The 569,378-nt window shown below is 47.3% G+C and overlaps 3 protein-coding genes across 8 annotated transcripts; 1 reads left to right on the top strand and 2 right to left on the bottom strand.

Annotated features, from left to right (window-relative positions):
- Positions 1-82,889: 82,889 nt before the first annotated feature.
- Positions 82,890-324,730, bottom strand: LOC144107951 (KH domain-containing RNA-binding protein qki.S-like). 6 transcript variants are annotated; one of them, XM_077641194.1, is made up of 10 exons: positions 324,170-324,423; positions 213,346-213,483; positions 124,583-124,728; positions 122,734-122,850; positions 117,770-117,916; positions 93,932-94,129; positions 91,963-92,424; positions 90,149-90,219; positions 88,556-88,629; positions 82,890-86,887 (listed from the first exon to the last, which is right to left on the bottom strand). In XM_077641194.1, the coding sequence occupies exons 1-10, from the start codon at positions 324,285-324,287 to the stop codon at positions 86,772-86,774; spliced, it is 1,587 nt and encodes a 528-aa protein (XP_077497320.1). In that variant the 5' UTR covers positions 324,288-324,423; the 3' UTR covers positions 82,890-86,771. The 6 variants fall into 6 exon arrangements, with proteins under 6 accessions (XP_077497320.1, XP_077497321.1, XP_077497322.1 ...); XM_077641195.1 differs by having other exon boundaries at positions 91,963-92,412; XM_077641196.1 differs by having other exon boundaries at positions 91,963-92,349.
- On the top strand, positions 177,804-202,212 carry LOC144106702 (leucyl-cystinyl aminopeptidase-like). Its single transcript, XM_077639543.1, has 12 exons — positions 177,804-178,023; positions 179,196-179,388; positions 179,864-180,024; positions 183,828-183,947; positions 185,896-186,179; positions 191,693-191,940; positions 192,923-193,029; positions 195,624-195,756; positions 197,266-197,409; positions 197,781-197,962; positions 200,195-200,464; positions 201,671-202,212. Exons 1-12 carry the CDS (start codon positions 177,860-177,862, stop codon positions 201,891-201,893), a joined length of 2,229 nt encoding a protein of 742 aa, XP_077495669.1. The 5' UTR covers positions 177,804-177,859; the 3' UTR covers positions 201,894-202,212.
- A 33,366-nt stretch (positions 324,731-358,096) lies between the features above and the next one.
- Positions 358,097-428,967, bottom strand: LOC144108212 (uncharacterized). The gene is made up of 5 exons (XM_077641491.1): positions 428,890-428,967; positions 365,656-365,754; positions 364,398-364,460; positions 362,237-362,293; positions 358,097-358,183 (listed from the first exon to the last, which is right to left on the bottom strand). Exons 1-5 carry the CDS (start codon positions 428,965-428,967, stop codon positions 358,097-358,099), a joined length of 384 nt encoding a protein of 127 aa, XP_077497617.1.
- Positions 428,968-569,378: the final 140,411 nt, after the last annotated feature.

Raw genomic sequence — 569,378 nt, 5'->3', positions numbered from 1 at the left:
TGAAAAGACGCGGTGTTGCCGCCGCGAAAACGGATCGAAGACACACAAAGACAGTTACGTCAGCACTACCTTACCAGGATGTATGACCCTGTCTAAAACGAAACGAGCAAGGAAAGACCTCAAGCAAATGTTTCGCTTCTCGCTGGATTTGCACTAGTTTGTTTGCTGTGAGTGAACGTACAAAAAGATGACTAAATAGGGACAGAAGGAATGCAGGAAAGGTAAAACCTGACATAATAAGTACAGCCCTCGTCTGTTGTTAATACCCCTTACTCCTCTGAAAAACATGGTGATAATGGCTACCTTAGGAGAGGCACAACAAAGACGGGACTGAAAGCAGCACGGAATAAAATCTTTTCAACGTCGACATACGCGGCACAACATAAGTTGTTTGCAGGTCTGCAGCTTCTGTTCCTGACGCACGGCCTCGAAGCCCAACAAGAAGGCACCCAGTTATCGACGCGACACACGTGCGACGTCTGAGGGCTGCATTTATATACTCTCGCCATTCTCCCGGGAGCCGACGGCCTTTGCATGGTGGCTGCTTTCCCTCCCACACCACTCTCCATTCCATTCTGTTTTCGCTGCTTCCTTAATGCATTAAAAAAAAATTTGTGAAGAAAAATTCTCAAACAAGGTAGTGTTAGCAATGTAGGTATGAGGGAACGAAATACGTGTATAGTCGCCCTATTCAGAGCGCTCGAGTGGCGCACCCGAGAGTACACTTGTGTCATTTGTGAGTCCCCTACAATTAGAAATTTTTTCTTATCGTACATACGCATTCTCATGACTACTGTTTAACTCGTGTTTTTAAAAGCTGCATCGTGCAGGCTAGGCAGTGGCAATTCTCATAAATATACAACAAAAAAGGCCGTTATTATGCTGCAGACAATTGTGTGGACGGCTAGCCAGCATTGAGCAGCATGAAAAGGCATTTTTCTTTTCTGTCAATAGTAGTGTGACTGGCAATCTCCTCTTTATAGGTCGTCCACAGCGTGGTAGGTTTTAACCGGTTGTGAAGATTGTTTTCTTTTTACGGGGTTTAACGTCCCAAAACGATTGGGGCTAAAGGGGCGCCGTAGTGGAGGGCTCCTGATAATTTCGAACGCCTATGTTCCTTTAACGTGCACTGACATCGCACAGTACTTGGGCCACTAGCATACTGCCTCCATCGGAATGCGATCGGCGCGGACGAGATCGAACCCGCGTATTTCGGGCTAGCAGCCAATCACCGCAACCACTTAGCCACTGCGGCAGCTCCAGTTGTGAAGAAGAAGATGAGAACTGCCAATCGGCATTGCCATCGCTCAGAAAGAGATACTGCTCAGCATGACCGACGACGCACTGTGTTTCAGCGCTCCTACCGTTGATCTAAGCGTCACCAAATAATCGACTGTTAGATTTGATGGAGACTTGGCTTGACATCCTCGTGCTGCTCTTGAACTCAGTAGCCGCACGCTACTGACCCCTGGTACGCCTGAAAACGCCAACCACCCGAGGACGCCGGACGGTAGAGCGTGAAGGGCAAGCTGTGAAACAATAAGGGGTTCCTTATGTGCAGAGGACTGCCCACAATATGAAAAAAAAAGTGGAGAATAGACATGGCCTGCCTTCCGTGTTTTCGGCACTACGAAAGCTTGAACAGCTCTGTGGGTGCATCGCGAGTGAAGGAACGAATAGCCGTTGCGATAAAAAAAGACTTGGCAGAAAGTTGGTGAAATGGTGCACCGGTGTGGTGTATGAGATACTATCAACCTATGGGAAGGCCCATGCGGGCGAAACGGAGCGATGCATTAATAACCGTTTGAGCTGAACACGTGCAGTCGCTAAAAGAAGTAGGATGCCTGCATCGTTTGTAACATTGTGCAGAATGTAATGTGTGTCACCGACAGGCAGACCATTTGCCACCGAAAAAATTCTTGCACTACAGGAAGTGTGAAACATGGTTTCAGGATAGAAAGATAGTGGGCAGGAGCAGAGATATTAAGACACTGGAGGTGCTGTAAGGTTTTTACGTACGACAGGAAAAGCTTGTGTAAGCGATACATCCGTGCCCCTTTCTAAGACCAAGATGGCATATTTTGAACGGCTTTGTTCATTGTGCATAGTCTTGTTTTCTGCGAATGCGCCGGTTTTCTGCTACATTTGCTAACTTCTCAGCAAATAAAGTTGAATGAAATTAGCGATTGTCCTGGGTCGTTCTTCCATTGTTTTCTGGTTTGTAGGCTCTATTTTTTCCTGTCTCAAGTAGTACCCTGATTGTATATATGAAGAATAATTCTTAAAATAGTCGTTCCTTCTCACTAAGCACTAGTCCTGCCTCTTATATTGTGCTGGCTTTCGTTTTTCTGCAAGAATCATAGCTCTATCTTGTTGGCATGACATATAAAAGAACGCACGCGCACATAACTGCCTTTCATGTTAGGGTGCTTACTGACGACAGATGGTGATCCCATGACTAAATGGCCGCTGGCTCTGGTGCGAGAACTTTGTTTCGTGCCACTTGCAGCGTCAAGGTGCTCTGTCTCCTGATACCACCCCACTGAATCAAGGCATCACCCGGTCTGTTCTCTCAGGCCCCACTTTTTTAACATTGTATTCATTTCAACTTACACCGGCCGTAATGACAATCCAGCGTACATCTCGTAAGGTCTCCGCATTTAAAAGGTCCGCAGTATAGCACGAAGCCGGGCGTAAAGAAAGTGATTATACTGAGGTGGAGTCTGTGCACAGTTTGGCATGCTCAGGGAAGGGAGGACAAAGTTTTTATTTACTTGTGTTTTTTGTTTGGTGTTGTCCTAAAAAAATGAAGGGTTAAATTTTCTTTAGTCTCTCCTTTATGATTTCGCGGCATTTTCGAATTTCCACATTCTAGCGAGTAGAATAGGTGAATTATCAGAATTATTCGCCTTAACCGAAGCCATGGCTGTCACGCAAGGAATACATCTTTGGCTGATTGACTTATGCATTGTAAACGTCGTCAATCTGCCCTCCTGCGTCACGAAAAGTTGTTAACAAGATCACCATGTGCATTCTGACGTCGCAGTTGAAGTGGACCCCCCTTCCTCCCTCTAAATACTCTTATCTCGACAGTGAGTTAAAAGCACGCTTGGTGGACTCAGATAGGCCCACAGACTGTGCAGCTGTTCCGTTTCGGAATCACTGAGATAATTTCATTCGCAATGGAGTTGACACCCTAGATTTTTCCTAATAATTACAGCTTAATGATGAAAATGGATAACGCTTAGAAAATCTTGCGGGAGATAAGCGATGTTTTTCAGAAGAAAACCGCTGTATGACGACAGTTGACTGGCGTAAATCACGCCTATACTGCTTTCCACGGTAATGCTCTGGGTAACGCTATTTAGGTAGACCAAAACCATAAAAGGACATGCCGTCATCCGGGTGAGTACTCTCTAAAATGGGACATTCTTGGTTGTGTAACTGAGGTAACCTTGACAGTGTGTTCCTTACAGTCACTTCTTTCCTGAGCAGGGTCTTAAACGACGCAATAATGCTATAAGTTCGCACTTATAAGTGAAAGAAGAAGATACCTGGAAGGTTCACAAATATATTAGGCACAATCGGGAATTTTTTTTATCTTTCAAGAGCCTAAGGAATTTGGCAGAACAGCCGCAGCTTCTACGGCACGAAATCTGCCTCTCTTTTGAGTCCATGGCTAAATCCAGAGACAGGCAAGGAGCGAAGGATTCCATAAACACATTATGAAGGTGAGGCAACCTAAGTAGCTGGTGGATTTTTCAGAAAAAAATAACAAAACTACGCTGACACTGATTTGCATAAATTATCACTAGCTTTTCAACAATACAGCTAAAGTGACCGAGTACACTGACGCTGCCCGCTCAAGGTGGTCCGACCTTTGCTGCATCGCTCCACATTTTGTGACAAACACGTGAGGTGTTTTAAGACGTGTTCGGTTCTGGTTCGTCTCACCAGCACGCCGACAATGGACGCTTTTCGTGATACGCAAACACTCTGGGGCTCTGGCACAACGCTCAAGGGAGCCTGCAGTTTAACACTTTCCATTTTGATTTTTCCCTTTTAAAAGCTTTTCTGGCGAAGGACGGGTCCTGGTCCGAGATGCAACGCCTCGCAAGCTGCCTCACGGTCGAAAGAAACCAGCCGCCTTTCAGTTTTTGCTGTGCTGTTCTCGTCGACTGTCGTAACTTGCAAAGCATTTAAGCCTCCCAAAAGCGGCTTAAAACTTCGCTGCCCGAGCCGCTGCATAACGCTGGCTCTGCCGATGAAACACAAGAGAAAGAGGAGGACAAGGGGGCGAGAAGACGAGGGTAACATGCGCAGGGTATGGAGAGAGAAAGCGATTTAAACGCCGTAACCTTCGCTCTTTGTCTTTCGTCGCTTTCGCGGAGCCTTGACGCTAAGAAAAGGAAGACATGATTTGAAAGGATAATGCAGGCGTGTTGTCTTAAGGGAGGCTCGCAGAGAATGTGGCAGATTACACCGCCTTTGTTCTCGAGGAAGATTGCGGCCATCCATCGGGTTATGCGAACGTAAGGAACGAGCCAGTTTCGTGTTTTTCAACCCTTGAGCAACGTTTCGGACCAAGGAGCATGTCACTTCTTTGATGGAATAAATTTCTATCCTGCTTAATACTTCGCGCAATGAAGAGTTACTGTAGGGAATGTTTTTGTTCCTGACATTTACTTCTATCCCTCTGGAGGAACAGCTCTACTGCTATAGTATTGTGGTAATGTCGGGTTGTAAGGGTAGTTAGCGACTACGGATTTCATGCGCAAAATACCCGCCCTATTACACTATGTGAAAAAATGTAGCAACAAGCCCCTGCATTTTAAGAGTAGAAGTCTGAGCTAGTTAGCACCTGTTTCATATAAGGAACCAGTAAAAAAAAAGACGGAAGACCGGAAAGTAGGCACAGAACACAAAGCTGGATGCAATCTCAAGTTGTCTGCCTCCTTTGCGGCCGTTCTTTGATCTTCGACTGATTCTTTCACTAATATTTGCAGATAATTTATACGTGATTGTAAAGAAATGATTAAGCTTTCCATCCAAAAGGAGCGCTTCGAGCTATAAGGGACAATTCAACGGAGGTCTTCAGATTCATGGTGACGACCTGGCATTCTTGAGGCGCTCTGCAGTCCACCCAAATGTCTATTTTCGCATTTATTAAGGCTGGACTCCATGCGGCAACGTGCACTGACACCACACAGCAGCCATGAATTTTTGCACCTCGGCTCCAACAAAATGTGGCTGCTGTGAGCGGAAATCAGGTGCTAGAGTGAAACGTTATACATTATTCTGCTGGATAAAGAAAACTCGAGCGCCCCAGCTGCAACTGCTGGAATTCCGTTGTGAAAACATAATTTATCACTGATGGATATCAGTTCGTAGAAGCCTTTTTTGTTGGAGTGCTCAGAATGAAAATGCTGTATTTAATAATAAGTTTAGCCTCCCAGTGAAAGTAAAATTGGGAAAAAACTCAAAAGATGTTCTTTGATTACATCCTAACAATTTTAATGATATAGGGTTCTTACACATTTATATATGACAACAAAGGAATATCATACTAAGAAAGCTGCCACACGAGTGAGAATACGGAGAAGTACCCAAAAAGAAGACGTGCAGTCATGTCCTCGCCGAACAATGTCAAGGTTTTCTCCAATTTCAGCACTTTCCTACGACTTGTATTTCGTCTTTTCTAGTACCGTAAAACAACAGAAAAAGCCCCAACTTCGCAACTGTGCCCAGATCTTGGGCCATTGTGTGAGCAAGCGGCTTAGTAAAAAGCCGCAGTCATGGTAATTTGCGCTGGACTAAACCGGCTTCACAAGTGTCTTGTCGCGCGGTCACGTGTTGACCAGGTACTTCGCACCGGCGTATGGACCCGCGGCCACATACAACAGCCCCAGGAGTCTGAGCCATCCAGCAACGTCATCTTATTACGTTTTGGCGCCACTTGCAGCCGCAGCCTCGCAATTGACGTAGTCATAGCACGTTGCTCATGCGAACATTCCCCTCCTGCTGAACAAAGACCGGGGCGCGCTCGATTTAAACATTGCAAATGCACTAATCACGTGACGGCGCATGCCACCTTTTGGTTATAGATCTAGCAGCTGCGCATTCCTAAAGCCCTGTGCGACGTCATAGCAAGGAAATAAATTTACCTCGGAATGAGAAAAAAAAAAGAAGTGCGGGTTTAACGAGTTGGCGTGCGAAAGCAAGTGTTCATACTTCAATTCTATCGAGCACTTAGGCTCCGCCTTAAGTGTTTGACGTGGTAGCATTGGTGGGTTAATGCCCATGTATGCAGAATTGCTGATTGTATAGATAACATTCACAGATGGTGGCGAGTATTCATACCTCTACCAGCACAGAGGCGCAGCGGTTAAGAGATGCGCCACTACATTGGCAGGTGGCTGTTTCTATCACAGCGACCCGTACGAATTGTGCCATCTATGTTGCTGTTGCCGAGCAAGCTCTCGCGACCAATCATTAATTTAATTTCCACCAGCCTCCCATTGGCTGCAGCTGGCGCGAGTCTCCTCCGAACTTACCCAAGCTTACCCGAGTTAGCTCGGGTTAGTTCGGTGCACAAGACAAGATGACAAAAGTTTTGCTCGGGGATGGTATATGTCCGTATTAATGTTTTCGCATCAAAATGTGCACCGGGCCATTTAAAATTCAGATGCCGTAACACCGTTCGTCTAAGTCGAGGCATTTGCTGGGGTCACTATGATTCGTTCTTATTGAACTTCGTCACAAAAAAAAAACTGCATGGTTTCATGTTATATAAACACGCAGGCGGCAATAATACTGTCCAAATAAACGTACAAATGGGCCCGTGGGGCAGAAAAAACGCCCATGCAAGAACTGCTCAATCAAATCGCTTGCAGCAGAGCTTTACAACCGAAGGCGGACCTAACGAAGAGTCACATAGGAGCGCGTCCTAACCACGCGTAAAGTGACATTGTAAAGTACGCGCTCGTCTCAGCCGAAACAGCACCATCTGTTTAGGAACGCCCATTTCATTAGCGCATAATCGTGGAAACGGGCGCTCTTGGCAATGAATTGTTTAGAGGAGCGCCAAGCGCTCGGTAAGCCGGCTTCCATGAATAGTGCGTTGCCGATCAGGCTGTATAAGCTGGTTAGTTATTTTCGATGTAAGAAGACGCCGAGAAATAGAGAACTTTGTTTGAATGCGGTTCGTTGTTTTTCTTCTTTTCAATGAGGAATTTTCACCTAATAAAAGTTACAACATTACAATGCTTTTTTTTAGTAGTGGATTTTGTATCGGTTGGTCGTACTAACCTGCCGGTAAAAGAAAGAGCTATTCAAGATTGTGTTAGCTTGTACAATTAGGGTGTAATTAGGGGCGACGTGCTATACATAAATCCTGCCATATAAGTTTTTTGCAATCGTTTATCGATCACTTGGTAATGATCTCCAGAAGACAATCTACCTATACCTCTTTTATTAAAGCGGCGCCTTATTAGAGAGTGTTCTTTTTCTGTTCTTGATATTAAATATTTTACGAAAATGATCGGTAAGCGGCACTGTGGAATTAGTGGAAAATGACAAGGAAGAAGCAGAGAGTGCATGTCTTGGTTCGGGGGACATCTGAAGAATGCCGCTGCGTTACTCGATCGCTCAGAACGGGCCACCAGTTCAGTCAACAACCTCGCCTCGAAAATCGCGACCTGGTCACCTTCATTTAACTGGGCTGTCTTGTTTAGTTGTTTAGGAAATGGAAACATCGTAAAAGAATGAGCGTGACCAGTTCTCCCTAGAGGAGGAACCGCAAAGCCAGACGCAATCTTGGAAGAACTCTTACAGCTCATGGTTGAGATTTGTTTCCTTGAGGGTTTGGAAGGAATTGCAGAAGCCCATTTTCAATTCTTAATGTCTTGTGTCCGTACGTAGGCTCACCTTCGATCCCATGGGCATGCCACAAAAATTAATGCGCTTGCTTTCAGTGTCGGTCATTTTAGTGGCCGTTTCTGAAATGTGAACAAGTGCTGCCCAGTAGCCACGGAAATAAGGGCACCCTAGCGACAATAAAAAACATCGCGTAAAGTGCCGTGCTATGTTGAAAAGAGCCAGTATTTATTGCGATCATTGGTCACGTTCTTAAACAATTTATCCGGGATCAAAATGGCGCTGAAAGCTACGGAAAGAACAGTCGAGGCAAGGGGATTTCACAACGACCCGTGCGCGTGACACCTTGGTAATTTTTGCAGCCGGGAATTTTTTCGCCGTCTTTTGAGTATAAAAAACGCATACTTTGCGAAAGATTTAACCCCAGCAACGCGCTTTGCTGTTGCAGATATCATCCTAAGATCTGAAAAAAGAGGTTGGACAGAAGATTTACGATGAAATCTTGGTGTTAATGTGAGGCAGGTGTCTCCTACAGCTCGACTGCTTTCATTCTGTCTGTATAGTAGATTTGAGGGAAAGAAACGCCCATATATTTTGCCCTGTCTGAGGCGGAAGTTGCAATGAGAGGTGAAATGAAGAAAGAGCAGCGGGGGCAAGTAGCATCAATGAAAGAAGTTTAGAAATTGGTGCAGCTTTTTTTTTATAAAATGAGCCACAAAATAACGGGCTTGAGAGAAAAGTGCACTTCACTGTTTTTAAAGAGCGGGAAGAGGCCAGTCCCACCAAAGAGAGTACATCGATAATGAGGGCGGCAATAAGCTAAAAGGTGATATTCGTATTGGGCGCCTGTGATTACCTGGTCAAGCGCTCCGACGTTGGACAATGTGTTGTCCAACAAACGCTATAATTAGAAGCACTACCACAACCAACAACTGAAAACTTCATGACTACACGTACTCCAACCCCATCCCCATCTCAACGTTGCCGAAGCACATATCACATAGTTCGTATAATTCAAACAAACACTGTCACTACATCGTTCCGACTATGTCTTTTCCGACTTTGTTCTGACCCCTCTTTTTCCAACTATCCTACTCTAAATGCCAATTTTCAGCACTGCTTATACTCTTGTCCTGTCGCCCTGTCTACCCACCACGCCCTCTTTTCTTAACCCCCCCCCCGCCCCCCCCCCCCCCGCCCCCTTCTTAAGTGCCTGCCCGTCGTCGGAGCAGCTGGAAGACCAGCTTGCCTTGGTCAACCAAGCGCAGGATATGATGAACGCTTTATCTGAGTTCCTTATTAAAGTGTCTCTCTCCCAATTTCTGGCCCACAAGACCAGGCAGAGCTATCAATGGCAATTAGATTTGAGGAAGTAGACGCAATTAGCGCTGAAAAAGTGTGAAGCTCCGTACTCATCGTCGTCCTATGGACAGAAGTGATAGCGTTCAGCGCATTGCACTGCCCTCGAGGGCACTGAGCTCTAAATTATTGAGATCACAAGAGCATATATAGGCCATTCTCTAGATAGCGGACTCTTCCTGCCAAGGTGTTCTTTTGGCGACGGTTCATCTGGTGCGCATGAACAAATTGTGTCTTTTAGAGAAGGCTTTACTCCCCAAAAGCTCCCCCATAAAGCTATTTTTATAAAACAAGAGCTTATCAAAAACAGGGGGAAAACCACACCCTCTCAGAGCCGCGTATTCCAAGCCCGTCCCTAAACTATGCGTCCCTATACTATACTATCTCCGCATCGGTTGAGAAAACGAAATGCACTTGAGATGTCTTCTATTGCAAAGAAAGAACAAGGAGAAACACGCACGCAGAAGAAAAGAACTGACACTGCTGCGAGGCGGGCTCGTTGCATATTTCTTTTAACCAATTTGGTGCGCAGGGCGTGGCGTGAGTTGAAAGGCTCGTCAATTCTCAGAGGAACTCTGAGAGAGTAGATGCCTGGAGTAGTTGGTTCATTTCAAGAGTAGCAAATGCCGCGCAAAAATACAAGGACTTAGAAAGACAAAAAGCACACAGATCTAACTTCCAACAAAGATTCTTTGTTGGAAGTTTGCGCAGTGTATGTTTGTCTTTCTGAGTGCTTGTCTTTTTTGCGCTACGATTTCTACCTTCGCATTTTGAGAATGCGCTCCCGCTCCGCTCATACCGACCGGCAGCGCTACGGACGTAACAAACACCTCCTCATCTCGTGCAAGGGTAAACAAAAGATAAACTGGCGCTCGAATAAAGGTGCAGGCAGAAAAGAAAACAAGTCGAGCCACCACAAGGTTACTGAAGTTTACAACAGGAGCTTGATATCTGAGTAGTGTCGCTAGCATGTCGATTCAAGAACGCTGTCTTTATAAAGCACGCATACAGAAGGTTGTTTCCAGAGCCGGTGGTCCGTCAATCAGAATATCACTCGAAACAAAGCTGCGAACAAAGCTCTGGGGGCGAGGCTCGCAGACAGGGAAGAATAAATAAGGCGCTAGCTACGCCTGGTAGCTGAGGACGTAGATTGAACGTCGGCTATAAACTTTATACTGGGCCGGCAACCGACGGCTGCCATCTTACGAGCAAACCGTCAGAATGGATGTGGATGCAGCGTATGTGGATCGCGTTGATAAAAGCAAGATTTTGTTTCATGCCAGAACACACGTCAGGACCAGAAGCGCCCAGACCGTAAACAACGTTCACAGTGGAGCCGATTCTAGCACCCCCCTCAACGCCCGCTTTTGCAGCCCGCGTTACGTGAGTTATTGGATTTCAAACTCAGCGTCCGTTTCGGTTGCCTTTGCGAGAAAGAGAGTAATATTGCATTTCTCAACAGTGGGCGGGCGTTTCTTTTCTTCGCCTCTTTGGGTGATGCATCGAGGTGACGCTAAATTCACGCGGCTGACGTCATAATGTACGCAAATAACAAACGCGTCATTTACACGGGAAAAAAAGTTCATCCTCTCACGGTTGTATGGTGGCGTATCATGATGGCAGTTGTTCTCGATATGTTGGCAGACAAACGCGCGTGCCGGGGTATTTTAAGGCACTTTGTAAGGTATTTTTTCATTGAAACGTACGCGCTACTTAGGACACGACGTAAATGTACAGAATGACGCACAGCACACGCGCAAAGGTAAAACTGTTTTATACACTTTAATGATACATTTTTGTATGCCGATTATTTCTTGTTCACAAACAATGTTATGCATGCAATTGAGAAGTTTCAGCTTCCCATTTCGTCGCCCCTCTAGAGCGATCATTTCGATCTCGCTTTCCGTGACTACATTTAATTGATCGCTCACACACGTTTCTTCACATGCTGTTGTAATATATGTTTTTCTTCGAGGCTGACGACAATACACTGTGGAGTCATAGGTTCTTTTCATTTGAAACAGGTCAGCGCTAAAAAAGAGACAAACACGGCGAGAGAACGACGACACAAGGGATGAGCGCTATCTTTCAGGGAAAGTATTTAAAGCCTTTTCACATCATATCATGCACACAGCCAGGAGCGTCAACATTTGTTCATATCAAAAAAGTTAAGATATATATCTTAACACAGCAAGCCACAAAGAGCCAGTAATCGACAGCGTGAATAACAGAAAAAAAGGAAGAAACAAACAGGACTAATAAAAATTAATCAGTTATTTTTCTTAAACGCGTCTCAAGAAATGCCCGCTCCGCAGAGAACAACGTTATTGAGGCATCGCTCACACACTGATCTCGTTTTTTGTTTATGTGGAAAGCTTCCAGCAAGACTCTGGATGTTCTGCGTGCGCTTCTGCCTAGAACCCTAGCCTCGTTAAATCGTGGCACACATTTGCACTCGCCGTGTTTGTCTTTTTTTAGCGCTGACCTGTTTCAAACGAAATGCTTAACCAACTAGCCCAGCACCAAGTTTTGCTAAATCATACGTTCTTGTAATGTAAACGACTCCTCAAAGAAATGCGAAGCAAAAAAGTTATTTAATTAACCATAGAATTTCCTTTATCGTTATCTTTGTTCTCATTAACTTTTGAGCTGGTTGCATAAACAACGGAATTCAATTTGAGTCAGCTTTCCGGCGAAAATTTTCAAAGCGAGGCCCATGTCAACTAGGCTGTACTTGGTCCACTCACTTAGCCTTATTCTTTCTGCACGGTGCATACAGAAGCTTTCTAGCTGTCGAAAAATATTAGCCACGGAAAACGGAGAGGGGGCCGCGAAGAGAAAATAGGAAAGTCTTTAATTCCGCACTCCCGCTTCTGACATTTCGAGAACGGCGCACTAGAGATAACCATGATACCGTTTCACTGCTTTCCTCAGCGCTCGTTGCTTTGGCAATCTTCACTTCTCTTCTAGAACTTCACTTCAACTCCCCTTTCTAGAAGTTATTCGTCAAATGGGAATATCTTCCTCTTTTAGAATCCTGGCTCAAACCGTTGCTGTCTATTTCATGTATATACATCTTAAAACGCCGGTAAGATCCCTTCTAGGCGCCTCGAAATGGGTAAAGAGAGGAGTGGCATGACCGGTAGGCCCCTTGCAACGTAGCGGGTTGAGCGGGTGCCTATAGCAGGTCGAGCAAGGAATGGTGTCCTTTGCCTTATTCCTTTCTCCTTTCGATGGGTTTGTGTATGCTTTATCTTTTAATTTACGTTTCTTTTAATTTCTGGATTCTTGTTTCCAAGACGCCGCGCACTGAATACAATCACCATGGTGACGCCGCATGTCACGGAGCGGGCTATATAGCAGGCGTTTAACCTAAGATGTTCTGCAGTTTTTCTGGAATATGCTTTTTTAGTTCGGAAAGTGTTTTTTTTTGTTGGCATAGCACTGTCAGGGCTGTAGCGCGTCAGTATAAAGGTATGACGTGCTGAGCAGTAGGCTGGTAACTAATATTGAGTAGTTCACTTTTCAGCCATTACTGTGAGTCTCCTTATGTATTAAAAGATTTGTAGCGCGACGTAATTAACATACAAATAGGTTTCTAGAATTTCTAAAAAGCAGCTGTCCTCGGCTCTTGTGACCCAACAAATTTTTCCTACACCAGGCCAAAATATATGATCTTTCGAAAAGCTTGTAGTCAAAGCAACCCCTGCAGTGCGCGTAACTTGTCGATATAGACAAAATTTGTTGCATCACAGCGCTGAGCCTGTCCGTGTTTTCGAAATTAAAAAAAAACTGATTAAGAAATTACTGAGAGTGGGCTACAAGCCGCAATAGAGTCGCTTTGGGACGTTAAACCTCGATAACCAAAACCAAAATCCAGCAACGTTTGTATCACACACCACACGTGGAGACCTATAGGGACAACGATTCTGCACTTGTGAAGAACCGTGTGCCAGAATTTGTTCAATACGTCAATAACCAGTGTAGTAAAGGCTCCGGCTAGGAGTTGAGGACTGTGAGCTTCAGCTAGGGCCCTCTTAGGTAAGGAGAAGAAATTTTTGACGTTTGATAATTTTTACTGATAATAATTACTGCCTTTAAACCCTCCTTGTAGCAGTGACAACTATAAACTGAAATATTTAATTCAGAAAGGATGCCATCAGGTTATGATTCCGGCTTGTGCCGTATCTAAGGAATTTTGAACAGCGAATGACGCAATAGAAATGTCAGTCGCAAAAACTTTTTCCACTCATGAGCCAAACAGAAATTATATATAAATTTTAACAGGATCCACCGCTTCGCACGTTCTCCTGTTAGTCATTTTTGTGGCAGCTAAAATAGAGACTGCACAGACAATAATGACAGCATCTGAATTGCAGCACGAGTCATCTTACTCAAATCTTTCACTTGCTAGGTCCGCTACTAAAACATACAATCACCACGATGCTTTGTAACGTGCGGTAAGATAGATGCAAAAGAATTTCAGAGCCATATAATTTCTAATTTGGTCCGGTAACCACAGTTTTTGAACAGTACTACATGAACATTATCTGGATGAAAAAAATAAAAAATAAGTGCAGGGGACTAATAAAGAAATAACTATTTTGTTTTACGGAGCTTACAAAGTGAAGGCAAGAAAAAATCATAAGTGCACGCTCAAAAATAACCCCAGATTCTAACAAGAAAAAAAACATTTAAAAAGTTTGACTGAGAAGAGCTGTCAGCGAATAGAACAGAACGAATAGAAAGACGTGCGAATAGACAGACGAATTGCCTTTGCAGACTTCCATAATAATGCCTGCGGAAAACACTTTTGTTAGGACCTCAAAAGCGACGCTCATTTTTGGCATTGGGGAAATTTTATTGCCAAGGCCCTGCCGAAGAGGCACGCAAGGCGCAGTATTTTTCTGATGAACCAATGAACAACAACATTATGGAAAAATAAAGCGTGAAAGGGGACGTCCTTTATGGTCTCAGGTTCTCTTGCTGGCTATACTTCCTCGCGCAGTTCGCTGTACTCAGTACCAGTTCGTACGGAGGCGGCCAAAAATGTCGATGATCCGAACGTGATACCAGTGTTTCATGTGCATTATTTACCAGATAACTTTGCAATACGCGGAAGGAGATGCCGCATAAAAGTTGAAAAATTTTATTCCTTTTTTATTTCCTGTTGACACGAGGCGCAACTCAGAAGAGCAGTCTCAGCTTCCGGAAAACGCATCTGAAAGTACACGTCACTTCCGGTATTTCCCTTAGTGAGGAGACTGCAGAATAAAAGCATAGGAACGTCGAATGCACTGCGAATTTCCGGTATCGACGCCTTGGCATACTTTGATATATTTGTTGTCAGCACTAATGCTTGCGCCGGAGGCGAACCGGTAACCAACTTTCGCTGAGATGTTCAAACCAAGAGTGGCTTCAGATCAAAACAACACGCTTCCGCACACCAAGGCATCGCGTCATTCAAGTATCAATTCGTAAAAAATACATTTTTTTAGGAGCTTCATGAGTGGGGAAAATGCTGTATAGCCTGGTTATTTGCGTGCCTGGTAAGTTTTTGTGGTTTTCAGTTGTAGTATTAGGTCTATCCGAACAACGACAAAGCGATATTTTTTGTATTGCATTTTCCAGTCACCTCTGAAATGAATTGGTGACTCCGATAATATTTAGGCTTCGTTATGAGAACACATCATCCCTTTTGAAACTTAGTCCTTCATAACTTCTTAGAATGTGTTGACTGGAAATGCCAGGATGAAGAAATTTCAGCACGAAACTTTTTAGATCAGATAGGTGGCCATCACTGAGGACCGCTTTGTAGTTAGCTAGCTAGTGAGACATAGAACAGTACTGCAAAGCTTGCATATCTGTTACAGCGCTGTAAACTCTACGCTTGCGAGTTCGGGGCTTCCCGTTTCCTGCGCAACCTTTCAAATTTCGTTTCACATGGTTGTACGCAAATACGAATGCGGGATTTTCAAAAAGTATTTGGCCTACTGAGCGCAATGCTTGCAAAAGCCAAGTTAATACCTGCGGATGACTTTTCTGTCTTTTTCTTTATATGACTCAGAAAATTATTTTAGTCGTATACCCGACCACTAAACCGAAGGCCGCACGTAGCTTGCCAGTCGTCCCAATTAGAGAAATGGCCACGGGCCCCGGAAATCACATTCAAGCGATCGATAAGCGGGCCAGATGCAGGTTACCAGAGTCTATGGCTAATCATACGCCGTTTTGGTCTCAATTCAGCGGCCATGACGGCCCCAAGGGCAGCAGAAGCGACGTGGATTAGGGAAATAAGGCTGTCTAACACTGCCTAAGCCAAACAAGCCACATCAAAATAACAAATCAATACTGGCGAGAACTTAATCAAAATATTTGTTCATTAAGCAGGGGAGGACACTTAAACCTGGCGTAAGCGACGAGGATGCCTCCTAACGAGACAATCCGATTAAACGCGGATTTCAGTTCAATATCGAGAAAAATTCTTTGCTTAACAGAGAAGCCAAATGAAACCAGCCGTGCATTGCCGGTGCCAGAGAAAAATTGCAATGTAGAGACATTTAAACATGGTGATTTCAACAGTACTCTTAATAGAGTGGCTCGAGAACTTAGGAGCAAGAATTTCGTCTTGTGTCCCTTACTACGAACTTTAATCGAAAATATTGTTCGCACGCTAAACCATTATATGACTGGGTTAAACTTCTCGCCCATAAAAAAGTCACACAGCGATTCTACGGGATGTAACCGCCTTGTTTAAATTGCACATCTGCCCCTCATGTTTAAAATTATTGCCCTGATTTACCTTTTGCACAAACCTGCTTTTTTAAACCAATATAAATGAAACTCTATGGAAACAATGCCTAATTTCAAGCTTTCAACCATAGATACGCTTTTCTAAACTGTATGCATGCACAAATTTGTGAGCGAAGAATGTGAAGATCGTGATCAACTCTACCACAACGAAGCGTCGCAAGCTTCGTCCGTTACAAGCACTGTGCCTCACCATGATGGGCATCATCTCAGCTGCATCTCAAGAACTTCTTAAACGACATTTATAGAATTTAAAGAAGCAAGGAATTATGTAGACAGGTTATGCCCCTTCTCACGAGGCGTTTGCGGACCATCTGCGAGAACTCTCCTTCATCGACATTAGATTCTGAACTCACTAGTCCTACAGCCTGAAAGGTTCCTGCATGCCAGTTATCATCTGCATACGCCCCATGGCATTGAGGTTGCGTCGTCGAGTCAGTTTTTAAAGCACACGTCAGAAGAAAGACACAACGTGCACCGCGAGCTGCTTTGTAGGCATCAAGTAAATATGAAGCAAGGGTACCGTCACGATGATAAGAAAATCCACCACGGAGCACCTGTCTTGCTGCACAATCGACGCAGCCTCTAACTGCTAGGCCTAGGTTCCTAGCGCCCCTTCGTCGATTAGCTTAGAGAACGCCAAATCATTTATAAACTTGACCCATATTATCAGCTAGCACACGGGCGCATTTTGCGTTTCTCCTTCATTTAAACTCGGCCGCTAAGAATTAGTGTTTGCTACACACGTGTTCGCATTGTTCAAACAGCGCCTACGAGGGGCACAAAAAGTACCAATTATTTATTTTCGAAAGTTCCTGCTACTCATAGCGCGGTGCTGAAGGAGAGAAGCGGAGTGCTTGCCCTTCGCAAACAAATGCAAACAGAAGGAAAATGGACAGGAAAACAAAGCAAATGCGCGTGCCGAGGAGCTGAGAAGCAGGGTGGAGTCTACGTAGATATTCGTCACTCCTGTTGTGTTTGCAAAGCCTTCCATGCGATCCGGCAACGCTCACCACCTACTAGCATATGCTGTTACCGCGGCCGTGCTGGCACACTATCCACTCCTCCTTCTCCTCCTCTACAGCCTTCTCTTCTAGCGCTGCACAAGAATAATAGCAGAATGCTCTATTCCGTAACTTAAACTCGCAGCGAACGGTAGCACCGCGATGGCTTTGGGGCCGTGTCGCCGTAGGAAGCACACGTCGCACCTAGACGCATGTCCGTAGCTGTACACGGTTTTTGTCGAACGTATTTTTGTTCTGGCAACACTGCGATTTAGCCCAAGGACACTTCTTGTTTGGAGAGGACGCGTTTTTCGAGCAAGCAATTACTCCCGGGGAAAAAAAAAAGAGAAGCATGTAAACTTGGCGTGTCACCTGCACCGGCACCTTATAAGCCACAGCGCGGAATGCTTTGCTTCCCGCGTGGTCTTATCAAAATCAGCTCGACGGGCATCGTCTGCACCCGCCGCGCACAGCATTTCAAACGCTGCGCCATTGTTACCGGAAACGCTTTGAGGCTAGTTTCACCATCAGTGAGCAGTGGGCACTGTGAGCAGTGGGGACGAGATCAAGTGCCAAAAACCTCTCTCGGCATAACATGCTCCCTGCCATAGCTAAGCATGCCGTCCTACCAAGCGGAGGGACAATATTTAACCTCATTTTTTTTATACGCGACGCCAATAGCGCGGATTCAGTAATGAATAAGCACCAGCTTGTGAAGACGAAAGTCCTTTCAAAGGAGCGCACTCGCTACCGTTAGTTCTCCTTTTATTCTCGGAAGAGCTACTTTAATATCGCGGTCAGAATGATACTTAAGACTTGAATAATGATGAAACTCTCTCGATGGAACCAGGCGTAGCTAGCTGGGAACTCAAGTTTCTTTTAATGTAATTCAATATTTATGCATTACTCAATCGGATCCTCTTTGATTGATAAGGCAGCGTGACAACAAACATCTCTCCACGATATCCTGTACAAATGCTTTGCCTGTGTCAATTAAAGTTCTGCTTCAAAATGACTTTCCTCTAGTCAACTTCATCAACCACAGTCATCAACCGTGAGCCAACAAAGAATACTCGATATAGATTTGAGAAAAGCTGGCGACGGTAAGACAGGGATAGCATTTAATGCCTGACAGATTCCAACCAGCAAAATGGAAACGCCAGGCAATTATTAAAAAAAAACAGGAGTTTAGAAAGTAACTGTGTCTTCACTTGAAGGCATCACCGAAGGAGCTTCCATATAACACAGAACCTAGATATTGATGAAACGAGCCCGGCTTGGAGTGTCGCGGCGCAAAGCCAGCCAAAACGCAAAGAAAAAGTAAAAAAAAAAGAAGCAATAATGATAGACCTCGGGCAGGCGCAGACGTTTCCATCGTACATACCCACACAAAGAAGGACAAAGTTTTGGAAGAGCTTGCCGGAGTGAACGAAAGAAAGTTTATGCATCTTGCAAGAGTACGTTTTGTTTTGTTCGTTGGAGAATGCCGCGTGCCGGAAACTGTTTCGAATTTCATGTGGGGTTCGGCGACAGCGCTTCAAATTATTCGGCACGGACCAATGCTCCTTTTTATTCTACGAATACGAAGAGCCACAGAACATGTTTTCATCGGTTACATAGCGCACTTTTTTTCGATCGAATCACTCGCCGGTAGCTTCCGTCGATAAAACACCATCCGTTCTTCAAACAAATATGGTCACAAGCGACCACCCCTGTCTAACGCTGATTGAATTAACCCCTTCGAACCCGATAAGGAGTGCCGCTGAATATGGCTCCGAGTCGTCGAGGCACACTTCTATCTGTGTAACGGCTGCGGAAAAGACAACGGATATAAATCAAAATCCGAAAAAAGAGAGAATGTGCGAATGAAGCTTTTAACTCACGCGCAGCTTTGGTTGGTCTCTCCGTTTTAGGTACCTCAGTGCGTGACTAAAAAAATGAACAGAATACATCGCAGATTGAGCCGATATATGCAACGTGCTGCAGAGGCCCATGACCATATTTTACTCGACAGTGTAAGCGCCCCGTTAAGAAGAAAAACCGTCGTCGGCGTTGCCGCCAGCTTTACCGAAAAATCGGGGTTGGTCGAGTAAGAGGCTGTTACAAGAGGCTCCCACAGATGGCGTCAGACACATGTGCCGGATATTTAGCGATCAGGTCAACCGCGATCAACGTGTCCGTCGTCGCCTCTCACCCTCACATAAACACGCAGCAGACGACGGCCCACGTTTCTAGACTCGTCTCCAAAGCTTTTACGCAGCCGATTCATGCCTACATCTCCTGATCCTTCGGTTCCGAGTCAGAAGCGCTACCGCCTGGCCACAGAGGCACATTCGTACGGATTCGTTAGAGCGGGTCTGTATATGTATGTGCTACAGTATCGCATTATGATTGTGACTAAGAAAGAAGGACGAAACGGTGCCTGTATCTGCGTGGGAAAGACGAACCGCTGTCGCGTCATACCCTTCATGGCGTAGTGTGTGGCCAATCCTGCGTTGTCTGTATGCGCCATGCGAAGAGAGGCCAAAACAACAACGTCTTGCGAGGACGAAACCAAAAGTATGCAAATTTTGTGACTATCAATTTGGAACGCTGTGTTCGTTTTATACCGCAAGCACTGAATCGGTACATGCGCACAGAGATGCGAGACTGCAAGGCAGTCGACTGCAGGCGTTGTAAACATTTAACTACGAACGGCGGGAGAATAACTTGCGCTACCAAAGAGCGGCGCCGCTTTTAGGAGACGCGAGCTAGCCAGAGGCGAGGACAGAATGTGCCAAACATACACCTCGGTCTTATTCGCATCGTAAAGGGCTACGTAGTATTCCAGGTTGCAGACACGAGTTTTGAAGATGAAAGATGGTGTCCAGCTGCTTTCAACACATGAACCAGGGGTTACGTAATTTTGCATCTTGTCAGTTCTGCCATTTTGTGCACTGCGTTATTTATATCTGCCCTTATCTTTCAAGCATGTTCACGAACAGGAGTACACAGAAGAAAAAGCTTGTTCGCTTCGGCACCGGTTATTCAATTCAGCCCAGTTGCTTCGCTGGCGCTTACTTCCCCATAATTCTTTAGTCTCCAAATATACTCCCAATTATATGCCACACTTCATCCTCACAATCTATGAATTTCTATCCGGGGAAATTCACTTAATTTTCAGTTCAATATGAGAGTAAAATTTTTCAGAGGGGATCCCCGTGGAGTATTGAGAAACTTAACGAACACATATTTGCTCCCTCTATTGAAATTGATGGATTTTTCAAGATGCTGCACGGGAAAGTGACAGTATTAGGAATTTTTAGGTCTGATTGAAGGATTTTTCTGTCATAACATATAACATCACCAGTCGCTTACATTTGAAAGCAGCTTTTACGATACCGTATATTCCATTACAGGATATGCAGCGAACGCTAGACGTGCTTCACACAGGCATGAAACACGTTAACTACTTGCGTGCACTGAAAATTTAAACCCTCTCGTTAAACATAATACTGACGACAAGCGCAAAAAGTGAAATTGAGCTGCTTCTGCAATGGAAATGGCATGTTGAACCAGTCGGTGGGCGGCAATTTCCTGATATAGCGCGAAGGCGACGACGGACAGAGAAAAAAAAATAACTCTAGGTGTGCGAACAGTACTGTGCTGAAACCGAGTCGATTATGAATGGTGCAGCTTTGCTACCGAGACAAATACGAATAGGGATAATGAAACGAGCAGTGCTTGAATCTAATACGAATAGAATGTTTTTTAGAACACTTGCTACATCTCTGAATATTGCAATGCAAATATTTGCTGGAAACAGTGAAGCGCTAGCGGCGGCACTGCCGTACAGAGCTTTACATCACGAAATCGTAGCTATAGCTTTCGAGTCGCACAATTAAGGCTGATATCTACAACGGGGTGCGCAAAGTAAAGGTACCTTCGGCCTAACCGGTGCCGATTTTTTTGGCCGATCATCTGTAATAAAACAAAGAGCGCATAGTATGAAAATGACTAGCATCGATAAAAATCCTTCGCCTAAAACTGGTGGGCCAGAGGACGTTGGCCTCAGCGAATATTGACTTTTCTCTTTAAGGACTTGAGGAGATTCAGACATCTTAATCCTGCCCTCGAAGTCATTATCGTACATAAAATGAGCCCATAATATTTAATGCTGTTTGAACCCTTTTAAGTGATATTAAAGCATATTCAATGCAATCTGCATAAACTGGTGAAGCTACTGCAGCAGCGCACGACAAGAAATTTTCCGTTCTTTTCTTGAGAGCTTAGTCAAGATAGAATGGAAATAAAAAATACAACATGCAGCAAATTTTCGGCCTAGGAAAGAATTCAGCTATCTATTAAATGCATTGCACGTGCAAAAAAACGCACATGGCACTTCGCTGCAAATTCTGGAGGCCGACCGCAGGAATTTCGGTAAGTTTACCCTCTGATATTTGACGAAAAATTGGAAATATTTTCACCAGCCAAGGGTGATTTCCTCTTGCGGGCCCCAGCCCGCCCTGGTCTCAGTGGTGTGTCATACTACATTCGACGATTCGCACTCTTGGAATCGTAAAGAATAATACGACTCCGACAGAAACAGCGCTGAGATGTTAAGCGTAGTGCTTTTACCTTAATGCTGGCTGAACATAAGTTGTGCAGCACGTTTTGTTACTAGTAGTAGACGCAGCACTCTTATTATTAAGAACAGAAATAATAGCCGTAATAAAAATAGTGCCAGCAGTAACAGCAGAGTGGTAATATTATTAGCAGAAGTAGCAGTAGAAGTAGCAGTAGAAACTGCAGGTTCGGAAAGATGAAAATTGCATAACGGTTGGCAAGGAACATGCATGATGGTGAGGGTGCTACTTTGCTTAGTGAGTGATCCACTCAACACTTTTCATCCTCTATGATGCCTGATCAGATGCCTGCAATAAGCTCTACTAAATATCATTTCATAGATCCGATCCTATTCGATACAACCCACGATGCAGTTGAAACAGAAAGCATCATGTGGGGTAGACGAAATCAATAATATGTTGTTACAGAATACCTAGGAATACTCTTCCATCATGCTACAATGTATTTTTTTCGCAATAAAACTCTTGCACTATACCGCACGATTTTAAAATTGGAAAAGTATTCCCCAATATCAAAACTGGACCAGTATACAATCCACATAACAAGAAGCCCATTCCCTGATATCAGTAGCATACAAAATTATGGATCACGTAATATACGCGAATCTAGTTCATTTTCTTGAATACATAACTTATTTAGAGTAACGCAGCATAAAATTGTAAATAAATTGGTTTTTGTGGAAGGGAAATGGCGCAGCAACTTTCCCACGTATATCAGCGGACACCGAGACAGCGCCGTAAGGGAAGAGATAAAGGAGGAAGTGAAAGAAGAAAGAGAGAAAGAGGTGCCTTATTGGAGGGCTCCGGAATAATTTCGACCGCCTGGGGATCTTTAACGTGCAGTGACATCGCACAGCACACGGGCGTCTTACCGTTTCATCGCCATCGAAACGGGGCCGCCGCGGCCGCGTTCGTGATCGGGAACCTCCGTAACTGTTTCTAGAGTGACACTCAGCTCATCTGCTTCACTAATAATTTACATGGCAATTTAGACTGGTTTTTTAACTGCCTGTATATTCCTCGATTTTTAAAAAGCATTTGACAAAATCAGCCGTGCATCGCTTGTTCATAAACTGAACGTTCTAAACGTAGACCCTGCCGTATCTCATTGTATCTGCGCCTTTCTTGCATCCCGTGTGCAATCCGCAACCTCTGATGACGCTCACTCGCCTTCAGTTTCAGTTGACTCCAGTGTCCCGCAAGGCTCACTGCTCGGTAATTTATTATTTCAAATTCATATTAATGACTTGCCCATTGAAGTTCCTTAGAAAATTTTTCTTCCGATGACTGCGTAGTATACAGAAAAGTAATTACCTGCTCAGATATGCCTATTCAGGCAGATTTTAATAACTATAATGAGTGGTATCTTGCATGGCACTTAGAATTAAACATTAACAAATGTTAGGCTGTGAGAATAGCCCGTACTAACTTGATGAGTACCACCTTCCTGCTTAATAGCATTCCACTAGAAAGTGTAATGTCATATCTATACCTTGGAGTTGACATTGCCTGTAATCTACCCTGGAAAACATATACTGATCGCATAACTTCTAAGGCAAGGCAAAAACTTTTATACATTCTCTGAAATTTTTCACTGACACCGTCAGCGACAAACAATGTATCCTACAAAACTTACATTCGTCCACAGCTTGAATACGCATCATCAGTTTGAGATCCCGGGCATGTCACCTTCTCGTAGGCCCTTCAAGCGATAGAGAATCGCTGAGACCGATTCATCGTAAACAACTATCAAAGGTCTGCCATTGTTACTGACATCAATGTGTTCCTAAGGTTCCGACTGTTGCCTATCCGGTGAAAAATATATCGCCTGCGTCTTTTCCATCAATATTTTAACACAAATAACACTTACGTTCACTTCGGGTCCAACAGTTAAAATACATTGCATCCCACCTTAACCCCCCCCCCCCCCCCCCCCCCAAAACTAAACATTCCACATTGCAGCCCAATTAGCTATTCATTTTCATTCCTTCCCCAGACCAGCAAAGATTGCAATAACTTACCTGCAAAACTTATGAGCATAGCTAGCGCTGATAACTTTACGTGTAAAACGGATGATCAAGGTTTTATTTCATAGGTTAATGTAACGACTCACATCTTATGTGTAATTACTGTGTTCGTTATGCGCTGTATTTTTGTATTCATATATTTCTATTTACGGTACCACGTAACGCTTCCTGGAGCATTATTTTTTTTGCGCATTATTTTTAACGTTTCACTTTCAACACCGCTTCAAACGTTTTTGTCGTTTGCGTTCTGCATTTCGTAATATTTGTTCAATTCTTTGTCTTATTTGCCTTTTTGTTTTGTATTGTTTTTCTTTCTTGTCCCCTCTATAATTTACCGTGTACCTTGAAGGTAAAATAAATGAGTAAATAGGGAGGATGAACAAACACTCTACTCTCATCCAGGAAGAACAGTCGTATAAAGTGAAGAGGAGACAGAGAAAACAAAAATAAAATTCATTGCACACTCGATATAACACAAAACCGAGGTGTGAACTACAACAGCCATGTAGATATTAGTTCAGCTTGTGCACGCTACCACTCTACTGTTGTGCGCAGTTATAGACTTTAAACTATTAGATTTTTTCTCGCCAGGTGTGAATATGTGTCATCAGTTGAACAGCGCCTGGGGAAATAAGCGGTCGACAGCTTCGGCAACCGCAGATATTGCGTACATCTGGGCAAAAAAAAAAGTAGCTTCCAGTCTGCTTTACTTAAAGATTCCCGTAAAATACAATATTTTCTACGGCGTTTCTTTATTTCAACGCAGAAAATACATTCCACTCCCGGTACCTTATTTGTCGAGATTCGTACATTACTCCTTGTAACCTGCGATCTTCCGCAAACGATAAAAAAACGAGAACGAGCGGACCGGCCGCGACTGTCTGGTGAAAGCCCGGAAAGAAATATTGAGGACTGAACTATACGTTTCCGTTCGCTCTCGTTGTCATCTCAGTTTATAGCTTGTTTTTTTTTCGCTAGTTCCGGTGCTTCCTTCTGTTTTGATAGTCCTTTCTTATTGATTCGAGCGGTACATCATGTTGATATGACAAACATAAACGTCGAAAAGGTGAGCACACATCATGAGAGAGCAAATACGATACGTTCGCAAAGGATTTGTAGGATTTCGCGTCTTCGGTCGTGAGCAAGCTGGTCTTAAAATGAAAGCAACAATTTTATAAAGCACCTAAAATGACGATTTAAACCTTCAAACTTTCTCGGATTGCAACGTCTCCATGTGCAAACATTCAGGTATCAACAAAACGTGGGCTTTTCGCAGTAGAGACGACAGGCGTGACAAACGGGTCAGAAGACAGCCTTGCAAAAAAAAAAGAAAAAAACTTGCTACATATTTTTCTTCGTATTTTTTACCACCTTTTCAAAAGCAAACAACATCCAGACTATTTCAACATGGGGAAAACTAGCTCCCTTCCCACCCTGTTCACTTATTTTTTTTTTTCACCTTTTTTCCAGCTCTTCCTGAAGGTACTTTCTCGTGAACATTCATGTGTCACTCTAGAAAGCAAGGATACGCGTATCCCACGCAAGTTCGGGGCATGGACACAAAAGTAATGCTTGGTAGCGCCTCTTCACCGGCTGCCAAAACTCGTAAAATATTTAGGACCTCAAAGCCCTTTTCTCGAGCCGGATAAGCCTAGCTGGGACGAGAAAGCATTTGCGGGAGGCTCAAAGCAAAGCCTAGGCAATATACCGACGCACGGCGCCAACATAACGAACCACTTCCAAAACTTACGAAAAGAAAAATAACTGCAATGGTTGCAAAGTCGGCACAGGTAAAAAGAAGAAAATGTAAAGACTGGAGAAACCTGGGTTTCCGTGCCTTTATTCCCTACCAGTTTATATATTTTTTCGATTTGATTTCCTGCTTAGGTAAGCTATCCTGTAGGCAGACGGCGATTGCGCAAATGCTTCTTCGCCGCTACCCCCCGCCCACCTCCCTTTTCCCTCAGAGTTGTGCGATGTGCGCGGGATTGGCACGCCTCGGTTTGCGCGCTGAAGATTGATGCCGTATATCGAATTATGACAGGGCCGGCGTGAAGAAGAAAATCCCGCGCTGGGGCTCTCGCCGGCCTCACACCTAGGGATATATACTGCTCTCCGAACGCGCGTCAGCCAGAAAATCGTGAACGTATAAAGTGCTTCTGCGCTCACTGCAGATTTTCTTATTATTGCAGCTCATGTGCAATGTGCAATGTGTTTTTATCTGCCATTCGTCCATAGCGGCGGGGAGCGGAGATTAGTTAAATGAAAGTTGGAACTCCATACCTTCCTTGCGTCTAAGGATTCACAAAGTGTCAACGTCAAGGAGCAAGCAAACAGTGGTAGAGCTATACGTTTTGATCACTGCTAGGTGCTAGAGGGAATTGCACTTAGAAAACGAAGTGTTGAAAGAGAAAAATTTTAGCGCCTCTGCCATGACCAGAATTCAGTGTGGCTTTCCTCCCTTTTATACCCAGCAGAAGGAAACTGCGTGAACTCAAATTTTATTTTGCTTGCTTACTTCAGCAGTCAGGGCGAAAAATAGATATACAAAATATCGGGTAAAGGCGGCTCTATCAAGTATCTAAGCAGGAGTAGAGACATAGGAAATCGAATTTTGGGCCGACATTTAAGCACCTTTTTTTTTCTTTCTGAGTCATCTGCCATTTTATGGCTGGTGAGCACCGCCTTTGGAATCAAGCCCCAGACTTCTGTTCTTTGTCAGCTAACAGCATTGCTGACACTCTTGGTACAAACAGATGCAAGTGGAGGAATCGAAAAATATAAAAAAATTGGCGGTGGTTAAGCTCTGGTTAAACCTGGAGTGACGCGATAGCTAAAGCTGGCCGAGTGGAGCTTGGTCAAGTGAGCAACCACGTGATCAGCCACGGTGGCGCGCCGCCGGCAGCTGCTCCGCACCACGTGATCAACCACGTGACAGCGTGGCGGCGCAGCCACTGGGTGGCAGCACAGCCACAGGGTGGCGGCGCCGCCACGCTAAAGGCTCGAAATCCTACCGTAATGTAGCTATCGTTACAAAAGAACCCGGCAAAATACAATGGCACTAAAATAGTATACACGGCTTCCTATATATTAATGTCCATATCGCACAAGGTTGTACATATAATTCTACTGCTCAGGCATGCACATCGGATGTACAAAGGAGACAAGAACACTGCCGTAAACACAGCGCGAGCGGTGACAACTACCTGTGCTCGAATTCTCGATGCTGCCACAAAAGCTTACATGCACGTGCGGTAGGCTGTGAACCGCTGAATGCTTTTTAAAGGTTGGATACATACATCGCGTCCATTCCGCCGAAGGCGAAAGTCACGGTTGAATACTTTTCAGCAATAACTATGCCAATTCGCTCTGTGTTCCTCTTTTGGCATTTGGTAGAGCTCATTCGCCTTAACATGCTCACGCCCCTCCCCTGTAGTAAATGACAACGCTAAACTAACAAGAGAGATAAGAGCTCATAACAAAACGATCCTCGCAACACCAGAAACATTATTTCGCTGTTGCCGTTGCCCTTGGCACAACGCGCTTCAACGCGTATTGTCATCGAGTGAAGATATACGCACTGTGTACTTTATAATTATTTTCAGCCTCTTCTCGAGGCACATTCTTTGTTTGGACCGAACATTCTTTAAATGATGAGTTGGCAGCACAAGACGCTTTCACGAGAGGTATTTTACTGATCACGTTGCTTTACTCCTTGTCTGTATAAATAGTGAAGTGCTGATCAATAGGTCATTCTGTGTTTATCAATAAAATAAGGAAGCTGCTTTAAAGACATCGTTAATAGCTTTAGCAGTATCGTATCTTTTTCGCTGGGAGGCACCGTTCAACTTTCGCAAGCAATAAGATGAAAACTGCCGAGAGTAACTCAATAAATCAGCGTTATATATTCTTCTTGCTCTGAAAACGGTCCCCACACATCTTATAATACGAAGTGATCAGGAAGTTTAAAGTAACTATTATTACTTAAATATGAGCAAAATGAATCCTATATCAAGATTCTAACATATTTTGCTATTACTATTCGCCTTTGATGTGTAAAGGAAGTTTCCTGTGCATTACGAGTATCGAAATACAAAGCTAATAAGCGACAGAGCCTGCACAAACATTTGTTTCGTTTTTTCGTGTCAAGTTTCGGTGACCTATAGCAGAGAATAAATAAAAAGCACTTTTCTCACTCATAACTAAGAACGAACGGTATTACTCTCGTTATAAAAGAACAAGCAGAAAATTCTTTGCCGACAGGCGTCCTGCCGGCGGACCTCTACGAGAAACAAAAGCTTTTAAGCATCATTACCTTTTTTGATGTTTTTAGGCTTTGGTCTTTTCAACACATCATGACAAAACCGAAAACGTGCAATGAAAATGAACACAGCATCTCTAACCCCGAATACTTTTGAGATTACCTCCACTTTTCACAAACATGTAAGCGGGCAAGCCCAAGTTCTTGAGGAGAAAGCACTGGTGTAGTCAGTAATGCCACCTGACACGTTGGTGTTGTTATCGCGTACAAGTTTGACAAATACGTTTTGGCTGAGGAGTTGCAATCATGCTTAACTTTCCTAATGCTTCAAAAGTTATTACATAAAAGCTTCGAAATTTCGAAATATACTGAGCACGTGCATGTTGTGCAAATTTGATTTCTCCCCACTCCTTCATGGAATAAACTTTCAAGTGCTTAAAAATCGATAGCACTGAACAAGTACAACTTTGATGACGCTATTCGTTTTAAGAAGCGAGCCCTGATAAATTCAATACTCATCTTCAACGCCGCCTTGCTTCCAAAAGGAAAGAGTCGTATGGCGACAGTGCGCATCCCCGTTCGCAGATCGATATCTCACATCTATCGGCCAAACGCAAACAGTTTAAGTGCGCTACTGCGCACGAAACGTTTTTTTACGGATTATTTCTTCTTTACATCCATCTGCATAGCACGTGACGGAGTTTGTAAGGAACCGGCTTTAAGCTGCACTAATCGATAAGGATTTCTACTTTCCTTCTCACAACTTGCCACGCACTGCTGCGTTTGAAAACGTAAGAATATTATCGAATATTCGTCACCAATACTCGCGTTGGGCAGACGTCGCTCTGAGTGCCGAAATCGATGCCTCGCATTTCAGCCGAAAAAACCTCGAGACGCGCCAGACGGCCCCTTGGGACGTACTTCGCCTATGTAAATGCGGAAAAGATTGGTGCATAAAACTGCAGTATGATAAAGGAAAGCCTCAAAGACATTCGAAGTGCACACGAGACCTCCGCTGTCTTGTGAAAGTTTGTAAATTTCCGAGTTTAACGTCCCAAAACGACACACGGGCTATGAGTAAAACCGGATTTATTTTATAATGGTTTGTTTGTGGCGCAAGTGCATCTGTGGCCAAAAAGCACCATGGAACAAGGTTTTTCTTCTACTCAAAGTCTGGTGAAAGACACATTTCCCAAGGATTACCCCCTAAATAAGCCGAGCACCAGGCAGTGGAAAGCTTGTACTCACTGTATCACCGGTGGGTACACGGCGGCACTGGGGATCGAACCCGCATCTCCCGGAGAAAAGCCGGAGTGAACGCCGTTATTTATAAAACTCTTGAATAAAAGAGATAATAAAAATCGAGCATTCGATAAAAAGAGCATTTTCTTTATGATAAAAAATTACCCAGGGAGGAGACGAATACGCCTGATACATTACAACGTCGCGCGAGGAGATCACTGAACCTTGAGAGCAACGCCGCAAAATCTCATGCTCTAAGGCAAGAGATTCTATACCGTAGTCTAATACCGGTCGCTGTTGACCTTCCCGCCGCACGTGGCGTTCCTCTTCTTCACGCGAAACGGGCTATAATCTGACCGTGCGTTGCTCAGGCCTGACCGTGGTAATGAAGTCTCCACGAGCCTCTAATGAGCAAACATAGTTTCGCTTCGGAATTTTCTTCCCACCGTAACGAACGGTGCCACCACCGTGTTTGCCTTCGCTTCGCTGTTTTTTAGCGCTTAGCAACCGACGTGTCCTCTCGGTCCCTAATTGGCGGCTGGCGATTGATATGCTGCTCCGGTCGACTTATCGATGCCCGCTTGAAGGCCGTTACGGTGGAGGCTTTGTAATTGGTTGGGTAATGATCCAATCCCCTCCCCTCGAGAGCAACTGCATTTTCCATTTCAGTGTATTACGGCTATGAGCTCCTCAAGGCATGGATTCATGCTTTTCTCTTAAGCCCACACGGCGATCTCCCTCCTGCATGTGAGGACGTGGCGTCCGACTACCGACGCGAAAATTTAATAATAATAATAATAATAATAATAATAATAATAATAATAATAATAATAATAATAATAATAATAATAATAATAATAATAATAATAATAATAATAAAAATAATAATAGTTGGTGTTGGGAAAGGAAATCGCGCAGTATCTGTCTTATATATCGACGGACACCTGAACCGCGCCGTAAGGAAGGGATAAAGGAGGGAGTGAAAGAAGAAAGGAAGAAAGAGGTGGCGTAGTGGAGGGCTCCGGAAAAATTTCGACCACCTGGGGATCTTTAACGTGCACTGACATTGCACAGCACACGGGTGCCTCTGCGTTTCGCTCGTTTGCTTATTTGCTTAAAACGCCCTAAACGACAACCTGTACTATTAGGTGCCAGGGAAAATGATAGGAACTACCATCAATTTTATAGATATCCATGCGCAGTTTTTTATTGTTTTGTAACATAAGAAGCGAATGCATTGCGTGTATGTGCCCGTGTGTCAAGTTGCTACCAGGGTCATTTTTTCGCCTTGAACAAAAGATTAGAGGTGGTTTAACTACTGCTGGACCTGGTTGTAGAGCGAATTGCTGTAGTGTATCGGTAACTAGACGCGTCTTGGCGTCTGTAATGTTGAGTGCGTTCTGCACACTGGATAGACAGCGCTCCCACACTGGCGCCCTGGTAGATGCTTGAGTGCAGCCGGCCCACGGCGAACAGCTGTATGACGCAACCATCGGCTTGTCCGACGTCATCGTCAAGAGTAACAGGTGCGGACCACGCACGGCAGCTGGTAAGACATCACAATGCGAGGGAGCACAGTTGCAGCTGGCTGAAGCTGGTGCAGGGCAGCAGCAGCTACCGTACGCCGAACGGTTGCATCGCAATTTTGATACGAAAATTGTTTTTTGAAGGAAGGAAATAGCGGAGCAACTGTCTTACATCTCAGTGGACACTTCCATCGGCCCTTGAGGGAAGGGGTATATAGTCTGGGAATGCCTACAATTGAACATGCATATGTCGGCAGTTCAAACCCCCGCCGAAAGCTAGCTTCTAATTTGACTAGCACATGCAAGCTATATGCAACGAGAGATTGCATCACACCAACCAGTACGCTGTACGACAAACGGATGCGTCGCAATTTGGGTAGTAATTTGGTCCAAAAAACTGGCGCCACATGGAGGTCGGCCGGTTTGGAGTATATAGGGATGAGTGACATGAATATGATTGTCTGAAGTAGCGGTACGCCGCTTGCTGTAGTCGACTAGTTACGAAGGCATGGGAGAGCCGCACCGCATCGCATCCTTACTTCTCGACTCCTTACCTCCGCTTACGAAAATATGACGAAGATTGCTTGGAGGTTGTACTCTTCTAAATTTTCAAGAGAGCCCTTGACCTCCCGATCTCCAATATTCCAAAGCGCGACTACTCGCGTTGGGGGTGGTGAACACCTATCGGGAACTTCGCGAGGCGCACCTCGTTAATCAATACACGCGTCTAGCCCAGACCGTGTCCGGTCGCCGCCTCTTGGACCAGCTACATATCAAACATGGCCGCCATATGACGGAACGGGATCGAGCGCCCGAACTGTGGAGACGCGCCCTCTAGGTTCGACCCTTCCGACTAAGGTGAGCAAGGAGGACCATAATGGCCGGCGCCAGGCGTGGTCGGATGCCCTCCGCCGCCACTATCACTAAAAAAAAAACACGTCGTCTACGCCGACATTGCAGGCCCCTGCCACTTCAGGGGGGAATGGTACACGGCTGCTGGCATACACGAAGGAAAATAGGTAGATGGCCTCTCGTTCAGAGTGCCCACCTCAACTCATGAGGAGGAGTTAGCGATCGCCCTTGCAGCCTCCTATCCTGACTCTAAATTCGTCCTCACAGACTCCCGCGCAGCCTGTCGTAACGAGTTCGGTTGGCTCACTGCACTTCCTCACCAAATTCTTCGCCACAGTACTCGCGACTGCGATCCAACTCATCACTCAATCATATGGGTCTCCGGCCACTAAGGCATGCCAGGTAACAAAGCCGCCCATAAGGCAACCCGCGCACTCCGGCGTTCCTTGTGTGGACCTTAACCCAGATCACAGCCCTCTTCTTTCTTTTAAAGATATTACTGAGCACTATCGTGCCGACACCAGCGCTACCCCATTCCTATGAAGGGACTGGGTAATGCTGGCGAACGAACTCTCCTTACGCTCTTTGCAAACACCTTGCTGTGCCCGGCGGTTGTCAAGCACTTTGATTCTTCATTTTACGGCGCTGCTCATTAATTGGGGAGGTGGCCGACACCTTTCACATAGTTCGGGCACAGAGTCAAAATCCTTTTCACCCCCCCCCCCCATCACCCCTTCTCTTACTCGATAGGACTGGGAGGCGGTTCTGCTCGGCTGTCGGGAACTATCGGCCAAGCAGGCCCTGGTTCGGTGGACCTGCGCAGTTGTCAGGACCGACGGGGTCGCGGAATGAGGGACTCCACCTTGTATTTTAAGGGGCGAGACCCACTACAGGCCTCTCCCTGAACACCTCTCTGTATACATAGCTAAATAAATGCTTTTCACCACCCCCACCACCGCTTGCCACTTGATGATGTCACTCCATTTTTCTTGCCATCTCTGGGACTTTCTGTACCATCGAACCAGTCCATCGCGAGCGGTTTCCTGTAGGTAGGGTAGATGAAGACGCGTCGGGGAAGTAGCCCTAGAACCGCCGTCTGCTTTTCTTGTATAGTGGATAACTATGCTTCCTCATCAAAAAAGCTACCAAAAATTGCTTATGCCTTAAAGTGACATAAGCAGCATTTTTTTTTAGCTTGCGGCGAGTGATGTCATCATAATGCATGAATTCAGGTTTCATGTTTTAAGTGAAGTCCTGTAGGAAACGAGTTGCGTACACCTCTCCGCGTAGTGATCTGAGGTAGTGTTCCAGGCCTCCGCGCACATCATATGAAGTGCACAGTGTTGACGCTGCCAGACCAGTCTTCTGCATCTATGCTGGTGTAGAGAATCGGCCGAACGTTGCGAGGCTTGGTTTTTGCTCTCGAAAACCCTGGACGTTTGCAGGACATCCTGAGCCATGGTCAGGACGTAGCGCCACGTCAGGCAACCTTTATTACTAACTGAACAAGATAACCAATTCTGGTAAAAACGTGAAACCGAGAACTTTCAACACTTCACCTAGTCAACCAATTAGCAGGCAATAGCGTTATTTTCACTGAATAAAAACCTCCACGAAATAACTAGAAAAACTGCGGTACGTTCACAGCATCTGCGTCTTGTACAGCTCAAGCTCAGTTTCCCGACGAAGCTTATTGAATCCTATAAAAATACTGACACAGAGCACAGCAAAGAATAGACTTGGACATGCATAAACTTGCGACCTTCGATGAATCTATAAATTATCAAAGAGCAGGATTTACTGCTTAGGGTGCATCAAAGAATGATGGTCCTAGGATGTCGCCTAAACCTGTGTATGCGTGTAGGGACATGGTGATAGGATAGTGTTCGCACACGCCGACGTGGCTCAGTGGCTCGAGCCAGTCCTCCGAGTCGTCGGACGGAAAACCCTGGAAGGTCGGCAGCTTCCGCCTCTGCTGCAGCACGATGGATTGCAAAGTGGTTGCAGGTTGCTTGCTAGTTCGGGATTCCGTGGTGGCCGAACATCTAGCTCCACAATATTTCTGTGTATTTAAGGTCGGTTCAAACTGCAGAAGCCCGAAATTCGGTCGCAGACTTTGGAGCCGTTGGCTACCATGAACGGTAGGCGTAATCTCAATGGTAGATGATCCACGCGGGCTTGTGTCCCGGCTTGTTGGAAGGATCCGGAGCATGAGGTGTGCTGCCCAGCACCTTTACCGGATTCCGCTTGTCAAAAAGGAAAGGCACTGCACACAACACAGTCCGCACGCCAGAGACTACACTGCGGCAGTGGGCGGTAGCACACAAACGTCTGAACAATCTCTGAAGATTTCTTTCTTTTTTCTTTGCCTCCCGGAGACGCGCGCTTGAGATAAGCGCAAAACTAAAATATGGAAGGAACAGTGTCAAAATTACAACAGCAGGCTTCGAGGACAGATACAGACGCAGCAAATGCGCTGCTGCTTCATGTCCAGTAATTAAGATATTGACGTCGTAATCACACTGTTTCCCCGCTCTGCACTTAATCATGTAGATTATTGCTGAAAAATGGAAACCTTCAGAATACCTAGGTTGATATCAGAAAAGTATTTCGAATAAAATTGGGGGCCTCCTCAACAACATTCGTAAAGAATAAAATGAGAGCATTTGGAAATTGGCCCATCGCCAAGGATTGCAAACACCTAAAACTTTGAAGCAGGCTAACTACGGAAAATAGATTAGGTGGTTAATTGGGATTAGTGGACGGATTAAGATGGAATATGGGGATTAGTGGTTGAAATAACTACGTTTGCGAAATTCTAGAAACTGATATGAACATTTCTTAGAAGTCAGCAGTTAGTTTACTGCTCAATACAAGTTCATTATCAAAGTTGTCAACAGTTCTTAGCTCAGCCGCCGTGGTGGCTGAGTGGTTATGGTGGTCGGCTGCTGGCCCTAAAGACGCGGGTTCAATTCCTGCCGCGGCGGTCGAATTTCGATGGAGGCGAAATTCTAAAGGCCCGTGTACTGTGCGATGTCAGTGCACGTTAAAGAACCCCAGGTGGTCGAAATTTCCGGAGCCCTTTACTACGGCGTCCCTCAGAGTCTGAGTCGCTTTGGGACGTTAAACCCCCATAAACCAAGTCAGTTCTTAGCTGTATTTTGAAGCGCTACACTACTGGTAGTGCAATGCTGCAGAAAGCGATCTTCTAACTCAAAAAGCCTATTCTTAAAAATTTCAGAACTTCTGAAGTGTAACACCAGGTAGACGTAGGCCCGATTTTCAAGGGCCCTGCTGGCTGCTCAGTAAATGCTGTAAACAGTAGACACTTGGTTGTGTGATTCAGATTAGTTTGCTTATGTGGTCTTTAGAGTGAGTGTTTTTAAGGGATGATGAGAAAGGACGAAATATAGCCATCCCTGGTGCTTCGTCGGCATTAGGGAAGGGGGAAAACGTTTATGCTGTTGGAGCACAAAGAGTTTGGTCGAACAGCCAAAACTCCTACGTTAACAAAACGGCAGGATTTTTGACGGGATGGCTAAATCGAAAGACGCACAAAGAGCGAAGGTTACGTGCAGAACTGCACGAACACTCCGAAAGCAAAAGATGTGGGCGCCTTTTTATAAACGAAAGGATAAAGAGAGCACATTGACAAGGATGTGCAATTTGAAGTGACAGGTGTTCTTTGATGCCCTTAAAAATAAGAAGAGGCCGAGAATACAGGCGCTACACGCAAAAAGGTGGTTCGAGTGTTTCAGCCTACGCTGCATCAGTTCGTGTTTCGTGTAAAATATGCGAGATGCTTCACAGAGAGTTGGCTCCTGAGACGCCTCGCAATCGAGCCGACGACGTACGCTTTTCCTGATAAGCAAACGCGCCGAAGCTTTCGCACATCGCTCAAGAAAACATTCGTTTAAACCCTTTATATTTCATTTAAACGGCTCCTTTGAACAACTTCGTGTCTTCGTGCGAGATGCAAGACCTCGCAAGATGTCTCACTCTCGAAGGAAGCCGGCCGGTTTTAAATCTTGCTTATGCTAGACCTTTCGCAAGCCGCAAAAAATAGGGCACTTACGCTTTCTAAATGCCGCTTAAAAATTCGCTTCCTGAGCCATGGAATAATGATCAAACATGCAACGTATCCCCCCACCCCCCCTCCCCCGAACCTTTCTCTGCCGAACGTGCACTTTAGAATACAGGATATAAAGGAAGACATGAAGATGAAGCACAAAAAGAACGTATCACGGGCGCAGAGAAAGGGGGGTTTAAACACGCAACATCCGCTGCTTTTTTTTTCTCCTTAGCCTGGCGTTTCAGAGAAAGAAAGGAATCAATGATTTGAAAGCATAAAAGAAGCGCGTTGTTTGAATTAAAACCCGCAGACAACAAGGCGCATCACAACGCCTTTGGTCCCACGAGAAGAGTGATGCCATCCATTGGTTTACTCGATTGCAAGGCACACACTTGTAAGAAAAGATTTATGGGTCAGCGTTAACTTTTCATTGCGTGTTTCAGGTTTTCCAACTCTGGGAAAATGTTGCAGCCCCAGACGCTTGCGTGAAGGAATAAATTTCCACCCTGTCGAAAGTTTCTCAACAACTTAAGGAATCTTGAGTGGATGCAGGCTGTGTTTATATATATATACTGGACAGTTTTTTTTCATCTTGCCGGTGAAACGGCGATGCATAAAAAAAAAAATGACCAGTAGAAGAATCAACCTCTATTTTTTTTTGCTTTTCGGCATTTAGAAAAGTTTTGTACAAGATTTTATGTGAATAAACGAGCTTTAATTGCCAAAGCAGGGTTCCTGACTATGAGGGACGCCGCACTGGAGGTCGTCAGATTGATGGCCACCACCTGGTGTGCTTGACGTACTGTGCACTTTCAACCCACACCTGTGTTCGCATTTCTCCCATTTACTGCGACCAGGATGGAATACCTTAAGTCGCAGCCATGTAGTGAGTGTGCTTGTGTATGCACCTGTACCCCCATTCCTCCCAATTCGCTACCAGTGACCTAGAACCATTCCTCCTTTGTAATAAAGGTTGCATTCATTCATTTTACCTCCTCCACTTTTTTCTTCTTTGTTGACCCTTCCTCCTTACTCTCGTACAAGAGATGCCTATGCCGCTAGAGCCAGGAACGGGCGCTTAAGAGCACTGCTGTAAAGCAGACGCGTAATGTGGGAAATCTTCTATAAGAGCAAGTGGCATATCCCAGCGTTAACTAAAGGAGGTTATGTTATCATGTGATTGAGTACTTTATGTAGAATCTAAATCACAAAGCTACGCTTGGTAAATGAGAGACGTTGAGGTCCAGGCCTCCGGGTCCTACCATGAGAGTAGGCGCCTTTACCCACCACACTCCCTTTAACCGCCTCCCTCGACCCACTCAGAGCGAATTGGGAAGGAAGTTAAGACCAACTCGTTTGTATCGGTGGTAAAAGAGAACCGCTCCACTCAACCTTATACCTCATTCACTGCACCACATGCCAGACCCAAGCAGCCGACCACTGCCATTGAATTAGCGCCTACCCTCAAACACCGGGGCTTAGCGCCTAAAGGCGAAACTTTTTTTAGCAACCCAACATGGTCTAAAATCGGATCGCCAGTAGACGCCAGGAAAATTGTGGAGAGCACTTAAGACAACTTGCGTGCGTTCAATGCACAAATATTGTTTTTTTATTGTTTCCTATTCATTTTTAAAATTTTTTCTGTTTGCTTCTAATGACACACCTACTTATTAGCATACAGTCGCAAGGCAACGCCTGTACTAGCTCATTGTTGTTCGCTAAGAAGAAAGGTGAGCGCAATTTTTCGCTCTAAGGGTTTCATTCTCGCCTCACAATCTGGAACCTCTGGGCTCGAATCCCAGCACCTTCGGAAGAAATGTTATACCTCCTTGATTCCACGGTGACGTCATTCGGGACTTTTGGGACCACTGCTGCTGGTCAACGCCGACGCTGAGTTTCGTTGCCGATTAGGCGGACAATGATTTTGCATTAATGATGAACTGCGGCCATGGGCACCTGCTGGGTATGAAGGCCACAACATGTGTGCCTTGTTACGCCACCTTGTGTAGACAAGGTAATGCTCACCGAAATTTCAGGCACCGCTCCATCACACAGCTTGGGAAGTGGAACCCTCAATTTATTATCTGTATATATTTACAAGAACTGTTTATGATGCGTCTGTTGTGTAAGTGATGGCAAGGGCAGCCTTTTTTTGTTGTGTAATGCAATACCGCTCCTGCTGCTGTACCCAAGCGAGGACAAGACCCAGTCAGGAGGTTTAGCACCTCCTTTTGTCTTGCCTCGTGGGCAATACCTGTATGTTGCCCAAAGGAGAAATAAAAAAAAGTCCAGTTACTACGGCAACGGCACAGCTGCTAGCCTTAGTACTCTGACTGATGGTAGCTGCGGAATGTTTTGCTTGTTTACACTGTTTTTTTTTATTCTCCTGCAGCAGCAATAAGGCTGAGGGAGACGCTAGTGTAAATCTCTACATGCATTGCACGCGTACCGGTGCGTGCTGTCTAGTTTACATGGAACCAATTGCTGCATATACTTAAGGACATGTGCACCAAGCAAAACAAGCGCGAGAATTTTCGCATGGAAAGAACAAAGAGATTGGTTATCCTGCCGTTCAAAGCATAGATGCTTGCCGCCGTTAGTCTAAGGCAAAACGGTTCGTGTGGCTTCGTTGTTGGACTCCATTCGTACCTCACCGTGGCAAGTATAATTAGTGCCACGGTAAACAATTTCACGCGCTGCAGTAATATTCAAGGCCCTTTCAGGCAGGATATAACTTCAGTCCTTGTGTTGCCCGTTTATTATCTTCTACTGCCCACCTGAATTAAATAATTTAGGGAATTCTCCTTAGCCGCGGGGAAAATTCCGATGCGCCAATACTTGAAGCTCATGTCGGATGAAAAAGTTGCCCCGAAAAGTGGACACCAGCCGTCGAGCCGTCAAGGACGACGCTGTAACGACGCGTACAGTCAAATGTGGCAGAATGCGACAGCCGCAGACTGCACAGCCACACCCGGATAGGGGCGCCCATTTCATTAGCGTCTAACTACGGCAAGGAGCGCAGTTGGGTATAAATATTTTGCAGGAGAATGAAGTGCTCATGAAGACCACTTCCATGAATGATGCTTGGCTGCTTTCGCTAGCAGATGGTTAATTGTTCTCGAAGCAAGACGAGAAGCAGTAACAGCGTACATTGATCGAATGCCGTGCAGGGTCTTATTGCCTTTGGATGGTGCTTTTCTACCTGAACTAAAGGTGGAATAATACTGTTGATGGTCAAAAGACAATTTTGTTTCGATGCAGTGTACGGCGCCGCCAAGGCACGAAGAGATATAAATAATTTCCTACGCTTATGGACACGAACTGGGAGCTGTTGGCCGGTATGAGCTTTGTTTTGTTCCCACCTCTGGATGCTAAGTGGAGCCCATATGGAAAGAAATCTGCTTACTGTCAGCTCATTCCTCGAGTGCTGGAATAATAAAGTAATAAGCCAACCTAACATCAGTGTACGAAGCCTGATGGTGCAAACATACGCAGTTTATAAGTCGGTGAACAGACAATTCTTCTAATTCATGAGCATTGCCAAATTCGACACTAGCTCTCCTCACATAACGGTTTATAGCTGAAGAGGGCATTGCTGAAAGCGACTGCTGGCATTTCCCTGGGAATTGATGTTTTGTTACACTTAGGCTCCAGTCAAAACTGCATATGTCGTCAAAACAACTAATCGTGCTCGACTTTCCGGCAAAAGTACACTTCGGGAAAGCGACTGCTGCAATTTACTGGCACTTGCCTACGAGCGAACCCCAAAGTCCTCGTCAGAAAACTGAACAGCAGATCTAGCGGGTGCCACTGGTCACATCGACATCGTATTGGCAGCCGAGTACTGTCACAGTCTCTTCTTCGTGGAAGCTTAAGGAAAAGATTGCAATGTTAATTTAGTGCAAAACCACGATTCTGATGGGTAATTCCCGAACAAGATATTGCAGTATTCGTGGATCTCTAGCGATATGTTGATGTTTGTAGGTTTGCGCGAAGTGAAATAAATAAATAAGAATAAACCAAATATATACCCACGACTGTAACTCGAACCCGCGGCGGCGCGAACATCAGCTTGGCTGGGCACTTCGCGAGAGCACTGTGCTATCGCCGCAGCTGAACACGCTTCGTGTTAAACTGCGGGACACTGTCGCGCTGTGCTTTGCGCATCGTATTCTACACCAACTAATACTACTATTAAACTAATATTCACGCTTTGAGCTATGTGGCGGTTGTTACAGAGATGTGCACTGCATGCGTTGGCGTAGACAACGCTGTGGTAGAAACACTGCACTAGAGCAATACGCGTTGGCGTTGACGACATTGCCGCAGAAACGGCGCACTGGAGCATAGGCCGCCGGCGTGCATTGGGTACATTGGCATTGATGATGGAAAAGGTGAAGACACGCATAACTGGCTCCCTGGGTCAGTGGACACCTCAATCGCGCTCTCAGGTACGTGGCGGTGGTGTCCACCTGAAAAAAACCGTGCTTTCGCACAATATTTCATGCTTAGCAATGTAAACCGCTAGCCGTTTTTTTTTCACAGCCGAATTTTTTGTTAGGTTGCAAGAAATATGAGCTACACTCCACCGTAAAAACATGCATTCTGTGTCCCTTTTCCTCTTTCAAAACTTATTCTGAACGATGCACCCTAGGAGTGAGTGAGTGAGTGAGTGAGTGAGTGAGTGAGTGAGTGAGTGAGTGAGTGAGTGAGTGAGTGAGTGAGTGAGTGAGTGAGTGAGTGAGTGAGTGAGTGAGTGAGTGAGTGAGTGAGTGAGTGAGTGAGTGAGTGAGTGAGTGAATAAGCTTTATTGCTCTAATAAAGGAATATTGCTGCTTGACCGAAGATTGCCGATGTCTTCCAGGCTGAGCGTGGTTGGCGCCTTTAGTCCAAGGCACCACTGTCCCTGGCCATCCGGCATGCGTGGCTCACTAGGTCTCTTTGGACTTTGAGCTGGCTGCTGGTTAGCCGGTCCTCCCACTGCTCCGCATTTAACTCTTTGTTACCTCGGAAAGCTACATTGTGTATGCATTCCCATGTGATATGAACCCTTGGAAAAAATAACAACGAATTTGTGTGTTTTCTGCATTGTTGGCATTTATAGAGTATTACGCAAGCTCATTTTGGCATCTTCTTGGTTTTAGGCTGATGGTTTAACCATGTGATTAGTGCTTTCGCACTAAAAAGCAATTGCAATGAATTAGCAACAATGTATCATGCTATGGTCGCCTCAATAATCAACAACGGCAACGTGTATAAGCAGCACTGAATATACGCCAATGACGTATGCGACGGACGCGCAAACAAGCATGGCATGCTTGGACAAAAACGAGACCTGTGTTCAAAAAGAAATTTTGGGCGGGAGTTAAGCATTTCAAAAGTTGACACTAAAGGAGGATGATCAAATGCATCACCTTCGCAAATAAAGGTCTGACTCTCAGCACACGCACATTAACCCAATAAACTAAACGGGCCGCAGTCGTACAGTTCTACATTTTTTCTCCTTAAGCAAAGCTGCGAGGTCAAGGTTCGCCAATGCTTTTTCAGCGCAGCGAAGTTACGATACGCTTAGCGCAAATATACGAGTAGAACGTATTTTTACCGTCTTTAACTACTGAGGTTGAAAAACTGGTAGTGCATGGTTAGCATAGCAGAGTCCCTATTAACGAGCCCGCAAGCTGTACAACGTCGCCATCACGAAGAGCTAAATAAGTTTTATTTTTTTTTGTCTTTTACAAAGCAAATAATGCGATGTGCAAGGCAGATTTTTTTATTCTTGCTTTTCCTTTAGTAAAATATGCATTCTTTGTGGTGTCGGTATTTGTGGCCACCTCGACAAGAAATTCAATTTCGGCAAGTCATACAGACATAGGCGATGCATTCGCCGAACAACCAAAGAAAATTATGCGTTTGTTTACACTATTCCTGCATTTAATTACCATTTATGTGCCACAACGGTAAAATAGCTCAAACGAAAACGTCCTGTAACCGGAAATAAACAGCAAGGTATACCGGGGTGCCAATCAAACGGACGTAAACTTCCCTCGCACGTTTGCATAAAGGCCGAGGCGCTAATGATTTTCATCTGTGTACCAATCGAACTTGCCTGCGGCGCAAGTCATCGGACTACAATGGCCCACGGGCAAGCCCTGGGAGTTCTGAAAAAGGTTGGGGCATAATTAGCATAGACATCATTATTGGCATGGAACTGAAAACTTAGCAGTGAAGCTTTTAGATTTGTTGGTGTTTAGTAGAGTCATCGTCGGCACGTCTTTTAGTATTCACCTTTATTTGTAAAGCAGCCATTCTTGTATAAAAGGCGCTTAGAAGGAGAAGCCAAATTGCAGAATATAAGAGGAGTTTTAAAAACAGATGCCGTATTCACTCGATTCTAACGTTCGCCCTTCATCCGGAAAGGTCACTTAAACATGACATGCGCTTGGAATCGAGTACGAAAACGAAACAATGCCAGCAACGCTCTATCATCATCAGCATAGCAAAATGGCGGCTTGATACTCCTTGCGCATCCATATTATCGCTATCGCCTACCGCAGCTTTGCACACTCAGAGCCCTCGCGAGCATCTGAAGTGCCCCATTAACGAGGCGCTGACTTGAACTTGAGCCAACAGTGTAACGTCGATTGCGAGGACGCGCGGAGTTTCCTACGGCGCCGGGTTAAAAAAAAAAAAAGGTCAGCTTGAGGGCGGAGGCATTTCAAGAACACACTAGCTCAGCTGGGCAGCCCGGACTTGAGCGTGCAGGCGCTGCCGGTGCTCCTGTCCAGGGCGCACAGGTGTCTTGGAGCTGTACCATGTTCCCCGATCAAGCCACCGCTGCCGGAGCTCCAGCCGAAAGATAAACGCGCTCTGACGTTAGCGGAACACAGCATGTCGGCGCGCTGCCGAGGTCTTCAGAGCACACGCTGACAAGGGTGAAGGAACGGGCTAAGAAAAACTAATTGTTTAAATTAGGATGATCTTGTGTACAGAGGCAAGTTGGCGGCCTCGCATACATATTTCTTTATCCAAGCATGAGAATGTGCTGCGCAGAACAATTGAAGTCATCGCACTTTTTTTATGACTTCGAAGAACGGGTGCACGTTACAGTCAAGGACACAACTGTGGTATACTTGTACAAATAAATGACTATAAATGATTTATATTGCATATATCATGCCTTTAGACGCTAGCGATTCTTTCCACTAAAAGACGTCAAAACAAACTGCAGTTTTATACTCCCTTAGGGTTATGTATATTTTCAATGTATGCAGTTTGACGCAAGAAAAGGTTAGTGGACCTTCGGTACTGCCAAATATAAATAATTAATGACTCTGAAAAGAAAAGATAACAAGCAGGCAAAAACATCGCAGGAGTGGAAGTACATGCGCAGCGAAGCCATCCATCCGGATAATTCCTTTCACGTGAAGGATGTTGGGGAGAGAGCGAATAATCCACACCGTTTCCTATTGCAAACCAGCAAGCCAGTCAAATGTTTTGAGAACATAAGCAAATTTATGTATGCTTTTTCAGACATCCTGCTATCAAGCGAAGATGACCGCCTTAACATAATTTCTAGGAAACGGTAGCCGCTCAGACAGCAACACAGAAGAAAAAAGAGGGCTGCTGAGCTTAGGTTTCGTGTAAAGATTATTGAAAAGCGATTCGAGAGGCTCTTCAATATTTCGAAAAGTATTTCCCAACGCAGCTCAAAAGAAAACTTGTCGCATTGCGCTGACTCCTAGCTTCCAGTGAGAACTGTTGCAAAGAATGGAGAATAACTGAATAAATAGAAGGAGATAAAGAAGAAAAGAAAGGAAGTCGGTCTCTGTCAGAAGCGCAACAAGGGCACAATGAGGTAAGGGTATTCTTTGAAGAATGGTTACAGCACAAAATTTTGTGTTTTTATTTTTTTGAGGCAGTGCGAGGCATTGCAGAAATACATTTTTATTTCTGAATCTTTTGCCTTGTTGCTAAGGGTCACCATCGATCGAATTTCTAGAGCCTTAAAGGCATGCCGCTTAGCTAAAAGCGCATGCTCTTAGTTACGACCTCTTGAGCGTCGTTTTCGAAACGGTTTTTATAACGGGCCGCTAGTATCCATAGAAATAAGCGCGCCCTAGTAGGAATTAAACAATGAGAAAATAAAAATAAAAAAAGATGTGCTTTTCATAGAAAGGAATGGCGCTCTTAGTAACCATCGTACATTTTTCTAAACAGTTTATCTACGATCGAATGCAGATTAATGCTTTGCTAAGACTGAGAAATTGCACAACGATTTATGCTCGCGCCAACTTGGCAAGGTTCCTGAGTCGAAAGTTCTATATTAGGAAAAACGCTAAGGCGCCTGTGTGCTGTGTGATGTCAGTGCACGTTAAAGATCCCCAGGTGGTCGAAATTATGCCGGAGCCCTCCACTACGGCACCTCTTCTTCCTTTCTTCTTTCACTCCCTCCTTTATTCCTTCCCTTACGGCGCGGTTCAGGTGTCCAACGATATATGAGACAGATACTGCGCCATTTCCTTTCCCCCAAAAGCAATTATTATTATTATTAATATTATTATTATTATTATTATTATTATTATTATTTGCCCTTCCGTAATCCTAGAAGACGGGGACTGAGCAAAAGTTCCCAGCAATCACACATTTTACCAATGAGATTGCCTTCATAAGCTCTACACCGAGAATCAAGATGCGAACATATGTTCCAACAGGGAAAAGGTCTCGGCTCACAATTTCGCGCGGAGAAATAAGTGCACGCGCGAAAAAATCTCTACTGTAATGTAAGGCCTGTATATTCCGGATCTCTTTTGCATTTTTCACGCTGTCAAACGCTTTGTACAGAAAACACAAAGACACTTTGCGTTCCTACGGAATGCAGTTGCAACGAAATTTTTTTTAAGTAGTCACTGACTGGCCTAAAGAGAGAGAGAAGCCTTGAAGTTACTGAGGGTACCTTTTCCACAGTGATGGGCACAAGGCAGGCATCAAAGAAAACAAGACCTCCTCACTATTCTCTATCAGAGGAGGTGACCATTCCGACAGGACACGATGTGCAAAGTGAGGGCAACAAGACCATACATGACTATCAAAGGCTTCACTGGCATTTAAAGGGAGTAAAATTTCACGACATCCTTGCTCATAGCATAAATTGAGTCAGTGGATGTTTGTGGCCAAGATAACGTTCGCGAGTAAAGGAGAATTTATTTTTCAAAAAATTAGAATTTAAAACATAGCAGAGTTTCCCGCCATTCAATTTGAAATAACGACATTAAGACCAAACAAGTCTGTGTTAGCAGTACTTGGAAATGAATGCCAGTGTAGCCTAGCATCAGATATCCACGCAGAAAAAAAAGTTTTGACTTCGTTAACACGTGCACTTGCGTCGATACCAGTATTAAAATTTCTTTGCCCACTTCTAGCGCAACTGGATACTTTCGCTAACAGGCTAATTTTCCTGAAAATATAAGCTTTAGAAGCTCTTGTTAGGAAATGTTTTTAAAGTATCCTTAAATATTTTTAAACGTAAAAAAATAAGAACTGTTCTGAGTTTTAAAACGCAGATTTCCTCTATCCTTAATTAGATCAGCGGGAAGATTTATTGGTAGAGGCTTCCTTCATTTATCAGTGGCCTTTTAATAAAATGGATGCAGGGAACACTGAAAAAAAATTATAGGGGACACTTTGGCTCTGCCTGAAGCGTATAACACGATAGCGTAATGGGTTAACTCCGATATACGCAGAAGGTCATTCGCTAATTTACATTCATAGATTCCTGGGATTCCTCTTAACTCTATGGTGACACAGGGGCAGCGGCTAAGCGATTAGCCACTGTGCCTTGTGCGACCCGGGTTGCTCTTCACAAGCGACCAGTCATTAATTTAACTGCCACCTGTAGCAATGGCCAGTTGGCTCACTATCCAGTGGTCAGGTCGTCATGTAGCCGCAAGGTCACGTTACGTAGGTAGCCCACCTGCCTCCTAGTTTGTTTTCGGGGCACCACCTGCCAGAGTCATGCTCGAGAGCAAGAATCATGCTTACAATGCCTACGCGATAACGGATACAGTGGATTTTTTGGAGAGCAGGGCACCCAGTGCTATCGTGTTAAAAAGCTTAAATTTAAGCTTATGGCATGGTATGGGTGCAAGTGTTAGCGAAGAGGGCTTCACACTGATCTAGAGCGCCCAGTTTTAAGGCTATTTATATCCTATGATCCATAAATGCCATATCACTAAGAAGGCATACTCATCAACCCAAACTGTTCTTACGGCAAAGGATCGCCTGGTAAGCTTGGACTTCAAAGGTACAGGGTTGGTCAAAAGTTCCCAGGCCACAGTCTCTGCTTTTCATCAATATATCCTGGCACTTAGAAAGCCGATAAAGCTATCGAGGTTCTCAGAGGTTAGAACGAAACTTATTCAACCCTCTACAGATATTTTGAGCTTCGTAGGTGTGTACCTGCCTGGCTATACTGCTCAAAAACTGTCCCTGTAGCCTGGGAACTCTTGACCGACCCTGTACATTTTCGAGTTCGTTTCAATCAGAGAAACTCCTGGCATAAAAAAAATTATTTCTGAAACGAGCGCTTAATAACAGCAGGTGCGGACACACCTTCGTAGAAACGCATGCGTCGCACTCGGTGTCGACTAAGACATGCTCCATGTCACATCGCCTCGTAGCCTATGTCGAGAAAGACGGGTCCTTGTGTTCTGCCATAGTAGCCAGAAATATCGAGAAGGAGCGCAAAGAAAGCGGCGGCAGGTAGGAAGTGGGCACGTCGTTGATTTCTTTTTCCTAATTTACAAAGCAGCGGATGACGTGACTTGGAAATAGTCTTCAATTTTGCGAGGCTTTGCGACAGCACGCCCGCGTTCCGTTCATAACGAACGGAGGCGCAAGCTATAAAAGTGATAGTTGTATTAGTTCGCGGTACTGCAAAACGGTACAAAGGTCGGTGGTCATGCAGAGACTACTGATATAAGAACAATTTGGTCACTATAAAACACGGCATAAATTTTTAACCTCACACTATTCGTTCCTGGCTAACATGCAGAATTGAATATTTACCAGTAAAATCTCCTCTGTTCGATAATCCGCGAATGGCATATGACAAGAATGTGTGCAAGTTCTTTTGGCATGCATGAGTTTCTTCTGACCTATATAAAACAGCCGAATAGCGCCGGTAAAACCCGTTGCATGAGTGCAACGAAGCAAAGGGCACCGGTGTCCCAATAGCCATTTCCCTTACAATGCATAAAATTTCAGTCTTGTCATGTGGCAGTGATCACAGAAGAGAACACTGACTAGTGAACTGGCATATGTTGTAGTCACCTTCCCCTGCAAAGAGCTGAATGATTCGACCAACCATGACTCGACTGCAGAGACAGCATCATGCAGTTGCACTCGGTGGTAGTCGCAAAACAATCATTGGGGCCCCCAGCCATGCGCTTCCAAACAACAGGCGATTCCAAAAAACGTGTTCCAGACTACAGAGGTTTTGACATTCTGTTTCAGAGATTTCCTGAGTGGTCACCGATTGGAGGAGGATGCGATTACTGTTCGACGCACCCATGTATTTTAATACGTCAGTCGGAACACTGTTCGTAGCCAGAGCACAAACGAATGTGTTCAGCGCGAAAGCCAGCTGGTTTCAAGGTGATACATGACAGTTCTTGACCATCAAAGTGTCACTTCTGGTTTTCAACGTGGTTAGCGATTTCCCTTTATCGTTACTTCATTTGTTGTTTCATTTCATTTTATGGTCGACGAAACCTTCAGAATCTTTCCTACCCACCCTGTTAGTGGTTGCGCTAGACTCGTTGCAACCTGGATCGCGGTCGTCGCTAGCTGGCGGTAAGACGACTGAGTAAAAAGGGGCTCTTTCGCGCTTTATCTCAACCACCCTCTCGAGCAGTTAATTCTCCCCGCAAAGAATTTCGCGCTTCCCAATGATGCTTCTTACACAATTTTTTAGACAGGCTACAGACTGTCCACAGATTTCTGTCCACAAAATCTATAGACTGTCTATAGACAAATACACGAGGACAGTCTATAGACAATACAAATGCTATGAACAGTGTGCAGACAATCTATAGATTTATGTTCATACACTTTTAGTAGACTTTTGTCTATAGGCAGTCTATATGAATGGACATAAAGAAATATTCGACAGGAACGCAATAGAGTTTATAAGAAGTCTATAGACTGTCTATAGACGATTTTTATAAGGGCCAGAGCAGCATTGTGAAGTGATGGTCACAGGACTGCAAACAGGAGACGAACAGGCGTACGTGGCACTGGGATATGCTCTTTATTAGGCTAACTTGCACCTGCAATGCACGGCACAACTTGGCGGCAAGTCAACCTACTCCCTGGAAGCGATTTAATTCGATCCATTCGGCCGCATGTAGTACCTTGCTCGCTAAATGAGCCTCCAAACCAGTTCTCCACCCTACAGACGAGTTCTATCCGACTGTGTCGGGTTCATATGAAAACGAGTAATGAAACCCGCAGCAGAGCAGCAAATGCTCTTAGACTAGTGTAGATGCAAATGAGAGTTACAGCTAGCCAAGACTGCAGATGCTTACAAATTCATGAAGGGCTGCTGTTAAGATTAGTTAGTCTATGTGCAAGCGCCGATAAACCCACACCAACTGTATGGGAACATAAGCTGAAGTGGGAACCAAGAACAGCTTACATGGTCCCTTGATTTCCTAATATTTTGACCACAACATCCTCACCCCCCCCCCCCACCCCCCTCCACTTTCCTAACGTCCCGTCCGGGTCATTTTCATACCCTCATTTTCGGCATACTTCGGTGCTGTGTACTTAATAATAATTGGTTTTTGGGGAAAGGAAATGGCGCAGTATCTGTCTCATATATCGTTGGACACCTGAACCGCACCGTAAGGGAAGGGATAAAGGAGGGAGTGACAGAAGAAAGGAAGAATAGGTACCGTAGTGGAGGGCTCCGGAATAATTTCGACCACCTGGGGATCTTTAACGTGCACTGACATCGCACAGCACACGGGCGCCTTAGCGTTTTTCCTCCATAAAGACGCAGCCGCCGCGGTCGGGTTCGAACCCGGGAACTCCGGATCAGTAGTCGAGCGCCCTAACCACTGAGCCACCGCGGCGGGGCGCTGTGTACTTGCTCAAAACCTTTTTAAAGCCACATCCTTTACCTAATTGTCTGAATGATTATTACGCTACGACTTTGATATCCTTTATTCTTCCTATATACAATGCAACATAGCGCGAGGCTGGCTTTGGTGTCATTCAGTGCACGGCCCGAACGCTGACAGATCAGCGCGCTGTTTTAAGCATCGCAGTTCAAAAAAAAAAAGGTGAAACAATTATTCCTACACTTGCGCTTACTAATAAGTCTTAGCAAAGAAACAAGGAAAGCACGCGGTCTGCATCCCGCTCGCGTTCAAAAAGAAGTAATCGTTCTTCGTTAAGCCACCTCGCGCGACGTCTCAGGCATCGGTGTTTCATATCATTGCATTCATCGGCCTTGTCGTAGGATTATATGACCCAGTGGCTGTAGTAGCCTTAAAATCCATTGCCCTTCAATGTTTTTATAAATAGCACGTCAGTAATAACATCTGCATCACGAGAATGGATTACCTCTCAAGCGCGTCAGCTGTACGACAGACGTAGTGTAGCTTAAAACATAAAAAAAGTGAACTTTTGGCAATTCACCTGGAACTTTCTGGATGGAATTTCAAATTCAGTGTTTAACTTGCGTCGTAATGTAATTCACCTTTTCTTCAGAATTCTACGAATCAAACACCTTCAACTTTACTGACCGTCGAGTCAACCAACATAGTTCTTAATCTTTGTCGAAAAGTCCTTAATCTTTACCGAAAAACCTCTACCTCAAGTACTTTCTTTCAGGGCATTTCTGGAGGCGTCATCATTGAGTTTCACGATGGATACTCGTACAGCTGACAGAGATAAACAACGGCGGCAACAAAATAGAGGTTGCACAGAATTCCTGATCGATTGCAGCTGACATAACGAAAGGTTTGGGTAGGTAAAAAAAGCTCGAGTACGCGAAAAAATGCCCAACGAGTCACGCCTTCAAGCGTTTCGGCCCGAAGGCATGACCGAAAGAGTTTACATATAGCACCGAGCTTGCGTATTGATCCAACGTCCCGGGCGTGGACCGTTGCGACGCAAGGCATGCCAGGTGTGAACAAAAAGTGAGAAAAAAAAGAGACAATAATGATAGACCTCAAATCGGTAAAGCCATTTTCTTCACACACAAGCACGCAAATGAGACCAAAATTCTGAAGGCGCTGGGCGAAGGAAACCAAGAAAAGTTTATGCTGCTTTCGGACGTATGCTTCTTTCTGTCTTTTTCAGAGTGTACCAAGTGATGCAGTCTCGGTATTAGAAAAGGAATATAGCATGGGTGTAAAAAGAATAGGGACTGTAGAAAACTTTCAGCAGGGCGTTAGTTTCTCTGAAGTATCCGTTATTAGTTATGAATATTAAGTTCAGAGACTCACCCCTTCAAAGGAGAGCATCTTCACTCGTAGACCCAGTGGCGGAAGGCTGGAATGCAACACGTCACACGTAACCTTATGTAACTTCGCAGCACGCTGTTCATCATGTCTAAACTAGGTCCCGTATATTAGAAGTCGTTCCATTGCCTGCGATACGAATAAGTTTGGTCCAAGAAACCTTTTTTCTCTCACGAATAGCTAACACCAACTTCATTATGCACAATTTAGGAGGGGGCGCCCTAATAGAAAACTGGCTAGAACGCCCTTTTTTATTTCATTTTGTTCTTCCGTCTGGCGCTTAGTAAAAGAGACGTCTTGAGACAATACGCTTACTGTAGCCACGGTGCTTCTCTTTAACACCCACTTTGCATTCCTGCCTCGCTTCAAAGATAGAGGGCAAGCCGGGAGTGGAAAGAAGTGTGCACACGGGAAGAAAAACCGCAGGCGCATCGAGACGACCCTAACACGATTTGCATAAAAAGGCCGACTTGAAATCCAAATCGTGATTGCGGACAGACACTGTATGCAAACGTATCCTGCTCCAGCGAAAAGAACAGCAGAATAGATACTTGGCACGGTGCGAGCGTTTCCGCCAGCGTGCAGTGGAATTGGGACTGTGTGCGTTTCATTACTAGCTTGGCTTATCGAAGCCCTCCTAATTTGCCTTCTAGAGTGCCCAGTTGCAAAGAAATGCTTACAAGAGCTTTGAAACGTTTTGTAGCGTGCGTTTGTAGAAGTCAACCTTTCGCAAATATATGACTTCTTGTGCTTACACCAAACCTTCCATTTATGTAGCCGAATTATTTGTGCATGCATGTGTGCTTATAACGGTTCGCACAAGCATTTTCGCAGAGCATTTTCTGGCAGCGTCTCGAACGCATATGTTAAACCTCTGCATCTTCGCGGGATGGCTTCCACTCACCGCCTGTCCACTGACCTCTACCCTCAACCCAACCTCAGTCTCTAGAAGGGCAAACCACTTAAACCCTTCTGAAGCCTCGTCCCATCAGAAGCCCACGTAAGTACCCGCTTAACGAAGAAGCGATCGCGAGATCAAATTGTCAGGCGATCATTGTACAAGTGAAATATGAAACCAATACTGCTTTAGCAGATTTCTCTCACCAGACCGTATGATATCCCGTAAATTTATTTGGCAGATCATCAGCACAAATTATTGACAATTGGTGACGCAGGGCGACAGAATTTCGAACTGCACAATCCATTTCAAGCGCCCATCCATGCCTTTGTGTAAGAGCGTCTCAATTCATATGGGATACATGACTGCTCATTTAGAACGAGGACGGATGGCACCCACATAAGCGCCATTTTTCAGGTTATAGTTAGCAACCATGGTGCCGCAGAGTAGTGGCCGCATTAAACTCGCAACCTGTCTCTCTTCGACATATATGAACCCGCCAGCAAGACCTGACACAACGCTATGCAGAGTAAACATGAACACTACTCTGAATGCCTTGAAGGTATCAATAAGTAATTCAATAAGCACTGAACGAAAATACCTAGATTTGTCTTCATAAGCCACAAATCGTTCTCAAAGCGCTACGTTTACTGTGCTGTCCGATGTCGAGTATTACGTAATCCTGCTCGAAATCAGTAGGTTCTGCATTTTATGCATTTTCTCCGTGTTATAAGTGACTTTGTCCATAATTCATTCATGATATCCCTCCGTACTTGAACTTTTTCACAACGATTTTATTTAAATACACTTTTCTCACATTGCTGATTTATGCACTGCGCTTGACACATGTGCACACTCGCCAGCTCTCTGGCGCGTCCTGAGCCACGTCCCGATGTTAGAAGCGCAGGCATAGCACTGGGCTAGAACAAAACGCAGCCGCATACCTTGTAATACTACATGTACCCATTGAAGGAGAGCATTAATTCTATAACGTTAAGCTTCTTCCGTGATGTTATATGACTAGAATCATGTTAATTGATGGGAAGAAATAGCGGCTCCCACGGTGAGCAGTATCATGCGTTTTAATACTGCTCGGCTACATCCTGTATTCGCTGACGTGCGCCCGGTCCAACCCTGTAAACAGTTCGTTCTTGCGCTGGCATATTTGTCCCCTTTTCATTACTGTCACAGTTTCCGTGTGGTTGTCGGGAGGAATTGATTTCGGAAGCAATGATTAATGGACGGCGCGGCCATTCCGGCGGCGGATAGATAGGCAAGGTGCTCCATTAGCGCCGTCTCTAGCGAGGTAGCCGCAAGAAGTTGTGCACCACAAAAAAAAAAAAGAAAGGGATGGGAAAGATGTGTATGCTGCCGAGAAAGAAATAAAACTAGGGAACGTAACGGGATGGTTCCATTCTAGGCCGAGTTAGAGAAGATGGACAGAGTCTACGGCGAACTATACTCTTCTGGAAGTAGCGGGCAGTGGCAGTGAGGCAGCTTGAATGAAGGATGACGCTGAGTAAGGGGCGATACGCATATGTACGTTCGGTCAGGAAGCGCTTCATGGGATTCGGGAGTCTTGTCAGCCCGCACTTGCTGTGGTTTCGTGCTTCGTATCGCTTGCCAGGCATGGGTGGAATTGCGGTAATGTGGATCGCGCTTACGTCTTCTCTTAACGGCCCGTTGGCGATACCGCGTAGGGAGTCGACAGGCACACGTCATCTCAATTTCGCGGAGAGGGGCATTTTTTTCCCCGTCTTCTGATACGTGCGCTCAAGGAAGCAGCAGGAAAAGGAAACTTGCACAAGCACCTCTGTTAGGAGTTTGCTAGCGTTATGAACGTGGCGGATGGTGAATTTATTGTACGGAGGGTGTGACGACGTAGATAGAACGCAATGTACGGGTATCCTTGCCTCCAACAGTCTTGGCTGAGAGCTGTCTACGCGTGGCTGAGTTCAGTTACAGTCGGTTCCATTTGCATATGCGTAAGCAATGAAATAAACACTCGGGGTTGGGAGGGTGTGGGGGGGGAGGGGTCTGTGGAGATTTTGCCTTTGCCTTGGCTGAACCCCCCCCCCCCCCCCCCCCCCCGCCTTCGATGTGTGCGCTCATATTTGCCAGTCCGTTAGATTAGGTCCGCCCATGAAAAAGGTTACTCAGCAACTACTCTTCATCTGCGCTTATCCTGTGCGAACGCTTAAGCTTATGCTTAAGCGTTCTTAAGCTTATCGCTTATGCTTCCTGTGCAGTAATACACGAGCTGCATTCGGCGCTCTCCTCGCAAATTAAGGTCCAAACTTAGCTACATAACCAAGGGGCACCCAAGTGTTTACATGGACGCGTAACAAGAAGGTCGCATCACTGCGTGAAACAGCATCTTCCTGCGTTTGATGCAGTACTTAGTAGAGGTTTTTGCAAGGATAGCGTCCAAGGTTTCAGTTTTCATGCTATTCGAAGCAGTCATCTCTTCCCAACTTTTTTCTTAGTCCTCCTGGTGGTCTTCTATGCACGCTGATTCGAAAAAATCTTTCGAATGCAGTGCGCTCAAGACGAACGCCACCTTTGCACTTAAGTACAAGAGGTAAAATAGAAGGCGGCACAAAGCCAGATTTCTTGGAGATCACGTTTTATTTTGAGTCAACTGTAGAAAAGAATGTTATGAGCATATATATTAATAGGAATAGTCACACCTTCGGATTAGAACCAAGATCTTGCATTGAAAGGTTGTCCTCTCTGCCTCCGGGTAGTTAAGAGTGCCACAGAAAACCGTTGGGGCGCGTTTCCGACCATAATTATGCGGAAACTGTAAAATATCGAAGACAACGTTTGGAAAATAGTGCTGATAATGGTCTCAGCTTTCGATGCAAACTATAACCTAGCTTTTAAACTTAGTCGCGCGCCCGCACCGAGTATATATTTAAGACTGCCATGCAAAATCAGTGGGGTGTGACAATAAACAACAAAAAACTGCGGGCATCATGAGTGTTGACTGTTATGACGCTTTTTTATGATATGCGAAGACGTTGTGTTCATAAAGCAATTCCAGTTAAAACTATGACCTTGTTCATAATGTTTGGGTATGTTGAAATTGTCATGCGAAGACATCATGGAAATGTACAGCGCAAAAAATGGCGAGGACTCAAGGAAAACTCATGGAAAACACGAGAGGCTGAAATGATATACCGTTTGGGTGGGTCCTGTGTGGACAAGCCATCTATTGCTCTTACTGGTAAGGACCTGTTATATTTGCGCCAGCATATGATTGTGTCACCTGCTCCGCATGTCTGATAATTGCCCGGTTTTTTCAGTTATATATACCGGTCCGAGGTTCGAAATAAACTGTTGCAAGTTCAGCGCTCGAGTGTTTCAGGTGTCTTCCTTGTGTCCTCGTCTTTATTTGCGCTGTATATTTCCATCATGAATCACCAACATTCCAAGACTGCTACCTTAGCGAAAGCATTGTAGATGTCCCATAACAATTGCGGTCTTCTAATATTTTACCACTGATGTTTACACCACCTCAAAAATGTAAAAACTGGGGAAGTAATATTCAATCATACCTTTTTATTGCAAAAGCAATACTGCTCGAGGTTTCCGCTCTTGGCCGTCGTCCCGGAGAATCCACCATTGACCTTTAGCGTGACCTATGTGTGACGTCATAAAAGCTGTGGAAAAGCGGGGCCCCAACTCGGCTCGTCGAAGTCGTCCCAGCGAATCCTCCACGCGCCGCTGCCGTGGGGGAGGCGCTCGCTGTATGTGACGTCATGCCAGCTGTGGAAAAGCGGCCCCCAACTAGGCTCGTCGAAGTCGTCCCAGCGATTCCTCCACGCGCCGCTGCCGTGGGGGAGGCGCTCGCTGTATGTGACGTCATGCCAGCTGTGGAAAAGCGGCCCCCCAACTCGGCTCGTCGCAGTCGTCCCAGCGAATCCTCCACGCGCCGCTGCCGCGGGGGAGGCGCTCGCTGTACGTGACGTCATGCCAGCTGTGGAAAAGCGGCCCCCCAACTCGGCTCGTCGCAGTCGTCCCAGCGAATTCTCCACGCGCCGCTGCCGTGGGGGAGGCGCTCGCTGTACGTGACGTCATGCCAGCTGTGGAAAAGCGGCCCCCCAACTCGGCTCGTCGAAGTCGTCCCAGCGAATCCTCCACGCGCCGCTGCCGTGGGGGAGGCGCTCGCTGTATGTGACGTCATGCCAGCTGTGGAAAAGCGGCCCCCCAACTCGGCTCGTCGCAGTCGTCCCAGCGAATCCTCCACGCGCCGCTGCCGCGGGGGAGGCGCTCGCTGTACGTGACGTCATGCCAGCTGTGGAAAAGCGGTCCCCCAACTCGGCTCCTCGCGTGAGGCGCTCGCTGTATGTGACGTCATGCCAGCTGTGGAAAAGCGGCCCCCCAACTCGGCTCGTCGCAGTCGTCCCAGCGAATCCTCCACGCGCCGCTGCCGCGGGGGAGGCGCTCGCTGTACGTGACGTCATGCCAGCTGTGGAAAAGCGGCCCCCCAACTCGGCTCGTCACAGTCGTCTCAGCAAATCCTCCACTCGCCACTGCCGTGGAGGAGGCGCTCGCTGTACGTGACGTCATGCCAGCTGTGGAATAGCGGCCCCCCAACTCGGCTCGTCTCAGTCGTCCCAGCGAATCCTCCACGGTTTTCCATCCATCCATTCATCCATCCTGTGGCGAAACGCACGTTTGCGCAGTAGGATCATATGGCCAATACGGGTGAAATCACTCCGGCTAGGGTAGAGTAGCTTTCACTACAAAATAACAACAGAAAAAAATTACAACATGTACTGCCGTCGTGGGAAAACTTGCGTTCTTTCGCATTCCTGCACATAAGCAGCAGGCTTAAGTGCCCTCATAACTTTTTGTTAATTCGATATTATTTCAATAACAAAAAAGACAACAGCACTGAAAGTAACTACTTAGTTGCATAAAACTAAAGAACAGAATTCAAAACTTGTCCATTATCTGCAAATCTCATTGCATGCACTACCATATAAAATTCAGGCTGCTCCGCTGTTCAGGCTAGCTTTTAGGTGTATTTTTTTTAGCCATCCACTAGCAACTCTGGCAAGTGCCACTTTGGCCTTGCTAAGATAAATATTCTGGAAAAAACTTTTCGCACCTTTTCATTTTTATGTTGACGAATGAACGTTGTGCTGCTGGCAGAACTAAAAATTGTTTTCATTTTTACTATCTATACGTATCACAGCTGCTACGCAATACGTTGCAGGGCTAATGGCAGCGCCACTGCTAAGAGGCGGTTTTCAGCCACAACGTACCACGTTCGTTCTGCTGTTCTGCAGCGCGGCTACGGTGAAGGCAGCCGCACAGGAAAGATACAGTTAGAGCGAGAACTAATTTGTCACCGACTTTCTAAACTTTTGCACAGGCGGGCATTCTCGCCTTTGGTCGAATCAGTTATCTTTTCTGCTCATTTACCCCCACCGGGGACCAACACTCCTAGCTGGTAACGGGAGCTCGACGCTTTGGCTCGCAACACTATGTTGACATAAAACATAAGGGGCGTCAATACCCAAGCACCCCCTGAAGAGGGGGTGCTTGGTTATTGGCTGTTGTGCGAGCATGGTCTGATGGACGGTATTGTAAGCTATAAGGGAGGAAATCCAGGAAAAAAGAGTGCGCCCGGTACAAGAATTACACTCGTAACTTTAATGTTCTTCATGCGCTAAGGAGATGACAGAACTTTGCCTATACCATGATTCAGCACTTCTCCAACAACCACAAACGCTGACATGCTTGTCTGGTAAGTTCGAACTTTGGAGTACAGAGACGCACATGCCACAGAGTGGTACCGTATTCTCTATATTGTGCTTTTTTGTTCCCAGTTTCGTACATCAAGATGGCCAATTCTGCATGCCACATTAATATCTGTGGTGTGTAAAGCGTCTTTCGTAAAGAAAACCCGGCGGTGGCAGTGTCTCGGTGTTAAACCTTCGAGATAATTAAAAAAATCTTGCCATACTTATAGCCTCAAGCGGGATTTGAACCTGCGGCTGCGCAAACAAATAAGCTTCGGTGGCTGCTGCTTTAGAACACTCGGCCAGCAGCGCTTTTCGAGCTGCGTGTTTTATGGTTGTTGTTATTTGCCTCACAAGATGACACATACCCACAATGGAGATTGGTCATTACCAGCCGGTGTCTGCTTGCGTTGTAAATTACATGCGGCCAGCATAGGATGACCTAAAAAAATTGACAACTCAGTTTTGGTTGCGGGTTTTCAGGGGTTCTAACAAGCTTAAAGCTAGGCAAATGAGTGAGTACAAAAAATAATGAGGGAAAAAAAATTTAGGAATTGAAAAAAGGTAGTACCCAAATACGAAAGCGTTTGGTGGTAGGCGTTTTGTTTGTAGAAAAAATTTTGAACGGAGGAGCAAACATTCCCATTAGTGTTTTACTGCCAGCCTGACGCGCTGTGTTTTTTACATTGTATTTTTCATCCCCTTGCATGCCTGTCTTTGCGCTGTGCTTTGGCGATCGTCGCCTTCGTCATTATTCATGTCCTTCCTCAGGCAGCACGAAGAAATTCGCGCGGAACGCCGGGAGCTCTGAGGGCACCTCAAAAGGGCAACAAATAACTGAAAACTTCATTCGTGCGACCGAACTTTGTTCGTGAACACAAAGCGCTCACGAAATCTAAGCCGGCATGCCAACACATTCTCTACGCACCAGTCACATTGATCGCAGGTGAATTATTCTTTTGCACCTTCTATATTGCTGCTGCCAACATTGACGTAAGTGCTGATAGCTCACTAACAATTTAGTGTTCTTGCTGTGTTCCACACAGGATGTTGATCACCTATAAAAAGCTCAACAGTGAACGGAGCAAAAAAAAATACGAAGAGCAAAACATTGGCCTGGACATCGCTTTTGCTTTTTTTGCCACCTTGCTTACATACTTCAAAAACCACCTTCACCACACCTACTCCACAGACGCATTTGCGCTATCAATTTTAAAATAATAAAGCAGTAAAACACTGCTACTTGCGCATTTCGCTGACTATAAACACCCTCACCGCAGCTGGAAAGCCGCAGTGATTTGTGGTCACGACGCAGATATTCCGCACTGGTTTTGTGAACACCACCACAACGTTATTTTGTGAAGCGTAGTTCTGGTGAACACCTCGCCGTAAACAACACAAATGACTTAGACAAGATTTATTTCAGCTTGGAGTACCAAATTCATGATCGCTTCATGAACCAAATTTACCGCTCTCGCTGCCGTTGGCACAATGTCCCTTCCACGCAGCTAATGAACAAACAAGGGGGGGGGGGGGGAGTGAAAACAGGTTAACAGGATACAACTAGATGCACGAGAGTTAAGATACTAAACAAATTTACAATGAGCGCGCCAGTTTAACCCTTCGGGATGGCCTTCCTCCGCTGCGTTCCGAGAGCTGCAATATCACATCCCGAAAGGAGTAAGCAACAAATAACGGAAGCAATAAACAGTCTGCGTGCACTGTCCGAGCATTGGAGGAATGTGCGCCGGCTGTGAGTGTGGCAGCAGCCGACAGCGATCCGGGGTTTTGTTCTTCGCACCAGAGGTTTCTTAATCCATAGATAGCATCAATCTTCAGCGCGCAAACCGAGGCCCGCCAATCCTCCGCATCGCACCACGCTGAAGTAGGAAGGAGTGGCGCTAAAGGAGATGGGCAGACTTCGTATTCCGAGCAGATAGCTTACTTGAGAAAGAGCTGAAAGCAGGGGAGAAAAATATAGCAGGAATAAATGCACGGAAGCCTGGTTTGAAGCTGTCTCCTCCCACTTCCTTTCGTTTTTTTTTATTCTGCAGCTGATTCCATTGTCTTTTTTTTCTTCATACGTTTCCAAACTAGCTAGATCTGTTTTTGGGACCATCCGTCGCCTAGAGTGTCTGGGCTGCGCTTCAGCCGTCCCACAAATGGTTTCTCGTCCTGGCTAGGCTTAAGGTTCGAGAAAACAGGCTTTGAGGGCTTAAATATTTCACGAGTTGTGGCACCTGGAAAACAAGCCGTGCCGGGAAGAGCTTTTCTGTTCCTGTCCCCAGCTCGCGTATGGTGGGCGCGTCCTTGTTTTCCACAGCAGCACATTGGGGTGTTTGCGCTGAGGTATGCTTCAAAAGGGAAGAAAAGCATAAAGTCGGTGAACGTGGTTATGAAGATGAAAATTTGTTTTTTTTTTATGCGGGTAACAACAACAACATGAAAATTTTCCCCGTGTTCCCGTGGACTTTGCTTGTCTCCTTTTCGGAAAGAGGAAAAAAATACAAAGCAAGAGAAGCGTGTTTTTCGCCCAAGGCTGTCTCGAAGCCCGTTTGTGAAGCTTGTCCTCTCTGCTGACCACAGGGCCGTCTTGTTGATACTTGAGACTCTGCACAGGGGCGTGAGAGGCGTGCTTATCCGAGAAGGTTTGATGGCTCTGATTGTCATTCTAGAAATTTTATATATTTACGGGACTTATTTTTCGACCTTTTGGTCACGGTTGCAATGGCGAAATCCTTCAAATTGGGCTCGAGCTGAACTTGTTTGCTTCTACTGGCTCTATGGGGTGAATCTTTCGGCTATGACGTTTGTTCATCCAACGAGATAAGCGACCGCAATCAATAAGGAATGAATAATCAGTAAGAAGTAGACGATGGAGATACTTAATGAAAAAGAAATTGTAAGCGGAGAGAGCGGTTCTTCTATCAATAATTTATATCCGTCAGTGTTTTTCTTGCAGTCTCACTCCTACTAACGTAGCCAGTCGCTAACTTTTCTTCGTTTTCAGCCGATCTTAGGAAGAAGGGTGTAAGGCTCAAGGGTCGACGAAGGTGGCACGAGGAATCAAATGTAGTTTCTGGTTGAAAGCTCGGGAGGTTGAAATGTTTGGCTTGGTTAAAGGGGCAAAATGTCCCAAAGTGATTCAGACAATGAGGGATGAGACGCAGTAGTGGAGGACTCCTAATAAGTTCGACTGCCTGGGGTAATTTATAGTGCACTGCCATCGCACAGCAAACGGGCCTCTAGAATTTCGCCTCCATCGAGATGCGCCCGCTTCCGGAATCAAAACCGCGTCTTTCTACTCAGCAGCCGAGTACCATAAGCAATGAGCTACCGCGGAGGCTGACATTTATGTGCTTACACAAATATTTCATTGAAAGAAGCGGGTTTGTTTTTTTTTCCTTCAATGGGTATTTGGCGCTGGCTCAAACACTGAACAAACCTTTTTCTGATGCTGACAAAAGAACGACACACTAACAGCAGGGAAGAAAAAAAACTTAACGTTCTATAACTAGTCGCAATGGTATAAACAAAGCGAGTATCATCATAATTAATCATCAACCTTACTACTGCAGCGCCGGCCAAATGCCTCCCTCATGTACTTCCGATTAGCCGATGGTCCTTTGTCCGCCAGGGGAAAAGGGTGGGAGGCGTGCAGACTTCTAAACAATTGCCTCACATTTAGATAATTGGCAGTGTTAGCGGGCAGCTTATCACAACTTCATGCACACAGCAAAGAAAACCTATGGTCTGCCTTTTCGCTCCAAGAGCCCTGACGAAAATGTTTTTAAGGACAAAATTTACTTTTATTGACGCGTGCGTATCTTTTCGCACCAAGACCAATTTCATTGCATAGGCTATGTCTCTTCTTTTCCTACGCGACTTAAGTTAGAACGGGTACGATTGGAAGCGGAGAAGTAGAGGTCCACAGGAGTGAGCGAGAAGGGGCGATGCTGCGCTGTAAGGCGAAATATTTTCTTATATTTGTTCGGCGGATGCACTTTCGAGAAAGCTGGGAGTGGGGACGGCTGCACCAGGTCGCTGGACTCACGAGGCAAAATCGTCTTTAGAAATATTCTAGAATTATCTTTGCTTTTTGCTGCGGATTCGCAAAAAAAAAAGCTCTCAGTTGTTTAAAGCGCCTTTACAAATTTCAAGAAGGAAACTTTTGTACCACAACAGAATGCTCATATTGAGGGACGGCTGCAAAAATCACGCTCGTGTGCTGGGTGACGTCAGGAAACCTTAAAAAACGCCAGTTTTTTAAAAAATATTCCTGAATCTTCAACAAGGGCTCTTCTTATACCGATGCGTCTCTTCGAAAGGCTGGGCTACTAACATTTGACCATAATCATCATATTAAAGTTGAGGTTTATTACCTTTCTTACAAATTAATATGCGAGACTAAAATGAGTGGTCGGGAGACAGCGCTATTCGTACTTTACGGCACCGACTTTCTAAGCCTCTTCGTACGCTCAATACTGAGTGGGTAGCTGATTTCTTCTCATCGAACACACTCTGCTCGACATTTTTGTATTTTTCTTTCGCGCTTTTCGGACAAGGCCTGGCAGTTACGAACTCAGAACCACTCATATACGGACGACCCCCTTGGGAGAATGGCTTGAATATGATTTTTCTTCAATGCGCGTTGATGCTTAAATGAAATAATGGGAGTCATTTTTACGCTCGAAAGTGAATTAGAGAGCCGGATTAACAGGTCTAAATCATCTTAAGCTTTTGAAGGCAAAATTTGATGAGCTCTCATCTGATTTTCTCCCGTGCACTACCTATTAGAGAAAAGTGTTACCGCCTTAGAATATTTCTGGTCCCCTTGGAATAGGTCTTACACGGGCTCTGTTCTGTTTCGGACGCCACAAAGGCTGCTTTGAACGAAGTTACCATCCTAATAAATTCATTTGCGCCGTGCCGACAATCATGTTTTTAACGTTTTTCTGGTCATTGCCTAGTTGTTGTTTTTTTGCTCACTTGTTACGCTGATTTGAAACATCGTTATCAAAATGATGTGAGCGGTATCGGCCAGAAAATCAAATGAACCGAGCGGGTGGTGGCAATGCAGAAGCATCTCGACGGCTGCTGTTGAGACAGCTCTGCGCCCCAGCGCAACCTTTCAGCGACATGCACTTCACCCATTTTCCCCCAAGCCCCTGTGGATCTAGAACCCAGCGCCACTTCGGTAACCCTTGTAACACGCTCATGCTTCAGAGACTAAACTCAAGAATGCTCCAGCTGGAAAGATCGCGCGGGATACACAACCTTTTCCTTGTGAACTGATTGCAAACATGCCAGAAAATCATATCAAGTTTGCAGCTTTAGATTGAGTAAATGGACGGCGCATAAATGCAAAATAGAAATTGAACTAGGAGGGTAGCTGTTGACGATATGAAAGACAGAGAGCGAGAGAGAAAATTAAGCTTAATGACAAGAAGGGCAAAGAGGTCGGCCGGAAAGATGGATATCTAGCCTGCTACTCTGCACTGGGGAAGGGGAAGAGGAGAATAGAGGGTCGTGATGGGCGACGAAGTGGTGACAATAAAGATGCGAATGTGCGCGCGCACATCATATGACGTCACAACTGCGAGTTGAGGCCCATGTCGCTCAATAAACGTGAAAACGCCCGCACTGACTGGACTGCTTTCCAACTCTGCGGTCAAGCGCTTAGCAGCAGGTCCTCCTAGAGTGATCGGCTGTAAGAGAAAGGCGCATGCGAGAAGCATCATTTTCATTTCATCTTTCTCCCAACTGAAAATATGTATATTAATAGAAGATAAAATATTATTATTGCTTACAGGTTGCTTGGTTTGGTGCATGTGGACTTAACGTTCCAAAACGACACAGTCGATGAGGGAAGCCATAGTGAAGCGCTCCAGAAGTTTAAACCACCCAAAAGTTCTTTGCCCCACATCTAGAGTGCTGAACGAAACTTTCTGCTCTTTTCGTGCGCAATCTTGGGTGGTGGCGTTATATGCTTGGTCACGAATGCGCTTTTGCAATTAGGACATTCGCCTTCTCCGTAATTTTCGAGCTTCTGAAGGTTAAATCGAGAAAAAAAATTGGCGAACGCCGGTAATTAAACCGTTGGGCCGGACGACTGCTCCGGACCTAGCTTCGTTACTGAACCTAATTTGGCACGGGCTTTTAAAAGAAATTACTTGGGTTGCACACAGCCTCTGTACATAGCTTTCATTAATGATGTACTGTTAATTTAGACCTCCATCAAAGAAGGACCGGACTCTCTTCAGCAGCAAGAGGTAATAGTTTCGAAACTGCTAATTTAATGAGGCAGTATGCTTTCGGAAACGAGCTCTAAGAGAAAGTTTCCAGGCAGTTTTCAAACTTTTCTGGGACGGCCGAGGAATTGGCCAGCGGAGAATTAAAATGCGGCGCAAAATATGCAAGCACAAGTCTCGCCTTCTGTACCGTGCAGAGAAAAGTGGGCCCTGAATAAGGGGAAAACGGTGAAACTGAGAGAAAGATTTAGAAGACTAGGATGTGCGCAGTGAATAAATTTTAATCTGACAGTTTTCTCCTACTTTCGCGTCGAGAGTATCAATGCGCCGTTATTTGCTTTTTCCTGGAGCTCTTTGTTGAATAAAAGGTTTCTATAAACCTCTTCTCAGAGCGGTACATATAGTTTCTACGCAACGAAGGTGTGCACCGCCATCTATCGCACTGAAAAGTCCGGATTACTCTCACTGTCGGAACTTGTGCATACGTATCCTGAAGACCACTGTGGTTCGGGAGTCAACGTATACAAAAATGAGGCCACTAGGCCAGGTACAAAATTTTTGGTTTGTGTTACGACAAATGTTTTGATAAACCATCTACTCTTCTTAGCCCTTGGTAGTTGATAACGGCGATGCAAAATGAGAAACGTCGTCACAAGACTGCTCTACAGACTCAGAAGCAGGTTGGAACTGACGGTGAATTTCGATAGCCTTGGAGCTCTTTAGCGCCATCTGATATCTCAACACAGCAACCTGCCTTTATGCACTGCGTCACTATACAAGTACAAAAAACCATTGCTTGTAAAGTAAACCCGAGGGTCACGCTAGGCTGCAGAACACGCTCCTATTGCCATGCGTTTAATAAAAAAAAATTCACAACTAGGTTAAATTTTTGTTAGCATTAAAAATTGGTTTTAATGCTCGTTCTGGCTATTGCGGTTGTCCGGCGGCAGAAGGAGTAGTTATTGCTGAGGAAGTTGGGTTACATTTTTCCCAGCCATCCCCTGAATCTCGTGACGCCAAGACGGCATAGGATTCTATGGTAACTGTTTGAGATTACATGCCGGTGTGGTCTACACTCAGTGACCTGCGCCACAAAAAGCTATCGTGAAGCACCGCAGTTCGCTCTAGAAATCGGCCGCGGATGGCAGCGTCTATATTTAACGGTTCGGTGTTTTCAAGCCTTTAAATGTTTCATTTTCAGTGAAAGCATTGTCTTTTTCATTGAAATGCGGTAATCTATTAATGCGAGTCAATTTTAATGTATCTCCACTGTTCCTTTTATACGCAGCCGTAAGGGGGACTGTCATAGCATACCGTGAGCTAAAAGTTCCAATTGCTATAAATCTACACTTGGTTGGGGATGGTTGGTGGCCGCTGTCGAGAGACTGACCCTGGGCCTGGTCCTCGGACCAGGGTGATTTAAATCTGGTATACTTCTCAGTTGGCTTTATTTACGTGTGTAAGGGGGGTGGGGGGTGGTCGCACAACTTTCATCTTCCCTTTTAGCCTGGCAGTAAAACAAAATGCTTCACATGGTAGTCGTATCCTTTCTTTTTGTTGCTGGTCAACCTGCGAACAGTTAGTGGTGCTCGAAGCCTTGCTGAAAATACCTGTAAATATAATATTATAGTATCAGGTATAGAAAATGCATCGCTCTCCTATTACTTGCCTTATGCACAGGTGGCCGCAAATACTTTAGAAACACAAAAACCATGAACAGGAGAATAGGTCCCCAGGTGGTCGAAATTATGCCGGAGCCCTCCACTACGGCACCTATTTCTCTTTATCTTTCACTCCCTCCTTCATCCCTTCCCTTACGGCGTGGTTCAGGTGTCCAACGATATATGAGACAGATACTGCGCCATTTCCTTCCCCCCCCCCCAAAAAAAAAACCAATTAATAATAATTTCGTAAGAGCATGTAATTTTAATAGGGTACAGTTATTGGGCAATACTGCTAAATACAATTTCCCGGGAGGACTCGTTTGCATGATGTCCAACGACTCGCACACAGAGAAAGAAGAGAAAATCATTTTTAAGACAGATTATTCAGTTCGACTAAATACCATGCACTCAGTTTCAATGAGCGCCGCATGCTTAATGTCGAAACATTTCGCTATTTTTTTTTTCGTTCCTAACGGAAATAAAATATTTAGATTTATTTTGATACGAAGGCTTACACTGAAGCGCGGTAGAGTGAATCGGTAGTAAGAAAAATAAAGTTCAGCAAAGTAGCTGTTTTAGGGGCATTGGCTGACTGAACTAAGAAAATACGATAAGTTAGAAACTAACGAATGAGAAGGCACACGACTAACGCGAACGCCTTCCATAGCAGCCTGAACAGAAGAAAGGCAAAGGAAATCAAATCAAACGAAGCTATAAAACGTAGTCGTTTGCACGTAAGCAAGTGAAGCAATAAATGCAGTCGTTCAAAAAAAAACAATAAAAGCATGAAAAATTAAGCAAATATACAAAAAAGCGTGGCATATGGATAAAACCGTTTCTCTAGTCTGCTGTTAGCGTTTGTTTTTATTCAATGCACGTAGGCGATAAAAACTGCCTATCGAGGGAGGCAATGTTGCTGCTCGCACATCTTTATTGCGCCATGTTTTGACCAAATTGTTTCCTAGGATTGCATGCGTGAATTCCAGCGTTGTTACTGCGCCATTACACCTGTCTCCCTTTATCTCAGTTCTCCTGTCTCCCCACATTTCCATCCCTCCTCTTCGCAACAGCCGGTAGGAAAGTGTATTTCAATAGGATGAGACCGCTGTGTCATTAAAACCTGCCTTTATATCTCTTTTTTATGTATGTGTCGCCTAAAATCTATAAATGACGACGAAAATAGACGCGTCATTTATTACAGGCGTATACAATACTATCCTATATTAGACAGTACGCAAAACTTCGCGGCGTAGAAAATTCTTGGAGCTTTTTTCCACAGCGGATACATTTTCTCGAACAACAAATAGCTTAGGAGCTTTTCTTTTATTGTACGTTTGGTCGCTTGCTTGGTTCCTTTCCGGTTCAAACGCTAAGGCTGGACGCAAGGTCGGACATCTCACCCTGAAGAGCGGAGCACCAGGCCGGGGGAAATCTTGTACCCATTAAAAACCGGTGGGCACCCGGCGGCACTGGGGATCGAACCCGGCACCTCCCGAATGCGAGGCGGATGCTCTACCACAAGGCCAGGCTTCGGTCTCACAAGGTCGGACAGCCAGAAAGCGGTGATACTCTGAATCGCTTCTGACGAATGACCTTAGTGTTTGAACGGTGATGACAGCGCTGGTTGCGCTTTGAACGCTGATGTCAACGCTGGTTACCACCTTTGCAGGCTAAGTTGTTCGAAACTGGGTTTTCCCCCGAGCGGGTGCATCGGGGTTTGCGGAGCCTCCTCCAAGCACACACCCCTGAAGAAGCCGGGCGCCTGGCCGGGGTGGCTTGTACCCATTTTTACCGGTGGGTGTCCGGCTGCGAGTTTCGAGCCAACCACCTCCCGCATTTTCTGAAGCCGAACCCCGTAAGAAGCCAATCTATAGAAGCATATACTGCAGTATTCTGCGAACAAAGCGTCCTCTTTGAACGCCGCGACATCGACAGATCAGTATCCGGCTAGACACACTGAACCCTGCTCATCCTCGGCTCCACTTAGCGGAGTGCGTCACCGGCGCTTTGAATGCGCCGACGACTCCGTGGGAACCGAGCCGGAATTGGATCGGCCTCCACGTGGAAGCCGAGGCGGCTTTTAGATCCAGGGCAATTTGGCGAAAAAGAGAAAGGTAGACAGGAGTAGACCGCAACGAGAGCTCAGAGCGAAGGCGTCCAATTTGATGCCCTACGCTGCAAACGGGTGCATGAAGCTTTGTCCTAAACAACCGCGCCCACGGTTGGTTGGCTTGGATTACGCGTCGCTTTCGTATCTTTCTGCAATGCTCTTCCCTTTATTAAATAAAGTCAGACAAGTGAAAGGGAAATTTTTAAAGTTTAAAAATTGCACACCTATCTAAAATTCTGAGGTCCCGCGCACTGAGCAGTCAAGGGAGAAACACCAGTCTGAGTCTACTGAACGACAGTAAAGTCTGCGCCTTATATATCACCTTTCGGAGCGGCGAAACCGGGCGGAATATTCGTGTTCGTACAAGATTTCTCGCAGTATGATTGTTGTATACAAGGCCTTTCCCACAAACATTAAACAGCGAATTCACGTAAGCCCCAGCACGAAAGAAAGTGGACAACAGGGACCATTTAAGACAGGTTGGCTGCTGACTACCAGCTTTTTATTTTTTCCAAAACCAGCACGATGACCAGAAGGTGCGGTCGAGCAAATTATAACGCGAAGAGCACTTTGAAAACGGTTGAAGAAGATGAGACCGCTGTTAACTAAACACAAGAAAGAAGAACATCGTTACATGTTCCAGTGCGAGCCGTATGTATCGTGGTCGATTTGTTAAGAATACATTCTAGACAGCACCCGTCCTGGTTTGTGGATGCCCTCGTATCCACGTTCTTTCGTGCTATGGTTTACGTAAACTAGCTATGCACCAACAAGCCAGACAAAAGTCCTGATCAAGCAGCTACTTCCACGGTTAACCGAGTGCCTAGTTTCTTAGCTGAACAAACACATTTGCAACTGACATTCGTGTTTTTTTTTCACAGCAAATTGACTTCAAAGAATAGCAAAAGCGTGTAAAAAAATACGTTGCCTGTAATAAAAAATAAATGTTGCTGAGCGTTTAATGATTTTAATTCACGCACTATCATCGCCTTCAGTGTGTATGTGAACATCTTTTACGCCGGAAAAAAGGGGTTCTCATATTACTTCGTTTCAGACTCCGACTTGTCCACTTCAGTTGTCAGCCAGCAGAGCGCTATTTTTACACAATAGAAAGGACGGTGTCATCTTTGCCGCATTGAGTATGCATTTGGCAGCAGACGTTTAAAAATAGTAGTGTGTGAGGCTGAATTTAACAGTTGATCATTAAATCGTTCGGTGCTCGGTCATGCCGCCATCATATAGCTCTTATCAGCAGGTGGTGAAGAGGCAGGCACAGGTTGGGGCTGTATCGTGCTCGTCGCAAAAGCCTGACAGACGGAGAGGACACCGTAGTAGCGCTAAATATTAGGGACGAAGGGAGAGAAAATCACACGAAAGCTACATACTAAAGTTTGTGCACAATATACGAAAACGCACTTGCGTTTGTGTTGAGGCGTTTGTTCTGTGTTGCCACGACATTACACGCAGTGTGTGCTGCAATAAAAATGCACAGTAGAACTACGATGTGATGCAACAATCGGTGTTGGCAGTACTGGTTGTACATTTCACCTTTACGCCGATCGCACTTTCCTATTGCATCTTTGAAATTGTTGTCTCCGCACACACTCAAATTAACACACACTCTCACGCACAAACACATCCACACACGCTCACACGCACACACACACTGACACACGCTAACACACAAAACTGCTCTTTAGACAAAAGAGAACTATAATGCTAATGCAGCAAACACAACGCAGATTCATACCCAGAAATTGTCAACAAGCACATTTTAATGCAGTAGCATAGGCTGTCGTCTCGAAAAAATTTCCATCTTTTCTGTCACAAAATTTGTTGATTGGACGACGGAGTTCATGTGACCTTGCGATGTTATCACAACCTGGCCACCATGACATGTGGTTGTGAGCTACGTTGTGAGCTACGTGCTTCGTGGCACGTGGGAATGAAATTAGTTCAAATAAATTCAATGCCGTTAACTCCTGCCCACCATGGTGCTCCATATAAGCTTTAAGCGAGCTTGGGAAGACCAACCAGGGTCTCGAAATGCAATATTTGTGTCACATTGCAAAATTAGTCCAGTTGCATCAATATGTTCATAAAAGCATGTTACAATATTTCATACATGCCTCGAAATTATTGTAGAGAACGCAGCCGATTGGCTAATGTTTGTTTAATAACAAACAAAACTTCTGTGCACAGTATGTCCTCCCAGCATTCTTTGGACGAAATGAACATACACTTAAAAGACTCAAGGCCTCCACGCAATCCGTGTTGCACCTTTTACGCCGGATATCTTTCCTTAACAAGGGTTTAGACGAAGAGGACAACAAGAAAGTAGCGCATGATATTACGCTTAGCCGAATTCTATACGCAACCCCATATCTCAAATTGAACCACACGAAAACCGAACACGTGAACGCCGTGATCCGCCTTGCGACTAAGGCAGCCATAAACTTACCTCGTAGCATTAGCACAGCCAAACTCCTTACACTATGCATGCATAACACCATTCAGGAACTAGTTGACGCGCACCTTAAGACACAGTACCTTATACTTGCTGCGAGCGCCACTGGCCGCCATGTACTCTCCGCCCTTCGAGCCGCCGCGGTGGCTGAATGGTTATGGCGCTCGTCTTCCGGTCCGAAAGACGCGGGTTCGATCCCGGCCGCAGCGCTCGAATTTCGATGGAGGAGAAATTCTAGAGGCCCGTGTACTCTGCGATGTCAGTGGACGTTAAAGAACCCCAGGTGGTCGAAATTTCCGGAGCCCTTCACTACTGCGTCTCTCCCTCGAAACGTCCATATCTACACACCTCTTGTGAAACCCTTTCCTCGAAACGTCCATCCTCAATATCATATCCCTCGCCGCGTAGCTCGCGCTAATGCCCTCCATAAGTATTACGGGCAAGCCCACGATGCCGTTTGGGTAGACGCCGCACGTACAGCGTATGAAGCGGTAGCAGTTGCCTACAATCGAACCCTACCCCACCCCCTAACTCACCGTCTTCCCCTCGGGCTCTATGCTCGTGGAGGCAGACGAGGCCGCCATCGCCCTAGCACTTGCACATTCGGACGCACAATACATCTTCAGCGACTCTAATACGGCTATTTACAACTTTGCCAGGGGCAGGATTCACACCCCTGCCTGCCAATTGAACACCCCTGCCCAAAAATTCACCGCGCTGGGTAGAGCTCCAGTGGGTGCTGTCGGTCCGTCCGTCAGTCCGTCCGTCCGTCCGTCCGTCTGTACGTCTGTACGTCCGTCGTGTCTGTCTGTCTGTCTGTCTGTCTGTCCGTCTGTCTGTCTGTCCGTCTGTCTGTCTGTCTGTCTGTCTGTCTGTCTGTCTGTCTGTCTGTCTGTCTGTCTGTCTGTCTGTCTGTCTGTCTGTCTGTCTGTCTGTCTGTCTGTCTGTCTGTCTGTCTGTCTGTCTGTCTGTCTGTCTGTCTGTCTGTCTGTCTGTCTGTCTGTCTGTCTGTCTGTCTGTCTGTCTGTCTGTCTGTCTGTCTGTCTGTCTGTCTGTCCGTCCGTCCGTCCGTCCGTCCGTCCGTCCGTCCGTCCGTCCGTCCGTCCGTCCGTCCGTCCGTCCGTCCGTCCGTCCGTCCGTCCGTCCGTCCGTCCGTCCGTCCGTCCGTCCGTCCGTCCGTCCGTCCGTCCGTCCGTCCGTCCGTCCGTCCGTCCGTCCGTCCGTCCGTCCGTCTGTCTGTCTGTCTTGGCAATTTATTTATTTCGCTAAATAGGAAGAGTTCTCCTATATTGCCATGCGCGAACTACAGTCCATGATGAAAAAAATAGCGCGAAAGGAACACGAGGGACAGAAGGGAATGCGCTAACCACAGTTTTGGAAGTTGAATACTTGAATAAACATAAACAACAACTGTTTAAAGGGGCATTCTACGCTGAGCTAAACTGAAAAGACAAATACAGTGACATAACTGTGCTAGGTATCAATTTGTGGATTTATAGCGCAGTTCCGCCTCTACCTTTGTTCGCGTCGATGTTGCACTCGAAAATACTTTTTCTGTTCACGCCATCAACTAAGAAACAAAAAAGTCCTTTTGGTCCGTGACTGTCTAGCTCGCACATGTCTATTTTCCTCACGTTACGCTGACGACAGACACACTGACTCGCAGCCACAGGGAGGAAGTGTTCCACAGCAAACCTATCTTTCAGCAAAGTTGCACACGCTAAGAGGTGGCAAAATTTAATTCGTGCAAAATATATAAACTCGGGCATATATTCTAGGTATATCGGATGAAGGTAAAACATTACTGGTACATTTGTCACCTCCACCGCGCGTTGTGACGATGCTCCACGATCGCCACTTGTGATGGTGCCGCCACACTACGTCAAGTTTTCGAACTATTTGTTGCGAACTATGTGAACTTTGTGGCTATTCAGTTAGAAGGTACCAGCCCGAGTTGTTATCGGCACCGATGGCAGAAGAACAGAACTGAGAGCTCTGCCCTGTAGCGAAACGCCTTTAAAATATTTAGAAATGTCTTTGTACCCATGAATGACAAGTCAAAGCAAGTGGTCTTTTAGAAATTAATTACAGTGCTTGTCTCTTCCAGGTATCTCGCATCATCACCATCGCTGTCTATAAAAAGTGCAAAAAACGGCACGGCTATTACGCTTATTCTCAAGAAAGCTTATGCCTTCGCTTCGGAACTTTTTCTTCCTGTGGCTACAAAAAACCCGACTAGCTCTATCACAATTATTAATTTCTTTCTGCAGCGCCGCTTCCAGAGCGCACTAACTACTGAACTACGGCTACAATAAACCCGACAACGAACACGCCGGGCCCGTAAGGTGCCTGCTTTGGACCATCCTCCATGCACCCACGATATTGTACGGACTTCAGTCATATGAACTTCCAGGTTGAGCTTCGCATAACGGCTGTCGCCACCAAAAAATGTCTCTCCTCTTCAAGATAAGACGGAAGTGTGAAATGCACCGCAGGGCATGCGTAGTGCATTTTAGGGCAGCTGCCCCACGGACAACTGCGCCGAGTAGTCACCGCAAAGAACCCACCGTTCGAGCCGCAACGGCAGAAGCACAGTACCAGGATCTCAGAGACGCTAATGGGGAAACCAATTAAAATACACAAATATCAAAGCAACTCCGCTGCAGTTATTAATTCCCGTGTATCGTAATCGTCCTGGAAGCTTTTTCATTTGGTGGTGTTATAAAACCGAATAAAGGACGGAAGGGTACAGTGGTTGTAGGTAAAGAACCCGGTGAAAGTTTTTTTCGGCGTGTCGTGTATCTATGAATTTTGTTCACTGCGCTTTTGCTTTTGATGGGAGAATATTCATAATGTTTCGCTGATATTTTCGTTGCGCAGCTAACATTATATTTTGCAACGCGTTCAATTTTCTTGTCAAAACTTCCTTTCCTGCTTTTCTGCACGCGTAAGAGATAATTACTTCTCATCACTCGTCTCCCTGTCAGTGAGAAGGCTATCCGCGTGCAGCAAGCGTAACGAGCATTTTGCTCACCAAAGGTACCCTAACGATTGTCTCTTCTCTCGATCACCCGTATATCGCGATGTTTTTGAGACAACTTCATGAAATCGGGAAACATTTTTCCCAAGTCCTTGAAGTTTTCCTTGTTGCCTCCTTGAAATTACTTGTCTTAATATTATATCCAGAACAAGCTTGGAAGACAAAATTAGGCGTAGAAAGTCTGTTCCGGGTTTCATTCAAAGACACTCAGAAATTGGTCTCTGAAGGATGCTGTTTCCGCGCTCCTCACACGATCGTTGCAATGTACTGATGAAAATAGGAAACGATAATAGAACATCGGGTGAGTTGAAGGAAGCATGTTCAAAAAAGTCACGCTACATACTACTTTCTCACTAAACAGTGTCAAGCTGACATCGAAGTCAATGAAAATGATGATGATAGGCCTTGGCCACAAAGGACACGCTTGTTGTATAGTAAATGCTCTAAATAATGGGTGGTGTGTAAACTTCAAATATATCAACTGTTGGCACTTCTTGCGAGTGAGGAATGGTTCGGAAACGTGGTTTTTTTTTTTGCACAGGGAATTGGCAGGAAAAGTACTACTTTTAAGAAAACCAAGCTGGCGTACTTTTCGGCAGATCACTATCATTAAATACGGGATAGGAGCAGAGACTTGGGACGAAGACTCCAAAGAATAATCAGAAAATCTCGCGGAAATCAATGGAAAAATTACACTTACAGTGTTGTGCATAATGAGCTGACATACTTACGGCAAAGACCCTTCAAAAGAGCGAGGCGATCGAAAACACGGAGCCTGCACAGATAGTATGGTTCGAGATTTCTGTGCTGCGTCGCTTCATATTTCATGTACGCCTAAAACACGTGAGGTTATTCTAGAAAATGTGCTCGTCTGGTACGTTCCACCAATGAGCCGACAACGAATTCTTTTCCTGATAACGCAACGCACCAATCCTTATGCTTAACGCTCAAGGGAGCGTGCATTTAAACCGTTTATCTTTTTCCCGCTATAATCTTCTTTGGCCAACTGCGTGTCCTCGCACGAGATACAATGCTTTGCAAGCTGCCTCAAGGCCAAAGAAACAGGGTGGCTTTTGCTCTTTTTTTATGCTGTATCCTTCACATGCCGCAATATATGAAGCATTTTAACCTTCAAAATGCCGATCTGCCAACCGGAATAACGATCCCCGATGGAACACAACCCTACTCCTGCAGCTCTGCCGAACATTGGCACAAAATAACAATATATAAAGGAGCACACAGGAGCGAGATAAAACGTACGACGTGTGGAGCGTAAAAAGGGTCAACGCCTTAAGCTCCGCTTCTTTTCTTCCTTCTTTTTGCAAAACATTGCAGTGCAGAAAAGGAAGCAACGATCAGAAAGGATAAAACAGACCCGTTGGCAGAAACAAAGGCTCCATACGACAGGGCAGATTACAGAGCCTTTTCTCCCGAGAGAAGATTGATGCCTTGCATCGGGTTATCCCGAGGCTAAGAACACCTCACTAAAAAAGCACTTACAAACTCTTCTGCAGTGTTACAGCTAAGCGCGCGTGTCGTAATCGTGAAAGAATAAATTTGCACCCTGTCGAAAGTTTCTCAACTCCTTAGAACAATTGTGAGTGCCGGATAACAGTTTTTTTTATCCGGGTTTCATTTTTTTCTCTGATAAAACTCCTGGGCGTAAGGACACATAAAAATATGACAATAGACACCTAGTTCTGCGTTCATTTAAAGGGTTTGGAAACTTCCACACATGGCTGTGTGGATAAATAATTTAGTTTCATGCGCTGAAGTAGTGCTCCCGAATGTGAGGGACATGGCACTGAAAGACATCGGAGTAGTGGCAGGCGTCTGGTGTTTTTTAAGTGTACTGCACTCTCATCTCAAGGTTGCTTTCTCATTCCCTGCAGCCATATTGGCCAGCATAGAGCACGAAAAATCTGTCCTGATTAAGCAGGTAACAAAACTACTTATTTCTAGCCGCATTTTCTTGTAACCGAGTCAAAAATGGCTCTAGGAATACGCTTTCGCATTAATGCGTTTTAAGAGCGAAGGAGTTTCAGTGCTGCTTTGTTTTGCCGACCGTTCCACCCCACGATCTTCTTTCAACTACTGTGGCCTCATCTTTCATAAGTGCAGCAAGCCAAGGTGCACGTAGTTCAACCGCGGAGATGTTTTGGTCAGTCGCGTGTTTTACGAATAGGAATAGTTCTCGGACGCATGCATTACGCTCCACAAAGTTTTCTCGCCTGTTATGACCTCCTACTTCGCTTGATTCCTCTTCCACAAACTTGTTCGTGCTCCATTTCTCCTCATCCTCTTACACGAAACACAACGTCCTCCTCCTTAGACGTTTCCTCGTCATCAGCTGGAGTGGGCGCACCGTTGCGTCTCACGAACCTCTTTTCGCCTTTTATAACCTGCTCCTACTCCTACGGAGCGCTGTCACTCTCTCACCATAACCTCCTCCTTTATCCCTTGTGGGGATCTAAACCCCCTTTAGCCATTTAAATTGCGCGCGCTGCCCTCCCGTCATTTATAGTGCGTGTGAATGCCGTGCATCAGCGCATGAACGAACTGTTGCTCGCGAGATGTGTCATGCGATCGCTGCGACAATAACTTACAGATGATGCTTAAGCTACTGACGCTAATAATGGGCGCTAACAGCTGCGCTGAATAAACTAGCACATACTAAGCGAATTGCGAAGCGAGACCAGGTCATATTCATTGGTGATTACAAAGAGGGTAATTTATTATAATACATGAAATTGAACGTCTCATAGCTACAGGGTGGTTATCAGACGAGGGCTCCTGATTAATTTCAAGAACTTAGAGATCTTTAATGTCTACTGACATCTCACACCACACGGACGTCTTTGCATTTTGCCAGCATCAAAATTGGGCCATGGCGGCCGCGATTACCTTCATCGAGTGCTACATTATCCGACTGAGTTGTTTGAAATTAACGCAAACGTGATGCGTTCGATATGACTGCCTCAGCTGTAGTGGCTGGAATTACCACAGGAATGAACGTCATACATGCTTCCATTACTACGTATAAGAAGATTCAGTTTAATAGCAGCACGATGAATTGATATGCTGCACAAAGTGAAAAAGTTAGACTTCCGGAGAAAGAAATTCATAATTAACGTGTCAAATTGTGTCCTTTATTACATATAATAACTGTTCATCACAATCAGCTCTGTAGTCATTGAGAAATGCGGCAAAAGCCTCGCGTAGAGCTCAAGAAAATTGCTCGTGGTCAGATTAACACGACAGCGTTGAGGTTTCTGTTTAGTAGCAACAAGGCTTAGACGATTGATCGATAAAAGCAGGTCTTCAACTTTTCGCCTAGGTTACGTGACATTGTGATATCATCAAAAATGACCCACTGCGGCAGGTGGAAGTTGAATTGATGACTGGTCACGACATGTTGCTAGGGGAGAGGAACCTAGGTCGCAGAAGCCACACTGGTGGTTATATTTTAAACAGCCACTTGCCGGGCCAGTGGCACGTCACTTAACATCTGCCCCACTGCGTCATTGCACCACTCCGCCAAGAGCGGTATGAGAACTCACCGCAATCTGTGGAATGTGAAGCAGAGAATGACAAATTCGGCATATAAGGGCTCTAGGCTAAAGAGAAAGAGTACTGCGCGGGAGGCATCTCTGATGCTGTCGCATTGTACTGCAGCGGCACCGAGCAGGCAACAGAGTGAAAAGCGACACAGTGAGCTCGCTACGCGCGAACACAAACGGCGCCGAGCAGCTGCTCTGGATCGCCTTCAACTCTGCCACGATGCTGCTACAGTACTCTTTAAGGGCAGGATAAGCGTTGTGATGAAAGAAAGAACAATGTCCGTATACGTGAAATGATACGCGAAGACGACTCTATGCTGCTTAAATGACCGATTAATGGTGTTAAAGATATCGCGTCGTACCTTTAGTGCGGCAGTTAAGTGTCCCTTAAGGCTTTTTTACGTGATGAGTGCATGCTTATCAGAACATATCAGAACCTTTATTCTGCATAAAATGTGAAGGTGAAATCATGGCATTCTTGCAAATTAAGAATGTTTTCTTTCATTGCGATACTTATCTGAGACCTTCATTTTGCCTCTTGAAGTGCCACAAAACTCGTGAAGTAACCTTATTTCAGTTTGTCTTATGTCTTGTCACCGGACGGCTTAGTAAAAAATTCATAGTAACGGACACCTGTGCTGGACTACGCTGGACCACACATGTGCGAATTTCGAGCCACCTTCAAAACACAAGAAATGTTCAATAACATTGGACGCAGCACCACATCTAAGAGAACTGACGACGCGTGCCGGGCAGATTCCTTCCCTTCATTACCTTAACGGCACAGAAGGTAGCAGTAACATATTGAGTAAAGGTAGTCGTAGCACATTTTTCTTGTTCATATTTACCTAAATTTCCTCTTGCAGCTCAAAAACGGACGAGCCCAAATTCCAAAGATAGACATGAACTCTTCAAGTGTCATACATAGAGACAATTCCTGTGGATTCATGAGGCCGTGGGCTACGTGCAAAACAAGCGTAGAATTTCCGCGTAGAAATAACAAGAAAATTGCTTATCTTGCCGTTTAGAGTATTGATGCCCAAATTTTGTTTGTCCAAGGCAGGCCGGTCCCTATGGTCACGGTGTGCTCCTCTTGTTTGCCCTTCGCCACAGCACATCTACTCGGGGTCATGTAACAAAAGCTTCCACATCGCACTAACACTCTGATCAGGTCCGTTTTCTGACTGGATCTAACTACATTCCTCCCTTCGACCGTTTGCATTCCTCTCATACCGACCACAACTAAACACTGTACTAATGAGTATTAGTGACTAGCAAGACTCCGATGCAAGAATGCATGAAGCTCATGTCACATGAAACAGTTACACCCGAGCGAAGACCAGACGTCGAGTCGTAAAAGACGACGTCGTGGCGATGCACCACTTCAAGTGCCAAACAACGCGCTCGTCTCTCAGTGTACAGTCACGAGTAGTTAGGGATTCCCATTTCATTAGCGCCTAATTGTGGCAAAAGGCGCACTTGGTAATGAATAGTTTACTGGACCAGCATCGCTTCGGGAAGGCGACTTCCATGAATGGTGCATAGCTGCTTCTGCTTTCTATTGGTTAATTATTTATAAAGTAAGGTGATGCACAGAAATATGGCGCTTTGCTCAAGTGCCGTCCGCGGTTTTTCTTCGTTTGGACGATGCCTTTCTCTCTAATCAAAGTCCGAATAACACTTTATGTATTAGTAGCGCATTTTGCTTTGTTGCTCCTTACTGCGTTGCGATGAAAAGGAAAGTGTGAAAAGAATTTCCTCAACTTATTGTCAGGCACTAGAAGCGGTTGTTTAGTGAGAGCAATGTTCGTTTGCCATATTTCAATGTTCTGGTGAGCCTATATAGCATGGCGTAGTTTCAGTTGTCGGCAGATTGCTTAGGAGTCCGAATAATAAAGTAATAAGGCTGCCTGGAATTCGAGTAAAGCGAAGAGTTTGCAGAACTGCTCAACTTTGTAGGTGGTCAACAGCCACCTCTCAGAATTCATCAGGGTTGACAAGTTCGGCAATAGGTCACGCCGCTTACCATCCTACATCTGAATGGGAGCTGCGTTGAAAAAAGTCGCGGGCACGCTCTTCATAAGGTATGCTCTGCGGCGCTTAGGCACCAGCCGTTTCAAAGATGTAAGAGCAATGTATCGTGACCTGAGTTCTGAGGTAATAGAGTTGTGTCGAACGACCGAAATAATGTATGCTTGCTTATAAGCCATTGTAAATGTCTTCCGCGGTATATTCAACAGCAAATCTAGGTGGTGGCAATGATTACTGCAATTTCGTACAAACCTCTCTATCGGGCGAGGGAGGTGCTGAAACATATCCCTGCGCAGTTGCCAACCGGTTCTGCAGCCGCTTAAACTGCGCGAGCATCGGGCGCAGGAAGCCCTTACTGGAAAGGTCTATAGGCAGGCGTTTAGTCCAGTCGTGGGCTTCAAAGCGTGCGAGGTAAGGAAAGATGCTGTACGTGATTCTTTTGCGTGGTAGCCGCCGTGGCGGCCGAGTGGTTATGGCGCTCGGCTGCTGGCCCGAAAGACGCGGGTTCGATCCCGGCCGCGGCGGTAGAATTTCGATGAAGGCGAAATTCTAGAGGCCCGTGTACTGTGCGATGTCAGTGCACGTTAAAGAACCCCAGGTGGTCGAAATTTCCAGAGCCCTTCGCTACGGAGTCCCAATTGCCTGAGTCGCATTGGGACGTTAAACCCCCCTAATCCAAACTGAACCATCTTTTACGTGGTAGCTCGCCGGCAATCGTAGTCGGAATTTCAGCTACGTCTCACTAGTGTGGCTGTGGCCTTTGTTCCTGTATATTGACGTAGGGGAAATAAAAGTCGCCCTAGCAGAGCAGTTCCGTTGCTGCCTCAAGAATCTCCGCTGTGGCCAAAATTAACTTGCAACGGTGCACGGCAGTTTGTCTTATAACCCCTAACGTAGCTTTAGGAGTTAGGGTTTACAATAATAATTTATTTCCTCTCCGCTTTCTAGGGGAAAAGCTATGTATTCTCGTGGCCTTTCTTCAATTAACGCTCTTCCTGTATCACTCAAGCACCTGTTGCCGTATCCTACGCAATTTCGACGACTTTTTGTGCCGAGCATTTTCGACGAGACCAGTATGGCTACAAAATAGAAACACTGCGCACTCGTGTAGTATTTACAGTAACAGTTCCAATAGTCGAGCGTTGAGCCACCGCGGTGGTTCTGTGGTTATGGCGCTCGGCACTTGTTCACAGACTCACCTGGCCACCACTCGGTAGGCAGATGTGCGGCCTGCCACAAAAACCACCTTCAGACAAAAACACAACAGCTAAATGCGGGAATGGCCACTATAAGTGCTAGCGCACTAAAAATAAAAAGTTCTTTGACGTTACATGGATCCAGAGCTCCGTTGTAATCTCTGTCGCGAAGCGTCCTGTGTGGCATCGAAATTCGGCAGTCTGATTGGGCCAAAACTGGATCGGACATTAGCAGTTTGTCACAGCGTCTGTGAGTAATAAAATAAGCCGAGTACAAGTTACGAACTCCGAGATGATCGTTAACTGCGATCGTGCCTGCCAAGAAAATGAGAGAAAAAGATGCAGTAATTAAATTTTATACTCAGTATAGGCGAGGACAGGCCAAAAGTTTATACCGTGTATTTCAGGGAACACTCTAAATATATTTAAAAAATACTTTTTGTGAAAAAGAAGTAAACCTCTACATAAAGAAACTGTCAGCTGTGGCGATTGTCAGTCAAAAATAAGTGCTAGTTAGCTAGCTATTTAAGTTTTTAATTAACGAGTTTAGGCGGTTATTGCCCATGACGAGTTTGTAGCCACAAAGAAGACGATGCCATACAGTTTTTTAAAATGAAGAAAAATGCATTTTTTCGAAATTCCTGCAGCGAGAGAAAATAGCGTTTTCTTTGGCACCAAACAAAGAAATTGAGCGCATGAGGAGCGCCGGAAGCATACTTCAAAGCAACATCCGCTGGTTACGTGTTTCAGTTACTGCGGCGGCCAATTTAATACATCTGTGGTATTTTCCCCGACTAGGGATGCTAGAAGCTCACCCTAGACTGCAGGCGGCGTTATCTTTTGCTTGGTTACTCGGCGAGTCATCGCCAACTACGGCCGTCGATTTTGAGAACCCCAATAGCCACTGGCCTTGCACTCTGCCTCTACAGGTGCTTCCGGGTGCAGGCATTTTTGTCTTTCTTTCGCATCACGCTTGATCAATGGAATAAAGCCGCACTTCTGGCCCAGCTTCCAGATTTTTTAGTGGCGCCGGTTTCTTGACTGCATTACGTAATTTCTATAAGGCATTCATTCCTTTTACATTGCGTGAACTTGACAGCTAAAATAAACGAATATAACTGTCGGGTAGAAAATTGTTCGCATTATAGCGTGAAGTTGCTTCCTACCAGATGCCTCAATCTTGTTGCCGCGTGCGGCAGCAGATGCATTTCGTTCCTTGTAAGAAGTGGTAGTAAAATGATTAGGAAATTTGGACGCCAGGCGTTAAGCAGCTTCGAGTCGTAGAGGATACATGAATGAACAAAATTTGCATATTTCAATATTTCAGTTGGTTGCAGCCAAGATTGAGCACTCCCACACGAAAGATATATCAATCAGGACACAATAAATATTTTTTCTTCATGTGCCCACATTGCTTTTCCTTCATTGCGATGCACCGAAGAAAGCGGTATTTCATGGGGTTCGCTGTAGATAACAAATCTATCGCAAAAATTTTTTTTCAAATCATATTCTTATATGTTACCTCAGGTCTTCGATGCTTGCTGGTTTCCTATTAATAACCTCAGTTTTAGCAAGTCTTCAGCAGTAGAAATTCAAGCGTGATAAAACGGGAGACCTGTGAGGCCAGGCTGTGGTTCTGCCGTGCCCAATTGGTTGGGCAAAAACTACTCTATGTATTACCTAGCCGATGAAGAAAAATGTTGCGGGATTCCTTAATGCCGGTACCACTGTTTTTTTTTTCTAGAAAACCAGTGGTAACTCTGAGACAGATTCAGAGACGAAGCACTTTAGAAAATAGTTGATGTACTTCTTTCCATAGCGTTTCCGTTAATGAACTAAGGACCGACAATACGGCCGTTATAAATGCAACACCAAACATTTGCTGATCATCTTACCTGGTGATTACGCTCACGTAGCCAGTGTGGTTTCTGGTCGCACCAAAACTGGGCGCTTTACAGACTGACATTCGAATCCCAGCAAAATTGCGCCTCGTCAGTCCAAAGCACTCTGTGGAGAAATTCCTGGTCTTTGTCACATTGAATCCGACACCAGTTGCAAAACTCAAGCCGTTCCTGAAAGTCATTTGGTTTAACCTCCTGGCGAAGAAAACGACATAGGGTGTGGCTGTGTCTTGAAAAGTGACAGTTAAACTGATTCGCGCTCGCTCCATATGCGCCGGCAATTTCCATGACGCTTCTTCCCGCCCAACAGAGCTGTAGACCAGGACGTGGATGTCAAAATCATCAGTAGAACAGGCTGGGCGCTTCCTTTGCTTAATATGAGCACTGATACAGTGGTCCTAAATCGATATAAATCTGGGACCAGTCGACACTCGACGACCAGCATGTTGGCAGCATACGGTGTGGATGCCAGCTGTGAACAGTACCTTTGCGCGCTCAAATAAGTGATCATGTTGTTCAGATTCACAGCAAACGTAGTACTGAAGTTGTTCGGGCGTAGTCATCCTCACAATATTCTCGCTGCGAAGTTGAAGTTTTGGCCTTTACACGGGCGAGGGGACGCTTCCGCACATTTAAGTAATGTGAGACACTGACACTGCGGTAATAATGTCACCTGCGTACCACCGAAACAAGCAGCTCAAAGGCAAACGTCCAGGCTTTTTGCCAAACTCGCGCTACAGACCACAAGAACTAAGCCTAATAGACTACCGCCACTGCCTCGCAAGGTCCGCTTGCTTCGTGGGCGAAACTTTTCTTCATCCGATCCACCTGCTAACACGCAGCGATTATCACGAACAGTAGACAAACAAAGTAAAAGAAAGAATAGTGGAGGCTGCACTATCACAGCTCTAAGAACCGGCGGCCGCGTAGTGGACGATGACAAGCCGTTTTTTAAGCATTACAGCGAAACTAAAGATAACGCCGCCCACAGTCCAAGCTGAGCGTCGAGGCACCTAAGTCGGGGAAATTATCACCGACGCTTCGAACTGCCCGGCACAGTCAATGTAGCGCATCACCAGCGGACGTCGCACTTGCGCTCGACTTCTGGCGCTCCTCATGCTCTGCGCATCGGTTTGGTGCGGGAAAAAAACAGGAGACTTTCTTTCGCTGCAGGGCATTAGAAAATCACTTCCCGTTTAACACTGAATCGGCACCATCTTCTCTGCGGCTGCAAACTTGTCATTGCCAATAACTGCAAAACTTTGTTGATTAAAAAGTTGATTTCTAAACTTTAATTGAATTGCTAGGTAATTAGCAGGCTAGTTAGCATGTTTTGCTTTCTGTAGAGGTTTTGTTTTTTTCTCGAAAAGTCTATTTTTAAGACTTTTTGAGTGTTCGAGGAAACACTCGATATATTCAGATATTCAACAGTGACGCAAAACCTAGAACCTAGAACAACATTGTGCTTGAACACCCTTGAAGTTTATGATGGCAGTCAGCGGCAGCTTTCGTTTTTTTCCGCACCCAACTCGAATTTCGAAATTGGAACGGCGAAGGAGCGCTCACGTGGAGCGTGCCCAGCAAGGAGTTTTCTTCGCGCTTTGGGCGATGATTCTTGTAAGGCAAAACAACCTGTGGGTAGCATCAGGACAAGGTGCTAATCTTCAAACAATACCTGCCACTAAGATGTCTATTATATAGAAAACATGAATTTCCATCTGGTTTCGCCTGAATGCTCGACAACACACAACAGGAGAGGCTTACCTTGAGGGTGCACGCTTTTATGACAGCGAAAAACACGCGTGTTCACTCAACTTTTTGGCGGCGACAGAAGTTTGAAACAAGGTCGTTTATTTTCAAACAAGCGAAACATGCGTCCGTGCTGACGATAAGAAAAATGCTCAAGATGTGAAATGCCCCATTTCTGGGTGCAAGAGCGTGGCGGAAAGCAACATGGGGAACGCCATTTACAAAACGATAACACAAAACCAGCTACCGTTGATCACAGCAGTGGAGGTGCGCACTACATGTAGGACTTGTGCAATACAAGGAATGCATAACATTATACACAAGGGGGACATAAATTACAGCACAAGCACATCTGCAGTACGCGTACGACACGTCTTCATGTGTTGGGCCCCGAATAACCAGCATTCTCAACCCAAGAAAAAAAAATAGCCTCACGATGCGGAGTTGGCCGCTTTCTTTCATCAGTTTGGTATGCGTCTTTCCCGCTCACACTGACAACTACAGTTATACTAATATATAAAGATAAAGATTAGGTTTGACTTTTTTCAAAAGAAGTCTGTGTTTTCCACAGAATAGCAGTTCTTGGCGCCAATTTTCGTCGCGCTTATCAGTCTGCCATGATATCGTGATATTGGCGCTGAGCAGAAGTGATGCCATTCAGAAGGTCGAAGAATCATGAGTATCTTCTGAAAATGCCTACGATTTGAAACAAGTACAACGGCCAGTAATGCCCATTAGAATGTCGCAATGAACGTGAAACGCGCCATAATTCACTTCTGCATGAAGCTACCTATAGCAGCTTCGCGGTTATTAACACGCCGTTTCTGAAAGACTTTCTAGCATTGTGTTAGCGGAAGTCGTAGCCAGGCAGCCAAACTTGAATTCGTCTGGTTTCCCACACCTTGGGACTGCACTGCCGAAGCTTCTACGCAGTCCAGGTGTAAGAGAAAGCAACAAGTCCAGGTGTAAGAAAAAGCAACACGATGCCTAAATGCCTAGCAAAAATGAACATTTTCTAATTTTCTGTTGTAATTAAACGGCATATTCTTAGCACTGAATGGTATGTGTTAGTTGACACACAGTGGATGTTAGATTCTTGGCTTTTGTTGAATTCGCAGAATATGCAGTATATATGACAAAAATAGCATGAATTTTTAAACTATGGTCATGAAATGAGCAGAAAGACTATAAATTAATGAGGATTTGTTTCTTGTCTTGAGTTTAAATGTGCAACATAGAAGATTCTATCTGCATTGCCCTTCCGGTAGCAGATTATTTTCTGCATGCACAGAGGTGCCTATCTTTATGAAAAACTCTGGAGGTGTAGCCCATGCAGGTCAGTAAGTGCTGATGGTAAATGGGTGGTGCAAGAACTGATTGTGATTTGTGTGTGATTGTGAAGGCAACAGCACCATTCCAAGAAATCGCATGTATGTACACACAAGCTTCTATATTCTGAGGCCATCATTTTGGTGATGCATTGATTTTCGTATTACGACAGGCAGCAACTTTCCTCACACAATGCTACGTTGCTACATCCATGACAGCGACAGGCCTGTCATCTACAAGTGCCACATGCAGGTCATCTCAACAGATTAAGAAAGTCAAGGTAATAAAAAGATGCACTGCACAGCTCAACTAGGCGTGGTGTTGTTTCAAGATGGAAGGAAGGGTTTGGTTACAGAATATGCAGGGATTGGTCACAAAAATTTACAAGCTACAGCTCAAGTTACAGTACAACTGCTGTCATGTATGAGAGGAAAAAGGGTTGCTTGAAACATATGAAAGGAATACGATTTTCATATAGTACCAGATACCTCACCTGCCTACAAGCACAATTTGCACACCAACTCCAATAATGATCACGCTCCACAAATTAATACTTCCTTCCCTTTGTTTACAGCTTTTACTACTGTGTTCATGCGCATTTTTTTCACCAGGTACAGTTTGGCTCTCAAGTTTAAAATGAGTGCTCCACAAAAACACTTTCAAACCACGATACTGTCAACATGGGGAGTCGGAGATATCCCATTCATTTTTTGGGCATTCATAATTGGAACAAACCTGGATTAAAGGTGTTAAGGAAAGAAAACACTTAACAAAGAAGTGCCACATTACTGCCACAAGGGCCCTAAGCAAGAGAAAACAGTTGAAAAAACGTGCATCATCCACAAATGACCCCGGCATTAAACCACGGATACACATTTGTGGGTGAGGCTATATAAATTCTCTTTTTCACTGGAACCAGCACTAAACACATCACGACAATGCATCTTGAACAGCTGACTGGCCTGACTAACGTACGTCAAAGCACAAATTCCTGCACTATTATGTCGACTATGTTAGAGAACTTTTGTTTTATTGGCAGCGCTTCCTATCTTTTCTGCGTTCCCTTTCGGAAAGCTGCATCTCATTTTTGGGTCATACATACAGCAGCCTGCTTTTATCCTGTGCCTAATGATTCAAGATTTGTATACAAAAACTTCTTGCACGAAAGCATCCACTAATGTTTTCAGCGTACCGGTTATTTTCGGCAAAAATTTTGGCAATCAAACATAATACCCATATATAGCTCACAATGCCCATAGTGTAGTGGACATAGTAAGGCTGATGATGATGGTAACGCACAGAATGAATGCAAGTAGCACAATGAAAAACATATATTGTAGACAACTATAATGCAACATAGAAGTTGACCTCTCAGAGTATGTAAAACTTGAGACTCTACCCTATTCTTTTGCTGTTTTGTTGATATTTGCTAAGTACCAATAAAAACCGAACACTTGTGATTAGGAGGCACAAACTCAATCTGAAATGGTGCTACTTAAGTAACACACAGCGAATCATAGTATATAAGTATTGGTCTTATGAAACAAAATAAAAAATGCACAGTGGGACAGACACTTAAAAACTTTAGTGTTTTCTATCCGTTTTATGACTTCGGTGATCTTGAAAAACATGAAAATATCTCAAGATCTATGCACTGGGAAAGGTCGTGCATGTCTCGTGCATCGCAGTGATGCAATTATGTCGTATTCAATAATTTATTCCTTAGATTGAGAAATTTGTTATTGCTCGAAAATTATAGCAGCATGAATAAATAGACTTTGCAGGAAGAATAAGGCAATCCTTACTTTAAAACCAATATTTGCCCAGCACATAACTAAAATAAGTCTGTACACCAAGACCAATGCAGAACATTCTGGAAAAGCACAATATGTCATTCACTTCACTCTGAAGGCTTCTAAGAAGTCAACTTTAACAGCTCTAAGTTCCTTTGCCAAAACGTCGTCTGACAGACAAAGCACCAAGTGCAGCACTGCACAGGCCACTGATGACTATGGGACTTGTTGACCTTAAGTGGACAAAGTTCGAACTGTAGAGCTCATCGTCTTCATTTCCACCACAGTAAAGTGAAAAGCAGCCTGTAAAACGTGAGACGAATGCCAAGTGGACACCACTATGGTCACTTTGAAACGAGATCAATAAAATGGTGGACTCCCAGTTCTGTCCCGTATGTATTAGCATACAGCTTCTGCCTGTTTAGGGCATGCATGCGTGAAAGTTGAACTTCCACCTGCAGTCATGACGATGCGTCATCATACGGCCTTGAAAACATTTCTCCCAGTCTTAAGCACCTGGTCAAAACTGCCTTCAGCGGATTTTCTGGCACAAAAGCTTGCCAGGGTCCTTGAGGTCTTGGATGGCACTAAGTCTTGCCTGGAAACTGGTGTTTACAAATAGATTCGCAAAAATTAGAGGAATACCCTTAGTCATATGACTCCACAGTTCACCACATTCGGTCACACATGATGGTCATTTTCAGGTGTTTTCATTTTAGATATAATAAAGAAATCATTCTTATATGTACATGAAGCTGACTTTGGCATTGGCTGGACTCCTTATTCTTGCACAGGAGCCTACAGCATGGTGACCACATCGCTACCACGGCCCCAAAAATTGCCGCCTAAAACCGTGAAGGCAGTGGACCGTAAGGACGATACAGCCTCCGTGTCATTCCCTGCGAAGCCTTCAGGCGAGTTGGGAGGTGGCAGTGGGTTCGTAGTGGAGGGTCTGCCCACTCTGTTGAAGAAAACAATGGCTTAGTCAACACACTAAAGTCAAGGCGCATGTAAAACCCTGAGACATAATCCCTGCCTTAGATTCTTAATTTTAAATGACATCCCAACGTTGTAGCGAGAAGTTTGAAAAGAGAAAAAATATCATATCATTCTTTCAAGATTTGTGCATGCACAATGTTGCTTAGTGGTGAGACATGTTTAAGTTTATAGTTTTCATTCAGCTCTAAGTGTAGCACCCATCCTGTCCTTGCCTTTCTTTGTCCTGTCATAATGCTACGTTTTCTTTGAACATAAGGTAAAAAAACAGGGAACTTGTGCACGAAAGCGGCAGCGAAGCCTTACTACGCAAATTAGTAGATCGCTTTTTAATACATTTGTACAGTTATTTGTTGCTTGCAATTCAACTGTTCTTTATATATTACTGCTCCGTGTTCTGTTCACTCCACTGACAAAATAATTGCCATGGTTGACGAAATTGGAGGAAGTACAGTGGGGCTGTGAACTGGTTAAGTAACACCAGACAACAATTAATACATATTTATCAGGTTATTAGGGTTCTGTGTCATGCCACTGATATGTAAATCTCCATGGCTTCAGTATTTCTTTTTTACTAAGCATGCATTTTCAGAGGCAATATATCTCATAAGGGGAGGGCAGCAGTTGCAATATAGGTTGGTCTTCTCATAAGGTGAGCATGGAATGAACTGCCTGCAGCAAAGAACATGAGAGTAATTGAGTTTCATATACATGATATAGACGACGCTTAATGGACAGATCTACTGAATCCTGTCGAATATATTTTGCTTGCGAGAATCAAAAGCTGCTTGCCTATATGAATGCATACCGCGATATGGAAATGAGAAACGTGACAGCGCAATGTGAAATAATTTTTTCATGCAGGAATGTGGCTCCTCTTTTGGTACATGGCTTTTGGGAACCCTGGCAGCAATGGAGGATGACTGCCCACCACCTGGGCGTTTGTAAGCGTGGCTTTGAGTGAGATGCCTCAGATTTCTGACCACTATAGTTTGGAATACTAATATAGTTTTCAAAACTATCGACTAAACAGGCCTCGTGATACCATCGATATTCGCACCTTTATTTTGCAGGTAGCAGGAAAGCCGAAGGCTGCGCTATTGTTGGCAGAGTGTCATTGCTTTCCCAAACATTTGATCAGGCGATTCAAAGAATGGTTCAATTGTGAAAGCGGCGACTAGTTTAAGAAGTGAAAAAAAAAGAAAACATATGAAGCTTCTTCTAACAAAAACAACCATCTATATTTTGCTGAATCCTCTGTAAAACTGTCCTTTAATCAGTTCAGGAGACAGGCTTGCATGGTGACAAACTTTTCAACTATTCCCCCCCCCCCCCCCCCCCCCACAAGATCCCATGCCCATTTCTCGGTTTATTTCAAGATACTTGAACAACTGTCAACATATTAGTGGTGTATTCAACCATACCGCAAGACCTGCCAGAATAAGGAAATATTTGTGCACTCGTCTCCGCCACTGTGTTTCCCTTCTGAGTGCCAAGGTTTCTTGCCACACGTTCTTTTTGCTACTGGATGTTATCTTTTCCTGTTGCGAATCCTTCAAGCGGTAGGCAGTTCCACCTCAAAACCCAACTCCCGGCATGGCAGTGCAATATATTGGCACATCTGAATATTTACCAGCGAAGTCCGTATCAGCTGCGTATCCATTGCTCGGCATATCTTCTGGACTCTGATGCGAAAAGCCTTGCTCACTGAAAAAAAAATACGAAGCAGATGAAAACTTCAGCTGAGAGGACAAAAGGCACTTTGTTGCTACCCACGCATGCCACCCGTCTAGTGGTACTGTAGTCGGATACAACTTAAACCTGCAGTGAAGCTCCACCCAGATTCAGGACCACCATACAGAATTCCCTCCACAACAAACAAGTAATTCGTGTTACAACCTTTCTTGCTACCTCAACAAGAACCCAATTGGAAGAGAAAAATTATAAGCTCCAGAGTTTTGATTTTTGGCATGCTTAATGCAGTTGAACATTATATATTTGATCTGGCTCACTGTTGTGATTGGCCAGCAAAGTAATACAGGATGCCGCAAACCATAGTGGGGTGTTACCATCTGCAGTTTTTTTAGGTTGCATCCTAAAAGCAATGGGAATATCATATGCATTCATTAAAAATTCAGGAATATTTGAGTCTATTACGTAAATCAAATAACAGTGTACTATTTGCGACTACCCAGTGAGATAGCTTCCAGTAAGCGCGATTTACCGTGGTCCACTGTGTACAATGTTTGGTATTTGAAAAGTCCACGAAGTGACTATATTTGCGCCTTTTTGCGAACTGCAAACAAAACTTAGCCAACTTTCATCTTCCTGGTGCTGATACTGATGATGTAATCGGCGTCAGGAAACCACAAGCCAACTTTTAAACGCACTTAGATGTCTATGTAGACTCCTTGTATGGACATATTACTTCTCATTACTGGTGCTGTGTCACCACGAAACAAAAAAAGTATTTAACTCTCCAAAACAGAGGAAAAGCAAGTGAGATGAACTACAAAAGTTCGAGGATTGCAGAAATCGATCCCAGTAATTACTGGCCACTGTTCCGAGCTCGTTCCACCATGTAAAATGCATTCCTGTGAGTTTTCTTGCCTTAGCTCAGATGAATACGAGCATTTCTGTGCTTTTGAAATATTGTGAGAGTGAACTCGATTCACGTCCTTCATTAATGCAGTGCGCCGAAGTATTTCACCTTTCCCGACACGACGCCTCCGCAATCGCTGCACTTAAGACGAAGAGCGACGAAATAAATTCAAAAGAAATAATTCTGCCTTTGTCCTGGCTTTCTCACAGCTGACGTACAGCCGCTTGTGCAGCCAAATTAACAGAAACCGTCACAGCTTCGAGGCCAGCAGGTGAAAGACTCACAAAGAACCAAGAGTGGGACGATAATCACCGACCACTTTTCTACCTAACTCAAAGGTACTTAAACTATCAGTAGCTTAAACGTTTCCTGGGCATGGCCTCTTGGCGTTTCTTCCAACCTCGTGCTGCCCATAAAATAACAGTGCAGAGCACTGTTGACAGAGTTATGTGTTAACTAATGGTGTTGTTCTTCCCATTCCAGAACTAATGAAATCGATATACACATCCAGTCATGCAAGTGCCGGGTAACACAGGAACATCATAAATATTTGCTCTTGCACTCTCTTTCTGCTTGCATTTCGCAGGCAGAAGAAGCAGGATATGTTATAATACTCAGACATACTCAATGGTAGTGAACGCTTGCTCATAGACGTTCCCATCGAAGTTCCCGTCAGGATACTCGTCTCCGTAGAGCTGCAAGAGGATAACAAAAAGGAAACAAGCAAGAAAGTTAATATTTGAATACAGAAAGTACGTAGTGTGCTCGTGAGCATTTGAGCTTCAAAGTTTCTATGTTGCTATACACATCAAAATGACAACTTTTTCATGGTACGCCGGAATCCAAAGACAACTAGCCTTATTCTAGGTGGAAAGGCTGAAGGCCTTCCTTTTTCAATTGGACAGTAGTGTTATTCTATCCATCCATGCATAAAAAAGTCCCAACACATGTGTCAAGAATTTCTCTACTGTTCTAGTTTGCTGACATCATGTCACAATTTTCTGCCGGCTTCTGTCATGCATTCCACGCGAAAAGAAACACTTTTGAAATGAGAAACTACCAGCGCCTGCATTAGAGCAATATGATTTCGTCTCAGTGAGGTAGGTAAATATCGTATACACTCAAGTGATAGAGAATATGCCGAGCCTTGCTTCTTTCTGGCCTTTGTATGCCATTGAATCTGGATATTTTATACCTCCGCTTACCATTATGTTCAGTGCTCCCTTGCGACAGATTCTCCCTACATCTCTTGCATTTTAGTGGATATGTCGAAGAGATATCCGCAGTTCATAAGGACGTAACGTCCACTATAGTCGACACCCTGTCCTCTCAGCAGCCAGGGGCATTATTTGCAGAAAGTGCGATCAGTACAGAACGAGGAGGACTGAAAGGTTCATATAATGACCTGTATGAGGCACTGCCAGAAAGAAACCCGCATGACCTCAGCCCTTGCCACAATTCTTTCGCAGCGAGTATAGACAGCGAAGGCAAATAATTGCTGTTCCTTTCCGTTTTTTAATTTCCCAATGGCTGCAAGTCGCATTAAGTCATCAGAGGTATATTGTTTCGAATAAGAATTTACTGGGTTAATATTAAATAAGTACATAAATTTTGCATAGAGGCGAAGTATCCAAAGTGAAACGACTGTCGCGGGGCCCGTTTCGCGTTGGACAGACAAAAAAAAAAAACACGAAAATGCTAAGTTCATAAAGAATACCTCTTCTGGTAGACTTTGGCAATTTAGTTGCTTAAAGGTTGATGACAGCTGACCACCGCGTCAATGAAGTCAACCTGCCCAAAGCTGCCACAACGTCTTTGGTAACTGTAGTGATTGACGGCTCGGCAATAATGCTTGCAATAATACTCCTATGGCTCATTTCACAGAGCGACTGGCAGCATGAACACCAAAGTAAAGAGGAACACCAGCTGAGAACATGACCTGTGGGAGGTAATAATTGTGCTGCATTGGTGTGATAACAAAGAAACCCGGGGAATCATTGTTGCTGCATGTCGGCACAGTGCTGAAACTAAACGTATTGTGGCAGCTTAGCGGGAACTGCGCTGCTGGACCGACATCGGAGATTCAATCTCTGCTTTGGCGATTTGTCTTGCTGGCCAAAGTAAAACCCGGCTGGGTACTGAAACTTTCCTTCAGGCTAAAGTAATTCAGGTTAAGAAGCCTAATCTGGAGCCCAGGCAACGCAGTCAGTCCAACTTCTATGCTCAGATTTCTACACAATGAGGTTTCTCATTTCGACGCACAAGGAGTTCGCAACGGTAAAAAAAATACTTTGAACGTTTTACAGGTATCTAATGCACGGAAATCCCCTTTGCTTCTCAGTATCAAAATCCTGCTCACTGCGAGCATTAACGGACAAAAATTCTAATTCCAAAACGTTTGTCAGCGTGAAAGGCGTCTGATTTTGTGGGTAACTCACAAATTCGTCCGCGGCACAGTCTGTGGAGATGAGTTCGACGGCGGCGCCATGCCTCAGAGCTCCTACGGCCGCCGCCCTACCCAAGGTGAGTGCCGCAGCCCGCAGCGCGCTCTTGCGCGTCAGGCGGACGGGAAGGACGCGCGAACCATGCAGCAGATAGGCGGCCTTTGCAGCAGCCGCGGACACGGCGGCCGCCGTGGTTGGGGGAGGCGCCACACCTCTGGCCAGTCCGGAAGAAACCTGGATGGGCGGCAGCTGAGACAAGGCGTCGGGGTTGCCGGCCAGCACCAGACCGGCAGGCACGCCCGGTCGCAGGGCCGGATGCGTCGGAGGCGTCGGGGGAGAAGAACGGCACGAGGAGGAGGACGCGTCCTGGTGGAGGGAGGCCTGGACGTGTCCCGTCACCAGAGGGTGCCAGGAGGAGCGCAGTTGTGCATGTTGAGCAGTAGCCTTAAAGGGACACTGAGGACGAATTGATGTCGGCTTTTATCGATAGACTATTGCGCTCTAATGACAGACGCAACTGGCCCATTGAGAATGCGGCTTTTGTAGACTAGAACACCTCAAGAAAAACATTTATAGTCATCACTGGTCATGTTCGCAGCAAACTGCGGTGGCGTGAAGACATATTTGTGCAGGGGCCCCTGAGAATAGGATACGTCCGTACAATTCAAATGGTGACTAAGGTTTCGTTCTCAGTCTTGATGTCGAGATTCTGAATCAGGTGGCTAAAACAATACTCCACTTTTAAATATATTTTTCTCGCTAAAAAATATACTTTTTGCCGCCAGTCTAACATCAGCGTAAAGAGGAAGACACATAGAATTGATATTTACGGATAACAAATTCTAGATAGAGTTCTCCTCAGTGTGCCTCTAAAAACAATGTGCCTAGATATAGCCTACGATTACTCTCTGACATATGTGGATGCAAACGTCGCATTGACAATGGTCAAGCTTGTCTCCTGCTGGCACTTCATTTCGAATAAAGGTTCTCAGCACAGCGTTGCGATTTTCACTTCCAATTCCGAAGGTAGCATAAGCAGGACTTTCGTCTGTGAGCTTGCTAAACTGTGTTGCCGCTTCAAATGCCCTCACTTGACCGAAACAAGAGCTTTCATGAGCATTTTAATTTGTGCTCAGCCTCATTAAACGACACGATAGCACATACAGAGGGCACCTGGAGTCCGCTTTAGCACAGCTAACCTTAAGAACAGACATTACAAGGAAACAAAGGCATCAAGAAAATAATTGCAAGTTTTCGCGCAACTTCCGCGAAGAAACCCTCGAGCAGTCATGTTTGCAATAACGTATGTTCTTATATTCCTGTCAGGCATAATTTGGTTTGTACTCGGTAAAATGTGCTAAGCGCAGCCTTCAAGGACGGCGTGCCGTAGCGAGCACAGTGAGGTTTTCACGTTATGTCGTCGTTGAGAAGCGGTGGTTCAGAGAGGAATTTTTTTGCCGTTGTCTTTAATCATGCCCCGTTCCCGTGGTACTGATGCGTCTTGGCCACGGAGATTTATATCTTGAAGGATGATGTGCATAAAGAATACAGCAATTTTAGGCATCCACACTTGCTGCAGAAACTGACCTTATCTTTGGCAGAAAAAAGTCATGTACTTTTCTCGTACCCTCTGACCGAGAAGAATAGCCTCTGAATATAATTCTGACAACTTACAGTGTATTCACCCTTGTTTAACCGAAGCGTGAAAAAAACCCACAAACCGAGCCCAATGTAAATGTGGTAGGGGTGACCTTTGAGCAAAAGAAAGCAAAAGGTCGGCGTTCTTTCTAACTACGGTAATCTGACAACCCCTTTAAACAAGCAAACATTCTGCTAACCCAGGCTAAGATAATAAGGGATAATAAGATAATAAGGAATAATAAGGCTAAGACAGAGAGATTTCGAATGTATGTGTACTTGTCCTCGTGTGTGCGTGCTTGTACGTTCGTGACATGGAACTCACGTTACTCCCACAGCTGCTAACGGCGACCAACTCATTGCCGCACGGAGGAGACGCTGTTCCAGGGGGCGCTGATGGCGCCAGCGACGTTTGGGGTGAGGACGACTCCAGCGATGCCGCGGTGGTCGCTCCGTTCTTGCGGTCGTTCTTGAGCAGCGCCAACTCACGAAGCTGCGTCTGCCGAATCTCGTCGTAGTAGTCCTACGTTGCAAGAGAGAACGTGTGCAAATGAGTCAAGCGCTGCAACGTTATATGCGATCGCATAGATACGCATATACGATCGAAATGAAACAACCTGTACATGCATGGAGGTGTGGGCAGAAGCACGCCACATGAATCATTTCTGAAGGTACAATCTTTGTCAAAAGTATACAGCCCAAGGGGTCCGCTTCTGAGCCATGCAGCACACCTCCTCTTGCCTACTCAGGGACTTTAATCTCAAGAAGGCGGGAGGAACTTAAGTCGTCAACCCTCCCTAGCTTAGGACTTCAAATGTGCTTGAGAGCAACGCAACACGGCTTAGAAGCAAACCCCTTGGGCTGTATATTTTTGACATAGACTGCACGTAACATCCTCAAACGCAGCCAAATCATCAATAAGTGCTCTTTATTTGCCAGCATTTAAGTCTTTGGAGGTTCACGCAATTATTAGGTCATGTTATCTGCACAACCGTGTTCCCTGATATTGCATCATAGGCTACTTTCTCTGCGATAAGAATGACGAGTGGGTCGTATTTTGCAGGAGATTCAATCTCGGGATTTCGTCAACCAGCCTTGAAAGATATTAAACGGCACACATTGCCTATAATCGGCGCGTGATGCGCGGGGTGTGCACTTCCCAGAATGTGCCACGTGCGTTCCCGTGATCCAGGCGATCAGAGAAAAATGCCCTCTAGGTGCCGTTCTAACTTCACCCTTTTCTTACCGAGAAGGCGAATAAGCCGATTGCTCTATTTCAATGCCTCTATTTCATAGAAAGAGAGGGTAGCAATCGTATGCTTGAATGAGAAGCACCCACAGGGGCTTTCATATTACTCAACGAATGCCAAAGAAGCAGCAAGCTATACTTTCTTGCTTTTTATTCTACGAGTTCCCCAATTAGGAATGAGTTCAGAAAGTGCTATGTAGACAGAACACACACTTTTGAGGCGGAATGTAGCTCATAATTCTTTTGAACACGCGGCAAACAGCCGCCTGTATAAAAACAAGCAGCGGCAAAGCAATGGCAAAGCAATAGCGTGCTATGACCAAACTAATCTGCAGCGGAAACCTATCCATATAAACAATTATGTTTCCGCTGCAGATTAGTTTGGTCATAGCACGCTATTGTTTTGCCATTGCTTTGCCGCTGCTTGTTTTTATACAGGCGGCTGTTTGCCGCGTGTTCAATGCCCCGCCGCGGTGGCTCAGTGGTTAGGGCGCTCGACTACTGATCCGGAGTTCCCGGGTTCGAACCCGACCGCGGCGGCTGCGTTTTTATGGAGGAAAAACGCTAAAGCGCCCTTGTGCTGTGCGATGTCAGTGCACGTTAAAGATCCCCAGGTGGTCGAAATTATTCCGGAGCCCTCCACTACGGAACCTCTCTCTTCCTTTCTTCTTTCACTCCCGCCTTTATCCCTTCCCTTACGGCGCGGTTCAGGTGTCCAACGATATATGAGAGAGATACTGCGCCATTTCCTTTCCCCCCAAAACCAATTATTATTATTATAAACAATTATGTACGCTAAGGTTGGCTACACAATTATGTTTCCCGGAACCATGCTCGCCATGCTTGAGGGAAAAGGAGATAAATGTTGAAAAGAGATCTTGGAAGGCAGTTAAGCAATTGAAGAGTTGACGCTGGGAGGCTGATAAAAGCCCACAAGTACACGAAGCATGCTGTGATTCTTGGTACGCGTGGCTTTTACACGATGAACACAGTTCACTGCAGTCGCACATGGTGTCTCCTTATGCAAAATTACGAGGTTTCAAAGGGCCAACGCTTATTCAGCGCAGCAATATCATAAGGATGTGAGTGGACATATGCAAGGCCAATACTTGCATTTGCTTTCATTAAGAAGCCAGGTTGAAAAACTGGTAGTGCTATTGCTAGTACAGTCCCCATGCTGGCAAAACGATCTCGATAGGCATACAAAATCGCATGAATGCATACCGCGAGTAGCTTTTTATTACTTATTTTTAATGGAAGATTAATAATTTGAAGTGCACTACAGTTGACATTACTCTTGCTTTCTGTTTAGTAAAATATGCCCTGTTTGCGCCTTCCAAATGCGTGGCCTCTTCTATATACAAGCCTAATTATGTGCGAGTCATATAGACACAAGAAGTGTGTTTGCCAAATAACTTGCAAGAACAGTGTGACGGGTTTTATCCTTCACTGTAGGTTACTACGATAGCTATGCCAAAGCGCAAATATCCTCTAGAAGAAACCACTTCCAGAGGGAGTGAAACAGTAAGAAATACCGAGGCGCCAGTGAAACGTACTTTTTAGAACATTGCTTGCTCTCTTTAGCATTAAACAAGAACAGCCATTTATTTTTTGACCCTGCCAAGTGACCGCGTCTGTCGCGCCATTGATTTTCGGAAAGTGGCCTACGCGCAGGTGCTGCACGTCTAATGCATGCTGTGTAAAACTAATATATACAACGCAATCAGTAAGCAACTCAAAATCTTTGCAGTGAGGGTACTAGACTTCTCGATGTGTGATACAATCGTTGTGCGCCTGTCTTCGCATACCTTTTCTTCTAAAGCATGTTTTGCAGCACACACACTTTTATGAAAGGGAAGCGAAGTTTTCACTTTTGTGGAAAATATTAAGCCACAGAAATACTGCAACACACACACACACACACACACACACACACACACACACACACACACACACACACACACACACACACACACACACACACACACACACACACACACACACACACACACACACACACACACACACACACACACACACACACACACACACACACACACACACACACACACACACACACACACACACACACACACACACACACACACATATATATACGTACGTACTGTACACATTACTGCAGTTGCGAGACGCGTCTGCCACCTTTTGCTCTATTCTTAAAGACGGTGAAATAGTATTCTTATGACGCTAAATGCATGCTGTCCTTGTCATACATATGTGTGTATATATATAGTTTACTTTGCTTTTTAAGCAGTCAATGACGTCATGCTCTGGCAAACTATATATATATATATATATATATATATATATATATATATATATATATATAGAGAGAGAGAGAGAGAGAGAGAGAGAGGTTTAAGAGAAGCGGGCACTTCAACAGACACATTTATTTATCAACGTTTCGACCCCGGTGCGCGGTCTTCATCAGGATTCTCTCGCTCTCTCTCTCTATATATATATGTGTGTGTGTGTGTGTGTGTGTGTGTGTGTGTGTGTGTGTGTGTGTGTGTGTGTGTGTGTGTGTGTGTGTGTGTGTGTGTGTGTGTGTGTGTGTGTGTGTGTGTGTGTGTGTGTGTGTGTGTGTGTGTGTGTGTGTGTGTGTGTGTGTGTGTGTGTGTGTGTGTGTGTGTGTGTGTGTGTGCGTGCGTGCGCGTGTGCGTGTGTGTGTGTGTGTGTGTGCGTGTGTGTGCGTGGGGGGGGGAGTGGCATTTGTTTAGCGTCATGAAAATGCTATTTGAACACCTTTAATAGAGAAAAAAGGAGGCAAAAGCGCCTCGCGACTGCCATAAAATGTGCAGTGAAAGCATTCATATTTCTAACCATATTCACCTGAAGGATGCTCGTGAGTTCATGAAAACTCTGCATTCAATCCTCTAGGAAAGCAACACGGCTCGGATCTTTGTTACATGAAGTAAACTGATACATGCTATTCCTGTCGTCATGAATGGAATCGTAGATGGCAGCCTCTACGTAATCTCTGCACATGGCACACGCTTACAGCAGGAGCTTAAAAAAAAAGGCTGCTGAGCATATTTCACCGGTTGGGATTATTCAAAAGTGAGCTGAGATCGTCTCCAATGTTACAGAAAGTATTTGCCAACATAGCGAAAAATCGGCACCTCGCAACGGTCTGACTGGAAACTTTCTCGCCAAATTCTTAGAGAAGCTTGAGCTCGTTACCAAGAAATGAAGACAACCGTGATTTAAAAGAAAGCGTAAACAAAAGAAAATGAAAACATGGAAATAGAGAAAGAAAAACAAAAGAAAAGAAGGAAGGAAAGGAAGATTCAGCTTCTAAATGAAAAAGTTAGTAAAAGTGAAACGAATCTTGGAAGAATGCTTAAAACTCTTAGTTCTCATCCTTTTCCGGAGGAAGTGAAGGGTACAGAAGAAGCGCCGTTTTGTTTCTCAATATTTCGTCCCGTTGCTAAGGCTCACGATCGATTGCATTCCGACTGCCTGGAAGGCATGTCGCCAGACTTAATGCCCGTCCTCTTAGCGTCGGCCTCTTTAGCGGCCCTTTCCGAACTGTCAACAATAAGTGCTCGCTGGTAGCTATGGCGACAAGGGCATCTTCGTGATAACAAAAACAAAATAAGAAATATCAAGCAAAGCTTCGCTTTGAAATAAAAAGGCAGGCCCCATGGTGACCGTCTCAGACGTTCCTGAACTCTTTAGCTGGAATCTAACCCGGCTGAAATTGGATCGAACACAGGTGCGAAGAACTGTCGAAACAAGGCAATGGCGCCGCGAATAGCACGCGCGCCCTCTTGGCAAGGCTGAGAAGCCGGGAATCCTGTTGTCGGATTTTGACTCTTCATTAACGTAGAAAAGAGCGACTCTGTGAGATGTTTGACCGCGGTAACGCGAGTTTTCGCCATGAACTGATTTCAGCTGATAGTCACCCCTTTAAGGTCTCCACAAAACGCGGGCACTAAAGAAATATTCATGTCAATCAGAGGGCTTTATCTTCTGCACCAGTTTTACATTTGCGCTTATTTTGAATGAAATCAAATGAATTTATTGCATTGCATTTCCTGCGTAAACTGGGACTGAAGCCTCATACAGCGTGACCAGGCTTCTGCCTCTGTACAGTTCATACAGTGTTCCTCACAAAGTCGAATATTGTGCAATTTACTAGAAAATTTCAGTTTTTCGCTCAATGTGCAGCCTACGAAAAATTTACAATACATCAGATAACAGAAATAAAGACAGTTAGCAGTGCTTACACATATGCACAGTCCGAATAGGAATTGCATGCACAGTAAAACTTCGTAAACTTTCCTGAACGCGCTCCAAATATTTAGCAAATGGAACTAAAGCAGTGGTCGATGCACATAAAACAGGGCAGTAAAAGTAGGAAACAGGATTAAATTATAATTAAAACAATCTGGAGTAGTCCACATAGCAAATGCTGTTGTAGCAACGGAAGTTTCGTACATGCTTTCGAACTTACCAGGGCTATCTGTCCATTTTTTTTCTGCACAAGACTTTTTGAGTTTGAAGACTGCTTTTTCTGGCATAGCATTCTAAGCGGTGTAGTACATCAGAATAGAGCTCAGACGTGCTAAGAAGCCGTTTACCTAATGGTGAGGTGGCGCCGCCCTGTTTAGCTGGCTGCCTATCGAGCTCCGCTTTCACCTGCCCCTGGCCTAATCCAGGGCTTCGCCCGCCCCTGGATTTCCTCTCCATCGTTTCCGGAAGGCTTCCGAAGCACGTGGATACCATCGCCATCACGGCCCGCTGCCGGGCTGGCCCTTCAAGCGCCTCCAAAAGTCTGAACCGGCGCGGCGCCTCCCTAACCCTAACGCGCCGCGCCTGCACCTCTGCAATGCAGCGTCTCACGAAGCCCCTGCAGCCCAGACCCACTGATGCCGCCACCGCGGGGCCTACTCCAACCGCCCACGCCACCGCGCAAAATCCTGTCGCAACCAACACTGTGAGTGACGCTGGGAGCTCCGGATCGACGGTCGCGGCGCAGCCGGCAGCGTTCGTCGTCGCCGCAGCGTCCACTGCTCGCCAAGTCCACTCTCTAAGAGACGTCAACACCTTTGGGCCCATAGACGCGTCGCAGCCGCCTGCGTTCGTCGACGCCGCCGGTGCCGCCGCGCCTACACCAGCCACATTACCCGCTGACACCAAGACCTGCAGCCCGGCACCAGCGTCGCAGATTGCGCCCCAGGCTGACGATTCGTCGGCAGACATGGACTTCATGGCGTCCCCGGTAGACGACACTTCATCCCCGGAAATCGGCTGGAGCACCATCGGTGCCAGCCGTAAGCCTGCTTCCGCCACCCGACCCCGCTCCGAGCTCATCACTGTTGGCATACAACTCCCTCCTGGTACCCTCAATCCCAAGCTGCCTCTCTACGACGTGCTCGCCGCAGTCACCTCCGCTGCACAACTTTCCTCCAAGACCAGTGCAGACATCACCCTTCATGCCAAGCCAGCCCAAAGCCTTGTGTTTTTAAAAACTCATTCTCCTCTCACCGCCCACCTCCTACTTTCTATCACGCACCTTCACCTTCACGGTAAGCCTGTCAGCATCAAAACTTATTCCCCCCATCCTCCCATCTCATGCCTCGGCGTCATTCATAACGCCGGTGGCCACTTCACTCCTGATGAGCTCATGCATGACCTAGAATCTTTCAAAACAGATATTCTCGCTGCTCGCATGATGGGATCCACTCAATCAGTGCTCATAACGTTCGCTGGTACCGTCATCCCCCACTTTGTATATTTCAAACGCGTTGCCTTCCGGTGCCGTCCTCATAAACCTAAGCCTCCCACCTGCACCCGTTGTCTCACTCTAGGCCACCGCGCCCACCAATGCCCCCAGCACAGCGTTCCGGCAAAGTGCCGTCGCTGTGCTGCCCCTCTACCCGCTGACCCTTCCGCTCATGTGTGTGCCCAGCCCTGGTGCGTTCATTGCCAGGTGAATAACCACCCTTCCCTCGACCCCACTTGCCCCTTCCTCCTTGCTAAACAACGCGAGTGTGCTAAAGCTGCATACCTCCGACGCCTAGCTTTGCGCCGGGCCACTCAACCCACCACCCCCTCCTCCTCCTCCTCGTCCTCCTCCTCTAATCATGAATATCCATCAGCTCCGATCACGTCACCACCAGGCTCCTTCGCCGCCATAGTTAAAGGATCCTCGGTGCCAGCGTCCCTGTCTTCCACTACACCACCCTCTCCATCCTTGACTGACGCGAGCCGCTCCTTCGACCTCCGGCTAGCAATGCTCGAACGCCAGCAGCGAGAGCAGCAGCGCATTTCCCACGATCTACAACAGCAGATACATGCATTGACTCAAACCCTCCAGACAACCACCTCCTCTCTTACCTCCCAGCTTAGCAAGCTAAATGAGCACCTTGCCACGTTCCCCACTCCCTCCTCCAGCGCCCAGGTCGCCCCTTTGGCTGACCTTGCCGAAACCACCACACAGGCACATCACACTCGCTTGGTTCAGCTGGAAACTTCGGTTCTCCAGATTCTTACCACCCTCCAAGCACAATCAAAGCAATTGGAATCTTTCACATCTATGCTCCAATCCGTCCATGAGTCACTGCCCCCGGCAAAAAAGAAGGAACGCGTACCATCGCGTTCCTCTCCACTCTCATAATGGCGTTTGGCGAGGACCTCGAAATTGTGCAGTGGAACTGCCGAAATCTTTGCCACAATAAGACCCCCCTCCACCAGTACCTACTCACCCGCCCCTCTCTGCCTCATTTTCTCCTTCTCCAGGAGACCCGGACGGCCCGCAATGTCCCAGGCTACCGCGCCTACCATGCCACTACGGCCACGCCACTTGCGTCTATTTATGTACGCAGTGACGTGCTCGTAGAGCAAATTGACATCCCCTCCACCCTCCTTAAATATTTAGTTTGTGTGGTTTATTACCACCCTTCTTCCCGCATCTCACTCGTCCTTTTGTCTTTTTACAACCCCCCTGTCACTTCCTCTTTATTCTCTGCTCTGGGCAAATTCCTTCACTCTCTTCCTTCTACCTCCCATCTCCTCTTTGGTGGTGACTTTAATGCCCCTCACACACTCTGGGGCTACCCACAAACCCTCAAACCCGGCCGCCTCCTGCATTGTCTGGCCCAGGAACGCCACCTCACCCTTCTTAATACTCCTGGCTCTCCTACTCGAGCGGGTATTGCCTCACAACGCTCCACGACACCCGACCTCACTTTCTCTCGGGGATCACTTTCCTTTTACTGGCAGGTGACAGCCGAAACTCTTCTAAGTGACCACTTTCTCATCCATATCACCACCTCTCTTTCCCACATCCCTCGCTGTCATCCGGTTATTCACACTGACTGGCATGCTTTTCGCACAAATCTCGCCTCCGACTCCTTTCAATCCTACGACGACTGGACGTCGCGCATCTCTGCAGCGCTCACGTCCAGTAGCCGTCGTGTTCGCTCTCGTTACCCAATCCAGGACCCAGATCCACACCTTATCCGTTTATGGCGTCGCCGTAAACGTCTTCAACGCTCCTTTCGCTCCCAACCACACAATGCCCAACTTTCCTCCCGGATCACTGCTCTGCGGGCTGAGATCGTCGCCCACTGCGCCTCCCTCGAGCATTCTCGTTGGAGTGCTCTTTGTGATGGCCTTGATTCTGCATTGCACTCGCGATCCGCATGGTCTCTCTTTAAATCCCTCCTTGGCAGTAAGCCTGCCCTTGCTCCCACTCTAGCTAAAGCCCTCACTCAGGGGACTCCCTCCGAAGTTTTTGATCAACTCGCCTCTCTCTACCTCCCGCCCCCTCTGGCACCCTCCTACCCGGTGTACTCAGGTGGACCTAACCCCGATCTGGACCAATGCTTCACTCTCCGGGAGCTCGAATCTGCTCTGGCTGCTAATTCTACACGCTCGGCTCCCGGTGAGGATGCCATTACATACACCACACTTCGTAACCTTCCTGACTGCGCCAAAGAATTCCTCCTTCAAACCTACAATGAGGCCTGGGAGAGCGGCTGCTTGCCGAGCTCCTGGACATCCTCCCTTATTTCTATGATTCCAAAGCCGGGCAAACCTCCCTCTCTCTCTAACCTCCGCCCAATCTCCCTGACGTCGTGCGTTGGTAAGACCCTTGAGCGAATGGCTCTGACTCGCCTCTCTGATTTCCTTGAGGCACGGGAGTTCTTCCCCCATTCTCTTATTGGCTTCCGACGCCGCGTCTGTGCACAGGACATGTTTCTGATTCTCCAGCAAACGTTCCTGTCCCCTACACCCACTCAAATTTACGCACTTGTGACTGTCGATGTGCGCAAGGCCTTTGACGGTGTTTGCCACGATCACATCCTTTCTCAACTCGCCTCTTTGGATTGTGGCTCCCGCATGTACTCCTATATCCGCTCATTCCTCTCTAAACGTGTGGCTCGCTTTCGAGTAGATACCCACTTGTCTAACCCACACCACCTCACCCGTGGCACTCCTCAAGGTGCTGTTCTCTCTCCTACCCTTTTCAATCTCGCTATGGCCCCTCTCGCCTCCCAGCTAGCTGAAATTCCCGACCTGCATCATATATTTTACGCCGATGACATCACTCTCTGGTGTTCATCTGGCTCTCCCGGTCACGTACAGGACACCCTGCAACGTGGCCTAGATCTCATCGACTCCTTTCTCACCACCGCTGGCCTCTCTCCTGCTCCTAAGAAATCCGAGCTTCTCCTTCTCAACCATTCCTCCTACCAGCGCTCACACAACCACTTCGTCTCTCTCCACCTTTCTGGCTCTCCCATTCCTGTCGTCACACAGTGCAAAGTTCTTGGCTTCCCTTTGCATGCGGCTAAGAATGTGCAAGCCCTCCACCGCGCTGTCACCACCTGCCACTCTGTAACTCACCTCCTGCGGCGCGTGGTCACTCGACGCTCAGGTCTCCACGAGGCTCACGCGTGCCGCGTTGCCCACGCGCTGGCCCTCAACAAAGTCTTGTACTTTGCACCCTACGCTTCCTTCAATGAGACTCAACTTAACGCTCTCGAGACTGCCCTTGTGGGCCTCTACAAGGCAGCTCTCAACCTCCCTATCACTACCTCTACCACTAAGCTCTTTGCCACAGGCCTCTTCCATCCTCTTCGTTCTCTTCTCAGTCTCCATCGTGACTCACAACTCGCCCGGCTTTCCCTTACCCGTCAGGGTCAGTGGTTATTGACTCAAGCGGGTATCTCGCCCATTCCAATCTCCCCGTTTACCTCTCCTATTCCCACCCCCGCTCCCAATCTTCGTATCCTTCCCCTCCCGACCAACATGTCCCCCGTCCTGCACGCCGGACGTCGTCATGCGGCCGCACAGCACCATTCCCCTCTCTTTGATACCCAGGGTGTAGCTTACACGGATGCCTCCTTCGTGGCTCCTCGAGGTTCCTGCGGCTACGCCCTGTACCATCCACACCTCCCTTCTCCTGAAACCCACACCAGCGGGCCGTATCTACACCCTCCAGACGCATTGTCCCTCGAGGTCCTCGCCATTGCGCATGCCCTCCAGTCATTTGCCCTCCTTCCCTCTCTCCAAGAGTACACAGTCTATTCAGACTCACAAGCCGCTATACACCACATACAGAAACGCACCCTGACCCCTTCTCTCCAACAGGAGGTCGAACGAGCGGTCTCCGCACTGCAGCCTTCCATCGTTTTCCTCCGCTGGGTCCCTGGGCATTCAGGGATTGACGGCAATGAGCTGGCCCATCAGCTCGCCCGCGACACACTTTTCCGGGCACCGTTGATCCCCTGGCCCAAGCCCTCGGAGGACGGTGGGAGGCTCACCCTTCGCCGCACCATAAAAGAGGTCTACCTTGAGCTCCGCCTCGACAAACGCCTTTACCCTCCTCCTCATCCATCACTCACGGTGCCGGAGTCTCGCCTTCTTCGGCACATTCAGATGAATGCAGTTATCACCCCGTCCCGCCTCTTCCACTATCGCTATCGATCGGACCCTTCCTGTCCCAACTGTCCCTGCATCTATGCGGACCTGGCCCATTGCCTCTTCTATTGCCCGGCTGCTCAGCAGTCGGGTTCCTTCCCCCCACCCTTTCTATCCATCACCACCTGGCTCGACTGGCTTGGCGCTGAAGGGGAAGAAGAACAGCGGCTTCTGGTCGCCCAGGCGGTCGACATGCTCGGCCTATAAATTATGGTCGAATAAAAGTCTTTACTACTACTACCTAATGGTGATTATTTAAATATTCCACCATAACTCTTAGGGTACTTAATTATTGAGAGGCGTGTAGCCCTTCGTAAGTAAAATCGATATCAGATTTAGCAAATAATTAATAGTTAGTTCTTTAAGTAGTACTGTTAGGCCCCTTAATTGCTGAGAGGCATATAGCCCATCGCAAGTAATACCCATGTCAGTTTCAAGAATATAATAATAATAATAACTTGTTTATTTCCATCAGTGATGGGGGAGACTGCGGATAAAAGCCGCTTGACAACAAGCGACTTGACTGAAGCCCGCAGCCTCCCTACAAAGCAGGCAGCGATAGGACAACAACAAAAAAATAAAACAAAGAACTCGCAGAAAGCACAATATTCAAAATTAATGCACGCACACTTGATAGTCACAACAGGTAAACATAACAAAAGGCAAGATAACACTTTTAGTTGTTATTGTAAGCAAGGATTGTTAATGAAATGTTGGCGTAGGGTTCGTACAGAAATCGTATGCAAATCTATACCTGATTTGTGAAATGAATTTAAAAGGGTTGGCAGTGTGTATGACACTTTTTGCCTGGAATAATTTACCCGCGCAGTGACCACTTTCCACGGTTCTGTGTAACGGGTGGTGTAGGAATGTGTGTTTTTATCGAGATCTGATAATTCATGAAAAAACTTGAGATTTTCTTTCACCTCCCGTTTGAAAGCCAGACTTAACTTATAGTTATAAAGATTAAACGCGCGTATTATGTTTGCTTTCGAAAATAGCTGTGAAGTATGGGAATGATACGGTACATTAAAAAGTGCTCGAACAATTTTTTTTTGAAGTATATGTATTCTTTCAAGATTTGTACGTGTCGTGGTACCCCATACCAATACACAATAATACAAAGAAGAAAAAAAGAGAGTATTGTAAATAAGAAGCTTTATATTGAAAGGTAATATAGCTCTGTGTCGCGCCGTCATACCAACAACACGAGATAGCTTCCCTGACACAGATTCAATGTGCGCATCCCAAAGCATATTTTGTGTGAAGATAACTCCAAGTATTTTAACACTACTATCTATTTCGATTTTTTCGTTCTCGTAAAGAAGGGTGATTAGACTGCTGTTTATTTGCTTCGATTTCGGTCTGAAAATTACGGCTTTTGTCTTTTTTGTATTAATTTGTAGACTGTTTGCTGCGGACCATTTATGAAGGGATCTTAGAGCAGAGTTGGCTTTATTCTGAAGGCTACTAGGTTCAGGTGATGAAAAAAATATACTAGCGTCATCAGCGTATAAAATGTATTTTGCATCTCTGTAGATATGAACTAAGTCATTTATATAGACTATAAAAAGGAACGGGCCAAGAATACTGCCTTGAGGAACACCTCTGTTGATTTGTTTCAAATCTGAACGGCAGTTCTCTATCGAAAACACATTGGCCCCGGTGCTATGGCTTAGACAAAATTTTGCTACTGCGACTAGTTACGTGCACTGGAGTGGTTGCTCTTCCCGCAAGCTTCTCGAAAGCTCATGTATTTTGGCGCAATGTAGCCAGAATTCATTCGGCCACAGCGCCGAGGGTAACCACATTTTCAAAATTTTATAAAGTGATACGAATATCACTTCATGTGGGCTACACGCCTCTTAATAATTAAGGTTAAGTTAATAACTTATAGTTATTAGGTTAACTAGCCTGCAATTAGCATGCATTAGCTGCACTCTGCTGCATCCCACTGCATATATTGCTATGCCCAAAAACCGCTTATTCTAACTCAAAAAGCCTATTTTTAAAAATTGCTGAAAGTCTTAGGTGATACACCCTGTATAGCAAAAACAATATAGGCCCCAATACTAACCTTTGTTGCATTTGACCGAGTAGCGGAATAATTGCTAACATTCATAAATTGGAAGTCTTTGCCAATAGAGTCTTTAAATAACTCTAATGGCGGGGCACGTAGTAAATAGTATTGCTCCTTAACAAGAAATATACTGTGACTAGCCGAGTCAATTACATTTAGGAAGTATAAAAACAGCCCTAATGTGTAATTCTTAATTTTCTATACTTTGTACGGTTTTCCGTTTTGAACAAAGCAGCACTTGTTCATTTAATTTCCGTCTTAAAATTCGAACTCAGAGTTGAATTTCCTAGTATATTTATCCAAGAACTTTGTTTACGGTTATAAATAGGCAACTAAAATATTTCGTTACAACAGGAAGTACCCATATTGGTCGATAGCGTGTTAGCACGTTTCTGTCTCCTGATTTGGATATCAGAACATGACTTGGTTAAGAAAAACACTAGTGCCGAATATTAGGTTAAAAAATGTGCTAGAAGATTTTTTAGCTCTCTATAGGACAGCATGACTCATACTCTTCTACTTCCTTCAATTGTCGGCAAACTGACAACGGTACACCTACTTGCCATATTTTTACCTGCTGAATACAGCCGAAAAGTCAAATAATCCACTCAGTGTTTTTTACGTTTTCTCTTTAGGCCTTCTTGGTGATCTGTGCGTTTTAGCAAGCTCGGGTGAACAGTTTGAAATGGACCGTATGGCTAGGATAATAAAACGTCCCAAAGTGGCTCAGGCTATGAGGGACGCCGTACTGAAGGGCTCTGAAATTTTCAACCACCTGAGGTTCATGCACAAAAATATCACGAAATTTTACCCTCCCCAGGCCAGAAGTCCAAAACGACAAGCCAAATAATGATGCGGTGGCTGACAAGTAGCATGAAAGACCGGACTTTCAAAGTCATTGCGGGCTTTTGCCCACAATGAGGGGCACAACGCTGGCATCAGTGAAGACAAAGCCTCCGCAAATGCTCAGCACGAGGGGAAGAAGGCCTTTCCAAGAAGTGAGGAAACGCGCGATGAGCCTGACAGGACCGGGCAAGACTAACAGGGCGCTTATGCGCTTTTAAGGAACTGGACAGATTAAACGCTGAAAGAGAGCGAAAAGCCGTAATCGTCGCCTTCTTAGGGACAGACCTGGTGGAAATAAGCGAATCGCACGTCTTTCGAGAGCGCCAGTGCGACTACCACCTAAATAACGCGGTCATACATCCCACTTTCCCTGGAGCGGATACTAGAGAGTTTTAGCTGTGCGTACGCAAGTGCTTGCGTATGCAAAGCGCTACGGCGCTGCGTGCGTTACGCTGTCCGCTCCGAAGTATAGTTTTAGCTGGCCGTGCCGTAGCGTCCCTCAAGCGAACGCGTAAACGGTAGTGCCATCTAGTGACAAGGCGTCAAAGCACATCAACGCTCGGTTGAAGAAAATTTCATCCGTGATTACTGATAACTAGGGTGAGCGGATCGGAAGCCTTTTTTTGTTCCTAGAAGAAACACTATGCAAACCGAAGAAAATGCAAGAAGTGACTAAAAACTAGAAAACTGCTTCGCCAGGTCTCGTTACTACGAGGAAAACACACTGCCTCCTCCATGACACAATGCATTTAGTTAGGCCTAGGAGCTTGAAAATCGCCAAATTATCTAAAAAACAGGGGCTAGCTATCGCTTATAACGCTACGTGTGGGCAAGTGTAGGCGAAATAAAAGCGAACCGCTACCATTTGAGCGAGCTATTGCGTCGGGGAATCGAGCGGCGACATGTATTTATTCCAAAGTGGGTGAGCAGGGCGCCGCCATCTTGTCAACGTTTGCGTACGCAAGCCACGCAAGCGCCGCAACGCAAAGTCCGCAGGGCTTGCGTTTGCGTTCTGCGCATGAGCACTACCGTCCCCGCAAACTCCTTGCGTACGCTAAGCCGTTGTGTACGCACAGCTAAAACTATCTACTCTTCCTCCTGAGGACTTTTTATGGTGGATGCTCTCCTGCTACGTATCAACACAAATGATGCCTGCTCGAGACAGCTTAATTTCATAGACACACCCCTTCTATGGATTAAAGTCGTAAATAAAAAGTAATTACTAAACACAGGTGCGCTGACGTGCCTGTTTAAAGAGGAAAGCGGCGCACTCTAAATGAGTGGGGGATATTGTACATGCCTAATTGGCTCGTCGCCTTCACCAAGAAAGATGTTTACCCTTGTGCTGCCCTCTCCCGGCAAAAATTGTCTCGGAGGAAACCGAATAAAAAAAAACTGATTCCTGGAACGTGGCGCCCTCGCTCTGTTGTGTTAGCAAATTTAAACGCCAGGGATTGACTCGACCTGGAGAGGTTCATCAATTCGCCGAGGCATTCTGAGAACGCGCCGCGCTCCTTTCAAAACAAACGGCAACGCATAGGAAGAGGTCGACAGTTGCGGCAGCTCGCGCAACTGGAAGACGGTATATCGACTGGCAAGCGAACACTGGTGCGGCGGGAAAAAAAGAATTTGTAGCAGAGAATTCGAGAGTGCGCATAAAAATAAAGAACGCGTATATACTACAAGTGAACTGCACATCGTGTGAGTAGGAACAGGCTTTCTGAGGAGCACGGCTATCGTTGGAGGCTCAACGTCGCCGTCAGTGAACAGCGTGCCAAGAGTGCAGACACATACACAAACATGAACGCGCGCATGCACCCACGCACAGAGAGAGAGAAATTGTTTCCAGAACCAGCTGCCCGTCTATCAGAATATCTCGCGAAACGCCGACACGAACGAAGGTCTCGAGGCGAAGTTTGTAGGCAGGAAAGAATAAGCGGGTTGATCGCAACGCTTCGAACTCAAGATGCAGATTGAAAGCCGACTATAAACCGTATACACTACACGGCATCCGACGGCAACCATGTTGTGAGAAACGACTCGAAAGCGAGCGCAATATGCGGCTGAGTCCGAAGCATGCATCGATAACGCAAGTTTTTCTTTTCGGCTCGGAACACTTGTCAGCAGCGGAAACTCCGGGACAGTGAACAGTGGTTCTACCGGTAGCTAATTCCATGTTGAATGCGGAAGTGCTTGATCCCTCGCACTCAACGGCACCGTTAGCTTTCTGCGTTACATGGGTTATTGGATTTGAAACTCGTCTCTCTTTCATAAAAAGAGTGAGATCGACGAAACTAGTGAGGCGAAATATGAGCCGGACTTCCAGAATATACGCAGGTAACGTCACCCCCCGCCCCCTCGTTCGCACAGAAAACGCAATATGTTCTTTTCAGTTTGTTCTTCTATATGGCAATCTATCCTGATATTCTCGCAACGTTCCAAGCAAGGTTCGAAGCCTTTTATTTTTGTTCGACTCTACGAGAACTTTCTTTGTCGTCCGGGTAAAGGTTTCATCACCACACTTAAAACACGCCGCCGAATACCTGTAGTGGGATCATCAAGAAATTGAGAATACCAAAAATCTACCTATATGTATACTGACCTTACTTCAGCATGCGCTGTCGTTTGAGTATTGCTAGGGACATCCTATAAACCACCTAACAGCAAATCGAGACAGCATGCCAGAGTGAAAGTGCATAGAAAAGTTGTACAGACACCGAACACGGCTAGAGGATGGTGAGGGAGTGGGGTTACAACGTAAACAACAGCCGCATTCATATTGGCGTAGCTATGTCCCTTAAAATTCCGAGACCGACGCTAATTTCGACAGCGAGTAGAAGGTGATCTTTAAAAGGAAGCTTCAAAGGTATCCCTTTGGGCGACGTAACGTTGTCACATAGCAGATGCCCTGTTGCATCTGGGTATAATTCGAATGATAATTTCAATATATTTTCTGTCTTTGAAATGCACAATAAAGTATATCTCTAGCATTAAAAGCACTGTGATTTAGCATAAGATAAAAAAAAATCATGAACAACCAGCAAACTGCTTTCTCTATTAGAATGCAAAGTAAGGATAATCAATAAAGTTCTTCATAGACGCTGGCGTTATTTGCGAAAGATTGGTGTTTTTTTCACCCCTAAATCCGAATTGCAAACACACTGTAAACTATACAGGTAAGAACATGTTTAATTTTCCTCAGCGTGCCATCAAAAAAAGGCGCTAGTAGCCTTCCTGTCTCCATAGAGTTTGGCAGTATTTAAGATAAGTCTTTGATTAAAAAAAATTCTCATACACCGAAATTAGACGACGTTCAAAGTACAAACGGTTGCAACTGAATAGAGAAGATACGTCCCTTCGCACATAGGACAAAGGGCTAGTATTGCAGGTAGCTCGACGAAACAGTAATCTTGATTGAATATAACTAGGCGAAATGTTTTTGTTCAAACATTCCAGACTATCTGCGCTTTTTTAATTTTTGTGGCACTGCCAGCAAGTTATTCCAAGCCCAGCCCGGAAAGGCACACGTGGCGTAACATAGTTCCGAAAAACCAAGCATAGCGACTTTGAGCAGAAAAACAAAAACGTACACGAAAAGAGCATTCCTTTGGAACCTCCGGACTGCATACTGGTTATTCGGCCTGGTGTAGTCTGCAGCACTTAAATCAAGTTGGTACGAAGACGGTAGGAGAACCTCAGAATTCGAACGTGATTGTAATGTTAAATGTGCAATATTCACCAGATAACTTCGCAATATCTGCAACCCGCCACGAAAAAAAACATTGAAAAGTAAGTTCCTTTCCTTTCCGGTTGATTCGAGGCACAGCTCTGAAACGCAATCTCTGCTTCCGGAAAGCGCGCACCTTCCGGAAGCAAGCATCGCTTCCGGTATTTCCGGTAGCGAAGAGAGTGCAGGATAAAGTGCTTCGCGATGCTGAACGCGCTTCGAGCACTTGGTAGCTACTCTTGACCATGCTTTAATGCTCTTGTTGGCAGCACCGCTGCTTGCACCAGATGAGAATATGGAGCCAGCATATACAAATTTAAGTAATTTACGAGTGCAGCTCCAATAAGCACACTCTCGCACATCAGGCCACAATATTACTGGAGTATCAAGTAATGAGGCTGCCACCGATATAGTCGTGGCATATTACGCCAGGCGAATCATGGTAGTGCTAAAGATGGCTTAACATGCATCCTTTCTTTCCTAGACAGTTTTTAGCTGCTTGAGCCTGTCTAGTTTTGTCAAAAACTTCATTCTCGCCTCGCCGACCTCTCAGACAAGCAACAGATTAGGTTTACAGTTGAACCGCGTTTAAAAGAAACACAATTCCTCTTGAAACTTAACGTTATTTCATTTCTCAGAACTTAGGAACAACCAATAATTGTTACACTGAATCAACTTCCACGCTTCTCCAATTTGGTTTCAGCGACATTTAGGCTATTTCCAACTGATCAGCCTCGAATAGCTTTGAATTTTACGTGACGCATGCTTTTTGCGTCTTTGCACCTGTTCCCGGCTTCAGAAAGCAACGCTGTCGACTGCGCTGGGAAAGAGGAACTAATTAGCGGCGAGAAATCTAGCATGGGAGCAGCAGAGGGCAAGTTTTCAAAACTGCTCTTGTGCCCTTGAATACGCAACATCATTCTGACATCAGTTGGCGACTTGTACAAGGCGCAACGCTCTGTACATGTCAGAAAACTCAACGACAATAACATCTCGTGTAACAGGACCGTACTTAGCGTAAAATAGACGCTTGGATGTCCTGCGAATAAGGCCCTAAACATATTTGAAGGTGGTTCTGCACTGTGTATAGTCCAGGATGATTCCTGCGCTCAAAGCTTATCAAGGGTTTGACAAGAATTCAATCATAGTACTTCTGGCGCAGTGGTGCATCGGTTAAGCAATGCGCCACCGCCCTGCCACGGCAGGTGCTGTCATCAGCAACTTCACACGACCAATAATCAATGGAAATTTGACCTGCCACAGTGAGCAGTAATATATAGCCGGCTTTTTGGCTGATTGGTTTTGGTTGTAGGGGGGTTTAACGTCCAAAAGCGACTCAGGCTATGAGAGACGCCATAGTGAAGGGCTCCGGAAATTTCGACCACCTGGGGTTCTTTTACGTGCAGAGACATCGCACAGTACACGGGCCTCTAGAATTTCGCCTCCATCGAAATTCGACCGCCGAGGCCGGGATCGAACCCGCGTCTTCCGGGTTAGCAGCCGAGCGCCGTAACCACTCAGCCACCGCGGCGGAGCTTTTTGGCTGAGTATAAGCCTTAGTGGTAGCGTACTAAAAGTATGCTCGTTTGTTGAAAGCGATAAAAAATGGGTCGAAAGTGAAGTGTGTGAAGCAGGCCGTGGCACCACACTGAAGGTGGGCGCCACCTGTTCCTTTTAACGAAAGCAGAGAGTTCTATTACCAAGCATCAAAGAGATGAAATGCGGGCTGCTTTGCATTCTAGCTTGTCAACCTACCCTTTGTAAGCGAGCGCAAAAACACGTTGCATGCTTTACCTACAGCCTATATAAATTTGAATTTATGAATCATGGAATTTTCCAAACGTCCTGCAGTTGCCCTTTAAACTATATAACTACCTTTTCAAAGACTGCTGGCATATTAAGAAGTAGCCCGTGGTTTTTTTCGTTCCCAACGCGTCTATAATGATGTTAGGGTGCCCCGACCTCGTTCTTTTTTTCCCTCTCTTACGGGCACACTGTGAGAACATTTTTGGTCCTGCCATTTCGCTTATTGAAGAAATTGTATTCACGTTGCCCATTAAAGAAAAACTAGCTGGACTTTAAATTCGATACCGTGTTTCAAGCATGCCTAATACTCGGCCGATAAGGGGCGCTGCTCTTTAGGATAAACACTGCCTTTCATTTCTGCTTCGTAGAAAATGCACGTCCCAATGATTACCATGTTCCAGTTCTAAATACAACTTTTTATGAGCATCAATCCTGCAATTCCTGCAGTTGTGAGGAATTTTCAAGGTCTCTTCATTTTGGTAATAGCAGTAATAAGGAGACTCTCCTTAACTGGTCTTAGAAGGCACCGGCTGCGGGCTGCTACCACCTCCGCCCATCCTCTTCGGCGATCGCCGCTTTTTGTAGGCAGACGTCAGATAGCCAGACAGGATCAGAAATCGCGTAAGGAAAGCATCAATTTTTCAACGCGCATGCGCTGTTGTCGAACTTCTCGGGGTCGCAGTTGATGTCTTCGTAAGCTTTTACGGTGGGAGATTGCTCGAAATGCCGTCGCACATTCTACACGTTTCCTCAAGCAGCCCGTCCGCGCTGGGAGGAGCAGAGGGTCAGATGATACAGCAAAAAAACAGGAGGAGAAGAGTTTTAATGAAACAGGAGAGGCAAAAAACAGGGTCTATGTGCCTTCTGTAGCCAGTAGTGCTACTGGGTACGAAGTACGCCGCCTTATCGGTTGAAGTTCCGCTCATATCTTACAGGTAAAAGCTCAGTCACGCTATTTAAGCGGTTGGGAGTTCGACAAGCACAGCACTTCTTGTCAAGAAGCGGCTGCAGCCTTTACAAAATTTGTCTATAGGCAGTCTATAGGCTTCTTATAGTCTCTATTGCCTTCCTATAGATATTTACTTTTGTCTGTTCATAGTCTATTGATTGTCTATAGACAAAAGTCTACTAAAATTGTATGACCATAAATCTATAGACTGTCTATAAAGTGTCTATTGGATTTGCATTGCCTATAGACGGTTCTTTAGGGTTTGTCTATAGAGAGTCTATTGTGTATAGAGAGTCTATCGACAGTCTATAGACTGCTTAAAGAAACTTTTGTAAGAGAGGAGTGATTGTGGCTTGCCGTTCAGTTCATCACACCCATCAAACTGCTCATTTATGGATATCAAACCGCAATGGAGAACCACAGTAGTGGCTTTTAGCTACTGAAATTCACGAATGGAACGATGTGTCGAGAAAGCAAACAGTGGAGGAACATCAAAGCATTCTATCATATCCAGCAAGATGCGTGTAGTCGTCCGCACATCGGCGGCAGAACCTCATACTGCGTAAGAACGAGTTGAGTCCGGCTTCGACAAGAGAAATTTGACAGAGTATATCTAAAAACTTTGGTTTTCCAGGCGTCGTCCGCCAGTCCCACGATGAATTTTCGATAGAGCTGCCTGCCAGAGAAAAAAGGAACAGTGCCTGCAGAACAGGTTGCATTCAATGCCTGATCGATTGCAACCTATATAATGGAGGACTCTCGCAATTCTTTGCAGGAAATGCACCAGCACCCAAGAAAGAAGTAACCAGCTCAGAAAACAAAGTTTGCACTCGAAGGCATGACCGAGTGAGTTTGCATATAACGCAGAGCCCGGGTATCGACTCAGCGCTCTGGGTGTGGACCGTCGCGGCGCAAAGCCCGCCAGGCGTGAAAGTGAAGTTAAAAAAAGGAAGCAGTAATGATAGACCTCCGATCAGCGCAGCCGTTTCTCTCGCACACAAGCAGGCAAGTCAGTGCAAAATTCTGAAAGCGCTTGGCTGAATAAACGATGAAAAGTTTATACTACTTCCGGGAAAATGTTGTTCGTTCTTTGCCGGAGAGCGCCACGTGCTGAGAACTTCCCATTTCCATGGGAAAAGTTGGCCACAGCTATCAGCTTCAAATATTTTGTTACTGGCGTATACCCGGCTTGAATGTACGATAACTAACGCCAAGAGAATTGATTATAGCTTTGTTCAGGGTGCACGCGCTCGAACGGATCATTCACCAGCACTTCCTTTCATTAAAGCACCATGCGCTCTTCAGAACAAAAGTGCCAACGTAAAACGATCCGTTAGGTCCCGCAGTGATTCAATAAGGCTGTGAACACAAGTATGGACATGGGATCTGATTAAAAGGCCCCACCCTGTTTTTAAACGCTTTCCTTTCAACGAAGTTTACCATCTTCGGCGTCACTCAGGGCGAAAGAGGTGCCGTCGTCTCGATAATTTTTTAATTCCGCAAGAAATTCAAAACATAGAGTTTTTTTTTAGTTTGAATGAGCTGAGAGAAGCGTTTACATCGTGCGCAGCTTTGAGCAGTCTACCCATTTTTGTTACCGCCGAATGCGCAATTTTCTTTACCACCACATGTGTAAAAAAGGAAACAAAAACATCAAAAGTGCCAAGATATAAAATATGCAAAACATGCTCACATTCAATCAGTCCGTGGACTTAAGTATCCGATAATTAAAATGTTAGAAAATCAGCATGAGACGACTAGGCGGATGCTTTGAGAATGCACAAACCCGTATACTCTCGTTAAAAGGCAATGCCGAGAAGATATCCGTCAGCTTTGCTTTCTGGTCATATCTGACGTTGGTTCGGAGTAATTAGAGGCTGCAGAAGAGTAACTTATGTAGAGAAAGTAAGACGTGACGAAAATGCTCCATATGCATGCGAATAACGTTCAAGCCGAAGTCTTCCAGTCTCATGGATAATCGATAACGATAGTTGAATAGCACCATTTGAGGCCATATCTTGTCCCATAACTGCATTAATACACCGGACACTGAAACTGGTGCAGGGAGCAAGAGAGAGAAAAAAAATACTTGATGCTGACGCAGCAGCAGGCGCCGAGGATATCCTACGCCAGGTCAGCGAAGAAAGCTGGGCAATCGGCTAATCCGAGGCAACCAGGCCCGCAACGTCGTTAGGGGAGCATAGTAAGTTTAATAGGGAAACTGAAAGCCAGCTGAGCAGAAGAAAATGTTTTTTTTTTCCAGATTTACAAAGGATTGGAGAGAATTGAGGCATGCAGGGGAGGAACCAAGGCGGTGAAGGAAAGCACGGACAAGGATGAGGAGTGTATCGGGATGAACTCGACGAGCAACACTCAGGTGAAGGCGGGTGAGAGACATGTCCGAAATTTATAGGCTAAGAATACAAAACCTAATTTGACCGAGCTGTCACTCCAACAGTTGCCTCTTGGCATCGCGTGCTCTTACATGAAAACCGAATTTCCTCATGGGGCGGTGTTCATATCGTGATAACTTCCTTCCGCAAAGGTATATGAAGGAAGCAAGGGGAGAAAAGGGGAGGGGTCGTTGTAGATGGCAGTGCACCCTTCCTGCTTGCATCACGGAGACGCACTTGCTTTTACGTGCTTAGAAGCGGGGATAAGGCGAATAGGGCTGCTCCGAGCGGCCAAATCTCATCTCTTGCATGGGCAAGCTCACTTTCCGGCAACGCCTCCGACTCAGGCAAGCTGTTAAAATGGTTCACTGAACAGATGAAAAGGAAGACACTAGGCAAGCACTCAGCCGCGCAGTTATTAACCAAGTGTACCGCTCTTTTCGCGCGTTGTGACCGTGAAAAATTGACCTACTAGCCCATTCGGTCATTTTACTAACGCTGAGCTACTCGCATGGTGACAAAAAGTAGGTCTCGAGGTTTTCTATCACTGCCTTGTGTTTTAATCAAAAGATGGGTGAAGATCAACACGCTAGAGATCCATAAAGTGGCAAGGTTTTAGCGAAGCTAAACCGAATATATGTGCGAAAACATGTGTTTAGCCTGGTTAGCTTATGGTTTTTCTGGGTCCTCGGCACGCCTTGCGACGATATTAGACTCAGGTTAAGCTCTGATCGACGTTAAGCTGATCTGATCTGTTCGCGCAGCTGATTGGCGTTGATGGTGACCACGAATTCGCAATGCACAGCGCGATAACGCGTTGCAGTTAGCACGAAGCATAATAGGCTCCGGCGATAGCATAGTGCCCTCGTGCTGTGACCAGTGAAGCTGATCTGTTCGCGCTGCAGCGGGTTCGAAACCCTGTCACGGAAATATTTATTTTATCTCTGCACGGGGCTGTTGCTATGCTCAGTTTTGCCAAGATCATCTTCAAGGTCAAGCTTCACACAAAGCTGCTGAGCCGGTTATACCTGGTGAAGTAGTGCTTTCGCATTAAAAACTAACGCAGTGCCAAGCAGCGCCCATGGTGTGAGGTCCGGGCTCTGTTTAGGCGGCATCCGGCATTGCTGAGCGCAAGGTGGCCAGCCGCAACACTCACAGGAACCAGGAAGGGCTTGAGTTGGGCTAGTGCGAACGCCATGCGACGGTAGGCTTCGGCGGGCGGCGCGAAGGCGTTGACCTCCACGTGCAGCTCCTCGTGCAGGTGCCAGTACTTGGGGTCCTTTAACTGGCGGAGATCTTCCTCCTGGAAATCAAAGCGAAAGCGGGAGACGTGTCAGGGATGCGTGCTACCTTTTAACCTCAGCAGCCGCCGAGAATGCGAGCACTGTGCCATGTTTCTGAAAATCACGACGTGAAGTCGCCAGCTCATTTGGACACCAAGGTCGCGCCGCCCAGTACATGAATTTGAAACGCATCACGTATTAAATAGGTGGAAAAGCAACCATGTAACGTAACTGATGTTAGAGCAGTTTAATAGAGTGGGATTCCACTGCAACTTCGCTACTTACCAAACGCTGCAATCATAATCATAACATATTCGCCGCTTCGAAGAAAGCCTTACTGGACGCTTAACCTTGTAAAATGCGAATTTCAGAGCCACCTGGGCTTTTTCTTGTAAAATGTCCACGTTATATAGAGGGAGTGTTTGGTAACTCTTGGTATACGTGCATTTTGCAAAGCGTTTTTGAGTGGCCAGTCGCGTAACCAGTGACTGGGTGAGAAGCGGGGTAAAGGGGAGGAGGGGAGTCTGTATGTGAAAGATGTGGGGTCAGGAACAGGAGGAACTCATCGCGTCACGAGTGTGATCACTGGATTTGGAGAAATCACTGATTGGCATTCAGACCAATAAGCTGGGCACGTTGTCATTACGTTATGCGTGGCTCGTTAACCTAATGAGCGCTGGGAAACGACGTAATTGTATCTTTCTGTGATGCGACCGATTCTTCATTCTAATCGCTTTATCGAGAAGTATGTTCAGCAACTGTTGGCGTTAATTAAAACCGCCTGATTTGTTGTCCTCAAGTGACACCGACTACTGGTACCAACCGCCTCCAATATTGCTCGGCAAGTAGGACTATACCGGCGCTTATCGGTTTTTATACACGCGTCCTGCGTTGCAATCGATCATCCATTTCAGATCACTCTGGCCACAACTACACTGTTGCAGCCGCTAACACTTGTTAATTGGTACTTCACAATCGCGGAAATCGCTCATACAAATCCTGCCGACTTGTTAGGCCTACAATCCTGAATGGGGGCCGGTGTCGACTGGAATTGAAGAATTTGGCAAAAGGTCATCGCTGGCGAGTGTTCAGAGGTGAAGATATCAGACTCAGCCACTTGTTTTGCTTATTTTTAGTACGGATAAGGCAGAGAGAAGCGCAGCTATCCAGACTGTCACCTCGTCGGGAGAAGTTTTCGCTCGCCCGCCAACCTTCTGACGGCAGATCGAACGACTATTCGCCGATCGGATTCGTGGGCCTCGATGGGCTGGAAACCTCTCACGCTACGCCGATGCGCGCTTGTTGGTCGTGCTGACGTCGTCGTCCGTCTGATGTGACAGACCAGTGCATCAGCGACGGAATCGGCCGACCAATGTGCCAAAGTTCGGGTCGCGTCGGTGTCGGCGTCGCGTCTACCTAGTGTGACTGTGCCTTTACCAAGCTCGTCTGGTGATCCGTGCCCGTAGAACCCAACACCCAACTGCGCCATGTGATGCAAAGGAACAGCAGGCTCAACAGGGTGACCAGAAAAAACCGCGAAGCGGTGGCGCACCGATGACGAAGAGATAGCGGAGGCAGGCTTGTCGGCTGAGTCGAACAGACGGACTGAGAGACGCAAGCCCGGTGCTCTGTTTTCCCAGAGTGCTTTGCGCAGCCGCTTGGTGGCGCGGCAGAATTATGGAAATGGTATACTAAAGCAAGGACCGATGCCTTTTATGGTGTACAGCCCTTATGCGCTTAAATAAAGCAGTCTTGGTAACTGTTCACGTCGAATCATGGCGAGATGAACTTGCAATGCGCGCAAGAAAAGTGCAAGCAGCTAAATGTGTAAATTGTATTTTTTGCAGGTCGGTTTTCCCGCTTATTTCCATGTTTCGGTCCCGCTGTTTTTTTTTTTCTGCAGGCATGCCTTGCCATTTTTAATGCTAATATTCTATCTCACTGGCCTTGAGTCTCATGTGCCAGAACATTCCTTGTTCCGGGCAGTAAGGTTTTCATCGAAGTACACCTCTGATATACTTTTCGTCAGCTCGCTTTCTTTCCAAGCCAGTTGTCCAGAGTCAGGCGGGTCATGAAACGTGCTAAAAGGGAGCAGGCTTTGGTTGTTTCCGTTGTTTTTCCGAAAGTAAGTCGGCGGGCGGCATCAATTACTTTTTTCAGAAAACCAGGAACTTCCAGGTCACTAGCCACTTGGTTCCGTTTAGCTAGAAGAGTTTGCATTATTTTCTGAGGCAGACCATATATTTCTAGGGTCATTCGTCTAGTGTAATGATCGAGATCATTAACTTTTTGCTTGAGTTTATTAACATCCCTTTACTTGGCATTCAGCTTAATCATAAAAATAATGTTCACTGATTTCGCCTAAGTATGTTGTGACAGCCTGAACTTTTCGACTGCCCATAAATCGCTCATTCCTTATTGATCGAAGAAGTGACAAAGTGCAAGTCCACGAATAACACACACCAACGAGAGAACGACTGTGAGTTTCGAGTTGCCGGTCTGTGTTCCATTTACACTACAGGAGGAGAAGGAGCCGATAGCGGAGCGCTACCTGGACTCCGAAGCCACGGGCTGGCCTTGTAAATATTTAACTACCAACGGCGAGAGAATATATGACATTAAGACAGAGCGACATCGTTGCTGGGTAACGCAAGCTAGCCGAAGGCCGGGACAGAACGTGGCGAACATGCACCTTGGCCTCACTCTCATTGAAAATGACTGCATGCTCTCGCAGGCGACCTACATATGTCGTTGAAGTAGGCAGGAAGTGTCGTGTTGCTTTCAAATTATGCGCCGAGACGCGAACTTTCCTAAGTTATCAACTCCATCATTCCCTGAACTAAGCAGTTCATATACGCCACAGTTTCCCAACCTTTCTGACGAAAAGGAGCGCCCTGAAAAAAATGTTTACTTGCTTACGCTACCCCTTAAGTCAATTCAACCGGCAGTGTTTTCACTTGAGCTTACTTTGCCAGGAAGCTTTTGTCTCCAAAGAACTTCCCGCTCTGTAGCAACACTCTCTGCCACTTCCGGCTGAAAGTAGCTTTCGCGACGATATATCCACCGTAATAGGAGCGGTGGCGAATGATCTGTGCACTTAACGTTCCAAATCCTGCTGTCTTGAGTAGACATCAAAGCAACCCTTTGGATTTACTCTGTAGCCCAACGTGTCACCATGAGAAGCACAGAAAGTGCCGTGGTGGTGCTTTGGCCACAGAACGGCAATTTGAACTGGCGGCTGCGCATGCATTTTGGAACTCGCAAAGGGCGAAGGTTAGAACGGGTGGAGGAAGAAACACTTAAAACATGTTGAGCACTCAACTAGATGCCACAATTTTATAAAAAGAATTAGTAACATATATACGAAGTTAGAGTGTACGCGCAGCTCGAGCCCGAGTTGCGTATTAGACGAAGATCTGTCAACGTCCACATATACTGGCACAGATAGGCTCGTCACGTGAAGGTCTCCATAAATAATTTTGCTGGTGATTTTTTTTTCTTCTTTCCTTGTGTATCAGATACGTACCTTAAGATCGAGTCTCGCATTCACGGTAGTTTCGCACACAGTTGAAGCTAGTTACAACCAAGTCGAAGGGGCACTGCAATCTCTTGGTTACAGTCGCTGCTTTGTGGCAGATGTAAACACCCTTTGCGCAGCAGTCACATGAAAAGAGGCTTACGTGTTGCTATGTAGACTGAGAATAAGCTGGCTGACATTTATTATGTATCGGATGCGTGGTCACGGAACCTTTAATGCGCGCACCGAGCGCCCCCTACATGGCCAAGTACGTATAAGTACAGCAACTGAATATATATTTTCCTCGTTTAACGTGCGCCCCTTTTTTCCGTGCTCCTGTTTAGAAGACGGGCTTTATATATTGAATAGGACTCTCTAAGTTATTTGTGACATTAATCTTCTAATTCCCACTTTCAAGGTGCTGATGCCGATACGGGATCCTGTGGGGATTACTGGGAGAGTAGCCGTTTAGCTGCCTTTGATCCGCGGAACATGGGCACGCTGGCCGCAACACTTCACTGCCTGACATCTCTGTCGTCTGGTGAATGCGTACGCCTAAACCCAAAGCAAGCGAAAAGCAACACTTGAAATGCCTCTCAGACGCTACGGAGAATAGAGATTTTTTTTTTGCGCAGTATTTACTAGATACAATAGCAACGTGGTAAAACGTCGATACAGGGGAACTTTAGTTTTATCTTAGTATTTCTTTAACACTTAACCTTAATGTCCGCTGATCATAAGGCGCTAATTGCTTACGGCCCGAACGAACTTAAATTTGAGCATGTTGTCGCATTTGGATAATGTACAAAGCACCACAGATCCTAAGAGAAAGAAATGTACACAGCGAAATTAATCTAACGTGCTCGCGATCGTTCTTTATCAAAGCGGTTGTGGCGCGTCGTGGTTACAGAAAATAGCAACGATACCCTGTCGCGCAACTATTTCAAATCTTAAACTGGTAAAACGAGCAAGCACAGACTGCCCTTTTTGGCTAAGGATTATCTTTAATGAACACATCTAATCTTTCTGAACACTGCTTGCAATGACATGTTAATATTGGCTTTAGTTCTATGGTTTGTGCAAGCCTGTTGATTATGGGAGGAAAAAACAGTTCGTCACTCAGCAGCCTTTGATATTTTCCATAAGTGCCTCTACGCAACACATGTGATTAAACTATTAGCTGAGATGCCATCAAAATAAAAAAAAAATATTGATGCGCCGGGAGGCTCGGGAGTGCAGGTTAACGTTTTCACATTTTCATCCGAGATGGGAATAGATAAAACACAAACCAAATGGAAAAGAAGAAGAAACGACACCTACCTTAGCTTTGTCTCTCATGGAACCCCTGCCGAGGATGGCCATCTTGGTCTGTGTTTCCTCCTGAAGTCGCTTGAGTGAATTTCCTTTGGGTCCGAGCAACTTGCCCACGAAATTGAACTGGGTGCGCGAACGCGCAAAGAAATACACGGATAGTGAGGAAAAAGTTGAGCCCAGATTGCCGCTTAACCCCAGCATATTAAAGCGCAGCATTGGTGGTTTAAACGCTTAGACGGCGCTTCTCAGGTGGCAACAATTCGAAAAGAAAAATGAGGACATGCCGATTTTCTGCTCTATGTATTCATTTTTCACGTATTTCAGAGCTTCGTAGTGCTGGAATCCTGGCTATGAATTATATCTCATTTGCTTACTCTTTGTGGGCCTTGGCTGGCTCGCACATTCCAGTGCACATTAATTACGTAGTTTCTTACACTGATGTTTTTTTTTTCTGCACATGTGTAACTCTTCCATAAAATGATGCCGAATCAACACGGTGCAGTTCTGGGCTTGTTGGTTCGACATATTAAAGGGTTAAAAGAACGGCGACAGGAACAGGGCATGGGAAGAGAAGTGGATAGGACGAGCGGTAATTAGCAGCTGGGGTTTATTGGGAAAAAACGTGGTCCGGCAGAAGTGTGTATCTGCGCAAACTGTATCAGAAAAGAGTAAGGTAAACGTCCGTGGCAGAATTTTCCTATGAACTTACACTTTGCTTTGCTGTGATAAGGTTTGCGCAGGCGCACACTTTTGTTGGACCACGTCCTTTCCAGTTAAATGCGGTAGCTTGTTACCTCTCGTCCTGTCCACTTCTCTTCCCACATCCTGTTCCTGTCACGGTTGTTCTTCTGACCCTTTAACGAAGCTGGAATTATGGTGCTGTATGCGGCACGACAATTAAATAAATAACACCCACATTTCTTGCGTCTGCTAAATTTGATGTCGTCGTGATTGTAATAATAAGCGCACGTAAGTAGAGATGTGAAAATGATCGTAGCTTATAGTCACTTTATGCGTTTAAAACATATCAAAGTTAATTTATTTCTTGCCTAGCTTTTGAGGTTTCGGCTAAGTATAGAGAAGTAATGCATCACTATCTGAAAAATGGTGGCAGTCCTCCCGGGTATAAATTCGTTCATCTAAAGTAAGGCTTTGTACTGTGGGGACGCCTCGTAATACTACTAGTTTAATACCGACCTAGCATTTTCGTACCTTATCGACCGACCAACATGAAACAAAATCGGATGTACAGTTTTGAAATAGTGTAGCACGGCGTGAATGAATTTAGCGGCGGCACCTGTGCACAAGCTTAAGTGGGCGCCGTGCACGGATAGCGCAGAAAACAGTAGTGTACGCTAGGTTATAGTCCAAACGAATGGGAATTCGACGTACACTGCAGGGCCGCCACACGTATTTAAGCCGTAATGATACACTGACAGTGAGATATGCTAGAACAGGTGAGCCATTATTTTTACTCGGTGGATTTTTTACGCCTTTCCTAAGGGCTAAGTTGCATCATATTCGGGGCCTATCGCGTAACAGGACTCGCCGTAATTAAGAAAGAGTGGTACTATCTTCTGTAAATATATATTAGGTAGCACAAGCTTTTACTTGGAGCATCTAATTATATTTTACCCTAATTTTGCGATGTGTAACGAAAACAAGCTTATAAAGCTAGCACTGCATAACTAAATCTCGGTTAAGAGAATTAGATCTCGGTTAAAGATAATTAGATCTCGGTTAAAGATAATTAGATCTCGGTTAAAGATAATTTCTGAAAGCTGTAGTGTGCACATCATCCTCATCTCTTGATGCTTCCAGGATGAAAACACTGCTTATCCGAATCGTGACTCACGTTCGGGTGGTCCTTGACAGGCACCTGCACGCGGACCTGGAGCCGGACAGAGCGCCCCTTGTGGATGTCCATGAGCGGTCCCGGAGGAATCCAGGCGTGGGAAGAACGGGCGCTGCTCCCATTTTGTCCGTGGACACGCTGGATCTCTGCAGCAGGAAAGAGAGGAGATAGAAATGCCGTTAAGTTTTGAATTTCCACACAGTCAGCTGGACAGGAAGCTAGATGGATCATAAATTGAGCATGGATAATCATAACATGGCCAGAAGATGGACACAAGGCAGCCGAGCAATCGACTCGCTGGCAAGATGGACAAGAAAGGCAGTGCGTTTCCTTGTTACACGTGCGTAGTTGCTATAGTTGTGTAAAACAAAGAGTAAGTTAGTGTTGTATAAAATTTAAGAAACGTTAAAAAAGCATTACGCGTTTCATCATTTGTTCCTCCTGGCAATATAAGCGACAGTCAGCTGTGTATACGAAGAAGAAATCCAAATTTAATTGCAGAAATACGCGTAAAACGTATCACGGGGAAACGGCATATACCGGCTGTCGCTCAGGCACTTAGTCTCAGGAGTCTGCGTTAAAGAAATGCAAATAGCCTTGATTTCTGTTGCCTCGATTAAGCACCACTAGTTTACATTCTCATTATGCTTGTACTTTCAAGAACATCCCATAAATCCGACAATCAGTTTTTTTTCCATCTTGGAACCACCAAGAGCTGAGAATATTGTGCAGACGAGTATATTCTGATACTTTCCTAAAAAAATAAGGTCTACGTTCTACGCAAGCCCTCAACTTGAGCAGCACCAATGAAATGAGTAAAAATACCCCAAGCAGCACAGGCAATTGGCCCAATATTGGAGATGAATGGCTTCAATTTGGTACTTTGTAGGGCCGGCCTTTGCCAATAGATTTCCAATATTGGGCCCTTTAGCTGTGCTGCTGGGGACACAGCCTGTTCAACTAGCCCCCAATATGAGCATCAGTCGGGCCACTGAAGCCTTCCATCGTCCCTCACTAATACCATTCTAAAGTGCTTGCTTAGGCTCCGAACGCAAGTTCCCGCACTCTCAAGAGCCTCTTTCGAGTCCGTTCTTTTACTTCAAGAAGCACAATTAATGCGGGGACGGAAAGGGGTGCGTCATGTGAGGCTTGGGAAACAGAAAAAACAAACACTCAGATTGAAGCCCAGGGGCCCGAACTTAAGACTCTATAATTGCTTTGATGTGCTTAACAAGATCTTCCAGGCACGTGCGGACAAGCAGAGGTGGAGGTGTCAGTTAGTGCGCACCCGACACTGGATCTCAAACGGGGGGCGCTTAGGCTTCAGCGCGCTATGCAGAGCTTTTGCTCTTTTAGGTGGCGGCTACACTGACCAGATATAACCAGCATTTGATGGAAGTATACCACTGGTACAATCCCTGGATCAGTCGCGCATTTTTTACCACTCATATCCCTTGCTTACTTTATTTACTGTACGAGCCGTATATATGGCAGGCTTTCCGGAATAAGCTGCGTCACTACAGTGCGTCGTATCCGAAAACTAACCTGTTCACGAAAAACGAATTCATCACTTTCTTGCTAGGACAAACAAGTTTCATTCTCCTGTTTGTCAGAAATTATCTAATATTTTCCAATTTACCAAGAACAAGCAATTCAACTGCTTCTCGCCTATAAAGAAAATTTCGAACGCGACTTTGGCGCTTTCACACTGAAAAGACTCTGAAATCTATACCTTCCAATTATTTTATTATTCTTTAATCTTACAATACCTGCAGCGCCACTAGAGCATCATAGGGGGGGGGGGGGCACAACTTTCAAGACGAAATTAGTTCATGTGCCACATACCAGTGCTTCTACCTTGCCCACTTGGAATAGGAGTTTTTGAAAGCCTATTCTATGCCCAAGTGCGGGTATGTTTATGTTTGTCTGGTAGCACAGGACTGATTTAATGCTGAGGAGATAGAATTTAAGAATCCGAACCACTGTCGTGAAGACCAAAGATTCAAGATTATGACCTGAAGATCAAAAAGGACGCCGGAATTACTACTGGAAAAGAGAACGCGGTGCAGCACAGCCTCGAGGCTAACACGCAGAAACAAAAGTGCGCGTTCAGTGAATGAAGCTTCTCTGTAAATACAATGTGATAATTTAGATACAAGCCAACTCTGGTCAGTCCTGAGCATCCCTTTAATGGGCCATTAATGGCCATGAAGACCTACTGGTTCCGAGAGTAGGTCCGTTAGCGGGAACGGAGGTTTGTGGGCCGCTGTTAGGAGAAGTCGAGTGTTGGGATGAAGATATGCTCGCCCCCTACAGTCAGCTTTGTTAATACGTTTTTTTTGGTCTTTACAAATATTTCAATAAATGATGTGCTCTTGCTCCAGCCTAGGTTTTACATATTGACGCCAGCGCTCGGGAAGACGAACGCGCTGATCAAGAAGAGAACGAAGTGTTGAGGAAGCGCTCTCGTCCAGAGCTACGCCGCTACTGACTCTCGGTCGCTTAACGTCGTTGCTTGCATCGGTGTGGACCCCGGTGTCTGCAAGTTCATCAAAGTGCGCCAGCACAGGGGGTGACTGCAGGCGGCGTTGAAGCTCTTGAAACGCCATCTGCTGTGGTGGTTCCCACCTGAACGGCCCGTGCGCCTTTGTCAGATCAGTAAGGGGTGAGGCAATGTTAGAGAAATTCTCCACGAAGCGGCGGTAATACGCGCGTAGTCCGAGGAATCTACGAACTTCCTTCTGATCACGCGACGGTGGAGAATTGGCAATGGCGGATGTTTTCTCGGGATCTGGAAGGACTCCTTCGTAGTTCACGACATGGCCTAAAATGCCGCTACGCATTATACGTAAGCAACTCAGCGCAGATTTACTTGTTTTACTTTCCGCAGGAGGAGTGATTTCGGCCCTGGCTTCCTTTCTCTTTGTGTGCAAGCAGGAACTCCAATTATGTGCGGTATCGACACGGGCGTTCTAATACCTCTTTAACTTGAACGGCCTACTTTTATAGTACGTTTTCCTGCTTCCCAGCCTCTCTTCACAAGAAAGATAGCTTCTGACAATAGGTCCTCTGTCGTCACGATGTTTATCTTGAACACCCTATTTGTATTCCAGCTTCCTTTCAAATATAAAGGGCACGTTATAAGAGAGGGAAAAGTTAGCACACGGGAAGAAGCAACTTCGGCAGCTCTCGAAGCGACCCTAACTCTATTTGCATAAGAAATCTCAGTCGAACTTCCAATCGGGATTACGTACTGACACTGTATGCAAACGTATCCCGTTCCCGCGGAAAAGAAAGCAGGATACAGATCAGATACGAGAGGATAGTTTGCATCGACGTACAATAGGATAGGTCCTGCACACGATTCATAATTACTCTTGCTTATCGAATGTCTCGTAATTTGCATTAAATAGCGTACACTAATAAGAAACAAAGACCAGAGCTTTACAGCGTTTCGCACTGTGCGTTTCTAGGAGTCGTGTCAACGGGGCCGTGAACTTTTTGGGCAGTATTTGATTTCGTGTAGTTCCATCAAACCTTCCCCTTATGTAGGCGAACCATTCATGCATAGTTATAGACTGTTCTCGCTGTTTTGTTTCACTGCTTTGCGTGCACATTATACACAAGCAGCGCTTAAGTGAAAGAGGGTAATGTGGAAAACATATCCAAATATAAGGAAGTGTGAAGACTCACTAGAAAAGCAAATAGTGCTATTGCTGAACTTTTTTTTTCTGAAGTTTGGCGCATCATTACACAACATGGGGCAAATCTCGTGAATTTACAGACGGTGAATCACCGCTACTCGCTGGGGAGCAGCGGAAGTGGCAGATAAAATCCTGAATTCATGACGGGAGCATTTTGCGCTCTTGAGGAGTGGCAGCCGTAGCTGTTGCGATAAAGGCGCCGGAGCCGACGTGGCATGTCAGTCCAGTTATGATGCTGCGCGTGTGCCTGAGACAAAAACCGCAAACATGCGGCGGGTCGAACGTAGGGAGAATGCTTTTGAGACGCTAACCGCAAACGTGCTGAACGCGAAGTGGATGCGCATGTCCATGACAATGCATTTCTCCGACCTTAAAGCGCGCGTTGTAATTCTGGAAAAAAACAAAAGAGAATCGTCACCAACTCATTCCCGGCAGCAACATTAACAGAAGATGCGAAAGCACGACTGGGCAAGCTAGAACTGGTCATCGGTATGATCACGGGCGTAATCCCTATGAACTTTCTTTGAACAATTATTTCCTTTATGTTTTGATACCTTACATACCCACAACGGCACTGAGTAATGCAGTGACATGTCTCTTATAAGTACGAAAATTGAGCGTGCAGAATTACGAGATCAAACTAAATTGAAAATGTGAGCAATGTAAAACGTTATACAGTATTAACAGATACAGGTTCTGACGGAATGCCCCCCCCCCCCCCCCTCTTCCCCAGAAAAAAAATAACAGAGATAAAGAGGCAAAAACACCAACAATAGACAAGTTAATTTAGTGATCTTTTAGGTTCTTTTTGCCATTTTCTGTGTAATTACTGGTAGCTTGGTACATAAGCTCAGCTTGAAATACTCAGTGTGCATTGACTAGCGCACACTGTTAAGAAACACGGAATAGAGCTTTACAGCCTTTAATAATAATAATAATTGGTTTTTTGGGGAAAGGAAATGGCGCAGTATCTGTCTCATATATCGTTGGACACCAGAACCGCGCCGTAAGGGAAAGGATAAAGGAGGGAGTGAAAGAAAGGAAGAAGAAGTGCCGTAGTGGAGGGCTTCGGAATAATTTCGACCACCCGGGGATCTTTAACGTGCGCTGACATCGCACAGCACACGGACGCCTTAGCGTTTTTCCTCCATAAAAACGCAGCCGCCGCGGTCGGGTTCGAACCCGGGAACTCCGGATCAGTAGTCGAGCGCCCTAGCCACTGGGCCACCGCGGCGGGGCTTACAGCGTTTCGCACTGTGCGTTTTCAGGAGTCGTGTCAACGGGGCCGTTAACTTCTTCGGCAGTAACGAAATAAAGTGAAACTGAAACTTCCACTCACTTCCTTAGCAAGACATAAGTAAGCAAGGCGTAAGCAAGGCCGCGACGCATTATGCGTAAGCTACTCAGCGCAGATTTACTTGTTTTATTTTCCGCGGGAGGTGTAATTTCGGCCAAAAACCTAGGCCGAAAACGAAAACGGCGCTATGGAAAGTAAATATGCACTGTATCAAGACTGCATTCAAGGCGCAACGAAGGAACTCAATCCTAACTAAATTACGGAAACAAACCCTCACGTAACACGGCAGAAATCATTCTAAACAAGGCCATTGGCAGCACACTCCTTTGTCAAGCATTATCCAATTCAATTTTTTTTTTCAAAGAAGTCTGTATTTTATGCTTTTACGCCGTCTCATGAGGGGCCTTACCGACAATATATTCAAGACGCCCCACGTGACTTGATCTCTCGCTTCCGCCGTGGTGGCTCAGTGGCTTCAGCATTCGGCTACTGACGCCAAAGGTCATGGATTGGAGCCCGTCCACGGCAGCAGAATTTCGATGGAGGTGATATTCAAAAAAGGTCCGCCTGGTGTGCGATGTCACCGCGCATTGATAAAACCCAGGTGGCTAAGTAAGCCAAACGTACGCGGTGGCGTAAATTTGAAGCCGGTACTTTAGCCATTCCAGAGCCCCTCAGTAATGCGTAGTGCGAGAGAAAAAGTTGCAATATTGAAAATAAACAAACCAAGAAAGGAAAACTGACAGAAAAATAAACGCAAACAAGGCACAAACAAGCCAAGCACCTCCCGAATACGAGGAAGATGTGCTAACCGCTTAGGGAATAGACCACGATTTCGATGTCGCGTTACAACACATCCACTCTGTCTTGTAGCTCGTCGCGATGGCAAGCCAACTAATGCGGGTACTTCTTGTTAAAAGCTCCTAAAAGCCAAAACGCGAACAATAAAAACGTTTGCAAACCGAAAGTTCAGTTGTGATTGATGTGCCTGAACGTCCACTGGTAGTAGAGCACTCGTCAACAAGATGCAGTCAAGCAAAAGTAATCTCTAGGCTAGCGGAGACACCTCCGCTTCAATTGGAATGATCGCCTGTAATTTTTGTACTTCTTATCGCTAGCCGGAGATGGCTGGAAATGAGGTACCGTGGATTGCGTTCACTTCGTCTCTAAACGGCATGTTGGTGATACCGGCCAGGGAGTCGACTAGCTGACGTCATCTCAACTTCGCGGAGACATACATTTTCCTATTCCCTTTTCCGAGGCGCGCGCGCTAAACATCGCAGGAGGCTGAGGCTACTTGCACAAGCACCTCGGTTAGGAGGATGGCAGGGTTATGGACGTGACGGATGGCCCAGCTATTTCGAGGAGCGTGGGCGGACGAAGATAGGGGTATAATGTTGCGGATATTCGCGGCTTACACGGACTTTGCGGTGAGGTGGCGCCGTTGAAATGATCAGTTAGAATCGATTCCCTATTCCGCAATCATAAGCAGTGAAAAAAATATTGGCGAGCGGAGGAGCAGTCTATATTCTGACTTTGCCGTTTGCGCCCATTCCTGGACGTCTATACCGTTCATACCTTAACGTAGTACCGCGTTTTTTCTGATACTTTGGTGGTCAATCGCGGCCAAAGCGAGCACGCTGTAAACAAGCAGGTTCTTGTGTTTGTTGTTGATGCTGTTGCTCTAGGAATCTGTTTAACCGACGCATGCCCACGGCAGACGACTGGCCAAAATACAGGTCCCATAAGAACTAATTTGTTTCCAACTTTATTCTCTTTCGCGCAGGCGTGCTTCAGGTAGCTGCCGTTATTACCGGTTATTTTTCCAGGAAATTTTTGCCCGCCAACCGCAAACCCTGCTAGCCGCGGCTGCAGCTGGACGGTTTCGCTCACAAAGCTCTTCCGACTGCAAACTTTATAGGTATCATTTATCTACTTCGGACGGGGTGGGTACGCTTGTGTGGGTTGAGGTTAATGAGCGGGACTGAAGACGCTAACGATGAACATGAAGCAAAAAAAAAATTAATGTGCATTAGCTCAGCTATTCCAGGATATAAAAAGCGAGAGATGGTCGGCGTTCACTGTGTTCATTGGCGTTGGCGTTGACAATGTTCTAGACGACGATGACATTCAGGAAAGGAAGGGCGCATAACTGGCCCCTTGATATGTGGATGGCTCATTCATGCTTTGATACAAGTGGCGGTGGTGAGAGATGTGGCCTGAATGCATTAGCGCCGACAGCGTTGTGGCTGACATGCGGCACTGCAGCAATAGCTAGGCGGCAGCGTTCATTTGGTGATCAATCTCTCGCGATCAACCATTAACTGCATGCCACCTCCCAGGGTGGCAGGGAAGGCGCGCTGCCTATCCAGAGTGCGGAACGCAATCAAAGCAGGCTTTTGCAGTTGGACACCAACGCCACGTAGATGAAAGCGAGAGTGAGGTCTGCACAGACCCACAGAGCCGGTTGTGCGCCTTTCTTTTTGTGAAAATGAACGGCTTTTACAAAGTTGTCAACACCAATGAACTCTATGAGTGCCATCGGCTCACTTGTTTTGTTTGTTTTTTGAGGAAAGGAAATGGCACAGTAACCGTCTGACATATCTTTGTGTACACCCAAACCGCGCCGTAAAGGAAGGAATAAAGAAGGGAGGGAAAGAAGAAAGAGAAAACTGAAAGTTGGATTTTCGAGGAAAGAAGCGGCGCTGTGCAGAACACCTGCGGCGGAACACCTGTGGCTCGGTGCTACTAGTGGCGCATGCGCAGTAGTGACTAGGGAGCGAGAGAGAGAAATATCCGCGGCGAGGCGCGCGTTGTGACGTCATGTGCCTCCTCGGAGCACCGCCACGGCGATATCGCAAGTTCGCGGCCAAAAAGAAGCGTGCCAGGTGAGAGAATTTTAGTCATAACTTTCATGTTCCGCGTCCACAAGCAGAGCCACGCTTATGGCACGACTGAACACTGTTCACAAGCAGCGTTGAGATTTTGTGCATACAGATGGATGCTTCTCAGCTGCGGCCGTAATCGCTGCAACATGCTCGTCTACTGCGTAGTTGTATGCATCGGTATGTCTACTCCTAAGCGCTAGAATTAGATCCCCGACCAGCCTCATTACACAACTCATTAGGCAGCAAAGCGTATATAAGCCGCTGAAGAGCGCTGTTCTGAAACCCGTCTTTTCTATGTTGTTATTCTGGTCCGCCGCCATTGGCTGCTACTATGAGTGACGTCAGTTCTGATAGCTCACAAACGATTTCCGTGCCCGGTTCTTTTCTACAGGAGGCACAGAACAGGCGTACATTGCACAAATGTGAACAGGGAGGAAAAAGTAACAATCACTAATATGAGCCTGATTTGAGCTGTCGGTGTCGGAATAAGAAAAGAAGCAGTATGACAATGCTGTTCACCCATTTTGCTCAAGTGGACACTCCCCCCCAAATATAGAGTCTGAATTCTGGTCATTACCGACATGCTCAGCATTTATAGTCTGAACACAACCGCAATGAAGCTTTATTAAATGTAGTTCTTCCTAGAAAGTTGCAGTGAACATGACAAATGGCTCCAACCACTTTAGCTTGCTGCCCCTGAAGTAAAAAATTTCATGATGGCTGGATGCAAGCAGAGATTAGCGTTCTCACTGGCATTCCTAAAAATTCAGATCCCTGGCGACACAAGAACAAACACGAGCTGATAGCAGCTCTCCACGAATCAGAGTTGAGGTAATGAAAAAATTTGCAGTAAGCGAGGCAGTTAAATCCTTCTCGATTGACAGGCTTTCCTGTGTTCGGGGAGGCCCGCAATCGCATCCCCAGTGTAAAAAAGAACCGAATAACGGAAGCGCGAATGCAGTTCGGATTTACTCGTAGAGCATCAGAGAAACTGGTGCAAGCACTCGGTCGAGGACCGGTCGAGAGCACTCCGGGATTTTTTCTCCACACCAGCCACTTCATAATCCGATAGATGGCATAAATCTTCAGCGCTTAAAACCGAGGTGTGCCAATCCGGCGCACTTCGCACCGTTGTGAGGGAGTAGAAAGTTTGGTCGAATGGAAGGGGGAGGAGGGGCGCAGAAGCAGTTGTGTTGTGCAGTCCTCTTATCCTTGGTGGATAGCGTACTACAGAGTCCGAAGCTTGAGAAAAAAAAACGGGAATAAACGCACGGAAGCCGGGCTTAAAGCAGTCTTTTCTCCCTTTACTTCGTTTGGGACGAGTTTGCAACCTTTTCCGTTGTGTTATTTTTTCTTGTACATTTTGAAAAAGGTGCGTTGTGTATGTTTCGCTTTGCCAGTGCCGATAAAGGTTTTACGTAGCGGCTAGGCTTATCAAGATAAGAAAAAAATTGGCTTTGAGGTCTTAAATATTTTACGAATTGTGGCACCTGGAAAACAGGCGCCGCCGAGCAGAGTTTTTTTTTTTTTCGTTCGTGCTCCCGCTAGCGTACGGTGAGCGGATCCTTGCTTCCTGCAGGAAGGCATCTCGGTGTTTGCGTGAAAGCGCTCTTGAAACCGAGAGACAGAGAACAGAGAAGAAAATAAGTGAACTTTGAAACGAAGAAGCAAGCTTTGCCATTGCCACTGTGGGAACATTGGACTTTTTTTTTGTGTTTCGGGGAGACGAAGGGAAAGAAACTAAGAAGTAAATGAAAGATCGTGTATTCCGCACAAGGCTGCCTTAAAGTCCGTTTTTCAAGCCTGTCCTGTGAATCGCACTTGTACGAGCTTAGCACATTTGTCTTCTCTGAATCCGTGTGCTGACCTTTTCAGCGCTGATGCATGTCATTTCAACACGATGCACTACTTGGGTGAGTAAGAAACGAGTAAGGAAACACGAGAGAGTATAGGAACTAGATACACAAACTAAAACCGAAGGCGTAAACAAAGAGACAAATAACGAACGAAGTGAAACTCACAGTTTCAGTCGCCGGTATTTATTCCTGAGGTTTAACTCATACCGCGGCCGTCTGATTTGTTTTCTTCATGTCTAGAAGCTGACAGGAACGAAGCAGTAATGTACGAATGTCGATAATTAAGGCAAGCAGAGGTTAGTGTTCTTACCGTTTTTAAAAAAACAAACCCAGTGAAGGTTCAAGTTTTTTAGGCAAAGCTTTCAGTGAAACAAAGTGTTCTCTTTTGATTCTGCTTGACGGGTACGTAATTTGGCTGTGGCCGACGTTGTGGACTGCGTCATCCCTACGCTGATGAATAGACGACACACAATAGTACCGGGTAACAAAATTTCTGGGGATGCTTAAGTCGCTGTATGAGTGTGATACGGGAGTTCGGCTATGCGCTCGAGATGGTGACATAAAGCTCCTTAACAACCGCACTTAATGAATGTTCTGCAGCTATTTTTCATCTGTCATTCCTGCCGTTTCTTTAAAACTGTGCAAACTGTTCATGTAAACCGAATATACTTTCACCTTAATAAATGCCATATTAAAAGAAAGTTACTCACTGGCCCAGCGCTAGCGCGCCCGTATCATGACCCAAGGAGCACAGGTTCGAGTTCCAGCTAGTCCATTTCGATTTCAGCGCGATTACTTTTCTTTCTTCGGATGAGATAATGGTGGCGGGATAACGTCACGACCTTGTAAGTCATTGAAGAGCTGTGTAGTGCCGTGATCACTATTGGACTGTGCGACAGTTGTGGGGTGTTGGAATTACCCGCGGGAAGTCATGTGATTATGACATCACAGCCCTATCGTCAAATGTGAATTCAGCGGTACAACCAAATTTTTTTCTCGGAAAGGACCTCTAACGCGATCGCGTTAAAAATCTACACGTCATATGGCTCGTCACAAAGGTATAGGCAAGGCATACATCCTCTCAAAAGTCAATTAGTACACAGTTAAAGCAGCTTTGGAGTTCACAGCTCGCTTATCGCTGTTTCGTGTACACAGCCAAAACATCCTGCGGTGTGCTTCCTTCGCCGCATGTAGTCGCGCCTAAAAATCTAATTAAAAACATAATTACCTTTATAAATCTCAAGAGGTCAATGCGACTGACGCGGAGCTAAATGCGTTAGTAGGTGGGCGCAAATTTCGAGAGCGCACTGACCTGTGGCGCTTTCTTTGCTCAGCATAGAGTTTCATACTATTAACTAGAGGGAAAGCTGCGGCACTGTACCTGTACCTCCATTGGCGCGCAAAGCCTCATGGGGCGATGAGCTACTTGGCGCAGGACAGTAGGTTTTTTTTCAGGAACACAGAGTGGCTTTAGAGAGATGTCCCATTCTGTATCCACGGCGCGCTCCGCGCGCAGACGACTTAGGAATAAAAGTAGTGCGCAAAAGCCATAGTAGCGAGAACGCAACAGCACACGACGCCAATAAAAGGTTTTTGTTTTCTGAAATGCTGTAGAAAAACCTTTTAAAATGTTGAAGGGACAACATTTTTTTCAAAAACATATTTCTTTTAAAAGTTCGCCTGTTAAGCACGAAATATTGGCTTTTGTAGTCTGCAATGCTTGGCCAATAGGAGAGCAAGCCATCGCTGATTTTGGGCAAACATTGCCTTTAGGTGCTTTTCTGCTCGTTTGTTGCAATTTGTAGACAAGATATTGAACGTTAGGACATTCTTGATTATCGAACAACGTTTGTTTTTTTCATTATTTTTTGGCCAAAAGTTGTAGTTCTGCAGTCGGCAGCTCTCCGCCCAATGATGCTTAGTGCGCCCATTGTGGTACAGATGGTCTCGAGGAAGCTCCGTGCAAACTCCCATAGGTGGGGCGCCAGCTTTCCCTCTAGTTAATAGTAAGAAACTCTATGTTGCTGACTGACGCAAAGTAGCGCGTGCGTCTTAGTGGTTAGTGGCACCTTCACTGCGTTGCTGCGAAAACTAGTGCCACAGTGAGAGGGGCTGACAGATTTACCACGCGGGGAGAAAGGCAGCATGGTATTTTTTTACAAATTCATTGAAACCCTTGGGGATATCCTCCAGTTTGTACAAATGAGATGTTCAGGTTTATGAAGCATTTTCAAGTGTCATCAAGCGCATTCTTCAAACTGTCCACACGTTAATAATTGATAATTGGTTTTTTGGTGAAAGGAAAGGGCGCAGTATCTGTCTCATATATCGTTGGACACCTGAACCGCGCCGTAAGGGAAGGGATAAAGGAGGGAGTGAAAGAAGAAAGAAATAGGTACCGTAGTGGAGGGCTCCGGGATAATTTCGACCACCTGGGGATCTTTAACGTGCACTGACATCGCACAGCACACGGGGGCCTTCCACACGTTCGAATCTGCTTCGCACGCCCAGGCACCCGCGTGCTTTTGAGTCTGTAAAACCGGTCACGCGTTAGAACCAGGGCTGGCACGTGCAAGTGAGCGCGTGCTCTTGCGTTTATGCTGTATCGCACACGGATGAAAGTTGATGAAAAATGGCGTCAGAAATGCGTTGGCGCGGGCCAGAGCATCGCGCCGTGCAGAGACTTTGCTGGTTAGTTTTTGGCTTATATGGTTTAACGTCCCAAAGCGACCGAGGCTATGAGAGACGCCGTAGTGAAGGGCTCCGGGAACATCATTCACCAGGGGTTCTTCAACGTGCACTGACATCGCACAGTACACGAGCCTCTAGGACTTCGCCTCCATCGAAATTCGACTGCCACGGCCGGGATTGAACCCGCGTCTTAATCGAGAGCATCGTTCTTTTTTCGACCCACCGTACATTTGTGGCTCGGAGATCACAACTTTATGCAGAATGAAGAGTAGAATGCTCCACGTCGGCTACATCGGCGCCACTTCTGCAATGCGACAGATCTGCTATAAAGCAGTCGGCAGCTCTACCACAGCTTCTGCGGCTGCTGCTGCGCAAGCGCGATTGACGCCACGTCATGGCGCCATTTCAGTGTTAATTTCAGGAGTTTCCCTTCCTTAGCGACCGAATTCCCCAACAAACGGCCTTGAGCCTCCTTTCATTCATTCATTCATTCATTTTAAGGGGGCGCTCCAAGGCGTTTGACGGCGCTGTCTTGCGAATGCACGCCTCACTAGATAACGACGAATGAAGCGAGAGGGTTGCGCCACCGGCAATTTTCAAGGGATGGTCACGTGATTGCGGTCACATTCCGGCCGCTAGTACAGTCGCGAGTAAAAAAGATTAGCACAATGACGTCACCGCAGCGGCAAAAATCGTATTACGCTTTACGAACCCGCTTGGCGCTTTTTTAATCGGCGTATTCGGAACCGAAGCGCCGAGCGTTGCTATCAGCCGCTCCAGTGGCACGTCACTAGTGCTAATATTTTTTACTCGCGACTGTACTAAAAAAAAAAAAACTGCAGCAGGCTTGCATATATAGGACTTAACCCACTACGCTATCGCGTTAAAGCCTTAAGGCGGGGTTTAATTTCTTTTCCCCTCAATTTTTATTTGTGCAGAACTCCGTATTTCTGAAACTTTCTCTCAGCCATTCCTCGATTAACCGACCAATGAACAAACTGAAATTTGTCTGACTGCTTTTGAATTTCGTGTTCCTCCTTGTAATTCTATGGTTAAGGTGGCCCATTTATTTTGTAGTTTTTTTTTTCTGCGAGTGCTCCTGTCTTCTAATTATCTTACCTGCATGTTTGTGGAGATAGATGGCGTTTGGTGCCTTGAAGTGTTTGCTTCTCTCAACAATCACGCGCTTTTATCCTTGGGAACCTAATAGAATCGAACCTGGATATATCAAACTCGAAAAAGTCCGCGCAATAGTTCTCTGTATTCATAACCCGACATATAAAAATGGCTATATACACCTTGTCTGCATCTCAAAAGTAAGAATACATTGCACTAGGGACGCGCTTTTTGCAGCGAAGCGCACCACTCGATAATGACTGCTAGGCCTTACCTGCTTCTAATCGAAGCTGCCGCGGACGGTGCTTTTGAACTAGCCTCCTCTTATTATAAGATATTTAATCTTGTTACCAGAACACTATATATAGCATGATCGCTCATTAAAATTAAGGTAGTGCTGCTTCAGCAACGCTTTTAGCAGCGAAGCGAGCTTAGAACGCGAGGCAAGGGCTATGCTTTACTTCACCGCACGGCGTCACCGCATGGCAGCAATGTGGAGTGGAAAATGAGCATAATTGGCCGAGGTCACCTTCAAGAACACCCCACGTTCCCCTCATCACGTGGTCTAACGAGGCTAGCGCTGTCAGCTGGCGCCCAATGCCGGTGCACGCGACATATCTCCCAGGGCGAAACGAGGTCGAAAAAACCGTCACGAGAAGTGCCCCTTGCATGGAAGCGGCGCTCCGTTCGATATATCGAATGACCGGCAATACTGGAGTTCGATATACTGCGTAACATACTAATACTTCTACACAGAATTTTCAGATGTATAACCAATGTGTTACGTCTAGCCAATAATTCCAAATATCCAGGTGCGTTTTATCCGGATTACATTGTATTACTACTGCTACCTCTGCTAAAACTAATACTATCAGTACCAATAAAATTTTATGGGCTGTCCCTTAGTGTTACTACTTACGACAATGAAATCGCGTTGCATCGGGTTTAACCAACCTCCTTTAAGTGAAAGGCAATTCCTCGAATTTACAGCCCTCTCTTTACCTTAATCGAGGCATCAAGAATTTTTTTTGGAGTGATCCTTTTCGATTTACCGAAAAGTGTGCCGTAAGGCAAAATGAGAAAAGGGGAAGAGAATCTAGGAAAATATTTACAGGATTGAAGATCAGTCTTGCTCAAATAGTCGCAAGGGTTGCAAATGTAATGATTGTCCAAGGTCCACGTTTTAATAAGGGAGTAATTACTCACTGGCATCCACCTAAGCGCATCCCTACGGCTACAGAAGTAGTCTAAAAAGCTTCCGCAGAAACTTCGTAGTTAAATAAGAATTCGTCCTGAATCGTCCGGATTGTTTTCGACCGCGAAGATTCTGAGAAAGCTGTATAGCTTTACTTTGTAGCCGTATGGCTGCGTTTGGGTGGATGCCAATAAGCAATTGTTTTCTGATTACAAATCAGCTCCTCCTTGAGGGATTCCCCTAAACACATGAACAGGGTTCACTTTAGCGCGATTTGCGGAAATTCCCTGGGTGCACTTTAGTCCGCTTAGGTGCAGTAATGCGAAAGCATTTCTCTTGTTGGTCTTGACATGTCTGGAAGCAGAGACAGGAACTCTTCAGGAGGAAATGAAGCCAATGGAGGTAATAGAATTTAATTGATTAATTACCGATTCGGTAGTCAGATAATTAATAAAATCGAATAAATTACTGTTCAATGCGTTAAATAATTCACTAAGAAAATTAATAATTATTGCACTCGAATTAATAATTACTAATTTAAATAACTGATTTGGCCACTTAACTGAGTGGAAATTTATATATTAGGTATTCATAAATGAGGTATTTGACCAATTCATCAATTCCAATATCTGGCCGATTAATTTGTGAATGAACTTTACTATTTCAACTGATTAATTACTTAGTACAAATGTCTAATTACCCAATTGAATTAATAAATCCGGTGATTTATTTATCAAATAATGCTCAGAACATAATTATTTATTCAGCCATTCTATTACCTACCCTTATAGTGGATTAATGACAGTTCGTGCGGACAAGCTATGATGACACACACTGCCGTCAGGCCCTGTTAAAGCCACTCATGACACAACGTATGCTTTCGAATTAAAACAATATGACAACGTCCAGGAGTTTTTCGAACGCACCGTGCGCTCAACGCGCCGCTGAATTCATCTTTGAAAAAAAAACATATTCTTTATGTTTTATTCCTACACTTTCACAATCGGTCTCTCGAGGCAATAATGTGTAGTTACTAATTTAGCACTGCTTAAGTGCACGCGGCCCCGTTAGTGGAATGCGTTGAAGATGCTTCAAACTGGAGTGAGAGCTTTTGAGGAGGGCATGAAAGAAACTGTACTCATTATTCTGGGCGACAGCAGCACTGGGGCCGCATTAGCAGATCCCAGTCTTCTTTAGTCTTTGAAGACAAAAGTTCATAAGCTTTCAAGCCACTGTGATCCCACCATTTATTTTAGGGATGTTATATCTGCGCATATTTTTGGACTGCTTATTAATATGCAGTCATACGGCCCGTTTTTCTTTTGCGGACAATCCATTAAAAACAGAAGCAGGGGCTACTTATAGAAACATTACCCTCCTTTAAAATGTGAGGCGCTGTTCTGATAATCCCGTTTTTTGAAAGCTTTGTACGATGCTCACTTTATGATGTCTTTTTTGGGCCTTTGTTACCCTGAGTTTATGCAATGTAATAAGAATTAAAGTGTGCTCTGTATACAACAATCAGTAAAGAAGGAAAGAAGAAAGTAAAAGAGAAAAGAAGGAAAAGAGAGAAAGAAAGAAAGAAAGAAGGAAGGAAGGAAGGAAACAAATAAAGAGAGAAAGAAAGGAAGGAAGGAAGAAAGAAGGGAAGGAAAAAGAAAGGACGAAAGCAACAAAGAAAGAGGGAAAGAGAAATAAAGAAGGAAATAAAGGAAGAAAGAAAGAAAGAAGAAAAGAAAGGAAGAAAGAAAGAAAGAAACAAAGAGAAAAGGAAAGAAGGTGTGAGCTGTGCGGCCACACTTCGCAGGCCCTACTAACCGGAATAGCGAAGAAATCTTTGTGACCGGGGACGACTGTGTAGACTTTGTGATAATCACTACAGTATTCATATGTGCTTATCTACACCTTTGCACAACTACAGCTGTCGAGCCGAGTACAGTGAGAAATTCCTTATGGCCACTCACACTAAAAAGCAGGTTTCGGATGATTCAAAGACCACGCCTTACGCGAATCACCTACAGCACTGTGCTGCTGTAGAATTAAGATGTACTATTACTATAAGATAATCTCTAGAGGAGACATTTTTGATGTCTTAATGTCTAGTCACGTACTACAGCAAGAGAATTCTGGAAGTTTAGTCGACGACGCAGAAGTTTTTGATCGTTACCGGTTTCTTAAAGCGTTTGTGCAAGATCGTCAAACCAAAAATAAATTATTTATCACTAGTTCACTTCACCATTCCGAGAAATCAAAGCGTTTAGGTAGTACCAGCCCTTCATAATTTATCCGCTGTTCGTAAGAAAAACTTGCCGAACAACAGCTTTCTGTTGGGGCTCTGTTGCAGCGAACTCCATGGATGTGGTAATGCGTGCTGCATAGCGACTGAAAGAGCTTTCTGTCTTTTACACTATAGATTAGAATAAATATTCTGCTCATGAAAATACGCGGCTTATTAAAAAGGTCGCCGCCACCTCCGCGGTGAATTTTTTTTCCATCTTCAAAACCTGTGTCGTGTCTGCTCTGAGAGGAAGGTATACGCTACGAATTCTTTCACATTGGCTGCATAATCCATTCGTATCCACGGCTTTTGGCATTCGCCATTTCTGTAGGCAATGGTCCCTCCGTTCAATTCAGGAAGAAGGTATTATTGCAAGAAGGCTTTGACGCGGAACCCGCACAATGGTGCGCTATACGCAACAACCTTACCGTATGCAGCATGAATGAATTCATAACCGCCGCCACTGTACTTCCTCACCAGAGACCGGATGATTGAGACGTTCTCAGAGCAGGCTCTCGCCTTTCCGGCGCCCCATTCAATACCTTGACGCCTTCCGCGGTCTTGAAATTAGATATGACAGGGCTGACGCGGAAGCTCATTTTCCTTCACGCGACAGAATAGAGCCTGACATGCGGTCGCGTTCTAACTGACTTATACGAAAAGCCCCGCTGTGACCTCACAAAAAAAAATCTTACAAATGGAGCGATGAAGGCGAAGCGAGGGTGAGGCAAGAGCTCTCGTGGTCTAATAAATACGTAAGTGGACTTTCTTTTATTTTTGTTAAGGCACATTTTTGCTTTTCTTCAGAGAAAGTCTGACGCTACCGAAGCGACAATGCCGTGCGCAGAAGTCGCTTAGACAGAATTTCATTACGACCAGAACTGAGAGTTCCTTGTTTGCTCTATTTTATTTCGCAACAACTTCGAGCGTCTCCTTACCCGGAAGCATTAGTGGAAGTGAGGCACACATTCATGGACGCGCGCTTGGTAACGAGGATATATTTTTGGTAGTGGATCTTTTGAATTTGAATTGAACATTTATTTATTCCACACAAAAAGTGAAAAGGGAGGGTGGACAAAAAGCTGTTTTAACGCAGCTTGACAGCGCTCCATTCCCCAAAGGCAAAGGCAACAGTAACAGCTTGCATATATCCCGTTACAAGATTAGAGAAAAAAAGAATAAATACTGCATCCAAGACTACAGGTTTCAAAGCCTAGAAGTTTACAAAGGCACCAGGCAAAGGACAATCATTTTTTTTTTCATTTTTTTACAGGAAAAAAAAAGAAATATAAAAAATGAAAGATTCGGACAAATATACATGGAAGAGAGACATACATACTCAACGCATCTGTCCAATGCGAAAACACTAATAATTTCAATGAAATGAAAACTGATCATTTCTCTTGACGTCACAAATGTTCACTATGACATGATAATATCAGTGAAATGCGGTTGTTTTTAAGCCTTTCCACATCCACGCCTTCCGAGTGGAAGCTTCTAGCGAGCAGTTCCGGCCTTATTACAAAACTCTCGAAGTCTCTTTGGCGCTGTTTGACAATGGGCTTCGAATACACTCGCCATTCAGTTGGCCGCTACACACATCAAATAAGATGGCGTAGAAGGCTTGAAGTTAACACGGACACCCACTCAACGCCTCCGGCAAGAAGAAGCGAAGGCGTTGTAGTATTAGTGCTATGGAAGGGCCCGTGATGGACTCTTCCTGCACAAAGTTGGGTGTTCGTAGGGCCTGATTTTTAATTGTGTGCCGTGCGAACACCACAGTTCATACCTTCGTTGCAGATATACTATTAGGTGTCGAAGGAATATTACTAAGAAATCTATCGAGGCAGGTCAAGTCAGGCTTATTACTGCATAGAATACATCGTACTTTCGAAAAAAAAAAACAGACGGCTGAAAAATGCGACAAAGAAATTTCTCGTCCTGAAGTTACGACAAATTTTTCGGTGGTATTTCGAAGTTCTCTGCGGTCGCGACAAAACTGACTCTGTCGCTACGACAGAAGACTACACACTAACACAGAAAATGCTGCAGCAGCTACAATTTCTGTTGTCCGGTCCCTATATTCTACAGGAAATTTTTTTGTGTTTTTCCATAGCAGTGTCAGTTTACAGCGTTGACGAGAAGGGAGTAAAACCCGCGTTGATATACTGCGTCAAACAAGCCGTCACACTTCAGGGAAGGAACCCTCCCTACCATTTAGACTGCAAGCTGAAGACCCATGCTATATACAGCGCAGCGGGAACTTCAAGCATCACAAGACGAGCTTGGTTCCTCTCATTCTTTGGTAGAACCGCGGTGAGTTACTATCCAGGAGGAGTTGACAAGGCATCGCTTGAAGAAACCAAGAAGGAAAAGATGACGGCAAAAGTGTACAGGCCGTGAGCTAAAAAGAAAATAGTCCTCTGGGCTACCTTTTTCTTACCTGACTCAGTAGCATGTGTTTCTTGCATTCTTCTAGTATAGAGAAAAGATATCATTTACAATATCATTAGCCACACATTTCCCTATTTTTAGCTGGTGGCCCATATGAGTACCCTTCATTTTACAACAACAGCACCAGCAGCAGAAACTACAACCTTTTGGATCAGCACCAAACCCTGGCCAATCCCCCACCGTGGGTATGTGCCATCATCTTTTAGGCAACAACAGCTACAACCTCGACACTAGATCGGAAAACTGGGCGAGTTTGTATGGGTTTATGCTTAATCAGCGCACAAAACAGGACAAAAGAAAGACGGGACATGGCACGAGCGCCACGCAGTGCGCCGTGTCTTGTCACCCTTTTGTCCTCTTCTCTGCGCTGCCTAAGCATAAACGATTAATTGGTTTTCTTATTAAAAAAGGGACTTTATTTCCCCACTGGTATCATGCTAAAGCAGCGACAACGCAGAAAGTTGGCCGCTGAAAACCGCTTTAATTTAGAATTTAAAGGTCTCAGCCTCGTCGCCAGCGATGGACACGGGTTTCTGTTACCTTATTAAGCAGATGAAATATAAGAGGTGTGTCTCCCGATGACAACCAAGGTTGCCATCGGGTGGGAGGCGCTTTCTTAAGACGCTGCCGAACGCTTCGAGAAGTCTCCCGAATGATGGTTTACACCCTGCTTCACAATACGGGAAACTTAATGATTGCAGTATCGTCTCTCCTCGCTGGTGGCGCTTCACCCATGAATCATTGCATAGCGCCGGGCACGACTTTGTTGGCTCTACCGAAGGCACCGAGATTGCATGCTTAGTTACCGTTTTAATGCGAAAGCATTATATGGCCCATTAGCACAAAAGCTGGCGTCCGCCGTCCATGACACGAAGTCCGGAGGGTGTCAGAACGCCTGTGTACGTACGATGTGCCAAAACATATAAGCGAACATGTATAGTCATGACTGATGAAATGCAGCCTACTATGACCCATGAGTTTTATGGTTTATGTGGTTTTAACGCCCCAAAGCGAATCAGGCTATGAGAGACGCTCATGAGTTTTAGTCAAAGTCACGACTCAAGACTCGTAGTCATTCGTGACATATCTTGACTCCGCACTTTACAAGTAACGTAAGGTAAGGTGTACAGAGTTTGTGCAAAATATGCGTCAACTTAAGTCGCAGTCACAATCATGATCATAACCATTCTGCAACGTAGCGCGAGTGAGCACTTTACTTCTGCAACGTAGAATGACTGAGAAATTCACCAGTAAGGCAATGTTAGGTGCATAGAGTTTGTACAAAGTACGCGCCGCCGTAGTCGTGACCCATAACTCAGCCCTTCTGTAACGCGGAATGAATACCAACGTAGCACGTTACAAGTAACGTAACGTAAGGTGTATAGAGTTTGTACAAAGTATGCATAGTCTTGACTCGAGTCACAGTCATGACTCAGGACTGATAGTCATTCTGTAACAAAGCATGACTCCGCACCCTAATGATATTGCATTATTATATGTAAGCAGCTTTAAGTGTCTATGTGTCTATACCACATTTTTATTAACTATCAGAAAAAGGGCGGTAGCAGTTCTACGAAAGGCGGACATATGGAGCGTGTCCTGAAAGTGACGGCGTGAAAGAGGCAGAAATTTTTTTTTTACAAACCTGAGTATCTCTCCTCTGGGTTTCATAGAACATTTTTAATTTACACAACAAGCGTATAATTTTTTATGTACATACCGGTGCAAAAGAAAGCGGCCAGTGTTGCAGCCTACTATCTCGACGGAGAAACGATTACGGCACTGACCCAGCGCAGACTTTCGGCTTTCCTAGTTGGGTCACCGCCGAGTGAGATCAGTGAGCCAAATGCGCCATATGTTCTGCGCACACAAACCACTGGGCCGGGAGGTTTGCTTCATTAGGGCTTAATTGCGAGAGCAGGCACTGAACGCTCCCATTAACCATCGAAACACCACTCGTAGCGGCGCTCGCGTCGACGGCTTCTCGTAATAATGTTCCGGTCATCGCAAAGCGGTTTTTGTGAAGAAACAGTGCAGCATCACCGAAGCAAGAGGAGGTCTCAGCCAATCAGAGGTCACAGTCAAAACAGCAATGACACTTATGTATGGTTTATATTTCACAGAGATAAAAAATGGGCAATGGAGTGTTGCAAAACCAATAGCACCAGTTGATAAGCAGTAGCGCTTTGTATAAACGGTCGCTCCCCGGCAGGATAACACCGGGTCATTTTTCTTTATGCCGCATAGTTATTTTAGCGCCACAGAGATTATACTACTTGCTTAGAGTACACTGACTTTCGTTGCGTATAATGCATTTTATGTAGGTATTCCACACCTCCATTCCTTGACTGCAGTTTAAAAGAACGAAAAAAAAAAACCAACACAATGTGAACTGGGAGCAGTTTTCCTGCTAAGTACTTAACCTGAATTTCTCGCTTTTGTCTGTAAACAGTCCGTGAATATCGCCACGCTTACGCTAAAACTTCTGTTCTTCGGCGCATGATCCGCTTTCTGGAACGAGTTTTACCAGCAATGGATAATTTTTGTGGCGAGACCAAAGATCCTACGAATGTTCCTTGACATTCCCAAGCAGTATTCCTTCCTTTAGCCGAGCCTGAGCGCTGGCTCAGCGGTCATGAGACTCGACTGCTCACCTGAAAGACGCGGGCTCGATGCCGGCCGTGGCGGTAGCATTTCGATGGGCGCGAAATGCCAGAGGCCCGCATACTTTGCGCTGCCCGTGCACGTTAAACAACTTCTCGTGGTAGAAATTATCCGGAGCCCCTCACTACGGCGTCCCTCATAGTCCGAATCGCTCTGGGACATTAAACCTCATAAAAACAACACCAATGCTTTATGAGCTGCCTTCACACTGCTAAAATCAAACTTTTGTTAAAGTACTGCTTCGCACTCAGCAGCTTCTGTAGACAGAAACTTCGCAGGGATGCAATCTTTCTTTCCTTTTTTACCAGCTCTTATCTGTCCCGGGATAATGCTTCAGTACATGTCGTTTTTCTAAACTATGTTGACAGGCACTGTACCGGCACTATCATCACCAACAGTGTTGCGCCACCTCGGCTCGTGACATGCGCTCGCGCTGGCTACGTGGGGCCACGTGCGGAGTGAAATAAAACCGTTGATTCTTAGTTCCCGGCCTGTCCGCTTCGTCCGCGTGGCGCTCCGTTAATTTGTAGGGGACTAAGTCTATGTTCCTCTACAATTTGGTGAACCCGGACGTGATGGGCGTGGATAACGTCGCCATGGTTGCGGCGCCGAGGCCCCCGTTCGGGACCCGGCTCATACACCGGCTGCGGAGGACATCGCCAGCGTCCACGTTCAGCTGCCGTCGATTTGGCCTCAGAATTCTGCCGTATGGTTCGCGCAAGTGGAGGCTGTGTTCGATCTTCGGCGCGTCACTGCACAACACGTGAAGTATCTCCACGTCGTGTCGACTCTCTCCCCCGAGGTAATGGACGAGTTTCACGACGTTTTGAAGACGCCCGACCCTTCCTCCTCATATGACCACTTCAAGGCTACGGTCCTGGCCTGCAAGACAATCTCGGAGCACAGCCGCCTGCAGAAGTTGCTCAGCACTGATGACATTGGCGACCGTCGACGATCTTAGCTCCCCCATCGCATGCGACAACTGCTCGACGACCGCCCACAGGATGTCAAACGCCCGCTACTCCGTGAGCTGTTCGTCAGAGCCTGCCTCAGGACCTCGTGGTGGTCCTGGCTGGAGAGGGTGATGTTAGCTTGGAAAAGCTCGCGGAGTTGGCTGACCGTGCTTCGGACTACTCTGGTCTGCGTTCTGTGGCTGCAATTCCTTCCGCCGCGTCGTCCACTCTCGTTGACCGGCAGTCAAGCCTCGAGGCTAAAATCGATAACCTCACGAGCACCGTTGCCGCACTGCGAGCGTCGATTCCTCGTCGCTACCAGCGTTCCTCTCACCAACGGTTACGCCATCGTTGCAGTTCCAGTCATCGATCGAGCCCTGCCCGTGACGAGTTCTGCTGGTACCACCACAAGTTCGGCGCCGCTGCCCGACAGTGCCGGCAGGCTTGCCTATTGTCGGGAAACGGGCCGGCGAGTCACTGATGGCGGCCGGTGACTCTGACTCTACATCCAGCCGCCTACCACACGTCACCGACAGGATCTCGGGGTGCCGCTTCCTTGTGGACGCCGGTGCACAGGTTAGCGTCGTGCCTGCCTCCCGCCTCAATCGGCAACGCGCTGAGCAAGGAGCGCCTTTGCAGGTGGTCAACACCTCCCAGATCGCTAGCTACGGACAGCGCTCAGTCACCCTCGATTTGGGCATACGCCGCACATACCGATGGATTTCTATTATCGCGGACGTGCGGTTTGCCATCCTCGGAGCGGACTTTCTTGCCACTTTTGGCCTGGCTGTCAACCTTCAATCTTGTCGACTGGTGGACCACACGACTCACTTGTCTGTGAACGGCATCCTCGCCCCTGGTGGCCACCTCCATCCTCCAAGCCATTCCGCAGCTGCCGTCGTCCGGCTTTGCTGCGGTTCTGGCCGATTTTTGTGCCATAACGCAGCCCAGAACCTTGTGTTTCCCGTCTGTCACACCGTCACCAAACCCATAGTCGCTGCGGGCCCACTAGTGTTTGCAAGGCTCGCGCCATCTACGACTTTTCTCGTCCCAAGTCGTTTCGCAAGCTTCGCGAGTTCCTCGGCCTCCTGAACTACCGCCGACGCTCCTTGCTCGGCATTGCCGGCATTACCCTGCCCCTCGCCGATCTATTAAAGTCACCGCATGGTTCTCACACTCCTCTCGAATGGACGTTAGCTGCCGAAACCGCATTACAAGCCGCCAAGGACACCCTTGCCGACGCTACTCTGCTCGTGCACCCGCTGGCCGACGCCCCGTTGCGTCTCATCACTGACGCGTCTGGTGCAGCTGTAGGCACCTTCCTGCAACACATTCAGGACGACTGATGGTGCCCGTTTGGTTTGTTCTCCCAGAAGCTGAAACTCGCTGAAACGCGCTACAGTACTTTCGGCCGTGAGTTGCTAGCTGTCTATCTCGCCATCCGACACTTCCGTCACATCTTGGAAGTAGACATTTTTTGTGTGCTCACGGACCACAAACCCTCAACTTTTGCTTTTGGTGTGAATCAAAGCTCATACACTGCACTAGAGATACTACACCTGAGTTTTATTTCTGAATTTACGGTGGACATAAGACACATCCAAGGACCCGTGAACAATGCCGCCGTTATGCTCTCCCGTGTCGCTGCTCTTGAATCAGGCGCGCTTGACTTCGCAGCGCTGTCTGCCACACAGGCGCTAAACAGTGAGCTTCAAGCCCTCTAGGTGATTCCTGGCTCTCTGGCCTTGTCGCGAATGCCCCTGCCGTTCTGCTCGGACATTATCGTTGCGACGTTTCCAGTAATTCTCTACGGCCTTTTGTACCCACCGCGTTCCGCCGCCAAGTCTTCGAACAACTGCACAACGCAAGCCATACCGGTATTCGTGCTACGCAGCGGCTCGTAACGACTAGGTTCGTCTGGCCAAATGTCAACCGGGATGTGCGTCGCTGGGCTCGTGAGTGCTTGCAATGTCAGAGTGTGAAACAATCCGCCACACGCGGTCGCCTCACCACTCTTTCCGGCCCCCGACTGTCGTTTCGACCATGTAGACGTCGACATTGTTGGCTCTCTTCCTCCATCACGAGGTGTCCAATACATACTTACGTGTGTTGACCGCTACACATGGTGGCCCGAAGCTTTTCCGCAGCCCGATATCACAAAGTCTACAGTGGCGTCCACTTTTGTCAGTGGATGGATTTCCCGTTTCGGCTGCCCCACTGTAGTGACGACGGATCGTGGCCGCCAGTTTGAGTGCGCCTTGTTTCGTGCCCTGACATCTCTGCTGGGCTTGCGCCATGTTCACACCACTGCGCACCATCCCTCCGCGAATGGCATGCCTCAGCGCTTGCACCGACCGCTGAAGGCTGCCCTTGTTGCACGTGAAGCGCGCACCTCTTGGCCCGATTCTCTTCCTTTGGTGCTCCTCGGCCTTCGATCAGCCTTTAAAGAAGATCTGCGGTGCACGGCGGCCGAAATGGTCTACGGGACTGCCGTCCGTTTGTCAGGCGAGTTTTTCGTTTCGGCCCGCAACGAGGACATCTCGCTACCTGCCTACGTTGAACAACTACGCCTGCTGTTCAGGCGCCTGCAACCCGTCCCCACACGTCCATCGACTGACCAAGTCTTCGTGAGCAAAGACCTCGCAACGTCCACCCATATCTTTGTGCGTCGAGACGTCATCAAGCCTTCGCTCACCCCTCCCTGCGATGGCCCTTGTCCCGTCCTGCAGCGGGGTGAGAACACTCTGAAGCTTTCCGTCGATGGACGAGATGAAATCATTGCCATCGACCGCGTGAAACCCGCCTACATTGCGCACGTTTCTCTTTCAACCCACCACCAAGAAATCACAAACCCCACTTCTTCCACTGGCTCGATACGTGCCGTCAGCAGGCATGTCTCATGGGTGCTGCGCAGTTGACTGCCATTCTCCTTCCTCTCCACGGGGGGGGGGGGGGGGGGGGGGTGCTTTAGCGGAACTATCATCATCAGCAGTGCTACGCCGCCTCGGCTCGTGACATGCGCTCGCGCTGGCTACGTGGGGCCACGTGCGGAGTAGAATGAAATAGTTGATTCCTGGTTCCTGGCCTGATACTGTTAGCTTCGTGCGCGACCATCACGTCCGGGTTCACCAAGCTGTAGAGGATTTAAGTCTCTGTCCCTCTACAGCCACCAACCTTATGGACATTGCAGAGCATGATGACGACCTGTGTACATATTTACAGTATGAACGCTTAAAAGCTGCAGCAGTAGGAATTTTAAGATGAAGGATGGTCTTGGCCCCTTTAAACACCGACTGTCCCTCCCCCGTCAGTTGGTGACATCCATCGGCAGCGTCCAAGTGCCGTGACGTCATCGCCTTCTTATTACCACCGATTTCTTTAATTCGCTACTCGATCGCAGGTGTTACTGCTTACAATAAGCAGGAGAAAAGCGGCACCCCCTGTTCTCTGTAACAGCTAAGCAGGTAAGAAATTTCCCTCTGGGCATAGTTTATCGACATGCAGGAAAAACTAAGGATTATGATTTTCTTCAAGTGAAACATGTCGCAATAAAGTATGTTGGTAATTCCACCATGGACACTCATTTTGCCGGCACAAGAGCTTCAATTGCAGCCTTCAGATGGGCAGTGGCCCTCGACGCACTCAGAGTGTCCCAACAAGCTGCAGGTTTCGACTAGTCAGTAATATACGGTCTATCCGAAAAGGATGATACTGGTAAATGCCGTCCTTTGAGTTACTGAAATTGAGCAGCTTTCTAAATAGAATTCATACATTAACTCTGCAAGAGGCCACTATGTATCTTCTTTTTTTTGTCCTAGAGTGCACACATGGTATAATATACCATAGCTGGTATGATATACCATACCATGATATACCATACCGTAATATACCTATGGTATAATATACCATAGCGCTCTAAGTTTGCCGTTGGAGGCTCCGCAGGCAACCTGGATCATCCAGCGAGCTCTCCAAGGGTAGAGAAAAAAGGTAACCTGGCTCTAGCACTGCAACGCAGTAGTTTTTAGAAGTTTATTAAGTTTAATTTAAGTTTATGGCGTTAATACGCGTGTTTAGAGAATAAACCGGGGGTGAAAAATGATACACAAAAAATAAGCATCGGAAAAAGCACCCCATATTAAACGTATGACCGTAAGTTCCTTCACGCTTGCAAAAAATGAAAAAAAAAGCGATGATCTCGCCTGAGAAGCATGATAATTAGGCTTATAGAAAAACTGCTTCGAAAGAACGTGTATCTTATCGCCATACGTACGCTCGCTTAAGCGTGAACATTTGAGATTACACTCATTGGATACTGCAGAAATTGCTGCTCTTATGGAGAGGTTCCCTGAAGCAAAAACAGCCTAAAGACTTCCTTCCTTAAAGAATAGCCACATTTGGTCTGCAATAACACAGCTCCTATATACTAGAGAAGTTCGATGCCTCCTATATTATGGAGGATAGAAAACTGGACCGCACAGTGCGACAAAATGCGATGAAACAAATAAAAAGGAAAGGAAAACGCTGGCAAGGCTGTCCTCTGGTACTTCCTAATGTCTGCAACCATAAGAAGTTGTGCTCAACTGGGGGGACTTCAAAATTAGGCGCAAGCATTGCTACAATACATTTAGTTCGTTATCCGGTGTCCGACACGATGGAAATGCAAGGTACGGTCTTCGTCACACGCACACGCACACGCACGCACGCACACACACACACACACACACACACACACACACACACACACACACACACACACACACACACACACACACACACACACACACACACACACACACACACACACACACACACACACACACACACACACACACACACACGCACGCACGCACGCACGCGCGCGCGCACGCACGCACACACACACACACACACACACACACACACACACACACACACACACACACACACACACACACACACACACACACACACACACACACACACACACACACACACACACACACCTAGACAAGCCTAAAATACACGACAAGCGCACCCGTAGGCCCATTATCGCTCCAGATTGGCCGAAAGGAAATCTGGCGCGCATATGTCACTTTTTTCCCTTAATGTCATGAATTTTTTACACCAGACCATGCACAATTTAATGTACTGAAACGGCTTTTTATACACGGACCGAAGCGCAATTCCGAACAGTATCTTCACGATGTACAGGTGTACATCGTAAGCTTTCCACACAAAAGTAGAGAAGCTGCAGCACGTGAACCTTTTAATTTGATTTTAAAAATGCAGCGCATGGCGATAATAGAAAATTACTCCAATACCAAGCAAATCAAAGATGTGCACTCAAGGTTTCTGCAAATTATGCGTACATACTCGAGGCCTGGGAGTCTATGCTCGGTCACGGATCTGCCGTTGTGATGATAGGGCATTCGCTTTCTACATAATTTGCGCTCTCCTGAAAAGTTCAAACAGAGGAAAGATTGCCGAACGCCAGTAATTAAAGTTTAGGCCCCGCAATCTCACAGCACACGTTCTTCACTCGATCTAATTTGGCGCAGGCCTTTAAAGAAAAACTACGGCGCGGCACGCAGCCTTTATATGCCTGGAGTTCATTAAGGATGGTTTGTTAATTGGGATCTCCATCTAAGAAGCTCCACTCTCGCTCCAGCAGCAAGAGGTAATAGTTTCGGATCTCGTAATTTAATGAGGCAGCAGGCTTTGAAAGCGTGCACTCAGCGAAAGTTTCCAGGCCGCTTTTAAATTTTTCAGCTATGAATGAGGCACCAGCCCCAATAGTATTAGAATGCGCTGAAACGTACGCAAACGTACGCCTCGACTTCAATTTTGTGCAGAGACAAGCGGGCTCGTAATAACACGAAAAGGAGGGTCCCGAAAAGAAATGATCGGGGCACCTCAGTCTGCGAAGCGAAAGTCTTTTTCATTTCACATTTTTCTGCTCTATAGGATAGAGAGATCTGACCCGCCAGGATTGGGTGTTGCTTAAGAACATCGAGTGTTTCGACCGAAATCACACAATGTAATTGTGCAACGTAGTTATGTACAGACGTACGTGTGACTCCGTGAGAATTCCAGATTAGTGTCACTGTTGGAACTAGTGCAAGCTGTCCAGATAGAGCACCATGACGGGCCTCAACCCAGAAGGGTGCATAGGGCACCAGCAACAAAATAAATAGTATAATAAACATTCGGATAAATAAACTTCTCTACTTAGCCCTTTGCAGTTAACACGAACAAAACCCAAATGAAAATTACGTCATAAAGCTGCACTGCGCTCTCTGAAACGAGATTGCAATAGACAGAGCAGTTTGATAGCCCCAAAGCTCTTTAGCGAGAGCAATGATCTCTAAATACACTGATGTTTCTTGATGTGGTTCTGTTCTGTGTATATACTTACCTCCGTGGGAACGTTTGAAACCTGGAGGCTCGCTCTAAGCGGCAATACAGCGCTGTGACCCACCGGTTATGCCATCGGCAACGCCGACGCTGACGACGCCGACGACGGCGAACGACGGCGAACGACTACGACGCGGAAAGCCACGGACGGGAGCATAACAGCTATCGCTGTAAAATAAGAATGCTCTCCATACATTCGGAAGAGCAAAAAGACATCGTCTCTCCAAGCCGAGAGGACAACGCTCCAGTAATAGGCTACTAGTTGGGCTGCTGCTATTTGCGTGTACGTAAATCTTTTTGTCCAGCAACATGTCGCTGCCTTACTGGCAGGTCGCGCTCCCTCAGTGCATGACAAATTAGCATTGCCCACAGTGGATGCCGGCCTTACTGCCTTCGAATGAAAGTCAGAACCAATGTATGTTACTCGCGGACACGCCACATAGTACCTACAACTAGGAACAAATTATTTAATGAAGCGAAAGCCTCACTTAAAACAAGGTCCTTTGTTTAAAGGCCTGCACGAAGGAGGAGGACGAGCTTTTCACGATAGCAAACACGTGAATAGAAAAAAATTCAAGACTGCCGACGAGTGATCTGCGGATACATTGGTTGTTATAGTGAAATCTTACATTATATGAAAAAAATACGTTCATAAACGGTTTCCTGCACAAAAATGCTTTTGTCCAGAATTGCTGGTATGCATTGCTGCCCCGTCAGCCCTAACCACCTCTCAGCACTCCTGAAATTCCTTGTCTTTCCCTGATTTGGAATAGTCGGAGCGAAAATTATTCCTAGTGGATGAGCTCTTACTGTGATTACTGCCTTTATTTGCCTCTTTTTGTTTCGGTCAGCTGCCTAAAAGCGCGTAAAGCAGAAAATAATAGGTTCACCATTTCAACCACCGAGCTCTCCGTACCAACCTATCTAGGAGAAAAAAAATTGCTGATGGCCTAGCTCTGTTAGGCCAGGATATACGTAGCGAAAGTGCGGCGACTTCTACATCGGAAGAGGCATTCACTAGATGCGCCTTTATTCATGCGTGAAAGTTGAGCCGTCGTGGGGGACTGGTAGCGTCTCCTCCTCACACGCCAAAGGCCCTGGTTCGATTCCGAGCCTCGGCACAGGTTTCTTTTTTTTTTTTAATCAGCGAATGTGCGGATGGTTTTATTGGCTCCTATTGATGCCGCGACCAAATACGTTGATTTGCGGTTAAGCGCAGGCTCTGTTAAGGCGCGTTTATACTCCGACGTAACACGCGCGTGCGCGCACTGCACGACCCCCTGTACTCCAAGTGCGCTTGGTAGCCTACGCGTTCGGCTGCTTCGACGCACTCTGACCGCACTGGCGGAGACTTGGAGCACGTCACTATTTCGCGCCGAGTGCGCCAGCCGCCGCCGGTTCGGCTCCGCGGCGAGGCGCGCGTTGTGACGTCATGTGGCTCCTCGGAGCACCGCCACGGTGAAATCGAAAGTTCGCGGCCAGTAAAATTTTCGCTTCAACATTGTAGAACTTCTGGGTACAAAAAATCTTTCGCTGTGTCTAGTCCCGCACAAGCACCCTCTGCGACAACAGACCGTTTTTGTCTGTCTGATTTAGGCACATTTATGTTCCGGTTCAGTTGTCTCTGGCCTAGCTCCTCACAACTGTAATCTACAGAGCTACTGCCGGGGTCAACGAGCAACGCGGCCTCCGTTTCAATGCGCTGACATCGACAGAACAGCCCCTCTCAAGATACATCAAACCCCGCTCGGCCTCAGCTCCACTGAGCCGAGTTCGTCGCCCTTATTCCAGCTCGTTGAATGCGCCGACAACGACCCAAAGGGAAGCGACTTTAAACTTGTATCATTTACTGGACACAAATCTTACCGCTTCATAAACAAAAGAACTCTCAGTATACGTACAGGGTCGGTCAAATGTTCCTAGGCCACAGGGCCTGCCTTAAACCATTATAATCGGGTCTTTAACACAGTTTTCAATCTAAGAAGGTTGTTAAAGGCGATAATGGTGCTTCTCCTACCCTATGCAGATGTATTCAGCTTCGAGGGTGATGTAAATGACCAGGCACATAGCTGGAAAGCAGAACCTGTGGCCTGGAAACTTTTGACCAGCCCTGTACAACTGCTTACAGTTGTGAAAGCGAGAGTAATGAGCGGAAGGAGATGGCGCCGCTGTTGTCGTATTATTAGGCACGTCTGTCCTCCGACCCTCTCCACGTGTATGATTGGCTGCCTCACCACGTCCTCTCCACTTGAGTCCCTTTGCCGATACTGATTGCCTACTGTGCTGCTCTATACTCTGCCTCCACTATAGTCTAAAACATTGTCCCAAGGCCTGTACCCAACATTGCCGGAGAGATCTTCCGAAGATTGGAGTATTAATAGTAACCCATTGATATGTAGCTCTTCCAAGTGGCCCGCGGCCTAGAAGAATCAGACAGGCACAGAAAATTTTAATTGTAGAAAAAGATTAGCACAAGCATCCAGGGTGTCCAGTGTCGAGTAAAAAAATTATAAAAAAATTGGCAGTGGCTTATCTCGGCTATGCCAGGATATACGTAGCGAAAGCTATGGCATAGCTTGGTCAGCCTTGGTTAATCTTGATTGCGAATTGCAAATTCAGTTTAGTTTGGTTGTCTGACTAGTTGTTGTCACGTGGTTCGTCACGCGGTTTGTCACGTGGTGCGGTGCGACCACGGTGGGAATGCAAGCACAGTGGGAATGCGAGCACGGCGAAACTGCGAGTTCGTGGCCAATGTAGCTTCCGCTACAAAAATTACAGACGTTATCATAATCATCATCAGCGCAACTATACGACAAAGGCATTAACCATTTACCTCTGAATAGCCGTGCTCTTGACACACTGTTCATTAACCATTTTCAAAGAGCCCGTTCATGAAACGTATTTGATGTTCCTTTTAAAGCCCGCAGGATGCACCTCGTTTACTTCCTTAGGCTGTAGCGAGTGCCGTCAGCATAACACGTGAAGCAACGATCACACATATACGGCAACTGTAGTGAATTTATTCAACGTGACTTATGTGAATAATTTTAGCATATTTACATCCATGTCACTTTTCTAGAAATTTCTAGTTATGTTGATTTGTTATGTTACGTTGTGGTTTTTTCTCGCAATTATTACTTTATATAGAGTTTTGACTGCGGGCTCACGTCCTCCGGCCTGAGCCTATGTGGGTGGTACGGTGGGCAAAATATTCATCTTCTGGCAATAATGTGGAGGAGGTGCGATTCAATGGTGCCTTTGCTCTGTCCCTCCAGTTGTAGCCACTGCGGTGGTTCAGTGGTTATGGCGGTCGTCTACTGAGCCTGAGTACCCGGGTTCGAACTCGACCGTGGCGGCGGCGTTTCGATGGCGGCGAAACCCAAAAGGCGCCCGTGTGCTGTGCAATGTCAGTGCACATTGAAGATCCCCAGTTGTGAAATTTATTCCGGAGCCCTCCACTACGGCACGCCTTTCTCTCTTGCTCCGCTCGCTTACACAGTGTATGCACGTTGGGATGTCCACTTAGTTGTGAGGCAATTAGTGTGCCATTTGCTTTCCTGAAGAACCAATTTTCCAATTTTTTGCATATATGGCAACTGACCCTTTACATTATTTCGTCACACTCTTCAAGTGGAGATTAAGTGTCCTTTCTAATTATATTCTCTACGCATTTATACTGCTGGTTTCGCATTAACTAGACACCAGGGTGTTAATAACAATGCCATAACCTCTTCACACCAATTCTCTTAGACTAGTTTACTTGCGTGAGTACTTAACTAAAGAACTTTGCGCACATTGTCCTCCTAGATAAAACATTATATGATGGGTAGCGTTTTTTAAAGCTGTTGAGCTCTATTCAAAATTTTAATGCATTTCTTAGGCAATCAATGTCACGGCATGAACTCTTTCACAGCCAGATTACTGTCATGCTTCATCGACTGCAGGACATACTATTTTTGAAGACATGTTCTTTTCCATATCTTCCTTGCGAGGAAACTAAGATTTCAGTTGCTGAAATCAAGTGTGCTTCTTAACAGGAAAAGAAAATTACATAAACAACCACCACCGATCACGGCGCATGGACGCGGCGGAAATAACGCCAAATTCACGTTACACCACACTCTACACAGAGGCTAAGAACTACAGCGTCTCGAGATGTGCGGGAAAAACTAATGCTGAGAGGGCGAGATTTACGCAACACGTGTCCATTGCTTTTTCTATTTTTGCTTCCGTTTATTTCTACCCCATCATTAGTCATTTTCATTTCTTACCTGGACGCGAATGTGATGACGTCTACGCTGCTGGTAGTCGAATGGACCGTGTTCTTTCATCTCCATTCTCCTATAGCAATGAAGTACTAACTACTACGATTAGTACTACTGCTGAGATAAATAACCTGATCGATCCGGTAATCGGCGTCGCTCTATTTCGTAATATGGCTCATGATGGGGCAGCCGTACTTCTCTGCACAGTATGCCGAAACGCAGAAGAAAACGTCGCTTACACTGAGAAAGAAGGCCACCAAGTTACGTGAGCTACCGGGCCACTGCGGTAGAAACGATCCGGGAGTTAACAAAAACAAAACAAAAAGAAAACGTGGACCTGCTTTCAAACTTCAACAGTAACTTCGTCGTACCTTTCTCGTGCCTTCTATAGGGACTTGATATTTGCAAGTCTATCCCTAATCACGTGTAATGCTTAACGATGTCCACGTGCAGCCGTGACAATACAAGTTGCTGATCACCAGTGCTAGGCTGAGCATCAAATAATGAACGAATGAATTGATTGTTTGACATCTAAATATGCTGCTTGTGAATCAATTCTCACACGAGGATGTCAGACTACTACAGTTGATGAGGCCGGCTATGTTTTCTTATGACACCCAGTGTAGAAATGCCACGTCTTAATGGTCGCTCTCATCCATCTTATGGGCTGACGTAAGTGTCCCGTGGTATTTTTCCTTTCACCGGATTCAATCTAAAGATGCTGGCGTGATGTGCTTAAATAGTCTGCTCCCATATTTTAGTGCTCTACCTGTCCTCAAATGCCTAGAAAATGCTTCGGTAACACGACCTGCGCGTGCACTTGCGTTGCTCAGACGTGGACATACTCTTGCACGCGTGCCCTAGAGCAATTGGAACAGTGTTACTTACACTTATGAGCTCGTACGTGCTACGTTTAACCACAGCGAAAACTTATCGAACGCAATATAAGAGAAAAAAATTAATTTCATTTTCATTATTGAACCAGCCTAAAAATAAATATAACTTATTCGGAGTGTACGAACTAGGCAGTGCTCTACTAGTTATCAAGCAGCAAATTTATTGATAAATAAGTTAAGATTTGTTTTCCGAAACTTATATTCCATAAAGTCCTTACAGCGGGTGTACCTTCGACTCTTGGTCTTTACCGTTTTAAGTACGCCCACAATTAGGTTCAAGTGGGAAGACTTTGCGCAGCTTATCTTCCTACATGACCTCCGGTTCAATAATCAACGAAGGAATAAGTTTGGGTGTGTCGGTGCACCGTCACACAGAAAGCATAGTGCGGTAACTACTGAGGACAAGGCGAGGACAGGAATGTATGTCATTAAAAACCCCGCAAAGGACGACAATCCGATTGGACGGCGGCGACTGCCAACAGAACCCCACATTTAGAACACAACCTATGTTGCAGTCGTTAAGCCATTCGTTTTAATTCATATCTTCGACAGAATGTAAGCTGAGCCCCTTAAACATAAATGCGCACAAAGCAGCAAAAAAGTCCGCGTCTCTCAATGCCAGAAAACGAGCAAAAAGAGCACTCACAAAGAGCACATATAGTCTCAGACGCCATTTTTGTTTCTCTATACTCAAAAGCACGAGACTGATCTTAAAACTACGTCTCTAGTATATATGACTGGTGAGTGCGCAACTTCTTGCTCTGCCTGACTCGCAGTCCATTTTTATTCCGCCTTTCCGCTCCAGCCAAATCGATTCCGATGTGAAACGCGTGCATATCGGTAACAGGCGATGCACAAAGAAAGAAAAATCGATTACCATCCGTATGCTCCTATTACAGTAACAAAGCAGTTGTTCTCGTCTTTACCGCAAGAGAAATGCTATAGCCTGGAGGCGCGATCTTATGTCAAATTTCAGTTTAGCGAACTAGGCTTGTTTCCAAGCGCGTTCTAAACGTGATCTATCCTTAAACTTCAGACTTACTGGGTCATGTGAAACAAGAGAAAGCACGCAGTTGAGTATACCGTCCGTGGCTTAGCAGCGAAGAGAAGACAGCCTGTAACGTTGAATTGCCAGAAGGATCATGATTTTCGCCAGGGGAATGGGTTTTAACCTGTTCCTTTGTGACAGGCAATCTCGGGGAAACGAGGCTGCCTTGAAAAAATCGATACGGTGCTTGCCTGGAGAGGGTGCGGCTAATTTCGTGCACTGCAGGACATACGGCAGCAAAATCAGAGGCAGGAAAGAAGGATGCTGAAAGCATTTGCAAGATTTTGAGATGGCTCCTGGGATGTATAAAGCAGCTTGTAAGATGAGAGTAAGCAAGTTTTCAAGTTGAAGTCGCGAGAATTAAACCAGTAATATGTTGAGCGACAATAGAAGAATAGCGGGCATCATTCGACGTACCAGACGGTGCCGACGCGATCATGTATTGATGTAGGTGAGAGCTATACTATACCCCTTCAACGATGGCCAGTGGAAATCTTATCCAGGTGTTTCCGAGTGTGGAAGCCCCAGTAAACGTTCCCTGCGCGGTGCTCACGTGATCAAGCAGGAGGGCGTGGCTCATGCAGGCTTTGGAGCGAGTGTTTTTTATGGCGGGGTTGGGATGTAAAACGGCACGCTTAGTACCACCACAATTGTTACTTCTAGACGGATGAGGTCGATAAGTTTAAAGATATTTCTTTCAATCCGTCCCTTGTCTTCAGCTTGCCCAAATCAAAGAGACCAATACGTTCCGACACTTTATGTACATGATCGGTTACAGGGGACATTGGTTTATTTTCTAGTATTGAGGAGTTGCATTTAATCTTTTCCTGTTATGTGGAATCTTCAAACTAAAGGTAAAAAAAAATCATTTTTTGTTTAAGAGCCAAAAATTCCTATACATTTTCCTTCATGTTGGCGGTTTTCAGTCCGCTATTCGTTTTGTTCTCTAATGAGTCCGATATTGAAGAATTAATTTATATTCTTAGTGGGCGTAAGCCTCTTATTAGCAATTGATCGCTTCGCTTCTGTGAAGTGCTCCAGAGCATCTGTTATTTTATGTTCGTTTTGTTTATTATATGCAGAAAAAGGCGACACCGAAGTCTGCTTCACTTCGCGCACGCCATGCGACGCGAAAACCTGCGAGGACATGCACACAGACAATTTTAATTTTCACATCGGAAGGAGAATGCGTACAGTTAACCGAAAGAAGATACGCAAAGAGAAGAATACGCGACTTAATAATTAGGTTTTAAAGGGCCAACTTTTTACAGTGGCTGTCGATACGCCGTTAACAGTAGGCAGGTACCGTACTTGAAACGCCTGTCTCATAGTAAATACTTCTGCTGCACGCTTTTAGAGTCACAGCGCCACAGACCAAGCGAAGCCAGATTAGAGCGCAAGAGAGAAGAATGGCACAGCAAGACATCAACTGATTGGACGGTAGCTGTCTCCGATTCCTTGAGGAATCGTTCAGGAAAGAAATCGTATAAATAAAAGAAAGCAACTGATGTGTCTAACACATTCTCACTGCTTGAGGCTATTTGTTTGCTTACCACCGGAAGCTACGAAAACGAATGCCAGACATGCAATCTCTGTTCCGTTCGAGATTTCACAGGTGCACAGTCTGCATGCAAAAGAACATAGAGAAGTGCCTTGTTGGCTGTTTGCTTTCTCTCTTCAATTAAGCCTAATGTCTCTGTTAATACCACTTTTAAGAGGCATTCTTTATAAAAGATCGTGCCTTATTTTACATTTTCTCTAGGACACGCATTCGTAGCTCTCAGAAAACGTGCGCTATGCATTCAGGAATCAACTTATGATTATCAGTTTAGGTTGACGCATAAAGTTCTTGGCTGCTTGTGCTTTTCGTTCATTGGGAAATATATCCATAATATGTTTGTTCGTCGCACTTAAAATACACAGTCGTGCGAGAGGAGCTACACTCATTTAGCGAATGGTGTTTCATCTTGCGATGTCTTCTCTTCCACTGCGCCCTTTGTGTCCTTTAGAGATTGATTAATTTATTGCTATTTTGTTGATGTTTAAATAGTTTCTTGACCAAATTAAGTATGAAGCTGGGGGTTGGAGACCCTATTTACGAATTCCATTGTTCGAAGCTGCAAAAACGACCCTTTTTACTAGCCGCAAAAACGTCATCATCATTAGCAGCAGCAGCAGTCTGAACACACTACAGCTGGGCAAAGGCCTCTCCCATGTCTCTCTAATTAACCCTGTCCTTTGGCAGCTGCGCCCACCCTATTCCTGCGAATTTCTTAATCTCATCTGCCCACCTAAACTTCCGCAATCCCCTGCTACGCTTGCCTTCTCTTGGAATTCATTCCATTGCCCTTAGGGACCAACGGTAATCTTGCCTTCGCATTACATGCCCTGCTGAACCTCCTTTTTTCCTCTTGATTTCTGCTAGGGTGTCATTAACACGCGTTTGTTCCTTCACCCACTCTGCACGCTTACAGTCTCCTGACGTTACACCTGTCATTTTTCTTTCAATAGCGCGCTGCGTTGGCCTTAATTTAAGCTCAACCCTTTTTGTTGGCCTCCAAATTTCTGCCCAGTAGGTCAGTACCGGTTATATACAGCTATTGTGAACTTTTCTCTTGAGGGATATTGGTAAACTGGCATTCATAATCTGAGAGAACCTGCCCCCCCCCCCCTCCCATACGCGCTCTACTCTATTCTTATTCTTCTAGTTATTTCCCTCTAATGATCTAGGTCAGCGGCTACTACCTGCCCTAAGCAGACGAATTACTTGGCCACTTCCAGCAGCTCGCTTCCACCCCCTCATCGACACCACCGCGGCTGCTGCCAAACCTTACGCATCGTCACCGTGTCGAAATATCTGCCGGCCAGTCGGTACCCTGGCCGATTCGTCACCCCCAAAGTTTTTAACGAACGACCATGCTTCGGTGGTAGCTGGCACTTAGCCCCCTCACCTAACCAATTTCAGTCAAATTACGGCTGTTAACACGGTGCTTCTGTACCCACTGCATGGCATGGCTTTGCCGCCGCCCGCTGTTACGCAGTGACAGACATCACATGGCATGCTCCTTGTCTTAAGCGTTTCCTCCCGTGCCTGTTTATAGAAGCTCCTCAATAAACAGCCGTTAATGCTTTCACAATCAGCGAGCGCGAGCGCGTCGTTCTTTCTTGCCGTGCTACTTGCCAGCATCTGAAGAACATCTCAGCGACCATTCTCAAGACAACTACGATTTCAAGACGTGGATACTATCAAAAGTAAAGGAAAGGATGCGGGCCAGTTTTGGCGGCATAGTTGCGTCTTCCCCTTGTGTTAGACGCAGTGGAGGTTCCGGGTGCCATCGCCATGTGCAAGGGGTCACAATAATACTTGGGTATCATCTGATTCTGGTGCTTTCTCGGTGCCAGCGGCGCTGATAATGCGCCAAGTCGTCCCACTGACGTCCTTCAAGAAATGCGTGAGAAAATGAAGACTCAAGAGCAATGCCTTGGCAGGCCTGCAGAAGTGCAGTCCATGAGCTCTCTTGAACAGCACCAGGACTCACGACTCTTTTTTTTTTTGCACATTTCTATATCAGTTGCGTGTTTAACATAGATGTCAAATAGCGGTGTGTAGCCGTCTCACAACCACATGTCATTTAAACTAAAGCGGCGCCGGATTTGAACAACGTTTTATTCTAGGGAGGTAAAAACGTGTCCTAAACGTAGGTCACTCAGATAACAAGCTTCAACGTGCGACTGATTCCGCATTTGACACCCATTCTGGCTGTGACTTAATTATTCGCCTCTCAGCCCCAATCTCCTTCTCACATGTGTTCGAGTATTTGATCCCGAAATGTTTCTGAGCAATTTCTCGAAATGTCTCCACGATCATTTTATTTCTTTTCACTGCAGCCCAACACCGTGTTAAAATTTCGTTCGAATGTACAAACACTGCAAAGCTTCCCTATTACTCGCGCTAATTCATCTGATCAGAATTGTTTATTGAACACAGAAGACACGAAAAGTTCATGATTTTCTGAAGAACACAATGGTATGCACGAGGCGCCGAATTCATACACATGCTTCGACTCGAACTGCTACTCCAAGTCACCCTCGAGAGAAGTTTTGAGTTCGCAAAACTAGCCTCTAATCCAATTGCTTGTAGATTGAAGAAAAAAAACTGGACAATTTCCTAGAGAATCTCAAAGTAGCCCCGACGCTACCTTGAGGGCTTTTCGATGGCCAATTTGCATGCAAATAAGGCGGACGTCGTATCCTTTGCTCGCTGTGTCAACTTTGTTCTACCCTCAAACAAAGCCTTTCACAAAAGTGCATACATTGCGAATGCCGGAAAACATGCTCCCCGGCGTCGACTAAGTGAAGGCCTTAATCCGTTATAACCGGAATTTCAGGCTCGCTATTGTCTTACGAGAACGACCGTGGCTGACCATAGCACTATTCTTAAGCAGCGTGGTCGCATTTAAAGTCGACACTGGAAGCCTGAGGAACGTATCACACATCTTAGTGTGGGCCGAGTTCGGCGGCTCTCGTTTAACCAGTGTAGTGGCTTCCACAGGTAGTGGCGCACTTTTCTCTCTCTCTCTCTGCGTGCGTGCGTGCGTGTGTGTGTGTGTGTGTGTGTGTGTGTGCGTGCGTGCGTGCGTGCGTGCGTGCGTGCGTGCGTGCGTGTGTGTGTGTGTGTGTGTGTGTGTGTGTGTGCGTGCGTGCGTGCGTGCGTGCGTGCGTGCGTGCGTGCGTGTGTGTGTGTGTGTGTGTGTGTGTGTGTGTGTGTGTGTGTGTGTGTGTGTGTGTGTGTGTGTGTGTGTGTGTGTGTGTGTGTGTGTGTGTGTGTGTGTGTGTGTGTGTGTGTGTGTGTGTGTGTGTGTGTGTGTGTGTGTGTGTGTGTGTGTGTGTGTGTGTGTGTGTGTGTGTGTGTAGCAGCGACTCGGTGTAGCAGAGGTAGCACGTAGACTCCATGGTTCCACTTAGGGGATGCTCGCAGTCAGCGGAAAGACATATAGGTTTTCAAATGCGTTTAAAATTTTGGCTCCAAGCTTGCGTTTCGAATAAAAGCCGGAAGCGCCATTTGCTTTTGGAGAGTCCAATGCGTTATTTCTGGTGCCTGCGTTGCAATTCGCTGCGCACTACCTCGCGCACAAGTCTTTATCGAGGATATAATGTTCAAAGAACTTTCCTGGCAGCCTCTACATGTGGGATCTAGAGAAGGGAGTCAAGTCTTTCTTTTATATGTGCGCGTCGTAGAGCCCCATGCTCTCGATTGCATCATCATTGCCTTTACCGTGTAATATTGCCTAATAACTGTGCGCTTGTGAAATTTCTTGCATTTGCGAAAGAGGAGAGACATCTTTAGGAACAATAAATCTAAAGAAAGAGACAGCCGTCCTGATGCAATGAACATTGCTTAGTGATGAAATGTGGCGCTGGGCTGCCTTCGTGTATTAAAAAAAAGCCTGAAACAAAAAAGGATATTTATTTCGGCCCCAGGTCTTACGCGAAAGCAGCGTTAGGTGAAGCGCTTAAACGAAGAATGTCGTGAGGCAACATGGCTGTTAGAGAACCGTCAGTGACTAGTTAAAGCAAGTAAAATAAAACGACCAGATATAACCAACAAGAGCATCCTTGCGAAAAAAAATCTACGCGAAATAAAATCAAACGATGCTATAAAGTTTACTCCATAAGTACGTAAGAAATAAAACCTCAGTGTAATCATGCGGAAAAAAGCTCTAAATTTACACCAAGATACCAGGAAGAGATACCAGTACTAAAACCCTTTCTTTATTTTCATAGGCTTTTTATTTAGCACATATCATGAGCGATTATATGTAACTTTTGGGCCATGCTAACGTTGCCGGTCTCAACTTTATTGCGCTCGTTCTGACCGTAATGTTTCTCAGGACTCCGCATGTCAAGCCCGTTGTCCCCACTTCCCCGCCAGCCCTTACCACCTTTCAGTTTCCCTGTCTGTCCAACTTCTCTTTCGCGCTTATGGAATAGCCGCAGTGAAAACTTTTTACCACTGGATGAGCCCCTCCTGCCATTACTGCCTCTAAGCTTTTCGTTAGTGAAGTGTCGCCTAAAATCTTGAAAACGGGACAGAAACGAGATCCGACGTTTCCTCCAACCAGCAAACCACGTGATCTTATCTCAGAAACAGACTGCGAAACATTCTGGCGGAAAAAAATCTTTCTCTGCACCTTGTCCGAGCAACAACATCCTTCAGGACAACAAAGGGTTCCAGCCATTCTCTTTAAAACGTTTTATTTGGAGGTTCAGGTGTCTCCAGCTTAGCCCCGTATGACTCCAATCTATGAAGTTATACAGCCGGGTTCAGAGAATAACGCGGCCGCCCTTTTCAACGCGTGGACATGGACAGAACAGTCCCTCGCAAGACACACAGAGCCCTGCTCGTCCTCGACTCCACTGAGCGGAGTACATCGCCCTTATTCCGGCTCATTGAATGCGGCGACAACGACCCCGCGGGAATCGAGCCGGAATTGGATCGGCCTCTGCGCGGAAGCTGCGGCGGCTTTTAGATCCAGGGCAGTGCGGGGGAATAAAGAGAGAGAGAGAGAGAGCGGAGTAGACCGACAAACGAGAGCTCAGAACGGAGGCGTCCAATTTGAAGCTCTACGCTGACAACGGGTGCACAGAGCATCGCCCCAAAACCACCGCGCGCACGGTTCGCTTGGCCCTCGCGCCGCGTACTCTTAGACAAGCGAAATTTTAAATGCGCGTATTTTTTAAACGCCGAAAACACACTCACAACCTTCGCTCGCTCTTGAATAGGGTTCAGTTCTGAGGGCTTGCCCACTCAGCATTTCGGCTTCAGTTGAATGGCGTCCCGAGCGCTATTTATGGAAAATGAAAGCTCAGTCGTGATCGTATCCCAGTCATACTGCACAGCGCTTATCTTTGCCTTTCCTCTGTCGTCCCCCAAGACCAATTAATATTATTAATTTCTAGCCAAAAAGAAATGTATAAGTGGTCCAAGTGATCATCGGCCTGAGAGGAGCAGACACTGATTATTTTAAATGTAGTGTAATGGATGAACGAAATGCACACGGGTGTTCAAGGTGGCCTAGAGGCAAGTATGAAGAATCACTGTCGCTATCATCTGACATAATTTGCGCAAAATTGTACTGGCGCAAAAAGATGGAGACAAACACACACAAGACAGGACGCGTGCTTTTGCATAAGTTATTGTCAGGCTATACAAACAACCAGCTGAAACGAAAATCTCGCTCATTACTACCATTATCAGCGTAATTGTATGTGCGACAAGTCTTAATTTTCCTCCAATTAACCGTGTTCATCTAACCCTATTTTTAAGTTTTTTCGATCAATCCCCCTCTCAAACGCAATCAATTTATGCTGATCTCAAGACCCGCAGGACCACATTTCATTCACTCTCTGAGCCTGTCACGAGCGGTATCAGTGTAATGCATGAAGAGGTATTCAGAACTTACGCCAAATCTTTTAAATTTATAGAACATGGGGTTGCGAATACTTCTGAGATTTTTTTTTATAAAAGTGCCTTTAATCTCGCATTATATAATTAGTACTCAAAATTACGCTGCGTGCAATGGTGGGGCTGAAATATTTTCTCCCCGAATATTGTTTTCCATATACATTTCACTCGGCCACTGCGCACGTACCGCCATCAACACGCTTAACATGAACGCTTGATAGCGCGTCCTGCTCTAATATAACAGCCCTTAAGAGCTGGGAGTTGAATCCGAGACCATGCTGCACGGTGTATTTGTGGCAGCTGGAACAACGTCGTGCCCTGCTTCCACCCTTGTATTGTCTCACACCAAGCGGCAGGAGTCTAGCTGCGGTAATCTCAGTGGAAGGAAGACACGCACTCGTGCGTTCGTGTTGAGCGTGCTGACGGCTGTACTTGATCCGACGTGCGCCTGAGACCGATGCTCATGTCAAAACATTTCGGCCTCTAGCAGTATTCGGCACAAAGTACAATGAAAAGGCGCGTTTTCTTATGACCCTTCAGTTGCGACTTAATGTAGTTGTAAGGTGAACTTATAAAAAACAGAGCGAAAGTATCAATACAGTGCTGTTTTCCTTATAAGTGTTTGTGTGTTCAACCAGTTTCAATGCGTGCTTCAAATTTATAATTTAATAGAAACTTTTCGTCTCGGATTTGAATATGGCATATCCTAACAATTGCTCTTTCCACTGACTCCATTGCACTCTCTCTCTCTCACTGTTAAGACGCCCTCAAATGTGCGATAAATGTGCACGCACACTTGGCTACCTGAGAAGGAATCTGAAATCTGCATCCCCTAACATAAAACAACTCGCGTATGAAACATTTGTGCGGCCAAAATTAGAGTATGCATCATCCATCTGGCACCCATGGCAATCGTATCTCACCATCGAATTGGAATCAATTCAAAATCGTGCAGCTCGGTTCATCACTTCATGTTACTCAAGAGAAGCCAGTGTCACCGCCCTCAAGCAGTCCCTCCGTCTCTCAACACTGAAATCACGCCGCGTCGTTTCCCGCCTATGCTTACTTCATACATTTTATCATAACACAAGATCACGGCACGCTCTATTAACCGCCCCACTACGAACGTCCTCCCGGCTTAGTCACGGTAACCCGATAGCACGCATCAGTGGCCACACGTCAGCTTACAACAACTCATTTTTCCCCAACGCAATAGCACTATGGAATTCACTGCCTAACGACATCGCTGCATGCACTGATCACAAAACATTCCGCGAGAAAATAAAAATTCACCTCACATAAATCTTGATCACTTCTGCGCTCTTTTGTAGCGGGTATTGCTTGACATATCTTTGTTAAATGATGTATCACTTGCTAGAAAACCCTGATATGACTACAACCCCTTTTATGTTTGTTCTTTTTATTGTTATGCATGTTCCCATCATCGCCGTTGGAAACCAATATGCCCCCCCCCCCCCTTATGTAATGCCTTCGGGCCTTTAAGGGATCAATAAATGAAATGAAATGAAATGAAATGAAATAAATAAGGCTTCCAAATAGTGTGTGCATTCTCTGATCACTGCATTTCGACAGGTGTCCTCCAGAAACCCAAAATCATGGCGAAGCAAATGCAATGCTTCTTTTTAAGCTTCATAGCTTTCCTTTGTGACCGTGTCGCTGCACTTTAATCTATGCCAATGAGTAATTGCTTCATGATTACAAGTTTACTGCACCTTGTGGGATTCTTTTAAAACACGTAGTATTTACAACCTCCCTGCTTCGAGCTGTTGATGAATTCTGCCTCGCGTTGCCATCAGCTTGCCCTCTTCGTTATCTCAGTTGGTACTGCGACTGTCCCAGGGTGAGGCGGTGGTATTGGAACAGGGTTAATTTGTCTTGAACTGCGAAGCTTCTACGAAAGCTGTGCAGATTGCCTTCGTAGCCATATAGTTCCGCTTAGATGGAAGCTAATGATAATTGCTCTAATAATAAAAGGGGTCTCGCTAAAGATAAAAAAACAGTTGGAAGCAGCACTAATCTCACGACTCTTCGCACCAGAAATTCACGAAAAGAGACTCTGAAAAAGAGCGCATGCAATCAAAGCCACACTCTTTTTTTTTGGCCACCTCAGGCTATGCCCTCCTCGCAAACGCCTTTCGCGTCAGGGGTCTGTCGTTTGGTGTAAACTGCAAGTCACCATATCCAAACACCTCAGCCTTCCATACAAACGGTTACACCTCTGTATCGCCACACCGCAGCGAATATTATCCAATATGTGATAGCACTTGGCCTTGCACCTGGTCATAGCACCTGGCCCAGGGTCCCAAATTCCACCTCTGCCCAATGGGAGGCCTTGCTGTCCAGCCCTGATCCAACAACCAGCTCCAGCTGGTGAACCGAGAGCTAAAGCCGGAGGAGCCGTGGACTGAGGGCCCCTCTGATCGAGAAAAAGAAGACGGGCAACTAGAAAGAGGCTGTCTGCGTGGTCTTCGAAAATATTCAAGTTTATTATCTCTCTTTCTTTCTCTGCGCTCAGAGGTAAAAAATAAATGCTCTCGAAGCCACGCTTGTATTCAACGACTGTATACCTCAGAACGCTTTACGGGGACTTCATCGCGGGGTTTATTGATCCCGTCGTTTCGCTCTGGAGAGATGAAAGCTGTTGTGAAATGCCCGCATATCGGTAGCACAAGATGAACAGAGCAAGAAAAACCTAGTAGCCCCCCCCCTCCCCCCCCCCCCCCCCCACCCGCACGCTGCTCTTGCACAAACGAGCCAGCGCTTCTTTTCTGCTTGAAAGAGCTTGAGCGCCTGCGATCGTTAGAGCAGCACAAAAGCCATCGCCAGGAGTCCCACTGTCTCCCCGAAAAGATGCGGAACACCGATTTATTCCGCATGTAGGATTTTGGGCAACCGCAATGGGGCAAGCTTCCAGCGCGTCCGCTACCAGGCCGCCATTAAACTTCAGCTCGATGCTCAAGCAGCTACACTAAGTCACTGAGCTACACTGAGTAGAGCGCGCAGGGCTTAGATGAACAGCAAGAGTGTTCCTGCATTTTTCTTGAAGAAAGGGTTGTATTTGCTTCTTCCTTACAGGCAATCTTTGGAAAATGAGCCTTCCTTGGCGAAATCAGTAGGGTGGTGCCTGTGGAGTGTCTCGCTTTCTTACGTCCAGGGGTGGAGAAATGGCGGCAGGAAGCCTCCTCCACATCTTGCAGCTCAGTATAAGGACGTCGCCCGAGGCAAATCAAGCTGTTTGAAAGAGGAGACTAACCAAGCACGCAAATAGGAATGAGGAGAAGCTATAGGCAGTAATGTCTGGCAAAGATAAAAGTCTAGCGGGCTTTCTCCGAGATACTCGCCACCATCGTTGTTTTCTGAGAGAAAATTATCTGGATCACAGCTGGTCAATGAAACGTTTATTTCAATATTACGCTGTAGTGAGCGAATTGGTTTTCGATCATGATATTGTTCCAACGAGATGAAGACAAGCGCAAGTGTAGTGTTTCTGTCGCTTGCCGTCTAATCCAAGCCTTTGACGGATATGACGTTTTTGGGAACGTTCCCTACTTTAGTCATGTGACCTGCAAGAATTAAGGCAATCAAGGCCTGCATGGCTCAGGCAGACCTTGGCGGGAGCACTCTTTTCGTGCTTGTGGCTGTGGATGTAAAGGTCTGCTTCACCTCATCAGCTTGTCCCGAGCAGATGAGGTCGACAAGTTTTAGGATTTGTATTCAAGACTGTGTGCCTTATGTTATGCGTGTACAACTTCAGCGAAGAATTGTGTGTTGGCGACATTTTTCTTTGCCCTCTCTGTCTTAAATCTCAACGAAATAAAATGTCCTGCTACGAGGAAGAGACCTAAAATTCCAGCAGTAGCCGTCGCTTAGGCGACTGCTCGTACCCTACAGGTTTTGTTCTTTGACTAGCTCGTCATTACAACAATTACCTGTTATTCTGAGTGTGTGCGCCTATTGTTACCAATTTAGTACATCTTACTATATATGATTAAGCCTACCGCTTCAGGTTCCTGTTATTGTACTTCTGACATTACAGTGCTGCGATGGATCGCATACACAAACAGCGATAAGAAAAATCGCCTGACTAGACACATAACGCTAGGAAGAACGTCAACCAAGAACACAGCAGTAGATTTCAGAAACATTGTCGCGTAGTTTGGCTTTCGGCCGATGGCTGGAGGTCACAGATATGTGAAGCTGAAAGTATAACCCACCTGCTCTCATATGTGATAGCAGTAGTAGAAAACATTTATTCCAAAAAGGTAGGATACAGAGGCGAAAATACAGATTTTGGGTGAAGTTCTTATTTCAGGACCCCAATGTCCACCGCAGTTGCTCTTGCTTGGGATACCTGGCAAGTCTTCCGCCCCGCACTCCCTCTAGGAAGATGTCTGTTTTCTGCAGCTAAACGCGGAGGGGTTCGTGCTCGATCGGAACAAATGGAAGCACGACAAGGCGCGTCTAAGCAGATGCTACTTATTGTAATTGAAAATGATACACATAGGAATAGTACACAAAACATCAAAGAGGTATTCCTCAGAAGTATAAGGTTATTGCGTAAGGAGTGCTTTCCACTATCCGGCTGGGACAAAGGCGTGACTTCGGCGGCATCTGCGGCATCTGCTCAAACATTGTCACGCGCCGAGAATGGTTGTCGGGTCATCCCGTACGTGGTGTATTCTTGGGGCAAAGCCATTATCGCACATCTGCCGAGAGAGTCAGCGACAGGGTGGGTTAGTAGCGCCCACTTCGCTGACCGGAACCAGAAGCCTGGCGGCAGGTTCGAATAAATGGCAGCGGAAAGTAAACGAAGACATCGAAGAAACACACAGACGAGGACGATGCTCGACGAGGACGATGCATCGTCCTCGTCTGTGTGTTTCTTCGATGTCTTCGTTTACTTTCCGCTGCCATTTATTCGATCATGCACCAACTAGCTCAACAATCCACCTTATTAGCCTTAATCTGGCGGCAGGGCGTGATAGACCTCCATGCGCCTGCCGCGAAAGGCGACTTTAGCGTGAAGCCTCAACCCCTCGCGACGCAAGCCGGAACCAGAAGAGACTTTCACCGACTCTGCGGAATTACACGTAGCCTTCTGGGTGTCACTCTTGTCGCTGCCACCCGTCCTCCTATAGAAGAGCTAATTATCTCCCTCGCCCAGCTGGCGTTGTACCGACAAGCGATAATTTAGGGGGCGAAAGGTTTTCCTTGTTTTCCGCAACGTCCACAAGAGTTACCAGTATTTTCTTGCTTCATCACCGCATAAATAGATAACCTGGGAACACTTCTGGCTTTAGCTATTTTCTCGCGCAGATGAAATGTGTGTCAATTGCAGGGGAGATGAGCAACTTTGACAGCTTGCGTTGCCCTTTCGAAGAGTTTCTTGTTCGCAAAACATAGTGTCAGAAAAATTGAGAGGCGTGAAGTTAGGTACTTGGCAACTTTGTCGATGAAGTATTCGCCGAAAGAAGAGCAGTGAGCTGCAACCAAAACTCCGCCGCCCGTTATACAGGCCATCACTAATCCGCTGCTAAATACACGTGAGGTAAACAGGAGAAGCCTACATCTTGCAATTGGCTTAACTCGGCTGATGATGCTAATGAAATACGTGGTTCTATCTGGATCTTTTCTCTCATTCTTACTGGAGTGACAAAAGCACCGTCGCCAATATATTGAACATTTCACCGAAGATGTTCTGCAGTTTTTAAAAATAGGCGTTTACAGTTAGAAGAGCGTATTTGTTTTCGACAGATCTTAGTCAGCAGTGCAGAGCGTCAGAATACATTTCTGACGTGAAAACTAGTAGGCTGATTAAGATTAAGTAATATTGAATAGTAAACCTTTTAACTATTACTAGATTCTTCTTTATTAAGAGGCGTGTAGACCACCGTATGTAATTCCCATGTCATTTTTGGAATGCTAAAACACAGTTACCCTGGGTGCTGTAGCCCAACACATTTTGGCAACTTGATGCATGTCCACTGGAAGGGTCGCTTTGCTTGCTAGCTTCTCGAAAGCCAACGTATTTTGGCGCGATATAGGCAAAAATCGCAGCGCCACAGCGCTGAGGGTAAGTGCGTTTTTGAATATCTAAAAACTAATATAGGTATTACTTACCATAGACGACGGCTCTCAATAAATAAAGAGCCTAAGTGTAATAGTCAAAACGTTAACAATTCAACGTTACTTAACCCGCCGGCTGTTAGCTCTTCTTAGCTGTACTCTGATGCGCTACACCGCCGGCAGTGCGATGCCGAGAAAAGAGTTCTCTAGCTCAGGAAGCCTATGGTTAAGAATTGCAGAATATCTGAGCTGAAACTCCCTGGATAAATGGACATAAATAAATGGACATTGCCGCGAACATAAGCGTTTATTAATAGTACCCTTATTATCACTTAAAACCTAAATGAGAGCCGGTTTGACAACTTATTGGATTTCTTCTATCGGCTATTCATGTGCATCATCCTGGAGCTTGTTGTTGTTGTTAGCCTATCAAAAGATGGCACATACCCACACTGGGGGATCGGCCAAGAATCGGGTGGCTATTCAACTGAACTCAGTTAACAAAAAGGAAAAGCACTTGGGAGCATAACACCGGTGAATTTTTCGTCATGAACAGAAAAGGAGTGAGTGTTTTGATTTTAAAATTTGAAGAATTATGAATACCTTGTCGACTTCGTCTTCCAATATTGTTGGACGATGCAATGCCGGAGCGCTTTGCGAGTGTGTGTGTCTGAGTGTAAAACCATCCATGGTAAAACAGTGTAAAACATTCACTGAGCGTAATAAATCGATGTTGGATGAACCCTTACTATAGCAGCCCATAGGCTTTTGCTACCTCCCTTGCCCGGTTCACCAGCCAAAGTCAGTCTTCCAGGTGTGAGCTGGACAGCACCGCCCTCTTGTCCTCAGTTGGTGGCTCATTGATTCTCCAATATGCTGAATGTGCTCACAAACCCGTACCATGCGGTATAACTTAGCCACTTGCCCCAAAAGGCGCAATACGGATCATACAATTATGAGAAACATACAGCTGAATTTGATTTTGTTGATATATGCATTCGCCCTCACTACTTGTGTCTCGCGGTTTGAGAAGAGGGACAGAAGAAGAAGTGAGTTTTGGCCTGGAGACGCGACCACACGTTCGCACTTCCTATTGTAAGTGTTATTTTGAGCCAGTCTTAGTGAAAGGACATTCCACTGTGCCGTATCCTCCATTACTAGATTTCGTAACCACGTTTTGTCCATCCTCATAACGCGCGATGATCTGAGGTACGGCTCTGTGTCGCCACAGCTAAGCACATAGCTATTGTCTGCGTAGAAAAATGAGGATCTTAATCACGAACGTATATCTGCATTGTGCGCTGAATATAAACTACGTTCACTCGTCGTTTGCTTAATAAGCGCATTGAAACATGCATCCCTCGTACTCAGCTGTCTGCGATCGAAGCTGCCCTTGCCGTACAACTGCTCTAGTTGTCAGATGAGCCTGTCGCTGGTTCAGGAATTACTTTGTGCACGTCTGTTCTTTAGCTAACAAACAGCTCATCGTTTTACATAACCAGAAGACATTTCGAATCCTATCATATAGGCAATGCGATAAGAACAGCGCTTAATTTCAAAATGAAGCCGACCTGAGTTGTACCCGGCTTCTGAGACACAGGTGCTCCTATCCAGCTCTGCGATACTTGGAAATACGCCGTCTGATTTCCATTCCATGCCTGTGACCCTGCGGTGCTGTCAGGTGAGTGTGTGCATTGCCTTTTTTTACGGTATAGCTGAAGAGAATTCTTTTAGAAAGCATTTCGTTGAAAGCATTATTTTGTTTGAGTGATACAGCAACTCTCACTTAAAGCAAACCGAACCACACTTTGGTTTCTTCGCCACATTGGTGCGCTGCAATAAATTACTCATATTTTGAGCACCGCCAATGAGGGCCTCGTCCGAGTTTTCTTTTCTATATCAACCCATTGTTAACCCGAATTCAAAATAGCCTTGAGGAGCTACAAGTTTCATTTTGTGTTTAGCGTATTATGGCGATAGTTGGTGCCAAGCGAATAAAACCAAATTAGTCTTACTAGTACTAACCACTTTTGCAACCAAGCCATTGTGCTGTATTATTTCAACCAGGTATTACCACCCCTAACGGCAAAAAATGTTTTCCTTGTTAAGGAGTAAAATTATTTTCTGCTCCCTGTTTGGTTTTTTCAACCACCAGTAAGTGCAATGCTCGTTTCGCCATCTTCAGCATTCCACGTACCCGAAAAAGAGTTCTCAAAATCACACCGGAGGCAGGGCTTTCACCGTTCTCAGTAGCTGAGTATGAGGCTGTGGTTTGATTTTTGTCTTTGTCAATGGTTAACCAAGCGCGCGCAAAAAAAGGCCCGTCTGTCCTACGAGGTGGCTTCTCCTTCGCCTTCTCAAAAATACACTACTGTACCCGGCAGCATTGAAACATTCTGGCCCTTCCTTTATCGGCAGCTTCCCGCACTGTAGAGTGGCGTCTTCGGACACCTGTCACATGGTGTGGGCTTAACACTCTATTGCGGCTATTCCCCCATCCCCAACCCAACTCGGGAGGACTGGGAGGAGATCCTGCTTGGCTGCCATGACTTACAGGCTGAACAAGCCTTAGTCGGGCGTGCCCGGGCGACGACCACCGCCACTGGGGTCTCAAACTAAGAACCTCCACCTAGCGCTTGTAAAGACTGGTTCCTTACGGGCTGATCCAAGCATACCTCCTGTCCCTTGTAGGCGCGGGCAGGCACACTTTATTTTTAATTCTGTTTATAGTCCCACAGTAATTGTTGTCCCTTGTATAGCCAAATAAATGTTTTCACCACCACCACCGCCATAGGTGTGTGGATGGATGCAGCCTCAACGCGTTGTTATTACAGTACACGGCAGTTTTCTGTTCTCAGAACGCACGGCCCTCAAACACCGTCTTTCAGGCGGCGGCAGGGAGATTGCACCCACCGCACTTGGAAATATGACTGAGGGATTCCGTGACAGTGAATCAGCCTTCGCAGTGGTGTGAATATTTATTTTGCGGGCATCAATGTAGAAACCTGGTCCCTAACACTTTTTCCTCGATGAAGACACGTCAGCTTTCATAATGACGTTGTACCGTAACGTACCGTTAAGTCACGTGAAGCAAACAGTCGGACACCCATGAACCGATATATAGCCGGCTCAGGTGGAGCTTTCTAGACCGAAGTGCCGTCGCGTGAAGCAGCATAGAGGAATTTCTGCTCATCTTCGCAATGACATGACACTGAAAATACCCTGTGCTTCCAGCAAAATTGCACTCCTATATCCCCTACATAAATGACTCTGGAGAGAGTATTCATATTTGTGTTGATATTTATCTGAATGACTCCTCGGCGGATATTGAAAACAAATATTTTACCTAACAACTTCTGGATGTTTTATCCGCACTTCAAGAACAATCTGTTATTTAGTACTCATTTTTCCTTGATATGAAATAGTGGCGTTAAGTAAAAGCAGCTATGACGCATGTTTAAGGACCAGCCGCATTGGGTGAGCGGTTAAGGCGCTCAGCTATTGAGCTGGAGTTCTCGGGTGCGACCCCGGCCGTGGCGTCTGCGTTTCGATGGAGGCGAAACGAAAAGGCGTCTGTGCGCTGTTAAAGATCACCAGGTAGACAAAATTATTCCGCAGCCCTCCACTACAGCATCGTTTTCTTCCGTTCTTCTTTCACTCCCTCCTTTATCTCTTTTCTTACGGGGTGGTTCAGGTGTCCACCGAGAAATGAGACAGATACTGCGCCATTTCCCTTCCTAAAGATCCAGTTCAATCTTTTTTTTTCGTGTTTAAGGAACGCAAACGCCGTTTTTGCGTCCCAAGAACATCGCTCGCTATTTCGTGCCTAAGCTTGTATATCCTGCTTTCGTGATACTGTACGCACCATTCAGGTACTTCTGGCATGGAGCAGCAAGTTGGCAATGGCCGTTCAGTATCTGAAATAGTATTGTTTCCGGACGCGATGAGCAGTCCCGTTTTGGATGCAGGAACTCAGCTCCCATCGGCTTTCACTACTGGTCCTCAGCGGACAAAAGGACCGAAGGCGATGTATAGGATCAAGATCAAAGTGCAGAGGCACCCACTCAACACACGCGTCACCACAGTCCTGCTCGGAGTCACCGCCTTGTTCACTATCGTCATCGTGGGCTTCAAGTTGTACCGCATCGCGTTCCCGCACGGAGACTTCAGGGAGGATGAGCTGTCCGGATGGTGAGGAAAGTTAGTGATGCTAAAAGCTGTAACCAGGAAATCTGGTGTCACATAATTCCGATTTACGCTTGTCTCGCCAACTCTACAAGAGGTGAGTGTCTTATATTTTCAGTTTGCAACAGGTAACGCCACATATGCCTTTTGTAGAATCGTCTATGTTCGCGCTATTGTTCTGTGTGAATAACATCAAAACTTAAAAACGAACGGCAAACAACCACAGGTGCTGTTTAATCATGTAACCTGCCTGTATAGGTAACCTTGAACCCCCAGTAAGTTACCAACGGAATCGTGATTACCAATTTTTACCGGCTGCTCAGTTAATAATAATAATAATTGGTTTTTGGGGAAAGGAAATGGCGCAGTATCTGTCTCATATATCGTTGGACACCTGAACCGCGCCGTAAGGGAAGGGATAAAGGAGGGAGTGAAAGAAGGAAGGAAGAAATAGGCGCCATAGTGGAGGGCTCCGGAATAATTTTGACCACCTGGGGATCTTTAACATGCACTGACATCGCACAGCAGGCGGGCGCCTTAGCGTTTTTCCTCCATAAAAACGCAGCCGCCGCGGTCGGGTTCGAATCCGGGAACTCCGGCTCAGTAGTCGAGCGCCCTAACCACTGAGCCACCGCGGCGGGTCCGCTCAGTTACAGTTATCATTTTTGGGGCATCTAGTCATGAAGTCGTATGTGACAGAAAGCTCATTCATAAATATCCAAATTGCCCAGGTTTTTAGGATTTTTCAGGAATCCTAACAACCCATTCCCCGAATCTATAATTGTACTTTAATTTTTTTTTCGGGTGGACACCACCGCCAAGTACCTCAAAGCACAAATGAGGTGTCCACTGACCAAAGGAGTCAGTTATGCGTCTTTCCTTTCCTCAAAATCAATTGAGTCAACCTCCCGCTGGCTTCGTTGGTTTTTGCAGCCTGTCTCACACGCTGACGTTCTCTCTTTAGTTGTTGGCGGTGTTGGCGTTCTTCCTCGCTTTCACTCGGTCGGGCTTCGCAAAGACGGGCACCATTGAAACCCGAAGTATCCGGCTACAGATGCATTCGCATTAAAATTTTTCGTTCTTGGCAGTCAATCTCCAGTGCTTAACAGGTACCGTAAACCATACGTGCACTTAGATAGCTTTGTTAACACTACAACCGCCCATTTGATCAAGCGCAGGTTTGAACCTGATGCCTTCATTCCTGACAAGCTCCCGCACGATCTCGAGCCAGACATGTACATCCTCTCGATCAACGCCACCAACGTGTTCTTCAGTGGAAATATCACCATCAACCTTATCTGCCGCAAGAACACCAGCTATCTTCTGCTGCACGCCGCCCCGAGCCTGACGATCATGTCCATCGACGTAAAGGTACCGCCTCTGACTGTCTCCCGATTTCATTAAATATAAAGAGCAGATAAAGAAACGAAAATTTGATCGTTGCTTTCAGTCACAAGCTTTCAGTCTGTACAAACTTCATTTTTATGCGTGTACAGTGTGAAGTCTCAGTACAAAAGCCCTCCATATGAACTTGGAGGCCGAAAATCCATTTCGCACGTAGATCTTGTCTGCTGCTGGATTATCCGCCACAATTAGTGCCGTTCTCTTTTTGTTATGACCACGTGTACACAATTCTAAGAAAGATAAACGTGGTACTCGGCAATGAAAAATCACACGGGTAGATGATACGAAGTTTGCGGGCGCATTGTCGTCGCAGCTGCCCGAGTGAGGGTTATCTGGTCGTAGCGGAAGAGACTTTTGTCCTGCTGTAGTGGATTTAGTTAGGATGATGACGTGTCCGTAGCCACTGCGTGAAGCTTACCTAAACGCTATGAATGCTGTGCAGGACCTCACGGGCGAGAACTTCACGGTGAAAGTGTTCGAGCGGCTGCGGCACAAAGACATGCTTATCATAAAGACTACAGGACGGGAATTCATCCCACCTCGAATGTACAAGTTAGCGATATCTTTCAAGGGAGTGACGCATCCATTTCCACAGCACACAAGGTACGTACGCATCTGAGGGCTGTCGGAGCCTACGCGCGTAATTCGTTTGTTTGACTAGCCTGTACACGAACCCTCGCGAAAAGGAAATAGTTGGCTTATGCTTTATTGTGGTTTAACGTCCCAAAGCGACTCAGGCTATGACAGACGCCGTAAGGAAAGCATACATTGCTGATAATGGCGCGGTGTGATGGCAATGAGGTGAAGGTGCATCTCGCCTTAGGCTGCCCCAATATGCGAACGTCTCGTACCACAGTACACGGTTGTTTATTGGCTAAGTCACGGGACCGTGCAGTAGTAACATGCAGGCATAGGGTACCAGCAGTGACATCACACTGAGAACAATTGCGAGGCGCAACTAAGTCGGAGAATGTAAGTTCTGATTGGTGCCTTTAGCTGGGTATTGTATTTTAAAGGAGGGACACTCAGGAGATGTACAAGTTAACCTGTAATGGTAAGTTATTGCGTTATAAATAGAAAAGCGGCTACTTCTGCTAAAAAGACGGTTTTGTAAGCTAGAGAACAGCAGAAACGCATCTGTGGTTTTCGCAAGGCAGCTGCGATGATCCCGCGACAGTTTTTTGCCGGAAGATATCTGAGACAAGGATGCAATGCCATTCGTTTTCGAATGGCGATCACGCAGAGATTTCCTTGTTGATTTAATGAATGTGAATCAAGTCGCGGGAGAGGATAACAAAAGTTCAAAATTTCTACGTCATTTTTCTCTACATGAACCGCGTATATTCTGCGGAATAAGGCTCAGCATATTCACAACAATTAGGAGGACATATTATGGGAAGAATAAAAATTTTTAGGTTTTCTAAGTTCCCCGTTAAACCCAACATTCCGACAAAGTTCTTTATAATGTCTGTTTGTTGAAAACGTCAGATAAATGTGAGGAACTTCCAGGGTGTCACCAGCAATTATCGCATTATAATGAAAATGTAAAAAATAGGGACTATATGAAGAATATTAATATTAAAGCCTGAATAATTTGAACAATTCCCGATTAGAAATGCGACAGCGTTAATACTCCCGTTCTACAGATAAACTGGCGTTATCGGTGTCATTAACGCAGTGGGAAAACAAGCAGATGGCCGGCGCGCTACACATAGGTGGTGTGAATTTGTGACATCAACACAACCTGCCTACCGAACTCATAGCAAACTGCCCATCGTGGCAGGTGGCAGTTAAATTAATCATTCCCGAGAGGTTGATCGGGAAGAGCAACGTTGGTCTCACAAACCCTACAGTTGGCTGTGTTGGAAGCAGCCACCTGCCGGAGCAGCGGGGCATCGCTTAGCCGCTGCACCATTTCACCAGGACTGGTATGAGGTCTCACAATGATCTGTGATTGCAAATTACAGAATAAAGAATTCCGCATATATCGGCACTAGCCCATTAAAGCGATCGCGTCATGCCCATAAGGCTGAGCTTAGGTGTCCCCTACAGTGTTTTCTCTCAACTTAGTATACAAACGCGGCATTCTTCATTTCAGTTTCGCCACGATATTCCAGAGAATCTGCTTTTATTGTTTGATAGAGTAACATTACGCTATACCTGGAGCCTAGTTGCAGATACTTGAATAAAATGTAGCGCAGTTGCAGATGCCTTTAAGGTTGCAGATACGCCACTATTCCGACAGGTAGCTGTTTGAAATACAGCCACTTTTCCAGACTAGTGGCGCATCGCTTAACCGCTACACCCCTGCACCAGCAGCGGTATGAACACTCTCGACTATATTTGAGTGCAAAGTAAAGAATGACCAATTCCGCATGTATGGGCAAGTAGGCAGAGCCTAGACTACCAAGGAGCGTACTTGCGAGGGAGGGGTCTCTTTTGCTATCTCACTGTACACTTAAGGGTACGTTAAGCGTTATGTGATGATAAAAGAAAGAATAGCAACTATGTCTTTGAAGTGATCCGAAAAGATGAGGCCTGACCGTTGCAAGGACCCAATAACGCTATGGCGACGTACCCCTAAGGCGGAATTTAAGTGTCCCGTCAAATTTTTATGAATTTCTCAGTGCGACAATACTAAGCCGAAACAGGCAGCCGCATACGTTAAATCAATGCACTAAAACATCAAAAGCTCGATCACATAAAAAAACAGCTGTATCACCCCAGAATTGTTACGCTGTTTTTTCATGTCAGCGTTACGTTTTCAAACAGTTTATCATTTAACAGTCATCGTGCCTCTCTGCGAGCTGCCATCTCGACTTTCCTTTGATATTCTTGTGAAAATGTTTTCAGCAATGTTAGCTTCAACAATCTTAGTTTTCTTAGCATAAATTCAATCATAATTCTAAACTCTGTTCGGGTGATACGCTGACAGTACTGTGTTAAAGAAGACTACTCATGAAAACGGCTTGAATTGCAACTACGACCAAAATACTGCACTGTTAAGCATGACTACAGTCTCCTGATTTTCTGACACGAATATTTTTCTACAAAACAACCTCCGTACCAATGTTGCCAAATTTATTCTCCTCCACTCAAACAGGCGATTGCTCTAACGTTTGCAACAAGTTTTGCTTCACCTTATATTATTTGTCCCATCCCTTACGGCGCGGTTCACGTGTCCAACGATATATGAGACAGATACTGCGCCATTTCCTTTCCCCAAAAACCAATTATTATTATTATTATTATTATTATTATTATTATATTATTTGTGTTGACACAAACTCTACAGCACGGTGGTCAGTACCACCGCTAAATGGCGACACACGATTCCTATTGCATGCATTATACAGCTCAAGTGCGTTGTGATAATGAGGCGCAAGCACAGCAACACGTTATTATATAAACGATTTATGTGAAATTGACACAACACAGCCTTCCCCATAAAGTTGGACACATTGCCGGAGGAAACTGGAAAACCCATTGTACGCCCGCCGAAACTGCGATTGAGCACCTTCGACGTTACAATTTGTTAATCAACCACAGCGCAATCGTGAACCTTTGGCACGCACTGAATAAAAATAAAAACATTTACTCGTACTAGCCGGCTAACGACTCACCACGGCTGACTTATCATTTGTGGCTTTTGTACGCAAACATTCTCCTGTTTCAAAACTGAACGTTATTTAGCAAAAAAAAAAAAACCGCGCAAACGTTTTTGCATGCTAGGTGCCATCTACTCAGCTGTTAGGATTATCATGTATAGTACAGTACAGCTTTAAAAAAGCAGCAGTTAAGATTGAGCCATGGTCTGCGGTGTCCAGTATTACTCCGCCGGCCAATAACAACAGTAAACAAAATCAGCTCTTTCAATGTTTGACTGCGTGAAACATGCATTTTTTTTCTTATGGTTGGCTTCTTCCTTAGGTAACAAGAAAGGTTATAACTACGGACTACTTTCTTCTCGTGGAGAAATTCTCTGCAGCGGTCTTGAATGTGGGCAGAGCTTCAATGCATAGTGAAGTTGTATCCGACTATAGTTTGTCTAATTACGTCGGCATCTGCTCATACGACGTTCTTCCGTTGAAATCGCTATATGAAGGCTTAGTTGGAACCACACAAGTGGGAATTTATTGCTGGCCCGGTTTCAACAACTGCAGTAACTCGACTGTAATATATGAAATCCTGACTGTTCGTGCAGCTTTGTCGCACCCTAAGTTTACGTCTCTTCCTTGAAATATTACACGGTGAGTAAAGTTTAATTCAATTGAATAAATTAAGAGCGTTCCCACCTTTACTTCCAATGATTAACTCGATTACACAGCGAATCATTAAAAAACCAACCAACATATAGGCCAGTAGCGGTTAAGCAGCCTGTTTCCTGTACACGACCCTCTATGCAGCGGCCTGGTGTACGTGAAGCACCCGGGCGGCTACGAGAGCATCATGTTCCTGAACGAAGCCCGAGCTTCGCGCCGGGTGTTCCCCTCATTCAACCGGCACAGCTTCCGGGCCGGGTTCAAGTGGGTGCAAGAAGTGTGGATCACTTTTGTAAACGGTTCTTTAAAATTAACCACCAGCATGGTCACTGCATGGTTGGCTACAACCAGTACTGAAGTGGTCATTGAGGGCTTCCGATTTAATTACGTACGCCATTTTTGAAAGCATGTTGCAACATGGCATGAGAAATAATTTCCTAAATCTAATGAAAACGTCATGTTAAATTACAAGTTAGGCTCTTTTCTTGAGAGCTTAGATGCATATTTGGAAAAAATAGATAACCACGCTAATTAAATGACTGCTTACTGAAGCGTAAATATGATATCATACACAGATTATCCAGTCCTACAAGAACATTGCTGTTTATGTTCACAAAACTTTTGCCACTCAAACGCGCAGCGTGACGGCCCGGTAAACGAGAGGTGCACAACAGCAAACTGGCCGGTGTCTGTGTGTTACGTCCGCGATTTCCATCTGCCAATAAATGTGAATTCATAGCGCCAGTACTAACTAGCAAATTTAAATGCTGGAAAGAGATACTGATTCTTGCTGCGGTACAATTACAATGGCACTGCGCTTATTTAATGTGAACTTTTTATGAGCTAGATGTGGTAAAAAAATGAAATAGAAGTATCCCCGTTTTGACAAGCAAACTGCAGTGATGATGACAGTTCTCGGCGTGGATCCCAAAGAGCAGGCTAACCTGCTAATAATTCTGTGGTGCTAATCAGACAGTCTCTTTCGGATTGATGTCACGAGTTAGATTTGAGTGGCGGCATATTTTGAAATCAAATTTCCCCAGCAATAAATACACCATGGGCTTCCGAACAAATCTCGACGTAGCCAAGAACCGCCATAATGCCGATTTTTTGATAAAACAAGAACTTGGTGGAGCTCTGCACAGTGTGCCTTTAGAAGTAATCGGTCTGGTCAAGTCTGTAATGATTCAAATATATATACATGCTTGCTAAGTATTCATTGATTAGTTGTTAGAATCATTGCCTACGGGCCGTGGCCACAACGATGCCAGACGAATTGCTTACTGTGCAGTCATTTTAAGCCTGACCTTTCCCATATTTACTTTGGCTATCACACACCTTGCTAATTTCAAGTCAATAGTCCAGAGTTAACAGGCTTTTTAGTGCGAAAGAATTACTTCATAAGCCAAGCTAAAAACCCGTGGTATATGTTAAACCTCATCTTCGAACTTGATCTTGAATGCAGTTGCCTTTGTGTTGATGCTGGCTCAAGTGCTTTCACACGTTCTATTCGGCTTAACTACGTTAAAACTCTACCATTTTAATTGCCCTGCAGGCTCTGCGTGAATTGTTATGTGCTACGTCGCTGACGGGACCGCAACATTCCAACACTGGACCAGATGCATCTGGATATTTTGATTTGTGAGCAGGTTAACATGAGCAATTTCTGTCACAAGATACTGTGAAAACCACGTGCGTTATAGCTGAGAATGTACAGCCAGTAAACGCTTGAGCTGGAGTGCGTGACGGCCGCTTTTTCCGTTCCCTTGCTCCTGCCGGTTATGACGGAGCAAACTTGCCAAAATATAAAATCTAAGCACAGGCTCACTACGCTTATGCTTAGTATTGAGATTTTCGCAAGTTTTATTCATCCTAAAGGGCAGGAGCGCAGAAAATGCGGCCGTCACGCAAGTCGGCTGAAGTTTTGGCCGGCTGTACAACCTTTGTCGAAAGTAAAACGCCCAAGGGGTTTATGTCTTCGGGATGCTCTGTGGGTCGCTACACATCGGAAGTGTTCCCAACCTTTGGAGGCGAGAGGAACACTCGCCTTCATCCTGCCACGGAAGAGCCTCACAGAACGGCATAGAATGAAACCGCTTGAGCTCTATACTTTCGCAAAGCCTGTTCCTCGTACACGTGTTGCTGCAAAAGTGAAGTCCCGATTTATATACGGAAACCATTCCCCAGTTGTGACTCTGCAAAAAACTCGCAGACTGGATGGCATAGTGCGGCGTGGCCTGGTGCTCTGCAGCAGCCAGCGACCCATCGAAGACATGGACGACGAGCTGGTCGAGAACAACGGTGGGCCCGGAGACGTGTTCCGCGTGCGCTTCTCCACTATTGTCGCAATCACGAGCGACCGGCTTAGCTGGTTTCAGACCAACCTGCTGAGCAGCGAGCCGGGCTCCAGATTGGTGATGTGGAACACCAAGGAGCGCCTCAAGCTCATGGACAGACCGCACAAAGTCTTCAAGGCCGCCCTGGATGCGCTTAACAGTAAGCACTTTTCGGCCGCTATGCGATGTAGTCGAGAAACGCCGCGGATGTGCTTGCCGATGTAGAACAAAGAAAGAGAGAGACAGGAAGGAAGGAAGAGAAGAAAGACAGGGATGTTGACCAGAAGGGTGTTCCTGTTGACTGCTCTTCCCCGGAGGAAAGGAAAGAGTATTTTTGTTAAAAAACAGGTTCTTTCTCTCGTCTCCTCAACTTCACTTCTCCTGACGAAGATGGAGCAATGAAAACTTGCATATTACAGAACACGTCCCTCCGGGGTCTTCGTTGAGAGTTTCTCGTCGATGCTTTATCTCTCCCGGTGTTGTACTTAAGGGTCAGAGGTCCCGGGTAGCTGCAGTTCTCCGTTTCCTTCCGAGGTCTTTTTTTTCTGCAAGGCAGGCAACGGGCTCCTGCCAGTTCGTACGTGGAATATAACGGCGGTTACGCAGGACTTGTTTTTTTGTTTTTTTTCCCCAACCGGACACAGCCTTTTCGAGGACGGCGGCAGGAGATCTGGCGCCCTCTTCGAAGCGATGCGCTTTGCTGTAACCGCGGCGTTTCTTTTCTGCTTCACACCTGTCTCTCCGGCGCCAGCCTGCCGTCTCCCTCGCTAGTCTGCACAGTTGCCTTGCAAAAATTTTTTTAGATATTCCATAGAATGTCTGTAGAGTTTTGTCTATAAAGTTTGAATTTTCTGTAGACAAATCTTGTAGACTAGTCTTTTGACAATACAAATCCTATAGACAGTCGTGCCTCCATGTGGCTGTGTGGTTATGGCGCTCGGATGCTGACCGAAGGACGCGTGTTCGATCCAGGCCGCGGGTGTCGAATTTCGATGCAGGCGAAATTCTAGAGGCCCGTGTACTGTGTGATACTAGTGCACGTTAAAGAACCCCAGGTGGTCGAAATTTAGGAAACCCCTGCCTACAGAGTCCCTCATAGCCTGAGTCACTTTCAGACGTTAAACGTCCACAACCCTCAAACTCTATATCCAGTCTAAAAACCAATCTATAGATTTATGACCATGCTGTGTTAGTAGACTTATGCTTATAGCCAGTTTATATACTATGCATAGCCAAAATTGAATATCAATAGGAGGGCAATATAGTCTCGAATAATGTATAAAAAGCTTCTTGAATATTTTCCTAAAAGGTTCGGTGGACGAAGGGTTTACGACCGCTTATGCCGCTCGCACACGCACATTCAAAAACACACACTCGGTGCTGTTTTCTTCCGCACTCTGCAGCTATTCAACCGCACACATGACAGGATTCAAAAGGAAAAATAGGGACATACGGAAAAGTTGTGCGAGCTGCAAAGGTACGTTGGAGAGAAGAGAACAATTGGAAGATAACAATGGCTGAGTATGTGAGGAAAATGTGCTATTTACGATGACCCACGTCCTGCTAGTCAAAATTGCGTAAACTGGTGGGCGACAACCTGCCTTGGAGAGCGCAGATCTAGCTTTATGGCATATCTCGTGCGCGACGTCACGTCCTAGCAGAAGCCAGAGAACGGGACGAAGATGCCGTGGCCGAAGGTTACCACTCTCCACTTGAAAGAAACTATACTGAGGTGGAAGGAAGTGTGGGAGGAAACAAGTGGTTTCTGTTGAGTGCAAGGATCATAGCGCCGGTCAAGGGAAGGAAACTTCCGTATACGTATAGCACTATTCACAGCAGCGTATACCACTGGAACGTCTTATCGTTGTCACGGCAACGATGTCCAGCAGAAAAAATAAACAAACATCTGCGAGCAGAATTCGAACCGCACCCAGCGATAGCACAGCAGCTTCGGTGCCAGGTGCTTACAACAATTCTGACACCGCCGCAGACTGTGCCGCTGCGTACATGTCCAGTATTCATTCCTTATTTATCAGGTCTCCGTCAGTCAGCAGTTTCTCTGAAGTAGCTGAAATCTAAACTGCCTGTAGTTTCCGGCTGCTTGAGCCTGTCATATAAAATATATCAGTCTTGGAAGCCGGGCAGTGCATAAGAGACACAAAAGTGAACAGGTCACACTGTCCCAAACTTTGTTCTAAATTATTCAGAATGACGGAAAAAAATGAATGAGCGTCTCGTTCAGTATTTCGGGTGCTCTGCTGTTTAACCAAAGGTCGTGGGTGAAATCCATGCCGCGAAGGACGCTTTCTAATAGAGGAAAACGCAAAAGGCTTCCATTTGCAGTGCGATTTCAGTCCCCCTTAAAGCTCTCCAGGTGGTCTAAGTTATTTCGGAGCCTTCCACTATGCAGTCATTCACAATCTTTCTGTCGCCTTGGAGTAATATACACCGGTTAAAAAATATCGCATCATAAAATGGTTTCTCACAAGTAATTTTGTAGAAGTATTCAGTTAAAGTTCAGACACACATAAGAATGGGGGTGCTAATTAAATTCACATATTTTAGAATTTTCAGTGAATTTCTGTGTGCCACCAAGTGTGATAGCTTTGCTGGAACTAATGAAATAACCACTGCGGTTTAAAGGCAGCTGCGCACCAGGTTTCTAAAGCGTCGTCTTCTGTCTGTGGAGCGTGGTCCTCAAGAAACGAGTCGAGAACCAAACTTGCCAAGAAATTAAGTCGTTATGTTCGTAGCAGGTGCACAGCGATCATTTTAAAATTGTCTTAAAGGGGCAGTGTACCAACTTTTGACGTCTGAATTGTTTTTGTGCCAGTCGAAAGCTGGATGCGCATATAAATGCATACCCGTCTTCGGAGCAGAGAAACAGCAGAAAACTTCGAAACCGATTTTTTTCTACATCCGAAGGTAGACGCCACTTGCAAACCTTGACATTGAGTACACAAAATACAGCTCGTACAGTGAATCACTGAAATTCTATGAACACAATGCATGCCCCGTCGCACAATAGGGTGCAATGGCAAAGGAGCGTTACATATAAACGATCTGCATAGGCTTCATTAAAAGTACAGTTGAGAACGCTAACGTGGTTGTAAAAATGCTGTCATAAAATAATATTACTGATGTTAATATCACAGATGCTAGCAACACCTCTTGCCGGCAACAATAGTGCCGATGGCAGTGCCCCTGCAATAATAGCGGCCACGTAGTTTGCGTGATTTCGTTTTTGAAAATGTTTTAAAATAGAACCAAGAAGGGTAAAGAATAAAAGACACTGTAATATATTGTAAGACCGAAAAGTACGCGGCCTTATGTTTCTGTCAACAAAACTAACTGAATGTATGACGTTGGGGCATAGTGATAAAATACTGTATATTCACTCTAGGTGTCTGCCATATTAGCCGCAGTGATAAAACTGAGCGTGGCGCTATTTTTAAAATTAAAAAAACGATTTGTAAACAATTGGCTCGAATTCGAGGACTTGTGCGCAGCGTGAAATCTCAATAGAATTTAGACCAACTACAAGACCCTTTCATGGGCACATTAAAATTCAGGGTTTACGTGGGTATGGCGGAAAAAAAGACTTGCAACACATGTGTGCCCTCAACATGAATAAGCCTTGAAATCAATAGTTGGACGAAAACTCGTCTGGTCGGGTTGAATCATAAAACGTGACATTGAAGACGCCGACCACAACAAAGGAAAGAACACACATCTTTTCTTTGTTGTGGTCGGTGTCTTCAATGTCACATTTTATGAATAGGCCTTCAGTTACCCCTCACACTGAAAGTACAGACTCGAAATGCGGACACCAACAAGAAAAGAAGCCCATCACCCAAGGAACAGCGCGATCAATTCCCACTTGTCGTGCATCACGTCTCTGCAATCAACGTCCCAACAAATACATCGTGCGTTTACCTCCGTCTCGATACCCCGACTTACTGCATTCACGTCGAGAAACTAATTTTAGTCAAAACGTTACACGTGAGACTGCCCTCATTAAACATGAACCAGTACGCTTCGCTAACCTGAGAGTTTCTAGGAAATAGAACTTTTTAACGGCGTTTGCTAAGTACTGTTGCGATTTCAATGATGATACGGGCGTTACCACCGCGGCGGCTGCGTTTTTATGGAGGAAAAACGCTAAGGCGCCCGTGTGCTGTGCGATGTCAGTGCACGTTAAAGATACCCAGGTGGTCGAAATTATTCCGGAGCCCTGCACTACGGCACCTCTGCCTCTTTTATCCCTTGTCTTACGGCGCGGTTCAGGTGTACAACGATATATGAGGCAGATACTGTGCCATTTCCTTTCCCCAAATTCCTATTATTAATATTATTATTATTATTATTATTATTATTATTATTATTATTATTATTATTATTATTATTATTATTATTATTATTATTATTATTATTATTATTATTATTATCATTATTATTATTATTATACGGGTGTTAGCTGGCGCATTGGAAACGCTGGAATCCCTTAGTGCTCATCCTGGGCATTCAGTGATTCAAAGGGAAACACGACCGGCTCACCACCCAAAGATGCAGTGGTACGAGTCATGGCTTGAATGTTTTTCTTTTTAGAGCAATTCCTTTTTTTCTTCAGAGGCAATACGTAATTGTTGTGGAATGACGTCATGACGCTGTAGACCAATGAGTAATTTTGCAGTGACATGCTCACTGTTGTTCTGTGTGATTGTTGTATGGTTTTTAATTACCCGCTCGAGGTCATGCAGTTTTGAAGTGACGAACACCTCGACCAATCCCGACTTTCTCGACAAGCCAACTCCAATAACTACGACGGTTTCTCCGCTGACTGAGACCCCTAACGCTGTCGCTTTAAAATATATACATCACTGAATAAACTGTTGCTGGACGCAATAAAGACTAGGTCTAAAGGTGTAAGGAACTGGAAAATATATACACGCTGACACATTCGCACATCTCGCCTAACCATTTTGTACACTCGAGCACCGCACACACACTGCGTCCCACTCGTTCTTCTGGTGTACATTCGTTGTCCTGCTTCTCTATCAGCGCCGTGGACAGCCATGCATTTAAAAACACTGAAAACACAGATACACACGCATTTAACAGGCCTGATTTCAAAGTAATGCCGAAGGTTCCAGGGCCTACTCGTCGGCCGTCCTTACAAGCAGGACACTCGGTTTTCGGGACCGAACGAGCAGGACGTCTTAAAAACACCCTCCCGAATTTACACGAAGGAGCACCTGCAGCTCTGATCTTTAACGCGGGGGTATACCCTAACCGAAGCAAGCATACAGACTCGGAAGGGGCGCTCGCTAATAAGGAATAACACACAGGGAAACAAACATCTAAATGATAAGGGCGCCTGCTTACAAGTCTGACGGACGTTTGATTGCGAGAGCGTTCTTTGTATTATACAGTGGAACCTCGTTATAACGAAACGATTTATAATGAAATAATGAATATAACGAAAGAATAATAATTCCCCTTGGAAGCTCTGCCAGTACGGGCTGTAAACATGCTACGGCTATAACGAAGTAATCGCCGGGCTCCTTCAACTTTGTTATAACGAGGTTGAACTGCATAGCCGCGACTACACCTAAACGTGGAGGAAACAGAGAATACACGGCAGCGACGTTTTTACTTTTCCTTTTCTGCCAGGTACGTACACGTACCTAACAATCCCGAGCCGAATTCACGTGGTGCACCTGCCGGGATTCAACCGGACAATGGTGTGCTGGGGCATCATCTACTCCTCGCTCTTCGAGGCGGACATCGGCGCCCAGCCAAGCCATTGGATCAAAATCTGGGAACTGCGCTTCCAGATGATAATCAGCACCATCATCGCAACCTTCACCTTCGGCCACACCGTGACACCACGATGGGCGAACGACGATTGGTTCTTTTACGTACGCATGTCAGGGATCATAGGAACGGGGCTCAAAGCAAAGTTGGTCATTAGCACATGATCTTGTCTCTTTTCGTTTGTTTGGAGGGATAGTTGTACAGAGTAACCACCGAAATGGGGTTTGCTGTAATGTGTTGCCCAACTGTTCCCGACCCAGCAAGATAGGACGTTCTGGAGGTAGTCTTCAGCATAGAGATGAGGTCCAGACGGCCCTCATGCACGTAACTAGTACACTGGAGCTCACAAAAAAATGGCAGTGGCTTAGCTCAGCTAGGCCATGATATGCGTAGCAAGAGATACGTACGCATGCTTAGGCATTCGAGCTTCATTCTTGCGCTGACGGACCTCTTCACGCCAAGCGATGATTTCAGGGTCGTCCTAAGCAGCTTCTCCTTGCCGACAAAGATGTCGCGCGCAGTACACGCGCTCACCTTCAGCTTCTTCACTCATGGAGCACCTCACTAACAATGCGCATACCCTCAGGGCTTTTATACATCAAACTACATAGCCAGGCGCAACTGCAACACTGGCGGAACGGTGGAGCTCGTTGCCATGGTAAAGGCGCATGCGCAGTTGCGGCTCCGGCTGACCACGCGAAACGCGGCTCTGACTAGCGTAGTGTAGCTCTCGCTACAAAATGATTGTTCGGACGATAGGGGTGCAATACTGCTATCAGTGCCAAACACTTGCTTCAGGGAAGATCAAGAAGTCTAGGGATCAGTAAGTGTGTGGGCGAAAGGAGGGTGGAGAGGTGTATAAATCTAATCGAGCCTGCAGTAGAGAGCAGCAGTGGTTGCGCAGAAGACTCCGGATACGTTACCGAGTTTTACGAGATTCAAGCACCTGACGACTTGGAAAGCCGAATAATTCCGCGATCAAATGTAAATAAGGGCGACCAGTCACATCTGCTGCTGAAATTAGAAACGCACCTTGGCGAAGCTAATGATCTTCGCAACCGACTGAGACGATTCATTCTTTTGCAGGGTCTGTCGGCTGCAATAGCGTACGACTCCATGGAAGGTATAAGATCGTTCCGCCATAACAAGCCGTGGCTGGTCAGCTACCGCCATCTGGCCTTCAAGTTCGAAGAGTGAGTGGAAAAAAAGCACAACAGCCCTCACACTTTTGGCACTGCGCATTCGGCGGATAAGTGGCGACGATAGCCTGCCGCACCCTTCCCAATTTACTCTACCTTTTCCGTTGCCCAACTGCACAGCAGGGCTGGATAATGCTCATCCTCGGCATAACTACATCACCAGCGAAAAGTCTCGCGTGAAGGTTTTTTAGCGCGTATACGGGGGTAGTGAAGACCGCGGCGTCGCACTGTTCAAAAATCTGGAATTTGGAGTGTTTAACCATGGCTGTCTAGCTGTCCACAAGACACCACGCAAAACATATTGACGAGACATGCGCACATTTTGAGTTGAACATGTTCGTAATTCTTCCCGAGCCCACTTCCTTCATCAGAGAGGTTTAAGTTTTGGGGGGTATACATTTTGAATAAGCGCGCCTGTGTCTGAGACTCTGCCATGCATGCAAAAAGCTGCCTCGAGGAAATCTTCCAGTACGAACGCCTCTGCCATAGCGCAGAGGCAGAAAGGAGGCTGCGCCCACAACAGTCAGGTTCAAAGCGTGTTTTTCACGATGATTGAAGGCGCTTCGGGACCGGAAATGGCCTGTGCACAAATTTATTTGATGCACTGCTTTCAAGTTCTCTTAAGCACGCTGCTCATGTCTGCAACGCACGAATAAAGTATCACTAGAATCTGAAATTTCCTGCGTGCAAAAATTTCAGCTTGAAGGCGGAAGTGGGTGGAGGAAGGTGAGCAGTTAGACTTCCTAACAGCCCGTCTAACGATTTTTTTTTCGTCAACGTTACAATATTGTCAAGAACGGACATCTGCAGCAGCGATGGCTTAGCGGTCTGAGCATCTGCCTCCCATGCCGGAGGTGTGGGGTTCAGTCGCCAGTGCCGCCGGGTACCAACAAATGATAGAACGGGTATAAGCTTTCCCCTGGTCGGGTGCTTGGCTTATTTAGAGTGAAATGCTTAGGAAATGGGTATTTTACCCCACCCTTTTGTAGAAGAAAAATACCTTGTGACATGGCGCTCTTTGGCCACAGATACCCTTGCGTGATAAAAAATCCATCGTCATCATCATCATCATCAAGAACGGACATCTGGCTCAGTCTGTTTTGAAGACGGTGGTCTTGATTCATGAGTATAATTACTACTCCACCAAACACGCATCGGGTATACAAGAACATGGGAGAAAAGCGCTGAATTACAGGTAGACACTGATGCAAAAAAATCTACAGAAACCAGAGACACATTTAGAAAAGCAACGCTCATGAGTAGGCACAAGCTTTGACTAAAAATTCAGAACTGCTTGCGACCGGTCTTGTGGGAACGGCAGTGTCGAAGTACGGCGCGTCTTGGAATTGCAGGAATCCTGACGAAAACGGAGAAGACAGTTGGCCACATGTGTTTGATCGTTTTTGTGTGTCTCCGTATACTACGTCCATGTTCGTACCAAGCAGCGCCGCAACTAATTCATTTCTGAAAATGTGCTTCGGTTCAGCAACGAAGGACGAGACAGAAAAATACGCAGTACAGTGTGCCCTTTGCTGCGGACTTCTCTGTATTGTACTGTCATGCCAAAGCAACCATCTGGAATCGATCACTAACACGTCTAGAACACCATTCTTTGAGTAATTGAACACGGCAAAGGAGAGCTGTAAGTTGGTGTATGTGTATTTCGTTATAACCTATGCCATGCTCTGTCTTTTACACTGCAGTAACTAATTTTGCACTGCTATTCCCACCCACTAGGAGACTATTCCCTCAGATTCGGCGTTCATTTATCGGTGCGCCTCCATACGATCGCAGATGACATTAGACAGACCGTAACCCCTGCCTCGACTGTGCAATTAGATGTCATTGTGTTCGGCTAATAGCACACCGCGCGATTTTTTTTTCCTTTCGATATACTTCACATGAATGTGAAATTAAGTACTTCGTGAAAATGGTCGTCTTCTCTTAGTATTTTGCTGGGGTTATTAGTTGAGAAAAAAATGCAGATTGCGAATGTAGATATTTTACTTCTGAGCAGCCTCCCACACACACAGGTTGACCGATTCGTTAGCTACGCAGGAAAGAAATGCTAGGGAATGTCTCCTACTCGGTGGACATCTAAGCCGCGCCGTGAGAGAAGGGATAAAGGAAGTGAAAGGGAGACTGAACAAATATGTGCCGCTACGAACCCCGCTTATTCTACGGTATGCGCGGGTAAGTGTATATATATCCCATTTCTTCTCGGAACCATCGTGTCACAACTCGCCCAAACGGGATGCTTAGTTCGAACCAATACGGTAACATGCATGAATCACACTAGCTAAAATTCCCAAAGATTCTGTCGTCATTGCGCCTGAGACAAGAGAATAACGGTTACAATAATGTTGCAATAAGCAACTTTGTGTTCAGGTACCTTGCTTGGAAAGGTCTGCATCAACTACTTCAGAGGTGGAGCGCATGCACACAAAAAAAGACGCGGGCCAGTTTTTACGTACACCACAAATGTTGTCATCATCGCTTATCGCTTGACGATAGAGGTTACTAAATGTTAAGCATGATAACGTCAGTACCCACTTCGCCAGTGTAATTCGCAACGCGTCCACCCGCAGTGCCATGAACAGGATCACGCCAGACACGTTCGACTTCGTCGGATCAAAGAATCGCACCATGCTTTCCAAGGCTTTCCTCCTTTTCCTGCTTTACAAGGACTGCTTTCTGGGGACGGAAGACTTTCGTGGGCAGGTAAAAACAACCGATAAAGATACGAAGCAGAGAACACATGCATTCGCTGGCTCAAAGGACTCGAGTAGTGTAGCGGCATTATGCATGAATAATCCACGGGTCGCCAACGAGTCCTTCATACCCTGTCCCGGCCGTCACTCTTTGGAGAATAAGAACCGTTCAGTCTTCGGCCTTACATCTCGTTTTTTTTTTAGTTAGACTCTGGAAAGTATTGCTCTTTGTTTTCGCTATGGCCGCGCTGCTTGCGAACACCCGAGCGCTACGCCTAAAATAGCCCTTGGACTCCGCCAGCTGCGAAATTTCCTATCACGGTCGTGTTGTATAATGCGGTCCGTAACTCGCAAGTCAGACTGGCCCGTAACTCGCAGGTCAGCACATGCGGCCAGTATATAAGAGGAAGAAAAGGCGCACAGAACATAAATATTGCCTGTCCAACTCCTTTTGTCTCTGCAAATTGTTTCATCTTTTCGGTAATGGCTGTAGTTTGATTACGAGTTTCGTAACGTGCAGTTCTAAATAACTCTGCCCCCTGCCCCTGCAAGGAGAAAACGCTTGGCGAACAGTTGCCACCGTCTAAATCGGCAGTGCACACTCGGCTGAACTGTGTACTTATTGTAAGAACTGCGCTGCATTTCCGGGCTCATGTTCATATGCTGCGTCGGGACTGGACTGGACGGGACTGGCGCAGAGAGTTAACTGATATCGCAGGATAAGGGCGCTGCATGACGCATCCAATTACAGAGATGGATATTTATGGGAGTCCCTAGGATGCAAACGGCGCCGCCATTGGTCCCGGCGCATAAGGAACTAGAAACACTCAAGAGTAAGTGTCAGGTGGCAGTTAAGTCAACGCATAAAAATGAAAGGAAGAAAGTGACAGCATGTGACGCGTTTTATTTGCTCTAAAGGCGGGTCTTGGCCTCGCGTGGGGCTGACTTTGGCGTGGCCGAAGAAAGAGAGGAAAAAGAACGGCTTCGGCCCGGCTTGGCTTGCGTAGACCAGCCCAATGACGCAACCGTTAAAAAGATTTCTCTAGACAATCTTTATATTGTCCATAGAAGTCGGTAGACTTTGTACAGGCAAATCCTATAGGCAGTCTAAGGATTTATGGCTGCACATTTAGCAGACGTTTGCCTATCGCAAGTCTGTAGAGACTATAGAATAGGCAAACGGAGATATCCACAGGAAGGCAATAAAGTATGTGAGAAGTCTATAGAAAGGCTGTAGACCGTTTTATTAAGCAAACACTTGTTCCTGTGTCTTTTTTTTTTCCTTCAGGGCAGCGATTTACGTAATCACCGAGTTTTTTTCACTGACTAGTTGTCTAAAGGGAGAGTTCTCGCTAACGCCATGCAATGAGAGCGACGCAGTTTCCTCCGGACATAGCTACACCAGTGTTAAAAAAACATTCTGTGCACCTTGTCGCGGCTTCCTTCATGATGCCGCCGTTCGTTGTGAAACCTAGCGGGCAGTGGCTCGGCCATCGCAGCACTCCTGTTTGCTGCGCAGGTGGAGAAATTCATCGCAAAGTACAAGTTCATGACGACCAATTCGGACAGCGCCGTGGACATCCTCACTAGTGAGTCCACGTACCAGAAGAAATACTTCGACAGCTGGGCAAACAATCGTGGTCAGCCCGTGGTCATCGCCGAGGTGAGCCGAAATTAACCTGAGAAAATATTCCCAAATTTTTTTTTATTCCTCCATAGCTGCAGTTCTTCCAAACCGCACCTTTGTAATATCGGGCAGTTCAAACTCAATTTGTGGAGCTGCCGTGACATCTACGAGGCGTGCACAGTACCCAATTCTTTCAACGTTCATACTATAGTCTCGTCGATACAAAGTCTCTTAACTCGAACCGCCAGTTGATTCGAAAATTGACGCCCTTTTCCTGTCAGAGTAACGTGTGTTATTGCGAGCCTAATAAGTTTGCCTTAACGAGACCTTCGCTGAATAACAACTTTTCTTTGCCCTTCAATTCTGAAATATTCGTAATCAACATTATGCGCTTCCGCAATCCGCAGCTGGTGAGGGGCGAGTTGAACAAGGACATCGTGACGCTGCGGCAGGCACACTTCATCACCAAGTCCGCGGTGATCAACACCACTTGGGTGATCCCGGTTCAGCCGCAATGGATATTCATGAACGGCACCCGGAAGGCTCAGGAACGCCAGCTGCTCATCGGCAAGCTCAACGCTGAGAAGAGGTACCTGCACGATCACGCGTTGTGCCGCCATTCTTTCTAGTCCTATAGCGTGCCCACGTGGCTACAGAGAGAAAACTCGCGTTTCTGCACAAAAAAAAATAAATAAAAGCCGCCTTCATTTCATTTGTGGGTTCTAGAGACTAGTAACCGAAATTCTTCTGCAATCACAAACGGCGCTTCGTTTTACAAAAGCTTAAAGCACTTGCCGATCTCAGCTGGGTGGTACGCGTTAACAGAATAAAGCCTGAAAGGTGAGAAAACGATTTTCATGAGATGCTGAATGCAAATAGCGTGGGGACTGGCTTTTGTACTTATTTGCACTCAAACTCGTGGAAATTTTGTGCATGCGCAAGCACCGCCAATATATTAGGGAGCACGATTTGGCGACTAAAATCCTGTCGCGCCTTGCCCCGCAGGACCTATAGGAGGTGCGTAATTTACGTTCTCAGTGACGATCGATTATGCATGAAATCGTTTAGATGTGCTGATGTTTTTGGGAGGAAAATATGCACTTACTGCCGAAAAAAAAATCCATTTAGACAACTTTCTGCCACTCGATTGAAACTCATGGCGTCAAGAAGAAAAAAAAAGACATTGTGATCACCTCTAGGAAGTGAAAGGTGGCGTCCCAGCGGCACGGCTGACTAAAGGAATGTGACTTAGGGTAGACAGCTGGGCTAGTTGGTTTGCATTACTATGGAACATGGTACCAGCGCAAGAAACAAGGACGAAGGGAGAAGAAAGCGTTCGTGTTGTCTTTCTTCTCCCTTCGTCCCTGTTTCTTGCGCTGGTACCATGTTACATGGTGGCTAAAAGAGCCGGTAGCGAGAACAGAGGTTTTCTAACGTTTTTTTTTTCTGCTTCATAAAACCTCCGTTCTTAGTGAAACTGGTGCCTGGGTCGTAAGAACGCGGTAATTTACCGGTACAGGCCACATTCAGTTTTCACTCATCCTTCAATATGTTTTGCTCAACTAACTCACTCATTCACCCTGATGTCCAAATACTTTACGTAGGCACAAACAATCCCACTGTCTGATTTTGCAAACCCCTGTAGAACTGGATGCGCATGAAATACGACCGTGCGAATGACGTTCGTAACGCGCTGCCCCAGCCGAAGCAACAGGTTTTTTACCGCGATGTTAAGTGCACCACTTTTTCCACTGTACTTTCACGGCTCCATGATTTTGCTGCCCGCGCTTCGAGGCGCTTTGTTTAGACGTTAATATGGGCGTGAAATAGAAGCAATCGCGCGGAAAAACGAGTGTCATTGACTACCAAGATGCCCACGTTGGAGAATATGACACAACGCTAATGGCACAGGACATATATTAGTGTGGGCAGAGAAAAAGAAAAAAAATAATATTGCCCGGGCCGCACCGCTAATGGCACGCAGAAAGAATCACAGACAGGCACTGATTCTTCCGTGTGGTGAGTCTTTTTCGGGCTCTCTGATTCTCGAATATGAACTTCCGCCAATTACGTCAGTTCGTTCTACTGTTAATTTTTTATTTTATTCTCTTCACACTAAACGATATACACGCACAGTCACACTGAGCGAATCGCAATGCGAAATTTTGAGTCCGTAGGAGGCAAAACGCTAAAGGCGCCCGTGTTCTGTGCGATGTCAGCGCACGTTAAAGATCCCCATGTGGTTGAAATTATTCCGGACCCTCCACTACGGCACCTCTTTCTTCCTTTCTTCTTTCAGTCCCTCCTTTATCCCTTCCCTTACGGCGCGGTTCAGGTGTCCAACGATATACGAGACAGATACTGCGCCATTTCCTTTGCCACAAAAAACAATTATAAACAGTTATATAAAATTGTCCTATTTGGTATAGTACATTTTTCATTTCTCTTTTCCTATTATTTATAGCATCGATTTTCGATCGCTACCAGTTATCGCCAGTTAAAGCCAACAAATACGTAGAGAATGCGTCAGAAGAAAGGAATTCATAATTTAATAAAATCTTCCACTCCCTTCCTACTGGACAGCGAGATAGTAAGGAACAGGGCAAGGAGATACTACATGTTTGAAGCGTTTAGCGCATTATAGAAAATTGGACTGCGCAGAGCAATATTGGGGATTGTGGGCCTGAACGTACCTAAACAACATGGACTATAAGGGACGCCGTAGTGGAGGGCTCCAGATTAATATCGCATAGCACAGGGCCGTACTTCCATATCGCCTCGATGGAAATGCTTAACTTCCCTGTTTCCCCTTTTTCTTCAGAATCGGACCGCTGGAGGCGGCGGGATTGTTGCTGTTCCCCGACATGGCGTCTCCCGTGAGAACCCTGTACAACGCGCAGCTGTGGAGCCGGCTTTTCGCGCTACTGGACAGCCCCCTCTTCGAGAGTGTGCCCACGATTAACCGGGCGTCCATCCAGCAGGACCTGGGTGCCTTCCTGCGCAATGAAGACGTGGGCCTCACGCTGTACATCGCCGGCATACGGTACATGTGGCGGGAGACGAGCCGCGCTGTCTGGAGGGCGTTCGCCAAGTAAGGAATAACACCGCCTTCATCGTTTAGTGCAACGCGGCGTCACCCTAACTAATGTTCTTGTGAATAAATCGTGAACAAACGTTCGTTCAATCAATGCAGATACTGAATATTTCATCTATGCGTCTGCCTTTAATCATTCACATGCTGGCGCACAGTATACAGAAGAAAATAACGACTATCCTCCCAGCTACGTTCAGAAGTTGATCATCATCATCATCATCATCATCAGCCTGACTACAATCACTGCAGGGCAAAGGCCTCTCCCATGTTTCTCCAATTAACTCTCTCCTTTACCAGTCAAGCACACCTTACATGCGTGAAAACTTCTTAATCTCATCCACCCACCAAACTTTCTGCCGCCCCCTGCTGCGCTTGCCTTCTCTTGCAATCCACTCCCTTACCCTTAAGGACATGTGGCTATCTTGTCTTCACATTACATGCCCTGCCCAAGCCCATTTTTTCCTCTTGATTTCGACTAGGATGTCATTAAGCCGCGTTTGTTCCCTCACCCACTCTGCCCGCTTCCGGTCTGTTATCGTTACACCTATAATATTTCTTTCCATGGCTCGCTGCGTTGTCCTTAGCTTAAGCTGAACCCTTTTCGTCAGCCCCCCTCCCCCTCCATTTCTGCCTAGTAGGTAAGTGCCAGTAAGATACAGCTGTTGTACACTTTTCTCTTGAGGGATATTGCTAAACTGCCACTCATAATCTGAGAGAACCTGTCATATGTGCTCCACCTTATTCTTATCCTTCCAGTTATTTCCCTCTCATGATCCAGATCAGCTCTCGCTACCTGCCCTAAGTACACGTATTCCTTTACCACTTCCAGCACCTCGCTGCCAATAGTGAACTGCTGTTCCAACTGGCCGGCTAATTTAGAAAAAGCATAGACGCTTGCGTAGTCGGACGCCACAGCGTGGAAAGGAAGAACGACGGTGCAGTTTCTTGCCAGTGTAGAAGCTTTGACAAGTTGGCATCCGGTCATTCTTAAAATAGCTCCTGTGTACGTCTGTTCCTGTGTCTTCCTTGCCTTCGCTCTTTTGAGAATCAGTAGGTTCTAGACTTACAGGGAATAAAAGCAGCCCCTATGCATCTCACAGTATCACACCAATGCAGCGTGAAATTATGACCTTTTTATGCGACTGCAAAAACGCCCCAGGAAATAGTGGCATCCACCATTGTGCTTGTGCGACGACAACGCAGGGAGTACCGAGAGATCCACAAGATGGCCGCCAAGCTCCAACTGGCGCAGCTGGACATGCTGGTCTACAACATCACTTCCTGGCACCAACCGCTCAACGACTCGGACATCATGTTCGAACACCGGACGCAACCTTTCGTTCATGAGGTGCAGTGCCTAGCCGCGGGAATCAAGAATTGCCCGGAAAACGACAACGAGTTGGACGAGTGGGACTTCGTCGTTTGAGTACACGGGGCGCGGAAGACCGAAGTGCCGACAACGCTTAGAAGCGAGGCGCTGTTTTTTTGTGTCTATTCTGATATTATTGTCGACCTAAATGGTGATTTCATTTCGTATTTTGGAATCGCTTTGCTGTAGATTTTCGCTAATGGTGAAGATGCATCGAAGCGAACCAGTCGCTCGCGATAAAAAACGACTTCTAGTATATGCAGTATCGCTGTTGCTGATAAATACATAAGCTCTTGGGTGATTACTCTTTTTAGTCGTGAAAACTACGGATGGAGAGCGCTTCTTGACATAATGCATCCATATTACCCCCATTCGGCCGTTTGTGTATTAACATGCAAGAATGATATCTTGTACCGCACATGTGCACGTGTGTTAAGAAATTTTAATAAAGACTGATATTTCTTTATGCAGCACCAACGTAGTATAGGTGCTTCTAACGAACATGGCTCTGCACGACTTAAATCTGGTCGGTTTCATATGTGTTGCCTCGCACGAATGCCTAGATGCGACGCTGTGTCAGTCCTCTCCTGCGAGCATAACAACGCCGCAGACATCAATTCACAGAACACCGTGAAAGATAAGCAAAAAAAAGGATACTTCCCGGCATTATTTTGTCAAGGACCTCGCCGTTTTGTTATCTGCTCAATGCTCAGCCTTATTTTGTGACAGAAACCTGGCCTCAGAGCAGACCCGATGCCAAGGGCCAATAAGTGCTTCGGTTGCCGTGCACTCTTTTTCCGCGATAAAAAGATTTTCTGTGGCCACAATGAAAGACAATGACATCAGTACGGCTGGAAATGCAACAGGAAGTTATGTCACTGTCAAAAGAATGTTGGTCCTTCTGAGAGCTCCTGGGTTATTAATAATAATGAAAAACCCTTTTTTCCTTCCCCTGCTCTCATTTAGTAAAAGGGGAGGAGAAAACCAGCCGTCTTAGTGCCATCCTTCTGGGTGAAAGAAAATAGCGATCATCTCCTATACCCTCATGCAACGCCAACAGCTGACCTAGACCTGTACCTATACCAACATATAATTCAGTAAAACATCACATTAAATCCTGCACCTTTTCTCAGCGATGCAAAGAATATATGAAAGGAAATGTGCGAAAGAAAAAGGCGAAGCAATTATTCACATCGTGCCCAAGGATGGTCAATAAATTGAAGGAAGCAAATACTCCGCGGTTATAATGGCGCCGTTTTAACACCATGGCCGGTTCTTTTAAAATTAGCAGTACTGTTGTGACAACCCACTTCTCTGCACGGTGAAGTTACAGTCCCAAACACTTTACCTCCACGGAGAGAACAGCGTCCGGCGGAGGGACTGCTGCCCCCAAAGACACGCGCTCAATGTCTAAGTAGTTGCGGTATGCGAGACAGATTCTCAACCGTTTTCTTGCACTCGCAGTGGTCGCACGGTGTACAATAGGCCTCTTCAAGTACATAATCAGTAGTTTACTCCTACCCTGCACGTATTACATTGCTAGATATGATGCGCCAAAAAAATTACAGATGCTATAACGAATGCGCAACGCGCAGCAAGCAACCGTCGGTCGCTACTATGGCGCACTTTCCCCCAGGTAGGGCGGGCCGTCGCTGTTGCGATCAGGTGACAGCACGGAGATTAATTATTTATACTGAGAAGACCTGTTATTCGTCCCGGCCACCGGCTACGTTTCCTGGAAGCGGCAGACAGCGGTCGATAGGGACGTCACGGGACGGTGCGAGTAACAGGACTGTCGCCGTCACCGGGACCGCTGAACGGGCGTCCGAGCGCCATGAGAGGCCTGTCAGGAAGCTTACGCTCGATAGCGGCTTCTCAGCTCGCTCCTTAGCAACGACGCATCGCAGTGGCATGCGAAATCAGGTTTCATTGGAGTGTCCCAGTGTTGGTGCATGAGGTTTGGAAATATGAGATCATAGCGTTTTCATGTTTCATGTAAACATGATAACACCACGGCTGCTCGTGGTGTTGTATTTGCTTCTTTGCCTTTTCCCCCTTGTTCTATTTTTCCTGTTTTAAATTTCTTCGAACTTTCCTACGTTCAGCAGAGGGCCGACTATTTCTTTAGGAAATCAGGCATCGCACTCTAGAGACACTACTACTACCTCCTGCTTAAAAAATACATTGCCCTATTAATCTACCATTGATGAAGTTTAGAAATAAAAAAAATTTCCTATGCTCTTTGGTTTCGGTGACCGTCGGCTTCCGTCTCTCTCTCTCTCTCTCTCTCTCTCACACACACACACACACACACACACACACACACACACACACACACACACACACACACACACACACACACACACACACACATATATATATATATATATATATATATATATATATATATATATATATATATATAATATTAGCAGACCCTTTACGCTGCCCTACTCCTCACCCAAACTCCTACCCCACTCCAACGAAGCACACACTCCCAGTCTCACGGGTGTTATGATTACAATGATATTTCTCGGCAGCATCAACTCCTTACCCGCCATGTTCCTGTAGTGGCGCAGAACCTCCTGCATCGCCTTCTCACTAATCAGCAAGTGGACTGTGATGTTTTTATGCACTACGTAAGTCGAAACCAGTCCTGTATTTGCTTGGCACGGTGGCTCACTTTCTTTGGCCTTCGGATACTGATCTCAAGGCTGCGAGTTCGATCCCGGTCACGACGGCCGTATTTCGACAGGGGCGAAATACAAAAGCGTTCGTGTTGACTGCGACGTCAGTGCAGGTTAATGAGTCCCGGATGGTCTAAATTCATCCGGATCTCTTCACTACGGCGTCCCTCATAATCTGAATCGCTTCCGGACGTAAAACACACATCACATTCCACAATGATGTCCTGCCCTGAATTCTAGTGTTGGCTCGAGCATCCTCACTAACGACTCTTCCTCGAGTTGGTTTAATATCTTCACTTGTCGTGCACGACGCATGCCGTCTGCTCTTCTATTTTAAATTAGTACCCACTGTTAAGGACATAACGTTGGCACACGACAGCCAATGGCAACTTGCAAACAACGAAACTACTTCCAAGCTTACCTGCAACGAAAAGTTGCCTATTACGAATAAAGATAACACTGCAGGATGCAAATTTTGACTGCGGCAGTCTGGCTCCTAATGAACAAGCATGTGCGGGTGGAAAAAATCGTTATTACCAACGCTCTAACACTCCAACCTCACGCGCTGTGGCGCGTTGCGCGGCTTGGCCTTCAGTAGGGATTTGGGGAAGAAGGAGCACGTTAGGCAAACGCGAGGGAAAGCCGAAAGAAATGGTCCACTGCCCGAGTGCAACATTACCTTGGCTAGTTCGCGCTTTAAGTTCATCCCGTGAGACTAGGCAGCTTTTGGAAGCAAACCTGCTGAACCGATATGGCGAGGGGTGAAATATTAGTGCGTAGTCAGGGCTAACTTTCGTACAGGCGGCTTAAACAAATTGCACGTTTACATTTATAGCGGGTAATAAGTGAAGGTGCCTTATCGTGTGTCAGCAGAATTGTTAGAAGCGACGCCATCTAGCTCATCCAGCGTTATCAACCCAGCTTCGCGCAACACAAACTCGTTCCTGTTAAGCCAGATATGTGAAGCTCAAGAAATTCTTGTAGCCCACTTTGCTAATTCTGCGCAAATGCAAGGCTTCGGAAGTGAAGGTGCGTACTAATCTTGTTAAAAAATTTGTGGAGAAAACGGAATAAAGGACATTCTTAGCTATTCTCAGCGTGGCAACAATGACAATTGCCCGCACGGGGAACGAAGGGCCTTTTCCCAACACCACGCAAGGCTCGGGAGGCGTAAAACCAATTTAAAACAGGGCTATACCAATTTAAAACAGGGCTATACCACGGACATAACGGGCCCGTCGAGAAGGTTATAAACCCTTGACTGGTGGCGCCAAACTAGACGCGACACGTACACTTGCAGGTTTCGACATACTGGTACTGCTTTCAACATGTTCATTTTTTCTCGCCCCGAAATATAATCCATCACCTCTAAGCTTCTTTATCGACTTAGGAGCTTGAAGCCGCGTTGCGAAATTTGTGGACTGGAACCCTTTAAAGCAGCTGTGGAAACACCTTCGTGCAAGGTCACCGGCGAGAGATGCATGAGGGAGAAAAAAGCATACGTCGGTATAAACCAAATTTTGCATAGCGGTTCACACGGAAATCGGCTATTAAATATAAAGAACGCTGAGAAATGTGCATAGTGGTCATGGCTGAGGTCGTAGACGTGCTGAATTTCGTGTGGAGCACGCACACACACAGACGCATGTCTGACGTAGTGACAAATGCTGCGATCGTAATGCACTGAGTCACATGTGTGCTATGGACCATAAATTACCCCACCGAGAGTGATGGTGGCATGGTGCCGGTGCGGTTAAAGCGCTCGATTATTCCTCGTCGCAGTCAAGTAGAGAAGCACCGCCTCGGAGTGTTGGGCGAAAATCCTATTACCAGCCGATGCGTTCTGTCGAGCTTGCAGCACATACTTTTCGCTTGAATTCGATAGTACATTTTTTGGAATATTCCTCTACGAGGGTCTTCCCACCATCTTTGAGCCGATAAATATGTACCAGAGTGAGCGAAACAAGGTTCACTGCTGCGAAAATACTGCGCCGCGCGTTCCTGCCCTCAAACCCCTGCGCCACGCTGCTGACATTGGGTCACGAATGCCAAGTGAATTTGTCCACAGTAAATGTCAGCGGGAAAAAAAGTATTGGGATTTGCGGCGAAGAAAGCTGGGAATTAACGTAAAGGGGTTAGTTTAGGAATCAAGCTTCAAAAGCCTAAGCGCTAGGGAGATGTGCAATTTAAAGAAGGTTGAATGAAAATTGCACTTCCGATCCCTGTAAGAAGAAATGGGGAGGGGCTAATCAGCACTTTTACGATTCGCAAGCGCTGACTTTCGACGAAGACACCATCGTAGCCTGGGGAGATCAATTAGCGTTTGAAATATTTGAGATAATTCGAAGGGCGTCTGAAACGGTCTAAACACAAGACTTTAAAGGCGTATACGTACAATAGTGAACACATAAGCTGGTTATTTCACTACATAAAAGTTGGATCCAAAATCAGGTGATGCCGTACGAACGTTGCGTGGTAGCTGCTCTGCAGGTCAGGACACGCTATTTATAACGTGCGAGTGTGAAGCGGGAAAAGTATGGGAGAGTTTCTCCTTATGGCATACGCTACGGCGACAACGCAATCTGCATCGTAGAAAGTCCCCAAGGCGGTGCATACACCACTGATGCGAGTTTCTTTATCCCCATGTCAGCAGTAGACCTTTCATTGAACCCTGTACATGAACCTGTTCCTCGCTTGTGTTTAGTTAGTATTCCAAGTTGGGACAGCATCTTAAATGTACACATCGCGAGCACGACAGAAGATGAACAAACTACCGCACGCCATCAGCGCTGACTAGCCACATTATGAAACAGGAGCGCGGTTCACAACCCCAAGGTGAGTTAAATGGCGATATTATGCCAGAAGAAGCATTTCATATTCCAAAATTAAAGTACTGGTGAATTAGTCAGCCATCCTTCTCACTGCAGAGAGAATAGTTTTCATATTTTAGTCAGCCTCTTTTTAGTCTACCCGAAGACCGAGCTTGTGTGAAGCTTAAACTTGAAGGCAACTTTGGCAAAACCTAGTATAGGAACACCCCTTGCAGAAATAAAATAAATATTTCCGTGACAGGGTTACGAATCCATGGCGGCGCAAACAGATGAGCTTCTCTGGCCACTGCACGAGGACACTATGCTATCGCTGCGTTTTTTTTTCAGCATGGTATATATTACACGCGTTTATAAGCAGGAAAGAGGTATGCACATTATTTACAAAGTAATCAGCCAGTAGCCGAGTAAATTAAATGGATACTTAACGCCGCTCAACTAAAACATACGTCTTAACATAACTAAAACGGTGGCAAGGAAAGACATTAATAACGGGAACCAGCCCGGTTGATAGTCACTGACAACAAAAGTGTCTTTCAGCTGGCGCAGCATCTGGCCGAAATGTATGCGGGAGGAGACGACCGGCTCAGCATTCCGGTCCAACATGCGCGTTTTCCACAGGCTGTGCAGTCCCTACCAGTTTTTTTTATGGCACTTGGGTGTGCGCAGTAATCGGTTTTCTTGGTTTTTTTATGCATTTCTTCTCAAGAAACATTCGGCTATGAGTCGGCACTTGCAGTATATGCTCTCTTCTCTGTTCTTCGTTTTCTTCACGGTATTACGATGAGTATTTTAGGTATTAGTACTTTTCTAGGTTTGGGGGTTCAAAAGTCGCAGTGTCGACCCCCATTTATAACTTTCACATTCCAGATGATACTTGTTCCCTAGATTCCTCTCACAATGCATGTACAATTTCGCCGCGACAACAATTACTGAAAAACTTCTGCGCGACGCTAAAGAGGCGCTGACTCAGAGGGAACAGTGATCGCCCTGCGATGAATAGTGCTCGCCAGCGCGATGTACACAGATGACAATGTGGCGTTTTCATTTACATCGGCGCAAAAAGACAGCGTGATAGAAGAGCGCCAGAAAGCAGCTTAACGACGGGATCCCGAATTATCCGAACGACCCTTCCCTCCCCCCCCCCAAAAAAAAAAAAAATCAGAGAAAGTTTCCAAGCTGCAAGCGCAGTATCTTTTCTTTCAGTTTTAGCCTGTTTTTTGTTTGCCATAGGTAAAATCCCATTATTCTTGCTTGTTGCCCTCATAATGCTGCTAATCGTCTGGTAACCTTCTTCGCGTTGCTGATGGGAACAGCACATTATGTTGAAGGGAGTAATTTATGATTGCGAGGGAGCGTCATTAACTCGCAATCAAGGGCGTTGGAACGGCCGCGGTTGCAAATTACGTTGTCCCTTTTCTGAACTACCTAATTTCTTCAGCTATAGAGTTCCCGAAAGCTTTTTATATGCCCTTTGTGTCACCTCGCTGCTGCGTGCATTACGCTGCTGCAGGTACCAGCGTAAGAGCGGAGAGATAGCAATGCAATGGGGACATGGAAGGATGTGCAAACATCACAAATGCAGCATTCGTTGTCACCCCGACAAGGTCGAAGCGCATTGTGCAGTAACATTGTAGGTTTGGGCGCATGAATGCGTTATGGGGCGCATAACATGATGACACCGCCTCGAGGCTCTTACGGCGTATACGCCAGGAGAAAGCATTTGGTTTCGAACGTTGTTAATTAAGGCTGCGGAGCCGAAGTGCCTCAGGAATTAATACTTAAAAAGTGGCTGTTTTAGTTAGAAGGACGTTTCCCTTTGTGTGGTATTGTGACCGCCGGAGGAAATATGAAAACAGGCAAGGCAATTGTTGGCAGGCAGGCTCGTCTGCTGCGACATAATTTGCTAAACTCTAACCAAACCCAGCCCAATGTAAATGATTTGATCTTAAGTATAAAACAGCCGCAACTGTGCGCCCCTTCGCCATTAGTGCTTTCCAGCTCGGCGTCAGTATTTGAAATATCTGTTTCTTAATTCACCAAAGTCGCATTCTCATCGCGCTCATGCGCGAAATCCTGGCCTCGATACGCGCCGAACAAACTCTCGGGAAGAGGCACGCACTCCGCCACACCTGCAAGATGACGTCACTTGGTAGCGAGCATGTCACGTGCTCTCTTCGCACTCGCAGTTTCCCGCTGGGCGTTGAGCAAATGAGAAGGGCGCGCGACCAGTGAGCTGCCAAGTGATGTGGAATCGGGGTGTGGCTGTGCAAGCTCCTCGGCCCCGTGGCATTGGTTAGGCGTGCATGAAGAGTCAGGATTCTTGTAAGTGCGGCGTCGATGACAACGGCATTTTCAAAATTCCGAAAAGTAATGCGCCTATTACTGACCGTGAAACAAAATGTGTAATTGAAATTTTGCGCTTTACTATTCTAGTGAAATGCTGACTGCTCGATTTTAATCAACCAGTTCACCAGTACTGTAAGGCATGTTGCTGGGCAAGTTGGTAAAGCATCTTTGAAACTAGCAAAGAATCCACCTTGGCGCAAGTAAAACCACACACACAAAGGAAAGACAAGGAGACAACGGACAGGCGCCTGTCCGTTGTCTCCTTGTCTTTCCTTTGTGTGTGTGGTTTTACTTGCACCAAGGTGGATTCTTTCCAAGTTTCAAAGACAGTTCACCAGTAATATGCCTTAACAGCTATTTGAAACACCTCCACCACTCAAATATTCTATTTCTAAATTATATTCAGTCTTCGCTAGAACGTGCGTTCATGCATGTGTGCATGCGTGCGTGAGTGCGTGCGTGCGTGCGTGTCAGTTTATGTATGCCTGCCATCCCTCCCACACAACTAGAGAGACGCGCGTCGCAGCCACCAGCGGCGAAATAAGCCCAGCGCAACCACACAAAAAACAAACCAAGCAGAATTCGTCGGTGGCAACGACTCCACCGAAAGACAGGCAGTTGTTGTCTACCCTTTTTGTTTATTATATTTACAGCTATGCCCTGTCAACAAGGCCAGAGATTCGGGCAGCTTCATTGTTTACACTAGATTGCTCAGCTACAAAAGCTGTCACTCAGTGTCTTATGTGTTCGCCTTTGCCGTTTTTTGGGGGCAGTTCACTTGTACTGTCGTTGTTTCAGCACAGTCCGACAACTACCGGAAGAGAAGACACTTACTGTCTCGAAGACAAAATCCTTCCCAGGACGGGTCATTTAGCACAAAGAAGGTGAGACAGGGATGCATGTATGTGTCCCACCTTGCAACAACAAGATCTCGAATTTGACAGCGGTTGATTCTTTTTCCGGGCAAATCTTTTCTCTGTGAGCCTTGCGGTAGACCTGCTTTTACCAGGGCCAGCGAAACGCTAAGGTTCTAAGCCCTTAATAAGGAATTACACAGAGTGGATACCGGGAACAAAGAAGCAAACAAAACAAGTATAAATGAGTCAAGAAAAGACTTATCGAAGTATCCAAACCCGTGGGAGGAAAGCGGCTAGGAAGGAGAAAAACAGCGGGAAAATGAATATCGAAACGCGGTGTGTCGGAAACGGTAGCTTCCTGAGAATAATTAAGGAGCAATCAACTGGAAGCCAGGTGGTGCCGTGTGGTCGTTGTTAACTTCGGCTAATTAAAGAATTATTAACCCGAAAGCTGCCTTACTGGAAAACAACAAGCCGCTTGAGCAGTGTAAGGAATTCGGGAGCCGTAAGTGGAAAATAATTTTCCCGGCGTGCACATAATTACGGATTATTCCGTTAAGTGATCATGCGATTTTTCCGGTACACGGAAACACTCAACCATTCATTCTCCTGAGAATACCCGATCCAGTCGAGGGGCTAATTTTTTTCCCTCTTTCTCATACTCGTGTATTACCTCATTTATAATCATTTAGCACTGATGAATTATCGTTCAATAATTCTGTAGCCTTTTCTTTACTGTACTGTACGCCGTTTGGTGGCTTGTTTTCAAGTGCTCCTAATTTCGGTACTCTGGTGTTACCTATTTACTTTCTTCTATTAGCGCGAAAATCGTGTTTCATACTCCTGAGGAGTTACATAAATAAGCAAACCCGCTGTGCATCGAGCAGTACCGCTCCCCCTGGAGTTTACCTCACTGTACTCTGCCTTGAGAAATCAATGCACTGAGGTCGGTTGCGTCAACAGCCGTACAAAAAGATAAAAAGGAATAGGAGCAAAGATGAGTTCGGTAAACACTAGAAAAGGAAAAATGACGAGATGGCGCGGAGGTCCGGCCACCTGGGAACGAAAAGCAGGCGGCGCATGCCGACTGGATTACTCGCGCACAGGGTGCAGCGTGTAATCGAATCGAGTGCAGCCCCGCCGGGGACCGGAACCGAGAGTGGTGCCTTCTTCGAGCGCGGGAGCGAACAAGTGCAACCCTTCGCACTCTGCTCGTTCGTTCGTTTCCTCTTCCTTCTTCGCAGGAAAGAGGAGCAAGCACTCACCGGCATGCATTCAGTCGACAGAGATGTCTGGCAACAAGATAGGGGAGACGAGTAGGCCGAAGGATTGAGCCCGCTTCGGAGTGCGCCATCAAAGTAGTTTCTCTTTCCTGCCTCGCCAACGAACCGCCAGGGTTAATGTATGGGTGCTTCTATACGTTTCTGGGAGTATATTTAGTGCAGGTACAAATTCGACAACCGGAGCAGCTTTCTCTGATACCGACCTGATCGTTTACCTCAATTTTCCTGAATCCTAAGCAGGCCACTAGGTCAAGAACACGAATCACCATCAGTAGCACCAGCAACAGCCCAGCTACGTCATCTTCATCAGCCCAAAAAGTTCTTTGTTCTACTCTGCCAAGACCCGCCGCGGTGGCTCAGTGGTTAAGGCGCTCGTCTATTGAGCTTGAGTACCCGGATTCGAATCCCACCGAGAGAAATACATAAATAAATAAATAAATAAATAAAAATTCTATTTTCGACCAGTGGATTGCAACATTTTGTTAGTTGAGCGAAGAATTTGGCGGCGAAAAGGACGAGGACAAAAGGGTAACGCACATACAAGCGCCAACTTACACCCGATTCTTGGCCACCCGATTCTTGGCCGATCCCCCAGTGTGGGTATGTGCCATCTTTTGATAGGCTAACAACAACAACAACAACTTACAAGTTTATTGCATGGCTGTCAAACGGCTGTATACATACGCGGGACAGCATTTCCCACGATAAAAATTTTACTAAGAACATAGAGCACGTGGACGCTCGGTACGATACGCAAGTCATGACAGTCAGGACGTGCTTTGTGAACTGTGGGGGACGATGCCCAACACTGGGGTTTCTAATGCAGTTGCTGCTTTACAGAAAATATTTCCTCCTACATGAAGTGACACAGGCGGGCAGAGAGTGGAACTTCAGCCCATGTGCTAGTGCCGTTAATTTATTACGGTACAATAAAGCCAAAAAGCAACTGCGGTGAAATTAAGCGCACTACCTCGTATTTTCCTCTACACAGGCCTTCTTCATCGCAGTTAGTTTGCACACATAAGCATCTTTGAGACGTTGAAACATCGCTTCTGGATACCGAGCTTCTAAGTCCCAACCGTCTCTCAACCACGCGCCTCAGCTCTCACGCGTCTGAGGAAGGTGCTACTGCAACACATAAAAGAAACATTGCAAACACATCCTGCCACTATACGCCGCCCTGAGTTCCCACTCATTGAAACGGTAGACAAAAACAAGCCTCTTAGTACCGAGCATTGTAGACTGACGGCGCCAAAGCTCACCGCTGATAATGAATTCAAAACCATCCCTGCGCACAGTCGTATGTACAGGTCGACAGAGGACGTACTGACTCCCGCTTATAGGCAGGTCATAAGCGACTGTACTCGGCCTGGTAAAGCGCGGAAGAGAAGTTGTGTTATACTTTGTGGCCTTAACTTTGTTGCGTGTGCGCCGAATCTAGCCTGAGCCAAATGACCCAAAAAAGGAGCATTCTGGACATCCCCATAACGGCTTGCATGTCTTACTGCTTAGGTCTTTCTGTGGCCCCAGTGTTTCCACACAGCTGAACTCCGGTGTTTTTTGTTGTGACCTACTGAGACATAGGCGCCGACTGTCTTGATTCCGAGGGCCTTTGCCTGACGAAGATGCCGTTGTAATACTTGCTGCAAAAAAAAAAACACGTCGCTGTAATTTAGTTGCATGGCCCGAGGAGAGCCCATCACATCCATGCGGAAGGCGTGTCTCCGAAAGCAATTTCGAAAATGGCGATTAAAACAATGGCACACGAGCGCCGCTTCCAAAACGACGACGACAAGACACTCTCAGATAGTTCCGGAAAAGCTATTACATAAGTTCCTGCAACCTGCCGTGCTTGGATGGAACCGCTCGCCAGACGTCCGTGTCATAGCGGTGTACGCGGGCCGAGAAACATGTGCACGAACTGCACAGCGACGACGCTTGCTCTTGTATGCGCAAGGGGTAGTCCAGCCGGTGCTGCCTCTCAGACGGGCACTTGGGCCGGTATGGGTAAACAGTAGGGCGAGAGCAGGCGACGGAAGAAAGGGCAAGGATGAAGACGTCTGCAAATTGCCGTGACTCCGCTCCGAAAAAGGAAAGCCAGAACGGGGCAAGTGCAGCAAACAGCGACAGAGAACAGACGAGCCAGAGACGGAGCGCAGAATACACATACGCGCTTGCTAGCGGCGTTATACATCCGCTTCTCTCAAGTGGCGTGCTGCAGGCTGACAAGGACAAAGCAAACAGACGCGTGGCCACCTCCAGCGCGCCATGAATCTGGTTCGCGGGCGAAAAGACCTGCACTGCAGTAGCCGTCGTACAGTTGCAGTCTACAGACTGTCCTGGCTTCCGTCAAATCGGGCGGATGTCACGGTTTATTCAAATAAAAACTAGTATCACTACGCTGCCAACTGCTCGTTGCAATCAGCTCGCCAACACGTCGGGAGTGATTTGTAGACGCATTTGAAGTGCATAAATGTCCAATGGTGGTGCAAGTTTATAGAAACGCAGTAATGTTTATACTTTAGTTTTGCAGGGCACTCATAACAGCTCCTGTCATCGTGTTGAACTTATGCTGTTAATGTCCGGAGCCTCCGTAATATCCTGCACTTATCTGAAAACATCAGTCGCAACATACTGACCCGACGGCTGAGGCTGACAAAACATTACTGCGCATAAGCGTAGGGGATTAAAGCATGTTAGCTGGTGTGCCGCCGGCCTTAGAGACATTTGGCGATCCCGGCCCATTCGACGGCCTTGGACTGAATTTCGGGGTCATCGGTGGACCTTAGCTTATCCCATGCTTCTTTGGAGGGATCAGGCAAGAGTTCTGAGGGAGACTTACGGGCTTGGCACGCCAAGATCATATGGTCGAAGTTGTCACCACAAAAAGGGCGAGATTGATATCCTTATCTATGAATTTAGATATGTAGTTTGGGTTGGGGAGGGCCCCCGTCTGTAGTTGTCTCCTGATCACCTGTCGTTGTCTGGTCAGTGTATTATGGGGTGGTGGGAGTGTTGTTCTTAATACTTTCTAATGTGCTGAGAGTTCCTGGTATGATATGAGTGGCTCACCGAAAGGTTCCGGTTCCTTACTCTGTGCAACCGCACGGCCGGATAATTCTTGAGCGTGTTGGTGGACAGTCTCATTTCCCGGATTCGGAGAAGCATGCATTCGACTATTGTTCGCGACTGCCCAGCTGGGCGTGGCTGGCGTTTGAATTTCCAACGCTTTTGCTCTGCCAACCACCTCTTCCAGAGATAGCCGCGAGTTTACATGAAATCTCTACCAGCGTAAAATCTATCGCATTCGTATACCGCAAATCAATGCGGTTGTTTTTCTGCCGCATGCCAGCAAAATTCATATTCACTTTTGTTTTGACGGAGTTGCGTCTCTCGTGGCGTGAAAGGCACGTTTACAACTATTTTTCGCGTCTATTTTGTGCGGTTTTACCACGCGTACACTTGCTATTTTGAGCACTGCATTATTAGCATAAAAAGCTGCATTATCATTGATGTCAACCATTCATGAAATGCCCAAGCACTTCGTTGTGTGCGAACGGTCGCCACTTCTACGGTGCCATGCTTTCACCTGCGCAGTTGAAATTCACCGAACTTCTTTACACACCAGTAAACTGCTGAAGCAAAAATTGTGACACGGAGCGAAAAAAAATATTCTGCGAAGTGGACAGCAAAACACCTTGAAAAATATAGAAAGCAAGGCGCCCAAATGGTACACAGTACCCTTTCAAAGTTGTGCAGCGAAGACTTTGTCCACGACTGGCGCCAATACCATTTTTCGCGGTAGTCACATGGTTGTCACTGGAGAGGCACTCTATTTGTGCTCAGGTATCAGGTAAGAAAAAAACTAAAACGTGATCCCGGAGCTTTAAAATACAGGTTGTTTCAGTGAAGGTGAGCCAGAAATTTTGAACATAACCTTGTTTTGAGGTTCAAAAATGCTGCCTGCACATTGGAATATCTGTGTATGTTAGAAAACATGTGGATCATGGTGTTTAGTAAGCTTGCTAACCAATTTCTAATAGGTGACTTTCAACTGCTGCATTTAAAGGTCCGTTTGAAATCACCGTTGCTAGTAAACGCTTAAGAATTTCGAAAACGTGATTAACCTCTGTTGTGTCAGTCAGCGATTTTTTTTTTACATTTCTGGCTGCATATGAAAATAACGTGGCTCTGGTGAGCGCATGGCGACGCCCACCAGTGAACACCACATCGCATGGCGTGCAAACCTCGTGATGTTTTTTTTTACACGCTCGCGCTGCGGTGCTCACCGTCGGCATAGAAGGACATTTGTACCATGATCACGTGACACGTGCGCAACGAAGTAGCCTATGGAGGCTGTATGCCAGCCAGTACCATTTGAGCCAAAAATATCAACAGCACCGCGGCAAATAAAAGAGCGCCCACCATTAGTATGTTGAGGTTATAATATACATGATGCACTGAATTTTGGAGTCAAATCTGATCAATGAATAAGCGATAAAAAAGTACAAGAAAGTAAAAGTAAGTTACCTAAAGTAAGGACATTGAACTCCCGCTCGTAACGAGAATGAGGCAGGATATATGCGCATGCAATGTACACCACAAACGCAAAACAGCCGTTGCTCGAGAAGAAACGCCTGGATTCAAAGCAGTTCTTTTTTCGGTACTTATTCGGTTTCACTGATGCAGACGGCAATTTTTGTCTGTCGGCGATCTCGATAGGCTTTGAAAGGCTCAGTGTAAACTACGATTCCTTCATTCCTCTAGTGCTTAGGCATTGAGAACCTTTTTACCTTCCCCCACAGTCAGATTCGGCGCTTAGAACTGAATTGTACTGGCTATTATCACGCTCCCGCTCGGTGCCAAAGTCCGCACTTACCTAAGGAATAAGTGTTCCTTCATGAAGCAGAGCTGAATGCAGCACGCCACCGCCAGCCAAAACAGAAAAAAAGAAATATGTAGACGCTTGCTCGCAGGAGAACTCACCTGTAATAAACACAAAGCAAAAATTAGTTTGCCAGCTTAAAACGCTACGTTTGTTGTAAACTTTAAGGGGAGGCTCTAGACCAGTTAAAGTAGACGTGCAACGGTAAGGTATCACGTTCTAACTACAAACACGTTTTTCTCACCGAAAAACGAAGCTTTTAAGAAACAGAAAATGACAAAAACATTGAGTACAGCTTCTGTCATCCCTTACGAGTATAATTATATGCAGAAAGAATCGAAGAATCGAATTTCACTAAATACAAAAATTTGAAGTTTTCCCTCGGTTTTTTTCTTAAGCAGCATCACGTAATTTTTCTTGACGCGCACTAAGAAATGGACTGACAAAACATGAAGAGCTGGGCTGTGCCCATCCGCATTTTTTTTGTCACAGATTTCAAGTCTTGGTACGCTCCAAGAAGAATAAGAACGGGAAGCCGACCACCCGAATATAGTATGATTCACGTCTGCTAACGAATATATTATAAGCATCAAGAAGAGAAAAAGCTAGAATATCTGCAAAAAAAGAAAGTAGCAGCAGCACATATGATATGAAGCTGTCACCATTCCGCTCGTGAAACTTAATTTGAGTAGATATACAGGGAATCCCTGAAGCGAAGCAAAATTTTATTACCAATATATTTTCTGACACAATTTTCTCCCTAAAGACGAATAGCTGTGACACTTTCGAAGCGTTGACGCACTAGAAAAAGAGCGCATTTCTTTCCGTCATGATATTTAAAGGTTCCCTTCGTTTTTATTTACTGACTGAAAAAGTTTAAATTTGCTCAAAAGGATGAAGGTTCCCGGAGGCGGGTAGTGGGACGCTATATTTCGGGCTCCAGCAGCCTGAGTTGCCTGGCTATCTCTACTAATCAGCTGTAGCAACTACTTTCTTAGAATGATGTTGCGAGCTCGACAGGAAGCTGGCAGCGATCCGTACCGTTACAAGGTCGACCTTTGCCCGCATCGGCGTCTTCTTTAGTTCATCGCATTTTCTTGTAACTAATACCGGAGTGCACTGCCCAAAAACCAATTTTATTGCCACTAGTCCGATATTTAAGAAGCTGACATAACTGCTGCGCTCTGTTGTCTTTGTTTTCACCAAAGGGTTTCAAACTTTCCATGTGGCTTTTTGAATATGCACGCATGGCTAAAAACCTTCAGGCCGCATTGCTTATGAGCCTTGTTGTGGAACACTTACAATAATATGCACTCATGGCTAAAAACCTTCAGGCCGCATTGCTTATGAGCCTTGTTGTAGAACACTTACAATAATATGCACTCATGGCTAAAAACCTTCAGGCCGCATTGCTTATGAGCCTTGTTGTAGAACACTTATTTCGGCGTTGAAGACGTAAACACCTGTAAATCTAGATGAAGCCTCGTGTTCGCCTTTAAAGTCCTTTGGTCTTGATAGGTGATGTAATAAAGGGCTGCGTTATACAGCTCAAAAGAAAACCGAGTGGCCTGAAGGCAATTTGGTGAGCCAGTGCATGCGGATGTTTTTGCCCCTATAGTTGCAGTCCTTTAAAGAAACCTTCCACCAAATATATATTGCAGCTTTTTGAAATACATGAACAGCTTCAAACTTGCACGCAAGAGGGAGATAGAGAAAAGAAGTCTTTGATACGAACGACTTGTCAGTTCGCAGGTTAATGGAGGCCAAGAGCGCTAAACGACTGCTTCTTAAATGTGCGGCTGACTCGCAAGCGCATCGTAGCAGCGATCCCACAACACTTGAGACAAGCGTACAGGCGGAGTGCAGGCGCAGGGCAATGCAGAACGCTAAATAAAGAGTCATGTTGACAGCGCGGCCCGAAACACACAAGGACGAGAAACACAGAACAAGGACAGGCGCCCGCTACCAACTAACTTGATTGGAGCGTCCCTGTCTGTCAATGTATCTCGTCCTTGTGGGTTTCACGCCGCGAAGACAAAATGAACGTCCACGAATGAGCACGAAGGAGACCTTTGACGCAGAATTTTAAATAAATGTGCAACCATGATATATAGATAATATATATATATATATATATATATATATATATATATATATATATATATATATATATATATATATATATATATATATATATATATATATATATATATATATAGTAAAGACATTTGACAAATTACACGAAAAAGTAAGTAGGGGTACATGTTTTATAAAAAAATATAGATTTGCACCAACCGTGGCCATTTTTAATGTAAGCATAGATTTAAAGTGCGCTCTTAGGTGCACTCCACTGCAGGAGAAATTCTGAGACATACAAGTATTGGGCAACGCTTGTACATACCTCTCAGAAGAATAACATTGTTAAAAAGAACTTCGAAATGGCGTTGATTCACAGCCACGGAGGCATGTTTCATTTTACCGAAATATTTAGTACCTCAGTAAAATAGCCATGCAGTTTCTTTTATTCATCTGAAACAGCTAAGAATGATAATTTTAAGCGTTACAACGACATGTACGAAACAAAACAAGCGTTCTGTGCAGAAGCTGTTGCACGTTTAAGCAATATACAAGCAATCTTGCGACGATCGCCACGGCGCGTATTATCTGGCGATTTCTATATGTAGATGTACGAAAGAGCCCTGATCCAAGTACTTGTAACGTCTAGTCGCAAAGTCCAGTAACTTGGCCTCTTTACTCACATAAGTAAAATAAACTCCACTTAATTGTTCCTAGTAAACTCATTTGCATTTAATTATCCCTGTATTTGATGTCTTCGTTCGATCGGGGCACACTCATTATATTCTCACTTCGGCCAGGGCATCATTCGTGGAGAAACGGCAGACCGCCCGCGCCTGAAAGAGCTCTCGGAGCTGTCACCGCGACAGGAAGTATCGATGAATTTCATCACTCCGTATTTTCTATACTCTTGGCAATACCTGATAAAAAAACAAACCTTTACCCGACTATCAGACAAAGGAGCCGCCTTTTATATATATTCATACGCTGTGTGCGTCTGCTAGCGTGCATGCCTGTGCACTTGCTGGCGCATGAGGTGCAATTTTCGGAGAAGTTATTCACATATTCTGATGACGGAGCCACGCCAGCTTTACGCACCATGTCACACGCGATGCGTAGGTGGCAGTGTACTCCGTACAAAGCAAAATCGAGTGCTAAAGGTAAGCGCGCAGGAATATGAATCGGAGGAAATAAATGCTTACTTATGTTTTCAGCATTGCAACATTTTCATATTACCACGCGCAGAGCAAAAAAAAAGGGGGGGGGGGGGGCGGCAGTGCTCATACGGAGCAGGACACTCTTTTCATTCACGCCAACCATCGCTCAATATGCCCAACGCTCATGACAGAAGCGATATTAATATGCTAATCTCACCGCATCGCGCTGCTCACAAGCCACTCACCCAATATTTAAGCAGTCAGCACTGCCGAGCGAAGGTATGCATCACGTGGAGTGAAACCCGGCAGCACGGTTATAAAAGGAACAGTAAGGCTAGAAAAGCTACATTTATTTATTCGTTCATTCAGATTGGTTGATACTTTTTGTACAAGTTCTCCTTGCCTGTGTGCGTAGCTGTCCTGATGAATTAAGTAGGGCACATTTACAAGTTGACACTTCAAATAGGCGGTGAGAAATGCCATCCTGAAAGGTGTCGATTAACGTCGCTCATTGCTGTCCGATTCGCGGCGACTTCTCCCTTTTCCTCGATCATAATGCCGACACCAAAACACGCATGACAGAAGCGATATTCATGTGTTCATCTAATCGCATGGCGCCTCTCACAATCCACTCACCGAATATTTTAACAGTCAAGAGTGTTTAGTAACAGCATTCATCATATGGATTGAGAAACCGGGGCAGCATTGTTATAGAAAAATTGGTTGTGCTTAGAGAGAACAACATTTGATTATTCTTTTATTAAAATTTATTGAGTCTGGTGTGGCGACAGCGGAGTGATCTTGCCTGGCTTGTCAAGCACCACCTAGCACGACCAGACATGCTCACACACGAATCGATATTGATTAGTCGCGATGTTTCACATCTCGTCGTTTTAATTTGGCGCGCGCCTCTAGTTTGTGGAGTGGCGACCAGGCCTCCGAAGGTGCCACAGAGCCTGCTAAAGTTATCGCCGGAACTATAGCGCAGCTGCACGTGTTGCCAGAACCGCAGCACCTGCTCATGCTTTACGGTGCACATCAACTTGGATATTGGAGATAACCCTCTTCACATCAGCCTTAGGTTATCTCATAAAAAAATAAGGACCTCCCCCCCCCTCCCCCCCCCCCCCCCGCAAACACACCTTTCGCGCTCGGTAACTAGAAGGACGCAACAGATGTTGAGCTAACGGAGCTCGTATCGTCCAAGTATATCGAACAAGGCTTTTTTTTTTAGTCATTGGTGCGAGAATGCTGTGCCGTTTCCAAATGCCGAAGCCTAAAAAGTGGAGCGATTCTGTTTGAAAGATTCGGGTACCGAGACTTCACAGTCATTTCCTGTTCCCGTCATGAGCTGTACACCATGATTTCTGCTCAGCATTAACATGTCTAGTAGACTGCGTAAAAGTTCCAGTACATGAACGAAGAGGAGTGCATTCTACAAGAAACCTTAATACGTTCTTCCTTAAGTCCTTGGTGAATGGAGCAAAGCTGCCGCTCCCTTCATTTCAGTTTCCAATGCCTCATGACGAATAATTTAATCAGCAGCCTCTGAGTTAAGTTCGGGCAGTGGGTGGGGGATAGATTAAGACATTTTGTTAATATTTATCCTGAGTACCTGAAAGCAGTTGAGGAGACTCAATGTGTGACAATGCTTGTTGGATTATTTATTATGTGTGGTGGTACCGAGACTAGAAAACCTCATATCAAAGCAGTGTACCAATCGAAGCCTCTCCTCTGTACCTCATTGATCGGAGATGTTTTACCTCCGCGCAGATATGTTGAGCTCCGAAGCAAACAAACAATCGCAGCTACAAAACGTCGAATCGCGGCGCCGGCGTTAGCCCCCTACTGCCGCCGCGACCAGCCCGGCTGAGCCTCAGAGACCATACTTCACCAATCCTTCTCACAACGAACGCACACTGTTCCTAGACGACATTAGCGCTGTTAAATCTCGTCAGGAGTGCCAAACGCGTTGTCGTGTTCCATTCCTGGGCGTTGTTCCGTCAGTGCGGCATCAGCCATAGGGCGCGTTTAGGGGGTGAGCATCATGGGCGTGTCAGTGCCACGACCAGCGTAATGTCACCACACACGGCTTACGTAAATGAGAGCAGCGGCCAATGGCAGATGTCTCGCTGACACCTAAATAAAATTAAACTTTCATAATTATTCCCCTGAGCGTGTTGGTTAGTTGAACCCTTTGTCAGAGCTGCGTGAAAGGCGTAGGATGGAGGAGAGTTCCCTCTTCTTACCTTTGTCTTTCACTCGACGGAAATTATAGCTGGATGGGATGGTTAAAAAGCAGTCTTGGCGAAGAGAGACTGTACTCCTCAATTAACGTAAGCCTACCATGCTTATCACCAGAGAGTTTCCTCTCGTTAGCGGTATAGTTATCTTAAAACAGTTCGATGTCGATGTTTTGCTTTCTTTCTTTCCTTCCTGCCTGCTTCTCGGCAACATACCGTGAGAATATCCTCTCGTACAACCTTCACATTACAGGCGCATACACCACTGTCCTCTAGTGCGGCACTTCACGGCGCTGCATATTGATAAATTCTACGAAAAACACAGTGTTTGTCTGCTAATATTCAGTACTGATTGCTATGAGGCGGTTGTATTCTAATGTTCGCGAACATTTGCCCTTAGTACATAAATTCAACGTTGAATGTGGGAACTTTAGCGTTGAGTTCTGCGTCTACTTTATGTTTAGATGAAATTGTCAAAAATTTTGCAAGTCATTTGTTGCGATCCTAACCTTGTTCTCCCAACGATAACTGTTATTTCGATTGTATATCTAAAGTTCTTGTTACTGCAGCATTATATAACATGTATTTCATTCATATCATCATGTGAAATCACCGCTATAGTTTCTTGCGCGCATTAAAAGGGATAGAGCGGAACGCTGATATTCTGTGTTTATTTTTTCTTTTGCAGTCTTGAAGATAGGACATTCCATGCCATTTCCAGCGCTCGAAATTGAATTTCAACGGACGCAGCTGCCGCATTCTGACGTTATTGCTCGTATAATATTGAGCGTCTTCTTTCTTTCTTTTTCCGTTGCATTTTTTTACTTTCTATTAGCGTTGATATGATTATTACACCGAGACAATGCGACTCCGTGTCGCAGAAACGGCCTCGGTACACGAGGAAAAAAAGCCTGGGGATGCAGCAAGAAAACCGAAACGCTTTTTTGCTTGTTGCAACAGAACACTTTAGCTTCACAAGTCTTTCGTTTCAGAGCGGTCGTGCAAAAAAACAAGATAGAGAATAAGCTGAAACGTTCGTACAAATAAAACATAAACGTAGAACCACCTTGCTGGGCATTCTAAATTTGTGTTTATAATGTTCATTTGTGCAGAGGAGCGCTATATAAGAAACTAAAGTTCTCCAAGGACGTGCACGAGCGAAATAATGACAGAAGAATGGGAGAGCTGTAAGAGAACGAAGAGCAGGCTTGGCACGAGTGGCGAACGATAGAAAGGCAAGAACGAAGGAGCGAAGAAAGAAAAGACAGGAAGAAAGAGATATAGACGTTGGCACACACTAAGCTCCGCAAAAGGAGACAGGCATGGGGAACAATCCTCGAACAACTTCCCCCGGGGTCTTCCGCCCGTAAAGATGCCACCCGGTAATTGCACGACGCCGAGGGAGGCACAACGACAAAACAAGCGCCGCTTCGGGGCGATAAATATGCACGGGAGACGTCGTCCTTTCCGCCGGCTCCAGGTATAAGACAGGGGAATCAGCAGAAGGATTGCAAAGAGACAACACAAACCGTACGACATAAGTATTCACGCACCGGTGAGGCCATTCTTCATGGCGCGATGCGGAAGATAAAGCTCGAGACAAAGGAACGGCAAGGAGACGACAGATACCCCTAGAGCACTTTAGTGCCTCTAATAAGCTTTTGTTGTTTTTCTTTCCGTGCATTCGTTGTGCCAGATACGACTGGATGCGAATCCCTGCATATCCGAATTCTTCTTGGAGCACGCTCACAATCTTGATAAGACCTTCGATTCGGAAAGCATCATGTTCATCATTCGCAACGCTTTTGCAGCAGTTTAAAGTCCATAAATTCCTCCGCCAGTTGTTATCGAAGCTATGGACTATCTGATGCCAATGTGTTACAATCCAAACAGTGTGCTTGGAACAGTCCTGCGCTTAAGGTACCACTAATTCTCTTAGCAGCAGCTTTACGACGGAGAAAGAACTCCTCTGGGACCGGAGATCGTTTTTTGGGGTTAGTGTATAACATAAAGTGAAATTTTTCACATTTCAAACGTTCACAACGAGGCACATTATGACACCCCACGCGCCTTTGCAGATGCAAGTGCGTTGGCTGTTACGTCAGTATTAGACTCTCGACTCATGCCCCGACTTGAACCTAAACAATGGTTCGTAGTGTGCAAATAGTTGAAAATAATAGTACATAATACAGAAAAGTCCGCCACAATATTTACGAAAATGTTGATATCTTTTTAAAGGACGACTATTTACTGTCTTTTAACGAGTGGTCTTTCACGATTGCTGCAGTCATCTCACCGCAGTGGAAATGCACAGCCACTCAGCTAGTCACTTCCTGTACAGCGAGAGCGATGGTAAAATGTATTTGATAAAAGAGCGTCCCCCGCTTGAAGAGTGCATTATTGGTATTAGTGTACATTATGGCTCAATCAGTGCAGTACTACTGGCCTCAAAGGCTAGCAGAGACGCTTGGAATTAAATTTGGCACAGTGCAGCCAGCTAGCTAAAGGAAAATGATAAGGTCAGGTCTAAGGAACTCAAAGAGAGCAACGTAGATAAGGGAACAAATTCCAGTTAATTACTACACGCTTAAATCGGGAAAATGGAGATAAAGGCGGACGTCCTCATGCGAGAAACAGATAAGCCATGGTCGGTTAGGGTATATCGGTGTTGTTTCCCAAAAGAAGGAAACACAGCCGAATACCACACACTATACGGTGGGAATATGAGATTACATGACACTTGCACTGATAAGTCGGCTGCAAATAGCGCAGGATATGACTGATTGAAGATTAATTTGAGAAGAGTTTCTCCTGCAGTGGTCTTGGACAGTGCTGACCGTCACGACCATGATCATGATTCGCTCAATGTGGAGGACCCCACCACTGCTGCAAAGAAGACATAGCTACCTTACAAAAATTTTCTTAAAGAGTCTATAGAGTATCCACAGACTTTTTCTTGTACAAATAAATTCTACAGACATTCTATAGATTTATGTGCCATGCACTTTTTGTGTACTTTCGTCTATAGAAAATCTATGGATTATGAACAGGCAAAGGGAAATAGGAGCGCAGCGGATTGTATAGCAAGTCTATAGACAGCCTATAGACCATTTTTTGGTGACGATGATTATGATGACCTGAAGCATAAGGGTACATGCCCACGGCAGGGGATTGACCACCATTTTTATAAGGGTTGTAGCAGTAAAGACTTCGTCCCTCTTCTCTTTGACAATAATTTCCGTAAGCAAGGCCCCTAGAATGGCCTCGTATTCGACACATTGCATGAAGCGTCCTTCTCCGTACCGCATAGATACCTGTATCACTAAACGCCGCATGCCACAGTCAGGAATGTTCCCGCCCCCTTCTGGCTGAAAACGACATACTCTCGTCTGCAGCACCGTAATGGTGACCTAGTATGGTGTGAGTATCCGCCTCGCATGCGGTAGGTGGGAGGTTCTATCCCCAGTGTCGCCGGGTACCCATCGGTGATGCAATGGTTACAATTCGTCTGCTCTCCTGGTGTTCAGGTTATATGAAATGAGATGCACGGGAAACGGGCCTGAGACCCCACCTCGTGCAAAAAAATATACGTTGTGCTGTGGCGTTCTTCGACCAAACTGCACTTGTGCTATCCTTATTCATCTACATCACCATCACTCTCGTCTGCTGAAAACAAGATAGTTGTTGGCGCTGGTGGTTAAAAACTTTTATTTTCAGAAAGAACGTGAAAGGGGGACCGGTACCCCTCACTGCCTTTACTGTCAGACTCCTGTAGGTTTTTCTATCCTTCGGGCCCGTGCAAACAGCCGTGGAGCTGGACAGAGCAGCTTCTCATAAGGAGGAGCGCGGTAGAGTGTCGGTGTTTGCCATAGAATGCTTGCCTGAAACTTCTTAGTTTTGTTTTAGCTCTCTCTCACTTTCATGGAGCAAAAGCTTGATCGGAGCAAAAGGCCAGCGGTGACCGTCCGGCGTTATCCACAAAAATGATAATTGGCTGGCGCGCATTGACATCTCCAGAGCGCAGGAATTCAATTGACTCGAGGGACATGAGGTTACCAGGGAGGAGAATGCCCATTGGCCGGAGAGAATTAAGTCAGCAGCATGGCAGTGGCGTCACCTGTCTCAGTTTGCCTGTGTGAAGCCTCCACTTTTCAACCGTGGCAAGTGGCGTACGGGAAAAGCAACCTGGGTCTTCACAAGCCCGCATCAGTCAGTTCCGCCGGCAAAGGCATCAACAGCTTCGATTGCTATCGAATTGACAACGCATAATAAAATTAGGCGTGCGTGTGTTTTTTGTCCCCTCAGATTTTTATTCCCTCGTTTTAACGACCTTCTACACCATGTACGCACCTTTTTGCGCAATAAATCTCCGTGGCGGCTTTTTGTTACCACATTTCCTGTCCAGTTGTTGTGTGGTGGGCTCGTTTAGAGCAAATAGAGATAACGCCCCGACTGCATTTCAAAGGCCCCTGCGACACAGCACTTGCACAGAAGGAGGTCCCCTTGTATTTTTATCAGCCTCACCCTACATTCTGTTTGCGCCTCAAAGTTCCCTTTATTAGAAACCTGTCGTCATGAACAAAACTCTACAACCGCACATGTAACCAATTTCACTTTTATCACAGCGCCACTATATTAAGTACAGTTCATTGTTTTGTTACTGCTGTGCCGTTCGCCAAATAGGGCGCAGAGTATTGACACACTTCACATCCAGACTCCGTTCCCCTTTGCGCGCGCTTTAGCGCAAGCGCTGAAGTGCTTTCTCCCTTCCTGCGTGCTCGACAGCGGCGACGGGCTGTTTGCGAAAGAGACCGCACACGGAGCGCTCTTGCTGCCCGTGTCGCGCGTGGCAACCTTCTGGTGCAATGTTTGCCAGCGGCAGGCCTCGGGAGAAAGAATGGGGCCTGGAAGGGGGTGGGGCGGAGGGGAAGAGTGTTGCACCTGTGCACGCAGCACTTCCAAGCTGCGCCTCCTTCTCTCCTAACCTCAAACGCCATTCACCGTTGGCGCTCCTCCGTTCCCTCGCACCCTAGCCTGAGAACTCAGTCGCGCTCGCCACCGCCATGTTCGTGCCGAAGGGATGTTTGCTTGTGTTCCGCTCTGAAGACGCCACTCGAGCGAAACCGCGAGACAAGACTAAGACGACAGTACGAATGAAAAACGAGCAGAAATGTTGAGGTATAAGACTGGGAATAAGGAACGGGAAAGAAAAAAAAGATAACACGCGAGAACATCGGTGTCGGAGGGAGCAGAGCACAGGAAGGGATCGCCAGCAAAGTTGTTCCTTCGCAAGAGGCGCAGGTGGAGAGCAAGCGTATACGTAGAAATAAGGAAAAAAGAATAAAAGCACAGCCATAGCGGGACAGCACAAGGAGAACGGAAGCAAGTTGCATCCAAGGTTAGGAAACATGTGAGAGTTTGAAACAAAAGCTTATTCAGGTAACCAAAGGACAGCTAAGTAATCAGGCTGCAGGCAGAAAAAGATATCAACGCGGGGCCTAACACGCTCCCATTTCCTACGTTTAGAGTCGGGCTAACAGCAAGCCCACGGTTCCCACGAGAAAGAGAGAAAGAGCGAGATTTAAGGCACATATAAATAGGCGGGCGAATTTTCCTGTTCCTTTCCTCGATCTTCACGTCTTTTCCAGGGCCCAAAGGCGATGTGTTCCTTTCTACTCACCATCCCGGTCACTGAAGAGTCGCTGGACGAAGTGTCCATAAATAGTTGATGCTCCATAATGCGCCGGGCAAGGGATTCTATTACGCCGCTCCGCATCAGTGCTATACAACGCTCAGAAGCGCCTTAGCGCGGAAGTAACTACGACATCCGGTAACTCTGGGCCACTGGTTGTGTAGCCTGGAGCAAAGTGCGGGCCGGTCATGCTAAAAGCAAAGGCAGGTTGAGTTGGGCCAGAAATTGCTTAATCCAGCTCCGCTGTTTCTACTTTCTGCATCCATTACTCCATAGAGCTGCGTTCGACGGTGGCAGGTACAATGCGAGCGCTGTTCCAATCGGAAGGCAGCAGCGGGGGGAATGGTAGTAAAACGTGCACTCCAGGAAACAGATCCTGTTAGGAGGCGTGGCTTCTGATGCACAAAGCATACTCGCCCACCCAGTTCACAACGCAGCGCTTACTACCAGCGTATGCGTCATTGACATCAGGCGAGTTGATTCTGATGTTACAGGGCAATGCCTTTCTTCAATGCCGTAATTGATTTCTGTTCTGATTCAGCACCGACGCAGTTACTTCTGCAAATTTCTTGCATTTGTTTTGCTGATCATGCAAAACTTACTAAGTTCACAAGGCGTTTATAAGTTCACAAGAAGTGTAAGCAGTTTAAGAGGCTTGTATATTACGAGCCTCCAGAGAGCTGAAACATTGTCACGTGCAGGAAAGTTTGCAGAGAGAGAGAACGCCTCCTTTCACCCGTTGTGTATTGCACGGCTCGCATTCATTGCCGTCTTGGATGAATCGCTGGAGGGCGGTGGCAAAAGGACGCCATCCTTAATTTCTGAGGCGCAACTTTAACGAGGAGCGGAACGCTGACCGCAGCTTATCATCACGCTACGAATGAGACCCCCTCCAGGGGAAAACACCCTAGATGAGAAAGAGGCGGGCACTAGGGAAGATCTCCTTTGTATAACTCGCCGGCGGCAGCACCAGCGCTCCTGAGAGCTCGTTAAAAATGAATTAATGCTACTTCATTGCATTCTGACGGTCTGCTTTATGCAGAGAGGGCGGAGGATGAAGAACGCTGTACCTTGTTTTGCCATCCAGGTGAGCTTAACAACAAACGGGTGATGAGGCGTAGCCCTTATGCATTATCCCGAAAAACCCAGTGCCACAGGGAGGTGGACCCTTAGGCTCTCTTAGGATGTCAGGCAGATGCGCCGGTACGCTTGCCGTGAAAAAGCTAGCAGTCATCAGATGTAATTGCCTTCAACTTAACGACAAGCAGGGACTTAAATTGTGTTCACGGCAGAGCCAAGTAAATGGTAAAGTTCGCTCTGAAATGGAAGTACTTCTGAGCTGGCCCTTTAGTGCATAAGATGACACTGTAGCCTCAATTCTCGATACCCGCGCCGAAGCACCCTGGCGGAGGATTGCATTCTCGTCTAAGCTCTACGGGTATGCTGAAAAGAGCGGGCATGTGCGAGCTTGGTAGCGGCGTCGAAGATGTCGTCTGTGTAATGTTGTTTGCTGGGATCGAATCCGGTATTTATTCCCTGCTATTTATCACCTTCATTGCGTCGTTGGCCATAGCGCTGCTGCAGTTGAAACCTCAGCAATGCGAAGGGCTTGCGGGTGGGTAGCAGACTGAATTGAATGTGGAGAAAACAGACTCACAATGCAAGCTCATATTTGAAGATCATACGCTGCAGACCTATGAGATGAGGGAAAATTGGAATGAAGTGCTATAGTTCGAAATATACCCACAATTACGTGTCTGAGTGAGACAAATGTGGGACTTTAGCATTGCGTACAAGGCCGAACGTAGTACAATATTCTGCAAGAAATTTATCTCGAGTGCCAAGCACTGCTAAACACGGGAGATGAACAAGGAATGACGCTAAAATGATTAAAAGTCGTGATTTTGTGGCACAACACTTCAACAAGCGGACACAAAAGGAGACGGGACAGGCGTTATCCGTGTTGATGTATCGTGTGTTGAGGTGGTACGCTTCAAAATCCTGTTTTTAAATCACGAGCCAACTCGGCCCCAAACAAACGCTGCTGAATGACGCTAAAATCAGAGGTCTGTAAAGGACTTGACAAGTAAAAACAGCAACAGGACACAAAATTGCAGCAAATATTACGAAAAAAAAACGCGGGTCAATAAAGTCGGGGGAAACACTGCAGTACATCTACCTTTCGCTGTGTGGGTCAGCATCAATGCGACGGTGTGGCTGCCGATGCCAGATCACGCGTGGCTTTGATAAACGCTGGAGGGATCCTGGGCGGATAAAATGAGGCGTACAGGAGAAAGCACTCACGGACCCATTGTCCGCCAAGCCGGCCGACCTTTCTGGGAGAGCTGGAACTCTACAGGGAATGGCTGGTGTGAAAGAAGGGAAGGATCAGAGCGAATATCAGTAAGCCTCTGCCCTCCAAATTCCTTTCCTGGACGCTTTCTCGTCAGCGACCTCTTTCCATACAGCCTTCTGCTTTCACTTGGCCGAATCTCACAACAACCGGTGTTATTTGTATTCCGGTGTAGCACCATCCGTTTCAGATTCTCTCCGTTTGACTGCGTCGCCTGCTATAGCCAGTGCGTCGGATTGCACGCTTGGTGCAGTAACATATGACCTACCACACTATGACTATGAATTTCATTGTCATTACTTTAATTCCACTTCTGCAGTTTGGCCAAACAGTGGAAAAGATAACGTTTTTCGCCTACACGTGGTACGCCCTATCTCTCTAAGAATTTCACTCCATAGAACCCCAGCTACACGCCAGGAAAAATGCACCCACTGAAAACTTGTGGTATCTGTGCGCACTGGGGATCGAACCCATAAACTTTCACGCACGAAGCGGATGCTCAAACCACTGAGCGACCTACTTTGCGCGTTCTAGAATCCGAAACAACTAAAGGTTACCCACAGCGTAGAAGTTTAAACATTCTTTGACGATCGGTAATAAGCAAGGTTTTAGCCCTCTTAAGAATCGCCAACGGGATGCGTTAACGGCACACTGAAGACAAATTGAAAGTGACCCATATCGGTACGTTACCATGCTTTGAAAACAAATAGGCTACGTTCAGTGCACAGCGAGTTTTTAATGGCTGGTAAATGCAAATGATATCAAATACAGGCATCGCCACCACCGGTAGTTTTCTGAAGCAGAGAGCAGCGACGTCATAACAGGCCTTAGGTTGCGGATCTGCGAGTCTAAGTTGCAGCATCATTCGCTTGCAAATGATTATCACCGAGTCCTTTCCGGTCTGACAGCCAAGAGTTTTGAATCGAGTTGTTCGGAAAAAAAGTTTCTTTTTTCTTTATGTACAATCGCCATACCGTTAAAAGCGCATTCAGCTGCCGAGTAATTATCGGCATAGCTCGAACGAGTCTTGCAATCAATTTTTCGTATGAAAAAAAACTTACATGGAGTGGACCTCGGTGTTGTTTTGACAACTTTATGCGAAAACCTATTTCAAGCGAAGTCAATCACCCAGCAGAAAAACTTCTGCCGCAGGCACATGCTTTATAACAGAAGCTTTCACTGCTATTTGAATCGCAAATGAGTACGTCTCCTTTGCAATTAGGTTTTGCTCAGTGTTTCAATGGTTTACACAATGCCCACAAAAGGGGCGCAGTCAAAATTTTAATTTTAAATGTGACGAAAAATTTTGTGCGGGAAGGTGTCTTCTTTAGTAAAACCTCTGTATATTGTAGCCATCCTTTTGGCGCATATAGCAGCATATAAATACACAGAAATTCAATGCGCAATTGCATTGTACATATCAGATGTTTCAGGGAAGCCCTAACTAATTTGTAATATTTTTCTTGCTGTAAAGAGATGATTTTTGAAGAATAATAATACCAATGTCTGTGGACGCCATATAACAGGCGAATCATGTTAAATACTAAAGGGATTAACTAAATGCTAAGAGCTAACTTTTAATTGTTGCACATTTCCGGCGTGTTCAAAATAAAAATATATATCTAACCATTAGTACTGGGCATATAAGTTTTCATAAATTCAAAACGCTAATACGCTATCTGCTGGGGCTCAACAAAATTCAGTCATTTCTCACGCAATTCACAAAACACGCTCGTGCGCTGTGCGCACATTGACGTCCATCAAATCGCTGCACTTCGGTGCGCAGCGCGACCTTTAGAATTTAAAAATTGAAAATTGGTTGTTTGGTTGTTGGGGAAAGGAAATGGCGCAGTACCTGTCTCACATATCGGCGGACACCTGAACCTCGCCGCAAGGGGAGGGATAAAGGAAGGACTGAAAGAAGAAAGGAAGAAACACGTGCCGTGGTGTAAAATAGATTTTAAATTTGCACAATGCTGGCTTCCTCCTGTACTGCCAATATCTGAAGGAATGGAGGCGAAACGCTAAAAGGGGCCCGTGTGCTGTGCGATGTCAGTGCACGTTAAAGATCCCCAGGTGGTCGAAATTATTCCGGAGCCCTCTACTACGGCAGCTATTTCTTACTTGCTTCTTTCACTCCCTGCTTCACCTCTTCCTTATGGCGCAGTTCGGGTGTCCGCCGAGATATGTGAGACAGTTACTGCGCCATTTCCTTTCCTCCACAAAAAAAAAAAAACATTTCCAAACTGTTATTACAATTCCACAAAAAGCGCGTATTTCCCTCAAAAAACTATTTTTGAAAATTAGTGGAGGGCTTGCACCCATTTCGCTCTCATATAGGCGTATTTCTGTTCACAGTTTGTTATTGCCATAACTCTCCTTTCTGAGCAACACGTAATTTCTCTATCCCCAGAGCTCCTGACCGACTCATTCCCTCATTTACGACCTCGCTCTCCTACAAGCACTCTCGGCGCCATGCACGAGTACCTCCTTCATCGCATCAACACACGAGCAATTGTTAGACTTCTACGAAGAAGCCATTGAATGTTTCCCAGGGCACCCATCTTTCGCAGCCTCGAACTTTTCCGCAGCCTCCTTCCTAAGAGCACAGTTTCTACCAGGGAGCGTTTACTCTCGAAAAAGAAAAAAAAAACCCGCAGTATGGGTGCCACACGAGGCAGCCTCGAAGACGAGACTGAAACGTCAGCCCCTGAGTTTTATAATAAAAATCTGAGGAAAGCCGTGAAGCGGCTTGCGGTGAAGCAAAGACGAAGCGACGGTTGACATTTATATAACTCCTTCAAAGCCGCCCGATCCAATGTTTGCGACCGGGATTTGCCCTTGGATGGCGCGCCTCCATCCCCTTTATGCGTGATCATTCCGCCGGGCTGTCAACCTGTCACGGCTTTCCATTCTGTCGCGACGATTTTATAGCGCAGGATGTTGAGACAGCTGAGAGGAGGAGGAGGAGGAGGAGGAGGAGGAGGAGGAGGAGGAGGAGGAGGAGGAGGAGATACTGATATAGAGAAGAGAATAAGTGTATCGCTGTCGGAGAATCCATGCTCTTGGCAGCCCCCACGCTGTTGTGAAAGCGGTTATAAGCACGTTGGACCCCCTGCGTGTTTACCTAGCGCTTGAACGACTGGCATCCGTTGCCGGCAAGCGTTATAAAACAGGCGGTGGCGAGCTTTCAGCCAATATATCTTGTTTGATCACTTTTTTTCTGCTTTGAAGCGGGGCCGATAAGAACGTTGGGAAAACATCTCGACAACTGCCGCTGCGCGCACGTATCGAGAAAAGCTCTCACCAGTCGGGAGCACGTGCGGGCCCTCTGGGGCTGTCATGGTGCCTGAAGTTTGATGCAAAGTAGACGTCGAAATAATTTATCCTTAAGCCATGGCAGAGAGTTATTATATAACCCGTTTGTCGGGAAATACTGACTCGTACGCGAATCTACAAAGCGCTGTGGGAAAAAGTTTTAATGCAAAACTGTAAAGGGAATTGTAAAGCTTAGAACTCTTGGCGATCTCCTTCATGTTTATCCATTTCGTCCCCTTCTAATTCTCTTAGTGTTTTAAGCCTTTTCCTCTTTTATTTTGTCTATTTCTTTCACTTCTTTGTTTTCGGCTTTCTTCTCTTTTGCTTTCACTTTTTGTTTCACGTAAATCTATTTCTCTGTCCACGACAGCTTCAATCACTTTTGTCTCCTTTCTTCTTCTCTGTTTCCTCCTGTTTCTTCTTAGTATTTCTCTTCTTCTATCTTCTGTTCTTCTTATACATTCCTCTCTTCTTGTTCACTGAGTATTTGGCTTAGCTCTTGGTTTGGCATGCGTTGGATTGATACCGATGCGCTTAGGCGCCAAACCAAGGCCAGGTGAGCCAAGCCTATTACAGCTATGAGACCGGTGATGTTTTAACTAAACCATTAATGCATTTTTTTTCGTCAATGATTCTTTCTCTTCTTTCCATTTCTGTGTTTCCAAAGCACCTCTCCATTAACTGCACTTTATCTTCTCTTCATGTTCCTTCTAGTCATAATCTGCTCCTTTCATTTCTCTTCGACGGCTTGGCTTCTAGATTGGCTTGCCCTGCCTTGGCGCCGATCTGCTTAGTGCCAAACCAAGCTAAGGAAGAATAAGTACATCTACAATGGGCTCCAGGTATAAGACGACTCAGGAAAGCCTCCCAAAAAGGGCTCTGCCATAAATTATATACAAAATTGGTCACTGGACCCCAAATAGGCGGTTGGTGTACTGCTTCGGTATTGTTCCTTTTACGCGTTAGCATAAGAGTCTCATGTCGCCAAACACACCGGTGGTCGTCACAAATTGGCACCTTTCCGGGTGGTACATGAGTGTACCAGCTGCCACGGAATGCCACATAAACGAGCCAGCTGCGACCTGCCACTGTTAACAGGTGGTGAAGCAGAGCGTGGAAATCCCCATCGACCCTCCTAGGGGAAAGACCAGAAGGTGGCTGCCACGCGAAGAACCTTTTCACCTGCAAAGTTTGGTAAATGGAAACGCCAGCTGCGACCTGGCATGGTTGGCAGGTAGAAAAGAGACAGAGAAAGCCCCCTCGTCATTTGCAAGAGAGAATAAAGAAGGCAATGCTGGAAGGTGACTGGCAGGAGAAGAAACTAGAGGGTGTCTGCCGTAGAAGGAGGAGGCTCTGATGAAGGCGGAGGAATGCGCTATCGGAGGCCGATTGGCTCGCTTACAACGAGGTTCTTATGGTATTGCGTTGTTACAGCTAATGGTATTTAGGCGTCCTCCAAGTTTTTATCGTCATCTATCACCCATGATCGATTCCTGAAGCACAGCCTCATTTTAAGCATCTAAGTGATCTCACTTATTTCACTTGCGCCCTCACTAAATCCCCGCATTCATAGCCGTTTTGGGCTTGTCGGCATGGCGTTTTATAGCTCTAGACAAAGCCTGGGGTTGGATTCTGGCGATAGTGGCTGCATCGAGATAATGACGAATCTAGATGAACACGGGTACTCATATTTCGGTACACCTTTTACGACTCCCAGCGGCCTAAATTAATCCGAAGCCCTCGAATACTGCGGGCCTCGTCGTCCAAGGTGCTTCTATGGTGCATAAAAATTCTTGAAGCATTGAAATTCGTTGTGAGAGCGTTCACTTCGTGCGTATACTTAGGATAGCGCAGGATCCATTACTCATGCTTCGCCTACAACGACAGCATGTTAGAGAGTAATTTCTGATCACAGTGGTCTGTTGCCATATACCGAGACGTATACGCACTCATGCTAGTCCATCGATGCATCTGCGGAAAGGATACGATCTGCCATCTTGCGTATATTCCTTGTAATCCTTTTTTCGTATATCTATTTCCTTACGGCGCGGTTCAGGTGTCCGCTGAAATCTGAGACCGATATACTGCGCCATTTCCTTCCCTAAAAACCAATTTTTCCTCTCGCGTTCTGCGTGCTCAAAATAAGTATGCGGAATCAAGAACAGAGACACTTCAATATCTACACTCCGCGTGTGAAGAAACATGGAACTTTGAAGGAAAAAGCAGTACTTCACGCCTCAGTTGCCGGAATGCTTAGTAAACACAGACTAAGGGGACGATAAATAACGCACAGCGCCGACCTAAATCTGGCAAGACATTCGGCAACGTGCCAGCAAATAGCGAAACAACCTCAAGGAAAATTTCGTCAAGAAATTTGTGAAAAGGTCACCAACTCATGCCAATCAGCGGCAGTGGGTTTGTGGGAGAGGCGTGTGGATGAGTCTGGCGCCCATAGATTCTCCCGCTGCCGCACTCCTGACAGCAGTCAACGAAGAAAGCTGGGAAAAAGAAGGTGAACGTGCCAGCGTGTGCATCAGTTTTATACTACGTCTCGACAAAGCACGGTATTTTGAAGTATAAACGAGTTAACGGCAAATGATGAGGGTTATTAAAACCTTGTCGAGTAAAATCTCACTTGCTTGCTTGTTGCGACAAAAGCGGCTATACAATGAAAGAGATGCCCAGAATGATATCACTAGTGTAGAATGAGTAGACTTGGAACCATCCCATGAGAAATACAGTAAAGACGGTAGACTTCGAACTGACAACAATTTGTTCACTTGTTTTGGTGCGAAGCAAGAGCTTAAGCCTACTTGGTGCCTTTCTGTGTAAATACACTACTCTTCTGCGCGTAGCGGAGGACTAGGCCTTTTTGCCACGTTATAAGCGTGTCCACAAGGAAGCGATGAATACTTGAAAGACGGAAATGAAGACGCGTAATTGATCGAGGAGGGACATCGGTAAGTCCAGCGGCGTGCAATAACGGCGTAATTACTCTATGGCATCCACTAAATTTACAGCCAACAGTGGCCTTCGTGTGGAGGCGCCAACACATAGGAAAAGAAAAAAAAAAGAATTATCTTGCAGAGTTTCAACACGAACGACAGGAAGGAAGGTCCTAGACTGCAAACCCCTATGCGTTCGTGACGCTACACGCAGCTCGCACGAGAACGAAATAGATTATCCGGACATCCAAGCAAAGAAGGAGCATATATCAAGTGCTCTTCCATTTCAGCCTTGGTGCCTTTTTCGGACCGACAGCCATTTTTTCACTCCAAGAAATTTAGCGTGGCACGCGAGTGAAGCTTAAATGAAAGCGTGTACGCGGTTCTGAAAACATTTTATCCTTAAAAATTGAACGAAAGCGAGCAGGCGTGACGGGGTATCTTCTTAATGTATAGAGTGAATACGGTTCGAACAAATGCGCTTGTTCCGCATCGGCTAACAGCGCTGAACAAGCGGACGGCTGTTGCCTCTTTTCAGAGCAAAATTGAGGATTGAAACGCGCAATCGCACACACGCCATGTCGGACGAGTTCCGAGTGGCGACGCTGTGCAAACGTCATTTGCACTTTGTGAGAAGTCACGTGCCCTCTGCTCAATTCTTTACTCCGTCCAGACGTCGTCCTGCAGGTTACGCTGGCTGTTTCTCAGGGGCAAAATATCGCCGTTTCCCACCATTCCGCCCACACACGAGCCCATCTTCCCTTCTACACATAGATTTTTCCTGACACGCGTGAGCGAACCGTGGGAAGCTTTTAAAACACCGGGTCGCTTCCATAAGCTGAAGCGAAGCCGGTACAAAACAGACGCTCTCGGCAATGTGTGCACGCGACGCAACGCCCGTGGCAGCTGTTTTTGCGTCGAATGCCATTATCAGGACCGTTCCTCACCACATCAGCCAGAGGTCGCTTGAGGCAGTTTTTTGTTCTTTTTTTTTACTTTCAGACACCAATCCTCGCTTTACGGCGTATGTTTCTACTCTGCGGTGGTCAGATGAAAAAAAAAAAAGTTTCCATTGTGAAAGACCTTATTCTGGCGTTGGCGTGTAAAGAGGGTTTTTTGCGCGCCGTGTAGAAAGAATTCTGAAAGCGCGCGTGCGAGGTTGTGGCGTGGCGCTGAAAGCAATGCGCGTTTACCCATCTAGGCCAGCTGGTGCAGCTGTTGTTTTCGCGCCGATTTTCGCTGCTAGAAAACGCACCGATCGATAGAGAAGTTAACAAGAAGGTTCAAAGTTTGGCATGTAGAAGGTGTTTGCGTTGTGAAACAACATTGACCGTTTCTCGGTGAGCACACAGAGGGTATACATTATACGAAGACCTTTTACGTGCCGGCTTTTTCCTGCACCGTACTCTGCAGGTGTGTTATATTCTTTCATAATAATACTAATAATTGGTTTTTCGGGAAAGGAAATGGCGCAGGAGCTGTCTCATATATCGTTGAACACCAATAATAATAATAATAATAATAATAATAATAATAATAATAATAATAATAATAATAATAATAATAATAATAATAATATAAAATAATAATTGTTTTTTGGGGGGAAGGAAATGGCGCAGTATCTGTCTCATATATCGTTGGACACCTGAACCGCGCCGTAAGTGAAGGGATAAGGGAGGAAGTGAAAGAGGAAAGGAAGAAGAAGGTGCCGTAGTGGAGGGCTCCGGAATAATTTCGACCACCTGGGGATCTTTAACGTGCACTGACATCGCACAGCACACGGGCGCCTTAGCGTTTTTCCTCCATAAAAACGCAGCCGCCGCGGTTGGGTTCGAACCCGGGAACTCCGGAGAACACCTAAACCGCGGCGTAAGGGAAGAGATAAAGGAAGGGGTGAAATAAGAAAGGAAGAGAGAGGTGCCGTAATGGAGGGCTCCGGAATAATTTCGACCACCTGGGGATCTTTAACGTGCACTGACATCGCACAGCACACGGGCGCCTTAGCGTTTTTCCTCCATAAAAACGCGGCCGCCGCGGTCGGGTTCGAGCCCGAGTTATATTCTTTCATAATATTCTTTCATAATGTTAAACCAGCACGATGAAATAGCTACCACTTTGAGGTTGCAAAGGTATCGCGCGTTCCTTTTCTACCATACCAAGCCTGTTCATCTAGCTCTCTCCAGGGTTGCGTTTCGCGTGTGGTGGAACAGTCTACTTTCCTCGCATTGCCTAAATATCCTAGTAGCAAGTTATATTCTTTTCGTTTTTATTTGAGCAAGTTTAGAATGTTCCTACCAATGTCGCGCTCACACTATTTCTCAGAGTCTGAACGCATTGAAAATAAAAGGTTGAATTAAACTGCAAGCATCAGGGCGGCAACATAAATTGCCTCGATAAAAGGAATATTGGCGTCGCATCAGCAATTCATAGAATATCAGCAATTATTCTAGCTTCCTTCTGAAGTGGGCAGATACACGACCTGAAAACAGCCATCAAACTCAACCATAAGCTAACCTTTACAGGCGCGTTGTTTTGTCAGAAGGCGCTTTGTTGGCAAATATTCCACTCAGAGAACAGTGCCGACAGCCTTGCCCTTCTGAATCTGTTGTCTGCCATCACCGCCATTTCTGAAACAAGGATATCTAGCCAGAAACAAAATCAGTCGCCAAATTTAGCCGAGAAGGCTCGCTTTTTCCAATTACTACGCCGTTCCAGCAAACACCTTCAGTTACCGAGTGGAAACGCAAACTCTTCAGCGTTTATTATAGAATTAGAACAGATGATGCTGAGTGACACTATCTCTTCTCTATTCTATGATGAGATACCAGACGGTAGCTATATGTATCGTGTAGAGAGATTGCCAATTCGAACGAAATAGTATTGAAACCGTCCTCCTGAACAAACTTTGAAACCGTGCAAAAACTGTGCCTTCCTTCATGCAAATCATATCGGTGTGAAGTTTACACGGACTGTACTTGCGAAGCACTTCAGTGTTTTGCTGTATAGTATGCTGGAAATTAACAGTAGCGCTGCCCACCACTGAGTCTTCACTAAGAGTCCTGAACATGTATCCAAGAGATTTATTTTTAAAAAAGCTCGTAGGTGTAGAGCGTTTACACAGAAAGGACATTCGGATACTGTGTATACAACGCTGGAAACATTTCTAATGATTTAAAGTTATGATATAAACGTTAAATTATTTAGGACACACTGGTAGAGCAGTGACGAGGAAGAACGTAAGAAGAATGTTTGCGACGCATCAAAAAAACCTTATTTGTTAATATCAGACATGTAAATAAGGTTGCAATGGAACGTGTAAAGTTACATCAAATGAGATAAAATTTTATAACTGCATTATAGTGCTCGCTGCGCCAGGGGTGGTTCTCTATCGAAAGCTCATAGGCGATTCGCTCTCGCAGGTCCCACCATGAAAGGTTTGTCCGTAGTTGTTTCTGCAATCGTTTGAAAACTATAATTTTTTCTAGGGGACACTTTCCATACAACTACTCAAAATGTGAAGCCGTGATGAATGCAGAATGATTATCACTGGATGTAAACGGTTCTCACATGCGGGTTCGATCCCGGCCGCGGTGGTCGAATTTTCGATGTAGGCAAAATGCTAGAGGCCCGTGTACTCTGCGATGCCAGTGCACGTCAAAGAACCTCAGGTGGTCGAAATTTCCGGAGCCCTTCATTACGGCATCCCTTCAGAGCCTCAGTCGCTTTGGGAGGTTAAACCCTCTAAACCATAAACGATTCTAACGTCGTGTGAAAGCTCACTTCCGACCCGTAAACAAGAGATGTGCGCCATTGTACGATTTAAGCTATTGCGTCACTGATACGTTTCAAAAAAGCTTGAACGCTGGTTCGTGGTACATACCTCAGTTTAGTACGCAAGCTTGCAAGAAGTGTAATCAAGACGTACGTCTTGATTGCACCCCTGCTTAAATTGTAGCAAGCTATTTTTGCCGGTAGCAGGTGCCTTCTCCTTGCGCGTTTCTCAACGAAGCTCCCTTGAGAAGCATGCCTGTTTTTAGGCTAACATCGATGCTTGCCAATACATGCATTTTCCTATGTTATTCAGGTGAACTTAGACCTGTACCGGTGAGATGGGTTCCCACTGCGATATATACAACAGCGCTATCTGTATAAGGAATGCCCACCCGTTTCATGGCGTCTGGCGTACGAGCAGATAACGGAGACGTAGAGCTGGGGTAGATTGACACTCGCATTGGTGATGTACGGGTAGAGTGACGGGAAAAAATGGCTGGATACGCGGCAGCGGACAACGGGAGATTGGACGCCAGAAGACCACGTACGGAAAAGTGTTAAATGTAACTGCATAACGCATTCCATGCATTAATAAATGTAAAGGCTTACGAAGACAATGGAAAGTGAAAAGAACTAAACGCCATCAGACGCGCGCCGAAGACAAAGTTAGCAGTGCGGGGGAAGGTGCGTCTAGAAGGGAAGTCTTAGGCCCCCCACCCCACCCTCAAGTTTTTTTTTTGACGTGCTTTTATCAGCAATATGCTTGCAGCAAAGCCAACCCGCTCAATTTCAGAAAATTATAGCGGCCTGTATTTAAAAAATCCGTTTCTTTATGTCTCATGCGACACCGAGAAGATCCACAGCTGCCTAGCAAGGCTGATGTATCAATCGGATGACGGCTTCTCCTTGACGCTACTACCCCTGCACGTGCAATACAGATTTCAGTACACCGCAGTTTGCGCAATATGATGCAGTGGAGTGCATCATTCGGCTTCAGACGAGTCAGCGCAAAAAACTATACAGCTGAGGCTAGCTGAAAGTTCTAAACCTCAGAGCGGTGCCGGGTAAGGCTGCCAGGAAGGAAGCCGTATTACAGTAATCAAGCGACGGCACCGTTCGGTCGAGTGAGCTTGTTGCTCGGTATATCGCGAAACAAAAGAGCTCTCCGGGCCATCTGTTGCTGCCGCGATTCAGCGGCATACTTTCACTTTCCCCTCCCAAAGCAGTCGCTAATGAGCATCCTGTTTCGGGGCGCCCTTATATGCGGACGCGCCGCCGAAACAATGACCGGCGTCCCTGGTGCGCTGAAGCCGCTAACGAGGCGGGGACGCATTCGCTTTCTCTTCGGCTAAGGCCGTCGATGGCTGCAGCGGAGGCATAGAGGGACACGCATATGGGGCAGAACAGGCCATCGATCTTGAGAGCAGCGAGTCCAGGCCACAACGCGGGGACCACGGTTCGCATCAAAAGTGTTCAATACCCCGGCATCCCTCAGGAACACGGGATGGGCGTTCAGCGCCGGTTCAAAGCAGATATTCTCAGAAACGTCCACTCTGATTGGCTTTCACCGTGTGCAGCGCGGGCTGAACAATTCTGTCAACGCGGCTCCGTGTACCAGTGCTTGAGCCAACGGATACGGGAATAATTGAATTGAATAAAAATTTTAGTATCATGTGAACTTACATACATCATAGCTGTATATAAGTTCTACTACCTTTGTTTTTACAAAATCGTTTTGTGATGCCACAGGCTACGGGAAGTACTGAATAAACAATGAAATCCTCGATGAGGAAGGTGGACCAAGGTACAATACTCGCAAGCATGACACGCAGAGGTGTGTTCAACAGCTTCACGGGACAACGAAACTTCCTTCGAAAAACAGCAATAAAAATTGCAGCTTGTGGCTTGCACAGTCAACTGAAGGGAGCGTTTACAGCACCATGTAGGGCCACGCGTAACACATGTCGCCTAATTCAGCTATTACTTCCGCAGAACATAGAAATAGGCGCCTGGTGTTTCTATCATTATGGTGCACGCGTAAAATGTGTGGAAGATGCTTTTTGGTGCCTCTCATCGGAGTTATCGCTAGGCCACGACGTGAACCTCTTGTAGCGCTCGTGGAGCACAGGAGTGTGTAGAGCACAGGGCCACAGCAACGCCCAAAATACCACAAGAACACCACCGCGCGTTCAAGCCATGCCTAGGTCACACACCACCTCATCTGCGTACGCTGTTAGAAACCGGATATGTCGCCAGCGGTTCTGTTGCTGTACTATATCTCAGCTATACCGGCAAGATTGCTACATCTTTCAACTGTTCAGCCTTCTGAACCGGCACTAATGTTTGGTACGTCAAACCAATGGTCCTGAGAGGTGGATCAAGCCTTTGTACGTGTGCATGATTTATGAGAGACTTTGCTAGCAGCTGAGCGGGTCCCTCAGGAGCAGCTGTGCACGTGGCAATAGGGGCACCAGTTTCGCTTTCTCAGCCTCTCGGGTAGACAGAATGCTTCAAGGAGCGAAAAGCAAGTACCGTTGCTTTCAGATCACGGAAGGCAAGATAAATATTGTCGGTGTAAAGATATTCTGATTTTCTGAATGCCATGAAGAGAAGTCTAGGCGAGGCGCGGTTGTGCAGGGAATCACTTTTGTAACGAGTAGTTTTCCAATTCATCCCTTGCCCCTCTATCATAGTGGTCGCCGTTGACGAAGTCAGGGCCGATGTGGCAGCAAGCGAAAACGTCCTTCATATCTTCTCTAATTACAAATGCAAGGCTGACCAATGCCCAAAGTATACTGTAATAAGACCTTTGAGCTTGCAATAACTACAAATTAAGTATTGTAGCGTGAGCTACACTGGCCGAGGTTGAGCAGTTTCGCGTGGCTCCTGGAGAGCCGTGCTGCGCATGCGCGATGAGCAATGACGTCACACGGCGCAAGGCTGGTGCGCCGGAGCCGCCGCCACCGCGCGAGCTTCGCCGGTCTGCGCATTCCAGAAAAGTGACGTCATAGCCGCGGCAGACGCACTGGCGCCGGCGCGTGCCCAGCTGTGCGCCACCGTTGCGCAGTAGCGAAGTTGACGCTGCGCCGGAGCCGCTTGATAGCGTCTCTCATTTTGTGCGCATGCGCAGAGGTATCAGTGGGGGTATACATATAGCGCGACGTTTGCCAGTGTGGTATAGCCATGGAGAAGGAGAGCGAAATTGCTGCTCAGCGGCAACTGATGCTCAGCGGCTCAGGGTAGCTCGCGCTACGTATATCCTAGCAAAGCCAAGCTAAGCCACTGCTAATTTTTTTAACATGCTGTAACACGACTGGTGTGAACATATGACAGAGTGCCTTCCCTATAACTTATTGATATCTTGGCTTTCCTTAGAGTTTTAGCGGTATGGGCAAAAATTGGAGAAGTTTATGACGGTATGCCATGCGTGTGAAGCTCGGCACCCTTCACCAGTGAACGTAGTTCAGATACTTGGTCTCTCCAGCAGGAATAGTAGCCCCTGAGAATGCGCCACCAACAGTGCACTGCGATCTATTCGAGCATATAAGTCATAGGTCCACCCACGAAAATATTCCACCTTTAGCTAGGCCGTGCAAGTGGTCCTAGGCATAGTGCACGTAATTTGGGGGGTAACGTGGTGGTGGTGTAACGGACGTGCCACTGTTGACAACCATCTCGCACCGCCATCACGATGACGGCCAAGGTGAAAACAAAGTGCTGTTCTGATAATGACGGCGCTGTCAATAAACGCCCCGTACACACCACATTTTTCTTTCGACAGTAGCTGTTTTAATCCCTGATATTTTATTTTCCTGATGCTTTTATGACAATGAATACTTGACATCAGCCCAAAATCTACGCTTTTTGCTTCTACCCTTACAACAATCTGAATAGACAGTAGCTGTACTATCTATAAACTGTCTATGGAATATCTAAGGTAATTATTGTAGAGGTAAGGCTGCAATTCCCACCTTATTATTGAGCAGATACCTGAGTGAAATATTTTCATTAATTCAGCACGTTGAGTTCCGATGCACGCGTTCAGTGCACTTCCGCAAGTGTCAGAGAACTACCGCACACAGCACAAAGCAGGATTAGAGAACGATCTGAGCACGACACGAAGATGACATTTTCCAAATCGAACGAATTGGGGCCTTAGGAAGCTTGAAATATAATAACATGGTGCAAATGGAACAGCCAGAATATTCCGCGAGTGCGGCCAAAAAGTGAAGAAAAATTAATAAAAGAAAAGAAATAACTCCTCCGACTATCATTACTAGCCTTCACCTCTTCAGTTTCTCTATAGGAAGGAATCAGTGAAAAAGGGGGAGCGGACAGCAGTAGTTGGCCCCTGAGTGCAACAGAAAACAAGACGCCCTTAAGATATCACAGAAATTGCTTAAAGATGGAGGGGGCAATTTTGATACAGACCGTCGTAGTTAGCATAAATAACAGAATTGGAGGAAATCAGCGGCCAAAAATAGAACGGAATTGAAACTGAAAGACGGTCCTTTGGACGCTACAGAGAGACGTGAGTGGGAAGCTTCTGAAAAAAAAAGCAAAAAAAAAACGTTAGGGTCGGTACCATATAGCAGTTACACTGGCCCAAAAGCCCGTTCTGACAGTTTCCCATCTCGCACCGCGAATCTGCCTTCTTTCCGACGCAACTCTGCCGTCTGGGCTTTCAGCTCCAGCGCCGCCGCTTGTGTAAAGATGTCCCATTATACGTGTGGGCCTCGTGAAAGACCGAAATTAAAGGGAAACGAACGAAGGCAGTGAAATATAGAGAAAGAAAAGTAGAAGACAGCGAAAAAAGAAAACTACCGGGCGTAAAGAAAAAGCAGATAGGTACGGGCAGTGTGAGGGACATGCGAGACCGCACTGCTGAGCCTCGTCGGAGAGCGTGCGAAGCACATCCGGGATCCCGGAGAAACACACGCAACGGGGGATTCCGCGCAAGGCAGCCGCGTCAGTCCGCAGACATAAATAAAGACACTCGGACGAGCACGTATATGCCGAGGCCACATTGTGTACACACACGCACAAACACATGTAGTGAAGGAGGGGGTAGGCGTGTTGGTGAGGAAGATCTAAGAGCCAGAGCCGCCGGCCTTCTCGCCTGCAGAGTCTTTCTTTCAGCTTTACTTTCCGCAATTATGATCCCGACCGCTCTCTCTCTCTCCTCCTTTCCATATAGTTACTTTCGCTTTTGCGCTGCTTTCTTCCTTCTTTGATTCTAATCTCTCTCTCTTTCCGTATTCTGTTCTTTCTTTTCACCGCTCCTCTACTGACCGCCTCTAGTCGTTCGTAACCCCGTGCACAGATGAAAGTGAGAGATAAAGAAGGCGGGAAAAACAAAGGGAGAGTGCGCGAGCAGACATCAAGCTCCGCGGGAAGCCGGTGCCGGAACGGCAATTTGCAATTCCTATGCCTTCTCTCTTGCGTTTCTGCGTCCCGCTTCTGGCCCTTCTTGCTCCCTCCCAAGATGGAGCCGCACGCTGCACGTGATTCTCAACCGAGGCGGCACAGCATAACGCACGGAGCCAGCAAACCATAAAACGAGAAACTGACCTGGTATAAGCAGCCTAGTAACAAACGCCGTTCTCTACAGTGCTCTCATTTATATGCGCGTGTTTTTCGTCGCGAAATAATGTGATACTCGAAGAAAGCGAGAATCCGCTTTTTAAGCCGGTATAGCTCATGCGATGTAGGCTTAGCTCGAGTAGTTCTTTCTTTCTTCTTTTTTTTCACAGACGCTGCGAGTAATCCCACGTAGTGCACTGAATGTGGTGCAATGGATTCATCTGGTGCCACATTGAATTTTTGGCTTTTCCTTACATCGCTGTTAACGCTGCATAGGAGAAACACGGTTTTCCCCTGTCGGTGGCTTTCGAATAGGATGAACACACCAAAGCGAAATGCGCGAATTCTTGTTTTTCTTAAAATGCCGAACGTACCACAGACTCACGTCTACACCAGTGTTACATGACTTTGACGGACGGGCACTAAAAAATATAAAAACAGAATTTTCCTGGCAACGATCCCTATTGCCTGTGTGGACGAGAATGTCTCCGCGCTAATGTTTCTAACAAATACATATATTAATGAACTGGTTTCCTGTTGAATGCGCGTTGGGTGCGTCTATGATATTCTGAAGGTGCAGTAACAAAGGACTGGAGCTCTTCCGAAAGATTTGTTCTAATTAGCTCGATAATATTAATATTGGCACCTAGGATCGAATTCAAGCCATTGCCTGTTACATGTGCTAGAAAAACTTTAATAAAAACAAGTAAATGTTTGAAATAACCGGAAAGCGGCCGGCTCACACAGCCATATTGATGCACATACTATAAGTGTTTATTATAAAGTGAGCATCCCGAAAGCGGGTTTTAAAGCACAGACTTCTTCCGCCCTTTCACAGGCAATGTCTTTCTTTATCAAGTGGTAAACGTCACTTTTTGGTAAGTCTGTACAATTGCGATGAAAACACACGTAAAAAGAGAGGGGAGGGGGACTAAATGAATAATAATAATAATAATAATTGGTTTTTGGGGAAAGGAAATGGCGCAGTATCTGTCTCATATATCGTTGGACACCTGAACCGCGCCGTAAGGGAAGGGATGAAGGAGGGAGTGAAAGAAGAAAGAGAAATAGGTGCCGTAGTGGAGGGCTCCGGCATAATTTCGACCACCTGGGGATCTTTAACGTGCACTGACATCGCACAGCACACGGGCGCCTTAGCGTTTTGCCTCCATAAAAACGCAGCCGCCGCGGTCGGGTTTTTATGGAGGCAATGCCGACCATGCTTTGGTGTGCTACATTTCGGTGAGAAATATCGCAGTGAACCAAATGCCAATGCTCTGAAAAAGAAGCGTGATTATTGTTTGCTACTGAGCGAGACCCTTGGAGCAAAATTGATCCAGCCAAATTTCTTCGCTCTTATAAGGGGCTTGATTTCAGTCGGCAGAAGGCCCTCGCCGCAAAAGAAAGGTAGGTTTAGATGGCCAGTTCATGAAAAAATGTGAAACAACTCATCGATGCAATTAATGTGTACAGCCGACATGCCATATTAATTGAGGACAATTCTTTCGTGTTTTGCTCAAGTGTATTCTCGTCTTGCTCCTATTTTTTGTGGCACTTGCGTTACCTAAAATCTGCTTCAAAGATGCACAATGGTCCTCATTCACGAAGATTCGACCACTACTCAGGAATAGCGGTTACCACTGCGGTTATGTCCGGCACAGTTACTGCAGTATTTACTTTCACGGTGCTCATATGTCACGACGGCTTCCTTAATACGTGCACACATTCGCACAAAGAGCGGTACACAGTTCATAGAGACAGACACATTGAGCTTTCTTGTAGGAGAAATACTAAAACTTTTCTACTCATTGCAAAAAGATAAACATACGTACTGCACTTAACACGCCTATACACCGCTAGCAAATGCACTCCTTCATGTCAGTTAAAATTGATAATAGGATGGGAATCGCCCCTCCCATGCGGAACGTTAGTCGACGGCCATGCAATGCTCTGAACGTCGGCCCCTAAGCGCGCCCTGATATTATGTTCCGCGCGCCAATCAACCGTGAATCCACTGGCGTGAATAACGCGTCGTTACACCGCACTTTCCATGACCTCTTCTTACGTAAGGTAGCTCGCGATACGCAATTACGGATCGTTGTCCTAGGGTGGGGTCGCAGCTAGACTCCATGCACGGAAACAACGGCAGACGCACCGCGCAGTGCTGTCCCCCCCCCCCCCCCCCACACACACACACGCACACCCCCACCTCTGCACACACGGGCTCACATCCAGTTTATAGCCGTCCGCATCAACGAGGCCGCTTGCGTTCCCCACGACACAGGAATAAGCCCCCGGCATAAGTCACCGAACGCGCCACGAAACGCCCACATAACAGAGGCAAACGGCGCCAAAAGCGGTGCCTCGGTGCGCAGACAGCCCTCCCATTATATCTTGGCGCCCGCGAAGGGTGCAGCACTGAAATGGAGGGAGTTTCGCTTCCAAGAGCTGTGGGGAGTTCACTGCTTTTGGTATACGCTGCGGGATGCCCGCTCTGTATGGCCGCATGTTCTACAGGCCATCGAGCCGACGGCGCGTGGTCTTCGCTATCCTCCAACAGTGCCCTGCTGTTGAAGCTGTCCAGCCGGTGTCTGAGAGCGAAATACACAACCCCCTCTCCCTCAGTTCACGTCAGGAGGGTTGCACGCATACATGCTCGCTCATTAATAACGATACGCAACGATGTATGATGGCTGAGTCGCAAAGATATCGTGAGGTGTCCTCCAATTTCACTGGCGCCACCTGCTGCTCGACGTGCAGTATAGTCCGTGCGCGGTTGCTCTCTACTCAAAGTAGGGGAGCAAGGGTCTGGCCCCTATCGCGGTCGTTTTAGAATAACTGGTTCGCGAAGTCACGCAAAATGCTTATGGAATGGAATAGACAAACACTGCTAACGCAGGATCCTTTGAGGCTTATCCAGCCCGCCAAAGGTGGCTCTATGGTCGTGGCGTTGCGCTGAACGTGCACAAGGCCTCGGGGTCGAATTTCGTCCGCGGGGACTGCCTTTCCACAGAGGCCAAACGCGAAACACGTCCATGTGCAGCGCGATGCCATTTAATTTTACACATTAAAGAACCTGCAAGAACGGAGTATGCTTGGCATGCCAATTTTCAGTGAAATGCGAAAGTTGGCGTCAAATGCTCTTTCACCCTTCTCATATTTTGCGATACGGCCCTGTTACATAGCCGTGAAATGTTATAGTTACCATTCGCGAAGTAACATAAATGTAGTATCATTAATAGCATAACAAAATACTTGACCACTGATAAATAAAATAACCGTGAGGTGGCGATACTAGATCCTGCCGGCTGCCGATACATAGAGAACTGCTGCGCTACTTATAGGTAATCCATTTTGTCAAGCTGCGGAAATGCTCAGAGAGAGAACATGACCCCTCTACATTTAATGCAAGCCTGTTACCACTACCAGCAACATTGAAAACGGGCATTGTCGACAGCTAATTAAGCTAGATAACCGCAGAGCGCAAGCCTCCATCTCCTGTACACCTGGTGCTTTCCCATGCCCTTCCAGTCACACCAAAATGGTATTGAGTAGCAATGCAACTTGGAGCACAAATCTGGCATTGCGTTTCGCTGGACGCGCTCAGAAGGTCCGTCCAATTAGATGCGGCAATGTTAAGCGGATTTGCCACGCTTGCAGAGAGACTCATAATATCTGCGCGTCATGCGCAAGAAAGGAAGCTTATTAAATATCCGTACAGGGCAAAGGCACTAAATAAAATTTTCTGCAGGCAGTAAGCAAGAAGACATCGGTGTTCTGTGTAATTCATCTCCGCAAAGACGACTCGCACGTACTCGCAATAACCACTTTGTGAGCGCTCGAAGAAACAAAAAAGCGCAAGAGCGGCGCTCGCCGTTCGGGCTGCTCCGCGAGAAAGGGAGAACAGAGTACAGGAGAGGTGTTTATTTCGCTTCTTTCTCTCTTCCTTTCTCTTCAGATCTTCGCTGCTTTCGACCACGGCGCGGACAGAAACCAGTTTTCGCTCGTCCAACACACGTATTACTCCCCATTTGTTTTTTGACGCCGCCGAAGCGGCCGCCATCTCCAGCACATAAGGCACGCAGCGCCGAATGCATGGCTGGGAACCACGGCGGAAGAAAAAAAATGGAAGACGCTCTGCACGTTCCCGGCGGACAGTGGGAGCTGGCCGCAAGCTTTACACTCCGCAGGAGGGCGCTTCGTGACGCTCCGCCACGAAAGAAGCGTTGGCGATCGAGACTAGAAATTCATGGTGCACGAACGAATTTCGCCCCTTCGTCGCTAATCTTTGCAACGTATGAAAAGCCGAAGACCGTTCCGCTTCGAAGGAGTATCTGCGAAATCGCGGAGACGTGACCCATCGGTACTTAAGGGCTCCCACGTGGAGGTTGGTACCCTCTGCATCGAAGGTACTACGGGAAGAGGTGTGCATCGGCAGGTGGTAGCCGAGCTAGCTCAGCACGTACTGTGGGAAAAGACCACGCAGCATCATTTTGGTGGTGAAGTCGTGCGTAAGATTCTTGGCGAGTCGTGCTTGCACTGTCGAAAGAGAAATGGAGAGAGTAACGAGAGAGAGGGAGCGGGAAAAAGGAGGCGAACAGAATTTGCTGCGAATGTGATACAGGCAGCGCGGCTGCAAACAGAAATGCGCATGGCCACGCTGTATTAACACCTCTTTCTGGGCTAGTTGGTGCATACTTGAATTATAGAAGACCTAGCGCCAAAAGCATGCAAACCACAAGGACAACCAAAATAGCGCCTGTGTCTCGTCGTCGTTCGTCCTTGTGGTTTGCATGGTTTTGGTGCTAGGTTTTCTCTAATTCAACCACGCTGTACACCTGTGCACCTTCAGCCGTATAAGGCGCCGGCAGCGGCTTTCGAGCGCTTATATTGGAGGCTGCAAATAGCTGGCTACTTTGCTCAGGTTAAGGGCAAGGCAGCGAGCTAAGGAAAGGAAAATGATAGGTGTAACGTTAAGAGACCGCAAGCATGCAATGTGGCTGAGGGAACGAACGAGGGTTAGTGACATCGCAGTCGAAATCATGAAGAATAACTGGGTTTGAACAGGGTACGTAATGCGAAGGCAAAGTAACCGACGGTTTTAAGGGTAACGGACTGGACTCCAAGAGAAGGCAAGCTTAGCAGGGAACGGCAGACTGCTAGGTAGGCGGATAAGATTAAGAAGTTTGGGGGGATACGGTGGCCGCAGCTCGCAAAGGAGAGTGTTAATTGGACAGGCATAGAATAGGCCTTTGTCCTGCAGTGGGCGTAGTCAGGCTGATGATGACGATGCAAAACCACCAACCTAATACCTCGTCGAGGTCTTTAGCTCAGACCTGTCACTCGGTAAATGTACATCGAATGTTCTATCATGAACATAATCAGCAGGATTCGGGCTGGCAGTTTAAAAATAATGCGCATTGGCTACCCTGTGAGCTTGGTGGTGTTCGCTGCAGGCACTGCAGAACACGTTACCTCTTTCTTAGCGGGTTTTCACAGAATCAGGCCGCGTTACCGCACACAAGTATTTTTTAAAGAAAAATGAGGTTTAGGGATATGATGCGAATTAACCGCCCGTGTAATTGCTCCTCAAAAGACAGGAAGCAAAACGAAAAAAGAAGAACGCGATACGCCAGAATTTCGTATCAATTTCCAGGCTGTGCGTTTAGCCCCACTAATGTACTATCAGTGAAGTGTAAGCAACTGCATGAAACTCCCAAAAAGAGACCCAAATCTTCCAAAGTGTTAGCGCATGAGTACAATACGTAATTGTCCAATGCCCTGGCTGTGCTATATACACTGATTATATCACGTCTGCCAGAGTCGAGCCCGAAGTCCATTCCCTGTAAGTCACAAACCGTCCTTTTGAGCGAGATTCACGTAGGGTTTCCACGCCAGTTTTCTGCTGATCACCGGCAGCTTAACTCCGTCACCTTTCGACAAAATCCTCTCCCATAGATCTTCAACAAACCCTGCCCAAAGCCAGCTGCAGTCACCGGATCCCCGAAAAACTTCGTAACGCCATCCCACCCACCTGGCTCTCTGCCATCCCTACCACGCTAGCGATCTGCTGGAATCCAACAGGACCGTCGGTTATCTTCCCTTCGCATCACAGCCTCCGCCCCTGGCCTGCTACTTTTTTAATTTCATCTTAGTGATAAATAAGTCGCACGTGTTCCCCGACCGACTCTGCTCTCTTTCTCTCACTAAATGTTATATATATCATTTTACTTTCGATAGCTGGCTAGGACGTTGCCAGTTTAGCTTCAACCCTTCTCTTTAGCCTCCAGGTTTCTGTGCCATGGGTGGGCACTGAGAACATACAATGGGCGTATGCTCTCTGCTAGCTGCTCATTACATTAGGGTGCCTGCCCAGTGCACTGCACTTCATTATAATTTTGCTAGATATTTCACTCTCGTTGTCAGCGTCTTCGGTCACTCCCTGCGTATTTATATGTACTGCCTTACTATTTGCAGTATCCCTGAAACTCTCCATTTCACCTTCCCAGCTCCAATTGCTACATTTCCTTCTGGAGATATGCGAAATGCGGTAAATCATGCAAGACTGCGAGAAGAAAGAAAAACACTGAATACGGAAGCATGCACCTGAAGGAACTTACAGAAATGTCTGTACAACACCTGGACTCAGCAAATGCACAACGGCTCCAGAGGCCGATTAATGGGTGACTCATGGAGGGCGTGGCGTGAGGTGGGGCACCAAGCTTGCGCACTGCATCCCTTGGACGTTGTTCTTTTGGTAAAACAAATTAGGGTTCTCGTGGTTTTCGCACCGAAAATGTCTCGGTGAAAAGGGGACCGCCAACCTCCCTTGTATCCCCAACTCAAGGAATTTCAGGTAGAACTTCGTGTGTGACTTGGTGAGATGATTTCACATGAGACACCACCATGCAAATATGGTGGGGCTGTTGAGTTCTTGTGATATATAATACGCCTCTAATGTACGAAGGAAAGGAGGCTTTGAGGGAAAGAGGCCGCGCAGACAAAAAAGACAGACCTCTTCATGACGTTCTCGGCACGCTGATTTTGGGACGTCACGGGCTCATGCGACTGCCTCGTGTCATCTGTAGCCCCATGCCAATTATCGCATCAAACATCGAGCACTTTGCCAGCGATTACAAATATACGCACTCTCGAGGAATGGAGGGGACCTTCCACAACTACGAACTAAATTAGCGGCCTCTCAACGCCCCTGCCGACACTGACTGCGAGCGGTGGGACTCCCTACGTAGACAACGTCTTCAGGGAAAAAAAAGAACTGTAACGGGATCGTCAGGAGGCGTGCACTTTGTGTTTCAACTTTAAAGGCCCGGTGTTTGTTAGCTCTACTTAGGTGCATTCAGATATGCTTAAAGTACGATCCAAGAACATGGCGCGACACTTTCAGAGCGAAAGTTCTACTTCGTGACCAAAGCTGTTTCGCCGCTGAAGCCTGACGTTTAATTGACCTTGTGAGCCTAAATAAAGTAAATATTTCAGCGACTGGATTTCGAACCCGCGGTGGCACCAACTGATCAGCTTCGCTGGACACTGTATGAGAGCACTATGCTTTCGCCGCAGTCGATTACGCCACGCGTTAAGCAGCAACACACTCTCTCGCTGTGCATTGCACATCGTCGTCTTCATCAACCTCCACTTGAGGAGCAAACAAATCAGTCAGTTTAACGTGAGTATCGTCGCCAGACGTTCCGAAGACCGAGCAAAGCATAACCATGAGCCAATGAGGCTAAACACATGCTCACACATGTGTACTCCGTTTAACTACATTAAAACCCGTCATTCTTTTTTTTTCGTTGCAAATCGAAAAGCCGCCATTTGTGTTCGGACAATCCAAGCGCATCCCCTTGAGTGTCTTTCAAAACCTTTGGGCGCCATGCCTAAAAGCCACCTGCTGCTTGATTGGCAGGATGCACCTCTGTCTGTATAACAAACCGCACCGGTTCCTTTCCACAATCTGTCGCAAGATGGGGGCCTGAAGAGGAAGCGGTGATTCAACGAGTGCGGGCCGTGTCCATTGCGAAAAGGCAAACCTGATCTCTCCTGACGCGCGTGCGTCATTTGCGTGACGCCCGCCGAAGCGCAAGCAATCGCACGCTTCAGTGAGTGGAGACGCAGGTTCTTCCGGCCGAGCACCGACAGAAATCCAACCACCGGCGCGGGACGCGACGGTTGCGTTGCGTCATCACCGGCCAAAAGGCAGCCACTCGCTTTCCACCCTTCGAGCGCCGTGTCAATCTGGCTGGAGAGCGTGGGATGCGCAAGTTCCGCTAGACGTCGACAGGGCCGGTGCTGCAACACACGGACTTGGAGCCCGGGAACCAATACCATGGGCTGTTTTCTTTGTTTTATCCTCGTGTTGCTTCTTTGTATTTTTCCTTTCTTCCTTGCTCTTTTTTTCTTTTAGTCTGCACGACTTTCTTTACCCGTATTCCTTCCGTCATCGCTTTCATTCCTCCATTTTGCTTTCATTCCTTGAAAAATGATTGCCAAATCATTTGTCGAAGTCTGGCAATCGTTTGTTTAAGCCGCCATTCAATCCCTATTCCCTTCTAGGCCCGGAGGATGCTAGTGCAGAGTGATGTCTGGGCTTTTGGTATGTTACAGCATGTCTATGCACACGGTGAAGTGAATTGGGTTGCAGTGTTCGTTACTCGCTTCTCGGTAATCAGAAAAGTAGGCTGATAGCTACGAGTAAAAACAAAAACGAAAGATATGAATATCAGTGTTATTCTTCCTAGACCTACTGGCTGGAGGCGCCAACATCCCCTCCCTCTACGCAGTGCAGAGACGAAAGTGAGGGATAGGTTCGACAAGACTTTCGCAAGCAGCTCAAGTGCTTGCATTATACTGGCGTGGTTGCGGGGCGAAAGCGCGCACCTTCCGGGCCGTCGTTGAGAAGGATGTTGTGACACAGCTTGTCGAGTTGGGAAAATGTCACCGGGATGTTTCTCCGAGCGGATGTTGCCTTTTGCATAAGGTACGCACCTCTGAACCCTTGCCGGTAGTGTCGCCACTTGATTTCTTATAGGAATACGTGTGGGCCTCAGCGATCGGCGTCACCGGAGTGGAATCATCACATTAATCGGTATCCCACGTCGAATTAAATTAATCAATTGACAAAGGTTTTTACTGATAGCCGGCCACTTATTCACGCTCTTCAAGAAACGCCAGTGTCCATCGTGGAACCCTTGAGGTTTTACTGCTGTGAAGATCAACCTGATTTTCTTTCTTCAACTTGTTAGCTCAGCTTCCGGTACTGACTCTGTCACTATAATCAAACATCCAACATCAAAATCATATTTGCTAGCGCTTATTTCCAGACAAGGAACAAAAGAACACATGCGCACACTGAGAAAGCACCGCTTCTCAGCGCGGTCCATATCGGGTGGGGGAGGGGGGATCTCGCTGGTCACTGAAAACGGTGTTCTATCAAACGATACCTTGACGACCCTGACCCTATAGCCTATTCACCTATCTTTGAGGAAACCTGCGTACTAGTCACGCTTTAAACGCAATCAAAACGAGAAATTCTTTGAAGCCTTGTGTTCAAATAAATAAGGATCAAATTGTGTCAGCACTCCATCTGTCAGACTATCTAAACAAGAGATATCCTACCTTAAGTGTGGCAGCACTGCTACGCATGTTTGATCTTCAGCAGCTTGAGGAGACTTATATTACATGTTTGTTCCAATAAACGGCAGCTAAAGACTAGCGTATGTCCTGCACGTATGTGTTATTTAGCCCCTAGGAAATATGATTTCGAATGCCTTCCAACAAGCCCAAGTTTCAGCCTTAATAATCCCATACCACTCCCAAGATTCACATGTGCAGCGCATGCCAATTTTCGTTGCTGACATTTTTTATTTGATACTGTATGACCCATCAGGGACTCTAACAGGAAGGGCTGCGAATGAGACAACCAGGTGTAGTGCACATATTGGTAAGTAAAACAACTTGAACAATAACGTATGCCAAAAATAGTTAGAGAATTCAAGTTGAGGTAGAAATAACAGGCCGCAAACATGGTGACAAGCGTACCAAAAAAATAAAATCGGCTGCAGTCAGTTCTGTAATTTCAATCTAGGCACAAACAAAACGGTAAAAAAAAAACAGGGCAGATTAGGAAAGTGTGGAAAATGAGAAAAACAACTGGGAAACAAAGAGGCGATCTATAACCAGGGCACTAAATGCATGTAATGATGAGCTGTTAGTAATATCTGTGTTTGAATTGTTCCATTCGCGTGTAGCTCGTGGAAAAAAATGAGTATTTGAATACGTCGGGACGGAATGGAAACTCGTTTAATTTGTCTGTGAGGTTATGGCGGGCCAATTAAGTCTTTGTGGTCTTTATGTATTTTATAGCGGGAACTTTTAGTTGAATCTAGAACCTAATTTATTGGTGTTTCTAGCCTAAAAACACTTTGTTTTTTGCGAAACGCTACTCCCGCACTTCCTTTCAGTATAGCTGGTCTCCAGTGTTGGCAGTTCCGTACAGTGCGCAAGATTTTAGGGTGAGTGGCACGAAGTAGACATCGCGAAGGCTCAAAGAGGTTCCAGAAATGCGCGTGATAAGAAAATGCACGGTACTAGAATGACAGTTAATGGCAAAAATTTCTTGCAGAGAGAAGAAAAGACTGAAGATAAAACACATGCACACACGAACGCTGTGTCTACATAACGAAGCGTCTTGCAGCCGCCCGGCTTGCAGTGCAGTTTCGAAGGGGACAGTGTTATATCTCGTATTTTTCAATTGAAAGATGCATTTAAAAAACAAACAAAACGGAGACTTCGATGACATGCACAATGAAAGCAGTCCAACCGAAGTTTTGACGGAAATTAAACACGCAACAACCATCACGAGCTACATATGTGCACACGTGCTCAAACTCTGTCTTTATTGCTGTTTTGTAGCGTTAGTTTCGCTGCTAAATATATTTAGGTACGTAGTAAAAACTGGTATTCATCAAAAAACTTGAATTTGGTGCTTCATTATGTTGAGTGCAGCAGATTCTACGCTAAGAGTAATGTGTTCTTCGTATGCGATCTCGCGCACAAATATAATCAGCTGCGCCTGGAACTTCAAAAGATACCGAATATTAATCCTTTTAGGCGAGAGGCTCCTTAGCACTAAGAGCGGACTACCTCCGCTTTGCGCATATATTCCGAGGATCCAACGCGCATCTGGTGCGCTTTAATCCCGGAGCGGGTCGCTGCATAGTGCAAAGCGCTTCGGAAAGTTCGCACTCCGAGACAGGCCGGAACTGCCGACTCGACTATATCTCGCTGCAAGCTTAAGTGGATTAATTCCCAACGGCAATGGCTTGGCAGGCACGAAAGCAGGAAAAACATAGTGCGGACGCTATATCCAGGGGCTTGAAGAGTACGACGGCACTTAAGAAGGGGATTAGGGATGTCGCTCTCTGAAGAAATATGCAAATTGTGAGCGCCGCAGCCAACGCGCTGTTTTACACGCGGATAAGATCTCAAGCATCTGTCAGGAGTTATTTGAAACTATTTTTTGAGTTGCGCCTTATTCAGGAAGCAAAACTTTTGGGCCTATTACTCGTAACAAGGGTGAGTCTGGGTAGCTGAGAAAGTCAGCAACAAATGTAATGGAGGTTTTGCGGTTCACTGCGGAACTCTTTTTCGCAGTGAGAATGCCGTGGAGAAAGTCGGCTTGTGTAGCACTCACACATTTCTCGTCATTTCTTTTGCAGAAATGCTGGAAGGCCACCTTCGCCAAACACCGCGTTGTAAATCCTGACCAGAAGATGTTGCGTTGGAGGTTGGACTTCGCAAACATCTCTACCGTTCTTTGCATTGCAGTTCCTGACTTTGCCTAGGAGCACACTATTAAGGAATAACTGGCGAATTATCCAGAACTTGACAAACTAGAATCCGTTCATGCATCCCAGCTACCACTTTTTCTCAGAGGATAAAGCGATAACCAGCCACGCGCAACCACGCGAAACTTTTTTTTGTTTGCTGCAGCCCTGAATTCCGTTTCACCATCGCCTTACATATTGGTTAAGCGTTTTTACGTTTCTTTGCGGCAGTACTGCAGTGCAAGCTGTGAATATCATATGCGCTGTGAACAATTTTGGCACCTATGGGGCATTGATCATTCGAAAGGGTCACTTTAACTGAATAAAAGCAGAATTGAGTAGGCTCCCGCTTCTAAGGTGGCCGGGGATTCCCTGTACCTGAATCTCACGCTGCCATTTCGCCTGGGAATAGCAAAGAGGGGGCAGGAGGCTCTTATTGCTGCACCTGAGTGAGGAGTCTTGGACATAAGAAAGAAAACACCCCGTCACTATCCTCTCTCTCAATGACGAGAAGTGCAGATACAATCACTCTCTCCCTTACCGATCCCCCGCTCAATAGGGGGGCCATAGATGTGCTTCTGCGTTCGCAAGCCCCAGAGATAGGGGCTTTGCCATTGCTTTTGTCATCAAAGTCGTAAAAATTGACATCATTACCGTTCCTTGAGGTTCTCCCTACCGCATCTTTACCGCTTGCGGCATCTTATTTCTGCTGGGCAGCCCTGCCATAACATGTAACTGTGCCTAGCCATACGAGAAGCTGTGTGTCGCTGGTTAAACTGATTACAGTACATTTCTACCTGTCGTAGGATACACAAAATCTTAAAAGCCTTTTCGTTACCGCGTAACCTGAAAACAAAACCAGTGCTCCTATTACGAAAAGGCAATTACATTTTCTCCTCAGGCTTGTAATTTCTTTTTCCCTTGGTGATAACCCCAAGTGCTTCTTGATTTCCCACCGTCCCCAATTCTGCAATCCAAAAAGAGCACAAACTCAATTCTGCTAACTCAAAAGGCGAAAAGGGCAGCGTAGTTTATTTCCGCATTTTTAAATTAACTTCCGCTTCGCCCGCAACACGCGTATAAATTATTACTGCTCTCCACTTTCTCTGTCTCTAGTGGCATTGCTTTTCTTATTTACTCCGACGTCCTAGCGCAGTAATTGCACCCCTTCTGTTTCCGACGCGGACAAAATACCCGCGGAGCTGCAGCAAGGAAGCAAAGAGCGAAAACTGAGAACAGGCAGAAAGTTCAGAAGCCAGAAAAAAAAAGACGGGCATCACTTTCGGATACACGAATGCCTCTGCACACTCCCGTGTTTTTATCCTCCTCAGGGGGATCTCTAAAAAAAAGCAGCGGAAGTTGCCCCGAGGTACGTGGAGCCGAAAAGGGGAGAAAAAGGACGAAAGGAATAAACACAGTCACGGGAAGACTAACGAGACACAAACCTCCAGCACGTACACTCAAGCACAGGGTTGCACTCGAGGAGGATACGTATATAAGAAGAAAACAAGCTATGATAAGACGTCATTCACTCTCGTTCTCTAGAGAAGCCGTGTTACAAACTGGGGGAAAAGGCTCGTGAGCAGTGCGTTGGCGTCGTACGGTGCCGCACGCGTTCTAGCCTGCAAAGAAACGCACTTAGGCGAAGGCATTTCCGTTAACGTGCACACTCGAGATCTGGCTACGTGGCATGTCCCGTGGGCGCACTCTCTCCAGCCACGGCTGGACTGCATCGCGCCCTTCTGCGGTGTTAGATGTAGATGGGAGGCGAGTGCTTCCAAGCTCTCTTTGTAGAGAGTTGGCCATCAAGACTTCCTTATACAACTACAATGAAGACTTTTCGCAGAGAGAACTTTTAGGAGTATACAGGTGCTACATTCCCAGGCAGTGCCGGAGGGGGGGGGGGGGGGGGGAGGTCGCTGAAAGTGTCACGTTAGCAGTTGGTCGTCACCCAGAACGCCATGCAGGTAAGTCCTCGAGTGGATAGTTTCGGAAATGTGCCCAGAGCAAGTGTATGATACAGGCCTAACTAGTGAATGAGAGCTTTCGGTGGTGCTGATGGTGATTGTTAAAGCCGCCTCCTGGTGCCCACCTCTTGGCCTTGAGGTCTGCGCCCCGCAGCTCCTACGAAGGCAATGAAAAGAAGAGCTTTGCCAAAAAGGCAATGCGCTTTAGGGAAGACCAACTTCTCGAGTGCATTCTGTGGAACCGATCGCCCGCGGTTCTGCGTTATTGACCCTGCCAGCTGCCTCGCAGTCAATCCCGCTCGCCGCAGACTTCGTCCGCGAAATGAGAGCACTTTCCTTGCCCTACGTATACTGGCAAACGTTTAAGTGTAGCTCCCTTGCTTTTTATTGTGTTTTGACTGTGTATATATAATCACCACGTGCATCCTACTGCAGTCTTGCGTCTCTGTTATTTGTAATTGATTCTGTTTGTTCCGTGCTGGTTGTTTGTGCCGCATTAGTTATTCTAAGATCCTAACTTCACGTGTGCAAACGTCAGTGCATCGAACTCCTTTCGATCCACACGACGCACAAGTCGACCGCCAGGAACCGGTCCAAGTCGCATACGAGCAAGTAATTGCAATGCTGAAGACATTCGTGAATACCATGCTTGTGCTGCTTTCCAGCTTGCACAGGCCAGCTGCACAGAGTGTACCGCAGATGCTCGATATGTTCAATCCAGTCCTTGCTGCTCTCCAGTAGCTGGCAAAATATGCCCCCTCCAGCCTCATCGTTTTGAGATGGTGTCGAGATGTCTTATGTTGTCATTCACATTTACAGCTGCAACGACAAGCCGCCTTTCTTCACACTGGAACTTCTGCGCCACCTGACTGCCATGTGTTAGCCTTGGAATACTTTCGATGCGTTCTACTGAGGTTGCAGCGCTCGGCAGCCCTCAAGGTTTCACCGCTACAGCTGTGGCGGCCTGTGAGATTCAGCACGTGTGTCATGGCTTGCCGTGCTTGCTATAGACCGCATTTCTCTACTTCATCTTATCCTTTTACGTTCCCCTCATCCGTCTCCCCCAGTGTACGGCGGCCAACCGGAACATTCTTCTGGTGGACCTCCCTGCTTTTCCTCTGCTACTTTTTTCTCGGTCTCTAATTTCTCAGGACTAGGACGCAGTCAAAAAGGTCAGTTTGGTGCCAGTCTACAGACCTGCGCGCTTTACTTACCTTGCTTTAAAAGACGAATAAAATGTAGCTGCGCTATATGCTTGAACGTTAAAAAGAAGCCCAGGGGCCGCAACTAATCCGGAGCCCTCCACTAGGGCACCTCTTCCTCTCTTCTACTTACACTGCCTCCTTCATTCCTTCTCTCACAAGGCAGTCCGGGTGCCCACCGAGCAACAAGACAGTTACTGCTGCCGTTTGCTTTCCACACAACCAAGTTTCATTTTTTTTTGTTGCCCAGTACCCGTAAGCCATCAATAACGTCGAGCTGAGTGAACTACAACACAGCCAGCATTTAGTAATTAACCACTATAAGAAAAGGGGAGTCGACCATAACCATACGGCTAACGAACGCTTTTCATCGTCACCATGCAGTTCACTGAAACGATCTTTCGCAAGTGCAAACAGAACTAAATTAGCGCGGTCGACCAAGCGCACGGCATTCAGCCTCGAACGTATGTGACAATCTTCGTAAAAGAGATTACTGAAGATTAGCCTTCCACGCATGTGTTTTAGTTTACTCTTCAGACCTTCTTTCAGTGCAAACAAAATTAAAAAAAAACAACAAAGGGAAACGGCGCTGCGAGGGCTAGTGGAAGACGACACACACAAAGCGAGAGTGTAGCCTCAATGGCCGAGTTGCAACGCTACAAATCCCGGCTACGCGAGGACACCCAAGGCACAAAGTTCCGGAGAAAACAAAAACCTTGCTGCGCCTTTCGTCCAAAGCAGCGTGTACCGAAAGGACCAAAAAAGCTTTCTGCCGTCTTTCCATTTATTTTTTTAAATACTAGGCTGGGGAGTACCTCTCCGCCTTTCGCCAGAATGAGAGTGAGAGACAAACAACGAAAGAGTAAAAAAGGGGAGCTGGGGATCAGGAGAGGAAATAGATGCTTTTAACGTTCTATTTGCTGTGCAGTGGAACAGGAGCTTTCCGCCCGCCTGGTCGAGTTTGTGGATTATGTTATTGCTGCTGTTGCCTACCGAGCTAGCCCAGACCCTAAACAAGGCGGCTTCCGGCCTTTTCCGTTAGTCCTAACACGGGCGCGCATTGAAGGGAACGTGGTTGTCGGAAAGAAATGAGCTCTTCAGGACCACAGTCGACCCAGCCTGCAGCAATGTGTTCGGAGAGGAACTGAAAATTTCAGGAAGCTGTGCGACAGAGGCAGCTTTTACTGTACAAACTCACTAACGCAGGGAGAAACGCAGGCAGTAACGCAGGGAAATTTTTTATTTTGCGATACTGCCATACTGCAACCAAACGCCGGCTTTCGGGATTTACTGCTGCGGTTCCTGTGCTTAAGGCATTCACTGCCTAAAACGAATGAGTAAAGAGTACCTCTTGTATAAGGCAGTGCTAAATTACTTTTCCAACATCGACGAGAAAGCTACTTATAGGAACAAGAAAAGTTCAAGAACTTTGCAGTGTAGAGTTCAAACAAATCCCCCGGTGAATTTCTTCCAGGTTTCACTTCTTAGAAACACGACACAGTTTTCTCGACTCAAGAATCAACATATCACGTCAGTGCCGTGTTGATCAGGAGCTGATCCACACAAGCCTCGATAGACGAGTTCTGGTTGAGCCAGCTGCACTCTTGCAGCCTATTAATCATAGTTGTGGCGCGCCGAGGCCATCGAGGAGAATCTATCGCTTCCAACATACAGATGCATGCGTTCCGATACCCATCGTCACGGTGGCTCAGGAGTCATCGGGTTCGGCTGGTGAACAAAAGGGCATTGGATCAAACCCAAGCGGCACTGTGCAATGTAAGCAAACATGGGGGAACTCCAGGTGGTCTCAGTTAATCCGGAGTCCTCCAATACCGCGTATCTTATTGCCGATGTAGAACTTCGGGATGTAGACCCAGCTGCCATGCCACATGCGGTCAGGGAAAAACAAAAGTAGTAAATAAATAAATCAGTCTCAATTTTCTCTCAATAGACAAAGAAACCGGACGGAAAGCTCTCGAAGCTCCACGGACGAGTATTTAATGCGACCATATTTACCGCCCCTATATACAGCAGAAGAACAAAACAGTTTATTTATTTATTTTAACTATTTATACAGCTTCCTCGAAGCTCCACGGACGAGTATTTAATGCGACCATATTTACCGCCCCTATATACAGCAGAAGAACAAAACAGTTTATTTATTTATTTTAACTATTTATACAGCTTCCTGCAGCACTAACAGGGCATTATTGCAGCGGGGACAATTGGAGGAAAATGAATATGTGACAAAAACTTAAAGCAGCTAAGCACAGTTGCTAAAATCAAGAAAGTAACAAATTACGTAACATCGATCAAGGTCTCAAATACACATATTGCTGCCGTACTGCTGCTAACATTGTATAGAAATGAAAGCGTACGCCTACTGCGTTGCACGCGGAGACAGTAGCAGCGTGCGAAGCACGCACAACACACCATTAGAGGCCTTGGTGCGCACTTTTTAAACAAAAAGCAAAGCCAAACGTTACAAGAGTTCCTGCAATATCAGAAAACATAACCCAGAGCTCTCTGTCAATCCGATATTCCTGCGACTTTTCGCACGTGCCCTCTTCTCTAATCCGGCGTCACTTTACACATATACAGGATGCCGTCAAGGGAGCACGAGGGACCGAGGCAGGAAAATAGAGAACGTCCTGGCATTCTTCTGCAAGCAGGCGAAACACACAGCCGAAAAGAGAAACGAATATTGATTCGGAAAGGACGATGCAGAGAGGGGAGGCATCTGATAAAGAAGAATGCACTGGCACGAGGGTCGCCAGGGAGGTTCGATATTGAGCAGGTGACACATCTCCCTCAGAGGATACCTCGGCTGGGCAGGCGGCCTAGATCCTGCTTTTGTGTGGTCCCAAAAGGGGACACCAGGGGCAAGGCAGGCAGGCTCCAGGGACTGCGCTGGCAGAGACAGAATTGAAGAGGGTGAACGTGGGGAAGAAGATACACTAGACGCGAGAGGGCCGGCAGATCGATCAGGACGTCCCCCTCCTTTGTGCGACCGCTCACTGAGCCCAAGGTGGTGCGGTGGAGGCACTGCTTTACTTTTTTCGGTTCCGCCCGGCACTGATTCTGTTTAGTTGAACTATGGCACTTGGGCAGTCTGGAGGAAAACACGAGGTGCTCGAGGCAGGGGTGTGTTGCAAGAATATCGAGAGGAATAGTTAAACTGCTTATGCTAGAGCGATAATTTAGAGGCACGGTGGTTACGATACGATGTATGACAAGGTGCTTCGTTGATTGATTGGAAGATTCATTAATTAATTAATTAATTCATTCATTCATTCGCGGACGGCTTAGGTCTCACTACATGGAAATGGCGCCTCTGCGGGAAGGTTTCGAACTTGGGAGAATTGCTCGACTAGCCGAACGCCATAAGCCGCGTTTACATGAATGCGATAGAAGTCGACTTCAGTACACTTTTTTGAGGGACAGAGCAGGTTTTGAGAAGGAAAGACGTGACTCGTCCTATTCTATCTTCCTCGACGTTTTCGCACTTCCACTCAAAAAGTAGACTGGAGTCGACTTCTGTCGCATTCATGTAAACGCGGCTACAAATGCTGAGCTACCACAGCAGGTTGTCAGTTCGTTGAAGCAGAACTTTCTATCGGGCTAGTTGGTACATTTCAATTGAATAGCGTGCGCTATCAGGACGAACACAGCAAAACTTGGAGAAGACGAAAGAAGCGCAACTGCACCAATTCTCTATAGCTTCGGACACGAAACGGGTCTCTGCTTGTAATTCTGTCCAAATGGCGTCGCAGGCAGTCGCTCACTGCTCTCTGCCATGCATCCCTTTCAGATACAATGGCTCAGAGGGGGCATGCTCCCTTGTCCTGACAAATGAAGTCTTTAAGAGGAAAGCTACCGAAACTATCAACAAAAGTTTTCGACCTGTCGACTTTCACCCGGCTAAACAGAAGCGTGCCGCACTGAAACTGATTGCTCGTATGAACCTAGTGTCTCGGGCGTCGGCTGTCAATGCGGCAGACACAGGATGCCTACAGATTTTCTTTACAGGAAAAACGAACGAACCAGCATGCCCCCTCCGATCAATTGTGTCTGAAAGGAATACATGGCAGAGAGCAGTGAGCGACTACCTGCGACGCCATTTGGACAGAATCACAAGCAGAGGCCGGTTTCATGTCCGAAGCTCAAGAGAGGTGGTGCAGTTGCGCTTCTTTCGTCTTCTCCACGTTTCATGTGTTCGTCCTGTTAGCGCACGCTATTCAATTTCGTTGAAACTGGTGCAAGCGTTCTTCCCACGTCGGCACCATTTTCAAGATGCGCTGCCTTCAGTGCCAGGAAGAAACCAGGGCGTTGGCGACAGCTGCCAGTTTTTGTTTTTTGTCCATTTTGTGTTCAGCTGGCCGCACGCACTCGTTCCCCGGCTTTCTGGACCCAATAGTTGAGAAGACGTGCAGAGTTGGTCTGAAGCGGCCAGGCGGCGGGAACGGCGACGCCAGCGGGAAACTCCGCATAGGCGTGTGGAGGAGGGGGAGTAAAGTACGAATGAAATGCATATATCGGAAGTGGCGGACGCGGTACATAGAGCTCATTTTGATACATGCAAGCTCGGTCCTGATTTATGCCGGGAACGGTGGGAGATTCACCACATAATGCCGCTGCTGTTGTCGCCGCTGGTTTCACGGATGAAGCATGCTGCAAAGAGAGGGTTACAGTGGAACCTGCCGTGGCTAGTGCCGCCTGATTCCAAGCAAAGATAGCGGAAATGAGACAAGAAGGAAGTAACCACGAGGTATCGTAAAACACGAAACGATTTCACGAGCTACGTAGGACGGTGATCTGGCTCTTCGTCAAATCACACTGCTCATGCGACACCACAGCTTTTCTCCGAAGGGGTAGAAAACTTTTTGGTAATTCTCCGGAAGGAGCCTTACTATTTAGTAATAGAGTTAGTAAGTTTTTCCACATATTCAATGACAAAAAAATAATCTTTCAAACTCTTTCGTCCAATGCGAAGAAATGAAGAGACTGCTGTATCTTATCCACCTTATCCCTCGAGCAACTTATGTTAGGCCATGCCTCGGTGATTAAGCTACCATAAAGCAAACGCTATCCGGAGCATAGCATTGTCATTATCTACCACGTAATCGAGAAATTTTACATATGCACGATACGGCGGTGACAATGACGGGGCTCCATATTCACTTATGTAACTTTTGCGTGACTGACCCGTAGAAGCGCAAAAAAAGTGCTGGTGTAACTGGCCACTCTTCTGATTTCTTCCGATTTTGCCAAGGTACATGCGCATGCCTCATGTGAGCAGAACACTTTTGTTGGGCATAAAAATTAGGAAAAGTTATACCTCCCTGGTAGCACCGAAACATTGCAACAGTGTCACTTTTTTTTTTTGGTTTTGACCGAATGTTACATCGATGTTTTCATTTACTTTCTTTTTAACGTTTACGTAAGGTTGCAAATGCGCGCGACAATAACATCTTGGTAACATTAATGAATAATTTAAAACATAAATGTTACATTCTCAAAACTGGTAAAGTAAACCTGCACGACCATGCAAGCTCGCCACTTGTAAAGGCGCTGAAGTTTAAGCCATGCAAAGACAAAAAATGGCGGTGAGATTTCAGCTCCACAATACAGCACAGCATGCAACCCATCAACTCCGCTAAGAACGGACGCCATGAAACGAAGATTACGATGGTTGTTTCCACTTGGCTGTTCTGATGTTTAAAAAGAAAGTTTGTTTTTCCATTTAGAAAAGCGCTTCTTTCGGCGAAGCATTCTCAGAGCTGTATCGAACCAGCGTATATCTATGGTATGCTAACTACTATGCTGGTTAACTGAGATAGACTAGTTAAATTTCAATTATAAACGTTAGTCTTCTGATTCAGGAGCTTGTGACCCACAGTATGTAACGTGCAAATTACATTTTAGATTTTCTAAAACGCAGTTACCTTCGACACTTTGTCCCAACAAGTTCTGGCTGCATCGCTCCAAAGTGCACGCACTTTATAAAAGTTCAAAGCAAAGGAACAACCCTTGCTGCACACGCGTAACTAGTCGAAATAGCCAAAATTCTTGGGCCACAGCGCCAAGGGTAACTGCGTTTTCGAAGTTCTAAACACTTATAGGGATGTTATTGATGGTGGGTTACACCTGTGTAAATTAAATATAGCATGTGTTAAAAAGCCAAGTGATCAATATTAGTTAACCAGCGTACTAGGTAGCAGGTCTTAGCTGTATTCTGATGCATTACATCGTCGACAATGCTATGCCGAAGACAGCGCTCCTCTAGCTCCAAAATATTACTTTGAAAAATTCAGAACATATTACTATGGAAAAACGTCTTTACAATAAGAACAGCTGGAAAATTTTCTGGACTTGAAAATGAATTTTTAATGTTGTTTTACAGTTATAATAAAACATTATAATAACTTCAGAAGAATGTTTAAGAGAATGTTTATTTTGAACGTTATGTATAACTTTTATGATAACACGCTTAACGCGATTTTTTGATTCGTTAACTTTATATTAACATTTAAAAGGCAGCAGTTAGAATAACGTTACCTTTTAATAAACTACCGTACCCGATACAAAATACAAGGTTATTACTTGATTTTTAACACTAATGTAACGTTAGAACGCAAGTTGCACATCTTTATTACATTATTCCCTATTCTAATGTTCTACCTGGGGCCCTTGAGATGTGCGGGAGCTGGGAGGGCGAAACCAATGGCCGGTGCGTCGACTCAACGACACCTCCCCTCCTGACATCTCGCTTCTTTTTTTTTTTTTTGGCGCGTGTCGTCGGAAGTGAGGATCCGGAAGTCATCTAGAGCGACGGAAGTAGACAGCCCTCGAGCGCGTGTCTCCCGAGAACTCTTGTAGTTTTACTCCTGCGTACGTCCGCGTGCGAGCGATTTAATTAAGGGGAGGGCCCTAATTGCGGCGCTGCTCCGAACGCGCTTGTACCAACTGCCAGTGCCTCTCATCCACCGCTATGATGACGACCACTGCAGCGGCGCGGTTTAGTGTTAACACGTCAACATCACCACCAGAGACGACGCATATGGCCGGGCGTGTGGTTTGCAGCAGTGGAAATGGGTTACGCACACGAGTTAGAAACGTCGTGTCGTTTAAATAGTTAGCGACCTTTCCACCAGAGCAGCAGTCATTAAATGTGTTGCTGTCGGGTAGTTTTTGCCGCTCCTAAATAACACAGGCTGAATGGGCAAATGCTTTATAGAGATATAAACAACCTTGACGGCGCTACCACCCTTTAAGGCTATAAGCCGATGGATAAGCACGAGCTAAGATGAACGAAGTCAAGTGCCTAAGGTGCCATGTGTGCTAATGTCGGTTACTGGGTGTGCGGATATTTTGCCAAGTGCACCTGAGTGTTGGAACAAAGTAACTGAAAATATATTTGGGTTAGAAACCCGGTGTCGTTAAAATAGTTAGTAGTCTTTCCACCGGGGGCCAGTCATATTAAGCCCAGCAGACACGTCGCAGGTATAATGACACATAGTGTTGACAGTTCGCAGTTCACACTGTAATACTTAAAGACATGTGCTAAAAATTTAGCGCTTTAATCAAATCTGCAATGCCAGGCATCAACTGCACCACCCACATCGACCACGAGAACTGGTTCAAAAACGAAAGAGCCGCTTAATCTAATGGTCGTAAATTGAAGAATACAATATTTAGCGTACCTGAAGATTTCTCACTTCGAACTGTAAGTTTCCGGAAATAACCTGTCACTTGTTAGAGGACTCAATCTTTGTTCTTATCTTTGAGATAAAAAAGAATGCATATCAGCCTGCATATCAGGCTTTCGGAAGAGGTTAAAGAAATATCTTATCAATCAGTCTGAAATTGCCGGTGATCACACTCTCCAGGTACAGCGACTGGTGTAAATTATTCCCTGTCAAAATTTTGTACGAACATTCGCAGTTCAATCGTAAAACTTGATGCTGTGTCCTATCTTATGCCATCGTCATCGTCTAGCATCAACTCAACTCTATTAACCGAAGCACGGTTTAGATGGGATGTCACTGACGGAGAGATTCTGTTTGACGAACCCGATTTCCTTCTTTTCAGCGCCGAACGCGGAGAAAGAAACCCTGTACCTAATACTGACCATACATTCAGAGAGCTGACAACTTGTCATCTGCTTTCGCGAAATCAGTGGTGTTAAAGTAATTCTTGCCGCTTTGGAATTGTCATCCGTATCGAAACAAACTTCAAACGAAACTTGACCTTTACTCGAAAAAAAGGTGCGAAGCGATGAATATTGAATTAAAAAAGCGCGTAATTTTTTTTTTCAGCAGTGCCAATAGCCATGATGAAGACAAAAAGGGACAAACATGGCTCTGTGAGTGTCGCATTGTTTATGCGTCCATATCAATTTCGCTTTTTGAAAAAAGCATGAACAGCCAACTACTCCGCACCTCTACCCTTGAAAGCTTCTTGCTGGCGTCGGAAATGTCCTTTCATACCAGTTGTGCTAATGAAAACGGGACAATTTTTAAACATAAAATAGCTGTCTTATCAGCAAACACAGTCCAAAACGCATTTTTCACCAGACTAATAAAACCCAAGTTTACAAGAAGGTTAGGCCGCGAGAAAAAAAAAACAGACACTTCATTTGGTTAAACGCAAAGAAAGTGCACAGGTGTGGGGAAAATACTTCGTAGCTGAGCTTGGGAGCCATCTCAATTCATCAGCGATGACTCTATGTAAGAGATTTACTGAAAGGAATCACAGACAGGTAGAAAAACTCGAAGGAAACGCGTGCTGCCACTCTTACTAACGCTGATGGCACAGTCATGATCAACAGAAAACGCGCGAACACATTTAAAAAAGCATTTCATCTTTTTTTTTTACTGACTAATCTTAAGTGCCCTGTTTTACCTTACCAGTTCTTATAAAATTGGAGTAGACACTTAAGCTCGCCTTAAGGGCATGACGAGATAGCCTAGTGCGTTAATTCTCAACTATGCCGAAGGTCATTCTATACTTTAGACTCATAGACATCTGTAAGTCCTCCTACCCCTCCTGGCGGAGTGGTGCAGCAGTTAAGCGATGCGCCACTGCCTTTCGATGGCAGGTGCTCTCAATGGTGGACCTTGCTCGGCCAAGGGCGCTCCTCCGGAGTGAGCAATCAATAACTTAACTGCCACCTGCCATGGTGGGCAGGTTGCGATGACGCTGCAAGTTCACGTGACCTAGATTTCCCACCTGCCTTATAGGTTGTTCTTTGGGGCCACTTACCGCAGCCGTGCCCATGAATTTTCGCTCGCAACACCGAAGCACTGCCAAGGCCGACACCGAATTTTCTGGTTAATGGGGCCTTTAACGCTACCGTATTAATACAGCCCCGCAAGCCACAACAGTCAGTAATGATGGAATTTTGTAGATAATTCATAGAGGAAGAAATTCGCTAGTCACCAACGTAGATGATATCAGTTCAAGAATTACGAAAAACAGTAAACAAAATCTTTTCCACTATTATTAGGTCATCATTTTCACAGCCTCTCTCCGAAGAAATCATACCAGATGGCTTTAAAGTGAGAAGGGCCGACAAAGCAGGTACCACATATTCACTTCATAATGATCGCCACATTTAATTAATCATGTGCTCTGCAAACTAATGGCACAAAAGATTTATTCCTAGATTATGCTATTCTCGGACTCCTATTCATAACTTCGTCCATCCCTCACAGAAGGATTTCTCCTGAGAAACTGAGCTAGGCGTTCTCTTCTGGTCGTTTGCACCAACATCGACATTAATCTACGAGTAGATGCATTTCCTTACGCGTCGCCATGGCATTGGACGCCCCCCCTCAAGGTACCTCCCCTCTTCTTTCTAAAACTTTCCCTGTTTAACCTATACTCAAATATCCTCGCATGAAGTGATCAATTCCTCAGGCATCGCTCTCAGTCAGTATTAATTATTAACCAGTTCTCTAACCCGCTCGCAGCCGCCTCAAGCATCCCAACGTGTGCGTTCTCGGTCCTTCATTATTCCTCAGTTGTGTTAACGACTTACCGTAGTGTGCACTGCCACATTAGTTTGTTCGCTATTGATTGCGTTATATACCATTGCGTTATATACCATTCAGTGACTAACCGCTCTTATCAAGAAACCATACAGGATGATTTAACCAACTGCAAAACTGGCGCTCGCATTGGCTGACAGCACTCATCGTTAACAAATGTAAGTGCAAATCAGTTCTCCGCCGCGTAACGATTTTGTTTAAACAACTGCAAGTTTCATATCTCGGCCAGTCACAGAAATGGCTTGGTGTTACCATTTGTCGTTATTTATCCTGGCGTTTGCATGTGATTAATGTAACATCATCAAGTAATAAAACAATAAGCTCCTTAAAACATCACCTGCAGAACACCCCAAACACGTCCGAGTACAGGCTCACATTTCACTCATCTGGACTGAACTGGGGCAATCATCGGCGACCTGCAACCCTCATCAAGCATAGTCATCATATGACCTGGAAGCTTTGCGTAACAGAGACAAGAGATTCATTCATCCCTCATACTCATTTGTCATAAGCATATCCACTCTAGAATTGAAATCAGGTTTCTATAGCTTTTCTTCTCATTGCGACATTGTCAGCCTTGTTCTTGTTTCACGAGTTATTTTAATCGCCGCCGAGACAAGGAGCGCATATCCGAAAACTGCCTGCACGCGCACCAATCATGGCATTGGTAACGCACTTAAAGCGTCACGTTAACGCAACCTGCTACCGTTTTTAACGAATTAATTTTTTTAGAGCAACAACTGACTGGAACGGCTTTCCCCACCACATCGCTGCCATATACTTCCCGTAGAATTACACAAATGCTGCAACATCTTCTTGCAGCTTGGTAACCGTTATGTAACACCCCAAAGAGGGTTTTCAAGGAAAATGTTTGTTTCTTTCTTGATGAGGTTTAACATGCCTAAGCGACTCCGGCTCTGATAGACACCGTAGTGGAGGGCTCCAGAAAATTTCGACCACCCGAGTTTCTTTAATGTGCACTGATATCGCATAATACATGGACCCCTAGAATTTCGCCTCGGTCGAAATTCGACCACCGCGGCCGGGATCGAATCCGCGTCTTTCAGGGTCAGCACCCGAGCACCATAACCACTGTGGTACCGAGGTGACTCTCTTCAAGGAAATTAATCTGAAATAAATTAAAGGAAGGTATTTCTGCGGCATTTCCAGAATAATGATCGACAAGCCTCCCTTCCCTCTCTCGGTCTGAAAAGTGGCCACCAAACGCAACGTTTGTTCTTAATCCACGTCAAATCTCTTCGTGGGCGTAAACAAATGCTTAATGATTTCACTGTCTACCCCGTGTGCTTCGCGTTATTTACGTGTTTCCATCTTGATTGTTCCGCGTAAGCTCCAGTGGTTAGCTTCTCGTAAGGTTGAACGTTCTTAGCCGGGGGGGGGGGGGGGGGGGAATGCTAGCAAGCGTAGTACCGTCCCCACTGTTACGTCTAATCCCATTCAAAGGTCACTTAGAGTGTGGTCGCTAAATACCGGTTCGGTACTTCTCAGGTGGAAAAACAAATCTCAGCCTCACACTTTCGTCTACGGCGAACTAACAATGACCGGTGTTCAGCTTGCTATTTCGCTCCCCATATATGCTCGAGACTTGCTTCATGCCCCGACTTCAAGAATACATGGCAGCGTTAATGTTGATATCCTGTCTGTCCCTTGCACATGCCACGCCCTTGGGCCGTGAAGTAACACGCACGCCCTCCCGAAGCTGCAAACGTGAAAGGAAGGTTAGGGATTTGAGGAACGCTGAGGCACAATCGCGGTTGAAGGAAAGCAACAACGTGAAGCCTACGCGCTCCGCTGTTGCATTTTCTTTCGATCGCGCTTTTACCAGGGCGGTAAAGAAAAAAAAGCCGTTTGAGTCGTCCTAGAATGCATCATGGACGACTACAGCGCCTTTTTGCTACCACCGAAGTAAAACCGTGATAAAAAGAAATGCGAGCAGCGGAGCGCCTAGGCACCGCTCTGTTCGCGTTTCTTTCCATTGCCGCTGTGCATAATATCCGATACGGCGGCATCTATACTGGCCGTCACGTTGGATATCAGTTTACCCTGAGAGCCAAAGCCTTGCAGTGCGCTCGCTATTATAAAGTATTCTGTATCACACTGAATTATGGCAAGCTGTGGTTGCTACAACTTGGCCATGCTACAACACATTCAAAACGCATCTTCACAAAAAAAAAAAATAAGCAATGACCAAAAATTCGGTTTTTCGAAAGTGAAAGAACCAGCTGGCATGATTGGTTTTCTATGTTGTTATGACTTGCCTTTGGAAATAAGAGAAAATTAAACCGGAAAAATGCGTTATCAACCAAGGTGGTCCTTGAAACAATGAAAAAAATAGGGATTTTTTTCATCCCAGTTACCTTTGCGGCGCCATTACAGGGCAGCGCTTGGGTTCAGCGCTTTCTTTTTCTTCAAACCGCACCCCCTAGATCGATTCCACGTGCACTAAAAAGCACATAGAAAGCAAAAGTTTTAACATCTCGCCACGTAACTACCGCGCATAAGCATCAGTATTGGTTTCTTCTCGGGGTTGGGTTAGAGTTAGTGGAGGAGTCACCGGAGGAGCGTCAGCTCTTGCGCTTGGCTTGCGTTTGCTCTATTGTCTTGCGTTAGTCTTTTTGGTTCGCTTTTCCGAAACATAAACCGAAGCTCCTTTAAAAAGGACTACCAAACGGCGCACTGTAATGTCAGCGGTAACTGAAAGTTGTCAACGCCCAAGGATGGTAAGCACATCTTATATCGCGGACGTCATAATGGTCGTGCATCCGAGCAACTCCGACTAAGCTGCTAACACGTTTGCGCACAGCGCCGGTTTGGTCCACAATATACACCACTAGGTGGACGCCATGAATGCTCATTTGAGGTCATCTGGTGCTTTTGCCTTAGCAGTACATGGCATCGGCCCAATATTGGAAGTATATTAGCAAATCGTGGTCCTTTAAAGTGCCAGCATTTGCCAACACGTTTCCAATACTAGACCAATGCTCTGTGCTGCTTAGGTGCTAGCAAGTAGAGCCGATTACAAGGCAGGTGTAGTAGAGGCCATGCTCCCAAAGAGGCAGCCAACAAAGGGTGCACTGAAAAGACCATCAAGTGAGCCGCCGTGGAGGCTCAGTGGTTATGGTGTTCGGCTGCTGACCCGTAAGGCACAGGTTTGATCCCTGCAGAGGTAGTTGCTTTTCGAGGGAGGCGAAATGTTAGAGGTTCGTGCACTGTGCGATGTGAGTGCACGTTAAAGGACCCCAGGTGGTCTAAATTTCTACAGCCCTTCAATAAGGCGTCCCGGATAGGCTCAGTCGGTTTTGGAACGTCAAACCCTACAAACCTAACTAAACCGTGAAGTGCCACAGCCCTGCTGCCTTGTAGAGAACTAAAGTGGTGCTCAGCGTTCAGTGTCCTTTAGTCAATATTATTTTTTGGACTAGTTGGTCATTTTGTGAAACCAATTTATCGGAACTGTTTCGTTCTTTTGGACCCCGTTCTTTTCCACCACCCCTAAAGCATATCTGCAGGTCAAGGTATTCTTTGTATTTTAATTTTGCGAACTGTACATTTCTTGTGCGAAATTTTCACCTCCCTCCTGACATTTCTATAGCTTCACCGAAAATATTCACACCTAAAACATGTGCGTATAGCGAAAAAAAAAATCTAGGCATGCCACGCTCTTAGCATATTTGCAGAAATGCAATCAACCTTGAGCCAACCTCCTGCCAGTTTTTGTTAACTCTGTAGGCTTTTCACAAGCTTCAGCAAAGAAATAAATTGTTAAAAAAATTCCTGACATGCAACACCAAAAATTTCGGGAAAGTGATAAAATTGTCACTAATATGCCAGAACATTTCATTAAATTTATCAATAAATAAAAAGGTTTTGCTGCAAACCGTCTCTCACATTAATAGGCACATTAAACAATGATAATGATTCTCCACAAAATTACTCATAGTGTAGGGTTCAGGAAGTCAGGATGGGAACATTTCATTAAATTTATCAATAAATAAAAAGGTTTTGCTGCAAACCGTCTCTCACATTAATAGGCACATTAAACAATGATAATGATTCTCCACAAAATTACTCATAGTGTAGGGTTCAGGAAGTCAGGATGGGATTTTGTCTTATAGCACATTTTTGTGCAAACTGTGCATTCTGCCGGATTTCTTCGCAGTTAACTAAAGAGCAAAGGTTTTCCTTATTTTTACCCTTAGAGCTCCTTTACCGATCGCAAGCAAATTCTTTGTCTAAACAGTAGTTTCGGTTCTTTAAATTGTAGATAGAGGATAGAGAGAAAAAGAATGCTTGCTTTCAAAAGAAAGTATTTCTTTTATTCAGAACGCTTCTACTAAGACACAGAAAATTGGGTATAAAATCTGAATCGGTAACATGACAGGAAAAATTTCTGCCATAAAGAAATGCCAATTTTCTTCCTGAACCCAACAGAGGGCACCGGTATTCCTTTAAAAACCGCCATGCAAAAACTGAACTAAATTTTTCTATTCGTGTAATGTTCGGCGAAAGGGAATAAAACGTGGATAACGCGGAGGGGGTTGGGGTCTGGGGTGAGGGGGTGGGGGGGAGGACTGAAAAAGCTAAGTTGGAATCCGAATACAAAGCACGCATTCATTGCCCACCGCTCAAAGCTATGCTTTGCGTGCGTTCCACGAGTTGGGCTTTCGGGGTCGTCTCCGTTTGATCATGAAGCGACTAAGCGAAATCATACTCTTGCCTTTCCTTCGTGCGCGAAACTCCTAAAGGCACGACATTCCGAGACCCGGCATAGCTGTAGCGTTTTGCTGTACACCGAGCCGCGCCTAGTTTCTTCGTAGCCATGGAAAAGCAAATGTTACGCGCACCGGCTTTCGCGATCATATGCCGAGCCCCGAAAGCCAACCCTGATACAAAAAATACCACACACAAAAGAAAACTAAAGCAGCACATACACCCATCAACCAAACATAAGCACGTATACATACACATCCGTTTATGCGAGAGAGCATACATGCACATACATACATACACATGTCTGAGCGGGGTAGGCGCGGAAGTATGCATGAATACGTACGCCTAGAGACGGAGCCACAAGCGCTCGGAGGCCAAGGAGAAATACACCTGAAGACAAAGGTACTGCGGCAGTACTTGGAGCTTTGGAATGTCCTGTCTGGGCTGCCGGCTCTTCCTCTCGCTACAGGGACGAAGGCGCACCGAACTGAGTTAACGAACGCAAGAAACTCCATCGTCTCGAGGTCGCCTTCGGCTTCAGCGCAAGGAATAGTCCGTGTGCTGCAAGCGCTTATTCGAAATAGCGGAGGTTCAAACATTGCGAACATTACACCACTCTCGATTCGAGCTCTAGGAAATTTTTCTACTTCTCTGCGATATGATATGCACGGAGTACATTTTGTAAAACCTATTTCTGGTCACCAAAAGACAGAATTGAAAAAAAAAAGTTCGCAATAAGCGGATACACGATAGAAAAGCGAGACTATTAAAAAATGAGCCATTCTTTCCCCGTACAAAAATGTATGCTTTGAAGCTTCTCACATGCATTCGCCTCGAGCGAGTTAAAAGGAGCGGTTAAAGTTGTTGAAGGCAGATGGCCCAAGCCATTGTTACCTCTACCGATTCTGAAAGTTTTTTACCGCGATTACGAGCTGCTGCTGAGAGAAGTTTGTAGTTTGACAGCAGCCGTTCATGGCTTATATTCGGGTGTGTTGGTGTCAAGTAATAGATAGAGACGTGGCAGGAACCATTTTCCAGTAATAAAAGACAACGCACAGTGCAACTTTGCGGCACTTTACGCGAAACAATTCCCCTAGCCTTGCACAAATAGAAGCAAAAGATAAAACTAAACAACGTAGAGATGAAGAAAACCTGACGAAAGAAACACACACCGATAAGGGTAGGTCAAACTGAACTTGAAAAGATAAGGTCAGGGTAAAGAGGGCCTCATTATGACAAACAGATGAAGAAAGTCCGCAGTCACTGAAAGCAGGAAAATCATAAGCGAATTGTGGTTTGTTACATTTGTTGTGCTGATAAGTGCGAAATTAGTAGTGTATTAATTTTGTTCTTGAAAGAAACTCGAAGAGAAAATGCAAGTAAAAAACAATCACAAGTCACCAGTGGGACCTGAATCCCCTACCTAGAGTTAGAAACGACTGATTTGCAGGAAATTATAGTTTCACGGGAACACGCGCTGTCTGCTACGCAGTAAACACGTGTGTAGCCTAACGTGACTCTGTACTGGTGTGGTTATTTTTCATCACAAAGCTTGGTTACCTATAGGTGGCTCTAGCGCATGTAAGTGAACCTTGCCCGTGCACCCCCTCGGTTTCCTCAGGGTGGAATAAACAACGCGAACGCTCCAAAAATACTTGACCGCAATCGTTGCTAGGGGGTCATCGCAGGAAGAGAGAAAAAGGGTTAGACTGGCGCAGGACGAAAGACAAACGTACGGGTAGCGGCTCAAGCAAACGTTCACACACCACACACTATCGGGAACGGCCCCAGCATGAAAAAAAGAATATACAGAGCAACCGAGGGTTAAAAGTCAGTGCGAGAAGGCTTAGTGTAGGCACACGTGCGTGAAGATCAAACGCGCCGCAATTTCACAGTCGCCCGCGCGGGACCGAAAACGTACGAGAATGAAGTCCCAGCGGCTGCTTTGCTTTGTTCGTCAATATTAGCTTCCACCGGAATCTCCAGGATCTTTCGTTCCGACAACGGTCTCCAAACTACACTCTGTATACTCCCTTCTGGGGGTCATTCATACAAAGACAACCTCTTCCCACTCGTCATTTATCCTTGCCCCTAAGGAACACCTCCCCCTCTCTCTCTCTCTCTTCTGAGCGCCACAACGAGCTTGTATGCGAACGAATTTATAATGAAGTAAATAACAAGCTACACTTGGTAAAGCGAGTTCTAAGGGAGTGGATGTCTTGCACACACCGGGAAGGCTTCAAGGAAGTTATTCACTGCCATCTTCGTATAGGGTGCCCATATCTTACACAAATACGTCATACCGACAACACAAGACAAGACACTAAGTCAACATTGCGGAGACGAGCTAACATGCAAATCGTGTTTTCTTTCCGCGCAGGGAACTGGAAGCATCGAGGAAAAACATTTTGCTTTGTTTTACATTGAACACATAGCATTCCATCCAACAATGCTCATAGGTGAAGGCGCACTTGTTGACTTTTGACGTGTTTTTTATGTTTTAAAAGGGAGCAGTTGTTTTAAGCAAACTGTAAATTTGATAAAATATAGCGAATTAATTTATACAAGCTGACTTTTTAACCCCACTTCAACCTCTTTCTCATCCTTACTCGTCCATACTTGATTTGTCCGGGGCCTCGAGATTTTTGCCCAGCCAAGGGTTGAACGCTGAGGTTACCCGAGCTTCTCTGCAGCTTGCACTATTCGTCATTTCTAAAATATTTGTCTCTTGTAATCACTAGGTATTACGAAAAAGCTTTTATGCCCCTTCACACTACCGTTGTTTTACACTTTATTTATAAAATTCTGCACAAAAGAATTCTTCTTTAACTTTAGCACGGCGCATGATAGCCTTAGATGCTTATGTGCCACTAAACCCAACACAACAGAACGATGAAATCTGCAGACCACATTTCTGGACGCAATAATATTCAAGAAATGTGAGGTAAAAAAAAAACAGCAAATATTACCTCCTTATATTGTTTATTTTTTTTCGAGAACGCAAATAAATATGTCCGCTAACGTTCGCAAAACCGGAACACAAAGGAGCGCGACGCCTGCGTGGTGCATGGCAGCTGTCGCCATCGAAGAGCAATCAACGCCGCATTTAATTAGCGCTGAAGCGTCGAGAAATGCGAATCACTCGCCCAGTGCGTGTAATAGCCGGGATAGATCAATGGGGAAATCGACAGCCCTTAATTTGAAAGGCGCGAATCTCGAGCGCAATCACACGCAACTGTGATGTGTGCGGGCCAACTTCGCCCCTCCTAATGCAATCTGGGCGTGGAGGGTCCCTTGCCGCGTGGCCTTTGCAACAAGGAAGCAAAAGGCTCGTTTGTTTTCTGAAGTCGTGGATGGCGGCGTCCGAAGTCAATTAGTGTAACTTAAAGCGCCAACGTGTATTCTATAGCAGTAAGGTGCAGGAACTACCAGGACTGCTTTTTGCTCTCATTAATATTCTTTAATTACTGTGCGGCTATTGCAAGCTCCGCCATTAGAAAAAAAATTGGACGAGACAGTTAAGCTCCGCTTTAAGATTGTGATGTTATAGTGCAATTTCTTAATTCCCATATACGCAGAAGGTAATTCCGTACATTCATAGATCCCGGGTAGTCCTCATAATCCTCCCGAAGCAGTGGCGCAGCGTTTAAGCGATGCGCCACTGCCCTGCGATGGCAGGTGCTCCCGCCACTGGGCCTTGTACGACCCGGGTTGCTCTTCCCTAGCGCTAAATAACCTGACTGCCCCTGTCACGGTGAGCAGTTTGCTCACTATCCGGTGGGCAGGTTGTGACGACGCCGCAAGGTCATGTGATCTAGGGGATACACGTGGTTCCCAGTTTGTTCTCTGGGGACCACCTGCCAGTGTCGTGCTCGTGATTTTTCGCTTACAACGCCGACAATGCCGACACCGGATTTTCTGGTGGGTGAACGGGGCCTTTAAAGGTATTGCATTAAATGTGTCCGCAGTTCGTCGCCCTGCACTATCCATCACCATACACTATCCTTCTGGCACCGGCAGATAGAAAGAACCTGCCGTCACTAGCTGCCATGGTTGGCACATGCCAAAGTGGACAGAGCGAAGTCCCGTCTCTCTTTGTAGCGAGGAGCCGAAAGGCGGCTGCCGCATCCCCAGAGGGTGGCTACCGCGGAAGGTGGAGTTCCAACGTGCCAGTACCAATCAGCTTCCGCTGCTTAATGGGCTAAGCCGGCAACCTTAGGTCTTCAAGCAAGGAGAAGACCTAATGCTTACGCACTCTCATCTCATAATGATAATTAAGCTTCCCGTAATTTCTCTTTACGGGGCCTGGACATTAGGCAATGTGGCGACCGCTAATTAGAGAGGAAGAAGTGAAAGTAATGAAGAAAGTGGACGTCAGCAAATTAGCGCCCGTGTAAATAAGAGCAAGCTGTAACTTAGAAGAGGCTACTAGGGGCATTCGGCTGCAGAGAGCAGAAGAAATAACTGGGAACAAATTACGCGGTTTACCAGCGCGCAGTGGCTAGGGCGCGAACGATGGCAGTAATTACAGAGTATGATATGTAGAACTTACATGTCCCTAATATCCTCGCGTTCCGTCTATTTCATTCGTCGTTCCTGTCGTCTCGGTTTTTCCGAGGCTCGCAAGACCCAACCAGACACACAAAAAAAAATCCAAGTGAGACTTACCTCTTCAGAGCAAGCCCAACTGAGCATCTATTTTTTTTTCAGGCGCCTCATTAAGAGGCATCTAACCACAAGTAACAAGGCACGAGAAGTCGGTTTTCAAAAACAAGCACGAAAGAACGACGAAGCGAGATGAGCGCTATAATTGGTGTTTAAGGCGGCATCTCGGATAACCACATTATTGTGTTTTTTTTTCACTCAAGTTACCGACGGCCAGAGCTCTATTTCTTCGTTTTCCATCATAACTGACGAAACATTCTCGAACTCTCTCTGCAGTCTCAAGGGGAAGCAAACGGTGCAATTTTTAGTTGCAGCCTTTCTTTTGTGTGTGCATGTGTATGTGCGTTTCTTGCTTTTCAAGAAATTAAAGGCACCTGGATCAGTGGTTTACTTTAAATAAGTTGCCTCCACAACAGCTTCAATCTGTAGCAGGGGTAAGAAATCAGGGTCTCTGCCGGGAAGAAATCAGTGAAAGCTAACAGTTGTGTCAAGAGGAAAAGTTTTTTCTATTTTTCATTTGTTTTTGGTCTCTGTTAGACGCCGAGAGAAGAGGTAAGGCCTCCCACAAGAGCCGTTTCCAATAATCTTCATGACCTAAAGAAAAAGGAAACAAATGTGACAGGCGCAGCCGATGGAACTTTTCGCACAAAAAGCGAATCCGAGCCAACGGAGTTTTCTCTGCGCAGAGCACAACACCAAAAATCGACAGGAAAAAATGCTCACCGAGAGCACTTAATTTAATTTCACCCTCAGCGCAAGGGTAACAAACATGAACTGATGCAGCCAAATATCCCAACAGCTTCCAAGGAACTTTAGTCATCTATTTTCTGCTGCGTCGGTGAAGAAGAAATCGATCTCCGAAATGCTCCGAAATAACACACTGCTGACTTAGTACTACTACACAAAAATTTCATGTAATATGCGGTAAAAATACCTCCAGAGGAAGCAGGCACGTTGGCAGGATACTTTTCTAGGGAGGAACCCAAGTGGGTGCTGAGCGATGCAAGCTAGATAATTGAGAATTAGTGCAAAGGTGGAGGGAAAGGGTGAACCGAGGGCCCCTCTTAGATACATTCCTGGCAGGAAGAGCTGTTTCAGGAATGTAACGTAGATATAACTCATGTTAAGCCCTCGTTCAGGATTTCGCAGGCAGCTATAAAGTATAATCAAGAGATACTTTGTTGAGGCTGGCAAGAGAGCTGTGCTTGCAATGCACTCTCTATTTCTCGCCGCGTTTCTAATACCTCCAAACAAAACCGCAGAAGACGTGCGTCTGATAACGTTACAGAATTACAAATGTGGGGAAACGACACAGGCAGAAGGAAAGAGTGTCTTGTAGTTCATGTTGACACGGTACGATCTTGTATTTCATTGTAGCCGCTCAGCGACTATGGCAAACGAATTTTGGGGTGGTGGTGGTCATAAATTTTATTTTAAAGATGAATAAACAAGGTCCTCAAGAGTTGGTTCTCAACTGTCTACGAGTCCACGAGCCTGAGCTTCACGAAGAGCTCGGTCCACTAGCCAGTTTTGGGCAGTTGGTTGAGCAACGTGCAGAGGGTCCTGCTATTAAAAGTGCATTTGAAACATTATATGTAAGCGCAAGAAGTCGGTTCCTTGCGTGTATTTTTGATGGAACAATTTTTGTGACGGTGAAAGCCCAATGTAGGTACAAGCGACCCATTTAAAGCTCGCATTATAAGCGTTCCTGATTTCTGTCACTGTTTCAAATTTCAGTCCTCTAATATTAATCCGCTGCTAGTTTTAAAGATCACAAATATATCCGACTTTCTAACAACTCAAACGACGGGATGCAGCGCCACTGCTGCACAGTCTCAGTAATTGCATCGTCGCCTGCCAGAATCTAGTGACGCCACTTGAACTGTGGCTGTGTTGACAGCAAAAAGCATTCGAAGCTTTCATATGCGATTGACATGTTTTTTTTTGCATTCGACACTAATAAGAAGGCTCCAAATCAAGAGCTGATGTCCGGCAATCCGAATTGACCTCACATTAGAATAATAGAGTGGAGCTTGGGCTAAATTGCCCAAGCACTGTGGTCCGACCCGAGTGACCCAGTGTCGCTATAGTGGTGTTTCAATCGGCTCTGGGATCGTGCATATTGCACTTGGCACCAGTGACCCAGGAGTCTGTCGTCTCAATAAACTCCGTGTGGGCTTCAGCTCTTGCCTTGACAAAGCAGCCATCGTACTTGCATCCCGGCTCCACCAGGGCCTATAAACACGTTTGTGTACGCGCGTCACCTGGCTCAGTAAACGCAGTAAGCGTGTGTAGCACCTCCATTTTCTCAACAAGCTGCAGAGTGAGAAGACCGGCCCAGCGGGAACACATGCAAAGGACGCGGCAGAGATCACAGTCAGACATTGTAGCCCGCTCGGAAGCACATTTGAAGATAGGAATGGACAAAACACTGGACTCCGGTCAAGAGATGTTTTGTTATTATTTTGTTCTTTGGTTGCGTCATTGCCTACACAGTAGAGGGAACACATTTAACATCATCCAGAGAAATGGGTTCCCACGCACCTACTAACCGTTCATGCGTGCTGTAAGCAGAATGAAGCGTATTTGTCAAAGAATGGTACTTTGTGAAAGCGAGCTGTCTGGTATGGTGGCTAGTATTTAGAAGCCCAAGGTAAAGCAGTCACAGTTTACATAAACATGTGTTTTTTACCTGTTGTTCGTCTTCACAGATCTAGTACACTTTTGAACCCATGCTCATAAGGCACCCTGTGCAATATAAGTAAATAGGTTGCTACCAGAAGGCCCTTGACACAAAGGTGTTGTTCGTCACACAATTAAGCTGCTCCTGGGTTACAAAAGTGCAAATTCGGCACATGACCTAGCGTGTATCTGTCGAATGCACTGACCAGATGAATTGGCATACTAATAGAGAAAGTGATCTGTTCATGCTTTTTATGGTGTTGTAGTTTTTATGGTGTTGTAGTGATGCTATACGGACGTCGTGGTGTCTGCACCAAGGCTATGACAGTGCTTCGAAGTGCGCGCTCCATATTTGCAACATGAAAAAGGAGGTTGCGCTTAGGAGGATCCGGGTCGGGGTTGCCCTCACACCAGCCGTAACTCGGAAGTGGCCTCAGTACCGAGATTTGTTTCTCGGCCAGAGTGTCCGATATGTAAACAAGAAGGTAATGAAGCCGACATACATCACTTACTGTGGGACTGCCCAGCTGTCAAGCCTACAAGGATCCGGCCCCTGATGGTAGCAGGTCTTTCAACAAGCAACCCTGCTTCATACATTGCCTGGACGCAGGGACCGCACCATCGTTCTCTACTGGACGTCATCAGATCAGCTAACCTTTTGCATTAATTTAATCTCTACTGCATCATTCATCACACCTTTACCAATCATTGATGCCCTGGGGCAATAAATTTCGCTTAAAAAAACACTATTCGTCCAGCCAACCGGTCGGCCGTAAGAGTTTGAGTCACAGAATCTTATAGTGATAGGTTACTGCCATGGCACTGTGCCTCAGCGCCGTTCGGTTCATTACGCGTCGTCGTATGCGCAGGGTGTCGGAGCCGCCATCGACCGCTGTAGCGACCATGATTTGCAAGCTGGCAGCACGGTCTTTTCAAGACGAAGAGTAACGAAAAAGAAAGCTCGGGACCTCGTCGGAGTGTCCTGATATGAAAGTGTCACACGACTTTACTACACTTTTCACCAACCGCACGAGTTCATCGGGTCCTAGCTGCACTTTAAGTGCCAGTGAATGGCTCAATCTTTCAAGAGTTCATCCTCCAGGCCACGTGGATCTCTTCAATATAGGGCGTCAAGCAATGCCTGTAGCACGGGCCAAATGAACTAGTAAAGCAGTGACACCGGGCAACAAGATACCTCATGAACCCTGCGGCCTGAAGCCTTCGTTTCCTTGCTAGAATAAAATGCACAACAACAGGCGCTTTGCGCACCATAAAACACAAATTCTCTGAATACGCAATAGATATTTCATTTCCCCAAACCTCAACGAAGGCCTCCACAGAAGGAAGCGGGTGTAACTCGTCGTGATACATCAAGCCTACAGGCTGTTACTGCCCAGCAAAGGCTATTGAGGAAGAGTGATAGGGAGAAAAAGAAAACTAAGACTACGTATAGAAAGTCGCCGGCTGGATCGCGTTGCTGGGATAACCAAGCACAGAGCGAGGCAAACACGCTGCCTTAACCCCCCATAGCATGGCCTGCCGGAAGGCGTATATAGATATCCCCGGTTTCTATTTTTTCCCATTTTCTTTCTACCAAGTCCTTTTTGCTTCCTTCCGCAGTGAGCGTGTTTTCTAGGGGGCGCCTGGCCACCACCGGCCTCCTCTTTACGTGTTTCCTGCTGCTTCCGATTTCCAGGTCGGTTTCGGGTCGACCCATGGTCGCCTCCTTCGCTGAGATGTTTTTGCCGGCCGGTGCACTCAGGTCGCCCTACATATTTCATCGCTCTAACCTCCTCCTTTTATCCGGATGCAGCTGCTTCTTTACATTTTATATGAGATGACCTGCACCTGGTTTGGACGCGACGAGCTGGTTTCATTGTTGCATCTTTGATTTATTCGTTCAGACCATCGTTATTTACTTTGATTCTCCACATACTGTCCCCTTTTATTACCCAAACCACAGAGTTTCATACAGACGCGAAGCTTCCCGTCTTGTGGTCTTGTCCCCTCCAACTTTTTCTGAGGAAGTAGCCGTATAATTATTGGTGCAATGCAAGTAGCTTGTCTCGGGGTTCTTTTCAGTGGACTTTCCAGTGACGGCACACGACCTTCACAGGACGTACAAAGCTAACGGAAACATGAGCAGCAAGCTCTGTAGGAGTCGAAGAAGAGGCTTTGCTTTGCTTTATGGGGATTTAGCGTCCCAAAGCGACTCAGGCTATGAGGGACGCCGTAGAGAAGGGCTCCGGAAATTTCGACCACCTGAGATTCTTTAACGTGCACTGACATCGCACAGCACACGGGCCTCAAGAAATTTGCCTCCATCGAAATTTGATTGCCGCAGCCGGAATCGAGCCCGCGTCTTTCGGGTCAGCAGCCGAGCGCCATAACCGCTGAGCCACCGCGGCGGCTCAAGAGGAGGAAATAAGTTCTCAATATGTTTAGCAGTTCACAGTGGTTTCCGGGCGTTTATTCGAAGCTACCATTACAAGTTCATGGAGTCTGGCTACGACAGCGAAACCTAAATTTATTTGCACCCAAGATCCATTAATTTGAGATTTGATGGTGTGCTGAATAAACTGTGCGTTAAAAACTGTGCGGTATATGCCCATTTCGCTCTGCCTACAAAGCCAGCGATGAAATTCACTTTTTTGGTAGTATTGCGTTCCACAAACTTTTTGCAGTGTGTGAACCTAATATGCACTGTGTAGTTTACACCGTAACGCGCGTTGTCCGTTTTCGTTTTCTTCCCACTCGTCACCCTTTACTGCCTAGTGTCGCGAATTAACGGCATACCGTTTGCATACCGTGCATACTCTGCTACATCCACCTCGGATGCTAAACTCAACGTGAACATGCTGTCAGAAGCAAACATTTTCCGGTCAAATGCTTAGCGTCATTGTGAGCAAAGCTATCCAATACAGAAGTGGACACAGATGGGAGACTTCCAGCAAGCGTCCAGCAGTTCAGAGCCTCTGATTTCCTGACAAATTTTGCGAATTACTTGGACGATATTAGTTGGACAAAAAATTGCGTGCTGTGGCTGGCCCTTGGCGTTGATTCGAGGCCTTCGACCTGGTTTTCGACATCGCTTGGACTAGCTGTACAATATTCCTCGAATGCTACTTGTTGTTAGCTAACTGGCAACGTACCGATTTAGTACTAAAGTTTTAGCAGCAGTAACAAAATCTTGATATCAGCTTTGACGGTTTATGGTCTATGGGGGTTTAACGTCCCAAACCGACTCAGGCTTGAGAGACGCTGATATCAGTTTTGAGTGTCAGCGCATCACCTGGAGGGATGCGGATGTAATAAATTTTTTACTTGATAACTTCAAAATTCATAAATTAAAGAGTGAAGTCCGGTTATTTTTCTTTCCGTACTCACGGCGCCAAACTAGACATAAGTCTACTAAACGTTTCAGTTCGGGTGACTGTAACAAAAAACTCATTTTCGGCGCGTGTCACCTAAATTCTTCTCAGCACGGAATTGGTCGGATTCGATAAACACATAAAGTGTCGCAGCACAGCTGGAAGACACCGTTTTTGTTTATTGTTTCTGAAAAGCTTATCTTAGGCCCAAAAACTGAGGCTTCAAGATGAAACTATTAAACACAAGAACTCATAATGCGGCGTCTGCTGGCCCCATATTTTTTTCGGGGGCGGGGACAAGCGTTAACTCGTACGTTTTTTTGCCAGGAATCCTGAGTAAGCATACATGAACGTTGTACACATTGCAGTGAATGAAAATCAAACTTTTTATGAACATGTTCCTCCAATTCTGAACGACCATAAAGCGCGAGCTATATGTTCACGCGCACTTGTTGTCGGGCTTAAATCTGTCAGAAGAAAGAAGTTAGACCAGAGCAGATGTATCAATGCATGTGCAGTGTTCATTTTATACTGCATTTTGATGTAGAAGCAACAGGAGCGCGGACGACTACGGATGAGGGTGAACAGAAGAAACAACTAGATGAGTGCAAATTTCTCACCTAGTCTTAACAGGTTGTTTTTTTCCTAACGACGGCAGCCTGTGCCGAAGTTTTCACAACAACATCAGTGTCAACACCCGTGTGGAGATGTCTGCCGACGTTATTTTCGCGTCACGTTCCTTGCAGTTCTTCATAAATTAGTGTTACTACACAGGCACTCGCCGCTTCGCCTGCTTCAAAATAATTTCGTTTTCCAACTTCTTAACGAGTACAAGGAAACTGTTGGTCGTTTTTTGCCGCCCGCACCATGGTTTCAGGCGAACTCCTCCCAAACCCTCACGCTCCCTCTTTCTCCTACAGCAAAGCTTTCTCGACGCCATATTCTTAGAGCCCTTCGTAAAGAGCAGCTTAAGAAAACACTCTCGCGGGGGGGCAATGCAAACACGTGCTGGCGCGCGCATTGAGTATGCACGGCCAGTCCTGGTACAAAGAGCGCTAGGTTGAGAGAACGCCTGCTCTTTCCAAGCCGCTGCGTTCGTAATTGGTCCGGCGCCAGGAACAAGCCCCGGGCATCGTCTTCCCAGCGCCTCTCCTTCGCCGACAGACAGCAAACTTTATTCACAAGATAAACAGGGAGCAAATTCTGGCGCGAGTACGGAAGCGAACTAGGTTTATAAAGGGGCCAAGGATCTAGCGTCACAAATGGATAAGAGAGAGGGAAGAGGAGATGTTGCATAAACATTTTGCACGTGGAGAGAGCGAAAGAGGGCCGAGTAATAAGGAAGCACCTTTTCGTAATCGCTTCATCTCTGGTTATTCGGAGGAAGTATTGAGGAGATGCGCCTTTTTCCATTAGAAAACTGATGGGCTTCCGCTGATGCAGAGATTCGAACCCAGTACCTCTGATATCAGAGGCAGGGCTCTACCAGTACGCCATCACTGCACGCAGGACCCCAAATAGAAAGGTTACTATGCTCTACACTATTTAAGCAGTGGACAGTGTCGCCCAGGTCTATCACCTCAAGCCGGATAAAGACGAACCTGGCAAGTGCTAGAAAGACCAATTTCAAGATTTAGTTAAATAATTCAACCAAGTTTCATTTTTGCAGATATCTTCTTTTGTTGTAATCTGTTGCGCAATTTCATAAGTATGTTTATTTCACGGAGACGGCAAGTTTTTTGGTTGCTTTTAAGATAAATTACAGTCTCGTCATGTCCCTGGCAGAGAGAGGTTGGTCAGAGAGTTCTTGATAATCACAAAGTGAAAGATGGAGGCGAAAACCTCAGGGTGTTTGGACAAGTCTGAGGACAAGTCCTCTTGTCGAAATCTTCGCAAGCGCCCTGAGGTTATCGCCTCCTCTGTTCACTTTGCGATGAGACTCGCTATGTATGCTTGGCCTTAGCTGCCAATGTGCCATTAAACCCAACACAACACAAAAACTCGTTCATGTGTTTATTTTCCCTAATGTAACAGTTTCACTTGAGATTAGAAGCGACTCTTCTATCATTTTCCGAGTCACACCGCAGTTTATTTTCTGTAGTATGCTGAAGTGCGATAAACGAACTTACGCGTCGTGTTTGAGGCCCATTCCGGCAATAAGTTCTTCGTTTCAGCCCGCAGCTGAGCCCGTAGTTTTTTTTATGACATTACAAGAGTAGAACGAAATTAAGTCGAAAGCAAATACCTGAACGTATTTTGCTGTAATACAGTCGAGAAATAATTTCACAGGCGGCCGTGACTTTCGTGTTAGCAATTTGCCGCATGCCAGCCGAGAGCGCCCGAGAGAGAACAATAGTTAGTATAGACCGGCTTTAAGTGCGCCTAATACTTGCGATGACTGAAGCCGACGGCTCCTTTTACGTCAAAAACAACTCGAAATCGGAGAGTAGACCGCACGCGTAGTTCCTTGACTAGGCCCACAGAAACTTATCGGATAGCACTGACAATCACTGACCACTCGGCCGACCTGCACTTGAGTGCTTCGGTCATGCCACTTTCTCTTCACAGCATGCGCACCTCTGCTGCTACAGAACTTCGTTCACATCAGCACTCAGCACGGCATCGATCTGGAGACGAAAAGCAGCACTTCTCACAACTTGGCCATCGCAAGTCGGAGCGAGGTCAGCCGTCAGAAAAGTAAGGGAAAGTGTACAGCAGAGCAACACACACACACACAAGCATGCACTCACACACAAATCTGTTGCGACAAAGAGGTTTCCCTCCCGGGAGCTCAGTCAGCGCTTCGAACGACGGTGGCCTGCAGGAAATGGGCATCTGGTAATGGCGCCGGGTCACGTTACGGATTACAGACGGTAAGTCGCGCACGCCACGCGAATCGTTGCGACGCCATGTGCAGGTGTTTATTTGCGGCAAGTGTCGTGCCGCGCACCGCAGTCGGCCGCTAATTCCTGCCGCCGAATTCGCCACCGCAGAGCTTTTCGTCTCCCAAAGGCGATAAGCCAACGCTTGCGAGTGACTCGATGCAGCGAGATTGGATACTTTGCACGCTATGATTGAGCCTTATTCCTGTACGGGTGATGTTTAGCAATCTCAAGAAAAAAAAAACAATTGCATGCCCTCACCGAACAAAATTTTGTGCGTATCGGTGAAATACTCTGACCAGCTGCACTACCTAAACGCACTTGTTGGTGATAACCCTGCCTCTGTTGAAACTCTATTTCATAGCTTTCGACGTAATTAAATCCTGCAACACTAAACGTGAAGTCGTATGGAGTATTATGCATCACAACTGTTGAAGGGTACGATCTTATGGTCCGTGCCATAAGTTCTGACAACTCCATTCATAGTCATGCCCGCAAAAAAATAATTAAGCAAAAGACAATGACAGAAAATTCTGGCCTAAATTATATAGATGTGCGAAGGCAGAACTGCATGAACGATAACGACGACGAATACCGCTACAAAGCTCAAAGTAACGTTTTTAGATTAGCGTTGGCTCAAAAGCGCGATTATTAGTTTCACTGCAGTATTAGTTGATGAAGAAGACGATGTGCAATGCACAACGCGACGCGTGTTCGTCTGAGGCGATAGATTGTTTTCTTCATAGTCTCTACATGTAAGTATACATAGAGCACTGCTCCAATGTTAAAAATCCCATATTAAAAAAAAAACGGCTATAGCTTAGTGCTCTCGCCCATTGCGCCGCGGAACTGATCTGTTCACGCCGCCGCGGGTTCAACTCTCAGTGGGGGAATTTATTTGATTTCTTTTTATTTCTTTTTTGTTCACTTGGCACAAGCCCACTAAGAGTGCAAGATCTTGCTCGGGGTTTACCTATCGGAGTAGTGCTTTCACACTGTTATTTACCTGTCGGCAGCAATATTTGGCTGTCCACGGGCTTTCTTGAGAAATCAGCGGGAAGACGATTTTCTGTAATAAGTCGAACGCTTTGCATCGCGGTATATGTATCACTGCAATAAGGTGTTTGTCTGGGCTAGCGCTGCAAACACAGCGCTGTGTTTGTCTCTTTCTCAGTCCCGCCTTTCGTGCGCTGTGCCTTCATTTAGTACTATGCATCACTGTCTGCGTCACTATTGTGCAGACCGCTCGAGCGATGGCGCCCTTTGCATAAAAGTTGACACCTCATCGCAGCGTATAGATTTAAAGGCTTCATTTGCACGGAAGTAGAGCCAAATGAACCTGTTAGCGATGTGAACACAAGCAATTTGCCTGCGAGTTATGGTCTCTTTTCTAATTACACTTTCGACTGCAGGGTTGCAGACTGCTCGAGTGCTTACCCAAATTTAACAGAGACTGTACGTTCAAGTATCCGCTTCCTAATTATATAAGACCCGCCACAACCTCGCACGGGCCTCCACCCCTTAGTTCAGTGGCCGCGTTCCACTCTAGAGTTTGCACGAACAGAGACGCCGCGACCTTAACGTTTGCACTAATCTTATAAAGGCGACAGCGTTAAGGCTTCCGTTCTGAAGAAAATTCGCCTTCGTCGGTGTCGGCGTCGTGAGCGAAAAACATGTGGCTCACTTGGCACCTAGCCAACTTGACCTTGTGACGTCATTACAACTTGCCCATCGGCCTGTGCGCCAACTGCCCTCCTGGGCACGTGGCAGTTATATAATTGAACGGTCGCAAAAGTTTGCTCGAGAAGAGCAACCTGGATTTCACAGGCACCGCTGTTCGTTGTGTTTGAAAAAACCTCCTGCCGCGGCAGTGGCGAATAGCTTAACTGCTGCCTCACTGCACCAGACTGGAATGAGCACTGCCAGTGATATCCAAATGTAAACCAGAGAATGATCAATCTCACGTAGATATATGTATGTAGACAGAACTGAAGCGACAGAGATGCAGTACTCTCTCGAAGGGATCCCTAATGCTATCGCATTGTGTTCTTGCGGGTATGCTAAGCCTTACGTGGTGATGAAAGAAAGAACAGTGTCCGTGCCTGCAAGGTGGTACGCGGAGAGGATGCCAGGCCTATGAAGGGACCCATTAACGGTATCGCGTCGCACCTTTAAGGAAGAGCCCCCATACTTTTAGTCTCTTAGTTATACTGCATGTAGAAATACGTGTGTACTAACATTAAGCTTCCATGTGTCCTGACAGTACTTTTTATAATGCAAGCGATGCCAGCTTGCTCTTGAAAGTATGCTGCTAACATCAAGATGGCAGCGTAATCTTAACTGTGCAGACAACTGAAGAAGGCTGAACATTTCAGTTTTTATTAGTTGTTATCTCAGTTCACTAAACTATATTAAACGAAGACACAGCTGGAGAAAAGGAGCACACCGGTTTTTCATAAAACCTCTTTGCAATACGAATGATCTCACTCACGCCGTCACCCTAGAACTTACATACATCTTGTTTTCTTCGATGAACTCAGCCACAAAAGAGCAGTTCGTCGCAGTGGAAGTGACCAAGCGTCTTTCTCATACGATATGGAGCTTTTTTTTTTATCAACTCCTCTTTCGTTGCTTGCCTTTGCATGACCCAACTTTGTTGCCAAGTGCAAAAGCGTCAACTTGTCTCCCTTCGTTCGTGCTTTTTCTTTTTTCTTTCTGGGCGTCTGAACGCCCCGCGCAAAGCGTCTTGACCCTCAGAGGATCCGTCACCAAGAAGTAAGCAGTCACCCCTGTCATCTTCCGACCGAGCGAAGACGGCGGAGCTCTCTCTTTGGGCTAGAGATCGTCTGCACGTCGAAACTACCCCGAAATTCAGCTAGTTTCATACTAGTTTGCCTTTTGATTTTTGAAAAGAAAAGCAAAACGACAGAAGAGAGAAAAAAAGGAGACAACGAATTCAAGCCGGAAACTGCATAGAAAGAACTGGAAGGAATGGAAAGACGTATACTGAACATCATCACCAAGATACAAAAAAGGAGGAGAACGTAATGTGCCGAGAACTATTTGCTTTCTGATTTTCCATTTCTCGTTTTTTTTCTTTATCTCCTTATTCTAGACCAAAAGCAGGGTGGAGGAGGATGTTCAGAGGAAAGGCCCGTAGCGCCAAGTTTATCAAACCGGCTGGCGCCTGCCTGTATCTCTTTACCAACGGTAATTTTCTGGTCGCGCCGCGGCGGCCGCGTTCGCACAATGCGTCTGGTCCCTGCTGGATGAAATACGACCAGACACGCCGCAGAAAGAACACTTTCACGCATGAAGTGTTTCTGCTATTTTTGTGATCGCTTTCGCGTTTTGTCGTTTTTCTCACGAATCAGCTGCTATCGAGCGAACTTGTTTTTCTTTTCTTTTGGGAAGAGCGCAGAAAAGTGCAATTTTTGTTTTTATTTTACGGAAAAAACTTTCATTTACTGAAAACTGAACACAGCGTTAAGGTACCCTGCTTGGTCCATTATGTTCTTAACTGCAACCGTAGGAAGGAGAAATACAGCATAGCGTTAAGCTATCCAGCTGAGTCCATTATTTTCTTAACTGCAACCATAGGAAGGGGAAATAGTTTGTTGTATTCTATTTTTTTTTAAATATCCGGCATACCTTTCTGCTTTTTCCTTCCGTGCACAACCGCGCCAAAAACGTGGCTTGTGAGGAACCTACCGCGGAAAAAAATTAAAAAGAAATGTACCGATTCTTTACATTACGAGCAGACGTAACCAGACTCCGAGCACCGCACACTTTCTGGCGATGTGGGCAGACAACTGCCAAAATATTTTTCTATTAGTAGGACCTCTGCAATACCTAAGCAGGAGTAGTAGAAAGCCTGTCGAGCAAGCGCCGGATGCCTCTGTTACTGCCACACAACGAATTTTAACGGATTGGTAGCTTAACTAGGCAAACATTACAATTGCTTCTACAATTTACAACTTTACTCAGTTATGCTTACCATTTTTACTATTTTCAGCACTGTTTCTGCTTGGCCTTCCTTCCTCCTATCCTCGTCCCTAGCGCTCTGTTCCATGTTTGCGAGCTAAACGCGCTAACTAATCTTTAATTTTTAATTAGCTAACTTTCTCTTGATTCCACTAAAGCTTCGCTGTGTACCCCTCTGCGAAAGTTTGGCAGTCATAGGCATGCCAGCAGCGTGCACAGCGTTTAAGAACGTGTCATCTGGCATACCGCGTACTATCAGCACCAAAGAGAAGGGAACAAGGCAACTGAAAAACAGGCAGCAAAATGAGAAGACTTTTTCGGCGGAAAGCTCAATGCTAGCGCCATTTAACTTTAATTCGGAGCTACGAAGAAGTGTTAATCAAGCTCGCTGGTGTCTCCTGTCTAGCAGGTAATGTGTTTATCGCTTTCTCGGCATTTAAATTTTCTTGTTTGCATTTCTCTTGTTTCTGGGAGAACCCTAACGCATATTTACCCCTCTCTTTCACAGTTAATTTCCTGCTTCCCATGTTCCTGCTTTGAACTTTTAATTACGGATCCTCGGCAATACTCGGGAAGCTTGAGGGCGCCTTTAGCCAAAAGGGGCCTATAGTTGCGGACAACATACCGTTTTCATATTTTGGTCTTAAAGGGCTGCCAATTTCGTGCCACAGAGCGCTTATTATGCAGCGGTTATTACGCGAGCGTTAGTGAAGAACAGCAATAGTTTATTCGTGCTCCAGACGACTGCCGCCGGACAGGGGAACAAGCTTCTAAAGTTCCGCTCAAAAATGCCATGATAGTGTCGATTTTCCGCTTCGTGCACGCACAGATTTCTTGTTCTAAGAAAGCTTAGTCTGCTATTGAGGGTAAAGTTTGGTTAGGTTTAGGGTAAGGTTTCTCCCGGTTCGAAGAGCGTTTCACTGCATTATACCATACCACCATTTTACGCACTATAATCACGAACATGGGACTAGTTAGCAAGTTGTTCTTTTTTTTTCATTTTTTAAACAGCCGACGTTTTTTGAAATGCTAGGTCCTGCAAAATATGGCTTCTGAAGCACGCTATGCCCATTACGAGCGATGTTCGGTGCTCGAACGTCCTACTCTGCAGGGCTTCATTTCCGACTAAAACCGGCGGGCCTCACGTCTGCTTCAAAATACTGCTCTCTATTCGGGGTCCAAAGGACATGCATTCCCGCTTAGAGCTGCAGCAGTACAAAGCTTGCGCACCCCGCCTTTAACGTCGGTGGAGCTCCTTTTGTCATTAAGTACTAATTAGCAATGCAAACATCTTTCTCTGTTTCTTGCGGATATATGCTGAGAGCAGTTTTTATACTACTTCGCTCGTGACCTCGTCGACTCAACAGAACCGCTCGACGAAACAAATTTCTAGCTACGCCAATAGTGTAGTCACGAAACAAGAAAGAAACAAAACAATCATGACGCGTGCGATGGATTCGTATTGGGAAGACATGGCTCTACAAGTTCATTACGTTCACGTAAGGGATCTAGAGCGAAGCGCAGCAATTTAAACATACAGTTTTTCTGAACTTCCTGAAGCATTCTTTGATGTGCGGTAGCATAATATGAGCACAGCAGAACGCCATTAGTAGTTGTGTTGTGCAGCAGGTTTCGTGTGAGTCCGGAGGCTTATTCTTTCAGACGATGCCCTGAACTATGCCGCACCAAATGGAGATGCGAAATGGTGTAAGATGTGTGGAAAAAAGGCGAAATTAAACGCAAAAACCGTGCTCAAATTGACGATGGACATAGGGGGAGCGCGTACCACGGACACCAAATTAACAAAGTTGCTGACACGTGCTGGCGCCTCAAAAGGTTGTAGAGGTGTTTCATTTTCTTTTTCAAGTTCCTCACAAAATCGCTGCAAACAGCGAGTTCGTGACGATAACACTTGTGCCGTTACTTTCTGTCGCGTGTGGGACACGGAGTTCAAATTTACACTTTTTGATTTCTTTGCGTTTCAATCTGAGAGTAATGCTGTAATGTCCCGGTCACCGAGGAAAAGGAACAAAGGACTCCTAAGGTGTGCGGATTCACATCAACAGTATAGCATAACGCAGAAACATTTCAACATGAACGCTGAAACTCTTTCGGCTGCAACGAAGCTTTGCAAGCGCGAGAAAGAATGCTTCCAGTTGAAACGCTCACCGCTGCAGAAAGAAGCAAAAACATTTAACACAATGTTTTCGCTCAGGTGCACGAATAAGAGTAAGATGACAATCTGCGGTTCTATTGCGAAGATAAATTATAATGATCATGCACTAGAACCCCGTCCCTGAAAAGAATTTATAGCCGGATACCTGACTAAATTATGAAGGAGGCCAACAGCTGCACACCCGCGAAGGCTGAAGCAAATAACGAAATGGGATAAATGCGTGAACAGTAATAAATGCTCCAGAAGCAGCTTGGGCCTGTGAAAGCACGTAATCTACAGTTTAACAACTGCCGCAAGGGTTTGTTATCTGTTTGTTTAGGCTTAATGTTGCCGGCATGCGACTCTGCCACTCTGTTTTGTTTACTCAACATGCAGCTACCACGGCAATACAGGCCAAAACAGCAGGATTTGCCTTTGACTTTGATCATTTGCCTTTGACTTGGATCATTCGACATAATAAAAGGGACTGCGCGGCGGCTCTGAGCATACACAAACAGGAATTACAAACCTTGGCTGAAATCAGGGGGAGGAGCGGACATCGGAGAAGGCAAAAGCTTGAGTTATACCGCGAGCACAGACCACGAAGGGTCGCCCGAGATTGCCCAGTGTCATTTGAATGTATAATCGCGATATCCAACAGCGCCGCGCCAAGGTACTGTCCTGGGGATAATGATGTTTGATGAGGAAAGCGCTCTGGATCTCCGTTGCACATCGCACGTGCGCATCGCTAATGACTCTCGCGACGTGCTTTTTTCTTTAAATCATCAAGCCGCCTTATTAAATACTGTACCTTGTTAAACGAGGGCGAGGGGATACTTTACGTAGCAATGTCGCCAGGGGCGAACCGCCTACAAAGCTAATAAGACGAAAGCACCCAGCTTTAACTCACTCGTCAAAGGACAAAAGGTAATCGCAATAAGCCAGGTATGAACGCGGGAAGTTTTGGCGGCGAAATATTCGCACACGGGCGTGTAAACCGCTTGTCTTGCAAATCCCACCGACAGAACGCACTACACCGTGTCGAGTCAGTTAAGGTACGTATCCGGAAGCTGTGGTCAGAAGATACAGGAAAATACTAAAGACAAACGAACACCAGCAAAAAGTGGCCACCGTGCATGGGGATTACACTCTTCTTTCGGGCGTTCAGGTAGATTGTTTCATTTCATTTCTTTTTTTTTCTTCCATAAACCTTCTCCAAAGCATCAAGGCATCTTTGATGTCTGAACGGTCCGGTGATGACCCAAACTACCTTCGGCGGCGTGTAGCTGCGGTTTTTTGTTCAGGAGGCGCGGCCTGTGCATGGTGCTGGCCAGGCGAACCATTAGGCCCTCGTTTTTGTTGTCATCATCATCGTCCGCTTCGGCGCGCTCGAACGCCCGAAAGGCTAAACACAGGCCACGCCACAACGCCGCCGCTTCTTCTCTCGTGCACGCTCTATCTGCAGGTAATGGTCGTTCCCTGTCGGGCGCAAGTGCCCCGCCCACCCCGCACGCCCGTGCCACCTTCTCTCCTCGCCCAGAACAAATGAAACGGACGCCCTCCCGCGCTTTCTCCACGGCAACCCCATCTCCTCCTCCTCCTCAGCCGCCGTCCTTACAGAGCTCTCGCTTTTGCGACGACCTCTGACCCCGTTCCTTCTTCTCCTTTCCTCCATTGCAGCCCCCCTTTCCCCCACTTCTGGCTCTCATGCCTGCGTGCCCCATACCGCAGCCATCCGGCAACGTTCCGTGGCCCGGACGTCCCAGACGCGGAGGGTGGTATGGGACTCTCGCTGCAGAGGCCCGCAGGCTCGGGGTAGAATGTTGGTTGCTTAGTCAGTCAGCCGTTCGGTCGGTCAGTGCAGCGAACGTGTACCGTGATTACAGGATCGTTAGCTGCGCTCGGCATGCCTGCTGACGACGCACTAAATATCAACGTGATCCGGAAAGAGGAAAAATGAAAAAAAAAAAAACGCCGAGGAAGAACGTAGTCCTTGCCTCTGCCTCGGGTCTTAAAGTTTAAGTATGCTGGAAACTTGAACAGCAAAGCCTCAGAAGCTTACCCTGCGTGTTACGTGGCTGACTAACGAGTGGTCACGCGGCAAGCTAAAGCTGAATTGCATAAGTAAGCGACTCATTGTTCGCGCTCATCGACTGAGCTCGATGGCACATTGCGGTGTGGAATTTTATACCCAACTACAATCTCGCCTCCCCACCTCTACGCACCAGTGGCGTAGCCAGAAATTTTGTTCCGGGGGGAGGCTCATGTTGTAGCGCGGCCTCCTGATAGTGTTTGTGGAGGGATCAAACGCAACAATAATAACTGCATTGCCATTGGCATTGACAGTTCCGTTGTGTATTAGATGACGCTACGCACTGTCTATACAAGTGAAATATGTATTTTTTGATATAAAAGAATGTATTCGTATGTCTGAAAAATCGTGGAAGACATGACTACAAAACAAAACTGAGCAGGGGACAAGACACATGAGAGAAGCAAATAGGACGAGCTCGCCCTGTTTGCTTTTCTCCTGTGTCTTGTCCCGTGCTCATTTTTATGTCTTGTAATAATGTCATACCAACTATCCCCTTATGGGTGACTCGTGGCAGACATAACTGATACCAATGCTTCCATGTTTTTTTGTGTGTGTATTTAACATGTAAACAAAATATCACACGAGGTCTAGAACTATATTGGTCCGGAGCCAGCAAAACAGTGCATGACGCTGATAGGAAAGACGTAAAGGCCATGAAATTAGCAAGCAGAGGACAAATATTTTAATGAATGTTTGTCGTTCAAGAGCCTTTACATTTCTGTACATATGCAGCGGCCAGGGAAAAATCTCAATGACGCTGTCCTTCGTTCCAGTGTACTGTGCAGCAGCAGCTGCCACCGGTCATGTATTGCGAGCAATTGCACCGAAATTTTAGTCGGAACAGTGAGCCATTGAAAGGCCCTTGAAAGTTTGAGCTAGGATGGGGCCCCTTGCGTTACATGACTCCAGGTGCGTGGGCGTTGCCACAAAATGCAACCCAAGTTAGCAATGATCGCGCCAAAATATCTTTTCTAGTGTGAGAAAGACACTGTGGGTGACAAAATCGAGAATGACTTCCGGCGCCGCTGGTTGTTTTGGTCAGCGGTGCGTGACAGTTCTAAAAAATTTCGGGGTGGGGGGGAGGCTGAAGCCCCATAATCCCGCCCGCCCCCTGAATACGCCCCTGCTACGCACGGTCACTTCGGTGGCTCTCAGTCACGTGATGCTGAATTCCATGGCCAAAGCGAAGGTTGGGTTAGTTGGGTGTGTGTGTCATTTATTTCGCGTTCCGTCTCTACGCGTTGTTTACTGCCGTGTTCACTGTTCACCAACTAGTCCAACTGCATACTATTATCACGTCTACGCTAGTACGAAATTGGAACCCCTGCATACTGGTAGATTTTCGTGAACAAAGGAGAGCTTGCTTTATGTGCAGCAAGCTAACCCGACGTATTGACCAATCCAATAGCGGGGATTGTCTGTTTATGCACACTCAGCCGGGACGTCGTGGTCCAAAGACACGTCTCCAGCGATCACCATTCGAAATATTCTTCTCTTCTTCCTGAATAAGGTGCAAAACAGTCCCTCGCCGTGAGCCACCGCTGCAACAATACCATGACGATGATCGGCTGCGCTCGTCACCTTAAGCATCGAAGCATGCGGTATACTCGGCGGCCGCGCTTTCAGCCACGACGATCTCACTCCCGGCGCTCTAGTGCGGAGCGGACAGCAGTCAAGGCCTCGGCGATCACGCATTCGTGCACTCCTCTCTGCGCACTCCGCGTCTTTCTCTCGCCGCCTTCCTCTGCATTCTTACGGAATCCCCTTGGGGCAGCGCCCCCACCGCTTTTCTATTCCGCCTTTCCGTAGTCATTATTTCGCCTTCTTTATCGGCCCTCCCCCGACGCTGCCAGCTCCGTCGGCTCTTCCTTGCTTCTGCCGCTCAATCCGGTCCGCACTGTTATGCACGCACGATCACGATCCATTCGTTCCCTTCTTCTGGGTATGCACTCCACCCCCCTCCCTTCCTTCAGTCCACACTCTCTCTGCCTCGGCTTCGCCAGCACGATAGTCGAGACACCGCGGCACCAAAGGCACCCCAGGTGGAGCACGCGTGTTCGTGGTCCCTGTGTCTGGGCTTTATCTGATTAATCTGTTCGTTCTTTTTGCTGAGTTTCATGCACGAAGACGCCACGCCGATCACGGATTGCTCAGCGCATACGGTATGAGCCTGCTGAGCACGTCCGAGCTTCGCCGGGCAACGCCGAGAAGGGCTGCGTTTCGGGGTGCGGCGGAAAAGAAGGCGCGCGGGTGGGCATCGATGCATACCAATGCTACCCAGCGTAAGTTCTATGCTCGTGTCGACGCGTAACGAACACTAGTACAAGTGGCCCCTCTTTCCTCGCGTCTCTTCCCCCCCCCACCCCCCCCCCCCCAACCACTTGGGAAATGCTGCACGAACCACTGTTCTGATTGGCAGACATGGGGTTGCGTATTCCCCCCGTTGTACCTGTTGACAAGAGCTAGGAGGGGCCGTTCGTGACCGATGCCATCCTGCACACCGCGCTCTAAGAGTAGCAACCGGGTATCAGAAAAGAACACACAAAATATCACCAGCCCCTTGGGTTATCGGCGTAATGTTGCTCACGCTGTACTTACTCCGAACTCTCGCCGAGAAACACGTAGTTCCCGCAGTCGGGGCTGCATTTCCAGAGCTTACGAATTTTCATTCTCGGCGGCCTTTACCTGGCCGCCGCTCATTGCTCGCTATAGAGTAGACTTGCTCACAAAGTCACGTTCTCGAAATATGGAGGGGGGGGGCTCTGTCAAAGCCACCGAAGTCAGCATAGGGGACCTTGAGCTTTCTGCTTTGCTTTGCAACAGCAGCTATACGAAAGGCTTTCTCCCTACAAACAACGGGGAAGGCGTAATATATAGGGACAAAAAACTTTCCCTTCATGCTGCTGGCGGAATACAACGTTTACCAGCTATAGGGGAGTTTCACTAAACGTGCTCTCCCGGACGGTGCGCATGTTGCCGTGACCAGCGTGCCATGAATGGGGTCATTTCTTCATACAGAGTCGAGTAGTGCCCAGCTCGCCTTAAGTAACCCGCCCTATATCGGAAGCGATCCTGAACTTTTGTGCATGTTGCTAAGTGCGCCCACGTTCACTTTTCTTTGTGGAACCCTCTGTGCGCATGATGTGTGCAGCAGCAGAGTTCTGCACTGTAATAAACCCAGGCTGTCTAAATTTCAGTATTGCGGTTTGGCGTCCACCGTTGTGGCGCAGCCCGACTGCAAAAACGGCCGGATGCTCTGCAGGCAAGAACACGACCTGCAACTTTTCATACCTTTTGGGCGCTGTTCGCTGCTCATTCACTACACATCGAGTAGAAAGTGCGCCTGAAATATCGCCGCATTTTGCGCCGCAGGACCACAGCAAAAGCGCATATTATCAACGGCTTTGGTGGGCGAGCTGTTAAGGCTGCACAAACGTGGTACCAGCAGAAAAGCGCAGCCTCCTGAGTGCTTTAGTTGGCCGACAAAACGGCTCAGCAAATACGGTCATGCGCTCGGACGCGAACGACAGAACCAACGAGAATGTTTTGCGGGCAGCGTGCGCAGCTTCGAATACACACGACGTGGAGTATAGGTGCAACAGCGAGGAGGAGCGATTCCGCTCGATGCAGTTGCAAGGCGTCACTTACAAGTAGACGGAGATCGTACTTTAAGCCAGCTAAGCGATTAATCACTTCCAAAGAACGACCCGCCGGCCTTCGGCACCCTCACGTAAGGCTCCTGACAGGTAAGAGACAACACACACACAAGACCGGACTAGCGCCTACTCTTGAACTCGCCCGCTTTTAAAACACTTGCCAGCTTTCGTACATTTGAAGGGTTTATCTCTTTCCCCTCTCACAAAATTTCAGCAGTGCGCAAGTAGGCCTCGATATTGCTAAATTCAACACGTGGCAGTAGTCCCGTGCGTGGCACTACACGCCGCAGCCTCCCTATAAATATTCATACGGGTACATGCCTCCACGAAGTCCAACGTCCTCGCTCTTTTCAGTCTTCCGCAGGTCACAGGAGTATTCACTCAGTGGCACGTTTGTGCACGTCGGGCAGAAATAATATCGGAGGAGACGTGAAAGGCACTCTCCCTTCACAGATCACAAGGAGCAAAATGTTGCGGCGTCCGCGTACGTGACCACGAATACGACTGCAGCCGCGCCAACCGTTACCGCCCCTTGCAGATGTCATCAAATGTAACGCGTAACCCTCCAATTGGCGTAAATCACGAGCGACACGAACTTCGAGGGTGCGACAACTGTATGCTCAACTGCAGAGTCGTGTGGGCACCGGATGATAGTGATATTTGTTTGTAATTACGATAATATTAGCTGTCATATAGTTTGAGCGCTCCAGATAATGTGTTGGGGTACCGTGGAGCGATCAGTATCAGTTATTCGCTTGCTTGGTGAGGAAGCCAAACATCTGTGTACATACATGCAAGTCATTTTATACCACTTCGCGAATGTTGTTAGTACGCTGACAGTGCATGTCGAGGTGCATGCTCTATGAGAAATCTCGGAAATGGATAGAAGTTCAAATGCATGTGAGGTGGTATTTTCTGTCATTTTTTTTCCTTTCCTTGAACCGCCTCGCCAGGCATGGCTTTCATAGTGGAGTTGGTGTTTATTCCAGGTATGTTCTTTTTTGGTGAACATCGAAGTCCTGCGAACTTTTATGAGGATGATGATTATAACTTCGTTCCGCGCAAGGGCAGCATTCACTAAAGAGCGCAATGGCACATGCTACTTTGGACTACACCAGATAGGCTCAAAGATCCAATTTCAAAGCGTTTTACCACAGGTAAGCCGAGCACCATGCCAGGGGAAAGCTGGTACCCAGTGTGTCAGCGTTGGGATTCCGGCGGCACTGGGAATCAAACCCCGCACCTCCAGAATGCTCTGCGACCTCTTAAAGGAACACTGAAATCTATTCCATCTAGATATTGTTCTAAGTAAAACTTGATTCTCTTACTCTTACTGAGTGCGTCAACTTTTGTCCGGGAACAAAGGACTACTTTATAGCTGAGGAAATACAATTTAAAAATTTTCCGCCATTCGTATCAAAGTCGTCACTTTCTCACGGAGAACTGGTTGCCGTCGTTTCGATGTGTTCCGCCGTCAACCCCAACGGTTTGGTCCAAGGCCTTTTTTCCAAGCATTTCACCCCGGAAAAGCAGACCACCAGGCACGGGGAAATCTTGTGCCCATAACAAAACAGGTGGGTACCCTGCGGCACTGGGGATCGAACCCAGACCATCCAGAATACGTGGCGGATGCTCTACCATTTTCAGGTGACAGTGGATAGCCTTCGTGTTCTGTGCCCAAAACTGGGTGTCGCCGCGCGCAGTTTACTTGTAAAATCGGGCGGCGATGGCGACAACTATATTTTGTTTCTCAGTCTTTGCTATAGTTACGAAAGCTCCGCTTTTGGTTACAATGTCCTCTTTGCCGTTAGGATGCTGTAGTCTGTCGATTCAGGCCAACCTCAGCTTTTTCCTCGGAGAAACTTAAACTCCACCGCTAACAGACCAATTGGCGACGTAGTTCCGAACAGCCCTTCGAACTATAAGCGGTTTTCTAAATGGCACCGTTATTGCTACATTCAGTGTATCCGCATATTTCGGCGGTGGCGTATCAATTTCGCACAAAGTAACCAGGTAACGAGGTTTCATTCTTAGCGTTGCAGCGGTACACTTATGGTAGCCCTTAAAACTTCAAATCTGTGTAAGCTAAGCATAACCTTTGTTCTCGTCTTTCCAGACCTTTTACTCTTCAGGGCGCCATAAGGGGTGCACTATACGACTGTGATTCAACCCTGTGGTCTAGCCACTCTTGGTAAAAACGTCAGATCTTTTCAATATAAGGTACGTGCTGACAGCATTCCGAAAGTTACATAGACTACACGTTAGCACAGCAATATCTTTTTATCTACTGCGGTAATGCGCATCGATATTCTTTTCTTTCGCGGTCATGAAAAACAACAATCTACCCAAAGAAAACAAAAAACCAAAAGGATCACTGTGCTCCTGCACCAAGCGCCCCCTGGTTCGGGCCGTTTTGCCATTCGGGCGCAATTCTATCTCCGTCCGCGAGAGAAACTGATCTCCGCCTGCAGTATGTACCACTGCGACGTCCTTCCCGGAGCACTTTCGACGCAGCAAAAACAGCCGCCGGCTTCGAATGGCGTCGACTGGCGGGGGTTCGTCGTATTCGTCCAACAATGCAGCTGCCATCCACGCAATCGGGCACAGTACGCCGCACGGTAACCCGAAACGACGCGTGACACGGCACCGCAGAAGCGGCGTATTGAAACCGCGCGGAGCAGCCAGCCTCGCCCGCAGCCTCACCCGCCAGACAGTTTGCCGACTGCCGCTCATCGGATGACTGGCGGACAATGGGAGAACAACAGCGACCCGCGGGCAAGCGCGTACGTATACACACACACGGCTGCCGGGGGCTGCGTGCAGTGGCGAGATCGAACAATGAGAAGGGCCGGGGCCGCTGGGCGATGGAACAACAGGATCGCGCAAGCAGGAGTCCCTTTGTTGGCTGGTGTCCCGATTTGTGGCGGTGCGCGGGTGGCTGCATCACTGCTTCTGTGTGCCTATACCATGCCGCCACCGGCCCCGTCGAGGAACCGGAGGGGTTTGATGGCGTGCGGTCCCGAATGATCAGGAGAAATCGCCCTGTGCGGGGATGCGTACTGCGATGACGTCGGAAAGAGAAAGTTGCCGGCGCAAAAAAAAAAAAAAAGAACAGTATACCGCATGTGCGGACAGACGAAGCGCACGGATTTATAGGACAGTAATAGCAGGCAGAGGGGTTTTTTTTTCATACGATAGTGAGCGCCGACTTTCTTTATTGAAACGAAAAGGGGGGGGGGGGGGGTGCATTACGGTGGATTTGGATGAATGAATAAAGGAATGAATGAGTGCGTGCACACCTTTCTTGCCATTACTTTTTGAAAGCTCAGCGACAACATTATGAAATAGCCGAGCAATGCCAAATGACTCTGTCGTTTTACCTCAGTCACAAAGCGTCTTATGGCGCTTAGCATTTTCATCTGCCGATGTTCGTTCCTTCATCAGTGCTCCCAGCTAATCATACACGCGTTCTCTGTTATCTTTCTCCCACGTGTTCTCTGTTATCCCAGAACATCACTCACATTCTCGCGGTGTTTTTTTTTTGGAATGTCTGCCCGGACGCAAAGAACCAGCTTTCCTCCATTTTACGCTCTTTAACTGTTATCTGCCGATAACAGTTGCCAAAAGCACATTTTCAGTCTTTGTGAAAGGCCCTTTTCTTGATTAAAACAGAATAATCCTCCTCTGAACAAAGCCACGATTAAGCAGACCAAGGCCCTTAGCAAAGGTTTCTCATGCCAAGCGCTCGCTATATATAGGAAGCACGGAATCGTTTCATTCCTGTACGACGCGCAGCGGCTTGTACAGCTAACATGTGCTGTTTCTGAGCGTGAAATCCTGGCTCAGGCGGCCTCATTTCAATCAAAATGAAATGCAAAAACGCCTGGCGCTGATGTCAGCGCCCGTGGAAAATTCCCCGGTGCTTGAAATTAATCCGGAGCTTTCCGCTACGGCGTCTCTCCGCGACCATGTCTAGCTTCGGGACGTTACACGCCATATACCACACCATACCACACAATACGATCCCGTACCATACAATACATAATCGTAACATACCATACTCTACCTTACCCTACCTTACCTTACCTTACATTACTTTACCTTACCATGCCAAACGCAACATATAAAGCTGCCGTGGTGGCTTAGAGGCTATGCCATTCGGCTGGTGAGTCCAAGGAGATGGGACGGAATTCCGGTTGCTTCGGCAGTAATTTCATGGCGGCAAAATTCACAAAGCCACTAGCGCTCCGCGATGTCAGTGAACGTTAACGAACTTCAAGTAGTCAAAATTAATCCGGAGAACTTCATTACACGGTCTCATACACACTCCCTCATTCGCTTTGGGACGTCAAACGCCACACTCAACCACCACTGCGTTCCATACAATACACCACACCACACACACCACCATTTGTAAACTTCTTTTGTGGTTGCTGTTAATGCCTAACCATCATTTACGGGACTGTCATTAATACTTATTTTGGGCAGCATGAGCGCGTCGCCGAATCATTCCGGCGCAGAAAGGATTTTTACAACGTTCATTTCGGGCTCTCGATATCTTTGCGCAAGTTTCACGAGAAAAAAAAAAAAACAAGCACGCCCACATTTTGGAGGTTGGGCCACATGAAATGCGGTGACAACAATTAGTATCGCGATGACAGTAATAGAATGGGTAGCTCTCAAGGAATGATTGGGGCTAAATAAACAATCAGTGACTTCCCACTATCGCCGTCCGAGTCATAGCACATCTCTTGCGAGAATTATACAGTCTGCGTTAAGAGGCGTCTGAAGAAATTCGGCTGAACCGTTTGAGTGTAAGGTACTGTGCTTCTCAAGTAACTGGTTCTCGAAAGAATTTTACGTTCGCGTGAACGCCTTTGATATTTATTAAAGCTCTTTTCTTTCCATTTGGACAAATGCCTGCTTCTAGAGATTTTCGCTCATTATGATTTTCTACAGTCCTTTATTCTTTGCTTGTACTACAAGTAACCGATAGAATAAAAACACTGTGACGGGAATATATGCAACAGCCAGCTAGGCTTGGTAGGTAGATATCTGGCGCGCATACATTGCTATATCTAGAGCGTAGCTATGCGGCGCCAGGAGAATCCTCTACGCATAACCAAAGAGACACACAAATGCACACACCTCGTCGATCGTGCGTGAATGAGGCACGGATGGGCCCGAAAGATAAGCTGTCACGCACACGCAACAGTGCGGACTGCGCGTGCTGGCCGACACTGCAACAGGCGTCTTTCCAGAAAGGAAAAACAGAAAAGCTCGGAGAGAAAAAGACCCAATTTACAAAATCGGAGAAAGTAATGACGAAGGCACGTTTCCACACAACCTGAACCGCTGACCTGGCGTGCCAGGCTTCTATCCCTTCTTGTTAACTTTTTTTTCTTCAAAGTTGCAGAGGACAGCTAGTTTGATGAATCGCTTTGAATTACGAACAAAGCTGAATCGAAGAAGATATTCGCTGATGCCCGCAGTTCGTGAAAAAAAAATAGCTGAAGTACATGCTGTCTTATGCGGGAACGCTCGTGGGGCGAGCAGGATATAGCGTGATAGGCGCGTATACTTTCGGAAACGCTGAGAAGTTGATGACGGATGGCATATACTGTCGTCCTGCCTTGGTTTCGGACACATCTTGCAAAAATGGTCTGTAGACTCCTTATAGACTCGGTTGCTTTCCTATAGATATTTTTTTTTGTCTGTTCATAGGCTATCAGCTGTCTATAGACAAAAGTCTACCAAAGGTGTATGGCCATAAATGTATAGATTGCTTATAGGTATTGACTTTTCTGTATGGTTCGTCCACAGAGAGTGTACGGACATTATAGACAGAAGTCTATGGAGAGTCTATAGACTTTCTAAAAAAATTTTTGTAAGGGACGCTGAAGATGGTATAGAATGCCCGATTTTTTGCCCGTTCCCTGTGTATTTGCTCCAGCACTGCTTTAAAAGCGCGTACCTTTCTGAGCTCCTTGCACGCTTTATATAATTCTGGCTCTAACAGTACTCCGCTCCTCCCCATGTCTTCAGTGTTCCCGAACAAGTGCACATCGATGGAATTTGGAAGCGCATATTTTATTTCCATGCAGTCAACAATCACTCCGAAAGCATGGTTGAGCAACATGAATTTCGTTGTATTATAAGCAGTCTTCTTTCAGTCAGACCATCATTTTACCCCGTTCTCAACACCAAGCAGTAAACAAAAATAATTTTTTGTAGTTTTCTCCTTGATACGCTCTTAAAAGGAACGGCACTCCTTGCGGCTATATTCTGCCTAGTTGGCGCAAAAAAAATAAAAATAAAACAAGAGTGAAACGGCAGTTATATCGCTTGTTTTTTCTTCTTCGGAATTTGTCTGCCTGGCGCGTAAATCCAATATCCCCTCCCGGAACAAAGGTGTGCAATTATTTCTTATTTTCGTCGTCGTAGTTATCTTTTTTACTTATGGCATTGCGCCCAAGCCGCCACTTCGTTTCTCCCCAGTGAGCAGTATAACTGCGGAGAGAACGTTCGCCTCTGGGCGAACGGGATGTCATTCCAGAAAATTACGTTGTGAGGTTTGCTTTTTAACTTTGGCGCCAGTCACCCGTCCGCGAAAGATAAACCAATGCCCCCAGCGGCTAATCAGGCGCGCGAAATTGCGCCCTCCATATTACAACTCAGTGGAAGAACTTTCCGCACGGGAGCTTTGTGATAATGAGCTTCTTTTTCGTCGCATTAGCGTCACTCCACCGACTCGCAACTCACGGAACCGAGAAAGGGCATAAGCAGCCTGTTGTGAATGACGGCGACATTTCTAAAGTTTAGTCCGGATGAGTGGCTTCCTTCGAGTCATTGCTGGAGTCGGCGCTAAACCATGCCATGCGCAGTCACTTCATTTTCATCTTTTCACTGATTTCGTGCTTGTATACGCTTACCCCAGCAACTTCATCTCTAAGTGACCATTACATGCAGAAGCGGCGCTGTGTGCAATATAGCACGTTGCAGTGGAAGGCACTTAATAAGTTTAGATGACGAGGAATTTATTTAATGAACGCAAAAATGTCGATTCTTATCTTGTTTTACATTTCCCCTCCATGGAAACTCGGCCGTCGCGTTTCGTATTTGATTTGATTTAAGGAGGTTTACCATCCCAAAGCGACTCAGGCAATTAGGGACGCCGTAGTGAAGGGCTCCGGAAATTTCGACCACCTGGGGTTCGTTAACGTGCACTGACATCACATAGTACATGGGCCTCTGGAATTTCGCCTCCATCGATATTCAACCACCGCGGCCGGGATCGAGCCCGCTTCTTTCGGGTTAGGAGCTGGGTGCCATAACCACTGAGCCAACGCGGCGGCTGCGGTTGGAATTCCATCCCGGGAACTTGGTCTTTGCGATCGAACGCCTTGACAACTCACCATCACTAAAGCCATGAAATCATCGAAGCCACCGAGTCATTCCTAGCGAAAAAGGGTGAGGAACGAACTGTCGCGATCAAGCTGAACAATGCTGCCAAAAGCAGCCAAAAGAATCACATTATTCGAAAGGAACTATGCGCTTATTTTCACCAGAATGTTGCTCACCGGGCGATCTGTTCACTTTCCCGATCAGGGAGCTTCTTCAGCATGCCGCGCATTTATATACAGTTGAACCTCGTTACAGCGAAATTGAAGAGGCCTGGCGATTACTTCATTATAGCGGTAACTTCGTCATAGCGCGTGTTTATCGAGGTTCTACTTCTAAGAGGATTCGTCAATTATTTGAGATACTCATTATGTTGTTATAAACGGCTTCTTTACAACGAAGTTCGACAGTTTATATATATATATATATATATATATATATATATATATATATATATATATATATATATATATATATATATATATATATATGTGTGTGTGTGTGTGTGTGTGTGTGTGTGTGTGTGTGTGTGTGTGTGTGTGTGTGTGTGTGTGTGTGTGTGAAGGAAGCCAATAGTCACGGACACCAAGGTGCATAGGTGAATGTTTGTATTTTTAATTTGTTTTATATTTGTAGGGCCAATCAATTGTTTCTTTAATAACTTATAAAGCTGCAGAAAAAAGCAACCATGCCGCCGGTGGGATCAGAACCCACGACCTCCGAATATCGCGTCCGGTAGAGCCCACGACCTCCAAATATCGCGTCCGGTAGAGCACCGGACGCGATATTCGGAGGTCGTGGGTTCGGATTCCACCGGCGGCATGGTTGTTTTTCTGCTGCTTTATAAGTTATTGTCTTTTAAAAAAATTGATTGGCACTACAAATATAAAACAAAAATAAAAAAAAAGAAACATTCCCCTATGCACCTTGGTTTCAGTGACTGTTGCCTTCCTTCATATGTTTGTCAAACGAGCCCCTCATTTCATTTGCCTTGTCTGCTGATAGCTTAACGAGGGTCTCGGTTCTGGCAGTCTTCATGCCATACGCAGCATAAGAGGGCTCTCGCACAGTGTCCGCCCTCGTCGTTAGATGAGGTTCCGCGCCACACTTGCAGTAATACAGGACATGCTACATTCGCCGCTATGGACGAGGGTGGCGCTGGTGAACACTCTCAAGGTTCGCTTACACGCAATAAACGTAAATACCCACGAGAGCAGCAGATTGGACAGCCGTCGCCGTAGCTCTGTTGGTTGAGCACTGCACGCGATATTCGGAGGACATGGGTTCGGATCTCACCGGCGGCATGGTTGTTTTTCTGCTGCTTTGTAAGTAGTTTTCTTTAAATCAAAGATTAATCGAAGTATTATTCTCCCAGTAATCCCCACTATAAATTAAAAAAAAAACCCAATGCACCTTGGTTTCGGTGACTGCTGGCTATATATATATCCGTTTACTTGTTGTTTTGTTCATGTTTCGAACATCTGTGCCAATGCCAACTCCTTAAAAAGAGGAGGAAGCTCGCTGTAGCTTCGGTCTTGAGAAAGGACAGGCCCTGTCTGAAACGTCGACTCAAAATAAATCTCTGTCTAAATGAAGCGTCTCAAGCTTGCATATATATATATATATATATATATATATATATATATATATATATATATATATATATATATATATATATATATATATATATATATATATATATATATATATATATATATATATATATATATATATATATATATATATATATATATATATATACTCTTGCGAGGAAGGCACTATGAACCAGAAGTTCTATACTTACAAAGTAGACTCAGAGACGCTTAAAAAGCAGGGTTTACTGACATTGCGACTTCGGACAAGACTTTTTCAGAGTCTCTGTAGAAGGCTGGTCCCCACTTAAATGTCAGCAAACCTCTGTTCTGTTTTTCGCTAAGCTGCGGCGATGCCTGCAGTCTCGAACGCAGGGCTACAGTCCGAGGAAAAAAATAAGCAAAGACTCTGAGTTCCTCCTTCTCTAAACTTTGCACAGTCTGCGCACCCTGACTGCAGGCGCCGACAGCTTTTGTTTTCCGTTTGGGGCTTCTGCGGAAAAATGCACGCCACATTCGCAAAAGCAGAAAAGGCAGGGTTAATCGATCTCCGATGTCGTATAAGCAGGGACCGCTCGGTTTTCGCGCCTTCTCAAGTCAGTGCCGCGCGCGCGCGCCGGGTCTGGCACAAGGCAGCGCGGCGTCTGAAAATAGCAGCGCTGGGCGAGTTCTGGCTGTTCGAAGAAATCGGCAAGGGGGTGAAGCAAATAACAAGAACGAAGGGGGAAGGGCAGACAATTTGAATGCAGGATTAAAAGAGTAAAATAGAACCAAGAAGCGAAAATATGCGCGGAAGCCGGACGCCAGCTCGAGGAAAGGGGAAGAAAGCTGAGCTGATTATTTTCCGCGCCGATTGTGATGAGTGAGGACGCGCCGTGCACAAGAAGAAGCGAAAAGAAATCAAAACAGAGAGAGAGAGAGCGGTTCCCTCCCGGCGTTCGGCTGGACTGTTCTGTGCTGCCGTTCAGTTTTCCAGGGCCTGCCAAAAGTGCTCGAGCGAGCGCTGAAGAATACAGCAGTTTGAAATTGGCAGGGAAGCTAATTTTATGCTATGCTTTTCATGCCATCTTAAACAGGTGTATTACGTAAAAGTTTGTCATGTTAAACTCTAAAGTTTCTTACATATGGGCTCATATGAATACATGTTTCTTACATATGGGGTTATATAAACACGTGTTTCTTACTTACGGGTAAAGTTTGGTCGCGGTTAAGTTGAACTAGTTTAGCAATAACGATTAAATGAAATATATTCCGCTAGCAAGCGCTCTACTTTGGGAAAGTTTCTATGCCCTAAAGCGAAATATATTAACCTGTAAAATAGAGCACTTGGTATAGCTGACGGCGCTGTATCGTAACCATCGAATCTGCTTTAATAGCCTCCGCTTTGTCTCACCGCTTTGGCGCTCGACTCCTGACCCTGAAGACGCGGGTTCGATCCCGGCTGCGGCGGTCGCATTTCGATGGAGGCGAAATGCTAGAGGCCCGTGTTCTATGTAGTGTCAGTCTACGTTAATGAACCCCAGGCGGTCGAAATTTCTGGAGTCCTTCACCATGGCCTCCCCTGATAGCCTGAGTCGCTTTGGGACGTTAAACCCCCTAAGGCGAAGCAAATCAATCGGCTTTAATATAATTTAGAGCCACGATAGGTTATTGCAGTGCAATTTGAAAGAAAACCATGTAGTATACCAGAGCTCGATATATTTCACATTAGGTCAACTAATTTGCCGAAGTAGCAGGCAGTTGAAAAGAATAAAAATCATTCCCATGCAGTAGTGAAAAAGCACAAAATAAATCGTTTACGCAGTATTCTTCAATGCTGATTTGGGGAGATGAATTTGTGGTTGTTGGGCTACCCGTATAACATCAGTTTGTCGTTCATGCGGTAGCCAAGCGCATAACATTGAAAAAGAACCGCGTGGCTTACGCCACACCAGCGCGAACGTACGCAGCTTTTGGTGCATTTCTGAATGAGCCCACTTGAACGCCCTTCCTAGCCAAACCAGCGCCGAGAGAGCGCCAGATCATCGCTTTGTTGTTGTTTATTGTAATAACGTACCCGCTATGGTCTACCATGCTTGTCACGAATTGTCCCACGACCAATGTCGTTGATAAATCCTTCAAGATAGCACGGGAGGAGGGGGTCAAGATCGGCCCTCTGAGCGTCCGAAAGGGATACAAGACTTTCAGCTCTGCTGAGATTTTATGCGCGACAGGGTCCTTCTGGAACACCAATGTACGATGCCAAGAAGTCATGCCAGTAGGCCTGGTAACGTTTGACAAAAGCGGTGCCAAGGTCACGCGAGAAGGACTGGAAGCGATTAGAAAAAAAGTCCTGATTTCTAAAGAGATACGTAAAAAAAATGCCTGCTAATTGGTCGAAAAACCGGCGGGTACCTATTCCAAGCGTTACTCCGGCGAGAAAACCGAGCAAAGAAACATTGAGCCTGTTTTACTCATTAGAGAAAAGCAGAGGATTCTCGGTGGCAATGGGATTCCAACGCCGCCCTTCCCGCTTTTTTCGGGTGTTCTCACGCATTGTGTGAACTGTAGCCAGCTTTCCTGCCATTGTTGCAGTTGTGCGGGTCCTGTAGAAGCCGTGGCATATGGACGAAAACAGCGGCATATAGTCACCTCTTACCGGCGCTGTTGGTCTGTTGATCCTAACTGCCGTGACGAGTGGCCCACTGCACTTCAAAGTCTCTATGGTGCTGAGCAACGTAGTTTTACGCCCCAACTGGAAGCTCTTGATTTCAGTGCGTAGAAAGTGCCCTCTTGCTTTTATTGATAAAAGAAGTATGAGGCGACTTGACAGCTGTAGCACCTAACCGTTAGAAAGTAACGCACGAAGCGTTTCGTCATGTGCATCATGGTTGCTCTAATCATACGACGTGCTTCATGTAATGCCTTGGATTTACATTAGGGGATATTTATCTAGTCTACAACTGTGAGCGAAATCACCGCATATTCGTCTATGTTACCAGGACCGTACCAAATTAAGAAAGGGACAGAATGTAGTTAAGCTCCAAGAACTACCCCCCAAGTGAGGCACGGATGTCTAACACCAGTTGCTTGTTACAATCTTCTCACGAACAAAACAAGCGCTTTTCTTCCTGGTTCGAACAACGCGTCACCCAGCCACCCCTTAACGCTATGAAAATGTAAGGGATCGGGAACGCAACAAGCGTCATTTGTAAATGCCTTGGTATATGTTATGCGCTGCCTACCGCCATACCACCGAGGAATGGAAGAGGCGACATCCAGTCTCCGCGTGCAGCCCCAAGTAATAGAAAAGCGGAACTTGTGAAACAAAAAAAAACGTTACCGCAGAACACTTCGTGTCATTGCAGGACCATTTCGCCGGACATGGGTGACATAGTGGCACACCACACAACGGTCGGCAGCTGTTACGCAATAACAGCCATGGCAACGGCGTCGATACACGCCATCTCAAAAGCTCCCAGCCAGTGTGTCGTGGAAGACTGCAGTTAGAGAATAAAGAGCGACTGCGATTCAAGGTAACAGGAGGACAATCACAAACGATCACCCGAGTCGCTGCTAGGATACTATTACGCCTAACCCAGCATTAATCTTGCGGCACTAAATATGAAGTAAAAAAAGACTGGTGGCACATTCGCGATCATCGATAAAAATGAAGCGGGTATTCAGCAGCTGTTGCGAAATCTGTTTAAACTAGCCACATTGGCTCTCAAGTTTGAATAACAATCTGCTTCTTTATCTTTCACTCTGATGCAATGGCGGTCATTGTTTCCATTCAAAGCACCAAAGCGTAACACATACCAGTGCTTTCCCTCTTATGGCTGCCTTTATTCTTTACTCATTGCCGACTTTCTGATTAGTATCGATTGCCATCAAGCCAGGACAGGACAGATGGCAGACTCGTAGTGAAGCAGCCGGCGACAAATTATGGGGTCCGGTTTTCGCATGGAGCGGTTTTCTGCCTGAGGTCGCACCCTACACGAAGACTCTGAAGTGCTTGACTTTAATTACCAAGCGTCACATGTGTCACCGGCAAACTGCGATGCCCGCTCTGCTGTCTCTCTCGGCGGTCTAGTTTGGAAGCAAAGAATAAAAACGGAAGGGAAGCTAGTAACCAAAAGCTTAATAAAAGAAGTACAACAAGGTTTGAAGGATAAGAAGTTCGGCAGCCAAGATGGAAAGCAGAGAAGTACAGGCTGGCTCCAATCGATTTCTAAAAGTCAGTGATGTACAGTTGTGAGCAGTATGAGGGGAAACAAGCATTTCAGCAAAAACTGACTTTTTTGTGGTTTTTTCTCTACTAAATTTTAATATGACCCCTTGACGTTATGTGCTAATAGGAAAACCATTTAGAAAACATAAAAAAAGCTATTCACGTCGCACATAATCATTTAGTAATAAATACATGAATGCTCAATTTTTGTTCCTTATAATATTGTTACGTGCTTTGCACGCACGGGGGTTTATTCAAAGAGGGGACCGGTCGAAGCAGGATGGAAGCAGGAAGCCTAGCAGCGTCCTTCAGCTCTCTCTTTTTTTTCCTCTTTTTCCGCGGGTCAGTCCTTCATCTTCTGCTTCTTCCGTCGAGGTTCTGTGGAAGCACGTTACATTTCCCTCCTCGCAGACGATGCCCGTCGGGCGAGTTAAACAGACCGTCTGGGATGGAATCGCTTGAGGCGGGCTACATGCACCACCTGAGATTGGCGTGACCGTCGACCACAAGCAGTTAGTCGTGCTATAACGTAATTAACGTCACTTATGCACTCCAACACAACAAATGGTCCACTGTAGTGGGATAGCAGTTTCTGACACAGACTACGCTTGCGTAGAGGGGTCCACAACCACACAATGTCACCAGGAACATAAGAAACTTCTTGGTGTTGGACGTCGTAGCGGTTCTTGGAACGCTCTTGCGAAGATAAAATTCGAACGCGGGCAAGCTGGCGAGCTTCTTCAGCTCTGCAGAGTGTGGTCGCAAGAGAAGGTTCATCGTGGATGAAAAATGGTAGCATGGTGTCAAGGCCGCAGCGAGGCGAGCGAGCATAGAGCAGGTAAAAGGGGCTGTAGCCAGTTGTCTCATGTTGCGCGGTGTTGTACGCATGAGTGATGAACGGGAGTACGCCATCCCAGTCCTTATGATCTGCAGCGACGTACATGGCAAGCATGGTGGTGAGCGTACGATTAGTGCGTTCTACCACACCGTTCGTTTGGGGATGATATGGCGTGGAGTGGCGAAAACTGCAGCTGCTGAGGCGGAGAAGTTCTTCAACAACGTCCGCTGTAAATTGACGTCCACGGTCGCTAATGAGAACTGCAGGAGGGCCGTGCCGAAGAATGACGAATCGAAGTAAGAAGTTAGATACTTCAGACGCAGTAGCAACTGGTATCGCGGCTGTCTCACAATAACGGGTTAAGTGGTCTACGCACACAAGAATCCATCGATTTCCTTTAGAGGATCGTGGGAAAGGTCCAAGGAGGTCAATGCCAACTTGCTCAAACGGGGCTGTTGGAGGTGTGATTGGCCGCAATTTGCCCGGTGGACTTGAAGTCGGCAGCTTAAAGCGCTGGCATTGCACACAGCTGGCTACATAGTGCTGGATGGTTGAACGCATGTTAGGCCAGTAAAATCGTTGTTGTGTGCGGTGGAGTGTGCGTGTCACTCCCAAGTGCCCAGACGTGGCGTCGTCGTGCATCATTTCAAGAACTGTGATGCGTAGGCTTTCGGGTACGACAAGAAGCATGCGTGCTCCTCCAGGAGCGAAATTCTTCTTATAAAGCAAACCGTCGCGAATGCAAAAAGTATTCTTTACAGAATCTTGAGCGGCATCAAACAAAGAGGTTAATGTTTGGTCCTTGCGTTGCTCAGTTCGAAAAACTTGAAGATCGGGGAAGGCTTGTGAAAGTGACGACAAGTATTCATCAAAGTTGTCTGCGTCGTCCTCAGTCGTTAGAAGCGGCAAACGGGAAAGACAATCGGCATCTGAGTGTTTACGGCCGCTTTTATGCACAACAGTGAAATTAAATTCTTGTAGGCGCAAAGCCCATCGAGCAAGCCGGCCACAGGGGTCACGAAGACTCACTAACCAGCAAAGCGAGTGGTGGTCGGTCACGACGGTGAAAGCATTCCCGTACAGATAGGAGCGGAAGCGCTGTACAGCGAAAACAACGGCGAGACATTCTTGCTCAGTAACCGTGTAATTTCTTTCGCTCTTACTCAACGAACGGCTGGCATATGCTACCACGTGCTGATCGTGACCATGGCGTTGTATAAGTACAGCGCCGATACCGATACCACTTGCATCAGTGTGCACTTCAATTGGTGCAGATGGGCAGAAGTGGCGTAGGATGGGGCCCGAGGTCAAAAGAAATTTCAGATGCCGGAAAGCTGCGTCACAATCGCTGGTCCAATTGAACGGTGCATCTTTATGCAGCAAACACGTGAGTGGGTAAGCGATGTCCGCAAACCTAGCTATAAAGCGTCGAAAGTACGAGCAGAGCCCTAAAAAACTCTGCAGCTCTTTCACTGATTGAGGCACCGTAAAACTTTTGACAGCTTCAATTTTCTTTGGATCTGGTCGAACACCTTCTTTATCAACTAAATGACCAAGAACAATTGTTTCACGGTTCCCAAAATGACATTTCTTGGAATTGAGGATAAGGCCAGCTCGTTCCATGCAATCAAGCACAATATCCAGACGGCGGTTGTGCTCACTAAACGTTTTGCCAAAAATTACAACGTCGTCCAGATAACATAAACAAATTTGCCACTTGAGGCCACGCAGGATTGTATCCATGAACCGCTCGAATGTTGCAGGTGCATTACATAATCCGAAAGGCATAACGTTGAACTCGTAAAGTCCGTCTGGTGTAATGAATGCCGTTTTTTCCCTATCTGCAGCGTGCACGGGGATTTGCCAGTAGCCGGATCTCAAATCAATAGAAGAAAAGTATGAAGCGGAGTGCAGACAATCAATTGCGTCATCTATACGTGGAAGCGGGTAGACGTCCTTCTTCGTGGCCGTATTTAAGCGACGGTAGTCAACACAGAACCTCCATGTGCCATCTTTTTTCTTAACAAGGATAACTGGAGCCGCCCAAGGACTGGAGGATTCTCGAATTATGCCTCGCTTTAGCATCTCTTGAACTTGGTCATCTATTAACTTACGTTCAGTGGCTGAGACTCGATAGGGCTTCTGGCGTATAGGAGGTGCGGAGCCGGTGTTGATCGTGTGATGAATACGACTGGTAGGCGGTGGTGTTGAATCGTCTTTGGCAAAGTCGAACACGAACACGTGTTTCAGAAGGAGTTCCACTAGAGTGCGACGCTCGGTTGGGGAAAGAGCCTGATTAATCATAGCCTTAACTTGGGTCTCCATATCTCTTTTCACGTGCTGCTCACTGACAGAGTTGGTTAACGCCGCGACGAAACCTGACACACCTTCCTCGAAACGGGCGAGTTTGAGACCCCGGGGCAACACAGCTGGCTCTTCAGAGTGGTTCACTGTCCACAGCTCGGTACGGCCTCTCACCACGGGAACGACGCAACGAGGCACGACGATACTCTTCTTAGAGCAGGCGAGTGTCGTAGGCTCTACCACAGCTTCAAAAGATTCGCACTGATTGTGAATAGAGGAAACCCGCACGAATGCTGCAGAGAAAGCTGGTACAATAGTATCTTCTTCCACCGCAAATGCTCCAAAATCCGGTGTCGAGTTATCCACAAGAGCTGAAAGTAACGAAGAATTCAAAGCAACTTCTCCCGTACGACAGTCTAAAGTTGCACCACACTCTTGCAGAAAATCAATCCCAAGAATCACATCATGCGTTGACCGTGGTAGCACTGCGAATTCTGTTCTAAACGTTAGACCACCAATAACAACATCCGAAGCACACACACCAAGTGGAACCAAAGGTTCACCACCGACACCACGGAATAACGCTGCACGGTCACCACTAAACATCACTTTCCTACCTAAACGATTCTTAAACCTCAAACTCATAACGGATACGGTAGCACCAGTGTCCACAAGAGCCATTGTTTTCACACCATCAATAAACACTTCCAGTTTGTTCTTCAACATAAACACGGGCAGAGGTAGATTGGACGTCATCGACTCGCCGGCGGCCTCACCTCCATCGGCCGCGCCTCCTAGTTTCCCGGAGGCGGAGGGGATGCACGACGTCGAGGAGAAGGTGACCGCCGTTGGCGCTGAGGTGGCGGCGTCACACTGCGGTCAGATGCGGGTGATGAACTCCGCAAATTGCTCGGACGGTACGGGTCCCAAGCGGACGTTGGGGGTCTCTGCTGCGCGGTGTGCAGTTGCCCGTAAGTATTCGCCGGGGGTTGGCAGTCTTGAGAAGTTGGGAAACGACGGCGGCAATATCTAGCGATATGCCCTGCAATGCCACACCGGTAGCACAAAGGTTGAGAGCGCCAGCGACCGCCATAAGAGTCCTGGCGAACAAAGTCGCGACGTTGGCTGAAGCCAGGATCTCGCTGCTGACGAACCACGTCTTCTGGGTAGGTGGGCCTCCTTTCTGTCGGCTGGTGCCGATAACGTTGGGCAATGTTCCGATCGTCCATGGGCAAAGTGCCGTTGGGTGGAGCCCACGGAGTCGACAGGGCGGCAACATCTTCCTCCGGTGCAGAACTGTGCCGCAGATATTGTGTGTGGCAGAAGGTATCTCGGGATCTGGACCATTCCTCGCGCACAATCTCTCGAATCATATCAGCCATAGAATTTGGAGGACTGGCTTCAACACTGGCTATAGAGGTGACATTGGCCAATCTTCCGAATTTAGGGGTGATTCGACGCAGCTTAAGAGCTTCAAATGTTCTGCAATGTTCTATAACGTCAGCGGTGGTGCTCAGGCTCTCTTTGCTAATCAGGAAATTGTAAACATCTTCCGCAATTCCTTTTAGAAGGTGGCCGACTTTGTCTTCTTCAAGCATTCTGGAGTTAACTAGCTTGCATAACTTTAAGATGGCTTCGATGTATGCCGTGCAAGTTTCTCCGGGTACTTGCGCGCGGTGAAGCAATGTCTGTTCCGCACGCTTCTTCTTTGCCGATTCATCCCCAAAATTTTTCTTTATCTCGGTCGTAAAGGTAGCCCATGAACTCAGTGTATCCTCATGATTGTCGAACCAGTCAAGGGCAGTGGCGGCAAGGAAAAACACAACGTTAGCCAGTTTAGTAGCAGCGTTCCATCGATTGTATTTGCTCACCCGCTCGTAGTGTTTCAGCCACTCGTCAACGTCCTCTTCAGGTTTTCCAAAAAATGTGCGGGGCTCTCGATAATGTGGCCAGTTGTTCGCTGTGGATAGCCCGGGTTGCTCAGCATTGTCGTCTCCAGGCATGTCCGATGGCAGTGGTGGGAAGCCTGCGAGTCTACGGCTCCTTCGGTAGATGGAATGCTCCGTGGTCGATACCCGGCACCTCTCACTAACCTGTTACGTGCTTTGCACGCACGGGGGTTTATTCAAAGAGGGGACCGGTCGAAGCAGGATGGAAGCAGGAAGCCTAGCAGCGTCCTTCAGCTCTCTCTTTTTTTTCCTCTTTTTCCGCGGGTCAGTCCTTCATCTTCTGCTTTTTCCGTCGAGGTTCTGTGGAAGCACGTTACAATATTGTTCACAAATATCCAGCTGGAAAAAGGTAAAGATGAACAAAACCAAGACAAAGATCATATTCAGTCCGCAGGTTAGCTCCACGTTATTTACTGGCACAGAATTTCTTCGCTGTTTTCGTGCACTCTTTTTGTTTCGGCAGCATCATAACACTGTTGTTCTGATCTCGTTGAAATGTTGTCGCTAACGTGTGCGAGGACGAAAATAATCATGCTGATGGTGCTGTGCTTTGCCTCATCCGACAGCATAGTCGAGGCACAGCGCCAAGGACCAGGATGTCGGAAAAAAAAAAGCGCTGTGTATGCGTTTCTTCATTTCTTTCCCATGGCGCCGCTGTGTTAAGACAGTACAGTGCCGTCTTGCGCATATACTCATTCTTGTATTCCACAGTAGACAACATACCCTTTGCTCTGCATGATGTTCCAATACAATTCTGTTATCGCGAAAGCGTTATATCCAAGGAGCAATGATATAAGGCTGCGATTTAAGGAACAAAAACGCAAAATGGTGGAAAAGAACAATCAGCTCCTACACGTTAAACCTACAGCCATGGCCGCCTGGGCTTCTTTAAAGACTTTCGAGCAAAGGTAAAACACAACTCAAGGCAGAAGAAAAATAAAACAACGTTCTTGATGTTACCAACAACATTTTATGTCCCCTGGACGTTGCTGACTATAATATGATAGTGAATCCGACCGCTCGACACATGTTACTATCGAGCTTGAATTTGCCAATGGATAGTAGAAATCTTCACCCATTTTCTAAACCGAAGCAAAAAACTAGTCTTGTCACACATATACACGCGGTTGCTTAACCACAAAATAAAACAATGCTCCCATTCCGCCACCAATGCGTATTATAAAGCGTATGAGAGCGACAGTTTCGGGTGCGCCGCTCATTCTCCGCAGAAATGATGATCGCGGTCCCAGGCACCTAAACGCAACCAGCAGCAAGCGGCGCCGAGGTTGCGCTGGTCACGTTCTGTGTACGTACACGCAAAAAAGCGAAAGCTGCGACAGTATAGCGGCGGGAAGTGGCATGTCAGCTATTTCGCGGTAACCACATGACGCGATGTTCTTTGCGACGTGACTTACTGCGATGGCGACGGCCGCCTACAGCTGCCGCTTGTACTAAACCAGCACGTAGCTACCAGACATGCTGATAGAGCGGCGTGTTGCAGCGTAGCATAGATTTCCGCCGCTAACGCTCCGTCATCTCGCGGTATCAAAGGAGTGTTGCTAATATCGGCGTTTGTAACACTAAACCACATGATGATTGACAAAAATGACGATGAAAAACTCTCTTTGATAATGCGTTGAATCTCAATAGGGAACAACTCAGTGACGCTGAACTCTATTTTGTGGGGCGGAGACATGTAAGAAGTGATGGAGACGTACGTCACAACATCCTTACTTGTTGCACTATTCCTGATATGCTTTAAATGAACTGTTTTATTGCATGGCTCATAAAACCGGCTCCTCTAGCGCACACATTTGGTCAGCGCTTAATGCCACTTTTCAAAGGCGGTCTTAGTAACAATATCTGAATCAAATGCGTCGGCATTGTAGGCCTAAAAAGGACGAATATTTGTGAACTGTTTGAGCCACGAACGCTTCCAGGCGGCCCACAGAGGCAGCTTTGAAGTGGTTTTTGAAAGTTGCGAGGAAAGTCTACTCCTTGTCCTTGATGAAATCTTCATAAGCTGGCTGACGCCACGCTACGCGTAAGCCAGCGTGAATACTGACGTCAAATGGAACGTTCGCAGCAAATTAAGGAGTGTCAGATGACGAAGCAGACGTGTCTGATGTATATCTGGATTCGCCTATATCGGACTTCGACAAATCTCTGTCAGCCATATTAGCAGAGCGACTGTACGGGCCCTGAAGTAGTCCTAGTGTTTCAATCTTTGCCCAGAAATTCATGTTTGAACTAAAAGCAGTATTATCTCAGTTCTTAGCTATGTGGACGTGCAAGGGCGGACGGTTATTGCAGTCTAAATATATCTTTTTTGTTATGCAGGAGCTATGAATGAGTCACGCATGCACTGCTGTCAAAAGCTTTTGTCTAAAGAACTGAAAGCGTTGCCCAATGCATTGCCTGCTGTTTGAGAGGACATTGCAGTAGCGCTAAACACAGGGACGAAATTATAGAAGAGAACAGAAGCGCTAGATTATAGTAACTTTAGTTCATTATATTTAAGGTAATCAACAGTGGTTTTACATTGAGATTGGACCTGCCGTTATGCAAATCATGCCTCTGAAGAGAATCAGCGCCTTGAGATGTGCAAAGTTCCTTCTCCTCCTCGTCAGTCAGGTAGGTGATCTTTTTAACCATTGAAACAAGGACGGTTGCCATCTACAGTTCAGGCTGCGTCTTCTTGCTGCGACCAGAACGGCTACCCAGGAAGGCGGCGATACAGTGTTCAAGACATGGAACAGGCAAGTCGTGTGTGGGACTGAATTCCTTTGAACAATGAGTCTGCAGAGGCTGTGCACCTGGAAGAATACAACGTGAAAGCTCAACGCTGATCGAGGGAATATTGCTTGCCTTGGGCAGTGTGATGTTCCAACTGAGGGCGTTAAGAGTGATGTGTGTCTCGGGCCTAAGTGTTGCACAGAGCCTAGAGAGAAGGCAACTGGCCTTGTTTCAGCGTTTAAAAAGATCACCAACATGGCTGATGAGCAGGAGAACGGGCGTTGCACAGCTCAAGTCGCTCACTGTCTTCCGAGGCATGATTTGCATTCCGGGAGGTCTAATCTGAATGTAAAAGCCCCTGTTGATTGCCTGAAATATAATGAACTAAAGTTACCAGTCTAGCACTTGTGTTGTCTTCTTTTATCGTTTCGTCCCTCGCTTTAGCGCTATTACTCTGTCTTCTAAATCTTAAGACTAACTAGCCCAGCTTTCCGCCTTCATTGCCTGTAGCTTGCTTTCATTGCGAACACATTCTAACCCCGAGTCGGCCGCCTCCATACCGAATATGTTCTCACTATGGCGGTGATCGCACTGTCAACTCCAGACAAGCGCAAAAAATTTAGCGCTTTCCCCTGATGTAAAGACAATGGCTTCTTTCTGTGGAGGAATTGCTTAAAAATTCGGATCAGCCCTGGTCGTATAAGACCAAATACGGTTGATTCGCTATATACAGCACAAGGTGGAGTACACTAAAAAAATAGTTCAACTTGGAAATGTCGGTATTAACTTCATATCGCGTGCTGTTGCCGTCGGGATATAACATACTAAAATAACTCCAACTGGAACACTCTCAAGGCGCTTAGAGGCATGAACAAAACCCAGCAACTGGACCTGTGTACTGTTTTCGAGCTAGTGCTGCTACAGGAAATCCGTAACCAATAACTGCCGCATCAACTTGGTGATTTGCTCTGTGCTCATCAAGGAGCAATTGCAAGGCATTCGCATTGATGCGGTGCACATTAGCCATGAAAGCCTTTAGACCTACACCATGCAGAGTCAAAACGCACCCAGGTAGTACGCGAAACGGCTTGAGAACGGAGCAGCCCTGTATCAAGAGGTGTATTTTATTCTTTGCATCACTGCCGTTGTGAAGCTCAAACTAAAGTACCAAAGCCGCAAGCCTTCAAGGGCCGAGTGCGCTTACAGATGACACTACAAATGTAATGCAATACTTTCGGTACGTGAACATGAGAGGTCTTTGCCCGCGGACACTTGCACTGTATTAGCGCCAGCGCATCAGTTCTTTCGAACCACAACCGCTTTTAAGATCACCTGTCACGAAAGTGGTTTGTTTTGTAAAACGGCTGCCCACCTAGTTTATAACATTTGAGTGAATAAAACGCCTGCAGTTTATTTCGTAGGGAATGCATCCCATTTTGAGCGCTGAGTTAAATAAAGAAAGTGTATCACTGTTAACGTGCTCCGCGCAAGCGAGAGCTGCAACAGAAGTGCGGCTCGTCACATGACGGAGTGCATATGTACACGGAGTGCATATGTATTAATAAAAAAAGTAGCTGTAGCCGAAAGGTCTCCACGGTGGTCGCCTCAAGGAACAAGCACATGAAATCTCCATGCCCGATGTTCATTATTTAATTTCCTCCCAACGACATGCGATGACTACTATGCAGGCGCTGGCAAACAATTAATACATTCTTGCTCAATGTATTTCATAAGTCTTCTTTCTTTTCGTGCTGTGGACAAAATGTTTTGCTTTTCCTTCATGAGAAGACAGGATTTTTTCCTCGCGCCAAAAAAACGTCGGTAAGCTAGTTCGGTCGACGCTACGGCATCCTAAAAGAGATCGAGCATCCCTGCGCTACGGCGATGCTCAAGGAAAACAGGCCCTCAACAACATGGTCGTTGCTCAACTCCATTCCGCTCTTCGTTGTTATCCACGTGATGCCGACGTAAGGTGGAGAGACGGTGCTCACCTTGATCCACGAGACGCGCGGCGTGCCCGGAGAGCTTCTCCCGTTCGTTCATCAGCTCGGCCAGGTAAGCCCGGCTATCCACAGGCTGCGGCGGCTTGCCGAAACTTCCAGCTGCCATGACGGCGATTGCTGAACGGGGATCACAACTTCACGGTAGCAATGATCGGCGGGCAGGTGCACCGCTGCAGAGGTACGGTTGCAGCACGCACAAGACTCCCGGTACCCTTCAGCCCACCACCAACCACTCTCGGGAACCGCTAGTGTAATCCTTCCACGGAAGCCGATGAGAGGCCGTCGAAGCAACGCGCAGTGCACGGTGTGTTGTCAAATGCTCAACTCACACTCGGCCAGAAAAAGGTTCAGCGCGGCAGTTTTCTTATGCGCGCGAGATTAGATAAGATAAGAAGGGCTCGGCGTCGTCTTGTGAGGACGCCGCCGCCGCGTCCGCCGACGAACGCAACGCACCGCCGAAGTGCTTCGCAAGAGCGCCGGGTGAGGAGGCGGCAACACGCAGCAGTAGCAGACGACACTGAGCGCGGCCGAGCGCACAGGCGAAAACTCGCCAGACGATGCGCGCGAAATAATCGCGAGATGGCGCCGCGGGGCACAAAGCGATGGCAGCGCCTCTCCCAAGCTAAAGCGGCCGGTCGGAGAAGTAGGGCACAAGAGCGCGATATTCGAAACGGCCCGTAGCTGCACGTGCTACCAAAAAAGTGAGAGGATGGTCGTCCATAAGTCCAGAGAGGTTTTCGGAATTGGTAAGTCTGACATTTAGGAGTGCTCCTTGTGGGCCCTCACGGAAGTGCTCAGCATCCGCTAAGGTTCTGCAGTGGAAGACAAAGGCGACTTCATTCTAGTACATTTTCAAATGGAATAACGCGAAGCAGGAAGGAAGAGGCGTGCATAAGAAATACGCAGATTTTTTAGGTATGTTAAATGTCAGCGCCGTTCTGTTATGACGTTTTCATATTTGCACCATTACAGGAACGTACACCCTTACTTGGCGGACGTTCGTTTAGAGGGCCACCAAATTTATGGCTTCGTTTTTTGAGGATATGTCCAAAAGGTTCTGCGGGACCTACTCGTATCCAAATTCACTCAACAGAGACCCGAAAAACACAGGGATATCCTTCAAAGCTTCATAGGCGTCTCTTCTGTACATCCAAAATGGCCGTCGTCTTTATTTCTGCGCACGTGCGTTAATGTTCTTAAACTAATTAAATAATTATGTTATTAGAACGATGCAAAACCAATCTATTTTATGGAACGAAATAGCGCAACAAAAACGAAGGACCAGAAAAAGAGATACACGAACACGTGCTGACTTACAGCTGACTTTTTTAATCGGAAAACCAAATATAAATAATCTCTGATCGCTGCTTCACAGCCTCACGTCATCATCACAAACTTACTAACCTGAAAAGAAGAACAGCAAACACCAATTTTTTCTTTATCGTAAGCACCTACAGGCTCCCACTCTGTTCCTTTGGTATTTTCCTTTCTTCTTTTTAGGATAGTAAGTTTGTAATGATGACGTGAGGCTGTGACGCACGATTAGAGTTCATTTATTTGTGATTTTCCGATTAAAACAGTCAGTTGTAAGTCAGCGTGTGTTCGTTTATCTGTTTTTCTGGTCCTTAGTTTTAGTTGCGCTGTTTCGTTCCTTAAGATGCAATACCATCTCGCCTACCATGCTATGTTGCCCCAATTTGATCCATGTTTTACTTAGCCTCTCAATGTTGTGGAATATTGAGTCGATGAATTTAGAGGGTTCTAACTTGAAAAGACTTGCATTCGTTTACATCCTGGCGGCCGACAGAAATATTTGGCATACAGATAAGTGATAGGTGAAGGCAGGCAGCAGAGAAAGAAATAGGACAGAACATAATTGAGAACAATTTACATTAAATTTGCAGCAATACAACAGCAGACATGAAAATACACACATAGTTCACATCCTAGTGTGCGGCACGAAGTCCCGGCTGGCCCTTTCTTTCTATATATGTAACTACTCACACTTCATAGTTTTGTTCCTGGTCATAACAACTTAGTGAACATGATTATTTAAAACACTTCCCATTTATATGCGCGCACAAGCGACAAGAATTCAGTAACAAGGTATTGACTTTTCCCGCCAGCCAGCCAGCCAGCCAGCCAGCCAGCCAGCCAGCCAGCCAGCCAGCCAGCCTGCCTGTCTGTCCGCCTGCTTGCCAGCCTGCCTTCCTGCCTGCCTGCCGCCTGCAAGCCTGCCTCTGTCTGCCTGACTGTCTGCCTGCTTGTCTGCCTGCCTGCCTGCTTGTCTGCCTGCCTGCCTGCCTTTCATCCTGCCAGCCTGTCTGCCTGCCTGCCTGCCTGCCTGCCTGCCTGCCTGCAGAAATGCTTGCCTGCCTGCCTACCTGCCAGCCAGCCTGCCAGCCTGCCTGTCTGTCTGTCTGTCTGTCTGTCTGTCTGTCTACCTGCTCGCCTGCCAGCCAGCCAGCCTGCCAGTCTGCCTGTCTGTCCGCCTGCTTGCCAGCCTGCCTTCCTGCCTGCCTGCTGCCTGCCAGCCTGCCTGTCTGTCTGCCTGACTGTCTGCCTGCTTGTCTGCCTGCCTGACTGCACAACTGCTTGCCTGCCTGCCTGCCAGCCTGCCGGTCTGTCTGTCTGTCTGTCTGTCTACCTGCTCGCCTGCCAGCCAGCCAGCCTGCCTGCCTGCCAGCCAGCCAGCCTGCCTGCCTGCCTGCCTGCCTGCAAGCCAGCCAGCCAGCCAGCCAGCCAGCCAGCCAGCCAGCCAGCCAGCCAGCCAGCCAGCCAGCCCGCCAGCCAGCCAGCCAGTCAGCCAGCCAGCCAGCCAGCCAGCCAGCCAGCCAGCCAGCCAGCCAGCCAGCCAGCCAGCCAGCCAGCCTGCCTGCCTGCCTGCCTGCCTGTCTGTCTGCCTACCTGCATGTCTGCCTGCCTGCCTGCCCGCCTGTCTGCCTGCCTGCCTGCCTGCCTGCCAGCCTGCCTGCCAACCAGCCTGCCTGCCTGCCTGCCAACTAGCCTGCTAGCCTGCCAGCATGCCTGCACAACTGCTTGCCTGCCTGCCTGGCAGCCAGCCTGCCAGCCTGCCTGTCTGTCTGTCTGTCCGCCTGCTTGCCAGCCTGCCTTCCTGCCTGCCTGCCGCCTGCCAGCCTGCCTGTCTGTCTGCCTGCCTGCCTGCCTGCCAGCCTGCCAGCCAGCCAGCCACCTGCCTGCCAGCCTGCCTGCCGATTGCCTGTCTTTCTGTCTTCTTGCCTGCCTGCCTGTCTGCCTTTAAGCCTGCCAGTCTGTCTGCCTGCCTGCCTGCGTGCCTGCTTACCTGCCTGGCTGCCACTCAGCCTGCCAGCCTTCCTGTCTGTCTGTCTGCCTGCCTGCTCGCCTGCCCGCCTGCCAGCATGCCTGCCTGCCTGCCTGATAGCCAGCCAGCCTGCTAGTCTGCGTGTCTGTATGTCCGCCTCTCTGCCTGCCTGCCTGCCTGCCAACTAGCCTGCCAGCTTGTCTGTCTGTCTGCCTGCCTACCTGCCTGCCAACCAGTCTGCCAGCCAGCCTGTCTGTCTGCCTACCTGCCAGCCAGCCTGTCTGTCTGCCTGCCTGCCTGCCTGCCTGCCTGCCTGCCTGCCTGCCAGCCAGCCTGCATGCCAGCCTGCCTGCCTTCCAACAAGCCTGCCAGCATGCAGGTGTGTCTGCCTGCCTGCCAACTAGCCTGCCAGCCAGCCAGCCTGTCCGTCTGCCTGTCTGTCTGCCTGCCTGCCAGCCAGCCTGCATGCCAGCCTGCCTGCCTGCCTGCTTGTCAGCCTGCAAGCTTGAGTGCTTGCCTGTCAGCCTGCCTGTGCGCCTGCCTACCAGACTGCTACCTGCCCGCCTGTCTGCCTGCCTTCCTGCCAACTAGCCTGCCAGCATGCCTGCCTGCCTGCCTGCCTGCCTGCCTGCCTACCTGCCTGCCAGCCATCCATCCAGCCAGCCAGCCAGCCAGCCTGCCTGCCTGCCTGAATGCCTGCCAGCTTGCCTGTTTGTCTATCTTCCTACCTGCCTTCCTGCCAGCCAGCCTGTCTGCCTGCCTGCCTGCCTGCCTGCCCGCCTTCCTGCCAGCCTGTCTGCCTGCCTGCCTGCACGCCTGCTTGCCTGCCTGCCAGCCAGCCAGCCTGCCAGCCGGCCTGTTTGTCTGTCTGCCTGCCTGGTCGTCTGCCCGCCTGCCAGCTTGCCTGCCTGCCTACCTGCCAGCCAACCTGCCTGGAAGCCAGCCTGCCTGCCTGCCTGCCAGCCAGCCTGCCTGTATGCCTGCTTGTCTGCCTGCTTGCATACCTGCCTGCCTGACAGCCAGCCAGCCTGCCAGTCTGCCTGTCTGTCCGCCTGCTTGCCAGCCTGCCTTCCTGCCTGCCTGCCGCCTGCAAGCCTGCCTGTCTGTCTGCCTGACTGTCTGCCTGCTTGTCTGCCTGCCTGCATGCACAACTGCTTGCCTGCCTGCCTGCCAGCAGGCTGCCAGCCTGCCTGTCTGTCTTTCTGTCTGTCTACCTGCTCGCCTGCCAGCCAGCCAGCCAGCCTGCCTCCCTGCCTGAATGCCTGCCAGCTTGCCTGTTTGTCTGTCTTCCTACCTGCCTGCCTGCACGCCTGCTTGCCTGCCTGCCTGCCAGCGAGCCTGCCAGTCTGCCTGTTTTTCTGTCTGCCTGCCTGGTCGCCTGCCCGCCTGCCAGCCTGCCTGCCTGCCTACCTGCCAGCCAACCTGCCTGGAAGCCAGCCTGCCTGCCTGCCTGCCTGCCTGCCAGCCAGCCTGCCTGTATGCCTGCTTGTCTGCCTGCTTGCCTACCTGCTCGCCTGCCAGCCAGCCAGCCTGCCAGTCTGCCTGTCTGTCCGCCTGCTTGCCAGCCTGCATGCGCACCTGCTTGCCTGCCTGCCTTCCAGCAGGCTGCCAGCCTGTCTGTCTGTCTGTCTGTCTGTCTGTCTGTCTGTCTGTCTGTCTGTCTGTCTGTCTGTCTGTCTGTCTGTCTGTCTGTCTGTCTGTCTGTCTGTCTGTCTGTCTGTCTACCTGCTCGCCTGCCAGCCAGCCAGCCAGCCTGCCTGCCTGCCTGCCTGCCAGCCAGCCAGCCAGCCAGCCAGCCAGCCAGCCAGCCAGCCAGCCAGCCAGCCATCCAGCCAGCCAGTCAGTCAGCCAGCCAGCCAGCCAGCCAGCCAGCCAGCCAGCCAGCCAGCCAGCCAGCCAGCCAGCCAGCCAGCCAGCCTGCCTGCCTGCCTGCCTGCCTGCCAGCTTCCCTGTCTGTCTTCCTGCCTGCCTGCCTGCCTGCCTGGCCGCCTGTCTGCCTGCCAGCCTGCCTGCCTGCCTGTCAGCTTGCCTGTCTGTATGTCTTCCTGTCTGTCTGCCAGCCTGCCTACCAACTAGCCTGCCAGCCTGCCAGCATGCCTGCCTGCCTGCCAGCCTGCCAGCTTGCCTGCCTGCCTGCAAGCCTACCTTTGTGCCTCCCTACCAGCCTACCTGCCTGCCCACCTGTCTGCCTGCCCGTCTGCCTGCCAGCCAGCCAGCCTGCCTGCCTGCCAACTAGCCTGCCAGCCTGCCTGTATGTCTGCCTGCCTGCGAACCAGCCTGCCAGCCTGCCAGTCTGCCTGTCTGCCTGCCTGCCTGCCTGCCAACTAGCCTGCCAGCCTGCCTGTCTGCCTGCCTGCCAACCAGCCTGCCAGCCTGCCTGTCTGCCTGCTTGCCAGCCAGCCTGCATGCCAGACTGCCTGCCAGCCTGCCAGCTTGCCCCCTGTCTACCAGCCTGCTTGTGTGCCTGCCTACCAGCCTGGCTACCAGCCTGCCTGCCTGCCCACCTGCCTGCCTGCCAGCCTTCTTGCCAGTCAGCCTGCCTGCCTGCCTGTCAACTAGCCTGCCAGCCTGCCTGTCTGTGTGCCCTCCTGCCTGCCTGCCAGCTTCCCTGTCTGTCTTCCTGCCTGCCTGCCTCCTACCAGCCTGCCTGCCTGCCTGTCAGCTTGCCTCTCTGTATGTCTTCCTGTCTGTCTGCCTGCCTGCCTACCAACTAGCCTGCCAGCCTGCCAGGCTGCCTGCCTGCCTGTTTGCCTGTCTGTCTGTCTGCCTGCCTGCCTGCCAGCCAGCCAGCCAGCCAGCCTGCCTGCCTGTCTGCCTTCAAGCCTGCCAGTCTGTCTGCCTAACTGCCTGCGTGCCTGCTTACCTGCCTTGCTGCCAGTCAGCCTGCCAGCCTTCCTGTCTGTCTGTCTGCCTGCCTGCTCGCCTGCCCGTCTGCCAGCCTGCCTGCCTGTCTGCCTACCTGCCAGCCAGCCTGCCTGCAAGCCAGCCTGCAAGCAAGCCTGCCTGCCTGCCTGATTGCCCGCCAGCCAGCCTGCCTGCCTGTCTGCCTGCCTGCCTGCCTGCCTGCCTGCACAACTGCTTGCCTGCCTGCCTGGCAGCCAGCCTGCCAGCCTGCCTGTCTGTCTGTCGGTCCGCCTGCTTGCCAGCCTGCCTACCTGCCTGCCTGCCGCCTGCCAGCCTGCCTGTCTGTCTGTTTGCCTGCCTGCCTGCCTGCCTGCCTGCCTGCCTGCCAGCCAGCCAGCCAGCCTGCCTGCCAGCCTGCCTGCCGATTGCCTGTCTTTCTGTCTTCTTGCCTGCCTGCCTGTCTGTATGTCCGCCTCTCTGCCTGCCTGCCTGCCAACTAGCCTGCCAGCCTTCCTGTCTGTCTGTCTGCCTGCCTGCTCGCCTGCCCGCCTGCCAGCATGCCTGCCTGCCTGACAGCCAGCCAGCCTGCTAGTCTGCCTGTCTGTATGTCCGCCTCTCTGCCTGCCTGCCTGCCAACTAGCCTGCCAGCTTGTCTGTCTGTCTGCCTGCCTACCTGCCTGCCAACCAGTCTGCCAGCCTGCCTGTCTGTCTGCCTGCCTGCCAGCCAGCCTGTCTGTCTGCCTGCCTGCCTGCCAGCCAGCCTGCATGCCAGCCTGCCTGCCTTCCAACAAGCCTGCCAGCATGCCGGTGTGTCTGCCTGCCTGCCAACTAGCCTGCCAGCCAGCCAGCCTGTCCGTCTGCCTGTCTGTCTGCCTGCCTGCCAGCCAGCCTGCATGCCAGCCTGCCTGCCTACCTGCTTGCCAGCCAGCCTGCATGCCAGACTGCCTGCCTGCCTGCTTGCCAGCCAGCCTGCATGCCAGACTGCCTGCAGCCTGCCAGCTTACCCCCTGTCTACCAGCCTGCTTGTGTGCCTGCCTACCAGCCTGGCTACCAGCCTGCCTGCCTGCCTGCCCACCTGCCTGCCTGCCAGCCTTCTTGTCAGTCAGCCTGCCTGAATGCCTGCCTGTCAACTAGCCTGCCAGCCTGCCTGTCTGTGTGCCCTCCTGCCTGTCTGCCTGCCAGCTTCCCTGTCTGTCTTCCTGCCTGCCTGCCTCCTGCCAGCCTGCCTGCCTGCCTGTCTGCCTGTCTGTCTGCCTGCCTGCCTGCCAGCCTGCCTGCCAGCTTGCCTGTCTTTCTGTCTTCTTGCCTGCCTGCCTGTCTGCCTTTAAGCCTGCCAGTCTGTCTGCCTGCCTGCGTGCCTGCTTACCTGCCTAGCTGCCAGGCAGCCTGCCAGCCTTCCTGTCTGTCTGTCTGCCTGCCAGCCTGCCTGCCTGCCTGCCTACTTGCCAGCCAGCCTGCCTGCAAGCCAGCCTGCCTGCAAGCCAGTCTACCTGCCTATGTGCCTGCCCGCCAGCCAGCCTGCCTGTCTGCCTGCCTGCCTGCCTGCCTGCCTGCACAACTGCTTGCCTGCTTGCCTGGCAGCCAGCCTGCCAGCCTGCCTGTCTGTCTGTCTGTCCGCCTGCTTGCCAGCCTGCCTTCCTGCCTGCCTGCCTGCCGCCTGCCAGCCTGCCTGTTTGTCTGCCTGCCTGCCTTCCAGCAGGCTGCCAGCCTGCCTGTCTGTCTGTCTGTCTGCCTGTCTGTCTGTCTGTCTGTCTGTCTCTCTGTCTGTCTGTCTGTCTGTCTGTCTGTCTGTCTGTCTGTCTGTCTGTCTGTCTGCCTGCTCGCCTGCCAGCCAGCCAGCCAGCCTGCCTGCCTGCCTGCCTGCCTGCCTGCTGCCTGCCAGCCAGCCAGCCTGCCAGCCAGCCAGCCAGCCAGCCAGCCAGCCAGCCAGCCAGCCAGCCAGCCAGCCAGCCTGCCTGCCTGCCTGCCTGCCAGCTTCCCTGTCTGTCTTCCTGCCTGCCTGCCTGCTTGGCCGCCTGTCTGCCTGCCAGCCTGCCTGCCTGCCTGTCAGCTTGCCTGTCTGTATGTCTTCCTGTCTGTCTGACAGCCTGCCTACCAACTAGCCTGCCAGCATGCCTGCCTGCCTGCCAGCCTGCCAGCTTGCCTGCCTGCAAGCCTACCTTTGTGCCTCCCTACCAGCCTACCTGCCTGCCCACCTGTCTGCCTGCCCGCCTGCCTGCCAGCCAGCCAGCCTGCCTGCCTGCCAACTAGCCTGCCAGCCTGCCTGTATGTCTGCCTGCCTGCCTGCCAACTAGCCTGCCAGCCTGCCTGTCTGCCTGCCTGCCAATCAGCCTGCCAGCCTGCCAGCTTGCCCCCTGTCTACCAGACTGCTTGTGTGCCTGCCTACCAGCCTGGCTACCAGCCTGCCTGCCAGCCCACCTGCCTGCCTGCCAGCCTTCTTGCCAGCTAGCCTGCCTGCCTGCCTGTCAACTAGCCTGCCAGCCTGCCTGTCTGTGTGCCCTCCTGCCTGCCTGCCTGCCCGCTTCCCTGTCTGTCTTCCTGCCTGAATGCCTGCCTGCCTGCCTGCCTGCCTGTCTGTGTGCCCTCCTGCCTGCCTGCCTGCCTGCCGGCCAACTAGCCTGCCAGCCTGCCTGTCTGCTTGCCTGCCAACCAGGCTGCCAGCCTGCCAGCTTGCCCCTGTCTACCAGACTGCTTGTGTGCCTGCCTACCAGCCTGGCTACCAGCCTGCCTGCCGGCCCACCTGCCTGCCTGCCAGCCTTCTTGCCAGCCAGCCTGCCTGCCTGCCTGCCTGTCAACTAGCCTGCCAGCCTGCCTGTCTGTGTGCCCTCCTGCCTGCCTGCCTGCCAGCTTCCCTGTCTGTCTTCCTGCCTGCCTGCCTGCCTGCCCGCCTGCCTGCCTGCCTGCCAGCCTGCCTGCCTGCCTGTCAGCTTGCCTGTCTGTATGTCTTCCTGTCTGTCTGCCTGCCTGCCTACCAACTAGCCTGCCAGCCTGCCTGCCTGCCTGTCTGCCTGTCTGTCTGCCTGCCTGCCTGCCTGCCTGCCTGCCAGCCAGCCAGCCAGCCTGCCTGCCAGCCTGCCTGCCAGCTTGCCTGTCTTTCTGTCTTCTTGCCTGCCTGCCTGTCTGCCTTTAAGCCTACCAGTCTGTCTGCCTGCCTGCCTGCGTGCCTTGTTACCTGCCTAGCTGCCAGTCAGCCTGCCAGCCTTCCTGTCTGTCTGTCTGCCTGCCTGCTCGCCTGCCCGCCCGCCAGCCTGCCTGCCTGTCTGCCTACCTGCCAGCCAGCCTGCCTGCAAGCCAGCCTGCCTGCCTGCCCGCCAGCCAGCCTGCCTGTCTGTCTGCCTGCCTGCCTGCACAACTGTTTGCCTGCCTGCCTGCCAGCCGGCCTGCCAGCCTGCCTGTCTGTCTGTATGCCTGCTCGCCTGCCAGCCAGCCAGCCTGCCAGTCTGCCTGCCAGCCTGCCTGCCAGATTGCCTGTCTTTCTGTCTTCTTGCCTGCCTGCCTGTCTGCCTTTAAGCCTGCAAGTCTGTCTGCCTGCCTGCCTGCGTGCCTGCTTACCTGCCTGGCTGCCACTCAGCCTGCCAGCCTTCCTGTCTGTCTGTCTGCCTGCCTGCTCGCCTGCCCGCATGCCAGCATGCCTGCCTGCCTGCCTGACAGCCAGCCAGCCTGCTAGTCTACCTGTCTGTATGTCCGCCTCTCTGCCTGCCTGCCAGCCAACTAGCCTGCCAGCTTCCCTGTCTGTCTTCCTGCCTGCCTGCCTGCCTGCCCGCCTGCCTGTCTGCCAGCCTGCATGCCTGCCTGTCAGCTTGCCTGTCTGTATGTCTTCCTGTCTGTCTGCCTGCCTGCCTACCAACAAGCCTGCCAGCCTGCCTGCCTGCCTGTCTGCCTGTCTGTCTGCCTGCCTGCCTGCCTGCCTGCCAGCCAGCCAGCCAGCCAGCCAGCCAGCCCACCTGCCTGCCTGCCTGCCAGCTTGCCTGTCTTTCTGTCTTCTTGCCTGCCTGCCTGTCTGCCTTTAAGCCTGCCAGTCTGTCTGCCTGCCTGCGTGCCTGCTTACCTGCCTAGCTGCCAGTCAGCCTGCCAGCCTTCCTGTCTGTCTGTCTGCCTGCCTGCTCGCCTGCCCGCCTGCCAGCCTGCCTGCCTGTCTGCCTACCTGCCAGCCAGCCTGCCTGCAAGCCAGCCTGCCTGCCTGCCTGCTTCTCAGCCTGCAAACTTGAGTGCTTGCCTGTCAGCCTGCCTGTGCGCCTGCCTACCAGCCTGCTACCTGCCCGCCTGTCTGCCTGCCTGCCTGCCTGCCAACTAGCCTGCCAGCATGCCTGCCTGCCTGCCTGCCTGCCTGCCTGCCTGCCTGCCTGCCTACCTGCCTGCCAGCCATCCAGCCAGCCAGCCAGCCAGCCAGCCAGCCAGCCAGCCAGCCTGCCTCCCTGCCTGAATGCCTGCCAGCTTGCCTGTTTGTCTCTCTTCCTACCTGCCTGCCTGCACGCCTGCTTGCCTGCCTGCCTGCCAGCCAGCCTGCCAGCCTGCCTGTTTTTCTGTCTGCCTGCCTGGTCGCCTGCCCGCCTGCCAGCCTGCCTGCCTGCCTACCTGCCAGCCAACCTGCCTGGAAGCCAGCCCTCCTGCCTGCCTGCCTGCCTGCCAGCCAGCCTGCCTGTATGCCTGCTTGTCTGCCTGCTTGCCTACCTGCTCGCCTGCCAGCCAGCCAGCCTGCCAGTCTGCCTGTCTGTTCGCCTGCTTGCCAGCCTGCCTTCCTGCCTGCCTGCCGCCTGCCAGCCTGACTGTCTGCCTGCATGTCTGCCTGCCTGCATGCGCACCTGCTTGCCTGCCTGCCTTCCAGCAGGCTGCCAGCCTGCCTGTCTGTCTGTCTGTCTGTCTGTCTGTCTGTCTGTCTGTCTGTCTGTCTGTCTGTCTGTCTGTCTGTCTGTCTGTCTACCTGCTCGCCAGCCAGCCAGCCAGCCAGCCAGGCAGCCAGCCAGCCAGCCAGCCAGCCAGCCAGCCAGCCAGCCAGCCAGCCTGCCTGCCTGCCTGCCTGCCTGCCAGCTTCCCTGTCTATCTTCCTGCCAGCCAACCTGCCTGGAAGCCAGCCTGCCTGCCTGCCTGCCTGCCAGCCAGCCTGCCTGTATGCCTGCTTGTCTGCCTGCTTGCCTACCTGCTCGCCTGCCAGCCAGCCAGCCTGCCAGTCTGCCTGTCTGTCCGCCTGCTTGCCAGCCTGCCTTCCTGCCTGCCTGCCGCCTGCCAGCCTGTCTGCCTGCATGTCTGCCTGCCTGCATGCACACCTGCTTGCCTGCCTGCCTTCCAGCAGGCTGCCAGCCTGCCTGTCTGTCTGTCTGTCTGTCTACCTGCTCGCCTGCCAGCCAGCCAGCCTGCCTGCCTGCCTGCCTGCCTGCCCGCCAGCCAGCCAGCCAGCCAGCCAGCCAGCCAGCCAGCCAGCCAGCCAGCCAGCCAGCCAGCCAGCCAGTCAGCCAGCCAGCCAGCCAGCCAGCGAGCCAGCCAGCCAGCCAGCCTGCCTGCCTGCCTGCCTGCCTGCCTGCCAGCTTCCCTGTCTGTCTTCCTGCCTGCCTGCCTGCCTGGCCGCCTGTCTGCCTGCCAGCCTGCCTGCCTGCCTGTCAGCTTGCCTGTCTGTATGTCTTCCTGTCTGTCTGCCAGCCTGCCTACCAACTAGCCTGCCAGCCCTCCAGCATGCCTGCCTGCCTGCCAGCCTGCCAGCTTGCCTGCCTGCCTGCAAGCCTACCTTTGTGCCTCCCTACCAGCCTACCTGCCTGCCCACCTGTCTGCCTGCCCGCCTGCCTGCCAGCCAGCCAGCCTGCCTGCCTGCCAACTAGCCTGCCAGCCTGCCTGTATGTCTGCCTGTCTGCCTGCCTGCGAACCAGCCTGCCAGCCTGCCAGCCTGCCTGTCTGTCTGCCTGCCTGCCTGCCTGCCTGCCAACTAGCCTGCCAGCCTGCCTGTCTGCCTGCCTGCCAACCAGCCTGCCAGCCTGCCTGTCTGCCTGCTTGCCAGCCAGCCTGCATGCCAGACTGCCTGCCAGCCTGCCAGCTTGCCCCCTGTCTACCAGCCTGCTTGTGTGCCTGCCTACCAGCCTGGCTACCAGCCTGCCTGCCTGCCCACCTGCCTGCCTGCCAGCCTTATTGCCAGTCAGCCTGCCTGCCTGCCTGCCTGTCAACTAGCCTGCCAGCCTGCCTGTCTGTGTGCCCTCCTGCCTGCCTGCCTGCCTGCCTGCCAGCTTCCCTGTCTGTCTTCCTGCCTGCCTGCCTCCTGCCAGCCTGGCTGCCTGCCTGTCAGCTTGCCTCTCTGTATGTCTTCCTGTCTGTCTGCCTGCCTGCCTACCAACTAGCCTGCCAGCCTGCCTGAATGCCTGTCTGCCTGTCTGTCTGCCTGCCTGAATGCCAGCCAGCCAGCCAGCCTGCCTGCCTGTCTGCCTTTAAGCCTGCCAGTCTGTCTGCCTGCCTGCCTGCGTGCCTACCTGCCAGCCAGCCTGCCTGCAAGCCAGCCTGCCTGCCTGCCTGCCCGCCAGCCTGCCTGTCTGTCGGTCCGCCTGCTTGCCAGCCTGCCTTCCTGCCTGCCTGCCGCCTGCCAGCCTGCCTGTCTTTCTGCCTGCCTGCCTGCCAGCCAGCCAGCCAGCCTGCCTGCCAGCCTGCCTGCCGATTGCCTGTCTTTCTGTCTTCTTGCCTGCCTGCCTGTCTGCCTTTAAGCCTGCCAGTCTGTCTGCCTGCCTGCCTGCGTGCCTGCTTACCTGCCTGGCTGCCACTCAGCCTGCCAGCCTTCCTGTCTGTCTGTCTGCCTGCCTGCTCGCCTGCCCGCCTGCCAGCATGCCTGCCTGCCTGACAGCCAGCCAGCCTGCTAGTCTGCCTGTCTGTATGTCCGCCTCTCTGCCTGCCTGTCTGCCAACTAGCCTGCCAGCTTGTCTGTCTGTCTGCCTGCCTACCTGCCTGCCAACCAGTCTGCCAGCCTGCCTGTCTGTCTGCCTGCCTGCCAGCCAGCCTGTCTGTCTGCCTGCCTGCCTGCCTGCCTGCCAGCCAGCCTGGATGCCAGCCTGCCTGCCTTCCAACAAGCCTGCCAGCAGGCCGGTGTGTCTGCCTGCCTGCCAACTAGCCTGCCAGCCAGCAAGCCTATCCGTCTGCCTGTCTGTCTGCTGCCTGCCTGCCAGCCAGCCTGCATGCCAGCCTGCCTGCCTGCCTGTTTGTCAGCCTGCAAGCTTGAGTGCTTGCCTGTCAGCCTGCCTGTGCGCCTGCCTACCAGCCTGCTACCTTCCCGCCTGTCTGCCTGCTTGCCTGCCTGCCAACTAGCCAGCCAGCATGCCTGCCTGCCTGCCTGCCTGCCTGCCTACCTGCCTGCCAGCCATTCAGCTAGCCAGCCAGCCTGCCTGCCTGCCTGAATGCCTGCCATCTTGCCTGTTTGTCTGTTTCTTGCCTGGCAGCCAGCCTGCCAGCCTGCCTGTCTGTCTGTCTGTCCGCCTGCTTGCCAGCCTGCCTTCCTTCCTGCCTGCCTGTCGCCTGCCAGGCTGCCTGTCTGTCTGCCTGCCTGCCTTCCAGCAGGCTGCCAGCCTGCCTGTCTGTCTGTCTGTCTGTCTGTCTGTCTACCTGCTCGCCTGCCAGCCAGCCAGCCAGCCTGCCTGCCTGCCTGCCTGCCTGCCTGCTGCCTGCCTGCCTGCCTGCCTGCCTGCCTGCCAGCCAGCCAGCCAGCCAGCCAGCCAGCCAGCCAGCCAGCCAGCCAGCCAGCCAGCCAGCCAGCCAGCCAGCCAGCCAGCCTGCCTGCCTGCCTGCCTGCCTGCCTGCCAGCTTTCCTGTCTGTCTTCCTGCCTGCCTGCCTGCCTGCCTGGCCGCCTGTCTGTCTGCCAGCCTGCCTGCCTGCCTGTCAGCTTGCCTGTCTCTCTTCCTGTCTGTCTGCCAGCCTGCCTACCAACTAGCCTGCCAGCCTGCCAGCATGCCTGCCTGCCTGCCAGCCTGCCAGCTTGCCTGCCTGCCTGCAAGCCTACCTTTGTGCCTCCCTACCAGCCTACCTGCCTGCCCACCTGTCTGCCTCCCGCCTGCCTGCCAGCCAGCCAGCCTGCCTGCCTGCCAACTAGCCTGCCAGCCTGCCTGTATGTCTGCCTGTCTGCCTGCCTGCGAACCAGCCTGCCAGCCTGCCAGCCTGCCTGTCTGTCTGCCTGCCTGAATGCCAACTAGCCTGCCAGCCTGCCTGTCTGCCTGCCTGCCAACCAGCCTGCCAGCCTGCCAGCTTGCCCCCTGTCTAGCAGACTGCTTGTGTGCCTGCCTACCAGCCTGGCTACCAGCCTGCCTGCCAGCCCACCTGCCTGCCTGCCAGCCTTCTTGCCAGCCAGCCTGCCTGTCAACTAGCCTGCCAGCCTGCCTGTCTGTGTGCCCTCCTGCCTGCCTGCCTGCCCGCTTCCCTGTCTGTCTTCCTGCCTGCCTGCCTGCCTGTCAGCTTGCCTGTCTGTATGTCTTCGTTTCTGTCTGCCTGCCTGCCTACCAACTAGCCTGCCAGCCTGCCTGCCTGCCTGCCTGTCTGCCTGTCTGTCTGCCTGCCTGCCTGCCTGCCTGCCTGCCAGCCAGCCAGCCAGCCTGCCTGCCAGCCTGCCTGCCAGCTTGCCTGTCTTTCTGTCTTCTTGCCTGCCTGCCTGTCTGCCTTTAAGCCTACCAGTCTGTCTGCCTGCCTGCCTGCGTGCCTTCTTACCTGCCTAGCTGCCAGTCAGCCTTCCTGTCTGTCTGTCTGCCTGCCTGCTCGCCTGCCCGCCCGCCAGCCTGCCTGCCTGTCTGCCTACCTGCCAGCCAGCCTGCCTGCAAGCCAGCCTGCTTGCAAGCCAGCCTGCCTGCCTGCCCGCCAGCCAGCCTGCCTGTCTGTCTGCCTGCCTGCACAACTGTTTGCCTGCCTGCCTGCCAGCCGGCCTGCCAGCCTGCCTGTCTGTCTGTATGCCTGCTCGCCTGCAAGCCAGCCATCCTGCCAGTCTGCCTGACTGTCTGCCTGCTTGTCTGCCTGCCTGCACAACTGCTTGCCTGCCTGCCTGCCTGCCAGGAGGCTGCCAGCCTGCCTGTCTGTCTGTCTGTCTGTCTGTCTGTCTGTCTGTCTGTCTACCTGCCTGCCTGCCTGCCTGCCTGCCTGCTTGCCTGCTTGCCTGCCTGCCTGCCTGCCTGCCAGCCAGCCAGCCAGCCAGCCAGCCAGCCAGCCAGCCAGCCAGACAGCCTGCCTGCCTGCCAGCCTGCCTGCCAGATTGCCTGTTTTTCTGTCTTCTTGCCTGCCTGCCTGTCTGCCTTTAAGCCTGCAAGTCTGTCTGCCTGCCTGCCTGCGTGCCTGCTTACCTGCCTGGCTGCAACTCAGCCTGCCAGCCTTCCTGTCTGTCTGTCTGCCTGCCTGCTCGCCTGCCCGCATGCCAGCATGCCTGCCTGCCTGCCTGACAGCCAGCCAGCCTGCTAGTCTGCCTGTCTGTATGTCCGCCTCTCTGCCTGCCTGCCAGCCAACTAGCCTGCCAGCTTTTCTGTCTGTCTATGTGCCTACCTGCCTGCCAACCAGTCTGCCAGCCTGCCTGTCTGTCTGCCTGCCTGCCTGCCTGCCTGCCAGCCAGCCTGTCTGTCTGCCTGCCTGCCTGCCTGCCTGCCAGCCAGCCTGCATGCCAGCCTGCCTGCCTGCCAACAAGCCTGCCAGCATGCCGGTGTGTCTGCCTGCCTGCCAACTAGCCTGCCAGCCAGCCTGTCTGTCTGCCTGTCTGTCTGCCTGCCTGCCAGCCAGCCTGCATGCCAGCCTGCCTGCCTGCCTGCTTGTCAGTCTGCAAGCTTGAGTGCCTGCCTGTCAGCCTGCCTGTGCGCCTGCCTACCAGCCTGCTACCAGCCCGCCTGTCTGCCTGCCTGCCTGCCTGCCAACTAGCCTGCCAGCATGCCTGCCTGCCTGCCTGCCTGCCTACCTGCCTGCCAGCCATCCAGCCAGCCAGCCAGCCTGCCTGCCTGCCTGAATGCCTGCCAGCTTGCCTGTTTGTCTGTCTTCCAACCTGCCTTCCTGCCAGCCAGCCTGTCTGCCTGCCTGCCTGCCTGACTGCCCGCCTTCCTGCCAGCGTGTCTGCCCGCCTGCCAGCCTGCCTGCCTGTCTACCTGCCAGCCAACCTGCCTGGAAGCCAGCCTGCCTGCCTGCCTGCCTGCCAGCCAGCCTGCCTGTATGCCTGCTTGTCTGCCTGCTTGCCTACCTGCCTGCCTGACAGCCAGCCAGCCTGCCAGTCTGCCTGTCTGTCCGCCAGCTTGCCAGCCTGCCTTCCTGCCTGCCTGCCGCCTGCCAGCCTGCCTGTCTGTCTGTCTGACTGTCTGCCTGCTTGTCTGCCTGCCTGCCTGCTTGTCTGCCTGCCTGCCAGCCTTTCGGCCTGCCAGCCTGTCTGCCTGCCTGCCTGCCTGCCTGCCTGCACAACTGCTTGCCTGCCTGCCTGCCAGCCAGCCTGCCAGCCTGCCTGTCTGTCTGTCTGTCTGTCTACCAGCTCGCCTGCCAGCCTGCCAGAGTGCCTGTCTGTCCGCCTGCTTGCCAGCCTGCCTTCCTGCCTGCCTGCCGGCTGCCAGCCTGCCTGTCTGTCTGCCTGACTGTCTGCCTGCTTGTCTGCCTGCCTGCATGCACAACTGCCTGCCTGCCTGCCAGCCAGCCTGCATGCCAGCCTGCCTGCCTGCCAACAAGCCTGCCAGCATGCCGGTTTGTCTGCCCGCCTGCTAACTAGCCTGCATGCCAGCCTGCCTACCTGCCTGCTTGTCAGCCTGCAAGCTTGAGTGCCTGCCTGTCAGCCTGCCTGTACGCCTGCCTAGCAGCCTGCTACCTGCCCGCCTGTCTGCCAGCCAGCCAGCCAGCCAGCCAGCCAGCCAGCCAGCCAGCCAGCCAGCCAGCCTGCCTGCCTGCCTGCCTGCCTGCCTGCCTGCCTGCCTGCCAGCCAGCCTGCCTGTATGCCTGCTTGTCTGCCTGCTTGCCTACCTGCCTGCCTGACAGCCAGCCAGCCTGCCAGTCTGCCTGTCTGTCCGCCAGCTTGCCAGCCTGCCTTCCTGCCTGCCTGCCGCCTGCCAGCCTGCCTGTCTGTCTGTCTGACTGTCTCCCTGCTTGTCTGCCTGCCTGCCTGCTTGTCTGCCTGCCTGCCAGCCTTTCAGCCTGCCAGCCTGTCTGCCTGCCTGCCTGCCTGCCTGCCTGCACAACTGCTTGCCTGCCTGTGCGCCTGCCTACCAGCCTGCTACCTTCCCGCCTGTCTGCCTGATTGCCTGCCTGCGAACTAGCCAGCCAGCATGCCTGCCTGCCTGCCTGCCTGCCTACCTGCCTGCCAGCCATTCAGCTAGCCAGCCAGCCTGCCTGCCTGCCTGAATGCCTGCCAGCTTGCCTGTTTGTCTGTCTTCCTAACTGCCTTTCTGCCAGCCAGCCTGTCTGCCTGCCTGCCTGCCTGCCCGCCTTCCTGCCAGCCTGTCTGCCTGCCTGCCTGCACGCCTGCTTGCCTGCCTGCCAGCCAGCCAGCCTGCCAGCCTGCCTGTTTGTCTGTCTGCCTGCCTGGTCGTCTGCCCGCCTGCCTGCCTGCCTGCCTGCCTACCTGCCAGCCAACCTGCCTGGACGCCAGCCTGCCTGCCTGCCTGCCAGCAAGCCTGCCTGTATGCCTGCTTGTCTGCCTGCTTGCCTACCTGCTTGCCTGACAGCCAGCCAGGCTGCCAGCCTGCCTGTCTGTCTGCCTGACTATCTGCCTGCTTGTCTGCCTGCCTGCATGCACAACTGCTTGCCTGCCTGCCTGCCAGCAGGCTGCCAGCCTGCCTGTCTGCCTGTCTGTCTACCTGCTCGAATGCCAGCCAGCCAGCCAGCCAGCCTGCCTGCCTGCCTGCCTGCCTGCCTGCCTGCCTGCCTGCCAGCCAGCCAGCCAGCCAGCCTGCCAGCCAGCCAGCCAGCCAGCCAGCCAGCCAGCCAGCCAGCCAGCCTGCCTGCCTGCCTGCCTGCCTGCCTGGTTGCATGCACAACTGCTTGCCTGCCTGCCTGCCAGCAGGCTGCCAGCCTGCCTGTCTGCCTGTCTGTCTACCTGCTCGAATGCCAGCCAGCCAGCCAGCCTGCCTGCCTGCCTGCCTGCCTGCCTGCCAGCCAGCCAGCCAGCCAGCCAGCCAGCCAGCCAGCCAGCCAGCCAGCCAGCCAGCCAGCCAGCCAGCCAGCCTGCCTGCCTGCCTGCCTGCCTGCCAGCTTCCGTGTCTGTCTTCCTGCCTGCCTGCCTGCCCGCCTGTCTGCCTGCCTGCCAGCCTGCCTGCCTGCCTGTCAGCTTGCCTGTCTGTTTGTCTTCCTGTCTGTCTGCCTGCCTGCCTACCAACTAGCCTGCCAGCCTGCCTGCCTGCCTGCCTGCCTGTCTGCCTGTCTGCCTGTCTGCCTGCCTGCCTGCCTGCCTGCCAGCCAGCCAGCCTGCCTGCCAGCTTGCCTGTCTTTCTGTCTTCTTGCCTGCCTGCCTGTCTGCCTTTAAGCCTGCCAGTCTGTCTGCCTGCCTGCCTGCGTGCCTGCGTGCCTGCTTACCTGCCTGGCTGCCAGTCAGCCTGCCTGCCTGCCTGCTCGCCTGCCCGCCTGCCAGCCTGCCTGCCTGCCTGTCTACCTGCCTGCCAGCCATCCAGCCAGCCAGCCAGCCTGCCTGCCTGCCTGAATGCCTGCCAGCTTGCCTGTTTGTCTGTCTTCCAACCTGCCTTCCTGCCAGCCAGCCTGTCTGCCTGCCTGCCTGCCTGACTGCCCGCCTTCCTGCCAGCGTGTCTGCCCGCCTGCCAGCCTGCCTGCCTGTCTACCTGCCAGCCAACCTGCCTGGAAGCCAGCCTGCCTGCCTGCCTGCCTGCCAGCCAGCCTGCCTGTATGCCTGCTTGTCTGCCTGCTTGCCTACCTGCCTGCCTGACAGCCAGCCAGCCTGCCAGTCTGCCTGTCTGTCCGCCAGCTTGCCAGCCTGCCTTCCTGCCTGCCTGCCGCCTGCCAGCCTGCCTGTCTGTCTGTCTGACTGTCTGCCTGCTTGTCTGCCTGCCTGCCTGCTTGTCTGCCTGCCTGCCAGCCTTTCGGCCTGCCAGCCTGTCTGCCTGCCTGCCTGCCTGCCTGCCTGCACAACTGCTTGCCTGCCTGCCTGCCAGCCAGCCTGCCAGCCTGCCTGTCTGTCTGTCTGTCTGTCTACCAGCTCGCCTGCCAGCCTGCCAGAGTGCCTGTCTGTCCGCCTGCTTGCCAGCCTGCCTTCCTGCCTGCCTGCCGGCTGCCAGCCTGCCTGTCTGTCTGCCTGACTGTCTGCCTGCTTGTCTGCCTGCCTGCATGCACAACTGCCTGCCTGCCTGCCAGCCAGCCTGCATGCCAGCCTGCCTGCCTGCCAACAAGCCTGCCAGCATGCCGGTTTGTCTGCCCGCCTGCTAACTAGCCTGCATGCCAGCCTGCCTACCTGCCTGCTTGTCAGCCTGCAAGCTTGAGTGCCTGCCTGTCAGCCTGCCTGTACGCCTGCCTAGCAGCCTGCTACCTGCCCGCCTGTCTGCCAGCCAGCCAGCCAGCCAGCCAGCCAGCCAGCCAGCCAGCCAGCCAGCCAGCCAGCCTGCCTGCCTGCCTGCCTGCCTGCCTGCCTGCCTGCCTGCCAGCCAGCCTGCCTGTATGCCTGCTTGTCTGCCTGCTTGCCTACCTGCCTGCCTGACAGCCAGCCAGCCTGCCAGTCTGCCTGTCTGTCCGCCAGCTTGCCAGCCTGCCTTCCTGCCTGCCTGCCGCCTGCCAGCCTGCCTGTCTGTCTGTCTGACTGTCTCCCTGCTTGTCTGCCTGCCTGCCTGCTTGTCTGCCTGCCTGCCAGCCTTTCAGCCTGCCAGCCTGTCTGCCTGCCTGCCTGCCTGCCTGCACAACTGCTTGCCTGCCTGTGCGCCTGCCTACCAGCCTGCTACCTTCCCGCCTGTCTGCCTGATTGCCTGCCTGCGAACTAGCCAGCCAGCATGCCTGCCTGCCTGCCTGCCTGCCTACCTGCCTGCCAGCCATTCAGCTAGCCAGCCAGCCTGCCTGCCTGCCTGAATGCCTGCCAGCTTGCCTGTTTGTCTGTCTTCCTAACTGCCTTTCTGCCAGCCAGCCTGTCTGCCTGCCTGCCTGCCTGCCCGCCTTCCTGCCAGCCTGTCTGCCTGCCTGCCTGCACGCCTGCTTGCCTGCCTGCCAGCCAGCCAGCCTGCCAGCCTGCCTGTTTGTCTGTCTGCCTGCCTGGTCGTCTGCCCGCCTGCCTGCCTGCCTGCCTGCCTACCTGCCAGCCAACCTGCCTGGACGCCAGCCTGCCTGCCTGCCTGCCAGCAAGCCTGCCTGTATGCCTGCTTGTCTGCCTGCTTGCCTACCTGCTTGCCTGACAGCCAGCCAGGCTGCCAGCCTGCCTGTCTGTCTGCCTGACTATCTGCCTGCTTGTCTGCCTGCCTGCATGCACAACTGCTTGCCTGCCTGCCTGCCAGCAGGCTGCCAGCCTGCCTGTCTGCCTGTCTGTCTACCTGCTCGAATGCCAGCCAGCCAGCCAGCCAGCCTGCCTGCCTGCCTGCCTGCCTGCCTGCCTGCCTGCCTGCCAGCCAGCCAGCCAGCCAGCCTGCCAGCCAGCCAGCCAGCCAGCCAGCCAGCCAGCCAGCCAGCCAGCCTGCCTGCCTGCCTGCCTGCCTGCCTGGTTGCATGCACAACTGCTTGCCTGCCTGCCTGCCAGCAGGCTGCCAGCCTGCCTGTCTGCCTGTCTGTCTACCTGCTCGAATGCCAGCCAGCCAGCCAGCCTGCCTGCCTGCCTGCCTGCCTGCCTGCCAGCCAGCCAGCCAGCCAGCCAGCCAGCCAGCCAGCCAGCCAGCCAGCCAGCCAGCCAGCCAGCCAGCCAGCCTGCCTGCCTGCCTGCCTGCCTGCCAGCTTCCGTGTCTGTCTTCCTGCCTGCCTGCCTGCCCGCCTGTCTGCCTGCCTGCCAGCCTGCCTGCCTGCCTGTCAGCTTGCCTGTCTGTTTGTCTTCCTGTCTGTCTGCCTGCCTGCCTACCAACTAGCCTGCCAGCCTGCCTGCCTGCCTGCCTGCCTGTCTGCCTGTCTGCCTGTCTGCCTGCCTGCCTGCCTGCCTGCCAGCCAGCCAGCCTGCCTGCCAGCTTGCCTGTCTTTCTGTCTTCTTGCCTGCCTGCCTGTCTGCCTTTAAGCCTGCCAGTCTGTCTGCCTGCCTGCCTGCGTGCCTGCGTGCCTGCTTACCTGCCTGGCTGCCAGTCAGCCTGCCTGCCTGCCTGCTCGCCTGCCCGCCTGCCAGCCTGCCTGCCTGCCTGTCTACCTGCCTGCCAGCCAGCCTGCCTGCAAGCCAGCCTGCCTGCCTGCCCGCCAGCCAGCCTGCCTGTCTGCCTGCCTGCCTGCCTGACTGATAGCCAGCCAGCCTGCCTGCCTGCGTGCCGCCTGCCAGCCTGCCTGCCTGTCTGTCTGTCTACCTGCTCGCCTGTCAGCCTGCCAGCATGCCTGCATGCCTGCCTGACAGCCAGCCAGTCTGCTAGTCTGCCTGTCTGCCAACTAGCCCTCCAGCTTGTCGGTCTGTCTGCCTGCCTGCCTGCCTGCCAACCAGTCTGCCAGCCAGCCTGTCTGCCTGCCTGCCTGCCTGCCTGCCAGCCTGCCTGCCTGCCTGCCTGCCAGCCAGCCTGCATGCCAGCCTGCCTGCCTGCCAACAAGCCTGCCAGTATGCCGGTCTGTCTGCCTGCCTGCTAACTAGCCTGCCAGCCAGCCTATCTGTCTGCCTGTCTGTCTGCCTGTCTGGTTGCCGGCCAGCCGGCCTGCATGCCAGCCTGCCTGCCTGCCTGCTTGTCATCCTGCAAGCTTGAGTGCCTGCCTGCTTCCCTGTCTGTCTTCCTGCCTGCCTGCCTGCCTGCCTGCCCGCCTGTCTGCCTGCCAGCCTGCCTGCCTGCCTGTCAGCTTGCCTGTCTGTATGTCTTCCTGTCTATCTGCCTGCCTAGCAACTAGCCTGCCAGGTTGCCTGCCCGCCTGCCTGCCTGTCTGCCTGCCTGCCTGCCAGCCAGCCAGCCTGCCTGCCTGCCAGCCTGCCTGCCAGCTTGCCTGTCTTTCTGTCTTCTTGCCTGCCTGCCTGTCTGCCTTTAAGCCTGCCAGTCTGTCTGCCTGCCTGCCTGCGTGCCTGCTTACCTGCCTGGCTGCCAGTCAGCCTTCCAGACTTCCTGTCTGTCTGTCTGCCTGCCTGCTCGCCTGCCCGCCTGCCAGCCTGCCTGCCTGTCTGCCTACCTACCAGCCAGCCTGCCTGCAAGCCAGCCTGCCTGCCTGCCCGCCAGCCAGCCTGCCAGTCTGCCTGCCTGCCTGCCTGAGTGATAGCCAGCCAGCCTGCCTGCCTGCGTGCCGCCTGCCAGCCTGCCTGCCTGTCTGTCTGTCTACCTGCTCGCCTGCCAGCCTGCCAGCACGCCTGCATGCCTGCCTGACAGCCAGCCAGCCTGCTAGTCTGCCTGTCTGTCTGTCCGCCTCTCTGCCTGCCTGCCTGCCAACTAGCCTGCCAGCTTGTCTGTCTGTCTGCCTGACTACCTGCCTGTCAACCAGTCTGCCAGCCTGCCTGTCTGTCTGCCTGCCTGCCAGCCAGCCTGTCTGTCTGCCTGCCTGCCTGCCTGCCAGCCAGCCTGCATGCCAGCCTGCCTGCCTGCCAACAAGCCTGCCAGCATGCCGGTCTGTCTGCCTGCCTGCTAACTAGCCTGCCAGCCAGCCTGCCTGTCTGCCTGCCTGCCAGCCAGCCTGCATGCCAGCCTGCCAGCCTGCCTGCCTGCCGGCTTGTCAGCCTGCAAGTTTGAGTGCCTGCCTATCAGCCTGCCTGTGCTCCTGCCTACCAGCCTGCTACCTGCCCGCCTGTCTGCCTGCCTGCCTGCCAACTAGCCTGCCAACATGCCTGCCTGCCTTCCTGCCTGCCTTCCTGCCTGCCTGCCTGCCTGCCTGCCTACCTGCCTGCCTGCCAGCCATCCAGCCAGCCAGCCAGCCTGCCTGCCTGCCTGCCTGAATGCCTGCCAGCTTGCCTGTTTGTCTGCCTTCCTACCTGCCTTCCTGCCAGCCAGCCAGCCTGTCTGCCTGCCTGCCTGCCTGCCTGCCCGCCTTCCTGCCAGCCTGTCTGCCTGCCTGCTTGCACGCCTGTTTGCCTGCCTGCCTGCCAGCCAGCCTGCCAGCCTGCCTGTATGCCTGCTTGTCTGTCTGCTTGCCTACCTGCCTGCCTGACAGCCAGCCAGCCTGCCTGACAGCCAGCCAGCCTGCCAGTCTGCCTGTCTGTCCGCCTGCTTGCCAGCCTGCCTTCCTGCCTGCCTCCGCCTGCCAGCCTGCCTGTCTGTCTGCCTGACTGTCTGCCTGCTTGTCTGCCTGCCTACCTGCCTTTCAGCCTGCCAGCCTGTCTGCCTGCCTGCCTGCCTGCACAACTGCTTGCCTGCCTGCCTGCCAGCCAGCCTGCCAGCCTGCCTGTCTGTCTGTCTACCTGCTCGCCTGCCAGCCAGCCAGCCTGCCAGTCTGCCTGTCTGTCCGCCTGCTTGCCAGCCTGCCTTCCTGCCTGCCTGCCTGTGTGCCCTCCTGCCTGCCTGCCTGCCAGCTTCTCTGTCTGTCTTCCTGCCTGCCTACCTGCCTGCCCGCCTGCCTACCTGCCAGCCTGCATGCCAGCCTGCCTGCCTGCCTGCTTGTCAGCCTGCAAGCTTGAGTGGCTGCCTGTCAGCGTGCCTGTGCGCCTGCCTACCAGCCTGCTACCTGCCCGCCTGTCTGCCTGCCTGCCTGACAACTAGCCTGCCAGCATGCCTGCCTGCCTGCGTGCCTGCCCGCCTGCCTGCCTGCCTGCCTACCTGCCTGCCAGCTATCCAGCCATCCAGCCAGCCTGCCTGCCTGCCTGAATGCCTGCCAGCTTGCCTGTTTGTCTGCCTTCCTACCTGCCATCCTGCCAGCCAGCCTGTCTGCCTGCCTGCCTGCCCGCCTTCCTGCCAGCCTGTCTGCCTGCCTGCCTGCACGCCTGCTTGCCTGTGTGCCTGCCAGCCAGCCTGCCAGCCTGCCTGTTTGTCTGTCTGCCTGCCTGGTCGCCTGCCCGCCTGCCAGCCTGCCTGCCTGCCTACCTGCCAGCCAACGTGCCTGGAAGCCAGCTTGCCTGCCTGCCTGCCTGTAAGCCAGCCTGCCTGTATTCCTGCTTGTCTGTCTGCTTGCCTACCTGCCTGCCTGACAGCCAGCCAGCCTGCCAGTCTACCTGTCTGTCCGCCTGCTTGCCAGCGTGCCTTCCTGCCTGCCTGTCGCCTGCCAGCCTGCCTGTCTGTCTGCCTGACTGTCTGCCTGCCTGCCTGCCTGCCTGCCCGCCTTCCTGCCAGCCTGTCTGCCTGCCTGCCTGCACGCCTGCTTGCCTGCCTGCCTGCCAGCCAGCCTGCCAGCCTGCCTGTTTGTCTGTCTGCCTGACTGGTCGCCTGTCCGCCTGCCAGCCTGCCTGCCTGCCTACCTGCCAGCCAACCTGACTGGAAGCCAGCTTTCCTGCCTGCCTGCCTGCCTGCCTGCCTGCCAGCCAGCCTGCCTGTATGCCTGCTTGTCTGTCTGCTTGCCTACCTGCCTGCCTGACAGCCAGCCAGCCTGCCTGACAGCCAGCCAGCCTGCCAGTCTGCCTGTCTGTCCGCCTGCTTGCCAGCCTGCCTTCCTGCCTGCCTCCGCCTGCCAGCCTGCCTGTCTGTCTGCCTGACTGTCTGCCTGCTTGTCTGCCTGCCTACCTGCCTTTCAGCCTGCCAGCCTGTCTGCCTGCCTGCCTGCCTGCACAACTGCTTGCCTGCCTGCCTGCCAGCCAGCCTGCCAGCCTGCCTGTCTGTCTGCCTACCTGCTCGCCTGCCAGCCAGCCAGCCTGCCAGTCTGCCTGTCTGTCCGCCTGCTTGCCAGCCTGCCTTCCTGCCTGCCTGCCTGTGTGCCCTCCTGCCTGCCTGCCTGCCAGCTTCTCTGTCTGTCTTCCTGCCTGCCTACCTGCCTGCCCGCCTGCCTACCTGCCAGCCTGCCTGCCATCCTGCCTGCCTGCCTGTCAGCTTGCCTGTCTGTATGTCTTCCTGTCTGTCTGCCTGCTTGCCTACCAACTAGCCTGCCAGCCTGCCTGCCTGCCTGTCTGCCTGTCTGCCTGCCTGCCTGCCAGCCAGCCAGCCAGCCTGCCTGCCAGCCTGCCTGCCAGCTTGCCTGTCTTTCTGTCTTCTTGCCTGCCTGCCTGTCTGCCTTTAAGCCTGCCAGTCTGTCTGCCTGCCTGCCTGCGTGCCTGCTTACCTGCCTGGCTGCCAGTCAGCCTTCCTGTCTGTCTGCCTGCCTGCCTGCTCGCCTGCCCGCTTGCCAGCCTGCCTGCCTGTCTGCCTACCTGCCAGCCAGCCTGCCGGCAAGCCAGCCTGCCTGCCTGCCTGACTGATTGCCAGAGAGCCTGCCTGCCTGCGTACTGCCTGCCAGCCTGCCTGCCTGTCTGTCTGTCTTCCTGCTCGCCTGCCAGCCTGCCAGCATGCCTGCATACCTGCCTGCATGCCAACTAGCCTGCCAGCTTGTCTGTCTGCCTGCCTGCCTGCCTACCTGCCTGCCAACCAGTCTGCCAGCCTGTCTGTCTGTCTGCCTGCCTGCCTGCCAGCCAGCCTGTGTGTCTGTCTGCTTGCCTGCCTGCCTGCCTGCCTGCCAGCCAGCCTGCATGCCAGCCTGCGTGCCTGCCAACAAGCCTGCCAGCATGCCGGTCTGTCTTCCTGCCTGCTAACTAGCCTGCCAGCCTGCCTGTCTGTCTGCCTGTCTGTCTGCCTGCCTGCCAGCCAGCCTGCATGCCAGCCTGCCTGCCTGCCTGCTTGTCAGCCTGCAAGCTTGAGTGCCTGCCTGTCAGCCTGCCTGTGCGCCTGCCTACCAGCCTGCTACCTGCCCGCCTGTCTGCCTGCCTGCCTGCCTGCCTGACAACTAGCCTGCCAGCATGCCTGCCTGCCTACGTGCCTGCCTGCCTGCCTGCCTGCCTACCTGCCTGCCTGCCAGCTATCCAGCCATCCAGCCAGCCTGCCTGCCTGCCTGAATGCCTGCCAGCTTGCCTGTTTGTCTGCCTTCCTACCTGCCTTCCTGCCAGCCAGCCTGTCTGCCTGCCTGCCTGCCCGCCTTCCTGCCAGCCTGTCTGCCTGCCTGCCTGCACGCCTGCTTGCCTGTGTGCCTGCCAGCCAGCCTGCCAGCCTGCCTGTTTGTCTGTCTGCCTGCCTGGTCGCCTGCCCGCCTGCCAGCCTGCCTGCCTGCCTACCTGCCAGCCAACCTGCCTGGAAGCAAGCTTGCCTGCCTGCCTGCCTGCCAGCCAGCCTGCCTGTATGCCTGCTTGACTGTCTGCTTGCCTACCTGCCTGCCTGACAGCCAGCCAGCCTGCCAGTCTGCCTGTCTGTCCGCCTGCTTGCCAGCGTGCCTTCCTGCCTGCCTGCCGCCTGCCAGCCTGTCTGTCTGTCTGTCTGTCTGTCTGTCTGTATGTCTTCCTGTCTGTCTGCCTGCCTGCCTACCAACTAGCCTGCCAGCCTGCCTGCCTGCCTGTCTGCCTGTCTGCCTGCCTGTCTGCCTGCCTGCCTGCCTGCCTGCCTGCCAGCTTGCCTGTCTTTCTGTCTTCTTGCCTGCCTGCCTGTCTGCGTGCCTGCTTAGCTGCCTGGCTGCCAGTCAGCCTGCCAGCCTTCCTGTCTGTCTGTCTGTCTGCCTGCCTGCCTGCTCGCCTGCCCGCCTGCCAGCCTGCCTGCCTGTCTGCCTACCTGCCAGCCAGCCTGCCTGCAAGCCAGCCTGCCTGCCTGCCCGCCAGCCAGCCTGCCTGTCTGCCTGCCTGCCTGACTGATAGCCAGCCAGCCTGCCTGCCTGCGTGCCGCCTGCCAGCCTGCCTGCCTGTCTGTCTGTGTACCTGCTCGCCTGCCAGCCTGCCAACATGCCTGCATGCCTGCCTGACAGCGAGCCAGCCTGTTAGTCTGCCTGTCTGTCTGTCCGCCTCTCTGCCTGCCTGCTTGCCAACTAGCCTGCCAGCTTGTCTGTCTGTCTGCCTGCCTACCTGCCTGCCAACCAGTCTGCCAGCCTGCCTCTCTGTCTGCCTGCCTGCCAGCCAGCCTGTCTGTCTGCCTGCCTGCCTGCCTGCCTGCCAGCCAGCCTGCATGCCAGCCTGCCTGCCTGCCAACAAGCCTGCAAGCATGCCGGTCTGTCTACCTGCCTGCTAACTAGCCTGCCAGCCAGCCTGTCTGTCTGCCTGTCTGTCTGCCTGCCTGCCAGCCAGCCCGCATGCCAGCCTGCCTGCCTGCTTGTCAGCCTGCAAGCTTGAGTGCCTGCCGGTCAGCCTGCCTGTGCGCCTGCCTACCAGCCTGCTACCTGTCCGCCTGTCTGCCTGCCTGCCTGCCTGCCTGCCAACTAGCCTGCCAGCATGCCTGCCTGCCTGTCTGCCTTCCTGCCTGCCTGCCTGCCTGCCAGCCATCCAGCCAGCCAGCCAGCCTACCTGCTCCTGAATGCCTGCCAGCTTGCCTGTTTTTCTGCCTTCCTACCTGCCTTCCTGCCAGCCAGCCTGTCTGCCTGCCTGCCTGCCTGCCTTCCTGCCCGCCTTCCTGCCAGCCTGTCTGCCTGCCTGCCTGCACGCCTGCTTGCCTGCCTGCCTGCCAGCCAGCCTGCCAGCCTGCCTGTTTGTCTGTCTGCCTGCCTGGTCGCCTGCCCGCCTGCCAGCCTGCCTGCCTGGCTACCTGCCAGCCAACCTGCCTGGAAGGCAGCTTGCCTGCCTGCCTGCCTGCCTGTATGCCTGCTTGTCTGTCTGCTTGCCTACCTGCCTGCCTGACAGCCAGTCAGCCTGCCAGTCTGCCTGTCTGTCCGCCTGCTTGCCAGCCTGCCTTCCTGCCTGCCTGCCGCCTGCCAGCCTGCCTGTCTGTCTGCCTGACTGTCTGCCTGCTTGTCTGCCTGCCTGCCTGCTTGTCTGCCTGCCTGCCTGCCTTTCAGCCTTCCAGCCTGTCTGCCTGCCTGCCTGCCTGCACAACTGCTTGCCTGCCTGCCTGCCTGCCAGCCAGCCTGCCAGCCTGCCTGTCTGTCTGTCAAACTGCTCGCCTGTCAGCCAGCCAGCCTGCCAGTCTGCCTGTCTGTCCGCCTGCTTGCCAGCCTTCCTTCCTGCCTGCCTGCCGCCTGCCAGCCCGCCTGCCTGTCTGCTTGACTGTCTGACTGCTTGTCTGCCTGCCTGCCTGCACAACTGCTTGCCTGCCTGCCTGCCAGCAGGCTGCCAGCCTTCCTGTCTGTCTGTCTGTCTGTCTGTCTACCTGCTCGCCTGCCAGCGAGCCAGCCACCCAGCCAGCCTGCCTGCCTGCCTGCCTGCAAGCCAGCCAGCCAGCCAGCCAGCCAGCCAGCCAGCCAGCCAGCCAGCCAGCCAGCCAGCCAGCCAGCCAGCCAGCCAGCCAGCCAGCCAGCCTGCCAGCCTGCCTGTATGTCTGCCTGTCTGCCTGCCTGCGAACCAGCCTGCCAGTCTGCCAGCCTGCCTGTCTGTCTGCCTGCCTGCCTGCCTGCCTGCCAACTAGCCTGCCAGCCTGCCTGTCTGCCTGCCTGCCAACCAGCCTGCCAGCCTGCCTGTCTGCCTGCTTGCCAGCCAGCCTGCATGCCAGACTGCCTGCCAGCCTGCCAGCTTGCCCCCTGTCTACCAGCCTGCTTGTGTGCCTGCCTACCAGCCTGGCTACCAGCCTGCCTGCCTGCCCACCTGCCTGCCTGCCAGCCTTATTGCCAGTCAGCCTGCCTGCCTGCCTGCCTGTCAACTAGCCTGCCAGCCTGCCTGTCTGTGTGCCCTCCTGCCTGCCTGCCTGCCAGCTTCCCTGTCTGTCTTCCTGCCTGCCTGCCTCCTGCCAGCCTGGCTGCCTGCCTGTCAGCTTGCCTCTCTGTATGTCTTCCTGTCTGTCTGCCTGCCTGCCTACCAACTAGCCTGCCAGCCTGCCTGAATGCCTGTCTGCCTGTCTGTCTGCCTGCCTGCCTGCGTGCCTGCTTACCTGCCTAGCTGCCAGATAGCCTGCCAGCCTTCCTGTCTGTCTGTCTGCCTGCCTGCTCGCCTGCCCGCCTGCCAGCCTGCCTGCCTGTCTGCCTACCTGCCAGCCAGCCTGCCTGCAAGCCAGCCTGCCTGCCTGCAAGCCAGCCTGCCTGCCTGCCTGCCCGCCAGCCTGCCTGTCTGTCAGTCCGCCTGCTTGCCAGCCTGCCTTCCTGCCTGCCTGCCGCCTGCCAGCCTGCCTGTCTTTCTGCCTGCCTGCCTGCCAGCCAGCCAGCCAGCCTGCCTGCCAGCCTGCCTGCCGATTGCCTGTCTTTCTGTCTTCTTGCCTGCCTGCCTGTCTGCCTTTAAGCCTGCCAGTCTGTCTGCCTGCCTGCCTGCGTGCCTGCTTACCTGCCTGGCTGCCACTCAGCCTGCCAGCCTTCCTGTCTGTCTGTCTGCCTGCCTGCTCGCCTGCCCGCCTGCCAGCATGCCTGCCTGCCTGACAGCCAGCCAGCCTGCTAGTCTGCCTGTCTGTATGTCCGCCTCTCTGCCTGCCTGCCTGCCAACTAGCCTGCCAGCTTGTCTGTCTGTCTGCCTGCCTACCTGCCTGCCAACCAGTCTGCCAGCCTGCCTGTCTGTCTGCCTGCCTGCCAGCCAGCCAGCCTGTCTGTCTGCCTGCCTGCCTGCCTGCCTGCCAGCCAGCCTGGATGCCAGCCTGCCTGCCTTCCAACAAGCCTGCCAGCATGCCGGTGTGTGTGCCTGCCTGCCAACTAGCCTGCCAGCCAGCCAGCCTATCCGTCTGCCTGTCTGTCTGCTGCCTGCCTGCCAGCCAGCCTGCATGCCAGCCTGCCTGCCTGCCTGTTTGTCAGCCTGCAAGCTTGAGTGCTTGCCTGTCTGCCTGCCTGTGCGCCTGCCTACCAGCCTGCTACCTTCCCGCCTGTCTGCCTGCTTGCCTGCCTGCCAACTAGCCAGCCAGCATGCCTGCCTGCCTACCTGCCTGCCAGCCATTCAGCTAGCCAGCCAGCCTGCCTGCCTGCCTGAATGCCTGCCATCTTGCCTGTTTGTCTGTTTCTTGCCTGGCAGCCAGCCTGCCAGCCTGCCTGTCTGTCTGTCTGTCCGCCTGCTTGCCAGCCTGCCTTCCTGCCTGCCTGCCTGTCGCCTGCCAGGCTGCCTGTCTGTCTGCCTGCCTGCCTTCCAGCAGGCTGCTAGCCTGCCTGTCTGTCTGTCTGTCTGTCTGTCTGTCTGTCTGTCTGTCTGTCTGTCTGTCTGTCTGTCTGTCTGTCTGTCTGTCTGTCTGTCTGTCTGTCTGTCTGTCTGTCTGTCTGTCTACCTGCTCGCCTGCCAGCCAGCCAGCCAGCCTGCCTGCCTGCCTGCCTGCCTGCCTGCCTGCCTGCCTGCCTGCCTGCCTGCCTGCCTGCCTGCCAGCCAGCCAGCCAGCCAGCCAGCCAGCGAGCCAGCCAGCCAGCCAGCCAGCCAGCCAGCCAGCCAGCCTGCCTGCCTGCCTGCCAGCTTCCGTGTCTGTCTTCCTGCCTGCCTGCCTGCCCGCCTGTCTGCCTGCCAGCCTGCCTGCCTGCCTGTCAGCTTGCCTGTCTGTTTGTCTTCCTATCTGTCTGCCTGCCTGCCTACCAACTAGCCTGCCAGCCTGACTGCCTGCCTGCCTGCCTGTCTGCCTGTCTGCCTGTCTGCCTGCCTGCCTGCCTGTATGCCTGCTTGTCTGCCTGCTTGCCTACCTGCCTGCCTGACAGCCAGCCAGCCTGCCAGTCTGCCTGTCTGTCCGCCAGCTTGCCAGCCTGCCTTCCTGCCTGCCTGCCGCCTGCCAGCCTGCCTGTCTGTCTGTCTGACTGTCTGCCTGCTTGTCTGCCTGCCTGCCTGCCTGCCTGCTTGTCTGCCTGCCTGCCAGCCTTTCAGCCTGCCAGCCTGTCTGCCTGCCTGCCTGCCTGCCTGCACAACTGCTTGCCTGCCTGTGCGCCTGCCTACCAGCCTGCTACCTTCCCGCCTGTCTGCCTGATTGCCTGCCTGCGAACTAGCCAGCCAGCATGCCTGCCTGCCTGCCTGCCTGCCTACCTGCCTGCCAGCCATTCAGCTAGCCAGCCAGCCTGCCTGCCTGCCTGAATGCCTGCCAGCTTGCCTGTTTGTCTGTCTTCCTAACTGCCTTTCTGCCAGCCAGCCTGTCTGCCTGCCTGCCTGACTGCCCGCCTTCCTGCCAGCCTGTCTGCCTGCCTGCCTGCACGCCTGCTTGCCTGCCTGCCAGCCAGCCAGCCTGCCAGCCTGCCTGTTTGTCTGTCTGCCTGCCTGGTCGTCTGCCCGCCTGCCAGCCTGCCTGCCTGCCTACCTGCCAGCCAACCTGCCTGGAAGCCAGCCTGCCTGCCTGCCAGCAAGCCTGCCTGTATGCCTGCTTGTCTGCCTGCTTGCCTACCTGCTTGCCTGACAGCCAGCCAGGCTGCCAGTCTGCCTGTCTGTCCGCCTGCTTGCCAGCCTTCCTGCCTGCCTGCCGCCTGCCAGCCTGCCTGTCTGTCTGCCTGACTATCTGCCTGCTTGTCTGCCTGCCTGCATGCACAACTGCTTGCCTGCCTGCCTGCCAGCAGGCTGCCAGCCTGCCTGTCTGCCTGTCTGTCTACCTGCTCGAATGCCAGCCAGCCAGCCAGCCTGCCTGCCTGCCTGCCTGCCAGCCAGCCAGCCAGCCAGCCAGCCAGCCAGCCAGCCAGCCAGCCAGCCAGCCAGCCAGCCAGCCAGCCAGCCAGCCAGCCAGCCAGCCAGCCAGCCAGCCAGCCAGCCAGCCAGCCAGCCAGCCAGCCTGCCTGCCTGCCTGCCTGCCTGCCTGCCAGCTTCCGTGTCTGTCTTCCTGCCTGCCTGCCTGCCCGCCTGTCTGCCTGCCAGCCTGCCTGCCTGCCTGTCAGCTTGCCTGTCTGTTTGTCTTCCTGTCTGTCTGCCTGCCTGCCTACCAACTAGCCTGCCAGCCTGCCTGCCTGCCTGCCTGCCTGCCTGTCTGCCTGTCTGCCTGCCTGCCTGCCTGCCTGCCTGCCTGCCTGCCAGCCAGCCAGCCTGCCTGCCAGCTTGCCTGTCTTTCTGTCTTCTTGCCTGCCTGCCTGTCTGCCTTTAAGCCTGCCAGTCTGTCTGCCTGCCTGCCTGCGTGCCTGCGTGCCTGCTTACCTGCCTGGCTGCCAGTCAGCCTACCTGCCTGCCTGCTCGCCTGCCCGCCTGCCAGCCTGCCTGCCTGCCTGTCTACCTGCCTGCCAGCCAGCCTGCCTGCAAGCCAGCCTGCCTGCCTGCCCGCCAGCCAGCCTGCCTGTCTGCCTGCCTGCCTGCCTGACTGATAGCCAGCCAGCCTGCCTGCCTGCGTGCCGCCTGCCAGCCTGCCTGCCTGTCTGTCTGTCTACCTGCTCGCCTGTCAGCCTGCCAGCATGCCTGCATGCCTGCCTGACAGCCAGCCAGCCTGCTAGTCTGCCTGTCTGCCAACTAGCCTGCCAGCTTGTCGGTCTGTCTGCCTGCCTGCCTGCCTGCCAACCAGTCTGCCAGCCAGCCTGTCTGCCTGCCTGCCTGCCTGCCAGCCTGCCTGCCTGCCTGCCTGCCTGCCTGCCAGCCAGCCTGCATGCCAGCCTGCCTGCCTGCCAACAAGCCTGCCAGTATGCCGGTCTGTCTGCCTGCCTGCTAACTAGCCTGCCAGCCAGCCTATCTGTCTGCCTGTCTGTCTGCCTGTCTGATTGCCGGCCAGCCGGCCTGCATGCCAGCCTGCCTGCCTGCTTGTCATCCTGCAAGCTTGAGTGCCTGCCTGCTTCCCTGTCTGTCTTCCTGCCTGCCTGCCTGCCTGCCTGCCCGCCTGCCTGCCTGCCTGCCAGCCTGCCTGCCTGCCTGTCAGCTTGCCTGTCTGTATGTCTTCCTGTCTATCTGCCTGCCTGCCTAGCAACTAGCCTGCCAGGTTGCCTGCCCGCCTGCCTGCCTGTCTGCCTGCCTGCCTGCCAGCCAGCCAGCCTGCCTGCCTGCCAGCCTGCCTGCCAGCTTGCCTGTCTTTCTGTCTTCTTGCCTGCCTGCCTGTCTGCCTTTAAGCCTGCCAGTCTGTCTGCCTGCCTGCCTGCGTGCCTGCTTACCTGCCTGGCTGCCAGTCAGCCTGCCAGCCTTCCTGTCTGTCTGTCTGTCTGCCTGCCTGCTCGCCTGCCCGCCTGCCAGCCTGCCTGCCTGTCTGCCTACCTACCAGCCAGCCTGCCTGCAAGCAAGCCTGCCTGCCTGCCCGCCAGCCAGCCTGCCAGTCTGCCTGCCTGCCTGCCTGAGTGATAGCCACCCAGCCTGCCTGCCTGCGTGCCGCCTGCCAGCCTGCCTGCCTGTCTGTCTGTCTACCTGCTCGCCTGCCAGCCTGCCAGCATGCCTGCATGCCTGCCTGACAGCCAGCCAGCCTGCTAGTCTGCCTGTCTGTCTGTCCGCCTCTCTGCCTGCCTGCCAACTAGCCTGCCAGCTTGTCTGTCTGTCTGCCTGACTACCTGCCTGCCAACCAGTCTGCCAGCCTGCCTGTCTGTCTGCCTGCCTGCCAGCCAGCCTGTCTGTCTGCCTGCCTGCCTGCCTGCCAGCCAGCCTGCATGCCAGCCTGCCTGCCTGCCAACAAGCCTGCCAGCATGCCGGTCTGTCTGCCTGCCTGCTAACTAGCCTGCCAGCCAGCCTGCCTGTCTGCCTGCCTGCCAGCCAGCCTGCATGCCAGCCTGCCAGCCTGCCTGCCTGCCGGCTTGTCAGCCTGCAAGTTTGAGTGCCTGCCTATCAGCCTGCCTGTGCGCCTGCCTACCAGCCTGCTACCTGCCCGCCTGTCTGCATGCCTGCCTGCCAACTAGCCTGCCAACATGCCTGCCTGCCTTCCTGCCTGCCTGCCTGCCTGCCTACCTGCCTGCCTGCCAGCCATCCAGCCAGCCAGCCAGCCTGCCTGCCTGCCTGCCTGCCTGCCTGAATGCCTGCCAGCTTGCCTGTTTGTCTGCCTTCCTACCTGCCTTCCTGCCAGCCAGCCAGCCTGTCTGCCTGCCTGCCTGCCTGCCTGCCTGCCCGCCTTCCTGCCAGCCTGTCTGCCTGCCTGCTTGCACGCCTGCTTGCCTGCCTGCCTGCCAGCCAGCCTGCCAGCCTGCCTGTTTGTCTGTCTGCCTGACTGGTCGCCTGCCCGCCTGCCAGCCTGCCTGCCTGCCTACCTGCCAGCCAACCTGACTGGAAGCCAGCTTTGCTGTTTGCCTGCCTGCCTGCCAGCCAGCCTGCCTGTATGCCTGCTTGTCTGTCTGCTTGCCTACCTGCCTGCCTGACAGCCAGCCAGCCTGCCTGACAGCCAGCCAGCCTGCCAGTCTGCCTGTCTGTCCGCCTGCTTGTCTGCCTGCCTGCCTGCCTTTCAGCCTTCCAGCCTGTCTGCCTGCCTGCCTGCCTGCACAACTGCTTGCCTGCCTGCCTGCCTGCCAGCCAGCCTGCCAGCCTGCCTGTCTGTCTGTCAAACTGCTCGCCTGTCAGCCAGCCAGCCTGCCAGTCTGCCTGTCTGTCCGCCTGCTTGCCAGCCTTCCTTCCTGCCTGCCTGCCGCCTGCCAGCCCGCCTGCCTGTCTGCTTGACTGTCTGACTGCTTGTCTGCCTGCCTGCCTGCACAACTGCTTGCCTGCCTGCCTGCCAGCAGGCTGCCAGCCTTCCTGTCTGTCTGTCTGTCTGTCTGTCTACCTGCTCGCCTGCCAGCGAGCCAGCCACCCAGCCAGCCTGCCTGCCTGCCTGCCTGCAAGCCAGCCAGCCAGCCAGCCAGCCAGCCAGCCAGCCAGCCAGCCAGCCAGCCAGCCAGCCAGCCAGCCAGCCTGCCAGCCTGCCTGTATGTCTGCCTGTCTGCCTGCCTGCGAACCAGCCTGCCAGTCTGCCAGCCTGCCTGTCTGTCTGCCTGCCTGCCTGCCTGCCAACTAGCCTGCCAGCCTGCCTGTCTGCCTGCCTGCCAACCAGCCTGCCAGCCTGCCTGTCTGCCTGCTTGCCAGCCAGCCTGCATGCCAGACTGCCTGCCAGCCTGCCAGCTTGCCCCCTGTCTACCAGCCTGCTTGTGTGCCTGCCTACCAGCCTGGCTACCAGCCTGCCTGCCTGCCCACCTGCCTGCCTGCCAGCCTTATTGCCAGTCAGCCTGCCTGCCTGCCTGCCTGTCAACTAGCCTGCCAGCCTGCCTGTCTGTGTGCCCTCCTGCCTGCCTGCCTGCCAGCTTCCCTGTCTGTCTTCCTGCCTGCCTGCCTCCTGCCAGCCTGGCTGCCTGCCTGTCAGCTTGCCTCTCTGTATGTCTTCCTGTCTGTCTGCCTGCCTGCCTACCAACTAGCCTGCCAGCCTGCCTGAATGCCTGTCTGCCTGTCTGTCTGCCTGCCTGCCTGCGTGCCTGCTTACCTGCCTAGCTGCCAGATAGCCTGCCAGCCTTCCTGTCTGTCTGTCTGCCTGCCTGCTCGCCTGCCCGCCTGCCAGCCTGCCTGCCTGTCTGCCTACCTGCCAGCCAGCCTGCCTGCAAGCCAGCCTGCCTGCCTGCAAGCCAGCCTGCCTGCCTGCCTGCCCGCCAGCCTGCCTGTCTGTCAGTCCGCCTGCTTGCCAGCCTGCCTTCCTGCCTGCCTGCCGCCTGCCAGCCTGCCTGTCTTTCTGCCTGCCTGCCTGCCAGCCAGCCAGCCAGCCTGCCTGCCAGCCTGCCTGCCGATTGCCTGTCTTTCTGTCTTCTTGCCTGCCTGCCTGTCTGCCTTTAAGCCTGCCAGTCTGTCTGCCTGCCTGCCTGCGTGCCTGCTTACCTGCCTGGCTGCCACTCAGCCTGCCAGCCTTCCTGTCTGTCTGTCTGCCTGCCTGCTCGCCTGCCCGCCTGCCAGCATGCCTGCCTGCCTGACAGCCAGCCAGCCTGCTAGTCTGCCTGTCTGTATGTCCGCCTCTCTGCCTGCCTGCCTGCCAACTAGCCTGCCAGCTTGTCTGTCTGTCTGCCTGCCTACCTGCCTGCCAACCAGTCTGCCAGCCTGCCTGTCTGTCTGCCTGCCTGCCAGCCAGCCAGCCTGTCTGTCTGCCTGCCTGCCTGCCTGCCTGCCAGCCAGCCTGGATGCCAGCCTGCCTGCCTTCCAACAAGCCTGCCAGCATGCCGGTGTGTGTGCCTGCCTGCCAACTAGCCTGCCAGCCAGCCAGCCTATCCGTCTGCCTGTCTGTCTGCTGCCTGCCTGCCAGCCAGCCTGCATGCCAGCCTGCCTGCCTGCCTGTTTGTCAGCCTGCAAGCTTGAGTGCTTGCCTGTCTGCCTGCCTGTGCGCCTGCCTACCAGCCTGCTACCTTCCCGCCTGTCTGCCTGCTTGCCTGCCTGCCAACTAGCCAGCCAGCATGCCTGCCTGCCTACCTGCCTGCCAGCCATTCAGCTAGCCAGCCAGCCTGCCTGCCTGCCTGAATGCCTGCCATCTTGCCTGTTTGTCTGTTTCTTGCCTGGCAGCCAGCCTGCCAGCCTGCCTGTCTGTCTGTCTGTCTGTCCGCCTGCTTGCCAGCCTGCCTTCCTGCCTGCCTGCCTGTCGCCTGCCAGGCTGCCTGTCTGTCTGCCTGCCTGCCTTCCAGCAGGCTGCCAGCCTGCCTGTCTGTCTGTCTGTCTGTCTGTCTGTCTGTCTGTCTGTCTGTCTGTCTACCTGCTCGCCTGCCAGCCAGCCAGCCAGCCTGCCTGCCTGCCTGCCTGCTGCCTGCCTGCCTGCCTGCCTGCCTGCCTGCCTGCCTGCCTGCCTGCCTGCCTGCCAGCCAGCCAGCCAGCCAGCCAGCCAGCCAGCCAGCCAGCCAGCCAGCCAGCCAGCCAGCCAGCCAGCCAGCCAGCCTGCCTGCCTGCCTGCCAGCTTCCGTGTCTGTCTTCCTGCCTGCCTGCCTGCCCGCCTGTCTGCCTGCCAGCCTGCCTGCCTGCCTGTCAGCTTGCCTGTCTGTTTGTCTTCCTATCTGTCTGCCTGCCTGCCTACCAACTAGCCTGCCAGCCTGACTGCCTGCCTGCCTGCCTGTCTGCCTGTCTGCCTGTCTGCCTGCCTGCCTGCCTGCCTGTATGCCTGCTTGTCTGCCTGCTTGCCTACCTGCCTGCCTGACAGCCAGCCAGCCTGCCAGTCTGCCTGTCTGTCCGCCAGCTTGCCAGCCTGCCTTCCTGCCTGCCTGCCGCCTGCCAGCCTGCCTGTCTGTCTGTCTGACTGTCTGCCTGCTTGTCTGCCTGCCTGCCTGCTTGTCTGCCTGCCTGCCAGCCTTTCAGCCTGCCAGCCTGTCTGCCTGCCTGCCTGCCTGCCTGCACAACTGCTTGCCTGCCTGTGCGCCTGCCTACCAGCCTGCTACCTTCCCGCCTGTCTGCCTGATTGCCTGCCTGCGAACTAGCCAGCCAGCATGCCTGCCTGCCTGCCTGCCTGCCTACCTGCCTGCCAGCCATTCAGCTAGCCAGCCAGCCTGCCTGCCTGCCTGAATGCCTGCCAGCTTGCCTGTTTGTCTGTCTTCCTAACTGCCTTTCTGCCAGCCAGCCTGTCTGCCTGCCTGCCTGACTGCCCGCCTTCCTGCCAGCCTGTCTGCCTGCCTGCCTGCACGCCTGCTTGCCTGCCTGCCAGCCAGCCAGCCTGCCAGCCTGCCTGTTTGTCTGTCTGCCTGCCTGGTCGTCTGCCCGCCTGCCAGCCTGCCTGCCTGCCTACCTGCCAGCCAACCTGCCTGGAAGCCAGCCTGCCTGCCTGCCTGCCAGCAAGCCTGCCTGTATGCCTGCTTGTCTGCCTGCTTGCCTACCTGCTTGCCTGACAGCCAGCCAGGCTGCCAGTCTGCCTGTCTGTCCGCCTGCTTGCCAGCCTTCCTGCCTGCCTGCCGCCTGCCAGCCTGCCTGTCTGTCTGCCTGACTATCTGCCTGCTTGTCTGCCTGCCTGCATGCACAACTGCTTGCCTGCCTGCCTGCCAGCAGGCTGCCAGCCTGCCTGTCTGCCTGTCTGTCTACCTGCTCGAATGCCAGCCAGCCAGCCAGCCTGCCTGCCTGCCTGCCTGCCAGCCAGCCAGCCAGCCAGCCAGCCAGCCAGCCAGCCAGCCAGCCAGCCAGCCAGCCAGCCAGCCAGCCAGCCAGCCAGCCAGCCAGCCAGCCAGCCAGCCAGCCAGCCAGCCAGCCAGCCAGCCAGCCTGCCTGCCTGCCTGCCTGCCTGCCAGCTTCCGTGTCTGTCTTCCTGCCTGCCTGCCTGCCCGCCTGTCTGCCTGCCAGCCTGCCTGCCTGCCTGTCAGCTTGCCTGTCTGTTTGTCTTCCTGTCTGTCTGCCTGCCTGCCTACCAACTAGCCTGCCAGCCTGCCTGCCTGCCTGCCTGCCTGCCTGTCTGCCTGTCTGCCTGCCTGCCTGCCTGCCTGCCAGCCAGCCAGCCTGCCTGCCAGCTTGCCTGTCTTTCTGTCTTCTTGCCTGCCTGCCTGTCTGCCTTTAAGCCTGCCAGTCTGTCTGCCTGCCTGCCTGCGTGCCTGCGTGCCTGCTTACCTGCCTGGCTGCCAGTCAGCCTACCTGCCTGCCTGCTCGCCTGCCCGCCTGCCAGCCTGCCTGCCTGCCTGTCTACCTGCCTGCCAGCCAGCCTGCCTGCAAGCCAGCCTGCCTGCCTGCCCGCCAGCCAGCCTGCCTGTCTGCCTGCCTGCCTGCCTGACTGATAGCCAGCCAGCCTGCCTGCCTGCGTGCCGCCTGCCAGCCTGCCTGCCTGTCTGTCTGTCTACCTGCTCGCCTGTCAGCCTGCCAGCATGCCTGCATGCCTGCCTGACAGCCAGCCAGCCTGCTAGTCTGCCTGTCTGCCAACTAGCCTGCCAGCTTGTCGGTCTGTCTGCCTGCCTGCCTGCCTGCCAACCAGTCTGCCAGCCAGCCTGTCTGCCTGCCTGCCTGCCTGCCAGCCTGCCTGCCTGCCTGCCTGCCTGCCTGCCAGCCAGCCTGCATGCCAGCCTGCCTGCCTGCCAACAAGCCTGCCAGTATGCCGGTCTGTCTGCCTGCCTGCTAACTAGCCTGCCAGCCAGCCTATCTGTCTGCCTGTCTGTCTGCCTGTCTGATTGCCGGCCAGCCGGCCTGCATGCCAGCCTGCCTGCCTGCCTGCTTGTCATCCTGCAAGCTTGAGTGCCTGCCTGCTTCCCTGTCTGTCTTCCTGCCTGCCTGCCTGCCTGCCTGCCCGCCTGCCTGCCTGCCTGCCAGCCTGCCTGCCTGCCTGTCAGCTTGCCTGTCTGTATGTCTTCCTGTCTATCTGCCTGCCTGCCTAGCAACTAGCCTGCCAGGTTGCCTGCCCGCCTGCCTGCCTGTCTGCCTGCCTGCCTGCCAGCCAGCCAGCCTGCCTGCCTGCCAGCCTGCCTGCCAGCTTGCCTGTCTTTCTGTCTTCTTGCCTGCCTGCCTGTCTGCCTTTAAGCCTGCCAGTCTGTCTGCCTGCCTGCCTGCGTGCCTGCTTACCTGCCTGGCTGCCAGTCAGCCTGCCAGCCTTCCTGTCTGTCTGTCTGTCTGCCTGCCTGCTCGCCTGCCCGCCTGCCAGCCTGCCTGCCTGTCTGCCTACCTACCAGCCAGCCTGCCTGCAAGCAAGCCTGCCTGCCTGCCCGCCAGCCAGCCTGCCAGTCTGCCTGCCTGCCTGCCTGAGTGATAGCCACCCAGCCTGCCTGCCTGCGTGCCGCCTGCCAGCCTGCCTGCCTGTCTGTCTGTCTACCTGCTCGCCTGCCAGCCTGCCAGCATGCCTGCATGCCTGCCTGACAGCCAGCCAGCCTGCTAGTCTGCCTGTCTGTCTGTCCGCCTCTCTGCCTGCCTGCCAACTAGCCTGCCAGCTTGTCTGTCTGTCTGCCTGACTACCTGCCTGCCAACCAGTCTGCCAGCCTGCCTGTCTGTCTGCCTGCCTGCCAGCCAGCCTGTCTGTCTGCCTGCCTGCCTGCCTGCCAGCCAGCCTGCATGCCAGCCTGCCTGCCTGCCAACAAGCCTGCCAGCATGCCGGTCTGTCTGCCTGCCTGCTAACTAGCCTGCCAGCCAGCCTGCCTGTCTGCCTGCCTGCCAGCCAGCCTGCATGCCAGCCTGCCAGCCTGCCTGCCTGCCGGCTTGTCAGCCTGCAAGTTTGAGTGCCTGCCTATCAGCCTGCCTGTGCGCCTGCCTACCAGCCTGCTACCTGCCCGCCTGTCTGCATGCCTGCCTGCCAACTAGCCTGCCAACATGCCTGCCTGCCTTCCTGCCTGCCTGCCTGCCTGCCTACCTGCCTGCCTGCCAGCCATCCAGCCAGCCAGCCAGCCTGCCTGCCTGCCTGCCTGCCTGCCTGAATGCCTGCCAGCTTGCCTGTTTGTCTGCCTTCCTACCTGCCTTCCTGCCAGCCAGCCAGCCTGTCTGCCTGCCTGCCTGCCTGCCTGCCTGCCCGCCTTCCTGCCAGCCTGTCTGCCTGCCTGCTTGCACGCCTGCTTGCCTGCCTGCCTGCCAGCCAGCCTGCCAGCCTGCCTGTTTGTCTGTCTGCCTGACTGGTCGCCTGCCCGCCTGCCAGCCTGCCTGCCTGCCTACCTGCCAGCCAACCTGACTGGAAGCCAGCTTTGCTGTTTGCCTGCCTGCCTGCCAGCCAGCCTGCCTGTATGCCTGCTTGTCTGTCTGCTTGCCTACCTGCCTGCCTGACAGCCAGCCAGCCTGCCTGACAGCCAGCCAGCCTGCCAGTCTGCCTGTCTGTCCGCCTGCTTGCCAGCCTGCCTTCCTGCCTGCCTCCGCCTGCCAGCCTGCCTGTCTGTCTGCCTGACTGTCTGCCTGCTTGTCTGCCTGCCTACCTGCCTTTCAGCCTGCCAGCCTGTCTGCCTGCCTGCCTGCCTGCACAACTGCTTGCCTGCCTGCCTGCCAGCCAGCCTGCCAGCCTGCCTGTCTGTATGCCTACCTGCTCGCCTGCCAGCCAGCCAGCCTGCCAGTCTGCCTGTCTGTCCGCCTGCTTGCCAGCCTGCCTTCCTGCCTGCCTGCCTGTGTGCCCTCCTGCCTGCCTGCCTGCCAGCTTCTCTGTCTGTCTTCCTGCCTGCCTACCTGCCTGCCCGCCTGCCTACCTGCCAGCCTGCCTGCCATCCTGCCTGCCTGCCTGTCAGCTTGCCTGTCTGTATGTCTTCCTGTCTGTCTGCCTGCTTGCCTACCAACTAGCCTGCCAGCCTGCCTGCCTGCCTGTCTGCCTGTCTGCCTGTCTGCCTGTCTGCCAGCCTGCCTGCCAGCTTGCCTGTCTTTCTGTCTTCTTGCCTGCCTGCCTGTCTGCCTTTAAGCCTGCCAGTCTGTCTGCCTGCCTGCCTGCGTGCCAGCTTACCTGCCTGGCTGCCAGTCAGCCTTCCTGTCTGTCTGCCTGCCTGCCTGCTCGCCTGCCCGCCTGCCAGCCTGCCTGTCTGCCTACCTGCCAGCCAGCCTGCCGGCAAGCCAGCCTGCCTGCCTACCTGACTGATTGCCAGAGAGCCTGCCTGCCTGCGTACTGCCTGCCAGCCTGCCTGCCTGTCTGTCTGTCTACCTGCTCGCCTGCCAGCCTGCCAGCATGCCTGCATACCTGCCTGCATGCCAACTAGCCTGCCAGCTTGTCTGTCTGCCTGCCTGCCTGCCTACCTGCCTGCCAACCAGTCTGCCAGCCTGCCTGTCTGTCTGCCTGCCTGCCTGCCAGCCAGCCTGTCTGTCTGTCTGCTTGCCTGCCTGCCTGCCAGCCTGCCAGCCAGCCTGCATGCCAGCCTGCGTGCCTGCCAACAAGCCTGCCAGCATGCCGGTCTGTCTGCCTGCCTGCTAACTAGCCTGCCAGCCTGCCTGTCTGTCTGCCTGTCTGTCTGCCTGCCTGCCTGCCAGCCAGCCTGCATGCCAGCCTGCCTGCCTGCCTGCTTGTCAGCCTGCAAGCTTGAGTGCCTGCCGGTCAGCCTGCCTGTGCGCCTGCCTACCAGCCTGCTACCTGCCCGCCTGTCTGCCTGCCTGCCTGCCTGCCAACTAGCCTGCCAGCATGCCTGCCTGCCTGCCTGTCTGCCTTCCTGCCTTCCTGCCTGCCTGCCTGCCTGCCAGCCATCCAGCCAGCCAGCCAGCCTACCTGCCTGCCTGAATGCCTGCCAGCTTGCCTGTTTTTCTGCCTTCCTACCTGCCTTCCTGCCAGCCAGCCTGTCTGCCTGCCTGCCTGCCTGCCTGCCTTCCTGCCCGCCTTCCTGCCAGCCTGTCTGCCTGCCTGCCTGCACGCCTGCTTGCCTGCCTGCCTGCCAGCCAGCCTGCCAGCCTGCCTGTTTGTCTGTCTGCCTGCCTGGTCGCCTGCCCGCCTGCCAGCCTGCCTGCCTGGCTACCTGCCAGCCAACCTGCCTGGAAGGCAGCTTGCCTGCCTGCCTGCCTGCCTGTATGCCTGCTTGTCTGTCTGCTTGCCTACCTGCCTGCCTGACAGCCAGTCAGCCTGCCAGTCTGCCTGTCTGTCCGCCTGCTTGCCAGCCTGCCTTCCTGCCTGCCTGCCGCCTGCCAGCCTGCCTGTCTGTCTGCCTGACTGTCTGCCTGCTTGTCTGCCTGCCTGCCTGCTTGTCTGCCTGCCTGCCTGCCTTTCAGCCTTCCAGCCTGTCTGCCTGCCTGCCTGCCTGCACAACTGCTTGCCTGCCTGCCTGCCTGCCAGCCAGCCTGCCAGCCTGCCTGTCTGTCTGTCAAACTGCTCGCCTGTCAGCCAGCCAGCCTGCCAGTCTGCCTGTCTGTCCGCCTGCTTGCCAGCCTTCCTTCCTGCCTGCCTGCCGCCTGCCAGCCCGCCTGCCTGTCTGCTTGACTGTCTGACTGCTTGTCTGCCTGCCTGCCTGCACAACTGCTTGCCTGCCTGCCTGCCAGCAGGCTGCCAGCCTCCCTGTCTGTCTGTCTGTCTGTCTGTCTGTCTGTCTGTCTGTCTGTCTGTCTGTCTGTCTGTCTGTCTGTCTGTCTGTCTGTCTGTCTGTCTGTCTGTCTGTCTGTCTGTCTGTCTGTCTGTCTGTCTGTCTGTCTGTCTGTCTACCTGCTCGCCTGCCAGCGAGCCAGCCAGCCAGCCAGCCTGCCTGCCTGCCTGCCTGCCTGCAAGCCAGCCAGCCAGCCAGCCAGCCAGCCAGCCAGCCAGCCAGCCAGCCAGCCAGCCTGCCTGCCTGCCTGCCTGCCTGCCTGCTTTCCTGCCTGCCTGCCTGCCAGCCAGCCAGCCAGCCAGCCAGCCAGCCAGCCAGCCAGCCAGCCAGCCAGCCAGCCTGCCTGCCTGCCTGCCTGCCAGCCTGCCAGCCAGCCAGCCAGCCAGCCAGCCAGCCAGCCAGCCAGCCAGCCAGCCAGCCAGCCAGCCAGCCAGCCAGCCAGCCGGCCAGCCAGCCAGCCAGCCAGCCAGCCGGCCAGCCGGCCAGCCAGCCAGCCAGCCAGCCAGCCAGCCAGCCAGCCAGCCAGCCAGCCAGCCAGCCAGCCAGCCAGCCAGCCAGCCAGCCAGCCAGCCTGCCAGCCAGCCAGCCAGCCAGCCAGCCAGCCAGCCAGCCAGCCAGCCAGCCAGCCAGCCTGTCTGCCGGCTTGTCTGCCTGCTTGTCTGCCTGCTTGTCTGCCTGCTTGTCTGCCAGCCTGCTTGCCTTCCTGCCTGCCGCCTGCCAGCCTGCCAGTCTGCCTGTCTGTCTGTACGCCTACCTGCCAGCCTGCCTGCCTGCCGCCTGCCAGCCTGCCTGTCTGTTTGCCTGCCGGTCTGCCTGCTTGCCGGCCTGCCTGCCTGACAGCCAGCCAGCCTGCCAGTCTGCCTGTCAGTCTGTCCACCTGCCTGCCTACCTACCTGCCAGCCTGCCTGTCTGTCGGCGTGCCTGCCTGCCTGCACGCCTGCCTGCCTTCCTGCCTGCACGCCTGCCTGCCTACCTGTCTCTGTCTGTCTCTCTGTCTGCCTTACTTCCTCTCTGTCTCGCTATGAGACGTTATTCCCTGACTCAGTCATGCATGATGGCATTAGCGCGAAGGCTGAAGACGACAGGAAAATATACGACACAACTGCAGGGCACTCGTCGTGTTGCACTTCTTCCTAGTGTTCTCCAAATTGAATGCAACCATCTTGTTTCCAGTTCGAATTCCAGCTAGCTTTCCACTTAGTTTTTTTAATCAATCGCATCATATAATAGACTATTCAACATATCTATCGGGCAATCAGCGAAACAACCAAGCAATTAAACAAACAATTGTTCATATGGGGATATCAATAGAAATAATGTCACATTCTACCCACAGGGACTCTTCGGCAGTGAGGTTTGCAATGCTTATGGTAAGAAGCACGGTCTGTTAATGAAAAACAATACCATCTCCACACAGCGTTGTACGCGCGCCTATTGGCGGCAGGGAAACAGCCGTTCGTGTACGGGTGAGCGTGACGCACGCCGTCACACCTGCTAAGGTAATGGCAGGGTGCAGTTTCTTTGTTACCCACGAGTGGGTGTCTGAGGCAAGCGCTGCCAAGGCTTCGCTGAAACAGCGGCTAGCGATCGATACAAAGACGTCACGGTGGTCGAAAAAGAATAGAATGGCCCGTGGAGGGCTTAGTCTTCGGCAAGGCGCGTATGTGCCGCTTGCGAGAACGGCGACGGCAGAGCGGTTCTGAAAAATTAATCTTAGCCGTCACTTGTAGGTTCGGAATACAAAACCTGTAATAACTGCTGGCGATGTAACAGTTTTGCTTATTGTAGGCACAATACATCTGTGCATTTTTTCAATTGCCCTTTAAAGTGCACAGTTTCTTGTTTAGTCATGTACACTGTAAAGCTGGGGATGCGCTTCAGAAGTTTTTATTTTGCTATTGGTTAATAAAAGCTGATGATAAAGGCGGGATAAGTAATTTTTTTCGCTAAGGAGAGGAGCGTATATATCAAAGAAAGCAAGTGGCTGTGTTAGCCAGACTTCAGTAGGCTTGTCAATTAAAGAAATGATCTTCGGTGCGAGCACTCATGCTTCCAGGAGGGGATTTTTGCCGATGACAGGTGCAGCGTTTTGACATTGCGTTTGCGCGCTTGCATGTGGCTCGAGTATAAAAATCACGGGCTTTTTTCCAGCAAACGCAGTTGAAAGTTGAGCGCAGTGTGTCTCCTCTCGTCTTCGGTGTATCGCCTCAAGTAGCGCTGTTGTTAAACAACCATCAGGAGCGAATGGTTTGAAAGCTAAAGTGAAAGACGTTATACCGGTCTTAAGAAAGTTTGCGGTGCTTTAACTTCTTGAACAGCGCTGGGAAAGGTACTGCGTATCATACTGGTTACACTAGAACTTCAGGCTTTAAATTTTTGCACATTTTGTGCGGACCAAAGAGCATTAAATCAATTAGTCGAACTTGCAAGCTGTGCCTTCTTGCCTATTCACAGACTTGGTTGCAGAACCTGAACAAAGAATTTCAACATACCAAATAATTCTGGGAAAAATTATTCTCGGGCGAAAAACAGTTTATGAATGCAATTTTTTCATATAAATAAAAATTTAAGTACAACAATGAATATATTCGCAGAGCACCCGACGGCAGTCTTGTATTTTTTTCTATTAACGTTTTTGCTACCATCAAAACCATTCTCCACTAGTTTTGGGTAGCAGTCTTAATCTCTCGATGCCACCAATGAAAACACGTGAAAAAAGGATTTTGTAACAGATCAAAACATAACAGCTTCTTGCAAATTTTCAATAATCAAAAATTTTTTTCTGAGAGAGGTGGACATATGAGGGACACAGAATAAGACACAGTTACCCCCAAGCTCTTATGCAAAGTGATGCTCTCGATAAGAACATAGTGTATGTAGCTCCACACTGGCCCAGCCCGGAACTTAATTCCTGAAGGGACCCTGAGGTCAATTTGAAGTAGGCCTGTGTCGATGGAATACCAGCTTGTAAAAAAATACCGCTCTTACCTAACGAAGGCTGTAGAAAGATGGACAAAACATACAAGTAAAATACAGGTACCTCCGCCACTGGCAAATCCCAGAAGCTCCATCGCTATGACCGAATACACATCGAAAACGACAAATCTCTGAGGGTGAAAAATGCTCATGAAGGTTACTCTTCTGAATTGAGTTGTTTTTTAAAATGTTAGTGCATTTTTATCATCGAAAAAAGATGGTAAAATTTTAGACAACCGATATGTTGAAAGCGAAAAAAATATCTTACATATGCCGGCAGCACACATGACCTGTTCCGTTTCTCTATGTTTTTGTGCTATGCGTTTATGTGGTTATGCGGGTTATACCACCTATGCGTTTCCGTGTTGATTAGTTATTGACGTGACTCAAATTACAAGTGCGTAGCAGCACAGGAAATCCAAGTTCCCTTCTAAGTGCTCCTCGGATAAAGTTCTTGCTCGGCACACACCTACAATGCTTTATTTGTGCATTTGACCGCAGTTTACGATAGAGCCGTGCTACTTCGCGCCTCCATGTACTGTACAGCCAAGCTATTGTACGGGAGCCTATTGTGTCGTCGAATCTCCTTGCGTTCGACATGAAGTTAACGCAGTAAAAGCCACAAATAATTGGAGGGGACACTTCAGCTCCACCTGAAGGGTATTACGCGATAGCGCTGTGGGTTAAATCCCAAATATGCGGAAGGTCATTCTATACTTTACATTCATAGATGTCCCGGAGTCTTGAACCTCCACCCCCACCCCCTTGGCGCCGTGGTGCAGTGGTTAAGTGATGCGCAACTGCCTTGTGCGGCCAAGGTTGCTGATCCCTAGCGACAAATCGTTAATTTAACTGCCATATGTCACAGTGCAGAGTTTTATAACTATCCGGTGGACCTTCCTGCTAGGTTGCTCTCTGGGGACCACCTGCTAGAGCCATGCCCGTGATTTTTCGCTCACAACGCCGACCGACAACCCCGGCGAGAGATTTTGCAGAGAACGGTGCCCTTAAGGCTATCTCGTTAAAATGGAGCCTGCTTTAAAGTGAAAGGTCGGACAATGTGACGTGGTAGGTTGTCATAACAGCCGTGTCGAGTCAGAGCAGAGCCGTTGCATTGTCAGTGGGGTGGTGTATCATCGAGCGCGGCCAGATGAGCAGCGGAGGACCACATGATTAAATTCTATTCAGCTGAATAGCCTAGCGACTTATCGGCTAGGTTCCTTTGCTATGATAACATTTCTCACAATGAGCGCTTTTATATAAATCGGCATGAAAAATACCCCTCTACGTAGACCCCGGGGTCCCCAGTGAGGAGCGCAGGTACGAAGTTTAATACATTTCTAAGGAAAATTGGTAAGCAGACTGCGTCATCAGCGAAATCAGGTGTTCTTATAAGCTCAATTTGTGTCCAGGCGCTAAATGCGTGCGATGACTTGATATCACTGCGGCTTAATGAGAAAGCACCTCTTACCAGTAAGGGATAGCTGCTGCCAGGTTGTGTGCTGCTTTCGAGCACTGGGAAGTAGCGCTTCGAAGGCAGGGGAAAACACCTAAGGCCAATTATTGTTGCGGTGCGGGCCTCCACGCTAGCAAACACGCTGCTTGGCGTGCTCGCTTCGCGGACGCTGGAATGCATAACCAGTGCTACGAGGACTATTATGTTGAGAATTCAGAAATGTTTGTAGGCCGCAGTCTCTAGTCTTCAGTCGTGTGCGGCTCTAGTCTTCGGTCTTGACAATGGCTTGGTGATAGCAGCTGCCGCACCAGTGGCTTCGCTTGCTGTCCGCACTTCCCACTCCTCGGCAGTCGGATATTCTAGGCATCCAGCTAGTCCAACCACTTCGTCCTAAAGAAAATTCACGCTTACGGGGCTGAGGTCGATGAAGGTTTTCGCGAGAACTTCGTTGTTTGAATCGGGAACGGATTCCGCAGCAATGCCAGTGCAAACGAAGCGAGAGCGGATAAAAAATTACTGCAGCGACTGGGTGGCGGTAGCTTTCATTTGGGATAGACGGCACCAAAATTCCAGCAATCACAGAGTCCGTATTTGCCCATTTGTTTGAAAATTACGTCACCAGACAGTCCCCAGTTTGAATCAGAGGTGTGGGGAAAAAAGTGTATGGGCGATAAATTGGATTGATGCAGACGATATGATATAGCATTCTTTTTCACTCGCCAATTTGCTCTAGTTCTGGTTGTATTCCAAGTTCGGCTACGCAACTACGCAAAATCTGTCACACTGCTAGATTCCCGGCGAGTCCTCATACATTATACCTCTACCAGCGCAGTGGCGAAGCGGTTAAGCGATGCGGTACTGCTCTGGCAGGCGACTGTTTCAAGAACAGCCACCGGTGGGCTTGGAGAACAAGGCGAAATAATGAAACTCCTGGAAATCCTGGATCTACTCTCCGTCTACATCTGAAAGCGCCATAATTTGGTCCTATACGCTCCTCCCTTCCAATGATTGTCCATAATCTTTCCAACAACTTGCCGTTACTGCAACCGCAGCTGCAGCCTGTGCAAGCAGCTGAGCGTCTGAGTTGACTACGTAGTATGGAATGGTTTGGTTTTATAGGGCTGAACGTCCCAAAGCGGCTCAGAACCGCAGCGGTGGCCAAGTGGTTGAGCATCTGCCTCGCATGCAGGAGGTGCGGGGTTCCATCCTCAGTGCCGCCGGGTACCCACCGGTGGTACAATGGGTACAAGCTTTCCCCTGCCTGGTGCTCGGCTTCTTTCGGGTGATATGCTTGGGAAATGGGTCTTTGACCGCACCTTGAGAAATGAAAAATACCTTGTGCCATGGCGTTCTTTGGGCGTAGATGCGCTTGCACCATAAAAATCTATCATCATCATCATCATCAAAACGGCTCAGGCTATGAGGGACGCCGCAGTGAAGGGCTCTGGATAACTTCGGCTACCCGGTGCTCTTTAACGTGCACTGACATCGCACCGTTTTCGGGCCTCTAGCATTTCGCCGCCATGCAAATGCGACTGCCGCGGCCCTGATCCAACTCTCGCCTTTCGGTACAGCAGCCGAGCATCCTAGCCACTGTGCCACAGCTGCGGGCTTAGTTAAAAAACATTGGTGCACTACAGACTAATGTTCATGAACGACGGTATGCTTGAAGGATTTCTAAGTAAACGATTATACGTAGCATGGAGGGTCTGTTGCGCATGCGTATTTGCTATGCAGCGGTCCGTGTCGCATCATCGCCCACAAGAATGACGGAAAGTTAAGGAAAACATTTTTGCAGCCCTGTCAGTGAAAACGAAGCGCGCAAGTAAAGACCAAAATTTAAACAGAGTGCTCAATTCTGGCGTCTTCTCCTTGGGCTCTGTATCAAAGCCTTACAAAAATACTATGAACTCTTGCCATTTATTCCAAGTATTTGTTCCACCGAGAAATATTGGCCGCGGAGTTATGAGAATATTTCTGCGAAACATCGTTCCCACAGCGCTCGATTGCGAACAACGCCAAGGTCTTACTTCGGCAGTGTTTTCACTTTCGATACAATATGGAGACAGCGGGCCCAGTAATACGTGCGATACGCGCTGGTGATTGATGCGCGAATGCTGCGAAGAGATTTTGCTCGAAAATCCGTCGCTCTTTCCTCGAGGGCCTTTTAGTGGTGCGTGGAAAGAGGTGGCGTGTATAGAATTAAAGTGTCATCTGAAGCCATGGACGTGCTAAAGTGGAGGCACCCCAAGAATTGATGAGCTGATGACAGAAATAGATATGTGCAGATTGCTTCCCTCAAAACGATACTTTTCTTCAAGAGTATGGCTGTCCATACAGCTGCGTCAATTACCCGATTTCCCAAATGCCCACGACTGATACATTTCATGCTACCCTTTTTTTTTTACTGATATAACATTTCCCAGTAGTGGTAGCAGTAGATGCAATGCTGCGCAGCCTGTTGATTACTGTTGCGTTAGTGGGAACGCAAGCGGCAGTTTTTGCCGATATTGATTGTTTTGGTAAGAATTTGGTTAACTATAGAGGAAGGGACACTTCTCCAGTAAGAAGAGAAGACGTGCTAATAACTGTGCGCCATTAAATATCAGTATTACATTACCTGATGTATGAGGTGCCATACTCTACAGGGCGCATTTATTTGAAGATGAGTTATAGAAAAAAATGTCAGACTTTTTTCCTGACCAGGCTCACACAGCTCGTGTCTATTTGACAGAAACATCTGAAAAACAATGAGATAATAAAATCGTCTTTGCAATTAAAATCATAGGTGTTTTTAACTGAGCCGAAGCGCAGCGTTTTGAGTGGCGCCTCAGAAAACTGAACATTACTGAATTCATCCTACAAATCATTCCACTGCGTTCTTGGTTCGCGATCTCTGACAGCACTCTTGGAGTGCACGCATGTATGGGTGCACGCTTTTGAACAAATGGCCACTGTGCGCGCTTTCTATGTGGGCGTGGACTGCAGTACTGTAAACGAGCACTTCGAGTTTCCCCCCCTATGGTGGCAGAAGAAATGACACAACATCATACAAACGGCTGTAGAGTCTGGTGGTGTGGAGTGCACCAGTACCTCCTATTTTTCGTCCTTGAGTTTCTCGCACTGATTTTGGGAGTTCATTAACCGAGACTTTGTACTTAAAGAGCGCTTTGCAACTAGATTGCGCGCGTAGAATATCATTCCTCAAACAACACATCCCGATGCAGAGAAAGTCGGGAGGTTAAGAGTAGCGTCCTCAATCTATCCCGACGCAAACTGGGCATCTTCAAAGAACGCTCATCTCGCTAATAACCAGAGATGTATACGGCTCAAAGAAGGTCACTGCAGGAGGAGTTCGTGTCAGATAGAATGCAGGCTCGTTACAGGTTATATATTTCATTTAACTCGCGCAAATCACTGATCACGTTCAACTTCGCTAGACACTTCGTTTAGGACCACGTTTCGGCGTTCAAATCCTTCCGTGGCGTTGCGTAACGTAACTAGAAATTTTTGCTTCCTTGATGCGCAGGGGCAAAAGTATTGCTTGCGTATGTACCAAACATTCATTACTCCTCGCTGAAGCAGTGGTAGTGTGCGTGTCCCACGAAGAAATGATAAATTTTCTGTGTTTGTGTGCGTGTTTTAAGAAGGAGTGCTTTGTAGGATTTTATTATCGGCAGTATGACACACTGCACTTGTATTGCACGCACCATGGGAAGCTTATGCGAAGCTTCGAATCCCATTCAAGTTCGTTTAAATAAACTCGACCATCTGAGAAAATATCGCTCGCCTAAGCACATTTCAAATATCATTGTGCATGAGCTGGTGGTTGTTTCTATTGCGCATCATCCCGAGAGCGCGTTTTCTTTCAATTCTAATGCCCTAATTGAATTTACTATTAAAAATTATGCGAATAAAATGGTGGTGCAATTCTCGAAAATCCAATCATTCCGTTACGGCAGGTCGCTTGTTGTTAGACATTGCTTTATTCTAGCCTTCTGGTTGTTTTTTGAATTTGATTTTAGCTGTTAGTTTAATACGTGTAAGGGAATATGTGCAGCTTGTAACTCAATTATAAATCAGACTGATTTAAAATATTTAGATTGCGTTTGTGTTCTCGCGGTACACTCATTGTAAAAGCTGCCGGGCTTGGTGTGTGTTGCAAACGGTAGACATGCGTGGTAGAGCTAAAAGACTGCACTGAACGTAGTACTGGCTTTCGACGCACTGCGTGTGCCTGCAAGAGGGGTTACGAGAAATGAAAAAAAAGAAAATATTACCCTGAAATTCCGTTCAACTTTTCCCCCTATTTCGCAACACACGCAACTCTTACTCAGAAATTTCATTCCATTTAACCAAAATTTTGAAGTGCAATGCATTTTAAAAGTGTGAGCCTATAGTTTACATGTGTTGTTGGTAAAGCACATTGCCGCATTTTATGCAACTCAAGGGATAAAGAGACCGCTTTGAACCATAGAAGTTTTGTCGCTTTGTTGTATATTTTGCTTGCAGAAATTGACTTTCAGACTTCATGCCGCGTGCAGAAGTTCTATCATTTCCTTGTTTCAAGAATGACAAGACCAGCCAAAGATGATAAACGCTTAATGAGCAGTTAGATAGGTTAAAAAGAAACAACGCACAACGATGTTTGAAACCAGCGATGAATCCCCTTATGCATGATTCTCCAGTCCAAGGCATTCGATGTTATTCTGGAGTCCCGCCTCTATTCGAAGTCTATAACTCCCAATGGGCAAGTTCTGGGCGCTGAATCACACAATAACATGCCATACCATACCATACCATACCATACCATACCGTACCATACCGTACCATACCGTACCATACCATACCAGACTAGACCAGGCCAGACCAGACCAGACCAGACAAGACCATACCATACCATACTATACCACATTATTCACAAACTGACAAGAACTATCTGTTTATGAAAAACAGACTAAGCAAACTTCCTCTACTATGTATACCGCAATATAACATACCTTCTCTCCTTCTTTTATGTTGTCACTCGAAACCATTTCGAAAAAAAAGTCGTTAAACCTTGGAGTCAATTGTTAAGTAAGCGCGTTTACCATTATCATTGTAGAAACTGCAGGGACAAAGGCTCTCAGCCCCTTTTTTTTGCCACCCACAGGGTGTCCCAGTTATAGATAACACAATATAAGAAAAAGATGGAGGTTTTTAGACGAGTGAAACCAACTCAGTGCTGTGGCGAGGCGCGTCACCTAGCCAGCAGTACTTTTCGCTCTCAGAAGTTAGGTAATTATTCAAAACTAAGTAGCTAACATTTCAAATATGGGCTTTGAGAAACAAAAGTGCGGTTCAAAAGTTGTACATCACCTTGAACAACAGCCAGCTGAAATGTTGGCAATGAACGCTTTATATGGTTTTTTTTACCTAAAAGCGCGCGAAATTCCAAATCTACTATGTCATAAAGGTGCAACGTGCTTGAGTGACCTAACTCGTGTAGTCAGAGAAGAAATAAATGTTCCCCCGAACGCTGTCCCCGGCAGGGCTTTACGCTGATTGTGGACGCGAGAAATGAAATAAACAGATTTTTAAATCTGACGTGACGTTTGGGGCATTTATGTACAGTGCTCTGATGTGGCAGATTTGAAATTCTTCGCGGTCATTTTTCGGGCCCATTACAAAGAGTAACTAAAGGGCACATTATCGCACAGTTTTAATCCGGCTGTTCTTTCCAAAACTATGTATCGACACTTCTTTCCCGAAGATGATATTTAAAAAGATAATAAGTCTGCAGTAATTAAACAACATGGCAGAATGGCTCTTAACAACATGGCTCTTAAGAACACTCAGTAAATTTTAATTTTCGAAGGCAATCTATGTTATCAAAAATCTGAATTACATCGAGTAGGACGCCTACTATACAGAGCGTTTCACCTAAGAATTTACACAATTAAAAAAAAACATGCTTTTTGAGTTAAAATAGCGCTTGCTTCGGCATAACTTTGTCGGCAGTATAGTACATCAGACTACTGCTCCGACGTGCTAACTAGCAGGCTTGTTAGCTAATTTTGAATGGCTATCTTTTGAACTATTACTATTAGGCTCTTTAATTACTGACAGCAAGAAGTGCACAGAAACGGCCACAATACTGTGCTGTGTGGGCGCCATCGCCTGCGCCTCCACCAAGGCCACTTCTGGAGAGCACTTAGATGGTCTTAGAGGTGTGGCGCTCTAGTGTTTCCATTTTAGCGGATATACCAACTGCACCTACGAAAGACCGAGTGCACCGTGGACCCAGTGGTGCACCCTCCTCTATACCATCACGTTCGCCTTGTGCTGGTCAGCGTCAGCCAAAGAACCTAGTAGCAGACGACTATTTCCAAACAATGGTTAAATAATGGTTTGTGGCCTGCTCCTGACTTTTGCCGGAGTATATAAGTCGGTTCACGTGCGAGGCAGGTATGCTGATATTAACCTCGCTTGAACCTGTGCTTGTTACGATTAAGCAGCGGCAAAATGCCACGACACAACTCGAGGTTGCACCGCCAGTGCAGCTCTCTGCATTCCTTTTCATCTTCATTTTTTCCTTATCTATACCTCTTCTTGTCTTCACCAGTCTGCAATAGCAGGCCAGAGATTTTCTTCGCCCAGCGACTCCACCCTACCGCGCTTTAAAGATGCCTCTCTCTATCACCGTTTGCAACTAAGTACGCGGGATGTCTGATTACTAACTGCCTTTGCATCAAGACTAGCTACTTAATTTGCCATAAGGTTGTTCAGCTCCGCTGCCGCTATCTCGCGTTTTGATCGGTTTCTTTCCATGGCATTTCCGCGGTCGTGTCTTCAGCAGCATTGTTCAACATCTCCCGGGGCGCGCCTTTCAAACTGTTCACACATTTTTCTTGCAGAGTCATCGAATGCCTAGTAATTCTTCTTGCCCCTGGGGGGCTACATAAAACTCCTTTGTCTCTCTGCACGATTCGTCGCTGCATGTAAGGCGTGATTAATCCGCAATCGCAGGCATCGCACAAAGCTTAGAAGGAGAAGAAGGCTCCGTCCACTGTTTCTTTTCCCGACCGGGCATTCTTTATAGCCAGAGCTACAGAAGCGCCAGGCTTTGTTCCTCATACTGACACCCTTTCAAACCTGCCTTAAAATTCCGACCATCCATTTATCTTGCTTTCGTCACATAAACAAAACGACGATCAGAAAGCACCCACACCACAACTGCTTACACCATCCGATGGTTACACAGCGGCCTCAGCAAGATGTGGTAACCTAGAAGAAGAGGTCAGTTCTGGTAGTACAACGCAAGTTCCTAAAACAATGTTCAATGCTTTCGTACCAAGCAGAGGTGGGGGCAGTGGTTTCGGGGAGACCAAATCGTAGGCGATCATATGATCATTTCTTGCACAGAGCCCGTGTCACGCGTTGCATGTTAAACTTTGTAGTCATGGGATGGAGGTCGCGGATGCAAGACGCAATACCACCTCAACAGCTTTCAGGCCTGCGCCCATAATTTTGACGTAATACCCGAAAGCTTGCACTTTCAAAAGTCTCAGCGTCAGTGACATGAATTTAGCCTCTGCCGCACTCTCTTTCATGCTCCCGGCGCTGGAGTGGCGTGGTCGCGTTTATCGCTCCCTGTTGTTGTTTTGCAGCAATTTTGATTCCATGCGGGATGTAGAGTCGATACTAAAATGCCAAATAAATGTTGAGTGCCGGGGTGCACCGGCAACAAACACACGGAGAAGAGGATAGAAATGTCTTCTTAGAGAAGAACACACGTTCAAGAAGCGGAAGGAAGGAAGGACTTCGTGCCCAATTTCTACGCTAAGGTAAGGATTTTTGATTGTATTGTTCTGTGCTCCTATATTTGCTTGTACTTGCTGAACACTTTTTTTGTTATACTTTGGAAGCCCAGATAGACTTGCTGTGCCGACACTGACTGCAAACACACTTATACTAAGAGGAGAACTTTGGGTTATTTTTATAAGTGGCTTTTCATACGTTTACGAAACGTTTATGCATTTCTACAGGTTTGCGCGGATCGGTTCAATGCTTCATGCATCGAGAGGACGACATGGTACACGGATCCAAGGTCAGAAAATGTTTTTATAGTCGGATTGCAGTTGCGCGGTAGCGCCAAGGATCTGTGCCTGCAGTATTTCCCGGCTGTCCGTGTTATTTAACGTGCGCTGACTTTGTACAGATGCCCCGCCGCGGTGGCTCAGTGGTTAGGGTGCTCGACTACTGATCCGGAGTTCCCGGGTTCGAACCCGACGGCGGCGGCTGCGTTTTTATGGAGGAAAAACACTAAGGCGCCCGTGTGCTGTGCGATGTCAGTGCACGTTAAAGATCCCCAGGTGGTCGAAATTATTCCCGAGCCCTCCACTACGGCACCTATTCTTCCTTTCTTTCACTCCCTCCTTTATCCCTTCCCTTACGGCGCGGTTCAGGTGTCCAAAGATATATGAGACAGATACTGCGCCATTTCCTTTCCCCAAAAACCAATTATTATTATTATTATTATTATTATTTGTACAGACCTCCGGAACCTTTTGCGTCTCATTGCCATTGAAAAGCTGCCACCGCGGTCTGCATATGACTGCGTGTCTTCATGCTTTGTATCCGAACGTCTCACCTACAGAGCCAACGTGGGGCCTAAGTGAAGAAGGCGCGCACATTTTCCTACGTGATAGTCGAACAATGCGCTGGAGGAACCAGCGTGCGTGTCGGTTCTCCGGAGCTGTCCTCCGTCGCCTTATGCGTAGGACCCGCTCCACCTTACTAAAAAGCGAAGGGTTCATTACGTTCAACCTATATAAGACCGCCCTATGGAAGTGCCTTGCACGACTGCCTTCACTGAACGCAAGGAAATATGCTTCCCAAACTAGATAATTTCTCCCAAGACTGCCCCGAAAGAACTCTAATCCTTTTCACTAATGTGAAATGCTGCTGGCCTTCTTGCCCCTCCAGGCATAAATTTGGCAAGCTATTAGAGCGCGAATAAAACAGCAAGTGCACAGACAATATTTTTGAGAATAAAAAAGGAAGGCCTGGTTTTCGGGAAGAAAACGTGGACTATTTTGATCATATGGTTTAAATTTGCAGTAGGTAATGAACGGGACGCGTCCAATAAGCCTATTATTTTCCGAGAAGACAGGAAACGTGCCATGTATTGTCTTCATTGACTATCTCCCACACTGCAGTGTAGATGCGCTGAAGAAACAGCAGCTACATGCTACATGCGTAGCTCGCGAGCTCGATGGCAGCGCAATCTGTTGATGGGGACAGGCAGGGACATTATTCATGTACGAGTTGCTCAGTCGTTACACTACTGTTCACGCATTTTTTCTTTTCCGTGGAGTTTGAATTTTTGTTGAAGAATCAGCGTGCCCCTACTTGCTTCGGGTACGCGAGTGTCATTTTTCGGTAATGACGTTGTCAGACACGAGCACACCGTCCAGTGTGACAGCGACCGTAACGGTGATACCGAGACAGAAAATTGTTGTATACATTCTGGTAACGGCGGTGCTCATGTACGGGCCGCCCCTTCCATCTTGAGTGTCAGCAATTCGAAAAAAAAAGAGAAATCTGTGGAGAAAAAGTGCGCTTAAAGTACGTGTAATTGCCTTGCATGACACGCTACCAGATGACTTCCGTGGACTGCTGCTGTCAAAATTGTCACTTTCAAGCATGTACCGCTGGACAGCTGTGTGCAATTTAAAGCAGAATTCAGACGCCTGCACTCAGAATGGATGGGAACGGTCGCCACACCTACAGGACGGCTCAGAAAAGCACCACATCAGAACGTGCACTTGTATATTTGGAATTTGTGGCGTGCGGTGTCCCTGGACGTTGTTGTTAAAATAATTCCGGTAACAGCTGTTTCCATTGCTACAGATTGAATCCAACATCAGTTCATTTATTTACGAGGGGGTTAGGAGACGGTCCTAAGTAGCGGCGACAATGATAGCAATGAAGAGCCTTAAAGGCATCTGCAACAAGGCTCTAGGCATAGCGTATGACGACTCTATGAATCAAAAGCAGTTTCTCCTGAATAATATGCGGACGCTGAACTGAATAATGCCGCGTTTCTATTCAAACTGGGGAAGAAAAACCGCAGGGGAGACTTAAGCTCAGCTTCAAGAGTATTACGCGATCGCTTTAATGGGCTAATGCCCTTTATTCTCCGTTATGCCTGTTATCGCTTTAATGCCGTGGAATTCGTTATTCTCTACAATCATAGATCGTCGGGAGGCCGCATGTTTCAAACACAGCCATATTTGGGGCTTGTGAGGCCAAGGTTGCTCCATAAGAGCCACCACGAAAGGCGAATGATTAGTTTAAAAGCCGTCTGCCACAGTGGTCAGTTTGCTCACAATCCGTTGGGCAGATTGTGATGATGTCATGCGTTCACGTGACTTAGGTGGCCCAATTAGCTTGCATCTGGGGAAAGTTTAGCGAAATTGTGATCTCCATTCCCTCTCTCCGCTTTCTATCTTTCCCTCCGTTCTCCTTCCCACGTGCAGGGTAACATACTGCGCATCGCCTAGCTAACCTCCCTGCCTTCCCGTTCATTTCTCTCTCTTTTTTTAGTGCGAAAGGACTACTTAACGCGGTCCCAACCAACAATCTTGTGTGAAGCCTCTGAGTAACTCCAGTAATCTCGCGTTAGTTCGCAGGAGTGTCGAATAAGCTGCCGCCAATGGGAGGGAGCTCAGGTAAGTTCCGAGGAGCGACGCGCCAGCTGTAGCCAATGGAGGGTGGCCTTGGCCAAACCTAGCATTACAACAGACCATGCCAAAATAAAATGAATATTGCCGCGACTTGGTTTCGCACCCGCGGCGGCGCCAACAGATCAGCTTCGCTGGCCACTGCACGAAGGCACTATGCTGTCACCGCTGCCGACCTCTCCTGGAGGTAAACCGTAACCAACTGCGGCGCTGTGCATTGCGCGTCGTCTGCTTACTCGACTTCATTCTGTGACGCTAACATATCCAATGAGGTTAACCTCGCTCAGAGCTTATCCTGCGTCTAATATCGTCGCCATACGTGCCGACGACCCAGCAAAGCAAAACCAAGAGCCGACCAGGCTAAACGTATGCTTTCGCACGTCGACTCGCTTTAGCTACGTTAAAACCCGGTCAATTTGTCACTTACGCCACCGCACCTTTCACGCTATCACTCTAAAAAGTGATGCCTTAGCTGAGTGGATACGGTATTAGTGCGAAGCAGAAGCAGTAATCCTGTCACTCTTGTCTGTCCGCAGCTGTTCTAACGCGAGTGCTCCGACGTTGTTGTTAGCCTATCAATAGATGGCACATGCCCACACTGCGGGATCGGCCAAGAATCGGGTGGCTAGTCACCTGTAGTCAGGTAATGAAAGTGAAAAGCATGCGGGAAAGCAACACCGGAGGATTATTCCTCATGAACAGAAAAGGGATGAAAGTTTTGATTTCAAAATTAGTAGTGGTAATAATAATATTAATAATAATAATAATAATAATAATAATAATAATAATAATAATAATAATAATAATAATAATAATAATAATAATAATAATAATAATAATAATAATAATAATAATAATAATAATAATAATAATAATAAAGAGAGGGATTGAAACAGAATTATTAAGTCAAAAAGTAATAATTGATAGGAAAGAAAATTTTGTAACAATTAGCATGGCAGTCGGTGAGATTCTAGCAGGAAATTTAGAACAGCGGCGCTCCGTCCTGCGGCACTTCCCGCTCTTCGTCGTCTTCAACGGGGCACTAATCAGGTGGTTCTAATCCGAGAAAAACCGTCCTTTTGCGTTTCTGTACCTGTCCTAGCGCGAGGGCTCCATACCGCGGCACTGCCTGCTCACAGTCGTCTTCTACGTAGCAGAAACCCATGCTTTCGCACTGATTCGAATGCTGCAAACATCCTCTGTATTTTTTTTTCATGTTGGGGTAGACACAGGCCCTGCTCTTTCTTCCCGACGACGATCCTGCCAATATTCCGCTAGTTACGTTAGAAATTGCTTGTTTTCTCTTTTTATTTCTGTCACGGCCGTCAAAGAACTCTCAAATTGGCACTACTATTTCTTGAGTCCTATTTTAGTGGAAGCATTCATGTGCAGTGATTCCCAATATTTTTATTTTTAGGTAACCTTTGACGGTAGTCTTAGAATCTTCTTGCAAAGGTTCATGCCGCGCAGCAGATGGTGTGGTTCTACTCACGCCAGTCACCTTCCTTGTCGTTCGCGGCGCTGCCAGAGGGAGACATCTGGCTCGTGAAAATCACAAATTAATTCCTGTATTACTCCAGACGACCCTGAGCGCTCAGCGTGATTGCGATACTTGAATTTAGGAGGCCACCGTCCAGTGTTCCTAAGACGTATACTCATCACAGAGCGTCGACGTAGAATCCTCTTCACGTGTATTACGGAGTGCACTTTTGTTGTAGTAGACCAAACTACTCAGCCCTTTTGTGTACGTATGTGGCTTTGTTCCGCAAACTATAATTTAGCAGTTCAGTTGCAACGAAGACAAGACGAAATTGTTAAATGCAGCATCTATAGCATCATTAAAGTGACTCATTACTTTAAGGCACAAAGTAAAAGGGGATGCGGGCTACGACAACCTCACGCGCAAGCCCAGACAACACTTTTCAATTCCGGGATGAGTGGTTTGATGAGGGGAAGAGGATTTTCTATCAGACTCCTCTGTTTTAAAATCTCTTTATCCGGGTTTACAAGGAAAGGTGAAGAGTTAACTCAACCCGCTGCTGTTTTCGATGGCTGTGCACACAAAAAGAATGAAATTAGAAGCCCTGGTGCGCTCATAGGGGCCTCCAAATTATTATAGACGTTTGTTCCCATAAGAGCGCGCCATCGGAACTTTTCAAGTCGTATTTATTTCGTACGAGTTTAGAGGAGCGCATACCTTTCGCTCATCGGGCGGAACACTAATGCGAACGTGTTTACATTACACTTCTAATGTCGCGCTTATCTCGCCCCATATTCGAAGCTGTACCCCAACGTGGAAAAGAAAACGACAGTAGCTGTCTCATATATCGTTGGACACCTGAACCGCGCCATAACGGAATGAATAAAAGAGGGAAAGAAAGGAAGAGAGAGGTGTCATAGTGGAGGGCTCCGGAATAATTTCGACCACCTGGGGATCTTCAACGTGCACTGCCATCGCACAGCACACGGGAGCCTTAGCGTTTTGCCTCGATAAAAACGCAGCCGCCGCGATTGGGTTCGAACCCAGCAACTCCGGATCAGTAGCCGAGCGCCCTAAACACTGAGCCACCGCGGCGGTTTGATTCTGGCGGAAAAATTTTACTTTTTCCGCCTGATTCTGGCGGAAAAAGTAGAATTATCACGCCAATAGACCATACAGCATAAAAAGGTGAACATTCTCAAAAACTTCACAGAGCGGAGCGAAACACACAAAGGATGATGTATATGAGCGACAGCTAGGGACGGTAAATTATCGCCTGTCTTTTCGTGCCTCCCGTACTTCTCTGTTTCGCAACGCGCAGTCAACATGCACGATCGCGAACTGTTCTGAACGAGACTTTGCATCTAGCGTTTTGTCGGATGTCTTTATAATGCCTGGCATTGCCAGCGCCTTGAATCTGTCGAACCACATACAGATTACGGCCCACCGTTATCTTTAATGCAGTTATATAACCACTCTCGTTGTGAGCCATTTGCCGTTACATATGCAGAAACGATTTCTGCATATGTAACGACAAATGGCTCACAACGAGCGTGATTATATGACGAAACGCGTTCTGAATATGTAGCGCACTGTAGGAATAAGTCGGTAGACTAACATGTGCACTGGAGTCACAAAATGTGCGCTTTATTTGCGGTGAATTGCAACGCCATCTTGCGAGCGTGAGCAGGTTGACCTCACAGCAAACACGACTCCACCGCAGCTGGCACAGAGAATGCCGTTCTTTTTTGCACACCCAGAGTAGAAATATCAAAAGGGCATATTTTAGAGCTGTGCACTTTTTACTGACTTGCAACTCGTTATATGCAGCTACGAATACGGTCCTCATAGTAATGAAAATAATGTTGCTCATCACTTAACTTATCACTTTGTTCATCATCAAAAATCACATTGCTTCACATATTATTCACAAGCGAGTGTGGTTACGTGCCATTTGGCTATCGCTATTGTTTCTTTGCAACGAACTAAGGAGAAATGTGCGACATATTGGAGCCCGTGTCTTCTATCCTTGACATGTTTTTGGAGGTCGTCCCATTCCCCGATATTCAACAAGTGGAAATGGAAGCGCTGTCAAGAGGAGGAAATCTAGCGTTGTTCCCGGAACCATTCTGATCATAGCAGAGCCTGAGAGCACTTGATAAAGGTCGAATGAATAAAGTCGGGAATAACGGAGCGGGTTTAAGTGCGGTTCGCTTCAGTAACTCTTCAACAAGCACGCATCGCACGGAAACTGGCCTCATCGGGAAGCTCGTGCTATGTCGATGCCGCGGGACCTGCGTAATGGGAATGATATTCAGTGAGTCAGGAACATTCAGCTTGCGCAAGAGTGTCTACGCCAGGGTGAGCGTGCTTGTGCAGTGTTACACTGGTTGCTCACTTCACCGTAATGCATTAGACGATCCGCAGTCAAATCGAGCGTGGTCGAGCATTGCATGTCGACGATGAGAGGAAGTGCCGTGAGCGGGCTGGAGGCAAATTGAGTGCGGAGTTGTAATCATCTTCGGAAGTGAAACCTGATCTCTTTTTCCTCCTCGGCGGTTTTGAAACGACTTCAAAGGACAGTGATACGGAACGCGACATTTGGAGCGATCATGTAGATGTGTTTGAGATGGGCGTTGCTGCTTGCCGTACCAGTTTTAACGAGTGGAAGCTCAGTGTCATTGAGAGATGTTTTATTTCTTTTGTTTATTTGGTATCGCTTGTTATCTTTGTCTCGACGATTTAGTTGGCTGGTAAGAGAGCACTCGTTGAGGGATGCCCATCTTGACCTCAGAGAAAAGTGGAATCTCTTTTCAGAGCTGCGATTGTCCTACATTTTTGGGAACATTGTGGTACTAGCATGCATGTCCTTACCTTACGCCCTTGCTCCTCAGCCCTCCCCTCTTACCCATTTACATTCACTGTTAACTTTGTTACAATGTATGTTCACCATTCTGGGAAACCTTCACGTTAACCCCTCTCACTTCTTTTTTTCGCTCTATTCTGGCTAAGAAAAACCGAAAACGTTCCATGTTCATGGTGTGTTTTAAATTAAGTTAAAGTCATCAAGAAATAACTTTTCGTACAAAAATATGCAATAATATCAGGCTAGGGACCAATAACACCTTCGTATAGTTTTGTAATTGTGGGTTAGTTAGTGCAGCCTCATAAAGTGCAGGAAAGCGTGAGGAGAGTAAAAGTGTGATCACAGCCGTCAGTATATGCATAACGGTTAGTGGCCCATAGAAGCATACGCGCTGCCTCCAGGCGAGTGGATATAGAAAAAATTGAGACGCTCAGCCAAAAACGGATATTAAAACGCTCCTGGTGTTTTCGTTCTTCATCCTGGGTGATAAGACTGCGATGTGCGACTTGCATACTCGCCTCATTATTTTTTCATGCGTACACATACATACTCCAAAGTCGTTCAATTTTGCCGCCGGCAAGTTTAACCAGTGGCATCTATAAAGGAAATAGCTCTTCCCTGTTAGCAATGCAGACAATTCGCACATTTTTTAAACCTAGGGCTCACATTTCACGCCCGGCAAACCACAGCAGTTTTTTATGAGCTCTCAAAGGTTACGGGTACGCTTACCATTGCCGAAGTAGCCTAATGCATGCCCTTGCCTCTACTCTTTGTTGCCCTGTTAACACAGATTTTCCGCACAGTGAGGAACCTGAAAGCTGTTAGCGGCGGCGAGATACCCAGTGAAGAGGTTTCCTCTAAACCACAGAACTTGGGTACTCATCAATAAAAATTAGGACATGCAGTAAGGCGAAATGTAACCAGTGCTCCTTCAAGTAACCGAGCGAATTCCTACAGGAGAAAAATATAAATGGGATGGAAAAGTTTGAGTTGGAGCGATAAGTTGAGGAAATTTTACAGAAAATGCTGAATAGCTGCCAGCGAAAAACTCGATTTATACTTGATCTACGGGTGCGACCTTTGTCTTGCAGTAGACGTGGTTAGCCGGGTGATGATGAGGATGAGTGAGACCAGGCACATGACCGGCCCATTTTCTTCTCCACGCGCACGGTTCACTAGTACTGAAACCATTCAGGCATACTTACTCGCCTAGTAAATCATGCCGATGCATGTAGATTACGTTCCCTTAGCTTCATACAGAAAGACAGTGTCATTAGTGGCTTTCTTTTAATCAGTGCTAGTCCCGACCGCACGACAACGAAGCGCAGCTTGACATTGTAGGGACTGCACTATTAGGTTAAATGGAGCTATTCCTAGTTGACTATTCAGTAACCCGTGAGCAGTGTCATGCAACTATAGCATGTAGCTTTAATGAAGAAATCAACGTGTGCAGAAAAGCTCAGAAGATGATAGTTTCCAGGACATCGTGTGCAATTCCGAGAGTTGCAAACTGTTCAGGAGCAAATTCAATGAAGTTTCACTGCCGATATTACACGGTAAGAATGTGTCAGGATGAGATATTCCAGGATCTCTTCGAGGGGTGCCGTCCCTGTACGCATATCGGCCCGCAATGCCACCTGGACAGGGAGACCACGGAGGCATCCATCAATGTGGAAACGTGGCGCCGGCCCTGACAGTGCGGCAGGTACAGATTCGTCAGAATCCACATTTTCGGCCTAACAATTGTCAAGGCCAATACGACGCCTCATGTTCGCGGAATTCCTTCGCTTGTTGAAGTGCTCGTAAAAATTTCAAAAAGTCGGTGGCGCCACTTTTAAGTCTAGGTAATATTAAAGATCTGTACGCCTCACATATCGCGTCGGAGTCTGAATGTCGTAGCGCAGATCCAGTCAAGTTATATCGAGAGAGAGAGAGAGGAGTGTTTTGGCACAAGCGATGGACGTAACGCGCTTCCTTGTTCCTGCACTGGCATTTGGAAGACTGCGGTGAAGCGGGAGAGGTGGTGTGACCAGCGTATACAGTAGCGATCTAGCCAATAATTAGAGTGCACTTTGGTTTCAACGTCATCGCGACGGCAAGCTTTTAAACGCAGATAAAACTAACATGCGAGTGTAGTGATGCTAGAGTATATTGCATGCAGCATTGAAGAGCGGTGTTACGAAGACGGAGTGGTGACGTCATGGCTTATGGGCGTTTAACATCCTAGAGTGGCTCAGGCTATGAGAGACGCCGTAGTGAAGGGCTCCGGAAATTTGGTCCACCTGGGGCTATTTAACGTGCACTGACATCGCATATTACACGGGCCTCTAGAATTTCGCCTCCATCGAAATTCGACCGCTGCGGCCGGGATCGAACCCGCGTCTTTTGGGCCAGCAGCCGAGCGCCATAACCACTCAGCCACCGCAGCGGCCCCGGAGTGGTGACGTCACAACATGGACATAACGAAGGGCTTGAGGCAATGGCGGGTGCAGCTTTCATTTGGTTTAGTGATGTATGTGGCATAACGTGAGCAATAGGAATTTTTTTAACAGGTTTAAAGGCCACACAGGACCGCCGGCTGTCATCCAACCAATCACGAAAGTATGTTCTGCGTTCGCTGTAACTGATCGAGGCATTAAAGGTGCAAATTAACACAATTCACTGCTCATGATCACCGATAGCAGTTACGTAAGGCTACAAGGAGATAATTAAAAATTGCAGTTAAATAAACATGGCGAATTTATAGATAACACCTTTCAGTGTGACGGACCGCTTGAAGAAAAATAAAGAAGACTGCCGGAGGGGCGCTCTGGACCGCAGTTGTGATTTTTTATGCATGGAATTAATTGAACTATTTCATTTTTGGCCTCCACTGTCCAGACTATTTTTGTCCGATCTCTCCTCTCCACTAATATTTCTCCGTGCTTCCGCAGACGTGCGCCTGGCAAACGTGGATCTATTTCTGCTCTGCACCTGTGCTATCCTGTGCACGGATGCACCAATGCACCAGAGCGGACGTCACACGACATGAAATCAGACAACTTCCATTATAATCTAACGCGGTCATCGCTAAGAAGAGTTACCGACGCAGAAAAACGAGGTTCGTTTCAAAAAGCAATGTCAAACCAACGAACTCAACTTGAGATTGAAATGCTAAGACAGCTCCAATGTTGCGTTGGCAACGGGGCAGCGTCCATGTATTCGCAGGCCCAGGTGACAACCTTAGGTCCCTACCGGAACTCCGTGAAAAGAGGAGCAAAACCAAACTACCTACTGAAGACTAGAGCACGCTACATAACTTCACGCAGTAGGGTAGTCCGTCCAAAGTCCAGAATAATTTTTGACCTTCTTCACTTGCCGCATGTGACGAATGACAAGGCCAACTTGACGATGTTCATGTTCAAGAAAACACAGCTATGTCTTAGAGCATTCACCATCATGGATAGTCGATGTATGTAAGCGCCCCGCCTTCCTCAGGGAGATGAAAAAAAAAGCTTTATCTTCTAATAACCCAGCGCTTGATTTGGCGCCGAGCAGACAGTTCGTAAGAAAGCCGTCTGTCGAGGCGGGAAACGATGGGCGCATTTCTAGCTCGAAACGCTCCCCTTGTCAGCAACAATGGGGATTCGGCGCTTCTTTATCTGCGGGCAATAACAGAGCACAATGGCGAAAAACCCGCCGAGGCCATGGCATTTCTCGCGAGTGAAACCAAAGAGAAAGAAGAGAGCACGAAACCCAGTCTGTATCAAATGAACCTCGCGTGTTCCATTCTGCTCACCCCTCTGTTTTCTCGTTCCTTCTTGCCCATAAAGAGAAGAAAGTGAACGAGGAACTCGCTTGATACGTTGTGAGAAAGCATCCCTGACGAAGTAAAGTCTTGTGGGTGTTTGGAGGGTTCGCTTTTTGGTGACAGTGTTTTGAGCCGACGTGGTAAGTTCCAGTGTGTTTCTCCACTGTACCATCACAGCTCCTCAGTTCAAGGTTCTGTTGGAGTTTATCTTTGATTGTTACTTTGCCTGGCGTCTTCCAACACACGGATGCAAACCAGAAGTTATTAAATAAACAGACGAAAGCTTCAGGAAGAGTTCGCGAAACAGAAATCATTTCTGTTTATCCCGGCGTATTGGGATAAACTTTTAAGCTTGCATTATTATGGTTTTTTATTGCTTCAGTGTTAATGCGAATTTCTTGATAAACATCTACAGATACAAGCTCTTAGATTCACGAAAGCATTTGCTCTTGTTTATAGTCTATGTAATTTGTAGTTTTTTTTATTTAAAGGGGCCTTGTCACTTCTACGACACATTCTGGCTTTTTGCTTTTTTCAGTTCGAGCGCCCTAGGCGCTATATATTCGAAAAAACACGACGGACATAGGGCTTCGTAAACCGCCTAACACTGACAGCTACTGCCATGTGGAATGAACAGCTAAATTTCATAAGTTTACAATTTAATACTCATCATCTCTGAACGCTTGTCACACAATTGAGTCGACACTGGACCACCGGCCCCTCCGGGACGAGTAGGCTTAGTGAATCCGCAGGATTAGTGCGTGTGCAATAGACACTTGCGGAGAGCGAATTCACTACTACTAGCGAATGCAAATGGCTATCGAGTTCAGTTTCGGCAGCAGTGTTGTGAAATTCACAATTCCATACGTCACAAGACGCAGGTACGATCAGCTAGATAAGTGCCAGCTAAGCTGAAAAGCAACTGGCTGCTTTCGTCGGCGTCGCTTGTTGAAAACAAATTTGGCCATTTCATTTAATGGAGACAATCGCCAAGGCCAAACAAACTTTTGGAGAAGGCGATTTAAAATCACTTATTTGCCACACTGAAGAAAGGAGATACCGTTAGATGCGCTATCCTAGGCGGCGCCAAAAACTCTGCTATCAAGCATCTTCCAGTCAGGCGAGTGCACCATCGGTGATAGCATCAGCGGTACTACGTGAAGGGTTATGGTACTGTGCAAACAAGTATAGCTACAACTAGTGTGAAAAAGTATAGAATATTTCAGATAAAGAGAACATCGCTTAGGTTTTATGTCATGCAAGCGAGCAATATAGTATAGCTGTTCTTATAGATATATGTATACAAACGCAGCGTTGGGCACAGTCGTCGTAATCGGATCAATCCTGGAGGAATTTAGTGCTCACAAAGTAGATGCTAAATAGTGTACTATTGCCTCGATGAACTCATTCAGCAAATACGCAGCCGAAAAAAGTGAGCAGCGGACCGCCTCGGAAGCCAAACGGAAACATTAGCCGAATGAAAGACGGTTGAAATTACGAGACTCGTTAAATGAAACGACTCAGTATAATTCTTACGTCAGAGATCAAAGGTTGCAAGAGCAGCAGGTTGTTTCGAAAAGAAAGGAAGAAAAATAATTTTAAAGATATCTAACACACCCAATGAATTGAAATTTCGATGAATGCCAAAGCAGCAATTCTTGTTCGAAGATTGGCTGTCACGACCCTTTTAAATCACCCTTTACCCGATGCCTCGTCTGGGTCCTCCGAGGAACTATGAATGAATGAATGAATGAATGAATGAATGAATGAATGAATGAATGAATGAATGAATGATCAATCATTGCTCTTTATATTTTTATTCACTCTTGCATGGTGCTGAAACCTTTCGCCGTCCAACCCTGTGTTGTGCACTTTGCATTGACCTTTACACATATATTTGTGGCTTTTCGTTTGTTGCGCCTCAACTCTCATGATGTTGAAAATAAACTGATTGAGTGATTGATTGCTTGACTGACTGACTGACTGACTGACTGACTGACTGACTGACTGACTGACTGACTGACTGACTGACTGACTGACTGACTGACTGACTGACTGACTGATTGACTGACTGACTGACTGACTGACTGACTGACTGACTGACTGACTGAATGAATGAATGAATGAATGAATTATTGATTGATTAATATATTGATTGATGCAAACAATATCGCTATATCGATATTGGATACCATATCGGTATAGGCATTGACGTCGTATACGTCGCTGTGTTAACAGCGTGGCTTTTTTCAAACTATCTCTTTCCCTGCTCAGCAAATTTGAATCAAAACAAAACGTTTAATTTTTTTGCAATTTCGGGGAAACTTTAGGCTCTGTATAATTTTTTCATTCCTGTTTTTTCTTTTTGTTTCTCTGACTCCTTTTGAGCGCCGCTTTTTGCACAGCGAGGTTCGTATATCAAGGGCCGGTCAGACTCAAACCTTACATCTCTTCTACTGGTGTGTGCTCATATTCTTTTATTTTTTTCGGTTTTCCTTCTTTTCCATTTATTTTGTTTCGTTCTTTCGACACACGATCGCTTTCCAGAAAATAAAGTCCACCTTCACACCTGGTGGCGGTCAGATGACATGCGAGCTAGAAGCCTGCAGTTGATCTATGCTTTGAGCAACAATATACTATCGCACATAAGTAAAACGTTTGGCACATAATCTACCAGGCGTTCAGTTCTAGTTGTGAAAATGAGGGCGCAAATGGCAGTTCAGGCAAGGATTTATATTTTAAAGGGCCTGAGGAAGCAATGTGCCAGCCAGCGGTGATGACGCGTTTTGTTAATTTAACAAAAAATATCCTAAGTGTCGCGTATGAGATAGCAGTATTTTTAAATAATAAGCGAATTAAAAAACTTGGTCGCTAACTTTGAAACAAATTTCGCGTATTAGGCACTCGTTTTTGAGAAATTATGTAATAATCTTCACAAGTTACTTCCACGACTAAAATACTGCGTAATTAGAACGATTGCGTGATGCCCCCTTTCATATACTTTTGGGAAAGACCGGGACCACATGCTTCCAATACATCAAACCAATAGGTAGGTTCTGAATAAGCATTATCATCGCTAGACGAAAAGAGAATAAACAAGGATGAAAGAATAAACTCACGATCACCCAACTGTTATTTATCGTGCTGCTCTCGTGACATTACAAAAAAGTAAATACAACATTGCCGTTGTTTACATCACTTGAGTAAGCTCCATGCACAAACGTGTCACAAGAAGCACGGAATGCGATAATGCGCCAATTTCGGAGTGTCTTGTGTTTCTACATTCCAGCTTGCCAGGTGACGAAGCCCGCGAATCAGCATTCTGCTTCCTTTCTTTTCTTTTTTTCCTTCTCGTCACATAGAGAAGCTGCTCTCCTGACGCACTTTGATGTTTCTCCGCGAACGTGCGCGGAAATGTTTGCTCTATAGTCGCGCTGGCTCCGCATCTTGGTGCTACTCTATTGCATTGTGCCCCTCGGAATGCTCTGTTTCCACCGTGACGTGGGTACGAGCGTCCCAATACTCTCAAGAGCAGCTTGTTTAGCGCCGAGTATTGGGGCCTTATTTGGTTAGCTGGCTACTACAAGAGATTGAGATGCAGATGAGAGGGTGTGGCGACGTCACCGCATACTGATCAGAGGTTTAGCGAGCGCACCACATTCTACACTTACATTTTGCCCTAAATTTGAAACGCAAAATCGCGAGGATCGACAGTGCTCAATCAATGAACACCTCGGTGTCTCACAACAGGATTCAAGGTTCAGTACTTTGTGTCACACATTAGTAACAGTACTGCGACTGCAGGAGCGGAGAGCCAAGAATATTGCTACACCTTTTGTTGTATAAGCAATGCAGTACACTAAATTCCGGGTGCAGTGCTTGGGATCATATAATATCAACAATACAGCGACGGCAGGGACATAGAGGTCAGAGCTTTGCTGCTTCTTTTCTTTTATAAGCAATGCAACGCACCAACGGCAAAATTAACAGCCATTTCCTTGCTTGCTGAATAAACTGCAGGCTCTGTAGAAGGCATGAGCTTATTTTCAACAATCATTAGTGAGACACTTGATGTTTCAAGAACATGTACTAATGAATGGCAGACATCTTTCATAGGAACAATTTGGAAAGCGTGAAATCTGAGTTCTGATTGAGCAGCCTTATAAAAAAAAAAAACTGAAGATATTGCAATTTCGTTAAAGATGAACCTCCATCTTTAAGATACTGATCGCAATGCGCAATGATACACTGTGACGTTCTTAGTTTATAATGAAGTTCAGTTGCTCTTCTGAGCCAAGTCGTAGCAACAAAGGACGACTTATAAAACGAGAATGATCCTTCAAACAGGGCTAGTTGGCCATACGTTTTTTTACCTCCAGTAGTGCCCTAACCTGGTTGAAAGAGATATACAGAAAAAAACGCCATTGAAGTCATGAACTAAATTAGCCGAACGTTATAAGGACATTAACTTCTCGAAGCAAAAACTATGTGGTGACCTAGGAGAAGCGAAGAATGTGTGTTATGTGAGGGGTTATTTAGTGGATTCGTGCTAGAAGTCAATATTTTACATTACCTCAACCCAGACAAACTCATTTATTGACTCGTGCCAGGCAACATGAAGCTTATTTGAAAAATTACAGCGCGGATAAACGGGAACTTCAAGGGTAGAAAACGCAAGACAAGCGCTGTACCCTTGAAGTCCCCGTTTTCCGCGCTGTAATTTTTCATATATGTATCACCAACTCGCCCGCTTTGCTATCGTATTGAACATGAAGCTTTCCACGTAAACCTCCCGACGGTTTACCTTTTGGTGCTTCAGCTGAAAGGCTTAAAGCTGTCGATATTTGACGTTCATTAAAATAGAGCGGTGTAGGAAATTATAGACCATGAACTTGGAAACACGGGCTGGTTGCCCGATCCTCACTATTTCTACGTAGTACGTATTCGTAGACCTGCGCAGTTTCTAGCCATTGGTTCGCGAAACCTCTCACATGTTGTTTAGGTTCACTATTGTCACTGAACTCAACAGGGAAGACATTTGAGTCGTTAAAATTTATTCGCTTAAACTGTTCCATAAACAACAGAGTTACTTGAATGGATTCAAGAGCCCGCTGGTCTACAATCGTTTTGCGTTGTGTCAGAGAATTGAATCGCCGCGACAATGGCTTTGAATTCAAGGAGGCCACTCTTAAAGCACCGATTCCGCTGCCTCAAATAAACAAAGCTGCTTACGAATATAATTGGTTTTTGGGGAAAAGAATTGGCGCAGTATCTGTCTAATATATCATTGGAGACCTCAACTACGTCGTAAGAGAAGGGATAAAGGAGGGAGTGAAAGAAGAAAGGAAGAAAGATGTGCCGTAGTGGAGGGCTCCGGAATAGTTTCGATCACATAAGGATCTTTAGCGTGCACTGACATCGCACAGCACACGGGCGCCTTAGCGTTTTGCCTCCATAAAAGCGCAGCCGCCGCGGCTGGGTTCAAACCCGGGAACTCCGGACTAGTAGCCGAGCGCCCTGTCCACTGAGCCACCGCGGCGGGTTGCTTACGAATGCTGATTAGGTAAACATCTCACTGGGTTGGGGTGTGGATGTATTGAAGTTATCCTCATGACTAATTTACCGAAAGTTTTTTTCAACAGTTCTTCGCTGACATCTTCCGAAACACCTTTCATACCGCTAAGACCTGCAGAGTTTGGATATTGCTCCAACAGAGTCGGGAGTGGGTCGCAACTCTGAGATGCTGCGCTGGTTTTAATATGGTTATTCTCAGCGCGGAGCCGATATTGTGAGTGGATGCGAAGCCGGCATATGGATCCATGATCACGAAACGAGGTCTGTATCATATGTTCGGCCCTCCAAGAAAACACCCTGTCGGTGAAGGTAAAGTTGAAATGGAACAAAAACACAACTGTGTCCCGAGCTGCAACCACATCATTGTCGCAAAACGCTGTGCTAAAAAAAGAAACGCAACATGGCTCTCCTAAGGTGCAGGCTACCCCTGTCCCAACGAGAAAAGTAGCACGCTTGGCATTCCGGACTGCATTGAACGAACAGCGTACTCGTAAACTTATTTCGTATTCTGCGCACCTCGCAAACTTGGTTTCGCTAACGTGTCAGCGGCAACACAGTCTCACCCATCCCTATGGCCGCAACAAATTACGACTGGGCCGCAGTCCACGAACGTGGTCATCCTTACGGACGATGTGTTCGCTACGTGCGTAGAGCAGCTTACAAGCGACCGACGTCAACGTTTACACAGTTCCCTGCAGCGTCCCCTGTCCTTATGACATGAAAAGGGTGCGCCACCTTTTCTACATGGAGGTATGTTTTCATCAGCGTTCAGAAAAACACCCAGATTCCTGCTTGTTCGTATGGAACCGCTGGGGGCGTGTAGTATGGCAAGATCTCTGAACAGTTTTCAAACACAACGTGCACAAGTATCTTAACAATCCGCACCAATAGCACTGCTCCATTCAGCCATTCAGTGAGTCCTTGGGTGGGGACAGGGAGTCCCGACAACCACCTTCAGCTGCAATGCACGTAACTTCGCTAGCAGGGTAACAAAGGAAGTCCGCTGATGGAATGTGACTTCGTTTAGACTCGGTGCTGTTCGGGCGTCCGTCACGACGCGATAATATCGTTACGGGACGGATTCGGCACCTTCCAAAAGACGATATTAACTGCGCACATAGAAATATTGCGCCTCGCGCAGGTAGCTTGGCAATGCAGTGAGTCCTATATAGCTTTTGTTAGTCGTGCGTCCTGGACCCCGGTAATGGCCTTTTCGGATTCCCGTGCTGCCGATTGGAGCTTGGTCCGGTGAGGGAAGTTTGATAGGAATTCTCCGCGTACGCGCAGACTGCTTTCTCGCTCCCCAGCGGGAACTGACTGGCCTATGGAAGCTACGCAGCTGCGGAGTAGTATTAAGCGGTATGAAGGGAGAGGAAAAAAAACATTTTAAAGCGGTTCTCCAAAGAACTGTATCCGCCTGGCACGCTTAACGGCCCCCGGGGCGCATTGGATGGGTAATTGAATTCCGAACACCCGGAAGAGTATTGCTATCCGTAGCCTCTGCGAAATACTAGACCGTCCTTTACTTTAGGGCTGCTCGAAGGATCGCTGCATTTAAAAAGGTTCGGAATCCTATTTCGAAGTTTGTAAGATATATTGTCCAAATATTGGGTTGCGACAGGTGCCCTGTCAAGCAACTTTTTAATGTGTTCTCATATTTTGCAGTAAACGAAGGCGAACTGATTTATAGTGCACATACTTTGCGTAGTTCACTTTGCCGACTAATGGTGCTATCTATATAGAAAGCACTTCGTGCTCCAAAATTTTGAGTACATGTACTACTTCGGCCAAACTTTCTAGGTCGTTATTGTTGTGGGTTGAGGCTCCTGAGTGACTGGAATCGCTATGTGTGTCATCGGAAGTACGAGACAGTGGTCTATGTTCTCTTACTTTTTCAGCAGGTGGCACATGACTGAAGGCATTCAAAATACGCCTTAGGAAAAATGAATACGTCTGCCATTTTTGGCAAGAATTTGTTTTATGTTTAACATATTTTGTATGCATGTATGACAGAATATAGCAGAAGTAAATATGACCGAAGCAAGAAATCAAAAGGCTTCATAAAGTAAAGAAAATATGATCAGCAAAGAAGTGTTTGTGAAGCTCGGCTTGGAGTTTTGCAGCCTAACCTTAGCAGCTCTTCCTTACCGATGCACATGCGCATGCACATGCAGATGATGCAGATGTACATGATTGCCAGTTACCAGTCACTAACTAGCAATCATATGCACGTGCATCAGCGACCAGTGGCTGCCAGTCTCGGGAGGAGGATCGCACTTTCTTTTTTTCAAGCGATGTTTATTGCCTCAAGGCACATACATAACGGACCAAAAGTACAGGTATGAAGTGAGGAGCTACGTGCCCACCGTTGCTGTGTGATACAGTGCAGTCACGTGGCAACTGTTTTGGTGAATTTAACCTTCAATGCAGGGAGGCGCGTCCTTGACAGACGTAAGTAGTAAGAGCTCTTAAAACAGGGACACTACAGTACACAAGCGCTTGTGTTCTGTCGTGGCACTGTTTCTTTTTGCGCTATAGAACCCCTTCTTTGTTACATTAACAGAGTTATACTTCACGTGATCGTTTTGCGGAAATGATTTTGTTGCACTTATTATGCCAGAACCTGTCCACATGGTCCAGCAGCAACAAGGCTCTGTCAATGAGGCGCTTAAATTCGCTAACTAGTGCTTTAGACGTTTACGACAAACTTGGTCTGCCTCAAGGGTTATGAAGCGTGGCGCTTTGTACACATCAATTTTGCGCCCGTTAATAAAATTTTGATCTGAGCGCTACTCTTTTGGCGATAAATTAACAGTTTATTACTATACCCAGAAACACATCACATACAGAGACACGAGTATTAGAGTCCCGTCTCAAGTCGATTTTAGTTTAATAAAGAATAGCACCTGTAGAAAGGGCAATAGCTTTCTCATTAACCGAACTTAAAGATTTCGAAAACCTAACCTATCGCCATAACTAATTTCCGTTCTTCGAAGCACTTGACTTCTATTCCGTTTGTTTGAATCTGCCAACGGTCCCCACTATAATACTTGGATTCTCTCTCCACTTTTAAGGCAAAAAGAAAAGATGCCTAAAAAAGCTAAAACACGTTAAAATCTAGGGGACCACAATATCATTCCCACAGCCATTACAACTTCTGCATTGCCGCAACAAGAGAGCCGGGAACTGCGGAATCACCAGACTGACGCAACGGGCGGGCCACTTGTCGGCGACGGAAGTATAATATAGAGGGTGTCTCAGCTGGAACGGGAAAAGATGTAAAAAAAACAAATAAAATCTCCTTTAGATCGAAATGAGCTAATTGTTGTTTTGAATTATTCAAACCAGGTAATATTACCGGCTAATGTTATTTTCGTTCTCCCTACTTTAATAACTAGTCAGCATTAATTATTAATCAGTTTAAATATGGCTAAAAGCGGAAAGCTGTGAAGTGAGAAAGTGTCGAGTGCATAAAAATGATCCTACCCGGGTGGTTTCGACGAGGCAGCCTTAGCAAAATCGCTTTCATTGGGCAGAATTGAATGCCCTCGAAGTTTAAAATCTACCACATACCAAAATACGTACCAAAATACGATGCTGTGCCTTCTTCATCCGCTAGATTAACTATGGCAGGCATTCCAGCGCATGCATATCAAATGCCGTGTGATGTCGACGCAGATGGAATTGCGTGTCCGTTCTCTATGCCTGAGTTGCTGGCTGCAATAGATGATGCGAAACGGAAAACAGCGCCCGGCCCGGACAATATTCAGTACGAGGTGTACAAGAACCGGAGTTGCGCTTCACTCCCTCAACTACTTGACACCATAAACAAAGTATGATTGGATGGCGCAGTGCCCGAGAGCTGGAAATCCGCTGTCGTGATTCTTATCCCGAAACCAGGAAAGCCTCCGACGGACCTTGTCAACTTGTGAACAATCTATTTAACTCCTACGCTGTGCAAGCTGGCGGAGAAAATGCTAGCCACACGATTGTCATGGTGGATAGAGCAGCACGGTTTTTATCACTCAGCACAAATCGGCTTTTGTCCATATATTGGTGCATAGGACGGGTTGGCTGTCTTAGCATCTGCAGTTTTGTCATCTACACGCAGCCGCAATGAGCGTACTGTTTTAGCAATGGACGTTGAAAAGGCATATGACAAAATCAGTCATGCAGCCATTCTGAACTCCATTGACATGCTTCATCTCGCTCTGAGAGTGCGTAGTTTTGTCCAAGCATTTTTGGAAGGCACGAAATTTGCAATACGCCTCAGCGGCGAAGCGGTCGGATCATTTGTTCCTCTCTGCGGCGCGCACCAGAGATCAGTGTTGTCGCCGACGTTAGTTAATGTTGCTTTCATCCCGCTGGCTTGGCGCTTACATGACATCCGTGACAAAATTTCTTCAGTACGTTGGCGACATCACGGTGTGGAGTACTCACCAAGATCTCCGTACTCAGGAGGCTGCCCTTCAATCTGCCTTCGATGTTACCTGTAATTACGCATCATCCATCGGACTTCAGCTATTCGTGCATAAAACAACATACACGTCAGTCGCCAACCGCTGGGGACGCCGTAAACTCGCTGCAAGTCCAATCCGTCTTTGTCTATCAGGCACTACAGGAAAGTCCGAGTGTAAAAATCCTTGGCTTAATAATTCACCAATCAGGATCAGCGACTGCATGGCTTTCTCAGGCAAAAATACAAGCTATTCAGACTTCGCATGTGATTAGAAGAATTTCTCCTAAAACTGGGGGCGCAGGCTCGTTCGTTCACGGCAATTGGTGAGGGCAGTTCTGCAGCCACGTATTGTTTATCAAGCCCAGTTTCAACATCTTACAAGAGCACAATGGGATCGCCTTGAAGCCGTGAACCGAGAGGTAATAAGGACCATTACGTGCCTTCCACGCATCATACCGGTCAGGGCTTCACAAGAGAATGCGCAGCTCAATACCATTGATGAGCTGGTGCAGGAGCGCCATGAAGCGTGCAGCCTTAAGGCCAGTCTATCGCACTTCATGCATGCACTGAGGACTTATGCAACGTCACACTCCATTCTTAAGCCGCAAACGCCAGTTCTTCCCCTATGGAAGTTTGTACAGCTCAGCGACAACAAGCTAACAGATAATCGCCGGCCAACATCTGCTCATTCGGCATCGTTGCTTCGCCAGAAGTTGGAGGAACAAGATGCTTGCCTGTCTGAAGGACAGAGGAGGTTGCACTTAGGAGGATCAGGGTCGGGGTTGCCCTCACACCAGCCATCACTCGGAAGTGGCCTCAGTACCGAGAATTGTTTCCTCGGCCTGGGTGTCCGATATGTAAACACGAGGACATTGAGGCCGACATTCATCACTTACTGTGGGACTGCCCAGCTCTCAAGCCTACAAGGATCCGGCACCTGATGGTAGCAGGTCTTTCACCAAGCAACCCTGCTTCATATATTGCCTGGACGCAGGGACCATACCATCGTTCTATACTGAACTTCTTCATATCAGCTAACCTTTTTCCATTAATTTAATCTCTACTACATCATTCATAACACCTTCACCCCTCATTGATGCCCTGGGGCAATCAATTTCGCTTAAAAAAATCTACCACATCACAGCGTGCTCAGTACTTGCGAATGTGCCACAGTTAGAACGCCCTCATTAGAAAACAACTCAACACTAAGGGCATTGACAATAAGTTTTTACCATATCATCCGCGTTTCGATAAAGCGCTGCCAACTTTGCGCCTTCTGTACTGTCCAGGGGCTGTACTCTATAAGCTGTCCTTTTACACTGCTTGTTTCGCGCCCATTTGGTTTTCCGTCACTGGTCACTCAGGTATACCCGTGGCTTTCAAGCGTCTGCGGGAAGGAACACAGACATTGGCTGGTTGGAGTCTGGTACTCAGAATTTGCTGCATATTACAGCCAATGGCAGTCAGCTGCTGAGGCTCTTGCCGCCAACCACCCAATGGCTGGTCGCTTCCAACAGACGAATGAAAGCCGTGGGTGTATCCGGGTGACCAATGAAAGAGAACCAAATGGGTGCGAAATGGGCCAACGAAAATGGACAGCTTATAGAATACGGCCCCAGGGCACAGGTATGGCCAGCGATTACAGCGTTGTCATCAGTGATTTGGCAAAGTGCTGCCCCTCAGCAGCGCGTCAGCAGCCGCTGGCGTACATCTCGCAACCACGAAATGTGATGCCTGATTGTGGGAAGCAAAGAAAGCGAGAAGCTGCCAGCGCTTTACTGAATCGTAGATCGGAGCTCTGTAGTCGCGGTGCGTTCGAACACTCTCTCCAGAGGCACTTTTTAAAAATTTCGTGGGCTTTCAATTCTCCCGTTAAAAAGGATTGGCCTACCTCGTCGGAAGGTCCTAGGCTAGTACAAATAACGATGCTGCAATCGATTCCGTGCCATTTTAAAATTTCCCACCCTTCACCATTCGCAGAACTGACGACACCCCCCGAATTTGCTCCACGTTATTGGCTGAAGCTTAGGGGGTGGTTTCGGTTCAGCAAATACAGAGGTGCGGGAATTTCAATAAGGACATTGATTTGGAAAATAATCGCAATATTATATACAGAGCCAGGCTGGCTCGGATGTATGTCATGGCGCTCCATAGTGTCCCGAATCCCATACGAGCTTTTATTGCAATTTTAAGAAGGTAACGAATTAACGCCGATGAATTTCAGAGTAAGCAGAACGAAAAAATACTGGCCGGTGCTTTCATTACTCTTCAGAACATTCGCTTGCTTTTTTAAATTTAAATGTAGGATCTTTGATTTTTAACCATGATTTATTTTAGCTCAGACAACTATAATCCCAAGCATTGAAGATTATGCTCCGTACGAACGAAGCCACATAACGAACCTTCAATGCATGCACACGCCTCTGTGAATTCGTCTCCTTCTTCCTTGGGAGGTACCAGATGCAGCTGAGAAAACAGTGCACGCTTTAAGCGAGGCAGATTGACAGCAGCGAACTTAGCGGGAAACTGCCCCCCTAATGGCTGTCGTCGCTAAACTGCCTCGCTAAATTTGCTCCACGCTGAGCGAGTTTAGTGCCTGACGCCTGTCCTAGGAAACGCTTGTCAGCGTAGGCTTCATTTTAACAGCAGTCTACATTTTCCCATTTTACGAGTCCTGCAACCTAGACTAGGATGATGGAACGTCTCCGTGTGTCAGCGTGCCGGAGTGTATGTATGTGTTTGTGTGTCGCACGGAAAAGTGCTAAGAGAAACGAAAGTCGGAAAAAAGGAAGAGATATATTTCAATGCCTCTAAACGTGTGCCTGTAATAAATAGGCGTCGCAACACTAAGCCGCACCGGGCAGCTGCAAGGGGCGTTGTGGTTAAATATAACTCATAAAGTACACGAAACTCGGTATGGGAGTCCAAAATATTTCTGCTTTGATCAGGATTTACAGCCGCCTTTATGAGCGGTTTCTCAACGCCTAACTGCTCGCCGAGTTCTTTCTGGCGTGAACTGCCGGAAGCAAAGAAAAAGGTTCGTAGTTTCTCGGATAATTGCTGAAGCCGTAGCTTAAGGCGCTGAATCTTCTCTTCTACATTTAGAGCAACATCTTTTACACTTCTAGCTGTTTAAGGTATTTCGAGGTAAAAGACGGGTTTCGTTGTAGACATCGGCGTAAAAGCGCTAACCGAAAACTCCGGCTCTCACCTGCTGTGCAGCCTAATAATTTTATCGGTCGGCGTGAGGCATCAAGGGCGAATGAACCTCAATGTAGCAGAAGCGCACCTGCGTTTGACGTTGGCGCAGTGCAGTTGTTGTTGAAGCGCCTCTTTTCCATCACGAGTAGAGGAAAAAGTCCAAGTGATGCAAAGCATCATCATCATCATCATCATCATCAGCCTTACTACACCCACTGCAGGGCAAAGGCCTCTCCCATGTCTCTCCAATTAACCCTATCCTTTGCCAGCTGCATCCACCCTTTGCCTGCAAGCTTCTTAATCTCATCCGCCCACCTAACCTTCAGCCGCCCCCTGCTACGCTTACTTTCTCTTGGAATCCACTCCATTACCCTTAAGGACCAGCGGTTATCTTGCCTTCGCATTACATGCCCTGCCCAAGCCCATTTCTTTCTCTTGATTTCGACTACGATGTCATTAACCCGTGCTTGTTCCCTCACCCACTCTGCCCATTTCCGGTATCTTAACGTTATACCTATCATTTTTCTTTCCATGGCTCGCTGCGTTGTCCTTAACTTAAGCTGAGCTCTTTTCGTTAGCCTCCACGTTTCTGCCCCGTAGGTGAGTACCGGTAAGATTAAGCTGTTGTACACTTTCCTCTTGAGGGAAATTGGTAAACTGCCACTCATAATCAGCGAGAATTTGCCATATGCGCTTCACCCCATTCTTATCCTTCTAGTTATCTCCCTCTCATGATCCGGATCTGCTGTCACTACCTGCCCTAAGTAGACGTATTCCGTCACAACTTCTAGGCTCTCGCTGCCAATTTTGAACTGTTGTTCCCTTGCTAGGCTGTTGAACATTACCTTGGTTTTCTGCATGTTAATTTTTAGACCCATCGATCTGCTCTGCCTGTCTAACTCATTGATCATGATTTGCAGTTCACCTCCTGAGTGACTCAGCAAGGCAATGTCATCAGCAAACCGCAGATTATTTAGGCATTCTTCATTTATTCTTATTTCCAACTGTTCACAATTCAGGCCTCGAAATACCTCCTGCAAACATGCGGTGAACAGCATTGGCGAGATCGTGTCTCCTTGCCTGACGCCCTTCCTTATTGGAATTTTATTGCTGACTTTATGGACGACTATAGTAGCTGTGCAGCTGCTATATATATCTTCCAGTATTTTGACATAAGGCTCTTCTACCCCCTGATTACGCAATGCCTGTATGACGGCTTAGGTTTCCACTGAGTCGAATGCTTTCTCGTAATCAATGAAAGCTGTATATAGAGGTTGGTTATATTCTGCGCATTTCTCTATCACCTGATTGATAGTGTGAATATGATCTATTGTGGAATATCCTTTACGAAAGCCTACCTGATCATTTGGTTGATTAAAGTCTAACGTTGCCCTGACTCTATTAGCGATTACCTTAGTAAATACTTTGTAGGCAACGGATAGTAAGCTGATCGGCCTGCAATTTTTCAAGTCCTTGGCGTCTCCCTTCTTATGAATTAAGATAATATTTGCATTCTTCCAAGCTTCTGGTACAGTCGAGGTCATAAGGCATTGCGTATAGAGGGTGGCTAGTTTATCTAGCACGATGTCCCCTCCATCCTTCAACAGATCTGCAACAGATCTTGCAAAGCAGCATACCAGCCGTTAAATGAGCATCCCCATTATGTGCGGGAGGAGCGGGTTCCAAAATCCGGTGCTTTGAAGGTAAACCACGCTTTTATAACCGTTGAATCCGTGCCCTGGCATGTCTGCTCTGATAATCTGGAGTGACATGCTTGAGAAATGAGTCATGGACCCCCCCCCCCCCCCCCATCCTACAACCCGCTTCAAACAGACGAAACATAATAGACATCCTCTTCAGCAAACATCACAGACAGACCAGCAGCACTGGTGGCATTGAAAGAAAATCATCCTCTGAATATTGTCACCTGGTGTCACAAGGCATCAGAGGGTGTTGCTGATAAGGGTGGCAGTGTGGGCTCCTCGGTATTATAGTAGCTACTTGTGGCGCAGAGGTCAAACGCGAAGAACAAAAACACAAACGGATAAGGCAGACTGCGAGAGGATTTATTTTCTGAAATAGCACTGACCACCTTAAAACAAATGGAACACTAAGGGCATGAGAGGAGAAGGAAAAATACAAAAACACATCAATGGCGCCCGGGCACATGAGACGTATAATCACCTGACAAACAAAGAAAGGTAGGATATTTTTATGGCAAGAAGGTAGGCAGGCGGCTGGCACAGTTTTTCTTCTCGGTGGCAATTTGTGCGTCTTCCATGATTTTACGGGTTTGCTGATCTTCGTTCCTACTAACCCTCGAGCATTCAGAAAAAACCGGTTGCAGCCAGACTTCTTGCAGTGCATAGCCAAATTATCTCGAACCATTTGCCAATTACCTCCAACCATTTTCACGAAGCCTGTCGTTTAGAAACCGGCCCTATTTACCTGCATATCGTATTCCACAAGAAATAGCGATGCTCTTCGCGACTACCTTTGTGCATTTCACAGAATTAGTTTCGTCGTTGTTGGTAAATTGCCGCAGTTGGTCAGAGATCAGCATGTACTGATGACGAGAAGTTATACGTAAGTTTGAATCCCGCTTGAGTCGGCTGTGTTTTGATGGAGGCAAAATGCCAGTGCACCGGACTTCACACGTTGTACGAGGTACTGACAGTACACAAAGCGATGCAAATTAATCCAGAGCTTTCCTGGGCGCCATCATCTTTGTTCTTTCTTTCACTCCGTTCATCTGTTTCCTCCTGGCAGAGTACAGTTCTGATCACTCTTGGTAGCGATCACTATACGATACCGAAGGCCGGGGTGCCAACAGAAGAAAAAAAAAAGAAACCTCAACACGCGGATCTAACATATCTCGCTCTCAACCTCTGGTACTTAGCCCATAATCTAGCAGAGCTGCTAGGACAGAAGTGTTTTTTTTTTCTTTCCGAAATACGTCTTGAAACGCCTGCTCTGGTGCGTTAAAAACATTTGTACTGCTTAAACTTCCTTTCTCTAGTGTCCTGTAGTATACCGCTACCTATGTTTAAAGCTATTCGTGAACGCGGTTAAAAAGGCGAATCAGCAGAATTCGCTCAATTTCTTCCATCTTACGTGAGAGCAAACGAAAATATATAATTTCAGAGTCATTACAATTTCAAATACGACCAAGGAAAAACGGCGCGAAAAATGACATTTTTGGCAATGTGGACAAGCCGAGCATTGTGCGGGAGTTAGTGATAATTTATACTAAACCAATAAAATAGACGAACTAGATAAATAACCCAAGGCCAGTGCTTGCAAAGACGGAGAAACATCGAAAGCTGCGTGAGCTAGTGAACGCTGAAACTTGGAAAACAGCACCCATCTTTTCCATTTTATCTACCCAGGAGCATTTCGCACTGTTTTCCAAATATAAAGTGAAAGCATGTTTTGGAATTTGGAGGAGGCATGCCAAATTCCGAAATATTGTCTTTCGGTTGCGTGCGGCCGAGTTCAGACGCCGTACAGGCACTTGTCAGAACTGCGCTGGTTTGAACAAGGATTGACGTCTTATCACAGCCTCGCTAGGGAAGGGAAATTTATTTATACAGGCTAGGTAAACAGGGCGATGCGACTTGACAAAAGTGTACTTAAAGCCTGATGCTGCTGACACTGCTTGAGGAAGCAAACATCGACGGAGTACAGCACTGTGCTTCTCGGATGCTGACCGTGTTCTGCTATCACGATGGAAAGAATAACAGGCCCAAGATAATATGTCAGTATTCTTGCACTCAAGGAACCTTGTCTAATTTTGTTAGACGTATGCCATACCACTCGCTAAGCAGAAGAGAAATGAAAACAAGCACCCGGAACGCGAACAAAAGTAACGAGCAAAGGAGAACATCGGAACATAACCGGCCTCCCTCCCCCGAGGCGTTATCACAGCACAAAATTTCCTATTTTTGTTTTTTGTTTGCATTAACGCTCACATCTCGTATGCAGTTGTGCAGACCGAGAAAACGTTCTTCAATCGCAGTTCTTACTTCATTTTGTCTTTGATGTTTTGCATCAACCGTAACTGGCTATTCTGCACAGGAGCGCTCAGGTTAGCTAGAGTGGCGGGTGATTAAGTGATTCAGTGGATAGAGTCACTATGAGAACGAAAACCATTCCATCTAGGCCATCTCACCAACTGTACTCCACGCCTTCCAGGATCCGGCAAGGGCTCGGCGAGTAAGCCGGCTTGTTATGCACTGAATTAAATTTTTATTTGCCTAGGTTTAAATTACCTAAGAAGACTGCTTATGAGAAGTGTAGAGGGTATTTTCATTCAATATTTTTATCTAAAGTATATCATTCTCAATCCTGTACTGATACCGAGATATAGATAAAACTTCCTCTGTATATGTGTAACCATTTTAAAAGCGATCTTTTCTGGAATTTTTTTAGATAGTATCCAAACAGCGATAGCACCACTTCAGTGGAGACGAAATGCAGACGCGCGTGTGCGATGATATTTGAGTAGGCCGAACACCAGGGGGTTGAAATAACCGAGGAGCCTTTCACTACTACCTCTTTCAGGAACCGCACATAATTGAACATAATGGTCAAACGTTTAGGGGAATCCTCCAAGGTGGAGTAAATTTCTAATAAGGGAGTAATTACTTTTTGGCATCCACCCACGCTCAGCCGCTTTCCTTTGCTCTCTTATTATAATCGCTTGTTACAGTTCAACATATTGTACAAGAGTAAAGAAGAAGAAGAAAACCACTTGCCGCCGGTGGGATAATCGGCGCATTATCAGCACCTCATATATTCTTGGAACGGGCAAGTTTGTCGATCTCGGCAGCTTGAAGTGTCTCTGACGTGGTTGCGGTGCCGTAACCCCCCTCTAAATTTCTGTTTACACAGGTCGTGTTTGGCACTCTCTCCCCTTTGTGAATTTTGCCGTGAGCCCAAATCTATTGAACATTTTTTTCTCTATTGTCGCCGATACACCTCTTTGAGAAGAAGGTTGCTGGAGGAGCCCTTGCGGCCCTTGGCCTTAGTTCAAGCAGCCCGCTCTTGCTATCATTTGGTACCACCACATTTGGGTTCAGCCACAGATCTGTTTGTACCGCGGTTCGAAATTTCCTGCTAGAATCTCACCGACTGCAATGCTAAGGGTTACAAAATTTTCTTTCCTCTCATTTAATACATTTTGACTTAATAATTCGGTTCCTATTCCTCTCTTTATTATTATTATTTTCATTATTATTATTACTAATTTTGAAATCAAAACTTTCATCCCTTTCCTCTTCATGAGGAATAATCCTTCGGTTTTGCTTTCCCGCGTGCTTTTCATTTTAACTACCTGAGTACAGGTGAATAGCCACCCGATTCTTGGCCCATCCCCCAGGTGGGTACGTGCCATCTTTAGAGAGGCTAACAACTAAACAACAACCCACGCCTTCCAAGGTACACGTATGGTGCTCTATCAGCCCAGCTACGGGGGCGGCTCTCCAATCTACTTTTACGTGATATTTACGCTACGAGTAGCTTGACCTCGAGTGTGTTTGCCAGCGCCAGCCTAGTCCATAACAACGGACGTATTGCATCCAATATATTACTATGAATACCATATGGGATGCGACCAATCGGTGAGAGGAGCCTAAACTGTGTCAGAACCTTTTTTGGTGCTTGTGGCACCAAGGCAAGTAGGTTCAACAGTAGGTTGGCTACTGAATAGCTAGACGAGGGCCTCCTTTGGCCTCCTTTTGGCAGTCTTGATGCCACAAGTTGCGTAAGAGGGTTCTTGCACAGATTATGCACTCATCGCTTGGTCAAGTTCCGCCTGGCCCTCCCGGCAATATAAGACGTACTGCGTCCGTTTTTGTGGACGAGCGGGGTGATGGTGAACACTCTCATGTTAAGGTTACACGCAAAATAAATACACCTTAAAGTTGAATAAGTATAGAACCAATTATCTCTCAGCCGTTGAATATATTTTTTAAATTTTTCATTATTCAATACCTCAAATTAAAAAAAAATACAATATGCCTTCTTTGGCGTCAGTGACTGTTGGCTTCTTTCACATTGTCATGACGAGCACTCATTTTCCTTACTTGTCTGCTCAGTCATGTATTAGATCCACCTAGCATATTTTGCAGCCTGTTCTTATAAGCCACAGTTCTTGAGAAAATGAAAGTGATAAAGTTAATATTACCGTGTATTCCGTTTGGGTTAATCCACGGTTAAAAAAACCCAGCAGGTTGCTTAAATTCTCCACAAAGTGAAATTACCTGCTTCATTATAACCTTCCAGTGCTAAGCACGTGTAGGTCACGCTTAAACACGACGCGTAGTTTTCCTACCCCCCCCCCCCCCTTTCCTCCCCAGCTCAAAAGGCTATTCTTCATCTGAGCTAATCTGCTTGGAGTAACACAAGCAGACGAAGTCGGTGCTTTTGCGCAGCTTACTGCTGGAGCAGCAGAGAGCTTAGTGTGAGCATTAGTGGCGTTGATCTATGGATTAGGAAATGCGAACATCCCACTGCGGCCGCGAGCAGCGCACAGGATTCCTGCAACGTTTATGAGCCACTGCATGGTTACCGCGCCTAATGAGAGTTCGCGGATTACGAGACGAGGATTTCAAGTAACGCTTGAAGCCCCGACGACGACGATATTCCGGCGTGGGATGTTTGGCCTCGCTCCAAGCCACTTCGTTCGAAAAATGACGTAATCACGCGCCGAGCAACAGCGATGAAAGAGGCACGACAACCAACTTGTAAGTAGGGACCGGGGGTTCCAGCTTTACGAGACAGCGCAGACACTGCTGTTTTGCCTTTAATCTCTCTTGAACAGACAGCCCCATCACGTAGCATGTAGACAACACTCGCTGGTGCCTTTCACGAGATCTTCCTTTTACCATTTAACACCGATCCGGGCTCTAATATAGTACCAACTTCCATGCTTCCTATATTTTTCGCAACAGACCAAATCTTCAAGTTATAAACAAATTGATTTTCTGTTTCTGATTCAGTGAACATAGCCATCGGAGGACGCTGAGCAGTCTTGTATGCGGCATATCTATGCTGCGACTCTCTGCCTAAAATCAAACTCATTGCGCTGATCAAGCTATTCAGGAAGGCAATTTCGGAAACGAGTACACCGAAGCCCAGGTGTCACATTAAAAGAAAAAAGTTCAGGACTTCTTCATTATCGTCATAAGCCTGACAAAGACCACTGTTGAATAGATAAAAGCCTCTCTCGTATCTTCCCAATTAACATAGCCTTGAAGGGTACTACTGATCGCGCAGAGATTGGCCATCTGTCTCGCATGCTGGAGGACCATGGTTCGAATCCCGGTGTCGCGCAGTGCTCTACCAAATTTAAAGCAAAAAAAGAAGAAATGCACGTGTCAGTGCAGTTGCATATGCAGGTATCATGTGCGTCTTGATCTCGGTAACCAGAGCCGACAACGCACTCTCTCAAAACAACCGGATTTTGTCACCCTGGCGTAGTACTCTGCCGCAAACTGCTATATTAATGCACAAATTAAATTCAGTCTTAGCGCTCTTGAAATGACTGCAACAATGGACACATAAGAAAATACCTTTACAGTGACAGAAAATATGAGAAGGATTCATTGCCGGCTCTAAAGCTTTGGTATGAAATTACCTGCTCACATATACTCTTCAATCTTTGCATTCTCATTATGTACGAAACAAGCGCTTTTACCTTCGAATAAGCGAACTATTGCCGAGCTTTGTAAACGCCGAATCAACTGATAACGAGGCATAGTGCGGAGAGCAGAAAACGGTTGGCCCGTTAGGATTTCAGTAACACAAGTAACCAACAGGAGAGATGGCCCTGTGAAGCTAAGAAACTATAGGCGGGACAAGGCCTCATCTTCAGTGATTTTATTGATTGGTTACAACAGGCATTCGTAGTCTCGAAGATATTCGTTAACAAAGTGGCTGCCTTTTTGCGGCCATGCAAAATCTTGTGTGCGTGTGCATGTGTGTTTGTGTGTTTGTGTGTGTGTGTGTTTGTGTGCGTGTGCGTGGATGTGCGTGTGTGCGTGCATGTGTGCGTGTGCGTGCATGTGCGTGTGGATGCGTGCGCGCGTGTGCGTTTGCGTGTGTGTGCGTGTGTGTGTGTGTGTGTGTGCGTGTGTGTGTGTGCGTGTGAGCCAGTAATCAAGTAGACTGAGAGTGGCATTTCTCCTCACCGCTTTATGGTGCCATGTGTGTCGCAGACTGCATTTGTTTCTGAAAAGTAAAATGAACAGTTTATTGCAACAAATCTTATTGAACTGCTGTGCTGCTAGGATAATAGGGTGCACTGCACAATAGTCAGTGTATTAGGGCATTATGAACGACGTTTCAAGAACGTAGCGCGCCGCAGCACTCAGCCTTTCTTCCCGCGTATACCAGTTGCTGCAGCATGCTCTACAGCGTCTATGTGGGGCTGTTTCCGGAACAGTTATCGAGCAAAGCTGCAGTGTTTATTCATGCCAATTATTCGAAAACTTTACTAATGGTTCGAAAGAAGCTCGAATAGATTCGAATAAATTCGAATATCCCCATTTCATTCGTTCAATGAATCCAAAAGGAGAATATTTGATATCATATTTCAAGTTTTGGTATAACTGAAAACTAAAAACTAAGAAACTAAAAAAAAGAACTGAAAAACGTTCCATCTAGAAGAATAAATTTTCTCCGAAGGTAGTAGAAGGGACCAAATAATGGCCAGTAAAGGTTTTAGCGTCTTCGTCTCGCTCAGTCTCTGCCACCAATGTTCTGAAAGTGCCGTTTTGGAGCGCACGCCTTTTAAGCAATGTTTGAATTTTTTTTCGCTGCGAAATCTCAAGTGAGCAAAAAGTTGCTTTCACTGAGTCAATAAAGAAAAAAATTGCACAGAGATACTGAGAGTTGAGTGAGGCTTAACAAAATTTTATTCCTCGTTTGACGTGGTACCACACTTGCGATCCGGTGAAGTCGCAAAACCGCCAGTTTCCACGTGTTGTGCCCCCCCCCCCCCCGTTCTTAGGAAGCTGCAGCGTTTTTTGCAAAGCTATAAGGCCCATCCCTTTAAGTTGAGAGACTTGTGTATAAAAATTTTTATTTTAAAGAATGGTGGTTTTGCTTTGATGGCCATCCTTGCTTGTACATAAGATTGCCGACCATTCTGGCGCATGCGACACAATTTGCGATAAAGACACCGGAACTTTTGTTTTCGAAAGTGGTACTGGCCTGTTTGCCGACACATTTGTCGCTTAGTGTTTTTGAAAGCTTGCTTCTTAAGTTTTCCTCGATAGTTAGGATGACAACGTTTGTAAAAAGCTTCTTAAAAACCGCATTAAAGGCGTTAATGAAACAAAGTTTAAACGCCGTTCGTGTCCTGCCTCACGACTGTTCGAGCCTAAAGCGGTGGAAAACAGAACTTAGCTGAACGTTATCTCATAGGAAACACCAATGCAAGGCCTTTCTTTGGGAGTGCAAAAGAAGCAAGTTCATCCCGGAAAGGAAATAAAGCACAAATATTTTTACAGCTAGTGTTACCGGCTCAGCGCATGAATCAGGCAAAGCTGTTGTAACTTTGGTTTTCCCATATGTTCCCTTGCATTCTGCCGGGACACTCCTCTGAGAATGAGAATGAGAATGCGACGATAGCGAATTCCTGGGTGGTTCGCGCGGCAGGCTCAATTTGTTTGCCCATTCCTCCTCTTTCGCCACAACCTCCCAAACCAGAAGTCCACCCGTCACCCTCCACCCTCTATATTTGTTCCGCATCTCGAATTTACCCACTCTGTCCTCTTGTTTAAATATCAAGAGGAGATATTTCTTCCTGCCTTCTGCCCACCGTGACCAGCACTTGCCTCGGTTGAACTGATAGTTGGAATAAAGTAGATAAACTAGTTCACTTCGTGATTAATGTGTTAGAGCTAAAGCTGCTGATACCACGGTAAAATGCTGGGAGGTATAGGTAAAGCAGAACTACAAGCACAGCAGCTATTGCTGTAAGAAAATAACGTCCAGTTGGCAAATGTAAAAAAGTAACTCTGACGCCTGACTTTGTGCAGTTGTGATCAGAAGAACGTCTGCAATTATTTTTACTTTAAAGCGGCATACGGAGAAAACTCGACCCACATGGGACGCTTTTGTCTGCCTTATGCTCAAAACGCACACAGTAAACATCAGAGCAACTGTTTTCGTATTAAACATGGCTGCAGCTAAGAAGCACGAAACGAAACGCCCTCATGGCCAACATTACTTTGCCGGCAGCAGTGGAAGGCGGGAGCTCTCATATAGGACATACTACGACACTGGCTGTGATGTTGTTGAACGTGGCCTCATACAACTACCGGCGAGCAAGCACACAGGAAAGATTGTGGCGCTAGGATTGTTTAGTTGTAGGACTTTGTTCTGAACGTAAGAGCCAGTATGTTGTTAAATAATGGCTTGAATAAAAATTGCACCACGGCGCCTGGCCTTTTTTGCAGCCCTCCAGCTCAGATGGTGGGCTTCCATCGGAGAAAAGGGCATTGGGGAGTCTCTTAAATTTTTCCCAGCAGGCGTGGCAGGCAAGCCTGTATCGATCGGTCAGCGTCGTTACAGCCAAATAGCGTCATCGCCTGGACGGCGTCCACTGTTCAGCGCGAATAATTAATCGCCGCTTTGTCTCCCGGGCAGGTGCGATGGCGTGGACGACTTCTGCCCAGACGGCTCTGGAGTACGTGCGTCCACCATAGTGGCACGCCGGTGCAGCAACACGCTACTGCATCGCTGTTGTAACGAGGATCGGTAAAGAGATCGCTTCTCGTTCATTTTAGTGGAGCGCGCCCTCAAGGGCCAGATATGAATTAATTGACGCCGCACCGTTATATAGAGGATATGTGAGAAACGATCTCCCCGAGCACTCGGACATACACTATACAGCAAAGTAAGCGAGGTCTCTCAGGAAGGGCACATTGACTAGACATATTGCATGCAAACTGCCCGTGTACTGTTATATAGCGGATCCTATGTTCTCCTATATGATCCCTAGTTTATTTTCCTATGCCTAGTGGATGATTTTACAGTACAGAGAGGAGGGCTTCCAGTGAGCGATCGTATGCCATCAATCCCAGTAATGCTTGCGTGTTAGGTAAATGAAGGCGGATCATATTCAGAGGGCAGAGCTCTAAACATTTAGCGAGGTCCACTGAAGGCCCACTGGAAGAGAGAGTCTGCTGGAAACTAGCAGCTTAAAACCCGATGCCAAATCAATCTGCCGCTATTGTACCACTTGCCCTCATCCTGGTAGACACCCTTCGTGTCCCTAATATACAGGTATTCCAGCTTACCTTAGCCAAAGATTAAAAACATACCGAGGCAAGATAGGCGCCGGCAACTTCAACCATGCTGTTGTTGACTGCATGTAGTTACTCGGGGTATTTTTGCACTTTTATAACTTGAATAATTGAAAAAAAGAAAAAAACTAAATTTTTAGCTATTTAATTTGCATGCCAGGAAATGTCTGGAGCAAAATTGCAGATGTGGCAGAAAACGTGTGATACATAATTCATTTTTATATAGTGCGTGCTATAAATGAGCTTTTTTCCTGCTCTGAAGAAGGCGCGCGAAATATGAAAAAAAAAAGATACCACGTCACAATACGCTCGCTCGCTCCGTGAGCAGCGCTCTGAAAAATGCAATTGGTGAACATAGCTGCGTTTGAGTGCACCGCGACTGTGATTGGACGATAATAACGAAGCGGGCGCTGGCGGCAAAATTGAAAGAACACCTGTGAGCTGGTCGCGTTCAGTGTGCCAATCTGCAGGCGCGCTGGTTCGCAGGCCGAAGAACTAAGCTGCGTTGTTATTCACTGGACATAGTTTTGCGTCTGGCGCCCCCTTCCAAATCTGTGCTTTGATTCTGAAAGTAGCGGTTTTTCTCCGGTCCATGAGACAAATTAAACGCCGCACTGACGGCTAGAAAATGTTGCTTTGTTTTGGCCTGCGTATAGACGCTGCAAACTGGCGCGCCATCTGGGAACAGTTGTTGCTTTCAATTTTGCCGCCCGCGCTCATTTCATTGCTTTCATTCGATCTCATTCGCGGCGCACTGAAACGCGGCTGCGTTCAGGGGTTCCGCGTTTAAGAGCGCTGCTGTCGCGGCGCGCAAGTGCATGATCACGTAGATTTTTCAGATTTCACGAACATTTTTTTTTTCAGCGCGGAAAACAATATCTATAGCACGAATCAAGACAAGTATTGCGCTTGAGTTTTTTTCCGGCACGCTCACAAATTTGGAACTATAATATTCGTCGGAAACGCAATAGCAAAAAGTTACCTTTAAAATTGAGTCGTTCATTCAGCTGAGCAAAACACAAAATAGTTCGATTGCCTACATGCAGTGCTCAACCACATGGCTGAAGCTGATTCCATATATTTTGAATCTGTGTATTTTTAATGTTTGGCTAAAGTTAGTTGGAGACACGATTAAAAAAAGCGGTGCGCCGACTACGCGTCAGACTAAAAACCTAATGTTGGCATTATTATGATGCAGCTTGGAGCTCATTTTAAAATCTGCATATTAGGCAATAGGGTAGGAGCAAGTAAGCAAAACTTTTTTTTTAGATTTGGCTCAAGCGTTTGGGAATCGATCTCCAGTGCCGCCGGTGAGACTGGTGAGACAAGCAATGAGACAAGTATTGCCCAATCCTGGTGCTGGGCTTATGGGGGGTGAAATTCTTGGAAAATAGGCCTTTAACCTTTTATCGCTTACATTTAGTAAACGATAAATACCTTTTGCCGTGGCACTCTTTGATCAAGGCTACCCTTGCGCCATAAAAATAAATCGCATTAGGCCTAAGCCCATTTCATGACGTCATAAAAAGGGTTTAGAAAGAGCAAATGCTGTTTTGTTTTTCCAGCATTTTCAAGGAAGACCGCAAAGAGAAAGCTTGGAAGCACAAGAACTACACTCGCCAAAGAAAAAATATTTAACACATGACGTTTCGAGACGCGTACGGGTCCCTTGTTCACAATGAGGATGGGCAGAATGGGCCACTACTTATAAGCGGACTTGACTGCACAGTGAGTGGGCGTAGATATCGGGGAGATTCCCTCTCGTCCTGTTGAAAGCAATCTTGGTCGTCTGTATTTTGAAGAGAAAGCTTATGCGGTGCTTCTCTTTGCAGTGTTGTTGAACTACGAACCGAGCTTTCAAAGAACAAAGTTCGCACGCATACTCACCGCGCTAAATTTAGCGGCCGCTGGTCGCTTCGACCGGCTTCACAGTAAGAAACAAAAAAATAAAAGAAGTCTGCCTTAATTCAGCGCTTTCATTTCTTGGTTTGTTTTGCCTTTGTGATGACCGAATAAAATATTCCCCGCAATTGCCTTTCGCTGACCTGCCATTCACTTATTAGAGACAGCGACGCGGCGTGCGCTTCACAAGCTGGGGACGAAGGTGATATGACGCATTGTATTGCCAATGTTGACAGCGGCGTCGGCCTCTCATTTTCACACGACTGGTGAGCACGCTTTTTCAGTTCCAAATGTGGCCGACGGCGGTAGAATGTGGTAGCGAAAAAGCGCAGTCATGTGTTTATTTTTCTTTCCGATTTTGAGGGCTCTCCTTAAATGGCTGAAAAATTACCCCAAGCAGCACAGCTAATTCGCCCAACATTAGAAAAATATGATTTCTCACTGGCCCTTTGTAGGTCCAGTATTTGCCAATATGCCTCCAATATTGGGCCGATTACCTGTGCTGCTAGAGAGGGGGCCACTTGGGACTTTGTGCGGGCTTTGAATGCGAAAGAATTTATATTTTTTATCATTTTAAATATATTTTTTCATTCTTTTGCAAAGACGCGTCCATACTGATATGCATACAGTCATAAAGCAACGCATGCATATAATATGTTTACCTTTGCTCGTCAAGAAGCAACGTGGATTTCTTTTTTCAGCTGCTTTTTCAAGGAATTAAAAAAATCGTTTTGTGTCCTATGGGTTGGTTTATTTGACCGCACCTTTAGAATCAGTTTTATTTCTAGCATTGTGTTTCGTTGCCGATAAGCCAGTGAATGCTTTCGCGTCAAAGAATTCGACCATGCAGAAGGTAAGTTGCTAAAAATGACTGCATTGACTGTTTCTGTACTCCCTCTTAAACTTAACGATTTGCGCTTCGGCTTAACATGGAATATACAATTTATTTGTAGTTAATCTGAGTTGGCTAACTCAATTAATGGGCAAAAGTTACGGTAGGAACTTAAGGTGCTTACGAGCTTCGAATTCGAAAGCATCCATTGCCCTACAATTGTGATCCCTGCTTTGCTCATGTGAAGATGCGGTGCTGAACCGTTCGTACTGCCGCGATAGAAAGAATTGCGAACAACGCGGCGCCTACGCCCTCCGCTGTTGAATTTTTTTTTCCGTCAAGCTTACACTTGGCTTCCAACACAAATGCTCTATAGAGACACCCAATATGACACAATAATGTACCACTCTAGCATCTTTTTGTTACCACCTGTGTACAAGCGCATAGAAGATAAATTTCAACTGCAAATCGCGTGGGTGCCGCGCTGTTCGCATTTATTTTTATCGCACCTCTATGTATGCAGAATGCGCCTCTTAAAGTTTACACGGACCTGGCTTTTTGCCAGTTTGCCAAGGACAGTTTGCCATCTACCGGCTCGAACAACATACAAAGAAAGCTGCATCATAGTCCCGGAATACCGGAAATTTGGAAACCCATCTAAATCCTTGTGATCTCTGATGACATGATCACAGTATCACCCATTCACTGCGTCACAAAGCCTGTATGAAGCAAGCTGACCTGAACAGCATTAACATTGACGAGATCATCAACAATGTTCTACTGCCCTGTCGTATGATCCCGGGCAGGTAGTTGATTGCTCAGTTACATGCCGACAGCTGAGAATGGCATGATTCTTTGTTGTCTGGCATCAGCGGCATGGTCGTTGTCTACGTGACACTAGGCCACATTGATTTATCAATATGCTCTGGCGTAACGCTTGACGTCAGTGAAACGTGCAACGCTGATAGGTCTGCATGCAGATATGTCACGCATGATATTACAGTACACCACCACGACGACGCACTACAGTGATTGTTCCGACCAATGGGAGGTCGCGAGGGACCGTATAGTTGTGTTACGCGCACTCGACGAAGAAGAGAACTAACCGTAAAGAATAAACAACATTATATTCACCACTGTAATTAGCAGTCTCTGAACCTCGCGTTACTCTATGGTAACCATTCGGTGTTTTTGTCCGTTGCGAAGAGCTATGAAGGGTTGTTAACAGCGACGTCTTTCGTAGCAGTGAATTTCTGCAATGATTTTACTATGGGGTTACGAGCAATGATGTTCTTCAAAAGCAAAGTCGACGGTTAATTCCTCTTCAGCGATTCACGGACGTACACGGATGCATTAATGACTCAAAAATAACGACTTACTGCATGGTTTTCTTTCCCTTGTTTTCTTAGTCCTTTTGCACTGGAAGCCTGTCGTGTGTGCAACGTTTGTCGGCTGCTAACAGCCGCCTTGAACGAAAAGCCCCCTAGCGGTGCTTCGCTGAATAAAGTGAGTTGCTTACTTTTTCAGCTGAAAAGATAGACTGCCTTGCTGGGCTTCGGCGGTAGAGAGCAGCGACGTGTTTTGGAGTTCGTAATATCGAAGTTGTAGGTTTCGGTAATTCAAGCGCAAAAAACGAATCTGCATTTCACCGCAATCACTTGGCGCGGAATATCGAGTGCCGTTATGCCACTGTGGTGCTGCGCGAGTTTACGGCTTATGTATTTAGCTGCTTAATTGTGGGGGGCCTCAAGATTATGACAGAACACCATAAACTTAAGAGAGGCGGTTATGCTGTCCTTCTCAATACAGCGCATATGGACGCTGATTAGGAAGATAATAGCTTCCAGGCTGTAAACCGCCTGGAAATATGCTGTCCAATTTGCAATATGGTTTGCTAAATTATTTGCGTCTGTGTTTTTAAGCAATAGCTTTTGAAGCTCAAAAGTTCCTGAATGCGTCGTCGTTCAAAAAATTCAGTAATTGGAAGTGGAGTTAAGTTAAAAGACCGGAGCATGCTTACTGGATGCACGGAACTGACGTCAGCAGACTAGAGAGAGTTACCTTTGGCGGATGGGAGGCGACGTCACTTAATGTGTAGACATCAACAGCTGCTAATGATGTCGCATTGCAACATAAAATGGAATTAGGTGTCGCTGTGAGTTTTTTATGGGCTCTCTGATGTTCGATCTGTAGAGCCATCACTTGGTGTCTCTGACGACGGCGCTACTGATGACTCCGCATCTCTATCCGATCCCTCATGTATCAGCATAAAAGTTTCGCGTAGCAGTGTCCACATTGCACAGCGCTTCAAGACGGCATATTGCATCACCTTTCCTGCCGACAGACTTGCTGTGTCTACTACTGCAGCGGGTGGAAAGTTGCGTTAGAGATTTTCCTCGGCGATTTGCGTTTCGCGAACCGTGCGCCCAAACACATTGGGTCCCCTGCAGTCGATTGCCGTCCGTCGCTATGTCGTGAGTCTATAATGTGCTATGGGTTCGCATGGTTAGGCAACTCTTGAGCATCAAATATCCTCGAAAGTAGGGTATTGGACGGCGGCTATCGTATCACAGGTGGCAGAGCACAGTGCACGCGACATGCGGAGGTCGTGCGTTTGGATGCTACTTGACGGATTACGCAAGTGTATCGTGAAAGGGGCTTCTTGCTTTGTTTAGTGCTCAATAATTGATGCCGCCGAAATTGGTACGCACTGTTATGGCTGTTTTCGAGCAGATCAATATTTATTTTTTACATGACATGACTTTGCAAGTTGTGCTAAAACGAGAAAAAAACAAATAATGTTTTGGAGTAAGTTTAGGGAAGGCACTAATTTTTTCGGGCATTAGAGCAGTTTGCACTGCATCTAAAGGTATTGTAATTAAGGCCGAAAAGGCAGAAAAGTACTAACTGTGAACTTAGCAGACGGCAAAAGAAACCTGGGAACTTCTTTTATTCTATTCTTTATTTTTCTTTTCTGATTACTGATCGTTTGCGTTCAACTGACGCAAGCTGCATGATCTGGCGAGGAGACTAGTTACCCACCGCTCAGTAGGGCTTCGTTCGTCACACCGCGGACTCCTCCCGGTACGGTGTCATCAAACACGACAGCAAGACACACAGCTGCTCTCAGAGGGGCGTCAATAACGACGCTTATAGTGTGGGGCGAAGCAATAAACAGCAAAAGTTTGTTGCAGCAAAGTGCGCTCCTTGAACCCCCCTAGACAATCTTCTGCGCACCATCATCATCATCATGACGGTACTACCGGCAGCGCTTCAATTGATCGAGAGCAGTTGCTTTGCACGAGCCTTCTTTTGATAAACTCTCCGGTCCTCCATCTAATCTTCCTCGCCATCTTCTCGCTCAGAAGGGGGGCGCTACTGTCGCACATCGTGCATGAAGTGAATTATCTACGAGTTTGTTGTTGATTTGGGCTCAACAAAACGCTCTTCTAGAGCAGACGTATTGAGCGGGAGCTAATAGGACTTCAGCTTTTTTAAAGTGACTTTGAGAACAATTATGTCTGGTTATTGTTCTGAGTAAAAGCTCATTCTATGCCTCGTTCTGGCTATGCTGACATTTGTCTGCCGGAAAGAACACATAACAGTACGTCTTGATGGGCTAGTTGGTGTAACATTGTGTAACAAAAGTAAAAAGACCGCTAATTTTTACACAAACCACAAACAAAGACCAGACCGGACGGGCGCTGCTTTTGGACAAAGAAGAGAACTTTGTTCTCATGCTTTAAGGCCTTTAAAAACAGCGCTCGTCCTGTCTGCTCTTTCTGTGTGGTTTGTGTAAAACTTAACGCTCTTTTTACTTTAGAAAGAACGGATACTTTTGGCAAGCAATTTAGGTTCGAATATATTCGCGGCCATCAATTAGAACTCATAACGTCTTTACCGAAAATGGTGGGTTGCCACCGCCCAAAAGTGAAGGGTGGTCTAGCGTAACCGCGCAGGTTCACGCCCAAAAAAAAAAAATATTGTCGACGCATGCACTTCAATTCTTAAATCGGGCGGGAATGGCGACAGCTGTATTTGATTCCTTGGTCTTTTCTACCTTATAAACAACGCAGCATTTTCGGTGCGAGTGGTCTCTTTGTGATCAGAACGCGGTGTGCTATCGATACAGACCAACTTCAATTTGTCATCAGTGTTCTTCTAAGCATCGCAACGCAACGCAATAAGCGCTGCGGTATCAGTGAAACCTGCAACGGACAGCTCGGTGGATGTCCCGGTGGTTGTGGCGCCCTCTCACAGAACGTTTTGTGTGCGCGCCTGGCATTGATTCACGATTGGGGGGGAAAGGCAACCCACAAAACCCAAGAATAGCTCATGAGCTCGGCTCAGGGGCTGGGATCAATTGTGCAGATCTATTACGCGGGCCGTAACCACAACGCGGCGGCATGTTGGGTATTCACATGGATAGCGCATTGTACAGTGTGAGTAAGCGAGCGAAGCGAGCTGCTCGAATTTCCTGGATATGCCGTCTTTAATCCGCGATTCACTCCGCTAATATTTTGCGTTTTCTTTAACGTCAACGTGCAGGTTACACTAGGCTTGCCTGAAGTCCGGTACTCTTAGCATGAGCGAGTGTATCTCGAGAAGATTGTTTGGATCTGGCGCTGCAGGCCAGCTAGTTTTGACAGCATTCGAGGAAAACTCAAACGCTGGAGTTCGTCCTCGAGGTGCAAGGCCCTTTGTGGCACTAACCGTCATCATCGGTACGCTACGTTCGACAAAGGAGTAAGCGGGCTCACAAGCACAAGCGCAGGCTGTGAATAGCTTCCTTCTATCGTAATAGCTGCATGAGGGACTATTTCTCGGTTAAAGCGTTCTCGTGTCAGTGCTGCTATATGTTGCATCGAAACCGTCCCACCCGCCGCCCGTACAGAACCTTACTTGTTGCGCATGTCCTCTATGTCTTAGGCGCACCAAGTCAAGTTTCCCGCAGGACACTTTCTCCTCTGCACGGAATTGCCTGTGTGAAATTGAGCATAAAGGGAAAAGAAAATCTTGAGGAATTTTAAGAAGCTGGTTGAAAACGAGGAAAATCGGTATGGTTAAAGGTATTTTCGGCTCAAGGTGACTGTCATGGCGAACTCAAGGCGCAAACAAGGCTGCATACGCAGAAAAAAAAAGGGGGAAGAACATAGCAGTAGAACCCAATGTGAAGAGGTCGCCTTTGAGGCTTTTGACTCTTTCTTTCACTGCTAGTGCGCAGCCTTTTCCAGCGCTCTAGTGCACTCAGAGCGGGGTACCAGGTCACCGGTTATGACATATATAGTGTGCCAGATCACCGCTCAGGACATGCATATGATATGTGCTGGTATTCTCCTCTTAGTACAGTGATATTCGCAAGGAGAAGGCGTCGAGACACGGTGATGCGGTCGTTTTCTTTAAAGGTTCTATCGAATGTGTTCTCTGACATGACATTCTTGACTTTGAAAGTCTCTGCATGAAATTATCTTTTTAGGGTCATTTTTTATCGTTTCAAATGCTCCAGGCCACTGAACCCTGTGCCTACATACCTAAAGAATGTACCAAGATGTCCCACTTTCAAAACAAAAACATTTTAAAGATGATTTTGATCTGCTAGTTGAGATTCAACACCATTTCCAGGGTTGCAGTAAATCTATCAGCAACGCGGACATTGTTGACACCATGCTCACGCATGCTCTTGTTCAAGTCATCAGCGAACGTGGGTGCTCGTGTGCAAGGCTCATGGTATTCTGTATTGAAACTAGATTTCATAAACTGTGGCTCTTGTCTGCGCAATCCATCAGTAAAAAAACCCTTTCGGATCATCATCTGATAAGTGGTTCATTATCACTCAGCAATAATACATCGAATCCAAAAGTGACTCACTCACGTTTTATTGAAGATTATTCTAGAGCCGCTAATGCATGTTTTGGATTATAAGGCAACTCCGTTAACTGATTTAGATGAGTCATGATGTCTGAGCTGTGGGCATGGTTCATTAAGATGTGTTGATACCGCTGGGTTCCTTCGTGTCAAATGAGCACAAAGACATCCATAAACACAAGCCTTGGATGACGCAGTGGAAGCGAGCCTTGGAGTCAAAAATAAAGCGACTAAAAATATAATCGCCAGGCAAGCTTTAACGGAACGCTAAAAACAAACTTCAGTGCATGGTCATTGATTCAGAAGGATACTAGATTGACATGATATTTCCGAGTTTTTTGAAAAATTAACACATTAAATTTTAGAATTTCCAAAGTGGTAGTAAGAAGCGTTTTAAGAAAATAGCAGTTGATGGAAACATCTTTTTTGGTTCAGAAGATATTGCACTAAAATTTCGTGCATATTTTCACAGCACAGACTGAAAAACAATTTTTGGAGGTGAGCGAAACGCAGCAAATTTTCCAGGGACAGTAGCTAACTTTATTAGCAACAGTTTAGTTTTCTTTGTCTTTAGAATTGAAGATTAAAGCATCTCCTGGTCCTAATAATTTGCCGAATGTCTTTCCTCATCGCTATTCTGAGATGCTCTTTTCAAAATCTCTAATGTTCTCAAAAATTCTATGCGGTTGGAAGACCACTCGAGTGGTCCCCACCTTTAAGAAAGACGGCGGCTCACTACTCCAAAACTACCGTCCTATATCTTACTCTTCTGCTAGCTGTAATCTGTTAGTACATATCGTTCCAAAACATTTGAATAAATTACCTCAACAATGCTTTCGAATAAGTAATTTTCAGCACGGTTATAAGTGAGGGTATTGAACAATGATATAATTGGTTACAATATTGTATAGGTTTTCGAACGTTTAGATAAAAATGCTCAATTTGACGTAGTATTTACAATTTTCAGGAAAGAATTCGATGATGTCCAGCAGAACTTCTTCAAAATCTCAAAAAGCAATAATATTTCTAGTATTTTAAGTTTATTTAATGCCTATAATCACACCACCAGCGTGCGGTTGGATTCAGTTCATTCAGGTGCACGAATTGTCTTCTAATCACCTCTGATGTGCCCCAAGGAACTTTCTGGGGTTTTACTTTTCTTGTTGTACGTAAATTATTTAGTTACCGTGGTAATTCATGTGACACAATTAAGATTATTTGCCATCCATTGCGCGTTATTCTCACACATTACGCGTGCAAGTCATGAAAATGAACTGGACACAAGTATAGAAAGTGTGCTGCATTTGTGCACTGAGTTTTCTATGCTTGTTAACACGCACAAAATTAAGTTTTTCCTTCAGACAACACACAAAAAGAATACATGAAAGAAAGCGTACTAAAATGAACAATCACCACTAAAACAGGTTAATAGCTGCAAGTATCAACGCGCAACAATCACTAACAATCTGTCCTGAAATTTTATATAGGCTGCACAGATTCGTCCGCCTTCCGCAAGTTCTTTTCTGAAACGTCAGTTTAGACTTAAGAAATTTCTCTCACACTTCAAACTTCTCACATGTAACACATATACCATACCGATGCTTGAATATATATTTTAGGAGAGATACCTTCACGAAACAATGCATTAACAAAGATGAAAAAATAGAAATAGAGGCTGTTAGTTTCATTTCTTCAAAATTCATGTCCAGCATTCTCAGACGAAAAAATCTGAAAAGTGGAAAATTGTATGGCACTGCTATGGAAATATTGAAAGTAATTAATGGTACAATATTATCATATGTCTCAAAATGTTTCTTTTAAATTGTTTACAGCGGTCGCATCACATAGCTAAAACTGCGAAAGAAGACCACTGGTGAAACCATTTGAGATAACAAAGATACAAATAGAAAAAAAAATACAAGGCTGCCATCGGGTGATCTGCGGCTATTTTGATCGTTATAGTGAAATCTTGCATTATACTAAAAAAATTGCGTTCATAAGCGGTTTTTCGCTCAAAAATGCTTTCGTCCATAATTGCTTGGTATGACTATATTCTCCTACATAGCTTATGACGACTAATAATAATGAATTCCTTAAAGCACGATTAAAGAAATACCGCTTCAATTGCTCTTAGTCACTGCTTAATCAAAATTTATCAACAGGCCCCTCTGTATACAGAGCCCCTCTCCACCGACACCGCTGTCACAATAATTCCACCGAAATTTTCACTCTCAATAATAAACGCCGCATTTCGTGAGGATTGACTGCTATAAATTTTCATTTGTTTTTCAGGCACTATTTTTGTTTGGAGCCACCCGTACACATTTGTCACTGCTTCAGAAGCACTGATTCTTTTTCTCTCATATGCCCTCTCTTAATATATCGCATTCTTGCTATTCTACATTTGCTGAAATGCGCCTTTCCTGTTTGGATCCACTTAGTTCTGCATACGTAATAAATATATTTATTTTTAAATAAAAACTCTTTCGACATGTTTAGTTTTCAGTGCAAGTAATTGAAGGCCTTTAAGGTATTGTTTTAAAGGGTTCCAGTTCAGCATTAATGCTTCAACCAATCAACCAAAGAAACGCTTTTGAAAATACAAAAGTGAAATGAACAAAGCAAGAGCGTTATAAGCACAGGTAGTGTCAGCAAGAGGTGGATACACTGCTTATAAGTGCACTGGCTGCCTAATTCTCTTCTGTTGAAGCCCACACCCTCTCTATGTTTAGCGAACCTAACGTTATGTTTCGCACCGTACGAACAACTGAAGAACAACTTAGAAACAAAAAAAAAACTCTTAGACGAACCATGGTTGATCGTTGAAATCGAGGTCGACACAATAAAGTTCGTCATATGCGGGCTGATACACTTAGGTTTCTTATATCCGGGATAACAGACGAAAGTTCGTCATACCCGAGGTTAACACACGAAAGGCAGTTATATTGGAGGGGGCATACTAACAACTGATGCTTGGGCGACTTGGTATGCTGTTGCAAAAACAAACAGCGCAACTTCTGACAGAGACGAAAGGAAAAACAGCACCTGTCCTTGTGTGTCTTTCCTTTCATCCCTGTCTAAAGTCGTGCGGTTCCTTTTTGAAATGGGAGGCAAAGGTTGTTTAAATGCGAGGTAGTACATTAACTTCTTTCCTAGCCTTTAATTGGGTACTGACAGACGACAGTCACTATTGCCGCTTACAGAGACCCTTTGACTGCTAACTCCTCAATAAGAGAGTTTTTTTTTTGTGCTCGAAATCAGGCCGAAGAAACGCCTGCGGTGCATGGGGGGACAGAAAGAAAAAAAAAACACGATGAGCGCCTAACAGAGGCACGTTCAAGCAAAAAGCAGCCACCGTAGCCTCGAGGGGAACTCGAATGCCCATATTGGACTCCTTTGTGTACCTGTCGAGCACGCTCACACAAAAGCTGGCGCGTTTGTTGCCACTCCTCTGTCGGCCCACCAGTTCGTACCGTTGCAGGTTGAAACTTTGCTGAGCCTCACAAACTTTTTCTTCGATATTTTTTGGTTGTTTCGTTTTACAACTTTCATTCCTCCGCTAGTGGAAATGATGGCCGTCGATGGCCTCACTTGGAGAAACAAAAAAAAAAAAAACGTTCCTACCCCACCTTTCTCAAGGAGATATTTTTCTTGTGTATTCCCCACCGTACTTTTGCAAGACGTGAAAAGAAGCCTCGCTCTCGCGGATCTCGAAATTTTACTTACATTGCACAAACCATTGTGCGGCGACGAATGACAATGACAGTGGCGGAAAAAGACAGTGCTGCGAACAATATTAAAGAAAGTGCCTTGTTCATGTTGTAGACGAAATCTAGCCTGGGGCCTGGAGTGCAGTCTTTCTGTCTGAAATGCTTGCCGAACATCCGAGCGGTCGCAGTCAAGCTTAATCTTGTCACATATGTTTGGTGCTGCGAAAAAATCACATTAAATAACTTTGATGTAGGCTGTTGCTGTATTTATTACTCTGCTGGCCGTAGCTTGTGCAAAAGGACATCGCAGGAAAGCGCGGCTCATGTATTTCAATCTCGGCACAGGAATATCACAGGAGCACTACCTATGTTGGTGCAGCTGGTGTTTACAGATCTGAGAGATAGAGGCTGCGCCATTTAGACGACCACGTGACAAACACGACTCACGCAACAGTCTCGTACTTCCTTTCTTGTGACCGCCATAACAGCGCACCCTGACTCGCTCAGGTTTGAGAGTGCTCAAATTTCAGTAGCTGTGTGACGCTACAGCTAGCTCACAGAGTAAACGGCCTTTAATAAAAGAGAACTAATAACTTCTATGCAGAACATTAAGTCAAGCTGGAATATGATTCTATTGGAACTGGATGCCATACTTGGCTCTTCTCCGCGAGATAAATCGCGACGAAAGCGATTTTGTCTTTCGCAATCGTTCACAATTGCGTCACTCAGAGGAAGCTGAGAAACAGAAAGCTGTGGCCCTTTAAACCGACCTACGGACGGAAAAGATGACTATGTCGTATTTAGCGCACGGTCCTCAAAAACATGAAAACGTCAACTAAACCTGTTTTGCGAGATTTGAAATTGCACCCTTTCTAAGGCATCCGCTCCCCGTATCCCGTCGACCTGTTATCTCAAGCACAGAGACATTACATTCCGGGAATTTTTCAGCGATAGGCATTACTGGTGAGGAAACCCAACCGACGCATATGCGCTCATGTAACTACATCAAGTACTTTTAAAAGACTGAAACATGAAGAGGAAATAGTAAGAAACTGTCTATGAGAAAAGCAAAAGCTTCCTAATCGTCTCACTATCGGTGGGCCCAAACTACCAACCCTGACCGAAGCTAAAGAATGGCGAAAAAGGTGTCATAGTGGAGGGCTTCGGTATGGTTTGTACCCCTCTGGGCTGCTTGTGCACTGACGTCATGTAGCCGCATGGGCTTTATTGTCATTTCGTCTGCGTCGAAGCACAGCCGGCGAGAAGCAGATTAAATCCCGCCTCTTCATGGTAAGCCACGGAACACTGTACAAGAGGCTCCTTTCGCGGTAGGGAGTTCGGACTGAGCGCGTATGCTGCTGACGCGAAACCGACCGCGAAGAATTGCACACTGGAGAAATTGGTGTTTGGAAAGCACAGTTGTGATGTAGATTATGTGTGTTGTGCGGTAGTAAATTTCCAGTAGCGCCGAGAATGTATTCTGACGCTGTGACTGTGCCTAGTCTGCGAGCAGCCGAGCTTGCAGCAGATCTTGCACTGCCTCGGTTGTCGCCGCTTTTCTTTTGCATTATGCGGAATAAAACTGAGAATTGGTTGGTTGTAATTACAACGACGTAGATGGTGTTTCCACTTAAAAAATATATGGCCACGAAAACTAATTTTAATTCTAACAACACGGTCCAGTCTTTTCTGAACATGCATTAAGAAGATGATTGAAACGGAAGTGAGCTTCATGTTCCGGAACACTAATATCAAAACAGAGCACATGAGCGGTGGTGAAACTGCTTTACGGCGTGCTCTATTAGTGGAAGCGCATGCAGGCGAGCAACGCGAGTTCCGGCGTACCGTCCTTGCTGTTGTGATGGTCGCCTTACCGTTGGAACTGGTGCTGTGGGGCTGCGGGCTGCTTCCATCAATGTTCATAACGGCGCTTTAATGCTTCGTGCAGTGATTTATAGCTAGCGCGCCTTGATTATGATGTTAAAGATTAACTGTGGGACGAAGCGCGAGGCCCGGCAGGCACGCGAGCAAGCACTTTGAAGTGGTCGCATACGTGACGAAGGAGAAAACGCCGGCCTTCAAAGACCAGCTCCTTCAACACAGTGCGTGCCAATGATAAATCCCTGAATGAATAATTTAAAGCGCGCCTAAGGCAATAGAAGAAGCGCGGCTTTGTTCCTGCCGGCGATAAGGCCAACATCAAAACTGCAGAGAAGGCTTGCCGAAATACTCGTTTCTCGCCGTGTGATTCCGCTGCCAGAGGACGATGGGAAGCAACTTGTGCGGTGCTCGAGCGCTCCCATTTTGCTGTTGATGCACCTGTACAGTAGCTTTTTACATGTTGTGCTTCAGTGTTTCTTAACACTGTTAAATAAAACTGACGAAAACGCCGGCTGGGCATCGCTCATTTATATATCAGACATGTCGATTACAGCCGCGAAATGAATATTCTGTAAATATAGCGGCTGTATATCAAGGACGCAACAAGTAGACCGATGAACGCAGTTGATATCCCTTGTCAGAGTGAGCTGCTCTGTATGGACACAGACACAAGTGCTTCGAAGGATTCATCACGCGATCATAATCTTAAATGGGGCAGGAATAATTCCCACTGAGCCCTGACCCTGCGGAGTGACAGAAGGACTGCATTGACCCACCAGCGCCATAGTATCAGAGCATCTGCGCAATCTGGTCGCTCATGCAGTGGACATTTACGAGAACGGATCTTGCGGTCTCGGTACCCATAGATCCGTAACCTTATCTACTCCGTTGGTGTAACAACAACCTCGAGAAGCTGCTCTTACTCTTCGCATTATGACTCAGACATTACCGAGAACCCACAGATAGAAAAGAATTTCTGAACGAGAACACTACTTGCGGAAAATAATTGTAGATGAATGGTAAAAATATCTACACTGGTGGTGAATACAGCGTTGAAATACCTTCCTAACGCGGCAAATATTTTGGGGAATAAAACTTTTCAGTGGGTTGTGCATCACTGTGGCCTTTTTTGTGCGTCTCTGGGCACTAGTGTTCTTTGTGCTACATTATTCTAGAAAGAAAGGCGCATATCATAGTGTGAGTTCGCTTCTGCCTTTTTGGAAGTAGATGGGATTGATGGGCAATAAACTGCCAGGTATGTAACTCTATCATGAGTGTAATAAAAGTATGGATTACTGCCGTACCGCACCACATCCAGGGGCATTCAATGCTCCGACTGTCGGAGTCATCCAGGAGGCACTGAATCTTCAATTCTGGCAACGAGCCGGAGGACAATAGGCTTTTGCGCTATTGAAACATACTATGGTAAGTTAAGCCGAAGAAGAATTTTTTCAGCAAAATTTGTTCTCAGTGTTTCGCAGGTCACACATGTCAGCCGAGGTATTGTGAATTTGTGGAAACTGAATAAAATTAGGCATTTGAAGACATTTTTAGAAATTCAGTGAGGAGCAAACGAAACCTCTTAACGTGCGCATATCAGGCGACCAGGCGGGCAAAATGCGAGAAGTTAACTATCGCCGACTCTTTTGTCAATATTATAAACACAATCCTAGTGACAGAAGTTAGCCTGTGTGTTTATATTAGTAGTATTGCGGATGTCTGATTTAGTTGGTTGGTCATGTTGAAGACCAGCCCACCGAAAAGCACGAGTAAACGAGACAAAAAGACAGAAGATGCCGACTAAGAACAAAATATTTAAAAATAGTGCAGAGAAAAGAATAATGACATTAATATTGCAATGACAGATATTACACGAAGTACCGAGAAACTTAGCCAGATTTTACCCTGCGACATTCATGCTCTTCGTGCGAGCCTTACAGTGTAATCTCCCTCAACTTTTTTCATGCTCTCTAGAAAGCCTTGTACCAGCACTCCCGGCGTGTAAATTTTTTTCTCTGTTAATTTCTCTAAACGCAAGTCGCATAAAGCGAAGAAAGTAAAGCTTTCACAAACTCCAAACTCAAAAACTGCACAGACGGCATAGCACTGTTTCATGCCCAACCCCCCTCCTGCAGCCAGACACGGTCGTTACGGAAAGGGGCTGCGCGGAGTCGCGCCGAGATGGTCTTCTAAGGAGAAAAGACTCCAGGGCAGCACTAGCAGAAAATGATCCAAGGCCCAGTGAAACCCACAACGGATTTTTATATCCTGCAGCCGCCAATCTGGACGGGTTATTTCGCAAACAAGAAAAGAGAATGTTTTTTTATAGTGTTTAGCTCTCTCGCTTGAAATGAGATGGTCCTGGGCAGTCATGCGTTTCTGTGCTTGTTTTCTTTGTGTATGCGAACTTAGTTACTTTTTCGCGCGAGAAAGAAGAAAAGCTTGGGGCGATTCTTTCTCACAAGATGATCACTCTTGCCTGGGCTTCTGAACATTGGCCTGCGGTTTAGACGCTCGACTGGAATGACCGCGCATTCCGACTGCGGCTTTCGAATGGAGCTCGTTGTCTGCCGCCATCGAAACTTACGTCTCGCAGAGAGGAAGTCTATCAATCTAGCCAAATTTGAGTCATGATGCGCACAATACAGATTGTGCAAGGGACACTGTCTTTACGCTCTCTTTGGTGGTTTTACGGGGAATAAGAAAAAGAGCATGAACCCGCGTACCAATCAAAGAACGCAGAGTATGGGTTGAAATAGCTGAAATAAAATTCAGACGATTGCCTGTGATATGAAACACCTATGCTCTCCGCTTGCTTCAGGCTGCTGCAGATAACGTCCTGTACTGGAGGTTGACAGAGAGCTGGGCCATTTCTCTTAACAATGGGCTCCGCATGGAGAAAACCCACTTTTGTGCATGAGTCGAGTTGTTTCGTGTATGGTGCCAAATAACTGGCTGCCATCATCGTCCAACCACCACATTCCGCTATGAGGCTGAAATGTTTGCCGCTGCAGCTGTTAGATGTAGTAACATGCTACTAGCAAGATTGCGTTCTATGTACAGCCAAATGGGGCTACTAATACGTATGCGTTTTCTGCATGGCGCATGGTGAGCAATATTTGCGTGGCACGTGAAACTGAGTTGACGTATTAGACGAGTGCAAAAGTCGGCTTGTGCAGTATACCTGGTTTGCACTAGATTTTAAAGCGAAAGCTTCACTTGCCGCAAACTTGCTATTTCGCCGCGGCGGTGCTTCGAGGAAGCATATGACGTCACAATGCGCGCCTCGCCGCAGATATTTCTCTCTCTCTCTCACTCCTTAGCCACTATTGCGCATGCGATACTAGTATCGCCGAGCCACAGGTGTTCCGCCGCTGCGCAGCGCCGCGCCTTTCCAACTTTCAATCTTCAGTTTTTTTTTCTTCTTTCCCTTCCTCCTTTATCCCTTCCTTAATGGCGCGGTCGGGTGTCCACCGTGATATGTGAGACGGCTATTGTGCCATTTTCTTTCCTCAAAAACCAAACAAAACAAGTGAGCCGATGGCGTTTATAGAGTTGATTGCCGTTGACAGCTTTGCAAAGGCCGTTTATTTTTACGAAAAGAAAGGCGCACAACCGGCTTCGTGGGTCAGTGCAGACATCAACTTCGTTTTCATGTACGTGGTGTTGGTGTCCAACTGCAAAAGCTTGCTTTGATTGCGTTGCGCACACGGGATAGGCAGCGTGGCCTCCCTGCGACTCTGGGAGGTGGCATGCAGTTAATGGTTGATCGCGAGAGATTGATCACCAAATGAACGCTGCTGCCTAGTTATTACTGCAGTGCCGCATGTCAGCCACAACGCTGTCAGCGCTAATGCATTCAGGCCACATATCTCTCTCACCCCCACCACATGTATCAAAGCACGAATGAGGCGCCCACACATCCAGGGAGCCAGTTATGCGCCCTTCCTTTGCTCAAAGCCATCGCCGTCTAGAACATTGTTAACGGCAACGCCAATGAACACAGTGAACGCCGACATCTTTCGCTTTGTATATCCTGGATTTGCTGAGCTAATCCAGATAAATTTTTCAATTTGCACCTCGCAGACACAACAAAGAGTGTGCATGAAGTTCGGTTATGCGATAAACAAGTCAGTCTGTAGCGCCACTACACGTGCACGGTTTTGGAAAACAAAGAAGATGTGAGCGCTTTCAAGCAGAATTCCCAAGGCTGCCTCGCAGAGCTGACGCATCCCTCAGCTCTTGGCCGCTTTCTTGACCAGGCATCATTGGGTTCCTTCAAGAAATGTGGACAACTCTGCACAAGTCAGTGTGTGTGTAATGCCTCCACTTTGAGGCGGCGGCCCCGGAAATCTCTCCTCAGCAGCCCCCTCCGGTCATCTCTATAAATGCAGCTCCTGCCTAGGAGCGCACCTCCATGCTTCAGAACTCCTGCCTCCACCCATCACCCGCCATTGTTAAAAAAAAAATTCCTGCGAAGCAGCGGAACGAAAAAGTGGCACGTAATTCAGAATCAAAGCCACAATCAGAATGCGATCACTGTAAGAGCGGAATGCAAAACCATACCTTCAGACGCAGATTTTTTGCGCATCACATCCTACGATGACCTGCGCGTTTTTTCTTGCCCTTTGTCACTTGGTGTATTTTTGCGGCTCTTCCGTCTCCTTCTGCGTGTACATCTGTCGTCTCGAGATAGGGTACCTTGGGGTACCATGCTGTGTCTGAACCACAATTACCACAGATAAAGGGCAGGGCCACTGATGCCTAAACTGAGCTTTTTCAAGGCAGGGTGAATCTAGGAACGCGGAAAATATAGGACGAAATGATAGAGGTAAAATATAAACGAATACCGCAGTGCACATTCTACCAACATAGATAAATGTTCCAGGGAAAAAACGGAAATTAATTTTGTTTGGCCTCAAAACAGCAGAAAGTAGGACAGCACATCCAGCCGGAGAACACAACACGTCTGTTGCTTTCCGCCTTTGGATAAGAATAATGAGACCAATTTAAATGTCTAACGACTGATGCAGCAGCGTGTTTGATGCTACCCAAGTAGACGAGGTCACTGCTTTGTCACGTAAAGCGCTAAACGGTTTTTCTAGAAATTTTCACCGCCTTGCGTGGCATGTATTGCTCTAATATTTTGTAAAGGCGATCACGAACGCCCGATCTAGCCAGAGGGTTTGTTTGTTTGAAAAGTCCAAACCTGGTCATCTCAGCAGAGGCGTGCGCTAATTATATTACAGAAGGGACGACACGAGACGACAAGCGCAAACTTTCAGCAAAAGTTAATTTTAACGAGTGCCTGTTTTTATAAGCTACTTGTCTAGGCACAAGTTAAGAAGGCAATGATCAAGTTGAAAAAAAAACAAGAACACGGAAGCAAAAAAAAAAACCGCTTAGAGCTTTATATTTAGCGCACCCGTATGCCAATATGTACAATCAACTAGCCTCGTTTTAAAGCTTTGCAAACCTGGTCAGGAGGCCCTTAAAAGAGGTCAGTCTTTTTGGTGCCTTTAATATCTGCACAAGCAACACTGAAAGAAGCGATCCAAGTCGAGAATAACTCAGTCCTCTCAACATAAAAGCCAAAGTGAGCTAACCATCCTAAGTTCTCTGCAATTCTCCCCTGTCCTTCACGTGTACCGGATTCATTGTCGAACCTGCGTATCTTGGCCTCTTCCTCCGTTTGTATGGGGCTAAACGTGTCTCAATAGATTTGCGCGCTTGTGTGTGGGTGTAAACTTTAGCGTCTTTTACGACTTCACGCACAGAGTATCACATGAGACTATAAACGACATCCTAAGAGTCTTCAGGCCGTTAACCCCTAGCGTGAGGAAGTCCCATCTTAAGCACACAGTGGCAACGTTGTCACGTCAATTGAACGGACGAAGAACGTGATGCAGGAAGCGTACGCAGTCACGCCAAACGAACCTTTTCAATTGTTCACATTATGTCCGCCACCTTTTTTATGCCAGTTTTTGACCTCGGAGGCTGAAACAGGAATTCCTGGCTACTGACTTTATTTCCATCATCTAGACCTCGAAGTTGTTTTCTTTATGGTCATTTTGGCCACCGAATTACAGCAATATAAATTCACATCTTCGCTAGATCAGACGTCGTCAAATATCGCAGTCAAAGAACTGGAGGAATATTATCCAGACCAGTCTTTTTCTATTGATGATTAACGTAAGAATTATTCCTGTTCCTGTCCTGTTGAACTTTTGTTATGCAACGCCAACTTCAGATTCTTGGCAATATCAGATGAGTGGACGAGGTTTTATTTGGCGAAGTGGCATATAATAATGCTGAAATAATTTCCAGCATTGGTGTCGCCTTTTATCATCACTGAATAGGTAGGTTACTGCAACTTGCTTCGTTTACATTTGATCTCTCTTCTCATTTTTTTTTTTGGTTGCGTGCACGTCTCGAGCTGCACAGAAGCCCACTTTTCGTCCTTCTGGTTGGATCAGCACAGGCAATAATATCAGCGTTGCGTGGCTTGACTATTTGTGAAGATTAGATGAACAACAACAATGATATAAGAAATAAATATTTTTACTTTTCCGGATTCCATAGATAGTAGATTGTTTTTACTTGTCGCGATTGCTATGTAAGATCCGACTAAGAGGGATACAGGATTGGGTTGTTTTTTAATACTAACACTGGAATACCGCGCTTCACGTTACATACTGAAAAAAGCCGTAGTTTCTACGTACCGTAAATGTTCAGCGCTCAGTTCGCGCAGTTAATCTCGAGGTATGAAACGAAGAATGGAGGGCCCATTTTATTTGGGGCATTATCACTAGATTAAACACACAAGCGCTTTTCTGCGCAGTCCATTGTCTTCACTGCTGTTTAGCCAACCAGTAAATACCTGCAAATTTAGGATGCATAAAATTTAAGAACTTATAAACACTGCGGCGTGCTGAAATTGAATGCCTTCCTTTTGGCAAGTCAACCGTTAAAATTTCTGCCATGCAGCCTGGCACAGCTAACAGTTTCATTGGCATCTTCACACCTGAGTATGCGCACCGTCCATTTTTGCGACCGTGAATTTACGATGAGGCCTATCTCCGCTCATTATATGTGCAGATTAAATATCTGATGGAGCGGCTGCGATGCGACAGTGAGAAAAGCTGCCCTCTGTTGTGCGGCTACGGTAAGTGTAAAGCACGGGCTGGGAGTAAGCAACAACGTCGAGGATGAGGCAAGCGTACTACTCTGAAATCACCTTCCAAGAAGACTGCTTTCTTTACCGCGAGCGCCAGCCTGCACGAACTGTTCACTACAATGCAGCGTCTGTGAAGACTTGAAAAACAATGAGTATTGCTTTCTGCCCCGGGAGCAGTGCCGCAGATGTTAGGCGTGTGTCGGTGGCTCAAGCTACAACCACTGCTGTATGCAAGCACGTAATCACACAGGAAACCAGGCAGGGCTCGCGCCCGGGTATCGATCGCGTGGTGCACTTCGCGTCTCTCGCTGCTCACTGCTTCACTAATTTTGTGCAATGGGGCGGATGATGAGATCGTCAGACGGAGATAAAAGAATTTCTAAACTTTTCTATCTTCTTCTTGGCAAAAAAACCAACAGCGATAGTCGAGTGCCACCGACAATCATTAACTTTAGCCATATCTCTAAGACGTCCACATCGAGCCAGGGACCAAAAAGAACACATTATCTAATCGTTCACTCTTCGGTACAAGCTTCGACATGTGGCTCAGACGCTCATGAGTGGCGTTAAGGTAGCAAGGCAGCGCGATGCTAGAGTATGACATATGGGGCTCATTACCTTTATGAACGTTCGCAGTACTGCTAGCTGACGAAAGAAATCTCTTTGCATGTTAAAACTCGTATATTTTTAAAAGATGTCTGAAATTTTTTTATTATTATTGAAACACATCGTTCACTACGCAATACCACTGTTTAAGACACGTAATCGAAAAGCAGATTTGCGGAAAGGTTTCGTAGGGCAGGAACATTAAAGAGGAAGCTATATTTAGGACTCACTCTGCCAATCATGCCTGTTGAAAAAAAACCATACAGGGAGCGAAGGCCCTCAGTAATACCATTCAGCGCCGAGCGCGAGTTCAGTACATTTTATTTTCGGTAATGAGGCAGCACCCAATACAGTCATTTGCTGAAGCTGGATAACTGTATTTGTCTTGCGTGACAGTGCATGTACTAGCGCGTACAATAATGCCAAAAGCATTCGCTGCTGCCGAGCAGGCCGGAAAGCGACGTCCAATAACATATTACGGAGCACCTAGCTCTTGAAGATTTAGAACATAGTTCACCGTGCCATCTATAGCACCCGACAGTTCGTTTTCTGCACTTAAATATGCGTTGGCCCAAAATGGATTGAATTACTGTTTCTTGTGCAACTATGGGATGTGCAATTTTCATTTTTAATTGGCTCCGGCGGTGAGTGCGTTACCAACGCATGAGAAGGCAATTGTTCATGGTTAATGACTTGCGCTTGTCTGCGACAGAATGCAAATGAAATGCGCAACAACTACGCAACTAATGGGAAACCATAAAAAAAAAACTGAAAGTGAGCCAACCTCCTTCGCTATCTATGGCGGTGACAGTTTCATGTCAGAGCACCACTGGCGACAATGAAAAATAGGCGCGCTATGTGTGCACTTCCGATTCCACGGTGTTTCTATGATAGCACTCTGTCGATCTTCGGACTGCTGATTTGAATTTGCAGCCTTTTTACTTCATCTTATGCCTTCTTCACATTGATAAAAGCAATATAGAGCCGATTTTTGAGTTCATTGACATCGATCATTATATGGAACAGAGTTTATAGTAGTACCGGCTGATGTGGTTACATTGTCGCGATGGACCCTAGCAGAATGAATGATTTGCAGAGTGCCACGTGCCACACAATCCTGATCAACCAAATACATAAAGGTGCACTAAAGAGGAATCTGAATTCGTATTTTTACCGCGGAAACTCTATCTGCACGTTCCGGGCATACTTAGAAACTTCGAATTGTTTTCCTGTGCGGCCGAGTGCCCTAATTAGATCGGATTAAACAGCCCGGCACTCGCCTTACTTTTTTTGAACTCAACGCGGGAGGTAGGAGTCAACCAACGCGTCAGCCAGTCCCATGACGGCTTGCCGCTCTGCCATTGGCGGAGTGATACGAAAATCAAAGAGTCCACGTGCATATTTATTTTCGTGAGCCTGATTTGCGGTTTGCGGCTATATTGTCTGTGACTGAGACTGTTTATTGACAGAAAGCTAAAAAACAAAATAACAGCGAAAGCGAAGCCGCCACAGGACTTCCCGAAAGGCACTCCATGCGCTGGTTGACTTCGCCTACCTACCGCGTTGAGTTAAAAAAAAAAAGGCGGTGGCCTGGGCGTTTAATGCGATTTAATTAGGGCAATCGGCCGCACACAAAAATAATTAGAAGTTTATAAGAATGCGCGGAGATAGAGTTCCTGCGGTAAAATGACGAGTTCAGATTGCTCTCTAGTGCACCTTTAATTAGGCGTGCTTATGCACTTATCCCTAATTTTTAAAAATATTATTCTTTTTGACTGTTTGCTTATATCCACACAATTCATAGCGATCCGCCACGAAACGAAATATAGAAAAGAAATGCAAGTCAAACAAGAGGCTCTTCTCAAGCACTAATTTATCGAAGGTTAGTTGGTGCAAAGGTCTAAATTGCGGCATGAAGGCCATTTCAGTTGCTCGCAAAATTTGTTTTGTAATCACCTTTCTCGGCTATCTAAATGTACGCGGCGCTTAATCTAGTGTCAAGGGCAATTCTCTCATTTCCAGTTTGTAAATTGAAACTTTGTAAATTGGTAGTAAATTGATAGTAATTTGACAGTTTTTTTAGCGGCACACATAGCCTGGAAATGCCTCTGCTCGCCGTTTCTGGGTCTTCCCCTAGGCGAACATAAGCGTTGTAGGTGATCATCGGCAATCCGCTCCGCTTGAAAAAACGAATATCGTAGGGTATTGATTTTTGGTATTTTATTGAGTGAAAGTAATCGCCAGTGCAAACGCAAAGATTTTGAGTGCTCGAGGTCGAGCGCAGCATGACGAAGAAATAAGGCAACTAGACCACCATCCCACATTCCTACTGATGATATCCTGAGATGAAAAACTGACTGTCGCAAACTTCGTTGAAAGTTTTCAATGGTGAAGAAGTGTACCTGACAATGAAAGGTGGTGGTCTTAATATACAAGACATCATCTCATTTTTTATGTTGTAGATGAGTCTAAAAAGTTCTCTACTCTTAGTCTGTGCAAATAGTTCCTAACTAATTGAAATAACTTTCCAAGGATAACCTCGCTTTCGTAGTATGACCTAGTTCTGAAAGCAATTGTGTGCTTCAAACTGGACAGAGTTTCTTTTAAACGAATATTTCTACACAAGATTCGCTTCAATGTTTCAATGAGACTCAACAAATCTGGACAAAGTATCTTTGAGCGAGAAATCGTTTATATAGTGTAAGATTTCACTTTAACTATCAATATATCCGCAAACCACCGAACGGCACTCTGGAAGTTTTGTTTTCTATGAACATTTTTGATATCGCAAAAGCGTTTCCCTCTGGTTTTCTTTCGACGTCTTAACTGTTCAACGCAATCAATGAAAACACCTTAAAAAAATATTTTGCAACATATGAATAGAATGGACAATTACCTTCAATATTCTCATGGCAGTGTCTTACAATTTTTTCAGTTTTTGAATTTTTTCTCCTAGAATGTCGGACATGATATGTTGAAAAGCACTCTTTATTTAGAAACTTCATTTAACTTTCGGGAACATGTCCACATGATTTAAAATTCACGAATAACGTCCATTACAAGATGTTTAACTGCACTGCAGCGAACTGCAGTTGGCAAGTTATAAAACTTACAATCGCGGGCACTTCAAGAGACTCCTGCCACGTGCGACAGCCGTGTTCTAATTAAATGGAGCGGTCCGTAGCTTGCTGGATAAGGGGCGTTTTCATTACAGAAGAGTGGATGAAAGTCTGCCTAAAGACGTGCAGACAAGCATTAAAAAGAAGAGTATGGAAGACAGAAAACCCTAGTACACGATGGAGAAGATAGCTTCAGCAGAATACATTGTAATCCGTTAAAACCCAGCTTCATAGCATCTTAGAAACCAGGCCCTTTAGAATACTTCTGTACTCTGTGAGAGCGGATTTTTATCCAGTAATACGCACAAGGACAACATTTCCCCTTTTCTCGTGTTCATTATTCGTCTTCTGTTTACTAGTCTTCTACCTGTCTTCCGTATTTCTCTTTTACTCTCTCGCAGGAAAACATTGCTAAAGTTAACGGAGTGGCAAGAATGAAAGCTGCGGCGCACTGAGTCACGACTGGGTACGACAGAGCGGAAATGAGACGCAGAGAAGCCTGGCGAAAACTGAATGCCAATAATAGCAGCGAAACGAAGTGGACCTCCTTTATTAACCTCGGAGGATCCGTATTGGATAGAAGGAAACAGAGGAAACTGCGGCGCTAGATTACCTTCATTCTTTCCCCTCGTTCGCCATCCCTGGCGTTTCTTTCTGGTTGCTAGCAGCCTGCTGATTTTAACACATTCTTAATTAGTTCGTCTGACTGTCACATTAGACGAGACAAAAAGAAGTCCGTGATATTTAAGCTGCCTTGCCATGTCTATTAGCATTATTACGGGGAATTGCTCCTTCCTATTCGCCAAACTTGGCAATGGGCGCATTGCATGTATTAAGAAATCTTGTTATTTTCTTAGGCACTGTTATCCTGAACCTCATTTAAAAGCGTTTTTTGGAGTTTCGGATTCTCGTTGCCAGCTGGTCTCAAAACATGTGCCGAATCAGTTTGTGGAAGGAACGCCATGTTCGAATCAGTCATTGCTGTTGAATATAACGTGGGCCTCAAGTAAATTGTTGTGTTGTCTCACAAAATTTTCCCAACTGTTTAACCTGTCACAAGTTTCGTACTGCAATGCGGAAGGCAAATCGGCATATCTACATAGTGTACAAGCTCCACTCATCAGTATGTCCGTTAATGAGCCATTTAAGTAAGTAACTATCCATAGTGCTATATTTTTCGCTAGCAATATACTTTTTAGAACGGACAGGTTTGAGTAAAAATGCTGCAGAAGCAGCTTGACAAGTCCTGAAGCTCGCTTATTGGCAGCAACGGCTTTAACGAAATTTGATTCAAATGTCATGGCAGCTTTTTCTGCTCCTATGTTTCTTCCATATACTTAATATACCATGGGTTTTATCAAACACTGACATTTCCTACCCAGCCGACATGTTCGGTTTCTTCCTTGGGAATTCAAAAAGTCTGGATTGGAGAAAAAATTTAGCCGGTAAAGCTAATACTGAAGAGCAAAGATTGAGTGGCTCCAGGCTCCGTCGACGATCCGGGCAGGGCCAGGGGGCAGCTAGGCCGTATGCTTCCCTTCTACGCCTGCATCAGCCCAGAAGCGAAGACATAGAGAGATTTTTATTCGGAAGTACGTAGGTATTTCATTTCATTGAGCAAGGGAGGGGCAGGTGCAGCAGGGTGGTGGGGGGGGGGGGGCTTTCAACTCCACTTGAGTACCTGTCTGTATCCATCAGATGCTGCGTTCATCTGGCAAAGATATCCCGCTTGACCACGAAGCCCTCCGCTTACTGTACGGCTTCCCGTTTGCTATTGCCTACGCTTCTCCTCAAACCCATGAGCACCCCGCAGCTTATCAGCTGCTGACTCCGGCTGCTCTGGCAGCCCCACGTCTGTGATGGTAAAGTAGCCAAAGGAGCCTTGGGCGCGTGTGGTGCGCTCGAACTGGTCACGTGATCTTGCTGTAATATCATTTCTAGCACCGCCGCTCATCAGGGCAACTAAATATTAACAGGTTGAACACGCATGGTCTCCGCAAAGCCCCTCGATGTTGAGCTGCCTATAAAATCTTTTCACTGTAAAGAGCAGGATCGAAAGCATCTACAGTTTCTGGCATCGCTAAAGAGTATCGCATTAAGATGAGCATTGCTAACCAGAAACCAGGAGGAACATTATTATGTGTTGTAGAACTGCAATATGTTTCTTTTCTTTTGCGCTCAGAAAGGGTTTGAGCCTTCTTTTTCTTTTAAATTGGCTCTCTCTAGGTATATTACATTAAATTAAAAAATACAAAACTCCACAGTTATTTCCTTTTAATTGCGTTAATTTACTATTCAGTGATTGCCTTATTTCCTGTTCCTTCATCGCTCCTATAACAGGAGCAACAGGACGGAAAGCAGGATGGTGAGAAAAGATATGATGCATTCCTTCGTGCGGAAACATAACAAAAACCAAACAATTACTACAACTAATTATGCCCACATGGTTCACAAAGACCTTTTGTAAAAATTGGCTCAGAAATTAATTGACCAGAACCTACAATATAGATATCACTACGCGCATTTAAAATTTCTTTTATTCTTGACGTACACATCAAGCGATTCCCAGTGCTTTCTCAGCCACTTCACTTACATTTACGATTAATGCTTACAAACTGTACAATGCTTCATCACTGCACCATCCAATTACAGTGGCCCGGACTGCTCTTCCCGCGTTCGCTCTTTTTCAGCAACTCCATCAGCCATAGTTTACTGTTCGGAAGCATTCCGACAACAGAGACTGAAACGCCTTCTGTATGCGTGAGGCACAACTGGCATGCCTCGGTGGCTCAACCTAGGTAGAGCAATGATAAAGCGTGCGCATTGCTGGAGATGAATTGGTGACGTCACCTCCTTAGTGTAAACTACTTGACCTCACAGTAAGCTCAGCGTTCTGCTGCTGGATCAGCGAATTCCCCCAGCTGTTTTCTTCTGTGCATTCATAATTATCAGTAATAAAAATATACACTTTAATAGGACATTTTAGTCCCTTCCAATTCGTGACCGCTGCGGTGGCCTAATGGTTTGAGCAACCTCCTCACACACTGGAGGTGCGAAGTTCGTTTTTCAGTGCCACCGGATGCCCACCAGTAATAAAACCGGTACAATATTACCCCTGGCCTGTACTCGGCTCTCTGGCCCGAAATTCTTGGGAGACAAGTCTTTTACCGCACCTTTTGTAGTGAAAAAGTTCTCGTACCATGGCGCTGTTTGGCCAATGCTGCCTTTGCACCATGAAAAGTTAGCATCTAATCGGCGGCTTCTAATTTTTATTTCTACCTATGGATGCTACCTTCATTGGGACGAATATGACAACAAAAACCCCTTTACTCAAGACATCGGCGTCTTCTGCTGGGCGATTACATCTCCTAATTCTGAGGGAGCTCATTTTTGCATGAGCAGACTATTCCGAAGCGATGGTTGTTGGATGCCGTTTAGTTATCGCTAATATTTCTTAGCGCCTTCGGAGGGCCACCAGCCCAAGGTTTGGAAGTCTATGTGTTTGATTTTTGATGTGTATTTGGTGGCCATCTCATACTCCAGTGTTCGACAGTCGGAAATGGAAATGGTGCAAAGAGGAGGAGAGATAACACTGCTCCCTCAAATGTTCCTGGTATCAAGGATCCTGAGTACTTGAACAACAACGAACGAATGAAGTAAGAGAGAAGGAACTAGTTGCAACACGATTCCCTTCAATAACTCTTCGGCAAGCACGCGTGCTACAAGCACTCGCATCATCAGGAAACTCGCATTCTCGGGTGCCGCAGGGTGCGTAATGGCAACTAGATAGAACCAGTCAGGCGCAATCAGCCCGTGCTCTGGCGTGCACACTCCTGCCACGCTTCCCTAGCTTGTATTTTGGTGTAACTCATCCGGCGCTCGGCACTCCAAATCGAGCGATCTCCAGCATTTCCTCTCGATGCTGAGAGGGTACGGTGCCCGGCGCTGGCTGCCTGTCTAGCCATAGAAATGCAAATCGAGTGCGGGCAGTAATCTTCCGGGGAAGTGAAACCTGATCTCTTTTTCATCCCCGGTAGTTTCGCAGCGACATCAAAGAACTGTGATTCGGAATTTGCAGTCCGGAGCGAGCATGTAGATGAGGTTGGGGTGGGTGTTGCTGCTTTCTTTGCCGCTTTCAACGATTTAAAACTCTTTGTCGACGTTGAGAGCGCATTCGTTTATTTGGTATCGCTTGCTTCCTTTTTTCCGTCGTGACGATTTCGTTCGCAGGTAAGAGAGTACTAATTTATCAGACCGGCTTCGTCACTCTACAGGAAACGGAAATCACCTTTCAAAGCTATTAGCGCGCTACGTTTTGGACAGTTTGTGACATTGGAGCAAGAATATCGTTGCCTAATTGCCTTGCTCGTCAGCCTATCTCTCCTCTCTTCAACCTCTCAATCCACTCATCCCTTTCCCCCAGTGCGAGTAGCTAACCAAAGCAACCTTCAGGTTAACCTCCCTACCCTCTCTCTTCCCCCCTCTCTCCTTAATATAAAAATGTTAATAGTTCTGCCTACTCGTGTTGGTGGAGGGCAAATTACGCCAATCAGAAAACTCATTCTTTATAATGAAAGATTCGATACTAATAAGCTAGGAACCCACAAGAATAAAAAAGATTGGCTGTGGTTTAGTTCTGGTTAAAGCTGGAGGGACGCGATAACTACAGCTGGCCGAGTGGAACTTGCTCAGTTGAATTGCAAAGTCAGTCTTTCGCCGCTCCCTTTCGTCTGGGCGTTCCTCCTTCATCTTTGTCCCACTTGACACGGCGCATGCGCACAGCTGTGGCCGCTCAATTTCGCCGGCGCACCATTGGTCACGTGACCAACCACATGCCGAACCACGTGATCAGCCATGGCGCCGCACCGCCGGCAGCTGCTCCGCACCACGTGACAGCGTGGCAGCGCCCCCACTGCCACAGCGCCGCCACGCTGAAGGCTCGAAATGATACCGTAACATAGCTATTGCTACATTACCTTCGTAAGGTATTATCTTGTGTTAGTGCTGCATCGCAAACTGCACGAAAGCCTGAATTTCTTCTGTGCGATGTATTTAAGACAACTGTGCTGTACAATCGTACCGGTTATTTTCCTCACTTACCCCGAATGGTTACATTCTTCGTAAAGGGTATGGTACCTATGGCGATCATAAATGGACGAGCCCTTCCCTATAAAATATAGAGAATTGTCGCTCCCTGTTCAAGCTAGGAATAGCCTTTTAGGACGGGTAATTAAGACACTGCATTTCTTCTACAGCTCACAAAACTTAAGGATACGCTTCGCGCTGCTGTAGAAATACACTGTCTTGTCACTAGTCTTTCTTGCCTTCAGCCGCCATTGTGGCTCATTTGTTATGTTTATCGGCTGCTCACCTGATAGACTCGGGTTCGATCCCGGCTGCGGCGGTCGCATTTCGACGGAAGCGAAATACTAGAGGCCCATGTACTGTGCGATGTCTGTGGAGGTTAAAGAGCCCCAGGTGGCCAAAATTGTCCGGAGCCCTCCACTACCGCGTCCCTGATAGCTTGAGTCGCTTTCGGGCGTTCACCCAAGAAAACCAAAACCAAATCTTTGTGGCCCGCTTTCCATCTTCTGCCAGCACAGTGAGGTGCCTGACACGCTTGTGGCGAAGTTGAGGAATTGAATGTAGTGGGCTCTACTGATTGACACAACTAAACTAAGAAGTCAAAATTTGGATACCTAGGCGGGCAAGTCGTCAAACATCGGTCTCTTGAAGTAAGGAACTGAATTGCAAGAAGAAAGGAAATGAAGCAGATGGCGGCAGAGAGTAAAGCACATAATTGTAGCGATGGGATCGCTGGAAGCGTGCGCTGCAAGAGTTGATTGAGGGTCATTTGAAGAGCTATATGTCTAACAGGGGACGAAGGTAGTGATAATGATAAGTGAGACCACGGAGGCGAATGCCCCATTTTCGTGCCCATAAGCACAGGACTGTTATGCTCTGTCACTAATTGGAAATGCGTATTAGTCTGGGCAGCCTGGCGATCAGTGCAAGCAGCAAGTCTCACTTTAATTCAATTGAGGTAGTGCCATCGTCTTATGAGCACTTGTCCCGACAAAGTTCGAACTGGTAGGAAGCAGCAACGTGGCTTTGTAGAGCCTGAACCATGCGGTTGACAGAACTTTTCCCTCTTTGGCCATCGTGTGCTCGGCATACGCCACTATAAAATGACTGCATGGATATTAAATCAATAAGTAAACGAATTAGGAGCTACGGAGCTGACATGACGGAAGTTCCTTGGATATCCCTCATAATTCCCAGGGCTTTAAGATGTGCAGCAGACAATTTACAGAGGTCTCCATGCTAATTTTACACGCAAGAAGTGTTTCAGGGTGATATGTTCCAGGATTTGTAAGCACAGTATCATGAAAACGGGTTTCTAGGAGTGGCCTACGAGGGTGGTTTCTGCAATGTGGTTTACGCGGCGCTGCCAAAGGGTGGCAGCGCCGCCACCCAATGGCTGCGCCGCCACGCTGTCACGTGGTTGGTCACGTGGTGCGGAGCAACTGTCGGCGCCGTAGCTGATCACGTGGTTCGTCACATGGTTGGTCGTGTAACCAAGTTCTACTCGGCCAGTTGTAGCTAACGCGTCACTCCAGGTTTAACCAAAGCTAAACCACCGCCAATTTTTTTCTTTCCAGAAGTCGATGTGATCCACCCACACTTTTGGCGTCCATGGTGACACGTAATCCCAGAAGCCATTTGTCGCAATTTTTCACTTAATTGACTCTGATCAATTAACTAATTACCACACATCACCTCGTGGTTTCCTCTGTGAGATTTTTATTTTTGATGCTCTATCAAATGCAACTATTATTTTTCTTATAGCTCAATTTGGTCACAGGTTATCATGATAACTAGCTCATGGTGACATGAAACCGCAAACATAGCCATACAATGCTTACGCATTAATAAAATCTTGTTATTGTCTAATTAAAATACATGTATATAGTGCCTCTCTCCCCCTGTCCTTACTGCTTGTCCCCTTAACTCTTTCATTTAATTTTTCCGGCATGTCTCCTATCCCCTTATTTCCGCTGCCCCAGCTCAGGTGCTTCTCGTAGCGATGGCAGACGACTGGGCTAGCAAAATATTTTCCTCCCATTTTACTATTACTTTAAAAAAACCACTACTACTACTACTACTACTACTACTACTACTACTACTACTACTACTACTACTACTACTACTACTAATACCACTACTACGACTACTACTACTATGAAATCTCGCGTCTAGTAGTGTTTTTGCATTGTTTCCTTTGGATGCTCCATTCAGCGCTGGCTGCCCTCGCGCGTACAAAGTTTTGTTTTCCTTGGATGTACAGTGCGTCCGTGCATGCAGTATCTCACTGTACCCTTGCTACGCTGCCGCCGCTTGAAACCGGATTACTCGAAAGATGAAATTTCCTGCTTACCGCTTGCCGCATAATGTACCTTCTGTGACCTTTCTGTGAGCAGTGCTTTACTTTTCGGGTGTGAATCTTAGTCGCCTCTAGAATATTGACGCCTTCGTTAGCAGTATTGTAAGTCTAGTCGCAAGTGTCGCTGTGCCAGAGGGCCTACTTCAAAGAAGTATAGAAACGAGTTGCATATCTTACAAAATATCTTATGCATATCTTACAAATTTACTTGACAGTAAAAAAGCCGCCGCCAGTGTGTTTTGTTCGAATCAAAGCTGCTGTGTTTACCTGCTAAGCTCTGAGAGTGCCGTGAGCGGTCAGTTTGGCCCCCCTGGACGTTTGCGCCCAATGGCGACTTGAGGGTGACTTGGCTGCGGGTGTTCGGACCGGAACGCGCTATATACTTTCACTTCCTGCGTGCGAAGTGCAACTGTAGCAGCAACAGAGGAAGTTCAAGGAGAGAACTTAATAGGGAGCGTTTCAGGAAGTTTTTCGAGTAGTAGTATATTTTCGACTCAGCTTATTATCTCAGGTGATGAAGCGTGCAAATCATGCTCTGTGTTAAGTAGAAGAAAAACCGCTTCGCTAGATTCACTAGTAAAAACAAACCGTGCCAAAAAAAAACTGTTCAGCTGTTTTATTACTGTTGTGGGTTTTAATCCATCTTGAAATAAAGGGCTTTGAGGAAAAGCGTAGTTAACAGCATCAGACTCTTAGCCACAAAAGCATCCCCTTTGTCATGGTGCCATATTTAACATTTTGATTATAATCGCATGTACCTGGATTCCAGAAGACATGCATTAATGTTTGCAGCTGATTTTTAAGATTTCCTTCTGAAATGAATGACTGCCCCCTTCATCGTCTACAGGTTCCACTCCACTGCCACGTCTCTTGAGGGGCATAGAAATGCGAAAAAGAAAAATAAACATTTCATATTCCTGGATATATAAGGATTAGAATGCAAACTTCGAGTAATACTGATATGCCTAATAATGATCCCAATTCATAGATTTAGCTCACATTGCGCCGCAAATATTTTCATTAGACAGAGAGCAAACTGCACTGGTTTTTCCTTGAGCGAGTAGAATTTATGTTGCGCCCTCACGTTTGTTTCCAGACCTCGGTTGATGCGAATGCTCCTGCGGCTGCCAACACTTGGAGGACAAATGCAAAAACGCCTGTGCACGCATTGCGTGAAAAGTTTTGTGCAAGTTAAAGCACGCGAGCACACATCACTCCCAAACCGACCAATCCGGTCTTTCCCTGACTCCACTCACTCGGTTGCACTAGAATGTTACCCGTATGCATTTTAATTCTCGCACATCCACTTCACCTGTTGTCCTGTCTCTCCTGTCCGCTCTCTCTTGTCCATCCTTCAGTCCGTCCGCACTAGAGCGCCTTTGCAAAATCCAATCTATTAGTGCACTGCTCCTGTGCTGTGCACCCGTGACCAGCACCCCGCGTGCCGGTGCACCTCTGCAGCTGCCCAGACGCTGAGCATTCTGAAAGGAGTGAATGGCCCCTAATCAGCTGCCGCTGTATTTCATGGACTTCTGTCACATCCCACGCTCCCCAAGCAAGTCGAAGCTTGTGTGGTTAACAGAGCAATGCCCACGTATTCACAAGCGCAGATGATTGCCTCTAGAAATACATGCACTTCTATCGGAGCAGCGTTAAAAAACGTCGAACAGAAAGTACACAACATACAAAGGAATACCATAGTTAGTTGCGGTAAAGTGTTGTCTGGTACGGTGGGATTAATGTGCCAAGTTTTCGCATGTGCCTTGTCACGCACGGCCATGCCAACTTCACTATTTCAGTGTCCAAGCAGACATATATATATTCAAGCAAACTATGCATTCGGCATCACGAATCTCCAATGTATGTTAGCGCCGCGTTTTCGTCAAGGAAATACAAATATTCCTTTTCAATTAGCCCAGCGTTAGATACCTCACCACGCCGACAACATCGGAGAAACCTCTCTCTCGAGACGGGAATGATGGAGGCGTTTCTAGGTCGGAACACGGGGTATGTCTACGACAATGGGGATTCGGCACTTTTTTATCAGCGCGCTGTAACAACGCACAATGACGGAAAACCCGGTAAAGCCGAGGCCTTTTATAGGAGTGAACCAAGCGTAAATAGCACACAAAGCCCACGCTCTATCAGATGAACTTCGTGTGTTTCTTTGTACTCACCCATCTCTCTTCGCTCTCCTTCTTACGGAAAAGGAAAAGCGAAGGGTGAATTAGCTTCGTAGATTGTGAGAAAATAGCCCGGGATGAGCTCGGCGTTTTGCGGTGCCCTATTTCGCGGCAATATTTTAAGAGAACGTAGTATTTTTCTATGTGCTACCTCAGTGTAGCGTTAAACTTCCTTGAAAGAGTACAAGTCTCTGTAGATAATTTTTGTTTAGTTGATGGTTTGCAACCAGGCTTGCAATGCATGGATGCTAAGGAAAAGAGATAAATTTACCTGAGGAAATCTGCAGAAAAGTACGCGACACGAAAATAATTTTACTTGCCGTGTTTAACCGCTCGTCGTTATTCCATGAACTTTTCTCCACTCATGTTATTTGCTTTTTTTCTTGCTGCAGTGGAACTGCGAATTCCTTCAAAAACACCGGAGTTTCGAGATTAACCTCAGTTCTTTCACAGTTTTGTGTCGACGCATTTTCGTTCCATTTTATGTTTCACTGGCTCCCATTTATATTTCTATTAGCCCTCTAGTAGGCTACGAAAAAGTAAATAGTCTTTCGCTACATTAATATTTTTCCTGAATTTTTCATGTGAGACATTTCACATTCGCACTTTATGTTTTGCACATTGCGACGACTTTGGTGTCTGTGCAAAATTTCGTATATTAAACTACAGCCCTCACACTCCCGGATTGCATTGATGTCGTTTTCGTGGCTGAGCTAGCTGTGTGGGAATCGGCACACAATTTTATGCAAATATAATACGTTATAATATGATATTGCATGGAAAGTTCAAGACCAGTGGACAGTTTTGTCTAGATGCCTTTCTTTCTAAATTCTCTGGCTCGTTGCCTCTGAAGTTTTATCGTTTTTTCTCACAATCAGCGAGGCACCGCTCCCTCTTCGTGACGGCGATGGAAGTGGAGGACATCAGGCCTCCTCTGGAAGGCGGTGAATCGGCGGCAGCCACCCAGAGGAAGCGCTTCTACCAAACGAGAAAGGCAAGCAGCCAGACCACTGTGCTGCACTCAGCCACAAGCGAAGACTCCTCGGTGGACGAAGGGTTCATCCCAGTGATGAGCAAGAAAGCCAAGAGAAGACTTCGTAAGAGTGAGGACTCGTCCACATCAAGTACATCTACCGTCATCATGACGCGTGGTGCACCGGCGCATACAGTCCTCTATGCGCCTAAAACGCCCACCGACAACCTCAACCTGCTGAACAGACAAGCTACGTCGGTGTTCCTCGAGGCTCGCGTCCCGGGGTTGATCAAGGACGTCAGGATCAACAGCTGAAGGAACCTCCTTGCCATCGATGTAACGGAGCGGAGCGCCTTGGAAAGTCAAGCCACCATCAAGAAGATCGGAAACACCCCCGTACGCTTTCTTGTTCTTGAAAACAATGGCACAACCGCTGGCGTTATTTACGACATCGAAGCGAACATCTCTGACTCCCACCTGCCGATACTCATTAAGCCAGCGGTTAACAGCATCGAAATAACCAAGGTTCAGCGTCTCAGAAAGTCAAGGTGCGTCAAGCTCACTTTTATGGGCGATTGTATTCCATCGCACATGAAGGTTGGCCGCTATCGACATGCAGTTCGCCCATTCGTCCCGAAGCCGCTTCAGTGTCGGAAGTGCATGAAAATAGGGCATGTAAGCGGTGTTTGTAATAACACCATAGCGTGCCCGCGCTGCTCCGAACCACATAGCGGTGACAGTTGCCGCGCTACTGTATTGAAGTGCGCCAACTGCCGTGGCCCTCATGACGCTTCTTCGAAAGTCTGTCCCCGCCTGAAGAAAGAACGGGCGGTATTGAGGCAAATGGTGCAGTTACGGTGCGTCGGCGTCGCTCTCGTCGTCGACAATCTGCTAGACAAAAGGCTGACAGCGGCAGGGAAGCCCGCATCGCTCCTGATACTTGTCCTCCCCCTTCATCGAGTATGTAAGCCCGGTGACCGGTGAAGCCGGAACGAGAGCTTCAGAGGTGACATGTCCACCATTGCCGAAGCCACAGTCGACCTTTGTGTCTGAGCAGGCACCACGCCCCCACTGTCCCACGCCTACAGCTGAGCGAGCCCAAGGCAGAGATCCAGCCCTAGGTGAGGAAGTGCAGGTGTTCGCCATCTTGAGGTCTCTTACGAACACCATGCGTGTGATGCTGTCTAGCTTTCACTCGCCAGCAGCACGGAATGCATTGCAGGTACTGGACGCGCTAAATCCAGTCCTTTCAGCCTTCCAGTAGATGACACAATGGCTCTCCCAGCGTTACCATTTGAAAGCCAAGTCAGAGAAGCATCCGTTTTTCAGTGTTATGCCCGTGGACTCAATTCTCGCATTTCGGACATTCGCGAATAAGTCTATAATCACAGATTTTCGATCCTTGTGATTTGTGAGCGCAGTTTACGAAATCTCATCCGAATTTCTGGCTATGAAGCGTTTGCATCCTCCAGGCAGAGGGGAAATAAGAAGGTCATCCTCTACATTAGAAGGGAGCTTACTTATGTGCACCATACTGTTGCCCCTCACAACCATAACCAGTTCGTCTGTATAACGGCGAAAAGGTAAACCCTGACATTTACACTTGTGGGCACGTACTTATCTCCAACAAAAAGGCTTGATGCCGACAGACTGAGGGACTTGTTGGCTGTAACACCTGAGCCTTGGATCGTCACTGGTGATTTTAATGCGCATCACGCCATGTGGGGAGGCATCCGGATGAACTCGAAGGCAAGCAGTCTTGCCTGCCTCGCCTCTGACCACGACCTACAATGCCTTAACGACGGTTCTCCAACATACATGCGCGGGCTGTGTTACAGCAGTCATCTGGACTTGAATTTTGTGTCTCGGTGCCTTGCGAGATGCGTACGGTGGTTTGCCGACGTATAAACGCATGATAGCGACCACATCTCCACATATATTATAGTTTCTGGTCTCGCTGAATGCAGATCGGCCAAGCGTTTGCAACGAACAGACTGGTCTATGTTTAAAACCTTGATAGAAGAAGCCTGCAGAGACGACATTACAACATGCGTTGAAGAGCGCATCAAGGAGGCTATGAAACACGCGAGATGCTTCTTCATTCCAATGCCAAAGTCCGCAGACTTCGCTGTGGGGCTGCAGCCCCTCCGATCACTTCGACGAAGAGCAGAGAGAAGATATAGGCGCACAGAGTCGCTGCACGACTTAAGGGGTGCAAGGCGCGCACAGAAGAAAATCCTGCGCAGAATTCATATCTAGCAGGCGGACCATTGGAAAGCATTCTGTGAATCACTGGATTCTCGAAAGCCTCTCTCACGCATCTGGAGGTGCTGCGTGGTTTTCGAACATCTCCTCAGCAGCTCCAACTTTTCAAGACTCTCGCACTTCACCAAGGACGTAGCGAAGTGGAGATTGCTGAAGATTTTTGCGCAAGAATAGTAGGTCCCAAGAACCAATCCATAACTCCGAATCGCTGCGAAGTGCCTAGATCTAGGGATTCGCGAATGGACCTTCTTTTCTTCATGGAAGAACTAGACACCGCCATGGCCGGTTGCAGACGGTCTTCATCGCCGGGGCCCGATTGAAAAGCATACGCTTTATTTGAAGACCTTGGTCAGGAGTCTCGACGTGGTCTTTTAGACCATTTAAACTCATCATTGTGGGCGGGTGCAGTTCCGGACGCATGGAAATCAAGTTGTCCGGTTCCAGTCTTTAAACCTAGAAAAGCGCCGCTTGACCTAGCATCGTACCGCCCAATTGCATTGGCTAGTTGCGTGGGCAAACTCATGGAAAGGATGGTACTTATGCGAATTTAGTGGTATCAGGAACGCTATCAAATATACCCAGATGTAATGTGCGGGTTTCGGCGGGGACGTTCGTCTATTGATAGCGTGACTGACCTGGCGCCATTAGTTAAACATCAGAAGCATCTGAAGCGCTTGACCGCGGCCTTGTTTCTGGATGTTAAAGGGGCCTATGATACCGTCACTCATCAAGCTATTTTGGACTCTCTGGAAGTTGCAGAACTTGGTGGTCGCATGTTCTGCTGGATACGCAGTTATCTATCCAACCGATCACTATTTATGCAGACTGAGGACGGACCAACATCTTAACATTACACTTCCCGTGGGGTCACACAGGGTGGAGTACTCAGCCCAACGCTTTTCAGTTTTGCGCTTGTGGCCTTGTCGATGTGCTACCACAGTCGACGAGAGTCTCAGTCTATGCAGACGATGTTTGTATCTGGGCATAAGGAGTTACACGACCACAAGTTCGAGCAAGTCAAAAGGCGACAAGCATTCTTGCGGTCTAGCTCCGCCTGCAAGGACTGGAGATTTTTACTGATAAATTTTCTGCTGGTGCCTTTACACGCAAGAACATGTCCCATTGCCCCGTACGCATAAATGGGTCAACGATACCCTACGAAACAAGCCATCGCTTCCTTGGAGTAATCATCGATCGTAATCTAACATAGATCCCATGTCTCGCAGATGAGAAAGCGACTGACGTCAATCGTTCACGTTCTCTCCTTTCTTGGAGGGAAGTCGTGGGGAGCATCAGTGCAGTCGATGCTCCAGCTGTACACCGCATTATTTATGGGATTCCTTCGGTACAGTATCCGTGTACTAGGAAACTTTAGCAAATCAAACATACGGTGTCTGCAGAGTGCTCAAGCTCAAGCTCTGCGGGCGTGCCTTGGACTGCCAAAATGCGCGTCCACAGTCGCAACAGTACTCATCGCTCAGGAGAATCCGGTGACGGCCTATTTCACAATCGAAGCCTTGAGAGCGCATATTCGTCACCTCTCTCGGATTCCCGCACACCATCTTGCCAGCCTTCCTGCTAACCGGCCGAGTACATCGTTTGCGAAATATATTGATGCCCATCGCGACTTCCTAACAACGCAATTTACACCAGCCTCTAGACCGACTTCTCCATTATGGAGTCTGCGCCAACCTCGCGTGCTTCTGTCCATACCGGGCATCAAAAAGAAGCCTGATTTATCGACTACAGCACTAAAACAGACCACTCTAGAATATTTGCATGAAAAACACGGACACCGACTGCACGTATACACCGATGGCTTTGCGACCCCTTCCAGTTGCTCGGGCTCCGTAGTGATTCTCGTAAGGACCATAGTTAAGAAAGTGAAAACATCACATCGGACTTCATCGACTGGTGGATAACTTACTGCTATTCGTGTCGCCATTGAGCATATCAGTGAAGAAACACCCCAGGTCTTTTTTTCACTGATTCAAAGGCAGGCCTCCAAGCGTTACAGTCTGCTCTTCGTTATGGGTTCCATGAACAACTTGTCTTGGAAATCCGAGAGCTCCACCACACAGACATCAACAAAGGGCACGATATTGTTTAACAATGGCTGCCAGGACACAGCGGCATCGCAGGCAACCACCGCGCGGACGAGGCCGCGCGAACAGCTGGCCATGAGGGCGATTGTGTGTCCATCCCCATCTCGAGAGTTGACGCAGCCGGCAGGCTTAGACCACTGTCAAGGGACATCACGCTTGCCGCGTGGAATTCAGGCCAATTCTCGCATTCGCGTTTAAAAACCTTTGACCCAGATTTAAAGTGAAGCCTCCGCTTTCATTCGGCCTACCACGACGTGAAGGAACTTTATTGTGTCGTCTGTGGCTTGGTGTGGCTTTCACCAAGCACTACTCCTTCTTAATAGGTATGGCTGACAGCCCTGCATGTGCCATCTGCGGGTGTGATGAGACTACAGTCCAGAATGTTTGTGAATGCCCTTCCTAGAGCGCAGAAAGACAGTCTCTCTGCCGTGCACTGGAGCATCTAGACCTGCGCCCACTTGCAGAAACGGATTTTCGGCCACTGGCCCAGTCGTCGTCGGCGCGCTGAAGACCTGCAAGGCGCTGCTCCGCTTTTTGAGGACTTCTGGCCGGCACGATAGGTTAATTGTGACTTTACTGAACACTGTGACTTCGCATAGTGTCTTTACTTTCCTGCAATTGTATTTTCTCCTTGATCTTTTTCTCCCCTCACCTCTTTCCCCCCATGCAGGGTAGCAAACCGGCTATTCGCCTGGTTAACTTCCCTGCCTTTCCTCCTCCTCTTCGTTCTCCTCCTCCTCCTCCTCCTCCTCCTCCTCCTCCTCCTCCTCCTCCTCCTCCTCCTCCTCCTCCTCCTCTGGCTGATTTAATGAAAGTACAGCTACAAATGTATCCTGCTTAGTATTAGTCCAGTACCACTACCAGTAACATTTTCCAATTTCGGGCATACATATGCACGTGCCTGAAGCTTGCTTTAGGCAGGCGGCCCAGCTGCCCTCCGGATTATGGGCGACCTGCCGGGTGTACAAACCTGTCAGGCCCTCGCATGGGTGAAAGCCTGAGTGTAGGCGTTCAAAGTAAATGTTTTCAGGGTAAAGGCGTTTAAGGTAAAGACATTGTGATAAAGACCTTTAGGGTGCAGGCCTTCGTAGTAAATGTCTTCCGGGTAAAGACCTTTAGGTAGAAGGCCGCTAGAACAAGTGCTTTGCTGGTAAGGTCCTTTAGTTCAAATTACTCTACCACATAAAGAGCGTTTGTGTCTGCCCTAACTAGTGCTACTGCACAATATTCTGCGCTTACCCATGCTACACTATCTGCCAATTTTTGCATGCTTACTTCCTTAGTGCGATGTTTCTGTCCCCGTAGTTTTTTTCGTCCTTATTTTGTAAAGAGACTGGCTCCTGAGCGCATATAAGCCAAACGTAGGTAGAACCTGTTGATTTCACTTTTCATTTCTAAAGGCAAAAGCCAGCCGATACAATAACATGATTTGAGGCAAGCACAAAATTTTCATTTGATAAGCGGTTAGTTGGGGAGTTTGAACCTAAAATAAATACCGATTTTCATTTAGCAAGCAAAAACGCATACTTACTGACCGTCGAGGTACGCAATGCATCTAGTCGTAAACCATTTAACAGAGATGTTCCTCTTCTTGGTGCATGAGAAGAAAGCTGCCGCAAGTCGAGAAATTACTTAGCAGCTCACGTCCGAGGTTCATAAAAAAGCTGTACTGAGAGAAACTAAAAACCTCGGATTTGGAAAGAAGTGCTGTTTGACCGTTTTCAAGCAAACTGAGCTTATAGGAGCGTCAGCCCTGGGTCAGAAAAATCTGACGCTTCGGCTTGTCTAACTCTGCAGACCCAAACTTTGGGTCTTGGTAGTTCATAGATTCGAAAGTGTTACCTATTTTTTAGCACTGCGCACTGTCACGCGTAGCCGAGTTAGTTTTCTTCGGAGAACTCAAGCGCTGCCACACCATCGTTCACTTTAACGAGCGTAGTGCTACAACATCGAATTTCTTGACGGAAGTAAACAATGTCGTTTAAGAAGCATTCATTGAAGGTCTGTATCGCTGGCCATGGGAACATATTGAGTTGGGCTTGATTACTAGTTACCCGATTGTATCAAGAGTTTTTTTTTAATGTCGCGCTATTCTAAAAGACATTTCGTACCTTTGAGTGCCATAAAGTTCGGATTATTTTACAAAGGAGACAGGAGGGGTCTGGAACTAAGATACTGCGTCAGATATCATTCGGTGATTCTCAGTCACCGGGTCGCCGGCATCATTAGCAGAGGCGAAGCCCAGAAACACCTTTATGATAACGAAACAAGATTTGTATCATAAGTTCGCTCCTTCGCTGAACACACCTAACGATGTTTTGTGCGGAACCACAATTACACCCTGTGGTACAACGTACAGCTAAACCGCAGCGTAGCTTTACTGAGTCATGTGGGCTCCATCTCCTGGTAGATTCCTGGTACTCCAGACGGCGTTCAACGAACATCGTACTCACAAATTTGTTCCGTGTTCAGCGAGCCTAGCAAACTTCGTTTCGCTAACCTCTCAGCAGCCGCTTATTAGTACCCATTCGTCTGCCCATAAGATATTGCGTGTGGGTCGGAGTCCAAGAAGACGGTCATCCACGTGGAGGAAGTGCCCGCGGTGTGCATAAAGCAACGTACAAGTGATCGACGTATTTGTTTCACTGCTTCTGTGCATCGTCACATGTCTTGATTGCCTAAAAAGGGGCGCCACCTTTTCTATGAACAAGTGTGTCTTCGCCAGTGACCATACAAACATATGTCACTTCTACTTTGAGTATATAACAGTAATGGACGTGTCGTGTGCGAGGAAAGCTGAATCGTTTTCAAAGATAACGTTCAGAGTGATCTTAACCGACGTCGGCATTATCCGGCATGACATATTTAGTGCGTCGTTGCTAGGAGTTGTAGAGTCCGAACATTTAGCTTCAACTGCAGTGCACGCAATTTCGCCAGCACGGTAACAAAGGAAGCCCGGCTTTTCAAGATAATTTCGTTTCAACTCGGTGTTCTTCGCAAGTTCGTCACGATGTGGAAATAGCGTTACAGGGCCGAGACAGAACTTGCCAGAACACTACACTAATGTCGCCCCCAGAATAGTGTCGCGAACGTACCGTACAGATGCACTGAGAGCTGTACCTTTAGTGAGCCGAGCGCGTGGAACTCGGGTAATGGCCTTTTCGGATTGCCGCCCGGCCGACTGGAGCTTGGCCCCGCGAGGGAAGTTTGATGGGAATTCTCCGTCAACGCGCGAGGATTCCTCTCCCGTCTGTCGGGATAAACTCCTGCCGGCGGGAACTGACTGCCTTACGGAGATGGGACGCAGCGGCGGAGATGTATGAAGCGATATGAAAAAAGTGAGAGGAGACCTTTTATAGCGCTTCCACGCAGGAATGTGTCTCCTGGAGCGCCTAACAGCCGCCGGTACGCATTTAGCTGGGTAATTGAATTCCGAATACCCGGAAAAATGCTGTCGTTCCAAGGCTGCGCGAAATATGAGATCGCTGTGTACAGCAGCGCAGCTTCCATGGGCGCTATACTAAAATGGTTCCTAGTTCTATTCCGAAGTTCGCAGTATTTATTGCCGAAAGTATGGATGTCGAGATGTGAAGAGTATTTTTTCAAACTGAGCGATATTTACCAAGACGAAAACTAAGAAAAACGCAAAAGATTGTTATCCGCATAAAACAGAGCGTTATTCATGCTTTTATACAATACGCCTTTAATGATAGTTAGAAAAAGTCTGCGTCATCACGTAATAAAATGAATCCCAATTAATTAGACATTATTAGATTGTAAACTTGGGATGCGACTCTCTCGAAGCGAAACTCAGCTTTTGACTCAGTTTTGTTCAGTAAACTTTCTTCTACCGTGATTTCCAGCTCTGTTTATTAAAATAACGCTTCAAATGATTATGCTGTGAATGACGCAGAAAAACAAATAAAACTTTAATTCTGTGTAATCAGAGGGCACTGCTGAGCTTCAACAAAAGCCAGTAAATGTGAACAGCGGGTTTTTGTCGCAAACATTGACGCGAGAATCTTCTTTTTTAGCGTTCAGATTTTGGCAGCCGTAAAGTAAACAAGATAGAATGTATGCGATCCCGAAGAGCATTCTAAATTAATAAGTGGCAATGACGTGGTAGGCGCGCACAGGACGCAAAACGATAGAACAACTGCTACTATAGAGGTTTCGTTTGTGCCTCTGCTGTTTAGCTTGTAATAATGAATTCAGAAATACAGCGCCCACTAGCCTAACCAAACAATTAATTGTTCAGTGTAGCAGGGATACCAGACGATTATTCCATTGCTATTGTCGTCTCTTCTTGGTTCAGATCCTCTGTCGATCTCATCATGCACTTCGCAGTTATTTAGAAAGCATTGCTTGGGAAAGGTTACATGAAACCGTGCTCGAAACAGTGTGACGTATGAGGCTAAAGTTAAAATGAAGCTCTGACGAGTGGATTTCGCTGATTTTAACGTGATACCGTTAACCTGTCCACTCATGACAGACAGTCCATATTAATTGTATTCTTGCAATCCTTGACGTATCATCGTCTTGACCATAGAAGTTTATATATGTAAGGTTATAGGTTCCACATCGAAAGTGCAATTTAGAAATGAACCCTAGTGACGCTCACTGGCTTCAAATACATCATATGTAACTTGCGGCCGCAATGGTAGCAGTTCCTCGAACGGATTGGTTATTCTAGCGCTTCGCAAAATAACAAGCATTCAACAAGCATCAATGAAATATATTACACCTCAAGATTACAACTTTATATCAGCCGCTACACACACAACGTGCCCAATACATCTACGAAAATTTGCATCTACAACTCACAAGTCGTGTTTGGGGTTCCTGACAATTAAGGTGTAAAGCGGTTAGTGTTCTTTAAGTGCGGGAGGTGCCTAACAAATTTGCTAGAGGCACTGGCACACAACATGAACTGTTTTAATGTGTTCACAAACACATCCTTGATTTTGGAATCTCCAAGCTGAAGTGGTCCTGGGCAAGCTTATAACACTTGTGGTCTTCCAGTGTCGTGATATCACATTCACCGTCTTCAATGCATATGTATGTACGGGAATAACCAACCCAAAGAGCTCTGAGTTAATCTCTAGAGGTGGCGACCTGTATTAAATTAGCGCGTCAATCAGTATGCTTTTCAATGCCTCTGAAGGGAATTATCACAATTCTCATATACCGTCAAGAACTGGAAAGGTCTTTCATACAGAGAGTACACCATTCAGACTACCCTCAGTGTCTGCTTGTGTGAGTGAGAATTGTAAATTGTGACACTATCCAAAAGAGACAAATGGTGTTTATTCACGAAGCCTGTTTTTCTTAAGAGGATTTCTCCCGCGGTGCCATTTTCAAAGAGCGCACAGAGCGAAGCCACGTCCATCACTACGTAAAACTAACGTGGCGCACCTACCTCGTTACCTTAACTGTCCCTCCAGGTTGCTGTGCTCGCCGCTACTGGCTAGTTCAGCCCACGTATATGCCACACAAGAAAGAAAGCGACACGTGGCACGTGCGCCACGGAGTGACGTGTAGTGTTGGCGTCACTTTTGGTCGCAGCGCTGCAGTCCAACTTTGGCTGAAAACGGGAGCTTTTCTAAAAGACTTGAGGAGGCGAAAATTTGTTGTGCTATGTCGCCAAGGCTATTCATGTTCCGGAAATTGTAAAATTGTTTTCTGACTATTAATAACTACCATCAGCAACTTTTTATTGTAACCAGGTGCCTAAAGATAATAGTGAAAAAGCCCACTAATATAATTATTCATCCAGCTTACTGTGTATTTCGTCATCGTGGCGGTCTAACAGAATATACAATAAAAGGGCTCGCCCCAATTTTCGCTCTTTCGGAACTTGCTAGATACCAAGATTAAACTGCTGTCTGATGTCCGACACTAGTATTACAACACGTACAGCAAAAGCCATGTCGACACATATAATGGCTGTGCAAAAAAATGGTCTTCAACCCCGCTGAAACAACTCAACCGGCTGATGATAGGGATAAAGTGACGCTTCTATGATGATTTTTTTTTCTTTGCACGCCTCTTTGAACAGTTGTGTTCCTGCTATCAAATACCAACTTCTGCTTAGATATAGAGGTAAATAAATAGAAAAAATCTGAAATTTTAAGGCCCCTGGTGTTTGTAGCCTATTTGCACTACTGAGCCACATAGATGTGCGCCGATAAAAACGGTGATGAATTTGCTCTCCTACCGGCGCACAATCATTCAGGGCGCCTTACTGGGGCGGAGGATTTGGAGAAAGCGCTGGAGCGGCCGTGAATATATGCGTTCGTGTGTGCTCCCCAGCGCTTACGCGACGTTGGGGCCCTTGCGTCGATGATTTAGATTCGCAATTTTAAGAATCCTTACAGAATGATCTGTGGCGTAGATGGTCTTGATGTTCATTTCTCTTTGGTAAGGTAATATTTCAGTCTTACTTAGAATTGATCTTCATACTTCAGAATGCCAAATTAAGTATTTATGTGGCTAACTTATTTTCTTTCTTTGGGATTGTTCCTATTTTATCCATTTCGATACGGTCGTAGTTCAGGCAAGAAATGATTGCAAAGAACACGTTTAAAGCGGTAGAGGTCGTACAAGAGGTTTCGCTCAGACATTGGTTCAGTTCACTTATCAAGACGTCGACAGCGCTAGGAGCCTTGCATGTCTTCACTCTTATTTTCCTGAAATAAAATGCGATTTTTTTTGTACGAGTAAGGAGAGGTTCCGGCAAATAGACAGCACAAATCATTATCCACGAAATCGCCTTCTCGGTGTTAGAAATAACTCAGCCGTCCAATGTAGCTATCTCAATTTTGTTTGCAAAATTTACCATTCTCGTATATTTTGCATGAACCTCGACAAAGGCTCCCGCTAAACGAAATCGCCTGTAGGGGTGGTTTCAGTTTCACAGTTGGAAATATCAAAGAGACTTGGGTAGTACATTTTCAGAATACGTTACATCGGCGCTTGGATTGTGTTAAAATCAGTTCAATTGATTTGTAAGACATTTACCCATTACCACATGAGTGAGACGGACAACATTCGGCTAAAGCTACTCAGACGACGTCTGCAGGGCTGTTCATGAGAATACGCTAATTATTTGGATAGGCTACTGTTAATGCTATGTATAGTCACAACATCAGTGAAAGGGGGCAAAAATCGTAGTTATGATTTCAGCATCTTGCTAGCATTTCAACAAGTTGGAAGTCAAGCCATAGATGGCAGACATATTGAACGCATGTGATGCTCAGCGGGAAGGGTTTGCATTACGAAACCTCACTCTTAAGTCTCAGTTGGTAAAATCTACACCCTCAAGCAAGCTAATCCTCCAAAACAGCATTCGCGAAAATAACGTACGCGAAAGAAAAATGACAGGCAATTTTTACGACATTATTGTGCAGGGCGAAAGCACGGCGTGGTCTTTCTCTACTTAACACTCTTAGATCCCTCGGAGTCCTCATACCATTCCTGGCGCACTGGCGCAGGGTTTAAGCGGTGCGCCACTGTATTGAAATGAAAGAACCAGCGAATGGTTGAATTTGTGCGATCCAGGTTGTTCTTGCTTAGCCACTGCCATGGGATAGCAGGTGTGGCCACAGGCAAACATTTCTGAGGTCCAGGTTGGTCTCGAGCAGAGAAACGAACGTTAGACACTTTTTGAAAAATTTACAATTTACACATAGAAAATTTACAATAAAATATTTACAAATCTCTCATTTCGTGGCCTCAATCGAGGAGATTTCTTAGGCGATACTTGTATATGTGGCGTCACTGGACGCAGAGCAGTCGATATTCATTTTGCATTTGCTGAATGACAAAATTTCGAGCTAGCTGTAGGTCATTTCAGACAACTATTGACCCAAGCTTTTACAGTCGCCAGTTTAGCCAACCAATGTGCACATGAAAAGTTTTGTGATAGTACCTGTGATCTTATAGGCAGTCTGTCGCGACGCCATCATTTGGTCGAAACGCCATTCGGTTTCCGTTCAATGATTTTTTGCTCTTTTATATACTTCTGCTTTGCATTTTGAACAACTTTTTTTTATAGCGGGGAGAGGGGACTCTAAGGAATGTGACGTAATTATCTACTCAAAATGTGCAAAAAAAAAAACACGCGGTGTCGGCCTTCAAGAGGTACCTAGTATAATGCAATTTATTACTAATTGGAGCAAGGTATCTCGAGAAAAATTGTTTTTTTCTTGAAAAGAATCGTTCAATAGTTCTTTTGGTCTTGCCTTACATGATAAGAATTTATTCAACTAAATCTAAAATTGAGCACACCTGGTAATCAACTTTCGCTCGGAGGAGCCACATACCACTCGCGGTGCCGGGTGTGCAAGGGTGCAGGGGTGCAGGGTGTGTGTAATATGGGTTCATTGTACTTGTTCTAGCGACCGTGGTGTCGCAAGTCATTATGCGCCAGGAGACTCCAGATTTGCCTGCATCCTGAAAATACAGGACGAACTGTTTTGAATCACGAATCTCAAGCCCAAGCACGCTGACCCTATTTTAAGGACACCATGTACGTGGCATACACTGCAGTGGCTCATCACATAAAGTGCACGAGCAGGTCTGCTGTAAACCGATTCAGAAAACAAAAAAAAACAGACTTTTGCGATCTTAGCCTGCAGCTCTGTCAAGAGCAAAAGCCAATGGGAAAAAAAGTTTGGTTTGCTTCGCTCGGTCCAAAGCCAGAGCTTCTCCCCGGATGTCGGGAACCAGCCTGCCTTTGTATGCCCTAGCTTGCGAGGGAAAAAAATAAACAAGATGCGGTGTCATGAGTGCCTTTTCCTGTCGCCTTTATTTGATTTACGAAGCCATCCTCAAGCCCTCGCGCACGCCATTTTCCTGGGGCTGTTTTCGCCGCTGTCGCAGCCATTTTATACACAAAGCCCAACGAAGAATAAGAGAAGCTTCCCACTTCCCCCAGTCTGCGACATGCCTTTCTTTTATTGGCTGCTCGTTAAATTGTTGGTCCTTCTGGCCCTCGGTCACATTTAGTTCGGTTTTTCCCCCAGTTGCATCGGTTCTCTTAGTAGTCGTTAATGTATTCCCATTAGGGTCATTCTTTTGTTAGTTTAGAGTTAGGTAGTCATACTGGGAGAAACTACGCCGTTATTTTTCACCCTCGTCTTATTATTGTCGGCGACAAGTTCCGATGCGCGCTTAACTCTTTTGTGAGAAGAGCGAATAAGCTGATGGACGTGAGAAAGAAAGATATATCAGTATACGCTCTTATTCAGGGCTCTTTTTATTTTTGTCTTCAAAAGGAAATGAAAATTGGTTTTTGGGGAAGCAAATGACACAGTAACTGTCTCACGTATCTTTGTGGAATAAAGGAGGGAGTGAAAGAAGAAAGAGAGAAATAGGTGCCGTAGTGGAGATCTCAGGAATTATTTCGACCGCCTGGAGATTTTTAACGTGCATTGACATCGCACAGCACGCGGGCGCCTTTTGCTTTTATCTAAACGCAGCCGCTGCGGTAGGGTTCTAACTTGAGCACTCCAGCTCGGTAGCCGAGCGCCTTAACCGCTGAGCCACCGCTGCTATTCTTATCTGAAATTTAAAAAAATGAATTGGTTTTTACGGAAAGCAAATGGTGCCGTATCTGTCTCAAATATTGGCGGACACCTGACCCGCGCCGTAAGGGAAAGGATAAAGGAGGGAGTAAAAGAAGAAAGGAAGAAAGAGGTGCTGTAGTGGAGGGCTCCGAAATAATTTCGACCAGCTAAGGTTTTTAACGTGCTCCGACATCGCACAGCACAAGGGCGCCTTAGCGTTCCGCCTCCATCCAAACGCAGCCGCCGCGGTCGGGTTCGAACCTGGGAACTCCGCATAAGTAGCCGACTGCTGTAACCACTGATCCACCACGGCGGGTTTCTTATCTTTCGCACTTTCTCTTTTAGAGTTATTTAGAAAGGGCATACATAAATAATAAAGCCAGACTAATCTCTTTAGTAGAGAAGGACACTCTACAATGTGCAGCATACGCATGCTAGGCCCCTTTTTTGCGGCTATACAGCTGCGCAAGCGACACAACAGAAAGCTGTTTCATTACTGAGCCGTAACTATTCCATTGCTTCCAGGAAAACTCAGTAAAATTTTGTGTTCTGTAAAAAAAACTGCGCAGAAAAAATTTGTAGTTTTAACGTAGTGAAAACCGATTACACGTGCGAAAGCATGTGTTTGCCCTGGTTGGCTCATGTTTGTGCTTTTCACTCCTCCTCGGCACGTCTGTCAGCAATATTACTCAGATTACGCTGTGATCAAGACCACGCTGATCGGAGCTTCTCGCGCCGCACATGTAAGTTGAAGAAGACGACGCGGAATGCACAGCGCGAGAGTGTGTTGCAGTTTACCACGACGCGTGTTCGGCTGGCGAACCTGTTGTTTCAGTAAGAGACCTCTTCACCAGAATGATTGTTGAACTAAAGGAAATGCATGCCCAGACTGAATTTGAACCAGAGTGGCGACCACTCATAGTGTTGTGTTCTCCATTACCTTGTTTCTAGTGCGTCGCTGCTTAGGTGTTACGTATATTGATGTAATAGTGACGTGCTCTGTGTCCCGTCTTTTCTAGTGCTTGGTTGTTTAGCTGTGTCGTATTATGCATTTTGCTGATTTGCGATTGTTTTCTTCATTGTTTGTACATAGTAGATCTACAAAGAACGTTGCTTCACTGTATTAAATACCAAGTTTAAAAAAGGCGACAGCCTTATGCTCCCGCGGAGCAGCTTGCGAAGGTGATCTGCTTTGGCAGTTCGAACACATGTCGTCAATGTTTATATAGTTTGTTAACCTAATATGGCGCTGCTGTTCCTTGTCAACGGCAGAAGATCGACACAAGATTCACGGTCGGATTTGCTGAACGTATAAGTGCTATCACACTAACAAGTATTAAGCTTTATCGCTCACATGGTGCTACTATGTGTCAGAAATAGGTCCTTTGTGAATTGCTTGGTGTACCTCGACTTCAATTTTGTATTGTTACACCCAGCTAAAAATGGTGTTCTTTAAATAGTCGTTGAAGTACTTCAGACAACCGCCCCCCCCCCCCCCCCCACCCTCCAGTTGAATGATCCTTTTGGAGTAGGTCGAATGTCCGGGTAGACTGAAGAGATATTGTGTTTCCAAGTTTTGGGGGATTTCAACCTCAATTTCAACCTAATTACCATACGCCCGTCATTGCTGTCAGAATGGGTAGAATACAGAAAGGTACCCGTACTGAAAGGCTAAAATGCGCCCTATAAATAATTGTTACCAATAGCATGCAGCAGAAACTTCAACCGAGCAAAAACAGGTGAGGAATACTGAGACTACAATTTATTGATGTTCAAAATCTTTAAGGCACTGCGAAATGCAAACAAAAAAAGAAAACCGGTAGAGCTTTCTTAAAAGAAACTGCTAACAAGCGTGAACTGCTTGGGATTCAAGTACGAAATATAGGTTCTAATGTTCACTGCACCGGTAAGTAGGGCGAGTTTTCTAGACTTACACAAACTATGCATGCGTACCATTTCTAGCTGAAAATATTGCCTGTGCTAAGAGTTTAAAAAATTGTATTTTTTTAATTCTCAGGCTAGAAAGTACGGGCGTTATTATGACGTTCAATTTCTGCGAGCGGCCAAAATCAGTCTTTTCCAAGCAGTAGTTTTCATTAAAAAGTAAACATTGTTATGGTGAAGTGCGAGTTTAATGCTCGAAAATGCCCGTTTATTACGGTTACTCTTCTTAATTTTTTGAAGTCATGTCAAATGCATCAAAATAATTACAATAAATCTGTAAGAGTTAGAGCTGGTAGAATAATTCAGATTGTTTTGGTTATTGTCCTCTAGAAGAATTGTGGAGACACGTCTTTTTATTTCTTTAAAACGTCTACGTCAAAGGAATAGATGGCATGGAGACTTTTGCAGCTGAGAAATTTCGCAAGCAGTCAGAAGTTAATGTCTAGCTCTACTCTGCAGCAGCTCACGGTATTCACTGTTCCTGGTGTCCTGCGTTCGTAAGCGAGTTTTTTCCAGCGTATTCATACCAGCGGAAAAAATTTGTGACTAAAACTTTCGAAAGCGAAACACCAATTTCAAAATTTTGGGTTAATTTCCTTAAGGAAACAATATAGAGCAGAATAAGAGCGGGAGTACGCACTGATGTGAGCGCAGATGCTACCAACTACTTCTGTCTCTGCTCGCTGTGCTCTTCCATATTATTGGCTTCATTTGCACCCGTAGTTTTATTTTAGATTTATGCTTGTATTACTAGAGTCTCATCACAGGTGTTGTAACGTGTCATTGGCGGCACCATTGTTACCAGCTTTCATCGCCATCTCGTTTTTATGTATTTGACATCGCAAGCCCCTTGATATGTTTGTGAAAGTGTTTGGCTTTACCTGAATATTGAGTTTAACTTTTTCTTGCGAATCCTCTTAATCGAAATGTTTTAGATCAGTCTAGGCAGAGACGTTTATGTGGAGCGCCCACGGACGAAGTCCTAAATGAAGAAAGCGTGGAACATACGTTTTATATGCGCATCTGGAGCGTCATTACGCCTATATGCCAATGAACGGTTCGGAGAAGCGCAATCGATATACCTGGGCCGGATCCCCGCGGAACTAGCTTTACTTACGCTGCAGAAGCTCTAGAAGGGTAGCTTACGAGTGGATGATGATGATTAGCTTCGTTCAAATTTCGAGCAGTCTAGAGGCCGAATGGAAGCGCTCGTAAGATTTTAAGGGAGAGTTGTGCCACAAAGCTACATTTCCGGAAAATGTCTGTGACACAATACACTTTGTTTTCATGCAGAATACACGTCATGACAGTCCACTGCGACGTAGGCGAAATGCAAACACGCCCGTGACCTATGCGGAGTATGTGTACGTTAAAGAACGCCAAATGGCTTAGTTAGTCCGGGGCCATCTACTACTACGGAGTCCCTCATGGCTCGTGTGAAGCTTCAGGACGTTGAAAACCACGAGATATAACCCAAGTTTATGTAAAGTAATATACCGTCGCATTGCCTGTCCAGAAACAGCATGACTGGAATCTTCTTTCCGGTTATTTTCTAGGAAAAACTTGGGCTAATGTTTTGTAGTGCTTCACATGCATAAGACTGCCCAGTATTTCGAACTTCACAGTGCACCCATGTACCGTAAAGCCTATATGGCAATGTCGCAGAATTAAACATAAAAAAAGTAATCAAAAAGCAATCTTCGCCATAGGCGCCAACATAGACAGCGCTGGAAAGGGGTCGAAGCGGCTTCACAGCCCAGCTTGAGTTTCGTGCACGGTGGTCGAGAGCTGATTGAGCTGCTCGGCCAGGACATTTTCTGAAGGACGTGTCTGCGCTTGTCGCCTTGAGGCCTATTTCGTCTAGTCATAACCCATTTTACTTGATAGCGTTAGGAGGCTCGTGTCGTGCAAAAGCCGGCGTCGTCATCGGCCTCATTGACAGTGAATAAAACTACAAAAAAAATCCCGAGAGAAGCAACCTAGGAGGCAGGTGGGCCACCTTGGTTGCCTGACATTGTTGCATCATAAGAAGCTGCCGACTGGATTGTGAGCAAACGCGCCATTGTTGCAGGTTGCAGTTCAATTAATAATTGATCGCGAAAGGTTATCCTGGAATACCAGCCAGGGTTGCACAATCCCCACCGGTGGCAGCACCTGCCATCGCAGAACAGTGGCACATCGATTAAGCGCTGCACCATAGCTGCTGGAGTAGGTGAGGACTACCAGGAACCTATGTGTGTAAAGTGTACATTGACTCGTTGGTACTAGTACTGTCGGTGTGTTAGAGCGCCCTATTGGTAAAGCTGGAGAAACCTTAGGGGGGGTATTACTGGTGTATATCTAGGGAGTGGGAAATGAGAGCATCGCTCTGCATCCACGAGCAGAACTATTGATTCAATGCAAAGTTTATGAAGCCGTCGGATGGTTTCCGTGCATAATGAGTGTCTGCGGATTACGAGACAAGGATTTGAAGGAATTCTCTAAAACTTCGCAACATCGGTAGGCCGAAGCCCCGACGACGACAATATTCCGGCGCAAGAAGTTTGGAGCTCCTCCGAACGGCTTCGTCTGACAAATGACGCAATTAGTTGACGAGGAACATCACTGAAAGTGGGCACGGCAAGCTGCTTGCAAATATGGCACGTGGCTTGGAGCTTTACGAGGCAGCCAACAGCAGTGCTCCACCTTTAGACTACAATCCAGACTATACTAATCGCACATCCAGAAGACGATTTTGTTGAGTTTAGAAAGCACGCCCTGGTGTATATTATGGCTGGTTTCATATTTCACTGAATACAGAGCCGGAGACTGAGCTCGATATTGACATCCTAAGTTTGGGAACAAGCGCATATCCGACATAACTAATCATTGCCCAGTCTTCGTGTTCATGAATTGTGCGAGTCCAGATATTCTTCGGTCAGAAATATATATTGCAAGATATTTCCGCAAGTGCTCTAGAAGCACGAGATTACTGCGTGGCACTGTAAATCTTCGAAGACAATGAATGATGCTAACGGTGCTTATTCGACGTTTCCTGTTGCTCCTCTTTCCCTCTAAAGGAAACATTTTTCGCCTAAGCAAGAAATAAAGCGAGCAAAGAAAACTAAGAGACTCGCGGTGACCACTGAACACGCCAAAAGTATTAAAATTACGAAGAGCACTTAAGTCTGCTTACGTGCTTCAAATGCAAAATCATTGTCTCATCATGAGTTCCGTTGCGAAGTTTATTAAAGATTCCTCTTTTTCTAATGACACACCTAATCATTAGCATATTATCGTGCGGAAACGCATACACTAGGTTCAGCTTTATTCGCAAAGAAGTAATGCGGACTTGTGTCAGACCCCACTATCTTAAGTTATCTGCAGACGTGATGCGAGAGTATGATAATGTCACTGAAAAATTACGCACCATGAACTGTGAGATACGGCAGGCGGGGGCTTTTGTGCTATTATATATTGCTTTCACATTAAGGAAAATTGAATTTTTGATGAAGTTTTGTATACTCTATCCCATGAAAAAGTTAACGTGTTTCAGGCCGCACCAGATAATGCCACGCTTAGGCAGGTCAAGTGGATGTACAACAAAACTCTTTTCTCTAAAACTGTAGCTAACGCCAATCAAATTTCTCTTAGAATAGAGTGCAGCTTTTTTAAGCTGTGTTTGTAACTTTGCACTCGAGTCATGCATATTTCTGAGTGACGTGCAAGAGAGTAAAGTTACCGCGTGCTTAGACGCAGCGATATGCATATGCTGTGAATAGCTATAGACCTATATCTGCCCTCTCTACTTTTTCAAAACTTATGAAAAAAGTTTCTTTCAGTTGTTTAAAAACTTCCTTGGAAGAAGTAATTCATTTATTTATTTATTTATTACAGATACTATTTGTTCGCTCAGGACCAAAATAGGAGTGGCGTAACAAGAGTGTTGCAGACAACAAAAGGGTGAACGTATTAACAAAACACGAGCGCCGTCCCGTCGATGCCAAGTTTATACGATTTTATATTGGAACTGATCTGTTCGCAACATAGAAAAAAAAATCAGCAAAAATTTCGATAAAAGAAAACACAGAAGAATGCGAGAACTCTAACACAATGTCAAAGCCACATTACAGCAGGCACTGGACCTTAGCAATGAAATAACTGACTGTCAAGTTTTATTTAGGACGGACGATCGGTGCAAAATGCGTCACTTCAACTAAAGGAACTCATAGTTGAAAATATCAGTGCTGGATTCTTCACTCGAGGTCAGTTTGTCAATTTCAACGAAGCCTTTGTCTGCCTCAGCTACAGTGCTTTAATACATAAGCTGTCAAGGTATCGAATACGGAATCGGTCCCTGATTTTAATCTCATCATACACAAAATAGAGAAAAAATGCTCCCGTGTAATCAATGGCAAGTCATCTTTGGTGCCCCTTCAAAGCCGGTACTACAGGGTAGGGTTAGGCATGCTGTTATTGGACTCACGCATCAACGATGTAATGCAAAACAAACGTAATGCATAAAATATGGCTTGTATACGCTGATTATAGCAGTCTTCTTTACCGGCGATGACCCAAGTGACTGAGTTCTGTGATGTAACAGAAGGCTCGAAAGATTTCATTCTGGTTCGAATCAAATTGTATTAGATATGATCTTACAAAGAATAAGGATTTAATAATTAGACGAAGAAAAACTACTGACAATATGTATGATCCTACCGAAATTTTAGACGACCATAAGGTTCTGAGGAAATATCACAGAAGCTCGCTGCACTAAAGGAAAAATGCAGAGCATCGAAAAGCGCTTTTTTGGTGATGCTACCTTGAGCCTCCAAAATTATTTTACGTCGCCCTTACTCCAACTAAAGCATATGATAAAGCTTATTTTTAAGCATTAGCGATACATAACACGTTCTTTGGGTTACACGGTGCGGTAATCAGAGGGACATTGTTATTCGTAGTAGTCAGGAAGTGCCACACTCAACTACCGGCGAATCGATTGTCATCCTGTCTGCCTTCAGACTTTCTTGCAGTTACGCCATGAGGTGTACGTCTTGGTGGCGATGAATATAAATGACGCTTTTGCACGCCATCCAAACATCACCAGTACGCCCGTGGCTAACAGCACATGCACCACAGGACCAAGTGTGGGTTTTCATTCTTCACAACTACTCACTGCCTATAGTGTGCCACCTCTGGCAATAATAAACACGTCACTAGGTTTTGTTCTGGGTCTCGTTACGTAGCTCACCTTGCACTGTCATCCCCATCCTCAGAGCTTACTTTCCTGGGAAAAAACGCTTAGATAGAGAATCTCTTTTCTTCGTTGACCCTGTGCTATGAACTTTCAAGAGTGCTAGGAAACACTACAACACAGTGCAGAGGCAGAGAAAACTTGCGGCATATATTATAAAAAAGGCTGCACTTCTGGTTTCTATACACATGGCTAGAAGGTACTTTTTTTCTGCTAGAGTAGAACACTGTAATTGCAAGGTAAGACATACTACAATATCGGCGATGACGGTGTTGCATAAGATGACACTTATCCATTCAACTTAAGCTGAAAAACCTACGTGGGAACAATGGTTGCGCAGCGATTGTTCAGCTGTAGCGTATTCTTCAGTATTTTAGCAGTGTTCTGCAAGTGATATACCGCTATATTGTTAAACAAGCGCTAGAATAATTTTTTTAGATGCATGGCTCCTTGCCTTCACTGCAGCCCAGGTGCGTTTCGGTCAAAGACAAAAACAGCGGCCAGCACCCTTTTCTTCTCCAGCAGCCATGGCAGGCTGTCTGCGAGCAGTCACCATCGTTCTACCGAAGGGAGACCAAAGCTCAGAAGAGGCCCGCTATCCAGCGCGCATAATTAATCGCAGCGCTGTCTCCCCGGCCGATGCGATGGCGTGGACGCCTTCGGCACAGACAACGCTGCTGTCCCGAGCTGCTGTACGTATGTACATCCATCACAGTGGCATCGTAGCACGCGTCTGCTGTAACATCCTTATGGATTGCTGTCGTAACAAGGGGCGATCAGTAGCGGGATCGCTCTTGCGCTTCGCTGATGCCTGGAGCGTGCCCTAATGAGAACCGCAAGTGAATACACTTACGCCACATCGCCCAGTACGGCTTATCTACGAAGCAAATCCCCTGCCAGCCTAAGATATAAGACGTACACCGTGAAGGCAAGTAAACGATCTTGTCAGGAGGGGCTTCATGCGCGGATATATATTTTAACGCGGTAGCTTTAAAGAGATCGTTGTCCAGACAATCCGGTGTCAGCATTGTTGGCGTTGTCGGTGTCGATGTTGTGAGCGAAAAGTCACGGGCATGGCTCTGGCAGCAGGTCCCCAGAGAGCAACCACGGATGGTAATGGCGTCTGAAATTAAGTCACTGCAACGCACCTCACTGATGGTTTTGCATTCAGTGATGCCATGCATGACACCCCGACAAGGCACCAAGGCAACGCACCTCACTGACTGGTTCAAGCACAGTCACATCAGAATGACAGCTTCGTGACGTCACGCACGCTATGTCAGACAGTAAGGTATATAATAGGGAGTGAACAATTTTATTCTCGCCATCGCAAAGAGTTGTTGCTAGATATGGTGCTACACATTCGTGGCAGTCCTCTGCGTGCCTATATTACGAAACGATAAGACGGTAAGGGTGACACCAGTGTAGGTCACACAAGTGAACGTCTCCTTTATGTAAACTACCAAAGCAGTATTGTTCTACGAACAACATTTTTATTCCTCTTGAGGGACTTCTGAACGAACAGCGACGCACTAAAGGCTCTAGTGCTTGTATTTGTTTTCCCGTTTTCTTCGTCCCCCTCTAATGGAAGCCTGTTTGCTCCAGACGTCTGCCGACTGCTCAAAACCACTTTCACCGAAAAAGACTACCAATACGGCTTCTCCGGAAAGTGAGCGTCGCTTTTCAGCTCAAGTGGTGGTGGCTTTGCTGGGCTTCTGCGGCATAAATAATTCTTTGAGGGTGGCCTGGTTGGTTTTCTATGGCAGTATTAACTGTTCGTTGAGGCTGATGGAAAGAGTTCAAAGGAATGGCTTTGCTACATAAAAGAAGATTGGACTATTACGTTCAATATTTCCATAAGAGTGTCTTACAATTTCCGAAATTTCAAAATTATATCCGAGAATGTTGGGCATCGTTAACATGCCCTACTAAAGAAGCACTTCATCTAAGACGTACATTCCTTTGCTGTCAGATGCAACACCTTGCAAGGCTCCTGAAGAATTTCATATAGTCGCGTTCCAACTTGCTAGCAAAATATTCGCCTACGGAGAGGTTTTCATTTCACAGCTTCTTAAAAGCGGCTGCTGTAAATGCGTATCTAAGGCATAATTTTTATCGGAGCCTAAAATCGTCATCTCCAAAGAGCTACCGTGGTTTCTTCACCTGAATGAACACACATACAAGTCCTGGTAAGTTATAATGCTGAATTAATAACCATCGTTAATAACATCGGCAGCAACGGCAGCCTCACCGCTAACGCAGAGATCTAGATCCGAGCGCATATGGATCGAGCTTCGCGTCTTCGGTTATCAGCTTTGCTTAGCCTTCGAGCTTTCCCAGCAAATAACACACCTTTACTTATAATGGGCTTATGGGACTACTCTTCGGAGCTACGTAATCATACTATTGCTATGACCATGCCAAAAGACGCTAGCCAGCAGTCCGCCCCTTCACCAGCTTCCGTTACTCGCTCTGGCGAAGTCAGAGAACACTTCCCGATTTCAGCGGCATATACGACCAGTCCGTGGCGGATGGGTCGCCGTACTTCTAGGGGTTGACAGCACATGACCGGTCGGACGATGGCACCAAGATCCCAAATTCGCCGCCATCTTTTATTCCGCGCCTTGCAGGGGATGCCAACACAACGTGACAGACCCCAATATACAAAACCAATCATGGAGCTGTGGGAGTATGGGTTGTCCTGTTCAAACCTGGAACATCAGTCATGCGTGGGGATCGGGAGAGAGCCGTAGCAGTCACCGCGCGGGTTCTGGACCAGGGACTCAGCCCAATCACGAGAGAAGAGTTAGCTGCACTCAATAAGTGCTTATCAATTCATTCTTCGCACAATCGCCTGTGGGAAAACCTAGCGCCCAGCGATAACAAGTTCGACGCCTCCCTCTGACGTGCACTTGTGAGATTTAGCACGCAATTGTGGTGCCAGCGTTTCTATTTTGAGCGTGAGAATTTTGACGACTCCGATTGGTTTTGATAGTGTTTTTCATTCGTCATTATTAGACGTATGTGTGGAACTGGCCACAACCTGTTGGCGCGGCTACAAGCCCAGCGGTGTCCCGCATTGTACGCGTTGTTCATTGCACCGTGGTCTCCTCAGGCTACGGCGTCATGAACCACAATGGCTTGAAACACAGTTTCTTTCACAAGGTAGCCGTGACCGACGTTTTGTTGCACAGCGAAGCCTTGTCTGAAAAGAAATTCTGTGGCAACGTAAACATTGAGAATTTGTGCTATGTTTATGATATGATGCGTAAATCGTGAAACGCGGTGGAAGCGTGTCCTTCGCGGAATGGCACGAGCACCACTGGTTCGTCTACTGACATGCACGCGGCGTCGAATCAGCAGCGCATACTGGAATTGCGTACGCACGCGTGCATGTGACCATAATGCTCGACCCGCGGATGTTTGCAGTCGTCCCAGTCTAACACCGTGATCTAGCCTACGAAGCTGTCTACACTCTATCGCCCTAAACACGTACCCTCTGCTATGCTTCTGCCACACCGACTCCCTCCAGGTTGAGTTCTTTTTTTTTGCCGTAGCAGTCCTGGGGTTGCACTCACCCGCACGGAAAGGTGGCCTCCACCTCTTCCTACAGCGTAGCTTTCACTCTGAATCGTCTTCGCCTCGGCTCTCTGCGCCTCCCTTATCACTGAGTTGTCTGCTCCTCCTCAACCACCTTCTACGGGCCGCCGTCGTCTTATCGTGCAGCCAGGCAAGCGTGCCGGCGAAGCGTTTTTCAGGACTGGCCTCCGCTTTCGTATTTTTCTGAGCAAGCGCAACGTAGACGCTAGCGTCTTTCGGCTCACCGCTCTTAGGCGCTTTATCGGGATCATCGTGTCACCAGTGCCCCCCGCGAAAAATTCAATTAGGCAGCTTTTCAATTCCCAAGTTTTTAACGCTACAGCGTTAAGGAGCTCGTGTCGCAGAAAAGCTGGTGTCGTTGGCATCGGCCGTGAGCCAGAAATTCCTCCTCCTCCTCCTCGCATCGTACGCCACTGCCCCAACAGATGGCGCGCGACTGCCGCGCCTCCCGCTCGTATCGTTCGGGCGCAGTGGGGCCGTGCGGGCACGCAGGAATCACGCGGTGAGCTGAGCACAACGCAGCGGACATCCAAAGCGCGTTCCCAACGAAGCTTGCGGCTTGCTGCCCGTTCGTTCGGCGCGCAAGCTATGCAGGCGTTCGTGGCATCTGGTTTCTCGAGAACGTTGTGCCGACGAACTAGGACTGCAACTTATCTATTAAATTCCTTCGCTGTTCAGAACGTGATTTCCAATCCTACACGTGTTACACTGCAGTCTGAATCACTACTTGACCTATTTATAACCAATACGCACATGCCTGTCCTGAACGCAGGTGTAATAAATACAGATATCAGTGACCACCGCGCCACTTTTATGTGCATTCCGAAAAGTAAATTTCCTAATAGAAAAGTGACAACTAAATTATTTCGGGATATTTCGACAAAAAAACTGAACACTTTCAAAGAGGAAGTTAATAGTCATGATTGGAGTGACGTTCTCAATGAAACAGCTGCCGAAAGGGCTTACGCTTTGTTTTTAACGGCCTTTTTACGTATATACAACAAGTGTTTTCCTTATAAACATGCAGAGAAACGTAAGAACATTAGGAAGCCATGGATTACACCTGAATTGCTGAAGAAAATTCGTAAAAAGGACAAGCTTTACAAAAAGTTTGAAAAAACACGAGACCCTGACATATTTAAAGCGTTTAAAGTGTTTCGAAATAAACTGACGACGGAAATACGGAGAGCGCGTGATAAATATTTTTGTGACAAGTTTTCCTCTATGAATAAGTCAGATGAATTATGGAGGAAACTGAATGCACTTCTGGGCAGGTCTTCAGGTTCAAGCCCAATAACAACAATTCAGAATGGGGGTAAGGAATTGACAGGCATTGACTTAGCTAATGCATTTAACAGCCACTTTACAGCTATAACTAGTAATTTCGTCGATTCAAATACTCTTAATACTCGAAACGAGAAATCTATGTTCTTAACGCCAATATCAGAGTCAGAGGTGATATCGGTTTTCATGGGCTTAAATAACAGTAAAAGTGCTGACGCAGACGACATTGTAATAAAACCAGTAAAGTATGTGATAGAAGACATAGCAGGGTGCTTAACTCAAATATATAACCTTTGTTTATCTCAAGGACTATTTCCGAAGCAAATGCAGCTTGCCAAAGTGAGTGTACTGCACAAGAAAGGAAGTAAGAATGAATTTACAAACTTTAGACCCGTGTCAATACTTCCAGTTTTTTCTAAAGGATTTGAAAAAATGATTCTCTCTAGAATAACAAATTTTAGTGAACAATGCAATATTCTTCACGACGCGCAATACGGCTTCAGAAAACACAGATCAACAGAAATGGCACTGCTGGAGCAAAAGGAATTTGTTCTAGAGTCTCTCGAAAACAAAGAAGTAGCCCTTGGGGTATACGTCGATTTCACAAAAGCTTTTGATTACTTAAATCACTCTATCCTACTGAAAAAACTTGAAATGTACGGCTTCCGTGGAACTGTGCTATCGCTTTTGACATCCTACCTAAATGATCGAAACCAGTACGTATATTTAAATGGCTACTCGTCCCATGTATTGCCCATTTCTGCAGGTGTGCCTCAGGGGAGTATTCTTGGCCCGTTTCTTTTTAATTTGTACTTAAATGACATCATAAGCATCGATCCTACGGTGAAATTTGTCATTTACGCGGATGATGTGACACTGTTGTTCACTGCAGCTAGCGCAGATGAGGTCATCACTAGAGCGAACAAAACTCTTCAGAAATTAGACATATGGGCCCAACTGAACCAATTAAAAATAAACGTTAGTAAAACGAAGGCTGTCCTATACCGTGCGAAAAACAAAATTATTAGCATAGACAGAGACATTAAGTTGAACAACACAAAGATAGAGATAGTAAACACATTCAAAATACTTGGAGTATATTTCACCGAAAATATGACGTGGGACAATCACGTGAGCCACGTTATCTCAAAACTGTCTTGCATCGTGGGAGTAACGTACGCAAACAGATATACTCTACCTCCAAAGGTTAAACTTTTATTGTACAATGCACTATTCCACTCACACATAAACTATTGCCAACTAGTCTGGGGGAATACAACCAAAGGAAATTTGCAAAAAATTCTGACTTTGCAGAAAAAAATGTTAAGAAACATTGAAAACGTCCCCAGAAGTCACCCTTCCCACCTTTTGTTCTCGAAATATTGCATAATGAAAATAGACAGCCTATACTCGCACGGCTTGTGTTCGCGTTATAGGACTGAAATAAAAAACAACACTCATTGTCTATTACGGTTGGCATCTCTTTGTAAAAGGACACTAGCTTATGAATATAGAAGCACACAGCCTTGGTTAGTAAAAACGTGCAGGACGGATTATGGACGACAAATGATAAACAGATTGCTACCACACTTGTTAAATATCTGTTACAGAAACGGCATCACTCCCGAGTTAACTTCAAAAAGAGAACTGAAATTACTGTTCATAGAAAACAATTCCTTCATATGATGGGGTATTTCTAGCATTTTGCATATGTACGCTGTACCTTTCCTTGAGCAACGCTTTTCTGTTCATGCGCATTGTTTTCTCCGTCTCTTTCCTTTACTTATGTAACGTTCTTGTTTTTTCGGGCTTTTTCTGGCATGTACTTTCGCTTATCACCGGTGTATCATACAGTTCAATTAGAATTGTTTTGTTTATTTTCCTTGTACAAGCCGATCTGACTTTGTAAACAAAGCATTTCTGTATTTTGATTTGTGTTGTTATTATGCCGCTCTGCCATTATTTTATTTTATTTTTTTTTCCTTGTCCTCTCTTTTGTTTCTTGAATTTTTTGTAATCTGGGGAGCTGGGAACTAGTCAAGCTGAATTTTCAGCTTTTTTTCCCGCACTCCCTCACTTCATGAGTGAAATAAAGAATTTATTTATTTATTTATAACTTGAGTCCCGCGCGTTTCGGCAAAGTGCCTGGCAGCGCTTCTACGGGGTTTGCCGCTCGGCGCGTCCGTTTCACTGTGCGTAGCCGAGCGATTTGTCTAACGGGCAAGGCGTCGATCCGAACGGGTGACGGCGTTCCGTGGACTCCCTGGCAATGCTGCAACACGCTGTAGCGTTCCACTCTTAAATGCGAAGCTTAAGCGTCGTCCAATTTTTTGACATGGAGACCCGAGCATTGCTATTGTAATAAAAAATCTGAAATTTAAACTAAAGTATGCAAGCCTGTACTGCTGTACTTGTATTTCCATGTTGTTGAATCTAACAAAGGTGTTGTGACCACAGCCTGAACGCTTCAGCCGCGAACGCACCGCAAGGGGCAAAAAGGTTCTACAACCATATACATCTGCCTACCGCCAGCATCTCTTCCATGGGACGGGCAAAACAACGAGCTTCTTCAGGGCGCATTTGCTGGCCAAGGCCACGAACCGATGTGCGCAGCTATGCTTATGATGAAGACGTGACGTAAACAAGCCCATTGAAACGTGACAATAAAAGACACTTGTTTCCACGCTCTCTTTCATTGTGTGCTCTTCACACCATTAGTCCAACTACTGCTACGCGGCATAGATTTTCGCACTGCCCTGTGAGAGCGTACGATGGTCCAAAGGAGAGTAGCGATTATTTATTTCCGCAATCGCCTTCTTCTGAACGCGCTGCACAAGCCGAACCCATGCGTGGAGTGGACGAGAGCCAGCCGTCAGGAAGGACAAAATGCTTTAACGGAAACGAAACTGCGCGTACTGAGAAGCTTGGCGGAAGGTGTTGCACGCAATTAGTAGGCATTGATGTGACGTCAAAGGCGCCATTGTGTGGCACAGCTGGTGGCTTCAGGCATGTAGACGGGAGCAGAGTTCGATAAGCCGATAAGATATACGCGAGCAGCCTTCTGCAAGGCTTCATGTTCCATAAAATTGCGGTCACTGTAACGTACAGTCATGAAATATATGCGCTTGAATATGGAAGTGCGTGCCCGGAAGCCACGAATCGCACTCGTGGTTATACGTGGCGGTTGCTTTCATAAACAAAGTGGAAAGAGCGGTGTGTCCATCCTGCCTGAAGCAGGAAAAGCGGCATAAATTATCCCTTTTCACCAAGGTGCAGAAAGCAGCCGCCGAGTGTCGCCACAAGTAGGACTGTACATGCAAATATTCTGTACGCTTGCTGTCTTTCTCCGAAAGAAAGGTTATTTTAAGCGCAAGAACCCGTTTTCCAAGCGCTGCAGTGCAGCGGAAGCGTAGGAGCAGACGACTTCACCGCTCTCTGCGTCTTCTATTCCCGTCGCTACCTTCTCATCTGGCCATATCCAGGCATGCGCAAAGACAAGTGAAGGGAGAAGCCAGTGCAAAAAAATGCCACGGGCGATCATTCTAATTGCTTCGATGAACCTGCGACAACAAGGGGGCTTTCCTTCTTTCGGTTTTAAGATTCTTTTAGACTTTGGGTCTGCCCAAAATCCCACTCAACGTGCGATGGTACCTCCACATTCCGCTTGGGCTGAGCCACTATTATGACATCATTCTGTTGGGATAAGCTTGAATGAGGATGAGCCAGGCTGCGCATCCGCCGCTAGTGGCGCAGCGGCATCCCTTGTCTGTGACTCTTTGTCCTTACCTTAGGTGCTATGCCTCTCGCTCTTGTGACGTCACTCTGTATCTAAACTGATTTTCAAGGGCTCCGCATCCGTACGACTTCTCTCTGGAGTATATAGTTTCCGATGCCGGCGCATAGATCTTCAACGCACTCAGGTAGCCCCAGAGTGCCACACAGTGTATACCTCGCGGCTCGGCCAACGGGTTTAGGACGCGTGCGCATAATGGGCTGTCAAACGCATCGAAATGCCTTTCGGATGCTCTGTGGCCGTCTTCATAGGTAGCGCTCTTCCTGCAGGTGAGCACCTGTATGGTACTCTAAAGAAAATGAATAATTGCGAACTAAAGACAACTCCATAGAAATTTTGTTCAAAATTCAAAATTGGTTTTAGGGAAAGGAAATGGCCCAGTAACTGTCTCCTATATTTTGGCGACACCTGCACCTCGCCGTAAGGGAAGGGATAAAGGACGGACTGAGGGAAGAAATGTTCAGAGTAGAATTTCGTGATATGGCTCTATGTAGGCTTGACGATGTCTGCCCGGCAAAAAAAGACGCATTTAGTGCCGGAAAAATTGCGTTGGAAACTTTTCCGCAACTTTATTACTTTTAGTGACGTCTACGCGCACTAAAAATGTCGACGTAATTACCCCTTTGAAGGTGTAACTTGCAAGGCATAAGGTATAACGCGGCCTTGTGATCCGGCCTCTAAAACTGTGTCGACGCACCGCAGTTTACTTGCGAAATAGGACTGTGACTGCGGCGCCACTGTTTGATTCTGTGTCATTTAGTAGCGTCTGACACATTTACTTTACATGAAGCTAATGTCAGTGGCGAAAGAAAAAAATTAATCTACGCAGGCCGATGTCAGTGGTTTCTATGTCCCTTTAAGAAAGGGGCAAAAAGAAGGGAGGTAAAAAGTTTTTACCCTGGCTCTTCGAAGACGTCACGCAAATTTGCAGAAAAAGTCTAAAGGTGCATTTTTGCATCAGTTGACTTCAGCGTGGCGAAAACCTGCTGTCTTTTGAGTCCATTGCCGGTACAGTATTACATAAAATTTGCCCAAAGGTCTTTGTCACCAGCATCCTGTTACGTTGGCAGCTCCAATGCAACTCCTCTTCTAGCTCATACCTGTAAAGTGATGCGAGGATGAAATTGGCAGCTCTGCCTTATTTCTTCATTTTTTATGTGCCATTGACTGCGAGCCATACAGCCACAGCAGCCGAAAAATATCGCTTCTTATATAAAGCTACCCCATATAAACCGAAGAATGCCGTTGAAAACACGCATCCCAAATAAACAAAGCAAGAGCGTTCGAACACAGCACCACAGCGGCTTTCAGCAATGTCTGGTTTATGGTTTTTGGGATTTAACGCCAAAAAGCGAGACTCAGGCTCTGAGGGACGCCGTAGTAAAACGTTCTGGAAATTTCGACCACCTGGGGTTCTTCAACGTGCACTGACATCGCACAGTACAAGGGCCTCTTCAATTTCGCCTCCATTGAAATTTGAGATCCGCGGCTGGGATCGAGCCCGCGTCTTTCGTATCAGCAGCCGAGTGCCATAACCACTGAGCCACCGCTGCAGCCTTTCAACAGTCTCTGAATACTGTGCTTAGGGTGTTGCGCGCCCAATCTTCTTCTGTTGTACTCCCTTGCCTGCTTTATGCTCTGAGAACCTACCACACATCTATTGAACTCCACCGAACCACTGAAGAACGGCTTAGAAAGAGAGAAAGTTTTCTGCGACTTAATAAGGCCAAAAGAACGCCAGTGGGGCATTCGATACAGAAAGCAAAATACGGATGCACGCCGAATAGAGTTTTATCCGAACAAATAGCAACCGTAGCCGCGATGAGACCTCGAGCGCCCATATTGGACTCCTTTGTGTACCTGTCGAGACCACTTCGCACAAAAGCTACTGCAGTTGTTGCCGCTTTGTTGTCAGCCGTTGGTTTGCGCTGGCGCTCGTAAGTGTAAACCCTTTCTAAAGTACTTCTCTTGGCTCAAGGAATATGATTTTGCGGTACACACTTTCTCGTTGTATCTTATAAATTTTGGTTCCAAACAACAGGAAATCATGCGTGCCGAAGGCTTCACTTGAAGAAAAAGAAAAGAAGAGACAGTACCCCTTCAATTTTAAGGGGATGAGTTCTCGTTTCTTTTTTATATAACTTCCTCAATGAAACGTCGTAACAGGAAGGATTCCTCTAGGTGTATACCAATCTGTGCTCACATTGCGCTAAATACTGTGCGGAGACTAATGGCAATAATGAGAACAGAGGAATATGTGCGGAAAAAAAAAGATTTGAGAAGGCAATTTTTGCATATAGAGGACTAAAACTTGCTTGTGGCTTTGAATGTGGTCTTCCTGCTTCGAACTACATCTGAGGTTTTAAGTGTTTATAGTCACGATGACGATAGTCCGCGTAGAGTTGGCACGGCAAAACCTTTAGTTTACATGACATCAGTAATTATGTGAATATGCTTGTCACTATGCACATTCTCAGCTGCACAAAAAATGCCGCATTTAAGCTTTGCAGACCTAATTCGACCTCATCTGGAGATGAAGTTTCAGAAGATAGATGTGCTTTTGGAATGAGTTGGGGCGTGTAGAATGAAGAGAGATAGACGGCATCATTTAGACGATCGCAGTATAGACGTGACCCGTAGGCAGGTAGCCCCTCTCATCCTGTGTGGTATGCGATCGCTTAAATCACCCAGCTCGTCTCAATCAAGTCGTTATGTGCCCAAAATTTCACCACTTGAGCGCAGTTGCAGCTGGTCTTCAACGAAGTAACGGCTTCGAAGCCAAGCTGTTAGCCTAGCTTGAATAATATCTAGTTAGAAAAGGATACCTGACTTTGCTCATGTACGCAAAGGTAACTGATGTGGAACTGATCCAACCACTATCTTGCTCTGTTCGAATCACTAATATTCATTGTTTTGGTCAATCGAGGTATGAAGCTAATGTCTCAAAGAACCAGTTTGGCCATCTGACGTGAGCTAGCGATTTTTCTGCACCCCAACCGCTGCAATGCCGCAAATACCAGAACCTGGTGCTTAATAGCACTGCGTCCATTGGCCAGCAAGGTATTCCTCTTTTGTTGTAGACCCAACGATTGACCTAATATAGCCAGGATTTAATGTCCTTCGGGCGCCAAGAAAAATATTTCCGAGAATACTTCCACAGCGCGGTTGTATTGCAGGAAGTCATTGCGCTATCAGAGGATGAAACTAGTGCGTTTATCGCGATATTTAATTTGTGATTGACGTTAGTTCTGCAGGCACTTAGCATGCGCTCGTGCTGTCGCTACTGTCTTGGTGCTCCAACGCAGAGAATACTTTTTTGCCTTGCATGCAGTTCTATTGCAATGTGCTCTTAATGGTTACTGCTTGCGATTAAGCACCCCCACAAATAGGGATTTATTTTCGCCTGCGTGATGGGGGCGCTAGTTACGTCAACGAATTATCGTTGTGAGCTGAACTGAATCGCAGTGCTAACAGAAAAAAAACAATTTCTGGTTTTTGCTATCTGGCGCATAAAAATATTTTCGATCAATTTAAGAAACCATTAATAAATATTAGCTGAGGAGCTAGATTTCATGCATTCTGCGGCCCTATGTTGTGTTTATTTTATCGGGAAGCTCTAGGCGTGTGTGACAGCGTCGCGTGGCTCCTTGAACAAGTGTCACAGAATGTGATAAAATCTTCTATATTTTGCTTTGATTCAGGCAAATACCAAGAGCAGCAGGATACTACGGCCAGTCATTTACCCCACCGACGCCTCTGACATACGGACGGAAAGAGCAACTTATATCGGTAACGGTCGTGCTTACATTCCCATACACGAAATATGTTCAATGCGCACAAAAGCAAGCTCATAGCATGTAGGCTAAACACGTACTGTTGATATGAAATGCGCGCTTCGCCACAGCAACCTTCAGTCTGCAGCTAGCCCATCCGGCTACAGCTTCAACATCACTGCACCATCGAGTCATATCAATAAATCTACATTCTTATGCATAAAAGTGTCATAGATGGTAGAGCACGTAAAAGATAGCAAGGAACGACAGCGACAGCCAGCGCAGAAATTTGCTTTTAAGTGCCGGTTTCCAGTCCGCACCACACATGCTCGACTACCCACGGATGTCGCCTAAACGAGTAACAATGACTGTCAGATAGCCATAGGGTAGTCTGGTAGAGGGGAAATGTGAAATGTGAGTAGTGATGAACAGCACACATCCAAATACATTAGGTGATGAAGCGCATCAATGACGGAAGCGAAGAACACGTAAACACGCGTTCTACGCGCGGTGCCAGCGTGACCCAAACTCCACCGGGCCGCACGCGCCGACATATGGTGACTGGTGTAGAGAGTAGGAGCGCTCCACAGCCTGCGTGCGAGGGTAAAAGAATCTCGTCTATCGCACAACGAATTACTTACTATTCGCTTCGCAGTAAGGGAAACGCGTCAAATTTTTTTCATGCTGTTTCACAGGAGTCTCTTAACCCGCTCAAGCATGCTATACTTACGAATCCAGGCACAGTCAATTTATTGTTGTACCTTTATTTTGCCGCACTACAAAACCATATCCTTACCCTTCACCTAGGCAGTTCTTTTTGTTGGTCTGGAACTTTCACTGCACGCAAGTCCCATCCGGAGAAGACAGAAAAGCTCGAACAAATTCAAAACTCAAGCTCGCCATATGGCCTCGAAGCGTTCCTTTACCCCCTGAGCCAGACACGGTCATTGCAGAAAACGTCTGTGCAATATCGTGACGAGATGGACTTCCCCGTATAAAGAACTTCGGGGCTGCACTAGCAGAAAATGATACAAGCCTCAGTGAAACTCACAACGGTTCTTTATATGCTGCGATCGGCAACCTGGGCGGGTTATTTCGTTAAGAACAAAAAAAAAGAAAGAAAGCTTGCCTTTTCTACTTAGTTTCATTTTCCTGTGTGCAATCAAATAGTTCTATGAGACGCCAAGCCCTTGAAAGCACCCGAATAAAGTTTTTTTTTCTCTCTCTCTCTCTCTATGCGGTCATGCATTTTTTCACTCGTTTCCTTCGCACGTGCGTTCGTATTTATATTCGTTTCTATTTTGTGCGGGAAAGACGAAGGGTGAAAGGAGATTTTTCGACGCAAGATGAACACTCCTGGCTCGGCCTTTGAGCTGTGGCCGGTTGTTAAGGCGTTCTATAGGAACGACCACGCATTTTGGGCTCGGGATTTCTAAAGGAGCTCGACGCTTGTTGCTAGCGAGACTCATGTTTCTATGAATGAATGTATCTATCCTATAAAAGTTATGATGGCACGCAATACGTATTGCTCGAGAAATATAAATTCAAGAAGAAACTTCTTTTCGTTCCACTTCTTGGCAGCCGGGACATGAGTAAAGCTCACAGAAATGTATGCTATTCAAAGGAGGCAGTGTGTGGGATGAAAGAAATGAAAAAAATGACATTATTATATCCTTGTGAACACAGTTGTCGTCCCTGTATTGGAACGCTGCAGAGCGCTGTATCTTTACCTTGATTAAAGACCTCTCAGAGAGGAAGCTTCTTCATAATACTCAGGTTTAGTATGTTCGGTGTAATTTTATGGTTGCTACCAAAGCAATGGCTGTTGTCATACGTCCACAACCACCACGCTCTAATCTGCGGACACATAGTTTGAAGGAGTAGTTATCATATAAGCTGACAAAATTCTATTGAGATCACGCTAACCCTAAAGTCGAACGGAGCTTCTAATGTGCGTTCGTGTTCCACAGGACACTAGTCAGCAGTAGTTGCGGGCATATTGAGCCTGGGTCCAATTCGTAGACGAGTGCATATGCAGGCTTGCACCGCTTGCCTGATCTTTCTTAGATCTTCATTGTGCATCCTCCTATGATAACCCAGAGAATGCGCCAAATCTTGTAAATCATTGTTTTTATGCTATGCCGATGTGCACCTTTGGCAAACGCATAAATATAAGAAATTACCACTAATAAAGATATGTTAACTTTGCTAAGTAACCCCTGGTTTAACTGCCCTAATGTCAAGCCTACGATTATGGCATTGCTACTTCATACGTGAGCAAGGTGTACTCAACTAAGAACATCGATTGATAAGAATCAAGTGCATAACGCCACGTTCTTGTTTGAAATTAAGCTTACTGTCGATATAACGAAGTGGAAGAGGGTCTCCTATTCCTTCCTTACAGCAGTTCCTTCGTTGTATCCGTCGTGATCATGGGTGCAACTGTCGCGCGTTAGCAAGCTTACCTACCACAGTGCTGAGCGAGGTCAACGCAGCTGTTGTCCAGCCTGCCATCCATGTGTGTTGGCGCCATTGTGGCCTACGTGCAGACGTGCGCCGTAGACATGCTCCGCCCAAAGCAACACAAAACGTGTGTTCACCATGGAATCGCTGCCATGCGTAGGCTTTGCACTGCTCATAGCAGCTCCAGAGTCCAAAAGACATGGCTAAGACTTCATATGGCTCTTTTCTTCTGTTCTATAACGTTATACCTGCAATGCAGCCTTAGGCGCACAAACGGAGAGCCCGAAACTAGCACAAATATTGGTATACCCAAACCGAACATACAGTATCCCTAGCACGCAATCTGTATTTCCGTGGTCTGCAAATGCTTCAGCGTATATAGTAAACTGGTCTTGGAGGAATAATGACGTAACGGACAGAAAACAGTATTCAGAATACGATGGGCCGCGTGCTTCGCCCTTGACACACCAGCTCCACGCACGAAGGCCAGAAAACGCTTAATTTAGATTTTATTGTCACCTCTTATACGCATCTCTATAAATTACGAATCCCCTGCTGTTAGGGACGCCAGGTCCCTGTATTTGATATTATTCTGCGCCGCAGAGGGTAGCAGACATTTGAGAGGCCGACTGTCTGAGCTGGAAATCAGGGGTAGTTTATTTTACTTTCCCTTTATCGCAGTCGCGAACGCGCCCTCAGGAACGTGCCCCGTTATCTAGCTCCGAGAGTCTTCGTAATACCGGTGGTGACTTCGTTTACGGCGGAACCCGTTTTGAGGAAGCCCCTCTTGGGCCGAGTTTTAGTGTATTCGGACTAGAGAGGTGGCCACAGAAGCCACTGCACTTAAGGTAAGCTAGAACTAAGGAGTAAAGCTCTGCATGGACTCAGACAAGGCCCGGGCTCTAATTTCCGGGCTAAGGCCTGGCTCGAGACCGTACATAGACGATCTGAGTCCGGCGCTTGATTCATTACTACAAAAATAAGCACACATCGGGTGTTCTAGAAAGGAAGCGGATAAAAGCGGGCGGTGGTGTGGACTGAGCAACAAGAAAATAATTCAACTTTATTTGCTTATTTATTATGGCTTCTACAGCCACCATTCCGAGAGGCGAGAAGAAGTACGAACAGCGCAGTTTTTATCTGCATTTTTTGAGGTGCTGGGGGGTGTGAGGTCCTTGCTGCCTGGAACGTCTCGGAAATTAAGGAATCAGGGCGTTAAATTTTTTTTACTGGAGTTTTTGTTGTGCGCAGTATGAGCTTAACTGCATCATTTCTAGCCTGCGTTTCACCAACATCACTCACAGTGTAAGTTAGGCGCACGACGGGGCACCTCGAGCTATATGAAAGAAGCGAAGTGGCATTTTTAGTAAATGAATAACAGCAAAATGGAGAACAGAAAAGCAAATATTTTTTTTTCAGCCCTGCACGCAAGTAATCACATTCAAGCAAAAACCCTCTGATAATTTGTGATGCCTCTCAACTTTACTAGTCTTCTGGAATGGGAAGAAATTTCTGCAGCCCTCACCACATGACATTAATGAGCACACCACCACTTCAATCTTCCCTTCCGTTGTGGTAGGGTGTATGAACACGAGCAATGAATCTCGGCTCTCCGCCTCTGGCGCAATTGTGCAGATGTCAGGCGCGTATCTGTGTCCGTTGTAGTCATTTGTCAGAACTACTGATGCGGGACTCAAGCTATACCCGCAATTATCTCAGGCGAGCAGTCCCATCGCTAGCGGGACACCCATTTGTCCAGCGGCTGGTCATCGATTGGTCGGTTCACTTCGCACCCCTTCGTGCAAGCTGCTGAGTGAGTCTAGTTCTGTGCAGTTCAGCGCATAACACGACCGTACAAGCAAAATGAAAAATTTCTCCAGTTTCACCATCCTCCCCACGACATAGAACTAAGAGCAATAACCGTGTGACAGCAGCCGTCACTAAGGTCAACGATGCTCACTGCGATGCTCACATCCACCATAAGACGGCAAAGGACAAATTCTCTGAACATTCCATTGCTCGGTCCACACGTCACATACCAGGTGATTGGTTTGAATTGTTTAGAGGTGATTATTTTAAACGCTGTGAAAGATACGTCGACCAGGCCTGCGCAGGTGGATTTTGCAGAAATGCGGACATTGCGTAGTGATAGAGCTCAATTAATAAATTACTGTTTTGTTCTAAAACTAATAACGGAAATATATCGTGATTTTAAGGCTCCAGATAACACTCCAAAATTGTAGGTGCTCAACATCGAAGATGAGCTATCCTTTTAAATTTCCAAAATTAACATTGCGTTTCGAAATACAACCCGGTAAAGTGCCCCTTGAAAGCTCGCTAAGAAGGCTTTTCCGGATTGCAAATCGATAAAATGGCGTCACTCGCTTTCTGATGCTGCAAAATAACGACGAATGTTGGGGCATTTGTGGTGCAGACGAAGGTAAAGCAATTTCGGCGACAATACCATGCGCAACGATGACGTTATATAAATTTGCATCGAAAAAAAGCCAACTCAACAAGCTTTCAAAACCTTATCGTTGACGCTTGATTTATAAAACCGCAATGCTAACTCGGAAAATTGATTAACTGCCATCGGCCTCGATGTTGACGGCCTTCGATTTCGCAATATGATATAGTGCTCTGAAACCCTAAATAAAAAAATTAGTGTTTTGAGCCAATTAAATGCCTAATAACTGAGCTCTAGCATGTGCATAATGGCCGCACTGCTGTAGAATCCATCCGCACAACCAGTACTGGAGTATATTTCGTGCTTTTTAATATAAATTGTTTATGAAATCCCCCTAAACATTTTATAAAATCCCAAGACACTGATTAAAAATATGACAGGAAGGAAGTTAAGGAAAGTGTAGGTTGCAACACAGACGCCGTCTGACCTTACGAAGGACCGAAGTACTGCTAGATGGGGAAAATAATATTTTTCTGAGTTAAAAATGGCACGTTTTCCAAAGCTGTAAAATTTAATTATCCTTCACTGAACGTTCCCCTAGTGACATGCAATAAAATGTTCAAGAGAAGGTATGTAAAAATAGGGACGTTCTTGAAGCCTTCAAAAGGTAGTAAGTTTAAGTTTAATATAGCAACCACATTATGACAGTCGTCTGCTGCTCATGTTGATGAGAAAATCACAGAGCGAAGGGAAGTCCCCAGTCTTAACGTTTCGCAGCGCGCGCGGGATTTGAGGAGTCAGAGCGGCGTGATACGGCAGCGTTTGAAACACCGCCTTTTTGTCAGGGCAAAACAAGAGATCTCTTCTTGCATGGCACCGCGCGCAGTCGCCTTTGTATCAGTTGTACAGCAGGCTGAGCAGAAAAGCATAGTTTGCTGTTACGCCGCACCAAAAGTTACTCAATGCTGCATATCATTTTCCGTGTGCCTTCAGCGGCACATTGCAACAACGTGATTAATTCTTTTTTGCGCTGAAATATGCCCTGGACCCGGAATGCATTATTGCACTCGTTCCCGTGATGCTCCTCTGCTCCAACTGCATCGGCTTCCAGAAGCTTCATGAGCTAGACTGGAAAGGAACGTTGGATGATCCTCGCAGTCGTTGTTATGAATGAAGGAGCTGCAAGAAAGGGTGCTAGAAATAAACGTTTACATCACTTAGCTCCACTCAAGCAAAAAGAACTCCTCCACTCCGTGATTTCAGCAAATTTTCTTGTGTCAACAGTCGGAACTAATCTTTCCGAAACTGCGTCAGCTTCATTCCGAGTGCCTGTGAGGTCCGCTATCCGCAGTGTTGATACGCTGTGACCATTTCAACACCGCATGCAATAAATCTCGGGACCACCTGGTACGAGCGCAACAAATCAGCCCGGCAGAGTAATTTTCTCTAGACTGGGAGCTCTGGGGCATCAGCTACGTTGCTGGGCATGTCATCTTCATCAACGTGATTATTGAAACGAAGACACTGTGTAGACTTAGAGCTGCGCCAAATGTTTGCTCATTAACGCCACCCTGAGCAAATATACTTCAGCAGCGCGTAGCTGCAAATTTTTGTTGTCCAACTTTTCACCCTCCAGCACCTTCGGTTACTTTCATTTGCATTCCGTTGCTTTGCCAAGCCATCGTTCTTTCTTGTATAGAAGACAGTCTGAGTCAATGTCCACTTTTTCTAGCTGAAGCTTCTAGAAAATCGTCGAAACGTGGACTTACGCCACGGGGTAAAAAAAATCTAATTTATCCTGCGTTGTGGGCAGCATGTTGCGACAATCAATTCCCCGATGTATCCGTTTGCCTTTCTTTATACATCATATAGTATCTCACACCTGAGCTGAAACTGACATTCGCTTGGAAATTATCAGCTTCAGCTTCACAGCCAGAAGAGGAGTCTTAAGGACACTTCGACTCTGGTTTCTGCTTCACTGCTCATGATTCACTCAAATTCACTGCAATTTTTATGCTTATTTCAAAATTGCGAGAAAAAAAGGAGAAAATAATAGTGTAAAAAATAGACTGCTGTTTTCGTTGAGATTTATTTATTCGCATTTCGGCGCGGAATGCACTAACCACGATTGGAAAGGTAAGCATCGGCGTTAATGACGCGTTTGGGCGACGCAACGAAAATTACATGTGGAAAAAGCCTGTAACTAATGGAAAATCAGTAAAGACGTTTAAATAACGGTGTAATCAGTTTACATCAGCGTTCGGCTCGCGGCCAAACGACACATGCGCGCCTTGTTTTTCCATCGATCCCATGGGGTTTAAGTGTTAGTAATCTGCGTATCTTCGCATTAAATCCTATTGCATCTACATCAAGTGCCTTTGTTTTCCTTCTTTACATTTTTTCATCTTAGTGTTTGCCAAAGACGCCTTTCTTAGTTTACTTGGTCCAGCCATTATCTATAATACAGCCTATTGGAGCTATCTTCTCATGTGTTTACTTTGTAGCAAAGGAACCAAATGAGAGTAGCTGGTATAATTGATTTCCAGAGAGGCACCTTTTCTGGCTTCATGCCCCACGAAACCCTGATCGAGCAAAGACTTCATAAGGCTCGGTTCATTAGGTTCTTTAGGCTTCTAAACTCCCCGCTTACATTTTGTAATTATTTCTGTTTTCAACTGCTTACTTTTATGGTGACATTTAGTATTGACCCAGCGCGAAATTATATTAGGAAAGCAATACAAGACAAACATAGCGCACTACTCCAGCACAAATTTTTCTATGGTTCGCTGGCTCGAAGGCTAAATTCGCGTTTCAACTGCCCAGAAGAATTATTTTAGCGAAGGCTTTTCTCCACAATGTAAATGAGCACAGCACTTAAATTAGTTTGGTCAGTTTCTGTCTTGTTTTTGCTTTGGTAATTGCCTAACGGCTCACTTCGCTTTTCACTTGCACTGCTTCATGACGCTTCGGTTCAGCCAGAGCACTGTTAAATTATTGCATGTTCCTGCTCGCAGATTGCAAGAAGATGCAATGAAACCGCTCAGAATTGTTTAGGAGCGGCTCTAGGGAACCCGAGCAAGCACAGTTTAGTTCCCAGATTGGCGCCGCTGGACTCTGCGAAAAATCTACATTGCAATGATACTTGTTGATGCACTAAACTGATTACAACCATACAAATAGCTCTTTAAAAGTAACTGAACCCGAATTCATTATGAGCCTACTCATAAGAGGAACAGATAACTGACCACTCAAAACTATTTTCTCTCTGGAGCCACGTTTTAAATGTAGGGCTTAGGTGTGCGGTTTAAAGAAAACTTCTTTAATGTAACAGGAAGTCGGCATTTTATGCACTGCCGTTAACACATCACGCCCCTATTACAAGAACACTGAAAGCGATGCAGTGGCGGCGAAAATAGTATCAATTCATTGTCTAAATTTTTAGGAGAAAAAGATTACAAATTCTCAATAAAAAAGAGATCTGTCAATAAACGCATGGAAGCACAGACATCTTGTGCAAACGCAAGTAAATAGGGGCGTTCGACAAAACTGAAAGACACCACCATTTTGGGAAGCAGGAGTGGAAAGGTAACTAGCAAGGATTCTAGAATAATTGGACGGCAAAAATGAGCTATTCACTACCTCACATATATCTGCACCAAAGCCAGCCCGCCAGAAAAAATATGCTTGAGGAATTTATCGCTCCCGAACAACTCAAGACTGGAGGACAATCTAATCGCACATGTTCGTTTAAAATTTCTGATCTAGTGTCTAATGCAGTACAGTAACTGCTGTACCCCAAAAAAAATTTTCTAAGAAAAATCTTACAGGCCGGGGCGCGACTAAAATTTTAAAGATGATGAGGAACAAATGTTTGATTTCTATGCTGGGTAGCCACCGCTATTAGTGATTGAGCTGTGGTAACCCCTAGGCTAAATATGGAGCACGGGAGAGGTAAGAAATGTCCAGTTGTGACTTATCGAACGTGTGCTTATGCACATTATAACGGCCGTAGGAGTGGACAACGACGAGAACGAAATGTTGCCATTTTGTGAATCAAAGAACAACAAGAACACTGGGCCGCTCGCTCCTTTTTTGTTCGGCTGTTCCGCTCTCTCTTCCTGTACATAATCTCATTCGCCTTTCGTAACCATATTTTTTCTCGTTAAAATATAATATATGGCTTTTTTTTTGTTGTACGCTTCCGCAGTAGAGTTCGATAGGCCTGAAAGAATAGAGGATGCGCGTATAACGCTGGTTGCCGCGCAAAAAATGTAATCGCGCCGTGTGTGTGCCGACAATCAGTAAGCACAGTGCTTCGCAGCCGAGCGCTGCCGTGATCATAGCGGTATTCATTGGATGTCGCCCTGTGGGGTATAGGTCCAGTCTTTTTCGCCTGCCTGCCCAGCGCCGTAGATTGCAAAGTGTCGCGATGACGACGGGCGGTCTCAAAATTTAGAGCTTTGTTTAGGCTGGCAGAAAGTATACAACCGCACACTCAGAGAGAGGAAATGAAATTTTCAGTTTTTTTTCACGCACGTGTCCAATCATGCATTCCGCTGTGTAATTTTATATGTAAAACGGCATTTTGGTATAAAGCATTAATTGATTTGTTACCTTTGCTCCATCAGTATTTTAGTAAACATGCAATAAAATGGACTGCATTCTCTGATTACCTACGGATGCTTGTTTGAAATTTCAGTATTGCTGCCACTGTTGCCTGTCGCTGGCTTCACGACCTAGTCAAGGTACCCTCACAGCTTTTTGACAGAGAGTCCGTCAACAATGTGAAATGTTGATAATGAAAATGAACTGAACTGAATTGTACACATTTTTAATTTTTGTGCGCGCCACTCAACTAATCTCCATAAAAGTTACGAGCCCCATATATATATATATATATATAATGTAACGTGAAGATGTGCACACCAAAAGGGAAAAATATATTTACAGGGAAACAGCTTACAGCCACGCAGCCGAACAACCGGGCACGCGAAGCCCAGCCGCAGAAACGCACTTCGTCCTCTTCGCGTTCCAAGCGCGAGCGCACCAAGCACGAGCGTTCCAAGCACAAGCACAACCGTAGCATAACTCCCGGCGGCAAAAGCACCGTCCCGGTGCTAAGTGGATGATGTAGCAGGCGTGTGGTACGCTTTGAGACGGACTACATGAACGACGTCAGTCAAAGGGCTAGTGGACGACGTCGGAGCATGAAGAGGTGTAATCTCGTAGGTCACGTCGGTCACCTGACGGAGAACTCGATAAGGGCCACTGTACTGACGTAGAAGTTTCTCAGAGAGACCTACACGGCGAGGAGGAGACCAAAGGAGGACGAGTGAGCCCGGCGGATAGTGTACTGGGCGATGCCGGCGGTCGTAAACTGACTTCTGGTAGGTCTGAGATGCGGTGAGCCGGTCTCGGGCGATTTCACGGGCCATAGTTGCTCGGGAGATGGCGTCACGTGCATACTCTGAGGTCGAGGCAGTAGAACTCGGTAGTAATGTATCCAATGGCAGCGCAGGATGCCGACCAAACAGAAGGTAGAAAGGAGAATAGCCGGTGGTATCATGCCGCGACGAATTATAAGCAAATGTTACATAAGGCAAGGCAACGTCCCAATCGCGGTGGTCGGGCGAGACATACATGGATAGCATATCGGTCAGAGTCCTGTTGAGGCGCTCGGTAAGCCCGTTCGTCTGGGGATGGTAAGCTGTAGTGAGCTTATGCTGCGTGCCACAGGACCGGAGGATATCGTCAACTACTCGGGACAAAAAGTAGCGGCCGCGGTCCGTCAGCAATTGGTGTGGAGCGCCGTGGTGAAGGATTACGTTCTGCAATAGGAAGTCGGCGACATCGGTTGCGCAACTTGTTGGTAACGCACGCGTGATAGCGTACCGGGTCGCATAGTCGGTCGCGACAGCAATCCAACGGTTGCCGGAGCAGGACGTCGGAAAAGGTCCGAGAAGGTCGAGTCCAACACGGTAGAATGGTTCGAGAGGTACGTTAATAGGCTGTAGAAGGCCAGCAGGCAACGTTGATGGTCTCTTCCTGCGTTGACAGAGGTCGCAGGAGGCAACGTAACGCCGAACAGAGCGGTACAGACCAGGCCAAAAGAAGCGGCGTCGGACCCGATCGTATGTGCGGGAGACGCCGAGGTGGCCTGCGGTCGGTAGGTCGTGTAGTTCCGCTAGGACAGATGAACGGAGACGGTGGGGAACGACTAGCAGGAGCGGAGGTCCGTCAGGACGAAGGTTGCGGCGGTATAGGACGCCATCCTGAAGGACGAACAGTTGCAATGAAGGATCTCGGCTGGCACAGTTGAGGCGATCAATGAGAATACGCAAGGAAGAGTCTTGTCGCTGCTCGTCCGCGATGTTAACCAGATCGGAGATAGCGAAGAGGCACGGGCCGAGGTCGGTGTCTCCAGGATCAGGCGGCTCTACAGGGTGCCGAGACAGGCAGTCGGCGTCTTGATGGAGACGCCCTGACTTGTAATGAACAGTGTAAGAATACTCTTGGAGGCGCAACGTCCAACGTCCGAGCCGGCCTGTGGGGTCTTTCAGTGAAGACAGCCAACAAAGGGCGTGGTGATCGGTCACTACGGAGAATGGACGGCCAAACAGGTACGGTCGGAACTTAGCTACAGCCCAAACAAGAGCTAGACACTCGCGCTCTGTAATTGAGTAATTTCGCTCAGCTGTAGAAAGGAGGCGGCTGGCATATGCAATAACGCGTTCTTGCCCTTGGTGACGTTGGGCTAGCACGGCGCCAATCCCATAACCGCAGGCGTCTGTGCGAACTTCAGTCGGAGCCGACGGATCAAAATGGGCCAGAATAGGTGGGGAGGTGAGTAAGGCGACTAGCGAAGAAAAGGCCTCCTCTTGGGCAGGGCCCCAGGTAAAAGGGGTGTCTTTCTTTAGAAGGTCGGTCAGGGGGCGAGCGGTGCCGGCAAAATTTTTGATGAAACGGCGGAAGTACGAGCAGAGGCCGACGAAGCTGCGCACATCCGTAGACGACTGGGGAATAGGGAAGTCCTTGACGGCTTTAACTTTAACAGGATCCGGGCGGACACCAGAAGCGTCGACTAGATGTCCGAGAATGGTGAGTTGGCGGCGACCGAATTGACATTTCGACGAATTGAGCTGTAGCCCGGCTCTACGGAAGACAGAAAGAATGCTCGCCAGTCTTTCGAGGTGCGTGGTAAACGTGGGCGAAAAAACCACAACATCGTCGAGGTAACATAGACATGTGGACCATTTAAAGCCGCGAAGCAAGGAGTCCATCATTCTTTCGAAGGTAGCTGGCGCATTACAGAGACCGAATGGCATAACTTTAAACTGATATAAGCCGTCCGGTGTGACGAATGCCGTCTTTTCGCGGTCATTGTCATCAACAGAGATTTGCCAATACCCGGACCGAAGGTCAATTGAAGAGAAAAATTTGGCTCCGTGAAGGCAGTCCAAAGCATCGTCTATTCTTGGGAGTGGATAGACGTCTTTTTTTGTTATGTTGTTTAGGTGCCGGTAATCAACACAAAAGCGCCAGCTGCCGTCCTTCTTTTTAACCAGCACAACTGGTGAGGCCCAAGGGCTCGACGAGGGCTCTATGATGTCTTTACTGAGCATCTTGTCCACCTCTTGCTGTATGATGGTGCGTTCTGTACTGGACACTCTGTAGGGTCGTCTGTGAATAGGAGCTGCGTCACCGGTGTTGATGCGATGCGTGACCACAGATGTTCGAGCCAAAGGGCGGTCATCGAAGTCAAAGATGTCGCGAAAAGACGACAGAAGATACCGAAGGTCGTGAGCTTGCCCTGGTAAGAGGTCAGCAGCAATCATTTTTGCATATTCATCAGGTGGTGGGACGTCAGAGTCGCGGCAGTTCGACGAGGGTGGGACGCTTCTCACCGCCGATACGACGCATTCGGCAGCAGGGCACAGCGTGGCGAGCGACATACCTTGTGGGAGCGGCTGAACGTAAGAGGCAAAGTTGAGAACCGGAAGGGACGCTTGATTTGCCGACATGGTGACAACTGTATGCGCAAGGGCAACACTGCGTGTAAAGGGCACATCAGGAACCGGAGTAATGATGTAGTCACCATCGGGAACTGGCGGGACAGAGGAGAAACGGACATAAGTGGCGGCATCGGGGTCCAGGCGGACAAAGTCGGCGGTGCACAGTCGGTGAACAATTGGATCCGGTGGCTCTGAAGGAACAGGTAGAGCGAGTTGAACGATGCTTGTGGCGCAATCTATAAGGGCGGAATGGTCGGTGAGAAAGTCAAGGCCGAGAATGATGTCATGAGGGCAGTGTTCGAGGACAGTGAAGAGCACAGAAGTATGGCGGCCGGCTATTGAAACACGAGCAGTACACATTCCGACGACAATAGACATACCGCCATCTGCAACACGGACCACAGTTGAGGGGGCAGGAGTGAGCACTTTCCTTAGGCGACGGCGAAGACGAGCATTCATGACTGAGACGTGCGCTCCAGTGTCGATCAGAGCGGTAACAGGGACCCCGTCCACGTCGACGTTAAGGATGTTCCGATGAGCATGAAGAGTTAAAGGAGGGTTTTCTGGTCGGGTCGTCAGAGCAGCATCACCCCCAGACGCTGCAGCCATCAGTTTTCCGACCGGGAGCGGGCATATGGGGCCGGCGACGAAGGGCGGCGAGGTCGGGGCGATGGAGATCGACGGCGCTGAGGTGACGACGAACGGTTGGTAAGCGGGGTCTGAGCGTGGTGGCCAGAAGAGGTCGTTTCCGAGGGCGAGGGAGAGCGGCGGGAATATGCAGAACCCGGCGGGTAGCGGCTGTAGGTCGAGGACGGACGGCTTCGGCAGTGTCGAGATATGTGGCCAACTCGGGAGCAGTTAAAGCAGATGGGCCTGTCATCAGGTGTTCTCCATTCATCTGGATTGCGGCTGCGTCGAGGGTAGTATGCACGTTCAGAACCGAGCTCCGGGGACATGCGGCGAGCATATGGGGCACTAACTGAGCAAACAGGTTGAATCCCAAGATTGGCAAATTCTTTGCGAACGACAGCCTGTATAAGGGATACTGCTGGAGTACTGTCTGTTGCGGGTGGATGAAACGCAACGGGGGACATTGCCTCTACTTCTTGGCGCACAAGTCGTGTCAGGCTCTCAGATGTCGGCAGACGGCTCGGTGGAGTCGAGTCTACACAGGACGACGTCGCAGTCGTATTCGGCAACCGCGTGAACTGCGGAGAAATTCGGCGGCTCTTCGCTTGTTCGAACCGGCGGCATTCCTTGATGATTGCGTCAACCGTTCCGCAGTCCTTGTATACAAGAAGGTTAAAGGCGTCATCTGCGATGCCTTTGAGCACGTGACCTACTTTGTCGCACTCTGACATAGTGGCGTCGACTTTCATGCAGAGAGCTAATATGTCCTGAATGTATGATACATAGGACTCTGTGGACGTTTGTGCACGGCATGCGAGCTCCTTCTTCGCAGCGAGCTGACGCCCGAATGGCTTACCAAACAGGTCAAAAAGCTTGCGCTTGCAGAGATCCCAGCTGGTGAGTTCATCCTCGTGGGTCTCGAACCATACCCTGGCAGTGCCCGTCAGGTAGAAGATGACGTTGGCCAACTTTAGGGTCGGGTCCCACCTGTTGTGTGTGCTCACGCGCTCGTACATTGCGAGCCAGTCCTCCACGTCGACGCCGTCCGTTCCGTTGAAGGTCCCAGGATCTCTCGGATGGGCAATGATGAACGCCGGGTTGGCGGACGCCGACGGAGCGGCCCCTTCGCTGGTCATGGTTGAAGAGCCGGCGAGCTGACGACCGCTGCGGAGTTCCGTGCTTGCTGTGGCTGTACCCCGCACCTCACACCAATAATGTAACGTGAAGATGTGCACACCAAAAGGGAAAAATATATTTACAGGGAAACAGCTTACAGCCACGCAGCCGAACAACCGGGCACGCGAAGCCCAGCCGCAGAAACGCACTTCGTCCTCTTCGCGTTCCAAGCGCGAGCGCACCAAGCACGAGCGTTCCAAGCACAAGCACAACCGTAGCAATATATATATATATATATATATATATATATATATATATATATATATATATATATATATATATATATATATATATATATATATATATATATATATACTAATTGTTAACTACCTATCGCTTCGATGTAACTAAGCCTTTTCTTGAAACGGCAGTCTAAGCTTTGGGTAAATGTTTATTCCGTGTTATATTTCAGTTTTTGTTTTTCGTAGATGAGCAGTTTCCACACCATATTTATTGTGAATTGTAATTGTGGGATTTGACGTGCTGAAGTGAAGCATGGGCAATGAGAGACGCCAGAGTGGAGGTATTCAGATGTATTTCGACCGCCTGGGGTTTTTTCGTGTGCATTAAGACGACCCCCACACGGGCGCCAATTGCGCTTTGGCTCCTTAAAAACGCGGCCTTCATGGCCGAGATTGGAGCGAGCCCTCCGGCTCAATAGCTGCGCGCCAACCACTTAATCGCGCGGCCGTTGGACAGAATATTTATGAACACATCATTCTGCTTTGGTCTTTTTTGCTCCACATCCAAGCTTTCCCGCTGAATTGGCAGTACATCTCTGCAAATCTAGAGAAAAATTTTCCAGAAATGCTGCTACAACTTTTTCGCTCCCAAGCTGGACTTAAAATTTATATATTTTTTCAACAAAGCATGCCCCGTAATCTACACAATACTTCAAAAAGAGCGCTCACTCATACTTTGATCGACGCTGATAACACATGTGAAAAATGTCGCAAATAGTGATCAAGTTTATCATTACGAAACGAAGAAGGATATCCTGCTCGATCTTTTACAACTGTAGCATTTAAAACGAGATGAATAAAAAGAGTAGGTTTGTTCGCATTATTTGTGAGAAAACACATATACCAGGCACTTCAGGTGCTTGCCTACCAAATGAAGGCGGATGGTCTTAATGGCGCATGCAATCGTGAAGGCGTCAATCACGTAATGCACCCCTGTAAACGAGACACCAGTGTGTCTTCTGAAAAATAGAATATGCTCATCTCCCTGTGGCACTTATTAATCATAACTTTTCCCGCACCGCTAATTTACCTTCTTAACCCTTAACCATATTTATTTCATACTTGTCGCATAAAAGGAACACGGGGTTTCAATATCCCTTAGTCATATTACTGTCGCATGCCTGAGGCGTGGATTCTATGTAAAGTTTTTCTAGGTGTTGGGAACCTTCTCTAGATGATTTCCTAAGCCTAACGCCTGGGAAAAGCAGCAGAACCTACAGCCGCCCTAGAATCTTGGAACACTTATTTTATCATTATTTATCTTTTTTAAAAACTTAATCACCGGATTTGTGGTGCGCGAAAGCGGTCTCGCATTTCGCAGCTTCATACTCACAGACATACGTATTTTTTCACTATATTTCTTATTCACTTTTTATGTTGACTGCCAGTTTTTAATGACAGATGCTTCCGATAGAGAGTGCGCATTCATTTATCAATTAGAAAAGGGGATTGCTTGAATAACCAAGCCATTCGGCTGTCTTCGTTTCACTGTGATGCGGGCGCTGTGTGATATTTTTAGGTTATATAAAATCTCTTGCAGAACATTCCAGCTCAGATATCGATCTGAAGATGAATATCCTAAGTAACAGAGACCATGAGGTGAACACCACAAACACGCCAATCCTACGCATTAGTGCAACAGCGCACTTCCTATAAACGGACGTGTGTAAGTTTTCACGAGGCCGTTAAAACGCGATAAAGTCTTCCCGAAGTGTACAATGTTCGTTAAACTTCTTAAAAATACTCCGAAGATACTCACAGTTTGTTTGGGAGATTGTTTGGGAGCGCAAGTTTCCTGCATTAAACGCACACACGAGGTTAAAATTTACGGCGCTCATTACAGAATTACTAGCGCAAAAAAAAGTTATAGGGCTCGTTAACAACTGGGCTTGACTGCCACGCCAACAGCGGACTGTGGTCGTGTTTTATGGATATGTCCTACGCGGTGCGATAAGATAATGGGCGGTCATAAAATTACGGAAATGGCGCGGCACGCACCGCTTTAGGCAAACCACCGTTAAAAGGAATCTGCAGCGTTTGTCATTCCCACAAGGCGCCTTCTCAGCATCAAGTGATAAGCAATTGAACTGCGAGTATATCCCGACATCGGCGATAAGTTTGTTGCCCCGCCTTTAGCGAGTGTTTTCAAGCAGAAGATATTTCCTCGCGAAAACAATGTCTTCCCATGAAGTTTGATCCCTTGAGTATAAGTCTTCATTGTTATTAGTAATAAACACATGCGATTGTTCATATTACGCGCAAAGTAAATGCACTAATAGTGCAAACTATTAATGCTTTTCCCTGCTGTTGCTGTCAAAAATCCAACCGCGGGAATTGTTCCTGCGAAGGTGAGAGCCGCGTTTGCTTTTTTGTTGCGTTTCCAGCATTCCATTGTTTGATGCAAGTAAACTTATCGATTGAATAATTCACTTTCTTGAATGAATGAAAGAATGAATGAATGAATGAATGAATGAATGAATGAATGAATGAATGAATGAATGAATGAATTGGCAGGTCGGTATATTGGATTGACCAAAAAAAAAGAAGTTAACAGAAGGTGTAATTTCTTCTGAATTACTTTTAAGTGCGAGGGAAATCATGAATACTGCAAAATACGGTTATGAACATAATGATGGGAACAGTATGGTGCCTTTAAAATTTGTCATGCGCTCACATCGAATAGTTCAGCCTCTCATTTAAAAGTCACGTTTCAAAACTCACGAGGACGATCACCACCTGTGGTACAAATTTCAGCCGTAGGAATGACGAAATGCAGTGCGGAAAATTCCTGGCTTCGTCCTTTTGCATCAATGTCGGTAGCAAGAACATCGTCTGTGTCTTGCGATCAAGAGCAAACCTTCCCTAGTGTAAAAAAAAAGTAGAAAACTGCGTCAAAAATGTGACAAAATGTTTTGCCGTAATGAAAGTTTCCTACAGTTTTTGTAGTATTTTCATGTAATATTGTAGCGTTTTCTGCAGTACTATTCTGCTCTATAATATTTTAGTGCTTTGCTGTAGCAACAACTCAATTTTTTTGTTGGTACCAAGAACGAATTGTTAATAAATTCACCGAAGAAAAACATGACAGAAAGTCTGTTGTGACAACAGAAATTTTTCTGTTGTGTTTTTTGACGGACTTTAGTCTTACTGATGCAAATATGTCTGGGTACACAGCATGTGTAAACACCATAATTTCAAACATATTTTCAGCGCTTGCAAATGAACTTTACTGATGTACACGGAGACTTCGAGATAACCTGGCGAACATACATAAATTTTCCATGCAGCAGACCATCGCGCAAGCTTTCGTCTTTTTTGAAGACTGCCTTTCATTAGAGGAGCAATTGGCTTCAGATAGCCCCATATAGTCCGGATCAAGTTTTGATAGCAACCAAGGAACGCGCTTCGAAACTTCTATTCGACTCCTTTATCGTCTAATTCCTGCCTTATTTCTTCCGATTTATATTTGCTCTGAACTATTTCTGTAAAACCAAACAATACCAGTTTCCGCGTTTGTTCTATTGCGGTTCGTTCCACGAGCACCGGCTTGGCTGGCCCTGACGACATTCAGTATAAATTACGTGAACGAAGTGAGTAAAAAACAAATAAGAAACTGAAATCTGAATCCAGTCAGGAAATTATGATGAAGCACTAGCTCTAATGTGCATGTTTCTTACGTACTGGAAGAGTGAAAAAAGAACCTCGGGTGAAGATTAATCCAAGGCTGTCTTTACTGTCGCCATTCCTCTACATCACTGACGTTTTAGGTGACGACTGCTTAAGATCTATGAAAGGCTTAGCCACTTTGTTGGCGGAAGGAAAGCCGCTAGTCGCGGCCCTGCGTCATCAGTTGGAGTTCTGCGAAGCGACCTGGCTGGGAGCTGCTGCCATCCTACCACTCGTTCAGCCTAAGATACGGGTCGCTGATTTAACGTCTAAGTGAAGTCGGCCCGGGGAACAGTCTCTGCTGGGGCTACTGAGACTCTCAGCTGTAGATGCCATGTCCAGCAAGTTTCACGACATCCGCTCTATCCCCCCCCTCCTCCACTTAATATATCCTCTTCTTTCCTTGGTCCAGTGCACAACACGTGGATGAAGCTGCTACGGGTATCTGTGGGATCCAGCAAGGATACCACCACCCCCCAGTGTTGGTATGTGCCACTCCATTTAGGCCAACAACACATCATCACACCAGAGGTTGCCGTTGTGACCATATGCTCTCCCTAACTGGTGGAACCGGTTGTCGACAAAGTTATAAACCATCGTTTCGGTGCCCAAAAACACGAAAAAGGACAGAGCGCACCATGCTCTCTGTCCGTATGTTATGTGCGCCGGATTGTAAATACGAGGGCGGATTATAAATACACAAAGGCGAACATTATGCTCCGTATATCGCCAGAAGATTTAGACGATTAATTAACTAACTTAACTAAATAACGTGTTTAGTTGTGCCCTTGCGTGGAAAGTTTATAATATGCGGCCGTGATCATCGAAAGTGAGCGCCGTTTTAATTCTGAAATATAGAAGGTTAAAAATATAGCATATATGTAAGGTCGTTGAGATGGCTTTCCCGCTTATCCTTTTATAAAATGGCTTAACTTGCATTTCTTACGTATCGAATACAGAAGCCACTTCTGCATTTCATAATAAAGAAGTTGATTTGATTTCGGCGACAATAAAGCACGTAGCGTCGCCATTTTGTAAATATGAAATGTAAGAAAGAGAACTCGAAAGTCCTTTCAAATAGCAATTTTGGTCGTCGGTTCTTTCGAACAACATTGACGATTTAGGAGAGTTTGAAACTAGGCTCACCTTCTGTTCTGAGAGGCTTCAATGTCGCAATATAATCTTGCCGCATAAAAACTTAAAACTTTGCCAATATCACTGTTAAGCAGCAAAGCTGATATAAGGGTGAATTCTTAAGGAATAAAATTCGAGAGACACAGTGACTGGAGCGTACCTCTCAGTGAGGACAATTTCAACATTGAACAAATTACGGTAAATGTAGCCACATCTACACAGTCGGTTTTCTAAAGGCTTTTCCTTTCCTGTTTATGAAGTTTACAATGCGTGTACGAACACTTTAATAAGTTGTTTTTATGTGTGTTTGTTAAGTTTTTTTCCAGGGGCGAATATCGATAGGGAGGCACCAAGATATTTCTGAAAAGCACTGCTACATATGATCTAGGGAACATTTTATTTCTTCCGTAGAAATTTCTCTCTAAACTGATCTCGTTGAGCGCTAGTTTAGAATAGACTCTCTATATATTTGTTCCTCCCAGTTTCCTTGAATCTGCCAAAGTTAATCAAAAAGTAACCAACAATACCACGCCGTGATGAAAGACGCGACACCGGGAACGATCGCACTTCTGAGTTTTCGTTCCTTTTTTTTAAAAAAGCCTTAGGGCTTTCCTTCCGACTAGTTTCGGGTAGCCGTCGATGTGAGTCCTAATTCCCTGCTCATTTCGCTCCGCAAACCCCTTCAATTGCAATCGCTTCAGCTCACCTGTCGACTTTGATTACGAGAAAAGAACATTTCTCTGGCGCGGAAAATCCCCAGATTTGCTTCAACGGTCGCGAAATAGCCCGTGCGGAAAAGGGGGTCTACAGGAGAAGGTGTACACAGGGAACGGCTTTAAGTGCCAGCGTAGAGAACTCGCTGGATTCGCAATCCTCCAAATTTTTATTTTTTCTTGCCTTGAGAAACAGCTTTGAGTTTTTCTCTGGCGCTGAAACAGGAAGGAAGTGAGAGAATAACGAACAAAAATGTTTAGCTGACTTCGCACTTGTTTTGGAAGTCCTGACCAACCGTATTTATTCGACGCTGTGTGCACACATGGTCTGCGCTCGGATAGGGGCCCTGATCGCTCCGCTATAGTTGACATCGCCGTCGGCGTTAGACGCGCTAGCTGGAAAGCTACACATCTTTCCAACCCTCGCATTCAGCGAAAGCCAAGGACAGTTCTCCGAAGTCGGCCGAGGGTATACGGTAAATATGGCATGGTTGTGCAGGCCGTGGTGCAACAAAGACGCACCGACTAGTTCGCGCTACAGTGAATAAGACACACACCGATAATACAACTCTGGTGGCACCTTGTTGTTCCCCTTCTTTTTACACGACTCTTCTCGCAGATTGGATTCGGCTGACGAGCCATCAGTTGACGTTGCCGCCAAATGAAGTACGGCGGTAAGCGTCAACTGGAGAAGCTAAGCATCAGATGATGGCTCCCTTTGAAGCACTAGTCGTGCGTGCTCGATGGCAGAGTAGACTGCCGTGTATCTTTTAATTCGTGGCGCAGGGTGCAATTAATGTAATTTATTTGTGCATGAGAAGTGCCACATTTAGTGGTGAAATAGCTGGAGATGCGAGAGGTGGTGTATTATTTTTGCTACCCATTGTTTACCTCGAGGCGAAACTGAAGTTCTAGGATGGTTTTTTTTCCTAAGAGCTCTCAATGCCTCGGTGAAATTCTCTTAGTTAGGGGCTATCGACTTTCGATTCGCAACATGTCACAGCCGGAAACTCAGCTGCTGGTCTCCTGGCTAACGACATTATTCGAAATTGTCATCCGTGAAGTAACACGATTTTGATTAGCTTGGTCTATGAGAGTCTTGTAACGGACGCTCTGATTTGGCAAGGTGCGGACCAGTGTAGCAATGGATCACTTTTCTTTTCAAGAGGAGATAAAAACTGTTTGTTTTCTGGACTTATTATTGAATATAGATATAAAATGGAGTCTTATACAGCCAATGCACATGAATGTAGTCAGTTAGGAATTTCATCTCGTACTCCGACCGAGCGCAAACTTTAAACTGACGACGCCACCGCAGTTTTGAACCAGAGATATTTCGAGTGAGGAGAGGTGTGCATGCAGGTAAGCTCACTTACAATGGTGCCAACCACCAATTGAACGATTGTGGTGTTGACGTCGCCAACTCGGGGTCGCCTTGGTGCGCACTTGATATCGTTTCGCAAGGCCGGTGCGATGTTCACATTGGTCAAAAAATGTTTAGGCCTGTAGGAGACCTTGCCTTGAATTTCGGCCTTGGTACCTTGTGCGAATGCACATCGGACGCTGTCCAGTCGAGGGCGATATACATTCAGCAGACATGTGTTCAGGGACGATTTTTTTCAACACTGTCGAGTCCAAGCACCTACGGTTATCGACACTTACACTACTTGATAGCAAAATATACCTTCTACAAGTGTTCCGTAGAGCCTGTGCAGTAGAGTGGGGGAGCGAAGGGTGGTTGGTGGATGGAGAGAGAGAAAACCCCAACATACCACCCGCCATGGCCTACATCTTTTACGCAGCACAAATGTAATATGGTCTTTAATTAACAATCCCTGAATATGGATATGCCTACAAAGTATCACCCCCTCGTTCGTGGCTGTGTTGTGATAGTTCCGAGCGATCATCAATGAAGAGTGATCTCCAAGAGAAAATGTGACTGATGCCGACCCCACCGTAGAGGTTTCCTTCTCATAGCCCCCCTAATGCTTTTGCATTAAAACATTTCTTTTTGTATGTAACATTGCTCTTCATTGATGATTGCTGGGAGCTGTCGTAACACAGCTACGAAGGAGCAGTTGATACTTCGTAGGCAAAGTATTCTGCCGCGAACGTTAAATACCATTATACATTTGTGCCGCATAAAAGTTGCAGGCCTCTGCCAGGTAGTTGCGTGAATTTTGTACTATACCGTTTCCATCAGTGTTCTTACTTCTGAGCAAAATTCAAAAGCTCAAGTGCTCTTGAACGATAGCAGCCCCAAAGTATTCTTACGCCGCAAGAGTTCTTATTTGTCTTTCGATTTTTTCAAAACACAAAGTACAATTCAAATGATAAACAGCTATTCACATTTTCGTTCAATCGTCTCAAAGTGGCTCAATGCTGTAGGGCACCAGAAGTCACAACACAATCATACTGCTTTATTGTCTTATTTATAGGGACACCCAAATCTAAATTCTTCAGTTTCCCATCGGCGTCTACTCTAAAAAATAATGTGCTAAAATACAGTAGCAAAAAATACCTTACGTCCCAGCATACGTCAATTTATCTCGCGCTAACATATAACTTAACTACCACGCTAGCGATGCATTGGATTGTAATACCCCAGAAATTGGCAACATCCCGCACACTTAACTGTAGACGGCGCTTTCGTAAGGGGCGCTCTGAGTAAAATGTGTCGTTTCTTGCGTTTCACAGGGGAGGCTTTGTTGAAACGTCGATTCGAAGCCGCCCATCAACTCGCTAAGCCCAAGATGTTTGCATTGCGGACGCATCTGCAGCGCCCCGATGGAATCACTTTGCTCGGAGAAAGTTTGAAAACTCGCTCTTTGAAGGTCTTTTATAAAAGAAACACGCCCATAGAGCCATGGATAAGGTTTAACCCATCTCACACACGGCTGGGCAAACATCACGTCCAGGGCACCATCCGGCCTTAGGGGGCTGCCTGAGGAAAGGCCTCCTGTATTACAACTTCTCCTCACGTCAACCTGCCAGTCTTCCACAATTTTCTTCGGCGCTTTCCATTGCCATCGCTTTCGTGGGCTATAAATGCTAGCGTGTGCCGACCTGGGGGAGAAAAAAAAAGAACAGGTCACGCGCTGAGCATGGACGTGATCGGTTGACAACCGCGAAATGGTGGGCCGTCACCGAAGTCGACGCGCACCGTCGCGGCGTTCCAAATCCGAAACGAAAATATTCCATCAGACTTTGTGATGGGTCCTTATATAAACGTCGCCTTTTAGCCGCGCATCACGACCACATCCGTTTTTTTTTTTCGCTACGTGTAGCCTTTCTTGCATTTTCGGCGCGTATGTACGCTTCGGTGCACCGCATGCTGCTTAAGGGTTCTGTGATGAGGCGCAAAGCATTCTTCAATTTTTTTTTTTAAGCCAAGCGTCTGCAACGATAAAGATATGCTTGGGTAGTTAATGTCAAAAGATGCTTTCAACAGACAGGGTTCCGCAGAAGAAAAGATATTTGAAGACAGATATTTTTGTGATATCATGAATGGAATTTATTAGCCGATTTCACATAATCACGAGCATCATTGGATGTAATCACCTGGGTTTCCAAACCTAAGTTTTTAGTAAGGTAATCAAGGGCACAGGTTTCGTCGCAGTTTGCTGAAACGTTGTTTTGTGTTATATCTTATGGCACATAGACAATTAAAGCCATCATGTGCCAAGTACGTTTTGCCGATACGTGATAGAGGTGCCGAAAGGAGTGATGTTCTGCCATATCTGTCATGTAAGATTACATAAGGAAGAAATGTATCTATGACCATCGACTTCTCTTCGCATTGAATACAGGCTACAGAGAAGAAGTGCCCAGAATTGTATTATTTCGATAAACAGATCGGCTACACGGAGGTCCTGCTGAGTTTGAAGCGCGTTCTCTTTGTGCAGTGGACTCACTTGGCCACTGGAGTAGATAGCGCTATATTTGGAAGCTTCATTAGGATGGGCGTTACAAGTTTGCTGCAGTCAAACAAAAAACTTTTGTTTCTTTGCCTTTCAAAGTCGGCAGTTATGTTGAAAATTTTCTTTCACAATCTATCGATAATATAATATTTTTTATCGAAAATGATTACCTGCGACCGCAGGCTATATTGCGTTGTGTAGGAAGAGAAAGTGTGTAACGGCTCCGTAGCATCTGCTTTATCATGATGATGATAATAATCGTGGCTGATCTGGCAAGAACAGATCCTTAGTAGTGCCAACACAGCGTCTAAAAACTGAAGGACGCCGTTATTAGTTTGTATTTATTAATAAGAGCTAACTTTCTTTTCAGTGCCAATTTAGGTTCATTGCAATGAATGAATCAGCTCTTAGTTTTCAAAAAACGTAAACATTTTCCAAAAAGATAACCCTGCTTTGCTTTGCTGTTTATCTTAAAAATAACCTTCAATGCAAATTTTATGTTGGTCAAATGTTTAGGGGAATCTCTCAAGGTGGAGTAAATTTGTAATAAGGGAGTAATTCCTCATTGGCGTCCACCCATGCGCTGCCATACGGCTACAAAAGAAAGCTATACAGCTTTCTGAGAAACTTCGCAGTAAAAGAAAAATTCGTCCTGGTCCGCGGTTCGAACCCGGAACCACCGCATCACAGGAGTAGTCGCTCTACCATTGAGCTAACCGGGACGGCAAGCTAACGGTAGGGCGAGAGCGAATTTATCAGTAATTCGAAGTGGGAACATTGTTGGTCAAATGTTTAGGGGAATCCCCCAAGGTTGAGTAGATTTGTAATAAGGGAGTAATTACTCATTGACATCCACCCAAGCGCAGCCATACGGCAACAAAGGAAAGATATACAGCTTTCTTTTGTAGCCGCATGGCTGCGCATGGGTGGATGCCAATGAGTTATTACTCCCTTATTGGAAATTCTCTGTGTTGATTGCCCTTTACAACGGACGTTACAACATAGACAGCTAGTCGGTTTCTCTGCAAGTTGATGATACCAGAGGTCAGTTAGTGTGTTTTCGTGCGGTTGACACCAAATTTTGACAAACATAAACAAGGCATGTGGACCAGTTTTTTTGTCGTTGAGTCGTTTCGTTCGGTTTAGCGAAGAAGTAGAATGCTTCTTGCGTGTGAAAGTATACTCCAACATGTATGCTCGTGGTAGAGTATTCCTTGAAAGTGTGCGCGCTACATCGAACAATATAACAGTCATCTCCGGTCTAAAAGTGACATAACGAGAAAATACCAGGAGGTGTGTTTGGCTAATGAAAGTCTGAGGATATACGACACGCAAGAACTGAGTGACCAAGTTTTTGTTACAATGCCAGCTTCAAAACAGATCATGGCCCGTCAGGAGGGCATTCACTATCACGCGTCTGTTCTTTTCAGCTTCATCAGTTTACACTATGTAAGAGATAAAGCAAAAGATAAAGCAGGGTGAACATTTGCGATGCTTTAATCTTTATACCTAAGCTGTGTCTAATTGCTTGTTATAAATTTTAGCGATTATATCGGTAGGTATTGGGGAGTATTTTCTATCCATGTCTATTCTACTCTTCTCGAGTTCTGGCCATCGTCACGTTGCGGAAATGCGTTTGGGGAGAAGGGAACCCGAAGCGGTAAGAACACCATGCGATTTGTTTCTGTCTAACATTAGCAACGGGCCCTGCTCTGCTAGGGTCCCTTCACTGATATACGTTATCTCGTAACGTGAAGACCCCTGCGCAAATAATAATAATTGGTTTTTGGTGGAAAGGAAATGGCGCAGTATCTGTCTCATATATCGTTGGATACCTGAACCGCGCCGTAAGGGAAGGAATAAAGGAGGGAGTGAAAGAAGAGAGGAACAAATAGGTCCGTAGTGGAGGGCTCCGGAATAATTTCGACCACCTGGGGATCTTTAACGTGCACTGACATCGCACAGCACACGGGCGCCTTAGCGTTTTTCCTCCATAAAAACGCAGCCCTGCGCAAAGACAGATTCGATTTCCAAACTCTTTTCAAGGGGACACTTCGTTCATCGTGCATCGCGACCATTCCTAAGACGACATAACGGAAACCTCTCGGTATCGATCACTGCAGCCAAGTAATGCCATTGCTGGCATCTTGCCAGTCGCGCAAACTACGTTTTGCAGTCCATCGCATAGCAAATTTATTTCTACCAAAAACTTCCTATGAACAATTCAAAACATTACCAGTATCCTGCATATGCCTGATCAGCGAAGACGCAGACTAACTGAAGAGTGGACTACGCACCAAGGACGCTCTTCCTGCTGCTACTAACGAGTATTCAGACGCACACAATGAAGTTCCCGTCCCTGAAAGCCCACTGCTGACCTTTCAGGGCTTGAATGATTCAGAGCTGTGGCCGAGGGTAGGGCTTGAACTCAGAGAGATTAAGTTTTATTACACTGACTGCAAACAATCTGCCGTTGAAGCAACAAGCCCCTTAACCTTGAACCAGCTAGTAAAAATTGGCCTTCCTATGCAAACCGAGGCTAGATGCACGCGAGCAGAGATTCTACTTTAAAAGACGGACTCGGCTTGAAAGGCGAGCGAAAAATCAGATGCTGCGTTTCCTTCGCTTAATTGAAATTTCTTCCTTAATTGTTTCAGTCTCCCCGTGAATAATCTAGACAGTGTATGCGTGTGTGTTTGACATGTGACGAGCGAACATTATTCTAAACCAACTTTAGCGAGCGCGATGCAATAGTGGTTCTAAACAGACCTCTGCATGTCAGCTGTCGTTGCGCGAATTGAATCAGACAAGTCGTCTGAAGAAAAATGGAGACCCTCATCCGCAAGTATCACGGTAACGCTCGGTGTCTACAAAAAATGAGTTTGTCTGCTCTTCCAACAGGTTCTTGCTTTCACTTCTTGCGCTTTTATCGTGCGCAATTTCCAGGGAACCGCACTTAAAGATACTTCACGCACCCTGGTCTAGTGGCAACGCGCCTTCTTTGCAGAAGACAGGAAACAGTCATTTATATAACTTGTTACAAGTACACACAGGGCATGTCTGCGGAAAAGACAACTGGAAGTAGCAAACAGCTACGGCTGAAGAAACGAACAACTGCTTCTCTGTGGCTCTCGGTTAAGTCAGAGTCTGCATGGCTGATCGATGTAACAAAAAAAAAAGAATGGAAGCACGTGGCGCTTCATTTTGTGATGGTGCCGCGTAAGCTTGCTACACTTTTATTTTATTTATTCACAAATACGTGTAGCGCCCGAAGGAATGATTGCAAGGGGGACGTACAACAAAATCAAGCATTATAAGTGCTACAGTTAGGTGATGAAGCATTCAAACAACACACGGAACAGCCCTAAAATACAGCAAAATAAGGAACACTGCAGGTACACCAAGATTTCGTCCATTCTACCCTTCCGTTGTAAAAGTGCGAAGCCTTTCCTAGAGGTGTCGGCGGCGTATTGGTCATTGCGGGAACAGGTGTCGTCCCGGTAGCTTGGTCTAACTAAGGGCGCCCGCCAATGGGCATGAGCTGTTTTTAAACAAAATATTTTTTCTTGCTGGCTCGCGCGAAGAGCTTTATACAAAGACTCAAGAGGCATGCAATTATTTCTTAGGGAGCTCGATATTTGCTAAGCAAACTTGGGAAATCTTTTTGAGAACTTATAGTCAATAAAACATTAGCATCAATTTTAGAATTTCAGACGTTTGCTTTTTTTTTCAGTGCAGCCACGTCATTTTGCGAAGTCCCGCTGTACTTTCGTTCATTAAAAGCTTATACTCAAGGCGCATCTCAGGCACTGAACATGCCTTTCTCAGCTTGCCTACTGAAATATGTAGTACTGTTTGAAATATTGAACAAATTCGTCAACTTGGTGGCCTTTATGCATACCTGGTAAATCTTCCGATTTTTCAATAAAATGTACGAATTTTGACCCGTATTACTATTTTACGAATCTTGCCTGAACTATTTCGGAATCTAAATTTTATTTGCGATAAAAGTTTAGAATTCTGTAAAAAAAAAAAACACTGTTCCCGGTGGTAACCTTCCGCCGCCACGAGAGATGGATATGTATACAGTCTGTGAAATGAGCGGCACCTGGAATACTCTGTAGTAAAACTTAGTCAATTCGAATTAAATAAGCATTTATTCCTGCTCCTCAGCCTCGGTTAATTCAGATAATCCGCGCTGCTGTCACAGTCCTGCCGAACGTCCCTGTAAGACTGTGGCGACGGGGGCTCCTTTATTCGGACGCCCAGTGGCTGGCATCGGCCAGTTCTGACGGGCTCCCGAAAAGTGGTGCCGTGTCGCGCTATGATGACGTGCACGACTAACCGATCGCCCAAACATTCGTCCCGAGGCCCGAACTGAATGTTACATTCCTTATCGGCGCCCCTCTCACATGCGCGCAACTGCAGGTGTTTTCAGGATCAGCAGGCCCCCGCCGGTAGGCCGATAGAGAATGTGGCCGAGCAGTTTCGTTTTTGGAGCTTCGCCGCCAGCCCGAAGCGTCGGCGGCTATCGGCTCCGCTTATCACTCTGCCGAGCTATGCGCCGTTTAGAACGACTATTGCATTGTGGCGGACATCTTTGTATGCTTGTTTGTTTTGTCGAAAGCATCGTAATGGCCGCTGCGGCAAGACTGTGAAATAACTGCGAGCGGGCCTCAATTCAGTCCGCGTGATACTTGCTATCTTACAGCGTGCTGAAATTCCGGGCTCGTCACGTGCTATTCGCAGTTCGTGCGTTTCCTCACCTGCGACGGCACGTGTGAAGAAGATTCAGCGCTATCGCGTCGTGGACTGAAGGCGATTTGAGAATCTGATGATGTCTAAAAGAACCTTCCAATACTGCAAGTAAACGAAGCGCTCCTTCTTTTTATCTTGGGCTCTGCCCATTGCAACACATAAATATGTAAAGTACCTGAGGTTAATTGATAAACATAAGTACAGTACTTGAACGCCCTCGACGAATGTGGAAGTTGGAAAGCAACAACGTTTTTCGTCATTTTAGACGTTCCTTTTACTCCAGTGTAGCCGCGCCATTTTACGCAGTCCTGCGGTACTTTCGTTCACCAAACGAATATACTGAAGAAACATCTCAGGTACTAAACATATCTTTCTCAGTCTGCTTGCTGGAATAACTGGTATTGTTTCGAATAATGAACAAATTAGTTCTGTCGGTGAAGACATCATGCGTGGCCTTTTTACACATTACTTTATTTCCTCATTTTTTCATCGACACTGCGATAAATTAAGAGCGTAGGGCTGGCACGACGCGAAATGCATCCGGGTAGATCAAGTCCATCTATTCTGCCGCTTCACGTTGCCTGGTACTGAAGGCGGAACAGCGTTACAACGATTTTCGTAGTCGGATTTTTCGACGAGGAGGAATATATCATATCCAAATGTTTTCGTACCGCGCTGCTCCACATTATGATGTTTTTATACTGTTACAAAACAAAAATTTATCCCAATAAATAACAAGTATCCTCTACGGCTGTGTCCTCGGCCATCCTTGCCACACTAGAAGTGAGTTTATGCGTGCACGTTAGTTCGCGGTGGAGCAATGTATTATCGGAACTCCAGCGAAATAGGCTAACACATGTCTCCGACGTCGCAGAACGAGGTTTGCTTCGCAGTATTTTCAGTGCAACGCATTAACCATGCGTTTATTATGCTAAGCGTTTCTTTGATACTTTTGCCACATGCCCCTTGACTCGCCAGGTCGAGGTGTTCTGGTGATGCGATGGGCGCTGCATGAACGGAACGGAGTGGCACTCATGGTGTAGTAGTGCCAAAAAGTTCTAGACAGACTTTCTCGGAAGCCGCAATGACCACTTTAAGTTGCACAGTATATGCAAGGTAGACAGAAGGCATGAAGTATACTGCTGCGCTACTAAACGTGGAATGTTGGCTGCTCTATTTTCAACACGTGGAATGCGCTTCAAGAGAAGAACACAGTTCTCTGTCTTCGTACTTATTTTATGCTGGGTCCCCAGATTATGTTGCTATTCCTTGTGACATTCGTAGGAGGAGGAGGAATATTGCGATAAAGCCGTCAGAGCAGTTCGACTAGCAAGGTCTTTCGTGGGCCTTCAGACGTATCCGTCATGCGCCATGGAGCCGTTCCGCGATAGGCGTTTCAGACATCCGACACCTTGACGTGCCGATCGATCTGCGGCTCCCGGACAAGGGCGGGAAGCATGGGCAGCTCTCGACTCCTAGCTATACGCAGAAGAGGCCGTCGGTGGGAATATTTACTCTCGGCACGCTGTCACCCGCGAGGACTGGCGACGCTGCGGTTGGCTGCAGAAAGTGGCCCTGTGAAGGCGGCTTTGCAGTCGACTCCAGAATAAGGCACCGCCACGGCTGTCCGCGCTGGTCAGTTGCAGACAACTTCAGGCACACGATCCCTTAGAAGCCAGCGCATTATCTCTTAAAAATGAAAACTGCCATGGAGATCGCGAATTTTCCTGCTAGAGTAAAAGGTACGAATCTGTAGCACTGGCGGGAGGAAGCTAAGAAGTACGTCTGTGTGACGTCCCTTGCACGTTTTGTTTTTTGTACGTCTTTTGGCGGATCGTGCATGATATTCTCACTGAAAGTCTATGCCATAGCGTCGCGTGTCCTCTACTTCTGACCAAAAGCGAAGATCAAAAGCATAAGGGAAACACAGAGGTTACGTTTTCCGCGTAGCTGTGCTGCTCACGAAAAGAAGCATAAAGGAATGGAAGCCTGCAATGGAGAGGGGTGAGTGAAGCACCGATAACACATAAACATTATCGAGTGCACTAGGTATGCATACACGAACATTGAGATGTTCGAATTTTAAAAATAAAGTAGCAGCCCCCCAAAATAATTTATATTAGTTTGTCAAATGCGAAGCATCTACTCTAAAACGTCGTGTTTCATTTCGCTTCGGTTCAAGGCTATAAATCCAAGTTGTCTTCATGCAAAGATAGGCAAAAGCTGTGATTGCATGACTTCAATGGTAGAGCACTTTAAAATTTTAGGACCACTCAATGCCCATAGAGAGGCCACTGCGATAGTGGTGTGTTCTGCGGCCTCATTCTGTATGCTGCCCATTTACAGTAGCCTATTGCGTGTCCATTAGGTCCTCTGCCAGTGGTCACTCAGACATACTCGCGGCTTTCAAGCGTTTGGAGCAGGAGACCGGGCCATTGGGTGCGTGGCGAGCGGACCTCAGTAATGGCTACATATCGCAGCCAATGGCAACCAGTGGACAGGTCCGGTCGGCTGCTGCTGACAGAGCGCTGCGATGCACCCCATATTGGCTGAATATTGCCTCCAGTTTGAGCCAGTGGTAAGGTCTTGTAAGTGGACACCTTATTCAATACGGCCCCTAGATCAATTGCACACGGATGCAAGTAAGCGAAGAGGATGACATGCAATGTACATCGCAAGAGAATGGCAGTTAAACACGAGAGACGATTGGTTGCGGATATAGCATAGTGCTCTCCGGCAGTGTACTGAGACGCTGATCTGCCACCGCCATTGAGTTAGAAACCCAGGCGCGGCGTAGGTGGGGACATATTTATTTTTTGGGGGGCAAGTCGGACTGGCTTCAGACAATCAGAAAACGGTTTTTTTTTAGATTCGAACCATTAGTGCTGGCACGAAAATATTCGTTCACAGTGGACTGCGGGGAGGCCCCCCCCCCCCCCACACACACACGGTACGTATTTGATAAGCTGTCCACAATTCATTGTCCACTCGTGTTTATTTAGTCCTCTATTATCGGTCACTGAGAATTACCCGCTGCTTTCAGGCTTCTGCGAGAAGCGACTAGGCCCTTGGATCGTTTGCGACTGAACGACATCGTTACCTGGCATTGGCTACGATATGAAGCCAATGGAGAGGTGCATCACAGCGATCTGTCAACAGCAGTCGACCAGACCTAAACATTGGCCGCCATTGGCTGCAATATGAAGCGAATGGTGAGCTGAGGCCACCAACCATCGCATGGCTGGGTCGTGTCCCACAGAGGCTTGAAAGCCGCAGGCATATATAAGAGACCAATGACAGAGGACCAAACGGACGCCAAATAGAGAATTGATAATGAACAACTTATAAAGTACGACCCGAGTTGTCTTTGGCCCCTTTAGTAGCCTGACGCCCAGCCAGCTGGTTCAAGACGCTCCATACCACAGAGTGCAATACATTAGTGCGAATAGATTAAGAGAGTGTCAAAAGGGAAAGGAACACTGTCGAAAGGTTGTTGTTAAAATGTTAGACTTACGGTTTCCACATAGAAGCCTCTTTCACTCTACACGCTGCCTTGTTCAGACTTAAGAAGTGATCCGTGCGCCATCCATGACGTCCAACGTTTTTCGCATGCGATAAACAGGCACAAATAAAACATGAAGTTGCATAACAACAGGAAAGGCCGGGTGGCTATCGCAATTTAAAGCACTGGTCGATTGTTCGCAGATGACAGAGTAACCTACTCGTGTACGCTCACTCAGCTAAAGCGATGCGTCGTGCCTCTCCGGAACTTGACCTTCAGTTATCAAGATTATAATCTGAACTGACCGCTGTGTGTCCATCGCCGAATGTAAACTGACGATAACTTAGGCGGCATGGCTCATTGATTTTTTTTTCCGTTCTAACCGGGTAATGAGTTCTGGGAGGTGAGGTTGGATGGTGTATTTAAAGTACAACGTTGGAGTCATTAACCGCACTTTATATTTAAGCCACTGCCTGCTAGACATTGCTTACGCTACGTACCTGATATCACTATATATTTTAGATGAAGAGAGCCATTATCTGCACCCATTGAAACCGTCACGCACTAATCTCCTTCGCTGGCCTGTTTAACTAGGGAAGCGGCGCTTTTTTTTGACATCACAGTCAGCAGCAGTCAAGTAAGATTAAACGTTTTGTCTTCGTGTAACTGCCGTGAGCCTCGATACTATGTTCACTAGTTGCCCAGAAATGGGAGCCTTTCATTTTTGGACCGGAATCATGGCATCTCCTTTGGAAGCCGATCTTGCTGTCTACAGTGACCACCCTGCATACCCATATTTTTGTCTCAAGCTTTCTCTCCCGAACCATGGTATTTCTTTGCAGGAATCTTAATGGAAGTTCGTAGATAATTAACCTTTTAGTGTATTTATCAAAATCGACATTGCCACTAAGAAAGCATTAAGTTTACACGACACAGATCTTATTCATTTCTTCAAGGCACAGTAGATACCGTAAATTATGAAAGGTCAAGATGTTCACGAAAAAAGAAGTGCCTGTGCCAGATATTTATTACGCCCCGATAGATTTAACGGCAACAAACGGAAGCAAGAAAAGTGCAGCCTAAGCGGGAAAATCTTTTTTGTCCTGAACTGCTGCCAAACTCACAATTAAGGTCTATGAATAAACACTTTATTCAGCGCTGATTCTTTTTAGCAAAACGATGTGTAATAGGTTGGGTTAGAATAAGAATCGAACTCTAATGATCTCTGGCTTGACGTAGGAAGAGAGTAAACAATTACGTAAAAATTCCTTATGCAGCTGGCGAGCCTGTCACCGAAATAGAATACATTTTGGCGCATGAACAGAGGTTAGATTGGGCTAAAGAAAAAGAAATTGTCTTGCCCTGAGTGCATGAAGAATCAGAAACTTCATAAGGAATAGGGCATGAAAATATACACGAAGTTTAGTAGAATAGAGCAGTAACCTAATCTAAAACGCGCCCGCACAACAAATTCACTTCCAGTTTCAACATGTCAAATAATGTTTTCGCATTATAAAATATTTGGCAGACTTTGCCTCTAGACTTCCGAAGACTTGCTTATATTTTACAGAAATATTTGACATTGCTAGCTCGTGCGTCGTTTTGTTTTTGCTTATTTGAAGCTAGTTTTTCTATTGTAACAAAGAGCTGGGGTACATAGGAAAAAAAAGAAACGAAGCTTGTGCAAACCCTGCATCTGGTCAGTGCACAATTTTATAGAGCAGCTGCGGCGCATTGTAACCTCTCAACTACAACGAATCTACATACAGGATTTACAATATTCACAAAATTGCGGACTTTTCAAAACCGCCATGAGAAGAACTTTAATGAAAAGCTTTCAAAAAATTGCAATTCTCTCTTAAAATATTACCATCCCTTTTGCTTGCAACCTTAAATACAGAATTGTTCTATTTATATGTTTGTGAAAAACAGCTTCAGCATACAAGAGCCTCCTACCGCATTTCCAAGAACTCATCGATCTTGGCGCTGTCAGTGTGAACTGTGATTGTTTTTTATTTTTGTTATGCTCTATTGCTTAGTTTGAAGCTTTTCTTTAACGCTTTATTCTATTTTTCTAAGCTAACAGTGACCTCATTACTGAAACGGGCTCTGCATCAAGGATCATTACGAGAGAAGCAAATGCGCCGCTCGCGTAAAATGAGCGTGCTTTCTCTTCCTTGAGAAAATTGAACTGCCACTTCTTGCTATCCAGAGTTTGTCTTGTTTCAACACATTACCTTTACTTGCTTCACCTTCAATAGAGGAAACCCTTTTACGCACGCGCTTAATGGTTCTCGTTTCCTGCGACAGCTAGCCAAAGCAGATGTTGCAGTACTGAAGCGAACAAGCCTACAACGAAGGCTAAGGTGCTCTTTAAGAAATATGCTTTTAAAGCTTCATCTTATCGAAATAGCATCAAGGGCAACTCGTCAAGAATAAAAGGCGCGCAAAAGCTTGAAAAGAGCCCTTTCTGCACTCATACTTGAGCAAAAAAAATTGTAGACTGCATGCTTATAACGTTGGCCTTTTCCTGCAGCTTCAACTACTGCCCGACAGGCTTCGTTCACGCATTTAAAAGAGGTGATTAAGGGCACCAAGTCAGCTAGCACAGGCAGGTTTGCAGAGAAAATTGTTGGACTGTAGAAGAAAAGCTGCTCTTTTGCAACATACATGATGACATTTTTGTTTCGTTTATGCACTACCAATTTTTTGTGGCCTTATTTTGCCTTCGGCTCGTCTTATCGCTGTATGTGTATTTACTCTTCAGTTTCCACCGCTGACGCATTATGATGCAATAGATACGAAAAAGATGCAAGCGCTACATATAAAAGAACCTGTATGCTTTTCTATATATTTTGTTATTTAAAGGAACGTCAGTGTAGCTACCGTGGTGAGAGCTGGGTTTCAATCCAATAAAACACGGCGTATGAAAATTATGCAGGTTTTAGCGAAGAGGCACCTAGTTACTTTTCATATAAATGCCTTACTTTTTGCTACTTAAAGTTCTGTAGCCACCAAGGAAGTATTAGCTCTTTACCATTATTCTCAGTACAGCCACAGATTCTGACAGGAGAGATTTGCATCTGTAGCAAAATGTACGAAGTTCAAAATGAAAAAAAATTCCCGCTTTTCCTGATATGGAAGTCCGCAACGCATCTGGTTTGGCGCAGGTTCTCTGTCAGCGAAACTGGCCACGACAGTTGACATGTGTGAATAGAAATGTGATTTTATTACCACAAAGCGAGGTAAACATCATGCTATGCAAGTTCAACTTAATCAGATTTGAATCGAGTCAGAAGTCACCCATTCCTATTAACCCAAGCACACTTGTGGTACTCTTGCACAATACTCAGAGCGGAGTTACAAATTAATAACCACAAGCCTCATGAAGGAGTACTCCGTACTAGTCACCCTCGAGCATACAAGTGAAAACCCAATGCTAGAAACAGGACCAAAGAGCCTGTTCCTCAGAACTGCGGTTTGTTTGAATAGTGAGCCAAAGATAAAAACTAATTTTTGTGCCACGCATTTCGCTGATGGTGCGTCCATTTGTGACTTCCCCGTTGGTTGTGAACAGTCACATTACATTCGGAAAATGTTTACCTTTTCAGTCACTCTTCGGAGTAAATGTAGAGGGGAAGAAAATTTTAAAAGCTTTCAGGTAAATACTTGAACCAAACTTTTTTGTTTCTTTCTTAAACAGTGACTTTTCAAAACAACTGCCGTGAAGAATGGCCAGCAATAGACGTTTTCAAGTCTACCTCAGGAAATTCTCGTTTTTCGGCATGAAGATTTTCTTGTTGTGAGCACTATCAATAAACTTTACAGCGTACAGAGTGTATGAGGTGCAAAAACTAAAATTAGAATAGACCGATTATTCACAGCAGAAAAGTAAAAAAAAAGTGCAGAAAAAATAATGCCGGAAAACAAATGCACTTCAATAGAATGGTAAAATGTGCACACTAGCCAACAGCACGACAGCAACTTATATAAAAACTTGGAGATCAAAACCACAAAGCAACAGCAAACGATAAAAAACTTACTCCAAGTGTGCTCCGAATCACATGCTATTTTAGAAATAGTTTTGAAAGATGGCTTTGAGTTGTAGTTTTTGAAGGATTGTTTCGAGATGTATTTCGAGATTTATGTAAATAAAAAAGATGTATTTCCTCCGCCGTCGCGTGATTTCAAGTCCTAGGCGCTCTCCGTTGCCTAATTTCTGAAAGCCTGCAGTCCTTCCTTGGTCGGGCATGGCTGCCAATTCTCGGGTTTACTGGGGTCACTTGCAGGGAGGAAGAGCCGATATTCTCTACGTCCGTGGTTGCTGTAAAAAGTAGAGAAACATTTATTGGCAATGCAAATTAAAGACGAAGTGTTTTGTTGCGCGTGCTGTCTATTTCAGGACACCACTGGAAACGGCTGTTTTCTTGCCTGGGCCACTAGGTTACACTGAATCGTCAGTTTAAAGCTGGACAAATAGGCCTCCCACTGCTGCTTCTACTGCTGGGCAACCACGCCTCTTCGCAAAGCATAGAGCGACCGAGATCCGGTCCTGAAGCGCTAGAGTTCTCGGCGACAAAGCTGGGACTAATCCAAGCCTTGACCGCCACCTTTTCATGTTTGCTGACCGATTGAAAAGTCTAGCGCAATAGGTGGAGACAAAGCGGTAGAGACAGAGAAGACGCAAAACGGAAAAGGCACCAGTGTGCAAAGCAATGTATGCGCCCATAAATATTACTGATTGCGAAAAATTATTATGGTACCATCCAATACGACGCTTCCATATATTGCTCTTCTTTCATTCATTCATCGTGTTCCTTACGCCACGGCTGAGGGCTTCACCAAGAAAGACAGTTACTGCACTTTTTACTGTCCTTAAAACGACAGTTTATTTCCTTAACAACTAGGGCGCCTTCCTTCTCCTTTCTGGCCACAAAACAAATCCGGCGCAAATTTTTCGACCACCGCGGTGGATCAGTGGTTACGTTGTTCAGTTTCTAAGCTCGACGACTAGGGATCCCATCGCCTCCGTCGAAAGTGTAGGACGGCCTTGTCCTGTGCGACGTCAGTGCACGTTCGCGAATGCCGGAAGCCGAAATTAATCCACAGCCACGCCAATACGATGACCCTTTTGCTCTTCCCTCGTTTAGTACCTCCGTAATTCCTTCGCTCACAGCGTGGCTCAGGTGCCGAGGAGAAAACACTTAGTGGTTATTTTATTAATATATAACCAAATTTTTATCAAGAATTCTTACTCTTAAAGCTGTCCTTTCTAGACGACAGCGGTCAGTAATTATACATATGTTTATGTTGTTTTGTAAGGAAAGAAAGTGTTGGTACGGTTACGATATTCATCGCGGGTTTTACTTGAACGTCGCTACGAAACATCCTATGCAACTGGCAGAGCAACTCACTTCCCGGTGGCGTGACAGTATTCACAGAGGAGGAGGAGGCGGAGGAGAAACATTAATGGATACAGCAGAGAATATCTTTATGGCATTCATGCATTTTTGTATGTGTGTTCGACCCAGTAGAAGAAGTAACCTGGAATGTAATGATTGAAATATGGAGTGCAAAATGCAGTCACAATATCAGAGTTCGCTTTGAAATATTGACTTCCCCAGTCAGGACATGGCAGTCAGGACCACAATGATTTGCTAAGCTCATCTCTAGGGGGTCTATTGTCACGTGAAATTTGACTAGTTGTACGCAGAAAGGGGGAATCGTCCTCACTTTCATGTCCGCTGACAGTATTCCTGTGCTCTAGCCGGAACTGGGTGGTTCGTAGCAGTGCGCGGCACGGCGCTTTGCATCCGCCTGAGAGCTGGTTAAAATAAACTGGCGCGCAAACTACACATTTTGCTTCTACCGGTGAAGAGGTTCTTTGTGGCAAGAACCCTGACTGTGTCCGGTCTCTTGCCTAAGCATGATCATTATGGATTTTGATGGCGCAAAGACATCTATGGCCAAAGAGCGCCATGGCACAAGGAATTTTCGACTACTCAAGGTGGGCACAACGACACATTTTCCAAGCATTTCACCCAAGATAAGCCGAGCACCAGGCCAGGAGAAAGCTTGTACCCATTATATTACAGGTGGGTACCCGGAGGAACTGGGGTTCGAACCCCGCGCTTCACGCATGCGAGGCGGATGATGTTCAGTGGGCTTAGGAGAACAGTTGGAGGAACTTTGTTTTCTGTCGCAAGATAACCCGGCTGAAATTTGCCAGTTGGTTGAATATCCTTGTTTGCCTTCTATATTGAGTGCTAGCAGCTTAGGCGCAATGCTGAAGTGCGATGTGTTTGTGCGTCTGTGAAAGGTGCAAGCAAAGGGAAACAATAATGATCACTAACCTGCTGCTGTCCGTGAGCTCCACTGAGAGATGAAAGAAAATATGCATGTGGACGGAAAACGCACAAGTAACATGCTTACATCATTCATAACATTCATTATTATAACAAAAGTCATAACATATAATCATTGTTGATCTGCGTAACTGCCTGAAAGCCGGAACAGCTTCCTTCTGCCTGTTGCTGAAAATGACCACGAGTGACATTGGGCGTAACTTGCCTAAGAAAAGAAAAAAAGACCTGAAAAGGACCTTGATTTTCATATAGACGGACAATTAATGTCACGCTGTAGGTTTGCAAGAAAAAAGCTCAAAAATTCACTCAGCTGAGTAAAAGGCAGTGTGCTCCTGGCGGGGTGCCCGTCTAAACGGGCAGTGCATCGTTGCATCCTTTAGATTTACAGCTTTCTTCGGTGCGGTAAAATTTCCATTTTAGAGTTTATCTTGTCGAGGTACCACGTTGTGCGCAAGCATTCTTACTCACTACAGTGCTCCGAAGGCAAGACCGAGCTTGAGTATGTGTGTTGCATCTTGAGTGGGCCGCAAACATTGCTATGGTGGCGAATGCCCATATGCAGGAATTTTGTCCAACCAAAAGGGCCACAGGCCTCCAAACATATTACGTAGCCATTCATGGTTTATGGTTTATGGGTGTTTAACGTCTCAAAGTGATTCAGGCTATGAGAGACGCCGTAGTGAAGGGCTCCGGAAATTTCGACCACCTGGGGTACTTTAACGTGCACTGACATTGCACAGTACACGGGCCTCTAGAATTTCACCTCCATCGAAATTCGACCGCCGCGGCCGGGATCGAACCCGCGTCTTTCGGGCCGGCAGCCGAGCACCGTAACCACTCAACCACAGCGGCGGCTTAACGTAGCCTTTCAATCCAGCGCCTTTCATAGGCCACATTGTATATGAAGCACCTTAAATTATTTTGCCAGTGAACTGTCGATTATCTCATGCACGTGTTCCTTTAGTACTAAAAAGTTGTAGCCGTTTTGTTATATAATTATTATATAATTGGTTTTTTGGGGAAAGGAAATGGCGCAGTACCTGTCTCATATATCGTTGGACACCTGAACCGCGCCGTATGGGAAGGGATAAAGGAGGGAGTGAAAGAAGAAAGAAAGAAAGGAAGAGGTGCCCGTAGTGGAGGGCTCCGGAATAATTTCGACCACCTGGGGATCTTTAACGTGCACTGACATCGCACAGCACACCGGCGCCTTAGCGTTTTTCCTCCATAAAAACGCAGCCGCTGCGGTTTTGTTGCCGGAATCCAACAATCAGGCTACAACGTGAAGTGTCTGTCATTCTGGAAGGTGCGCGTTGTGTGGTCTGAGTGACAACAAGCTAAACACCTGCACTGCTAGGCCGACTGAAAAAAGAAAACGTTGCTAGATTCGGCAGAGCCGAAATAGCAAAGAACTCCGGCGCCGCAAAGAGATGCCGTGTGCCTATATTGGATTCCTTTGTATACCTGACGGCCACGCTTCAACAAAGGGTAACGAACTTATTGTGCCCTTTGTTGTCGCTCCCAGCCAGTTTGTGCTGCTGCTTGCAGGGGAATATCCTCAGTGATGAAACGCTGTTTCCTCAGACGTCTTTATCCGCTGTGCGCGATTGCTTAGTGCCCTTTATAAAACTTCGCAAGTTCAAAGCGGCTTCCTATGGGAGAAGAGCCTGCGCGCATCAGAGTAGCCTTGCTTCCTTTTACTTTTATTTCTTTTACACCGGGCTAGTTTTTCTCGGCTGACTTTGATGGCTGCATGTTGCCTTCCTGTCATCATTTTGACCAAAACGAAAGAGTTTGAACTTAAAGTTGTGGACAGCGTGGATGCTACTGTGAAAACAAAGACAACTGAGGGCATGGCCCCAAAAGAGAAAGAGAGTGAACATCTATGCTGACATGAACTAGTCTTTGGTGAGGGCCAGTACATCATGCACGTACTGTACAAGGTAGCACGACACGACGTAGCTGTCAGCATCTAGTTTGCACAGAACAGTAGCTGAATGTGGTGTATAGCAAAGATTAATCCTTTGGATAGGAAAATGCGGCGGCCGTACAGTAATTCTGGATTACAGACTCACTGGGCATGCCAAAACTGTACCTTAGTTACACCTGTGTTACCACAGCGATGAAGACAGATGCCACACTTCTACTGGTCTAAAACAACGATCAGCATTGAACTTTTATTATCGCAGCTGAACGCCTCGAAGCTCAAGCTCATATGGCCGAGCCCAATTCACTTCGCTACCGGCAAAGCCTGGAATTCTTTTTTTTTCAGTTTTGAAGCACAGATGGGTGAACTGTATAAATCAAATGTTGCCTATCTTTTACTGCCACCTCTGTCTTAATGTCAAACTAGTGTTGAATGGAACGAGAATTCAGCTTGAATAAGGCCATAATAAACTACAACACTTTTACACTTGCACTCTTGCAGAACAAAAAAATATAATTAGCTAATAAATCAGAGCACCACAGGCATTCTATATTCCTTGGTAACGATCTATCGTACCGAGAAGTGGACGACGCAACGCAGAGCAGGGAACAGGGTTGCGCTACATTTTCAACAAAGCTTCAGTTGACAAAAACATAAAACATTTAAATAACATGAAACCTTGCAAATGGCATCTGATAGTTGTTCGATATAGTAGGATACGCCGAAATCTTCAACTTGACCTGTTGATGGGCAATGTGGACATTACCGAATACCCGCAGTGCCTCAAAGCCAGGTAAAAAGGTGCGGTCATTTCAAGGCGCAGTTCACCAGCGCTTTTGGGAGAAAAATTCTATCGTATAAATTTTATTATTCTAACGCCTGAAAAATGCACACAGACGATTTTTTTTTCAGGCTGAGAAACCTCCTTCCTGCTACCTAGTAAGCAATACGAAATTCCGGATACCATGACATTCACTGTGGTTGACTTAAATTTATTGTTATCAGCTTTGTGTGCACTCCTAACATGTATTTGTACTGATACAGGACACGTATAGCGTATTGTATAGAAGGGTTGTGCCCTTGGTTAATCTTCTTCTCGTACATCAGAGTGAAACTTGTAGGACACTCTTGGGCGACACAGCGAACAGGAAATGAGTGGTTCCTGTCAGCATGCGCGCTGTCCGAAAAGAACCTCTGCTGTCTGTTCTGTTTATTGCACGCTGCCTGCACTCTCGATATTCTCTCCTTCCAGCTAGCGAAGTAAGTGAATATTGTCAAATGTCTAATTTGAATTCGGCATTTGAATGTCACCAATTGTACGCGTATGCAGTACGTCACCTCCATCAGGATCTACAGCAGCTGTCTGATGCAGAAGCCGATCACGGCACGGATTGGGTGCACACAAGCGTACAGCCTTCCCTGGGAACGAGAATAACACTTTCATTTCAAATTGAATGAAATTTTATTATCCAAATCGGCATTAGTATTCACGTGTTGAAGCAGCAGATACGAAGTGAACACTTCATTGTTATCCTCAAAGAACAAGAGATAGAATACAGCAAGTGTTTTTATGATATTAGCTCATAGGATATCGTTACCTTCTCATGGAATGGAAGCTTAAGAGATAAAAGGTGAAGGGAAAAAATAATGTGCGCAAGTAATAAAATAATATAATGGCTATACAAGTAATTAAAAAAGTCTATCTGTTGAAAAAATCTTGAAGCTAGCGGAGGTAGAACAACCGATACTCTCAGATCGCTTTTTGTGCACCAGATTATGAAATGGAAGCGCATAGACAACAGCGCTGTGCCGTTTATAATACAGCCGAGGCGTCCTGCAAAACCGCCGAATCAGGCCAGCGCCTGCTTTCGTTCTCACTCTGGCATATTTTCTAATTGCTTTCACAAGTTAGCCAATTAAGAGCACTTTAAGGTTGAATGCAGCTATAGGTAATGGTAACTTGAAGCCATCCATAACGCAACTATCAAACGCTTTTTCACCATGTGTGCTACTGGTTTGTTACACCAGCGCAGTTACAGTAACAGAAGCAATCACCATGAAACAAAAGCAAATTTATGCAAAACCTATTACAGCAGGAAAAATAAAGACTGAAATGAACATAATTAGGAAGGAATGAATGCACAAATAAGGAAGTTCTTCCCCGGGACTAGAACAATGACTCTGCCCGGAGCGACATTGCCGTTTTGTCCTTGTATTGAGGCGGTGAATGAATAATTCGCATTTTAACGACCTCCCCGCACTCTCTTATGCAGGCTCCTAACGGAGAGGACAATCACGCCTGCCCTGAAAAGCACCTCTCAAGAATGCATTGCACCTTAAGGCTTAGCAATGGCAGGCAAGAAATCAAGAAAGAATAGGGGGCGAATGTCTGGTGCCCTAACCGCAACAGACGCCCAGAAGAACAATGCGGGCACGAACTCGCTATCAGGAAGGAACGGTCGGCCGCTCCATGCAGGTTACGTATGCACGGAATTGTGCTCGCATTCTGACGACCTCATCTGCAGAGGGAGCCGCACGAGTGCTTACTGTTCTTGAGCGCGCATTAAATATGAACGCTGTCAGTGATTGCATCCACACAGCACGCCCTTTGCCAGTAGAAATGAATGCAAGGAACAATACCGTGTAGTGGGGTACTGAGGAAACATTCGGTGTCGGTGGTATATAGAGCGAAGTGCTGAAAGGAGGACACCGACATCTGTTGGGAATTATGCCATGGATGTACGCAGAGGCACGTGTGCAGTTCGACCTTCTTCAAGAGCCCCATCCTGATTGAAACTACAACTATACAAGGCACAATTGAGGAAGCGGAAAATAATCAAGCCCCTTGAAATTGTTCAAAATAACGGTGCTCGTTTTATTCTATCGCCGCACCGGAGGGCAGCTAGCCTAACCAAAATGAAGTCTGGACTCAAAATTCCATCTCCATCACTGCCTGGAAAACATTTCCATCTTGGATTTTTTTCACAAATTTAGTGATCACCCTGAACTGTGCCTTCATTACATATGCAACATATGCATATCAATACATATGCAACCTCAAAGGCTATCTTCATGAAATGTGCATTGAATCGTATGCACGAAGGTTTAAAATCAGGCGCTCATAATACGAACCGTACGAGAACAAAGCCATCTTCCCACAGAACGTGTGAACATTAAGGATAACATCCTTTTCGCGCTGTTTTAGCTAGCGTTGTATATTCAGGTTTTCTAATGCTGTATATTTTGTAGAGTCGATTTAAGTTGTCGTTGTTTCATCGATATATCTTCCTTTTCTTCCATTCCTCCTCTGTAATGCGTTTTGCCCTGAGTGGTAAAATAAATGAAATGAAATAGATCAAGATCTCTAAAACACACCACTGCTGTGCAGTGCTGGAAAGGAGTTGGACTGACGACTTTGCGATACTAAGGCTGCTTGCACCAATCGACACACTTATGTCATTATCAAAAGCATGTCAACATAAGTACATCGATGTAGCACGAGCTCAAAACCGCTTCGTAGAGAGCCCATAATTTCTGAAGTACTCTGAATTACTAAATCAATGTACATATTAATGTATACCTAACTCGGATGAATGTCTTTTCGGAAGAAAACTGCTCGGGAAGGTGCGGTTAAAAACCGCGTGAATGTCGCAAACTGATCTGAGCAAAGGAATTTTTAACCTCTTCTTGGCGTTTCTCTATTTCTAACGATTTTTCTTCACGTGGAATTTTTTAGCTATTCTTTTTACTTCGTGTAGTGGAATGACACTGATGGAAAATTTGTTGATGCACAATGTAAAAACTCAAACGGGGAGGAAACGCTTGCATTTTGTCCTATAGTTTTCACTTTAGCGTTGGCCGACCACACCAAGTGTTTGCACAGCATAAACAGAGAAAAGGTAACGTTGAAATTCGGGCTTGTTGGTTCATACTTCGTCGCAATAGCGTGAAAGGAAGTGTGTGTCTACTCGTTCTTGGTCCCTTGTCGGGTTGCTCTACTGCTCTGAAACAGAAAAGGTAATGTGCATTAAAAAAAGTGTGCACAGTGTCTACCTGATGTCGGCAACAGAGAGTTTGTGTGCTTATTAAAAAAAATCATAACTATGAATGTCTGGTAACAATGTATACCTTCAAACATGCGTTGAAGTTGGAGAGAGTATACGCTCTGCCGTTGGCTCCACCAGTGGCAAATATCCCTAAAACTGCGAGCGACACATCGACGAATCCATACAGCACACATTATCCAAGATCGCCCTTGCATAACTTACAGCCCGTTATCAAATTCAGTAGCAATAATGTAGCGTCATCGGTTATGAAGAACTGTCACAAGTTCAATTCCGACGTCATTGACAACGCACACAAACCCGAGGCTTCTCCAAGCAGAACATGAGACTAGTTGCTGTTTTTGTTGCATGCTGTTCGAACAGACAAAAATACAGTGCACGCAAAAACCCGCGCATGGAATGATATGCACACAGTTGGAAACAAGGTTAAGAAAATTAAAGCTTTTTTCAATTGGAACGAAAAAAAAGGTACCACTATACACCAGCACGTGGTGCTGGAGCGCACTTGTATGCATGATAAAGCCGCCGCTCACATCGCACATATGCACTTTTCCTAGATTTCCAGAAAATAATTTAAAAGTATCTAAAGCGATTTTCACACGCCAAATGTTTGAATAAATTAATGCCAGCGCGAGCACTAGAAATCAAACTTTGTCACTAACATTAGTTTTTCACACAAGCCGCGAGAAAACGCTTTGGAGAAAAAGGATTACCATCGTATACGAAAGAACAAAGCGTCTCCGTTAGCGTGGTCAGAAGAATGAATTTAATGCAGTTCATGGTGGAGACAAAGGTCTAGAGAACTGCGCGCATTGAGCTCGAGAATGCTTCCTATTATAGGCGATCTAATTTGTACATCAAAATCGGAAATATATAAATTTTTTTAGCTGAAAACAAATTCAAATGCACTTGAATTAAATTCGAGCTAGAAATCTTTCGATGAAGAATCAGTGTTGTTGTATTTTTTATTGTGATTTTTACAGGTTCAGTTCATCAGTCCAAAAGGAGAAAAAAAACGCGAGTAATCGGCTACCCGAGCGCAGACCTCGGAAAAGGAGGCGAAATATGTAACGAAGATTAGGCACAGAAGCAAGAGTACAAGGGACATCTTTCACAAAAGTGTCTCATGCATGGAAGTGTGTATTTAAAGACAGGAGGCTGGGGCCGCTCGTGAATCGAGATGGTGGCGATCAACTTGGATCCTGGCAGCACGGGGCAAGAGCCGTGCCTGGTGCTTCAGTCTTGCTGCCACCTGTCGAATTCTCCTTAAGGCTGAACGAGAACAGCGCGGATCTGAGGCGGGATGCAATTGACAGTCCGGCCTCATTGAATGCAGAAGTCCCGCCCTCTACCACATCACTCAGGTATACGAGCAGCGTCGCCAGCCGATTGCCTTGCACCTTCGTTATCCAGGTATCTATACTGTCAAAATGTTCGCCAAAGTGCCTGCCGAATAAATTGTTCTTTTTGCACCGCTAGCAGTACTGGGAGCCTTGATATGGGTAAGCTTCGTCGTATATTGTAATTTTATTTGCCTTCACATGCTGCCGAATCATTTCCAATGGGCCTTAGCTGCAGGCGATGTGCGGATTGGGGAGTGAGCGGCTTATGTGCCATATATGTGGCCACGCGGTTAACCTTGACGTCGTAGCGAACTGAGCCGAAGTTGTTTAAAGCGGTGGTGTGACCCCAGTATTACCATTAGTTCTTTGTGAAGGAAAAAGCGGAGGAACATGTCAGCTTTTCCAGCTCCGTTTCAGGATCCCATCAACCGCTGAACAGCACAGAACTAGTCAAGTTGAGCAGGTAGCTACTGGCGCGAAGTGCAGAACACGATCAATTACGGGCCGCGGCCAAAATGGCTCTCCCAGCTCGCTATGTGACTGCACGCCAGCCCGCAGTGGATTATATAGCCTGAGTCTCAAGAAAGATGGCGCGGACAAAGTGAGCAGAAAGGCCACCGACATTCGTCTGACATCTGCGACACTGGGCCACAGAGAGGGAACCGAGAACAATTGCTGGCGTCTCTAATGGGAGCTACAAACGAAGCGACACTGTAGTGGCGGTGTAGCGAGAAAGCTTTTGTGGTCAAGGAGGCGAAACTGTCCAGGTTCTACAAGTTATCAAAAACAAAAGGTGTTCATTAAAGCTGAACAAATTATTTATATATCTGTGGAATGCGCAGTGATGTAGAAATTTTACTCATTACCCCCGTATTTTGCCTTGTTCTTTAGAAATTGCAATATCATCAGTTGTCAGGTATACCTTTACAGAAAAAAAGCAAAGTATACTAAAATGAAAAGAATTTGTTTATGAACAAATGAGTGGCGCTTAATTGTTTATCTGAGTTTGCCGGTGACTCCTTTCATGACACTAATACGTTCAAATAAAAGAGCTGAGGATAATCAATCCTTCAATGCCACGACAGTAGCAACAGAAAGAGGGTGCACGACAAAAGAACAGGAAATATGAAACACATCAGCAGGGGCAGCACAGCTGTCATATAATCTTCCAGAACTAAACGACGCAGGATTAGAGCCGAGCGGGCTATGGGTAACGAACGCGTTTTAATGGTACCCTAGCTGAAATGAAGATGGCATTGTCATAGACAAAAGATATAATGCGAAAGGATAACCGATGGTTCCTTAAGGCAACGGAGTGGACTCTAAAGGAAGAAAAACTACTGGAGGTGGCAGAGTGCTATATGGGTGGACGGATTTGTTCAGTTTTTGGGATAGGGTGACGGCAGCTGACACAGGACACGGTTTGTCAGACAATAATAGGTGAGGTCTTTTTCTTGCTGTGTACTCATTTAGACTGATGAAATGAGGTATGAAACCGGCCTGGCAGGTAGATGGATGCACAACTGACGTGCTCTTATTTTGCATGCATCTAATTCTATACGAAGCCCTTTCAAGCAACCTGATTTTCCTAATTTACCCTTATGATACAGATGTTATGCACTGAAACTGCAACAGTAATTAAAACAATGAAGAACTGTGTATGAATGGCATAATAGATATGAGGAAATTGATATCGCATCTCAGCCTAAATCATGTCTTGCGCTCACAGACGCCAGAGTAAGCAGTGTCAACTACGCGCTGAACTCTACCGGTATCTTTAAACTGAAAATGCTTCTGATAAGTGAAGAACGTTTTGCATCAAAAATTGGATCCTACTGTCGCCAGAAAAGTATGTTGTATCACGCTTGGACATTTTAGTAATTATGATCAGTTGCCCACTTTCGGCGAGCGCAGGCACATCATCTAAGGCAAGCACTGGCTTGAGGAAATGGAAGTCCTTCAGTAGAGTTAGTTCTTGAGCTAGTTGGTATTCTTGATTGAAGCTCATATTTTTTTGCGCAGTATTTAAGCTGTGTGTGCGTCTCTGAATAAACAGTTGTCAGTCAGCGCTGTGTTCGCCCTTCTTCTCTTCCTTCTTCCTTTCTTTAGCTGCGTGTCGTTGCGCAGAATAAACATGAGCTTCAAAATGGAAGTTCGGCATGATATTTAAAATACTTTTAGATTATACTCACTTTCTTCAAATATAGATATTAAGTTAAACAGTGAGGCAGAATGAACACAAAAAATAGTAGATATGAAATGAGTCAACACAATAAAGAAGCCAAGAACCGGGGAGTAAAAAATAGATTTTCCAGGTGCAAGAATCTCATATATGCTCCGCCACAAACTTAATGTCTACAATAGCTCAAAGTGGCTAGGAGCTTAACAAGACGGAGACTAATTAGAAGCGGAAAGAATTGTTATTTTAGGCGGGTTTGCATTATTTTCCACCACCGTATTTCGTGTAAGTGTTAACAACGTATGAGGAGGAATAATGTGCAGTTCTCGGACTGCGATTCGATTACGAAAATTTGCAGTCAACAGAAAAGATGTGAATTTATTTTCTAAGAGCCACATATCAAGACGTCAACGTTAGCCATGCGAAGTGAGGCATAAAGGTCGAGAATTCCTAAAGAAATGATGGCGCGAATAACGAGGGAACCAGAAAAAGCACAAATGACTGGACAGCCTGCTCTTCCTAAACCCGCTTCTTACTTGTCTGTGATGACGTGACTATATGCGTTCGCGCCCCGCGAGATATATATCTGCTCATGCTGTGGCTTAACAGACTAGATCTTCTTAGCCAGGAACTTAAAGCTTCAAGCAATGTACAGGATGCGAAGCTATCAAAGTTCTGCTGAAGCCAAGGACGACACACCGCTAAGACCCTAGCCGGCTTTCATGACAAAAAGGTACACTCACTGACCACAATCGTGCGATCGTTCACTTTGAGCAACAACTAAACGTAAGAGAGGTAACATGCAAACTTATGGAAATCAGATTTCATGCCATAAGTAAAATAAATACTGTCATCAATATATCCAGGTAAACACCAAAAAACCTACATTCATAATTCATCCTAGAAAAAACTAAATCAACACCAAGAGGTGCAGGTGAAGAGCGAAGTAAATATTTTCTGAAGCGCAATTAAAAAAACTTTTCCCTCAATCCGCTCAAGCTGTTCCAAGGAGGAAAAATGAAGGAGGCCGTTCCGCACCCTCTAAACCTTCAATAAAACCATAGAACTTCTTTTTGGGCTAGTTGGTGCATTTTTAACGCAAGAAAAAGAGCAGCGCCAAAACATGCAAAAACATATAAAGGAAGGACAAGACACAAGCGCTGACTATCAACTGAAATAATGCGAGGAACAGAGGCGAAGAGGAGTGAGAGCCAGCCATCATGAAAGATAACAGCAAGCCCAAGCAAGCAACAAGACAAAAACTCAAACGTTAGCTGCTTCTAAAAAGTCGACCTCTGCTGAAAAGAGTTATAATGAGGGAGTGCTGATGCAAGTGTCGCCATATCTCTTAATATAGTATGCTTCAAAGCTAACAAGCGATGTTTTGTCGGTGCTGTTATCTAGAATCCTTATCTCACCCAAACGAGCCACGAATCCTGTGCACTTGCTTACGTGCGCAACCAAATGTGCGTACTTGTCTTTTAACTGACTTAAATTTTGGGCATGCTCCCCCAATCGTTCGTTGATACAATGGCCGGCTCTGGACCTTCTACAATTTTACCCAAGACAACCTGTTTGGAGTAGACATTACCGGGAGTCTCATTTTAACGGTTGTTTGAAGGAAAGTGCATAAAATCTACAAACACTGACTTTTGAGATGACCATATAAGTGCTGCTTTATTTCATCTGGAATGTTGACAGACGTCAGAAAATACGCAAATCATGTTGACTAATAACCTGGCTAATTAATTTAAATTAGTTGAATACTGAGCTGCTATATAGTCATAAGTACTCGATTGCAATTGTACATTTGAAGTACTCCATTATTAAAAGCATTTTCGCTATTTAGGTTTTCAAAAAACTCATTTGTGTTGGAACCGTGGCTCAACAAATTTAAGACGCCGCGGGCCCTTTTCGAAAAGCGCGCGCCGCGAAGCGACATCCGCCATTTCGCGCCATTCAATCTTGTCCAAGGATACTGAAACGAAAAAAATCACAACCAGATAAGTCTTTGGTAACGCGCGAAAGCGCTAGCATGGAGATGGGCAAGATAGACAGATGGGCAGAGGAAAATTGAATAGCGCTGGCGTTCGTTAACGTCCTCTGAGACTGTTACGTTCGGAATCCTAAATTATTCTAGCCTTCGATCTCATTTTTCAGCGATCCATGCCGCAGCAAAGCAATATTCTGCACACTGGAAATGCAATGCAATCCATATTCACCTCCTCTGGGGCAGTTCTTTTCAGGCGTCCTTTATACTGCCGTTCATCGTCAAGGTAAAATCGCTTCTGTGTTACTCGCAGTCTCTCCATGCGCACATTTTTCTTGCATGGTGACATGTCGCCGTCGTGACATGTCGCCGTCGTGTTGATGACACACTACAATTTTTCACCAGTTACTTATCAGGTCGAGAACAGAAAGTGGTAATTAACAACCTTGAATCTACATATAGCTATATAAAATGCGGAGTACCCCAAGGATCTGTCCTGGGGCCTCTACTGTTTTCCATTTATATAAATCATCTTCCAGGTTCAGTCTCGCTTTCGCAGGTTCTCATGTATGCAGACGACACGGCCCTCATATTCACAGGTAAATCGGTTTCTGCGATGCAAGACGATATGAAGCAGGATTTAATGACTGTTTCCAACTGGTTCAGTAACAATATATTAACATTGAACGTTGCGAAAACTAAATATGTCGTCTTCCATACAAGAAGAAGAAACGTTGATTTTAACCATATTAGGATTTCCTTGAACAATTGTATATCGAATCAGTTCCTTCATTTAAATATCTTGGTGTTAACTTTGACAATAACCTTAACTGGAAAAATCAAGTGAACAGCGTTTGTAATAAAGCTGCGTTTGGTTGCTACGTCCTTATTAAGGCTAGACAGTACTTTCCGCGCAACATATTACGAAGCTTGTACTTCTCATTCGTTCATTGTCATATGAGTTATTGCTGCGAATCATGGGGCCACACATACTCAACTTATCTCACACCTCTGCAACGGTTACAGAAGCGAGCACTAAGGATTACAACATATTCTTCATTGCATCATCCAAGCAACAATCTGTTTGAAGAAGTTCGAGTACTAAAATTTTCCGCCCTACGCGACTACAAAATCTCCCTTCTAGTAAACTGCATGTTAACAACTAACTCTCCACTCCCGATGAGCTTATTCACTTTGCCTGTTCGCAACACAAGACATGCTGCCAATGGTAATTTTAATCTTCCGATCCATCACAACACATACGGTGAGAGATTAATTGAGTTCATTGGGACGAAAGTCTGGAATACATTGCCATTGGAAATAAAGCTTCCCAGAAATTTTAAACTATCTTCTAAATTATATTTCTTGCATAATCAAGTAATCATGTGATTTACTTTTTGTGTTTCTGTGTTTCTTAAAATGCCGGTGTATACCTTCCTTGTACGTTTGCCAAATTGCCTTGTTTTTGCATGCGATCGGACACTGGATGCTTTTGCTGTGTTAATTCGCTGTTTTCATTTTTTTTCTCACTTTACATATTTATGTGGTTGCCTAAATGCCTAAATGACTTGATTTGTATTGGACGGGACACTAGCCATGTAGGCTATCGGTCCAAATATTTTGTACAATTTTTTTTTTGAATTATGAAATAAAGCTTCCTTTGATATAAAAAAAAGAAAGCCTCACGGGCCTTCCGACGAGTCTGAAAGCTGGCTAATGGGAGGAACTTGCGGGAGAACCTCCGCGTTGTCTGAAAAACAAGAGGACAATAAACGTATCAAAACTTTTAGCATAAAGTTGCCGTGTTTAAGACGCCAGCTATGCGCGCTGCAGATGTCAGAGAGTTACTTCTTGAGCTATTTACTTAAGATATGCCCCTGGAAAATTTCGGGATCTTTAAGTGTCTGTCTGAACTGATCGATTTATGCATTACATTTTGCATGGATTTTGAATTCCAACGGCATTCCCGTAAGTGCTAATCTAGAGCAAGGCTTTTAATGCGAACTAAAGTCAGGCTTCGAACTCTCACTTTCACATTAAGAGCACGGTGTGGTGGTCAAGCTATGTCATTTTCTTCTGCACGTTAGCGTTTCTTGTCTACTCTGCAACTTACTAAAACGATCCCACTTTTGTTGTTGTAATCGGATCTTATTTAATTGTAAATATTTCCTTATGGAAAATGTACCTGCTTTCGTACGGGTTGATAAAAAATCTTTACAGTTTTCAAAACAGCCTTTAAGCTTCGACTAAAAATTGGAGCTATTGTGCCGAAACGCGTGATTTATGTTTTTATTCCGTTGTTAAAAAATAATGAATCCAATGATTTCAGCGTTTCCTTCCATGACTTCATAAAGCTGGTAAACAGTTGTTATATTCAAGGAATGAGAAGACAGCGGGAAACCAAGTGGAGTAAAAATTGTGAATCAAAACAAACTAAAGAAACGAACTGCTAAAGAGCAATATGTGCTTGTTTTGCTGTGCTCCTGACGCCTTGAGTTTAACATTGTTTTGAGATCAACGGCTCAGCAAGGAATTGTAGGAGAATCCGGGGTTTGCTTTGACCTACATCTGAAGGAAGCCAATAGAGTCCCAAGCCGAGGAAAGCATAGGTAACTGTGTTTTCTCTTTACTATTTGTATCCTTTATTATTGTGAAATTAGCATTTCACTCGTTTTATGACTGAAAGATAATTCATTAGAAAATAAAAGAGAAAACAAGCACCGACGCCTTAAACCCCAATTCATGACCTTCTTATGTCGCGTATAGTGTAGCAAAAACTCAGTAATCCCGGCGGCTGTCCAACCATCTCCTGATGGGCATTTATGTTGCGGGTAACCCAACTATGATGTTCGCCACGGCTGCCTTCGTCCGCAGTAGCGGACTAATAATGCCATGTGTTACTCAGAATGTCACGTGGGACGTGATCAAACGGTGAGGGTGGAAGCGATGCGAGAACCCTACCGACATCTATGATGTAAATAAAATAAACTTGAAACTTGAAACTCTAATGCTACCCATGACATCAAGAGTTCCATAACCGGGGTTAGAGTTTAACTACTGAGCAAACAACGGAAGAGAAATAAGCTGGTCCTTAAGGGAAACTTATGGATACGGCCTACCGTAACCGAAAGGTATCAAACCATTTGGGGTTATATTTTACTGGTTTAGCGTTAAAATACACAACGAGAGAGCATCGCTATTACGCCCTCGTTCGATGGGTGCCCGACTGTCACTTCTTTGATGCCACTACGATAGACAGTGCCTCTCTCACCTTGCTATCGCCGGAGTATAGCGTTTCATGCAGACTCCGAAGACGGCTGCAGTTTTAATTTATCCTTGCATATTCCTTTGCTTCCAATCAGAGAAGGGCCCACTTTGGTCGGCGTGCGCTTGGTAGCGCTTGCGATCAGGGCGTGGGATCGGCGGCTTTGAACTTTGTCAGCCGTGGTAAGTGGGGAGAACACAATTATCCCTCCCCATTCGAACCCTATTGAGTGCATACATTTAAGACTTCAGTGATAAATTTGAGTTAGACTTTATTAGAGTTGAAGTAGTTACTCCTTACTGGCAGTAAAACAACAACATAAAATTAATATGTTTAACTTGTGTCTCGGCGGAAGCCACATATGAACGTAAAGGGGTACGTCTCACCGTTTTCAGCCGGCGACTGAGTTTCACTCATTGCCTCAATTTATTAAGCAGTGAGTTGTGACCGGAAGAGGCTAAGTTAAACATCACGGCAGACCGGATGGACGGAGCAAGCATGTTCTTGCGCTCGTTAACAGCGTAAGAACGAGCTCACATGCAAATAAAGCTGAACGAAGTCTAGTGAAAAACATTCACTATAAGTACTGATTAGCAAGTCATCTTCACGCTTAATGTAGTCTAGCTTGCAACCTGTCATCATCTCTGATAGGCAAACGTTCGCACACCGTGACCCCTGTCTTGATTTCATTTGTTAGGCACAGAGTGTAACTTCCAAATACTTGACAGTTAACCGAAAACTGAGTGCGCACGAAAATTACAGCATTTTGACGCTTCTCTATACCTGTTAAACTCCTTTAGTCGATGTAAAGAGACGGCACATTACAGAAACATATTCCACAGACGCCATTCAATGGCAAAATCTTTGCCGAGCAGGGACAATGAATAATTTATGAAACTCACAATAATGGTTGGCTTCCGCTTCACATGATACTGAAATCCTATGCACTGCTTTCTTTGAATGACATAAAAGTAAGCGTACACGAAAAGAAAAATCATGTTATACAACCAAGGGCAGGCGAAATATATTGCCATTTGCGCAATCTATAATGCATAGAGAAACGGTACTACGTTCGACAGGAGAAATGTACTTCATATCTGCGAAAGATAAGGTTTGCTTCGAACAAACGATGAGCTCCATTCGAAACCCCTTCTCGACTGCGCCATTATTTCTGTCAAGCGCCGAAGAAGCCGGCCAAACTTGAAAGGCCAGCCAAGAGCAATCTCCTCATGGAGAAGAAATAATCCATAGCTTTCATTCTTCGCCTTTCTTCTACAAAATATAAACCAAGCTGGTAGAGAAAAAAAACGAAGAAAGGAGCACATGACCACAAACAACCATCTTCCGAAAACGTGACAGCCAATCAAATATGCAACCAAAACCATTTCTCTATCCTCATCTGCAAAATAACACATGCCGATGGAAAGCCGCCCGAATGTAGTGCACTGTTGCTATTCTTACTAATGCCAGAATCATTTTCTGCAGGCGCTGTCCCAGAGTCCTTTGTCAAGAGAAGTCTATCTCGGCTCACTGCCGCAGAATCCCATTCCGTACTGACCAGGTCTGGCTGGAGGGATGAAGAAACACTGTCAGGCCATACGGACAGTTCCAGTTTCTTCAAGATTTTCAGTCTCCAGCTAATACAGTTGGCGGGCGGTGAGATATGCGAAGAAAAAGGATAGGGAAGGTGTAATGGGGACGAGACTCTTTCTGAAGACGAGGAAAAATGTTGAGACAGGTGCCTTGCATTGAAATCACTGGCAGCATTAAGGCGACAGAGCAAGCACACAGACGCCAAAAAGAACACAGACAGGCTGTTGACTTGGATGTTATTCAGGATTTGCCACTGCTTTTATAGTCTTGCTAACGGTACAGTGAAGACACACAAAAATGACAAGAATCCTGCGCGCGGCAATAGCGACATATGAATGGCTGGGAGCTTTTTTTGAAAGCCATCTTAAAACAAATGCTTTTTTTCTGAGAGAGCCTTATCTAGGTGGTGTTTACGCATTTTCATTGTTGTCTGCGAATATCTTGGGTTTCAGAAATCTCTAATGTCGCTTTGTTACCAATTCCGGTTAAGATATTGCACTGGCTGAGTAGCGAATAGCATGCTGCCTTCTTCCTTATGATTTTCCTTTTTCTTCGCGGTCTACGCAGTGAATGCCCTAACGGCCAGCCACTAAAGTGCTCACGTTGCTACTGGGTTCCCCTACATGAACATTGAGGCATATGCCAGTCTGACTGAGGGATCCTGTGCATGACCTCGCCAGCGCAAGCGATAGGTCTGTTTTGATGCTTCTTGGTTTTCGTAGTGTTGCCGTAGTTTACGAGTGCCACAGCTTTGAAAGTTTTTTTGGGTGCGAAAAGAAAAAAAAAACATTCACATGTGCACTTTAGCGAGCCTTCTTGATGTTGTGTGAAATTCTGTGGCGCTGCGATTTAACCGTGACCTTTCTTTCTCTTTTTGTCTGTCAGTGGCTCGAGTGAGGCCTGAACTTAAGCTCGCTCTTAACAAATGTTCTCACACAGAGATTAGCTTTTCTTTTCTTTTCACGTCCACGCCTTTGCGCGGCTCCGATAGAGTCGAACCAACACGCCCATGCTTCCACTTTTTTCACAGTAGCAGATTACTGCTATCCGAGGGCAAAATAAAATTTCTGCCTTTCTTTAGGGCCGAACATTTTCCGAGTTCACTGTAGTACAGCCTTCAAATAAATATCATATGACACACACGGGCGCGTGCGCAGCCACGCATGATCGGGGTCAGGTCCCTTCACTGATGAAACATCCTGGAGAAGAGAGAAATGTCTGGCATACTTTTTCACCTAAAAGTTAGTCTGGCGTGGCTTATGGATTGACTGCGAAATTAATATTTCTCGTTTCGCGAAGGCGATTATCGGTTAGGTGAACTGCAAGAGCACCATATTGGTTAGATTTCGGTACGATGGTGGATTGATCGAGATAGGTTTGGTTAAGTAGACAAAAGGCAGAGGTCACAAGACAGAGGACGCGACTTGAATACTGGCCCTGTCAGCCTTGCTGTCGTCCAAATCGCACAATAGTAAACAAAAACTTCCCACTTAAAGAAACAAGCCTCAGCTCTTCTGGTAACGAAATTTCCTGAGCTATATTTCGTAAATAAGAAAGAATTGATTAAGCAGCGGCTCCGTGTTGCGTCTTTTATGCGACAGAGCTCGTGGCGTAGTGAAAGAAAATAAGAACGTTCAACGTACATAGCGCTAAAAAAAAAAACGTTCTGCGCCACAAAACTTGCGCCAACAACAGTCGGCAGTCCTGCGGCCGCTCAAAAGCACAGCCAGGATTATAAAGGCAGAGCACAAGCATGGAGAAGTTTATTTTTTCTTTCCGCTCATTTCCGCGCAATGTCTTCCACCACCGCTTTCATTCTCATTCGTCGAGGCATAGTCTTAGGCGCACAGAGCAAATATATGACGACAGGGACAGTACGGCCTCCTATTGTGAATTCTGGGGCGGATAAAAAAGGAAATATTGAAAAAATGGGATTGAAAGTGGCGGTGTAAAAAGGTTTCTTTCAGCAAAACACTCTCCGAGCCTCATTTCCTTTCGCGTGCAACCGAAATTTCTGAACGCTGCGAGAAATCTCGTATCGCAGAACGAAATGGACTGCTGAGGAAAAGCACTTCAGATAAGATTTCAAACTACAAGCGTGGGCACAAACCGGCGGCAACAACAAAGCGGGAACAAATGCTCTAGCTTTTGTGGGGAGCGCGCAGGACAGGTGCACAAAGAAATCCAATACAAAGGAATCCAATACAATTGAAGGGCGTCTGTGGTGGTTTCGATATATTTTCTAGGTGCTTGTACCTTTATTCTACTCTCATTCATATTTTGTTTCCTCCAACTTGAACCCCTCAAGATGCTTCTGCGGTCTGGTTTCGAGCAGATAAATGTGCTGTCTGCCATTCTAAGCCTTTCGATGCAATGAATATGTAGTTCGCCTGCTCGAAGGGTAAAGCAAGCGGACGGCTGGTCATATACGAGAGAGAGGGCAAAAAACAAAAATAGTGTTAAGATAGAGCGTTAATAGCTAACTGTGCTCAGTGCCGCCTGAAATATTGAGGCGTAATACCGAGTTTTGTTAACCTTTCAATTCTTGTTCTAACGTCTTTCTCAGAATGTACCCCAAAGAGTTTTGCACATGAAGCGCTATACTGTTTCGTCAGAGGCCTTTCGTGTGCTGGATAAGTAACAACTTAATTCAGTGTAGCTTCGAGTGAGTCAAATTTAAATAACTTGCGTAAATAGAGTAGTTACTTTTTTTCATGCTATTCTTCGCACCACCTGGTACTTCGCGAATATCACACTGAAAATGCTGCCGCTGACTCACACATCAGCGTTCGACTACTGGCCCCATGAAAAGCGATTGAATCCCTGCCACGGCGACTTCATTTCCTTGGAAGCACGATGCAGACACGTGTTTGCTGTGGGATGTCATTACCTGTTAAAGTCACCAGGTGGTCGAAATTTATATGGAGGCGTGCACTACGGCGATACCCACAGTCCACGTGCGATTTCAGTAAGCGAAATTATTGCCTATACTATACTGTGCACCACACCCGCGGCAAAAGCAGTTGTTGTTGCTGTTGTTGCCTGAAAAGATGATGGCACAATTGTTCGTGACATTCTTGACGTCCTCGCAAGCAGCCGTCGTGTAAGGTAATAGTATCGTGGCGTATATCTAACGCGCCGCTTCGTCACTATGTTTAGCTCGCGGTCTTGCAACGAGTGCGGCCGCTGTGTATCGCCATTCGGCTGTCTCGAACTCTAGTAGTGGTTTGAATTTTCCGTGCCACCGCCAGCCTTTCTGCAGCCGGTGAACCACAAGTACTTTCAGTTTCGGCCATACGAACCCCTATCTAGACTGCCCTTATAAAACGCGGCACTTCATTGAAACACAATGCCACCAAGCTCAGGAGAAGGCGGTTGTTCGATAGAAACGCACGTGTCACAAAGTGAATGTCCAGCGCCTGAAATCGTCAACAAAATCGAAACCTGCACTCATCACACAGGCAGGCTTGAGCTTTCTGACGGTTTTCCTCCGCCGTCAAATAGAGGGCGTTAGACTGTTTCCTCTCTAGTGGTGCTGAAAAATTATAGCTGTGGTTGTTAAGCGAGCGCTGGTCGTTTAGAATGACAGGCAGGAGCAAGGACACACTCGCTTATGAGTTACTCGAAGCTTCTTTTATCGATAGGCTCGGTTCGGCTTGCATCAGTGACATCTCGGTGTCATTTTTAAATCCGAAAGTTGTCTGCTAAGTTTGATAAGACATGGGTGCTCTAAGGTGTGTTTCATATGCTTGCCGGCTGTGTGAAAGTGTTTGAGGGTGTTAATATTGCCAATATTGACGAATGCTAAAAACGCTCTCGTTCCTTCTTGGTTCAAAGAAATAAAACCAGCTGGTGTCAGCTCCACTACTGTCCGTGCCCTTTGTGTGCTCGTCTTTTTTTGGGCTGTGGATCTCCTCCTTTATTCAGTATGCAGCAACTAGCCCAGCAGTTTTACTTGACACCGAATTCGCCTAAACGCCTGTAGTGTATGCGGCAGCTCGGATCCGCCGAATCCGCTTCCGGCGTTTTGGATAATCAGGTGTGGCCGAAAGGGACGTCTTTGGTAGCGATGACATGTAGCGATAAGGGCCTTGTATCGACGAGGGCTCACAGTGAAGCCCGTGTATTACAGCTCTAGATGACAAGCTGTGTACGGCTTGTTGACCCATTTCACGACGTTCGTCATTCGCACAGGTGCATAGATACGCCTGTGCGCGGATGAAGCAGCAATAATCCATGTTCAGAGACGGTTCTAATTGCCTTTTCACAGGCGCACCTGTGCGGCCGCACGTGCGGGCAGACACAAAAGACCGGATGTGACAGCAAGCCCAGCGGTACTCGGGACACGAGGAAGCAGAAATGTATTATCATAATACGTTTCATACGTTTAGGCTGTTTTTATGGCAAGACAACGCATAGTGTATAAGGCACAGCGAATTGGAGGGCTTCATTAACGTGCACGAAAAGTCTCGCTGCACTGATGTTTCTGCATTTTGCCTAGCTGAAAAATTCTAACATGAAAAGCCCCAACTATGCACGCAGACTGTGGAAGCACACGGCAATCACTCTCTAAACAGGGGAAAACGTGATTTAGAAGAGCTTACGCCTTTAGGACGGAAAGGCGTCATCAACAGCCTACGTGAATTACCGCATGCCGCACTGTATACACCGCCTTAGCACTGGAATACACCTTAGATTTGGAAGGCACACGATATTACAAGATGCATTCTGCCGACATTGTGGAAAAAAGTGCACACTCGTGGATGCTTGCTTTTAAAAGCCTGTGGATAAGCATGTATTTCTGTGCTCCTGAAGTGAGCAATTATGGGGACTGCTGAACGAAATTGTTGATCTGCAAACGTCAATAGGCACATCATTAATGCTCAAGCTTCGCACATGTATTGGAGCTTTTCTCTAATTACACCCACAGGGGAAACAATTCACTCTTATAAGTGGCTGCATTCCTTTGATCAAACTTGCACACTTGTCAAGGAAGCCTCTGCTAGACCCACATGAACATATCGTGCAAACCGACTTTGCTGTCCGTTCAGCGGCAAACAGGGAAATGCTGTAGCTTTCGAAAAAACAAATTGCAATAACGGCAGTCGTTTCTTCGCTGGAAAAACCCAATATTCCCTTTTTTAATAAGATACTACACATTAAGGTATGACGGCTTTTTCGTCTAAGAATCTTAAATATGTACGACGTCTCCCTGATGACTGCCGTTAGATTAATGGCGCCCGTATCGAAGGCACCACAGACGCTAATGGTCACTTGATAAAATATACAGCGCCGAGCGTACCAGCAAAAAAACAAAGTATCACACACACAAACGTGGCCGCTTGATCGAAACAAAGGGCACGATAGATTGCCCCAAGCCGGGGTGTGTACAGTGGAAAAATTCAGTCGTGTTAGTACGCCGACTTCTAGCGACGTCATGATGGAGAACCACGGTGAGATATTGTCAGAGAAAAAGCACCGAGACACACTAACCAAGGACATCATACATACAAATGGACAAAATAATTGGATGTTCCTTTTTCGGGACTGTTCGCACTGCCGAACTGTCCAGGAGGAAAGAGATCGGGCTTCAGTCGCACGGAAGGTTTAAACCCCAGATTCGATTCGAATTTCTAAAGTCAGACGGGCAGGCACTCAGGAAGTTTGTACGGGGCACCGTTCCGCTCAGCGTCGAGAGGCAATTCTTGGGATCACTCGATGTCAAGTGCAGAATGCGGAACGTCTGATGCAATAGGTTGAAGCGACACACACAGTACAAGCGCATGAGCTGGTGCACACGGGGAATACGCATTACTGGTTCACTTTCCTTCCCATTCAGTACCATGTTGCCTATGCGAAGAAGGAGCTTGCTGATAAAGCCAAAGTTCATACCAACGTGGTTGTCGTAGATTACCTGAAAAGAATCGCGTTTAAACATACTCCCTTGTCTCTCATCGTTCTATTCCGACTTTCTTCAAGTGCTTGTAGGCCTTTGTGGGCACAGTGTGGCTTCGTAGTGGAGTATCCGCCTCGGCTTCCGGAGGTGGTGTGTTCGACTCACACTCCTGGCCGGTCACTCAACGATTTTCTAAAATATATGAAGCCCTGGCTCGGCATCGCGCTCTGTTTCTCACGGTGCGGTGCTCGGCTTGGGAAAAGAGCCTGCGCCCTTGAGTTCAGTCACTGTTTATTTCAATGGGCACTCCGAAAAAAGCCCATATGTGGGCTGCACCGCACGAGGCGGGGGTAAGTTGTTTGAAGGCGGAAAAAATCGCTGACGCGTAAAGGGAAAGGCTTGGTCCAAGCTCCTTTTAGAACACATTTCACCTGAAAAAAGCAGACCACCAGGCAAAGGAAATTCTAGTACCCATCAGGAATCAAGTCGTGAACCGGCGGCACTGGGGATCGAACCTAGAGCTTTGCAAATGTAAGCGAGATGCTCTGCCACAAGCACACTGATTTAGAGCATTCCAATCATTATGGCATAGGATGAGCAACAGATACATATCTGTCATCAATGACGAAAACTTCAAAACCTTACACTTCTTGCAGACAGATCGTGAAAAGAAGTATATACGACCGCTGCATAGAACCAAAGCACCAAAATTCTTAGTTTTCTTCGCTTCATAACAATTTTCATAACTACAACATTTCATAACGGCACAGAATGTACAAAGCCTAGAGCAGGCTTTCCACGCAGGAGCTGCAATAGTCTGTACCCAGCAGTGTTAGGCCGAGAACAAAGAACAACGAATGTACCTAGCTGCACATGAAATAAAAAAGTTGGACAACTCTGACGGAATGCAATGCTCGTCGGGGAAGTAAAAATACAAAAGACCACATCTACGAGATGCAAACTAGTTGACATTGACATAGAAATAGATGGGCACCCAACCCGATAGATCGAAAACATGAATGTACTAGGCCTGCGAACACAAAAAGAGGAAAGCGCGACGCACGATCGAAACTCTCACAAATGTAGCAAAACAAGTGCCCAAAATGATCATAAGGATGACAAACAAAAGAAGGAGATCAAAGAACGAGACCCGATACGGATAAAGACAGCGGTCATCGTGTCGCGCCTCACCTATGGTCACCCATATCAGAAAAATGAAGACGGAAACATACCCAGGAGTTCTGGACAAAAATATTCTTGAAAGGGCAAACATTTGAGAACGCAATTTTTTTCACATACTTTAAGATTACATTATAACAATCAGCATATCTGCAGATAACTCTACAGTTAATCATTGTTTTTCAATGAGAGTCAGAAACAGTTTAAAAGAAATACTATGCTACAGATCAGAAGAATGTGTCATTAACCTTCAATTTGACCGCAAAAGTATCTTACAAGTTTCGAATTTTCAAAATTTTTGTCCGAAACAACGCGCTCATTAGAAAGGCGCACAAATTACTCCCCTCGTGCCCCTCGAGCAGGAATTTCGACGGTCTCGGCATTAACTGCAGATTCAAAGAAAATGGCGAAGCTATGCTCTACTCCCAGATCAGAAGATTTGAATAGACAAGGATTAGCCACGCTATCGTCAACAAACACGGAAATCCCTAGGGTAACACTAGGCCAGACGCCGTCGTCCGAGTTTTTAGAGGGGGGGGTAGCCCTTTACAACACCAAAAAGTACGGGAAACAATTCGGGCGCCTAGGTAAAAGCATAGCAAGTACAGACTCCAATATTACAGCCTAAGCCGACACGAAACCACACCGCTTAGGCGCCTACGAACCAATACACGTTCTCGAAAAGAGCAGTATACCACAAGGTATGCCTCACACGAATACAATAGCGAATGTATCTGGCACGCAGACGCCGCTAACTTATACCACACATCATGGGGATACGTACTAAGCAAAATAAAGCCTTAAATACATAGCCGAGGTTTTGAGCAACGGGAGGACCTTCTCGCCGACTTCAGCTACTCCGAGCTGCAGCGTCAGGACACGCTAGTAAAGCGAGCCAGAGCAACAGCTTAGGCCAATAGACTAATGGAGCATGGAGTGCCGAAGACTTCTCCCTCACCAACCTCTTCCTAAGCCACCAGCCCAAACCGAGGTTTATCGGTCGGTCGGTCGGTCGGTCGGTTAGTCAGTCAGTCAGTCAATAAATCATTGCGAAGTCCTACCATGAAAACAATGTGGGATTTCCGAGAACACTGAAATAAATGAACTTCTTGGCACAGTTTCATTTCAGACACCCTCATAACTAGGTGAACACACGAGAGTAAGAAGCCTAATCTTCACAACGACCGCGTCCCTTCGAATATACAGTTTGCACCACAGAAAACTTCTAACATTGGTCGAGAATGACAAGATTTTTCTCAATTAAGTATATTGCCTATGAATAACCACAACTCGTAGAACCAGGTCCAAACTGTAATCTATGACTTCCGCGTAAACCCTAAAAGAGACGATCAATAAGACTCGCAGAGCGCGCTGTAGAGTTGGACGCGAAGTGCACCAAGCAATCAATTCTTTGCCGCGGGCCCAATGGCTGCCACGTTGTGTCGCTCGCGAATGCTCGCCGACGGGAAAAGGCGAAGAGCCGGAGCCGAGCATCAGGTGGCGTTGACAGAGTGACCGCAATCACCGCCAGTACACGCCTGACACCAGCGCCACTCCGCCGAGGACAGAGAGCAGACAACTATGGCCGGTGTCACCGCATGGTGCTATGAGGAAGGGAACACTGAAGTGGCAGTGTGCTGACGGCACAAAGAGTCTAAGCACACGCCTAACCTAACCATCCAGATTTACACACGCTGTGATCAGTTATTCAATCTCACGGACCCAAAAGCCTGATTTATTTTTTTTCTTTCAAACTGAGAGCTCTTATGAGCTTTTAAACCTGCTGCCACGTGGTAGAGTTGTCCCCGGCTTGTATGCAAGCAGGCCTCTGCATTGCCAAAAGAACTCGTTTGCTTTATGGTTAAGGATATTGTTATCAAGGAAGATTGGAGGCAGGGGAGCAGATGTGTGTTGGAGAGAATTCACCCTGCGGTCACGTTGAACAAACTGGCTTTGAAGCTTACGCGCATTGGAGTGCAGGCTCAGAGGTTGTCATAAGCAGCTAAAGAAGCTTCTTTGGGCCACAAAAATGAAACTGTTACGGTTTAAGAAGCGATTTCATTGATAGTATGGAGTACATAATCGAGGTAAATCATGAGCCCTTGCGAAACGGCGCGGTTTTCTTCGCAACTTTTGCAGGTGTTCCACATCAGGCCGCTTTTACGAGACCTTTTTGATCGGTTAGCCGAAGACCTAAAAGGGGCTCCAAAGAGGATCTCAATAAAATTTCGGCATGTCTAGAATGCTAAATGACGTTGCTCCAAAAATCTGCTCCAGCAAGAATTCTTTTAATGCGTTTTGTGAAGGTGAGTTATCTATTTTCCGCGTCTTCCCGCCTTTCCGTCTCCTCTCGTCACTTTTTCACGATGAAATGTAGGTGCTCCTCTGCCGGCATCATCCAGTAGTCTCCTCATCCGGCATCATCCAGTGGCCGTAGCCTCCTTACACGTCGGCGTGGCCGCAGCCATGGCAACTGCATGAAATAGTTGCCACGGCGAACCGACGACAGCCCTCCATTGTTTACGTAACGATCACTACATGACACGCCGAGCGTACATTCGGGTCGCCGCGAAGCACCGAAGGGGGAGTTTTTAAAAATGTTTTGAAAATTTCCCGCTCGTTTTTGCGGTCCTGTAGACGGCATGAACCCTCGATGGCCTATCATCTGCATTATGGAAGCATTTTATCATCAACCTCAAGCAACTTTTTAGGGACGGTTTAAAAACTGCTGCCGAGGACGCTGCCGCTGCTTCGCATTGTGCGCAATACCAAGAAAGATTTGACGTTTCAATTCGCGGCACTCCTAAAGTGTTTGCATTTCTCTTCTGTTCGCATTGTCCCCATAATAACACCCTTCGTTCGGTTCTTCCTGTACTCCAGGGCAGAGCATGCGGACAGAGCCGGCACTATGGCCTGCTTCTCTCTAGAGCTCTCGAAATACTTCCTCTGTCGTTATCTCTGCAGCGCACTGGTACCTACGGCCGCCATCGAGTCTTATACTCGGGTTCAATAGGGTAGCTTGAAGAAGCCCCGCTGCCATAAAGTTTGTAGTGTGCAGACCGGGAGTCGTGTACTCCGACACACACACACACACACACACACACACACACACACACACACACACACACACACACACACACACACACACACACACACACACACACACACACACACACACACACACACACACACACACACACACACACACACACACACACACACACACACACACACACACACACACACACACACACACACACACACACACACACACACACACACACACACACACACACACACACACACACACACACACACACACACACACACACACACACACACACACACACACACACACACACACACACACGCACGCACGCACGCACACACACACACACACACACACACACACACACACACACACGCACGCGCGCACACACACGCACGCACACACACGCACGCACGCGCACGCACGCGCACACACACACACACACACGCGCGCGCACGCACACGCACACACACACGCACACGCACGCACACACACACGCACACACACAAACACACACACACAAATGCCACAAATGCTGATGAGCCCAGAACAAGTTAGCAGGACGGTGCATCATTAGCGGAGCCAAGAGCATCAAAACCGCGGCCCCATTATCCATGTCGAACAAAATTTTCGGTCTGCTCTTCTATGTCCCAATGCTCCAGTACAGAGTTTAATTTGGTCTTGTAGTTTTCGTTAGTTATTATACTTTTTTCTTGTTTTCTCTTTTGACGCTTTCTTTCAAGTTTCATTCCATTCTTGTATCGTTGGTCAGTCACATAGAAACAAGTAACAGGCCGCCTTTACGCCCTGTTTTTCTTGCATACTTTTTGCCAGAAGACTTAGACAGTGTCCACATGTGCTAAAGCATTCAGCAACTATGCCTTGTCCCGCTTTTCACCGTAACATATACAATGTAATATGTGCAGCAGATTTTCGAACACAAGAACACTTGGCGTCATCGTTACGCTTCCTCTGGTTTATGCCCTCTGCAAGAGCAACGGTATTTGAGAAGTCAGCAGCAATTGAGGATGTTCTCATGCTATCCCACCACGATGAAAAATTATACGTTGGCCTCTGAAGCATTGCGTTGCTGGAGTGATCCACCCTTCACACGCGCCGACAGCCGTGACGGAAGCACGCTTCGAAGCTGACCGCACAGCCACGGAGTTCGCCGAGTGACAGCGTGCCGAGATTAAATATTCAGACCAAGGACCTGTTCTTCCTATTGCTTGGAGCTGGGAGCCGCCCTACACCTCATCCCTGCTCGACAGCCGCTGATCGATTGGCACATCACCGCGTCGTGAGCTGGAAACTCGTGTCGCGGAACCCCTCTTTGACGGACGACGCGTGCGCTCGAAGGCGCTTAAAGCAGCCTCCTGGTAGGCGCGTTTTGAAGGCTTTATCGGCGTTCTTCTTCCCTTTTCAAGGACGTCAAAGGGAAGAGCGACACAATTTGGTGGCTTCACACAAATGACGGAGGAAGAGGGAGAGCTAAGTTCCTGTCGTGAGGGGCACACAACCCTGTGTTGAAAATGTAGTTCCTAGTTTGGCATAGTAACAAACAGTTTAGCAGAAGCGTATTAACATGCTAATGTGTTTTAAGAAAATCAAAATAGCCATCATATCAGCCGAGAAAAATATTCTAGAAACTGTCTACATACAGCCGACATAATTATGCCACGGGCTGGCCACAGCGAGCTACAACTGGCACCATAACGCACGGGAAGTGAATAGACTTTGTGCAATGATTGGCGTCTACCTTCCGACAGTTTCAACGCCTCGAATTGTTTTAATGGCCGAGGGAAAGAACTGAGGCGGCTAAAAAACGGTTGTCTACCTGGTTTTTGCAACTACTGCGAGTCAAAGCGTAATCCTAAAATCTAGAGAAAAAAAACAGTTCATGTTGTTATGAAAACGCCCAACAAATGTTTGCAAGATAAAATTCTGGAACTTGCATATTCCACTTCGAGCATAGGAAAAGAAAGCACATTTTATGCTAGCTGCCGCTACAGTTCATCTGGAGCAGACTGAGACATTATTTTCTTTGCTTAGCAAGCGGAAAGGACGCCCATAGATTGGCGCTTAAAAGATAATTTGTCTCCTCACATTGCGCGATACCAAACAGAAGCTGCAGAGAGTAATGGAAAGATTTGAGAAGTAGGGGAATTTTATGGCGAGAGGACGGGTTTAAAGGCTACGCAAGAGGTTGGCACAGAGATACCATCAGTAAAGGAACACAGGCTCAGATCGGTGTGCACAGGTATAGTTCCGCGGCGGTAAGGAAAATGTAGCTCATGAGCGTTATGCAGTGTCGGGTCGAATGTTTTGGTATATACATGATCGTTCTACAATACCTTCGATATTGGGTGGTGTAACTGTTGTCCTTCCATGTCGGAATATTGAGGCTGGCTCAGTCGTGGCGCGTTTATACAGGTGTGCCTCGACGCTCGTTGCTGGTGTGACAAATGTGGACATTAGGACAAAACAGTGAAGTTGTAGGATGCCGCAAAAATCGAAGATCGAATCTTCAGTTAGAGCTGAACTTATGTGAAGTGGCTCTCAATTATCCTGCAGCTAACACTGCTGCTACGCTGGGCGAACATCTTTCACGCATGAATCCACCGTTACGTACATTGTTCACAATTGTTCACTGCTGCACAAATAGAAGCCACAGCACACACTGGTAGCAATAGCAGCCGTTTCAGTACCAGGCCAAATAATAATACTGTTGGCTACAGAAGTTACCATTATTCAAACAGAACCTATCGTACTCGGAATCATAGCGAAATTTCCTATCTTGTGTCAAAATGTGCACTGTTTATTTTATTTTCCTTAACCATTGACGAGTGTAGTGTTCCAAGAAAATCATTCTCGATTTTACATATTGTAATTTTCCCGGAAAAAACATACTTGGAGTTGAAACCTCTGGCTCAGAGGTCACTACCAGGCTCCCATGCTCCGGTACAATGACCTGTTAAGCAAATTCCCATTCTTAAACATAGATACCTAGAAATGGCGATATACTAAAATGTGTCTGCTCTTTATTAGATATCAAAAGTTAACTATTCATATCCGATTAGTGTTTGGAAACTTGACAGACTCTCTTATAGCTTTGTAAACAACAAAAAGGTTTATACATGTGGTGTTAATTGCAGACAAAACGCTAAGCCAGCTAAAGTTAACAGTATACAGTATACTGCTGCTTTATTTTTGTATTTCTGAAATTTAGAAATATCAGCAGCTAACGTTTTAGGTCCAAAACCACCTTGTGAATTATTAACGCACACAGCGCCGGGTCACAGCTGACAGGCTTCCAAACTACTGAGCTAATTCATTTCAATTCTCTCGTGGTCGTTAACAAATATGCACCGGTGCGCAGCGAAATAAGAGAATCATCATCATTATTGTCATCATTTATTGATCCCTTAAGTACCCTTTACAGGGTATTACATAAGGGGAGGGGGCGACGTACGTAGGACAATACAAGAACAAAGTCAAAGAGGTTGAAAGGAAAGAACAAATCTTGTAAAACATATATATAAATTTACAATGAGGGCAGTTAGGACTAAGAATACAATAAGTAACATCAAATGAGAACACAATTAAAACAGTTCCAAAAAAAAATCAATCGAGTAGAGAAGGGAATTAATATATCCGATAGAATCATTAATACATCCGGCAAAAGACGCCTGGCACCATGTGAGCTTGTATTGTGTGCAGGCACTCAACTGAAGTCGATGCTATTCTTCTGGAGGTGCAATATAGGCCAAATTTAATGACTAATTCTGGCGCAAAATGCTGAATCCAGAAGGGACCAGTGCTCTTTGGCTTTGACAGGCGAAGAGAATGAGAATATCTGAGTCCGCATACAAGGAGTTGGTTCGTGTGATAGACGGTGCACTAAAAGTTATAGCGAAACTAGCCTGAAACCAACCCGACACAAAAGAAGATGTGGTCGTCAGTGGACAGAGAAGCCACAGTCCCAGGCGTATTACTGAACAGCTACGAGCCTGCTCGGCATGGTCTGCTGTCAGGTGGAGTGAACACCTTCCATTGATCGCATCCAGCAGGCATCGGGCTGCTCGGCATACATGGAAGTTAATACGTCCTCCGCTGTGTCAAATTTCACTCACCAACAAATGAAAAGGCCAGCTATTTGAGCAGTGCGGTGCGCTACGTACTGGAGCGGACATGTGTCGAACCACAAACAAAGTGCTTAAGAGCAACATAATTCCCGTATTTACGTCCGAAGTATAGAGCGAACAAGTAAACAAGTAACAGCTAGAGTGCCCCGGCTGGGTCAGTGTATCGGCGTGTCCACGAGCTCAGGACTTGAGCCCCGGCCAGGCGGTAGAGATGTTGCGTACAGTGCTTGAGCTAGAGATTTACCCCGCACCTCCCTTAGACTTGTCACGGTGGTGGTCACAGTGCGGAGGTGTTCTTAAGCTGTAACACTGATAAGGCAGTTCGAACACAACATCTAGAGAGGTGCGGCAGCGTATCTTCAACGTCTTCCACACAAGCGCCACCTTGTAGGATGTTGGGGAGCATCGAAATCATCAGACGGAAACAAACGGCGTAGCTGCCCCCTAGGTATAGCGCGGATCATCGAAGGAGGAGCGTTCAGCAGGAGGAATTGGGATGGGCTGTGAGCAGCAGAAGAAGCTCCTTAAAACACCAAAGACATCGATGTGTAAGGCTGAGCTCAAGACCGCAAAACTTCGGCGTTAAATTGTGCTTTGTCGCAAAATGATTGCAGCATAGCGCAGCATTCAGATGTGATCATCGTGAGTAGCTGCAACCTAGGCTATTGCGCGGAGAGTCGAACGAAGCAGCGCCTACTAAAGATGTGTTAATCAAAGGGAGCGTAATCGCAAAACCACAACCGCGGGAACACCCTCCGAAGGAAAAGCGTTTCGCTGAATTGTTCGTCGTACAGAATAGCTTACCTGGAGAGAGAGAGAGAGAAAACATTTACTGTATAGAATGGAGAGAGAGAAAACATTTACTGTATAGAATGGTTCAAAAGATCCTCATTCCAGGAGCCAATTGGCTGTTGCCGCTGCCCTTGTGATTTTTCTTTTGCCATCTGATCATCGTCATCAGCGTGCCCACCACAGGGCAAAGGCCTCACTTGTATACCTCCATACCTCCAAAGTAGCATCGTGGGTAAGTCGGCAGTTCTCGAACAGGAAACATTAAAAACAGAATCTGACACTGCGGACTATAGATAAAAATTCTTCGGAAACTACCCTGTACGACACAGAGGCAGCGTTGTTATCAGAATGGTATGGCTTTTCAAGCGTGTTCTTCCCTCAGCAAACTTCAGTTAGTTGTTAAACAACGTCTTGGACTGAGTTTTAGTTCCGCTTCTTTCCTTTACTGCCGTTTCTGAGCTGCGCTGTCTTGCGCTGCGACTGGAAAGAAGGAGCGTGGCGGGCCCGTTGCTTCTTTTACGGGTAGCCGTTGTGAGGATGCATCGATTGCTCGCCGTTTCGGTGTCGAGGCAGCACCAATGAAAGGACGGGGTCTGCTCTGCAGAGCGAATAATTGACCGCCCCGCTGTTTGTCCGGCAGGTAGGCTGCTGTGGGTGACTTCTAGGCAGACTGTGTTGGGGTCGCGCGTTCCCAAATTTGATACAGGGGCACACAGCTGCTGTTACGCGCTAAACATTGCACTTGTAACAAAGGCTTCACGCGGACAAGATCATATTCCCTGGCTGAAGTATGCACTGCAAACTGGCGACAGACTACATGCTCGATATGAATCGCGCTGTACTGACAAGTCCCGCAAGCATTTCGGCGCATGCCACTCATGAAAAGAAGCAACACCGGGCAGAACGGTAGGACGGCGCGTGCACAGATATTAGCGGGATCGTTAGCTTTGACCCGCGGTAATTAGTTTTCCTTCTGCCCACTGTTTCTTCTCTCCATGGAGCATGCAAAACACGGTCATCCAGGCATGCTCTTCACTTGTCCGCCAAGAAAGCCTTATCAGACGACTATACCGCGCGAGACTATGCACAATGCATTCTTAGGAGCCAACTAGCGCCACCTGTCGCCGTCAGTCGCGAACGCACCTTAATTCGATGGAACGGATACATTTATAACTAAACTAGAGTCTGGGGAGATGGCGTGCAAAAGTAATGTTACTCAAGGCGCACCTTTCTTACACGCTGCCAAATATTATAAATTGCGAACAGTGGTGGTACCTGCTAGTTCTGGCGATCAATGAAAATCAGTGGGGTGTACCAACGATTCAAAATTCTCGCTACAATTTTTGATGTTAGCTTATGTAACAGTTGGTGGCTGCCACGCGTACTTGAAGCGTTTCTATAATTTTTCTGGGCCAACTCTACCTTAGTGATTCAAACTCTGCTGGGCTTTATCCAACGTTCCTTTCATTGTGAGTGAAGAACTTCGTTGACGAAAACACCGAATCTTGCTTTTCATTAAGGGAAAAGAAGTCGATATAGCGATTTTCGGTCGAAAATTTTCTTTGCATTTATTGCTCCAGTCGACATTCGGAGAACTTTGGAGAGCATCCGCAAAGTTTGATTTTGATCTGTGAACGCGAAAACGAGTAATCCGCTTTAATGTAACCACCGCAGTCGCGCGTGACGCATGTGTGTTCATGTGGTCGCGAGAATAATCTTTAAGCGTGCTTGATGGACTCTAAGAAAACAGGCTCTGCTGTTGATGCATACCTTAATATTGACTTTTTTACCACATTACGGTTCCTGTGGCCACTGTGGCGGATAATAATATATGCTGAGTTCGAAAGCAACTTATAATCATTATAAACATTGTAGCAGCGTAGATAATTTCAGAAACTTCGTTTATTCAATGGTCGTATTACTTACTAAAAATCACTTTTCAGAGCGAAGATGTGGAAAGAAAACATATACAATGTTTCTTGGCGACTGCAGTAAATTCATATATTTTTCCACAATCTGATACTACTTGCCTGTTTAAAGCGATTTATTATAAAAAAAAATGAGAAAGCACGAAATGTCTCTTTTTATGTAAATATTGTTTCCCAGCATTAATAACGGGCTTAAATCTAGATGAGAATCATAAAATCTGTAGAAGCAGATGCATCACTAAAGTAAAACCGCGGATTTTGTTCATATTTCTCATCTTTCCCTAGCTTCCAGCCTGAGTCCCGCTAATCCCCATAAAGCAGCACACAAGCCCCGCTAAAGGCCCGCATCGCTGGGCGCGAAGTGCACCGGTCGATCAGTTATCAGGTTCGCGCGAAATGGGTGCCTCCTGCGCGACACGACTGCTTCCTAAGGGAGAAAGGCGAGGACTAGGCGCCATGCATCAGGTGACGGTGACATTCGTTAGGGTGGGCTATCAAATAAATAAGACAAACAGTGCCTTGCCAGCATTTCCTAAGGCGCAACGGGCTGTCAGTGCGACCACAATCGCTGCCAGCACACGTCTGACACCTGCGTCACTCCTGCGGGGAGAAAGAGCAGGCGACGATTATTCCCGGTGTTGCCGTATGGTCCTCGAAGAGGACGAACACTGAGGTGGAAGTTTGCCGATGACAAAGCGCTTTTAAGAAAAGGCAGAATCACCCAGCTCTATATATGGCTTCCCTAATTGAAGCACCCAGCTTGATATATATATATATATATATATATATATCAGAGAAGGCATATGAAATGAGCGGCTCAATTGACAAACATATTAAGGAAGCCAACAGTCACCGACACCAAGGTGCACAGGGGAATGTTTCTAATTTGTTTTTTTAATTTGTAGTGCCAATCAATTAGTTCAAAAAAATTTCTTATAAAGCCGCAGAAAAAAACAACTATGCCGCCGGTGGGATCCGAACCCACGACCTCCGAATATCGCGTCCGGTGCTCTGCCAACTGAGCTATGGCGACGGCTGTCCAATCTGCTGCTTTCATGAGTATTTATGTCGTGCGTGTAAGCAAACCTTGAGAGTGTTCACCAGCGCCACCCTCGTCCTTTGCGGTGGACGCAGCACGTCCTGTAATACCGCGAGCGTGACGTAGAACGTCATCTAACGGCGGGGGCGGGAACTGTGCGAGAACCCTCTTATGCTACCTATGGCATCAAAACTGCCAGAACCGAGACCCTGTTAAGCTATTAGCAGAGAAGGCATATGAAATGAGGGGCTCGTTTGACAAACATATTAAGGAAGCTAACAGTCACCGAAACGAAGGTGCATAGAGGAATATTTTTCTATTTTTTTAATTTCTGAAGCTAATCAATTGGTTTTAAAGAAAATTACTTATAAACCAGCAGAAAAAACAACCATGCCGCCGGTGGGATCCGAACCCACGACCTCCGAATATCGCGTCCGGTGCTCTACCAACTGAGCTACGGCGACGGCTGTCCAATCTGCTGCTTTCATGGGTATTAATGACTCGCGTGTAAGCAAACCTTGAGATTGTTCACCAGCGCCACCCTCGTACTTAGCGGTGGACGTAGCCCGTCCTGTAATACCGCGAGTGTGACGTTGAACGTCATCAAACGGCGGGGGCAGAAACTGTGCGAGAACCCTCTTAAGCTACCTATGGCATCAAGACTGCCAGAACCGAGACCCCGTTAAGCTATTAGCAGAGAAGGCAAATTAAGTGAGGGGCTCGTTTGACAAACATATTAAGGAAGCCAACAGTCACCGAAACCAAGGTGCACAGGGGAATGTTTCGAATTTTTTTTATTTGTAGTGCCAATCAACAAAACAAGAAGCAAATGGATGCTGCAAAGAAGATGGGCACAAAAGAAGAAATACTAGGAAAGAGACAAAAAAACAGGGTAAAAGAACAGCGCGCTGTCCCCTGCCGCCCACCGAGCAGCCGTGGGCAGCCGGCCCGAGACAAAAAAAAAGAAAAACGAGGAGCGGGAGGGGATAATAGCCACCCATAAAGCCAACAGAGTGGCGGCGAATAAGGTGCACAGAAAGAGACGGTGACGGAATCGTCCAACAGATAAAAATTATACATGCGTGCACTCGCGTGCCCCGGCCATAAAGAGTAAACAAATAAACAGAATAAACTGCAGACAGGGCACGAGGCTTCCGTCATCTGGAACCTCTTGGGCACCCAGAGTCAAGGCCGAATCAGAGGCGCCGTGAGATTAACTAGACGCACGTGCACTGTGCATGAAAACACCCAGACACACACAAAAGAAAAAAGGTGGCAAAACTTCGGAGTTTGGGAAAGTGTTATGTGGAGGGTAAATGCGAATAGCGGGAGCATTTAAGCGAGGGTTCTTCAATTGCGCCCCGCTCGGCAAGGTAGTTGAACTGGGAAGATAGTGCTGGGATGGGGTGGGGGATGAAGAAATTTGTGTAAGCTTGAAAAAGATGCCGCTGGCGAGATACGGCCGAGGTATATCAAGCTGGCACTCGTACGGTCAGCACTGGCTGTGCAAGGGGCGGATGGAGGACAATACACCTGTACTTTCATTAATGTCGTGAGGAATTGTTTCAAATTTGTAAATGAAGTACGACTCACGTTGTTCTCTTTCCCGGGTGTTGTGGAACCCACCCTGTAGGACTGTTAACTTAATTGCATCAAGTGGGTGGTTTCGCTCCTTAATATGTTTTGACAAGGGAAGGTTGGGTACGGATAAGATATGCGCGCGGTGGTTATTAAAGCGAATTCGTAGAGGGTTGACGGTCTGTCCAATGTACTGCATACTGCACACACTGCATTCTAGGAGGTATATTACGTTGCAGGAATCACAATCGAAGTTGCCATTAATTTCCCATTTGAAGCCTGAAGCTGTGCTTACTGCACATCTTTATGTTTGTATGTGTTTGCAGACCTGGCATCTACTTTTCCCACAGGGCCGGCACCCCAAAACCGGCTGGTTATTTGTTTTTGAGTGTACTAGAATATTTTTAATGTTTTTTGGTCGTCTGTAGACCGCGTGAGGGGGAGCAGTGAAAATTTTGGTGAGGCGCTCGCTTTATTCGACAATGTTGAAATGTTTTTTGAGGATTTTGTTTACATTAGGCGGGTTGCTGGTGAAGGTAAGTACGGGATTTGCCCGATGATCTGTTTCCTCGTTGTAGCGACGTCCCTCCAGTATTTTCTCTCGGTTGAGTTTAGATGCCTTTTCAATGCCATCGTCGACAATGGCGGGGGGGGGGGGGGGGGTATCGTTGCTTAATGAGGACTTCTCGCATGCGCTTGGAATTTTTTACGAAGTCCTCATCTTGAGAACATATTCTTTTAAATCGACGTGCCTGAGTGTATGGGATGCTTGTTTTAGAGTGACGAGGGTGGCAGCTTTGGAAGTGTACGTATTGTTAGCGGTCCGTCGATTTTCTATATACACCGGTGGTAAGAGAGCCTTCGTTTACCGAAATCTCAACATCTAGGAAGTTAATTGTGTTGTTGGAGCACGCGTAAGTGAAATATATGTTAGAGTGAACGAGGTTGAAGATTTCAATAAACTGTACGAGTTCTTGCTCTGTGTCAGTCCATAATATAAAAGGTGTCATCCAAGTAGCGTTTGTATAGGGTGGGCTTAACGGGGCAATCTTTCAAAAATTTAGATTTAGTACTATGCTTGAAGATGTTGGCGTAGGTGGGGGCCATCCTTGTACTCATGGCTGTGCCGTTATCTTCTAAGTAGTACTGATTGTTGAAATTGAAGTAGTTATATTCGAGCAAAATTTTCGCCAGTATTTCCAAAACACGTGGAGCACGGGATTCCTCCTTTCTGTTTTGTTCATACGCTTCGATCAAAGATTTGATGCCATCGGAATGAGGAATGTTTTTGTAGAGAGAGACTAAATCTAATGTTGCCAGGAAGGCTCCTTCCGGGAGTTTGAGACCTGCTATTGCGCGAAGGAAATGGTTTGTGTCACGTGTGTAGGATGCGTGTGTTGTTTGAATATGTCTAATTAGTGTGCCAATGTAACTGGAAATTTTTCCGTAACCGTGCCGATGCCGGATACTATAGGGCGGCCAGGATTATTTTTTTGTGGAATTTCGGTAACATGTAGAATCGGCCTGGCGAAGGGTGTGGTTCGGTGAGGGCTTTAGATAACCGTAGGAATAAGCCCCCATTCTTCGCAAGTTGATCCAGAGTCTCTGCTACAAAATGTTGGTATTGCGGAGTTGGGTCTGCTTCAAGATGTTAATAGAAACAAATATTAGAGAGTTGTCTCAAGCCTTCTTCAATGTATTTTTCGCTCTCCATGACAACTATACCACCTCCCTTATCCGCCGGCTTTATGATTATATCTGTTCTTCTGCTGAGAGCCTCCAATGCATCCCGTTCGTTTTTAGACAAGTTCTGCCTCCCTGGAGTGTGGTTCTTGTAGGCGTAAATTATGTCCTGGACGACGATAATGTACATTTCAAAGTGTTTGTCTGTTCCTATATAAGGAGTCCAGTGGTGGTTAGTAACGAAGAATTGTCTGCTATCCGCGGTAACCTGTGCCCTATCAAAAAATATTCTCGGAGTCGCAACACTCGGGCAAAGTTGTTCAAATCTTTTAACACCAAGAATTCGTTGTATTTACCGGTGGTAGTTTAAAATGTAAGGCCTCGAGAGAGGACAGATCGTTCTTCCGTCGTTAGGGTCCTTGTTGACAGATTAATGCTATTATGCTAGAAAACAAAGTCGGTGCTTGCCACTGCAGGATTATTATTAGTAGCTGCTTTCATTCCAGATCGTTCTACGCGTGTTTTTTTAACCGTTGATGTTTGTGCCGTTCTACTGGATTTATTGTTGGAGCTTATTGTAATAGTGGGGTCAATATCAGTAGCTGCCTCCGTTCTTGATTCTTTTTCGCTTGTTATTGAATTTGACCACGCGAGGTGTGGAGCCCCGTGTCGAATGATTTTTTTGCGTCTAGACTCGCGTACCTCAGTCGCTCTCTTTTTCTCAAAGAGCATAAGCTCTGTGGCCTCCGGCGCGGTAAGCGGAATTTGTTGACGAGCGCGACTGTCTTCCATTCTCAGAGCCACTAACGCCTTCTCAAAGTGGGCAATGGTAACTAGAAGCAATTAGGCAGATTGTAGTATACGATTCCAATTATCCTTCTCTTCACACAGGTCAATTATTGATGGCGTTAACGACACTAGTAAACCTTTTGGTACAATTTTTGATATAAGATAGGCCTTTAGGCTCTGAATATACACTTCATGCCTAATTCGTTTATCCACACTGCTTCTTAGTTTTAAAAATTTGAAGTTATTTCAGGAAGGCTGTCGGTGGGATGAGCGAGAGAGAATCGGCGTACCCACGCGGCCTGAATGTCATTGTTGACGAACCCGTTGTGCCGAACCGCATCGCTTGAGGAGATCGTAGCGTGACAGAGGGGTGCTGGGAAGTTCTTTCCGGCCGGATATTGTATGAACCAGGCCCTCCACCGTGGAAGGCAGCTCACGCTGCGCTGCACTAGAAGGGTCTGATGCTCCGCCTGGGCATGCTGGAGTACTAGCGCCACTCGCTCCGGATTTCGATGTTGTGCTGGGAGTGGTGGGGGTATACACTTGGTTGGCCTTAGATGGAGGTTGCAGCTGGTGGGTTCCAGCGGATAAGCTTGTTGCTGAAGTGGGTCTCTCAGCGATGCTGTCTCGTGTGGCGCCCCTGGGCGTCTTTGGGGTTGCGGGAACAACTTTACTGTCTAATTTTGGTAAGAGGTGGTGGCCGCGTTGTTGTCGGCAGTAGAGCTCTGCGTTGGGTCACGGTTGCTCTTGCACTGGCCATATCGAAGAAGAGCTCTGGGTTTTCTTGCAGTTTTCTGGGACGGCATACTTGTAGGGCCAGTGTTTTACCCTCCTCTACTTGTCGATACGTCTCCGCGATGATCTTGAACTGTGGGTCTCCGGCTTGTAAGTCGTTTTCCTGGTGGCTCTTGTGAACCTCTGAGTAGGTGCGAGCTACTCGGGTGTGACACTGCACGGGGAACCGGCTGTAATCCTCTCTTGTCGGCAGGTGGTCTTGCCATTCTGCCAGGAGAATTAGCTGGTAGTCAAGGAGGAGGTTATAAATGTGCCATGTCAAGATTGAAAGTCCAACAAAACTTGGATGAACTTCATCTGCTGATTCCCGTTTCTTTACATGCTATAATCAGCCTAGCTCATGGTGTTATTCCGCGCTAAGACCATACCTTTAAAACCGAACCCGCGTTTGCAAGCTTCACTTCCTCACAAATTTACAATTATTTCTCGCGATCTTTCACAGGAAGAAGCTGCCAGATTACGTTGTCACGTTAAATGATGATGTCTCTGCTCAAGAGCTCGGGTGTCTGAACATAAATCTCAAAAGGGAAGGTCTATTGTCTGCGTAAAATAGATTTTGTAATTTGTTTGGGCTGTTTGTCATAGTTTGTTAGTCGATTTATTATGTTGTGTCTTCTTTTTGTAATTGAAGATTTATATTGTAACGAGCCCAAAACCTCTACTCGAGGTTGGCTCACGTCAAGTGTACCAGGTGGTTTCACCAACTTGTATCCGATGGTTAGGCAGATGACCACCACTGATGTCAGCTTCTACGTCACAGGACAAAGCTTCTCGCCGCTCGAGACTTCAATGAGGACGACACTCTTCCGTGAAAGTTGTTCCTCTAGCTGCTTCTGGTGAGCGTCAAGATTATCCTGGCTGCATCCTAGTCTATCGACCTCTCTCCACAGGTAACCTGACCAGATCGGAGTTCGGAAACTGACACCCGCAGACTGCCATACTAGCTCCCCTGAGTCATTGGCATCTCATTCCACCTCGCCCTAAGCGGACGGTTGCGTCACCACCTATCGAGCAGACCTCACATCGCCTCGATCAACTACTCGCCGCCACAATGATTTCAGGCAGCATTATACATAGCGGAGACTGGGCGCTCCGCAGTTCGCATTTCTTTTCATCACGCTTTTACTTCGGTGGTACCAAAAAGACACTAGAGTCTTCCGTCGTGCATTCTGGAACCACTCTAACGTCCTTTTCTTGTCACCCAGGAGAAAAGTGGGATGAAAAGAAATTTGAACAGCAGAGTGCGCGCGCACCGCATTGTTCGTGTTTCTTTCTATCGCTGTAGTACGCCTTTGACGAAATCATCGGCACCGAAATCCTCGTAGATACCAGTGCCCAAGTTAGTGCCCTCTCTGCTACGCATCCCACCGCACTTCAAGACTGTTAGCAATATGCTTCCTGTGAACTGCACGAGTATTTTCGTGCGATGAACGGCCCGTGACGGTGAACTTGAGTTCGCTCCTCAATTATCGAAGGCGTTTGTTTTTATTTGGAGACGTTCGTTCAATTATGACTAGTCCGGACGACCTCACCCAACACGGTCTGGCTGTGAAGGCAACTACTGGTGTTGCTCCTTCTTGTTACACATTTCACTTTGTTCTGTTTGGCCTTTTGCTACGAAAGTAGCCCATTCTGACGGCCCTACCTAATTGAACTTTAGCTACTTGACATGACTTGTACCTTAATCAGGTCATAACCTGCGCGCTTTTTTCTGAACACGTCTGCTTGCACCGGCCAAACTCAGCATCTCCCGTCACTAACTTGAGCACATGCTCAAGCATAGCTTTACTCGGCCATATTTCAGAATTTGGGCTTTCCTTTTCACATGACCCTGATAAATACTGTGAAGTGGCGCCGATGTAGAGACAACCTGTCCCTCAGCGGCCCCGCTATCCTTGACCGATACCGCCTGTTCAAAAATGAACTTTAATACTTCATCGTATAGGAAAGCCGTTTTTTGAAAATTAATATCGTCCGCACCTAACCGCATATACTAATGAAAGAAGTCGATATTCCGAAGGCACCTATCAATCCATCTTTGGCCAGTGTTAATTTCTTCATAAGCTCTTGGACCTTCGAAATTCTTCGCAGGCAGTTCAGGGCTGCAATGACGTCGTCCTCCTTCATGCTGTCCGTATTAACCTTCCAGATAGAAGATGTAAGCACTGTACCCTGGCGGTAGACCTTTCAGCAAGAATATGGTTTCCGTGGCGCACGGAAGCCGAGACAAAAGAGAAATTGCACCACACGCATTGCATCCAAATACACTTCGTGCCTTCTTCACTCTTTCATGCTTGCAGCTTTCGCATGAGAAAGGAATTTTGGGAGCTGTGCGGGAGTATTGGCTTTTTCATATGATCACATCAGGAAGAGAGGTTACGATTTCCTCTGAAGGACCTCGGCAAAGAGTGCTCCACCCTTGTCAAATACCGACACCCGTGAGGGGACTACGCTCCAGATTCGACCGGCGTGTCGCAGTCATCACGGGTGACAGTGTGCCTGGATAAAATATTCTGATCGCGGCCCTGTTCTTCGTATAGCTCGGATTCGAAAGCCGCTTCAGTACGACAGCCGTTTATCGACCGACACGTCAACGCATCGGACGTCTGACGTGCCTGTCGCAGATCTGCTCTTTGGGGCATGACGGACGCGCTTGTGGGCTCTTATAACTTCTGGTCGACGAGTTTTGAAGGCTTTTTAGGAATTTTCCTCATCTCACGAAAGTAAAAAAAAGAGTGACATTGTCTCATGACTGCACAGAACAAAAAGGTTAAAGACAGAACTATGTCCTTTTCACGCAGTAAATTTAGAGATGTCAAATATACAATTCCCTAAGTGACAGATTTGGCAGCATACTTAGGTATCTCAAGCCCTTGCACTACCTAACGTGTTGTGCATAGTCATACTACTTGGTAATCGTATTTCGAGCAGTGGTCTGTTTGTTTCACTTTCACATGGCACAAGGCCACATTGAGGAGGACCACATACGAGATGCAAATGGTTCTTCCGGGCATGAGAATGACTATGAACGTTTTAATTTTAGGTTATTGCAGAGCGCTCTGCTTTCGATCATATATGCGCCTCGCCAATCATCGTGCCCGTGCCGAAGAGAACGGCGACGAATCGGGAAACATGAGCACGATCGCTGCTGCCGCGTTTCGATGGAGGAGAAAAGCGAAGGCGCCCGTGTGCTGTGCGATGTCAGTGCACGTTAAAGATCCCTAGCTGGTCTAAATTATTCCCGAGTCCTCGACTACGGCGCCTCTCCCTCAATTTCTTCTTTTACTCCCACCTTCCTCTCTTCCCTTACGGCGCGGTTCAAGTGTCCGCTAAAATATTTGACGGATACTGCGCCATTTCCTCCCCTCCCCCCCAAATAAACCAGTATCAATTTCAGCAGCCCAGGGAGCACTGAATGCTGATTTTGAAGAAACTCGAGCTTAATACTTTCGGCTGCGCTCTTAAAAACTACGTTCTTAAAAACTCGGCATAACATCGCACCGTCAGTCAACTTGTATTGTGGACAAAATGAGGGTAGTTGTTATCCTGAGGCCAGCCAACCTGCCAGTCTGTCTGGCGGCCTGCCTGCCAGTCTGCAAGCCAGCCAGCCTCCGAGCCATCCATCCTGATAGCCTGTAGCCTGGCTGCCAATCTGCTGCCAGCCTGCTGCCAGCCTGGCTGCTAGCCTGCCTGCCTACCAACCATCCTGCCAGCCAGGCTGGCATTGTATTGTAAGCACCTGAAAAGTTGTATCTCTGAAAATGATCACAACTGGCTTAATTTCGCTAAACCTGAAGCTTAGACTGTGTCCTTCGCCTCCAGGATAAGGAACTCGAGTTTCAAAAACTATTCATCGATAAAACGGCCTCTCTTAAAAAGCTCTTTTCTTTGTAGGTACTCGGCCATTTTCGTTCCATTAAAGGAGTTGAGTGTTGAAATATTCTAGCAGTGTCTGTCGTTCGATGACAAAGTCCTGGAGCTGAATGGTGCGCACCTATGTATGTATAGACCAGAGAATGATGGCAGCAAGAAGAAAAGGTAACCGTCAGATGACAATACACGCCAAAACAGAGAAATTTTTATAAGCGTCCTTCAAAAAGCTGATGTAATGTTTTCGTTCCGGATTTAGCGCGACGCTTTTCGGCGCATCGGCTTAGCGATTGCCCGCTATTTCGCGGTTGTCAACCCGTCACGTCCGCGCCAAGCGCAGGACGCACTTTTTTTTGCCCGAAGTTGGTATGCGTGGAGACCATGAAGGCGGAGCCAACGAAAGCGATGCGAAATGTGTCAGAGAAAACTGTGAAAGACGGCAGGTTGACGTGAGCAAGATTTAAAGCGGGGGACGTTCTCTCCGTCGTGTGGTGTCCTGTACGGGGTTTCTGCGGAGACCAGTATAGGTAATCCAATGATATCTAGGCGAGTTTTATATTAAAGAGGAAGCGGCAAGATTTCAAGCTTTATCCGAGCGATGTGACGGCGTTGGCCCCATAACGGCCACCGTGCAAATATCTTTTTCTCTGTTGCTCTGTTCTCTTTTCTCTCGAGGAAGGCGTCTTTGCGATGAAAACTTATTGCCCAAAGTGACCATGGCTTGCAGCTTTGAATGTGTGTTTCATTTAATTTGGAGTAGCAGGAAAAGAAAAAGCACTTTTCAAGCGCTGCTCTTCGAAAGCACTTCCGACAGTTTGCGAGTGTTCGATGTTTACAACTCGCGAGGACATTACGGGATGACATAGTAACACTGGATGACTAAACTGCCGAAAGCTGGAGAAATTAGTGTGTGTAAGGACGGTAAACATGTTTAATAATAATAATAATTGGTTTTGGAGGAAAGGAAAAGGCGCAGTATCTGTCTCATATATCGTTGGACACCTGAACCGCGCCGTAAGGGAAGGGATAAAGGAAAGAGTGAAAGAAGAAAGACGTGCCGTAGTGGAGGGCTCCGGAATAATTTCGACCACCTGGGTATCTTTAACATGCACTGACATCGCACAGCACACGGGCGCCTTAGCGTTTTTCCTCCATAAAAACGCAGCCGCCGCGGTCGGGTTCGAACCCGGGTACTCCGGATCAGTAGTCAAGCGCCCTAACCACTGAGCCACCGCGGCGGGTGAAACATGTTTTCTCATGTTTACAGTTTAGTGGTCACATAGCGCTAGTACGTTGGCACAAAAAAAATTAGAAGTTACGGTGCGGCACTGTAGTGAAACCTCCTGAACGAAGTAGAGTAAAGGGTTAGAGTGCGGCAAAAGTACAGGAAAATTTTACACTTTAGATTAAAATATAATGCATTAAAAGGAGTAGCTCACTGAGGATAGATAGTGGACACAAATAGCAAAAAACAGGAAACAGACAGTGAGGAAAGATACCAAATAGAAATTTGCTTGAATAGCACATTTATAAGTTTAAACATTGTAAGTTTAACACAGGCGGCCTTGAATAAAGCAACAACAAGCTGAGGACTACAGCACGGTAGCAACACGGACACGAAAGACGGACGCAAACACAGGCGCTGACCTAAAAACAAACCTACTCTCTTTGTCGGCCTGTAAAGAAGTTCAATGACCTGTCCCTTAGACATGCGATAATCTTATTAAACGGAAAGCCTCTTGCATGACCACGACGACACAACAAAACGTCAGCACCATCCGAGACGCACCTTTCGGCCTCACTTGTAGAGTCCAGGCTTGATATTAGTCTCACCACCGCAAGCAGTTCCGCAGCGTTCTTTCTGGGCTCCATGCAAACTTTTGGCCATGGTTGAGGAGGTGCTGAATTTCTGCTGGCGGATGTTGGCGGCGGCTCTGCCGCTGTCAGCAAAGCCGTTGCAGCAAAGCTACACATTTATAAAAATGATGTATAGACACTCTATAGACTTTTTATAGCATCTATTGCCTCCCTTAAGATACGTCTTTTTGACTATTCATAGTCTATAGACTGTCTATGGACAAATAAATATCTACTGCAAGTGTATGGCCATAAAGCTAGATTGTCTGTAGGCTTTCCATAGAATTTGTATTGCCTATAGAATGCTCTCTAGCATTTGTCTATGGTTTGGTTTATGGGGGTTTAACGTCCAAAGCGACTCAGGCTATGACGGACGCCGTAGTGAAGGTCTCCGGAACTTTCGACCACCTGGGGTTCTTTAACGTGCACTGACATCGCACAGTACACGGCCCTCTAGAATTTCGCCTCCATCGAAATTCGACCGCCGCGGCCGGGATCGAACCCGCGCCTTTAGGGTCAGCAGCCGAGCGCCATAACCACTGAGGCACCGCGTCGGCTATTTTATCTATAGGCAGTCTGTGGACTTTATAGACAGAAGTCAGTGAACAGTCTAAAGACTGTCCAAAAAACTTGTGTAAGGGAAACGCGGGCGCGAGATGAGGACCACGTGCGCGGGAGGCGAGAGAGAAAGTCACGCCTAAAACTGGCACTTTTTGTCTAAGAAGCAGGGTTTTTGATTTTTGTATTTATCGACTCTTTGGCTTAAAAAAGCGCACGCGCTCACGGCGAGGAGCACAGGCCCGTGTGAAACGGGGGTTCGCCTAAAAAGTGAGTTTTTTTATTTTTGAATTTTATGCTTGGGTTTGGAAATATTTCACTTAGAAACTGTTGTTGTATGTGCTCCAAAAAGTGAAAATTATTAATTAATCGACACTCCGCCATGAGTGCATGCTGCTTCCTGTCACGGAAAACCGAGCTGCGAAAACTGTTTTAAAAGTGCGCATGTGGGGAGTGGAATATAGCTATGCCTGGTATGCGGGCTCTGGTTTGTTTCATATGGCGTTCTTCGATTATTCTAATCCGTATTCTTTCTTTTGTCATGAGCGCTAATATGAAATTACAAGCTCGAAGATGAAATTTTAGAAGTAGCGAGCCCACAGTGGATAGACAAACGATATCCAAGATGTCGTTAGCATAAAGTTAACAAGCGACCAATCCAGTATTTTTACCCACCAAGGCGTTGGTTCATGCTGCTCGTTGGAAGTGTCTGGATAGCCTAGTAGCTTTAAATATGTATCTTTTCATCCGGTAAACATCATATCCGAAGAATACTCCTGAGAAATTCGGAAAATGGGAATCACGGCAGAGAGTACCAAGACGAGAGGCAAGCGCGTGCTATCACTGATGTAGTTAGGCTGGTGCTACTTCCTTGTGCT

This window comes from Amblyomma americanum, chromosome 10 (assembly GCF_052857255.1).
Source record: "Amblyomma americanum isolate KBUSLIRL-KWMA chromosome 10, ASM5285725v1, whole genome shotgun sequence".
In the NCBI taxonomy this organism is placed as follows: domain Eukaryota; kingdom Metazoa; phylum Arthropoda; class Arachnida; order Ixodida; family Ixodidae; genus Amblyomma; species Amblyomma americanum.
Note: the sequence above shows the minus strand (reverse complement) of the source record. Positions and strands in the feature narration are given on the sequence as shown.

Coding starts and splice junctions, on each gene's coding strand:
- LOC144106702 (XM_077639543.1), top strand. CDS start 177,860: ATGTATAGGATCAAGATCAAAGTGCAGAGGCACCCACTCAACACACGC. Junction 179,389..179,863: donor TCATGTCCATCGACGTAAAG/GTACCGCCTCTG, acceptor AATGCTGTGCAG/GACCTCACGGGCGAGAACTT. Junction 195,757..197,265: donor CGGAAGACTTTCGTGGGCAG/GTAAAAACAACC, acceptor TTTGCTGCGCAG/GTGGAGAAATTCATCGCAAA.
- LOC144107951 (XM_077641194.1), bottom strand. CDS start 324,287: ATGGCAGCTGGAAGTTTCGGCAAGCCGCCGCAGCCTGTGGATAGCCGG. Junction 124,729..213,345: donor GCCACAGAAAGACCTAAGCA/GTAAGACATGCA, acceptor TTCCTGCTGCAG/AGATCCAGCGTGTCCACGGA. Junction 117,917..122,733: donor CCATGAGAGACAAAGCTAAG/GTAGGTGTCGTT, acceptor TTTGATTTCCAG/GAGGAAGATCTCCGCCAGTT.
- LOC144108212 (XM_077641491.1), bottom strand. CDS start 428,967: ATGAACATTGATGGAAGCAGCCCGCAGCCCCACAGCACCAGTTCCAAC. Junction 365,755..428,889: donor CCATCACAACAGCAAGGACG/GTACGCCGGAAC, acceptor GCTTGTTGGCAG/GCACGCAGGCTGGCATGCAG. Junction 358,184..362,236: donor ACACGGAAGCTGGCAGGCAG/GCAGGCAGGCAG, acceptor CGTGCAAGCAGG/CAGGCAGACAGGCTGGCAGG.